Genomic DNA, 478,085 nt, shown 5'->3' on the forward strand with positions numbered 1-478,085 from the left:
CGTCATTAAATTATTTCGCAATTTGCATATATTTCGTATTTCGACTCAATAAAATTTCACACCTGAGTGAACGACCTCCGCCCACATACGCGTGCACCTGCCCCCCCTTATTTTCCACGACCCAACCAAACCACCCACCCCACCTTCATTAACCCACGACAAGTTTTCTCTTTTTCGATTCTTTTTTTCCCCCGTTTTGTTATTTTCCTTTTGCTTGGCATTTCATTTTATTTGTATTTGTATTTGTATTTGTGTTTTTATTTTCATTTTCATTTTCATTCTTCAATTTGTTGTTGATGTTCTTCTTAAACTTGTTTTGCTGTTGGCACATAATATATACATATACATATTTATATACGTACGTATTTATGTATTTGCGAGTTTATGTATTTTGTACAAATATGCATTGTTATCGCATTACCTTAAATAGTTGCGGTTAAGGTGAAGTGAATTTTCTTGGAATTTCAATTGGCCAGAGTCGAGGGATCACCAGAGCACACGAATGTTTATTTACACGGGAACAATGCAAATTAAAAGCTTCTCCGAGTTAAAAACTTATTTGACCCGAGGACTTATGAGTATTGTTAGAGCTCAAATCGAAACGCAAGGAATTTGAAAACTACAAAACTCCGACTCAGTTCAATTTAAATCACTTAACCAGGTTGGTAAAACTTTGCTTTTCAATTGCTAACCTCGCTTGTGACCGCACACTTTCTTTTCACATTTCGAGATATTAAATTTTAAAAATCTAACATCTAGCTTTTATTAAATATTATACTTTTACTTAGCAAGCTAAAGAGGTTCTTTTAGCATTTCGTGCACCTAACTCACTGATTGATGGGCTCCGAAATGCTGGGCGGATATGGCGAAACAAAAAATGGTATCCAAAGGCCAGCCGAATCGAATCCCTTTCTGGTGGCAGCCTGGAATGGAGCCAATGTTTCCTCTGGGGATATCCCTAAATGACCCAGAAATGTATGCAATACGCATTTAATTCATTTTTTCACCCCTTTTTTAATTTCTTCAAATATCTCAACCCGAAGCCCCCGTCGCAACCCCTTTTCGACCAGCAATGCACGCACAGCCGCGCACATAAAATAAATAAATACGAAGGGGGGGAGCGGAAAAAAAAAAGAAAATACGGGAAAAGCGTCTACATGAGACGCATATTTAATTTCCCCCGACCCCTTGGTCCTGTCACGAAAGGATTTTTCATAGCCGCCTGGCTTTGGACTCTTTTTTTATATTTTTTTGCTTTGTTGGTGTTTTTTTTGTTTTGTTTTTATTTTTCGTTGCTGCTCGCTTTGTCCCTGTTTTAATGCATCAACAGAGGGTATTATATTTCGAACCATAAGTTCGCACATTTCGCAAAGAATTCACAGTTTTTCTTAGTTTTTAAAACATGCATTTTGTTGAATACCTATTGAATAAAACATCTCGAACTAGCAAGACAAGTTTTAATTATGAAATCCGCAGAAATCAAACTTCAGTTGGACTTAAAATTTCAGTCCAGGGTATTTAAAATATCGATTCGCCCAACAAATCTCTACTTCTTGTTAAATTTAATTTTGTGAATACTTTATTTTTATTTCCTTCATTATTAATCGCATGTTTACACAGCAGAAACGCAGCCTGCATGTGTGTGAGTGACGGAAAATGTGTGAGTGTGTGTGTGTGTATGTGTAGGTAAGAGGTGGCCGGAAAATTCTTTAAATTTCGAAACACGCAGCGACGAGCCAAAGTTTTATTATATAATGAAGTGCGATCGTAAATCACATTAATTGCTCGCTAGATGGCGCTGTCAGTGTTCAATATGGCGGCCTAAAAACCAAAATGGCCGTCGTGCAAACCAATTAAGCGAAAAAGAGAGCAAGAAAGAGATATCAGGGTACAAGGAGTGGACAATATAAATGGATAAAATTAAGATATTTTATAAGAAAAAGAAAGAATGTATATCCTTAAAAATTGCACAGCTTTAATAATTGTCTCCGATGTCCTTTCTCATGCATGATAACCAATTTTCCCAGGGAGCGGTGAAACAGATTGACTCTCCATCGAATGTCCATCAAAGTTTAATTACAATTTTGCTACTAACAAAAACGGTGTTAAAACGTAATTTACAAGTGACAGAATACAAAAAAAAAAAGGAACCAAAATAAGAGCTCAAAAACTGAATTAAAACGAAAAGGGCGAAAGGAAGGTGTAAAAACGGGCTAAAAAAAAAGATAAGACAAACACACGTGGTGTGTTATGAACTCCCTCGTTTAATCGGGAATCGCCACCTCTGCCACTGATAAAGTTGAAAAGTGAATGCTTTTTAGTTGCACAAATTGCCAAACAAACAAAATTCGACGCGGCAAAAAAGAAGGGGAAACACAACAACACGTAAATCCAACACAACAACCACACACCCATACACTTACATCGAGACAAGGCAAGCCAAACAAAACTGTCCCTGATAAAAAGCCCCAAACTAAACGCCCCCCGCCCACATTTTCCGCCCACCAATCGTCGAAGAAAAACTCGAAAATAGAGTGCAACAAAAAGGGACAGGAGCTCGCATGTAAGTGCACAGAAATATAACTGCTTTTAGTTTCCGCTTCCGTTTTAATGCACCGCGCGCCGCGGTCACACTGGTCGCTGCGGTCACACCGGGGCTATGTGGGGTTGTGGGATGAAGGGCTGCTGGGCTGCTGGGCTGATGGGTTGATGGGTGGCTGGCGTTTTTGTGTTCTCAAAAGTGGGTGGTGGTCAGCGGGGCCAACTTACTGATAGAAATCAAGGCTATTGAAAACGCGAACTAAAGTGCGGCAGAGTAATGCTCTTAGACCGAAAGGTTTTCAAAAGCGTTCGAAAAAAAAACATGCCGAACGGAAAGCGTACGCCAAATTGAGCTAAAAGTGCAGGAAGAAACACTGGAGGATAATGGAAAAGCTAAGAAAATCCGGCCAGGATCAGTTAAGCGCATAGGTGAAGCTAAAATATATACAGAAAGAGAACCATAGATAAAAATTGTTTACAGACTTGAATAAGGAGGAAGATTGAATTAATTCGGTTGAAGCTTGTTTTTAAAAGCTTACTATAAACACACTTTTATTTACAGCAGAGCATTTCGAAGTCGCTTCAAGGACCTAGTTGACAACCGTTGGACATATGTTGAGACCAAAGCGAGTTGGTTACATTTCTCGAATTGGTCGAGTTTCGGTTGGTTAGTGTGTGGACCCACCGAATTGGCGGATGACTGCCGTTTTTTTTTATTTTTTGACCCTCCTCTATGTGCAATATTTCGTAATTTTATTTGTTTGCCACTCTGGATTTGAGAGTTTTTCGAGGTACCGCGACCTTAGTTTTAATTGACACATAAATGGGCGATGGGAGTCGCACACAGTTAGCGGATGCTCGCAGCGGAAACTGAGTTTTGTTTTCATTTTTCCGCTCGATTTTTGCTTCAATGCGGCGTGATATGAGCGACTTCCGCCTTGCACTTTGCATTTCCGGCCAGCGAACAAAGCGCCCGTCATTTGTCAGGACTGCCACAACAACCCATGCAAGCTGCAGCCTGCACACCGCGCCCTGCATCCAGCCCCTGGAATCCTCGATCAGGATTCGTATCGGTCCACTGTCATCGGCAGCCGACTCCATCAATCTGACAGGTGGCAAGTAAATTGAAACTCCATTGAAAGTTGCACAACTTGCGGGTGGCGGGGCATCGGAGGAGGAACAGGAGCAGGAGCAGGAGCAGCAGGAACAGTAGTCGAACAAAGAGGCACATTAATTACTGCCAATCCGGCTGGACTTTCAATGCAAACGGGAAGTCCCACAGGGCAATTAGGCGGGCTTATGAAAAAGGAGTTCATATCAAAATGGCATGGAGTTTTCATCGAAAGCAATGCTTAACTAAACAGGTAGTTCCTTAAATGAATAACAACAAATTACGTTACTTATCGTTGTAGGTGAAGAAATGTATTTTATGCACATTACGTATTAACTCAAGGCTTCTACCAGTCCGGGACATTTTAAAATAGTTTTAGTTTTGAGGTCATTGTCGCCGAGAGAGACGATGGTTTTATGGTTTACAGCCGGGCTCCTCATTTATTCATGTGCAATTCTCGGACACCGCTTGTGTGCTTTCCACGTGTTTTAATTAGTTTTCCAGAGTTCATCAGCTTACTGTTCGCCAGACCCCCGAAGGCCTTTCCAAGCCACCTTTTGGAATGGGCCCAGTTCATTGCCGAATAATGAACATAACAAATCAACGGCTCGTCATTAGGCGAGCCCCAGCAAAATGGGGCTAGGAATGCGAACGGGAATGGGAATGGGAATGGGAATGGGACCTATGCATAATTTTTCAGCTCACTGAAGCAAAAACAAAGTGTTGACGGCTCCAGGTGCTCGGAGGTGGGACTACAAAAGTAATTACAGCCCAACCAGCTGTTGCCCAGATTAATTGCCTACGGCTTAGGAAATGCCCGTAACTCACCAAATGGCCATGGAAAACAAAGGAATGCAATATGATTTTTTTTCCCTCACACGACGAGCTCACGAATCGCCTTAAGTTCATATGTCATATTTGACAAGTTAGCAATTCGCAATTATGCTCATTGAGGGAAATGGGAAAAGCATATTATAATGTACTTTAGGACGCTTTACAAAGAAAAAGGGAATCACTTTAAATAAAGTACACTTTTCCCATCTGGGAGAATCCTTTTCAGCAAATTTGCGTTAAAATAAACAGCAAGAAAAGTACATCAAAAGGGTAAAGTGAACAAAGAATACCATGGGAATATTCCTTGAGTTTGAATTTGCAGTTCCACCTCATAAACAATAAAAAAAAAACTCATATACATCCAATCTTTTGTTTTTTTTTTTTTTTTTTCATTTACAGCACGAACAGCTGGTAAATGTAATTCACACTCTTTGATTGAGTAAAAATAATGCAGATTTCATTTTGCATTATTTTGCTATTAAATTCGACGAGTGTTGGCGCTAAGATTAAAAAAAAAAAAACCCAATTTGCAATTTTGCTGTTGACGGGAACTTGTTTTCGGGTAATCCAACTGCATGCAGTTTCCTTTTGGTTTGTAAATGCCGAGCATTTGAACGGCGGCAACAAATTTAATTCATCTCTGTGCTTTTACTGAGGCAAAGTTTTATTTAAAACGCAACGATTCCCTCGGGATTTGGCCAATCAAAGGGAATCAATTTGCGCTGTGCCCCGATGCTATAGGAAATGTGTAATTAAAACCGACTCCATGCACAAATTATAATTTCGTTAAATGTAACTTTCCGGTTTGCCTATATATTTTTGTTTTTTCTTTTTCTACCCACTTCCACATGGCCGGCGGAGGAAAATAGGGAAAAGCGGATGGGTAGCTGGAAATGGAAATTTGATTTGTCTGCATTTTAATGAGTTGCCCCTGCGGCGGCGTTGATAATTATGCGATAAAAATACTCGCATCGGAAAATGGTAAAACGCTTTTGTAGTGCTCCTCGATTGAAGGGAAAAAAAGGGAAATTCGCGTATCCCATTTATTGTCGGCGAATTTACCGCACTCGCTTAATTGGTACATTAAATCCGGCGACGAACGGACTATTAAACCCAAACTAAAAACTAAACTAAACTAAAGTGAACTAAACGGAATGCAACTAAACTAGGCTAAGCAAAAAGTGCTCGTTTATTTGCACTCCGCAACGCACATGCTGCATCATCAAATGTTTTATTTGGACACAACATGCAAATTAGCCAAAAACGCTAAATGGCTAATTCAATTAAATTTCCATGGCGAATAATAGAACTTAAAACAAAAGATGGGGCGTTATTTATGTGGGCGTGGCAGAAGTAAATCAACACGCACAGCAACAAATCTCCCGCACACAGCAAATGAAGTTTATGTTTTTTAATTAAAAATTTTCAAAGTATTTCAGCGGAAGTTGTTTTCCAAAATGGCGTTGCGACTGCTAAGTACTGTGGATTAATGCTGTGTACCAAACTGCTAGGTTCTGTTTCTAACTTCGTTTCAAGCTACGTTTGCTCCCATAAAACATAGCGGTAAGATATAAATATATATCCTTTAATCTAGATCTACTTTTCAATAAAGTTAAACGTGCCTGCAAACCAAGGCACTCGCAATGCAACTGCTACCACTTAGTTGCCCTAAACAATTGCTCTCTGCTAACCGCATTATGCGCAGGTGTGACCCAGGTGCGCGTTTGGCTATTTAAAAATTGGTCAGCGGTCATAAATTTTGGGCAATTTCGGCCACGTTAACAGCATGTATCCATGTGTTTGTGCTCCAAATGAAATCAAGCATGCCTGATGAGCGGTTCGGCGGGGGTGCGGCATCCATTTCCGTTTCCGGTTCACGTTGTCCAGTCCATATATGTAATGTGTATGCGTGCGTGTGTGTATGTGTCCATGTCCTGTCCGTGTTTATGTCCATGTTTATGTTCTACGCTACTTTTGCTGCCATTGCAGTTTAATGCGTTTTTAAAGCGTACGAAAATTATGTGCCATGTTTTTCGCGAGCCTTGCGTCTGCTGTTCTAGTTTTAAAACTGAAACATATAAAAATAATTTATGGCAAATTATAAATATATGTATGCACAAATTTACACTTGCTATTCGTCCGTGCTCCGGTGTTCGTTAAAAATGGGCGCTGTTTGCATTGAATAAAATTTTAATAGGAGTACGGGACTTAATCCGTATGCGATGAATAAATAATCAAAAGTGAAAAGAGCTTTACAAACGGTTCCTCTATCTAGATTTGACGATGATTTAAGGCACTGAAGTCGGCTATATAATAAATAGGTTCCAGCTCAACTATATATTTATTAAATACAATTTATTATGACAAGCAGTGGTTAGGTTTTGCTGGCATATGATTTATATTAGCTTTGTTCATGTCTATTCTATGAAAATCGATGCGAAAATAAGTTCATAATACCAAATAAATGGCGAGATAGGGGTATTAAATCTCTTTAATCGATTCGAAAATGGTGTACTTCATATTCGAGCGTAATCGATTTTTGTTCAGTATATTTACATTACTTTTCGATACTATCAGATTCAAGTTTTCTGTTTTCTCAAGAACTCGAACTTCAAGCCTAGCTAATCGATGAGCAAATAGTGCACTCGTCTAATCGATGACTTTCTGATAGCCTCGATTGCACTTCCTTCACTTATTTCCCAGCCCAATCGCTGCTCGATTCACGCCTCATTTGAGTGGGGCCAAAAAATGAAGGGCGACGTCAGCTTCAGAAGGGCGAGCGATTAATTATGCGCATAGCAAGTTTCTGACTGGCAGTAGGGGGTTAAGAAGGCTACTCGGACGGGGGATATCCTTGCCCCCCCACCCCATCTCCCTGCCGCCACCACTGCCCCCTACTTTCGGCGCACATGTGACGTGTCGGTGTTGGCATAATATATGCATTCTTATTAACAATCTCGTCGCCATTCTGACTCTCAACAACTTTGAAACTCGCCCACCACCCATCCAACCATGCCACACAGAGCCCCCTTTTTTTTTTTTTGGGGTACCATCTCCGCCCCTTTGTGGCTGCTTCATTTGGATGTGTAAACGTGTTATTTATTTTCCCCTGCTCCTGCATCTGAAGAGAGGAAAAAATAAAATGGAGAAGGAAAGCTGAATGTTGCCTTTTAAGTGGCAATAAATCAAATTGTCCTGTTCTCTGCCCTCTGGGAAGCTGCGAAGCTGCCTGCGCTCTTGAGAGGGCCTTCAAAAGGGGGCGGCGGCGGCCTCCGGTTCGTTGGTAGGGGGCGTGGCAGTCAGTCAGCGAGCTGTTGGCAACTTACTTTCATATTTGACTTAGTCATAAAAGAAGGCAAAAGCGATTCGCTTTCAAGCTAGCCAAAGCAATACGGATCCACACTGCAAACAAAGCATACCCTTCCTTTTGTTGCTACATTTTTTTTTAGAATTATTTAATGATTTCTTGTAAATTGTGCCCAAAAAATTGTCAACTATATAAAATTAACAATCATTTGAGCGAGGCAAAATAAGGGGGTTTTATTGATAATTTTTTTTTTTTTTGCGTGCTGGTAAGCAAGGACTAAAGACTAAGGATCTGGCCCCCCAAGTTAGTCATCTGTAAGCCACTGAAGTGTAAGTGTGTGTGTGTGTGTGAGCGAGTGCCTGGGTGTGCTTGTGTGTGTGTGGCATCGCGGCTTTGTGTGCTGCGCTGTTTGTTTAGCGTTCCTTAAGCTCTTAAGCTCATTTCGGTTGCGTTTTATTTGTAACTTGAGGCACCCTACACACACACACACACACCGAAATTCTCACACCAAAGCTGACTTTATTTATTTTAAATAAAGCTGCCAAGCAGTTGAAATATTGAGTCAAACAATTGCAAGACGACAGCTGCAGCTTCAAAATTAAAGTAAAATCCAAAGGAGAAAATCCAAGAGCAAAGGATGGGTGTACTAAGTAGAAGGCGAAAGGTTGAGCAAAATTGAAAAGCTGCTCGTTTTGGGGGGGTACAATATAATAGTTAATCCAGCAAAATGTTATCAGACAGCGACCTGCATTTCTCCAACCCGAAAAAAAGCCTGAACATACAGCAAAAAATGTATCAACAAGTGTAGGGTAGGGTATATTGTCTAAAGAGCAGTTTAAATGATGAACGAAAATAAGGCAGACATTTTTCAACCTTTTTGTAGATTTCATGAACCTAATGGAAAAAACAGCATGTTTGTAATGCTGTTTTTCTAGAAAACGTGCATAACTGATAGTAGTTAAAATGAGCTCAAAAGATCGAAAGAAAAAAATGGATTCAAGAGTGCGTAAAGGTCCACACACTCGCGGTATTATTATGCCATTTTATTTATGCAAACACCACCACGCCCACCGCCCATTTCGGCTGCTGGTGCATGTCTTTGTGGTGCTTTGTGCGCTTAGTAACAACAGAATTTAACACCTTTTGATCGGCAGACAGCAAACGACCTGCGGGAGTGTCGGAGTGTGAGTGCGAGTGCCAGTGTTTGTGTAGTTATGGCACAAAATAAATTCCTGTAAGCTTTACTGAAGGGCGCACACACATACACACACACACACACACACACACACGTGTGCACATAACGCCAACACACATGCAGAGCAAGAGACTCGAAGACTGCGAGTCCGACTTACATATGCTCGTTATTCATAAACTTAATGCCAAAGAGAGCATAATTTTCATTTTGCCAACGTTTTGGGTTTGGTTTGCCCCATTTTCGCAGCCCCACCACCACCCAATGGCATCGAACCAAACGAGAAAGCACAACGAATAATAATCATATGATTTGAACTTATATTTACTCATTTCAATATTATTACTGAAAACTTGTGTTTAATGCTTTAGCAAAACCCTATTTAACTCTACCATATTTTCTTGGGTAACAATGTCTTTTTTATGATTCTGTGATTACTCCGATTTTCTTTCAGTGCCCCTATAAGGCACATAAAAGCCAAACATAACCAAGAAACAGGCAACAAGGTGCCGATGGGAAAGGGGAAAGAACAGGCTGCGGGAACAACAATAAACTTGTGTAGCTGCGTCGGTAAGTGGGAATTATATAAACATATACATCAGTGAGCAAGCACTCACACGAACACCGCAGTACACACACACATACACATGCAAAATGGCAGCTGTTGCGGCTTCATATCGTCAGTTGAGATCGCCATTCGCTATTCCCCTTCGCAGCACACGCGGCGTATGAGTAATATGCGTAGTCGATGAGCTAACTGACTAAACGAATGACTGACGGACGGGATGGCAGACATGAATGACGTGCTCTCGATGCGAACTAATCAGCAATTGATGGAAAAGATTATTGTGAAATTCCACGAAGGAACATAGAAACGGAAATAATTAAAATGTGCAAAATAAATGTACTCGACTGAAAATTGTATTTAAAGAATAATTTTTGTACAGATTTTCAAGCAACATTTTTTTTGCCAGTTTTGGTAATGGGTAACATCATTAATTTTTGAAAAATTTTATATGTTAAGGCTGGAATGCCACTTTGTTGGAAATTTCTTAACGATTTCAACGATGTATGACATTCTAAATTGGGGCCACAATTACAAAAGTTGTAGGCAAAAAGCTGATTATATTTGAGCGAAAAATTGGGCTACAAATTTTTTGCAAAAATATGAATATTTTATTTGCAATTTTTGTTATAACTTGCGCAAAAATGATCACAGAACTAAAAAAATTACCTTTTTGTGCTGGTAATTACCCCCGCCAACTAGCCAAATCATTTTTTGTTTGATTTCAAAAAAAAAAATTTTTCGCCATATTTCACATTTTCGGTAAGGGGTAAGATCATTAATTTTTGCGAAAAATGGTCAAAATTTTACATGTTAAGCCTGGAATGCCACTTTGTTGGAAATTTCTTAACGATTTCAACGATGTATGACATTCTAAATTTGGGCAACAAATATAAAAGTTGTAGTCAAAAAACTGATTATATTTGAGCAAAAAATTGGGCTACAAATTTTTGGCAAAATGTGAATATTTTATTTGCAATTTTTGTTATAACTTTCGCAAAAATGATCACAGAACTAAAAAAATTACCTTTTTGTGCTGGTAATTACCCCCGCCAACTAGCCAAATCATTTTTTGTTTGATTTAAAAAAAAAAAAATTTTCGCCATTTTTCACATTTTCGGTAAGGGGTAACATCATTAAATTTTGCGAAAAATGGTCAAAATTTTACATGTCAAGGCTGAAATGCCACTTTGTTGGAAATTTTGTGACGAATTCAACGATGTATGACATTCTTATCTTGGAATACAATCATCAAAGTTGTAGACAAAAAACGGATTATTTTTGGTCCGAAAATTGGGATACGTACTTTTGGCCAAATATTAATATTTTACTTCCGATTTATATCATAACTGAGCTAAAAATAAACGCATAACTAAGAGAATGACTGTTTTGTGCAGCTAACTCTACCATCACTAACCTATTCTTCTAAATCGAAGGGATGTTTACGAATATAAAATTATATTACTTAGAACAACAGAATTTGATGTTGCCTGCTTTTTTTTCTGCGACTCTCTGGCTTAGAAACCTGATAATCACTTTCGCTAAAGCTTAAAGGTCTTAAGGTCATGCACATCAGCTAAGTGGAAGGCTCCCTTTCCACGTCCCTGCATTTGAACCGGAGGCCAGAGAGAGAGACGCTGTCGTTTTCTTATCTGCTTGTCGGGGCATTCGCTCGATTCGTATTTCAATTATGCATTCCGGCAGCATGACCATGGATGCTGCAGTGCATCCCTCTTTCCCCACTCCCCCCCCCCATTTCCCCCGTCCCTGGATCTACACGGAGACCCCCAAACCCACTTTTGAACCTGCTGCAGTGCACTGAAAACTGCAGGAAAATAAGAACTATACGAGAGTGGGTCGAAATTTTCTGTTACATTCCGCATTCCGGTCATTAATACGCCATCAACAGCTTCGTAGAGCAGAACGGCAGGGACGGGTGGCAGGGCTAGAAAGGGAGAGAGCATAGCTGGGCAGCATCATACTCATCGTCATAGTCATAGTTATAGTCATAGTCATAGCCTTTTCCATGGGCACACAGGGAAAAACTTTGACTCGGTTTTGGTTTTTAGCACGAAGTGAACAGCAAATCAAAGCTGAATACCTAAGTTGTGAGAACAACGTGTTTTTTTTTACTAGGTTCGATAGCAAAATTAGGCATTATTTTCTTAGAATTATTGTCCTTTTTTCCCTGTGCATCATCATGGGCACGTCACGTTGGCCTGGCCGCCTCACTTGGGTCTTTTTTTTTTTTTTGTGCCCGGCCGCCGGACACGCACGGACGGACTGTGGAAATGCAGCTGGAAAATCCACCCACTTTCCACCCCCAAAGAGCTCTGCAGCCGGGGAAAATGCGAGTGTCTGACGTTGTCGTTGTTGCCATTTGGTCTGTGGAAATGTTGCACGCACGGTCGCGCACCTGAGTGAAATAAGATGAAATGCTAATGATGGTGAAACATTCAAAAACTGGGGCTTACGGTCCCCAGATAAGGCAGCGATACACTCCAAATCAGTCCGAAAAATCATTTTATCTGGGATTTTGAAAAATGTTCCCTTATGTTAGATACAAGAGCTCTTCTCATCGGGAATGTACTTTAACTAGCACTCTTTGATGGCTTGTTCAAACTTCATAAAATACTGTAATTGTATTGATGCTAAGTGGCCTGTTCATTTTAACTCAATATTTGTACCTTGTTTACCTTAATTTGTAGTGTTCAAATAAATAAAATATGGAGGACAGGGCTTCTTCGATTGACGAGTCGATCGGGCATAGCAAGCCGGCCATTTGTCCGTTAGCCGATTGTCAGGCTGTGGTGGAGCATACCCACTTGCTGCGCCACATGATAACCAAACATTTGGATCCGCGGGCGCGAACTTTGCCCTTTCAACTGCGCCTGCGCGAAGTGTCGACAGGTCAGCGCACTCTGCTGATGCTCCCCTATCGCCAGCTGATCATTGACAACGATCAATGCTTGGCCGTGCTGAATTGGAGCTCCGTGTCCCAAGGTGACCTTACGGCACCGCAGTTGGACCTGCCGCCATGCCACCAAATGTTAACCTATCACCTGCCCATTTTGGTGATGGTCTGCAGGACCACGTGGAAATCCCTCTTAAAGCAGATCGATGAAAAGGACATGCAAGAAACCAGGGACGTAACGGCAGAATGGGGCGGTGTCTATCTGTTTTGGCTCCTTTCACCCTTAACGCGGCGTCCCATTTATGCAAATTTAGCCCTACTGAATAGCCAAATTCAGAGCGTCTATAGGCGGAATCGTCGGCGGATACGCAACTTTGCCAGTCGGATGCCCATTAGACAGTTCATAAACGGGCTAGATCCATACTTTGTCAGCATCAACGAGGATCAGCTCGACGAGCTGTGCAATGGCGGTGGCAACCGGTTCTCCATCTACTTCGAGGTTATAATCGAGGGCGTAATGTCATAGACTTAACTTCTTAACCCCATCAATATCATTCTCATAAAGGATTGTTTTATCATTATCTACATAATTGGGCATGCGAACATTATAGAAATAAAATAAAATCTCAAGTGAACACAATGATTTTATGTTTGTTTCAATATTTGCGAATTTATGCAATTTATTGCAAAATTGGAAAAAAAGTTATTAACAACTTGTCGAGTATTTCGTGGCCTTCAGCGTTCCAAAGTTGGTTAATATGTTGAAATCAATCTGGATCGGGGCGTGGCAAACTTTGGCACCTTGGCACACAAATTTGGCAACGGTTTATGGCCAGGCTCACATTATTGATTCCGCTTTGCCAACTTTATTGCCCCTTTTTTCTGCCTTTTCTGGGGCATCACTGTTTTTATGACCCGAACAGATACACCGGATTCCTCGAAGCTGCAAATGTGCCATAAATTGTTGTCCTTATGTTTTTATGTCCTGGCAGTCAGTCGACAGGACGGCCGCAGCGGGCAGATCAAATCAGATCCGATCGATTGGGTGTTTTAAGTGATTTTCCCTGTCGTTTTGAGGCTATCTGAAGTCCCACACTTTTTTTCTTTTGCAACTTTAAACTAGCTTAAATCGTTAAAAAGTAGAAATCGGACACCAGCTAATGCTAAATATCCAGCAACAATAGTTGCCGGACAACCAAAGGAACCAGTGAAGCAAGGTAAGTGAGAGTAAGTAGAAATGGTGAAATGTCTAGAATATTTTCCCCTGCTTTTAGGTAGCCAAGAAGGGTGGTAACTGCAGAAGAAAAAAAAAATACAGCAAATAAAACGTAGAAAGGGAACAATGAGTAGACAATGGCAACTGCCAGGGATGTGGGCTACTTGAGATCCCAATATAACGCGACGACATGTTTACGATGCATTTGTATCTGGGCATAACAGCCCTAACTTTCCTACCTACCACCACCATATCCTATATATGCTCAGATATTGGCATTTTCATCGAGTAGCCGGGCTGGATAAAAAAGAATGAAGGAAACAAAAAAAACAAAATCAGTAAAGTCGGCGCATGGATTTGAAATTCTCATTCCATTCATTCACAAAAACCTCCGACTGTCCGTCCGTTTGTCCGCAATTCTGTCCGTCCGCATGTCTGTCCATCTGTAGTTCCGTCCGTCCGTCTCCATACGTGTGCGTGCTCCAAAATCGAGAAACATCCCTTGGGTGGGGCAACAAGGACAACGATGAGGACACATAAAGGCTAAATTGAGCTTGAATGTGCGCCATGGAAGACATTGCCTAGCCAATGGACAAACACTCAAGTCATTTATACTGTAATTGTTTTAAAAATATAACAGGTATAGATGTAAAAGATTTGGTTTCCGAGCTCAGAACCTCTGCTCTGTTTGAATCTGTTTATTCGAATGATCAAAGTGTGCTGAAGTTGGGTTCAGCTAACCCGCACATACATTGCTTATATCTATGTATTCTTACTTACATTTATACATATACATATGCATGCAGAAGGCATTGACCACTTGAGCTGCAAAGTGCATGCTCAGCATTCCCACGCTCCGCGATCGGCTTATGTATAAGCGTTAGATCGTATTACTGGGGCGCTGGAGTGCTTACGTAGTTTTTGGTGGTCTTTTTTGTATATTTGTATATTTATATTTATTATGACAAAGTGTCACAATGTATTGACGCTATGTTATACCCAATCATCTATTGTATTCTTAGGGTAGATTAGTCCAATATGCTACACCTCCCTTTTTAAAGAAATGACGTAATATATGTAGTCATTGAGTTCTCAATATTAATATTGTGTTTAGAAAGGAAAAAATTTTTTTGAAATTGATTTTTCTTATTAATTATTAGCAATGTTTTGTCTCAAAGCATTTTTGTATAATGACAGAATAATACAAAAAATGTATGTTGAATTACGATGTTTTTGGATTTATGTTTAACTTTCTTAGAAGGAAAAATAATAATTAAATTTTTTTTTGTGTTTTTTTTTTTTGTTTTGAGGTTGATCAGACCTTTTCTTAAGTGAAATGAAACGTTTCATTGATTATATATTTTTAGTCTATCCTTATGTACTTTTTGCTTCTTTTGTTTTGTATCTCTAATTACTATGTTATCTCTGTCTTCTATGGTTTCTACAGTATAAGGGCCTATATATACTGGATCTAACTTATGACCCGATTCGTTCCTTAGTATAACTTTATCTCCTATTTTTAATTGAAAATCTGAAGTTTTCTTATCATAAAGTTGTTTTCTATAAGACTTAGCTTTTTCTGACAAAAGTCTAGCTCTTTTATATGCTATTTCTAATCTAAATTTTATTTCCTTTGAGTAATCTTCTATATTATACAGTGGTTCTATTCTATCTGTTTTATTAAAATTTGCGAACTGCCTTGGTAATCTTCCAAAGACTAGTTCATATGGACAGTAATTATGCATGACTGATGGTGTTGTGTTGAAACAATATGTAAAGTATTGTATCCAAACGTCCCAATCAGTTTTATCTGCAGAGATGTATGAACGAATGTATTCATTGAATGTTCTATGACTTCGTTCGATTGTCCCTAAAGTCTGGTGGTGATATGCAGTGGATGTAAGATTTTCAATTTTCATATATTTACACATATCTTGAATTACATTGTTTTTATACTCGGTACCCATGTCCGAAATGAACGTCTTCATTGGACCGTACTTTAGTATAAAATTTTCGAATATAGCTTTTGCGACAGTATTTGCGCTCTTATTCGCAACAGGTATGGTTACTAGATACTTCGTCAAATCACATATTAGTGTGACGATGTATTCGTTGCCATATTCTGATTTCGGTAGTGGACCAACTGTGTCCACTATCACTATATCAAAAGCATTTGTTGGGGTTTCTGTGTAAGTCAATGGGGTCTTTGTATGTGTCGTTGTTTTTGACATTTGGCATTTATGACATCTACGTATGTACTCTTTTATATGACGAGTCATATTTTTCCAATAATAGTGTCTTTTTATTTTCGCTAGCGTTCTTGTAATGCCTGTATGACCTCCTTGAATTGGATCGTCATGATATGTAGACAGTATCGATTGTATCTCTTTTTCAGTTTTTATAATGGTCACCGGCTGGAGTAGCGCTACTCTTAATGTTTTCAATTTTATATTGCCCATATTTTTGAAATTATCTATTGAAATGGTTTCAAAGATTTTTTCACTCGGTGCCAATTTGAGTTGGCTGATTTTTAGTATACCGGCTTGCATTTCAAGCCTTTGGAAGAACTGACCTAAATCAAAAATTCCATTGGTATATAAATCGTCAACATCAATTCTTGCAATAACTTTATTTCCTCGTTTTAGTAAACAAATAGATTCAGTTATTCGCAAGGTCACTACTTTTCGTACTTCATCATTTGTTATGACTTCGTGTACGTTGGGCTTAGATACATTTTGGATACTTTGCCTAGGCAATAGTTCCTTGTTTGTTACTGTACAGTTTTCTTGTCTACTTTGTTGCCTGGTAGTGACTTTCAGGACTTTATGTTGCATGTCTTTGAGTTCCTTTATATTTATACGTGAGAGTGCGTCTGCTACAAAATTATCTTTCCCCCTTAGGTATTCTACTGTGAAGTCGTATTCTTCTAGTTCTAGCCGCATGCGAGTTAATTTAGAACTGGGATTAGTCATAGAAAATAGGTACGTTAATGGTCTGTGGTCCGTTTTAATGGTGAAATGCTTGCCATAAATGTATGGTCTAAAATGGGTAATTGCCCAATGGATTGCCGCTAGTTCTCGTTCCGTTGTACTCTTATTGCTTTCTCCTTTTGTAAATGAACGTGATGCATAAGCTATTGGGAGCTGAATCCCGTTTCGGTTCTGAGTTAGAACCGCTCCGCAAGCTTGTTTACTAGCATCCGTTATAATGCAAAATTCTTTGCGAAAATCAGGATATTGTAATAGTGTGGGGTGCATAAGATTTTCTTTTAGGTATTCGAATGCGTTCTGGCATTCGCTTGACCATTCAAAAGGGACATTCTTTTTGCATAATCTAGTTATGTGCCGTGAATAGTCGGCGAAGTTCCTTATAAATCGACGATAATAGTTGCAGAATGCTACAAATCGTCTTGCACTGTCCGCATCATGAGGGACAGGATAATTTTTGATGACGTCATATTTCTTGTCATCTGGCAATACTCCTTTGTCTGTGCATTTGTGACCTAGGAATGTCACTTCGTGCATGAAAAATGAACATTTTTCTGGATGCAACTTTAGGTTATATTTCCTACATACATTAAAAACGTCAGTTAAGTTTTTAATCATGTGTTTTTCGGAACATCCTATCACCATTAAGTCATCCATGTAAAGGAATGCCTGAGAGGGTTCTAATCCCGAGAATGATATAGTCATCATCCTCTGAAATGAATTTGGTGCTATTTTAAGACCAAATGGTAATCGCGTGAAGCGATATGAGCCATTGCTCGTTGAAAAAGATGTTATATTCCTAGAGTTTTCCTCAAGTTCTATTTGATGGAAACCTGACATCAAGTCAAGGCATGAAAAGTATTTAGCTCGACCTAGTTGATCTAAAATGTCATCAATTCTAGGGAGTGGAAATTTGTCAGAAAGAAGTTTTTTGTTTATTTGACGATAGTCAATTACTAATCGCCATTTTTTCTCTTGTGAATTTGGTAATGATTTTTTTGGAACTAGCAAGAGTGGGCTGTTATACTCAGATACAGACGGTTCGACGATTTTGTCGCTTATTAATTTCCCTACTTGTTTTTGAATTTCCTCAATATGGCTATGCGGGCTTCTATAGTTTTTTATATAAATGGGTTCATCATCTTTAAGTCTTAATGTTTGTTTATAAAAATTATTTGTTGATATAGGTTCGGTTTCCAGTCCGAACACATCACTATACTGTGTGCATAATTCTGTTAATTGATTTTTAAATTGGTCTGGAAAATTTTTCTTTAGTTTTGAAAGTATTTGTTCGCTTCTATTTCCAGTGTCGGTATTATGAATGTCATAATCTTTTAGATTTTCATATTGTATTTTATTTACTTTGACCACTTGGTCGAAATTAGTTGTATTTAGAAGTCGAACGTATACATGTTTGGATGCTGCTATTGTATTTGCAACATAAATCCCATTGTGTATTTCTTGATTAGGAACAAATATGAAATCATTTACAACATTAATGTCTATTTTCCGAATAACTTGTGATCTGGCTGGCAGAAGAACTGTATTGTTGCCAGCGCTATATGTTATCGGGACATATATTGGATAATTTAAATTTTGGGGTCTAATTATAAACCAGTCTTCACTTGGTTTGAAATCTAGTTGACAATTGAATTTCTTTATAAAATCAATGCCTATTATTCCATCACATGGTATTGCAAAATTTGGGTTTACCAAATGAAATTCATGTGGGATAATATATTTTGTTGATTGGAGTTCTATTAAGGTTGTTCCTTGAGACTTTATCACACCTTGGCCTATGCCTTCGATGTTTATTATTTTTTCATTTTGAATTACGAAGTTATCAGAATTTACTTTCAAAAGTGAGATATCTGCACCAGTATCTATGAGAAATGTTAGTTTATTTTCAGTTGAATGATTATAGAAGGTTACGAATATATTAAGACTATAATTGATGGAATGAACTTTTACATTTATTGGTTGTTTCCTAAAGGGTTCTGTTAGTTTTCCGACGTATTTTGCGCGATTCTCACACTGCTATTATTATTATTACCATGGTTGTAGTTTCCGCGGCCTCTCCCTTGGTTTTGGCCTCGCCTACCTCCACGGTTATTATAGTTATTATTATTGTTGTTATTGCTACCTCGGTTGTAATTGTTGTGGTTGATATTTCTACCACGATTATAACCCCGGGCGCCTCTATTATAATTATTTGCACCTCGTCGATAATAGAGTACAGTGTTACTTTGACCTGTTATCTCTGTGCAACTGTTTACAAATTTGGAGATGGCATCATTCATGTTTGTGAATGTGCCTGCTTGCATGATAAGTTTTACCTTATCAATGGAGCAATTCTGTGTCATTGCTTTTACAGCTGTTGTAGTGCTGTATTTATTTGCTAAGGACTGGCTGAGACCTTCACTGATATAGGCACCTTCAAGGGCCTTTGTCAGTTTCTCCACCTCTTGGGTGTATTGGTTAGCCGTTTTATTTCTCTGTTGTAGATTCAGAAGCTTGGCAGATATCACTTCTACCGATTCTCCTTTTACTGCACTTGACAGTTGGGTAATGATTGCAGCAATCGTCTGCTCATTACTTATAAGGTTTCTTACATGGCCTTTAAGTTTAGTTTTTATTAGGCTTACTGCTGTCGTTTCATTTGTGCTCTTTAAGCTATCTAGTAGACCTAGAGCATCCAAAAAACTTTGTAGATTTTCTGGTTTACCATCAAACTCTGGTATCAGAGATGTGGCTAGCCTGATAAATTCTATCAATGTCTGTGCCATCTCAGAAATTTTTATTGGTTCAGATTTAAATTCAATTCGGTCGCTTCCTTCTAGCGTTTCAATGTCACTATCGGACTCAGCGCCGCTTGATTGAACAGATTCGTCTAGTTCTTTGAACTGGTCTGTGTTGAATTCAACCAATTGACTTAGACTTTCTGGTACATCTATCAGAATATGCCTTCTTTTTCTGATGTTATTTAATCTTGTGTTTAGGGATTTTATAACCCTCAAACATTTGTTATTATGTTCAGATGTGAGCCTATTTGCATATTTATTTACTAATGTAACTATATTATTATATTCTCCTACTAATGTCTCTATATGATTTTTCAAAGTTTCGGATTTTATTACTGCGTCTCTATTGATACATTTATAAGACTTATCGAACCTGAAGCGAAATTCGTCTATTCGTATCGCTATTTCGCTCCATTCCATTCTTGTCGTAAAAAAAAAGTTTTTATTAAGCTTTCTTCTAATCCATATTATTTTTTTTTTAAATCTGGTCTAAACGATTTGCCCTATTTATATAACGTCTTTTGATGATCTTGTTATGCTTAACATAAATTGTAAGCAGAAATTGTAGAAGTAGTACTATTGTAATGATCAGCAATAAGATCCACAACGCATTTATATCGTCTGTGTGATCTATAATTTTTACGTTATTAACTACGTTGGCAGTATTGTCCTTTGCCTCACTAGAATCGCTAAACCATCCCATTTTATCTATATTCAATGAAACGGATCTTTAAAAAAAGGAAAAAAAAATAAGATATTCTATTTGGAGCTTAAAGGAAGGAAAAATATTTTCTTCTTGAAAATCGGAAAAATGAAATTAATATTTTCTTTTATATTAGTCAAAATAAGAACTTTTTTCATTGTTGTCATTTTACACAAATAACATTTTGCAGCTGAGTATATATGTATACTCAGTGCCAGAGACGTGGAAATATTAATGGTTAATATATGTGGTTGGCTCACATAGTCGTTTACAATAATAAAAAAAAAAAATTCTCCAACCACATTGTTAGTGAAAAAGCCTAACAGATTTTAGTATTTTCCAAGCAGCGGTTTCCCGCATCGGCTTGGGGTAGAAATTAAATCTAAAGCAAATTGGGGCATTGGCATTTATGCAGCCCGTTTGCGTTGTTTCGCACCTTTGCAAAACTTATTTCCTGTGTTTGAAGACGCTCTTTGTAGCGTTGTCGGGATGCATCTGATTGAAGTTTTGGCAAATTGGGGCATTGGCATTTATGCAGCCCGTTTGCGGTTTCCTCGTCTTTTGCCGACTTGGTCATGTCCTTGACCAGTCGCCGTTGCTGAAGTAGCTTAATTCTTTGACCGCTTCTTTTATGTTTATTTTGCGGTTTTTTCTGCTGCCTGGCTCTGTACTCTTTTATCGTGAGTGGGCGTGGTCCATTAGCTGGATTCTCCTGTAGGGCCTCTTCCAGAGTTGGCAAGTCCCTTTGCTTAGTGGGTACTGCCTTCGAGAATTGTGGCTCCTCTGCCATTTATGTTCAAAAGTTTTTTAAGAAGATTTGTCCTTTCTGCATTTCTATGTATGTAATGCATTTATCCATGTAATGTTTGAATTTATTTTTTTTATTTCTTTGGCCACGAATTTGAATTTTGTTTGAATTTATTCATTTTATTTCTTTTGGCCACGGACACTTCATGCTTTTATTATAATCGTTAACTTCATGCACGCGTGTCCTGTCACGGTCGCCATGTAATTGTTTTAAAAATATAACAGGTATAGATGTAAAAGATTTGGTTTCCGAGCTCAGAACCTCTGCTCTGTTTGAATCTGTTTATTCGAATGATCAAAGTGTGCTGAAGTTGGGTTCAGCTAACCCGCACATACATTGCTTATATCTATGTATTCTTACTTACATTTATACATATACATATGCATGCAGAAGGCATTGACCACTTGAGCTGCAAAGTGCATGCTCAGCATTCCCACGCTCCGCGATCGGCTTATGTATAAGCGTTAGATCGTATTACTGGGGCGCTGGAGTGCTTACGTAGTTTTTGGTGGTCTTTTTTGTATATTTGTATATTTATATTTATTATGACAAAGTGTCACAATGTATTGACGCTATGTTATACCCAATCATCTATTGTATTCTTAGGGTAGATTAGTCCAATATGCTACAATACCACCTCCAAGCTTCTAAAAATACTACACGTATATCTGGCAGCCACCGAAGCCTATTGAATTGGAAAACTCAATGGATATAACCATTCAATTGCGTCCTACAAGTGTATAATTACGCCTCGCAAAGGAACTTTGAGAGAGGGAGTACCGGTATTTGGATATGTCCCATCTCAATCTCAAACGGAATCCGTTTGCCACATCGCCCGCCTGCCACCCAGAACGTGTTAACACGAAGGCCGAAACGTGTGCTTTTGGCCCAGTGATTGGGGGAGCCATCAGGGCGAGTCGTGCTGCCTGTCAAAAGTTTTTGTTTCTATTCTGCTGCCATTCAACCATCCAGCAATGCTACGCTTGCGGGGAATTCAGGACCAATGGTCGCATATGATACCTTTTACTCAAACTTTGCATAATCTGTAAATAAATAAGATTTGAAGCTGATGCAAATCCGTTTAAAAGTATCTGATAGAACGAACATTTTTAGATAGTATTTCATTAAGCTAGGCTTCAAGTTTTCTATTGAAAATATGGTTTACAATGTATATTTCAAGGCTTATCCGCTTAAAGCCAAAAACTTTATGGCTTCGGTCGTGCCAAATGTGGAGATGTTTGAAAAACAGACTCTCAATTTCTGGACAACTCTGGACGAGATAAAGATGCGCCGTCCTGCCCCCCGAGGGTCCAACAAAGGGACAAAACAAACGACAGACATTTGGAGAGCGGGCGCGGGAATTGCCAAGTGGGCAGCTGCCCTAAAAGGTTGTTCCAACCAAATGAGAGAGCTTCAAGGTTGTGCCTGCGAGCCACAACAGCAATGCCAGAGTGTGCGTGCGAAAAGCGGTGAGTTTTCCTCGGAAAATGACTGCTCTTGGACATGGTTTCCATTGGCATAGGGGAGAAAACAGATAATTGCCAACTGGATGAACCATTTTCGTACACCTTGGGTAAAGAATAAGCCAAGGGCATATACATTTTATATTTTTAATAAAATATATAATATTATTTATTTATTTGCCCCAAAGTTCTGTAGTGTTGGACTGGCGACATAGTTTATATTAATTCAAGTTAGAAAAGCATATGAAATATTTTTCTGTGCACCAAAAACAGTGCCCAGCATTGGGGGAGTTCGTCATCGATGGCTGGCATAATTGCAGGACAGGAATCACTTAGGTGCGTCCACTTCGGCGAAGTGGGCTCATTAAATGTGGGTGCCTCCAAGGTTAGACTCGATGGCGCGGTGGTGGCGATGTGTTAAGGCGATATTCGCCCAGCCCAACCCCTCAGAACTTTGAACTTAATGCACATTTAAATGCTGGCTCTTGGTCGCAGTCTGTTTGGCCAACTTTTCTGCTGACTTTTTAGACTAAAAGTCAAATATTTCATTTGGAAATTCCTAGCAAAGAGGCGAGAATGAAATGTGAAATTTTCCACCCACACACACACACATGCACAGCACAACCCACATTTTTCTAACCTTGCGGAAAACCGCCCTGAATAACCACCCCACATTGGGTGCTGCTTAAAAACTATAAATTAAGTTTACAACTTTTCCGCAGAAACTTTTTTATTTTTATTTCGCCCGCTTCGCTGGCACAGTCACTGTTATTTTCTCTGTTCTATCACAGTGTGACAAAATGGCATTGTCAACCCGGAATTGGAATCTTCGCCTCCGTCTCCGTGTCTTCGCTTCTTCTCCATTTCTCCGCTTCACCTTATCTCTGACTTTCTCAATTTCTCCATCTCTGGAAATATATGTCAAGTGCTACCAAAAGCAACTTTGACATCCATCATTTGGCATCTGTGGCACTTGTTGACCTTTGTTTGCAACACGACACAAACAGGAAGTCGAAGAGAAAGCTCTGAGGTGGGGCAAAATATAGGTGCAAATCGGGTGGCTGAGGTAACCAACCAACCGACCGCCCACCTGCCAGCTAATCAAAATGTCGCACAAAGTTCATTAACAACATTTTCCAGTCAATTGTCTTGTCAAGCGAAAGAGTAGGGAAAGCTACGGCAAATAGAGAGGAAAAACTGAAGACAGCCAGCACATTTCTGCAGCTGTATATTTATGTTTGCACTTGCCTTGTGGCAGGGGCGTGGCCCCGCCTCCTTTTTCCGGGTCGTTGAGGTCGTCGGCGGCTCACTTTGTTAACAACTTGGCATAAAGTTGTTTGTCTTTCACCTCGGCGTGTCGATGACATCACAACGTCGAAGTGGTTGAGGAAAATCAGGGAACGGGTGGAGAGTTCACAGGAAAAGTCCAAATGTATTGCGAAGAAAATCCACTAAGCTTAACAAACTTGCCCGCGGGCAAATTAAAATTTTAGTCAAGAGATCCAAATATTAGAGCTATGATAATAATACTAAGTCGATGCTATTTTTCGTTTTCTACAAATCTCGTACTTTAAACCATTTTTTCGGTGTGAATAAAGAAGCTGCAGTTTTTAGCAATAGTTCTAAGCGGTTGTAAAGTTAAGAATGGAGGACTGCAATTTATACAATATTCCGAAACAACAACTTACAGCCCAGTTCACCCATTTTTCCCATGAGGCAAAGCCAACAGATATATCGTTCTCATGGACTTTTCTCCATTTCCAAATTAAATTTTCCTACGCTTCGGAATCCAGCGAACTAACCGTCGGCCAAGGGTGTAAAAATCAATCAAACAAAACGGACTGACACTTGGACAGACGATTAAAGGAAATGGAAGAAAGCTCGGGGAAATTCGATATGCAAGTAAACGAAAACCAGACACTTTTGGGCAAGACAGATGGAAACCTTATGGATGATGGGCTGGGAAAGTTGGGAGATATGCTGCGAAAGTGTGTGGGGGGGGGAGGGGGCAAAATAAGTGGGGATTCTGTCATTGTTTCGGTCAAACGCACAACAACAGAGCGTTAAATTCACACAAAACGAGCAAAGATGAGTCCGATTTTGATTCCTAACCGTAGGTCCTTGGATAGCCATTCGAGCAGATCCTTGAAATTGTCCAAAATAAAGACTGGGACCTTGTGAGGGAATGTCAAGTAGATCTTTCTAAGATCCAACATTATACAATATATAATACCATATTTTTCAATAAATTATAGAAAGTTAACTATATATTGAAATGCGTGGCAAGGCGATAAAGTTTGAAAAACTGATTTACGCGATTTCCCCATTTTTCCTCAGTTTTCCTTTTTTTTCGGAAAAGAGAATAGAGAATATGTGTGTGTGTGTGTGTTACCAATACCAATATTTTTATGCAAGCCATTAGCAGCATAGATTAGTTTTGCATATCAAATGGCCGAAAGGAGTTTTCCGCCAGCCCTTCCGCTCTTCCCATTCCCTTTTTCCGCATTTTCCGCAGCACTTCAGCCGAGTGAATGAATCCTTCACAGCGGAGGACACGCACAAAAGCGCAAGCAAGGCAAACAGGTCAAGGATATTATGCATATGTGAGTAGGCAAAACGAAACAAAGAGGATGGTTGCCTGGATGGGTGGTTTTGTATGAGTGGTTGGGTTCGGTTGTGGACTGCGTGGGGGTGGTGCAGCGAGGAGTCCCTCATTTTGACTGTCATTGTCACCATCAGCCGTCTGCAGCGTCATCTTCATCTACATCGTCATTGTTGTTCGCCACTCGAAAGTCGCACAAATGAACGCGTAATTGTTTGCACATGAATACATTGAGTAAATATTTGCAAACACATTCAGCATTCCACCGGTTTACCTCGCCTCTATGCCCGGACTCATCACGTTTTCCTCGATTTTCCCCCGATTTTCCTACGATTTTCACCCGTTTTCCAACCGGCTTTCTTCCCGCTTTCTCCTCGGCTGCATTCTGCAGCTCAGCCAAGCTGAGCCATCATCATTTGCATGCCGGTGCAAAAGACTTGAATTGCATTGCCAAGTCAAAGAAGGCCTTAATCTGCTTACCTTGCCTCGGTGACATTTCTTTTCACACTACCCCCGTCCAACCGCCCCACGCATTCAAGCCAGCCAGGAAAATGGAAAATCGCTGGAAAAGTTGCTTAGCTTGGCAGGGCTTTGCTTTAATTACGGCTGCCCCGACTTTGAGAGCATAAACAAATTGCAAATTGTTTATGGCATGCAAATTAATCAAATCTCTTTCTCAATTAAGCCTGCAAGCCAAGAAGCTTCAAGCGAAGGAATTGCAATGGTAGAAGTGTACAGTGTACAGAAGGCCAAATAAAAGCTAGCCGGATAGGCAAAGTGAATCGACAGATGGCCCAACCGGCTGAAAAAAAGAAAGAAATATGGAAAAATGGAGAAAAATTTCAGTCAACACAAGAACTCACATAACTTGAACGCTTTGTTTTGGTTTTTTCTCAACTAATTGGGTACGTGAAATAGTTAATGAAAATGAAATGAATTAATAGTTTATTGAACTTCAAATAACTCCTATGGTATTCACTTTTAAGCACCTTTTATAAGTGTTTTGGAAGTACATAGAAAATATATAGCAATGTCAACATGCGAAGGATCTTATATGGTCTCCACTCCCCAAGCTGACCCTCAATGATCCCTAAACGAACGGATTCCCTGCGAAATGTCGCTCACATGCAATTAAATTCGCTCAGCTCAGTAATTTGGAGCTGTGAAGTTTCCATTTCGCAGCCCGGGGGGAGCCAACTCATGTAATTGAGTGTAAACTTGTCAGAGAATTTATTTAATGCCTAATCAAGTGATGTATAACACATGACTTACCCACTTCACCACCTTCGTCCCGCTACCATTCCTTTCGACTCTGACCGGTTTGCCATGGGTTAAGCGGGCCGATGATGGGTGGCGAATTGGGTTTTTCGGGGCATGGGTGTTAAAGTTAAAGTGTCAGTTGTAGCTTGTCAAAACTTGTGTTGTCCAATTAGCATAATTTCTTGTCTCAACTTCGGCCCCGATGCAACAGATACGTAATTCGGATACGAAAGTATCTACGACACATCTAAATTGCCGGATGCCTGGAATTCACTTAGGTTCCCATTAAATCGTTACGAAAACTTATCCTCGTCTGGATGGCATTTTCCGCTCAGATGGACTCCCCCATTAAAGAATGAAATGTAATTATTTCAGATACTCTAGCACAACAATTAATCATTGGGATCTAGGTGGTATTATGTGTGTGTGACGGTTGTGTCTGAGCGAGTATCTCAAGCATCTAGGACAGTCCCACCTTAAGCATATTCTTACTTTAAATCAAGTTATTAATATGTTTTTAATATTTTCCCGACGCGCAATACTAGGGCATTGTTGAAAAACCAGATTGTCAGTATTGTCAGTACCACTAGCATAGTACCATTCCACCACCATTCTTGGCAATTAGGGCCGCTACGATGGCCATAAGCGATTTTGGGTAGCCGAAAGAGAAAAATCAACAGCTGGCGAAGAGCGAGCCAAGGTCGTTCGCCCGGCGGTCGCTCTTTAGTGCGGGGAAAAACCGTTGGGGAAAACTCACCACGACGACGAGGATTTTCCGAGGCGACGAGGGCATCGCACGAGGCTTTTCCGTACGGCATTCAGTCTCACGTTGAACTCTGCTGCTGTTTGTTGTCAGCCGGCTGGTGAATTAACCCCCAGGACACAAACAGAAGCCAACCGATTTGGCTGAGCCAACTGAGCCGCTCAGCCAGCCGAAGGACGAAGGACCACGACCACGACAATTCGCGACGTGTTGTTTAAGACCAGAAACCCAGAAACCAGAGACCTCAGGTCCTTAAGGTGTCCTGTGATCGCGTGACGATAATTGTTTGTGCATCGTGTTTCGTACGAAAGAAAAATAAATTAACACTGGAAAAGTTCGCTGATCTCTGTGCGCGATTTTCCATTATTTTCAATAAATTGTTTTTTTTTTTTTTTTGTTTTTGTTTTGTTTTGCCGGCACCAGACCACGCACACACACACAGAGAGTGATAATGATGGTGATGAAAATCGAATCGAATAACAAGTGAATGCAACAAATGCGCATGAAATGAAAAATTTGTCCACACAAGTGTGAAAAACCGAAAAGTAAGAATCAGATAAAACTGAGATAATCAGCGAGCGAACGAGGCGAAGCCAGAAAACCCAATCACCCAAAATAAGCTGAGGGCCAAAGTGCTCCGAGAACGGTTAGTAAACACAAATTGTTTGTTTTCGTGGCTTTTTCCTGTGTTTGCCTGAGATTGGGGACTATTTTCTTAGCGGCTGATAAACACCGAGAACCGAAAAAGACCAATACAAGTGTGTTTTCTCCCAATTTATCCGCATCTACCCACTTAATCCACGATATTAGCTAGACTCTTTGAGAAGCGCCGAGAGGGGCGACGAACGTTGTCGCCTTGTTTTATGATTATGAATGAGTATATATTTGCATTGATATTTTTTTTTTTTTTTTTCCTAACGAATAACAATTAACTAACTATGTTTGGTTAGTAAGTTAATACAGTTGTTCCAAACATAGTTATTATTATAAACGTATATAAGATAGACGATTTCGAATAAATTCAAAGTAAATATTGGATAACACTTATCCAAAATGTTGACCAAAACCTATTTGCAAACTGTCAATGCGTTTGCTCTTCTGATGATAAATTCGGCACGGAGAAGAAGTGTGGGTCGAGGCTCAGGACCCTTATCTAGGCAACCCAAACGATGACAGTTCATTTTCCGGGGGATGGAGGCTAATCAATTCCGGCACCAGACCCCAGCGATAAGCAGTTGTAAATCAGGGCTTCATAAATATGGAATTGTGGAAAATAAGTGACTCCATCAGCCAGTGAAAACTATCCCTATTCTCTCTTATCCCCCTTCGCCGGAAAGTGTGACAAAGCAGGGGCCACGACAGGACAAGGACCTACATGATTTATAAGGCACATTAAATTGAATATTCAACATAATGTAGCATTTAAATGACCCACGCACAGCGTCGAGCGAGCAAATGTGTATATATTATAAGGAAATGTGGCACAAGACGGCCTTAAAGGTCAACGCGTCGGTTTTCCAAGGAAGAATGCAAAAAAGATGGGCTCTTTATGGCCAACTCCTTGCCATATTGTTTAAATGCGAAAACCGCTTAAAGTTTGGCCGGCGATTGAAATTCCTTCACTGTGGGGGGGGGAGGAAATACTCCACCAAAAAAGCATAAACAAAAAAAAATGGCAAAAATATTCGCACACTTTGCGTGTGCGTGTGTGGGGGAAAGTAATTTACCAACACAGTGCCAACGAAAGCATCATAAATCACACGTTCTGCCCAACTACAACTACAGAAAGTGACACTCGCTGGGGGCGGTAGGTGGTTGGCGGATGGGCGGGGGGCGTGGTGCGTTACGTGTCCAGGTCAAATGTCAAAAGTCAACCAATTTGGGCAACATTTTGACAGACACTGCGCTTATCCGCCGGCTGGCTGTTCATCATTGTGCAACACTGCCAACCGATTATCGCAAGGGCGTGATGAGTTACTCGCATTCCATCCCAAGAGGATTACACAAGTTTCAGAGTCCCTCCATCACCGCAGATTATTTCAATTTACACACCAGATCTAGTTTCAAGAAAAAGTCCCATGCTCGAAGTTCAAGCATTCAAGCATACACCTAATTCAAAACAATAAAAACACGTACAAAATATGTATTCAGTTTCATAATCTCATTTTTCCACACGCATGAGAGCAAACATGATTGCTTCACTAGTCTCAAAATATAAATATATTATATTTTAAACACTTTCATATCCGCACGAAACAGAAACATCAAAATTTCATTAAAAAGTTAACCATGTTTTGCAAATTTTTTAAAACTTTGCTGTCAATATCAAGCAGCGTAATCAATTTTAAAGTGCCAACAGTGTGTAAACTAAATTATTAACTTTTATCGAAACTAAAAGCTTATTATTTTGAAATGATTATGGTCAGGAGATATAGCAATTTGCGTATATGTAGAACCCATAGTTTATTGTTTCCATTAACTTTCGAGTCTGACTGCAAGCCATACATCCCTTTTCCAGCCCAGGTAATCACTCCTTTGCCAGCCCCTTGACCCGCAAATCATATTTTCCGGCCGTGGATTTATGTGCTGCCCTTCCTTTCTTCGCCAAAATGTATGGCCCTGGGTTAACAAGATGTTTATAAAAATGATATTACGATTTGCCTAACCCACAAGATGGCACGCACAATGTGTGTGTGAAAGGGATGTTGGATGGGTGACGGGGAATATGCGGGGTTTGGGGGATCCAAGGCCATTAGACAACGCATTAATCTAATCATATGAGTTGCTCTGTCTGTGTGCCAAAAATCATGAACTCAAAAATGGTGGCCCCTGAAAAAAAAAGAAAAAAAAGTTGGGCACAAAAAAAGCCAACACACAGAGAGACATTTGCAAGTTGATTTATAAGCGCGCTGATGTCAGTTACGTGCAAAATGGCAGCAAGTTTTTGGCCCACGCATGGGTTAAGAGAGGTTAAAAGGGGGGTGTTGGGTGAGTTGGCTCACCTGCTTTCGTGTGCCCGGGGTGAAAGGTTACTGGCGGGGGATTTGCCAAAGTCAGAGGCAAAGGCAGCGCTCGCTACCATTGCGCAAATTGCTTGCAACACTTTTTGTGCCATTCAACCCCGCTTCATTCCTTGGCTGCCTTGGCTTTTATAAATCGTTTAGACACCGTTCCCCCCACCTGCCCCCAAGCCCACCAGCCCACCAGCCCAGCAGCCTACCTGCCCGCCGCGATTTTCCACCACCTGGATAACAACAACAGAGGAACGGTGGCGACAACTCGAGTCAAAAGAAGCCCGAAAAACAGGAAGCCACTCCCGTTGCCGTTCGCGTTCCCATGCCGTTTGACCCCGAATCCCCACCGTTTCGAGCGCCACTCAAAACACATCCATCAACAGCGTATTTATATGCGAGGCAAAAGGTTAAAGGTGTTTTCTTTATTTTATTTTTTTTTTTTACTTCTTCCACTGCTCCTTATTTTGTATCCAAAGAGAAAGCTCCTAATTGTCAGGACTTTGCTTTGGCTTCAGCTTGTTTGGCCCTCTTGCATACTTTTGTGCGCTCGTCGCGTAATGAAGATAATTGCTGCTAAGCGGATCCTGCAGGATTTCTGAGACACCTTCGCGTTCTCACACCCGTTCATAAAATCCGCAATGTTTCTGAGCGGATTTCCCGGTAGGCGGGGCGAAAGTTGGCCAAGCTCTCATTTATTTCAATTTAATTTAGACTTTGCTAATTTCAACGCATTTTTATGATTTTGGTTTCGTTATTTGGCCATTAGTTTTCAACTTTAGGTATACTTTTAGGCGATTAAATTCCAAGTTCTCGGACTTTAGAAATACAAATTTTAAATTCAGCTGCTGTTTTACGTTATATTCCATTATTGCGATTAATTTTTTTTTTTTTTTTTGGCTTAGTTGCTTACTCATTTCAACGTTTTTAATTTGCATGGGCGAGGACGAAGGACTTCCTTTTGCTAAGCAGCATCTCTGGTTGCTTTAGCGAGGACGACCTGCATTAATTAAATTCTTTCAGGTGTTAAAAGGTGTCGAGTCTGCAGCTATTGTTAATGCAGAATAGAGGGCGAAAGGGCGAATGGGTGGCTAATTGGTAAATGCTCTGAAGTGCCACGGCTAACGAGGCGTATGCGTAGTGCGAACAAAGTCAGAAGAGGCAGGTGCTTTTGGCCTAATCAGTGGAGAGAAGTTCCTACCGGATTTACCATTTAAGCTATACTAATCCCAACCCAAATATCCTAGCATATTTCGATTTCAATCGTAAGTTTTACACTCGCCTGTGAAAATATATACAATTGCTCACAGGCCCAAAATAATTCTGACAGACGTAAACATTTATGACCAAAAAAAAAAAAACCCACGACAACAGGTAATTGTTTTTCTTATACGTGTCTTTCTCAGTTTTTCCTACGTTTTTTTTTTTAAGACAATAGGCTGTGCCTATTTTCTACTTTATTTTTGCTTCATTTGTTGTCTGTTTTCGGTCTTCTGGTCCCTCGTTTGTTGGCATAAATTTATTGTATTTGCCCGCCTTACGCATTTGCATAAATATTTTAATTTGCATTTCAACGAACACGAAAAGCGAAACGAAGCCAAGCCATAAAATCCATATGCCCAAAAAAAAAGTATACATATATATAGTAAAATATATATGCAGAACAAGAGGACTGAATGAAAAAATAATAATCAGTGGAAATCTACATGTAATCAAAGTGTTACAACTATCGCAACATTTGTATGCAAATTCATTTTTGGTTGGCTTAAAAAAAGATATAATAAGAATCGTATTTCCTATCACAACTGAATATTCTATGTGGTCCCACAAATTGACATTCAATTTCCCGGTAAAAGATGTTTCTTTTTTTTTGTCAATAGGTTAATTTAAATATAGGTGCCCTTTTCCAAGTGAAACACATTCAAATTTTGTTGCGCAAAATACTAATTTGCAAGTAACTTGGTTCAATATTGAATTGGTTAAGACTTTTGGTCTGCCTCGAAAATCCATAGATCGTTAAAACTTTGGCCAGGACACTGCGCATACGACACGTTGTCCCGTGAAAGTTTCCAGATTCTTATCATAGCACAAAAAGTGGGCAAAGGGAGTGGGAGGAGGGTAACAAAAAGAAAACATTGGGGGGAGTGGAGGGAAAAAACTAAGCAAACAGCCCTCGCACAGGCAAAGATGTTTTCATTTTCTCATATCTCCGGCCACACACGACGAAAAGGACTCCACCAACGTATGAGCTAAAACTTTCCATTTCAAAATATTTTCTTAGCAAGCTTCTCATTGCTGGCGTTCCTTTTCCAAATGCACAGAATCTGGGATGGCAAGAAAAATGCAAAAGCACAAAGCAAAAAATCCTAGAGACAAACAAGATCCGCAAAAAGCGGCACACTGTTCGCAAAAACAAGTCTCGTCTGCAGATGTTTGCTGGCCGAAAAGCCGAAAACAAGAAGGCTTTTTCCTCTCACCTCTCACAATTTCGCCGGATCAATAATTGAATTTCGTCAGGACATTTGCATATGCTGGCAGAAGCTCTCCGCACAACAGCTTGCACAACAATGCGAACACGCCGGACAATTGCACTGAATTTTCGCAATTACTACCAGATGCACTGAGATCCCGAAAAGGAATTGTAAATTTAATAAGCTAAATAACCGGACCGATTTAATTCGCATAATTCGTGAACAAAGGGTACTGGATGGATGTTAAGGCTTTCGGAAACGCTCTCAATGCATTATTCATTCAGCCTACGGTTTAACTTTCAATTTCAATCCGTATTATTTCAACTGCCCTAAGTAATTAAGCAACAATGCGAATGCATACTTAAATACGATTTCACTGCAACGGTTTGGCAATTATTTGTTGAGCTAGTGCATTTAATTACACTAATACCATGATCGAGGAATATACTCTTCGCTTTTAATTGGGTTTTAGCTTCCAGATAATTAAATTTCCTTAGGCAATGTTAAATTATAAATATTCACTGCCAACTTCACTGCCACATACTCGTATTTGCAGGGGAATCAGTGAAAATTTAAGGCTCAAGGATAACACGAAAATGTTACAGAGCTTTTCAGACAAATGAGAAATACCTGAGGGCCACACAACTTCATTCAGAAGTGTGCAATCCTTTAACAATGAAATTTACATAGCCAAGAGTCCCCCAACAATTTTCTACAAAATTAACCGGAATACCGCAACGTTTTCGCAACAATTGAAAAATACTTCTAGTCCTTTGTTGTGCAAAAAAACCCGCATAATTCAATCAGCTACATCTGAAACGAACTGAGACCATAGGGCCCACGCCGAGCACAATCACTTTATTAGCCATATATCCACATGGCCATAAAAAAAAAAAGCACACAGAGTAATGGCCATCAAATTTGAGAATTCAATGCGGCAAAAAATGCTGTTCATCCCATTTTGTTCCGTTGGGTCTGCCGCTCTTTGGTGCTCTGTTTATCGATAGATAATATATTTATATTTAAATAACACTTCATCATGTCGACGCTGCGTATGCGTAATATTGTTTGCTTTCATGTTTCGGCCAAGTGAAGCCGAAGCGTAAGCCAAGGCCCATGGAGAGCATCGTCTTATAAATAAACTTGATCCATTGCACAGGGCACAGGGCACAGAACGCACAGCCATGAGACATGGCCTGCCAAGATATAGGCACACACAATTTGCCTCGACTGTCGAGTGCGATAAATTTGGGCTTATGATTTTATCCCTTTTTACAGCCCTTTCAGGTCCGCGAAACGAATAACGCGAGGCACATTTCCAAGTCAATTCCTCAGTTTCATTTTCATTCCGATTGTGGAATGGGCGCGGACGGGCTTTTTGCCCCGGATTCACTGGGTTTTCCCTTTTCTGGGTGGTGGGTCTTTCCTGGCCAGTCATGCATGAAACAGCGCTTCAGGAACAGACAAAACCGAGAGACATCGCATTGTCTGCCGCTGAAGAATAAATAAACTACTCGTAACAACAATAAGCGGAGCAAGTCAAGCAAATTACGCACACACAGTGACACAAATAAGTTTATTCGGTTAACTTTGGCCGCTAAACTACATAGTGAAAAACAAATATGGAAAGGCGAAACTTTTTAGCATTACATGCATAGAAAATAGAAGAAAAAAAATACCATTAACGGAAACACAAATTGGGCCGTGAATAGAAAAGAATGGAATTGAATTAACAAAAAATAGGAATAAAAAGCGAGCGGATATTCGATATCCCAGCACGGCTCCTTGAAAATGATTTAGCCTCAAGAATTGCCTGGGAATTGCCTCCTTTGAGATGAACTCGAGTGGAAGAGCAACTTTTGCGGATGGAATTATCTCTCATGAAGATGTAATTGATAAATGGGCAGGGGACCAGCCCGGCTAGGCGATGGAAATGAAAATGAAAATGAAAATGGCAATGGAAATGCGATATGCGATATGCGATACTCTAAGCCCGACCGATTGCATAAGGGCCCTTGAGAAAGGTCGCTGGTTTTGTGGTTACCGAATTGCATTAAAATCGTTGAAGTCTGGTAGAGACGCCCAGACCCAAATCGAATTACCACACAAATACATACGTACGTACGTACTACTTGTGAGCTTTATAATTAAATGAAAAACTTTTAAAGTGGGATTTAGTGCTTAACGAAGACAAAGGGAAATAAGAAATAAGTTTTGTATATCAACGAAATAAGCCAGGCTAAAACTTGACATTACTTGTTCGAATTCAAATTAAGTTATTATTTAACTCCAATGCCTTTGAAAATTAAATCAATTTATTAACTCGAGGTGTAAGAACGGCCCTCCAACTCAACAACAACCATAAATCCCATCTCCCAATAGTTTGGCAATTATTTCGAGTACTTAAACCCTTTCACCTCAAATTGTTGGTCTACCAATGAAGTGTTTACACAACAGGTACCCCATTCACTTATTCCAAAAGTAGTAATAGCAGCGGAAACTCAAGTCAACAACTCAACAATAGTTGAACAATCGCTCTCTGTCGATATGACAGCAATCAAATGGAAATAAGTACGGCACATTAACTTACCAATCCAAGCAAGGGTCCCAAAAGGCATTCTGCACAATAAAAATACGAACAATTGGCGGATATTTATAGATGCTTATATATATACATACACTTGGGCATTTTATTCGCTAACACTTGATCACTTAACGAGGCACGGATAATTCCCCACTCAATGAATCTCAAGCAGCAAGAGCAACTTATCCGCAGATCATCTCAATGGGTATTACCTACTTACACACGCACATGTAAATAGATGGCCATGTGTGGGTGAGTGTCCTGGCCCTTGAGCGTATGTGTGTGTGTGTGTGTGTAATTATGTGCTACATCATCTTTTATGGGGGCTCAAACAACAAGGGGGCCATGCATCATTTTCTTTGCCGCTTCCTCTTAATCTTTTTGCTGTTTTTCTTTTTTTTATTGTGAAGTGTATCAAACGGAATATTGCCACGCCCCCAGGGCCGACGAACCGCCCAGCTTTTGGCCCCTTATTGCAACCACTATGTCTCTCGTTTGTTTGTGTTTAATCTCGTTTTAATGCCGTCGAGCATCATCGTAAAAATTATTACATTAAATGTCAACGCAAAAGCGAGGAAGAACGCTGTAAAAGTGGAGAAGCACTAACACACATGCCTGGCTACAGAGAGAAAAATGTGTGTAAAGTTTCAGCTCGAAAAAGAAAAACTTTCAGTCGCGTGCATGATGTTACAAAATGTATATATTTTAGTGTTCTCGCGCCATCGGTATAGTTGCCTGCTCTTATTTAACTAGTTTTTAGGTTTTTTTTTCACATAATATTGTTAAGTAACTAGTTAATTTTTCACCGTGTCAATGAAGAAAACGAAATGAGAGAGGAAGAAAGATATGGGTGGATAGAGCAGGTTCACTGAAGACGGTGAAGGTCTGTTGGTTTAAGAGGGTCGTTATTATTAAATTTTACACACGCACACATACACACACACACACACACACTGTCGGAGACAACAATAAAGTGTGCGACTGTACGCCCAAAATACACACACACACACACAACCCGCACACCCACGCACACTCACTTACAAACAATGTATACGCCACTAAAATTCAATTTTTACGAGCATAATATGTTTCAATGGCAACACACACAGACACACAGACACGCATATATACAGAGATATACGCACACACACACACACTCACGTTTCACAAGCACACCTTCACTTAGAGCCTTCTTTTGTCTTTGCCTTTGTGTCAGCCTCCGTTTGCCAGCCCACCACCCCATTACCACCCACCACAATCATTTCGGCAACTGCTTTTTATGTGTGTCGCACATTATTAAATGAATTCAAGCGCAGAAAATTGCCTGCCTGCCACGCCCCCTTTTGTCAATAACCTTAGCGATCCGAGCAACAAATCAAGTCCATATCAGATGGCAGGCAAATTGCTTTTAAAATAATAACAAGCAAATGCAAATATAAGGTGCGGAAAAACAACAGCCAGATTTTTCATAAATTTCCACTCTTTCTTATCTTTCGATAAACAGGTCATTAGCTTTACAAAAATATGCACAGAACGTAAATTTGCTAAACTAAATCGAGAATTTATACAATATGTTTTTCCACACATTTGTGTCACTCTTCCGCGAAGACATTTAATGATGAGTTCTTATGCTCACTATGATAAATGACCCGATTTCCCTAAGACATTTTCAACGACACAGACAAGTAGAACGGTACCCACTTATCCTATTTATAGGTATTCTACAACCCACCCACCCAGGAGATGCATTTTTCCTGTCTGATTCACTTCCGCATGTTGCAAAATAGGGCATACTTCTGGGCTGATTTGAATGTTGACACGTTCTGGTACTTCTGCATCCCCTTTGCCTGGTCTTGTTTCAGCTTATTATCGCAAGTCCTTTGCCATTTCCATACAATGAAATGTAACTAATGAGGCGTATAATCATTGTTATGTCAACAGTTTTGATGCCTTTTGACAAACGGCACAGACACAACGAGATGTAGAAAGAGACGGGTGTACAAAATGTGAAAGAGACAGGCGGCTGTGCAAAAGGGCATACATTTTCCGTTTTTGGGCGATACTAGAAGAAATCTTCCTGCACATGTCAATATAAATAAGCGGCAAGGAAGTGCCAAAGAAAAGCTGCGGGCCGGGAAACTTCATCATTACATTGTGTAGAAGTGGCTAAAAAAAGAAGGAAAAGCCACCCACACAAGTACATGACACATGCTTTGACGTAATTGCTGTGTAGGAAATAAGCAATTTGAGAGATCATTAAAAAGTTGAAGCGACAAAATAAAAACCCTCCTCTCGAAAGAAATATAAAAAAAGGGAAACTTGACGAAGAGATGAAGAAATAAAAACGCCATCAACGCTAAAGGATATTAAATGCCAGGCGCACATACGAACTTTGTTCATGCCTCAAAAAAATGTCTCAAATTTGTTTTTTTTTTTTTTTTGTTCAGCCGAAATAGTTGACCCAGTCAATTGGATTTTTGGAAGAACCAAAACAAAAAAAGAAATGTGATTCAATGCGAAATCAGTTTATATTTCTGATTTCTTTTTGATTAGTTAGCAGCTTAGAGAAAGCCAACTGACAGTGATTTCCTCCAATCGCATTCACGGAAATTGACTCAATTGCCATGGAATTTTCATGGCAAACGGGAACCAAAACAAGCATCAAGGCCACAGGCAACAAGAAAGCCGAAAACCGAAAGCCTCAAGAACCCCACACAACATCAAAAAAAAAAAAAAAAAACAGAAATACTACTACAGAATCGGGGAAGAAAACCTTTCGAAGAAAGGAGAAAGAAAAACTCGTCGCCGGCATGCAGTTGAATGCACGCATTTTGTGGCTCACAGTCTTTGTGGCGAAACTTCGCTCCTTTCAGCCCCCTGGGCCACTGGGGGGTTAAGCCGGGCGGGAGTTGGCCGGAGGATGGTTAAGGATGGCAGGATGGGCATTTGATTGCAAGTTTGTGTGCTTTACTTTTTGGCCAGGCCAAAAGACTTTGCGTCAACAGCAGAAACAGGCGGCAGCAGCCAAAAACACTCGACAAGCGACAGGCGGCAACAAAGCAAATTTTGTTAGTGGCTTTTGCTGGCCTCTGACTGCTGGCTAATGCACTGAGAGAAAGGCTCGCTTAGCAGTGATTCTATGTGCAATTAAATGGAAATCAATCGTCTGAACAGATTCATATAATGAGATAATTAAAAATAATAAATGACATATATATAACTACAAGGCTAACAACAAAGAATGTGATTCTTAACATGGTTCGCAGTAGAATTTCGCCCAGTGCAGCCGCTCTCCTTGTGGCTTTCCTTTGGGCCCAGCTGCGTGAATGCCACTGCATTGTTCGGCACTTATTTCTGGCTTTTGTAAATAGTATTTGCATTTCATTTTCTGGTCGTGTCCTGGCCGAGTCCTTCCGCCTCCTTCGTCGCTCTGTTTTCGCCGTGCTAGTTAGCGACTTTTCGCTGCACTTTAAATGTCATTTGTTTGCCGTTTCGGTGCGGCTGCCTTTAAGTAAATTAGTGACCCCCTTTTCGGCGCCCCTGCATCGCCCATTGTGTTTATCCAGGCGCATTTCTTTTTGTGCAGCGAGACGTACCCCTACCCCTACCCCATCACCAAAAACATTCACCCACTTCACTTACCCCGCGACCCCGTCGGATGCTTCCTTCGTCTTGACATCGCTGACGATGGCCTTTGTTTCGCTCGGTCGCACAGTAGCTGAAATTTGTCGTAACAAGATTTGCTTTTGATTTGGACTCGCGTCCAACGTCTCCATTTCCCGGCTCTTTTGCATTGCCCGCTTGCGGCACTGAAAGAAAAGAGTTAAAACATAGTTACTACCAATTTGAGGCCAAAATAATAGCTCATTTTCAACATAATTACTTGCGTGAAAAGGTAAACAAGCAAACATGCGGTTTGTGATTATAACCGTTAACTTTACTCGTCACTTCGCTTCCTTTCTGGCTGGCTCTCTTTGCCTCTCTGTTTTGTTGTATCAGAAGCGCGCCATCGAAACTTCATATTTCCACTTGAGCACTTATGTTTTCGGCAATTTAAAAGTAATAAGTATTAGTTTATTGGAAACATGCTTAGCAAACCAGTTCAAACACACGTGGCAATGAGTTTTTACCATTAACTTTATTATTTACTAAACACCTGGCATCCGCTTCCTTCAATCGCAAATCCCAGAGTGGCGCAATTTTTCTCTCTCTCTCTCTCTCGGTAATGTTCGCTCAGCTTAACATACGATCTCATCTGTTAAGTGAATAGCGAGAGAGAGAGGCGCAAATGTTAAGTTAACAGCTCGTATTTTTAAGTACAGTAAACCTCGCCTGTGTATTGCCAAAATAGTTAACCGCCATAGCTGAAAACAAAAAAGATGGACGATTGAGTCAGCGCATGTTTTTCCCTGTGCATACCCGCCCCATCGTGAGCGCGTGCAACATTTTTGCGTAAACAAGTTTCTTTGTGCAGCGAAATGGGAACGGCGACAGGAGCAGCGGGGCAGTGTGGCATTAGGGCAGCGGGGGGCGGCAGTGGAAAGGAATCCCAATTGCAGGCCTGCCGAGCCACTTGAGCCAATTAGGATTTATGGCCCAGCGGGCTGTCCTTTTGCTCCGACCAAGACCAGCCACACCCCACCTGCCCCCAAGGACTGTTTACATACCCACTTTTGTGGTCACGATTATCACTGTTTGTGACAGTTGTTGGACAGTCGACGAAGGCCACGGGGAAGTTAAAATGACGTGGTGTTTGGCCAAATTGAAGCTGAAGGATCAGCGACTTTGTTAGCAGAACAAGGCAGCAATTAGGTTGCTATGTACATATGTATGTACATAGCTAGACTGATAAAACTTTATGCGCATTATAAGTCTAAGTAATAGTATGACACCGATCATGCTTTCGCTACAGACAAGCAAAGTTAGGGCAATCCCCTTCAATTTGGCCATAACCTCGAGCGCGTTTTCTTCTCTTGCCAGCATCTATCAACGCGAATGGCGAAAGCCCCACGGATTCCAGTGCGGATATATATCATATTAGCCCATCTGCGCCACTGCAAATCCCATTGGAATCGAAATATGTATGTACATATATTTAGCTTTATACATATGCAAGCGAGTACACCATACCATAGATATATCTTTATCTGCACACACGGCGCGGCGGAGCAGCGAAACATTTCAGCAGCGTCAGTTTTTATCTACGATGATGCATAAAGCGCCACAAAACATTCCCTTACCAGCCGAAATCCCGAAATCCCAGCACCACCAACTCACCCTTTTTCCAGTCGACTGCTTTATTATGCTAAAAACTGTGGAGCTAAAGTGTGTTATATGGCATAATCCACTAACGAAAATTGAGCACGAATTTATTATGTTTTCGCATCTTTTTTTCGTTTTTTTTTTTCCTGCCTAAACAAAATGCCCGTGTGTGTGGGTGGGTGTGGGTGTGTGCCAGACACACACACACACACACACACACACACACGCTCATACATAATGAATTATGCAAGACATTCATGGCCCCACACACACTCGGAAATACTTTTAGCCCTATCAATAATTCAAACCAAACCCAACGAAACAAATAAAACCAAAAAACCAAAAGCGGAGAAAAAGCGATAGCGATAGCCTAAAGAGAGAGAGGGAGAAAAAAAAAACGACTAAACAAACAAGAGCAGAAAGCTGCCGACTTGATGAATTATAGAAGTAAATCTGAATTGAAATATAACTGAACCGAAAACTGAGCTACATCTGTATATGTGCATAACTTCTCTATAAATACTAGTATGTGCATATTTGGAAAACCACCTGAGCTCGGAAATTGAGATGACCGCGCGTTTGGCTGTCGTGACTGGATGCGATATCTGAAACAATAAATAGATGCATTCATAATTCAAAATTATAACATTAAACGTACATATTTTGAGATACAACTTTGAAAGTGCAAAAGGAAGGGCACGTCTATAAGATACATATGATTTACTACAAGCTCAGGAAGAATCTCAGAGATTGACAAATTCCAAATCAATCGATAGTCACGCGCTCATCCCGATTATTTGGCCAAATTTATAGCACAACTTGTATTTGTATCTCTTTATATCTTTCTTTTGTGCCGCTTTATTACGAGCAAATGAAATGCACGCCATATGAAGTGTAATATATCATCGAAGGCAGTCAGACAAACTGGATGGATGATGGGGCACGAAAAGTTGGGGCGAATTCGGGCCGCGAGGCCAGGTAAATTGGCCTATATAAATAAATAGATTTATTACCGCACTCGTTTCGTGATTGTGTGTCTGTGTGTGTGTGTGTGTGTTTCGTGGTAATTTATGCCGGCCAAGGAACATTTGAATTAATTTGTTGGCTTTATCAATAGTTCTTATGCACGCTTCCCGTCACTACCCTTCAACTTTGTTGCTAATAAGCTTTCAACTTAAAGCTGCAACAACTTATCGCCGACTTTTGTTGCACGTTCGCCGACATATATGTATGTATGTATGTGTAGGTATTCCGGAATGGAGCCAAGTCTTAAGTAGTTTGCCGGCTTTTCTTGCCAATCTCGAGTTGCTTTTAGCTAACAAAAACTAACCGAAGAACTGAGATCACGAGCCACAGACTAGAAAAGTGGCGTTTGTGCGGTGACTGACAAAGTACTTTTACTTAAAGTGCATTTCTACTTCACCATTTCACTCCTTCTCTGCGTTTCAAGTTTTTTTTATTCTTTTTTTTTATTTTAAAGAGAACTCACAAAGTGGCGCGAAAGAAAGAGATTTTCGCGAAAGAATGGCCAAACAAAGGCCGAGAAAATCAAATATTTCCAACACGACTTTCCTGCGCCTCGCAGGTGAGCCACGTTTAACTTTGTGCGGCTTTCATAGAGGCTATAAACACTTGTACAAAGTTCGTTTAGTACGAACAATGGATGAGAGATTTACAGGCATATTGAACACTTCACTCTAGTAACTAGAGTATATCTAATAATTCCTTGAAAACCTATATAAACAAAAATTGAAGTTAGCTAATAAAATGCCTTTTCCTACGCCCGATCGTAACTTTCCCTAATTGGATTAGAACCAAACTTTCTCACCGATCAATGATTGCGATGCCATCGGATTACGAAAGTTAAGACCGCCCAGTCGTAATTCAATTACGTATCCGTTACGCCGTTCCATTTGCCATTCCCCGGCCGTGAGTTACGAATTAAGCTACTTGAACAATAATTGACTTCAACAAACTGCATTTGTTGCGCATTTATCTTGAGGCATCCTCGCTGCGCTCTAACTATTTGCACAATGCTGCCTGCTTTTCGGATGGTTGGTTGGTGGGGCTGGCTGGCTGGTTGGTTGGTTGGCTGGTGTAGCCCTAAAAACCCCACAAAACCACTCAGGCCAACGCTCAGCACTCCCACCCCTTTTTCGCCCCTATTTTGGTCCAATGAAAGCCGCTGCCGAAGAGCCGCAGAAGATGTAAAATACAGCACGAGAAAAATAAAAGATATAATAAGAGTTAACTTTAACGCGGAACAACGGGCGGTGGTGGGTAAGTCTGGAGTGCATGGGGTTTTTGTTTACACATCATGGGACGCCCCTGCCAGCCATCCTGTTGCATCTTCTGTTGCAAGAAACTGCGGTCGCTGCCGCAGTAACACACTCGCTGTGAGTGCACTGAGAGAATTTGTTGGCGCGCTGGCAAACGGAGAAGGTATTGAAATCAGTTAAATAAGTCGATTGCATTTTCCAGAGAGCAAATTTCTTGGCAATGTAAATATTTGCACTACAGCTCTCATTTTTTCTCAGTGTACCCCGGCTTGGAGTCCATCAAATTGCAATATCCGCAACAGCGACAGCGACATCGACATTAAGCCCCTCACATCGATATCGCCTGCCAGTCCTTTTTGTCTCTTCCTCTTCCACCCCGTGCCACGCCCCCTTTGAGGGCAAGATTAATGCATTTTAGCCGAGGCAGCAAGAGTCTTACTTTGGCGCGCCGGCTGGAAAAGCGAGCATCTTAATAATCTGGTTACACTTCAAAATGAGCAGCGCCCGCTTTTGCCCCTTTTCCGCAGATTGACTTTTCCGTATACCCTTACCCGCGATTTATCCTTACCACCATTTTCCCTGCCCCCCCCCCCCCCCCCTTTTTATTCAAGAGATTTACCTGTGCTTTGCATATCGATGGCACTAACTTGCTGCCTGTGAAGCACTTGCGAACAAAGTATCGCATCAAGATTGATGGGCGGGCTGCACATTGATCAGGCTTGAATAGTTTTAAATTGCTGCCCTCGGCGCCGTTTTGTTACCCACCCCCAACTGCCACCCCTCACCCCTCCCCGGCAAACCTATTTATCCCGATCAGTTTTTCGCTAATTGGCTTGTTGTACTGTAGCAATTTGTAAAGTTTTGCCAGGATTATGAGGTGGTTGTGGCAGATTCCTAATCATCCATCTCCTTGCAATAATTACTATAGTTTACTGTTCAGAGATTAGTGGATTAGGGCCGCCTTGAGATTTATGCCCATATTTAAACTCGCCTCGTTGCTTCTGGCTTCAAATGATTGAGATTTTGCTGCGGGCCATGTTTTAAATGAGTCGTATTGCCTCGAATGATATTAATATCAATTTTCGTACTGCCCGAGCAATCCATTCGAAAACAATTTGGCCGACAGGCCACAAGCGCCACTCGAGAAAACTTTAAAAATCACTTTTGCAGAGCAAAAAAAAATATAAAAGTGACCAAACAATTTCCATTAGTGCAGGAGAGTAGGTTAAATAATTGATTAAAAAGCCTGTTGATGTGGCGCAGAAAAATGTCGGAGTGACAAAGTTGCAATTAAATTAACATTTACATCGAAGCCAACACAAAAAACAAAAAAGCGCACACGCACACACAAAATAACGCAGCAGATTGTTGTCACACATTTTGTGCGCACGCAAAACTAATTGAATTATATTTAATTAATGTCACACAACAATGCATGAAAGAGCAAAAGGGAAAAAAAAGGGAAAAAAAGAAAAGGAGTGAGTGAAAGACTCTGGGATTGCAGCGAATTTCTTGCATTTGACAAAAAACTAGCTCGCAAGCACGTGGATAATTTTAATTTTCTTTACCTACACACACACTGGCAGCGGGTGAAAGCATTTCCCTCGCATGACTCAAACTTTCGCTGAAATTGTTTTGCTAACGACAACAACGCAAGTAGCAGCAACATCAAACTCTGCCAGACTGCACCAGTTGCAGCTATAAATCTTAGCATACCGCAGGGCGCCCAGCGCCAAGGAACTTTCCCGCTTTTCCGCCCAACGAACACACACCCGTACCCACCACCGCCCCACCACGCCCCGCACCCACCGTGTGCCACAATGTGGCTTAAGCAATTTGTGCAGCGACAACAGCAGCAATAACAAACCTACACAGCGAGAAACATCAATACCGCTTGATATTTGTGTTTGTGTTTCTTTTGATTTATTTGTTTATTTCGTTTTGAACGGAAGTTGTTAGCCACACAAATTTGTTTTTTATTTTTTTTAACACACTTATACGCCCCACTTTTCTCGCGGTGTGTCGTCTGAGCGCACAGTACGTGCTAAAAGTATGTGCACAGGACTCGCATATATAGAAAGCTTCGGCATTAGTTTTTAGTTTTCGCATCACATGACGCTCGGGGGTGTCATATTGAAAAAAAATTGCTTTCAAATTGGGCCAAGCCGAGCAGAAACGTAAAAGGCAAAACAAAAAAAAAAAACAAAAAACCTAAAAAAATCGCAAAAAAAAGTATGAGCCAAAAAGGCAAAAAAAAAAACAAAGCACGGGAATAAAACAAAAAGCAAGGAAACAAATAGCCGCCGGCAGCAGCAACAACTACAAATTTTTGTTTCGAAATTAATTGCAGTGGTTTGCAAAATATAACAAAAACAAAAAAACCGAAAAGAAAAGGAAAGAGAGCCATAAAAAAGGACGAAGAAAAAGCAGGAGTCAGAGGCAAGGTTCAGTTTTTGGTAGCCAAAGTTAAACAATTAACTAGGCAGGGACTAGTTTCTGGCCAAAACAAAACAAAGCAAAACCAAGCCAAACAACAAACAACAAAAACGGCAAATCGGGGCCCAAACGGAGCCAGTCCCCGAGTGAGATATATGCAGACATGTTGACATGATGATGGGCGTGGCACTGGGTGTGGGCGCACTGTGAATGATAGATGGACGAGTGTTAAATGGCTCTGGGGCAGGAAGATTTGCGTGGAGGATTCACTTGCTCCGGGGCAAGATGCCACCATGAATGGCATTATACACAGATGCATTGCCCTCAAAAATGACAAGACACGACAGCCAGAGCACGAGCATCTGCCCATATATGGGATTAATACAGTTTTTTTTTTTTTTGTCTCGGCGAACACTGCGTATACGCAATGTTATCGCTAGCTTATAGCTTTGCAACCATTTCGATTGAAAAGCAGGCAGTGCTGCCAGTCGGCACTCATCAATTAGCGTGCCATTTGAAAGGGCCAATTGTTTGCGAAAAGGATATTTACTGTACCTGTACCTGCAACCATATTAAATGGCATGTTTATTGAAGTCGCTGCACGTTTAATGAATTGCAAACACATATGGCCCTTCAAATAAATGTACACTTTCATGTCGCACAATTCGAATGCTACTCGAATATGTATGTATATCAGCTGGCAGTGTATTTGCACCGGCATACGCTGTGCAAATACGTAATAGTTGGCGCCAAATGAAAACATCAAGTTGGCCAGGCAATCGAAAATCGACGCCATCGCCAGTATCACACAATTACGTCAATCGCGAAAATTACGGCAAAGGATCGCGCTGCGCCTCGGGTGTTCCGTATTCAATATTCATTTTGATTACACATAAATGTGCTTGAATCAAATGAAATTAAAATTCATTTCATATCCGCGATTCTGTCAATATTGCCCTGCTGTCTGCCGTTCGCATTGTTCATTGGGGTCGCCGAAACAATTGAATCGAAAATTATTCAGATCTAACCGATTGCTCGGGTGGAGTGCACTCGTATTAAATGTGTTATTTGCACAATTCAGGAATTTTTTAGTGCTGCTAATGTGCTTACGTAATGGTGCAACTTATTTACGCGATTTTTCATTTACACTCTTGCACACCGCTGCGTATACTTAATCTATGTGGCACATGTTAGCCACGCGCGCGACTCTTGTCAACAAAATAAAATTTTCTTAACCGGATTTTATTAACGTCCATCAGCCATCAGCATCACTTCGACTTGGCAAACATGGATACCACACATTAAAACGTTCCATCAAAAGTTGGCTTGACTAGTTGGCCACAGAAGAGGCCGTCGGCATTTGTCAATTGGCAGGCGACAGAGACGGCCTCCGGCCACGCCTACTTCGCACTATATAAATTAATCAATTACAGACATACGCACACATACACAAACATACATATACATACATATGTGCCGCAGAGCAATAACATTTGCAATCCTTGCGAAAGGACAAGCAAGGAGGAGAGCCATCAAACGGTGCAGCTCAGCTGTCAATTGGAGTTGTCGTTGCCATGACAGACGATTGCACAAACACAGCGGACACAGATACGCACACATACGAGTGCGCGTGTGTGTGCGCGTGTGTGTGTGTCTGCATAGCGATGACTCACACAGATACACGCACAGACAAGCGGCTGTCAAGTGTATCCGGGATGGTTCGCCTTTGGCTGTTTGTTGTGTGCTCGTCTATAAATCATGTTAATTACGTTATAGCAAATAATTTTCCTGCATTTCGACCCGCACACGAAGGACATGTCTTGCATAGACAGATTGTCGCTGGAATGGCGATCCACTGAACCACTGAACCATCCATCCGCTGGGCGTGCCTGCTCCCATTCGCCCGTTTTTGCCATGTAAAATGCATCACTTATTTGCTCGCGCTGCCATGCGGCTTTCAATATTTGTGGTCCATCGAATCATCCAGCCATTCGAACAGCCAAACAGCCAAACAACCCAACAGCCCAACACCCATCGAACCACTCAGCCATCCAATCAATCGAGGAGCGCAATGGAAACCCAATGATGACCGCTTCGAAACGCCGATAAAGATCTTCTTTGTTTTATTTCAATGGCTTCACGGGACTCCAGATCCTTTGACGAGGCTCATATATGTATGCTCTGATTTACCAAGGCTGAATAAGGCAGCTGGAATTCTTTGGCTCTTAATTAAGGGTTCAACTTTAAAAATAATTGGAATTAGTTGTGCCTATTATTATTGGCAAATTATGGAAATAAGCAACATAAATTTAATTTAATTTAATTTAGTTTAGTTTGTCTTTCTAAGGATAGGATGGATAGTCCTCAAGCTCATCTCGTTCAAGAAAACGATGAGCTGTGGGTATTCGGTACAAGTTTCTCTTTTGGGACAATGGATGAGATGTTGCAACTTTAAGCAGCTGAAGTGGCAGCACTTGATGAGGAAAAGGCAGTTTTCTAACATGATTCCGTTGCCCCTTTCTTCTATTATTAGTTTTTTTTTTTTTTTTTTTTTTTTTGTTTGCGGCAAACAGGCAAGAAGTGGCTTGGCTTGGTTTTTCCAAAAACGGCAGCCCGTCCAGATATCCGGCACACAAATGCGAGACAATGGGCGATAGGCATCTTCAGTAACCTCATCATCGCCATGGGCTTCAGTTTCGTGTCCATTGTCATCTGCTCATTGAGGGTCAGATTGTTTCGGATTCGGTTTCGGTTTCGCTTCCTGGGAAAGTGTCAGTCCAATAAAATGGCCAGCTACACGGCAAGAAATTTTTGTGAAAGTATTACTAGGTCATATTTCTTATGTGCAGCTTTTAAGCAACTGTATTATACCCAAGATATTTACAACTTTTTTCTTATAAATTTCTCTCTGTGCTTGATAACGTTTCGGTCCTGCATATGTGGCTAATCCTGAGCCGTATCCTCAAACATTTGTGTCCTGCCGGAAGAATAAGTATGGCAATTGTAAGGTCAACTTTCGTGCTAGATGGGCCTCATCTAATGCAGTGGAAAAATGATTTGACTGGGAGGCTTCCGTTTTTGCGGTGGCCTTTCGACTTTCGGTCCAATCATGCCCATTGTGTGTGTGTGTGTGCGTGTGTGTGTGCCTGTGGAAATTTATGATTTTCCGAGTGACTTTGAAAATCAGGCAGCCGGCAACTCAGCAGCATGAGCAACCTTTGGCCTTTTCACTTGGACTTGGGCTTCTTTTGCTATCCCCGTCTCCTCTCGCTTGACATTTCACTTTTGGCGCTCGCCTTGGCTCGTTTGCCGTTTGCCTTTTCATATTTCGCATTTTATTTACCAATCCTTTTTTTTGCCCAGCAACTGACTGACTGACAAACATATTCACTTTGGCTCGTCTTGTTTGCCGCCGACAAAGGCGGAATAGCGCCATCGTATACCCTTTTCCCAGCGATTTTGCAGTCCTTGCCAAGGATGCGCGCACAAAGGACCTGAAAGCCGAACACGTTCTTTGCCACTGTCCCTGCGTACGTGGTGGCGTATACGTTATTTTTTCGAATTGGGGTCGAAATTCGGCAAGGACTCTTTTTAGGGGCCGGCTGCGTTGAGAGGATGGCACAAGACAACCCTAAATATCCGCACCCCTTATAAGCTCTTCAATTCTATTCAATCTAGCTGGCACTCACAAGTGCTTATGGCTGTGTAAGCATCGATAGTTATAGAAACTGGCACATAGTTTCGAGACTTTCGACATTAAAGCAAACATTCGGGTTAAACCACTAATCAAAATGTTGTAATGATGTTGTATATTCACTTCACTTAACACCCCCTGCATTTAGACTAACTATTTTGAGCGAGTAGAATCACGGGCTAAGCTCCTTTAATCGCAGGGCATTTATCATTCGACTTCTTCGCCTGAAATCGCTTTCTGTTTTTAATTATTTTCTTATGCCTCACTTAAGCCACCGCAGCTGCTTTTCCGCAACCCGCAACCCTTTCAAGGCATATTGAGTGCTTTGTAATTTTTGCGGTTTTTAAGCCTTTTCCAGGGCCGCAAGTTTAAAAATAAAGAAAGCGTATCAATAAAGGGGATTTCTTTCGGGGGCCAGCCTCTTTCGGGTGAAGAGCACTTCATCCACCGCCAGCCAGCCGCCCACAATTTTCCCTTTTTTCTCGTTGACTGTTGTTGTTGTTGTTGTTGTCGCGATTTAATCTTTGGCTGCTGTGGATAATTGCGAGCTTAAGCATGCGCATAAAAGTCATTACGTCGACTGCCGCAGAACGGGCAATTTAGATTTATTCTAATTAGTGGCCCAGCCCCAGCCACCAAGGCAACAAAAACACGTATTTCAAATGCTAATCAGTGATGCTCAAAATGGGGCGAGGGGCGAAGGGGCGTGCGGCGGTGGGGCAATGACTGAGGGTAAACATTGAAAAATGTCCCATCTTAGGCGATGAAGTTGCTTGGAAAATTAAGTTTCGTCCACGAAAAGAACAAGTGACAGCTGCTGTTGCTAGACAAGGTCCTTAAACAGGGTATTCACTGTTTCCGAATGGCTAGATCAGCACTTTGGCCAACCGAAAGTATGGGTATTAACTTGGCATTAGCCCAATCACGACTTTATTTGGTATTAAGCGGTAGCTGCTAGTCGATTATTGATTTGCTTATGTACTTTCACAAAATAAGTCTCCCACATTTCCAATAGGCAAGCAAATTGCCTGACTCCCACGTGTGAATTAGCGCAAAGCCAACAGCAAATTTATTTTAATTTAAAAGGGGATTCGCGTAAAAGAAAGAGATGACAGGCGACGGGCGACAGTTGGACAGAGACGGAAATAAAAGGATCTTGATGTGCCAACTGCTGTTCTCGATTAGGATTTGTTGTCCTTGATGACTGCGAATTTGAGGACAGAGAATTCGAAAATTGAATCGAAGCCAATGAATAATGCAAACATACCAGCAAGTTAATTGATGTATGTGTTTAGGCTAAAATCTGCAATATACTTCAAAGTTAAATCTACAATCTGAGCAAGGTGGGGGAGTATAGAAATAAAGTTTATTACTGTTGCTTAGTGAAACAAAAGCCCGAAACAGAACCAAAACTTTCACCACCCCCCAAAATGAAGCATTATAATAACCTTGCGCAATGGCTAATTCCCTCCACCCATTTTCAGCCAATATCCATTACTATTTTATGGCATCCACCACTCAAGAACCCTATCAACCAATAATTGGCTTTCGAGTAACTTCGGCCCGCCATCGCTGGCGAAAAGTTGTCGAAAGCTTTCGGCGAATGTAAACATTGGGTAGTGTTAGCAAACATTTGGAGCCACCCGACAACCACTTTGCACCACCAAACCATCAAAACCATCGAACCAACGATCCACCGAAACCATCGAACCAACGAACCACCCAAAAAGCCCAAGAAGACTTGGGGCCATATTAATTATCCACACAACGCAAACACTTTGTTGCAAAAATTTCCAACGCTGTCTCGGCCATTAAATATTTAACGCCTGCCAAAACACTAATGACAAACACTAAAGCTTGACACTAAATTTGAAATGCTTTAAAATTTTATTTAAGCATCCATTAAGGGGAGTGCGATCGCAAAATAAACGCCATATAAAATCAGGCGGGGCCGAATAAATTCCACGCTTTAAGATTGCGGCCCATTTGTGAGTGGTTTGTGTTTGGGTGTTTGGTCGTTTGAATGTTTGTTTGGCCTGAGTGTTTCGCACCCAAGTGTGAGTGCTGCTGCCGGGTAGGAGTCACTATTTTGACGGCAACGATGGGGTCACACTTTGTTTTTATTGCACGTGCTTGCTTTTAACGATTCTCCTTTGTTTTCACCCCACAATCGGACAGCTTGCGGGTTAAAGGTGATGACTGACTCTACCAAGCTACGATATAAAAACAAAAAATATATATATTTTAAAATTAAGATAATGCCTTAGTTCGTATTTATAATGAAGGGTACAATTTATTTCAGCCAACACGGTGTATATAAACTACCAGACTTACATACAAAACTCCGCGATTTCTTCAATTTTCGGCGAAAAGGTTCTTTGCAAACATTGTAGCATACTTACGGGCAGCGAATGAAGGCAGCTAAGTGGAGCATGGTAAAGTGTCTGGGGTATCGGCACGTCGAACTGCTACCCATAGATCTCTTAAAAATTCCCTGACAAAAGGGATGGTGTGCGCGGGGTGGTGAAGCGTGCAAGGGGCAAGGATGAAGCGGTAGACAGGAGCTACGTTTCTGAGCTTTTTCCCATGCCAACACAAGCAGCCAACGACAGCCATACAATTTTAATCACATTAAGTTCGCGCTGTCGAGAGAAAGCAAGGCGAGACTACTTCCATCTGGCTTCAGCTACCAACACACAACACACCACCACCCCCCCCCCCTCCCCCCATCACAGACAGACCCCCCTTTGCACACCGCCACTGTGTTTGCTTGTTTGTTTGTAATGAATATTTGCAAGTTGTGCCTTGAGTTTTCAGTGCAAACAAACTTAAAAACTGTAGCGCACTCAAGCAAAATAAATACTTGAGCAACAACAAGGACAGCGCAGCGAAGGCGGCAGCCACGCCCCCACCCCCCCGTCCAACGCCCTCCTCTCGTTTCTCGCGTGTTTTTTTTTCTCGTTTAGCAAAAAATTTATTTGGTTAAGTGACTTTGCAAGCTGCTCATATGTGTACATATGTACATGCGTGTGTGTGTGTGTGTGTGCCGCTGTCTGTCTGTGTGTGTTTGTCTGCTCGCGTGTGTATGTGTGCATGTATGTGTGTGGTAGATAAATGCGTGTAAGAGAGGAAGTGAGGCTTCATGCATATTGAAACAAAGTGAGTGCTCGCATTGCGTATACGCAGCGTGGCCGCCAAAGCAAATTAAATAAAAATAACCGAAAAGAAGAAATAACCCAGGCAGCAAAAAATTTAACGTGGGCGTGGCATCAGCCAATCATTAGCTTAAGGTTTGAGCACTACAGTGTAAAAACTATGAAAAATGAAATAAAAAAATGGGTTTAAAATGCGGGTATAAAGCGGATATTAATAAAATCAACTGCATGGGTTTCAAATGAGGACTGAATGTCAGTTTGGTATCTATACGAATGTTGAGTAATTCACAACCTATCAGAATCTACGATGATCAGCTGGTGACTCTGCTCTGTGCAGCAATCCATGGAAAAGTGAAGATTAATCCACGATGCTTTGCTCTTGATGGCGATTATGCTTATGCACTGAATGCAATGCTAATGACACATTCGCAGACCTTGGCACCCAAATCCGAATCCGTATCTGAATACCCCCAACCCCCGCCAATTGCTACCGCCATTCTGCTGCTCACAAATGCAAATCCGAAATCAAAAGCTCACTTCGGTTTTTGTGGGGTGAAGGGGGGGGGGGGGGGGGGTGGCTATGATGGTGCATGCAGGGGAATTGACATGCCGCAACTTGGCGGCAAAAGTACACAATAAATTTGCATGCCACATGCACATTCGTATACGAGTATGTATGCACTCGGTCTCACACACACACACACACACACACAGGCAAGCACACTCTTTTATGAATAGAAATTGTTAGCACACAATAAGAGGCAGACGGAGCGTGAAACGAATGAACGAAAGACAGAGGCGGCGAAAAGGGGACATATGCATAATGCCTAATAATCCGCATATTGTAATATCTGCATTATACGACCAGCGCAAAGCGAATGTCATTATGTGGCCAAAACGACATACCCACCGCCCGCCATCCCGGCCACGCCCCCAACGAATATTGTGTAAAAATTGCGACTTAATCACGACGCTGCAACACGAGCAATCTGCGATATGCAATCTGCATCTGCAACTGAGGCAAATGCCGCAAGCCAACTGCCAAAGTGCCTTAAAATCCAGTTGCTAACTGCACAGTGGTGCCAGCGATTCAAATGTAACTAAGGAGCATCGATATTATTTCCAATATTAATCATATATTCTTGCAATTCTTCAACATCATCAGATACTTTAGCTATGCAATCATTTTCCAGAAATTTTTTTCTCAGCTTGTGAACTACAGTGCGTTACATGCATATCAATGCGAAGCTCAGGCGACGCCTGTTTGGCTGCCACAGTCTGAAAAGTGTCGCTGCCAGTGAGACCCTCTGCCTTTAACCCTTAACGGCACACCCCTCGCCTTAACCCACCGCACACAAACACACACACACACACATAGCATAGAGTTAACCCACGATTGCCCCTTTGGCAAGGCTCCACGTGGTCGCCGGCGGTGCATTATTTGCGCTCATGTGTGGCCTGTTCCGCTGAAGCCACCGCCTGCTCTTAACCCGTAGTCTGGAGTCTGGAGTCTGTAGTCCGTAACCCTTAACCCTTAACCCATACCCAGGGCACAGGGCTGGCTGGCTTTTATGCCCGCAGATTTGGGTTAAAAGTAGCCTCCCTTGTGTATTTAATAGTATTCCACACTCGCCTTCATCTTGTGCCAGCTGCAATTGTTAGCGGGTTGATGTGGAGGGCGGGTTTGGGGTATTGAGAGCACAAAAAAAAAAATAAAATAAAAATGAAACGATGTCGTTTAGTATATTTTCCAGTTTTATGCAACTCTTTTCTTTCTTCCCCTTCGCTTGGCATGCATTCAGTGGCCAAAGGATGCTGAAGTCAAAGAATTTCCTCAGCATCAGATACTTTTGTATGCAAATTTCTCAGTTTTCGACTTCGGGCCGAGTTTTGAATTTCTATTTGAGTTATGTAAGCACAATGTGCGCACACACACACACACACATGCACAGCCTTTCAAATACCACTCACATTCGCATTCCATTCCCTATTGGCATTCGCTCCATTCGAGGTAATGGAATTGCAAACCTTCTCAGTTATTTATTTATTTAATCTCTTAAGACTTTAATGGCCCCAGCAAATGCAATTAGATTGCGAAACAAATGTGGTAGTGGGAAAAAAATTTGCTTTGCGAAAATGGCGAAAGCAACAAAAGTTTGGGTTATTAATTAGGCGGCATTAAACGGCATTTTGGGGGCCAAGAAAAGTTTGTGAACCATTTGCAAAGCGTTAGCAACAGCAAAGAATTTGAAATTATTACATTTTCGGACATCAACTATTATAAGTTAACAAAGTTAAATGTCTTGTAAACGTCAAAGCGAAAGCAACAAAGCAATGCAATCGATGGCTATATTCTACGATTTCTGGACAATTCTGAGCAATTAAAACATTATAAAAACAGACAGTAGCAAATGCATGTCATTCGAATTAATTGATCAGCAACAGGCATACTGTGTTTTTTCTTCTCATCGCAGAAGCGTTTATTACAAATAGGTTGTGCCACAAAATGTTGCTTTTAATTCGTTATTTTCATGGCAACCGATTAGAGAAGCCACTGAAAACGAGCTCAGTTCAAAGGAAACTGAACACTATGTTGTTTTCCAATTTTTGTACTTGGAATGAAAGGCTGTAGGTGGCAAGGAAATAGGTTTGCAGGCAAAAGCAATTTGCAGTTAATTAGCAGACTAAGAGCCACAAAAGCCATCTAAAACGTTCTGAAAGTGGCAGCTCGGCCGCAACAAAGATGAAATTCTCTCCATGGGCAAAATGGAAACTGGCAATTGTATCGGGCAATGAAAACCTTTGCTCGATTGGTTCACAAAAGACAAGTGCATGGGGCTCAACGCAGGGTATTAATTTCAACCGATTTCCTTGCACATTTCATTACAAATTTGGTAGAGGTCATTTTGGGCTAGGAAATTTGCAGGACCCTACTGCACGAGCTTACATGTAAAATGAGACCCAGCTTGGGGCACAACACAATGTCAAATTGTCGGCGGCGAGGAGATCGAAATGCATTTTACAGGGGCCCGTAATGAGCCCAATGGCCGAATGCATTCACCAAATTGACCCCCCGAAGCATATGAAGCGGAAAAAACAGACTCGCATCCATCGTCCAGTAAATTATAATTGATGTTGCACTGGGCGAAAAAGGGGAACATCTCAGGGCAAAGTGATAGCTTTGGTAAACGTGATAGAAGCTGATAGAAGCTAGATATATTTCATATTTCGATTCGATTTCTCCCAGTGTATGTGTGTTAGGCTAACAGCACATGCTGTTGGTGAATTTACAAGCATACTGATTCGATCTGATTCGTTTGCACTTTTCCCCTACCCCATTTTCATTGCCCTGCCACCCGTTTCTCTCAGTGTGCAGCGTACGGTGTCAGCTGCTTTTGGCCAGCTGGCCAGCTCGCCAGCCGTTATTTAACATTAATTTATGCATTACTAGGGCGCTTAAATTAATCAGCGAATGGCAGGCGGGCCGACAAAAGGGAATAGGCCCATCCACAGGCGGAAAATAAAATTTAAATCGCACCACCGAAAAGCGCGAGAATGAAGTGCAATTAAAACGGGGAAAAAAAAGAGGAAGCAAATTTACGCAAAGCTTAAAAAGAATTAACGCGAATAAGACAAGGACAAAGCAAGTGCTAAGATGTGGTCATAAAAAGGGATAATGTTTTTATCTGGCCAACAAAGAAATGGTATTCAGATTTAATGCCTGCTAAAAGGGTCTTATGTACAAGCCACATTTTCATTTAAATATATATATATACATACACTCATTTATCAACCATTTATCATTGCAGAACATATACCATTCAACTTCGAACCGCAGAAAGTAACGATTTCAGTCGACTCACTTTGGGTAAGTAAGACTTGTTTTTTTTTTCAAACCCCACCTGACCCACTTGCGCGGACTTTCCGAGATAGTTTTCAGCCCCTTGGCTCCGGCTTCACTCACTTATTTCGCATAGAGTTCATAACGCCAATTTCGGTTTGCCGTTCACCCTCTTTCAGCTGACAGTTACTCAGTCAGTCAGTCAGTCAGTCAGTCAGTCAGTCAGTCAGTCAATCAGTCACTCAGTCATTTAGGCACTCAGGCACTCAGTCAGTCAGTCAGTTGGTTGGCCAGTAAACTGAGCCGAGCTCAGGCGAATGATAAATGGCTGACATTGTGGATTGTAGGCAACATTAAGCGTCGTTGAAGCGCCGCAGATTGCAATCGTTGAGATTCCGCCTCCTTCTTTACAGACGCCACGCCCCCTAATACCAAGGCCGCCCACTAGCCGACACCCGACTGAAAAGCCAGTTACTTTTGCAGTTTAAAATATACCCTGCTTTTGAGCTGTATTAGTTGAAAATCTAATAGATACAGATATCAGACTACTAAGCCAAGCCATCGAGGCAAAATATATAAAAAAAAGTGAAATTTCGTTTTTATTTCACTAATTTTGTGGTATATATGGATGTAAGTATGTACTAAGTGTCCATGAGATGAGTTGGCCAAGTCAAATACCTTTCGTTTGCGCGCCAACTTGGCTCGTCAAAGTTTTCCATGCTATTTTTTTTTTTTTTTCTTTTCTTTCTTTCTTTCTGCAGAAGCTCAACATCTGACCCCTGACCCCTAACACCCCTGACCCATTCCGTCGACGTTTTGCTCTGACAGCCAGCAGCTTGTAATTTGTAATGTCGAAAGTGCCAGGTAGTGGTTGTTGTTGTTGCTGCTGAATGGTTCATGATTTTCAAATGAAATGCATTTCTAAACTTTTGCGGTGATTTAATGATGTGCCCGGGGAAGTGGCTCGTGGCACTTGAGAATATGATTCATTTGAGCCATCCGAGTGGCGTATCCTATCCATCCATAAATGGAGCCTCAAGTCCTTAATTAAGACGCGCTCGAATTGATTTGAAAACCCGCAACCGATATTGTCAACGGCGCACATTGAATTTGCGGTTCTAATTAGCTTCAATTAAGTGATTAAAAGCCATCAACCTCGATGGGAATGGGCCAAATCTACGTTGCCATAATTCAGGCATGGCCCCATTTTATTTGGCCGCATTATAAATGCCAATTAATTATGACAACAAACAGTAACCAAAATAAAGGCAGGGGAAATTGTTGCAGATAAATCTGTAAATTGTCATGTGCCATAAGCGGTATACGCATTTGTGCGTTTGCGTGTTTATATCTTTTGGGGATAAATAAGTTTATGGATATGCCGTGCCATCAGCAACAATATTGCGATGACTTTTTAATTAAAAACAATAAAATTGTTTGTCGTATTATATTGATTGGTTAGTGAAATGAATCATCGGCTGCCGAGTTTCACTCGACTTTTTGTTCGCTTTATTTTTCACTTTTTTTTTCCATTTTTAACGGTGTTTATCAATTCCGGACAAATGGCTTCGGCCAAAGCCAACGTAAGTCCGATTATCGGTTCAGTTCAGTGCGTGTATATATTTCGCTATAATGGCCATGGTCGTTTTTCGAACGGATTTCCAACTTATCCCCCAATTGATGAACTGCCAGCAGTTTGGCAAATATTTTGACCAGCTTTAAGAACTTCAGGAAAAATTTAAGACTATCAGTTTCCGTGTTGAGCAAAGCCCTTAATTTTACAAGTAAAACGATTCAATAAATGTAAGCCTCCAGAAATAATTTAATATTCTACTGCCAAAGCATTTGTAATTAGCAAAACGTATCTGTATTGAATAGCACTGGCTTTGCCAAAAACCCTAAGCCTTATTTCCCACCCAAAAATTAACAGTTTATTGTCTACGAATTATAATTGTTGCCCAAATTTAGAATGTCATACATCGTTGAAATCGTTAAGAAATTTCCAACAAAGTGGCATTCCAGGCTTAACATGTAAAATTTTGACAATTTTTCTCAAAAATTAGTGATGTCACCCCTTACCGAAAATGTGAAAAATGGCGAAAAAAAAATTTTTTTTTTAATAAAAAAAAAATGATTTGGCTAGTTGGCGGGGGTAATTACCAGCACAAAAACGTACTTCTTTTAGTTCTGTGATCATTTTTGCGCAAGTTATAACAAAAATTGCAAATAAAATATTCATATTTTTGCCAAAAATTTGTAGCCCAATTTTTTGCTCAAATATAATCAGTTTTTTGACTACAACTTTTATATTTGTTGCCCAAATGTAGAATGTCATACATCGTTGAAATTGTTAAGAAATTTCCAACAAAGTGGCATTCCAGCCTTGACATGTAAAATTTTGACCATTTTTCGCAATTTTTAATGATGTTACCCCTTACCGAAAATGTGAAAAATGGCGAAAAATTTTTTTTGGGAAAATTAGAGAAAAAATTATGAGGATAGTTAGCCTCCGTAATTAGCTATACAAAACAGTCATTCTTTGAGTTCTACGATCCTTTTCGGGCAAGTTATGGCACAAACCTCATTTAATATATTCGTATTTATATAAAAAATGGAGTCCCCCACTTCCCAGTCCCACAGAAGGTGCTTAAAATACAGGTATTTGGTAGGCGATACGAATATCCGATTGCTTTACCATTTAATTCTCCTTGAGTCTGGATAAAAACATTATTAGTTTTATATTTTTGCTTTGCACCTGACTGAATATAACAATTTGAAAACCAAAACATTAAAGTGGTAAGCTTAGTTTGAAGATTCGATATCAGCAAGCGAAACCCTTTCCATCTGTTGCTGACACACCGCATTTCCCACTTTCGAGGGAGCTATTCAAATATTACTCATACGCCATGTTGTACGGAGTGAACAAAAAGCAATGGCCAGTTATTAGCTGGCATTCCAGTTCAGTACGCTTAACTTCGATTCGATTTTGGTTTTGGTATTGGCATTGGTATTGGTTTCGGCTATGGTTTTTGGTTTCGGTTCAGTCCCAAACTGGCCAACAAACAAATGACCGTTTTATGGCCGGCAATCAAACACAAGACCACAAATACTTAAACTTATGGATGTCTGTATATGCCAGAAGCCAGATATCGCCGCCATATGTATACACATATACGAGTATTGGATGCCTGCCATCATCATCATCGTGGCTTGGCAGAAGTTCCAATTTTTCACAGCACAACTCGACCACAAAACATATAAAAAACACATTCTTATTACAAATCGTGGCGAGTGGTGTGCCAAAAGCAAAAGCAAAAAAAAAAATAAAAAAATAAAAATACAAAAAAAATAGGGAAAGAAAAAAGTATGTTTTCATTCCCATAAGTGAAAAGAGGCCGAAAACCCACTGACGCACTTATTTTGCGCTTTGAATCCAATCACGTACCAATTTTCCAAATTTAACCTTTTTGAGCTTGAGTTGGAGGCTCTGGCTGCCAATAAAAACCATTTGCCAGAGTGATATTTATATGGCGGCGTCGATAAAAAAGAGAAAATGTAAAAAAGAGGAACGTGTTTAAGAAGAGTGCAAGCGAAATGGAAGCGGATAAAGGATAATAACAAAGAGTGTGGGCTAAAGACCGCAGGCCAAACGCCCTTTGAACCATTTCAATTGACCAAAGGCCAGGTCAGATCAGCCTACCCGCCGATTCTCCATAATGCCTTGTTCCAATCCCCCAACATTTAAAAAAAAAAAAATAATTGAATATAACTTGTGGGAATATTGGAAATCTTGAAATTTATAAGTAAACCCTCATATTTAATATTAAATTAGTGACTATGAGAGCACGCATATAGTTTTACTTAGCCTGACCTTATTCTCCATAGTTAACCGTTTTCCATATTAATTTCTTAGCTTGCGAAATTTGAGCTTTGTTATCCACCTCACTCATTTGTAGAATTACTCACTGCACTTAGAGAATTAATTACTTATTTATTAGTTAGTTATTTAGTATAGATCCCTGAGTACGCAATACAAAATGCAGATCTTTCTCTCCGTGTACTACTTATGCTCTTTTCGATTCTCGATATCTGTTTGCTTGGCTCCCATTTTGCCTGTAAGCGACACCATAAAATATTGAACGTGTTGAGCACACACACACACACACACGCATAAGTGCACGGCCACTCACACCGCTGCACTTGTACGCTTGCACACAAACGTGGCGAAGAAGAGTGAAAAAGTGGAAGAGTCGGTGGGAGGTAAAACTCACTGACCTCGCCAACATTACCAACCCATCGATGGCTTCGATTCTTGGGCTGCGAATGTTTCGCTGAAGAGCCGTCGTGTTGTTTTATTTTTACGCGATGGCACTTTTGGCTTTTGTTGCCAACATCTTGTCTGACCCTGCCACGCCCCCTTAGCCACCACATCTGGCCCCCTTGCCGTTCGCCTCTTAAGCGAACTCAACTTTGACCTCTCTGCGACCCCGTAGCGAGTAACGCTTCATTTTCTTTATTTCGGCTGGCAGCACGCGCATTACATTACATTACAACATGGCCGGAATGGGTCCGGTCGATCCGTAGTCCATGTCCATGTCCGTATCCGTATCCGCGTTCGCATTCGCATTCGCATCCTTGTTCTGGAAAATGAGAGAGCGGGACAGCCAATGGATTTTCCGACTCGCATTTCGGCCACTCGCTGTTTGCCCATTTCTATTCGAGTGCCAGCGTGAGTGTCAAGTGAGTGTTTGAGTGCTCCGCTTATTCATGGCCAGTTGATTCGAGTGGAATGAATGCTGGCTACTGGCTGTCCACTAAGTAATTGTCTGATGTGAGCTTACGGGCCACAGATTATCCGCCATTCAGTCCGGAAAACATGGCATTTATTCAAGGATTTAGGATTTAAATCTAATATTGACATTTAACACATGACATTTTATTAAAAAAAAAAAAACATTCTTTTCCTGACAACGAATTACTGGTTTCCCGTTTAAAGCCTTTTTTACCGCGCACTTTTCCGCCCTGCGGCTTTTCTTTCATTCGCCTTGCGAGGATTTTCCGCAGCTTCTTCATACGGCTCGCTCGATTTTTCGGTACAAATTGATGCCATCTGTTCGACGTTTAATGCCTCTTGGTTTTTTTTTTTTTTGGCCAGCTCCCGGGCCATTTGTCGTGCAACACTTTCATCGCTTTTTAATGCAGTGGCTGCATAATTTTAACGTTCGTAAGTCGCCTGCATTATCCGGGCCATAAATCGGACAAGACTTGGCCACGCCCACACCCACGGCTGGACGCCCCTGGGTTCTCCGTGGATGCGGATGCGGTGGAGCAGTTAATTTTGGCCACTGGGCAGCTCAATTTTCACACGATTGGCCCCGGCTCACATCCGTATTAAACCATATCCCTTCAGCCCAACATACATATATATATATATATATATATGTATATATATACCCACTCACCTGACCCGAAAGCCACTTAAGAGCCATTCAAATTACGTTTCATTACGCTTATTGAGGGGGGCTTCAGAAGCAAACCTTTTTACGGACGGCAGGTGATCCCGAAAGTTGGGTAGACTCGCACTGAAATTACCACTTACCAAAAAACTCCAAATAAATTGAGCAAATATTTATTATAATTATTTTTTATAACAATTTCCCAAGGCGTTCTTTGGCATTTTTCTTGTAATCAATTGGTTGTATATTTTTATATTTAATTATTTTTATTGGGTAACTCCAAGTCGAGCAGCAATTGCGAGTGCCTTCAAAGTTTGTGGCTTTGTTTTATGGCCTCGAACTTTTGAATTCAATTTGTTTTTGGGCAGCCAAAAGTTATTGATTTAATTCGTATCTGGGGAATGCTTAATCAAAAATACACGAATATATGACGTGCAGTAACACCCTGTTTTTCCGACACTTTTACCAACGGAAAATGTAAGGGAAAACTTGGTTGCCCATCCGTGTGTATTTCTGTGTGTGCGCTGCTCGTTAGCTCAACTCCGTGGAGATAGTTTTCCGACTTTTCTCATCGATTGGGAGCCCAGTATCTGGCTGCTGTATTCATTTTCTTGCGGCCAAGTGGGCCGTGTAATCGCTGTCAGTCGTCATGCGATTCAGCTCGAACACTTTAACGAAGCCCAGTTAGTTTTCGTTCGGAAGCCAAAACATCAGCACCGAACGTCTATACATTTTCCAAGTTTTAAATATACATTTTTTTTTTTGTATATATATACACTGCATTAAGTACGGAAATTTGGCGCTTAAAATGGTTGTTCCGAGGATTAAGAAAAGAAGTCACAGTAGGAAAATCGAGGCGACGCCAATGGATGTGGAGGAAAAAGATAATAATCGTGATCGTAAACACATTTTGAATCATCTATCGCGGGCACCCGGAAAATGTATTTTGAGTAACTGCAATCAATTGGTTTTCCCATCGAATATGCTGGTACACATGCTCCGCAAGCACAACAATAGTCCGAATACCAACTTGGCGATCATCTATGACAATCAACGATTGCGTAAAACCTTCAATCTAAATAGTTTGAAATACGACGAACCGCAGGTGTTGAATATACTCCTGTATGCTGGCACCGAGGGTAAGCCGCACACTCGACCAGCTCGCCGGTACTTGAGTTATCCCAATTGCGGTCTACCTCATAGTTTCGGTCGGTACGAGCATCATTTAATGATGAATCTAATGATTTGCAAGACCTCTTGGTTCTCCATGCTGCCGGACAGAATATGCGGCGAGAAGCTGGAGAAAATGCATGGTACGCCGGAGAACACCATATATGTTATATGGCTGATGGGCCCGGAGACCTCAAGTCGTATGTTTTATACGCTGACTGCATACGATCGTTACTATATACAATCGCGCAGTGTTATTCGGAAAACAAGGAACTTTTTTCTATCGCAGCAACCGAAGGACTTTCTCAATCACGAGAATGATTACCTGATGCTTCGCCATGAGGAGGCAATGGATTTGATGAACGGCGAGGGTGACGAATTGAATCAGACATCGTACATTAAGTTGGAACTATTTTTGCACGAGGAACCTAAACTGGTTTCGTTTCCCACACATTTGTTTCCGACTCCAATGATGTCAGATACAATAAGAATATTCCCACTATCATTTAAGGCGATTAATGTTCTGCCCCCTAAAATGATGACGAAACAGAACTGGAAACGGGCCATAAGGATGTCCAGGAAAGGACCTGTGGCAGCGACTAAAACCGCGAAAGAATCAAATGACACCTCAGACGATCAAGAATACTCCTTTGATAGTAAAGTAAAAATTGAGCTCCTTAAATATCTACACTCAGTGAGGATTCCTAAGGCCAAGAGAACGCAAAAACAAGTCCAGAACGAAGATCAAGCAAAGCCTCTCGAGATGGATCCCGTACTCTTGGAAGTACCAATCAAGAATAGAGTATTGAAAACTTTTAAGAATGCCATGGATAATTCGGTCAAGGACGCAGTGAGAAAGGTGACCGATGAGACGTTAATCGCTAACCTAGATATAAAGTCTGAATTGGAACTAGAACTAGAAATAAAACCGCGAAACCGACCAGCTGAAGCGAAAACGGAAGCTAAAAATGAAACTGAAGCGCCACAGTAGAGAATTTTTTATTGAAAAAATCCTAAGGTACTTTTTCATTTTTCTTACCAAAAAAAATTTCACGCAACAAATTGTAAATCTTTCAGTACAATAAATGACCCGAATTCAACTTGCATACCAAATAAGATTATTATAAGAGCGAAAATGCTTTCGTTGTTTTCATTGCCATTATTTAAATTCCAGTTTCGTTTCATAGTCGCCACATAAAAATGGTCAAATCCTGTGGAAAGTCTGTGTGTGCGATAAAAGGGGAGTTTGCGGGGGGTTTACTAGTGAGGCAACCAAACCATTGCGGTTATCAACGCACGTTGCACTCAGCAGGAGATTTCATTCCATTCAGGTTATTTAAAATATAAAGATTTGAATTTAAAAAGCTTGCAAATGCAGTGCACGGATAACAGGTGAAGGTGTGTGCGAAAGCGATTAAATAATGCACTAATAGTTCAGTCCGACATTTATTTAAGCTGCTGCAGCGGCTTTACAGTCGAAACAAAACCTGAGTGCAAATTTAAAGTTTTATTCAATGCAAACGTTGGTATCAAATAGTAGCTCAAAACAATTAAGGCCTTTAATTCAGATTTGCAACGAAGGATGCTGAAAAAAAATAAAAAAAAAAATACAGGCCGTCAAACAAGAAAAGATAAAAGTACAGTCCCGCCAAACTGCAGGCGATTTCTGTCAAACTGACAGTTGGCTAAAAGGAGAGAAAGAGTGCGCGATAGCCGCCAAGAACGAGAAGGATAGATCGAGGTGAGAAAATCACTGAATGAATCTCATCCGAGAGTTTTCGCACTTGAAAGCGGCCGGCAAACAAAACAAGGACACCAGGAAGTGGGCGGAAAGGGTGAAAGGGCAGCTCGGCCCGTCCAGAGTTGCCTGCAACTGAAATGTCCGACGAACAATGCAAAAAATAAAAAAAAAAATGAACACACAAAAAATAGCACCAGACTCGGCAAGGTAAAAAATAAGAATGGCCGGCAACACAAATAAAATGCGAAAATGCTGGGCGACAAGAACAACAAAAGTACAACAACAACGACCATCAACGGTGAAAATCTTCTGCTCTGCGGCAGTGGAAAACTTTTGAATAATTTATCTTGCGTTGAAAGGACGTTTTCATTAAAATTCGCCAACGTATTTAAAGTGCGAGATAACTCCCAGAGTGGCGATTATTCAAGTGAGTTCATTTGCCTGCTAGGAATGCTAAATGCGAAGGTAACTCCCCATACAGGAGAACATATAATATATGTATATATATATATTTATATAGGCACACACATAACTCCCGGAAAATGCGTTTCACTGACAACCAAACTCACTTTGTAGGAAAATGGGTACCAAGTCGTACTTTGTACATTATTTTGGCCAACTCAACACATGTTATGCGCTAATTGTTTTATATTAAACGAGCTAATAAATCAACAATAACATCATATGAAAACGAAAGAGAGTGAGTTTCTCTATGGGATAACAATACCCAACTTTATGATAATTAAATTGCAGAAAATTATAAAATAACATTAAATGATTTTAACGATTATAACTCTATATTTTTGTATGTGTATTCCTAAATTCTACCCAAAAAAATAAAAAAGCAGTACGAAAACAAATGCAGAACGAGGTTTTCAATGGAAAATTGTTTTACATTTCAATTTAATTAAATTTTTTGTGCACATTTTTTAACCCATGTTGAAAATATGAGTTTCTTAATTGGGCTACACATCGTGTTATTTTAATGCGCTTTCCCTGTTCGGCGAAATTTTTTAATAAATACCCTAGTACTGTATGGTTTTGTGTTTTCCATTAAAATGAAACACAAAACATCAAACATTTAAACATAAGTGTACTTTGAGCATTTTCAACATAAAGAAGTTTTAATTTATCATTATATTTTATTAAAATCCTTTTATTAATGAGCATTTTTAACCAAGTCGAGCTTTTGCCCAGATTTAGCTCTTTTTTATCTGGCAAATGCTGAAATCTTTTGAAATACTCTCAACTCCGATATCTTTCAAACTATAAGCTTTGATGGTGAATATTTCGGTATCATGCCATTGTTTTTCCTTCACCTTTACCTACTATAGGTTTTTAAAAATTATTCATAAAAGTGTTAGCCCGTTTGGTCTATTTGGTAAGTGTTAGCTTTGTTTTTTTCGGAGGCTTTTTGTTAACTGAAATATGGCGCATTCGCTGCTGCATATCTCGCGTAAATATCGCTGCATTCACATGTGGCTGTGCTTATTCAGGCAAAGTGGGTGGCGATGGGCGCATTAACGTTGGCTACAAACTGCACTGGGGCTGGCAATTTTCTTGCGGATTCCCAACGCAGCGCTCCCGCCATTTCCATTTTATTCCGCTCCTGGGCAGCGTCGTTTTCATCGCGCAATTTCCGCGCAAGTGTTGGCAATATAAAAATAGCGACAAAATATAAAAGTAATTTATGTTCGCCTTTTTCCATATCATTTCTATATGCATGAGTTCGGGCCACTCACTTCAGCTGGGTAGTTTATAAAAATGTATGGTACACCAACCAGCCAACCAACCGACCGACCAACCGACCAACCAACCGACCAACCAACTCCCGCTGCCGGCTCATCCTTTTTGTGATATATGAAATATGCATGCTGATGCGCTCGTTTGTATGCGCCAAACTGCATTTAATTTATTAAAATAAATATTTTGCAGTGTTGGATAATGGTGTCTGAATTATGTCAACGACGATAAAGCACTTTGTGAATGTATCTTGCTTGAGCGTTACGCGAAAATACTTGGACCTGCTGTACGAGTAGTTGTAGCTGTAGTGTTGAGCAACGTTGTATGAGGCATGTTTTTCAAGTTCTGTGAACGGTGTCCGATTTGTGTTTGTAATGATAAAACACCAGATGCTTTGTTCATAATTAATGACATGCCTTGGTCGTCGCTTTCAATATGATTAACCAATTGCCGCGTTGAAATTTACATGAAGCGAAACCGAAATTAAATATGTTTAGTCCGAAATCACATTTCATTATAGTGCGGCAATTGCATAATAATGTGGTCAGCCGCAAATAGCAGCCATTATCCGAGTCACCCAGCAACCAAATCCACCCACCTGTTTATATAACGACCCACATTTCCAAAATACACATCAAAACGCATTCCAAAATACTCATGAATATATCAGCATGAACATTTGCCAGATTCATTTGACAGGATGTGGCAGGTGGATCTTTGTTAGTACACCCCGAAAACAAATATAAATGCATATCCGCGAGCATGTATTTGCGTAATCGATTTCTAGTTTTTCATAGCTGTAAGCAAAACGAGAACCCATATCCATACCAACTGAATAAAGCAGAAATTTTTAGTTTATTTGCAAAATATTTAATAACTTTTTACTTTAAGCCAAGCTACCTGAAACTTTTTCGCCCACAACATGAATTCCATTACCAGCTTAGCAAAAATAATTAGGATGTCCCTTTTGACTTTGTTCAAATATTTCCGGGCCAAATTGTCAACTAAATTTGCGCGAGCAAATGGCCGAGCGGCATATTTTTTATTGTTCATCAAGTATGCAGAAAGGGAAAGAGAGAGAGAGAGAGAAAGAGACAATAATGGGCCAAAGGGAATGGGAATGGAGGGGCAATTCAGAAAGTTAACAAATAAAATTATGCAAACGTCAACGAGAAAAAATTCAAATAAAAAAAAAAAATAAAGAGACAGGGCACAAACAAATTTGCACGACAAGCTAAGGGAAAATAAAATCTGACTTCGTAATATGCCAAAACTGTGTTCATAGTGTAAAAGTGTCTATTTACATAGTCATGCATCATGGCAGAGAGAGAAAGAGACGTAGATATGGGGGGAGCGAGAAAGCGAGAGCCACACATAGGGCATGAAAGAGAAGGCGAGAGACAGGTACAAATGCTTGGTAAGGAACTACATACAGAAAAAAAAAAATTAAAATATCTATATGGAAAAGTTCATAAATTTTCAAACACCACGCGAGCTGGGAAAACCAGCAAACGGGTGAAGGGGCGGAAAGGGTGAAAGAGACGCAGCACACAGGGGGACACAGATTGCGGCAAACTATTTGCAGCACAGCAAAAGTGAAATGCAAATAAATCCCCAAATGCCAGCCCAGCCCAGTCGCAAGTACATGCAACACTAAACAACAGGCACGTTCGTCTTTAGCACCGCTTCCAAAGTTTCCATTTTTTTTTTTTACTCTGGCTGCTCACCTCATCACCCACCGATTTTCCACCCATTTTCCCGCCTCGTTTGCCGGCTGAGAGATGGCCAAAAAACTACTCGCACACATATGTATGCAAAATATGCCCACCTACACAAAAAAAAAGATGAAACCAACGGACAGGCAGAAAATAAAAGGAAAACTCCGCAAAAATATCTGCACACATTTTTCCCGCAAAATTCGCTTACAAATCGTTGGACAGCAGAGTGCGTGTACGTCATGACTTTTGCCCATTTGCAAGTAAACACTCGCATCTTCAGATTAATACGATTTTAATGTAGACCCACTTTTTGAGTTCCGCTGGGGAGTAAATAAAAGTAAATTAAATTTAAATTTGCAGCCATTAAAAGCAGCATTAGGATTAACCTATTAAAGACTAGATATTTTGTCTAAATTCTAAGTATGATATTTATAAGCGTATTTCAAGTTGAGCATACATACATACCATACAATTGCTTCGATCCAAACTGACCTAATTTCAATGATAGTCATCCCAGTCAGTCCCCATAGATTCGGCAGGATCAAAGGTCTCTGTTTCTGAGTATTCCCCACCTGAAAATCATTGACAATTCGCTGATGTCTTCCCAAAAGCCCCGAGGAAGTGTGGCAAAAGGCACTAAAAATGAGAATGAAAATAAAAATAAAAAAAAGGGAGCGCCATAAATGGCAGAGCCAAAGCGAAACACACTGCGGGGTCGAGGGGCTTTTTGGGGCACACGTGGAAGCATTTTGTCGGACCGGAAGTCGCATAATTCCAAAGCGGAAACAACTAATTTGATTGTATTTAGCACCAGTTGGGGATCGGGGATCCGGACGTAAAGCGAGTATAAATTGCGGGGGTCTTCAAACTGGGGGGGGGGAGGAGGAGGTGAAGTGGTGGCAGAGTTGGGTTGGCTTAATGAGCAACTTTTAGTTGCAATTAGCCAGCGGAGGAGCAGCTGGAGTAGAAACATCGAGTCGAGGCCCAAACCTCAGACCCGGGCTACTGCGGTTTTACACATTTCACTTTCGTTACTCGCAAAAATGTGCTAACTTTTTAATGCCCTCAACTGTTGTCCAAAGCACTCCGTACAACTGGCCGCATTTATGTATATACATATATATAAGAGTATATATATTGAAGTGAAATGGAGAGCGTGCAAACTTTCGTGATATCAAAATGAAAGACTCCGACCATAATGCTAGGCAGGTCAGTGGCTGACAGCTGCAAAACTATTCCGAAATTGCAGCCAGGTGAAATGCTGCACAACTTAACATCGCTTGATTAAAAACTTTCCAAAAAAAAAGGGTTAACTCGTTTTAAACTTTGGCATCGCGTTAAAGTTGCAACAAATCTCGCATATAACTAATGCAAATCCAAACAAGGCGAACAAGAAATTATTTGTCTTAAAAGTAATCGATTTAGTTGGCTCACCTATGTGATGCTATTAAAAAATATAATATAATTTATTGGAGCCAACTGTCAGATGTGCCATGTATGACGAAAAGCTGCTTGCTGCGAAAGTCTGGGAAAGTTTACAACTCAATTTGTTGGACATTCCGCAGAACATATCCATAGTTAATGATCCTCCGTGGGGCGCAGTTAATATCGCAAACAACGAGGAAAATGGGGGAAAACTTTTGCGAATGGGAACGGCTGGTGGAAAATGGTGGAAATGATAAGGCGGCGGGAGTGGAGGCCGTGCCGCTTTTCCAGCAAACCTTTTTGACAAGCGTCGCAGTCATAACTTTTACTGCGCTACTTGTTGTTGCTGTTATAATTGCTCATTACGCTGGCATGTGCCACGCCCACGCCCACGACCTTGACCATGCCGACGCCCACGCCTAAAATCGCTACCGCTTCCCTTTCTCCACATTTTGCAGCTTTACAGCTCGCCACAATGAAACTTTTTAGTTGATTTTATTATTTTTTCCCCACTTCCATTCAATTTTTGTTTTTTTGTTGTTGTTCTGTGTTGTGTTTGTTTGATGCCTTCCAATGGCAGATTTCCCGAAAACCGAAACTTTTCTCTAGGCCCAAATTAAAACAGTATAAGCATGGTCAAACACCGAAGACCCTTAGGTGGTTCAAACATATTTTGCTGGACTTTATTTCTGTTGGGTTGGCTAGCAACAAGGAGCGCTGAGCTAATTAAAATCATTTCATAAATTTGCCATTTCTTCGGGTGCACAACAAACATAAGCAGGAAAATTCCCAGAAAGTGGCATTGAAAGTGAAATTACTAGACTATAAATGTGCCCCTATTTTTGGACGTTTCACAGCACTGAACGAAAAATAATGTGTCATTATATGACATGTTTTATGGTAATAAATTATGAAGTATTTATATTGCACCTTTAATGTTTGCATCTCTTTCCACTGACCAACACTGGTATTTCATACATCAAATATTTTCACCCAGCCAGCAAACAATGGGCTTTCAATGTAAGAACGGTTTACTTAGGTGTTGATGGGAATGTGTATTGCGGGTCGCTCGGCTATTGGGTGTGGTTTTTGGCTGAATGGTTAGATGGGTAAGATGGGTAGATGGGTGGGTCAAAGAACCGGATGGGCTTTGAGTGCCTGCGGCTGGGACGCGACACGTGCAACGGGCGCGTCAAATAGGAATTCATTAACAAAACGTTACACAAAATTTTAATTAAATATTAAAACATAAAAGTTTGTCGAGCAATATTTTCGGTGGTGCGTTGGCGACAGAATTTCGTCCAGGCCTTGGGGCACTTGAGCACCCGAAAATCGCCACGAAAGCCACCCAGTTTGGGCAGGCAGCATGACAGCGGGCTTTTGTTGTTTTCGCTGCCTTTGGTAATAGAAAATTAAGTTCTATTTATGTGCAAAAGTTCCTCATTAAAATCGAGCAGGCAAACTTTGATTAAACTTGCCGGTCGCTTTTATTTCTTCCATTTTTTTTCATTTTTTTTTTTTTGCGTTCGTTCCTCGTTCCTATACTATGCTTTCTATGTACGAGTATATACTTTTCTCTGGGGCAACAGTTTGTTTTTATGCGACAAAACTTGTCGATAATTTAATTAGTAGAATTTCCTAGCCGGACACACACAATGGTTGGACAATAAATGCCAGAGTGGCGAACAGCAGACAGCAAATTGCCCATAAGGCTTGAAAGCGGCCTGAGGGGCGTTGGGCGTAAGTAGATGGGCGTGGCACTCTACTCGGCTACTCCACAGAAATGCTGTTCGGTTTTGCTTGCGGGCATTTAATGTATCTTTAATTTCCCCTGTGGTTCGTGTCGTACACAATCAGAGCAATATACATACATATATGCCGACACATATATGTATATGTATGTACACACGACCATGTGTGGCGAACATGTATGCATGTGTGCGTGTGTGTTTGTGCATTTCCGTTTCCGTTGAATAGTCGTGGTTCCGCTTATCTGCGGGGATTCGCTTTAGCCCTCTTTTTGAAATTTTATGCCAGCCCAAAGACAGCTAAATCGAAGCGAAGAATTTGGTTAAAACCGAAGTAGAAAAATGTTAAAATAGACATTGATATTAGTAAATAAGGTGCTTAGCTCGCAAATTTGTATTTATCTCTCACATCCTTCATTCCCAACGAACTGAATATTAAAGTGAACCACTCTGTTTGGCAAATCACACTTGACTGAGTCCCCAAAATCCACATTCTCGTCATCGTTGCCGCGCATTAACGCACATCCAAAATCCAGATACAAATTGGAATTTCAGACAGAGACAGAGGGATATACATTTGGTTCTTAGAATTTAGTTGCCTTACTCACGACCAATAAAAGCCCTAGACAATAATAACGACTTGTAGTTAATGCCGCCAGGCTAAGAAGTTCAGGGATTTCCCAAGCCGAAAAAAATAGAAGGGCCACAGAGAGATCGAGATAATACAACCCTTTTTAATTCGAGTTTAAGGCTTTTGGGCCAGGCTAATGACGCCTTTGGGGAAATTCACCATCGACGGTCGATGGTCCAAGGTTGGTAGCCGAAGGAAAAACAAATTCGACCAATGCATCCAATTAACTGAGAACATAAGACCACTCACTCACTCCTTCATTATACCGAGTTGGCCATTGGGGCCAACACAGAAATCAATGCGAAAAGCAGGGAGAACTCATGAGTTCTTCAAACGGTTGCCTTGTCTTTATGCTACGCTGAACAAAAAAAAAACAGAATCAAAATATAAATGTTGTATTGTGAACATATATTGTTAAGAATTAAAGAAGTCACAAAACATTGATAAGTTTTTTTTTTTTATTTCCTGCGATGAGACAACAAGTTTCTCTCAGTGATCCGTTTTGATTCTGAGGTGTGGCTGACTTTGATTTGATTGAGCACAAAATGTACCATTTCTCAGCTTGTCCAAACATTCAACTGCACTCGATGTCCGCTGCGTAACATCGAGGTTGTTCCGGTTTTGAAGTGGTTTTCCAGCCGCCGAAAAGGGGGTTTGTCGATGTGTGGAGGGGGGTGGGGGGGAGTTATCTTTGCATAGAGGGGGGGGGGCTTGGACAGTACGTAATACCCTGACTAGGCGTGTTCACATGCCACGCCCATTTGACGCACACGGCAAGTGCAACAAGCTGGCAACCAGGACAGCGCCAAAAACTAAGCCAGCTGTAAAGCTCTTTTGTGCACTGATAGCACACCAAATACCCACTATCGCTAGTAATAAATATATGCTCAGCTACATTACAATATGCTTGCTAAGTGAAAAAAAAAAAATTGGAAAAAAGTCAATTGTTAGAATGAGAAAGTAACGAAGTGAAATACAGCATACCCTGGACAATGGCCAAATGCCAGGGTATGCACAGTGCAATCGCACGACCACGCCTGGACCCAAACTGGAGCACATCAATGGGGATTTATAAAAAATGCAAATTCATTAGAACAGCCGCCGACCAGGACAAGTTGGCCGAGTGCTGAGTGCTGAGATCTCGAGAGCTCGAAAGCACGAAAGCTGTTGGATTCGGTTCAGTTGGGGGCCAGCTGCTCTACTAATTCCACTGACTTGACACCGGCAAAAAAGTGCATGCCACAGAAATGGGGCTAGGCAGGCTCGGAACCTCGGAACCTCAGACACAGAGGCGTCGTGTCAGCGCCGGGTGAAAGTGCAGCGTCAGGGGCTTTCCGTCTCCCGCCCCCCGCTTCCTCTTCCTTCAATCTCTAACACTTTTTTCCACTTTCTCCACGGCGATGGCAGCATTTGGAAATTAAAAAGAACACCAACGGACCAGAAGAAGTCGAAGGAAATGTGCAACCTTTGGCTGCACATATTGACGAAGCTGATAGGATGGCAAATATTCCGTACATACGGATGCGTGGTAGCATCGGCAACTTGGAGATGTTGGGATCTTTAAATAAAAATTTAAAGTGGATTTATGTTAAGGTGTACAGAAGTATGAATTATATTGCCTTTTACGTACGATTCTAAATATAAATATTTAAGATTATTTGCTAAAAAGAAACAGGACATTTATAGGTCTATAGCTAACAGAGCCCAACTCTTCCATCACTCTAACGTTTTGCGATTTTTCCAACCTCATTTCTGTGCCGCGCTTGCTGCTTTGTTGCTTTTACACCTGCTGGCTGCACACACCGCATGAGTCCTGCTATCCTGATGTCCTGAAGTCCTTCGTGACTTTCTTACCTCTGCGGTCTCCAGGGCACATAAATCTCAACTGTGGCTGCCATTTGAAGTGTCTTTTCAAGAGTCGACTGCGAATGGGATTGCGAATGAAATTCAAATTCGTTGCATACTTTGCGGCGCTTATTAAACTCAAGATAAACGCCCGAAAGGCAAACGAAAAGAATAAAGGATTTGTGGGCGTTTATGGAGGCGTGGCAGACCACTAATAGCAGCGCCTTGTTGCCACCGCAAAGCATGCTTTTCGGTTTAATGAAGCACCCGCGGATTCAGCAGCAGATTCTCCGAAACTTGTGAAAACTCTTTCGCGGCAGTCATAAGTTCAATCAACATCAAATTTAATTAAAACGCTAAAAGCATCCGCCCACGCCACCCAAATGCAAAGTGAGCAAAAAAAAAAAAGTTGCCAGCCAAAGAAAAAGCATCAAGAATGCGTGCACTGTAAGAAAAAAACAGCTGCTCAATAAAGTCAACGATTTCTTTGGTTTTCAAAGCAAAGATCGCGAGCAAACGAATGATTCTATTGGAATTTTCTCTAGTTTCGAATATTTCGCTCAGTGTACTGACAATTGCCGAAAGGGGAGTCGACACTGGCGAGAGAGAAAAGAGCGAGCATTAAAACGGAAATAATTGTGGTCTGGCCGGAGACCGTCGGACCGGATATGGCCAGATCCAGGGGCGTCTGCTCCGAGAGGGGGCGTGGCCGTGGAATGGGATGGGTAGTCGGTAGGTGAGCCGTTGCAGGGGCAGCGACATTTGCAACACTTTTGGTTTGTAATTAAGTAGCCAAATGGCAGACAGACAGCCAAAGGGTGAGAAACAGGGGAAGAAAGTGGGGCAGTTGAGGGGAGGGGGTTGCATGAAACTTTAGAGACTGGTCGACCGAAAGAGGATGTTAGCCATCCGCAGCTAATCATAGTTACACAAATGCTTATGGCGGAATTAACTTGGCCGCCAACGATGAGAAACAATTGAAATCGATGGTAAAAGTCAAAGGGATTGCAGAAATTGAACAAAAAGCATTAAGTGAGCAAAAGGGGAATTTTTTTTAAACTTATATGCACTTAACAATTATAAAACACTAAGTAAAAGATAAGCCAGCTGTTAATAGTTAAGTGTGGAAATATTAGCACACAAATCTAACTTTTGAAATTGAAATTCCATTCTCCGTTAGACAAAGTTTATGCCCGTGTTACACAAAGGAATTTAAATTTTAAAACAAAGTGCTCGGCAATTTCATTAAGTATAAATTAAAACAACTAGATAGCCAGACCAAACGAATGGCTAACACGGAAAGGAAAACTTTTGCAGACTTAAAAGCCCTCGAAGGTTAATTCTCAACTTGTGTTGGCACTTATTATTTTTTTTTTTTTTTTTGCGAGCCAAAAAAAATGTAGAAAAACTAAAACAGAGGCCCAAATACAATTATAAACACATTTGTCTAACCATTTTTGCACTTTTATTCCTTTTTTGCTGGCCCCTTTGGCAACTTTAGTGGCATGCTCACTTTCAATTTGGCCTTCGTGTGAGTGCAACACACGTGAGTGTTGTTGCAACAATGGGAGAGGACAAAAAACTGAAGAGGTGCGAGTGGGAGGGGCCGAGGTGCGGAGACAGGGACAGCAACACACGGGCACAGCGCAAATTGTGTAGAAGAAATAAAAGAAAAGTGGAAAATGCAGACAGACTCTGTTAGTGGCAAACTTTTGCCGCTTTGCAACACTTGAGCACCAGCACTCAGCGAAAGAGAGAGAGAGGCTATACGGCGCCAGAAAGAGAGAGAGCAAGAGCGAGTAAGCCAAAATGGGTTTAGAATGAGAGGGCGAACATACATAGCTTATATCCACCCACTCACATGTGAGTGCGAAACTAATTTAAAAAGTAATTTTTACTTCCGGCATTTACACAGCTGCACTAAGGTAAAAAAAAAAATGATGATAAAAAGCTAACAATGTGCATCGCAAAACTCATTTTTCGCTCAGAAAGTATTTTGGAAAGTATATTACAGATTTGCGTTAACTTTAGCAATAAATATTAAACAGTCCAGATTTTTGGACCAAGCAAGTATTTAACATTAATAGAGCAGAGCTCTCTGCACAAAGATCGATTGGTAATCCTAGGGGGGAATCACAACACAGCCTGGCACCAAACAAACTTACATTATTTTCGACTCAAATAATTTTTAAAATTTATAACTTTGGCAACAATTGCAGTTCAATTGTCCCTTTAACGGACATCCTCGTTTTTCAGCTAAAAATAAACACAGCGGTCTGACCGTTTACTTTCTCAACAAAGCCAAATCAGAGTAAATAATAATAAACTAGCCCGATGGCAACTGCTCACCCCTTTTCGCTAAATCAGACCACGCCCCTACCACGGAACCGTTGCCCATCGGGCAACCGCAACATCGACAGCTGCAACAACATTACGTGCAACAACAAATGCTTATTTAGTGCTGGCAATCTGTGTTCGATGTGTTTCGATTGTTGTGGCTAAGGGCCGCAGGTGAAAAGTGGGCGCAAAAAAGGGCTGGAAATGTGGGTGGAAATTTAGTTGGTAGAGTGGGGGGGTGGGGTCGATGGCAAACAACAAAAGTTCCCAAATTCAGCAGCGGAAACTTCAGGTTCAGTGGTCTTTTTTTGCCAAAGCAATTAATTTAGTAAAACTATTTGCGATTTGCACGTAAACCAATTTAAAATCAAAGTCCAAGTAAATGCCAAAAACAAATGATGAATGGAGTGTCCTGCGGTTATGCCTCTATGACACTTGGCCAAAAACTTCACTCTGTAGTGGAATATGAATGTGAATGTGACTGTGAATATAACTTGTATAGGAATTTAACACTTAGTTTTATGAATAATAAATATTTGATAACGAATTTTTCGCATGTGCAATGACAGACACTCAAAAGTAAATATCATAAATCCAGTGAGCGGGCAATAAACGCAATTCATACATAAACGAATAAACATCATAAATATCAATGGAAGAGACATCAAGATTTGTCATAATTCTGGGCTAATAACAGATCTAATGCCAAAGCAAACGCTGCGGAATGGCCAAATATATATATATATATATATATATATATATAGAGCTCATAAAGGCGACAATGTGGCCATAAAAGCTAAAAGCAAAAGACAAGCAAACACACTCGCGCACTCACTGACATTTCATTTCATAAGCCCGGCATCTTAATCTCGAGGAATAAACTCGTTGACACCCGTTGTCACACAACACACAACACACCTACCCACACCACCCCCCCCCCCTTTTTTTCCCTTTTCCTTTTCCCAGGGAATGTGCTTTCCTACCCACTTTTTTCGCCCACACGGTCGTCTTATCCATGTTTGAAATTAATTTTACTCACACAAAAATTCTCGCGCGCATACAATTTCATTAAGCAAATATTTTTATGTCGCCCGCCAGCGTTACCTCCGCAGCCACGCCCCCTTTTCCAGGCGGGTCCACGAACCCCCCACCCGCCCACACAGCCCCTTGGGCGCAAAAACGATACAGAGCTCAAAATGCCGCAACAAAACCAAATCAGAAGGCGTTACCAAGGCCACAAAAGGATGTGTTGAACTGGTTTACCTATAACAATACCAAAAAAAAAAATAATATGAAACAGTAAAATTAAGAAGAAAATACTTTACGTAATATCAAAAGCAAAAAAGTATTAAATGTGAACTATACAACAAATTTGACAATGAACAAATGAGGGAAAGTCGCAAATCAATTGAAAATTTACTCTAGTTAAGTCCGATAGTCACATTTAATTGCGTGATTCCTTTAGGATCCTTTCCAAAGGACCAAACAGATTTATCTCTTCAATTTTTTGCCTGCATGTTATCTTTATTTTTTGTTTGTTTTTTTTTTTTTTTTGGTGAGTTAACGACGCGCAGCTTTTATACGATTTTAATGCCGCGAGCGGTCCACAAGCAACTGAATCATTGCGCTCATAAAACGGGGCATATAACAAATGATAGTCGAGGCCACGCCCACTGCTGCTGGCTCACAAAAAAAGAGAAAAAAAAAAGAACAAGCCAAAGTAAAACAGACAGCACAATTAATGCATTAAAATAAGGGCGAGGATGCGAAAGCAGGAGCGAAACATTTGCAGGGCCAATAAAAATGGCATTAAATGACGCCTGCAAATTTTCGAGCCTCAAATAATCAGCATAAAAATGAGCAAAAGTGCTGAATATAAAATTAATTGAAATATCTCAGCGAGCAAAAGAGACAGCGATCGAGATAAAGGCGCATTAAATATATACATACATATAACACAGTGCCGAAGTCAAGTGCCAGGGATTTTCCAGCGCCAATTGACATGCGAACTTTGATTGCCAGTGCGAATTAAATGCGAAATGCTTCCGCACTTCCGATAATGAGCCAAAACAAAACGCTTAAAGCATTGCCCTTATAGAATTTAAATATCGAATAATTTTCGCTGTTCTGCGAGGCGTTGCACAAAAAAAATACCCCAAATTATCTTCAAGTTCAGCCAACAAAGCGTTGAATACTGAAGTCCAAGCGAGGGAAGCACTCAGGACGACAAACCAATTAAGGCGAAGGACACAAAAGATGGAAGTTGGGTAGGCTGATGAAGTAAGCAAAGAGAAATGCGAGTGGGCAAAGTGGAATGACGACTGAGCGAATCAGTTTGCCCATTCCAACCGGGACGATGCCCATGGCCAGCTTATTGGCTCAGTTGGAGCCGGCACGATGGTATTTCCCCAGATCCTCAAGATCCCCGAGATTCCCCCACTTTCCACTTTCCACAGCCACACTGTCCATTCCTCCATCCATCCATCTCAATTTACTGCGTGAGACTTTTGTCAACGCACGGCGAGAAAATGAATGCCAGCCATGGCAATGCCGAGTCCGAACGGAAAAAAAAAAGAATGACAGCAGAAAATGGGGACAAACTGGAGTTGGGGGCTGTGAACTGAGTAGTGGGGCGGGGCCAAAACAACCAGCGGGCCAACAACAACATTAGGCATTAGGCATCACTGGCACAGTTGCACAGCTTCTCAGCCATCGAATTTGTATCACAACAATTGCCATAGATACAATCGTCTAGTTAAAGTTTCAGTGTACTGTATTTAAGCCACTTACCGCACATGAACTGAGCTTACTGATTATTTATATAAACTCATTAACAGAAGATACCATATGCCGTACTTAATTCTTTTAAGATCGTATACTTGATTTTAAATACGTATACGCAATGTTGTCACTGCCATGCATATTCTTCAGTGCAACAAGGTTGCGAGGACCAATCAAACGGAACACGGTGCAAAAAAGTGTTGGCCAAAAAAGCAATTTATACGGGTCTGTGCCGCTTTCTCCCGCTTTCTCTTGCCTTCTGCCGCTTTCTCTCACTTCCCTTGTTTGATAGCTGAGGCCACAGTGTTGCACTAGTGTGCGTGTGCGTGTGCGTGTGCGTGTGTGTGTGGGCAAACATAAACAACAGTTACGCTCGAACAACGGGCAAAGTTGCATTTCCGCTGTAACCGTTTTCCGCACAGGAAATGCGTTCGACGCGTGTTTGAAATATTGGGCCCGAAAGTCGCAGCCCTCGATTTTCCGCCGCCGGCATTTTCTCCTGCCATTTCCATTGCCGTGCCGCCCCATTTTTGCGGTCAACTTGGCCAGTGGGCAGTGATTTCGCCAACCAGTTTTCATCTCATTTGAGCGAGCATTAAATGTTCAGCCTTCGCGGGCTGGCAAACTGCGCCAGGAAATGAGTCTTAATCCCCTCGATTTTCCACCCAAAAACCATCTACGATCGCGAAACTTTTGGCTGCGAGTAGTGGGTCTGGATTTTCCAACAAAAACGATTTTGCTGCCGCATGGCAAATCATGTGTAATGGAATTAAAGTCGCAACAAATTTTCCCTGCCACTGTTTGTAGCAGACTTAAATTGAATATAACAATACTGAGAGAACAAAGCGGACTTAATAGTTGCCTTTAAATTAATTTGTTAATTACATTACGTTCTGACTTGTGTATTTGTGATCAACTTCTTTCTTTTTTTTTCATAGCACATAATATATAAATTTGTATGAAATGATTTTTTTCTCTACTATTTTCAACTAGTTTTCAAGTATTCCCAATCGAAGCAACTCAATTGCCACAGAACTTTCGCATTTTTCGCATATATGTTTGCTTGTTTTCTCACCTTGGCCACTTGTGACTTTGATTCAAGATTTTTGTGTTTCCCATGCTGCAGTTTGCCCCTTGGCCGAGATTCTCAACTGCCCAAAGTGAAGGTGTCCGAGAAGGGCCACGCCCTTCTCCGCCTCCGTTGCCGCCCTGCATACGAAATGCGCAACACATTGGCTGCACTTGAACTGAATTCCCTGCGCTTCTTGTTGTTGTTTTTCCACCTTTTGTTTATTTTTTTTTCTGCCGCTTGTCTTAGCCACTTGACGACTGCCTTTTGACCGCCTTCGCTTTCGCATGGAAAACTAGCGAGGAAAGCGATGGAAAAGCCTCGGGAACGTGTTTGTCGTGTTGCACAGAAAACAACTCAAGGGCCAAGTCAAATATGCTGTCCTTGTGTCCTTGGGCGCGTCCTTAATTGCCGCACCTTCGTTTGCCTACTCGCCTCCGGGCGATTTGTTGCGCATATTCTTAAAATGTTGCATAGTAAACGGTCTTAGGTTTAGAAATTTTTAGCAAATTAGTAAGCAAAAATGATTATGCAGTACACATTTGGTAGTCACACTTGAAATGCCAGGCTAATAATGTTCTTCACCTAAATAGTTGGGAGTAAACCTTGGCGTTTCGAAGTGAAAACTAAACAAATTTCACGCTCGTCTGCTTCTCAATCAAAGCGAACTTCAATCGACGATGGCAGAGTTGATGATTGGGTGCGTAAGCCGCTTAGGCTTTGCCCATGGAAACACCCATCGAATCACCCTAACTACCCACTAAAAGCCCAATGCCAACCCCGTCAGTTTTTGGGCATTTTGGCAAAAGCGATTAATTTCGAGTAATTGCAACTTAATGAAAAGCATTCAATTGTACAAATTAATGGAAATGTCTTCAGCATTCTGATATCCAAACATTCATGTGTGTGCTTTAGTGCCTGTTAATTATTGCTTTGATGAACCGCACTCAACTGTTTCAGTTTCCACCTGCAAAAGGCCCAAAGTTTCGGCTATTCTCAATACCCAAAATGCGATTTTCATTTGCGGCACTTGCGGATTTTGGCCGGAATTGTAAGCGATTGCCTTGGCCATCGGGGCGGAATACCAAATCGGTTAATCGTATCTATTTGCCTATTTTAGCAGAAAATTATGTCAAGCAATTCGAAATGCTGAGCTAAATGGCTTAAGGTTTAGCCTGTGTGTGTGTGTGTGTGTGTTTGTGTAGCTCAAAACAAAAATGGCATCAAGCCAATTGGATGTCAAACGGCTTGGGTAATAATGTTTAATCAAAACCACGAATGGGTATGCAATGAAATTATTTATAACATTTTCGATAGAGGAACTCAAGTTTAAATTAAACACTGTTCCTTTTTAGAAACATTTAAGACACAAGATCTATCCATTATCCAACCCATTAAGTATGGCTTGTCCTTCTTCAATCCGCAGCTTGATTGATTGATTGATTGATTGATTGAACTGCGAGGCAAGGAGCGGGCAAAACAGCGACCAAATGCAAGATGAACCCGGATCAACCGATGTCAATGCAAAACGGGGCGCCGCCTCCGCCCCCCTCGCAGCTGACCGCCCACACAATCGCCGCGTCCACCGTCACCGCTGCCCCGCCCACCGGCTCCATGGCCGCCCCCACAGCCCTGCACTACAACACCGGAATGGGTGGGGGCATTCCGCCCACTTCGTCCGCCGGCGGCACGGCCGGCAACTATGTGTCCATCGGCATCCTGCCCAGCATGTCGCCCGCCCAGCTGCCCCCGCTCCTCCTGCCCGCACCGCCACCAGCGACGACGACCTTCAAGACCACGCCCCTACTGCCCATGCCCACGCTCGAGGACATTGAGGTGGCCAACCAGACGGGCGGCCAGAGCGGTCAAGTGAGTAGTTCACATAGAAACTAATTTAAAAATACATATTTAAAAAAAAAAAAAAAGTATCTTTTTGAAATACGATATTTATCTACAAATGCGTACTTTTTTGACATCTGTGAACTTTTGCAGGTGGTCGTATCCTTGGCCCAAACTTCGATGGCGCCGCCGGGCATTTTGAAATACCCCACAGCGGGTGGCTATGTGAGCGACATGATGGCACCGCCGCCCAGCCTGCCGCTCTCCATGTCGCTGCCCCATCCGCCGCTGACCTCCATTGCTGGCAGCACCGCCGGCAGCAACAACAGCAACATCAGCGGCAGCAACATGAGCAGCAACAGCAATTGCGGCACGCTCAAAAGCAATGCGAAACTCTTGCCGCTCCAATTGATGGCCACACCACCCAGCCGCAAGGAGCCGCTGACACCCGCACATCCGCAGGCGGCCTCGATTCAGGCCCAAGCGCAGGTGCAGCACCAGCTGCAGCAGCAACACCAGCAGCAGCAGCAACAGCAGCAGCAGCAACATCAGCAGCAGCAGCAGCAGCAACAACAACGGCAGCGCAAGCGGCAGGGCTGGTGCTCCTGTTTCAGTTCGACGCCAGGAGGTGGCCATGCCGGCGGTGGCGTTGGCGGTGGTGTTGCTGCTGGTGAGACCGGAAAGACGCCACCCGGATACGGAAGCAAGGAGAAGAAGAAGAGCCGCAAGGCCACCTCACAAACGGTGTGGTCCGCCCTGCTGACAAACCTGGGCATCTGCATGCTGCTTCTCGCCTACACACTTCTGGGTAAGCGCTAATTCGAATTGAGTTCGACTAATTAATTCAATAAATTAGCGAGCAAATTTAATTTAAAATTAATTTGACAGAGTTGGCTGCCAACTCAACCAGCTGTGCTTAGGAACAAGAAATAGATCATTTCAAGATACATCGATTGAATCGAATTAGTTGCATAGCGTTGTTAAGCGAAATACTTGCTGCTGTTTTTTTTTTTTTTTAATAAAACTACAACTTGGCTATAGTTTCGTGGCCCGAAGGTGCTGGCCCAATAGCCAAGTTGGCGGCACTGTGCGTGACAGGCACTCACATATCATTTGTATCCGCTGTCTGTTTGTGCCAGTTGGCATTTCATTGTTGCGGCCAGCCTAATTAACGCGGCATCTTCTTTCGGCCACGCGCTCAGCTCATTTGCTCCTCTTTTTGCGGCGCATGTGTGTCATATACAGATACTACAGATACATTTTCGGATACAAACACGGTTGCGAATGCGAATGCGAATGGGGCTTACACTAGTGGAACAGCGTTACTGTTTGCAAGGATGCTTAATGTATCTTGTCACAGGCTTCGACGTTTAAATTAACCAACAACAGAAAGGGGGCGGGAACGCCGCCCAATCCGCCGCACGACAACGTGATAAATTTAATTAATCATTCGCCCCCTCACTTTCCGCCCAAAAACAAACGTCAAAATGGCGGCCGCAGCGCCAAAACTTATGTTTCACTCACACTGTCGTGGAAATGCGTATATTTCCGGTACAGTGGACACTAGCATATGTTCATCGGAACACTGCCGCCAATTTTTTGTTTCCGATTGAAAGGTTTTCTTCATCAATTTACTTCTTATTGAAATGATAATATAGCCCAGTGATGTTTAAGATTGGAAAATGGTGCAAAAACAACCACTGTGCGAAGTGAACTTCAACTGAATTTCCGGGCAGAGATTGGCATGAAAGTATAGCGCAGTCATGTTTATGAGCGGGTATTAGGGTAAACCAAAAAGGCGACACTTGACGCGGTCTCGCCCGCTCACATTCCCCGCCAACGGAAATCCTCCTTCGAATCTCAGCCGCTTTCTCCGACTCTGTGCCCCGTTCTCCGATTCTCCGATTCTCTGACGGTGACGGCTGCTTTGACAAGCGATGGTGGGAGACACAACAGCAACATCAGTACAGCGGCGACATGGAAAAACACAACACACATGTGAAAATACTTTAAACAAATCGAAAAATTCACACTTGTGTGTGTGTGCGTGTGTGTGCGTGCGTGTGTGTGTGTGCGTGCGACAGCTGGGCGAAAAAGTTGTCCCTTGTTAGGAGGAAATCATCAAAATGACACAAACAATTATTTATCTTTCGCTAGGCCGTGCATGAGACCGGTGACGTCACATTACACACACGCACACACACATGACAGATGACTTTTACCCCAACCCGCACATTTTTGCTCAAGCCAAAGTTACAAGCCCATTTAAATTGAAGCCTCTGCAGTTGGAACAATAAACCATTTACACATTTTTGAGCCCAATGACGGGAACTATAAACAATTTCTTTGACAAATATATAACTACCGATACGCTGGCATTTCCCGCTCAATAAAGTCGAATATGTCGGATTTTCCATCGCAATCAAGACCATTACACTAGCATGTGTCATATCCTTCAGATTTCTGTCCGAACCATCATCATCTTGGCATTTTGTTGCGATCTGTTCCGATCCGATTTTCCACCATCCATGCATATATTATTTTCAACTTTGACATGTGTTGGCTTTTGGCGAGGACATCAACTGCTCATTTCACACACCAACATTCAACACACGAGGGGCGTGAATGGAAAAATAAATGGAAACTTTGTTGTAGGCAGGCGAAAAACTTTTCAAAAAAATATGTGACATGTGAGCGTGTGTATTAGTTGGCGAGCATTAACATTAAATGAGTGACAGGAATCAACACTGACATCCCCAAAGGAACAAGGCCTTTGGGAATTGTATCGATTTGCTGCGAAAAAGGAGGCACAAAAACAAGGACTTACCAATAGCTAAAATTTTCAGTATGTAAACATACTATACTATTTTTTGATACGAGTAGATTAAAAGGCGTTTGCACTTGCCAGAGCATTTCACTTTATAAAATTCCCCCATAAATTGGCCGTAACATGCCCGAGAATTCTGCCATTCAACGATGTGGTTGCAACAGGATGCTCTTAACTTGGCTCAGAACGATTGCAACACCTTCAAGATGCTTTATGGCCCGAGCCCTATCTCCTCGCCACCTGCATCCTTTTTCGCCCATATAGGAAACAAATGAGTTAGCGTTGAGTTCATATTCTGCTGGAAATTTTGCCACACGACGTTGCACGGCAAGGAAAATCTAGCTATCTATCTATAGTCTATAAATATAATTTAATATAATATTTGTTACTAACTTGCTGATAAGATATAAGGTTTTCGGATCCTGATGAACGTGTTTTAGCTTACTTTGTGTGCAGTATTAAGTATTCTAACTTTTCAAGCATTTTGCTTACCAGTTTCTCGCAGTGTTGCATTGCTGATGTTTGGCTTTTGTTCGCCACCTCGTTGCAGGCTCCTTCATCTTTCTGACCATCGAGAACGAGGACTCGGCTTTGCTGCATCAGCAGCACACTCTGGCCAGCACCAAGCGCAATTTGGCTGGACTCGGGATTGGTGCAGCGGGTATCGGGAGTAGTATCTATCAGCAACAGCAACAGCAGCAGCAGCAAAGGACACCACATCAGCAGCAGCAGCAGCATCAGGCGGTACAGGGACGTCATGCCGACAATGACACGATGGCCGCTGCAGCCGCAGCTGTCGCCGCGCAGGGAACGTTGGCCGGAAGCGCCAGTGCCGGCGGGCTCAATCCATTTGGCCAGCCCGCATCCAGTGGCGAGTTTGTTTACGGCCTGGATGGCATGGATGCCACCGATTTGGAGGCGGGCGGAATGCCCCAGTTTGCCCTCTCGCCGGACACATACGATGTGCGACAGCGGACCATTGAGAATATATGGGACATTACCGTCTCGCTCAACATTCTGTACAAGGAGAACTGGACAAAGTGAGTGCTCTTAAGTAATAAAAGAACAAAGAAAAACAAAAACTTTAAATAAACTTATAAAATAATAAGTTACATAGCTGTGTAGACTTGTTCAACTTAATCTGGTGACTCCGTGCGTATACTTGATGCAAGCAAACTGGGCGTATACTTGATACTCATATATGCTTCACCGACGTGACCCACTCATTCACCTTCTCCTTCTCTTTCTATATTTCCCTCACAGATTAGCCGCACTTGAAATAGCCAAGTTTCAAGACCAATTAATCAAGAGACTGAACGAGGATGTTATGCTGCAATTATCGCACGACGATGTGGCCAACGCCCCCTCCTCCTCCTCCTCCTCCTCATCCTCGTCGTCATCGTCGTCGTCCTCGACGGGCGCCTCTGGTGTTCCGGGTAGCAACAATCCGGCCACGGAAGCCGTGCTCCTTCACACACACTATCACCATCATCGTGCCGGAGGCGTTGGGGGCGTGGCAGTGGGCGGTGGACCGCCGCATGAGTGGAATTTTGCCAAAGCGTTTTTGTATTCGCTGACCGTTTTGACCACAATTGGTAAGTGCCAGTGGCCTTCTGCCTTCGCAGACACAAAGAGTGCAATAGGTGGGGATGGGGGGGCAGGACTTTGGGTACCCCCGATTCCACAAGGGAGATGGAAACAATGACCCCCGCTCTATCCATGGCTGTGGGCCATAAATTTGATGTTCCAGCAACGGAAATTTGTTTTACTTGAATGGCGAGTGCGCTCGTGTTTGCAGGATACCAAAGGCAAAAGCGGCTGAAAGGGGCGGGCACACTGCAAAAAAATGCCATAGAATATGATATGAAATTTAAAAAAAAAAAAAATTCAAGTACAAAGTTTGATTTTCTATTGGTGTCTAATATCAAAAATGTTGCATATAAGCTTAAAACTTGCGATTTATTTTGTAATATAATGCAGTGAGTTGAATTTCATTTCAACTGGGTTTCAAATTTATTGAGTGCCATTTATGGCCGTGTATAAAAATGGCAAAAAGAGTTGGGGCGATGGGGATCTATGGGGCCATGGGGGCTACGGGCATGACCCGTACACCTTTTGACACCATCGCATGAGTGCATTTGGGGCCGCAGCAACTGCTGTTGTTGATGGCAACCATGGAGAATAGCGGAGTGGTCAAAAGGGGTGGGGGGTATGCCAAAAGTATGGGGGCATGTAAACGGATGGCTCTAAAAGGGCTGCAAACGGTGTGCAAGTGGTGGCTAAAAGTAACCTCCGGGTTCGGAGTAGCGACAAGGGGAACTTGATGATGATGCGATCCCATGGTCACAACCATGGTGCAGCTTTCACAACGGAGCCAGAGTAATTTGTGCCATAAGAACTGCAGTGGTAATTGATTGATGTGCGAGCTTAAAGGGTTATCGTTTCCAGACATCGATTATTTATCGAGGGGATTGCAGCTGGCTATCGGATAAGAGAAGATGCCGAATCTAATGGATATCAGCTCTTTTAAATATATAAATTCAGCAAAAAAAATTGTCGTGTACGTTCAATGGGTTTTGCGAAATAGATTTCCAGCTCTGTCCTTTCAATTACCGAAACTAATTCGATAAGTCTTCGATTGCTGACTCTGTCGAGGATTTCTCAATTGGCATTTGTCAGCAGCAAGCGGCACGAAACTCTGGCCAATTTTAAATATTGCCTTGTGCAGGGCCTAAACTTTTAAGCCCCAAAAAATGTTCATCCATCAGCAGGGGACTTGTCCGCACCTTTTCCTTCGATTTTTCCTGGCCTTCCACACAGCCACTTGCCGGATTTTCCAGTAAAATGCCGTGTACGTTTTTCCCTCTCACTTGGATGGTAATTTCGTAGGCCCAACAACAAAAAAACCAAAAAAAAAGCGGTTGGAGACAAAAAACCAAGCCGAAAGTCAAATATTGATAGAGCAAAACAACAAACGAAGCTATTTGCTTAGCCCGAATGGCCAACACACACACACACACTCGCATTCTTCGGTTTTATATCCGCCCTACATATACATACATATATGCAGGGATACATCGACACGACTTTCCACTTGTGAAAATGCTATAAAATAAAATTTGCAAAAATTTTCTGCTGATCTTGGCAGTTGATGGCAATGCCAAAAGGCCAGAAAGCAAATATAGGGCCAGAAAACGGGCACCCACAACACACACACACACACACACACCCGCCCCTGCAAGTGTGCATAAAGAAAGGGGCGGCGATGAGGGGGCGTGGGGCAGTTTGCAATTGCGTTAGTCAGCAGGACTGCCGGGACATTTATATTAACATGACATCCTGCCACACCATCACCCACTTCTTGTCCTTGTCCCTGCTTATTATTATTATTATTATTGTTTTTGTGGGTTGTGTTTATTTTTATTTATTTTTTTTTTCTTTGTTGGTGTTGGTGTTTTGTTTTACTTTTTGGCCAGAGCAGGTCTTCATTGTTCTTGGCCGGGCAGCCCGAACAATATGATTATGATTATTGGTCCGTGCTTCTGGCCAAAGGACTAAGCCACTCGAGCACTTGAATGCAGCGCCATGTTCGCAGCTGCCTTACTCTGCAGTCATTTTGGCCTTAAAATTGACTAGCTTCCTTTAGGGGGCACAATAAAAAAAAAAAAAACACTCATAATTACATATACAATTCAGGCTTAAAATTCATTTAAGCAAAGAACAACTACATTGCATTATTCGAACGTTTGGTTTGCAAACATTACCATCTTTCGAGAGTATCCGCCAGTTGAGCCCTATTGAGCTGGCAACATCCTTGTTGGCTGGCATGAGTTCTATGATTGTCTTGGGCATAAATGCGAATTTATAGTCGGCCTGCTATTTGCGCTCGTTGCGCTCCTCGAGTTGCCTTCTGCTGTCGCTGGCACAATAAATAGGACCCCGGATCGGGATCGACCAATCCCCTGGACGGCAATAAGACAAGTAATTTAGTTGCAAAATAATTTTAAATTTCATTTTCCATTTGCACACACACACACACAGAATGGGACTGAGGCTTCATTTCCACATCCACTATCATCAATTGCTCATCTTTGGGGCCCAGCGATTCCGTTTTATGCTCCACCATTTTGTGTTATGTGTGCGCATAACCGAAGGACCATCGATGTACAAATGGGCCGCAATGAGCGTGATGGAAAGGGGCTGGCGAGGGGTGCGGATTGGATGAACCCAAGTCCAAGTCCAAGTCCAAGTCGGAGGCAGATTAGGTCTAGTTGTTTATGGCTGGAGTGTGCTGCTTTGGCTGGGAGCGGGTAATTGTATTTGCTTGGCCACACACGCATATTCGATAAATAATTCACTCGCCTATCGGCTTAGTGCTCCCATCGCTAAGTACAGCCCATAAACACCATGAGCGATTTATTTGCATATTCGATAAGTATCTATCGCAAAGCAACTCTGTGGCGTACAATGTCATTAAGGTTAAAAGGTGATTTGCTCTAGTAATACTAATAATAATTATTACTTTCGTTTATAAACCAGCATTCAGTACGCCAATCCTACTCAATATTGAAATCTTTCAATATCTTTCAATAAAATATGTAGATGCCACCAAATCCCCCCGCCCCGCCTTACGTTATCCGTGGATACGCCATGATACTCCCAGCAAATTGACAGCGCGACAGCTGAGTTTTACAGCCCCCTCGAGTCGGGTCAATGGCAATATTATTAGCCATGGCTGGTGGGGGGTCGTTCTAACCAGGGTAGTGGTGGGATCCGTGTCTGGATGCCGGGCACAGTGGTGCAAATAAATCAGCAAAGTGTTGACGAAAATCTTGCAACCAGATTGATTTATGCCCCCCATGCACAGCAGTGGCCCACTGTGCTGGGCTGGGGATCGGCAAAAAGGGATATAGATATATAGATATAACGATGGGGGCACTTTCGGGGGTTGCTGTGCTGTCGTCCGCTTTGTGACACATTGACATTTTGGTTCTGTGTAGAGGGGGATTTCATTTAAATTTGCTGTCAACGCAATTACATGGTTACCAAGGTATTGGAAATCCGCTTCCTGTTTCAGTCACTGTTGCTGATTTCGAGTGAACAGAGAAAAACAGTGGGACTATGACTGTAAACACATTACAGAAGCGTGCAGCATAAAACATTATTTCTCTCTGTGCATCACCCAAAAAGTTCTCCGTTTCCAGTAGACCGACTGCCGGAGGCACTTGAGCCCTGCCACATGTGATTCGATTCGATTCGATACGTTTTCTCCCACAGCTTCCTTCGAATCTCACAAATGACTCACTTCCTCCGCGGGCAACATTTGTGCAATAAAAAAAAATAGAAGACGCGGCAACCAATAAACCACGCCCACGTTTAAATAGGAAACATACATATATCGCAAAACCGCCGACTGCGAAATGACAGAAAAAATAAAAGAAAACAATAAAATTAAGAAATTTTCAAATTTATGCATGACACACCTGACGATGATTTCCTGTGTGTGTGTGTGCGTGTGCGTGTGTTCCACGCCCACCTGCTCAATTGTGTCCCCGCCCCCCTGTTTTCCTTTTTTCTACCTTCCTTAGGGAATTTCCGGCCTTAAGCTTGTTAAGCATTTTTATTGCCTCTGCCAGCTTAATTATTTTTGGTGCCCTTTACAACGTTGGCAAAAATGGCGAAAAGACGGAAAGGAGTGCGGGGCTTACGGGGCTTATATGTGAAGTTACGGCTCATTTGGGTAATGTCAATAAGTCGGATCTCTCGTGGGAGTCGCACAAATTGACTTCTGGCAAATTAATGTGAAAAAACAACAACAACAACAACAACAACAACAACAAATTAACAAAAACGAAAATTGTTAACGGAAATTTTTTTTTTTTTTTGCAATGGGAAATCTCTTAATAACCAAACAAAAAGTGGTACATATATTCGAAAAGTTAATTAAAGCAAATATATAAGGCGGTGACTTTACATTTTAACATGGTCCTTCGAACCGGATTATTTATTTTGTTTCGGTGAAAGGAATTAAAGAGTGTTAAATTTAGCGACACCATTGTAACGAGTTCACTTTCTTTTCACAATTTAGGCTATGGAAACGTTGCGCCGCGAACGACGCTCGGAAGGATCGTCACCCTGGCGTATGCCTTCTTTGGCATCCCATTGACCTTGGTCTACCTGAGCAGTACGGGCAGCATTTTGGCCAGAGTGGCACGCGAGGTCTTCTCGAAGGCCCTGTGCTGTTGTCTCTGCTCAAATTGTGGCTATTGCTGCTACGACGAGAAGCGGATGGCTGAGAAGGAGCGACGGATGCGGCGCAAGAGGCAGCAGGAGGAGCTACGCAAACAGCAGGCCGTCATGCAGGAGCCGTATTACGTGAGGGATGTCTTTCATGCCACGCCCGAAAAGGATGCAGGAGCTGGAGCACCGCCACCGAATGCCGGCGGTCCGGTTGGATCGGTTGGTGGTTTGGGTGACATCGATTCGCTCAGTGCCAGCGAATCAAGGGGCTCCATGCACGGCCTGAGTATTTTGGCGCCCATCCTGCTCTGCTTCTCCATGATGATCATCTACATCGTTTTCGGTGCTGCCGTCTTATATCGCCTGGAAAAATGGCCCATTCTGGATGGCATATACTTTTGCTTTATGAGCCTGTCCACCATTGGTTTTGGCGATATGCTGCCGGGACTGCGACGGGAATCGAATGCCACCACCTGGTTTTGTTCGGTTTACATAATGTCGGGCATGACGCTAACGGCCATGTGTTTCAATGTCATACACGAGGAGATTGTCCATCGCATTCGCATTGTGGTGGAGTTTAAGAAGACGAGTGCCGCTAACTCGGGCGGCGGTTTGATCGGCGGCGGCAGTGTGTCGGGTGGTGCAGGTGGTGCTGGTGGATCGATGATGGACGTGGCGCACGAGGAGGGTGGCCAGTATTATGTGCCGGCGTCTTGACACTACGAGAAGCGAGGTCATCTCTACCAGCGCAACCCCACCGAAGAGACCCTGGTGACAGGTGAGCGCATCAATTCATGGTCCTCGCAGCAGGACCACTTTGACTTTTGTTGCATGTATTGTTAATGCATATGGATATTTCCACTTATAGACACACCCACATCGCTGGTGCTGAAGGACTACGTAAACCACGAGCTGGTGCCCATCCTAACAATGGACCCCAATGGCGCCCGCCTGGCACCCACCCCCGCCCCCGCCTACACGCCCGCCAACACATCGACGGGAATGCCCGGTTCGGGCGAAGTGACCACTCCCGGCAACAGCTGCATTGCCCACGGCAGCGACCCGGGACTGGGCTACTCCTCGCTGAGCAGTCCGCTCCTCGATGTCATGAACACGCCAACGGGAGCGAATGCCTCTGGGGTCTATACACTCGCCGAGGAAACGGAACTCGAGCTGCAGGAGACGCAGGTGGACAGGGAGCGCATCTAAAAATGCCAACGACGAAAGTATTTAATCGACGGATCAGTATTAGTTAGCGGTTAGCCTTAGACATAGTCCTAAAACCCTAGATCGAATCGGTATAGTCTGTAAAGTGTAATGACTATTTTTTTTTGTTTTTTTTTCCCTGCCACCCCAAAAGAAAATTGTGCGGGTGTATATGCCATAAGAAGAGTAATAAGTGTGCGTGTGTGTGTATGTAAGGGGGAGTCTTTTCCCCCACAATAAAAAAAAACCAAATATGTCCCGTTGGACCAGCAAAAAGATCGTAGCATATAAGGCAAACTATCACTGTACATACTATAATATTGTAGCCGAGGCGAAGATACATTTCCATAGCACCTAAGCAGATCGACCGATTGTAAACAGATGCCCCAAAAGGAGGAAACTAGTCAATGTAGTAAGAGTTGCGAAACGGATTTAAGTAAAGAATACCAAATAGAAAAGCGGAAGGATCGTATGTATTAAATTAAACTCTAGGGATTTGGAAAGCTTTCAATATGGGCTTTATTACTATGCTGTGATAAATTGAACATTTATTATTGCATACTCCTGAGTCCTTTTCCAGTTATTTGAAATCCCTAGAGGTATTCGTAAGTGATATTGCCAATTTACATTTACCTAATGTATTCACTTAAGTTGTTCGCCAATTTTAAAATTTGTACACAAACTTCTGGGTGGATCATCGCCAAGAGTTAATGTTTTAATAGTTCATACAACTGCATTTCAATTTAAAGAAATATGCTATAATTCGCAACTGATTCTTTACTTCACTTTTCGATCCATTCGAAATTACATTTTCTAAATAGAGAAATTCCCCTTTTTATGTGTGCAAGCAGGGAGCTCCAGAACGCAACTACATAATCCGCATTACCCATACCTAATCAAGACACATTTTATACGTAAATCAAGCTTAGAACAATTACAAAATATGTACTTAATACGAAATAAATATGCTACACATAAAACTATATATATTTAAATATATATATGAAACTACATCTAGGTAATTGTTTTTTTTTTTTGTAATTGTAATAAGCATAAAATGGATGAGTGGAGAATTAAACTATGCATACATATTATCAATGAATTCGAATTCATAAATTTAAATAAATGTTTAAACTACAAGAGAAAACTACGAAAAAAAGAACAAACCAAACTTGCGTAACTTTGTAAATGTTGAAATATACCCGATTGTATATTTATGACAAGTGCAGCAGTAAAATAAAATCAATAAAAACTTAAATGAGTAAAGACGTTAAGGAGTTTCGTGTTTGACTGGAAACGAATTTCGAATTTGGCGCGCCCACTAACATAATGTTCGCCAGCAGCTGTTCGGCGTAACATAGCGTTTGGTGCTGTCCAACTTAACATTGTGCTGTTGGGCGCACGATACACTGCAATGATTTTGAAAAAGTGCAATAATCAATATACTTAAGAAATTATCTATCAATGTATTATTTAATTTGATATTTTATTGGTAGGTTTAAATTGCATGCATTTTTTTAATGACTAAAGTGTACGTCTATATTTGAAGTGTAGTGTAACATGTCTGCTAAGTTAGCAGTACTAACAGTGACAGCACTGTTCCGCCATATTGAAATAACCGTTAGGATTTTATTGGCGTGGCTTTATTTTTAAGTTTATAGCTTAGTTTAATATAATGGAGTGGTCGCTCATCATATCGATTCTGCTCAACTGCCTCTACGCCAGCGCCTCCGCGCTCGACGAGGATTGCCCCACCTTGGACGATGGGGACAGTTTGTCGCAAACACAGCTGCTGGATCGCTTAACCCATGGCTGCCGCTACGATCGTTTGGAACGACCCATAACTTATTCGGAAACTGGCCAGCGGCTACCGGTGGACGTCTATATGCGCGCCTACATCTACTTCATGCAGAACCTGGAAGCACACGATCTACAGTTCAAGATCTATGCGCTCCTCCAAATGCGATACCTCGATCCGCGTCTCAACTTTCGCAACGTAAGTCCCAAGCGCAGGCAGCCGATTTTGGGCGAGGAGCACCTGAGAAACTCGCTCTGGATGCCCCACATATTTCTAGCCAATGAGCGCGACTCCAGTATTTTGGGTGAGTACGGTAGAGTCTGGAGTAGACTCGTGCTTGATTGCAACTAATTGGTAGGTCTCACGGAGAAGGACATCCTCACCTCGATATCGCCCGATGGCACAGTGATCGTTTCGAATCGCATCAAGGCGACACTCTATTGCTGGCTCAACCTTAAGAAGTTCCCATTCGATGAGCAGCACTGCTCGACGGTGCTGGAGAGTTGGATGTACAATACGTCGGAACTGGTCCTCCACTGGGAGCAGAAGCGTCCGATAACCTACGATGGGGCACTGCATCTCACCGAGTTTGTGCTGCAGCGTTCCTGGTCAAACGAGACGGTAATCAATGCCGATTTGAGTGACCTGCGTCATGGAGCCTTTGCCGGCAACTACAGCTCCCTCAGCTTCACCGTTCACCTGACGCGAGTGGTTGGCTTTTACCTGATGGACTACTTTCTACCCTCCATGCTGATTGTGGCCATATCCTGGGTATCGTTCTGGCTGCAAGCAGATCAGGCGCCGCCGCGCATCACGCTGGGCACCAGCACCCTGCTGACATTCATTACCCTGGCCTCGGCACAGGGAAAGACTCTGCCAAAGGTTAGCTACATCAAGGTGTCAGAGGTGTGGTTCCTGGGCTGCACCATCTTCATATTTGGCAGCATGGTGGAGTTCGCCTTTGTTAACACGATTTGGCGTCGTAAGAAGAGTGTGCCCGTCAAGAAACTGAACAGCAAACACATCCTGAAGTCAACTCTATCGCCGAATCTGCTCAGACGACGCAGTCACGCCAGATCCAGATCCTTTTCGGGCACGGCTCTGCATAAGACAGCGGATACCGGCTCGCTGGGCGGTGCCGGTTTCAACAATTACCTAACCGTCAATTTGCCCATCACCACGATTAAGGAGGGCCAAGTTCTGGATCAGCAGAGGACCAGCCGCGTCGTCCAGAAGATGGATGTTAACTTTGTGGAGAGTGCCTTTGGATCCATGGGCTCTGCCCAGTCCACTGGAGCGATCAGTGCTGCCAGCAGCAGCCAAACTTTGACCAACAATAACCGAACGGAGAGCGCGGGGCACCAGGAGGAGATCGATCTGAGTGGCTGGACCACGCTAACGCCCCAGGAAATAGCCATGTGGATTGATAGTCGAGCCAGATTCGTTTTTCCGCTCTCCTTTCTCGTCTTTAATCTGTTTTTCTGGACATTTGTCTACTGTATTTAAAAAAAGGTCCATTTCATTTTATTATTAGATTACACAGTAGATTTAATATTGTGAAAAGTATCCAATTTAAAGTGTTTATTATTTGTACCCATCGTTTAGCATAGTTTGTTTAATTATTGTGAAAGTTTTGTATTATGTTTGTTTCACTTTGTTCTGTAAAATGATTTTATATTTATTCTGTTGTAAAATAAAGTTCATGATTCTATGGCTGCCTAAAAAACACCATCAATTATTTAAATAAAATAACCTATGATAAAATAAATCTTTCGGACTTGCAATTAAATATTAAATAAATAATAAATTAAAAAACTTGTTTTCAACAACGATTCCATTACCCGCCTCGTTTTCGATTACGGAAATCGATAGAAATATCGATAGGCCAGGCCAAGGAGCACCGGCCAAGCCAACCTGTGGGTTAGAGCAGCACAACTATACCGCGTATTCTTATCGTATTCGTTTTTTCCCCACACATACACACACACGGCTCACGCATACAGCGCAACAATAACATCGGGCCCCAAAAAAAAGGGAAAAAAGACGACGGACAAAAACTTCGTCGTGAATTGTAAAATACAAAAAAAAAACGCATTCGAACGCGCTGGTTTGTTTTTTTTTTCACGTGTAACTACGCCAAAAAAAGGGCAAAGGAATTAAGCAAAAAAAAGAAGCAGAACTTCGAAGCAGCAACAACAACAGCGCCGCATTTTTGCTTGTATGTGCAAGTGCAAGGCAAACATAAACAACGCGCGTGTGTGTGTGTACCACGAAAATATCGTATAAATCAAATTTCTATATCATTTATATAGTTTTTTTTTTGTTTTTGCCATCATAATATGCCATATAGCGATCACCGAAATCCAAACGCAAACCAAACTCCAAAAAGTTAGTTTCAAATACAACCACACATCGTTTGGATCGTGTTCACAAACTTATAGTAGGAAGGAAAAGGAAAAAGATAGAAAAAAAACGAACTAAATAATAATAAACGAAAAAGAAAAACGGCGCTGAATGTTAACCGGTAAAGATAGCGGTAAATTGCGAGGGAGAAGGACGACAACAACAACAACAACGACCGCAGAGGGGGCAAAAGTCAGCAACAAAGTGCATCCTCCTTCTCCTGCTCCCCATCCTATTCCTTATTTACTGTTATAATGGACACCATCTGTAGATTGTGCTTCCAAACGGCAACGGTATGTTAACAAAAAAAAAAAGATATACACACATGTGATTTAGGTATATACACTTTGTTATTTCTATTGATTTTTTTTCTTTTGGTGGAGTTTAAACAATTGAATTCGCGCTACTGTTATTGTGCGGGCGGGTTGTTGGCGCAGGGGGCGGGGTTCAAAAGCGCGCGCATTGCCCCCCTTTCCCCACACACATACAAACGCACACACACAGAAATAAGAAATACACATACACATGCGACCCCAAACTATTGCTGAACAATTTTTATTTTTAGCCAACTCAGCCCGAAAAGTTGTTCAAGCCGACAACTTGAAAAAATATTATTTTTACATTTTGCTTACGCTCGCCACTCGCTTTTCACTTTGACTCCTTTTCAACCTATTCCCCCGAACAGGCCCCCCTCTTTCAGCCCCCTCCCGCCGCCCATGAACCGCACAAAAAGAAATACATATTAAAACAAAATGACAGAAATTGCGCCAAGGCAGCCAAATACGCAGTGGCTGCGCGTTAATTTAGTGACAGAGGGTTTACTATATTGGGCATCTAAGCCCAAAAATTTAAAGTTAAGCGGTTATAAAACTAACAAAACAGATCTAACTTTGCTTGGTTTTTAGTTCATTATTTAAACAATTACCAAATAACCCCTTTTTTGTAGGCGACGCCTCTGCCGCCGCCGCTGGCAGAGCGGCGGCAAAGCAAAACAAAAAGCGAAAGAATAACAAAACGTTGTACCGAAGAAAAAAAATAACATGAAATGAAAACAACAACAACAAAGCAACGAGCTGCTGGTGCTGTTGTTATTGTAGTTTCTTTTCTTTCTTTTTCGCTCTCCATGTGTGCGTGCCTGTGTGTGTGCGTGTGTTTATCTTCTTGGCTCTTATTTCTAGTTGGTGGAAAAGAGAAAGGGCTAGTTGGCATGGAAGGGGGAGGGTATGTGTGGAATAAGATTGAGTTGCCACAATAAATAAAGAGCATTATTGGTTTTTTTTTTCCAATTGGAAGCACTCTCTAATTCACGTGTCCTGTTCTGTTCTATTCTATTCCCCCGCCCTACAGTTGTTCCAGGTGCCCGGCTATAGCATACCCACGTGCGTCCGCTGCTCGGAGCAGTTGACAAATAATTCCAACTTCCATCAGTCGGCGGCGGCCGCTGCAGCCGTCGCTGCCTCTGCCTCGGCCGCAGTTGCCGCCTCTGCAGCAGCGGCGGCCACCTCCTCGTCGACGGCCTCCTCCAGCGACAGCGACGCCATCGCGCAGCAGCAGCAGCATCAGAATCCGCAGCAGCAGCAGCATCAGAACTCGCAACAGCAACAACAACAACAGCAGCAAATGCAATCATCCAGTTCTTCCGAGAACCTACAGTCGCAGGACGACTCCGAAGACGTAAGTCCATTTCAGGGATTGGGATACCAAGGCAGGGAGAGTGTTGCAAAGGGCATAGTGAGTGGGTTGCACTACGTGTAGTGTTACGAGAGGCATGGCAAGAAGTGGCAGCGAATACAGTGCTGCAAAGGGCTTACTAAAGGAGATAAATAAAGTAAATAACTGAAGGTCGTTCTTATTTTCAACTAAAATATGAACGTCTTGAATATGTATATTAATATCTATGAATAAATTTAAAATTTAATCCTAATGTTTAATAGTCCACGAAAAGTGTTCTATGGTTTAGGAATCCAATCAATGCAATTGCCCATCAAACTATAAATGATTCAAAAAAATTGACAATTTAAACCTAATTACAGAGTTCACTGCAATCCTCAGTAGATGCATTGCATTTGGAATTATAGGGGTTTGAAGACCCCCATCAACCGTTTTCAGAAGAGTGCTTTACTTCCCAGGGAGTTCGACTCCTGCTCCTTTTGCTGCACTTGTTTATTATTGTTGTGCTATTTTCTCTTCATTTTCTTACATTTCACTACTACTCCCCCGCTCACAAAAGTCTTACATATACATATACATAAATGCACACGGACACACTGCACATTCATAGCCGCTGCTTTTCTTCTTCACTTCTTATTTCGCCGTTTCTTTGCATGTTCTTGTTGCCTTTCTTTTTCCATCATGCAACAGAGAATTGCAAAAAAAAAAAATGTATAAATAAATGTAAAATTGCCTTGCGACGACTTGGGAATGCTCTATTGCAGACATGTTTAGATACTATTTACTATTGCTGCTATTTACATAAATTTCAAAAAAAAAACTTCAGTACAGTCTCATTCCATCACACAGTCGACGTGGTAGTGTTGGAAAGTTCTTATAGAAGATTAAAAACGGTAGGCCCTACAGATATGCATTACAAACGGGTTAGAAAAGTGTTGAGCGTGAGAGTATTTTCTATTCCACTTGCTACATTTCGCACTGCTCATTTTCTTGTTTTCCTTTATATTTATATGTATATATATATATATATATAGATATATGTATATACACATATATTTTGTGCTTCTTTTTCCATTAATATCTGCTCTGTCGACGTCGACGTCGAAGTCGACGCAGCTCGGCGTTTTTGTGCGCTGTGTAAAGCGGAAAAAATTCATTTTCAGTTGGCGCTTTTGGTGTGTGGGTGTGCGTGGCACGCAGAAAAATAAATAAAATAATTATAATAAAAAAAAAGCTCGTGAAAAATATTAAATGTAACTCAAGTGATTCCCCAATAAACAAACTGAATTCGCACGGGAATTTGCAATCCGTTCTTTTGGCCGCCAGCTTGTTGAGCGTGAGTGGGAGTGGGAGGGCGATAGTGACACAGTGATGTGCACTTGGCTACTTATTCGTTAGAACTATATGCATATATAATGTACAGCTTAGAAAAAAGGTTTTTCGCATAAATTTATAGTAGGTTGTATTAAAGTAAAATGGCATATCATATATAATGCCTTTCTGATGGAAGGTAACCCGCGGTAGAAGGCAAGCCCTTTGCAACTAATGTTCGATTTGTTTCTTTAAGGTGGATCTGATATTCAACGAGGAGGGCTCCTGCCCGCTATGCAACAAAACTTTCTCGCGCAAATCCTCGCTCATGACGCACATACGAAATCACTCGGCGGAGCGTAAGTTTGTGTGCACCTACTGCCACAAAGGTGAGTCCCATATGCCGTTCGCACACATCATCTGGTTCTTAACAATCGATGTACCTCTTGGATTTTCAGGCTTCACGCAGGCGGCCAACTTGCGGAACCACGAACGCATCCACACGAACGATCGGCCATATCAGTGCGTGGACTGTGGCAAGACCTTCACGCAGATCACCAATTTGAACAATCACCGCCGGCTGCACACCGGCGAACGGCCCTTCGTTTGCAATGAACCGGAGTGCGGTCGCAGCTTCGCCCAGGTCAGTTCCAAGATAAATTGATAAATTGCAGAGGATTTATGATAATAACGGCTCGATATGTTCTCGCATTGCAGGTGACGAACCTGAACAACCATATGAAGTCGCACCACAAGGTGCAGCAGTACTGCTGCAACGTGTGCAACAAGAAGTTCACGCAGGTGACCTCGCTGAACCAGCACCTGCAGGCGCACGCTGGGGTCACCGGCTACTACTGTCCGCGTTGTCCGGAGAAGAACTTCAAACTGCAGTCGCAGCTGCATACGCACATGAAGACCCACGGCCTGGCCTTTCCGTACGAGTGCGACAAGTGCGACGAGAAGTTCCTGCAGCAGGCCCATCTCGACCAGCACCTCAAGATGCACGACGAGTTCAAGTTCAAGTGCGACATCTGCCCGAGTAGCTTCAATCAGGAGTCGCTGCTGAAGAAGCACGTGCAGCGCCATGTCGAGGGTCGCTACCTCTCCTGTCCGGTGGCCAATTGTGCCGAGTCCTTTGCGGTGCGCCAGCACCTCTCCAAGCACCTGCTCACCAATCACGCCCACCACGAGCTGCCGCCTCCGAAGCGATCCAAGAAGGCGGGCACGCTGCAGACGTCGCAACAGCCGCTGGCGATGATCGGCCAGCCGTTGTCACTGCAGCACACGACAGGGCAACGTAAGTGCTCACCATTCACTCATTCACTTTGAATCTCACTACGCCTTTCGTTGCATATCCAGGTGGGCGTCCGCCGAAGAACAAGAACAAGGCGACAACGCTGGCCGCCACGGCCATCAAGATCGAGATCAACGAATCGCTCCACAGCCAGCATATCAGCAATGTCAGCGGCCTGTCCATCCAGCAGCAGATCAATCAGCACATGCAGCAGCAGGCGGCACAGCAGCAGGCGCAGCAGCAGGCGGCACAACAACAGCAGCAGCAGGCGGCGCAACAACAGCAGCAGGCGGCGCAGCAGCAGCAACTGCTGCACTTGCCGATGGGACAGGCGGTCAAGGCGCGTTTCATACCCACTAAGTAGGCTAGTTAAGAATGGAAAGAAGGTCTCTTTTAGCTTAAGCCCCGAACGATCAGCTGCTAAAGTCCCTGATTAGCATAGCCATAGCCAAAGTAGCATCACATTCAGCACATACACACGTAAAATATGTTAGATATATGGCGCGGATGTTTTGGAGTCTCTGCAGATCTCTAAATACTTTTGGGTGTCTGAAGTTGATGTAGAAATCATTCTTTATATGCGTTACCCGTGGAGTTAAGCGTATGCTGGATTGGTGAAAAAAAGGTATGGAACAGGCAGTAGGAAGCGTTTTCGTCCTTGAATTCTGAATCAGAATGGAATGGGGGAGTTAGTCGAGTTCATCGATTAAAGCTAGCTTTTAGTTTTTCTGAGATGCACTTGTCCTACTCTCGCATTGAGTTCAGCATCAACTTTTTGGGTATCAGAATCCACTTAATTATCTTGAAATCGGCGAGTGGACTTCCAAAACATCCCGAATTTAGAGTCGGCGGCAAGCTGCTGGTTCAGTTTGGTGTCTGTCTCCCACTTCCTGTTTTGAATTCAGCAGCCAAAGCAATAGAGGAACCAAATGCCCCTGAATAAATTTCCAAGAATATTAGCAGCAATGCATGACATCGAAAGAGATAAGGAGAAAAAGCAGCAGCACCAGATGGACAGACAAAAACACAACTGACTTATAAAATTATGCACATAACACCCACATCTATATATACATTATATTATATAAACATGAGATCGGGTTGAGAAATCTGTAAAACTTAAATCGAATTAAAATTTTATTGTAATGCAAAGGCGCAGCGAAACGGAAAATATAATGTTGAAAAAACAAAAAAAAAAAAAAAACAGAAAGCAAATACAAATTACCTACAATTGATAGTAATTACGCATAGAGAAAAGTAACGAAAACAAGAAGTGAAAAACAATTCGATTAAATTCGGTATGTATTTATGTTAGGCATTAGCTTAAGTGTTTTTATTTTTTTTTTAATAAACCATTACAAAAAATCAACATTAAGAAACGAAAACAAGCCGACAAATTTTCATTACAACGAAAGATTTCTTCTGAATGGGTGAAATTTGTTATATATTTTGAATATATATATATAAATATTTCAGAAGTGACACAAGCGATCAGTTTTATATAATACATATATGTATATATAGTTTATTTGCAAATGCAATCCGTTTAAAAAAGATAGATAATAAATGTACATTGAGCTTAGCGTAGACGAGCAGAAGCGATGAGGCCAACAAGAAAGGATCAGCAAGTCGGGAGCTCAATTCGAGATGAGTATATTTGGCTCGATGGAGTGCAGGACGTTGAATCCTTTGTGAAGGATACAGGTGCGCTGGACACCGCAGGCCACCAGAAAGTGCGAGAACTGCGAAATAGGGAATGACTTTAGTTTGCAAAGAAGCTTCAATTGCGCCAGTGGATGCCCCACCTCCACGGAGTGCTGATGGATATTGCTCACGCAGACGACGATCTTGCCGCGGAGCTGCGCCTCCAATTGGGGCACCTGCAGGGCCTCCAATCGCTGTTCACCCAACTGGACGGTGGCGAACGGTATGTTGATGCTATGCGGCACATGGACGCGTCCGAACTCGACTACACTGCGCAAATCGATGAGGGCCAGCTCCGCTGGCGAATTGTCCAACAGGAATTGCACATCCTTGGCGCTGATCCGGGGGCACTGCTCCTGTTGCAGGTGCTTCAGCTCGACATCCGCCACGCCAATGTCCTGGGGGAGAGAGAAACGATCTATAACATAGAACATGCCATGGCTTTGCTCGAGACTCACCAACGCCTGTGGCGGCTGGAGGCGCAACGCGTGCTGGCGATGAGTAATACTCTTCGGTGTGGCTTCGTACATCTTCTGTGACTCCAGCACACAGCCATCCATCACGATATCGGGCAGGTCGGAGAAGAGCAGGATGCACTCGTTGAAACCGGAGGTGAGCAGCGTGCTTCTCAGCTGGCGCAATATGGCGATGCCAATGAACAGCGGATACGAACTATCGCCCAGCATGAGTTTATCCCACAAATGCAGGATCTTGTGCAGCGGGAATACATCTGCAAGAAAATGGAGAGTGGGTATTCGATCTATTCAAACTATCTATCAGTGGTGCAGACAGCAACTTACGCGAGAACATGGTTAGGAACCACGGGATGGCAAACAACTCGGGTATAAAGCTAATGCTGGCCAAATGCTGAGCGAGAAGCGGCTCATGGAAGGCAGTCAGCTGGGAGAACTTGCTCAGGTACTCCTTGATCACCGCCGAATTATCCTTGAGAAAGAACCATTGCAGATACTTTGGAATGAACTTGAACAAGCTGAGGAAGGCCAACTCTATGGGCGGGTAAAGCGTTACAACAGAGATACCTATGGAAATCCCTGCTCACCTTCATTGTTAAAGTTGAGATAGAGAAACGGTGCCGTCAGTGAGTCCAGTCCCTGCCAGTAGACGTACTGCGGATGGGCGGTGACCCAGGCCTTGAGCAGCCGCCTCAGCTTGCGGTGGCCATCCGGCGAGGAGAGCAGCTCATCGTACTGATGGCAGCGCGGTATATCCACCTCGATCTGCCGATCCGTGCTCGTAGACGTAAACTTGTCGATCTTCGCGTAACTGCCATTGGGCACAACCTCCAGCAGGGCGGCCCAAATGGGACCCCTCAGTAGCGGCGGCACATCCACGGCTGCCTCGCGCTGCAGCTGCTCCGCCGTATGCGGATAGCCCTGGAGCAGGCGCGCAAAAAGTCGCACGCGCTGAAACTGATACTCGATGTCCTTTTCGCGGATCACCAGCGGCAGTTCCTGCAATTCGCGGGCAAAGTGGGCGGGAAAACGCGGCGAGTGGAGCAGGGGAAAGTAGACTGCGGCCGGCAGGCCACTCAGTCGCTGGAGCAGCGCCTTCAGGCGCAGCGGCACCACGCGATCGTCCATCAGCTGCGCCTGGCTTCGGCCGGGACAAACGCTGGCGCCGCTCAGGCGAACGATTTGTGGCAGACCCAAAATGGGTGCCTCACTCCGGATGAGGCCCTCCTTTTTCAGCTCCGCCTGCACATCTCCGCCGGCCAGTTGCCACAGGTGGTAGATCTGCGACAAGGGACATCGCAGCAGCAGCGGTAAATGTTCGGTTTCTGGGCTCAGTGGCTGCATCTTCTGTTTCTTCAAATCCAATAGGACTTCCTCGAAAATGGGATGTTCCAAGAGCTCACCTGGCAGTGGTCTCCTCTTGGGCAGTACACTTAAACAGCTCTCCAGCAGCTGTCGCAGGCGCTGATCCATCTGCACATAGCGCTCGTGACACTGGTGCTCTCGCGCAATCTTCTCCAACGCCCCGTTGCTCTTGCCAAAGGCCAGGATCTTTCTAACCACATTCGAGAGCTTGAGCTTCGGCCACAGCTCGATCTGCAATATTAGCTCCACCATTACCAGGGCCAGCGACCAAACGTCGCTCTTCACATTGCCATTCAGACCGAGCAGTCGTTCGGGTGCCATGTAGCGAATGTTGCCAATGGGAAAGGGCACATAGGCACCGCCCTTGGTCATGTGATGCAGCCCGTAGTTGAAGAGCTTCACCCGCTGCCCATCGCTGGAGAGTAGAATGTGCTTGGGCTCCACGTTGTGGGCCACCAGATGGTGTCGACTCAGCACATTGATGCCGCACGCCACCTGGTAGAAGATTCTCAGTATCTGGGCAATGGCCAGCGGTGGATGACGCATGGCGTAGTCCTCCAGTGAGAGTCCCAGATACTCCGAAACCACAATGGTGCGCTCTGAAATGAAGGGGTTTCGCGTTAGAAGTGAGTCGTGGCAGTCGTGGAATTAGTGAGTGTTATCCGTAGATGAATCTGTAATCTTGGCACGTGTGGAATTAATGGGAGTTTTGTGGGGAAACGAGATGTAATAGTGGGTGTTTCCGGATTCTCGCCGGATTAGACCGGTTGCTTGGCTTCCTGGGCGCTGGCTACCCACCGTGTTTGCCGCGGATCACATCCAGGTACTGGCACAGGTGCTCGTCCTGCAGCTCCTTCAGTTTCTGGGCACGCCCCAGGATCGCAATCGAGTTGGGCGTTAGGGGCAGGCCGTTGCTGCCGCACACGTCGCCGGGATGCAGTTTCGCGAAGAAGGTGACCGCGCACAGGCGGCACTCCCTTTCGCGCTCCCGCGTGCCCATGATCTCGATGCGATTTGCAAATCACAGCGATTTCCTTGGACTTCACGCCAGCATCAGCAACAATTTAATATTTTTTTTTCTTTTTTTTTTGCGAGCGGAATGCAAAAACAGCTGTTCACGTTGCCAGACTTCGGCGAGTGCAACGCCCTCAATTTGTTGGCTGATGCTAGCAAAAGCGCACAAGTTTAAGCGAAATATACGTATGGTAAATTCACAATTAGGGTGGTACTCATACGCCATCTATAAGTCTAAAGTTTATAGTTTTTTTTTTTCCATAAACAGAGCAACAGTTGAGAGCGCTTAGCCGCGAGGCGCTGCCAGAATTTACATTTGCTGTTTAACTCTTATTGGGAATTTGTTCGAGGTATGATGAAACGTGTTTACATTAATTACGAAGTAGGCAATGTTATATCTATCTATCTATATCTACTTTTTGTATATCTTTACATAGTTACATTACAAATTATTAGAAAGCTAAAAACGAAACATCTGGCAGCTCTGCGCAACGGCAGTAGGGAAGCCTCTTCGCTCGGTTTGCAACACCAATTGCTAGTTATCGCCTATCGCTTGTTTTGTTGTCGCCTTGTTGTTGCTTCCGTTTGTTGTTGCTATTGGCATAGCGGTTTTGTTTTTATTGCGCACTCGAAATTGTTTTGTTATTTGCTGGCGATACGATTCGAAAAACGCTCCTCAGATGGTGCAAAATTTAGTTTAGTCCAATCCAGACGCTCGTCGCGTTTAAATGCAAGTTTGTTTGTGTCTGTGTCGTAAGTAACTGTTGAATGCAATTTGGCTATTTGGCAATTGCAGTTGCAACTTTGCAAACTGCAACTTTGTGAATGAGAAGCGCGACAAGAACGCAAATCACCGAAAAATGTCGCTTTTTGTGGAATATACGGAGCCGAAGTGGCGCCACCTGGATATGCGCGCGCTATCCGTTGACGAGTTTTACCTGTACCTGCGCTCGGAGTTCAGCAGCCAGACCCATCTGTACTCACTGTCCGACGAATGCTACACGGTAATAAATTGATGGCCCCATGTAATCACATCGCGCAATCGGTTTCCCTTTCAATTGGGTGGCCATCAGTGAATTCGATTTTAATTGTATTCTTTGCCGTTTTCAATTCGCAGTGTCCGTATACCAAAGTGAAAGCTCTGCCCGCTGCCGACGTCGCTGCCGTCGTCGTTGAACCGTTACGTTTGAGTTCGGCATATTCGCTGAATTTCAAAATATTCGACCTCGATCAGGGTCACTATGCCTACGACAATGTGTGAGTATCACTCAACGTACAGTGGGCACTCGCTTAGAATGGCGCGGAGTCACAAGGTACAGTGGTCACACGCTGAGGTTGAACGCTAGCACTTCTTTGAGTAAATCTACAATACTTCTCTCAAGAATCTTGTAATGATTAGAATGGTTTATTGTGACCAAGTGGGCTATAGGCGATGGCCACTGTGCATCTTGTGATTAGCATACATGTACATGTAACTAGTTTAAGCGCAACTGCTTGCACCTGTTCTCCTCTAAGTCTGTATGATCAGCAGTGTATCTTGAATCGATTCGATTTTCACGCAGCTCGTCGCTCTGCTGGCTGCGTCGCAGCGATCTGCAGGAATTCGGTGTCTACAACTTGACCCTGCAAGCGAATGGCACCTGTGCCTTTGCCGTGGACAAGCCGGGCGTACCAATTAATTACGGTGAGTGCCGCTTTAATCCGCCAAGTGCCACTCCAGATACATATTACTTATCGCTAATACTATGATCCCCGCAGCTTTCATCGCCGTTTTCGTTCTGGTTGCCGCCCTGCTAATCGCCCTGAAGCTAGTGAGCTGCGCCTGGCGTTATTATCGCTATGACGAGGCCACCGCCGCTGCCGACAGCATCGGCGAAGCCGCCACCAAGGCGACGCAGAGGAAGCGCCTCCGCAGCCTGGACACCTTTCGCGGGTAAAGCATATTGTCCATGTGTTTTGAAAACTAACACCGCTCTCCCATCGATCGCCATAGAATTTCGATTGTTCTGATGATCTTCGTGAACAGCGGCGGCGGCGGTTACGCCTGGATCGAGCATGCAGCCTGGAACGGACTACACTTGGCCGATGTCGTCTTCCCCTCGTTCCTCTGGATCATGGGCGTGTGCATACCGCTCTCCGTCAAATCGCAATTGTCGCGAGGCAGCAGTAAGGCGAGGATTTGCCTGCGCATACTGTGGCGATCGATAAAGCTGTTCGTCATCGGCCTGTGCCTCAACTCGATGAGCGGGCCGAATCTGGAGCAGCTGCGCATCATGGGTGTGCTGCAGCGATTCGGAGTGGCATACCTGGTGGTTGCGATTCTTCATACTTTGTGCTGTCGCAGGGAGCCTATCAGTCCTCAAAGATCCTGGCAGCGCGCCGTTCACGATGTGTGCCTGTTCAGCGGAGAGTTGGCTGTGCTGCTGGCCCTGGTGGCCACCTATTTGGGCCTGACCTTCGGCCTACGCGTGCCTGGCTGTCCGCGCGGCTATTTGGGCCCTGGCGGCAAACACGACTACAATGCCCATCCCAAGTGCATTGGTGGCGCAGCGGGCTATGCGGACCTTCAGGTGCTGGGCAATGCGCATATCTACCAGCATCCGACTGCCAAGTATGTTTACGATTCCACAGCCTTCGATCCAGAGGGTATATTCGGTGAGTTATTGAAATGAATGCGTTGAATTGAATCTAATTTTAAACCAATTGCAGGCTGCATTCTAAGCGTTGTGCAAGTGCTGCTCGGCGCCTTTGCCGGCGTAACACTGCTTGTGCATCCCAACTTTCAGTCAAGGATCCGTCGCTGGACACTACTCGCCATTCTTCTGGGCCTCATTGGCGGTGCTCTGTGCGGATTCTCTCGTGAGGGCGGCGCCATACCCATGAACAAGAACCTTTGGTCGCTGTCCTTCGTGTGCGTCACCGTCAGCTTGGCCCTGTTGATTCTCTCACTGATGTACTACTTCATCGACGTGCGGGAGACGTGGAGCTGGTCGGGCTATCCCTTCACCGAATGCGGCATGAACGCCATCGTGATGTACGTGGGCCACTCAGTGCTGCACAAGATGCTGCCCTGGCACTGGCGGATCGGCGAGATGAACACGCACTTCATGCTCCTGCTGGAGGCCACGTGGAACACGCTGGTCTGGGTGGGCATCGCGCTGTATCTGGACGCGCAGGAATTCTACTACAGCGTGTAGGGCCACACGAGAGTAACCATATGCACAATCAATTCAATTGCCAAATAAATTAGATACTATCGTTGTACGATCGCAAATCAAAATCAACAAAAGTAATTATAAATCAGACAAAGATAAACACACTGCGGCTATTTTTTTTTTTTAAATTTATTCATTTGTATTTAGTCTTTACAAAAACATGTTCTCTTAACACATAAATAATTGTTTCTGTTTGTAAGGCTACAATTTGTATGGTTCTGTGTTTGTGTGTGTGTGTGGGTGTTTGAGTCCACGCAGAACAACTCATTCCCCATTCTGTTCTTAAGGGCCCCCCAGTATCCTGTAGTTGGACTCAAACAAGTCCCTCCTTCCGCTCGACAGACGCTGGAAAATCAAAGCCAGCGGAAGTGACTTCCGGCGGTTAAGATTTTCCAGCGCCTGTGAAGCGCCGGGAGCGAACTTGTTGGAGTCAAACTACAGGCTACCAGGGCGCTACATTCAATAATTAACACACTAATAATGGTTACAATTTGTATGGCTCTGTGTTTGTGTGTGTGTGTGGGTGTTTGAGTCCACGCAGAACAACTCATTCCCCATTCTGTTCTTAAGGGCCCCCCAGTATCCTGTAGTTGGACTCAAACAAGTCCCTCCTTCCGCTCGACAGACGCTGGAAAATCAAAGCCAGCGGAAGTGACTTCCGGCGGTTAAGATTTTCCAGCGCCTGTGAAGCGCCGGGAGCGAACTTGTTGGAGTCAAACTACAGGCTACCAGGGCGCTACATTCAATAATTAACACACTAATAATGGTTACAATTTGTATGGCTCTGTGTTTGTGTGTGTGTGTGGGTGTTTGAGTCCACGCAGAACAACTTATTCCCCATTCTGTTCTTAAGGGCCCCCCAGTATCCTGTAGTTGGACTCAAACAAGTCCCTCCTTCCGCTCGACAGACGCTGGAAAATCAAAGCCAGCGGAAGTGACTTCCGGCGGTTAAGATTTTCCAGCGCCTGTGAAGCGCCGGGAGCGAACTTGTTGGAGTCAAACTACAGGCTACCAGGGCGCTACATTCAATAATTAACACACTAATAATGGTTACAATTTGTATGGCTCTGTGTTTGTGTATGTGTGTGGGTGTTTGAGTCCACGCAGAACAACTCATTCCCCATTCTGTTCTTAAGGGCCCCCCAGTATCCTGTAGTTGGACTCAAACAAGTCCCTCCTTCCGCTCGACAGACGCTGGAAAATCAAAGCCAGCGGAAGTGACTTCCGGCGGTTAAGATTTTCCAGCGCCTGTGAAGCGCCGGGAGCGAACTTGTTGGAGTCAAACTACAGGCTACCAGGGCGCTACATTCAACAAATAACACTCAAATAATGGTTACAATTTGTATGGTTCTGTGTGTGTGTGGGTGTGTGTTTTGCGTGGACTCATTCCCCATTCTGTTCTTAAGGGCCCCCCAGTATCCTGTAGTTGGACTCAAACAAGTCCCTCCTTCCGCTCGACAGACGCTGGAAAATCAAAGCCAGCGGAAGTGACTTCCGGCGGTTAAGATTTTCCAGCGCCTGTGAAGCGCCAGGAGCGAACTTGTTGGAGTCAAACTACAGGCTACCAGGGCGCTACAGTCAACAATTAACACTCAAATAATGGTTACAATTTGTATGGTTCTGTGTGTGTGTGGGTGTGTGTTTTGCGTGGACTCATTCCCCATTCTGTTCTTAAGGGCCCCCCAGTATCCTGTAGTTGGACTCAAACAAGTCCCTCCTTCCGCTCGACAGACGCTGGAAAATCAAAGCCAGCGGAAGTGACTTCCGGCGGTTAAGATTTTCCAGCGCCTGTGAAGCGCCGGGAGCGAACTTGTTGGAGTCAAACTACAGGCTACCAGGGCGCTACATTCAATAATTAACACACTAATAATGGTTACAATTTGTATGGCTCTGTGTTTGTGTGTGTGTGTGGGTGTTTGAGTCCACGCAGAACAACTCATTCCCCATTCTGTTCTTAAGGGCCCCCCAGTATCCTGTAGTTGGACTCAAACAAGTCCCTCCTTCCGCTCGACAGACGCTGGAAAATCAAAGCCAGCGGAAGTGACTTCCGGCGGTTAAGATTTTCCAGCGCCTGTGAAGCGCCGGGAGCGAACTTGTTGGAGTCAAACTACAGGCTACCAGGGCGCTACATTCAATAATTAACACACTAATAATGGTTACAATTTGTATGGCTCTGTGTTTGTGTGTGTGTGTGGGTGTTTGAGTCCACGCAGAACAACTCATTCCCCATTCTGTTCTTAAGGGCCCCCCAGTATCCTGTAGTTGGACTCAAACAAGTCCCTCCTTCCGCTCGACAGACGCTGGAAAATCAAAGCCAGCGGAAGTGACTTCCGGCGGTTAAGATTTTCCAGCGCCTGTGAAGCGCCGGGAGCGAACTTGTTGGAGTCAAACTACAGGCTACCAGGGCGCTACATTCAATAATTAACACACTAATAATGGTTACAATTTGTATGGCTCTGTGTTTGTGTGTGTGTGTGGGTGTTTGAGTCCACGCAGAACAACTTATTCCCCATTCTGTTCTTAAGGGCCCCCCAGTATCCTGTAGTTGGACTCAAACAAGTCCCTCCTTCCGCTCGACAGACGCTGGAAAATCAAAGCCAGCGGAAGTGACTTCCGGCGGTTAAGATTTTCCAGCGCCTGTGAAGCGCCGGGAGCGAACTTGTTGGAGTCAAACTACAGGCTACCAGGGCGCTACATTCAATAATTAACACACTAATAATGGTTACAATTTGTATGGCTCTGTGTTTGTGTGTGTGTGTGGGTGTTTGAGTCCACGCAGAACAACTTATTCCCCATTCTGTTCTTAAGGGCCCCCCAGTATCCTGTAGTTGGACTCAAACAAGTCCCTCCTTCCGCTCGACAGACGCTGGAAAATCAAAGCCAGCGGAAGTGACTTCCGGCGGTTAAGATTTTCCAGCGCCTGTGAAGCGCCGGGAGCGAACTTGTTGGAGTCAAACTACAGGCTACCAGGGCGCTACATTCAATAATTAACACACTAATAATGGTTACAATTTGTATGGCTCTGTGTTTGTGTATGTGTGTGGGTGTTTGAGTCCACGCAGAACAACTCATTCCCCATTCTGTTCTTAAGGGCCCCCCAGTATCCTGTAGTTGGACTCAAACAAGTCCCTCCTTCCGCTCGACAGACGCTGGAAAATCAAAGCCAGCGGAAGTGACTTCCGGCGGTTAAGATTTTCCAGCGCCTGTGAAGCGCCGGGAGCGAACTTGTTGGAGTCAAACTACAGGCTACCAGGGCGCTACATTCAATAATTAACACACTAATAATGGTTACAATTTGTATGGCTCTGTGTTTGTGTATGTGTGTGGGTGTTTGAGTCCACGCAGAACAACTCATTCCCCATTCTGTTCTTAAGGGCCCCCCAGTATCCTGTAGTTGGACTCAAACAAGTCCCTCCTTCCGCTCGACAGACGCTGGAAAATCAAAGCCAGCGGAAGTGACTTCCGGCGGTTAAGATTTTCCAGCGCCTGTGAAGCGCCGGGAGCGAACTTGTTGGAGTCAAACTACAGGCTACCAGGGCGCTACATTCAATAATTAACACACTAATAATGGTTACAATTTGTATGGCTCTGTGTTTGTGTATGTGTGTGGGTGTTTGAGTCCACGCAGAACAACTCATTCCCCATTCTGTTCTTAAGGGCCCCCCAGTATCCTGTAGTTGGACTCAAACAAGTCCCTCCTTCCGCTCGACTGACGCTGGAAAATCAAAGCCAGCGGAAGTGACTTCCGGCGGTTAAGATTTTCCAGCGCCTGTGAAGCGCCAGGAGCGAACTTGTTGGAGTCAAACTACAGGCTACCAGGGCGCTACAGTCAACAATTAACACTCAAATAATGGTTACAATTTGTATGGTTCTGTGTGTGTGTGGGTGTGTGTTTTGCGTGGACTCATTCCCCATTCTGTTCTTAAGGGCCCCCCAGTATCCTGTAGTTGGACTCAAACAAGTCCCTCCTTCCGCTCGACAGACGCTGGAAAATCAAAGCCAGCGGAAGTGACTTCCGGCGGTTAAGATTTTCCAGCGCCTGTGAAGCGCCGGGAGCGAACTTGTTGGAGTCAAACTACAGGCTACCAGGGCGCTACATTCAACAAATAACACTCAAATAATGGTTACAATTTGTATGGTTCTGTGTGTGTGTGGGTGTGTGTTTTGCGTGGACTCATTCCCCATTCTGTTCTTAAGGGCCCCCCAGTATCCTGTAGTTGGACTCAAACAAGTCCCTCCTTCCGCTCGACTGACGCTGGAAAATCAAAGCCAGCGGAAGTGACTTCCGGCGGTTAAGATTTTCCAGCGCCTGTGAAGCGCCAGGAGCGAACTTGTTGGAGTCAAACTACAGGCTACCAGGGCGCTACAGTCAACAATTAACACTCAAATAATGGTTACAATTTGTATGGTTCTGTGTGTGTGTGGGTGTGTGTTTTGCGTGGACTCATTCCCCATTCTGTTCTTAAGGGCCCCCCAGTATCCTGTAGTTGGACTCAAACAAGTCCCTCCTTCCGCTTGACTGACGCTGGAAAATCAAAGCCAGCGGAAGTGACTTCCGGCGGTTAAGATTTTCCAGCGCCTGTGAAGCGCCAGGAGCGAACTTGTTGGAGTCAAACTACAGGCTACCAGGGCGCTACAGTCAACAATTAACACTCAAATAATGGTTACAATTTGTATGGTTCTGTGTGTGTGTGGGTGTGTGTTTTGCGTGGACTCATTCCCCATTCTGTTCTTAAGGGCCCCCCAGTATCCTGTAGTTGGACTCAAACAAGTCCCTCCTTCCGCTCGACTGACGCTGGAAAATCAAAGCCAGCGGAAGTGACTTCCGGCGGTTAAGATTTTCCAGCGCCTGTGAAGCGCCAGGAGCGAACTTGTTGGAGTCAAACTACAGGCTACCAGGGCGCTACAGTCAACAATTAACACTCAAATAATGGTTACAATTTGTATGGTTCTGTGTGTGTGTGGGTGTGTGTTTTGCGTGGACTCATTCCCCATTCTGTTCTTAAGGGCCCCCCAGTATCCTGTAGTTGGACTCAAACAAGTCCCTCCTTCCGCTCGACTGACGCTGGAAAATCAAAGCCAGCGGAAGTGACTTCCGGCGGTTAAGATTTTCCAGCGCCTGTGAAGCGCCAGGAGCGAACTTGTTGGAGTCAAACTACAGGCTACCAGGGCGCTACAGTCAACAATTAACACTCAAATAATGGTTACAATTTGTATGGTTCTGTGTGTGTGTGGGTGTGTGTTTTGCGTGGACTCATTCCCCATTCTGTTCTTAAGGGCCCCCCAGTATCCTGTAGTTGGACTCAAACAAGTCCCTCCTTCCGCTTGACTGACGCTGGAAAATCAAAGCCAGCGGAAGTGACTTCCGGCGGTTAAGATTTTCCAGCGCCTGTGAAGCGCCAGGAGCGAACTTGTTGGAGTCAAACTACAGGCTACCAGGGCGCTACAGTCAACAATTAACACTCAAATAATGGTTACAATTTGTATGGTTCTGTGTGTGTGTGGGTGTGTGTTTTGCGTGGACTCATTCCCCATTCTGTTCTTAAGGGCCCCCCAGTATCCTGTAGTTGGACTCAAACAAGTCCCTCCTTCCGCTTGACTGACGCTGGAAAATCAAAGCCAGCGGAAGTGACTTCCGGCGGTTAAGATTTTCCAGCGCCTGTGAAGCGCCAGGAGCGAACTTGTTGGAGTCAAACTACAGGCTACCGGGGCGCTACATTAAACAATTAACACACTAATAATTGTTACAATTTGTATGGCTCTGTGTGGGTGTGAGTTTTGCGTGGACTCATTCGCCCATACTGTAGTTCAGTGCTCTAGTCTAGGCTAAAGTAACGTCTAGGCTAAGGTGTTCCTTGAAATGTTAAATATTACTCTTGAATGATATGGAACCTGCGGCTAAGGAAGGGAGCTTGGCTTTCGGTCGCCGTTAAATAGCTTAGTGTATAACAAACGTAACAGGGTGGTTACTATATTCCCTGCGAGACGCTAGACATCTCCTATCTATCTCTCTCTCTTTCGTTTTCAATCGCCTATACGATTTTGGCTTGTGGAGGGGGAGGAGCATGTGGTTCCGCCGTCAGAGTCGCTGTGTTTACCTCGTTTGCCGATGCTGGTCCCACAAATTTGGCTGGCTTCAGCAGGATAAACTTGGGATTTGGCACCGTCACCTTTTTGCCCACCGATGACGGCGTTATAGTCACCGTGCTCGGCGCAATTGCGTTCATGGCAGCTGTTTGATTGCTGGCTGCCAACGAGGAGGCTGGCACAATGGTGGTCACGCCGTTCTCATGCTGAATGCTGCTGGCGCTATTGAATATAGCACGCATTTTATTGCTATTGCCCTGAGATCCGCCAAGTACGTTGATTTTGAGTGGGGTTGCTCCTGTCGATGGAGTACCGGTTCCGGCTCCGGCTGCGGTTGCAGCTGCAATTCCGGCTTCTCTTTGCTGCACAATACGTGCCGTAAACTCGTTGCCCGCCAGCATCAGATTCTGAGATTGTCCAGCCAGAGGCAGGCCGCTGACTAGGATTAGCTGCACCCTGCCACCCGTGGTTCCGCGCAGTTTGCACTCGTCCTGCTAAATAGATTTAAAAAAAAAAAAAAAAAAATATAAGAATTAGTCAAATGCTCTACAGATATCAAGCAAATAAGAAACACCTACCGTTGGTGGGCTGACCGACTTGCGCTCTAGCACATGCTCATCGAATCCCGAATCCGAGGAATTGTCGTTGAACTTGGTGGCCACCGAGGACGAGGTGGAGCAGTTGGACAAGGAGGACAGCGACGAGGGCGACGCAGCGCCCACGGAGACCACTTGGCTCTGGGCCTGCGACTGTGGTTGCTGTTGTTGCATTTGGACGGTGGGCTTGAGGATCAGGGACAGAGTGGAATGTGGCTTCGGCGACAGTGGTTGGCCGTCCGTTTCAGTCTTGCTCATTGGAATTGGACTTATGCTATGGATTTCACCTTGCGGAAATGACCCCGATTGTCGCTTGCAGAACAAATGATGCTTCTTAAGTGGCCCAATCGTTGGCACCTTACTTTGAACTTGAGTGGTGTGTGGCGATGAGTTGGTCGTGACCGTTGGAGTGGTCGTGGGGGTTGGAGTGGCATTTACCGCCTCCGCCTGCTGATGTTGCAGCTGAAGCTGCATCTGCTGGTGGCGTATGCGCTGGTGCTTCGCACACGGTTTGTACAGCTCCGGATCGATGATGTAGTAAGTGCTGCCGAGGGATAAACTCTGGAAGACCACACCGCAACAGACCTCCAGGCGAACGAGATCATTTTCCTCGAAGAAGGGGATATTGTCGACGGACCGACGATTCTTTTGTGGCACCAGCTGACGACGTCGGTAGCTGCCGGTTAACTTCGGACGTTTGTTGTTGGGCTCCTTCGATTCGTTGGCAGTCGCTAGTGCGGCAGCCGCGGTTCGCTTGCGCGTTTGATATGGTTTATTTGCCGGCAGCGTCTGCTCATCATCGTAGCTCTCATTCGAATCGCTGTGCTGATGATCCGAGGTGGGTGAAGTGCTGCTAGGTCGATTTACAGCACTGGTCGATAATGATAATGATGATGGTCTTGCTGCTGCTGCTTCAGTCGCCGCTCTCTCCTTGCTCTTGCGGTTCTTGGCGAACTTCTCGGGCAGGAATGAGTTGCCACTGCCATTGGCGGCCCTGCTCTTCGCGTCTGCGTTGTCGCGCTTCTTCTGTTTGGCCATGGACTTGGTGCCGGGTCCAGCACGGGCATCCACCACCTGTAATGTGCGCAAAACGATAAGCTACTATTTTTCTTTTTTTTTACATATGCCTTAATACTTACATGACCCCAGTGACGCTTACTACCTATGGGTAGTCGCTTGTAGCGCTTGACCAAAAGGACGCAGGCGTTGCAGATTTCACCATTTCGAGGCTCGTTAAGATTAAAGCACTGCATCGACTCCTTTTCGTACTTGCGGGAGGCGGTGAAGCGCGAGCTGCTCGACTTGGCCCGGCAAATGCAACATCCATCCGCAGAGCGGTAGACGCGTGGCTTATGAAAATTGAACATGGCTTTGTTATTGGAGTATGTTTGTGGTTTTGATATTTGGGTTTTCAATGTTCCGTGGAGATTTCACAATGATTTACGATGACTATATTTTCCTGTTCTTTTTTTTCTCTCTTTTTTACGCTTTTAATGTTTTTTTCCTCTTTTTTTTTTTTGACGCTTTTAATGTTTTGTTTTTTTTTTTTTTTTCCTTTTTTTACGCTTTTAATGCTTTTTTTCTATTTTTTTTTACGCTTTTAATGTTTTTTGCTTTCCTTGCTTGATTTAAAATGATGTTTCTTCTTTGTTTTTGGAAAGTGTTTTGAGTGGCAATTCGGGTTTCTGTGTTTGGTGTGTGCTGCGACGGTGTTCACTGTTATTGTGCTAGTGTTATTTGTGCGCGCTTTTTCCCTTTGCACCCGTTGTTCTGAGCGCGTGCATTGCCAACATCCATTGTCCAGGCTTCACTGTAGCTGGCTGCATTTGTGCTGAAAAGTAAAAAAAAAAGAAGCAAAATGAGCTAATGTTGGGTAATTTTCAAACGTCAAGTGTTGACTAACGTCGAGAGGTACGCGAAACATTGTCTAACATTTGCTGAACAGCTGTTGGAAGTGTTGAAAAGCGCCCAAACTGACAACATGTAAATGCACTTATGCATATATGCATATGTATGCTTCAAGTTCACAAACCAAAATGACAGCAAAACATTTAAACATTTTAAATTTTCGCCACATTGAGCGCGGCGGAGCGACAACAAATGGTAATGCTCACATATCGTATCAGCTGAGCGTAGCAAGTGTTTTGGGTTTATTTCCAGGGCAGTGCTAATTAAATTTAGCAAACCTGTTTTACGTACAGAGTCCAAAAATAAAAATAAAAACATAACAAGCGAGCGCAATAACAACGGTGGAAGGTGTGCGAGCGAGATAGCTGGCTAAGCCACGCGCGCGCTCCTCACACACACAAACGCAACATTTTTCGTATTGCCGGCAACACTTCCATATACGAGCATATACACACACACGCGCGCATATTTATGTTTGGCTCTGTGTGCGTGAGGATGCAAATGCAATTTTTGGCTGTTTTTCTGGTGGAAGGAAGGGGGGGATAAACAAAGTGCGAAAAGATACACTTGAAATCGCGCTCTTTCGCTGCATTTGCAGAAGTATGCGTATTAATACTACTCCCCCTTTCACTCGCCACGCGAAAGAAGAAGAAAACGAGAGCCACTGCTGCTACTGCTGCTTCTTCTTCGAAGTCCGTTTGAATTTGTATTTCTTTATTTGGATTGTTTGCATTTTATGGGGACACTGATTTTTTTTTATTTGAAAACTCACTTTCGTTGGCTTTGCGAATGTGTGTGTGTGTTTCATGCACCGGCTGCATATATATATATATGCAAATATACATATGCAATTCACCTTATAATTTGTTTCAAATGCGTCTTTTCTATTATTAGCACGAATTCATTTAAATATACCTTAAATGAAAAAACACTCTTATTGCTATTTCATTAGCAACAATTTAAATCACTTTTATATTTTCAAATTCAAAGGAAAGCGGCGGAGAAAAACTAAAACACGTCCGCACGCCAGCAACAACACAAAGCAAAATGATGAAACTGACGAAAATCGACTAGAGGTGGTGGAGAAACATCGATGCCAAACATCGATATTTTCAAAAAATCACAAACATCGGTGTTTTTCGATGAATCATCGTTTAAATTGTAGGTACAAATTAATTTTCCATATTTTCTAATTCAATTATTAATAGCACATTGCACATTTATTGTGACTTGCTAGTTGCGTTGCCTGTCGTCGTGAAAGACGTGGATAAACATCTGAAATCTGTTTTTATCTCCCGAACATTCTATAAATTCGTTCTTGCATTTTATGGGGACACGGGACAACAATTCACTTCATAATTTATTTCAAAAAGAAGTGCAAATACGTCTAAATTCTGCGTTTTTTTTATTAGCACGTTATGAAAAAAATTCATTTAAATTTACCTTAAATGAATAGACACTTTTATTGATATTTAATTAGCACCAATTTAAATCACTTTTTCTTTTTTATTTTATTTTATTAAATTTAAAGGTTAATGAAGGAGGAAAACTGAAACTGAAACACGTGCGCACGCTGGGAACACAAAGGACAACTGACGAAACAGACGAAAATCGACTAGAGCTTAAGAAACATCGATGCCACCGATTTTTTCAACTTTGCCAGTGTGTGTGTTTCATGCACCGGCTTTTTGTTCTCATATACGCACACAATTCACTTTATAATTTGTTTCAAATGAAGTGCAAATGCGTGTAAGTTTTGCCTCTTTTCTATTATTAGTAAGTTATGCCACGAATTCATTTAAATTTACCTCAGATAAACCGACATTTTTGTTGCTATTTAATTAGAAGCAATTTAAATCACTTTTTTTTTATTTTTCAAATTTAAGGTTAGTTGAGGAGAACAACTAAAACACGTGCGCACGCTAGAAACCCGAAAGGCCAACTGACGAAACTGACGAAAATGGACTAGAGGTGGTGGAGAAACATCGATGCCAAACATCGATATTTTCGAAAAATCACATAAATTGGTGTTTTTTGATGAATCATTTTATTCAAATTTTTGATGAATCATTTATATTAAATTTTTTGATGAATCATTGTATATTCAAATTTAAAGGATAGTGGAGGAGAAAAACTAAAACACGTGCGCACTCTAAGAACACAAAGGACAACTGACGAAAATGGACTAGAGGTGGAGAAACATCGATGCCACCAATTTTTTTTACTTGAAAAGTGACTTTCGTTGTCTTTGCGTGTGTGTGTGTGTTTTATGCACCGGCTTTATGTTCTCATATTTGCACACAACAATTAACTTTAAATTTTTTTTCAAATGAAATGCAAATGCGTGTAAGTTTTGCCTCTTTTCTATTATTAGTAAGTTATGCCACGAATTCATTTAAATTTACCTCAGATAAACCGACATTTTTGTTGCTATTTACTTAGCAACAATTTAAATCACTTTTTTTTATTTTTCAAATTTAAGGTTAGTTGAGGAGAACAACTAAAACACGTGCGCACGCTAGAAACCCGAAAGGCCAACTGACGAAACTGACGAAAATGGACTAGAGGTGGTGGAGAAACATCGATGCCAAACATCGATATTTTCGAAAAATCACATAAATTGGTGTTTTTTGATGAATCTTTGTATATTCAAATTTTTGATGAATCATTGTATATTAAATTTTTTGATGAATCATTGTATATTCAAATTTAAAGGATAGTGGAGGAGAAAAACTAAAACACGTGCGCACTCTAAGAACACAAAGGACAACTGACGAAAATGGACTAGAGGTGGAGAAACATCGATGCCACCAATTTTTTTTACTTGAAAAGTGACTTTCGTTGTCTTTGCGTGTGTGTGTGTGTTTTATGCACCGGCTTTATGTTCTCATATTTGCACACAACAATTAACTTTAAATTTTTTTTCAAATGAAATGCAAATGCGTGTAAGTTTTGCCTCTTTTCTATTATTAGTAAGTTATGCCACGAATTCATTTAAATTTACCTCAGATAAACCGACATTTTTGTTGCTATTTACTTAGCAACAATTTAAATCACTTTTTTTTATTTTTCAAATTTAAGGTTAGTTGAGGAGAACAACTAAAACACGTGCGCACGCTAGAAACCCGAAAGGCCAACTGACGAAACTGACGAAAATGGACTAGAGGTGGTGGAGAAACATCGATGCCAAACATCGATATTTTCGAAAAATCACATAAATTGGTGTTTTTTGATGAATCTTTGTATATTCAAATTTTTGATGAATCATTGTATATTAAATTTTTTGATGAATCATTGTATATTCAAATTTAAAGGATAGTGGAGGAGAAAAACTAAAACACGTGCGCACTCTAAGAACACAAAGGACAACTGACGAAAATGGACTAGAGGTGGAGAAACATCGATTTTTTTTTTAGTAAGTTATGCCACGAATTCATTTAAATTTACCTCAGATAAACCGACATTTTTGTTGCTATTTAATTAGAAGCAATTTAAATCACTTTTTTTTTATTTTTCAAATTTAAGGTTAGTGGAGGAGAAAAACTAAAACACGTGCGCACGCTAGAAGCCCGAAAGGCCAACTGACGAAACTGACGAAAATCGACTAGAGGTGGTGGAGAAACATCGATGCCAAACATCGATATTTTCGAAAAATCACATAAATTGGTGTTTTTTGATGAATCATTTTATTCAAATTTTTGATGAATCATTGTATATTAAATTTTTTGATGAATCATTGTATATTCAAATTTAAAGGATAGTGGAGGAGAAAAACTAAAACACGTGCGCACTCTAAGAACACAAAGGACAACTGACGAAAATGGACTAGAGGTGGAGAAACATCGATGCCACCAATTTTTTTTACTTGAAAAGTGACTTTCGTTGTCTTTGCGAGTGTGTGTGTGTTTTATGCACCGGCTTTATGTTCTCATATTTGCACACAACAATTAACTTTAAATTTTTTTTCAAATGAAATGCAAATGCGTGTAAGTTTTGCCTCTTTTCTATTATTAGTAAGTTATGCCACGAATTCATTTAAATTTACCTCAGATAAACCGACATTTTTGTTGCTATTTACTTAGCAACAATTTAAATCACTTTTTTTTATTTTTCAAATTTAAGGTTAGTTGAGGAGAACAACTAAAACACGTGCGCACGCTAGAAACCCGAAAGGCCAACTGACGAAACTGACGAAAATCGACTAGAGGTGGTGGAGAAACATCGATGCCAAACATCGATATTTTCGAAAAATCACATAAATTGGTGTTTTTTGATGAATCATTTTATTCAAATTTTTGATGAATCATTGTATATTAAATTTTTTGATGAATCATTGTATATTCAAATTTAAAGGATAGTGGAGGAGAAAAACTAAAACACGTGCGCACTCTAAGAACACAAAGGACAACTGACGAAAATGGACTAGGTGGAGAAACATCGATGCCACCAATTTTTTAACTTGAAAAGTGACTTTCGTTGTCTTTGCGAGTGTGTGTGTGTTTTATGCACCGGCTTTATGTTCTCATATTTGCACACAACAATTAACTTTAAAAATTTTTTCAAATGAAATGCAAATGCGTGTAAGTTTTGCCTCTTTTCTATTATTAGTAAGTTATGCCACGAATTCATTTAAATTTACCTTAGATAAACCGACATTTTTGTTGCTATTTAATTAGAAGCAATTTAAATCACTTTTTTTTTATTTTTCAAATTTAAGGTTAGTGGAGGAGAAAAACTAAAACACGTGCGCACGCTAGAAACCCGAAAGGCCAACTGACGAAACTGACGAAAATCGACTAGAGGTGGTGGAGAAACATCGATGCCAAACATCGATATTTTCGAAAAATCACATAAATTGGTGTTTTTTGATGAATATTCATTTTTGATGTATATTCAAATTTCTGATGAATCATTGTATATTAAATTTTTTGATGAATCATTGTATATTCAAATTTAAAGGATAGTGGAGGAGAAAAACTAAAACACGTGCGCACTCTAAGAACACAAAGGACAACTGACGAAAATGGACTAGAGGTGGAGAAACATCGATGCCACCTATTTTCAACTTGAAAAGTGAGTTTCGTTGTCTTTGCGTGTGTGTGTGTGTGTTTTATGCACCGGCTTTATGTTCTCATATTTGCACACAACAATTAACTTTATAATTTGTTTCAAATGAAGTGCAAATGTGTGTAAGTTCTACCCCTTTTCTATTATTAGCACGTTATGCCAAGAATTCATTTAAACTTACCTTAAATACACAGACATTTTTGTTGCTATTCAATTACACACAATTTATATCATTTTTTTTTTTTTTTTTTTGCCATTCTTCAAATTTAAAGGTTAGTGGAGGAGAAAAACTAAAACACGTGCGCACGCTAGAAACCCGAAAGGCCAACTGACGAAACTGACGAAAATCGACTAGAGGTGGTGGAGAAACATCGATGCCAAACATCGATATTTTCGAAAAATCACATAAATTGGTGTTTTTTGATGAATATTCATTTTTGATGTATATTCAAATTTCTGATGAATCATTGTATATTAAATTTTTTGATGAATCATTGTATATTCAAATTTAAAGGATAGTGGAGGAGAAAAACTAAAACACGTGCGCACTCTAAGAACACAAAGGACAACTGACGAAAATGGACTAGAGGTGGAGAAACATCGATGCCACCTATTTTCAACTTGAAAAGTGAGTTTCGTTGTCTTTGCGTGTGTGTGTGTGTGTTTTATGCACCGGCTTTATGTTCTCATATTTGCACACAACAATTAACTTTATAATTTGTTTCAAATGAAGTGCAAATGTGTGTAAGTTCTACCCCTTTTCTATTATTAGCACGTTATGCCAAGAATTCATTTAAACTTACCTTAAATACACAGACATTTTTGTTGCTATTCAATTACACACAATTTATATCATTTTTTTTTTTTTTTTTTTTGCCATTCTTCAAATTTAAAGGTTAGTGGAGGAGAAAAACTAAAACACGTGCGCACGCAAGAAACCCCAAGGGCCAACTGATGAAACTGACGAAAATCGACTAGAGGTGGTGGAGACACATCGATGCCAAACATCGATATTTTCAAAAAATCACAAACATCGGTGTTTTTCGATAAATCATCGTTTAAACGTCGATGTTTCTCCACCTCTAAAACCGACGCATGTACGAAATGGTGTACAAGGAGAATGCAGTGATAACGCGAGCAGCTGAGCATTGCCGTCTCGCTCGCACGCGTGCGGTGCGTGTGTGTACGTGAGAATGCGCACAGCAAAGGCAACAGCGAAAAATTCCGGTTGTATAAAAGGGAGAAGGAAAAAAGTGTTTGTTACAACCAGGAGCGTTACAAAAGGGATATCCAATGAATGTTTTCCAAACCTATATTAGTCAGTATATTTGGCCTATATATCAGTAAACAAATAAATAGCTAAACGGTAGATTGTTGAAAATAATATCGCAATACGCCACTGTTCATAACAGAAGCAGAAGTTCGATGCCGGCAGGGAATGAATGCGAATTAAGCAATACATATGATATGCAAATATGAAGCGCAACAATTATAACACGCTCTTTTGTTGATATTCTTTGTTTGAACTGCGACTGATAAAGATAAAGCTGAAAACGTGCCGCGCAGCTGTTGCGGCTTCTCATATCTATTTATAGCGGTTTTATTGCAGCACAGCACCCACACGCTTTTGTGTCGCTCTTCTCCATCCTCCTTTGCTACTATTTTCATCTCATACGTGACTAGGCACGCATAGCATGGGAAGTGGTAGCCCTGTTGCACAGTGCTTAACAACACTAAGTTTTCTGCTCTATGTTGTTGCTGTTTCACTTGCATTCTTCTTCTTTTACGTTATCATTCGGCGAAAGTGGCCGAAAAATAAAGTGGCCCCACCATGTTTTACATTTACAGATGCACACAGGCACACACCTGTAAGGCGGTCTACGTGCCGAATTAAGGCAACATAAAAGGCCCCGGAATAAACTAGGTCGCTGCTCGTTGTTGTTATTGCAATCACAAAAAAAAAATGCACGCCGCAAATGGAATTTTAAGGGAGTGTGCTTGTGTGCGTGCAAGCGACGCCTGCCGCTTCCTCTTCTTCGACTTGCAAAACAACAACGAGCGAAATTGAGCGTGAAAACAGAGGAAACGCGAGGATAGATATTGTATAAAAACATGCGTATTTAACAGCGGCTGACCTTGTTTTCATTTGCGCCTAACAAGCTACGGAAAGTGAAAGACTTTGATTGGAATTCTCATAAGAATGTGAAACAGGTTTCGCTCTCATAACGGTATCTGCATACACATACACACACACACACACAGATGAGCCGTAATAGCCAGGCAAAAACAAGAAAAAGCCGGAAAAAGAAAGTAAAAAGGCAGAAAATGTTTAGTTTATATTTCTAGAGCGAGAAAGAGAGAGAGAGAGATATGGGGACGTAGAGAGCGACTGTTAAGTAATACATTTGCAGAGAAAGCGCGCGCAAAAGACACAAGAAAAAAAAACACATTTGCATGTATTGTGTGCTACTTATTGATGGCGTTATTTTCTGGTGTTTTTCGCACAATTGCCGCAGTTTCTGAACGCTGCTTTTGACATTGGAAGAGTTCAAGCGGCTTTTTTTTTACGAATTCGATTTAAACTCATTTTCGATCTGCGAAGGTCAACAGCAAAACAAAATGAAGCCGACTGCACGCACACCAAGGCAATATTTACACAGATACATTCACCACAGTTGTATGTTGCTTGTGTTGCTCCTTAAATATGTTACATATTTAACATATATGATATGTTGTGACAATCAAATAGTACTTGCAATCTTTACCTTGGTTGAGCCGCTCGATTTTACAACTGTTATTTATCACACTTTATTTTCAGTTTAAAATGCACTTTTTCGCTTCCTTTTCACTTTTGATTGCTACTGACATCAACTTGACGTTCTGCTAGTGACTGTATGTTAGCTCCTAACAGCTTCGGCAATTTATCGATTAGTGCTGTTAACGCTACAGCTACCTAACAGAATTAAAGAAATATATTAAATTTAACAAAAATACTGAATACAGCTAGCTGGTCATACTCCTGTTTTACATTTTATTTAATTTACGAATACGTTTAATTTAAATTTTGTTGATATATAATTTAATAAATTTTTTGGTCTCAAAACGTCTTAGCTAACCCCACACAAAACCACTTCGAGATTATTCTGAGGTTCTACGAAAAAAAACTTGTTATATATACAGAGATATATGTATTTTAAAACCAAATAAAAATGAACCTGTATATAATAATACCATAAGATAGCTACTTACTCTACGAGCTGTGAGCCTTGAGTGCCGGTGCTCATATAACTTTCTTAAGCTTGCTTGATATAATTTTCATATTGCATATCTAAAAAAAAATAAAAAAATAATTATAAAATTTTTGTAAAAAGTTCAGTAAAAACAGTTTAATTCACTTATTACCTGGTATTTCCTTCTCTGCAAATATAAACGAATTTTAGATATTTTCAAATTTGTTTGAGTTGGTGTGTTCTGTTTATTATGAAAACATGGATACATTTTTAACAAGTGCTCAAAATATTATTTTATTTACTAAATATATCAATATATAAAATAAATTGTATTTTCTATTAGAAGACTAGTAATAAAAATGACAAAGTTATAATAATACCATTGGAAATAATTACCAAATTGCAATTTTTGAAATTGCAAAGTGTGACTGCACGAATACTTGTTGAATATCAACTGCATGAATTAAATTTCGCTTTCCGAATCAACGAAACATCAAATTTGGTCAAACATGAGCAAAACATGTCATATAATATTAACAATATATTCTTTAAGAAATTTAACAATTTTAAATAAATTATGAGTGACCCTGTGTTGTGTAAAATATGTGGTATTTATTCAGTATTTTTGGGTTTTTTTTTCTGTTTTTCGGCAGCACTGCGCGGCGGTCACGCCTTTGTATTGTATTTATATTCATTCGTTAAGCGACGGTCGTCCAAAAAGGCAGAAAATGTGGAAATTCATTGATGAACAGTGGTGAAAAGTGCGTGCAGTCATTCGCTTCAATTTGTCGTGGCCGATTCCTTTTCGCAACCAATTTTTCTTATTTTTTTTCTTGTCAGTAACAAGTTGTCGGTCAATAAAAGTGTCAGTTTATTTTCTGCATAATAACGGTTACTAAAGCCTAAATTTTTTGTTTGTGACTTCTTTTTTTTTAAACAAATGCGCCGACGCGCCAGAAGTTTATATTCTGTTTTTATGTTTTCCGCTTAAAACGAAACGTGACTAGTTTGTTTTAAATTGGTGTGCAACGAAAACAAGAAGAAGCGGATGAAGAGGGTGGAGAGGAGAGGAAGCAGAAGAAAAAGAGCAACAGTCAAGTGAATTAGTTTTTTTTTCGTCCATGCCGTCGCTGCCAACGTCGACGCCGTTGCGCCGCCGCATTTAGTCATTGCATCAGTGTGTCCGAGTGTGTGTGTGGCAGAGAGAGCGAGTGGGAGAGCAAGGGTGGAGTAAAAGTAAATGCGTGCAATTAGCATTTAATGCAATCACCATTAACCGCCTACTATTGTAATTTATATTACCCTAGTACCTGTAATTTACACATACACCTACACACACACCTGCTCAGCTAGTGGTAGTGCAAATATGAAGTGCAAAAAGCGGCGGCAACAACAATTGTCTGTTAATTGCTGGATATTTCGTAATGCAGCAACAATAACAACGGTAGCAAACTGTAATGCCACAGTGAAGACTCGCTAATCGAAACTTTGTCGGGCATATTAACCAAATTCGTTATATGTTTGCATTGAATTTACATTTCATATATTAACTTCTAAATCTCGTTAGATTTACATGCTCGCGTGTTCAATAGCAGGGAGGGCCCACTGTACTTGTAGTGAAGCGCCGTTACAGCCACAAATGCGTGTGAGTGTGATTATGTATGCATGTGTGTCTGCATCAAATCACACACTTGCAGCGCTCATGCACACGCACTTGTACTTGTGCGTGGCTCACATTTCCATAGCCAGCCGCTTCCCCCTCCACGATCAGTGTTGCTCTTCACCTGCAGCTTTCGCTTCTGCTTCTTCTTCTCCCGCACGCATGTGCCGTTACAAATTCGCTTGGACATAAATCATTTTTCGTGCATTAGCCGGCGATTGTTAATGGAAATCGTATTAGAAAACAACAATTACAATGGGCCCACATCTGCCGCTCTCGCTCTCGATCGCGCTCATCATTGCTCTCCCGTTTCCCGTTACAGAGAGTGCAATACAAGTGCAATATTAATTAAGTAATAGAGGAAACGTAATATGCGTGTGCAATACAAACAAATGACCATGTAACGGCCAACAGAAATGTATATGCAATACAAACGTACATACATGTGTAAAACAATAAGCGCAAAACACCGCCCATCCCCGCTTGAAAAGTAAAACCAGCAATCTGCGAAACCTTCGACCATCATTGGGTTTTACTGTACTTGAAAATGGACTGTGCCACGCGAAAACAACAACAATTACGGGCACATCATCAGCAGCAACAAATACAAATACAAACACATGGACGAAAGCGGCAGCAATTACAAAAACAACGCCACAACCACCACCACTACTACCAAAATTCACAACAACAACAAAAACATTTCGTGTGGCTTGTTGTTGGCATTTTGACAATTTTTTTGGCTCAGGTGAGTGAGAAAAAAAAATGAAGGAAAAGAAACAACAACAAAACATAGTGATAAAGATAAAGCGACAGGTAAACCCGCAAAGTTAGTTACCTCTATGATTTGGGGGAAATTCGTTGGGAAAATTCTGAGGACTCCTAATGGATGGCGCAGGGTTGTCAAAAATATTCATATTTTAACTAATTACAATGCAGATTTCATAGATTGGCCAGCAACACAGACAATTTGCTAATTATTTTGAAATGTTTTTTTCTGTTTTTATTGATTCTTTTTTTTTCGAAAATTACAAGCCAACTATTTTCCACATTTAGTGGCAGAAAATGTCTTAACTGGGTTTTTGATTCGCTGAGTGCGTTTTAGGAACTCGTTTGGCCGGTTCTAGTTGTGATTTTGGCTGGGTGTTATGTTATTTTAATATGAACTCGCTCAACCGCTCACTAAAATTGAACTAAAATTACGATAAATCCAGATTTCATATAAAATCGAATAGTGAGATACAAATATTTAATGTGTTCAATATTTCAAACCAGGTTTACTTGTTATCTGATCAAACTTCGGTAGTCAAACTATTGATTGCATAGCTCGAAATCTTTAAAGGCAATTTAGAAGCGCAAATTAGAAGTTTAGGCCCAAGTCAATTTGAAATGACACACACAGGTGATGAATCCGGTGATTAAATTTGATTTTGTTGGGTGATTTGTGGGCTTATTCCCGTGATTATTCCTTGTTTTATTGCCTGAGTTTTTTTTTTTACCTCGTTCACAAAACTCGTTTCATTTCGTTTCGTTTTGCATTGTTGTCGCATTGTTTCAGCGCAAACGAAAGACAATAAAAACAAAATCCCAACCATCGCAACGCAACAAGTAAAAAGTTAAAAAAAAAAAAAAAATGATGAAAACACTAAAAAGCGAACGCAAGTTAAAATCAAGGTTGGTTCTGATGACGCTGTCCATCGCAACTTCCTCACTCTGAAAAAATTTCAATACGCTTATCGAGCGATTCCCCGAGATAGCCCAGCATAGTCGTAAACTGTTTCTAAGCTTGAAATAATAAAAAATAAAAAAAACTATAGAAATCAAAGCCTTAATAAATAGATGGCAAAACTTGTATCTTTGCTGCTGCAGTTTGTGTATTCTTTGTATCTCAGATGATCACAACAACAATAAAGTTGTCCCTGATTTCGCAGTTTCTTTGGCCACAATAACTTGAATGCACTGCCGTCTTAGTTTTGTTTTTTTTTTTTCTTTCCACATGCTTCATATTCATAACTCACGTGTTTCTGGCACTGTGACTTTGGCTTTCATTTTATCTGGGCATTGCCGCGATTGCGGATCGCAGGTCATTACGTGCCGGCTTATCGCCCGAACTTGGAACTTGGCCGAAAGTATTCGTATTACTAAGCGTCCCAAACATACAAATGCGAAAATGTTTATAAAAAAAATAAAAAAAAATGCCAGCGAAGAAGAGTGGCGATGACATCAGCCAGGTTTTCGGTCACTCGTTTATTTACTACGGGCCAAAAGAGAGCGGGGCGTAACCACAAAATGTGTAAATTTGACTGATTTCGATTGAAATCGTTTGAATCGAAATTCCTCATTTGATTTGTATGCTCTCTGTAATTTTGGATTTAGTTATGCTCAAATCGTTTGCACTTCTTTTGGCTTAATAAAGACAATTAATACCTATGTATATCCTATTGTTGCCTGAAGTCTGTAAACTCAATTAGAATCGTGCAGATGGAGTACAAAGTGCCGGCAATTAAGCCCCCCCTTTTTGTTTTCCAGATAATATTGGAACTGTGTCAAGTGGTTTTTGGTTTTGAAGGGGTGGGGGGTGGAGTGGGCGTGGTGATGTGTTGAGGGAAATTAAGCAAAGCACCACGAGAACAGCGAAATTAGAGTCGAAAAACTACACAATTGTATGGGCATTTCTTTGTTTACAATTGCGCTAGGATCGATGTAAAATTAACTTGCGCTCAATTAATGGAAATTGTGTTTTTTTTTTACACTTGTTCAGTTTTCCTTTCTAGCTGGATTCTCTCAAGATGCCACTGCTTCGTCCACTTTCTTGTGGGTGCTTCTTTTTATTAGGTTTTTTTTTTTTATTCTTTGTTGCCTGATTGTTGGCACCTCCACTCCGTTTGCCGTTCACCGTTCACTTTATTGTTTTGTGCCTATTGGCCATTGTTTATGTGGCAGCTGCAGAGGCAGCAGTAGAATCAATTTGGAGTGGGCCAAACAAAGATACTTACAACTAATTGGCATGCGGGTGGAGTTGGGCCAAGTGGAGCACACACCCATTGGAATGCTGGAATTTCACGTGGCTTTTGAGGAGAACAGTGAACTTTTGTAGAAGAATCTGCGAATCTGCCGCTTTCTCCCGGCAAAGACAGGAGATTGAAAATAAAATAAGACAGGAAGCGAATTTCGCATGCCCAAGTGACAACTCAAACAGAGAATCGGTGAGGAGAATAAACATAAATACATACATATACTATATATATATATATATATGCATATCCATTTATGGCTTGTTAATCTCTATTTGCACTTGACTATAGACCCCATCAATTGAAGTGTTGTTGGATCGGGAGGGGGAGTGTTGGTGGGGGGGGGTGGCAATGGAGGGGGTTGGTGGAGTTGACGGCTTCTTAAAATAGCCACATCACATGCTTGGGGTCCCACATCATTATTTATCCACTGGAGGCAGCTGAACTCTTAGCCCGTTTGGCAATCGAAAGCAGTTGCTTTTTAGAAACACACTCTATACTCTATACTCTGCACGCTATACTCTATACTCTATATTTTGGTTATGATCAAAACTCCAGCTATAGCATGTCATTTATCTCCAGTTTATTGCTATCTTTGCCCTATCCGGTTTCACTTTGCGCTGGGTTGACTGACTGACTGACTTATATAAACCTATAACAATTTGTTGCTGCATCGCTGGCGCTGGTTAAGTGCCCATTTATCAATATAATTATTGTTTTGTTAAACACTTTTCTGATTCGCGTAGTGGGACTTTACATATGTACATACATACATACATACGTGCCACATTTGCGACGCCATGACTTCTGGCTAATTTTTTGTGCTGATTGCTGATCTCCAATTATTTTCGTTCGTTAATCGCTGTACCGAATTCTCTCTTTCTCTGTGTTCTGACAAAGCAACTACTACTAATTAATTGATATTAATTGCGGGGCCAACACAAAAAACTGGGCCAACTCGACCCGAACAGAAAGGCCAAAAACAAAATAGCAAGAAATAGCAACAAATAACCAGCTAGCTGGAAGACCATAATAAGTTAAAGTTACAGGTGGATTGTGGGGGGGATGGAAGAGGGGGGTATCCACATAAAACGACAATTTGTTTATTGAACACAAAAATATGGGTACGACAAAAAGGTAAAAAATAAATGTTTAAAAAACGGAGACACAACGCACGACAAAAATTGAAGCAAAATTCGAGAGAAGCTTTTGGCTCACCTAACTGGTTTGGGTTTTTGATTTTGATTTTGATTTTGGTTTTGAATTGGATTTGTATTTTATTTTTACTTTTTTACCTTCGAGCTCTCCATCTCTCTTGCGCGCACATAAAAATAATTAGCAAACAACCTACAGCGTTTTATACTTGGGAGCAAAAGGAAAATAAATAATAAAATAAGACGAAAAATCGCACATTCACAAGAAAAACAAGCCTTAAATTCGATCTCACGCATTCCACGTTTGCGATTTCAATTTGCGTTACGTTTATTTATTTTTTATGCCGCCCGGTTTCATTTCGATTTATGCGATATTTTCGCACTGGCTTCATATTCATTCGTTCAAATAGTTTAGTGGAAAACTATTACAAGCGAGCTTAATTTATTTAAGCAATTATGAGGATTCAACAAAGAGCCACTTTGTTCCACTCAAAGTTCAATGGAATATTCCTGTGGGCGGCGAGACTAGAACACGCTGTCTATCGATATTTCATTACGCACTCTAAATTACATATAGTTTAATCCCCAACTTTCCCAAAAAAAATCTCAGTGGCTTAGCAGAAAAAAAGTGAAAGGCAGGTCCGAATAACAACATGAAACAAAATCCAACTTAAATTGTCAATCAAATTGGCTTAACCCAAATGTAAGTAAGTGTCGATTAAAGAAACGATCGTGTGTGCAAATAAATCGAAATAATCGATTGCACCAATGCAAAGACTAATCGATGTACAAAGGAAGTATTTAGTCGGTGCGGTATAATTTTATGCAAGCCAAGCCTTTATCATTTGATTTCAAATCGATAACATGTTACAAAAGATATGGACCATAGTTAATCTACAATTATCGATGGTTTGCAGTAATAAAATATTTGTTTTTCGATGAGAAACCTATGTTCAAATGCAGCACTCTACCAAGTAATTAAACTTATTATTGAATTTACATTTAAAATATAATTTTTGCTTGTTTTCTACACACCTTACATACATTAGCTAAATCGTTTCAGTTTATATGGATGACGATTAATCTTTGGCTTCCGTCCCATCACTGTCATAATCATGCCCATCATCCTAATTATGACCATTAGTATGATCATTTAGGCTTAAAGGTCATATTCATTTGCCGAATTGAAGGACAAAAAGTGGTTGGGGGGGGGGGGGGCGTGATCAGAGGTGTCGCTGATAAAAGGGGGGCCATTAATGTGAAAAATGGGCGGCTGATCGCTTTTGACTCGATTTGCCTAAAAACCACTTTAACTTCCGTTTTCACATGCAATTTGCCATTGTTATTGCTCTTTTTTTTTTTTTTTTAGTTTGCAATTGCATGTGACATGCAATAGCAGCCCCAGCCCCACTGCTGAAATCGAATTAAGAAATCATATTCAAATTGCATATGCACTTCGAGCGTAGGAAAATCTGTTTTTCCTACCATTCAGCTCTGCTGCCTTTTCAAATTTTCAATCCATTTTCCGGACTACGAATGTTTTCCAGCATGATCGGAATCTACAACTCCCTACACATTATTTTTTTTTTATACATTTTTTTTATATTTTTTTTTATTATTATCTCCTACTTTTTCGGGTAGCCCCAGAAATTCGATATCTCGTATCCGTTGCGCTGCTGACGTCAGCATTTGCCTAATGTCCGAATAACGTTGCAAACGTGATCAGCGTCATTATCATTCATATATGTGGATATGCCATACTATATATCAGCCGTCAGATGATCGGACCATCGGAAATTAACAAGTTGCGGGCAGAGACAAAAAACAATAAAAAAAAAAAAAACAAACAATAAGCAACAAATAGATCGCCAGCGGCTAATTTGATTTTTGCATTATATATTTTTTATGGCGAAACTGCACTTTATGTGGCTAATAATTGCTAATTATCAGCCACCATAGATATTAATTGCGCACTTATAGCATCTGAATTGTGGCAATCTATATAAGAACGCTCCTCGGAATAAATTTTGCATAAAGACTAACCCCACCCACTCACAAGTGGATCTAAACAATTATCCACTGAAATAGGATTGCGAAACGATACGATAACGGAATGCGTAATCCAACACTGGACATTCCCGAAGGCACCAAGAAATCGATCAGATTCGCAGTTTTTTCTAAATACTTTCGATGGGCCAGACAGGAAATGCGATCAAAGTGCTACGGTTTACGCCAAAGAAATGCCAATCCCCGAAGTATCGTAAACAGATATTTATGTATAGAATTTGCCTTTTGCATACGCATACCTAAGGGTAATCCGAACTGTACGCAAAAGGGTATAGAAATGCGAGGAGATGACGATGTGTGTGTGTGTGTGTGTGTTTTTCCTGCTGCATTTCGCTGGAAACAACAATGCACGGAACGGTGGAAAAACCCATCATCACAGTTGATGGCCACTCTGGGATTACGGAGGCCGCTCATTGATGATAACTGGATGTCGGGGCCGGGCACACATGGTGATCCATGGTGTTGTGGGTTCGTGGACTAGCTGGCTAGCCTTATGCAATGCCAATTTCAATAGGTGCACAACACACCACGAGATGATGCACTCACTCAATGGCATCGAAACGGAACCCTCGTGAATCACTTTCGTTGGCATTGTGCAAAGTGATACACTCATGATTAGGCAGATGAACTGGTAGATTCACGCTCTTATCGCTCAATACGTTTGCCAATATGCCGAGTGCGTTATCTAGCTGATTAATGCGAAATTGTACCGATGTTAGCATGTAGGTCAATTTGGAGGTTGGGCACTGGGGATGTAAGGACTGGACAGAGTGACTGAACGGCGCGATTAATATACCCTTGTGGATTTACGGGCAGACTCGTTAGCATGCCTCAATTCACTGCAGCTGTAATTGCACTCGCCCAAAAAATGTGAGTTGTGCCAATGTGAATAGGACTTGGTCTAGAACCACATTGGCTTATTCATCGGCAGTGATTTGTGATTTGTTTCATTTCAGTATTGAGATTTACGTTGACTGTGTGTCAAGCAAAAAACCTTGGTTGGGCGTAATGGTTGCGGTTAGCACTTGATTTATTTGTTCAGTTCTAATTAAAGTGTTTTTAAGATTATTTATAGACGCTATTAACCGCAACTGGAACGGTTTTTTTTTTTTTGTTACTTGGTCTTTTATGGCTTGTATTTGTATGTGATTCGCACCTAATTAATATATATATATATATATATTTATAGGAGAAGTTTGGAGTTTATGTTGACGCTTCATAGTGGTTGATAAATTGTTATTTACTCGTCGTTCTTTTTGTTTTTTTTTTTAGCACGCAAATGCCGCTGATCTAGTGATAAATGTACCAAATGCGAGCAGCAACGCCAACGCCTTCTACAGAATCGACTACAGTCCGCCCTTTGGCTTCCCGGAGCCGAACACCACGATTCCGGCCAGTGATATTGGCAAGGACATCAAGTTCTCGAGGGCTCTGCCGGGCACGGAGTACAACTTTTGGCTGTACTACACAAACTCCACGCATCGGGAGCAGCTTACGTGGACGGTGAACATAACGACAGGTGGGTCATTTAGTGCTGGATTCTATGCTAACTAACTAATGGATAATGTTTCGCTTTGGGTATAGCTCCCGATCCGCCGGCCAATCTTAGTGTGCAGCTGCGGTCCAGCAAGAGTGCGTTTATAACGTGGCGACCGCCTGGATCGGGTCGCTACTCGGGATTTCGGATCCGTGTGCTGGGCCTCACGGATCTGCCATTTGAGCGCAGCTACTCGCTGGAAGGCAACGAAACGTTGCAGTTATCGGCCAAGGAACTGACACCCGGGGGCAGCTACCAGGTTCAGGCGTACTCTGTCTACCAGGGCAAGGAATCGGTGGCCTACACAAGTCGCAACTTTACCACAAGTAAGTCGGGACAGAGGACAGGAACGCGTAGTCCGCACCGCAGGTGCAACTTCTAGTGCATCAGCAAATACGCATATCCGGTTAATCGTGTATACCTACAATAACTGCAAGCCGTAATCCGGTGATGGGCCAATGACTAACTAACATATGTTTAATTCCACTTGTCTCACCTTGATCCATAATACTGCTCTCAAGGCGCCGGGAATCTGAAAGTCTGAGCAGCAGCCCGAAGGTAACCCTCTTTACACACCCAACTAAATCCTTAATTTCCCAAGCGTTTTACTAGTTTGTTATTTCGTTAATAAACGGTTGACATGCCAGTTGATTAGTATTTCATTCGAAGCGCTTTTAAGCAGTGGCGCCCAATTCGATGTGAAAATTGTAATGATTGGATAGATCAGATAGATTAGTAGATTGTTCCTCGCCATTGGTTCAGGATTTGGGGACCACTGTGTCGGGCGTATTGCGTCTTTATTTCTCCCAATGTTTAATCGTCGAAATTCTAAATGTTTGTATTTGTTGTATTATTATTTATTTCAAATATGTACATATCCTTTGCATAGTATATCGTTCCTTTGAAATCATTTAGAGTACAATTAACAAATTTAACTTTTCATTTTACTTTTTTTTTTGTTTTTTTTTTTTTGTTTTGCCTTAAATGTATTGTAGACTAACCAAAACACACACCAATTAATTGACTCACCTTAGCTGTTAGTTTAGTTACCCATTTACCCAAGACTCATTGCATCTCGAAATCCCTCTTTGCCCGCTGCATCTTCCCTAACCGCGCAGAGCCCAACACGCCCGGGAAGTTCATTGTGTGGTTCCGGAATGAGACGACCCTCCTGGTGCTGTGGCAGCCACCGTTTCCGGCTGGAATCTATACCCACTACAGGGTATCCATAACGCCGGACGACGCCATCCAGAGTGTACTGTATGTGGAACGGGAGGGTGAACCGCCGGGACCGGCACAGGCGGCATTCAAAGGTCTCGTTCCCGGCAGAGAGTACAATATCTCGGTGCAGACGGTTTCCGAGGATGAAACGTCGTCGGTCCCAACGACAGCCAGATATTTAACCGTACCGGAGCGCGTGCTAAATGTCACCTTCGACGAGGCCTATACCACATCGAGTTCCTTTCGCGTAAGATGGGAGCCGCCGCGAACCTACAGCGAATTCGATGCCTACCAGGTGATGCTCTCCACGTCGCGTAGGATATTTAATGTGCCACGCGCAGCGAATGGCGATTCGGTGTATTTCGACTATCCGGATATTTTGGAGCCAGGTCGCACGTACGAAGTGGTGGTCAAGACAATTGCGGACAATGTGAATTCGTGGCCAGCCAGCGGAGAGGTCACTCTGCGTCCACGGCCAGTTCGCAGTCTGGGCGGATTCCTCGACGATCGCAGCAATGCTCTGCACATATCGTGGGAACCGGCGGAAACGGGACGACAGGACTCGTATCGAATTAGGTGAGTAATGCTGAAAAGATTGGTTACACTAAATACCAAAATAACAAATAACAAATACCTTACCTACGTTAGCTACCATGAGCAGACGAATGCCAGCGAGGTGCCGGCACCGTTTCCGGTTGCCGCTGAATCCCAAATCACCACGAATCTTACGGAGTACACACTGGACTCGCTGCTGGCAGGACGACGCTATCTGATCGCCGTGCAGGCCCTGTCCAAGGGTGTGGCCTCCAATGCCAGCGACATAACGCGCTACACACGTCCGGCGGCGCCACTTATTCAGGAATTGAGGAGCATCGATCAGGGTCTCATGCTCAGCTGGCGTAGTGATGTGAACTCTCGCCAGGATCGCTATGAGGTGCACTACCAGCGCAATGGAACGCGCGAGGAGCGCACAATGGCCACCAATGAGACAAGTCTGACGATACACTACCTGCACCCAGGATCCGGTTATGAGGTGAAGGTGCACGCCATTAGCCACGGAGTGCGAAGCGAACCGCACTCCTATTTCCAAGCAGTTTGTAAGTATTTTACTAACTGCAACTTTGTTGCAGTGCTAGAATTTGATTGTACTTGACAGCGTTATTGTTATATGACGCCCATTAAATATGAATTTAAGGTCTTCTATTGAGCTTTATGGCCGCTAATTAGTGGACGGTCAAACTGGTTGTGGCATAACCCTTTGATTTTGTGTTTCCCAAGTTTAATTGCCATTTAGATAGCTGTTTAGTTTACAATGTATACTTTAATGTATTTGAAAACACCACGTAACCAATTAAATATTTGCTCCATTCCACGACAGTTCCCAAACCGCCTCAGAATCTCACCCTGCAGACAGTGCATACGAATCTAGTGGTGCTTCATTGGCAGGCGCCGGAGGGCAGCGACTTTAGTGAATATGTAGTGCGATACCGCACGGATGCCTCGCCCTGGCAGCGGATATCCGGATTGCACGAGAACGAGGCGAGAATCAAGGACATGCATTATGGCGAACGGTATCTGGTGCAGGTGAACACCGTGAGCTTTGGCGTCGAGAGTCCCCATCCGCTCGAGCTGAATGTGACGATGCCACCGCAACCGGTGTCGAATGTGGTGCCATTGGTGGATTCGCGTAATCTCACCCTGGAATGGCCGAGACCCGATGGTCATGTGGATTTCTACACACTCAAGTGGTGGCCCACCGATGAGGAGGATCGTGTGGAGTTCAAGAATGTTACGCAGTTGGAGGATTGTGAGTTAATACCACCCGATGCGCACAGTTCTGCATCTAATCTGATTGCATCTAAATTTTTCAGTAAGCTCTCCCAGCGTTCGGATACCCATTGAAGATTTGTCGCCAGGTCGCCAGTATCGTTTCGAGGTTCAAGCCAGTTCCAATGGCATTCGTTCGGGGACTACCCATCTGTCCACCCGCACCATGCCACTGATTCAATCCGATGTGTTCATCGCCAATGCGGGGCACGAACAGGGTCAGGATGAGACCATTACCCTTAGTTACACACCCACGCCGGCGGACAGTACTCGCTTCGATATCTATCGCTTTTCGATGGGCGATCCGACGATCAAGGACAAGGAAAAACTGGCCAACGATACGGAACGCAAGCTGAGCTTTTCGGGACTGACGCCTGGCAAGCTGTATAACGTGACCGTGTGGACAGTGAGTGGCGGAGTGGCCAGTTTGCCGGTTCAACGGCTATATCGCCTGCATCCGCTGCCCATTAGTGATTTGAAGGCCATCCAGGTGGCTGCTCGTGAGATAACGCTGCATTGGACAGCACCTGCTGGCGAATATACTGATTTTGAACTGCAGTACCTAAGTGCAGACGAGGAGGCACCACAACTGCTTCAGAATGTGACCAAGAATACAGAGATTACGCTGCAGGGCTTGCGTCCGTATCACAATTACACATTCACCGTGGTGGTGCGATCGGGCTCCATCCAGGGCACAGATTTCGCCGATGTTTCCGTCAGCACCCTGATGCGCAGCAGTGCTCCCATCTCGGCCAGTTACCAAACGCTGACCGCTCCGCCGGGAAAAGTCGATTACTTCCAGCCCAGTGATGTGCAGCCTGGTGAGGTTACCTTCGAGTGGAGTCTGGAACCCGCCGAACAGCATGGACCCATCGATTACTTCCGCATTACATGCCAAAATGCTGACGATGCAGCGGATGTATCAAGCTACGAATTCCCGGTGAATGCTACCCAGGGAAAGATTGATGGTTTGGTACCCGGCAATCATTACATATTCCGAATACAAGCCAAGTCGGCTTTGGGCTACGGTGCCGAACGGGAGCACATCCAAACAATGCCCATACTAGCACCTCCGGTTCCGGAGCCAAGTGTAACACCACTGGAAGTGAGCAGGACCAGTAGCACCATCGAGATTAGTTTCCGTCAGGGTTACTTCTCCAACGCTCATGGCATGGTAAGATCCTATACGATAATCATAGCCGAGGATGTGGGCAAAAATGCCTCCGGACTGGAGATGCCCAGCTGGCAGGATGTGCAGGCATATACCGTGTGGCTGCCTTATCAAGCCATAGAGCCATACAATCCATTCCTGACCAGCAATGGCAGCAGAAAGAGCAGCCTGGAGGCAGAGCATTTTACGATAGGAACGGCGAACTGCGATAAACATCAGGCGGGCTACTGCAATGGTCCGCTGCGGGCTGGAACCACCTATAGGATTAAGATTCGTGCCTTTACGGACGAGGACAAGTTCACGGACACGGTGTACAGTTCACCGATAACCACCGAACGCAGTGATACCGTCATAGTGGCGGCTACCGTTTCGGCTGTGTTACTGGTGGCAATGGTGCTTGTGGTGGTGTACTGTCAGCACCGCTGCCAACTGATTCGTCGCGCCTCCAAGTTGGCACGCATGCAGGACGAGCTGGCCGCCCTGCCCGAGGGCTATATCACGCCCAACCGACCTGTTCATGTGAAAGACTTCTCCGAGCACTACAGGATCATGTCGGCCGATTCGGACTTTCGTTTCAGCGAGGAGTTCGAAGAGCTGAAGCATGTGGGCCGCGATCAGGCCTGCAGCTTTGCCAATCTGCCCTGCAATCGGCCCAAGAACCGATTTACCAATATCCTGCCCTACGACCATTCCCGTTTTAAGCTCCAGCCAGTGGACGACGACGATGGTTCGGATTATATTAATGCGAACTACATGCCGGGACACAATTCGCCGCGCGAGTTTATCGTCACCCAGGGACCGTTGCACTCGACGCGCGAGGAATTCTGGCGGATGTGCTGGGAGAGCAACTCCAGGGCGATTGTCATGCTGACGCGCTGCTTTGAGAAGGGTCGCGAGAAATGCGATCAGTACTGGCCCGTGGATCGGGTGGCCATGTTCTACGGGGACATCAAGGTGCAGTTGATTATCGACACGCACTACCACGACTGGAGCATATCAGAGTTTATGGTCTCAAGGGTGAGTTATTTACCATTGCTTTGCGTGTCCATTTTTTTCATCCCATTTGTTTTGCAGAACTGCGAATCGCGTATAATGCGTCACTTTCACTTCACCACATGGCCGGACTTTGGGGTTCCAGAGCCGCCGCAGTCGCTGGTTCGCTTTGTGCGCGCCTTCCGCGATGTCATCGGCACAGATATGCGTCCCATCATCGTCCATTGCAGCGCTGGAGTGGGCAGATCGGGCACGTTTATAGCCCTGGATCGCATCCTGCAGCACATTCACAAGTCAGACTACGTGGACATTTTTGGCATCGTGTTTGCCATGCGAAAGGGTGCGATATTAATGATATTTTCTTCTTTTCACCTTGACAATTGTCCATAATGATTTTGGATGATTTCAGAGCGCGTTTTTATGGTGCAGACGGAACAGCAGTATGTGTGCATCCATCAGTGTCTGCTGGCGGTGCTGGAGGGCAAGGAGCACCTGCTGGCCGATTCGCTCGAGCTGCACGCCAACGATGGCTACGAAGGTGAGTTGGAGGATTTGTTCTTCTTTGGCCAGACTCAGATTCTGTTCTATTCTCCCTCATTTTATCTGATTTTTCTCTATTTTCACTCACTTTGCGGATCAAGTTTTATAAATATTACTTGCTGATTGATTAACTTAATCTGTATCTAGTTGAACACACAATCTGGATAACGGGCTATAATAATTTGTAATTTGGTGGTGCTTCATATTTTTTTTTATTTAATATTGAGTTTCTGTGGCTGCGGTTGACCTAGAGGTTCTACATTAATTTATCTGAGATTGTAACTAACCAAAAATGTTCAATAATTTATTTTCTTCTTTCTTTTCACAATCATTCACAAACACCCATCACACAATTAAAACACGATTGTAAATCACACAAAAAATCGCCTAACCTACACATTTTCATATGCTTCTACTCCTGCAAACGAATTGAAATTGAAAAACTCGAATCCGATCAAAAACACCGCAAAAAAAAAAAAAACCCACAAAAAAGTGACTAAAATTTACTTAGAGCGCCAGCCACAAACGAAAATGGGAACCTTGCCCATACGAGCTTCTCTGGCCATGGCCGAGAAACTGGACGCGGATTTAATGACCAACAAGGATGAGGATGAGGATCAGGAGCAGCAGCAGCAGCAGCAGCTGCAGCTGGCCACGGAAGTTAAGCCAAAGGGTAGCAATGACGATGAAGAAGACGAAGAAGACGATGACGACGACGACGATGACCAGCAGCCGTTGAACAATGAAACGACGGCCACCTTGTCATCGGCCAGCTGCAGCAGCAGCACCCATGACGTGCATGTGGTTCTCCAGGAGGCGATAGAAAAACCCAAGCAAGAGCAGGAACGAATCTGCGCCGGCACACAGTCCCATGCAGATACCGAATCTGACAACACAGACTCAGATGACGATGATGAGGATGGGGATGGGAAGGTGGCCAAGGATGGGGCTGTCGCCGATGAGGATGGCTGGTGGTATTGATAGAAAAGTCAACTTTTTAGGTTTGTACCCACAAATAACAAACAACACAAAACAACACAGACCCAAAACTGTATGTTCCATATCCAAAATTACTGCTTTAACTCGCTTTTGCCCCCGACTAAAAATCAAAAAACAAAAAGAAAAACCGCAAAATTCTAACCGCACTGGAAAGTGAACTAACTAACATTGACACATCAACACGGTTATGGGTTGAAAGACAAAAACAAAACAAAACATTAGATATTGCATCGAAAAGACAAATTTAAAACCCCCACTGGCCTGTTTTAGTCCATGTTGTATGTTCTCGCATCCCGAACATCGTTGGTGTCACAGCGCGATTTCTAAACTATCCTTGCACTTTTCCAGATGACGAAGGCATAGCTGAGACGGGAATCTGAGGATGCTTGCTGCGGGAACATCTACATATGATATATAGTACCTATAGTTATTTTTTTTTTTTTTACATATACTATACGTAAAATCTGCCTGTGATGTGCTGGATGTGATTTGTCTACGAAGTGGCACTCGGAGTTGCTGTCAAATGAGTTGAGTTTGTTGCCCATATTCTGCGGAGGATCGTCGGCAGATTCATCCGTGGGATAATGGATGCGCTTTTTGGCCTGTGCCATGTGTGCGAGTACGCCGTACCGCCTGTTTGCCATAGAGCTAAGCTAGCTAGCCCGCTTATTTAATGTAATGCCGCCAAACTCTAGACCAAACCAACAAGAGCGTAAACTTAAGCTTCAGGTTTAACAATCTGCTACCTATTTTTGTATCTGTACCTACCTGTATCCCTGTACCTACTGTATAACTACCTAAACAAAAAAAAAAAAAAAAACTATTTACATATTACCCTTTGCTCTGTCGTGTTGTGTATAGATTTGTACATTTGTTACCACTTAGTGTGCGCGTCGATCGATATTATGACCATACTATGTTTACCATTACCACTATGACTATTACTCTAAACGATTGTGTATTATTTTATTATATAGTTTATATAGCCTAGTTACGTTTTATCGATAGACTTTAGACCACGATTAGTCAGCGAAATGTTGGCTCTAACTGCATGCAGCTTTCCATTTGCCCTTTCCGTTGGCCATCAAGTCTCGAAATAACCAAGCGATTCCATCGGATCTGTCCGAAGCAGCATTAGTACCGTACCGTACCGTACAGTACAGTACAGTACAGTACACTGCAGTTAAAGTTATTAGCATTTATTTTACTATATTTTATTTTATGATATTGTATTGTATTGTATTGTATTTTTTTTAGATGTGCATCTACACAAGATCAATAAATTTATATTGAGAACATGAACAAGTTGCGTTTTATTGACATGGGCGGGTTGTTGTTGTTTTTGGTTTTTTCTTTCAGCGGGGCGACAACCTGGCGAATGGCGAGATTTTTGATTTTCGGCTACCAGGCGAACAGAATCGATCAGCAGGTGAAGAACGCTAGGGATGGGCGATTCAAATAAGTGCCCGGAGCTTTCGTGACTATCGTGCAAAGCTCGTGACACGACCGGCGAAACAGCGAGATTGGCCATCTCTAGGCGTTGATGTTTAAATTAATCGACGGACACCTTCTAGTGTTTCTGTTTGCCTGGTATTTAGTGTCGGCAAAACTGGCAGTTTTGGCCGAAAAAATTGGTTGCGACGTTCAAATGTGAAGCAAATTGGTGTTTTTTTCATTTCAAGTACCAGGCGAACAGAAATGGCAGCAGGTGGATCAGCGATCAGTTTCGTTGGTCACCTAACGGTTGTTTTCCAAAAGGCTGACGTCAATAAATGCTGCAGCCCAAAAGTATGCTATGCTTTTCTGTGAGTTAAACAGTAGCTTTTTGGAGAGCTTAAGAAGTGTACCGAAACTGTTGCATACTTTTAGGCCAAGTCAAAGCTCTTCAAATAAAAACTAATTATTTTGTTTTAATAAATTCCAAGTGGTTTATTAATAGATTTCTATATACCTATGGTACATTTAATATAATATATTTTTATATAATAATTATTTATTAATATAATAACATGTGAAATTAAGTATAGATCAATTAAATTTAAATTTCAACTAGCCAACGGGGATGCAGCACCTGAAAAATGAAAAATACAGAACGTATTAGTTGAAGTTCTATAAATTAAAATGCAAATTATAAATTAACTATGTTATAATAAAATTCTACAATGCTACTCAATGATTATGGATAGACACTGATGCTTGATCTTAAGAGATCTGCGTTTTAAGCGCAAAAACGAGCTTTCTCCTTAACCAGATGGATAGTAAATAAATAAAATACTTTTTTAATTGTGATCCGATTTCGATGGGATTTTGAAATTTCCCAGCACCATTACAAGTGCAATGGAAACAGGAGACAGACAGCCGGGCATTTGAGCCATCTTAATGGGCTGAGCAGGCCAAATACAGCGAAAATCATTGGAGCAATTATAAGGCATCTAAATGTTGGTCCAATGACGAAGAGAAGTAGCAGTTGCAACATGCTGCCTGCTGCTTTTGATCCGAATGCAACAAGTTCCAGGAAGAGGAAGGCGAGGATCGGAATAGCTAGATCATCTTGATCACTATATGTACATATGGATGTACATATGGATGTATGCTTGTCGGTGATCGTGTTTGTCAGTGCGAGTCGTCGGCATTCGTTTTAAACAAATAAAGCCCGCGACTAATTGCATTTGCACTTGTTGTGCGATATTTCTTTGCTGGAAATTACACACGGCCACAGTGGATGGAATACGAAAGAGTTGCGAGTTGCGATCTGCGTTCTCTTTGGTTAAAGATGGGTATACTGAGCACAGTTTAAGACACGTCATTTGTCATTTATCTTTCGTGGCCTTTTAGCGTTTGGCTTAATTGACTTCTTCTTTGCCATCGTTGTGTAGCTGCAGCGAAATACAAAAACAAGCCGATGGACAAGCAAAGAAAGCACAAGGAAAAATGTTTGCCATTTTTACATAATACAATACGATGTGTTATGCATTTTTTAGAAAACTTCAGGCGTAAAACGAAAGTAAAGCCGTTAAAAATTTGAAATACTTCTATTGGAATAAAAGCAATTCAAGGTCAAGAAATAAATATAAATCATGTCAATATATTTTTTATGCGGTTTCTTTCCATTGCTTGTAAATACATTTTTCTCTCGGTGCAGCCACTTTGGCCATAGCCTAAGCTAAAAGTCTTAGTCGGAGTTTTGGTCTCATCATCATCTCTTCTCCTTGCCTTATGGTCAATACCAATTGACCGTAGTGCGGAACATTTAGCTTCATTACGTCGGGCCATGTTTGCAGCCTTGGCCATCATCGCACTGCAGAACCGTTTTAATTAGATGTAACCATAATAAATCATTGGAGAGCCAAAATCAAATTCAGCCAGGAATGCAGACGCATCGAAAGGGAATTTCCAGGTTGCCAACTTGGGTTACTCATGTAGGTACTAGGAAACACAGTGAAGCTTCGCCTGCACAACCTAAATGGAAATGCGACGCAATACATTTAGCAATTTAAAAATGTTCGATTGCAAAATACAGCATACCCAAAATATACAATTGCAAGTGAGTGAGCATGCCACTTAAGCATGCCACTCTTTGAAGTTCATCGAGCTGACTACAACTATGTAGGAGCTAATCCAACTTTGGGACCATTGTCCGTATTCCGTCTTCATAACTCTTTTAGTTCCCATGCCAAAGAGTGATGTTCTATTGACATGCAAGTTGGCAGTTTTGGCCGGGCCATAAATTTCTGGCTGGCAAATGAGATTTTGCTGCCCACCCTCAACGCCTGGCGGCCTTTGGAGCAATGGTTCCGCGTTGCGTTGCCAGCGTTCAATTCAATGGATTATTGTCTACCCTTGGTGGCTGTCAGCTCGGCTCGGCTCTACGGGTTCGTTGCTAGCTAAAGAGCTCGATCTATTAGAGCTCTTTCCGAGCTGGACTTAACCCACATTGTGGCCATTAAAAAGCCATTCCCCATTTTGCGAGGATGGCCATTTGACAACGCCCGGTGCGAAATGCAAAATGCAAATTGCACTGGCAATTGCCACACGCTTCATTCCGCCCCCTCATTTCCCAATTCCGTACCCTTCCTTATTCAGCTCTCGAATGCCCCAATCCTTGCCAGCTCAGACATCACCCACTGCATTTGCCACATCTTAGATAAGTGCATTGTGCATTGCATGCAATTTGGTTGCATGTATTGCCGGGCACAGCCGCAACAGCAGCAACATGCAACAGCCAGACCCAGCAACTTTGCCGCGCTCTTGGTCTTGAACTTGTGAATTTGCTAGACAACAAGCCAGGAGAAGCAGCCACCACTGACAGCACCAACAGCTCCAACAGCAGCAACAGCAGCAACAACTGCCAGCAGCAATCAGCGGCAAGTGAATGAGCTTAAATTGTTCCAGCCACGGTGGGCCCAAAACTTCATTTGCTCGAGTAAAAATCATCATCACTATATATGTTAGTAAATCTAGTACTATTATATAGTTGTATGCATATCACTTTCATCAGTATATGGAATATATTTCTTATCCTGTTTGTCTTGTAGTAGTGCCCACTGTTCAATAGCTGCAGGGTAGTTGATTTTCGGTCGGTTTTGGTGGTGGCCATGATGATGGCTTCGCTTGCTGATTCTGCAAACCATCAGCCCATCGCCCCAACGCCCCCTCATCCCGGCCACTTCCCTCAGCCACTGGATGGCATGTTGCTGCCTCAACGCCCTCAGTACGCTATTATATAGTGGGTATTTATGTTTGTATGGTATGTGTATATGTTGCCGTTGTTGCTGCTGTCTGGTCGTCTGTGGAGCATCAAGGCACTGGGGCAGCGAGGCATCAAGTTCGCAATGGGCGACATGAGATGGCTAACACACACACACACACACACGCGTGTATCTGTATACAACAGCGAAAAGATAGAGCGAGTAGCAACCGCAGTTACTTTTGGCTACGACTGCATAGACAAGCCTCAATTAAGTTGCAATTGCAGTTGTTGCTGCTGTTGTTGCTGCTGCTGCGACTGCTGCTGCTGCTGCTGCTGCTTTGTTGCTGCCGGGGAAGCGTTGGCGGCATCGGAATTCCACTCTGGAGCTGCCCACGCGCGCGCTGCTCGGCTGCCTGTTTTGCTGATAAAGTCCGAAATGATGTACTACCCATGTGCTGGTGGCTCATTTTGTTTTTCTTTTCTTCATTCTTCATACTTCGTCTCTTTCGCTTTCCCATTTTCCACTCCGCCAGCCTGCTGCCTCCCACTAGCACTATTTTTTTCTTTTTTTTTTTATCCCAGCACAGGAGCGCACTTTTGCCCGCGTATTCGGTTTGCATTTTACATTTTTGTATTTATTTTTCTTTGCTCTTATTATAACTTAATGATTTTCCTATTTTATTTCCTAATGATAATGTGCTTTCTCTATGTGCCCTTGAAATTGTTATTTTGGATTATTGCTCCTTGGAACGGTGAACGTTTCGGTGGCATCAGTTAGCTCGGTTAGCTCAGTGTTGCCAGTTCCATCGGCGATTAGATTGGATTGACGCGGCGTGGTCGAGAATACGACTCCGAATCGTTGAGCCTTCATCTTGATCTGGTCCAGTCGCCCATCGATTTCGGAGAAAATTTCCTCGCTTAAAACCTTCAACTCGGCGATCTCGTAGCGAAAGTCGTTGATATGTCGAGCGATCAGGGCATGTCGTAGATATCGACGGCTATAGCGAAAGCCACTGGACATATTCGTTTTGGTCACGAGCAGGGCCATCTTTTTGGTAAGCTTGACGGCGGCCAAGGAGCGATGTCTCTGCTGGCAGTTGCTTAGATCGTTGGCGCACTCCTCAGTCCAGGCCAAGTGGACGCGGTTCTGTCCCCGAATATCGGCAATTCGTCGCTCTAGACACGTCCACGTTTCGCCCAAACTGCGCAACATATTCCGGAGGGCATCGTAGCGGCACAGGAGTTCGGTTAGTTGGCACTGAATGTGATGCTGGGCACGTTGAATGCACCGTATCTCCGATTGCTTCGCATTCAGGCCACTGCAGGAGATCGGATCCTCTGGCATTACCGATGGTTGGCTAATATCCTCCAATTGCTGATTCCTGCGGAGTTGACTACGCAATATATCGATTCTTTTCAATATCTCGTCCAGACCCTGAATGGTAATCAGGGTTTTTGTCTCCTCATCGGTGGTTATGCCCTCCTCGCCCATTCCGCATGGCAGTATTTCCATCTCCTCCTCCTGTGAGTCGGTTTCCTCATCATCTGGTACTCGATCCAAGGAAGGGCCTAACCTCTGATAGCCTGGCGAAATCATCTGCTCTCCTCCCAACTGACATTTGGTGGTCGTTCGCGCTATGATATCGATGTCCGCCAGATTCGCCTTGTGACAGTCGCCCAGATCGCGCAGCAGATGAAAATCCTCGTCGAGCGGATAATCCCTTGGTTCGCCATCATTGGTAGGTATCATCTTCACCTTATCCATTTTGTTTTTATTAATTTTTTTTTTTAACAAAGTGTAGATTTAAGTCTGGGTGTGTGTGCAATATGTGAGCGTTAAGGTAAAAAAAGCATAGCCCACTTAAATTGGGTTTTTCAAACTCTTAGTGATTCCTTAGTGATTTTAAAAACCACTCCAAACCGCTCCTGTCTTTTTGGCCCGGCGCTGATAAGAAAATTTATGGCTGCTCAGTTGCTCTGGCGGCATAATTGCGCACCCACATCCAAATCCGCAGAAACATCCACTCCACTCCACATGGAGTCCGGCAGTAGAAAACGAAAGAAAAAAAAACAAAAAGAAACAACGATGAGTAGGAAAAAACAAAAGAAAAGCAGAGAGCTGTGGGCCAGAGGCTTGTGGGCTGGCTTTTGGCGTGTGGCTTCAGCGGCAATTCTTCTAGTCAGCCCTCGCCTCCTTTCTTACCACGCTAGCCACCATTACCATTGAGCCACCATCAACTGCCGGCAGTTGACTTTGTTTACCCGCAAGTTGTAATTTTCTGCGAAAACCGTCAGCCGCAGAATTGCTTTTCTCCATCTCCATCTCACAAAGCTCAGTCTTCTGTCTCTGATAAATCCCGCTTCTGTCGTCTGTCTTCCACTCAGTCACCCCTGTTCGCCGCTTTTCCTTCTGGGCTCCTATTCCATGCTGCCCCTTTTCTTCAATTGCAATTGGTGCCCCCGACCGTGGTCTTGCGGTGATCTTTCTTCTGGGCCCTGCCTTGCTAATTGCTTGCCAGAGATTCGGGCCTCTACTGCATAGGACATCAGCCCAAAAACCATTCGAGGCAGTGAACAAAATTGAAGTAGCAAATCTTCTTCAGAAATTAGAGATATGATTCAAAATTTATAGGCCAGGCTCTATATAATCTTGCATTATTATATAAACGAACAATTGCTGAGTTATTTTTGTATGTCAGAGAAATATCCGAATATTGCGTTCAGTGTTTTTTCTTTTTCCACGCAACATCAGCGATTGACAGGCTTTTAGTCAACTTTGCTATTCCATTTGGAGCCATCTCACCATCGTGGCATCTGCTGAATGCTGAATTGTCACATGTGGAATTTCGCAGGTCTCTAAGAAACGTTTAGGCATGTGAGCTGCGCGATAGGATGGATACGAAGGCCCAAGAATGGGGTCAGGTTAAACAAATATTTGATGGAGCCTGGGCAGGCATTTAAATAACATGAAATATGCACTGAACTAGCTGCACATAGCTGCAAGAAATGAGACTGAGATGAGTCCAAAATAATTCCTGCAAGAAATGCGACTGAGATGAGTCCAAAATAATTCCTGCAAGAAATGAGACTGAGATGAGTCCAAAATAATTCCCACAACTTACTAATACTAATAATGTGCTTTATTTTATTTGCATTTCATGGGTGCAAAACAAAAAAAACAAAAAAAACGAATGAATTAAGAGGACTGGCGGCGTCGAGAACTATACCGCTAAGATGCCTAATTGCAACCAAGACGAGTAATGACCGATGATGGCCATAAAAGTTCACATGATCTGCTGATCTCCCGGAGGCCTTGGTCATGCAGGAAGTTCAAGTGCGCGAGAATGGGTATACGAACAAGGGGAACGGAGTAAACCCCCCCCCAGACATCCAGACATTCAGACATTCATATATTCCGACTTGAGTTGCCCCAAGTTGACTTGACTCTCAACCTGGCGCGGTCAAATCTTCGCAGCTCCGCAGCTTCGGTAGCGAAAATCAGCAGCACCAGCAGAAGACTCCGAAGAAGATAAGCGATCATAAAATAAAAATAATAGTAATAATAATAATAATGAAAAGCAACAAAAAAAAAAAAACAGAAAGAGAAACAACTGGGAGAAAACGAGTAGCGAATAATGCAATATACATTAGATATAGAACAAGTCTATAGAAAATTACGATTTATGTAACAAGTTGAGGAATTCAAGTGCATTTATTTCCGCATCTGGAACTAAGTGGAGAAGCCAGCGCATAAAAAATAATGCCAAACACCGACTGGATCGACATGGTGATATCCTGTAGAAAGAGTTTTTCATTCGCAGATTTCCAAGCCAAACCATCCACAAGTGCGTTTGTTTTGCGCTGAAGTATTAGTTTACATATTTGGTTTATTTCAACGGATAAAGTTACCATCTTGTCGAATATACTCTTTATGGCTTGCAAATAAAAAGCAGCAACACCGATCAAAAGCAAAGCAAAGAAAGCGATTTTCCGATGTGCTGTGCGTTGGGGGAGTGGGGAACCAGTGGGGTCTAGGATCAGATTGGATAGGATGGCATCGGATCGGCTCGGATCGGATTGGTGCAGTGCATCCATCAGAGCAGCGCCATGAGTCAGTCAGTCAGTCAGCCATTCAGTTAGTCAGTCAGTCAGTCAGTCAGTCAGTTAGTCAGTTAGTTAGTTCGTCAGTCAGTTATTAAATGTGACCATAAGAAATAGAAACAACACCAGACACAGGCGGATGATAAGAGGGCAGTTACGGGGAGTTATTACATAACAGCGGGCACAATTGCGAATGGGAAAAAAAAATAAGGAACGATGGAAGATGAGATGGCAAAAGAGGTGGACTTGTAAAAATCATAGCGCTGCTAAAGCGTAAAGGCAAAGAATTATAATTTTCCAATCAACTGATAAATTTTTAATGATGCGACGGGCCAGAGAACTTGAGGTTGCGATGGGATGGTATGGTATGGTATGGTATGGGTTGGTATGGGATCTCTAATATGTTGTCCAAAGTGCATGCTGGAATCCCACTGCGTTCTGCTGATCATGATCATTGCCAGCTGGTAATGATCATGGTATAGACGTTTGGACATGTGTTAGAGACATTCCCATAGGTGTGATTGCCGGCGCGCAAGAACAAGAAAGACACCAAATTACTGTTACCTAGACGTCCACATGGGCGGGTGGCCAGTCGCCGGGTGTGGGGTAAAGGGGGAAGAGGGGGGGGGGGTGTGGATGGCAAGGGGCATGGGGCACTAAGCTGGAAAATCGCTGGAAAAAGAGGCGCCGCAAATTCACTTGGTGACGAGTGACTAGTGACTCCGCAGTCGCCATTGGCACTGGTCCAAAAAGTGGTTTCGTGATCGATGCGGGCTTTTGATGCCCCTGACTACCAGCTTGATTGCCACCACCACCAGCTGCCCCCCTTACCATTCCTCATGCCCACCTCCCCCCCACCACCCTTCTACTGGACATTTCCCATGCAAATATACCCCGCGTTTTCTAATGAAGTTGTCTATCTGCCGGCAATTTAAGCCGCGTCTTTAAACCTCTACCATTGGAAAAGTGCTCAATCAAGGAATATAGCATAGCGAAAAGCAAGTAAATCAATTTGTTGAAATTTTGTATGAGTTTTCTGTAAATAAAAAATTAATATTCTACAAGCCATTTTTGTCTAAAGCGCTAAAAGAATCAGTGTTCTGTGCAGCTAATTAACAACGCTAATAATTCCTATCAGTTTTTTGCAGAAAAAAAAAATTTTTTTTTTTTGCCAATTTTTGCATTTTTGATAAGGGGTAACATCATTAATTTTTGCGAAAAATGGACAAAATTTTACATTTCAAGGCTTGATTGCAGCTGGATAGAAAATTCCCTGACGAATTCAACGATGTATGGCATTCTACATTTGGACAACTATTTTCAAAGTTGTAGTAAAAAAACTGACTATTTTTGGGCGTTAAATTGGAATACAAATTTTTGTCAAAAATTATTAAAACCTTCTTGGGGACTTTAGTCATTACTCGCCTGAAAATAATCGCAGAACTTAAAGAATTACTGTTTTGTGCAGCTTATTAGCAACGCTAACTATCCCTATCATTTTTTTTTACCGATTTAAAAGATAAATTTTTTTTCGAAAATTTTTGCATTTTTGGTAACATCAATAATTTTGGCCAAAATTTAACATTTCTAGGCTGGAATGCCACTTTATTGGAAATTTTCCAACAAACTCAACGTTGTACGCCAATATGCATTTGTACCAATACTATAATTGTTGTAAATAAAATACTAATTTTTTTTTCGGCGTAAATTATGATTTTTGTTCGAAACTTGTGGAAAGAAACTTGTGCTTATCGCTGCTGCCATGATTTCTAATAATATTCCCAGCTGCTGATTTTTAAGCCCCTCAATTGGTCATGTGAGAGAATTCGCATTTTGGCAAGCGATCGATTGTGACCGTTATTTAATAAGGAAATTTTATCAGGCAACCGCGTTGGTGGGGGGGGGGGGGGGGTGGTTGTTTTCGTCGGCCAGACTCAGGTGGCAAAGTGTCCATGTCGACCACGTCCACCAAGTCGAAAGGCGCCAAAAGCTCGCAACGTTTTTCATTTCGTGCCCGCTGCACGCATACAAATTACGAATGCAAATGCGAAATCCCAGACTCGAGTTTTCCCGCTCACCCCTCCGGGATGCACCGCCCCCCCCTTCCCCTTAGCCACTTGTGGTTGGTTGCCTCAAGGAAAAGGCGGATCGAATGGACAGCAAATTGTTCGCACGCTTCGCTCTAAGGTAAAAAACAAAGTAAAAAAAAAAACATCGAAATAAGACAAAAAAAAATTAAAGAGAGGGTCTTCTAGTAAATGCGTTAGCGATTTTCGCACATTTTCTTTTATTTTTCAATTACGACGTGTTCGAAGCGAGACACAGCCAACACACACACACGCACACACACACACGGATACCCACAAAGTAAGCTTAAGTGTGCACACTTCAAAAATGAGATGCTACTCAAAAAGTAAGTATTATATATTTGTAAAAACTAAATAAATTTAGAGCTGTACTTAAGTATATAAACATGGTTTCAATAACTATTTTAGGTGCTCACCATAAATTTGTATTACTTTCAGGCTGGATTTTCTCGCAGTGCATGTATCGGCAAACGATCGCAGTTCGAAGCAAAGCCAATAAAAAGTTGATCGTCGCTGCTTAGCCACATATCTTTCCTTTACGTTTTTTTTTTCTTCTCAACTTCTACCCGATCTCACTTACTTCTGCGCCGATCATCGTGCAGTTTGTCAATTAATTGATTGCATTCTCCGCAATTGCTTGGCCAACAATAATAATAACTGTCGTATTTGCGCTTAAATATGTGCATCTCTTTGGACCTCCCCCCATCATTGTGATCTGCGATTCGTATTGAAAGTTTCCGTTGAAAGATCGCTGTAAAGGCTATTTCGATTTCGCCTTGTACCCTCACAACAGGGAATAATAAATACAATGACTTTGAATCCACCTAAATGCATTTCACTTGGAAATCATAATAGTTGAGAATTGCAGCCGGGTTGTTTAGAGCATTCTCGAGTCGGGATTGAATTTAGGCATGACCATGCATACACCTGATACTCAAACACAAAAGCCATGCTTGAGCTAATGCAAAAGACTGAGGCCCGAGGGTCCATGGCATCAATTGATTTATCATATACTTATATTCGCTGCCAAAGAGCGACTTGCACAGCCTTAGCCATCGTTTACCGTTCAGCGTTGGCCCACTTGGGATTGTTCTCAGGCTCAATTAGCCAGCTTTTGAGCCAGAGTCCGAGGCGAATTTCCATTCATTGCCGTCAACGTTGGCCAATCCCCCTACACAACCCCCCCTCATTTCATTTTCCCATTTTCCAGTGCCATTTGTGCGGCTTTTCTTTCTTTCCAAATAAATCATCATCATTGAAGTTCATCTTATTTTATTTAATTGAAATTAAAGTGAATGTTTACCCCCAATTTTCCTATATTTATCGTTTAAAGACAGAAAATGTCAATTATAATAAATAAAGTTTGAATATTGACCTAATTTAAAGTAAATAATTTTTTGTTATTCCAGCTGCAACAGCAATCTTGCAAGCTTAATTCTACATTTATTTCAGTTTAACTAGTTTAATTAAAGTTAATAGTATGGAAATTATTCCTTTTTTCCGTGCTCATTTCCCTTGTTTTTCCGCAGTTTCCCTTGATTTCCATTTGAATTAATGCAGAGAGCTAAAAGTTTTTCCCTGTTGAAAGAATCAGTGGAAAAAAAATGTAAATTGATAATGCAGATTCATCGACTTCCACTAGTTCTCGCATTAAAGTTTTATGGACTTGCCTTAGTGCCTTACATTGCCGGCGCGCACTGTCCGCTCTTCTATGCTTTAAGGAGAACCCGAATGAATTTAGAATTTATGCGCGTATTTACTTATTTATTTATTTATTTTGTTTTTTGTTTTGTTTTCTTTTCTTTTCGGATCCGATGCGATCCGATTCATTTCATTATTCTTTTCATTTCGCCTAGCTTTGTTTCTTTTCATTTTTTAATTGTCCCCCTTTGGTTTTGTTGCCCAATTAGGATTTTCTATAGAAAGCCAATGGGTTTATTTCGTTTTATTCGTTTTTAATGAATGCAATTCCAAATCCACGCACCGGCCATTGTTGGCTCTCTGATTTTTATGTGTTTCTAATTGGGAGGCCGGCCGGCGGCGGGGGAAATGACAAGTCAACGTGAGTTGCAATCGATTGAATCGACAGGTGATGGTAGGTGGGGAAAGGTGAGCAAGGTCGCCCTTAAAATGAAAGACACAAAGCCGCCTCGAATGTTCAAAAATAAAGCAAACATTTCTTTCTGGTTTTCTTAGTTTTTTTTTTCCGTCCCTTCGACTCGATTTCGTCTGCAACAAAATTGGGCAAGCCAACTTCTTAACATCTCTCACTGCTGCTAAACATCTCATTTTTGGCAACGATTTGTGTTTTGCATAATAATGGGACTGAGAAATGAGGCCTAAGATTCGGTGTTTTTTGAACATTCTTTGTATGGATCGATTAATTAGTAGTATTAGGCACTTTTTTTATTCATTGAAATAATCAATATTTATATACCTCTTTCTAATCTTGCTTCTTGTGGCCTTTGTCATATTTTTTGATCAAACATTCTAGGATTTCCGCTTCTCATGGTTTCTATTCCCCTCTGCGGAAGTTAACCCATTAAAAAGACCAACAACTTGGGCCATTTTCTAACCCAAAATTTTGGTTCCCGCCCCTGCTCCACATTTCCACGGAAATTCCCATGTCCGTTAACTTGCTGAATAAGTTGGTGGAACATATATATATATATAGTGTTTTATAGGGGGGAACAGCATCTATTCATTCCCATAGATCCAGATCCATCAACCCTTCTGCGCACCCTCGATCAACATCATCATCTGTTGTCTAGCTGAGGATCTGTCACAGGTAAATGGAAATAAAATAGTAGAGGGTTGATATTCGGGAATATGTGAATATTTGACTACTGCTACCTGCCCCTTCGTATGCGGATGCAAAAAGATATGCGCTCCGGTTCTCACATATCGATCAACACAATTTGATTCGCATTTCGCTGGCACCCTCGCCAGATTTTCAACATCCATTTCCCATTCGTGGGAGTCGTGGGAAATCCACACAGGTGCTGTTTCCAAATGGCCCATATGAAATTCAATACTTTTGCTCATATTTCCCTCAAACATTGTTGCAAATATTTGCTTAATCCGATTTGTTTTTGTGAGAATTTCTTCATAGACGGGCGTGTGCGTTGGATAATTTTTCCTAAAAAGGGATTTCCTTTAGTTTTTTTTTCCTTCCCCCGCTAAACTATCCTCAGCAACATTATGCGGTCTTGTGTGGTCAATGGGATTTAGAAAAGAATCAAAGATCTGGCAATTAACAAAAATGATTTGATGAAACAAAACACTGGACAAAACGACAACCGCAATAATGACAGTCGGACAAATCAACAAATCACGATCAAACGAAAATCACGATTTCTTGTCGCGAAACATCAATGCCATCGGAAAAGAAATGGAAAGAGTATAGGAAGCCAAAAAAAAAAACAGTAGCAAAAAACAGTAGCTAAAAAGCAGGCAATCACAACAACAGCAACAATGTACAGAAGCAGCAATCAGAATTTGACCAACTTGCCAAAGGTTCGCCAACTGAGAATTGCCAAACGCGAATTTCATAAATGGATTCAAAACTTGAAATACTCTTGTGTACAACAAAAAAAACGGGGATTTAAAAAAAATAAAGAAACCAGAAAAATCTTTGAATTTAAAGTTATATTAGCATTATCATAAGCAAGAAAGTATTCTAGATAATGTTAAATTATTTTAGAAATTTGAAAAGAAATCTGCAATGCCCATAATACACATAATGATACCCTATCGAATGTTACCACCGACTTTTGTCATGGCGCATGCTTAACAAGAAAACGTTGTTCAACAAGTACCGGCCAAAACGAAATGTGGCCAAAATGTGTTAGCAATTTGTCAACATCATATGACAAGCGAGCCGAGTTAAGCCCAACAAACGACAACGAACAGCAGCAAGGCAGCAAAGCAGCAACATCTGCAACATTATTGACATTAGGGCACCTGTTTGTTTGCCAACTAAACTATGATTACCGTTTGCCATACCCTCACTCGAATGCGCATACATACATATATTGCAAAAGGTGAACATGGATGGTACAATCAAGTATCATACACTGTGTAACATGCTTCGATTTTAATGATTTAATAAATGATTCAAATACTAGTATATTGTTTTGGCACATTTTGTTTACTGCCGCTACATAAACTATGATAAAACTCTGTTCCATAGAATCCGAAATGCATTTGCCATATCTCAACGCCGTTGTCGTAACACTATTTTCCAGCATACTTGGCTCGTAAAATAGTGTATTCCCTAGCTCTGCTGGATTCTCCAAGCAAAGAACTGCGATTGCTTTCTTGTCTGTCATTGAGCCGACAGCACGCGTACCTCCAGTAACAACAACCATACTGACAATGGCAGCAATATCAACAAGTTGGTCATAACTCGTGACTGACTACAACAGACGGCCAAGAAGAGTCTGCGGGAATTGGATGTGAATGTGGCTGTGGATGTGGCTATGGTTGGGTATGGAGTCAACGTTAATCACAGACAAAAAAAAAATACGCTGGAAAATCGGTCAATTCTTAGTCTTCAAGTCTCAAGATCGACAAGAATTAGAATTAGAGGATTACGTGATTTCCCTTTAACTTAGCGTTATAACTTATGTATTGTAAACTGTGCACTGCTTGTAAACATACATTTAATTGATGCCTTAGTTTTGCTCAGTGTAAGCAGCTCGAGTCAAGTGGCCAAGTGAAAGAGCCAAAAGTCCATGAGCAAGTCAAAAAGACCGAGTCCAGGCTGCACTTTGTGGCCACAACTCAATGGCAAAAATGTTTTCGTTGTTGCTTTTTGGTCAATGAACAAGAAAAATGGGTTTTCACGGTTACATGCGTCCGCGGCTCAAATGCACGGATATATACTTACTCATAAGTATATGCAAATGGCCCAAAGAAAAGCGGAAAACCAGCCGCATGTGCAGGTGTGTGATATATCAGCGTTTTGGTTTTTGTTTTTTTTTCATTTGGCAGGGGGGTAAAGTGATAGGAATATTGCATAGCATATGCGAAGAGCTCAACTAAAAACATCCTGTCAACGATGGCGTTTCTCACGATAACAGGGAAGCGAGGAAAGCAAAAGAAGCAAAAGGATCTCTCGTCTCGATTTCCCATTCACGCCTCTTTTCAGGTAGAACTCAAATGTTTAGCAGGTAGTAGAAGCTGGGAAAATGATTTCGAAAGAGATCCAGGACAGACAGATAGAACACTTTATACCTATTCTTGCCAAAAATTGCATTTCAATTAGGGTCCTTGTTCTGTTCATTTTTTTTATTTTCCTTGACCCACTTTCACTTTCACCTCTCGGCACCAATCTTATCTTAATGAGCTCAGTGAGTAGAACAAAATAGCCTGCACCCTTCTCGCACTGAACTAAAATGAAATTATGGTAATTTTTTTTCATGTTTTGCCAAGCCATTACATGGCTGAGCAATTTTCCATAACCGCCCGAACTAAACAGCTGCTGAAGTTCCAAGAAGTTCAAGTGTTGAAAGCATTTTCATGGCTTTATTCCCTAATTAAGCAGTTGGTTTTCATTGAGCTTGAAACAAAAGCGCGCACTGGCAGAAATGTTTGATGAAGCTACCATTAAATTCCTAAATATATATGTATATTTGACGAATACAACTACCATTTTTTTTTCCACTGTGCAAATGGGTGGTGGGTCAAGGTAGACCCACTTTCTTAAACAACGCTGCCCACTCGATGGCTAATGACAAGTTGGTCTGTTGCTCTCTGGCATAATTAATGTGCACTTAAAGTCGCAGTCTAAATAGCCACAACTAGCATTTGATGTATGCAAAAGGGTCTATCTGTGTATTTTTACCTTAGTGGGACACGTGCTGACCTGCGTTCGTCTTGGTCGCGTGCCCATCGAAAACCCCACCCACAACAAGTCTAGACCCACCATCCTATTGTGCACCTATTGTTCCAAGTGGCGTTTTCTTTCAGAGATCGGGCATGGAGCACGCTTCGGGTGGTCAATCATGGCAGTCAGCCGGCCGTTAAGCTGGGCTCAACTGTACATTTGTTTTTTTTTTTTTTCTGAAACTCCCCCTCTTCGTACAGTGACAACTATGCATGATCATCTAATCAAGCAGTGTCATACATAAGGGGAAATAATCGAAAAATCATATGGATTTGCTACGAGAGCATGAAGTTATTAAAACTGGTTGGAATTATTATTGTAGAGTGATGCTGCTGTGACTGGCGCTGTTCGCGTGAGCATATCATACATAGATCCAACTATACATTTGCAGTTTAATTTATCAACTTGAAATGGCAAAGACAAATGTAATTCGCTATGCAAATATATATAATATATATATATATATATATATAATTACCTCAGTGCTAGCATAATTGCAACACATTTATGTACGTGTAACATATTTAATTCAATTAAGGGGACACGCAACACGCACGAGGGCCACATGCTACACATCTCTATTAAGGCGAGATGTGTGCACAGTGAATGTTGCATGTGGAGCAGCTGCAACAACTGTGAACTCGAACTCGTCTGGTCGCGATTGCGGCTGCCTTCACGTTGTCTCTCGAGTATTTGTCAATTAGATTTTTAATTGCTGAAATATGAATGTAGGCGCAGCAGCAACAAATGCCTTGACTTTGACGTTGACAGCAGCAACAGCAGCAGCAGCAGCAACATGCAGCAGCAACATGCAGCAAAATGCATCTGCAGCATTCGCAGCCAGTTTTGCCTGTTTTCTTGCTGCCGCTGCTGCTTCAGACGACGACGATTATTAAATGCAACTTAGATCAGATCAAAAGCAGCAATTGCAGCCAGAGCAGCAGCAGCAGCAGCAGCAGCATCAGCGGCAGCAACGAACGCGATTAAATCGAAATTCTATGCGCCATTGACCGACCGCTCCTCCTTCTGTGTCTCGAAAATGGAATGGAAAAAAGATGGAAAATATAATCCCCGCGCGTCTGGAAAAGATGGATCGCGTGCCAGGCGACTGCGACTAGTTGAAATATTGTTATTATGCTATGGCTAAAAGTGAATGATTGCCGGGAAATCTCGGCTCTGCAGACCAGACTGCATGTGCTTGCTGCTGCTGCGGCTGCTGCAGCTGCATCACTGCAGACGACCGAGTAGTACTATAAGTTGTTGTATTTGCAACATTTGCCCCAAACAGTTGCTGCACTTGCAACATGATGCATGCTGATAGACGACGATAGATTATCAGCAACAGGCGGCTGCCAACAGCAACAGCAGCAAACTTTGAAAATCTCGATTGGTGAAGGTTGTTCTTTGGCCGGCATTTAATGGTTTATCAAACAGGTGATCAAGGCAACGCTCTGGGGGTAAGAGCCACAAATAGATTCGCAAACAAGACACTGTTAGAACGAATGCAGAAATTAGGCATTTACAAAAAAATACTACTGAAAAGGTATTTGTTTCAGAGCCATCTATGTATCCAGCTATGTACCAACTACAATATAATAGAATTTATTAGCATACAAAAACTGGCGGCAACTGGAAAGAACCAGGACATTGGACTGTAGCCATAACTTGAGCCACTAAAACAGCAATTAATGCTTTGGCCGGCAGCAAAAACAGCGGCAACATCTCTGCGCATCAACAATATCAACTGCAGCAACTGCGGCAACTGCGGCAAACATGCCGGCAACAGCAGCAGTAATAAATTAATTAAGCAGACGCCTAGTGATTGCCCGCCTAATCTGCGCCGTTGTTCTCGACTTCTGTTCACCTCGGGGCCTAATTAAAATTAGCGCCAGATTACGCATACGCCACGTGTGCGGTGTCAGGGAATAATCAGTATAGGGATTAAGCTTAAGTTGGGCTAAGCCTAAGACGGCAAAAGAAAAAAAAAAAAAAAAAAAAACAGACGGCTCATCATCATGTTGCAAGTACCCTGGTACTTGTATTCGTACCGCTGATGTTTGCATAGAGTGCACCGTTACCGTTAGCCAAGGAGGATTCAATGTGCGAGTCTGTATATAAATATTTTCATTTGCCGCACGGCTGCTAACTGAGTGACTCCAAGACCCCGAGTTCTCCTCCCGATTTCCCGACTTTCCCGACTTTTCCGACTTTCCGACTTTTCCGACTTCAGCTGGCACAACGTGCCTCGTTCGCAGTTTCATGGCTTTCATGGCAAAAGTGGCAGCAGTTGTCGTGCCATGTGCAACACACAACTGCAAGGCATGGCAATAAACTTATCTTAAGTGAATTTGTTGAGTTCTGATTTCTTGTATCATTTTTTTTTTTTTTGTAGCTGCTCTCATATTTCAACAGTTTAAATCGAAATATATCGTTATTCATAAGCCAAACCAATGATATTCACAACGTTCCTTTCTCCATTCTCACTGGCCGAATGGTTCAATAAATTGTTGTTAAATAGAACAAAAAAAAAAAAAACAAAACGAGCTAGAGAGTCAAAAGCATTCGAATCGTATTAATTCATATTAAGAACGCGGAATGGTGGGCATTTTGAAATCTATATTGAAATCAAATGAGATACAAAGATGCTACCCAAGAATATTGCGGGCATATTCGTGAATATGGTATTTTTGAAAAAAAGTTTAAGGCCACAAAAATGCCCCATTTTTCAGTGGCTCTCAATCGATCGAACTTGAATGTAGTAATATTTGGAATCTATTTATTTTTCACTCCATTTGTTCTCTCAGCAACTTGAGATTTCGATTCATAATTCATCGATTTGTCATTTTGTATTTAAATACTTCAACTTAAGGCTTTTGCTTGTCGGCTGACGGCGGCATTAGCATTTCAATTGATCGGTATGGTGACCCACACGAGTGTTGAACTTTAGCGTGCGCCAAGCTCACCTGTGATCCCATACCATCGCCGATTTTTTTTTTTTTTAACACCTTCCACTGCGTGAATAAATTCAAGAACGATGCTAACAAGAATTTTGGAGGAATGGCCGGTCCGCCGGACAGATAAAGATATCAGTTTTCAATGGACACACGGCACACGGAGAGGAGGCATCTGTTCTAAGAGGCTGGACATCTCCAGCCTTTTTGACACTTTCGAAAATTTGTTAACGACGATTTGCATATGTTCACAGTAAATTTCAAATCTTCAATAATCTCGATGTCCCCACGGCTGCCCATCTCAAAACCTAATCGCTAATAAATACAGACTCGTATTTCAAAATGATTTGAATATTTTTGAAAGGCCCCTTACCCCCGTCTTTGTCTGTTTGTCTGTATTTTTTTCTTTCCTTTTCGTTCCACCCGTGGCGTTTGTTTTGTTCGAAATCAAAACATTTCCCGCTGCCCAGAGAGCAGAAGAAAAGCTGTAATATTTCACACCTTTCCCCCAGGAATATGAACTTTTGAGGATGGGGTTTCCAAGATGAAGATTGCCATGCTTCGGTTTTGGTCTTCAAAATAAAGGGAAATACCTAACAACTTAATCAAAGTCTTCGCGGTGTATGTAAATTTTTGGTCGAATCGAATAACTATATTCTTTCGTTGGAAAAGCTAACGATTTATGTAACCTTCACATTGAGAGTTTAGTGAGCTGTTTGCTCTCGTTATTTTCAGACATTTCTCACGATCTCTGCTCGAGTTATATTGACATTGTGCACATCTTTTTGCCTCATTGATATTTATGACTGATCATTGGGGCTTTCAATATTCGAAAAGTGAACGGTCGCATGTCATTTTGAAAATCGATATGAGAAAAAAGTTTCGGTTCTCTTCCGGATTTTGGGTGTTATTACTTTCGATGTTTACGTGTAGTAAACTCATGTGTTTTTCCGATTGAAGAGTTTAATACCTTTTTTTTTCAAAGTTGAACCATTTATTTTTTACTGCCGGTCTGAAAATCGCTCGTTAACATTCTTGAAGAACTGCTCTTCTAATACGATTCACACTTTGATCGCTGATGCTAATGATGATGTTTATTGGTTCTTTCTTTTGATTGTTATCGCCTTGGCTAAACCTTTCGTCTTGATTCGCTGCTGCTGCCATTCTATTGATCAATATTTCCAATCGGTTTTGAATTCATTTATCTTGTGTTTTTTTTTTTCGCCCAGGTAGCCAGGTGTTTGCCGAAATTGATAAAGCTTCACGCTTCGCATTTAGGCAGCATGAAAAAAAAAAACACACACATCTCTGAGACGAAATAAATAAATAAACGTGATAAATAAAAAGAGATTGTCAACACGAACCACGGCGTCGATGATGATGATGTTGGGCACCCTCCTTGTGACCAGGAGATGCTAAATAAATTAAGCATTTGATGGCATTTCGGAATTATGCAAAATTAATGGGGCAGAACATAAAGACAGCCAACGATTTATGCGGACGATTTGCGTGGCAATAATGAATTTCATCGTACGAATTTGACTCGTTTTTGTCTAAAATACTTGCATGATTTTCAACACCCTCAACTAATTAGAAAATATTTCAACAATTTTATAAAACCTTTTTCGATTTGCAACCTTTATGCATCACCCTTAAATATGTCGAAAAAAAAAAATGTTTATCTTTTGTGTATTGATTTAGATTGCCAGACAATAGTCCTGAAATTTTTATTGTCTCAACGCTGGCCTAAGAACACAAGACAGATGTGGATGGGGAAAAAGACGAAAAAGTCAGCGAAATAATAACAATAAAATTGAACAATGGACCGCCATAAATTTTTATTATATTTTACCGTAGTTTTGTCTTTAGTTTAAAGTGGCGTCTATCCATCTCTTTCTACCTGTTGGTTTGTTTTTTATTTTTTATTATTTTTCTATTTAGTCGATCTGTTTTGCAAATAGGAAGCAGAAGCTGCAACAACAAAATATGTCATTGCATACAAAATTTGATTTCATTGTTATCATCAGGTTCGTTCTGTTTTTATTAATAAATTGTTAGTTTTGTTGAATGTATCAGTCGATTGATTGGGTTATTGAACCCTCTTTGCAAAGAGAGAGGCCCATTCGATGGGCTTTGTAAGAATCGTGGCTCTGGGGTCTGGGGGTCTGGTGTCTGGGGCATACTGATAAAAGGATTGCCATCTAATCGCATCCGAATTAATCCGATTCAAACTAATCCCATCCAATCCGATCCGTTCCATCCCATTCCAGAGTGTACACGATATTCACTTTGCCTTCCGATTTTCTACGCTGCCGTTGTTGCCCGGCAAATTAACGCTTGATTAAGAACAATTTTAGCCAGATATGTTGAGTCATCAGTGAGAGAAAAGATAACATATGTTTATGTTGCAACAAAGAGATAAACAAGTGTATGTATGTGTCCTTGCTTCATCTAAATATAAGAATTAAGTATAATTTTAATTTCAGAATTGACTACTCAATGAAACTGATCGAATTGTATGTCTTTTGTGGCTCTAAAAAAAATTCCCAACTTTATCTCAGTGCCTCTGAGATTGTCGCCAGATTTTTCCCAGCTGTCTTCTTAACTTTTGTGGCGCTTTGGCAAAATGCGTTGCTAATTGTTGCCACTAAACTGTTGTTGGCATGCGTTTGACAGTCGGTCAGCAACGGCTAACCAACCAACCAACCAACCAACCAACCCAACCAGCCAACTAACAAACAGTTAGCCACGCCCCTTACGCCTCAGCCTGTGCAGGCTGTTCATTCTGTTTGCCTCCTTTGGCTCATTTGTTTTGATTGAGTTATTAAAATACTTGTTTACACAAGCTCAACAACAAGGCGATGTAAAACAAAAAAAAAAAAAAAATTGAATAAACCGAAAATATATGAACTAATATTGGAGAAAGAGGAAGAACCGGGCGCTTTTTTTTTATCATTTATTTGCATCTCTCAGGCGATAATTATAAATGTTTTTGATTTGATTTTACAACTCTGCGACTTTGTGTCGCATTTTGCTTCGCACTTCCGTTTCCGCATAATAAAAGAGGATGCTGTGCTGAACGGAGAGCGAAGCAAAGGTCTTGTCGATGGCATTAAATTAGCTAGAAATTAGCCTCAAATCGTCTGCAAATTAAAGAGTCGCGTAATAAGCACTTAACTGCACTGAAAAAAGTCAACTTTGTCAATATAATTTCGAAATTATTTCGTTTAGTTATTACTATGTGTCAATGCCTATGAGATATACATTTCATATAAAATAAACAAACGTTAATGGTACATAATATTATTATAAAAAAAAAAACAACAACCACATTCGAATGCACCCCAATCTCAAATGGGCTATGAAATATCTCCATGTGTACCAGTGAAACATTTAGCTCTGCATTACATAAAATTGACATTGATCGACGACATCGGATCGCATTGAATGCGATAAATAAAGTGGATAGCTTTGAGATTACGGCGCTCCAGCTGCCAACATCCGCCGCATCTCATTTGGCGACACATTTGCATGATTATGAGCTCGGTTCCGGCCACCACCATGTAGCCCACCGACTGCCATCGCCTTGGATTCCACAATTTTCTGACCAGAGTGCAAGAGTGCCGAGTGCACAAACGATTGAAAGCGATTGTTGCGTTGCGATTAAAATTGTTTGCATTTGATTGCAATTATTTATTTATGCACCCGGTTGGCGAATCAATGCAACCTAGCTAGCTAGCTAAATGCATTTACTGTTTATCGAATCATGCTAAATCCCATGGGCGTTACTCCACTTGACACTCCCAACCCAGCTGAAGTTCCAAGTTAAAGCTCCTCATCCGCCATTCGTTGTTGGTTAGAACAAGCATGGGATGGAACTAATCGAAGTTGTTAGCCCACAATTAACGGAAAATCAAATCGAGGGAAAACTGCAGGAAAATGTGTCAAATGGCACCTTCTGACTTATGCAGCGACTAATTGGTTGATAAACGGAACTTGTTGGCGCTGCAAATTTGCGTTTATAGTAATGCAACTAAATGCTAAAAGTTGCCCATATAGGTTACTCTTTATATCTGTATGTTGGAGTTATGTAAGAGCTAAAGCAAAGCATTGAGTTCTTTAAATTGCTTAAGAAAAATCAAAATTTATTGGCATCCAAAAAGTTGTTTTAAAACGGATAAAAAGATTCTCCAGTTTCTTGTCAATTGATTAGCAAGGTTTCATTTCGTTTTTTTTTTCTTTTTTGTCGAACTTTTTTGTTGCCCGTCAGTCGGCATTCAGTTCTTTTCGTTTTTATATATTTTTGCGGTTTCTGTCCTTCGTCGTTTTTATTTTACATTTATTTCGGTTTTTTTGCGTTGATCTTTATTTAATGTCGATTTTATGGAGCGCCACAGCGCTAAATTCTTTTGCTGCCTTTTGCTGCGAGATGACTTATTTTGCAAACAATAAAACAATAAATCAATCAATTATAAGTTAAACACTGCGACAAGAGCAATCGAAATGAAAATAAAGCTTAAGAGCACAAAAGAGATGAGAGGGCCAAAAAAAAAAAAACCCAACATTTTAATACCCACAAGTTGTGCCCATTTTGGGACTGACAAACGGTCGACTTGTTGATTGAGCCAGCTCAATATGTACTGTATAGCGTATAAGTACTGTACCATTTCTTTATACACTGGCTCGATGGATAATGGCATGGTGTTTTTTTTTCTGCCTAAAATTTCCCACCCAACTAAAGTTTAATTTACGAGTGGGTAAAACTACTTTGTTAGCCATGGATTTATATATTTATCCTTTTACGACGCCCCTGTGTCTGTTGCATATCATACGCATTATAATTTGTCAGTCGGGACGACATCAGCGCAACATGGCAAAAAACCGCCGCCGAATATAAACAATAAACAAAAGAAGCTGGCCAAAACGATGGCGGGGGGGGGGGGCATTGCACATTCAACTGCAATTTGCTGAACGTTGTTCGCCTGTCTCGTTCGTCGACTGTTTTTGGATTTTAGCCAAAAGCCAATGGCACAATGAAAAAAGAATAATAAAAAAAAAAAAACAGCTCCTCTGCCTTGGCGCCAAAGTGGGTCACTCGGCGGCAAAAACAATGAAAATAAAACCAACAATAGCTGCCAATTTGGGCGCACAAAATTCCTGGGGTGACAGGCGTCGGACTGGGACTCGGATTCGAGCTCGGATTGGGATTCGGATTCAGTATCCAACTCCAAACTGGCCGCCTTACGCATGCCAATTAGGCAGCAGGCGCAGAGCTAGACCTAGATCAATACCCCTACCAAAAAAACTCCAAAGTCCTCTTCAAACCGCAAACGAACATATGCAATTCGAACTAGTTTTAGTTACTAACTTCAATACAAAATCCAACAAATTTCTATTTGATATTCGAAACAGTTTGTGTTTGATATTTTGGGGAAAAGAAACAAATAGATTATTAAATTAATTCGAAATGTTTTGATGGTCTTTAAAGACAATGGAAATGTTTTCTATTGCTATTATGTTTTTCTTTTTAACGACTCCCCGAACTAAATTCGATCGTTTTGGACTTTGTCTCATGGCTCTTTTGTTGTTCATCATCGGCTATTGGGGCCGAAAACGAAGATTCGAAATTCACGATCAAGTCAGGCAGGCAGATTGTGTTCCCGATTTCCATGCCAATTTAATGCGAATTTAATGATTGAACAGTGATGAGCAATCAATTATACACACTCAATTTGTTCGATTCTATAGCTGCTATCGTTTGGCAAAACCAATTGAATCATCCATTCATCTGCGCATAAAAAGAAGATCAATACCGAGTTTGAATTCAATATGGGGGGAATATGGAAAAAGGAGGCAAACAATTATAACGGGTGCAGAAAACAATATAATATAATATATATGGGAAAATCAAATGTTTGGTAAAAAAAAAAAAACACCACGATAGCTGCAGAGTTTTTACATTTAAAATTCATCCTCGACCTCTGGGGTCAGTTTCACAGAACCCAAGGGCATGGTAAATTGTGAAAAGGTGGATGCCATGTGGTTTTTAAATTTATCTAACGGCTTTTGATATATATACATTTATTTTAATTTTTTTTTTTTTGTCAGCTTCCCAAAATGATTTTCGGCCGCTTAAATACACAAATTTAACCCGAGGCATTTAAAACTCCACACCGATAGGCGACAAAGTTTAAAAAAATATTTGCCAAAACTTTAGCTAATGAACTGTTAATTGCCCAGAGACCTCCAATATCTGGCCGCCGTTAATTGCAGTTAATGGGTTAAGCTCTTACCTATTTCTGACACTTGATTATGCAAAGGTCTCGAACTTATCCCTAATTAATTTCCACACCGCGAAAACCAACAATCTGAGTCGCCAGCTTTCGCCCCGAGGAAACGCGTGCGATTTGCTCGCGCCAAATTTGACAACATTTACGAAAGGCCCGCGGAAATGGTCGCCTAACAGTTGTACGACTAACGAGATACCCTACAAGGCGCAAAAACACAATGATTAAGCTTAAAAAGCTTAAGATGTATTTGAATAACTGCAAACTGCAAACGCTCATTCATTCAATTTACTTATTTATTTATTATTTATTGAAGTAAGTTCAATTTTAGAAAAATCATGATACCCCGCGAAGTGAGTGTACCAAACTCCAGAGACAGTGAAGGCAGATATTTGGAAAATCTATTGAAATATGTTTTCATCAATAATTACATTTGCCGTTGGCCGTGAAGACGGACGACAGCTGCCACCTGGAGCCGGAGATTCGAAGATTCCAAGATTCGATGATGTTTCGCAGATCCGCAGTGGAGTTTTGGGCGGTGGAAAGTCGAAAAGTTGGACGGCTGAGGTGAGAGGGTAGACTGTGCACCGCTCTAATGGCATTTTAATAATAGATTACGATGCTGGCGACGACAACAGTAGATTAAGACAAAGCTGCCAACAGAGATGCCTTGAGACAAATGATGTTTGCCACTAAACAAATTTCGCAGACTCTTCGGTATTTTCCCCCCCCCCCTCTTTTTTTTTTTTTTTTTTTTTAAGTGTCTGTGTGACAGTTGACAGTTAGGAGAAGAAGCTGCAGAAGAGTGTCTTCTACTCGCCACGCAGAAAGAGCCGGACAGAGAAGCTGGCGACTGAAATTGACTGGGAGTTGCGAGTTCATCGCAAAGTCTTGGCATTATTTGCATAATTCAACTTTAATACAAATTGGCAACTCCAGCAATTTGCGCTTGAACGGCCACACATTCACTTGGACACTTTTACACGGAGATCTGGACATTAGAGATGGTCACATGAAGGGATATATATATATGCCATATATATAAACATTAAATTGATTGGAAAATTAAATAGCACTAAGGGGCTCTTTTAATATTTTCGTATAATATTTCGTATAATATGCTTGTTTCGAGCAAAATCGTACCATCTCTACGCTGAGAACCAAAAGCTGTGCATTTCTTTTTTTTTCTTTCTTTTTTTTTGCCAGCTAATCATGCGCATGATCTTTGGGATGAATGCATGTGGGCACATTAGGGTTACCACCAGCACAGAACAGCTCAGCACAGCTCAGCACGGCACTCCCCCCGATTCCCGGATATTTGATTCTTGGATTCTCGGATTCCCGATTCCCGGAGCCGGGCTCTACGTCTCACACTTGAGCACAATAAATTCCCATGACAACTAATTTAGCCAGCTTCTTGGTCGCTCTTTCGATCTTTTGCGATCGAAGTTTGCCTGCATTTATTTGCAGCGCTTTTCTTTTTTTGTTTGTTACCCACTGATCGGCTGTCTCATCTTTGCCGACTCTAGAATTTTTATTGACTTTGACTTTGTCTTTCAGTTGGAGTTTTCAGTTCGACTGACTCGTTTTTTTTTTTTTTTTTCTTTAGCGCAACTGTGGCTCTGCATTTGGTCAAATTATGTGGCCGGGCCTTAATGATCGTCTCTATGGAGATGCAAGATGCCACAAGCTGGCCAAAGTCACCAAATTCCCCACATTACGTATACGACACGTGAGACGAGACGAATTGAAGCGCTCTAAGGCCAAGTGCTACGGCCATGCAATTAACCGCAAAGTGTCAAAGCCATGGCAGAAGGGGATAGCTGCCAGTGCCACTGTCGCTGCCACGCCCACTGCTGCCCACAAGTGTGGCAAATAACAATTATTAACTCTCCTAGCTACCCTGGCTGCGGGTAGCATAGAATGCGAAACAAGTTGCCCTGCTGCAATACGAATCAATTCAGAATTCTTTGAATTTTAGAGCTTTACATTCCATAAAATAAATACAATTTCTAAGGAAGAGTTATAAAATAGCAAATAATCGTATTTACAGGGTATTTTGAGTCTTGAACATTCCTCTCAGCGTTTCTTGTTGTTTGCTTAGGAGCAACTTGAGCCACACGAGGAGAGAAACATTGACGCCATGGAACATGGAACAGCAATCTAAACAAATGGCCAACACCAAACGTATGGCATAGCCAATGAGATCCTCTCGCTGAGTGTTGTTTTCCATTCCATGTAGGATACGGATACAAGATGCGATACATGGGTGTTTCTCTTTTTTTTTTTTTGTTTTTTGGTTTTTCATTCTTCTTTTTTGTTTTGTTGTTGTTTTGGCTCAACAACCGCGGGCGTAATGCGGATGACATTGACGCGCGCCAAGCGAAGACATCCATCTGAAGATTGGAGCTTGGAACGCGAAGCTGGTACCTGAATTTGAGTACCGTCTGTCAGGCGCAGATTGGTGCAGTTTGCCCCTGGCCACTGTAATTTAACACCCACGCCAGCCTGTCAGGCAGCTCGATTCCCGCGATTCCCGCGATTCCCGATTCCCCCGCGTTTCCCGATCCCCCGTGCAATCTGCCAGCCCAGCGCCACTGGCCTGAATTTGAATTTAGCATGTGGCAATGTTTATTATCAGGTGTCGTCGCTTTTCAATCATTTTGTTGTGCGCTGCACACTTCACTGCAGCAAAATTGGTTTTAATTGCTTCGGCTCTCCCGTTAGGCACTGCGAAAAAAAACACACATATTTTGCAGCACTTTTGATGATGTCGGGAATGTCTCAGGTTTTTCACATCTTTTTTTTAGCCATTCTTACCAAACTCATCACTATGCGGATTATTTCCCTCATTTGCTTGTTTGAAAATGTGCACTTTTTTCACAGTGTAGCCCCCCTCACATTTGCCACACGAAAGGCGGAAGCAGAGCAAAGAGCAAACAATTTGGCCAATAATTTGTCAATCAAGAATTAACGATCGAACGGAGGCCACATAGAGATTGTGGGATCGGGCAGCCGGATCCCGGGTCCCAGGATATGGGCTGGGGCCTTTACTCCTTTATTGCGATAAAGTCAATGATTTTATGAGCAAGTTGCCAGCTAGTTGTCAGGCATAGTAAAGTTACATAACTGCAGTTTAGAGCACGCGACATTTTGTCGCAAGTTTACGGTCGACGACAGGCAACAAATGCAACTACTCGAAGATGAGGTAATTCCCCGCAGCAGGAGCATCATCATCATCATCATGACCATCCCAGTACCAGTACCAATAGCAATCCCAAACCCAAACCCAAATCCAATCCCAAGGAACCGAATCGAAACGAAACTGCAAGATGCCCAGCACTGCGATAAGACCCTGAATTATGATTAGACGACAGTCATATATATATATATATATACACACACACACAAATGCTATATATGAGATGGGGTTTTGCGGTGCAGGGTGGGGTCTGCCTTTTGTTGCATCAAATTATGGGGCAATAAAACAATTCACAATGAATGAGTAATGGACAAATGTGATCGCGGCATTGGCGACAAATTTCGCCTGTGGCCAACTTAAGTTGCTAAAAATAATTGGACAGGAATTAAGTTGGTGTTTAGCCAACAGAAGAATTTCTCTATTTTATGCTAAAGTTAAAAATTGTGATTTCAAACATTGAGACAAGTTCATAATTAAGCTGCATGGAAAATTGCTCTTGCATATATGCGAATAGTTTTGTTGTTACTAAGATGAATTCGCTTACTTTTCATTGACTGCACACGAAATTTTGTTGTGCATGTGCCTTTTGTTTTTATCAGCCACACTTTTCGACGCTTGGCTGCGTTTTCATTTTTTCTTAATCAGTCAAAAATAAAAAAAAACGCAAGAGATGATCAAAACGACGACGAAGAAGCAGCAGCAGCAGCTGCTGATGATGATGATGATGATTTTGATGTGGAGTACACCGTTCTATGGAGTAATTATTGCTATATAGTATTGTATAAACATACATATATATATAAATATGAGTTAGTTGGAAGGCAATGAGCATGGCAAGTGCTCTGCCCTTGCAGCAGTAGTAGCTAGTTAGAAGAATATTATATAACTTAAGCCGCCTGTATACCCTGCAAAGTGGTGGTTTATTCGGCATAGAACGAATAACTCGAACTTGGAAACTAAAAGACTAAAAGAGAGATAAGCGAGAGAGAGAGAGAGAGAACCTTGCCAGCAAACTTGGCTAATATCTAGGATATTTGGTGGTCTTATACTCTAAGCACTCTAAAAGTGCTCGGCTCGGTTAATTTTCGTTGGCGTTGTGCTTATGATTTATGATGCTTGAAAGATAAATTCTGGCAAAGCTCTTGTTAACTGCCGCTGTCAATAGTCAGTCGCCGACTGCTGGCAGTCAACCGTCTATATAAGATATATGCTATCCCCCCTTCCCGCAACCCAATCCATTGCTGATAATGATAATGATGCCGATGCGCAGTGTCAATGCTCTGTAGCGGTGAATTTGCGTTAATACTGCTTCTGATTCGGAATACCTAAGTCTGCACTGCCACAATGCCTCTTCTTTTTAGCATTTATGTATTTTTTGTTATCTTGTTGTTCTGTTTTCTTGTGCAAAACTCAAGAATCCCACTTGCTAAAGTCGATGTCGTCCCACTATTGGGCACATTACGTATACGCCGCGTATACGCCTTGCGTTTGCAACACTGAGTGTGTGTGTGTGTTTGAGTTGTTTGACTGCCCAAAAGGCATTTTTATGCTATAATTTTAAAAATCAAAGAAAATTGATAATCTGCAAGTGCCGCAGAACGCAGGCCACTATGCACACTTACAGTTGTGGCCAAGATGTTAGCAATTTTAAGTTGGTTTGGGTTTTAATTCTTTTTTAATTAGACTGTGTAAAACAAGGAGCCATTTGTTGTCTTTCAATTTTGTTTTGCTTGTTTTTTTTTTTTTTTTTTTAACTTTCAATTCCACAATTTGAGCCGTGCAACCCACGGTCGCTGGCCAAATTGTAATCGTAGTTGTGGTCGCCGTTGTAGTTGCAGTCATGCCTTGAATTTCGCTTTGATGGTCGCCGCATTCGCATAAATCAATAAAAGTGCAGCCGCTCAAGAAGAGGAAGAACGAGAAGAAGCAGCCAACAACAATTACAACTGAACTGCAGCAGCAACAACAACTGCCGAAGGAGGAACACGAAAAGCTTGGAAAATGCAGCGAAATTTTCCCAACCTGACAGATAAGGAATAATTTGGTGGAGGCTAGATAAAATAGCTATCAAACTTTAATAAATTTTAAATGGCAGAAGGCAGCATAATTTCGTTCCATCTACGCACTTTGCCACATATTTTATCCATTCATTTAACTTAACGAAGAATGTATATAAACATTTAGATTTGGTAACGATTCCACCAACGAGCCGTTCAGAAGCGTAGAGAAGCTAATGATATATAATGGCTATTCGGTTTTCGATTTCCGAAACAACAAATTGCAATTTTTACGACTGGGAATCTTTGGGGCAAATGAAACTTTCTTCCTTCAAACTGACGATAAGAATCAGTGAACAAGTTTAAAATGCCATCGCAGGGCAAAATAGAAGAATTCCAAATAACCAAAATGGGCTGAAAACCAAAAAAAAACCAAACAAAAATCAAAAAATGCACACAGGTCGATCGTTGGAGGTGGGTTCCATAAATTTTCATTAGAAATGCACGCGGCAGCAGCTAAATGATAAGAGACTTTATGGCCCTTGTTTATATAAAATCTGGCTTTAATTGAAAATAAAAAACCCCATCGAGCTGGAATTATTGAAATGAAATTTAAATAATTTTTGATGAAACACTGTTTTTTTTTTCTTCGTTTCTTTCTTATGGTGCATCAAAGTGGCGTGGAAAAAGAGGCAAACAAAGGGTATCATCATAAAGAAGACTATATCTACATCTGTTAAATTAATGCATCTTCTTCGAAGAAGTATAGTATAGTAGAAGTATTCAGCTAAATATATTGTATTAATCGGTTAATGTTTTTAAATACAGCAAACTCTTGTTTTATCTGCTTTTTTTTTTTACCACTTTAAGAGAATATTTAAAGTTAGAGATAAACGCGATTTTTGCCTCAGTGCATGACTTTTTACTGGCCTCTCTTTCGCTCCCTGAGTGTGTGTGTGTGTGTGTGTGGTATAAAAGTTGATTTTTTGTCGGTTTTAATATTCGTGCTACCGTTAGAATCAACAGCGCAGAGTGGTGTGGAAAATTCGTGGAAAGCAGGGGGCGGGGGGTGGAAGGGGAAAATGGTAAGGGGGCGGCGTCAAAGTCGACGCTTCGCCAGCGCCGGCGTCTCTTTGGTAAAACATTAATTAAATTAATTAACCAACTCGTGCCAAGAATTTCATACCGAAGGAGGATGAGCAGCAAACCAAAAGAAGAACATATCTATGTTGCCGTATGGTCGTATATATATATATATATTCCAGACATCGCTTTGGAACGCATAATTAATGCGCTCAGTGCGCAGAACCAGATTAAAGTGCGCCTTGCGCACACATACATATATACAGATATATATGTATATATATATATCTACTTATTCCATAGCTACTTGCTGCTGTTAAGTCAGTCATCTGTGGTGAAAGATCGGATCCGTCTTCCGGCAATTGAAAATGATTCTTTCAATTAAACAATGCGCCGAGCTGAGTGGGTTTTACTTTTAATGTTACTTTTCCCGGAATTAATGGTTTTTATGATTTTTATTCATAGTTGCAATAATAGGTGAATTTAAATGGCGTCGTTATTTATTGTTTCGTTTTAAATTGGCAAAATAACCGTTTGCCATCTGCAACATCTATAACATCTATTGACCAATTTAATCCCTTTTCACATTTGATTAATCCAATATTTAAATCCAACTGAATTGAACCAATTTTGTAGGCCTTTTGTTGGCCACTTCTCGCATCTGTAGCTTAAGGGCCAAATCCAATCAATCTTGGCCAACACGAAGATGCCACTGAATACGTTTTCCATATCCGTTAGCAGTTTGGAATGTGAAACCCTGACCAAAAAGAGCCAAAATATCGCGACACGTGCCAAGTGAGCCACACAAGCCACACGGCGAGAGACATCAATCAATTGCGTTGATTGAATGCATTCGAAACCGAAAACCAAAACGAAACTAAAGAAAGGGGGATCTGCGAAAGTAAATAAATAAGAAAATAAACACACAAAAGTGTGAAGTTGGATATAAAGTGGCGCTTAATTGCGAGCGATTAATGAAGCAAGAATCACCAATTCCCCAATGCCCAGTTTCGAGGCGCCCAGGGCAATCGGCTTCTTTTTTTTTTTTTAGTGTAGCCGCTCTGCTGTCGTCGCCTGTGTCAGGTGTCATGTGTCAAGTGTCAGGTGTCAGGGGGCAAGGGGCAAAAGTTTAACGGTTCTACCAGCCACCAATCAACGCAAGAAAACCAACAGTAACAAAAGTAAAGAAATAAAATAAAAAACCAACATCAAATGAAAAACGAAACAATCCAAAAAGCTTACAACAAAATTAACACGAAAATCGCCGGCAGCCAAATGGCCAACGAACTCCAATCCATTGGCAATCGGAAGGTCGCCGTCGTCATGAAAATACTTCCAATATATGGGTACAAAAATAAAGCAAAAAAACAAAGAGCAATATCAAGTGCAATAAACCATAAACTGATGGAATCCCAAATTGAATAAAACTATCAAAGAAAACTGCAAAAAATATATAAATACATATACGTTTAGGCTGGACACGAAATACTTGTTGAGTATGTTGTACCTACTTTCGGAATACCCTGGAAATTTTTAAAGTTTTTCTAAGATTAGTTGGCTCTCCAAAAGGAGAGTTTTGTTCTGGATATTTAAGATTGGAATAAACTTAAGCCTAAATTGTGCATATATGAGAATTTCCAGGAATATATCACTGATCTGCACCCTCGACTACTGTGTAGTTAAAAAAATCTGGCACAGTCTTCGCATATTGAACGCCTCTCTTTCTGCTTCCGATTCTACATTTCGGATTCTCCAGTTCTCCGATTCTCTGTGACACAATTTCAAATCAAAGGAGCGAGGGGCGACGGAAGTATCAGACTTCGTGGCCCATCGATTAATATGGAGAACGACAGCACTTGCCGCAAATGGTGTGCCAACTTCCGATCACAAGTACGTCTATATATACATATATATATATATATACAATTCGAAAAAGCCGGCGAGAAGAAGAGCCCAAACCATAAATCACATGAGCGTATGTTGACAACACTGGCAGCATGACAATTGCCACCTGCCGGGCCGAAAGGAAATCCCATTAATGACAAAATCAATAAATTCATAATTCCATCCAAAGCAGACATCATCAAATGTAAAATCAACAAATCGAAAAGTTATACAGTCAGACAGAATGCCGTTAAATCAGCGCTTTAAATACAATATTAAATTAAAGACCCCTCCAAATTCTCCACTAACTTTTTCAGGGGACAGAAAACCAAATAATTAAATGGAAACTCAACGGGAGAGGAGGCGAACGAGAATGAAATTGATTTGTTAGATAAATCAAAAGTTGATCTAAACAACATAAACCAAAGCTTGGACAATGCAATTCAACAACTTTGTTCGGCGATTGAAATGACTGAGAAGGGGATCGACGAAATTCTAAGATTAAAGACTTGAGATCAAAATACAATATTGAAGCGAAGTTGGTGTTTAATCTTCTGCGATTGAAGATTAAAAGTCACAGAATAAATGATAACCCCATCTGAATGAAAAATGTGAAAAAAATAACTTTACCACTTCAGTAAATCCTTTTCAGCTAACTAGCTTCTTTTAATTAACTTCATTTGACTCTGGTTAAAAATCAATTAAATATAAAAAACCACTGCTGCTGCATTCGAACGGATTACGCAATCACACAATCTGCCAAGCGTTTTCTTCCGGAAAAGTCAATCAGTCCATCACTCAATCGACGATTGAAGGAAGCCAAACAGTTGGCAGTCTGCAGACTGCCGTTGCATTAATCACCCAATGCAATGCAGGCAAATCAGAACCGATCCATCGCATCGCACTCGTCATAATTATCGATGATAGCTCGAACTCAACTCAACTCAACTCAACTCAACTCGACTCGACTCCAACGTGTCATGTCAAGCCCCCCGATCAGTGATCGCCCCTCTTTGTATTGCCTAATTGAAATAATGCCGCCCGTAATTGAATCAATTAAATCGGCAGAGCAAATCAACGCCGGCGAATGAATAATACCACTGAAGGGGATCTATGAGTTGTGGCGTCTTCATAAATTAAGCACAATACTCTACGAGTCATGTGTCTTAATATTTTAAAATTAATAAATTATTTAACAAAAGTATCTTTCGTTATTCTCTCTTATTAGAATGCTTCAATCTTGCTCTCAACATGTATAGTTTAATGGAATAAAGTAAAGATAAGAATATATTACCAAAACTATTTGTAAAATCCCAAATAAGAAGATTTTACTCGTTGAGTTTTTGTAAGAAACTGATTTTATTTGGAAATATCTTCGGTTTAAATAGGTGACATGAGAATCGCATCTTAAAGTAAATGGCCTACGCAGAGGCCTACGTAAATAGTCCCCGCCTTATCGAGGTCCCACGCTCGGGCACATCTGCCTATCTTGAGCGGCGAGGACCTTATCTGTGGTCTCCCACTAAGGGACTATTTTAGGAGGCGGGGAACGATCTCAAGTGACTGACTCATGTAGTGTGCACTTAAATTACATGTTTTTGAGCAATGCACCCATGTCGCCTTAGATAACAAAATCCTAAATATAATTTATCGCTCTCGATTCATTTACATAAGATATGAACGGAGCCCAAAATTGTAAGTCTTTAAATATATTCGTGTTCATGTGTGAACATTCTGCCAAAGGGCCAGCAAGCTGAGATGTACATTAGTATATTAGTTGCATTTATAACAGTAGTGGACTGTATTTATTTGATATATGTTCATTTATTTTGCAACTAAGATTTCAATGGGCCTAGTTTTTCTGGCTTTTAATTTTATTGGATTACAATTATGGTTTATATTATTTTTAATTCAACAATTTGTACTCAATTAACTTATTTTAAACATTTTGCTTTTTCTATGTAGAAGTACATTTTCTATTAAACAACGATATAGTGGACTGTATATTTTTATTTGTTATATTATTTTATTGTTTATTTACTATTGATATTTATAGTACTGGCAACGGACCTGCAAAGGTTATTGCTTGCATTCTTTGTTGCACAGCACATTTCCGTATGAAATATATTATTAATACTATCATTAGTATTAAAGCAATAATTAATCCAGCATGTCCGGAAATATGATGGAAATGTAAATCTTTCAATTTTTGATGGTTCTCTTTCATAAATTTAATTTCATTATTCAATCGTTCAAATTCCTCAGTATGATTTAATAATGATGGTGTTAGAAAAAATTAAAAATAAAAATGAAAAAATTAAGGGCGAGTCGGTAGAAAACACTTTCCCTAAATCAAACACTGTCCCTAAATCAAACCCTCCCCCTACATTAAACCTTGAAATGCGTGGTCACCCTGAAAAAGAGGGTATAGCACAAAACAACGCTTTAAAAGTAGAGCAGGCATTTCGTAATAATGTTGGCCAATTTCGAGTATATCTAGAAGATACGTCTAAACTAATAGACAGTAGTCCAGATTTCCTTAAAATAAGGAAAAATAAAATTGAATTTTTATGGCATAAAATAGATAACCTGATTGAACAGGTGAATAGTCATTTTGAGAGTTCGCTATTCGAAGAAGAAATTAGCGAACTTGAATTTGACAAACAAAATATTCTTACAGCCATTAATAGTCGACTCAGTGGCACAATAAATAAAGCTGAAATGTCGACGGTTGTTAAGGCGGAGGAGTTACCAACCCTGCCTAAAATACAGATTCCCACCTTCTTTGGTGATTCCAAAGAATGGGATCTTTTTAATGAACTCTTTACAGAGCTCATACATGTGAGAGAGGATCTCAGTCCTTCTCTCAAATTTAATTATCTAAAGTCAGCATTAAAAGGAGAAGCCAGAAATGTGGTTACTCATTTACTGCTCGGCTCTGGAGAAAATTATGAAGCCACTTGGGAGTTTTTGACCAAGCGATATGAGAATAAAAGAAACATATTCTCAGATCATATGAATAGGCTTATGGATATGCCAAATTTAAATTTAGAATCCAATAAGCAAATAAAGACATTTATTGACACGATTAACGAGTCAATTTATATTATAAAATTAAAGGCACAATTACCAGAAGATGTGGATGCAATTTTCGCTCACATAATTCTTCGGAAATTCAATAAAGAATCACTCAATTTATATGAAAGCCATGTTAAAAAGACAAAAGAAATACAGGCACTTTCTGATGTCATGGACTTTTTAGAGCAAAGGCTCAATTCTATATCATCATTCTCACAGGAAGTAAAACCTGTAAAGAAAATGATTAATAATAACAAGAATAAAAATTATAGTGACAATTGTGCATATTGCAAACTACCAGGGCATTATTTAATTCAATGCCATAAATTTAAAATAATGAATCCAGCAGAACGGTCTGACTGGGTAAGAAAAAATGGGATTTGCCTAAGATGTCTGAGGCATCCGTTTGGTAAAAAATGTATAAGCGAGCAGCTTTGTTCGACTTGTCGTAAACCTCACCACACGTTACTTCACTTTGCAGGTCATAATCCAGAAAAAGTAAATACGTGTAGAACAACAGGTCAAGCCTTGTTGGCCACGGCCTTGATTCAAGTAAAGTCGAGGTATGGAGGCTTTGAACAATTAAGAGCATTGATTGATAGTGGCTCTCAAAGCACAATTATTTCAGAAGAGTCTGCACAGATTCTAAAATTGAAAAAATTTCGGTCTCATACTGAAATAAGTGGAGTATCTTCCACAGGAACGTGCATCTCCAAGCACAAAGCGGTTATTTCGATAAGAAATTCTCCGAAAAATTTAGAAATTGAAGCAATTATTCTCCCAAAACTTATGAAGGCACTTCCAGTCAACACGATTAATGTTGATCAGAAAAAATGGAAGAACTTTAAATTAGCCGACCCCGATTTTAATAAACCGGGTCGCATTGATTTAATCATTGGAGCAGACGTATATACTCACATTCTGCAAAATGGAGTTATAAAAATAGACGGTCTCCTTGGGCAAAAAACTGATTTCGGGTGGATAGTTTCTGGATGTAAAAAATCCAAAGGAAAAGAAACCATTGTAGCCACAACAATAGAAATAAAAGAGTTAGATCGCTACTGGGAAGTGGAAGAAGAAGAAAAAGATGATATCGAGTCTGAAATCTGTGAAAATAAATTTATCAAAACGACAAAAAAAGATTCAGATGGGCGATACATTGTGTCAATTCCATTCAAGGAGGATGTCACCTTAGGAGATTCAAAGAAACAAGCGATAGCTCGTTACATGAATCTGGAGAAAAAACTAAAAAGAAATGAAAAACTTAAGGTTGACTACACTAAATTCATGAATGAATACATGGATTTAGGACACATGATTGAAGTGAGTGATGAAGGCAAATATTTTTTACCGCACCAGGCAGTGATTAGAGATTCAAGCCTTACGACCAAATTGAGAGTAGTTTTTGATGCTTCAGCAAAAACTACGAATAACAAAAGTTTGAACGACATAATGTGGGTTGGGCCACGAGTTCAAAAAGATATTTTTGACATTATTATTAAATGGAGAAAATGGGAATTTGTTGTTTCGGCAGACATTGAAAAGATGTACCGACAAATTAAAATAGATAATAATGATCAAAAATATCAATATATTTTATGGAGAAATTCTCCAAAAGAAAAAATTAAAACATATAAATTAACCACAGTCACTTACGGAACTGCATCTGCACCATATTTGGCTACCAGGGTTCTGGTAGATATTGCAGATAAATGTAAAAACCAAGTTATTAGTGCAATAATTAGGAATGATTTCTATATGGATGACCTAATGACTGGAGCTGATTCGGTAGAAGAAGCTAATAAATTAATAACATTAATTCCCCATGAATTGCAGAAAGTTGGATTCAACTTAAGGAAATGGATTTCCAACAATTCCAAAATATTAACCACTGTGGAGGACACAGGGGACAATAAGGTTCTCAATATTATCGAAAATGAATGTGTTAAAACTTTAGGACTAAAATGGGAACCTCAAAAGGATTTATTTAAGTTCAGCGTAAATTGTAATGATGAATCAAAAAATATAAATAAGCGCGTTGTGTTATCAACGCTAGCAAAAATATTTGATCCGTTAGGATGGTTGGCACCAGTCACGGTTTCAGGAAAACTTTTTATTCAAAAACTTTGGATAAATAAAAGTGAATGGGATCAGGAATTATCCATAGAAGATAAAAATTATTGGGAAAAATATAAAGAAAATTTATTATTGTTAGAGAATATTCGAATCCCAAGGTGGATTAATTCAAACAGTTCTTCAGTCATTCAGATTCACGGATTTGCGGACGCCTCCGAAAAAGCATATGCTGCAGTAGTCTATGCTAAAGTAGGACCTCATGTTAATATAATAGCTAGCAAAAGTAGAGTCAACCCTATAAAAAATAGGAAGACAATTCCCAAACTCGAGCTGTGTGCAGCTCACCTGCTTAGTGAATTAATCCAAAGACTAAAAGGATCAATTGACAATATAATGGAGATCTATGCTTGGAGTGATTCCACGATTACCTTAGCATGGATTAACAGTGGTCAAAGTAAGATCAAATTTATAAAAAGAAGAACGGATGACATTCGGAAATTAAAAAATACTGAATGGAATCATGTTAAGTCAGAGGATAATCCAGCAGATTTAGCATCCAGGGGAGTGGATTCTAACCAGTTGATCAACTGTGATTTTTGGTGGAAAGGTCCGAAATGGCTAGCAGACCCAAAAGAACTTTGGCCTCGGCAGCAGTCTGTAGAAGAACCTGTCTTAATAAATACGGTATTAAATGACAAAATAGATGATCCTATTTACGAATTAATAGAAAGGTATTCCAGTATAGAAAAACTTATACGTATAATAGCATACATAAATAGATTCGTGCAGATGAAAACAAGAAATAAAGCCTATTCATCAATTATTTCAGTAAAGGAGATAAGAATAGCGGAAACAGTTGTTATTAAGAAACAACAAGAATACCAGTTTAGGCAAGAGATAAAGTGCCTTAAAATCAAAAAGGAAATCAAGACAAATAATAAAATATTGTCATTGAATCCATTTTTGGACAAGGATGGGGTTCTAAGAGTTGGAGGAAGATTGCAAAATTCCAATGCAGAATTTAATGTTAAACATCCAATCATTTTAGAAAAATGCCACCTAACAAGCTTATTAATAAAAAATGCTCATAAGGAAACATTGCATGGAGGGATAAACCTAATGCGAAACTATATCCAAAGAAAGTATTGGATTTTCGGGTTGAAAAATTCGTTGAAAAAGTATTTAAGAGAATGTGTAACGTGTGCAAGGTATAAACAAAATACAGCTCAGCAAATAATGGGTAACTTGCCAAAATATAGAGTGACGATGACATTCCCGTTTCTTAATACTGGAATAGATTACGCAGGTCCTTATTATGTTAAATGTTCAAAAAATCGTGGCCAAAAAACATTTAAAGGATACGTTGCTGTATTCGTTTGCATGGCCACCAAAGCCATACACTTAGAAATGGTAAGCGATCTAACTTCAGACGCATTTTTAGCAGCACTCAGAAGATTTATTGCTAGACGGGGAAAATGTTCCAATATCTATTCAGACAACGGAACAAATTTTGTAGGAGCTGCAAGAAAATTAGATCAAGAGTTATTTAATGCAATACAAGAAAATATAACGATTGCAGCGCAGCTTGAAAAGGACAGGATTGATTGGCATTTTATTCCCCCGGCAGGACCTCACTTCGGAGGTATTTGGGAAGCTGGAGTTAAGTCAATGAAATACCATTTAAAGCGTATAATCGGCGACACTATTTTGACTTATGAAGAAATGTCAACTCTTTTATGTCAAATAGAAGCATGCTTAAATTCAAGGCCATTATACACTATAGTTAGTGAGAAGGACCAACAAGAAGTTTTAACACCAGGTCATTTTTAAATCATACTGCTTCGCGTTAAAATATTCATGATCGACAACGCCGATCTTTAACAAATTGCTATGATTAGCAATGAAACATTTTTGAAGCTCATTTAATTTTAGAATTTCTACATCTGTTAATGTTGGTTTTACTTCCAACTTTCTAATTTCCAAAATAATTTCGGACTGCTTCTTAAGGAATTGAATAGTCTTTTCTGACATCATTTTGAAAATTTTTTGTAATTTCTTAATATATATAGTACGTGTATATGTATTTTATATGTATTTATATATATATGTGTGTTTGGATAAACAGAAAATTCTTGTTTTGACTTAGCTGATGTCGTTGTTGTTGCTGCTGCTGTTGCTGCTGTTGTTGCTGCTGTTGCTACTGCTGTTGCTGCTTCTGCTGCTGCTGTTGTTGCTGCTTCTGCTGCTGGTAGAGGCTCCTTTGAATTTGACTTCCTTCTCTTCTTTAAGGCTCCGTCGATGTTTAAAGATGATTTTTTTTTTTTTTTGGCACGTTTTATTATTTTTGTAGTCCAGTCAGATTTTTTGTTTTTTAGCCATTTATTTCGGCATTTATGCTCTTTTGGCATATACACTGCACTCTATTTATGAGCTGATTTAATGCTATTAGAGCATTTATAAGGCACTGTTTTCAGGCACTTTTTATTTAATTTATGCTCTTATGGCATATACACTGCACTCTATTTATGAGCTGATTTAATGCTATTAGAGCATTTATAAGGCACTTTTGTTATGCACTTTTTAATTTCACAATTGCTGATGTATGGCCTCAAGCACGCCTTACCACAATTTATAATGGTACACAAAGCAACCTTTAGCTATAGACTATAAGGTGCTTGTTTTAAAACATAAAAGATTCTTTTGTATCTTTTGCTTTTTATATTTATACTCTGTTCCTTACCTTTGGTAGGGGGAAACAAGAGTCACTTATTTTTGCTACCTTTAGCTGTAAGATGCTTAAAGGAGCTGGCCTTTCTCTGAGTTCCTTACCTTTGGTAGGGGGAAACTGCAGAGTCGATTAAAGGCTCGATTGACCAAATGTAAAATCCCAAATAAGAAGATTTTACTCGTTGAGTTTTTGTAAGAAACTGATTTTATTTGGAAATATCTTCGGTTTAAATAGGTGACATGAGAATCGCATCTTAAAGTAAATGGCCTACGCAGAGGCCTACGTAAATAGTCCCCGCCTTATCGAGGTCCCACGCTCGGGCACATCTGCCTATCTTGAGCGGCGAGGACCTTATCTGTGGTCTCCCACTAAGGGACTATTTTAGGAGGCGGGGAACGATCTCAAGTGACTGACTCATGTAGTGTGCACTTAAATTACATGTTTTTGAGCAATGCACCCATGTCGCCTTAGATAACAAAATCCTAAATATAATTTATCGCTCTCGATTCATTTACATAAGATATGAACGGAGCCCAAAATTGTAAGTCTTTAAATATATTCGTGTTCATGTGTGAACACTATTTCATATCATTTAACGATTACATTTATTAAAACTCCAAATGCATAAATTCCCCAAACCTATTAGCGGAGCTAATGGAATCCACACATTCGGTTCGCTTCGAATTCAAGTCACGACCCAGATGAGTGAGTCATTCGACCCCAGCAAACTGCTGGCCATCTGTCTACATTAGTCTGTAATTATTATTTGTATTTGCCGCATTTCGAAATGAATCGATTTCGAGACACACACTGACGCACAGCAGATTGTATTGGCGAATCGGTAAGGACAAACGGTTCGTGGATGGAGCTGGCAGGGATTAGGTACGGGTTCAGCTTGTGGCTCCTCTTGCTCCATTTCAGCTGTATCCTGGCCATCATCGATCACACAAAATGCAAAGAATGCGAACAGTACAAATACAAATTGCCAGAGAGATGCAAATATTTGGTGGAGGATATTCATGTGTTTGAGCGAAAATGTGGCGGCACATATCCACTAATGGCATTTACCAAATATCGGGATACATTCGTTAAGACCGGCGAACCATATTCCCTGTACATGCCAAGCTCCTTGGATCATGTGCTTCTGCTGATGAAGGACTCCGCATTGCAGAGCTGTGCGCGCATTCAAGTGGGCGATACGAACACGTTCTTTTGCCTGGACGATAGCACCAATGAGACGATCAAACTGGATGTGGCCCACATGTATTGCTTCCCATTTCACATCCAGCTGCCGGATGATCTGATGCAGGAGTGCCTCATAGAGAATGAGATGACCAATGGCTTTCTGAACGATATCCTTCGCACACGACGCGGCATCATCCACTATACCTTTGGCTCTAGTCGGGGCCATCGTCTCAATTGTGGATATTTGTTGCCGAATCTCCTGCTCCTCGTGCCTCATCTCCTGCCATCGATGATGAGTCGTAAATTTTTATGCGAGCTGCCATAAAGATTGATCGGTTAAGCCAAAAAGGGGATGGCATTAAGCAAAAATTGCTTTAAAAAAAAACACAAAAAAGCGCAAAAAACAAAAACGCTAAAGCTGAGTAAATATATATGTATATGAATTGCCAGTCTTATCGATGGCCTTGCTCCTGGCCATCTCCTTTGCGCCACCACCGGCCCTTGTTGTGTATTTTTTATTTTATGGCAAAACGAATGAAACTGTATTAACGCATTGTTTGTTTTCATTGGACGCGAGCAGACTTCTGGGTTCCCATGACTAAAAGCCTTAGCAAGCTTCTCAGGAATTCGAGAGCAAACGATCTTGTTGTCTTCATATTGCTTGCTGATTAGTTTTCTGATTTTCCTTTTAACAGTTCTTAAACATTGACTGCCACATGATGAGCAAATGAAGTGTAGATGCTGTCTAATTACAAAAAAAAAACATTTTCCCTTCCACCCTTCTGATTGATTGCACATATACATATATATATATAACTTCGATCTGGCCACGTCACGTTGCATTTCGTGATCCAAAGAGATCGGTCACCTGCGGCTGCCTGGCGTGCGTACTCGCCAAATTTCCATCCACATTGCAAAACCTAATTCGCTATCGCCGCCGGTCGGCGGTATTCACGTATCCAAATCACCAAGTCTCGGTTCTCTAATCCCCCATTCATCCGGTCGTTTGTAGTCGCGTCTAGCGGTTTCCCCCGACTGCAAGGAAAAGCCTTGGCGCGACCATCGACCAAATTGTCAATGCGGCGATCTGAATGCAGAACATCAACATCAGCATCGTTTTATATATGTATATATACGTATGTATGTATATATCGATTACTCCAGTTCGATCGCACTGAAGCGATTTGCATTTTGGGCATTGGCCCGGGTTAAGGAGAATCATGGGTTTTAGCAACAGTTGTGTTTTGTTGCACAAATGCCGTTGTCCGCACAGTGGTCGCAATTGGCAATGATAATGCTTAAGAAACAAATGGGAAATTATTTAACAAGGTGTGTCTGAATGTATGCAACACCTTGACAATACGATGCAAAAATGCGAGTTTTGCTTAAACATTTGATGCTTTTTGCTTTAGAATAGATATTTGCAATGCGACATCCACTGTGCCACAAGAAAAGCACCCACATGCAAGTGGTTTTTTCTTCTACTTGCCGTGGTTTCGGTTTATTTTGAATTTTCTTCTGGTATTCATAGGAATTTCCAATTGATTTTCAGTTTCTATTTGCACCGCCGCTGTCACGTGTTGGCCAGCCACCCTCCCTCTCTGCTTGCATTTGTCCACGCCCCTTTCTCTGCACAGCCCCCATGTGGTACACAGCAGGATCCCTTGCCCCATCAACTCATTACGCATCTGGCACACTTGAGTTCAATCAAATGCCAAATGCTGCAGCAGGTGGGGTCTTACCGCGACTCCTCCGCGCACTTTGTGCTTTACGGGTATAATTGCGCAAAGGCTTTGGAAAGATCTGTCCAGCCATTTGCATAAATTTCCCTTGCGAAGACGAAGATTTCGCGACGAGGGGAGCGACCACACAAACTGGGACTCTAGGGGAGAGATCACAGAGAGACCTGACTTTCATCCGCCACAACGAGAAAGAATCTTTACATATTTTTTGCTTCACTTGAAGAATGGCTTTCTGATTTTGTACTTATTACTTGCCCTACGACGGATTTATAATAAATTTAAAGGATTTATAAATAAATTCGAAGAAATAAAAAGGCAACTTTTGGGAAAATTAAATATGTTAAACTCCTATTCTCGCTGTGCAGCCAAATGGTTGGCCAGTGGCTAACCATGTCATAAACAATGATTAGGCGGCGGCTGGTGGTTCTAGTGGTGCTAGTAGTGCTAGTCGTGGTGTGTATTAAAACGGTTTCCATGTTGCAAATGGTAGCGATCATCCTCCTCCCCCCCCCCCCCCCTCTCACAACCATCCTCTTCTGGCTGCGATTGCAGTGAAATTGCATTATAAATTAATTAGTCAACTATTTGAGCAGCACACCTGTGAGGGGCGATCGGACAGGATGGGAGCACGATCGAGGGGAATCTCCCATAGACGGAGTTTTTTCAGAACAAATCAGGCAGCAGAAACAGTAGTCACCAAAGACGGACATCTCCGGGGGCTTTGGGAACATTGTGACCGGCTACCGAACAGATTCCCCACAAATGAGTTTCGTTTCGTTTACAAGTTTTGCGGAATGTTGCTGACGCTCATTAAATGTATTTAGCTATTTGATTGATTTCCCTAATGCTTTCCGTAAGCGAAAATTGTATAGTATATCATTATTTGATTTTAATTCAATAGTTTATCAAAACTATTTATTTGAATAATATTCTACATTATTCAATATTAAATCTTCCCACACGTGCCGCTCAATCTTCGTGGCGGCGGCAATCAAAGTGTTATTCATTGGCGATTCGGACACGCCTACTTAGTGACAGCAATTAGGTAGCCGGCTATTAACCGGCTGGAATCTTATAGTTATTCATTTGAACGTCATCGACGACACCTTGAACAGAGCGAGATCGATGGGCGTGGCAAATCGGCTAAGAAGACTGCTGCCGGCTAAGATATCTAAATTTAGAGGAGGCCTACTAAAAAGTAACATTAATCAGTTGATAACTTAGTTTCGGTCAATTCCTTGTGGTCTGGGAAATAATTAAAATATTCTCTTTGATGGTGACGAAGGAAAACAATTCATGCCCAGAGATCGGACATCGTGGCGTTAAAACAATAAGCGGTCAATAAGCCAAACAAAGCGAATATGCAGTTAACTTAACGGTCAAGCGTGAAGAAAAACATAAATAAAACTTTGTCAAAGAGCCCTAAGAGCTCTCAAATTGAGATAAACAAATTTACAGTCAAGCCTGGCTAGAAGCGCTTGAAAATCGTATGATTCTGAAAACTAATTTAGATACATATTTCTCTGGCTAGAAGTGCACATTATTATATGAGCGCATTACAAAATCTTGTCGGAATATAACATATAGAAATATTTTCAGTACTGAATCAATATATGCAATATTTCATATATCTAGCTTTATCTTCAACTATATGAATGAATCGTAGGACAAAGGGCAGGCTTCCCTGTCGATCGATGAAGATCTTTGACCGCCAATCGATTTCGTTTTCCAACGTCCCTGACACATGAACTTTGACTATTAATGAAACACGGAGCGAGAGTAAAAGAATGGCCCCCGAAAAAAAAAAAAAAAATGCGGACGACGGGTTCGATGAAAGTACCGTTTGGGCATCTTCCTCAGCAGCTTTTCGGATCTTTTTGGCTACTTTGGGGCGCTACTCTTCTGGCCCATTGTCAACGCAACGATTTGTGGCAACAATAGACAATTTGAAATCTTGATCGAACCTTTTGTTCGCTTCGTTTCGCTGTTCGTTGACTTTTTGTCACCATATCTATCTATTCGTTGGGAATATAGAAAAAAATACAACAAATATAACAGCCCCGTCTGTCCTATAAACCATCGCAATCGGTATTGCACCGCCCCCTTTTCTATTTCGATGCCAAAAGTGCTGTTTATTTTTAACAATATCGACACATTCGCAGACGCATTGTGTTGCGGATTATTTGTTAATTTTTTGTGTGTTTTTTTTTTTCATTTTCGGATTATATCATCTTGAAAGGGCTGTGGCTTTGTTTCCTTCGTAGCCAGTGTATATATACAATATATAACTAATAGAAAATTGGTTTAACCTTTCTTTGACGATTTCAATGTATTTGTATGTATTGGTTGTCTCCTTATTTTTTTGCAATCTATTTTTGGCCCCTTTGTCTGCGACTTTCGTCTTATGCAAAGTGCGTGAAGGTGACTGGACTCTGGCCTTTTCTTTTTTGGTTTTCTATACTAAATAAATTTTAATAATCTCCGCCCCTTTACCACCCCACCATCCCAGCAATAAGTAAACGTTTTTCTTTTGGCCCTTTTGTTTAAGATTGGCAAGTCCGATTGGCCAACATTTTGGGCAATATTATTAAGTTTTGGAACATAGTTAGCTAGCTATATATGTATAATATTGTTATTAATTATTTCTAATTTAGCAACTTAATTACAAAAACGTAGCAATGCCTATCATCGTTTCTTTTAGCCTTATTTTAACGGCGCATTCAGCAAATTGCTGGCTGAATATGATTTATTTGAATTTCCCTGCCTCGAAATGCGAGCCTACATTTGTGTACATCTATATTTGGGCGTGGCTTCCATCTCGTTAGCAGCGTCACCTGCAGCATTAATTAAGCAACAAATGGCAGCAAACATGCCTCAAGATGGACTCGCGCGCTAGATGGTTGGAAAAATGAAGCTACTATGAACGAAAGCGTGAATCTTGGGGATCTGGGGATCCAGGCGGGCAAAGACATTCATAGATGCCCAGGAGAGATTGCCGCAACAAGATTCTTATCACCGGCAACTGCGATGGAAGAGCCTGCCACCTGCAGACTGCAACATCAACACATGGCCTGTCCGAGAATCAACAATCCGGGGCGATGATAAAGTTATAAAAAACGGAGCATTTCCGATTAAGTTGATTGTCGAAAATTTGCAAACAGATGAAATATTTCAGCAATGTGATTTAATGGTCGTGTGGTGGCATCCACACGGTAATTGCAAACGCCAGCGGGGCGTTTTGCAACAGCAAAACAACGTGCACTTCAAAAAATTAAAAAAAAAACCAAATGAATCTAAAAAAAAAACACTTCAATAATTTGAGGAAATAAAAAGTGCACGTAGTTTGAAAGTATCTTTACTGATCTAAGTTGTAAGCTGATATAATGAAATAGGTGCAGCTTGATCTGTTTTTTTTTTTTTCTTCCAGTGCAGTGGCAACCTCTACGCTCCAGATTCGTGGCTACCGCTGTTGTTGGCCACCTGTTTTGTCATCCATTAGCCATCTTCCTCTCTTGATCGAACCTCTTGTTCGCCTCTTTGTCTCTGGGGTTTGGAGGTTGGGGCTTGCCGTTCGGCGTTCAACGTTTGGCGCTTGTGGTTTGGGGCTAGTTGCATGCAACGCCTGCTTAATGGCATTTGGAAATTTGTCAATCGTTGTTGGGCAGTGGTAGCAGTAGCACTGCCACCGAGCGGCTCGTGTTACCCCCTTTTTCCGCTGCAACGGAAGTGGGAGAGCTAAAAAAATTGGCCAAAGCGGTTCTTCTGGGGCAGAAGCGAGCCGCATCCCCCCCTGCCCCCTAGTGTTGCCACATCCATAAGCCATCCACCTCTTCGATCTAACGAAGCAATTAATTTTGCCTGGCACGTTCCCCGGTAGTGGCGTGGATCGTAGCTCCGGTTTCGTCTGCTTCCAGTTGTGCTTTTTGCCATTTTTTTTTTTTTTTTATTTAGCTTCTGCAATTTAAGTTGATGTTGCGCTAAGTGCTGCCATTGCCCCCAGGGGCGTGGCAAGGGGGCATCGGATTCTGTGGCGAGGGGGGGGGGAGTAGTGGGGTAGCTGCGGTCTATCATTTAAATGACGAATTGAGTCAAGTCGAACCGGCCGGCCAAGACACGCGCTATACTCCATATTCTATTCCTGATCGTTCCTTTCTTATAGATGTGACACCCGGCAACATGCAACATGCAATATGCAATATGCAACATGTTGCCAGCCACTTTGTTGCCGGCGATAACAGACACGCACACAGATGCATTAGCATCAGATATATCTGCGATATGTTAACAGATTGAAGCTGGAAAATTGATTGATAGACAGCCGACGGTTAGATGCAACACAAGCGCTAGTGGCAGCCGTGCCAAAGTGACAAAGAACATTGTAACATATATTATATATATTATGTTCGTTAGCTTTTTATATTTAAAATAAACTAGTTTCAGTATTACCAGAACTACAAGCTGCAACTTAATTAAGCATTTGAGTACCAGGACTGTTGTAAAACATAATTGACGATGGATAAAAAGTTAGAGAACCATATATACAAACAATTTAACAGTACTGTGAGTGGCGAGAACCCCAATAGCCGCGTCTGCTATTACTAGGAAGTATTTTCTTGGCTGCATACACTGCGCTTTATTGCGCCATATTTGCACAAACATTACCGAAAGCCCCTTGCAACTTGGCAACTTGGCAGCTCGGCAACTCGGCTAACCTGTCCATAAAGCGGAGGCAAGCAGACGATGTCGCTGTTTGTTTGCCTTCTTGAGCGGTGTTAATTGTCATAAAACGAAACGATGCGTAGAGCAATAAGCATACATACATATATATATATATATACAAGAAGGAATTTATATAAACATATACATATTTAAACATATACACATTGATGAGGTGTCTATGGGGTCGTTGATAAGCACTGCTTTTGGCCTGTTCACATTCCGTTTGGCATTCAGCGCATTCTTTTGGTCAACTACCGCCCAAAAAGCCATCCAATCAATCGCACTTTATGGCATCATTATGCTAATGTTCAATTGTGCATTGTCTCTCTCTGTTTCTGTATACTTATGCGTATATATAAATATATGTATGTATGTATGTATGTGTGTGTATATGTAATTATATGTATGTGTATAGCACCCCCCAAAGACTCCAAAAGGCCCCCTTCTACTTTAGATTATTGTACAACGTTTACAGTTTGGTTTTTGTTTTTTTTTTTTTGGTCGTTCATTCATTTCCATATGGACACGCTCATTTGATTAGCATACACATGGAGGGAGGAGTCGTACATCTGCATATAAATCTATATCTTTGTACATATCAAAGTATACCTATATATATATATATAGATATATGTATTGATTTGTGTTTTGATTTGTTTAGCATTACGTGTGCGCTGCTCGCTCATTTGACCCAATTTGTTATGCAAATATTATGAGTTTTATTCTCGCTCTTGGAAGATCTTAGGAATTTTCAGCCATGGCAAAAAGAGATACGATTTTCCAGACTTTTGTCCAGTGGCTTTCATTGTTATTTCATTGTTCTTCGACTGTCTTTTTTTTTGTTCGTCTGCGCATTGTCTCGGCTGGAATTTGCATTCACTGATGTCATCGTGATTAAAACAGAAATAAAATAAATCCGAAAGGAACTCACAAAAAAAAAAGATTCCCCAAAAATTGCATTTCAAATGTAAACGATTGTTCTTTTTTTTTTTAGGGAAGTATTAAAAATTCGTAGATTTTGTTATTGTTTGAAGTTTTGTAAAATAAAATCGTATTCAACTCTTCCTGATTAGCAAAAAAAAACACACATTTATTAAGCGCTAATTTTCCCTCAAAAAGGAACTTGGAAGTCAGCATAACGAAGCAGAAGAAAACTGAAACTGGTTTCTCCCTTTTCCTTTTCAAATACAGTTGCTTTTCAAGAAGAGAAACGCAATGGGAAAGGGTTAAGGAAGAACAGCTCCAAAGAAGGCTAACAAAGCTCAGTCCAAAAAAAGTCTGACGAGGCTGATTACCCAGAAGGGCCCTTCTTTTCGAAGAAGATTTTAAAATGTATTTCCCTCATTTGTCTTACGCTTCTCGCATTGCTTTTCCTCTTATTTTTGCAATTTATTTTTATTTTTGTTTTTTTTTTTTTTAATTTTTTCTAATTTCTCTGATTTATGGAAACGGCAGTGAGAGACACTCGGGGACCCACCCAAAAAAAAAAAAAAAAATCTGAATCTGAATCTGCGAATTCCCGAAAGGCCCCAACAAACAAAACAAACGAACTGACTCACATGACCTGCCTGAACTTGGCTTTAATGGCTTTTTATTAGCCAGTTCCTTTCGATGCCATTTGCCGTTTTCGCTGTTCGTCATTTATTTTGGCCATAAAATCCGTCTGGATCTTCGTTCTCCAGCCTTATCAGCATATTGCACTTGATGGCTGAAAAAAAAAAGAAAAAAAAATCCAAAATTGGAATGAGAAAACCGATTGATTTTACTTCACATATTCTTAAAATTACGTTTCATATTTGCCTTCGCTTTCGTTTTGAAGAACCGTTGAATAAATATTAAGAATATCAAATAATGAATAATATTGGCTGTCAAATATTTAAGAAAATTAAATGGTTCAAACCCACACTTTGTCATCAAGAGAGTATAGATTAAATACTAACAATTTGAACACCCAAGATGAGCGGAAAGGCGGCAAAATTCGTAAAGATTTTGACATTAAGAATGGTGGCTTTTAGACATATTATACCCTATGGTGGACAAGTGCGGATCCAGTCAAGTATTAATTGCACTCGTACTGCCAATTAATCTGCCCGATAATCGTATTAATTGCCGGCACCGTGGAGCCACTCATAAATATTGCTGCCAAGTTTAAAGCCGTCTGACTTCTTCTCGGCCAGTTTTTTGTGCTGTGGAGGGGATTTCGGTGTCCAAAGCTAAAGCTAATACCGAAGATGCAGCTGATCAGGTGGCAGATGCAATAGCAAAATGGGATTCTATCCTAACCAAGCGCAAACCTGGTTTAAAATAGAATGCAAAAAGCAATCAAAATGCAAAAATGAACAGCTGTTACTATGGCAATGGATAGCAATGGATGTGTGCGTAAATAAACATAACAATGTTCACTAAAAGACCGATTATCATAAATACATAACGATGTGTATATGAGATGAAAAAACTATAAAATTACGTAGATTAAATACCATTTAAAGGCATTTTCAATGTAATTCAACTAATTTGGGGACAGCCAGATAATTATAAATAAGAGCACATTCTATGGTCGAGTGTGGAAACTATTAGATACTAAATCAAAGGCAAAGGAACAATTTTTAGATATCTAGTTTAAGCCCACAACTGCAAACGAAAGCGAAACGATGGCAAAGGGTAATCCCGACTGCCAGTTATCTTTTTTTTTTTTTTTTTTTTTTTTTTGAAAATCTCATCTCGAGACAAACCCAATGCCTTACATAGGCAATCCAAGCGAGTTGCGGGACGAACTTTGTAAAGGAAGAAAACAAAAATAAAAAAACATCTGCAGCAAGCGAACTTTACATGCAAAAAGGAATCACAGTTGGTAGTTTGCTTAGATGGTTGTTGTTGGTCGGTTGTTTCGTTGGTAGGTTGATAGGCAGGCAGACAAACAGGATCAGGAAATTCCGGTTTGCTATTATTTTTATTATAATAATTTTTCTCCTTCTTTGCAGCAGAATTCTTCGGAGGATGTGAGGCTCTTCTAATGCCGAAAAAGCCGAGAGCAAACGAGATGGGCATATCAAACAGGAATCCGCGACTGAAAGAACATTGAAAGACGATACGATACGATACGATATGCCTACGTTCTTCTGGGTTCTTCTTCTGCTCGATTCTCGATTGGTCAATTCTCCGGTCTTCCCCGACTCTCTTTTTTTTTTTTTTTTAAGTTTCTGTGTGCTGTATGTTGTGGTGTCTCCTTGAACTGGCGCTGCTTGTCGATCTGGCCGTGACTCGTTTGCTATTTTTATAATCAGCAAGATCGAAATAACTGGGCAATAATGGGGTATACTCATTGGGGGCCGAACAGGGATCGATGACTAGCGCGATAAGAGATTATGGCACGGCACGGCTGGCTAACAAAACATTAGCTGAATTATATGGGTACAAATAAGATAATAGTATGAGCAACTCTGTTTTTTTTTTCATTTGAAATTGCGGGTTTTTTCACTTAGATTGATCAAATTATGATTAGATTACAGCTTGATGATATGAATTTTAAAAACATGAATATGAAGCCAATTAACATCATTAATTTTTGCGGAAAATTTACCAAATTTCACATTTCAAAGCTTAAATGCCATTATATAAGAAATTTTAAAACAAATAACAGAAATAAATGATATTCTATATTTGGAGAGTTATTCTAATTGTTATGATTAAAAGACTGATTATTTTTAGGTTGAAATTGGCATACGATTTGTTTTGCAAAATTGTGAACATTTTTTTCCAATTTTTGTTACAGCTTGTCTGAAAATGATCGCAGAATCAAGCAAATAACTGTTTTTAGTAGCTAATTACCAACTCTAACCATCCGCGTCACTCTTATACTGATTTCAAAAAAAAAAAAAAAAAATCGAAAATTTTCTCATTTTTTGTAAATTTAGCATCATCAATTTTTGCGAAAAATTGTCAAAATTTTACATTTCTAGGCTGGAATGCCCCGTTGTTGCAAATTTTATAACAAATTCAAAGGTGTATGCCAAACTATATTTGGACAATTATTATCTTCGTTGTGCACAAAATACTGATTATATTAGAGCGAAAAATAATTAAGAAATCAACATACAGGGTAGTTTGTATGTTTAATTCCTTCTTCTGGCACATTATCTACAGCTTCCGAACCCAAAAGGATACCAGCAGTAAAAAAAAAAAAAAAAAAGACAGAAGAATCTGCCTTACTTCTCAACTACCTCCTAATGTGCGGCCCGTTGGTTGAACAGGTTCTAAACCCTCCAACCCACCATTCTTGGTGGACCTCTCTTGCAGCCGCCTTCCTCCTGTGGCTCTATTCAACAGTCTTCGGACCTCTCTTCGCCGCAATTCTTCGCGCTGAACTCTTTCAGTGCGATATTCATTGCGATCTAAGTTTGATCCCCGCGTTTTTCCGCTGGCTCCACGCTTTGGATTATTGATTGCTCTGGGTCTCTGGGCAAACGTGTGCCAAGCAGTGGCTCTACCTCTCTCTCTCTCTCTCTCTCTCTCACTATCTCTCTCTCTTTCTTCGCCAATAGACCCCTCTCTTTCGTTCGCCCACTGCCGCTGCGTTAAGCATTTGTCGCCATGGCAAGTATTTGCTTTTCCACTTTGCATTCGCTGTCGAATTATTATTTATGGGACTGCATCTAATTCAGAAGACGCAGAAGAAGCACCAATCGCTGAAGAATCGGGCAGCTATAGCCTCTGGGCCATTGATGTCTTTGTTTATTGGCTTCGGTTCCTGTTCGATTCGGTTCGATTTGGTTCAATGTTCAAATGGGTGGGTTGGTTCTGCTTTTATTTTTACCATTTTCCCATTTCGGCTTGCAGTTTTCAGTTCGATGCAAAGTGGGAGGGGGTCGTTAGCTGGCCTTGGGGTCCACTAAAACGAATGCTAATTAGACATCTTGGGGGGGGGGGGGGGAAACGAAGAAAAGGCGAACTGCATATAGTTGCATCCAAAGATCGAGTGCATGCCGTTTGGGCCCCATACATCTGGCTGACATCGCAGACATCCCGCTCTAATTGACAGCGGCTCTAATGGAAGAATCCAATTCAAGCCAAATTCCAAATTGAAGCCGAAAATTCTCAGGGAAATACCATGGCTAATTGCAGTGATAAGAAAAATGCAAAATTATTCCACACATTATTCTATAATACAATGATATTAAGCTTAAGGGAAACCATGACCTTGACCTTGCACCTAATCTATACATATGTATGTATTGCCTTGGGAGGTCCACGTTTAAGAAGTCGCTGAAGATCAATAAAGAGCAAAAAAAAAAAAAAAAAAATTCTCACAACAATTTGCATAGGAATTTGTGCTGCTCCGATTGGTTTTTCATCGATCGCTTTTTTCCGATATGTGCTCTGATCTAATGCATTTCACAAATGCCAACGAGTGACTTATTGACGCAGCATGTGGCAAAGGCAACCTGCAACTGAAACTGGGTATCTTGGACCATGGATTTCAGATCGAATCGAATCGAATGGGGATCGCCAGTTGGAGTGCAGCTCACGTACGCAATTGTGGCTGATGATTGGAAGGAAAATGCCAAAGTCAAAGCCGTGGCCCGTTGACAACGCCTTCGTACTAAGGAGAACTGGAGCTGCAGCTTATGGGTCGGATTATTGGGCCACCGACGGAACGGCGGCTGTAGCACAGTTCCTTTCATTCAGCGGGCACAATTCCACGAAAGTGATTGATTACAATCGATGCAGCGATCCAGCGATCGCAGATCCAACTAAATGTAATACAATGAAATGCAAGGAGCGGCGGGGCATGGCAAAAGCGATCAATTAAAACCGACTGATGATGATCAATTATCGGCGAAAGATGAAGACTAGAGTGAAGAAGCTGGCCTGATCTTGATTTGAAAATGCACCGGAAAAAAGTTAGTGCTCTAACTCAGAATTTCCCTTAATAGTTACTTAATCAACACTAACTGCTAAGATTTATGTTTACTTTGCCATTTATTCATTCGTATTTTTTTCAATTTTATTATTTCGGAGATTTATTGATTGCTCCCATTGAAATGCATTCGATTTTCTGTGCACAAATAGCCGAGAACTTGAACACTTGATCCCGGCCAAAGCGAAACTGTCCGTGCTCCGTCCGCTCAACATTTCCACGATGACGACAATGACAATGACAACGACAACGACAATGACGATGACGTTGGCCAGTCATCGTCGTCGTCATCCTTTATTTTTTATTTTTTTTTTTTTTCTTTTTTCTGCCGCTGCTTGTCATGGCGGCGGTTGTTGCTGCAACAGTTTTAACACATCATAAAGCAGCTTAAAGTGTGCTTTTGGTTCACAGCTCCCAGTCCGTCGGCTGTAAGATCTGTTGACATTACATAACTAGTACCACATTCTCAGCTAGATCGATCGATCGCCAGCCGCCCACACGGACTTGTTTCATCTATTATTTATTTGTCGCACTCAGTGGTTGGGTTGACAATAAGAAGGTCAAAGAACTTGTGGAACTCAAAAATCAAAATACAAAAAGTACACAATAAAAGTAAGGAGTATTGAAGATATAGCGGAAATTCAGGATAGAAATTATAATTTGCGTTTAGAAATCCAATATCACCGTTTAGTCTTATTAAATACTTATTGATTTGATTTTTGAGATTTGAAGGGAAGACCACCCACCACAAACGAACATAAAATAATTAATCAAAAGCTGTAAAATTTTATAGCCTACTTTTCGAGTAGTGATAAAAAAAAAAGCCCTCCCATAAGATCCATGATTGGATTGTTGAGGGAATTTTATGAACTCTCCCGTTCAAAAACAAACAAAAAAATAATAATGATTTCTCGTATGGCTTTGGGTTGTGTTTTATGCTTTATGACAAATAGACCTGACTGACTAATTGTGAGGCACTCAAAAAACTATTTTAGTGAGCCATCAATCGGTAAAATATACTGATATTTATAACTCGATATAAAAATATATTTTATGATCTACCATTCGAATATGCGTGCGTTGTGTGTGTGTGAGTGTGCGTGTGTGTGTTGAGGGCAATAAATCAATAATTTGTTAAGAGGCGCTAGCTTCGAACTTGTGAAAGCAAGTTCGTTGCCTAAGTCTTTTGTTTGGTCAGCAAGGAAACGGCCTTTTCTTCTTCTTCTTCATCTTGCCCATATGCCAATAAATCACTTTGTATTTATATTGATAATTTCGTTGTGCTCTGCTCGCATTTCGAAAGTATTTAAAGATTTTTTTTGGACTCTTTATATTAGCCCATGAGTTGTTGGTCGTTGTTGTGAAAGGAAGTCCGTAGATCGTATGCAAATTCGCTGCTTCTAAACACAAGAAGAAGAAGATGAAAAAAAAAGAAGATAGAAAAGCAAATAGCCAAAGAGACAGTTGGCTGGCGGGAAAGAAAATGGGCAAACGGAAAAAATTGTAAATCACAGAAGTGCAGCTGCACCACACTGGCAACATCATCGCCATCCTGCGAGTTTCGGCCCGAGTTTCCGAGCCACAACCCCATCGACCATTCTCAAAAGCCACGCTTAGAATTCGTTGCAAATCTTTGAATTCTCCGAAGATGGCAGCGTGATTGTGGTGACACGAAATTCAGGCGGATCGATTAAAAACGGATGAGATAATTTAATTGAGTGCATACAGTGCCATTCTTATGCTTTATCAAGTCTTCTAAAGTAATCAGTTCTTAATTTAAATATTATTCAATAATCTGTATGTGCAATATATTTTATAAACCCCGTTCAGATTGAGCGTTCTATCGGTTTTGGCAAATATATTTTCTGAGTTGAAGTATATGTTATTAGAGTTAGTTTAATTTTTTGTTCACTTGCATTAACAATTTACAAATACCAACAGACAGGCAGCAGCTTTATAAGGAATTCAGTGTAGACGCGTGCCAAATTGCTAGTCTTGGCACTCTTTATGGATTTGCCAGTTGCGATTATTGTACTTGCATAATGCCGGGCAGCAGGAACGCATCTCTAGAGCATTGCTGTTTATCTCGAGTGAACGTTGCAGCGTTGTCAAATCGGGCAGTGATTTGTCTCCAATCGGTAGTCTCGCTGGCGATGCGGATTCGAATTCGCGCTCGGATTGGGATTGCAAGAAGTCGCACTCCTGCCATCCCGCTGGCCAATTGACACTTGAGATTGGGCCCCGCCCCGCGGCCAGCTGCTGTTGGCAATTTATAAACGAAATAAATTCAATTGACTTGTTTGCCGCAGCATTTACAGTTGGCAACAATTGCAGCAATGCCATAAATCGTTGGACAAGCATTCGAAGACGCGATTCCCCTCGTTTTCCCCAGAAGTTCCGCTCGTGGCTGCGTAACAATAAATTTTCAATGCAAACAAGTTGGGTAAGAGTAGCGCGACTTGGCCAAGACTTGGCCATCCTGGCCAAAAAGCAAACCAAGTCCGGCAGCGGCTGCCGCCTCAGCATTTGTTATTTGAATTTCGAAAATTATGGCCACAAATTTGTTTTATTGCCAAAGTCAAGGCGTGCAATCATTAAATGCAACAGCATGCGGTCCCGATTCCCCAGTCTCAGTGTCTCCACTGTTCGCCTCCTGTCTCCAATTTCCCGCTCGCGTCCCTGCACACCATCTCCATTTTTCTGGCACCTGGCTTAGGAGATACATCCAGATTCGCCGTCTCAACTTGAGTTATGCCTTGCACTAAAAGCGTTTCAACTAACTTAAATATGAGCACATCATTAGCCTAAAATTGTTAGTTTGCCGACTTGGTCATGGCCAGCAAGGCGTCTGCTCGACGTATTTTCTTCTAAGCTGGGCCTGCACGGAAAAAAAAACGAATATAATCTGGTACGAAACCGTTTGCTGCGAAGCTAAATGAAAAATTAAACTTATATTCTGAAACAAAATTGTTCTAATAGAAAAGTAGCTGCTATTCACTTCATATAACAATTATGCGCGTCCAAAAGCATTTAAAAAAAAAACGCCCAAATAAAACTTTCTATATATCATTTCTTGCAGTGTGAATGGCAACAGTTTCAAACTGTTTGTGTCTTGCAGCTGTGCTGTGCACCGTGTGTTGTGTGTGCATCATAATGTCTGATTAACACGTGCGCAAATTATAAGATTTTATGCATTAGCCACAGATATCAGAGCCGGAGATAAAAGCAAAAATGCCCGGCTTGCCGCACTCTCATCACGGATCAGATGATTCCCCATTCTCGGCTCTCGGCTCTCGATTCTGGAGTCTGGATTGTGGATACTAGAGTCTGCAGTAGTCCGTAGTCTGCGACTCGACTGCCAGCCATGGCATTATGGAATGATGTTTTATGCATGTGCTGCACGCACGCTCAGCCAGCTCAGCCTGGACACCATCAAATCTGTGCTCATCCCAGTGCTTAAGTTTTTTTTTTTTTTTTTGTCGATCACTTTATTAGGCGAGCTGCTTACAACAACGCCTCATATGTTTTTCTTTTTTCGAAATGGGAACGCTCTTGATTATTCCTTTGTTTGCCGCCTGCCTTCTCTAAAAGGGGGGCGTGGCACGAGTGGTCCACATTTGCAGACTTTTTGCCAAGCGGGAATTATGTAAAATCGTTTGGTCATAATGTCCATGTCCATACAGAAAAGTGGGAGGAGTAGCGGCGTCGTAATATACCAAAAGTGGGTGAAATGTTTGGAATAATGAGTAGTTTCTTGCTTTTAACGGAACACTCCTACCAAGCAGAACAACTGGAAGCAATGTTCTGTTTCGGCTTAGGTTCGCAAAAAACGAAGTTAAGCGTACTTAAAAAATATAAAGAAAGAAAACTGCATGTTTTCGAAACAATAAATGGTGTTACGTAAGACGGTAATGTAATCCGCCATGCAAGCGCATATAAAAATCATACTAAACATCCGAGACATAAAAATAGAGAGCAACAGAACTGCACATTCAGCTGGCTCTATTAATGGATAATCACTTTTTTTTTCCCCGGTTCTAAGCTGATCCAAAGCCATCAAATAAAAGCAACCATCCAGATAAAGTCAAAACGACCCCCACACAGCAAATCATTGCGCTACTCCAGAGTTGCAGCATAAAGACTACGCATCGGCATCGGTTTTAGTAATCGAATTTTATGACAATTCCATTAAACGGTCATTTACAAGAAGGCAACAACTGTTGGACAGCCAATGTTTGAGCCAACAATCTGCGAGGCAAAGCCCACTCGCCAAGCGATCGCCAACACGCCCACATCCTCGGGCCAGCGAAATAAAAACCACGATGGGCCGAGCTTTGCGCTCATTTATTTTTATTTTTTTTGTGAATTCTTGCTTTTTATTTACTTTTCTCTTTTTTTGTGGTGGGAAGGGGGCGAGAAAAACTGTTTTTCCAGCCTATAACACGCACAAATCTTGCATGTATTTACCCACGGACGGGCGGCTAATTCAAATTTCTGCTGCCTGCTCGACTTTCAAGATCTTCGATCGCCCATACTATACAGAGAAAAAAACATATTACTTCAATATAATGCAGTTCGCAGTAAATGTGCTAAGCATTGAAACAATATGAAACACTATATTTAGCAGCCATATGCTATTTGACAATTGAAGTATTAGCTATTTAATTGTTTATTTTCCCCCGGTGTATACAACTATTCCATCCGCTGGCAGACGTAATTACTTCCTACCCATCCACAAATCCCATCCTTCATCCTGCTTCGCATCTGCATTCTCCCAATGGAGGGCAGTAGAGGCAAACAACATCGGGTTTTTTTTTTCATTTTTTTTTTTTTTTGGTCTCTCTCTTTCTTTGGGGATTTTCAATTACCACCGATCAAAGAGAAAGGGGGGCGGGGGGGATGGGGGGTGACTGCGGAAAAATGTGGTGCGCGTGTTTGGTGGCGTTGCGTGTCTCTTGGCATGTGTCCACGCGAAATTGATATCGAACATAATTTTTTTGTTTTTCTTTTAAACATATTTTTTTTATACCTCGCAACGGCTCGCATTCGGCTGTGGGGTATATGAAAATCTATTTCCCAAAAGATATGGCAGTTAATCCATAATAAGTTTACTATTGCACAAAAATTCTAACCAATAGCTCAGTTTTAGCAATTATTTTCGAATTTCAAATATTCTATTAACCATAACGGGCTAGTCGAGCGAGTCGAAATATTAAAAAGATAGCATTACCGCTTTTATTCGTGGCTGTTCTACCTGCAAGCTTATAGATTATACATACATATATAATAAATATATATATATATATATATATTGCCCCCACTTTTCGGGGGGGTTTGTATGTAAAAAGGAAATGGCTGAAAAATGCTAACAAGATTTGCACGATCCGCCTGCCAACCTCTGGCTTTGGGATCTTGGCTTTGGCAGTGGCCAGAGCTCCAGCTCCCAGCTCCCAGCTCTTTTATGCTGTCTGCATGATGACAATGACAAGGCTGCAAAGTTACAAGTTTTTCCAGATCGGGGAAAAAAAAAGGGGGGGAAAAATGGAAAGGAGGGTTGGGCGGCGGAAAAGGCGGGCCGGGGAGACAGGACAGAGATTTTTCTTAACTTTTTTCGTCCCGCTCCGCGTAGCGACGATCATCAAACACTAAACAGCTCGTAAACACTTGGGCTTTATCGTCGCAAAGACTCCCCTTATTTCCCCTTCCTTTTTTTTTTTTAAACCATTTCCCCTCCAATTCTGATTCTCCCCTGGCTGATAACGTGCCGCTGACAATTGCAATTGTTGCCTAGCTTATTGTCTGCGGATTTTCCTTGTCGCTTGTCCATGTTTGTGCTATCAATTTTATGTTAAAATTTGCACTACGAAATTGCGAACAGCAAAAAGACGAGAAGAAGTAGGATTCGAAAATGGAGCACTAGATAAAAAAAAAAGTTGTAGCTTAAATTAAGATATCTAATCTATTCACACATCTGACAAGAGACAAACGAACTAAATTGTTTATAATCGCAAACTGTAATTAAATTAAATTCAATTTAAGCGCTAAATGTTTTGAAATATTTATATCCTCAGAGAACTAATGCTTTATTAACCAAACGAATATTAAAACGAAAACTCTTCGTGCCAAGATGGCAGAACTCGTTTCGATTACCACTTTATATTGGTTAAAACGATCGAGCAAACTGGAGCTCCACTAATCGATCCAAATATTTACCATTTTTGCACGCTAATTGATAAACATTTCATTCCAGTTCATTCGCAACTCCTTGAAGTTGTTGAAAAATTGCGATTTTCCATTACGGACACGAACATGTAAATTAAAAGTCGCACTCCAAGTGAATCTCAGAGCTGAAAACAGGATCTTTTGGCATCAATAAAAGAGAGTTAAATATCGGACAACATTAATGAGCAAACAGAATGTGTGTGATTTACACGCATTTGGAGTTTTAAGTAAATTTTAAAATGAACAAGAGATCTTTTTCATTTCCTAGTCGTATTTGTCCAGCGGTAACCTTTGGCCAAAATCAATTAATTAGCCCACTCAGTGCTGTCTGAAAATCTCATTATTTATGCACATAATCTTGACACCTTTGGGAATGTTTTGAAAGCCATCCCCCCCCCCCTTTTCCCCCTCCTCCCCCCCCCCCATGACACCTTCGTCGCAAAGACCATGTAATACCAGTTGAAAATACTCGTAGAAATTCATATGCGCGCTACACTCGATAAGTATACGCAATGTGCGTTTGTCAATGCCGATTATGATTGTCGTCGCCCCGCTCAGAACAGAACGCTTGCCTTCCACGGGGGGAGGGGGGGAGAGGAGGGGGATGGGAAAACGAGAGGAAAACCCATCGTGAGGAGCCTCCACATTATGGACAGGAAATGCTGGCCGGGCCAGAAGCAAAAAAAAAAAAAGAAAAACACGCGGAAAAAATGCAACCACTTTACAAGAATTTCATCCAATTAAATTTCCATAAAATGCTATTCGCAATGTCAGAAAGATGACATTTAATGAAAACGGATTGGAGAACTACAGTTCACAAAAGCTAGCTATGTGTGAATTAATGAAAATCGATTGTATCGAGAAAATCCATCAAAAATAAATTGTTGCCTTTTGTTAGCGGAATTCGGTATATTTCCTTTTCTACGTGCTTGCAAAAATGCATTCATTTTTCTTCCTGTGCAAATTGCGCTTGCGAAGCGAGCTGCATTTCTATCTTTTCTTCGCTGGCTGCAATAAAACTTTGCAGTTAATTAGTCAAAATGCTGCACAACCGGGCTGGCAACTTTGCCAAATGATTCTATTAGCCAGACGCACAAAGTTGAAGAAATCAAGCAGCCAGAACCTCCAACAAAATTTCAAAAGCAAAAAAAAAAATTAAAAAAATAAAAATAAAACGAACCGAAAAAGAAGAAGGTTGGTTTGTTGGTTGGTTGGTTGAAAGCCATCAGCCAGTATCCATTTGCACGCAGTAAATTCCTGAACATATTGGCTTGATATCGGCTGACAGGCAGAGGCGGCGATCGATAAGCCCAGCCAGTGCCCAATAATTCAGCAACTTATGTCCACAGTCTGCCACAATTAACCATTGTTTATATGCCCGATGGCCCGGTTGGTTGCTGCTCCAATTGGCCAACTGATGCTAACGGCCAACTGTTCGATCGCTGCACAAATTATAATTTGCCAAGTATTCGCATTTTAGCGGCAACTTTGTCGCCAGAATGCGGATTGGAATTACCACAACCAGCGGTTTGAATAAATCGCGAGCCAATTTTTTTTTTTTTTTTTTTTTAACAGGTATACCCGGTAATTCTTAGCAAGATTTAGATGTTCTCTGTTTCGGATTTCAGTGCTTCAATGGACAACTACTAACTGGCATTGGTGTACATACAATAGATACTTAAAAACATCACATAAATGCAATAAGTTAGGGTAATAATTACAAAATATATGGAGACAGGAGCTGTAATTGAATGTTGCAAGCATTATTCGGTAATAAATATGCATAGACTCTACAAAGAAGCTTAGTTTTTATCTTCCGCCTTAAAAGTCACTCTGTTTTCTGCTCAATTTAAAACTTATCATGGCTAATTGCCAGACCGTCAATCAACTGTTGTCCGAAACTAAAAACAAAAAAAAAAAAAACCACTTGCAATCCAATTCGGACGGGAAGGAACCATTTCAATCGGGCCGCAAGTGGATTTGAATTGAGATCTCAGCGGGAGTTGAGTGAAGCTCGAGCACCTGTTGAACCAATTGATAGCCAAGGGCGATTCGCCGATCCACCATCGCACCGCAGTCCACTATCCACAATCTACTATCCAACCATCAAACATCACATCCATCATTCAAGTAACGCCCCCGCATGGTGGAGAGCATAATTGATATGCATAATCATTATTCGGTTTTTGTTGTCGCGCTTCAATTAAGGCATTATGAATATAACTCCAGCAATTGTCAATTGTTACACTATGAAAAAAAATCTTAATTCAATGCCTTTTGAAACAAAATTAAATTATAGTTTTTCCTTTTAAGCTGGAATACTTAAAATACTTTAAAATTTCTAATACGAGGCTGCAATAATCACAAAGACTTTTCCTGCGTGTGTGTGTGTGTGTGTGAAGAGAAATCAAAGCGAGATACTCGTATTCGCAGAGATTTATTAAGTTCACACATTCGAACAGCACTTGAGGCTGACAATTAAAAATCACTTTGGTCATTCTTCTAGCTTTGTGCCCCCCTACCTCCCTCCCTCCATCATGAGTCTCAGCCAACTTGACTTGCGGCCCAGACTCAACTCAAACTCAACTTGACTTGACTGCCGATTGCCATTTTGGTGGCTCTCCAAGTTTCTTGGGCAGCAGCTGCACCACCAACGATAAAAACAATAAAAAAAATATATATATAAAAAAAAAACAAAAACAATGGGCAATCTAAGGCGCCATATGCGAAACGTATTTGATACGCCCGTGTGTACAACAATTTTCTGACTTCCTTAAATACATATATACTGCTTCAAATACTTGTATTATTATTATGTTCCAGTTTGAAATGTGAAATATGGATTTAATTTTTGATTTTGTGCATTTGCTTCTCGATAAATGTTGTGTGCAAATGTGATGGCTACCACTGTACATCTCGCATTTGCCCCACTGTCCCCACTGATGCTGATTACTGATGGCCGGTTTGCCTGCGCGCTCGTTTGTCCGCTTAATTGTGAGAAAATATATCAACGGCAGAGCCGGCCAACAAAGCCAGATCAAATGGAATGAAAAAGGCAAACAAAAAGCAGAAACACTACAAAACAATGTCTAAGTACACGGGTCTTTTGTCATTTGCATTGCGATTTGATCGATTCGATTCGATTCGATTCGTTTCGATACCATTTACTCACTTTGCTTTATCGGTGGGTGTCGCATGGTATTAAAAACTTGAAATAATCAATTGCGAATCGTCAATTGAGCGGGCAAACAAAAGGCGAAAACCGAAACAAACAAAAGCAAGTGGCAAAGTTCTTGACATTGTTCGAACGGTTAAAAGAAAGTCGATAACTGGCCAGCGTAGATTGCATCGGTTCAAGTCCGAAACTATACTATAGCTGGGGTTGCCCCTCCAATCTCCGATCTCCGATATCCTCTGGCCATCGTCAGCTGCGAACCCAAAACATTTGGGGCCATCAAATGAAACGAGTGCAAGACAGACAACACAACCACAACGCCATGGCGTTGGCCATGGCAATGGCAATGGCAATGGCATCGTGCTGCAAACATCGCAAAATGTTGCACAAATTAAAATTGAACACAATAATCAGTGTGACATGTTGTTGCCGTCGTTGTCTATATCTGCAGGGAGTGTAAAAGCAAGAGATTTCAATGCAAACACACGATTCTAGCCGACGACAAAGATACCTCATTCATAAAAAAATAATACAAAAAACTCAATTATATAACCAAATTTCTACCAAAATAATAATATTTAAATATTCAATTAATAAATCATTATTTCCATTACGCATTAAATGCATATCTTCAGATCATCAGACTAGTCGACTTGTCCCTCTTGTCCGTTCGAGTTGATTTTAGTCCAGGAACTATTTTTACTTGGCCATTTGTTGTTGCCAAGGCACTTGTCGCCTGTCGACGGTTTTCTGTTTTCTTCTGTTTGCTGGTTTTGTGTTCCGTGTGTCTGTTTTACTCACTTTGCTGTCTGTTCTGTCTGCTGTGTTCGCTGGTGGTGGTGCTTTAGCTGCCCCTTCTCATTCCTTCGACGCATGCGTAACGATCTTGGCCAAAAGACTGCGGCCGAGACTCACTCTCCTTGCTGCCAACATTTCGAGCGCATTGCTGCTTGCTGCTGGCCAAGTGGCCAAGTGGCCAAATGGCCGACCGCAGCAAATGACTTTATTATAGGTTTTTAAATTTATAAACGCACATTTACCAATGCTAAACATCCTTTGCTGAAATCCCCAGACACGATCTCTCCGCACGTCTTGTTACTTGATCCATAAAATGGAATTATGTGAACTATTTCGTTTTTGAATCGCTTTATGGCCTTTGGGTGGTGGCGTTTTCATTTGCAACACATTTTGGGGCTCGTATCGGACACAGATCTTTAACGGATTTGCTCCACGTTGTAATGCACATTAAAAAAAAAACAACTATGCTTAGACTGTTTCACTGCCCACAGGAAGTTGCCTCCGCGTAGGAGCCAAATCACAAACAATAGATCGAAGACAAATTATGCTGATCTCCCTAAGTCCAGCAATAATGTTCTAAAGAGCTGGTTCCGAAAATCCTTCATTCATCCCAAGACAACAAAACGATGTGAAAGAAGCAACTTCCATTCCGATCGAAGATCTTTATCCTACGCATCTAAACAAGAACTTCCAGACGTGTGGGCTCCCCAATGCGATCTCTTTCTTTTCTTTTTTTTTATCCGGTGCGATCGTTTAGTTGCTGATTTGTTGACCCGATAAAAAATGGGACTTTAAGCCTCGCTGGCATGCACATAATTTGTAGTTTTTGGTCATTGGACAAAACTTTGACAAACAAAAAAAAAAGAAAAAGGCGATCAAAACTTGTCGAAAGTTCGGAAGTTCGATTGAGAGGTTTTTTTATTGCTTTTAAAGTGGACGGCCGCCCAAGTTGGTGGAGTTCATAATTCCTGAGCTGTTTGTTTGTTCTTCTTTATTACGCGACTACCTACCTAACCTACTGCTGTTCGCGGCTTACCCAGTGCACTGTGAGAAAATATGCCTACGATCGAAGTAAACATAGTTTATTTCATTTACTTCTGTATAGTATAGAAAACCGAATATTTTCTAAAGTGTATCCATATTTATTCATGTTTTGTCGCCTGCTTCCGTCGTTCTTCCGCCTTTCAAGTTCTTGTAGCTTACTACGTTTGCTGTTATTCCCACAAAGTGGCTTTTATACATATATTTTATATACACTTTTTGTGTGATCTTTCTATGAGCGCATTAACTTCATATTGAAGTCAGCGGATCAGATCGCTCGTCTTTCCCATCCTCCGCAGTTGGATAATTTTATGCGAAATTCTCGTGCTTACCAGCTTACCCGGGCCGCATATTTATAAATATATGTGTATAAAATACAGCTGAACGCTCTCAAGTGCTTCTCAACTTTGGTTTAATTTCATTCGGCTCTTGCTTTATGTAACATATATATTTTATAATTATAGTTTGCGTGCCCCAGGGCTGAGTGAATAGCCATTTGGGTGAGGGTCATTTCAATGGGCCATTGAAGGGAAGTGACTGGATTGGGCGCTAAATAAAAGCTTCTCAGAAAGAGTTTAACAACAAGATTGGCAGTCTTGTTAAAGTCTAAAAGTTATGCTTAGTTATGTAATTTAGTTACTCAATATACAAAATATTGCAAACGAGATCATCGGAAATAGAATGTTACATATAATACTAAAGTGTGTTCCTTTCTTTTCAGATAGTATTGCTAATCGCCCTGCTGGCAAACGAATGACTTGCGACACAAACGCAATGCATTTGACCCGAAACACTTAACGGTATCTTCTACGTCAATGTGCTTTCGTGTGACCTTCAGCAGCAAAAACAACAACAACAACAACAATAAATTCACTTAAGCAAAGCTTTTAGCAGAGCAACAACAAGAAAATAAAAGAAGTTCACACAGCTCCAAGTGCGTCCATTTACATAATTGTCACACTGATTTTGTGTACTTCTTGCATTGTTGTTTTTTCTGTGCCATTAAAAACAAAACAAAAAAAAAGAGCAAGCAACATTTCAATTTGTTTTTGCTTTGCTCTTCAAAATGTAATTAACCTCAAGTTTCCTTATTTCTTGGCATTTTTTCGGCTCTTTGGTTTTGTATACTTTTTTCTTCATTTTTTTTTTTTTTTTTTTTTGCGTCACTTTTAGAACAACGACAACGTCAACGTCGAGTAATTAAGCAAAGCTAAAAGTTCATGTTAATTGTCCCAGAGGGAAAGAGAGCGCTGAAAATGGGGGGGGCCAGAAAGAGACGGGGCCACACAATTATGAACCCCGAAAGGTCAAAGACTAAAAGAATTGTCAACCGTGGACAGGTCGACAGAGCGAATGAGCAGCGGCCATCAGAAAAAGACACATAGAGAAAGAAAAAAACAGGGAAATATAAAAAAAAAATGTAACAAGTTTTGAATTTTACGTAAAGTGTATTTATTATTGGTTTTAAAGAGCTTAGAAGCGGTAATAAAATATTTAAAAATTCTATATGGCTTCTTTATTAAGAAAGTTAAGAACTACAAATTTGAAATTGTTAAAGAATGTTTTTTTTTTGTTTTTTTTTTTATGTTGACTCATTCAAGGGGAGCCGTGGCTGCTTCTTCTTCCAGTTGGACGAACTCAACGGAAGCAACGAACGACAACTCTTTTTTTGGCATTGTGTTGTGCTTTGTTTTTCCTTTTTGTATGTATTTTTTTTTTCATTATTATTATTTTAGCAAAATACCGTTAGATTGTGCGAACACACGGTGTGAATGATACTTTAATTACACCAAACTGCGATAGTGGTAGAGGGGGGTGTTGGGGGGAGACTTTAATAGTATTATGCTAATGCAAATCGAGATACAAGTTTGTTCACACTTCGTGTAAAAGAAACCATTTTAAAACAAGCCAAAACTAATGCCTTATTTCAAAAAAATGAAAACTCATGCTGTTTTTTTAATTTGAAATCATTAAATAATTCATTATTTGATAGCATAACTGTATATATAGGCGGTTCACAAGGCACAAGGCACTGGCAAATAATTTAAATAAATCGACAATGAAAATCCATTTAGTTTACTCGAACTTAAGGATTCCACCAACTTTGCTACAGCTGCATTTATAAATATTAATTAAGCCCATTATTTAAGTATGTTAAACTGGTTTCACAGAAAAAAATTAAACGTTTCAAACTCATTAGGCCGAAAGAAAAATGAAAATGCTAGATTAGTGCAGTGGACAAGAGAATAGCCGTTAGTTAGTTGGTAGCTTTTCTTTTGTTTCTCGTGATAGAATTAATATGCGTGGACAAAGCGCCGACATTTTTTTGGGAGGTGTTATCAACACATTCGAGACATCGAAAGTATTTAAAAGCGTATTTTTCTCATCGTCGTTTAACAAAGGGGCTGATATGGTGTTTAAAAATCAAGTTGACTACTGAAGAAAATTCGAAGCCACCACCACCACCCCCCCTCCCATCCCACCAAACCCGTCATCATTATTTAGTTTTTAATGGAAAATCAAACGTTTGTCGCTACTGGCGACAGCAAAGCGGAGTGTCCCATATGTGTTTACATTAATTTTCAATCAACTCGATTTGCATTCCATATGAGGCAACCAGATATGGATACCGCAACACGAGATAGCGCGAAAAGCTCAAATAAATTTCCTCTCTTACATGAGATACTCTTTAAAATTTTAAAAGTAAGTTATAAAACAAAAATTTATTGTATAAACTTATGATTATAAAACAATAGCTTAATATTGCACTTTCGTCAAAACTCCAATTCTCGATTTTTCATCTAAAATAAAGAGGTTATTCTTATCATAAATTGTAAAATAATGGTCAAAAATATGGATTGTCATACCTTGTTAAGCTCGTTAATGAAATCCTAATCAATTTGCATTTAAATTTGAAAGAAAAAAAAATTTAATTTTTTTTTCAAAATTTTTACAATTTTAACCCTTATAGAAAATTTGAAATTGTAAAAAAAAAATGGATTTTTCAAAGTCGGACAAAAAGTGATGCATGTCGTTAGAATTAATAATTAGCTGCTCAAAAACCAGTCATTCTTTTAGTTGTGCGACGTATTTTGACCAATTTATTAATATTATTACCATATTTGTTTATAATTTTCAAAGACTAGAACATACAAATGATGCATGAAAAGCAGTATAATTTCTTAATTACTATTTTAGGTAGCTAAAATGCCCACTTTGGCAGAAAAATTAATTTTCCACAAGAAAATAAAAAGCCCAACTGCTTCGTTCCAAAGCTCATAAAACATTGAACATAGCCAAGATACCCGAACAATTTATGGACTGCCACTGGGACTAAGGATATTGAATGGGAGAAAATAAAATCAATGACTTTGGATGTGGGGGGGGTTCGATCCACCCGATCGACGTTTTTACACACCAGTTCCATCAAAAGCCACAAGCGACAGCAGCAACAGCACCAGCATCACAAGGTGGCAATTAATCAGCGAAATTAGTTTTTATGCATTTTAAATGATTTTATAGTTTGGCTTTGGCTTCGCGGCACCGTTACTTGGAGTATCGTCAATATGGCTAACAGAAGACAGACACTTCCAGCCCCCCCCCCCCCACCACTACATCCCATGCCACATTTAAAATCTGGTGTGCCCCCCCCCCCTACCAACCACCCTCCATCCGCGCAGGAGGATGCCCACTATCTCATCCAGCTGCCTTTTAGTGCCTGCAATCTGTTACCAAGTCTGCAATCAAATTTTCGCTTTCATGCCATTTGGCCAGAAAATAACAAACACAAGGATCGTATATAAAAAAAAAATATAATAAAAAAAGGTACAACAAGAAAAAATCTCACAAAATGATTTTACGCCGCAAGTTGATCAAACATAAATTTAATAAAAGGCTTTTGCCCTAATGTGGACCTGCAACAGCTGCACTCGGCGAAAGTCAGCTCGACTGCATGCATATCCTTTGCAAGAATTTTTAATTTATAAAATATATATAGTAGAGATGTTAAGCCAAACAAAAAAAGGAAAGTACATTTTTTTTATTATATACATACTTGTAAAACTTATAATTCAGTCAGCCAATATACTCTCAAATGGGAAATCCCATTTCCAGGGTGCTCCTGCAAATGCACTTACGACCGCAGCTAATGTTAATGGGGTGTGGCATTTTGGCCAGTGTAAATAAATTAAAGAGCAGCCGCAAAACAAAAGCACTGATCACCGCGCGAGAGAGACGGCAAACGATAAGGAGAAAGAGACGGATAAGAGATGCGGCGGCATTTTGATTGCATTTCATTTGTGGCAGAGCAGCCAGCCAGCAGCCAGTGAAACAAAAAAGAATAACTTTGGCCAAGAAGTTTTTGACTCGTTGTTGGCCTTTGTTTGCTTTGCAAATTGCGCTCAAGTGCGCCGCTAAGATAATCAGTGCAAATTCTGGCCAAAAAAGGGGGGCGGGGTGCTCTCAAGGGGGGGGCGAAACGGGGCGGCGGTGCGGCGGAGTATCGCTGCTTTATGATATCTTATCTGTGGTTAATCGGAGCAGCTGCTCCTGCATCTGCATCTGCGCGCGTTTGTGTGTGTCATTCCTTGAGCAAATAATGGCAACAATTATTCCGGCAAATGCAGCCAACCCAAGATATCGGGGACTCCTCTTTTGCACTCGCAAAAAAGCTTTCAATTCAAATAGTTAAAAAAGTTAGTTAAATAAAAACCCAATAACAAGTCAAATGAATGCTAAGTGTAAGGCCTCTAAATATAAATAAATATGGCTTGAAAAAAAACATATGTTAAGTTTGTGACATCATTTTCATTGTCTGTAAAAAAAAAAATGATTTAGATTTTTTCTTGCAGTGCAAAACGATTTCAACTCCTTGCGGCCGTTGATTCCTTTTTGGGTGATTATGCAATTTAGCAGCTTGTAAGTGATTGTTTGTGGGGCGTTGTTGGCCTGCACCACTGCACCACCGCACCACTGCACCACTGTTGCAGTTGCAAGGTGCAACATGAGAGCCACTGGAGGCAGGCAGCTGTGCGCTCGCCACAAATTGTTGTCCGCACATTTTCCTCCTCTTTCGGCATTATTTCTGCACTTGGATCTGCTTTTTTATTCGGTACATTATTTTATTCTGGCGTTTTTTGTTTTTTGCTCGTGCGGCGCTGATTGTTACAATTTTTGTGTGTGCGCGGCTTTCAAATTAAAACGCAGAACATTTTTGGCCATTTTTCTTCGTTTTTTTTTTCCGGATTTTTTCGGGCACTTTGTGAGTTGAAAGTATAGAGGGTATTTTCATGGGGTTGATGATTATGCTTCTGCAAATCGACGTTTGGATATTCTTTCTTGTGCGCAGCCTAATTAAAACGTACTTAAATCTAAGTAAATATCTTGAAGTATTTACCTTAAGAAATTCAGTTTCTGAATTTCAAATAATATGTTTCTAATTTTGTGTAATTAAGGGTATTACGAACACCAGAGAATATGAATCCATCCCACATGGCGAAGCAGCTTGAGGATGATAAGTTGAGATTGGGAATTCGGGATGGCAGATTGGTGGTTCATATAGGGGGCGAGGACTGAGGTTCCGGTAGAAGATGACGTTGACTTGACCGACGACGACGATGACGAAGACGATGCCAAAATGCAGCGATGTTGTTATTGTTGTTGTTGTTAACAAACCACACGTAAGCCAAATAAAGTAAATTGCGGCAAATACAAATTGAAAACGGTCTGACAAATGAAAGTCAGTAACAGCTGCAACCGCTGCGATTTGGGGACTGGTGCAAAATTTGGGAGCGGAGGGGGGGTTGGGGGTTGGGAATCATTTCAAGGTCAGGCTGAAGCGCCCGTGAAAGAAATTCGTTGAACCGACTTTCGACAAATTGTGACAACGCCCATGCGACAAAAGCCACTCCAAAACATATATGTATAATCAGTGCACATAAAGAAATACTTTCAGGTCATGTCTGAGTAAAAAATGCAAATATTCACATAAATTTTAAGACTAAGACTAAAAGTGTATCATAAAATATATTTTATAAAATAGCGCTGCATGGTATTAATTATTAATTTTTATTATTAATTGATTACATTTGGCTATTAATAAAAAACACTTGTTTGAGCTTTGTGCTAAATTATGATGATTGTGTTCTCTTTTTTTTCGCATTCATTCTCCATTCCACACAGTGACCGCAAATTAATTACGTTCAATTGAGCAGACAAGGACACGCCCATTGTGGTGCCGCCCCTTTTGCGGTTTGCTCGCAAGCGAACGACTTTAAATCCTTGTAACATCTATCAATTTGATCCATTCGAGGATTTTATTAGGATAAGGACAATGACCAGCAAAGCTCTTTATTGTTTAAAATCATATTGTATATATATTTGCCTTTGTTGCAACAAAATGAGACGGCCAACAAAATTAATTAATAATTATGCTACTTTGGCAACGGCTCAACATCTGTGCTCAATATTATATGGGCAATATGTTAAAGGCTTAAAAAACAAAAAAACAGCAACAAAGCGAGGGGGTGTTGCTCATTAATCATATGACAAACGTTTTTCTTTGTTCACTCGCTTCGCGCATCGCAGCAATTCCTTTTTCTTTTTTCGAAAATTTATGCATATTGCGAGTCGAATTTGACAACGGTCCCAAAATCCAGACACAGCCCGATTCTGCTCGTTTTCAGGCGATATCGAGAAATGGAGAGTGGGTGGGGGTGGCACAATGCAGCCACTGAATCATTTGGAAACCGAAAACCCAGCAAAAGTAAGTCACACATTAAAGGCACAAAAAAAAAAATTAACAAAAAACCATAGGAAGCCAATTAAAACCGGGCTCTGATATATGACAGTCAATGTGCAAAATAAACTTAAGGGGATTAAGGTTGAAAACTGATTCTTACGTGCTATGCCAATAAAGAAAAAAAAAACAAAATAAGTCCGAAGTCCGAGATCGAATTTGTCGCGTTTTCCACATTTTGCCGAACTCAGCTTATTAGAAGCACCAATCTTACAAAAGTATTTTAAGTTCAAGAACGAACGCTAGAAGAACATAACTTCAAAGTTAATAAATAAATTATTTACGATCTCTTCCGAAAAAGTGGATAATGCTTGGCATTTATGATTAGCTTGGGTTCACATTTTGTCGACTTCTTTCAGTTACATTCAGATGCAACATATTGAACCGCAGCATACATAGCCGCACATTGCATTCTGGGCATAATAATTGGCCATGTATACAAAAGGCTTGAATAAATATATATTTAGATGGCCATAAGGAATGTCTGGGCATATTTCATCACTGCAGGTCTTTGGCTTTTAAAATTTGTGCAAGTTTCGGTGGCCAAAGAACATGGGAGAATTCTATCAGCGAATGCTACACATAATTTTGCATAGTTTTATTGCAGAACGTGGAATGTACCACTCGTTACCCGAACACCAACAGAAGTCGCGAAACTGAAGACTTTCGTAGTGGATCAGCGTCGAGTGCTCGACATTTATATGCGCATCACTTAGTCGAACTTTTTTTTTTTTTTTTACCATGAGCGGAATTCATAAAAGGCAAATTCTACTCACTATATACATGTAAACATAGGTAAAAGATGTATGTATCTCACATACATTCATATATACTGATGGGAAAAAGGCGCTGAATTAGTTGGTATAACTAAAATTCTCGTGTCTATGACATAGGAGAATGCCTCGAAAATGCCTCTTAAATGCAACATTTTCATGCGGTAATTGCAACGAACTACGCCGGCAACAAAAACATTAAAAAATAAAAACAAACAACACCAAGAACAACAAAAGGGAAAAATGAAAAAAAGAAGAAAACAAAAGCGGAAGCTTTGGCAATGATCATGCAAACTGCTCATTCATAGGATAATTATTCCATGAGTTCATTGCGGTGGCGTCGGTGGGTGAGCAATTGTTTTTTCTCTCGGTTTTTTTTTTTTTGTTCTTTTTTATTATTATTTTGCTGCAGTGGCCTGGTGGTGTGGCACCTTCCGAGTGGGGTATTCTCTCCCTATATATGTAGTATATGTATATGTATATGTATTTTACCGAGCCAATGTCGTGGGAGCTGAGGAGCTGAGTCGGCAGCCACGTCGCCTGCGATGCGATGCATTTTTAATGTTTTCATCGCGTTAAGTGCATATCTAATTTAAGGCAGTCGCTTTATAGGCTAGGCTGTTCTACATCAGTCTCGTAAGTTCAATTTTCCCGCACCACTAATCACTCAAGAATGTACAGATGAATGCAGCAAGATAAGAGTGCAATTTGTTTGGTTTCACAGAATATTTCATTAAAAGCTGACAGATTGCTTGTGAGAACAATATTATATATTCGATAATAATGCCATATATGTATGTTAAAGAATTTCTAGAGAACCTTCGTTCCCGAAATTTCTCTGACGACCTTGTCCAGAGACTTACCAAAAAATCAGCTGCCGAAATGTAGCACGCCCACACTTTGTTGTTTCGCGTGTCTGACCAGTTTCTTTTTTTTTCGTATACGCAGCAAAATCCGTATTTTAAGGTGGCTCCTCTATACATCCCGAAAAAAATCACAAAATTCTTCGAGAATGACAATGACTGAAGCGAACTCAAGCTCCACTGGACTTTCGACTGTTCCACTTATGTACATGCAAACATACAAACATACAAACATACATACATACATATGTACTCACATACAATTCCATCACATTTACATTGAACAAAATTTCAAACTTTAAAACGCAGTTTAAATATAAATTTAAATAATACAAATAAATTAAGTGTAAAAAATAATATATTTGTTATAAAATATAAATCTATATATACGCGTTGTACTTATCGTATTCTTCTTATTATTTCTTCTTAATATAAATTTAATATTTTCTCAGTGCCATATACTACATATCTTGGCATACAGTTTTTTTGTTTTGTTTTTGTGTTGACTTAACAAATTTGAGCGTACATATATTTGCCATCTTCTCCTTTCGCTTAAAACGGTAAAAAAGTAAATTTGATTCATACTGGCACGTAACAACACCAAACGCTTTTGCTTGTTGACTCGTTTTATTTTTATGATCCCTGTTTTGGTCGTTTTTTTTTTGTTTTTATTTTGTTTCGCTCGTTGGAATTCTGCGAATTTTTATTGACAAATTTCATTAGAACTTGTACTTGGTCAGAAGCCGGGCAAAGGGGCGAACTTGACTTGGCTAACTGTAGTCGAACGAAATGAAATGAAATGAAATGAACTGAAGTGAACCGTCTCAGTGCTTCTTCTTTTTTTTTCTGGTACGAAAACGAAAGACTTAGGCAACGAACTTGAAAATTGTCATTACAGCGAACATAAATGCCTGGAATTTATTTCATAAAACAAGAAGAAACAGGGAGTACAAGTTTTTAATTTAAAAAAAAAAACGCACCTTTTTTGCTCGACTTACAAAACATAAAGTGAGGTGTGCGAGAAAAAGAGGCGGAGATATAGTGGCAGGTTTTTGCCATTTGGGAAACCCACAAAAGAATTTAAATACCAAATTACACATCAACTGACCAGAACAAACTCAAATTCATTGTGTGTTTGTGTACTTAGCACAAATTCTATGATTGCGAATTCTAACAAACACACAATGCCACGCCCCTCGCAAGCCGCCTACCTACGCCCGCCCCCCCCCCCTTACCCACTGTTTTGTGCAGAGCAGCGTGACAAGAACAAACAATGAGCAGCAGCAAAAGTAGCAGCTACAATAAAAATAACACAACAGAACTACTGCGAAAAAAAAAACATTAAAACCAAATACAACATTTTTCGTTTCTTATTGAAATGGAAATAGATTTTTGCAGCATAGCTGCTACTTTGTAGGCTTGTTGTTGCTGTCAAGTCCATTGTGTGATTTGCAACAAAAATAAAAATCGGAAAACACGAGTTCGGCAAGTCGAATATTCTATTCTCCATATTTTCATTAAATAAATGCATAAATTTGTATTAAGTATAATATAATTAACACTAATTCCGTATTGGTCAATTCGAAATTAAAACACAATATACCGCCAGTCACAAAGGCGCCAAAATCGAAGTACTCTTCCATTAGAGTATCACAACAAAGGCAAACACTTTGCCTGCCATGATTGTTGTTGCTGCCTCGAGTGTTGAAGTTCGTGTGAATCGCTCTGTTGTTGCTTTTTTTTGCAGCAACCAACAACATCATTACCATGCCACAAAGTCAGGGGCAACAAAAACAACAACAGCAACAACAATATCGAGAATCTTTGCCCATTGTTTAATTTTTTTTTTCGCTCTTTTTTCTGTTTTGTTATTACAATGAAAGCTCATTGTGGCAAAGAGGCATCTAAATCTGAATCTGAATCTGAATTCGAATCAGAGGATCCACAAGTTGGCAACAAGTGCTTTTCATTGGCCTCAAGCCTCAAAAACAACAACTGCAGTCCATTTTTGGCCACAAAATGTTGCTCCATTAAAATGTTACAATGCCTAACATTTTTTGTTTTTTTTTTAGTAGCTGTGTGCATCGTTACCAGAACGAAAAACAGAGAAAAAACAGCACTTTAATTTAGCCCATTAAAGGATCATAAAGCGATTCTCGAGGGGATTCTTCAAATACTTTGCTTACTTTTTATCGGATTATCAGATTTATTTATTTGAAGTTATTTATGGGGATTTAACAAAATATTTGATGATAGCAGCATTGGCAAGCAGTTAGTTAAAATGCTAGGCTGCCGCGTAATGAATTCATCATAATGAGTATTTTCTGTTTTGATTGCACTTTTTTCTTGCCAAGAAAGAAGTTAATTTCAGCACGCTCAAATGCACTTGAAATCAATGAGGAAGTAATTAGATTAACTCTTCTTTTCTTCATTTACAGTTCTGGATATTCCCATTTCCATTTCCATTTCCATTCCCCCCCATTTTGCTGCCGTCTTTATCCAATTTGCTGTTGGTTTATAAATCAAGTGTAAGTGACATTGAAATTTATTGGCCAGAATTTCTGCTTCTCTGCGCTCTTTCAACTCGTTTATTATTTGTCTATTTCCCTCTTGTTTTTTTTTTTTTTATTTTTTATTATTTTTTTTCAGCGTCTTGCTCTGTTGCGTGAGAATTTCGCATGTTGCGCGGTAGTTTATATAACACACACAGTACATATGAAAAGACCCACACATACACATTTGATGTATGCTTATTCTTACACCATCTAATTAAAGCGCCGACCATCTGGCAAAGTTTTCTGTTTCAAGTCGCACAAATCATAATCTTCGCTTGCGGTTACTTTGAGTTTCAGATATGTACATATGTTTGAAAAGATCGCCGAGCTGAAAACGTAGGGAAATGGATTTTGATGGCAATAATTAATGTTTCGATTGGGCGCCGCCGTTTCCGTTGTGTATTTTCGAGAATTGCGAATCTTAAGTCGGTTCTTTTTAAGATTAGCTTTTATTTTCCCTTATGCATTGTATTTTCACCCACCAATTGTTACTCTACAAACAATTTCATCATTTTGCGTTGACGATGAATTGCTGACAACTGTGTCCATTGCCCTCACAGCTTTATTTACTGATCGTTTGTGGAATTTCATAAGTTTTACCAATCGAATGATTTTAATTGCCTTGACATTGCCGTTTCAACCGTTAAGTAACTTAACTATACCGCTAGCTATTTATTGTCATTTCTTCATGTTTTTGCGCAAATATCTTCATTAAACAGAAAATAAAAAAGCATCTTAAAGTATCTGAGTCAAATACAGTTTGATAGCCAATTGAAAAATAAAGTGGCGAACAACCAGTTACCGTTAGACAAGTATCTTAGCCCCCTTCGAAATGATTTCCTTTGAATTTTGTCATCGAGATTTCGATTTCGGATTTTTGTTCATTTTCTTGTTCATTAATTAAACATTTCACGTGTGAATTTCCTGCAGCAACAGGTAACATCCGGGGAAAACATTTTTGGCTGTCTATAAATCTATATTCATATATGCACAGGGGGTCTCACACTTTTTTGTTTTATATATATATATATATGTGTGTGTATATATAGTTTGCCATCATTTTGCCAGCCTGAAGTTTTGGGCTTTGTTTAATTTCGAGATCTGAGCTTTTCAGTGCGGGGGGCAATTAAAAAACTCTTTACGCATTTTGCAGAGATGTTTGTTTTTTTTTATTTTCTTAGTTGTATGTGAGGCATTTTTTTTTTTTTTGTTGAAAACGTTTCGCTTAATTTTAGTTTATGGCTGCCAATAACCGACGTCAAGGCCAAGGCCAAAAAGGCCGGTCGACAGACAATCGTTTGCTTCGTTATTTTCTAAGCCGCTCCAACTACCAAAAAAACCATACCAAACACAAAAAGTGAAGAAAATAAGTGTAGTTGAGCCTACAATTTGTCTTGGAGTTGCCGTTTTGTGCGTGCCTCACGTCCCGCACGAAAACCGAAACTGAAATTAAAATTGAATATCATCTAACGAGATCAGCGCAGAGCAATCTTTTGGATGCTAATTGCCGTTCGAGATTACTAAAGAGTTCAGCGGTATTTGAATGCCATCGGAAATGACCGACACAGAAAGGTTTCATACTCAATCAATTCAACCATAAATTTGATCAAATTTGATCTAAAAACAGAGATTCCGAAAATATCTGTAAGCAAATATAAATTTAAAAAATAAATGCTAAGAACGATGCAGACAAAGAAATAGAAGTTACCACAGTATTGCTTGTTGATTAGTTACGTTACATATTTTTCCAATCAAGTTAACCACTTAATGCTCAAACCAATCACCATCGATCATATCAACTAAAATATCCCAGCCTGCGTCAAGGAAATCAAAAATATTTAATTAACAAGCGATTTGAATTGCAATCAAATGATTTGCATACTTTGGCTAGTTAACTGTTTAACGCTTGCCATAAAATATGCTTCACATTTTGATTAATGCCATATAATTGAGGCGGAATTTAGCAATCATTGTGGTATTAAAATAAATGTTAGTTTTTAAATTGATACATAGACGGCATAGAGATGCCAAATGTGGTTTATTTTTTAATCAATGAGCTAAACAATTTCTGGCCACATTGAAATCATTAGTCATTATGACTTTCGACTTGTTGCGTGTGAGCCAAGCCAAGCATCTCGGAAATCGCGCTAATTTATCTCTTATAAGTAAAGCCTTTCGTCTTGTCTCTCATTTTTTTTCCTGTATTTTATTTGTATTTTTGCTCGGTTGGGCCACATTTCTTTCTTCTCGCTGCTGATGCGCCGCAGAAACAACAACGTCGAGAAGAAGAAAAATAATAATAATAATAATAATAATAACAACAACAATGGCGACTCATTCACTTAGTCAGCAGACACTGGCGACTTGGTTTTTGACTCAGTCCAATGAACTGCAAAAATCTGCAGGCCAGCCAAAAGCAAAAAAAAAAAAAGAAAATAAACACAAATAATCTGTGCAAAAAAAAACTTCGGTGATATGGACTGAGTATATGAGCTATAGGTTCTTAAACTTAATTTCAAAACTTTGTTTGTTGGCCAACATTTATGTTTTTTTCAAACATTTTTAAGACCATTTCTAAAGTTCTGAATAGATTTTGTAAATGCAAAGTAAACCGAAATACACATAAACTACCGTCGTAAACATAATGAGCTTGATTCAAAAGATACAATTTTTGATTAGATGTTTAAATATTCCTGATGTCATTCACTTGTTCGATGGCATTTCTAAAACGTGTTTCAAAGACAACCTGCGCTGTCATAAACCAAATCAAATAAAAATCTCAAATCATTTACACACGAGTTAAACGATTCTGGTCGAATAAATATGTTAAATGCACAAAAATATATATATTAATGGCTGCATTTATATCGTGTTTTTAGATCAGCCAACTAACATTTTCGAACTGTAGCTCATCAATATAATTTAAACGTCCAGCTCGGGGCGATCCCCGAATTTAAAAGCTGCTTAAAATCGAACCGCAGTCGAAAGATCTTTCGACTTAATCATTTGTTGCGTGGCTCCTCTAACCGATTTTTGTGAATGAATGCAGACATCGAAATAACAATAATTTGCGCAAAAAATAAAACGCTCAAAATTCGATGGGTATATTTATAAATACGCAACGCATAGGAATTTGTACAAATCTTCGCCACTAATAACAGTTCTTCTTATTTTTTCGCGCAAAAAGAAAGGTGCACTATAAATAGATCAATCGAATGTGTGTTGAAGTGTTCGTCTATAAATAAATCAAGAAAGTAAATCAGCCACTCAGGTGGAATAAAACCGTCTAGAAAGAAAATTAAGTGGGTGAAGAGGTGTTAAAACTAACATACTCACTCACTCTCTCTCTCTTTCTAGTGATTTAAAAGTTCATTTTAGCTGAACATTTCAAATGGATTTATTTATGTCCTTTCAAAGCTTAGAATGGTTTATAATTGCAATAAACACAAATGTTGATTAACAAATGATTAACAAAAAAAAAACCCTGTGATATTTATATGGCAAAGTTACAGTTACCCCCCCACAATCACATTGAGAAAAGCGAAATCTCCGTTAAGTATATTTTTCGAGTGTTTTTATGTAACTAAATATATTATTCGATGAAATCACGAACTCATCGCTACATTTTTAGTTAATGTCGTGAGAGAGAGAGAGAGAGAGTGGGAGGAGGCGGGCCAAACATAACGAGCTAATTGCTGTCGAAGCCAAAAACGATCTTTGGACTAATTGTTGCAGAAATTGCGAACGATCCAGAGGATCTCACCCTCTCACCCCCTCACTCGCCATCTCTTTCGTACGCAGTGTAGCCATCTCTTTCGAACTGTCAGTCAATTAGAGCAAAAGCGCTAGAGAGATCATTAGAGACAACAAAAAGGATAGAAAGCATTTTGAGTGGCAGTGATAGATTGTTGAATTGTTAAAGAATTGCGAGATTGGCTTGCCAGAATAGAAGAACTGTATTGGCATTCGGCCATATGCCATTTCTGGCCATACTTATATCAAACAGGAGCAGCAGCCGCATCAGTTGAAGCGGTTAAGTGACTAATTTATGGCCTTTTATGTAAGCCAAAGCAATAATACTGATTCCACACTCGCGTTTCAGTCTGCGACTTAGACTTTGAGACTCTTAGACTCTTAGACTCTGACTTTGACCACTTTCTGCAATGGTAGCAATTCATCTAATTGCCGGTGACGGTGCCGTTTGATGGACAGTCCGCTGGACTGTATAAAGAGAATTATACAACAATCAGAACAGCAATAAGCCAACCATACCGGGCAGCGAACACAAAAGCAACGATGCATTGGCTATCCACAGTCTTATCAGAAACACACCTGTTGGTCAGCGAAAAATCCCCAAGGGAAGTGGCATGCACCATTCATTCCATTGCTGCTAAACCCCCAACAACAAAGAGAACAGCACATTTTCCTAACTAATTTCGGATTCCTTATCATGCTGGGAACCATGCAGTCTTTTTTTTTTACCTTCTTTATCAGCTTTGAATTTGCCATCTAATAAATACAAAGTTTAATAGCATACATATAACAACAGTTAAGACTGTTTAATATTTTCTCGATCTAGGATAACTGCCTCTTATGTTGTACTAATCTGCCCGATTGCTTTAATAACCTTCTTCTTTTTTTTTTCTTTTGCTCTTCTCACACGTGTTTTTCGTTTTTGTCATCAATTTACGAAAATCAATCAAATAAGCTTTAAACATTCTCCCGGCTTTTCTCCCCGAAGGAAGTGAAAACTTTTGAATGAAAATCATCAACGAACGAAACGTTCACTATTATATTTGGGTTTTATAGTCTAAAGTGCTGAGTGGAGCCTAAATCACAGTCTAATGAGTGTCGACGACAGCTTGGGAAGTCAAAAAAAAAAAACCAAACAAATAAACCGAAAATCAAAACTTTTCACACACATCCGAAAGTCGAATCTACATAAATCAATAAAAGATATAACTTAAAAAAAAAAAAAGAAGGAAGATTTTTAAAAAACCAATCAAAGCGACATTACGAACCCGCTAGTGTCATAAAAAAAAAAAAAAACCAAACAAAAATCTAAGGGCTAAGAAAGAAAATTTTTCTTTCCATCTAGTACTTACAAAATCATTCTAGGGTTTATCTTTACAACAACACTCCAAAAAGGTGTCAGAACAGGTGCAGCATTCGAAAGATGATGATGGGAATGCAGCAAATAGCCCAAGCAGCAGATATCAATTTTATATACAACGAAATCGGTTTATATTTATTTTTATTACGCATACGCAGTGTGACTTTAGTTTATGATGGGAGCGTAGCCAGCCGCAACGGAAGTCATTTGTCCGAGTCGCCGAGCCAACAAAACATACAAGCACACAAAAAACGAAAAATACAAAAAAGCGAGCTTAGAATCGGTTTTGTAGAAAAAGAACAAGTATTAGTCGAATAAGATAACAAAAAAACAAGAACCCCACAGAGCTCAGTACTCAGTACTCAGTACTGTACTGACTCTTTTTTGTTGTGATTACCAGTTGTTGTTGGGATTACGTCACTGTCACAGTGCAAGACAGAAATGAGAAGGCGAAATGTAAGGCACACGCAGATATCCTGTAATATTATGCAATATAATATGCAATACTTAGCTTATGAATTAGGCATTCATTCATGCTTGATACAAAGTCATTGAAAAGTCAATTTTAGGTTCGAAGCAAATGAAACTCAATTTTAAACCAACCGAACAAACACTCATGCTAAGTTCTGATTTCGTTGCAACTGATTTTCAAGATACATATAATCCGTTGTTCGCTGGACTCTAAATGGCGATCTGGGAATCATATCATATACACTGGCCAATTATCGTTAGGGTAATGGATGCTGTCTGTCACATTTGCCGGCATGGTCGCGGATGATGAGGAAGATGATGAAGATCCGCCAGTTCCCATGGTCGAATCGTTATATATAAAGTACAGCTAGACCGATCTGCTGAGCCACTGCCAGCTGACCAGGGTGCTAGAAGATGAAGAACAACTCAATCAAGCGAGTGCGAAACTTCAAGTTCATCGTGATGTGGATGGGAACCAAGCGTGTCCATTACACAAGTCCCTCTGCCCAAGTGAATGCACTGAGAAAAATTTAAGATCGATTGCTAAGCTAATGCCGTACATAAATCATGTACAATTTGATAGCTTCGTAAGTACGTAGGAATAGCTATAATATATATATGCATTTACTTCCTTTTACCATCAATCGAGATTTTTCTTTCTGTGCACTTCGCTGTGAGTGCCTGTGAGATTCTCTGGCCATGACAAGCGCGGGCCCAATGCTAATGCCGATGATGCTAATGCCATTATTATTGTTGCTATTTGCGCTACTGTTGCCCGAAGGCGTTAAGAACTACAAAATAGCGACAAAGTGTAAGCTTAAACGAAAGAGGAAGCCGGCGAAAAAAAAAAAAGCGAACAACAATCGCAGCAAGCTGAAAAATTACATTGGGAAATCCGATTAGCAACTGACCGTTCAGCGAAAAATGCGAAGTTCACTTTTTGAAGTCAATGGTTTTGTGATGTTGGATAATGCAGGGATTACATTATCGCTGGATCTCAATGTTTTTGATTTTGATTCGGACAAAAGCTACATCATTATATTTCATTTTTCCCTTGCTCGAACCATTTGTGTATTATATAAATTATTCCTTCTGACGCTTTACTTAAAGCTCAGCATTTTATTCTCTCGTTCGCTGACAAATAAAACAAAATCTTATCTATGCAGGTGAAATGCACAAATCCCTTCCCACCATACATTCAATTTTATGAGCCTTTGGCTTTTTCGGAAGTTCTTTCTTTCATTCCCAATACGCTTTTTACTGCGCTTTGTTCGTACTCATTTCCATTTTCGAGCATCGATCGGTTCGCTTTGTTGGGCATATGCCTTCTTTTATTTTTAATAAGACTGACATTCGCTTATCAGACTGGAGCTTCGTGTAATATTTATGTGGCATTTTGTCACCGCGACACCATTCTTTGTGGTGACGTTTCTCTCTGCGCCGATCGGTCGGTCGGTCGGTCAAACTACTTGAAAGGAAATTTAAATTTTAGCATAAATTTATGAGACTGACAGACATTCTGAGCGACATCATCATCATTGCTTTTATTATCATCAAGGCGGTATTTGTTTTGTGAGTGCATTTATACATTTTAGATGCGATATTCAGTAGTTTATGTGTCAGCGATGACTGCTTCTTCTTACTGCACAAAACTTTTTCCTGTGCCCTACAATTTTCACAGAAATCATACGAATATATATTTCATTGTTTAGAATATAAATATATATATATATATAAATATCCAACGTTTAGCTCGAAAATATATTTTCTTCAAGCAACAAACAAAATAAATTAAAATTTAAAAATATTTATCTATTATATAGGTATGTATATTATATATTAACAACAAAAAATCATATAAATTATAGCTACTCTGTCGTTTCGAACCAAATTAGAGTGCCCGGTCTGAGAAAACCAGAATCCCATTTTATTGACCACCTCCCACCAAACCAAAAAGGGGCGTTTGAACATTTCTATTTATTCCTTTCGGTCAGCAGCCCATTCATTGATTTTTGAAACCTTCTCTCACTCAACGAGTGAGTGGAGTAGCTTGTCCACTAAATTAGCATTAACATTCATTTGGTTTTTGGTCTTCAGATCGATATTCGTTTGTTTGTTTGTATTGCGTGAGCTTAGTGGCCAAAGGCTTAAAGCCCAACAGCTAAATTCAATGCAATGCTATAGACGAACGCATTTATCATCGATAGGCAATAGGCATTGATATGCTAAACTGCAGTTGACTTTTCTTGGTATCCCAATAGTCACTGCCAAACTAATACATGAATATATGTATATCGAAGATCGGTTTACCTATCCCCGATTTCTTTGGGGCCACGGCTTTCGGTATTGGGTTTGCTTTTTTTATCAATCAAGTTCCCTGCGGTGCGGCGTGTTGACGTCTCTCTTATTACAACAGCATGATTATGGCGTATTAGCCCTATTAAATGTCTCATGACATCGATGTTGACTCAAGGTGTTAGGGTGTGTCATAATACTGGACGAAACGGGAGCGGGAACTTGAGAAGTTGGTGTTTCTATGGTGGGCTTAGCTAAACTCTACCTTAGGTTGCATAAATAATTGAGTAGCAGGAATTTTTTTTTTTTTTTTTTTTTAGAATTTAAAGCCTACGCATTTATTAAATCTCACTCCACTCCTTGCATCCTATAAAATAAAATTCCACAAATGAGTAACGCCTTGACGAATTCACATACAATGCTGCCAACCACTTACCGTCGAGCAGCAGCAGGAAGCGGACAGGAAATTTGCGATTAGTCAAATTAACGGTCGCATGGCACAATTAAGCTAAGCCAAATCAAATACAACAAAATAATGGAAGCCACAGCTCATGTTCAGAGGCAAATTCAATTATCCAAATTGCTATCGTTTCACATGGATTTCGATTGGCATCAACAAAAGTAACCGAATCGCTCTTGTAATGCTCTCAAAGTCAAACTTAATTTTGGATCACCTTGAGAACATAGCACACAAACACAAAGGGCGTGTAGAGCTCATGGTAAATATTCTGGAAGTGCTACCTGATCATTGCATAATTGCTGCCAATGAACAAACAGCAAGCACAACAACGTCGACGAAAATTACATAAGAAAGCAATAAAAGGTTAAGAAAGAGAGTGGGAAATGTTTGTTGTCCAAAGTCAGTAGAAGTATGATGTAAACTCCGCCGGCAGACAATGTTCCAAAGAAAAAGTAAAAGAAAAAGAAAAAAAAAACACAGACGTACTACGGTAATGACAACAACAACTAAGCGCAAAAAATGCTCAACTGCGGTAAATAGCCAGCAACAGCAACAACAACAACAACAGAAGGAACAAAAACACCAAAAAATAAAAAAAATATTTTTAAAAATGTACATATAAAGGTAAAAATAAACAACAACGCTGGCAAGTCAAGTTGCCGCTTGTTGTGCGTCTTTTTTATTTTGCACTGGTGTCTGTGTATCTAAGTCTAAGTCGCTCGCCTGTGTGTGCGTGTGTATCTGTGTGAGTACGTGCAGACACCCAAAAACCCGCCCCATTCCGACTCGCAAGGCGGAAAAATCAAAAGGTGTAAAGAGGCTACGCCATGACAACCTCTAGAATGATCTACAAACCAAAAAAATATTTACCATAAAAATAAAAGCAAATTAAATACAAATATTATATTCATAACCGTTCAGAAACAACAGTATATACTATATGTCTATACAGGGGATTACTAACTGGATATCCTATTTTCGTGTGAACAAAAATGCCCCAAACGATGTAGCGCACACTTTGGTTATGACCAAAAGCCAAAAAAAAAAAAAATCAAGCCACTTATTATTACCACAAGGTACAAAGCAGTAAGTCAGCTTGTTCTCATTGCTGCTGTTTGCTGTTGTTGTACTTGTCGTGTTCGACTGCAAAATACAAAAAAAAAAAAAACAGAAAAATACAGGAAAAAAATAGCGCCAACAAAAAGTACAGACATTGGGTAAAAAGAGTGAAAAAAAAAATATAACCAACCGACAGCCAAACGATGGAGTCAAAAGACCAAAATATAAAAAAAAAACCAAAAAAAAAAATGCCAGACTCCGGCTCTTTGCACGTGATACATTCATCATGAACTTGAATTTGAATTTTTAAGTTTAATGGTTAATCCATTGTGGTTGTTGTGCTGTTGTTGTTGTTGTTGTTGTTTCTGCTGGTGTTTCTTGTGCAGGCAACAATTTGCGAGCACTTGTTACCACTGCTGCTGTTGTTGCTGCTTTTGTTACTTCTCGTTTTTGTGTCTGGCCCTCTTTCATTTTTCCAGCGTTTTTTTTTTTTTTTTGTTTTTGGGCTGAGGCTGAGAGCCGACAATTGCAGCAATTGCTTTTGTTGTTGTTGTCACTTGCACTTGTTGCGCTGCTGTCTTGTTTGCGTCTTTATCGTCATCATCATCATCACGAGCATTATTGTATAACGCCGAGGACTACCCCGCTGAGCGCACCGCAAACATAAAGGGCTAGCTTATCCTCAGCTCAGCCGCAAGGTTTTGCCATGCCACGCCCCCTCACCCACAGAGAGCCGAAGTACGCCCACTTATGTATGCGCAACCTGCGAAAATCTGTTGACAGGAGTTCGATCTATTGTATTGACGTCTTTTGTTTTGAGGGTGTTAACTAAGAAAACGCAAAAAAAGAAAAATAAAAGAAAACACAAATCCCTTCCGAAGAAAAAGTGCCAAATAGAAATAGATAAGATAGGTAAATTGATGTAAGCATTTGCATATTTAAAATAATTGCAACAAGTCTTCGTTTAAAATTTTTCCCTGAAATCGAAAGTCCCCAAGTTTGTGTCTTAAGTCTTTTGTTTCATATTTGCAGTTCGTGTCCGAAGTCTTTGGCTTCAATGATGCCAGTTAAAAATAACAACAATTAGAAAGACCCAATCAATTTTATTTTCAAAAAGTAAAAGACTTAACAAATTGCCGATATGTATATCACTTTAATTGATAATCACAGTCGTTTATTTAAAAGTGAAATAAATCGAAGTGTTAAGTGGAAAGAACGCAACCAATAAAATGCTATCAATAATGTACCCATAAAATATTGAGCCTTTCGTTCGCTTAAGCTAAAATTACTCCAAAATAAAGCAGCCAATATAAGTAGCAATATAAATTTAAAAATATATATTTGCTTTAGCTCTATAGACAGCATTGTTGGCATCGCACAAGTAACTATATCTCATTCTGAAATAAACTCATTATTATTGCAATCAGGTTTTCTTGATGTTCACTTCATTTTCGTTTCGTTTTTGAAAATTAGTCAAAAAACGTGCACATTGGGGGGGGGGGGGGGGGTGGTGAATCTTTCTTGGGGGTGGGACGCCCTGCTCGACTGCGTGCGCTCTCTTAAACGAATTATGAATAAAGCAATCAGTTTTTCGTTTTTTTTTTTCTTGAGGGCCACGTTGGCAACTAATTTCGACCTTGCATACAATTTTAATTAAGTGTTTTTTTTTTACCCGTTCATGCGCACATGGTTATATGTACATTTATTTTGTATATACATATGTATATCACATAACACAAAGAAGAGGCAGCAGCAGAAACAGAAGGGTGTCGACAGCACCGCTGATGACAATGATAATTTGTAAGCTAAAGTTAATTTCGTACTACGCTTTACGTGCTCGCTTCAACTTGAGCTATAAAAAGTGGACAAGGAAAACCGTGAAAATTATCAAGTTCAACTGGGCAATTGCTGGACTGATTTTACTAAATGTATCGTATTATCTCATTAGAACCATAGAACCTTTTTGCCTTCTCTATTTTCTGGCGCTTATATCTGCTTCTTCCCAACACCATATCACCTCGTATATCCTCGTGGTTTTGCCTCAAATCCTACATATATTTTTCGTTCTCTCCTTTTTTATGCTTTCCTTCACTTCGCTTCGATCGCCGTTGCATATTTTCAATTTTTTGCATTTTCAACATAAATTAGCCGTCTCCCAGTGACCCCCAACACGAGTTCTTCTTCTTCTTCTTCGACTTCTTGCCAATTCTTGCTTGTCTCTTTTCGCTCTTCTTGGCCAGAAATAGACATCGGTTAGGCCAAGAGCAAAATTCCTGGCGTCAGAAAGGAACGTGGACAAAACAGGCATTGGAAAAAAAGTGAAGCGTTAATAAAACGGCACTAAAGGAACACACACACAGCAAACGAACGCAACGGGTTAAAAAAAGGGGGCGGGTTGGCAGGGGAGGCGTGGCAGGAGTCTGCACAAGATGTAACCAAAGACCAGGCCCAAGATCGTCATCATCATTATCACCATCATCATCATCATCATGGCCATCAGCGTGCAGCATAACAGCATCATCATTATGATGCAAAAGAACCCAGTGAAGCTCCAGAGCAAAGAGTGATGCGAGAAGATGTGAAAGATTTTTAAGAAATAAGGCGCATAAGAACTTGGGATTCGCCTTCGGTTTCTGCATTCGGACAACAGATCGAAAAAAAAAACCGTTTTCTTGAGCATAAGGGCGCAGCAATACCATGCACTTAACTTGCTTCAAATGGTTTGGCCACGAAAATGTATCATTAACTTCAGTACTAACAAATTTCCTCATCTAATCCTTAGAAGATTCTATCAATTCATTCTATCCTATCTCACAAGCACCTCTACTACTCAGCATTCTATTTAGTAGGTATCACGGTATCGAGCATATCCAATTGCCTGCCGCTTCATGTATCCATGTGTGTGGGGTTTTGGGCGTTGGGATCGGTACTGCAAGAGATTCTTCTTTTTTTTCCAGCGGCTTCTTCCTCTTTTTCATGTGCTTCCTCCGCTTTGGTCGCGTCTTCAATTGCTGTTCTTGATGTTGTTGTTGTTGCTGTTGTTGTTGTCAGGCGTGTGCGGTGCGCGTTGAATCCGCTATAACAGTGTTAGTACGTTAGTAGGTATACAAACAGGTAAAACAGGTATTCCCAGCCGCTCTGCCGTGCTCATCATCATGATCATCGCGATGATTACGTTCTTTTGCTGCTGCCGCTGCTGCTGCTTTTGCTCTTTTTACCACCACAATGGGCTGGCTGGCTGGCTATCTGCTTCTTGCTTCACTTGAAGCATTATTTTAGCGAGTCGCCGTCGATGACGACAATTGAGCAAATAAAGATAAGAACCAACAAAAAGTTGTAATAAAAAAAAAAACAAAAAAAAAAACAATAGAAAAAAGATCGCCAAACTATTTCCATACATTCCATTCAAGATTTTATTTGAATTATTTTTTTTTAAATAATCTAAACAATTGTTTCCTTTTTAAATTATGCAAAACCGACTTTTGCTTGGCAACGCACCTTTGGCTTTCCAAACTAATAAACACAAGACATTTTACCCATTTCTGCACTTTGATATATCAAAATAAATCAAAAATACACTACTGATCATTTTTTTCGAGTGTACAACACCATCGCACAATGGCAAGAACTACCAGCCAAGAAGGAGTGAATGAGATCGAACGATCCAAGCGCATTGAGGCCCAAAGGAACACATTCTTAAACACAGCAATTACCCAGCGAAATGGGCGACGGCGGGCAAAGAGGGGTGGGGGGGGGTGTCTCTCTGCCCGTGGAGCAGAAGATGCAGACACTAACAACGAGAAAATTCTGTTGGCTCCGTGGGCCCTCTTCTACGCCCATACCGCCCCCTTCTTGGAACGAACCCCACCCAACCTAAACAAGAACCCAACTACCAAAGCCAAAGTCAAGGCATTAACAGCCCAGTGAACACACTCACACACTTGCCATGTGCAATTCCACACTTACGTACATCGGTATAGATGTATACATATAGACAAGATATATATATATATATATGGATCTGGCAAGCAGTGTCGGTCGTGGTCTATACCTTTGGTGGCCTAGGTCTGGGCCAACAACAAAAACCAGCTCGATTCTCATTGGGTTCGCAATCAAGAACTTGAGATTCGCTTTTGGTTAGAGATCTCGATCCACTATCTGAACTTTGGGCTTATATTATAGTCGCTTCAATAACCATTTTAGAATAATAAAGCTTTAAACTAAACTAGTTGCATTTTAAATTTTCGCTGAGAGTTTTAACTTACTTTTTATCTGCAAGGGTTTCAATTAGATTCTGAAAATAAATCAAAGAAAATCAATTATTATTTCGTATAGAACTATTTGCAAAAAATATATAGACATAATACAAATTCTCGCTTTCAAGAACATTCTATGTACACAATGTACATATAATCAAATCTTTTAGTACAACCAAAATCTGTGCATATTTTCGTTCTGGACCAGAACACTTGCATTTTGGCCAACGAGCGGCTTTTTGAGTGAGAGTGAAGTTGGCGCAGGAACAATGCAGCAACAACAACGCAGGGGGGGGGGATGTTCTTCAGAAGGCTCCACCGACCGAGAAGAAGAAGAGCCAACGGAAAACCTCTACTAACGCCAACATCATGACATTAACATTGCCGCTGCCTCAACGGCAAAGTCACAGTCAAAGCCAAAGTTAGCAACAGGTTTTCTGTGCCTGCCACTTCGGCCTCAGATTCTCAGAGCCGCTCTTTCTCCAATTCTCTCGCGATACACATCGATGCACGGAAATAAAATGAGTTTCAGATAATTGAATTACAAATTCTACCGATTATTTTCAATCAGAGGCCAACATTTTAAAAATGTGTTATTTCTTAAAATTTTAACTTGATATGAAATTAAAAAAAAAAAGGATTAAGTTGATCCTCAGTTTTATGTTATTATTCTATTAAGTTTTGAAGGGGCAGCGCACTAATTTCTTATGGTGCACCTCTCTCACCTGCGAACGAGGCTTCGTTTTCAGTTTCGGACGTGAGTTCGTCTTCGTTTTTACCTTCGGCTCGTTGCTCTCTCTCTCTCTACCTCCGCACACCAGCTCAAAGTTAGCTGTAAATTTGTTACGTCGCCGCAAAAGAGCGTATGCGTGCGTGTATGTATATGAGTGTGTGTGCCACACAGGTGTGCGACGCTCTGAATTCGCCGTCGCTTACATCACTTGCTCTCCATGTGTGTGTGTGTGTCGGTGAAATAACGTTAGTTATCCGTTGGCAGCGCACCTGTGCGGGTTGAAAAGAGATGGAGCTAGGCCTTCTTATTTGCCATTCTAAGCGCATTCTAAGCGATCTTCTCTCACACATACAAACGCATGCGCACAAGGATTTAGGGGAAGGAGAGAGCTGGTGAAAGAGAGAGAGAGAGAATGAGACGCACACCTGAGAGCGAGAAATGCCTGCGTTGCCAACTATTTTGCCGTTTAATTTCGCTTATATGGGTACATTTTTCCATCTTACTTGCCGCTGTTGCTTCTTCTTATTTGGCTCGTTATTTCTTCTTATTGTATTTACCGCGGTTCTCTTTCCATCGTTGTACACAAACACACTCGCACAGATATAATAATGATGAAATTCTTCAAGGGCCACAATCATGCCTCCTTTTTTGGGGTTCTTTTTATCGAAAATCAAATGACTTAGGAAACAAACTAGCCAGAATATTTAATTATAATTAGGAGGATATTTAAAAACATTATTTGCAAACTATTTCATTTAAACAAATCGTTTTAATAATTGATATCTATTGATAGGCTTAAGAACATTTAAGAAAAATATCTATTTAAATTTAGCTTTAATTCAATTATTTTAAGATGTGCTGTAAATACAAAGTCCTTAGTTCGAAAGTACAGTACAAAATTAACAAAAAATGACCGGAACATAAATATTTATATTGAAATTTTTCTAAATTTTCTATTAATTTGCCAATCCAACCAAATTCTAAGTACCACAAGTACAGCTCGCGGTATCGGGTAAAAACGATCTCAGCCGGCAAATGGCCAAGGCGAAGATTCTTGATCATGAGCGTGATCATCATTATCATCACTACCTTGACTCTGAGGAGGGAAAGAGAGGGCGCGTCAGAGAGACAGAGAGAGAGCGCGAAACTGCATGAGAAACGTTATGTGAGCGAAATGAGGCAACGCACACAAAACACTCTCACTCTCTCTCACACAGGTGCGCTTGGTTCGCCGTTTCGCCGCTGTTTTTCTCACCTGAGCAACGGCGAATATCTCGTTATTTTCTGACTCATACGAAAGGGAAGTTTCGCTCTTTCTCTCTCTCTCGATTTACGGTGTTTTAAATTCGCCGTCTAACTGAGTTTGTTGTAGCGGCGAGATCGATCGGTTGACTTTGGTTTGGCCTAACTGACTACCTCGAATACAGTAAGTTGCGAGCCGGCGTTGTGAATGCACGTGTTTTCGCTTAACTCACCTGGGCGAATCCCAAAGACCAAAGCAAACCATTAAACTCACATAAAACAATACAATTTATAAAAACGAAAACACTGTGTTGTGCATCAATCAATATAGTAATATATTGAATTACATCCATACAAAACAGAAACAAAATTTTTTTTGAGTAATATTTTTTACAAGTGCGCTGAATAACACAAATAAATCAAGAACCCAACAAGTGTTTGAAAACCCAAAAAATAAATTGGGAAAAACAAAAATTTCTCATAACCGAATATTTTTTTTTTTTGAAAACTTGGGGGAAAAATCAACACTTTTTTCGACAAGTCACCGAAAACTTAAAAAAAAATTGATTTTTCAAAAAAAGAACCAAGACTCGACACTGCCGAAAAGGCAATATTTTTCAAGTACATTTTTTCGAAGTGTTTTGACAAAACAAAGCAAAATTCTCGAACCAAAGAACAAAATCACGAAAGGACACCCCAAAACAATCCCTCAATTATAATTGACTTGACTTTGACTTGCAAAGCCGAAGAACTTTCAAAAGACATGAAGAGGGCAAAACAGAAGTTAACTTGAGCTCGGCTCATGACCAAATCAAAACTGAAATCAAGCAATTTTTTTTTTTTCAACACAGTGGACGAGCGGCGAACAAACATACACACACAATTGGATTAGTGTTTTGTTTATTTCGGACCCACTGTAACTGTCCCTCGTCCACCTGAAAATACGAAGAAATTCGTCGCCTCCTTGAATTCGTCGCGTGTCGCCGTCGCGTTTCGTTAAATCGCTTATCGTTCATCGCAAATCAACCGATAATCCATCATGCCGAAGATTTTCCTGATCAAAAATCGCCTGCATCAGCAGCAACAGCGCTTGCTTGAATCGCAAAACTTGCTGCAGCACAAGAATCAGGATGATGAGCGCTTGGTGCCGCCCCTCAGTCCAAGTGGGAGTGGTAGCGGCCCCTCGCCAACGCCCACATCCCAACCACCACCGGAACCGCAAGGTCAGGGGCAACAGGTGCTCGGACAGGTGCCCGATTCAGATCAACAGCCACTGAGCCTCACGCGCAAACGATTCCACCATCGTCGTCACTACTTCGGACAATCGCGCCACAGTCTCGATCATCTCAATCAAAATCAGAGCCCGAATCCAAATGCAAATGCAAATCCCAATCAAATACAAAATCCTGCGGAATTGGAAGTCGAATGCGCCACTGGCCAAGTTCAAAATGGTAAGTTGAACTTTTCTAAAACAGAGTCTAAAAATCTTTTCGCTGCCTTATACATAAATACACCTTTAGGAGCGATTAAATTTCCGTTTGCCAAACCGTTGTCACATAAATGCGTTCTGTTACTTGTTTGGAATACTCGAAGCACAAAATATCAAAGAACAACGCAAAGAATTTTAATTTACTTGGATAAATAATTGCTACAAATCTGTCAGTCAGTTTTTTTTTTTTTTTTTGGCCGATGGCAAATCGGCTGGCAATACAATGCGCCATATCTATTGCCTGGAAATCTTTTCAAATTTCAAGCTTCACTTTTGGGCAGCTTTTGTTATTGCTTTTCGCCCACACCATAACGAACTCGTCCCCAGTGTATCTTTGTATCTTTGTATCTATATCTGCCCTGTCTATCTTCCATTCTCCAAAACGGAGCTATGGGTTTACTTCGACATCAATCACTTTCATTGAATTTCGTAAGCGTATTATTTCGTTTTATTTATTTTTTTTTTTTATTTTGCCAAAAAAGCCAAGCAGAGTTCTCATGTCTCTGTTCTGATCTCTGTTTTCTGTTTTCAGTTTTCTTTTTATTTTCTGTCTGTTTCTGTTATATAATCGCCCAGCATGCTTATTAAGTCATTTCGATTTAGGCGGTGGTCTTAGGTTAAAGGTTTAAAATTTTCATAAATGATTAGGCGAGAAGAACTTTCTTCGTTTTCGGGGCGAGTTTTATTAATTAAGTTCTTTTCGATTTTATTTGAAAGTGAATTTCGTTCAGCGTTCTTTTGGCGTTTTTTTTCGCTAAAGTCTTTTGTTTCTAAGCATTTTTTAACTGCCCTTTGTCTGGCCTTAATTATATCTATATTTTTATGCAACCATTATGGCTCGACTTCACTTCAAGAGTAGCTTCTCTCACACGCAGCCTCATAATTTTGCCCCTTACGCAGGCATTATATTTCATGGTTATAGCTTATATATATTATTTTCACGGAGCGCGTAGTTGAGTGCTATATACAACATTTATTAAATTAAATAACATGTTACGTTCTCGGTTCCTCCCGGTTTATCGCCAAGCCAACCAAGTTCCCTTCATCATCTCTATCGCCCATCCACTTAAAAATGTATTATGAACGCTTCCGCTGTATAATTTTTATGAGTTCTGCGGATATTGTAATGGAAGTTATTTGAAGGGAAATCGTTTCGCAACGTTATATTCTCAAAGAAAAAATTTTTAAATTGGATAGAATTACACAGAAGTTGGTGAGCTCATCGGATTCGCATAACTTCATAACTAACACTTTGAAGTTTTAAGTTCCAACTTTGATCAATCTATGCAGGATTTAATATTATTTAGGTCTTGCACTCTAAACATGTGTTCTCATGCTGCTCTGATTTCAAAGAACCCTCTGGTCACACTGCTTGTTCACTTTTTTTTTTTTTTGTTCAATTACCGCTCGCTGTTCGTGTTTTTCTTGGCTTTAGTGGGCTGTGCCCATGGCCAAGAACTTCACACACTTGAGCGCACACTCACACACTAGAGCGAAGCTAGAACGAACGAAAAAAAAAAAATTATATAACTACCAAAGTACAAGGTACTAAAAGCCAGATACAAGAAAAAATCTCCTCTCAACCACGCAAAAGTACAAGTTTTGCCAGAAGATGAAGAACCAAAGCCAAAGCAAAAAGAAACGGAAAAAGAAAAAGAAAAGAGTGCGGAGCAGAAAAAGAACTTCATTTTGTTTGGTTTTGCAGCCTAGACTTGAGCTAAAGTTCCAACTACACACAATGACTAAGAAGATCATCATGACGATCATGAGAGCCAAGTTCAGTTGAGGAGGTGGAGCAGGAGAAGGTGGTTTGGGGATGAGGACGTTGGGTGGGGTGCATTGTAGGTACGTCGTCTGCCATTTGGCCTAAGCAAAGTCAAGGCAACTGGCCATAATAAAACTTGTAGAACCAGTCGAATTGAAGACTGGGGAGAAGAAACTCACCAGAAGAGGCAGGAAAGGCAAAAGAACAGAGCTTGTGAAATGCTAAAGGGCCTTGGAGGATGAACATTGCTACAGGAGAAAAAGCAAAATGCGAACCAAGATGCTCGAGAAAAGCGAACCAAACCGAACCAAAACGAACCGAACTGAACTTCATGCATATATGGACAAGAATTCCTCCTAGTTTCTTCGCCCGCCACAGCTGGAAGTTATGAGCATAACTTCCTGTTACATTTTCCTCTATCTTCAGTCAGCGATCTTTATGCCGCGAATTTCTCTCGGGCCACTAGTAAAAGTTAATAAATAACCGAAAGGAAATTCATTGATCGACCGATCGGCGATAAGGAAATTTCCAAAAATAAAGGAGAGCGATCAATGCAAATTCTGCAGCTGTTAGAACTGCAAGTTCAATTGCACACACAGAGCTTACACGCAGATGTTGCAATCCTCGAGCGGAAGTTAGCGAAAGGTTCCCTTAAAGACCTCGCGACCCTTCTCCAGAGACAAGTTCAGCGAACCCTCTCCAAACAACACTCACCATCTCAAACAAAACCAAAAAAAAAAAAAAATAAACACAGACGACGACGAGTCAAAAGCAAAAGTCAAGTGGTAAATGAGGTAAATGGTAAGGTAAATGCAAAAAGAGAAAGACAAGGGGGCAGTAGTAACAGAAAACAAAACCCAAAACCCATTACTTCATAGTGCCAGTGCTGAGATTTTCTTCGGAAATCAAATCAATTCTATTGTTTATTCAATTAAGCGCTTGATCCCCCAGACGATTCGCTCTCCGATCTTCAACTAATTGAAATCTAGATGGGCATCTACACTTGATTGCGCATATGTAAATGGAATGAATATCAACTGATGAGAGCCTTTTCTGCATTGATTAATCAAGCCTCATATGGGTAACCCTTTTCATTATCAAAAACCATATAAGAATATCAAATGCTCTGCTTAAGAAGAAAAAAACCCAGTTTAGCTACATTTAAAATGATAACAACTAAATGATAATGGCAAAACAATTAACACACAAATTTATTTGAGTAAACATACTTTTCAAATTGCATACCTTGGAAGGTAGCTCAAGTTCGCAACCTTAGTAATTTTTAATTTTGAATCGAAAGACTCAGGCGGCAAACTTGATTTCTCCAATAGGCATTTAATATGAGTTCTTTTCGCCTCGTCTTTTTTCTTCCTCTTCCCTTGGTATACGTACATATATTTTTGGCATTAGTTTTACCTGCCGAAGGACTGATAAAACAATGCACACTATGTATATGTAGGTGTGTGCGTATGGAAGTGAAACGAACTACCTGTGCCAAGGGTTTGTTTTTTTTAATCTCCCAACCAAAAACGATATTTGACAATCGGAAAGAAAGAGAAAAGCGAAAAAGGGCAAACCAGAGAATCCTGCACACCTCGATAACATTCAAAGCCGAGATTTATTTGTGCAGTGAATCAACAAACAAGAATACCCAGCACAAAGGAAACGGCAGAGAGGAACACAGTATGAAAGAGAGAGAGAGAGAGAGAGAGACTGACAAAAAAAAACAGGTCTCAAGTGCTGCCAACCGAGAAGAAGAAGCAGCAGCAGCAGAATAAGAAGAAGAAGAGAGCAAAAAGAACGTAGAATATACATTTGAAAAAAAAGGAAGCGAGTTTTTTTTTTGTCCGCCTTAGCTGGGTGTTTTTCTTTTGCCTTTTTTTGGTATGCAGTTGAAGAAGAACAAGACGAAAAAGAAGGAGCAATGTTGAAGAGGAACAAAAGAACGAAGAAAGAACGAAAGGCAGCTATAAATATATATATATATATACATATATTCGTGATCATGAGCAATGATCAGCGCAATGATGATGATAATGATGGTGCGTGTATTTTCTTTGTCATTGTCCCCGTCTCCCTCTACACCATACACCCATCTCCCTTTGTTCTTCTGGCATGAAAATGCATTATTTTTCCGTGGGCTGCAACTACTTCTAATTGAATTACCTTTTGATATGGATACGCAATGATAAGATCAATAGAAGCAGTCGACGAGAAGAAGAGGGAAGAAATATGGAAAAAAAAAAACAAATAAACAAAAGGAATATTTTGAAAAAAAAAAGTTAAACAATTACAAAAATTCATTTCGAAATACAGACACACATGTACATGTGTATGAATATTGCATGTGCTTCAAATATAAGCTAAAATGTAAGCAGACTGAATTTGAATATTTTCAAAATTATACAACTTATTTTTAATAGCAGCTATGCTTTGGCTCTGTACACTTTCCATAAATAAATCGGCTCAACTGTTGGCAAGTGAAGCGCAGTCAAAACAAATAAATTGCACAATATATATTCGCAATTCTCGCCACCGCTTTTTTGTGAATTTCTGATTGTTTCTCACCTTTTTTTTTCCTTTGCAATCGCACAAGTGTCAATAACTTGTAAATCGAATTTCTGCTGCATATTTCTTATAATTTTTGCCAAATTATTATTATCAACTTTTATGCGAGCGAAAACGGGGAAACTTGTTTCGTTTGATATATTTTTGTGTATTTTTAATTTTCACTTTATTGTTTCAAACACGTTTTTATAACATTTGTAATCAAAGCAGCAAAAGCACAGGCGCAGGCCACAATTGATATAGAACTCGTTTTCATTCTCGTTTGATGTTAACAACAGCAAAAACAAAAAGTTAACTGTTTTTTTGTGAAATATATTTGCGCTTTTGTTGGCAGAAGATCGGCGGAAAAAAAAACACGTTTTTGGCCTGGCCAAAAACCACAAAAGGCGCGAGAGGCAGCGAAACGGTTTTTATTTGTTTCTATCCGAAAATAAACATGTGCAAAAAAAATAATAAACGATGAGGTGAGTGGGTGGTGGTGTAATCTGATAGGTGTAGACATTATTCCAATGGCGAACCGTTTTCAAGTGTGCGAATTAATCGAAAATAGCTTTCAATTGAATCAAACTTAAATAGTTAACGCTCTAAAGACTAATGCACTTGAAATGCTTTGAATTTGTTGATCGAACGGCAAAAAAAAAAGGATTTATTCATTTAACGATTGTACGCAAATTAGTTTCCGCATTAAGGTAATACCTCAATGTAACATGAGTTAGGAATTATTTACAAAAAAAAAATGTGTTAATATGTTTGAAAGGGGAATATGCCGTTTTAAACTAAGAAGAAGAAATCAATCAGTAAATACAATTTTATTGCATGTATTTAATCGTTAATCGCCTGAAATAATTTTCCTTCCTTTCCCCGAAAATGCAAAATACGGTGACCACACTTTGCAGCCATTAAAATCGACACACAAAAATTTACAATTTATGCAAATCTCTCCGGGTTAAAAACGAAACGGAATGGCCGAGAAATTTCACAAATCCATAGGTCTTAAACATAATTGAATAATGGGGGCTATTTTGTGATACTTTCGGCTTGCGGCAGATGAGCTGCGCAAATTGCACAATTTTCGAATGAGACAAAGGTTTTGTGCTTATTCGTTTTTTGGTCTCTGATGAAATTTCTTTTGAAAGACAACAAAAATCGAAACGCCGATGAAATTTCACATATCTGGCAAAAAAAAAAAAAAAAAAGGAAGATCTATATATGTACATATGTACGTCCGCATTATATAGTATAGGTGCAGATATATGCGCAACTGACTGTGAGCTTGATCAGTTTGTCAATGGCTGCGTTTGTCAAGCCGAAAGCTGGGGGAAAAAAAAACAAACCAGTTCAGAGGTGCAGCCTCAGCCTCAGCCTCCAATGCAATGTGCTTAACGCATATGGTGTATCGCGGATCAGGGGGCAGATATCGAAAGGGGGTCTCGACTATATAGTACGAGTTGTCAATGCTTTAGTTAGTCGTGCGAGGAAAAGAGAGACAATCGCAGCTAAATGCAGTTTCATGCAGTCATTCATTCATTCATTTAGTCAGTCACAAGTCAACCCTGACCTGAAAAGAGTTATGTATCTGTATATATGTATATCTCTACATATGTGTGTGTGTGTGTGTGCGTATCATGCATGCCTGCATGTCTGTTTGTATGCAGATGTTTGTTTTGTATGCAACTTTTTGTCGAGATGCCATATGCGAATGCATCTTTATCGCACCCACACTATCGGTCTCGAGTGGGTAGTAATAATACGAATTAAATTGTACCTGTTGTTTATACATAGATATAACTATGACAAATTGATGATGCATGTGTGTATATAGGAAGGTGACTTGTCCATGAATGAATTTTATTTCATATTACGATTTTCTAAATATATACAATTGACCACTTGAAACTATGACTTTATTTGCAGCCTCATCAAAACTAAGCATTTCGGTTATTTTCACTTTTTATGACCACAAAATCATATTTAAATAGTTGTCGTCACTTCACACACACAAACACACACACACACACAAATCGTGTGTTTGTTGACAAATGTCAAATATTTCAATATCAATATCAAGTTCGTTGCCTAAGTCTTTTGTTTGGTGTCGAACTGCAAGTGAAAATTACCAACAAACACAAATCGAATAATACCAATAGTAATAATAATAATAATAATCGGACAGCAAGCAACAACAAGAAACTAAAAGTCAAGTAATAAATGATATGCACACACACACACACACAACAGTGGGGCACACATGAAATTGAGTAAAAAAAAAAAAGAAAAAAAAAACGAAAAAAGAAAAAAATCTACCGGTTTTCAAGGTTAGGCCGCTTTAACTGTATTAACACCGGGTCCGTAATCACAGCAGCAGTTACGTCATAATGAACAGAGCGGCATTTACAGCAACAACAAGCACTTTATACTTTTTTTCGCTGCGGTTTTGGCTCATTTCATTTCTCAGACCCAAATAAAATTTATACGCATAATTTCATATTTGTAACAAAATCCGAAAAAGACCAAACCAAAAAAAAAAAAAAATGAAATGAAAAATGGGGGAGAAGATGCAAAGAAGTGTTGTAAGTGGGTGTTTGCTTAACATAATCTCGCATTATTGTTTTCCTCCTTAACGTGTTTCGGTTTCGTTTTTTTTCTCGATTTTGTTTTTTTTTTTTTTGTTTCTGTATGCAAATGTGGGTCACCCAACTCCTGGAAAAAAAGTTTTTGTTATATGTTTACAGTTAAAACAAGCCAGAGCGCTTCTCTTGGCTTTTCACTCTCCGTTCGCATTTAGCAATCAATATTGAGAGCAAGAGTTAAGCAAGTTGTCGGTGCTCATCATCATTATTGATTTTTGTTGTTTCTGTTCAAGCTTTTGTTTAGTTGCCTTTGCTAAAAAAAAAATATATTTCAACGTGCTCGTTGCCGTTGACAGTTGATGATACCATGTTGTAATCGGGGACCTATATAACGGAAGCCAAGGTCAACCAGATGTGGTTGCAGCCAATGATGGAATTATACATACATACATAGGTATATTGGGAAAATGCAAATATTAATTATTCGATGCAGTCAGAGAATGAAGGATAAATTGTTAAATGCAAGCAATGAGGTCGGGCATAAAGTTTTTCCCAAAAACACAGCGCCTAAATAATCTAAATGTGTATGCCATGCAGGTGTGGTGAGAGCTCGAAACTAGTTTCTTAAAAGGTTCATCACTTGTCTCATTAACAAGTGCCTGGCAATTAATTAAAGCCACCTGTTTCGAAGGCTAAAGGAAACCGCCGAAAGAACTAGTTACTTAACTGATTCGCCAAGTATGCGACGATTCTACTTAACTTCGTATTTGATGAATATCCGTTACGTTTTTCGCAGGCTTTTATTGAAACGGTGCAAATGAGTTTGTCAACCAAATGTTTGCTGCTTTTTATTGTTTTTTTTTTTTTTTTTTTTTTTGCAACAGTTGTTGCTGCTTCGCTGCTGTGAAACTGACCAATACAAATATAAATATTGATGTAGACAAAACTCACACGAGCACTTGCCAATTGAGAAGCGTTTTTAGAATGAATACATTATATGCGTTGACCTAAATTTTGTGTCTCATTTGTCTGTGTGTCAGTTGCACAAAGAAGCATGCTAAATAGCAACTAAAACCCATACAATTGCAGTCAGGGCGAATTGAACAACTGTTCAACTGACTGACTGACGTACTAAATGGACTGACTAACTGGTGGGGGGGGGGGGGGACCGAAACAGCATCGAAGGCTGTCCATATGCATGTGCTAATTGTTACAGCCAATATAGCCAGCGCCATATGACTTATGCTCCACTATTTATGCATATCGATAGGTAAGCAAATAGTTTTCGCATCATGGAATGCAAAGGATCATAAAAAGTAAATAGATTTCCCATTGCTTTCTTATAGCCAAAAGGGTTTGTCTAAATTTTTGCGGCCAAAGGTTTCGCTTTTTTTTTTTTGGCGCAATTTTTTAAACCGCACCTGTCTAGTTTCTTCACTGTTCCTCTCGAAAAAAACCTAGTCTACACGAACATGTATCCATAGATATATATATATAGATATATATATGTACATATAGAACTGAAAAGCGATTTTCCGTTCACAGTTCGTGCCTGGCTCATTAACATTTCACAGTGACAACAAAAACAACAGGGTGCAGCCTCATCTACTTTTTTTTCATTTTTGTATTTTTTTCTTTCTTGCCGCACCGGCTTACAAATCATTTAACGCAATTGCGTTAAAACTTTGCCCCATTCAAATGCACGAGCAACAAAAACAATGGAGCCTAGCTAGTCGTGTGCAAACAAACATTTTTCTGTTTTACTTTATTGCAGCTTTTTTTTGTCAGCATTATTGTTAAGCAGTTTGTTGCACTTTTGTTTAGTGCGTCCCCGATTTGTTTGCAAAGTTGGGTTGAAAGTTGTGGTCAAGTGGGGTGGAGATAGGGTTGCTTTCGAAACTGACATCGAAATGCCATATAAATATCCCTACATTATAAAGTTAGGGGTGTGATTGATTGCGACAAGTGGTGTTTTGCCTTCTGGCCAGGATAAACAACTTTTGGCCATCTGCGTGTGCAGCTAATTTGGCACTTGTCAATGCCACATTTAGTTCAAGTCTAAGCGGCGACATAACAGCACAAATTGCAATGTAAACGAGTCAAATGAAAGAGAGCAAGGTTAGCATTGACATTAATACCAAAAACAGCCAACAACAAATTGAAAAGCACATAAAAGCTGCATTAGAACAGCGACAACAGCAACAACAATCGCAAACTGGCAGCGAATAAATAAAAGCAACTGTAATTAGCAGCTGCACAAAACGAAGCACATGTTGGCACAACTTGTTTGTAACTGTGTATGCTGCACTGGAAAAAAAAATAAATAGCTTACAATGTTCTAACTGAAAATATTTTACAAATGATGTGTACTTGAAAATATAACATAACTTGCATACTATTTCAAATGGCAATCTATCTGTGAAAATGCATCCACACAAAGAGCATTCTTTAGCATATTTTCGTTAGGTGTACAAATGTTTCAGCTCACACACAACGAGCACTCGGACCATATCCATGTGGTTTGCAATTTAAGACGCTTCAAGTCGAAGGCCCTGAGTGGTTGGCAACGCTGATGATGACGAACAGCGATATCTCACACACAAAAACATTAAATGCTTAACCAACATTTAGTGTCGGCCATAATTCGTTGCAGTTTCGACCTTGAAAACGAAGCAGCAGCAACAGCAGAAACATTTATATGTTTGAAATGGTGGGGAAAAAGTACAAAATCCAACCAATAACCCAATTCACAGGACTTTTTATGATACTTCCTTAGAACAAAAGACTTAGGCAACAAACTTCATAAATAAGTCAAGGTAATCATTTTGCTAAAAGCATCAATAAAAAAAAAAAAACAATCTAAAGAAAAAAATAAACAAGAACTCCCCAACCCAACAAAAATGTAATTATGTTAAACGAAATTATTTTGTTAACGCGTCGGCAATTTATAATTCATATACTTAATACATATGTGAAGCGGACGGACAACAGGGCATGTTTATAAATACACATATGTACATATATGTACACATTTAACAACAAAAAGCGGCAATCGCGATGGGCAGATTTTCGAGGATCGATAAAACTTAATTGCATGGCACTTAATGCATTTTAAGTTTTGCGGCCAGCGGATGAAATGAGTGGGTAACCCGAGACGGAAGAGCCTAATAAAGACCTTGGAGGCCCTTAGAAATCGAACTATCAACAGCAGCTGAAGCGGAAGAAACCGAATGGTGAAAAACAACAAAATCGCGAAAAAAAGCAAACCCCAAAATGAACAAAAAACAAAAATAAACCGAAAGCAGCCAAATTGGGCGTTAGAGACAAATTCATTTGGGGAGCGAGAAAAGGAGCCCATAAATTTATAGACTGTCCCGAGGGCCTGCGATCTTGATCTCGATACAGACAAAAAGTAAAGAGAGTAGCCGAAAAAAACAAAAAAAAAAAATTATATATCCGATCGGATCGTGTTGCAAATGGGTTGGCACAACACTTGGCTCCTTTTAGCATTAGAATTGCTAAATGCTGCCGGTATCGAAAGGGAAGAAATGACAGAAGGGTTCGCTGTTTAGGCTTTTACACTACACTACATAATTTGTAAGGGAAGCGCGCGGACATTAGGTCATTTGGTCAGCGAATGAAACCAAAAAAAAAAAAAAGAAAAAAAAAAGGATAAGGATCCCAGCGAAAGGACGGTTCTGAGCCGAAAAAAAGCACCTGTTAGAAGCTCGAACTTCCTCTTCCTTCAAACGGATGCATTCATCAATTTGGCAGGATCACAGGAAGCTCCTTCCTGCCGTTCATCTTTATTTTTTCACCCTTTTCTTGACAAGGGTTCTGCATCTGCTATTCTATTCTTTTCCCTTAATATGCTTTTTTTTTTTGTGCTGGCCATTTGAAAAGGAGCAGAACTGAAGAAAACACGCACTTGTCAGTTAACCAGGGAATTGATTAGCTGTCTGTCGGCTAATCGATGACACTTCAACCAACTCTCGCATTTATTTCCATCTCATTTTTTTAGCCAACCATTTTTTAGTCGCATTTGTCAACGTTCTCTGCTCAGTTTCATGCTCTATTAAATTCCGTTCGGCATTTGCAATCGTTTCGGTATATATTTTTTTTTTTTTTTTAGTTTTGCGAAAGCAAAAGTTTCAATGGGTGGCTGCTGGGTTGGATCAATGGGTGTATTTAAAGTGTGTCACCAGCCGAAGATTGGCTAAAAGTTCATGGGTCAACGGAGGGCTGACATTGCTCCATTGCTTTGTACTTCGTAATACTCAATTAGCCGAGCCATACTCAAAACATCTTTAAACCCAGACTCGCTCAAACGATTTAAGACAATATCATTAAGGCAATAATAGCCCAAAAGGCAATTTTTTCATTCACTACTGCAATCTGCAAGCGAAGACACAATTAATTAAGTTTTTATCGTAGATTTGCCGGTTGTGTTAACTCTTCTTTTTTTTTTGCGCTACAACCAATAGCAATTATCTGGCAAATCTGATCACAGCTAAATGCTTAAACAATAGCTAATCAAGAGAACAGCACCTGGTGCATGTTATTAATATTGGGGTCAATATATGTATATATGTATGTATGCTGCAGCATGATCATCAACGGTATGATTATGAAAAACATGATGATTTCAATAGTTTGGGTCTGGATCTGTTCATTGTTTAGTCTGCTATATACGTAGATATGTATGCATGTTATATAGTCAGCTTTATATACACATGCATATGGGCAGAGCTGCTTGGAAAACGTTACCGCCTCTGTCAACGTGTTTGGCATTTGCAATTAGACACACAGAACCGCACGACAGAAAAAAAAAAACAGATAAACAGAAAATATATATGAAACAAGAAGAGCGATGGGCTCAAGGGGCGGGGAGGGGAGGCAGGTGGGAGTGGGTGTTTGTGTGTGCCGTCATCGAATTGTCGTGCATGCCAGGAATTCAATATGCGATAAGCGCTCAGAATGCGTTTGGAATTTGACGAACCTCGCCATCTCTACTTCTCTCGCATAATCCCTATCTGTCTGTAAAATAAACATAACATTGTAAATATCTATATAAAATATAAAAATAAATAAAATATATATATTTTCTAAGTGAATATCTTCTGACTTGCTGCGTAGTCTTTGAATCAACAAGTTGGTTGGTCGCCCACGGCTTAAAGGGTTACAACTTTATAAGGAAAGTACAGGTTCTCTGCGATCAGGTGTCACCCGCATGAAAATTAAAATACTTCCTCAAATACCGAATATAAATACGTGTATTTAATTATATGAAACACAACTAGGAACTAAATATATACATACATATGCACATTGATAAGACCCCACCCACTGAGAGGCATTACTTCATTTAAATCACCTGGAAATTCCCGCTGAATACTGAAAGCCTGGGGGTTCATCTACCCAATTAGCAGGCGGCAAAACCGTAAAAAAAAAAAAATCAAAAATCCATATGTACGCAGGGGGCGCGAAAAAATAAGAGAAGAAAATATCTTACGAATTCTAGACGACAACTTCAACGGTTCGACTCGAAATGCTTTGCTTTGTCGGCATTGTCATGCACAATTGACACACACATACATAGTATAGTACACAGCAAGAATACCCTATGTAGTTCAATTTAAAATATTTTTTGTTTAAGATTTTAAGTTCAATAGATAGTGTGTACTATTCTATTTGTTGTAGCCAAAATTTTCATTTTTTTTTTGCGTTTTTACTTTTTTCCAGTGCACAAGTAGTTTTTTTTTTTTTGAATTCGTACTTTTTCTACGTATTGCGTATTTGTTTTATACCCTTTTCTCCGTTTTTATTTCTTTACTTTTGTCATTTTTGTTGCGTGTTTTTACGACGCATTTGGCGCTAGACGAAATCGGTGGAAGCCTCCGATTTCAGTGGGGCATAAATTTAAATTGAAAAGTTCAAGCACTCATCATCGCATCAGCGGGTGCGAAAGAGATGGCGCCAGTATGCAAATCGATTTACGGTAAAGGATAAGACAAACGTCCATTGAACTCTCGATTGTTGGCGAGAGCGAGATGATCAGATACGGACTCGATTTAATCGGCAATTATTGCCCTCTCTTTTTCACTAGAAAAATTCTAATTGTTTTAGTGATTTTCCTTTTTTTTTATTTTCTCACTTTGTTTTAATTGCTGTTCGCTCGAGGTCAATGTTTGTGCTTTTTTTTTGCTTTTTTTATTATACAATACAACTTCAATTGAAATTCATTTCCTCATCGCAGCAACACACAAAAATGCTAAAAACAAAAAAACAAACCAAAACAAATGCCGCCTTATTCGCATTTCATTTTCAACTTGAAAAACTCAAGCTCAAACATGTTTTATGTGTGTGCTGGTGTAATTACAAACATTTTACAATTCGCCTTGACCTTAGCACAATAAAATAAATTACAACTATGGCCAATGCAAACGCACGCACACTACAAACTATTTAAACTTGTTACATGTAGAAGCCATGTAGATTGCCAGTGTGGGCGTGTAGAATGTGGCCAGGTGGGCGTGGCCCGCCTGGTTAACCCATTAAAGACAAAAATGGCATGCTAGGCATTTGCTAGGGGTGGGGTAAAATGCGTTAAATCGGCAAGGCAAACGATCAATTATTTTCGAATTAACAGTGACATACAATTCGCATTTAACAATAATAATAATAACAATATTCAACATACATATTTTCAATAGTTTTAGAAATCTAGATACGTTATAGCCAGTGCTAATATATTGAAAATTAAGTGTTCAAAGATTTTATCTAATTTTTAGACAGATGTATGTTTGTACAAAATATTTTTTAAATTCGCATATGTGCAAATGTTTTGAGTTTGTGCATGTGTGTGCGCAATAAGACAGTTAGAATTTATGCGACGTCGACTGCAACAGTTGGCCATGACCAACAGAGCGAGATGGCGAATGCGTGATCGGCATTTGTAATTGCACACACTCCTGTAATTGCACAAACAACACATGCATGCACATACAAATATACAAATGCAATTACACACTCGCAAAGGGCCAAGAAAAACACGCACACCCACGCCACAAAGCAAAAACATACATATACACACACACACACACACACACACACTACTCACTCACATCGACAAAAAGCCTTGATCTTGATCGAAGTAACAACTTACAGTAACAGTGTTGTTGGTTTTCTTGCTTGCCTTTTTCGCTGCACTTGTTTTGTTTTAAAGCCAAGACGGCTTTTTCAGCGGCTAACCTTGTCTTTGCCCGTTTTGTCTTTGCACTTGCACTTGCAATTGGCGAATCGCAATTGATTAAAAAAAGGCCACTTAATTTAACGTTTAACAAATCCGTTCGCTCAGCAAATGAACGTCAACAAAAATGATCTTCGTAAGAATATCCGAGAGAGGGCGCTTTCAGCTTTGGTTTGAAAACAGCAGAAAAATAAAGCCGTTAAAATTGAATTTAACAGATTTTAATAAATAGTTTTAACTTAATGGTTCAGCACATTTTAAATGTAACTGTTAATATGCATAGCCCTGTTTTAATTTTTAATTTCAAGTTAATAACTTTTATTCACATCATACTCAGATAGTATATTTTAGTGTACTCTTTTGAGATAATTTCATCACTTGTTGATTCGTCGTTGGCAACTCTGCACCCACGACTACAGTTAGAATTAGAATGACACACACCCATGGAATTGAAGAATGTAAGGAAGAAAGGGAGTGTGATCGAAAGTCCGTTCCTTTTTACAGTTACATAGCAATCGTCCGAGCGAACGGACAGACAAATTTCTGAGAATCGCACTTCTTTGCTTCTCTCATTTTCGGTGATTTTCCGTTGCTTTTTTATTGTGTGTGCACTCGAAAGTTCTATTAGGTTCCACAGGGTTTTTATACATATGATTAATTCGTATTTAAAGTAACTTTGTGCACCTGATGCTAATTTAATTTTCTTCTCCTTTCTTGCAGAAAACTTTGCCGCCGAGTTGCTGCAGCGTTTGACACCAAACACTGCCACCACTGCACAAAATAATATTGTTAACAATTTGGTTAATAATAGCAGAGCCGCCACCTCCGTTTTAGCCACTAAAGACTGTACAATTGAAAATTCCCCAATTAGCATACCAAAAAATCAGCGAGCAGAGGACGAGGAGGAGCAAGAAGACCAGGAAAAAGAGAAGCCCGCAGAGCGGGAGAGAGAGAAGTCCGATGAGAGGACAGAACAGGTAGAAAAGGAGGAGCGGGTGGAGCGCGAAGAGGAGGAGGACGACGAGGTGGATGTCGGCGTAGAGGCGCCACGCCCACGATTCTATAATACCGGCGTGGTCTTAACCCAGGCCCAACGCAAGGAGTATCCCCAAGAGCCCAAGGACTTATCCCTAACCATCGCCAAATCCTCGCCAGCTTCACCGCATATCCACAGTGACTCCGAATCCGATTCGGACTCTGATGGGGGCTGCAAGCTAATTGTGGACGAGAAGCCACCATTGCCGGTGATCAAACCATTGTCCCTGCGCTTGCGCAGCACACCGCCACCGGCGGATCAACGACCAAGTCCGCCGCCTCCGCGAGATCCCGCGCCCGCTGTCCGCTGCTCGGTGATCCAACGGGCGCCGCAATCCCAATTGCCCACCAGCCGGGCTGGCTTCCTATTGCCCCCCTTGGATCAGCTAGGACCCGAGCAGCAGGAGCCCATCGATTATCACGTGCCGAAGCGAAGGAGCCCCTCTTATGACTCCGATGAGGAGCTGAACGCCAGGCGCCTGGAACGAGCGCGGCAGGTGCGCGAGGCAAGACGACGCAGCACCATTTTGGCCGCACGAGTTCTGCTCGCCCAGTCCCAAAGGCTTAATCCGCGCTTGGTGCGATCCTTGCCCGGTATTTTGGCTGCGGCAGCCGGACACGGACGGAATAGCAGCAGTTCCAGCGGTGCCGCCGGGCAGGGCTTTCAATCGTCCGGTTTTGGCAGCCAAAACAGCGGCAGCGGCTCGTCCAGTGGCAATCAGAACGCCGGCAGCGGCGCTGGTTCACCTGGATCTGGTGCCGGTGGCGGTGGTGGTATGGGCGGTGGTCGCGACGGCCGAGGGAACTACGGACCCAATTCACCGCCAACGGGAGCATTGCCTCCGTTTTATGAGAGCCTCAAGAGCGGCCAACAGAGCACGGCCAGCAACAATACGGGCCAAAGTCCCGGCGCTAATCATTCGCATTTCAACGCAAATCCAGCGAATTTTCTGCAAAACGCAGCAGCGGCTGCGTACATCATGTCGGCAGGTTCCGGTGGAGGAGGCTGCACCGGAAACGGAGGTGGTGGAGCATCGGGGCCAGGAGGTGGCCCATCGGCAAATAGTGGTGGTGGTGGTGGTGGTGGCGGCGGCAATGGGTACATCAACTGTGGTGGTGTTGGTGGTCCAAACAATAGTCTCGACGGTAATAATCTATTGAACTTCGCCAGTGTTTCTAACTATAACGAATCCAATTCCAAATTCCATAATCATCATCATCATCATCAACACAACAACAACAACAACAACAATGGTGGTCAAACATCTATGATGGGTCATCCCTTTTACGGCGGTAATCCCTCAGCCTACGGCATAATACTCAAGGATGAACCGGACATTGAGTACGACGAGGCCAAGATCGATATTGGCACCTTTGCGCAGAACATTATCCAGGCAACGATGGGCAGCTCCGGTCAGTTCAATGCCAGCGCCTATGAGGATGCTATAATGTCGGACCTGGCCAGTTCGGGTCAGTGTCCCAATGGAGCCGTCGATCCGCTTCAGTTCACAGCCACTCTGATGCTGAGTTCGCAGACCGATCATTTACTGGAGCAGCTGTCCGATGCCGTGGACTTGAGTTCATTCCTGCAAAGGAGCTGCGTGGACGACGAGGAGTCCACCAGTCCGCGGCAGGATTTCGAGCTGGTGTCCACGCCCTCGCTAACGCCGGATTCAGTGACGCCGGTGGAGCAGCACAATACCAATACAACCCAGCTGGATGTCCTGCACGAGAATCTGTTGACGCAGCTGACCCACAATATAGTCCGGGGCGGCAGCAATCAGCAGCAGCAGCACCATCAACAGCATGGTGTGCAGCAGCAACAGCAGCAGCAGCATAGTGTGCAGCAGCAACAGCAGCACAATGTGCAACAGCAGCATGGCGTGCAGCAGCAACATGTCCAGCAGCAACCACCGCCCTCGTATCAGCATGCCACGCGTGGCCTGATGATGCAACAGCAGCCGCAGCACGGCGGCTATCAGCAGCAAGCTGCCATCATGTCGCAACAGCAGCAGCAATTGCTCAGCCAGCAGCAGCAGCAGTCGCACCACCAGCAGCAGCAGCAGCAGCAACATGCCGCTGCCTACCAGCAGCACAACATCTATGCACAGCAGCAACAGCAGCAGCAGCAGCAGCATCATCAACAGCAGCAACAGCAGCAACATCATCACTTCCACCACCAGCAACAACAGCAGCCACAGCCACAGTCGCATCATTCGCACCATCATGGCCATGGTCATGACAACAGCAACATGTCGCTTCCCTCGCCAACTGCGGCTGCAGCGGCGGCGGCCGCTGCTGCTGCTGCTGCGGCAGCCGCAGCCGCTCATCTGCAGCGTCCGATGAGCAGCAGCAGCAGCTCCGGCGGCACCAATAGCAGCAACAGTAGCGGTGGCAGCAGCAACAGTCCGCTCCTAGATGCAAACGCTGCTGCGGCAGCTGCAGCTGCTTTGTTGGACACAAAGCCACTCATCCAAAGCGTAAGTAATCCAATTGGTCAGCCACTAAATACGCAATCACAGCAGCAAAAGCAGGGACAACAAATCACATTGATGAAGACCACTAGGTACACGGAATTCGTCGAGATGGTGTCCATGGACGTGACGGTCAAGCCAGAGCTCTTTAGCGAGCTCAAGCCAGAAATGACCGAGATCACCGCCGAGGAGTTGACTTTGGAAGCAGAGACAACAGCAGCAGCGGCGGCAGCAGCAGCAGCAGCAGCAGCTGCAACAACAACATCAGCAACAGAGGGAACTCAGGTTCTGGCAGCAGCGCCGGCACCATTGTCATCCGGCAGAAAGCTGCGTGGACGCGCCAAGGCTGTAGCCTATGGCTCCACAATGATTACGCTGATATCCACGCTGAAATCGTCGCCAGAAGTGCCGGCCACCAAGACGGTGCACCGCACCACTTTGCGATCTTTGGCTACGGCGGCAGCGGCCACTGCAGCCGGTTTGCTGGCGCCATCGCCCACCGTTTCCGTTTTGAATGAGAGCAAAGTCTTGCAGCGGCGCGTAAGTGCGGAAGATGAGTCGGAAACTGGACAGCTGTGGGCCTCCAAGAGATTAGCTATCATTTGCGTTTCAATGGACTGCGGTTATCGATGGCGCTTACCACGAAACATTAGGTTCCAGTCCATTGAAAAGTTTTAGTGTTAATTTACTGGATTAAAGAAGCTTGGAGCTTGGAGCTTGGAGTTTACCGACGATTCTTTCTAGGAACTAACCCGCTTATGTGTCTTCTATCTATAGTTGTCTGTAGTTTGTGCTTGTCTGTGATTGTCTTAGATTTGTTAACTCCTTCAATATGTTTAACCCATTGTGTGTAATCATAATTAATGAACGTTCGTTCTATGCATTTTTCAACAGTTGGGCTTGCCGCCGGATCTGCAGCTTGAGTTTGTGAACGGCGGCCATGGCATTAAGAACCCGCTGGCCGTGGAGAATGCCCACGGTGGCCATCACCGAATTCGCAACATCGATTGCATTGATGATCTCAGCAAGCATGGCCACCACTCGCAGCACCAACAGCAGCAGGGCTCGCCGCAGCAGCAAAATATGCAACAATCGGTGCAACAGCAGTCGGTGCAACAGCAGCAATCCCTGCAGCAGCAACAGCAGCAGCAGCACCATCAGCACCACAGTAACAGCAGTGCAAGCAGCAATGCCAGCAGTCATGGATCCGCCGAAGCCCTTTGCATGGGCTCATCCGGCGGAGCCAATGAGGATTCGTCGTCGGGCAACAATAAGTTCGTCTGCCGCGTCTGCATGAAGACATTCTCGCTGCAGCGCCTGCTCAATCGGCACATGAAGTGTCACTCGGACATCAAGCGGTATCTGTGCACGTTCTGCGGCAAGGGATTCAACGACACCTTCGACCTCAAGCGCCACACGCGCACCCACACGGGCGTCCGGCCGTACAAGTGCAATCTCTGCGAGAAGAGCTTCACGCAGCGCTGTTCCCTCGAGTCGCACTGCCAGAAGGTGCATAGCGTTCAGCACCAGTATGCCTACAAGGAGCGCAGAGCCAAGGTGAGCATGCTTTTCACATTCCCAGGAGTACTGCCAAATGGGAGATGTATGGTTCTATCTGTAATCGGCGTTCCCTTCCCTTTTTTTTTTTCACAGATGTACGTGTGCGAGGAGTGCGGACACACCACCTGCGAGCCGGAGGTCCACTATCTGCACCTGAAGAACAACCATCCGTTCTCGCCGGCGCTGCTTAAGTTCTACGACAAGCGGCACTTTAAGTTCACCAACTCGCAGTTCGCCAACAATCTGCTCGGCCAGCTGCCCATGCCAGTCCACAATTAGTTGATGGATTTTAGTTATATAGAATAGGAACCATTCGATCGATTCGAATCATTCGAATAACTCGAATCACTCGAATCACTCGAATCACTTAAGCAAACCAACATTGTGACTTTGAAGTTTTTTGAAAACTGCCCCCCCCTCCTTTTGCGGAGGATACGGAATTATTGGAGATTATGCTTATTATGTATATTTTTGCGTAGTCCTAAGAAAATTAGTTACTAGTTACTAGCTGAATTAGTACCCACTGTATCATGCTACCCCACTTCACTTTGCTGTGCAAATCTCTCTCACTTGAGAAAACTCGAGTTCCCTTTTCTTTATTGTTAATCTTGAATTTTCGTTTATTTCAAGTATGGATCTTTCGAAAAAAAAAACTCGTTGTTAGTCAAAAAGAAAGGTATCGTTAGGACGTAAGAAATGTTTGAAAATGCTTTGAGCAACACTCACACAAATTATGAATGATCGCGTATACATATATTAGAAGAAAATATATATTAAATATTTAGCTTTAAGATGTTAAGAGCTACCAACCGAACAAGCTGCAAACGTTGGCATTTATTTGTCTTCAACAAAACAGAACACAAATCAAAAAACAAAAACTTCGAAAAAAAAGAAAAAAAAAAACAGAACGCGTAGAGCAATGAGCGCGGTTCGGATAACATATGTTATATACATACACACCACCAACCATACGCATTAATATATTTATTACTTAATCACAAAACCACATTGCAAAGAGGCAAATCATTCGAATAAACTAGGCTAGGATCCTTAAAATAAACTAAAGCTGTTCATAAATGAAGTCAAAGCCCAACAAAAAATCCAACGTGTTTTGGAAAATCGAATCGCGAGAATATGATCTACTGAATATATAGTTTGCAATAATCTTAGCTTTTAGGCAATACCACCAATTGTACTGATCTTTAATGAACAAACAAAATACTAAACACAACATAAACATAAACATAACATAAATAACATTATGTATCTGATGGTATAATTTCTAAGACCTAGGTGTAATGAACTTTGAATTTGGATTCGAATTTGAGTTTGAATTTGTTTACGATTGCAGGGAAACTACGATTTCCAATTCGTAACATTAAACTGCATTATTATTTCTGTTTTAGCATAGCGCTTTTTTTTTTCTTTTAATTTGTTGTAAGCAACAACGGGTTTTTTGTGCAATCGCTTGGTGTTGGTTAAATGGAAAATAAGGATGAAATGACATGACAAATCTAATTTAAGCATCGTACTTTAAGGTTTATGCGGGGGCTGTCCATTGTGGCGCCACGCCCACCGCCCGCTGTGCAGCCCCCGTGGAAAATGGAGGAGACGTCGAATGAACGAGGGAGCAAATCGAAGCTTGGCAATGAACGAGTCCTTGTTTCCATATCCTCCCTCAACTAACTTAGTTCTTAACTAGAAAACTTTCACTCACACACATAACTACACACATATATAAATATCAGTTCTGCACACAAAAACACACACACACACACACAACGCACACCTTAATATATGTACTTAAATTAAGTTAGTTAGTTTAGGCAATATCTTGAACTTGAAAACGGATGGCAGCAGAAAATTTGATCAATGAAAATCTGAGACTTCCATGAAAAATTCCAAATTTTTTTTCATTATCATATTTATCGAATTTTGTGCGGAAATGAACGAGGAATTACAAATTATTACAAATATATTAAATATATAACGAAAATTGAACGGAAGGCAAAAAAGCTTAGTTTATAAAATGATACAGTTTTTTTTTTTTAATCTATCCATTACGTATACTATATATAAAGATTATGAGAAGCGAATTAATTAATAAATAATACATATGACAAAAATCAAACATAAACTTCGAGTTCATTTATTGAAATGGTATGGTAAGTAAAGCAAAAAAAAAAAATTATTTAAGTAAATGGAAAACACTTGATTTTTTTTTTCAAATATTTTGTATTTTATTTATTTCGCTAGTTTCTTTATGTTTTGTCCTTCATTTTTTATGTTCAGTGTTTTTTTTTTTCAGAGGTTTGCATTTTGTTTTTTTTTTACAATTTTTTTGCTCGGATTTTTGTCCATTTTTTCAAGTTGCTCTTGTCGATTTTATTGTTAGATTTTTGTGTTGTTTTTTTTTTGTTTGTTTTAATTTTTATATTTTTTTACATTAATTACTGAAATACACACACAGACACGGAATTACAATAAAATCTAGATTGTTTTTGGTTTCTCTTCGGTTTTATGCATTTCTTTTTCGGTTTTTTTTTATATTTATTTATTCTCTGTTATTATCATGAATTTGAATATATGTGTGTTTTTGTTTGTTCCATATTTAATTTTCTTGGAATAGTTTTTTAAATGGCTTTGTTTCGGCTACTTCGATTGGTTTTTAGTTAAACTAAATTCTTTAAAATTTCCACTATTAATTCAAGAAAACGTAAAACAGGGAAACTAACTGCTTTTGAATTATGATTTATGTTTATGTTTTTGTATAATGTATCGCTTTTTAATATGTTGAGCAAATTGCGCCAATTTGTAATTTTGAATCTGCTTACCCACTCACAACTTTCTCACTTTACATTTATATGCGCAGAATAGATATTTATACAAATTGATGTATACTTCATATCTGATATGAACCACCCCGTCTGGGAATAAAAGTGAAATAAACGATTAAATCAAAAACAAACGACAAATTGTACTCTGACAAAATATATATATTTTCGTTTTTCTCGGTGTTAAATTATGAAATAAAGATCCATTAAATGTGTACTAAATAAATGAGAAATTATAATGGTTAATTATAAATTATGCACTAAGATTAAATCATTTAAGCATACTTGTTGATTCATTTTTCATTATTTGTTTTTTTTTTTTTTTTTGTTGCATTTCATTTGCATTTTGTATACACAAGAACTAAGAGTAATAAAAAAATATATAGATATCTTGAAATACATACAACTCGCGTTTACCACTAAACGCGACACAATGCGCTGACTTAAAGACCATGAGCCAAATATATTTTTTTTAAATGGTTCTATCCAAACCTATAATTAATTCCAATTGGCCAGGGAATTTTTGTCAGTGCATCGAAAACAGAACGTGAACATAATGATGATGAACGGACTTCAAACACACTTTCCCTCTTAAAATCTCTCATCCGTTCGTTTACACACATTGATTTAGTAATTCGTAATGATCTTTATGTACTATATACATATATATAGTACATATGTATATGTATATATGTGTGTGTGTATATATATATATTCTGTTATGTTCCATTTTATTGTGATTTCGCTTACATCGAGTCTAACACTAAAAACAGACACATTTCGTTTAATTTTGCGCTTGCACTTCATCGTCGTTATGTAAACGTTAAGTTTGGTTTCCCATATGTGTTAAAAATGCTTCTAAAAATTGTTTACCATATTTTGTTAATTCTGTTTTATTGTACACGCTACACACATAATTTCTGATTTATACTTTTATTTTTGCTTTTAGTTTGCATCTCCAAAAATTTGTTTTTTTTTTCACTTCACATTCATTTAGCTTAGCTTTCTAGTTCTTTTTTTTTAGGGTTTTCATATTTTTACGCTGTTTTTTTTTTCTTTTGTGGGTTGTGGGAGGGAGAGGGGGAGGGGCGGTTTACATAATACTGAAAATACGACTAGACATTCATAGTGTATAAATACGATTTGTTTAATTTACTTTACCGTTTCTGTTTATAGATAATTTATTTAAATATATTTATTTACCTTTATTTATATATAATATATATACTTTCGTGGGCTTTATGTTGTTGTTCAGATTGAAATTGTTCGGTTTTCCCTCAATATTTCTCGAAAATGCTTTAAAAAGTCGGGTTTTCTTCTACTCCTTAGATCCTTTAACAAATTCGTAACTTAAAAAGTTGGCTTTTCTGCATATATATATTTTGTGCATAACAAATTGATTTCCATTTAAAAATAATTATAATCTTGCTTAGTTACGATTTCTTTAAATATAATTTTAATTTGTTTCCATTTTCTGGTGTTAATATGATTATGTGTTGTTATTTACTTATTATTTTTTTTTTTGCTCTTTTGCTTTCAAGAATTAAGATTTTGCAAAGTTACACACAAGGGAGACACATAGAAATTAGTTATTGATTTTCTCTTCTCAATTATTTGCTTTTTAGGTACTTTTATGTTAATAAAAAAAAATATATAGTAAAACGACAACTAAACCACATTTAAATTGTGTGAATGTGTTCTTAATTGGACTTTTCTTGGCTTCACAGTTATACATCCATTTTCCATCCTAATTTACGGTGTTTTCGTGTGTGTACACTATAAAGTTTACAATATTATTATATTAAAGATTTTTTATTGCAGAAAATTTGGCGCCCAAGCCTTTGACTGGCCTGGTTTACACTTAAAAAAATATTTCACTTTGCTTTCTATCTTTCGCTTCACCCGTTTCCTCTTCGATCTTATTTAAAGTTACGTTTTTTTTTAAATTTTTTCTCCATTTTTTTTTTTTAATATAATACAAAAAATTTGTTTGTTGTTGTGTGCGCAGTCGTTGAGATTAAATTTTTAAAAATTTAGTTGGTTGTTGTTGTTGTGGTGCAAAGTTGTTGGGTTTTTGTTAATCATCGTTCGTTTTTATTTTTTTTTATCCATTTGTTGTTTGGTATATAAAATAGTATATTTTGGAGTTTGGTTTTGGATTCATTAAATATTACAATACTTATTTTTTTTCTCTCTGCAAATGTACAAAAATTCGCATCTATTCTTGATTTCTTTCGGTTTAACTGAAAATTAGTTGGAATAACGTTTTCTTGATTTTCACTTGATTGCTCTCAGTGTATGGAAAAGGGGGTGGTGAGAAAAGGCGTGTGGGGCAGTGAACGATGAGTTTTCCGAGAGGCATTCCGCGAGGATTTCCCACCTGTTTGTCTCGTTTTTATTGCTTCCCAAAATTCGGGGCTATTCCGAATAAAATGGGAGAAGGGTAGGAGGGGCATATCGATTTACTCAATTGGAAATCTTTCAACCGTTCGAATCGAGATATCAACTTCATTCAATTGCTTGCTAAAATTCAGTGTTTCCGCGAAAAGCGCGTGGAAATGGGGCGGACCAATGGTATCATCAACTGGTTATCGAATTCATCGACTATTTATCGACATTTTCAACTGGTTATCGATTCACTAAACTGGAAATTTGTACATCGTTCAAATCGAACTTCTAACTCGTGCGGAAGACAAATCCGTAATTAACTTCATATTTTTATATTTTTTTTTTTTTTGAAAACAAAAACATTTTTCTTTGCGCGTTTTTCCTTTGAGCTTTACCACGTGCCTATGTGTGAGTGTTTGTGTTTTTTTTTTATGATTAACGGCTCTTGTTATATAATTATTATATTTTTAGTAACAAACAAAATTGGCAAGCAACAACAGTTATTATTATTAAGCACAAAAAAGCAAAAGAAAACTTTCTCAATAAACGAAAAATCGATTAAATATGCTTTTCCTTCCATGCTATACACAGAAAAAAAAAACAGGTGTACTTTTTCAGCTACGTTTTACAATTGTTGGCTAACTTGTTTGTTATACATTTATAATTTAATTAATTAATTTATATAGATTTTATTCAATTATGTTGTTAACATTAAATGCTTTGATAGAAGTTTTTGTTATGTGGATTCTTTTTCTCCTTCTTTATTGTATCCGATTCCCCATCCAGATATATATCATCTATATCTATATCTATATATATATATATATATTTGATGGCTATATATATATATATTTTTTAATTTTCGACAAAAAAAACCAACGAAAAGAATATACACAAACAATTGTTGATGTAAATGCAAATTAAAAGATTTCAAGTGTTAATGCTAAAGATCAAGTAATTGTACAGCGGCTATATATAATATATTATATATTCGTATGCTTATGCAGTTTCGTATGTTAGGGTAAAGCTAAAGCTAAAGCATGCTCTTTCAGCTTAAAGACTACACTGAAATTAGGCTTACACTTAGCTACAGATTATCTATAGTATATAGTAATGCAAATCATAATCAAGTATCGTGTGGGTGTTTAATGTATTCGTGTGTTTATCGTGGATACTTAGCAACTAATTAAGGAAACCACAAGGTGTTCGAGCGAAGGTGAGAAAGAGGTCAAAGTTCAGTTTCAGTGATGGGGGGAGATTGCACATAAGAACTTTTAAAAAAAAATCAATACCTTACTTAAACTAACTATGCAAAAAATCGATACGGATTCTCGAATTATATGAAACAAATACTGCGGTTTAGGTAATTGAAAACAAAGTGTTAATCAAAAGTAAAAAAAAAAATAAACAACGAAAAGCATAATTAAAGCGGTTTTCACTTATTTGTATCTTTTTTTTTTTGTTTTGATTAGGTTTTTGGAGCCAATACTGTAGGATCCTCGAGTGACAGAAAGATATGGTTCATACATATATGCATATCTTTCCGCATGAAAGCAGCACATTGATTGCCTAGTCCATTAAATTATAATACAATTTCTCAAGTTATCTTTGCAATTACACAGGAACTGAATTTTCTTTCGCTTTGAATGCAAAAACTAAAGCCGAGAGATCAAATGCAAAACTATACAACTAAAATTAGGGTTCGCAATAGAAAATACAATGTGCTGCTGGGCCATGCGGAAATTTAAAACAGATATTTGAGTACACAATAAGAATAAATGATATGTAAAAATTAAAACTTATAATAAACAATTCGTGTTTCACATCAAGTTACAAGTTCATTTGAGATTTTCTTCATTTTTTTTTTTACACTAAAAGTGGGGGCTAAAAATTGTACACTTCTTATAAACAGATCAGAGTGAGATGGGGACAGTGACAGAGAGGGCACGAGAGCAACAGAGACAGAGACACACAGAGTGAGAGAGCGAGAGACAAGATAAACAACTACAACAAACGGAAACGGAGGCAAATTACACACTGGGAGAAAAGGTTTGAACGGAAGCAAGTTAAACAAAAAAAAAAATAAACAAACATTACATTTTACACATTGATTTAGACTTAAGATCACGTTATAAGATCATCACGAGCGCAACAGAGATAGCAAATTGTCTATATGGTGGACATATAGGATAAGTATGTGTTCTGTATATATAAGCAATATATATGTATAAATATTAGGGTGGCTCGACATGTTTGCGTTGCAAAATAGTTAAATAGAACAATGTGGAAGAGTCTTCTATGAATAATTCTAAATAATTTCGCTTTGGAAACTTTGGATACAATTTATCAATTTTTTTTATCTTAATCAAAAAAAAAAAAAAACCACCCAAACTTTTTCTTTCCTTTGGGAAGGTCCAAAATGTCAGCTTAGAACTATAATTTGGAGATTTACAAAAAAAAAAAATTACATTCTTTTCCTTCGAATACCAGATATTTTAAAACCAGCTGATAAATCACTCACAACTAATTTTCCTAAGAATCTATGTTTTTAAAGCGCATTGCAAAAACCTGTTACATAATTACAATTTCGTTTGCCCCCATAAAGTTTTAATATTTTCCTGATGCCTTTGCATTATACTGTCTAGTATAGTGTCCCTGTGGCTTTTACACGTATAAATCATTACGAGCAGCTCTAAAACGCAATTAGCCCTAAAGTTTTTACAGCGAAATTAGTTAGAATTGTTCATAAATGGATTTTTGCATCCTACGCAAATCGATTCACCCTCTTGGATGTGTTTTGTGTTGTGTGAATACGGGGATAACGTATATATATATATACGTGGTACAGCTATGAATCTGGATTAACCGAATGCTCAGCTCCACATGGCTGCATCGTGGACGCGACGCAGGACATTGCGTTGCTGATCCTGTTCCAGTTCCTCCTGCACATTTCGCTCCTCCTCCTCCTCCTGCTGCTGCTGCTGCTGCTGTTGCTGGTGATGCTCCACTTCCTCCTCCTCCTCATCCTGATGACGCGGATGCCTCCTCCGTTTCCAATGACAATGACCATGACGATGATGATCCACCACAACGGCAGCGGCTGCTGCCTGCACTCAATTGTAAATGAAATTGGCCGCATCGCACAGGGCATCGCTGTCATCATCAAATTTGCCGTTCATGGCATAGGAACTAGCGCCCGTGCCGTATACCCATTCCTTCTTGATGAAGTCCCCATCGGTGGTCGACGACGACGTTGTGTTGTGCAGTCCACCTAGTGAACTATGATCCAGCCGAAAGTCATCGTCATCATCCGGATATAGCTGCACAGGTATGCTATCCGGTATGGAATGCGGTTCAAACAAATTACCATACGGCGGCAGCGAGTGATTCAGATCAACATGATGATCAACTAGATCACTATCAAAATTGGAGATACGGAATTTCGAGCTTGGCGGCGATTGCGGCGAATGCAGGGCAGCCGAATCCTCAAACATGACCTCCTCCTTGATGAACATATCGTTGGAGTTGTCGCCAGAGCCCGAGGAATACAGATTTGGTTCCACTTTGATAATGGCCGCTGTGGCCAGGGACGGTGACGATTTCTCATCGTCATCATCGTCATCGAAATGATGATTGTGATGATTATGATGATGACTGTGATGATGGTGATGCTGTTGCGTTTGCTGCGTATGCGTCTGCTGCTGCGGCTGATCCTCGTCGTCATCTTCATCGTCATCCATGTCCGCCAAATGGCGACGTCGGTGGTGATTTCGGTGGTTGTTGCGCTGCGTTACCCGCTGCTGCTGCTGCTGTTGTTGGGCTGGTTGCTGCTGCTGCTGCTGCTGTTGGTGATTCCTTGTGCTGCGTATGATAGTGGAGCCTCCAAGTGCAGCCGCCGCCGAGGAAGCTATCGATAGTGGCACACCGGTGGCTTTGGAAACCAGCACCGTGGATGAGGAGCAAGAGGTCGAGGATGATGATGGCGATTGAGCTGGCGAAATAACTGAAAGAGAAAAAGGGTTTATATTTTGATACAATCTGCTAGCTAGATTTCAACAAATATCAACTTAGGGTTTAAACCCAAAACTACTAACCACCTGTTTGCTGCACCACACTGGTCAGCGCTGAGCCGCCGCTGCCATTGCTGCTTCCGGTCGAATGATGAATGATCGGCGTCTTTCGTATCAACTGCGAGCCATTGCTGAGATTGCCGCCGGCGTTGGTGGTGACAATGTTGGTACTACTGTTGCTGCTGCTATTGGTGGAGGAGGTGTTGCCGCTGCCGTTGCTGGTGCCTGCACCGCTCTGGATGACCTGTGCATGCAGCACGGGCGTTGGATCGGAGGTATGTTGCTGCTGCTGCTGCTGCTGCTGCTGCTGCTGGGATCCCTGCTGCATGTAGTTCTTAATGACGATCGTTCGTGTTGGTGCCGAAACGAGATATTGCTGCTGCGACTGCTGCTGCTGCTGCTGTTGCTGATGCACATGCTGCTGGTGCGACGACACTTGGTGCTGCGAGGCTGGCGAGGATGAGGTGGAGGAGTGCTGGTTCAGGTGTAGCGAGGCATTCGAGGACTCCGATGAGTCCTCGCCGGTGGTCAAGCGATTGGTGGTTGCGTTCACAATATGCGAGGAGGAGTTCATACCGCCGCCGCTGCCATCCTCCTCGTCCCCGCTCAGTCCCGACTGATCGTCTAGTTCCATTTGGTGGTGTTGCGACTGCTGCAACTGCTGATTGCTACTGGTGCCTGGCCTCTCAATCTCGTGCGGCGGCTCCAGTTTGACAATTGTTGTAGTCGTTGTGGCTGCCGATACAGCTGCCGATACGCCGTTGCTGCTGGAATTGCTGCTGCTGGAATTGCTACTGTTGCTCGAATTGCTGCTATTGCTGGCCTTCGAGGAGGCTGCTCCGGCAGCAGTGGCGGCTGCAGCAGCTGCTCCCGGCTGATCCCGCAGATGGACCTGCATGTGCGTCTGCAGCGATGACTGTGTGTGCAGCTTCTTCTTGCAGATCTTGCACTCGAATGGGAAGTCACCCGTGTGCGTTCTGGCATGAATTTTCAGGTTGTAGCGCTGTCCGAAACCCTTGCCGCACACGTCGCATTTGTGCAGCTTAACACCCGAATGCAGCTTGGAATGGCCGCGCAACGATGCCAGGGCACTGAACACCTTGCCACAGATCTCGCAGGTCAGGTTCACATTCTCGTTGTGGATCTTCTTGTGCACCTTGAAGTACTCGAAGCTCATGAACTCCTTGTGGCACACCTCGCACTTGTATTTGTGCCGCTCCGACTGCTGGCCCGTATGGACTCGCATATGCTTGATAAAGTTCGGCCGGAAACGGACGACGCGACCGCATATCTGGCATTCGTACGGCTTGCAGCGCAGGCAGTGCTTCTCGTAGTTCTTCAGCGACTTCAACACCATGTTGCAGATGGCGCACTTCATATTATTGGCATGGCCGCTGCGATGGATGTCGAAAAGTTCCTTAGAATCGAACTTCTCCACACACTCGACGCACTGGTAACTGGTGGTCACAGTCGCCGTTGCCGCTGGTGTGTTATTGTTGCTGTTGGTGGAGTTGGTGGTGCTGTTGTTGTTGGTGGAGGAAGAGCCGGATGCTGAATGTTTCACTGGATGGGTTTGCTGTTGCTGCTGCTGCTGTTGTAGCTGCTGCTGTTGCTGCCTCTGCTGTTCTTGTTGCGCCTGCTGCTGCTGCTGTTGCTGCTGTTGTTGCTGCTGCTGCCTTTGTTGTTCCTGCTGCTGCTGCTGCTGCCTTTGTTGCTGCGCCTGCTGTTCCTGCTGCTGCCTTTGCTGCTCCAAGGCCAAGGCCAATTGCTGCTCAGCCGCTGCCGCTGCCGGCGTCTGTTGCTGTTGCGTCTGCAATATCAGCTGTGTGGCCGGCAACGCCTGTTGCACCACATTCAGCACCGTCATGGGACTCCGGCTGATCACAGCGGCCGCCGGCATTCTCACATAGGTTGCTCCGGCCGTTAGGCCGCCAACAGCATTGCTTATGTAGACAGGTCGTCGTTGCAGCTGCACAAGAGCCGCCTCGGTCACGGGCACCGACAATCGGTGGGTGGTTGTGCTCACAATACTACCGGCGGGCAGTTGTACCAATTGCTGTGATCCTCCGCCGGCTGTTGCGGCGCCACCAGCGGCACTACTCGTCGCTGCTCCAGCTGTTTGCGTTGCCGCACTAATTTGGTACTCCAGCTGGCCGTGCTGCAGCTCCTCGTCATCGTCCTCATCCTCTTCCTCCTCCTCGTCGGGCATTTCATCATCCTCTTCCAGCTCCAGCTTAACTTGCGTGGACAAATGCGCGGTGGTTTCGGGCTCCTCATCGGCCTCGGCTGCCTGAGCCTCCTCTTCGATATCCTGCAGATTCTCATCGTTCAGCTCGGGATCTTCCTCCTCCTCGTCCTCCTCCTTGATATCGCTGGCGGCTAAAACGGACGAGTTACCCGTGGCCTGGATTATGATGCGGCGTCCGTTTAGCAGATGATGTTGCTGCTGTTGCTGCTGCTGCTGAATGAGCAACTGTTGCTGGTTGTCCAAGTGATTGCTGTTGTTGCTATTGCTACTGCTGCTGTTGCTGCTAAAGGAAGCGCTGTTGTTGGTTGCTGCGGCTGCTGTTGCTGCAGTTGTTGCTGCTACTGCTACGGCAGCTGCGGCTGCTGCTGCGGTCGGTGGGTGGTTGTTGCTGCTGTTGTCCAGCTTCAGATGATGATGCGGATGATGGTGTTGCTGCTGCTGCTGTTGCTGCTGAAGATGCTGCTGCTGTTGCTGCTGATGCGAATGCGAGTGAGGATGATGCTGCGAGTGATGATGGTGATGCACATGCGTATGCTGGTGAGGATCGTCGTCCTGCTCCATGGGAGCATCCTGCAGTATAAATTCGATCTGTTGCGATAGGGCGCTATCGTTAATGGCCATTAATCCGTCCATATCTTTGACACCGGCAGCGGCGCCAACGGCGGGGAAGAGCGATGGCAGCGCCGTCGACGTCCCGCTGCCGCCGTCGACGTTCGTCGCGCTGCTGGCCATGGCAGCGATATACTAATTGATGTATATTTCCCTTATTTGTATCTGCAAATCGTACAAACATTTGGATTAGACTCACATTCGGCCATGGCTGGTGGGCAATAACTTACGTTCTTCTCTTGAGCTGTTGGGGATGCGACGCCTGTGTTTGGCGTAAACCTCCAGCTATGTTGAATATATTGTTAGCCTGAGAAATAGAACAATATTATGAACTCTGCCACAAAATCTAACAAACAAGTTAAGTCCATTCGAGTTTCTGATGTCTTAAAGTACGGGTTATTAAATAAAACTAGATGAAAGCGAAATGCTTTCAGTACTGAGAGGAACAACTATACAAAACTTTGGTGATTAAGTGATAATTTCATCGAAACGAACTAGTTTTTGTTTGGAAAAAGCAGGGCTTGTTGTTACTTACAATTTTTTGTTTGTTTCTTGTCGTTTTGGCTGCCAAAGTTTTCTTTTATGTTACTACTCCCTATTTAAAAATCTTGCCTTTGGGCGTCTGTTGTTTCCTCTTCTACAGAATTTTGTTTGTCGAAGCTGCCATAATTAATAATTGTTGTATATTTTTCAAGTTGCCGCTTCCTCTTCGCCTTCTTCTTCTTCTCATAGATTTGCTGATGGGCTTCTTCTTCTGCTTTAGTTATTACATCTGTTTCTTCCTCCGTTTATTCTGTTCTCTTTCGAATGCCGCTTCTTCCTTGACTCGTATTATTATTACTATTATTCTTCGATTATACGATTGGAAAACACACACACACGCACACACACACACGTTCTTGTATTTTTGTTGTATTTTGTTTTGTTTTTCGTTTGCTCAACGCCTCGCTGTCGGCCTTTCCTTTATGTTCACATTTGGTTTTTTGGGCTGCACAAAAATTTTCCATTTCCTTGTCATGCGGTTTTCTGTGCTTTCCATGCGGCGACGCTGGCGTCGACGTCGCTGCTGGCTGCGCTGCTCCTGGCTGTCGTTGTTGTTTTAGCTTTTGTTGTTTCCTTGCTTGCTTTCCACATTTTAGTTAAAAATGTTTCTGCGCTGTTTTTTGTTGTTTGCTTCACGCACGCACACACACACACAGAAGTCGTTACATTTGCTCCTTTCCTTTTTGTTATTATTATTATTATTGATCTGCTCTCCTCTTTCGCATTTTGTGCAATTTGATTACTAACTGTAAGTGAGATGTAGAAAAATCAGGTAAATTATACACGTTTTTGCTGCTGTTAACAATTAAATGCGTTTTACGAAATCCGATTTTCCACCCACACTCACACACACACACCAGTGCGCGCCTTGGAAATAAAAACAAAAAATTAATTTTAGCTTTTCCCCCCACTCTCTCTCTCACCATCTCTCACACACACACACATTCACAGGTTTTTCACTTTTGCTCCATTTTTCTTTCGGTTTTTTTTGGGGAAGTCTCTCCTCTCCCTTGCTCACACTTTTTGACCTTTTCGATTGTTCTTCTTTTGCCTTTTTCTTTTGCCACTGCTGTTCGTTCCTTTGGTTTTATGTTGCGTTTATTAACTTGCTAATTGTTTAGTTCGTTTTATTGAATTTGTTTGCGTTATTTTTTTGCCATTTCTTTTTCGGTTTCGTTTTTTTTTTTGCAAGGCAGCAACAACAACGAACGACGAGACAATTAGCGGCTGCGCTGCTTCTTCTTCTTCTGCTGCTGCTTGCTCTCCTACTCTGATTCCTATTCTTCTTCTTCTTCGTCCGTGTTTCCCAGCCGATTTTTGCTCCCCCGCGAGTAGTTTTTCTTTGGCTTTCCCCCGTTCGCCTTTTGTTGTTGCCGTTTTCCACACACCCGCTTTACTTTTCACATCCGCAAGCTCGTTTTTCCCTTTCGCGCTGTTCTTCCACACTGTTCAATAATAACAAAAAAATATTTGCTTGTGTGTGAATTTTTGCCTCCCTGGGTCTTACTACGCTCGTGTGTGTGAGTTAGTGTTGCGCAGGGTTGCATTCGGCGGTCAGTGTTGGTAAACGAACGGGCGATGGCGCGCAATTTCGTGCAATATTCAAAAAGTTAATTGGTTTTCGGTTGGCCCGCACACAAAACAACGTTACTTTTATTTCGTTTTTCTTTTTGGTTCTTGTCCTACTCCGTTTCGCCTTTTTTTTTGCCTTTCTTACCCTTTTTAAACACCCACACAACTTCGTTCTCACTCACAACACAAAACCAAAATATACAGCAGGGGTCAATGAAATAGTATTATCAGGTACATCTTACTCAACATCTATTAATTTTTCCTTAAACAGATTATTTTTAAATAAGAAATGAAAAACAACATTTAATTATTATTATTAATTTAATAGGGGCTTAGTACACGCATTTTAAGATCATACTACAAGCGAGCATCTACTTTCAAAAGAAGGCCGTCTTAACGAATTCCCTATTCTCTCGGCCACAACTGTTCCTAAAAGGACTGCCAGAACTTGGAGCCCAAAAAGGGAGCACAAAAAGAGGACGTTGTTGGGCGGGGGAGCAGGGGGAGAGCTGACCTAACAAGCGGAAATACATAGGCACAAAAGAAATACGCCAAAAGGCAGTCGGCGTGAGCGAGAAGGATGGAAAATGGTCGAATTGCGCGAGAGCGAAAGAGGGGACGCTAGCGCGTCATACGTTGCACAGTGGAGCGAAATAGGTGATAATAAAACAACAAACTCATTAATATTACATTTAAAACATTAATTTAGTGCCTATGAGTTCACTGGAGCGTGAAAATTCGAAATTTGTTAGAACACCTAGTCTGCGCGTCCCACTGTGCGATGGGGCCCGCAGCGGGGGGCGACAAAAGGCGTGAGAGGTGGAGAAGCCGTTTTATTTCGACAGTTTCTGAATTGTGCTCTCTCTCACTCACTCACTCTCCTTCTCCATCTTGCTTCTCCCTTTTTTCGAGTGCTGCTCCTGGAAAGATGAGGAGCAAGAGGAAGAAAACATCATCACCTTGGAAGAAAAAAATTTTCAGTGGGAAATAATTCGCTTCGTTTTTTTTTTGGTCTTTTCATTTGGTGGGTAGTGGGTGGTTTTATTGCTCAGTGATTTTTCGCCGGGCGGCGACGGGTGGTGAAGTTTTTGGGGGTTGAAAGCACACACACACACACTAACGCAAACATCAGCAAAATAAAGGGCTAACAAGGGTTAAAAAATATCCGCACAACAAAATAATAGCAGATAAAAAAAAACTAAATGAAATTCACACACAAAGGCAGCTGGAATCCTCTCCCCCACACAACCACACACGCACACTCAAAGAAAAGAGAACTAGTTCTTTTGTTTTTCTCTTTTCGTAACTAGTGGATAACTACTTCCATGCCATACATCCATATATATAAATTTACATATTTATTTAATTGTTTATATTTTTTAGCTGGCGCCGCTCTCTTGCCCTCTCTCCATCACACATTATTCGCACTTCACGCGCACGCACACACACACACTCGCACATGCTCGACACGCACACTCCTTTCGCTTTTCCATCGGTTTTTACTCACACTTAACATCACATTTTCGTTTGTTTGCGGGGTGTGTGCAATGCAGTTGGTTTAGTTTATCAGTGGTTTTAGTTTGTTATGTTTTTTACAGTTGCTTTAATTGCGTTTTATCGCCTTTTTGTTTTGTTTTTTATTTTTTATGAAAGGTTGGTAATGTGACCAAAGCCTGATGCTTAGAGATGGAATAACTAAAGCGATACTGGCAACAGTCACTATCGATACTTTGTAGGTACATCGATACATCGAAAGGAGGTGCAATTGCCAAATATTTAAAACCTAAAACTAAAACTGAAAATACTAAAATACTTACTTGATGTCTGGGCACACTGAAACTGGGTTTTTGAATTTTTACCGGTTTTTTATACACAGAAACACGAAATGCCGCCGTTTTATAGCCGTTTTTCAATTAACCTGAATCAGTCTATTCGAACAATTAAATAACTTGACAATTGACGTTGGCAAAAATGTAAAAGTAATTCGCATTGTAGCTGATGTTATATGAATTTTACAATGCTTGGTTCTGTCATGCGATGAAATAATATCATTTTACATTCATTTAGAATCGACAAAGAACCATTCAAAACAGTATTCTCTTGTTCACTAGCTTATTTTTTCACATTCACATCACTTTTCGAACAGTTGTAAAATTTCGAAAAACTGTAATACACGCGCCCGGCAATAGGAAACCAAAATTTCCCTTCTATCAGCTGTTCTTAACTGAGAGAGCAAATTTGTCGCTCCGAAATAAAAATCGTTATCGGTTTCGGTTATTCTCGATTTAAAAAAAAAGCCAGTTTCTCTTGTAATTTTCACATTTTAGACATGCCAAGACAAACAATTTTTTAACACATTTATCAATAATCTCGATTTTATAAGTACATATTCCTATATATAAATTGTAGCTTAAACTTTAACCGTTTCCGACCGATTGACATTCAAAGTTATCGTATGTGGAAATGCTCAATAAAAAGTATTAGCTCTATTCCATCAAAAAATACGTTTCTTGCGAACAGTAGGAAATAGATAATTGTACTACTTTTATTTGCACGTGAACACTTCGCGAAAGCACAATAGATTTTTGTAAATGGCGGCATATCGATTAATCCATATCGCAGCTATCGCTATCGGAGCTCATTCGTTCAATTCAATTCCAATTCACTCTGTTTTTCGCAGCGCGCGCGGAAAGAACAGTAAGAGGAGCGGATAAGGCGAGAAGCCGAAAAACAGAGGACTGAAGCGAGAAAACCGAATCAAAAGGCACACAACGCTGACCAGAATCGTGAATTATACGAAAATAAGAATCCATAAAATGCGGAGGTGAAATACGTGAAATAATTCAATTAAATCATTTTTGCGGACAACACGGCGACCAAAATTAAATTAAATTCAAATAAAATAAAATTAAAAAAAAGAGAGAAATGGTTGTATATTGTTGTTACGTGAACGTTGCGCTTTTGAATTTATGAATCAATTCGTTATTGCCTCCCGCCGCGTCTTATTTTACTCATTTGTTTTTTTGCCACTTTTTTTTACTGTGTATGTGCGAAGACAACAACAATAATGGTAACAGAAGCAACAGCAACAACGGCCAAACATAAACAACAACAGTAAACACTCGAAGAAAACAACGTAAATATCAAGTTTTACGCTCTCCCAATTACGTTACGTTAAGATCATTTTTTTTTGTTGTTGTTGTGTGTTTTTGTGTGATTTTTTGAATATGCCTTTATTTTCGGTCCCTAAGTTCTCAACATTTACGCCTCCTGGGTTTCGGGTTCAATTTCGTTCGGCTCCACTGTTTAGTTAGTTGGTCCAATTAGCATTTCGGTGTCGCTGTGTGTTTGCTTATTGGAATATGACAAAATCCAACAAAGCGGTGCAAAATAATAAGATAAAAAAAAAAAATACGCAGCAGTGGCAAGAAGCAGAAAAAGCCGCAACGTAGCGAGAGAGAATTTCCTTCGCGTTTCATTGATTTTTCCCACTGAAAAGGTGAGAATAGCGTTGCGTTGAGTGGGAGAGCGAGAGGAACAGAGAGAGAGAGAGCGAGAGCGAGAGCGAGCATGGAAAGCCAGGAAAACAAAGGAAAAGGAAAAACTTGTCTCGGCGTGACTGCAATTCATAATTAGACGGCCGCCTGCTGCAATTGCAATAAAAACAAAGCCAAATACAAATACAAAAACCCAAAAACGGGTTACCGCTACCCGTCCGCCACCACCTCTCCGCCCCCATCCACGTAAAAAAACCACCACCAAAACCAAATTTTGTCTCTCTTTCGGCCACCAACAAAAAGTTGGGTAAAAAAAACAACGACAATACACAACAAAAACAACAAAGAGAGAACGTGGGCAAAACGACGGGAATTTAGTTGTAGTTTAGGCCGAAATTGAAAGACCCTACGTTTTCGAATGGTTTTAAAAGAATGATTTTAAACATATTTCGCGTTTTCTTCAAATACATTTTATTTGATTACTGCAATTAAAAGTTTAAAATGCTATTTGGTAAAATAATTATACACATTTTATGCATCAAATCGATGAAGGATATGGCTTAAAACATATCTAATGTAATTTAAACGTAAAAACTTAAGATTGTTGAAAATCCTATTGAAACAATCCGAGTAATGTCCGGATGAATATACACTTAAAACAATTTAAGACACATTCGTTTACCAACGCAGTGGCAGGAAGTTCAGTTGGCGGTTCCATGGATCTTTTTGATCGATTGAACGCGTGACTTTCATTTCCAACTGGCATTGCATCTTTATTTCGTAACGAAATTACCAACTTTTTCTCTCTCCCTCTCCATATCTCTCTCTCTCTCACACGCTGGCTCTCGCCATAAAAAAAAAAAAAAACAACTACAAAAAGTGGTAGCAGCTCAAAGCCAAAAAGCAAAGCAAATAAAACGCATGGAGACTCGCTCTCGCTATTGGAATTTTTTTTCTGTTGACGTGCAATTAGCAAAGTGGCCGCATTAACAAATCCGCAGTCAGAACTTCATATTAAATTAAAAAAAAAAAAACAAAAATTAAGAAATACAAAATAAAATCACCTGCTCTAGCTAAACAGCAGCAAAGTAATAAAGTAAAGAAAAAAGAACGAACTACAAACCAGCGGCTAGATTTTGAAAGAAAACAAAAGTTAATATCAAGAAAACCAGTCAACGTTGCTTTGCCCGTTTTTTTGCCACGCCGGTTTTTCTTCTTTGCCTGTTTACGTTGTTTCGTTTCGTTTCGTTACGAATTATTTCTTCACTTAAGTACTGCTTAAATGCATTAAATGCATATTGTAAAAAAGAGCTTATTCCCGTAGTGAAAGAATGTGCAACTGCATTTGTTGTAAGCCCCCCTTAAAACTCCCAACTTGCTACCAATTTTCCAACCCCCCACCTCCTTACCATAAGTATTACGTAATATTGGCAGCCATTTCCGGTATTTTAAAATGCATACATATGCATTTAGAGGGTTATTCCCAAAAGTCAGTCCACCGATTTTCACCTATCTCGAAATGGATTGCAAACAGAATGGTGCCTAATTGAATGTACCCGCCTTGTTGGGCACTTTTCCGATAATACCGCTCGCCCCCCCCCCCCCTCCCTTTCCGCCGCTCAAAGAGTTTTCTTTTAACACACAGCTGTGTTGCTTTTATGGGCCCATCCATCGCCAGCTGAATCAGAAGCACACCTTGTTCTTCAGGTGTGTCAGCTTATATATGTATGTACGTATGCTATTTTCTTTACTTTTTTTTTTTTTTTTTTAACTATCCCCGCTCAATGGTGTTTGCCGAGCAGTTTAGAACTTGGCTACCTCGCCGCTTTTCCCAGGCTTTTCCAGCACTTTGAGTAACCCGGCGGGTTAATAACCCCAGTCTTATCGCCAGTGCGTGACGAGCCGCGAAAACTATAGGTTCCCTATATGTAGTACATACATATGCGCATATATCTTTTATAGCCGAGCTAATGAAATCGATGATCGAGCAAGATTTTTCCAATATATAATAGCACTAACTATATAGCACTCTGCGACGTGGTATTACATAAATCTGATTCTGGATCGTGCCGGTAGTTAATGCAAGTCAAAAAAAAAAAAAAAAAAAAAAAAAAAACGAAAAAAAAACAGTAACAAATAAAACGAAAATTATAAATGCACATAAATTCCCCAGACAATTTTCCACTTTACTCTGTGAGCAGCCAAGAAGCGAATGAATAATGGAACGAAAATTTGCTCCATCAAGCACGTGTAGCCAAACGCCCCCCCCCCTTTTTCCCCTTCCTCACCCCGGAAAATGGGCGCTCGCTTTCCACGCCCCGGGAAAACCACTAGCCTGCAAAACCTGCTAACCGAGAAACCAAAAACATCACCCATGGCAGATCAAACGAATATTTCGAATATTGCTTTGTAGCTGGGCTACATATGTATATGTAAAATGGGAATTTAATTTAGTTTTTTACGTACCTACTCATTTTAATGTTGATAAGTCAAAACCAAAAGTACAGTGCGTTTCGTGTGCCTGAAAATTTAAATTAATCGTAGTGATAATGTAAATAGAAAGCATTGCATCGACTATGACGACCTAAGCGTATGAAACGCACTGTGCTCGCAAAATTGCCAGCGTTATTGCATTTCGTACTCATGTACCTGTTTCTCTTTCTCTCTCTTTTTTTTATGTATGTCACCACCACCACCACCACCACCACAACCACCAACCACACCAAAAATCACCAAAACCTCAATCAAAATAATGTATGACCAAAAAAAAACAAAAAAGTGTGCAATTCCAAATAAATAACCGAGTATTATTATATAAAAAATAATGCAAAATTTGTCAAGTGTCGACGGCCGAAGTTGCTCAATATGAGCCAAAAAAGTAGCAGCGACCACGACGGCAATTCAGCTGCCCCACAACAACAACAGCAACAGCAACAACAACAACAGCGACTGCAACTGCAACTGCAACAGCGAATGAAAATCGGAAGAGTGCAGCAACACAAATGATGCACATATGAATGAAAAGAGAAAATCAAAATAGCAAAAAGAAATCCAGCCAAAAGAAAAAAAATAATAATTTTTTCCTCCCCTCCAATTGCCTGGCAATATCTAATTGTTTATATAAATATATATATATATATATAGCATTACCATCTTCATATATATTTATTATATATATGTAAATGTATTATATATTTGTGTATCTGTGTGTGTATTTTCGTGTGCATTCCATCCATTAATTCTATAACTTAATCTATATAAAAAAAAAAAAAAAAAAACAAATTAAAAAAAAACAAACCAAAACCCAAACAAACAATCAAACCAAATCGCATGTGCAACGCGTAAAACAAATGAACAAATAATTTACAATTCACACACATCGTGCAACAAACACAACAATCTGAACCACAAACCGTGCACCAAAATGGCGGACATCATGCGTCCGCCGTACAGTGAGATCAAACGGCCGGACGAAATCGTCAGAATGACAACCGCCGACAATCTCAAGTTCGCCGTCCTCATTGGCCTCATCGAGGTTGGCCAGGTGACCAACCGGGAGGTGGTCAACACCGTTCTGCATTTGGTAAGTGCTAGTTACAGCCAATTAGCCGAAAAGGCCACACACACATATTTCCAACAGGTTTTTATCGCGTTCGAGCAACTAGAGTTGATGCCGATAAATATTGTTACACGATAGCGATAATGTCGATCTTTTCAATTGATTATGTTTTGTTTGCCAAAATATTAGAAAATTAGCCAAATTAGCTAGCATATTTATAGCGCATTATTTCGTTAGCAATTGTGCTTTAAAAGTGGTAAACAAGGGTCATTGCTTTTGTGGGTCACGGCATTGAGGCGAGATCAAAATAGTGATTCGGCCAAAACACTTTGGCCAAAACTAGTTCAATAGTTCAAGCACATGGCTAATGGGTTTCATATACACATACACTTTAGCATCATTTCTAACTTAAACAACCATTAACAAACAGAATATATTTTAATCTCTTAAAGCGCGTCATCAATTTATAAAACAAATAGCATTAAAATTAATAATATTCATGCAGGCCAATGCAAGTCACACAAAAAAAAAAAGGAAAAAAAAAAACACCCAATGCAGTTTAATTACATTCAGGTGTTGCAATGTTGCGTAAATAAAATTAAAATCAAATTATGTCAATGCAAACACACATTCAGCCACATTTAATTTGGCTTGGAAACTTAAAGAGCCGACAATTAAAACGAAAGAAGTGCAGAGAATCTCGACAGCAATTTAACTCTCTGTTTAGAAAGTAATTTTCCTTCACACAGCAAGACAGACTTTTTCACCCATTCCCATTCCCCATTTCCATTTGAGGAAAATTAACATTTCCAGCAAGCCGCAAATGCAAAGGATGAGAGGGGCGGGTGGGGCATTTGAGTGGGTGGTTGGGTGGTTGGTTCTGGAGGTCGTTGTGAATGTGGGTGAAATTATAAGAAGTATGCCAAAAATCTCGCCCGACTTGTGCGGCTGTGATTAGGATCAAAAGACTGGGGACTAAGACAATGTATATGCCACTTGTCCCGGCATTTCCCCACCGAATTTACCCAACCTCCACCTGCCCGCGTTTTTCACTTCCCCAAGACACATTATTATTATAACATATTTAAATTTCTGGAGCTTAATGAAAACACGACACCGTCGCTCATCATTACCGCTCATTTTTTTTTTTTTTTTTTGTGTACCCAGTTCCCTCGTGGAAATCAAAATGAAAATGACAAGAGCCCAACATCAAGCGAACAGTCACCGCCAGGTGGCGCTGCCGCTGAGTCGGAAAAGTTATCCGAGTTTCGAGCAAAAAAGGAAGATTCATAAATAAAATAAGAAAAACAGCAGCTTCATGCAATGGGAGAGGCCACTTTTTTTGGCGTTGGCACAGCTTAAAATTCGAATAATATTTCTACGTTCTACACTAGAAAAACGGTCTTAAATAACTTAACCTATAATTAGTTTTCTGTAAAGTAATTTCAAGTGAAGCAATAAAGTAAATTCATTAAATGTCTTATTATAAATTTAAGTAATGGGCTAATTATTTGTTGTCAAGTTAATGTTTACAGAATCTCTATCAATTTCCAAGAATGCGTACATATTTTTCAAGTGCGAAAGGGATGAGGAGGAAGTTTGCCGGCGAAATGAGGAAATCCAAGCGGCAAAAGGGGTCCACCAAGGGTGGATAGGTGGTGGGTGCTGGGGGGATGTGGGTGGCGTTGGGTAATAAGAAATTGAAAAGAAATTGAATTGAAGTTCGTCATCCGCTCAGCGGCGTCGTCGTCGTCGTCGTCGTTTTCATCGCACTCGAATAGCCTGAGATAAGATAAGCGCCAAACCGGCAGATAAATTGTAGATACAGACAGGTACACAGGTGCACACACCCATATAGCGTATAGCAAAAGGCGGAATGTGTGCCAAGTGGGGGAATATACCCATATATATACATATAAATATACAAATATATGTGCGTAGGTGCCTAGGTGTGTACGTACATTATATGGCACGATCTGATAAGCGTGTAAAAATGCGTTGACGTGTTCCAATGCCAGCTGCAGACTCAAAAAAAAACTCTGGACGACCAAAAAAAAAAAAAGAAAAAAAAACCTTCGATAATACTAAAAAAAAAGCAGAAGAAATGTTTGAAAAAAAATCCCCAAAAGACATCCAGAAGCCGAAAAAAAAATAATCAATATAAACAGCGTGGTCGATTAATGATTATGGATACGAAGATGTTAATGGACGTCAGTTACTCTAATATACTGATATACCGATGGAAATGTGAGCAAAATTATGGATATGGATAGCTATAGATTGGAGCAGGTTATAGGTAGGATCCAAGCTAATGGATGCCGCCTCTTATCATCGACGATAACGGGCTAATGGATGGCCACACAAAATTTGGAAGTTCCATTGTATTAGCTTGTAGCTGATATAATGGATAAAATGGAGATATGGTACAAAATAAGCTGAAAGTAATTTCTTTAAAGTAATTTCATCGGATCATAAACTTGATTAATTTTAATTCCAAGCGCTTTGTTACATACATATTTATGTATGTATATACAGATACGACCCCAAACCGAAATCCGAACTGGAACTCAACTCATTTGGCTCACTTGAGGGTCACTCGCCATGTTGGCTTAATCGGTCATTGGGCTTGTTATACGGCTCAATTATGCCCGTTTTGCCATGTGGCGCATTTGCCTCTGGCCCTCTGGTTACACCCCCCTCCCCACCCCTTCCCCCTTTTTTGGCCATGGGCGTTGGGCCAGGGGCGTTCCAACCCCCCCCACCCGCTATCACTATCCTAGCAGCCAGGCACTCTGTGGAATCCAGAGTTTCCGAAGGCCTTCTGTTGGTGTCACGTGCACAGTAGAGGAGGCAAAAGGCCTTTAATCGATTTCTCGTTCTCATTCTTGTTTTCCCTGCTCTGCTGGTAAAATAATCGTTTAATGCAAATCGCCACTTGTTTAGGCCCTTAAAATAAAGCAAGGTATTTCCGTTTTACCTTTGCATTACAGCCGAATGGCAAAATGCATAAAATGTGTAACGATTCGGTTGTGTATTTCACAATACGCGTTTTATTCACGTTACGCGTTTTAATCAGTTTTTATTTTTATTTTGGGTCGGGAAAAAAAAACATCTTCCGGAAATTAAATTAGAATCTTGCTAACTGGGTTGAAAAGGTCGTAAAAGTTGTTGTTTTTCCGCGAATAAAGAAGCAGGTTGATAAATTGATTAAAATGTTATATACAATATTTTCGGACAAGAAATTGATGTAACATAATATTTTAGCCAACCAGATGATTATATTTATTATCTTTTTGTACCGCGCGTAAATTCAGCATCTGAAAATTTGTTTCACAAATATTATCTAGCTAAATATTTGCACACATTCGTTTCACAATCAGCGATTGTTTGGCCGGTGAGCCAGTATTTTCACTTCTTCACAATTTAGTTGTTGGGCACTCGGGCATTTTCAGCCCGCCCCTCTATTTATCTTGTTCTATATATATATATATTCCTCTTTTTACTGTTTTTTTTCCTCGTATTTTTTTTTCTTTTTGTTTAGTTCCCTCTTCACCTTTCCATATCACTTTCTGGCTGATAAAGTCGTTCGGCACGAATGAAAAAGGTGGAAAAAAAGAGGCAGAAATGAGGGTTCTACTAAATAATGTACGAACATACTTTGCTACTTTTACTTAATTTAATTAACGGCCCGGGAAACGACAACAACAACAACAACAATAGCAACAACAGTAGCAATAGCAATAGCAACATGACTTTGACGTCGACGCCTGTCAGCTGTTCAAGTGTCAGAGAGGAAACAATGAAAATAGGCTTTATATTGTTGGCATCCTGATGAAGGACACCGCCACCGCCAGACAAGAGGGGGTGGTTTTAGGTGGGGGGGGGGTGGTAGTGCGGCCAAGTGGGTGCTTTTGGCGGCCGCAAACAACACAGCGAGAAAAAATGAGTAAAATCAGACATATTTTGCGAAAATGTTTAATTGAAACTAAAAACGGAACTAAGCTCATTACCACAGATGAGTTAAATATTGCAGCTTAAGTTTTGCGTTTTTATATTTGTCCTATTTCATATCACTGGTCAAGTTTTCTTTCTTTTTTTTTCACCCTGTTACTGGAGTTCAAAGAAGAAAGTGAAAAGAGGAACAAAGGGCGAGAGCGAAAAGAGAAAAACTTGCCTAGACAACGTGTGGCATGCCAGTGGGTGGGTGGGTTGCTTTGAATTTTCTTGTGGCCAGGGGGTTTTGCACCCCCTGCCATGCCCCCCGCCCACGCCCCCACCCCCGCTCTTATCAGCCGAAACGAAATGAAACGTCACGAACTTCTTGTTCTTCTGCCGCTTCAGCTGCTTTTGCTGGTGAAAACGAAACGTTAGCGTTAATACAAAAACAAACACAGGGATGAGCGGCTCGCCCTTGCTCGCTTTTTCTCTCTCCCACTCACTCTCTCCGCCACCCTCCTGCAGCTCAGCGACTATCTCTCTCCTTGCCGCCGGCCGTCCGTCTCGCTCTCTCCTTCAACCCCAAATGGAAAATTAAACAACAACAAAACGCGACAAGAGACGGCGCCATCGTGTCCTGTGTTTTGCTTTTGCCTTTGCCTTTTCCTTTTGGCCAACTGCTTCTCCACTTTCAATCCGCCAACCTCCCCGCAACCCCCTTTTTTCTCAGAGTTTTTTTTTTTTTGGCCCGTTCTGGAAGGAAATCGAATGGTTTTTGGGCTGCAGCAGCACCTATAACCAAAATAACATGAGTACCTGCACTATGGTAAAAACTCATCAACTTAAAAATATCATAAAAAAATAAATATACATTATAAAATACTTTCAAATATTAAATGCAACTTTTTAGAAATCTTGAAAATCACTACAGAATTTAAATGAATATAACTGTATAATATGCAATGCTTAAGTGTGTGCAAATTTCTTGGCACCAGTGTTGCAAAATGATTAAAAATTAAAAAATAAAAAGAAGTGAAAACTGGTTATATTCCATAATAAGAACTCACAATGTACGCATATTTAAGAAATGAATATGCAAGCTGTTTCTATGTGGAGATTTATAAGCGCAAATCCTCGCTTATTTCCCACTGCGGCCGACGCACTTAGGATTCACATCCAGTTGGTAAACGTTGCCACCAAAGGAGTTTCGCCATGTGAACGGCCCAAGGGAGGGGCGTCCAAGTGTGTGTGTGTGTGGGTGGATGGGTGTGTGCGCGGGTGTGTCAGGGGCGAATTGAGAGGGGAAGGGATGGCGCGCCAAAACGAAGACACGACAACCGCAAGAGATTTAACGACCAATAAAGAACAACGCAATGTTATTTAAGGACGAGTCTACGACTGAAGGGATTCTCGCATGCGCCCGCCGCATTACGCGTTACGTGGGCACGCAGAGTCGGGAAAATCTAGCAACGGGTACGGTATCCGGGTCTGGGCCTGGGCGGTACAACAGACTACGGACTACGGACTACGGACTACGGACTACGGACAAACGGACAGCGGACCCCGTATTCCGGATCACGGACGTATTATGTGTAACCGGTAGCCATTTCAACGGCTCGGCCATCCGTTTTCGATGCCCTTTCCGCGGGCATAGCGCATTTCAAAAGAAGTTTGGCATAGACAACAGATAGTAAGATGTATCATAGTTAGATATATTATATACATATCACCATATTTCAAATACAAGTAATACAACCTATGAAATGATTACTATTAATCTCTTGGATTAAGTAATAGCGATAAGGATATCGAGGGTATCACCACAGTCGGTCATCTGAACAAATATTCCAATTCTTAACTGTGTTTCGCTTTGTTGCTGTGCGTGGCTAGGGGGGTTTTTTTGGCAGTAAGTTTAGGGGTTGGGTGCTTAAATTGAAGGCGTGACACATTTATGGGCACATTTTGTAACACAACGTGGCAAGCTGATGAAAACTTCTGCGGCAGCAACTGTGGAACTTCATTAACGTCATTATCAGTGTGTGGCCGGCTCCATTCGCCACTGTGCAGGCGAAAGACTCGAAGGGATGTGAAAGGCAAATCGAGGAGAACAAGGGGGTCGACCCACAACCACACCCTGCACCCGGCACCCTGCACCCACTGCATCCCCTGGCAAATAATAATGCCCAACTTGCCCTCGCCCACTTGGCCACTTGGCTCGTGGTCACATTCGCGCAATGTGCGATTCCAAAGGTATTCTATCCATACATATGTAAATTAATTAAATGTATTGTGCAGGTCCCTCGCCGCGGTCTCCGGCGTAGGTTGCAGGTAACAGGGGGTTCCTCTGTCACTGGGAGGCAGGGCGGTTGCCGCAGACCTCTTCTCCTAGATTGGGAGATATGGTGGGAGAACGTCTCTCCGTTGTTGACTGCCCTTAAGGCTAGCCAACCAATTCAATGATAACAGCAGTAGCTGGAGTTGATTGAAGGCGCGATGCGCTCTTTATTGAATACAAAATCAAACTGACTATAAGCTAACAAAGGGAAAAACATCATAGCGGCCTCTGCCAATGCGCAGAGCTTCTGCCGGCTATGCATGAGCTTCCGGCCAAATGCTTGGTCAGCAATTTGACCGGTGCTGGTGTGCGGACGATCAGTCCGGTTAACTTAGTTAACTATTCCCTCCTCAAGATTAAGGCCGCCCTCGGCTGACCCTATTTGGGCGAGAACTTCCTTCAGTTGGGCTGTAGATTTCTTGGCCCTAGTGGTTCGCTGCCAGGTTAAACCGATGCAGATAAGAGCGCAGAAAATTGCTCCCGCAACTAGCGCTATCTGACTTAGTCGGTATCCGTCGACGTCCTTCTCGAAGTTCCTGATTTGCTCCAAGTTCTTTTCACTTAAACGGTGAAGGTATGGGAGGCTCAGGACCTCGTGTTTCATCGAGATATTAAGGACTGGGGAATTAGCCACTCCCGGCGCCCTATTCTGGACCATGTCATGATTAAAGAAGACGGTCTCGTTGACCATGGCACTCTCAATGAATGTTATGAGGTGCGTGCCTCTAATGTGGATGGCCGTTCCATTGTCCACACGCACGAGTGCTGGTCTGTCATTGATGACGATTATTCCTTCGTCGACGTAGGTGATCGGATGTAGATCACTCTGCTGTGCGTCGCAATGTGCTACGACCCCAGCGTGGAGCTCCTGCGCACACGAGCTCACTGAAGGTAACTGGCAAAATGTTGCCCCTGGTGTTATGGAGCAATTCTTTACTGTGCGTATTTCTCTGTTGCACTCTGCTACCACATTATCTTTCAACCTTAACACCGTATCGTGGTGTACCACTGGAAGGATAGTGACTTTGTTGCACGCCATGATAATCTTGGGGAATTTAATAATAAAGTGTAAGATGTTAAGGGATTGTAGGACTTTTACAGACGCAACGGACAAAATCTCCCTTATGGGGGTGTTGGTGGGCTCCTCGCCCCAAATACTCTCCAGATCTGCGTGGTCCAAGAAGTTTGGACTCACTACGTTAATTTTAGCGAGGGTTATAGTGAGCATTAAGTTTTGCAATTCCATTACAATGATTCTGTTGCGAGTAGAAAGCGTTTCATACAGGTGACCTGTATCAATCTGAGCGCTTTTGGAAATTTTTAAAAGTTTATTTATGGTATCAGTGAGTTCGTTAATTCGAACTTGTGTTTTGGTGTTTATTTCGATTTGGCTATTGTGTGCATCAACAAGCCGCGCTTCAGTGAACTTGACCTTCTCGAAGTCTTCCGCGTCAGGTGTCCCTGCGACAACCTTTAACGCAGTTCCCAAGAAGTCTAGGCTCCTTGCCACTCTGTGATGGATGCTCAAAGAATCAAGCATGTCACGGAGGTGAGCGATATCAACGCTCAGGAGTTTCTTCATATGGGACTGGGGGAACATATCGAGCATGCTGTCGGTTTCGTCAATTACCCGCCTATACTCGGAGAGGTTAGCCGAGTGTCTGACATAGGCGAATTCCTCCCAGACTAAGACTTTACCGTCAATGACGGGAATGTAATTCGCTCGGGAATAGTCAGTAATGTGGGCCGATGTCGTGGCCAGGAAACAAAGAAGAAGGGTTGGGAGCGACCTGTAACGTGTGTGATAAATTATTACTTGTTCGGAATGGAGTTGCCCACCACCAATAATAGCGAAAATATATAAAAAATATGCCAAGTGGCTAAAAAAATAAAAAACTTATGCCAAGTGGCTACAAATTGGAAGAATAAAAGTGTGCCTCCGAGGGAGCCGCGGCTAGGCTCTGCTTGGGTCACTTGAGGTTGTCTTTATGGACCACCCTCCCTTTAATAAGGACTGTGGTCCCCAAGTCTGCCTCGATGATCTTCTCCTCACATAAAGGAGTAAGTTTGTTGCCTAATCGTCTGTTTGACTTTACTAGGACTTTGTCGCCGACCTGGAACACTCTGTTCTGCCGAGAAGCGTTCTCTCGTTTTCTTGTCAAAATCTGGGCGTTTTTGATTTTTTCTTGGACATCGGTATGTGGATCGTCCGGATCTGCCCGCATGACTTCGGCCGGTTTTTTATTGATGACGGAGTGGATGGACATGTTATATCTGGCTGTGGCCAGCAAGACCAATTCCACTGTGTCACTTATGCCTTTGTCGATTTTTAGGCATCTGGCGAGCTCAATTAACGTGCTGTGGAATCGTTCCACCTGTCCGTTTGAGACGCTATGTAGGGGCGGTGCATTCGAAATGCTGACGCCAAAATGGTTTTCCAGCATAGCCACTATTGTCTGCGATTTCAATGATGGTTCATTGTCGCAGTAGATGGTTTTGGCTTTGGGGAAAACATTCATAAGTTGTAAAAGGGGTGCTTTCAAATCTTCTATGGTTCTAGACAGAATCGGCTGTACCATGGCGAATTTAGAAAACTTGTCAACACAGGTGAGAAAGTATTTTTTATCCGTTGAGAAAATATCGATGTGCAATATTTCTCCTACGTGGGTCGGGACTGGTGTCTCACCGAGCTCCTGCTTCTTCGGATGTCTGTCATACTTCGCCTTTGCGCAAGTTTTGCAATTGGCTGCTATTTCGCTCGCCAATTTGGTCATTTTCGGGAAGTAGTACTCGGAGAGTACTTGTTTCACGTTTTCTTGGGCCGACCTGTGAGCTCTGTTGTGCTCGACGGTGAGGATTTCTTTTCTCTCCTGCATCGCGAAGATGTCGGTGACCCTATTCTTACAATGCCAGAATTTCGTGGCTGGAAACTGTCGAACTACGTCGTCCTGGATTAGCGCCAGCGTGTGAAGATCACAGTGGAAGGCGTTTACACCATTAGGGATAATGATGTTGGCGAGTTCCTCCAGCAAAGCTTGTTTGCACGAGAAATTGATCGAGTGCCGCCTCTTATTCCCAAATAATATAAAAGTGCGTTTCCAATGGGAGCGCGCCTCTTCCAAAATTATCTGGTTCTGGAAGCAATTCACGGGTTTGTCCGTGGACTCGATCGTGTGCGTAAGCGAAAGTTCGCTGTGAATCGTGGCCGCGCACGACTCCGGTTCTTGCTCTTCAACAACGTTGAGTTGTTGTCTCGAGAGGGCATCTGCAACGAGGTTGTTTTTCCCAGGCTTGTAAAAAATTCGTGCGCCGGACTCGTCGATGCGTGCTTTCCATCTCTTAATTTTGGCGTTCGGATTGGACTCCGATACCGCGAACGTCAGAGGTTGGTGATCGGTAAAGATGTTTATCTCTTTAACCGCATACAGGTAGTGCCGCAACTTAGCCAGTGCCCAGACTATGGCTAACAGCTCCCTTTCGTTGGTAGCATAGTTAACCTCTCTGTCAGACAATGTCCTTGAGATCATTGTAATGGGACGTCCCTCCTGGGACAGCACTGCGCCAATGCCGTAGGCCGAAGCGTCTGTCGTTAGATCAAACGCTTTTTTGTAATCAGGGTATCTCAGGATGACGTCCTCAGACGCCAGGATATTGCGTAGCTTTTCGAAGGCACGTTGTTGCGCTTCGGAAAATTCTACCTGGATACTCCTGGACCTGTGTCGGCTAACACTACCGTTCTCGCCCTTCAATATGTCTGAAATGGGCCTAGCTATTGATGCGAAGTCTTTGATAAAGCAACGATAATAGCTGGCTAAGCCCAAGAATGACCTTACCTCAAATACGTTTTTGGGTTCCGGAAATTCCTTTATGGCCTTAACCTTTTCTGGGTCAGTCGCCGCCCCATTGTTGGTGACGATGAACCCCAGGAAGCTCACGCTTTTCTTAAAAAAACGTGACTTTTCTGCCGATATTCTCATGTTAGCGTCGTACAGGCTCTTCAGAACCCAATCTACATGCTTGACATGGTCGTTTTCATCTTCCGAAAAGATGATGACGTCATCGACGTAAACGTAGCAGAACTTTCCGATCTGCTCTCGCAGAATATCGTCAATTGTTCTTTGGAAGATGCTTGCAGCATTCCTGAGTCCGAATGGCAGCCTTCGGAACTCATACTTCCCTCCGTTTACTGCGAACGCTGTCTTTTCACGGTCGCGTTCTGCGAGCGTGATTTGGTGGTAGCCAGACTTCAGATCGAGGGTCGTGAAGTATTTGGCCTTGCCGAGATTCCCCAATATCATAGAGATATTTGGCATGGGGTATCTGTCTGGTACCGTCCTTTCGTTAAGTTTTCGAAAGTCCAGCACCAAGCGCATTTTTTTATTGCCCGCATCGTCAGTGCCCTTTTTGTCTACGACCCATATTGGGTTATTGTAGGGGGACTTTGACTTTTGGATTATGCCATTTTTAAGCAGTTCCTGAATTTCGCCGTTGACGAAGTCAGCTGCTCCCATGGGATATGGGTATAACTTGGCATAAATGGGCTCCTCATCAACCGTCCGGATGGTGGCTACCACCGACGTATTGTAAGGAAGAGCCTCATTAGGATCAGCAAAAGCTTTTTTCCTATTCCCGAGCATTTTTAAAAAAGCATCCTTAATTAAGGGCGGTGCGTCCGAGCAATCTACTTTGGTGAAATTGACATCTGGGCAAGTATGAAAGTCAATTTGCTCTGCTCCGGAGCCCCATTTGAGCTTGCCGGAAGCTAGGCAAAGTGACGCGCCGGCCTGTTTTAACAGGTCTAGGCCAACGATCGCGTCAAAGGAGGTCAAGTCTGGTAATAAAAAAAAGGTAGCTTTAAGATTAAAAATGGACACGAAACATTTCTTAGTTATTGTAGTCACACCATGAATCGAATGGATTGTAAATGGGGACTGCACCGGGCGGACGCCTTTCAACCCCTTAAATGGTCGGATAAAATTTTTTGCCGCGCCCGTATCAATCAGTAGTTTCATGTCGATCCCCGCTACTCTTCGTCTGATGACGGGTAGCAGGGACTTTCCCCTAAAAAATTAATGGTATCCGAGTCGTACTCTAGGATGGAATCGTCGTCGACTTTAACTGCTGCACTGGAGGCTGCGGTGTTATAAACCTTGTCCAAATCATCAGAGGCCTGGGCAACATGGTTGACCCTTTGCCTTTTTGGTGGGACCGAACGGCCAGACGCGGCCGGCTTCGATTTCGGGTAAGCCGGGGCGTGAGATGGCTGCATCCTGGACAACGACGGGTCAACGTCCATGGGTTCTGGCATGTTTTCTCGGGCCATTCGGTCGCTACGTGGAGCGGAGTGCACCTGTGCTCTATGCTGCTTAGTAAAGTGCGGGTTCTTCCCAGCACTTCCCTGCGAGCCGGCTTGTGGGGGGGCCCGTTGGCGCTCCTGCACTTTGGGATATTGCTTGTGGTCCCTATCCTCTTGGCTTCGTGCAAATGAAGTTGCAAAAGTGTACCGCTCATGATTGGACTCTACTTCTTGCGCCAGGGCGAGCGCTGACGGCATGTCCTTAGGCTTTGCCGCGAATAGCACGTCTGTGAGGTTGCGCCTGAGCCCCGAGACAAAAACTCTCAAAGCATCATCTCGGAACTTCTCACACAGCACCGTTGCTGCCGACGCTTCATAAGACATAGTCGCCTTATTGGTGAGTAAGGTGAGTTTTTTCTCGACCTCATCATAATACTGGAGGAGCGTCAGGCTTCCCTGTCTGAGGGTGCCTAGCTCCTGCTCGATAACGTGTATCGGGCGTTTGTCACTATACGTGAAATCGAGGCGACTTATGATCGCATCGAAATTCAGTATAGTCCCAAAGGACGACAGAACTGCATCAGCAGGGCCTTTAACTTTGCTCCTGATGATGACCACAGCTTGATAGTGCCGCGAACTATCCTCATATTTCCTGAACATATGGTAAGCGGCATTTGCCGCTTGCCGCCAGGAGACGTATGTCTCCTGTGTCCCCATAAAGTCTGGAAGACATTTAACGGCATCCAATGTTTCCCCACAAGGGACCAGTCCGGTGATTTCTACTGGTCTGTAAACCTTGATTGGGGGAGCTTCTGCCCGGGCAGGGGCAATCTGTATGGCCGCGACCTGGCCGGCCAGATCTTGAATTGTTTTACGCAAGTCAGCCTCCCTGCGTTGACTCTCTAAGGCTTGCTCTTGTAATGCCCTTATGAGAGCTTTAATTTGTTCCGTTTCGAGGGACATTTTATATGCAGTGAATGCGTTAGTTGGGGTGTTTTTACGTACAGAGTTTTCTGTCGAATCGTCGCTTTCGGACTCTGAGTCGCTAGCGCACTTTTTAGAATTCCTATATTGTCGGAATGACTCGCTCATGGGTAGCTATGTATGTGAATACTCAGGCCGTTGTGCCCGTGGGGCCAAACAGTACGGCAAGGGGGTCGCGGGGGCTGAGTCGCCGCTTTGAAGGCATTGGACGAAGACTCAACGAGCAGAGCCACTGTCCAGCTAAGTAACGATAAGGTGAAGGGCCTGCGGGGAGCGGGTCTCCAATAAGGCAAACAAATATACAAAGACAAAAATTGCCACAGCAAAGACAAAGAGATAAATAAAAGGCACAAAATTGTCACAGCAATGCATGCGCCAGTATCGGGTAGCGAAGTGGAGTGGGTCAAAAACAACAAAGCTTGAAAGGGCTGTGAAGCCAATGTAGCGAATTAAATTTCGAATGAAACGACAGTGTCCCGCGGATGTGCGAAGGCGGAATGAAATGCACACAATATGGATTGCAAAGTCAACCACAAATCAAAATTCGATATTTAAACTTCATAACAGTAACATAATCTTAATTCGCAACACATATAAACGTTTATTGTAGTGGAAATGCCGATTTTCTTAATTTATTTATGTAACTCGCACAAACATCCCAAATATTTTAAAATTCTAGACGCAGTTTGGAGTAGTGTTTAGGTTGAGAATCCCACTTACATGATTCAGGGTAGTGGTGTGGGTTCCTGGAGTTGGGTGCCAATTAATTAAATGTATTGTGCAGGTCCCTCGCCGCGGTCTCCGGCGTAGGTTGCAGGTAACAGGGGGTTCCTCTGTCACTGGGAGGCAGGGCGGTTGCCGCAGACCTCTTCTCCTAGATTGGGAGATATGGTGGGAGAACGTCTCTCCGTTGTTGACTGCCCTTAAGGCTAGCCAACCAATTCAATGATAACAGCAGTAGCTGGAGTTGATTGAAGGCGCGATGCGCTCTTTATTGAATACAAAATCAAACTGACTATAAGCTAACAAAGGGAAAAACATCATAGCGGCCTCTGCCAATGCGCAGAGCTTCTGCCGGCTATGCATGAGCTTCCGGCCAAATGCTTGGTCAGCAATTTGACCGGTGCTGGTGTGCGGACGATCAGTCCGGTTAACTTAGTTAACTTGTACATATGTTTTTGCCACATTTGATATAAATATTTTTTGATTTTATAACTTTAAATTTTCTCGTAAGGGTAGTTTAATCTATAGAACTTTAATGGCTACGATTAATGCGAAACTTTATATAAAGCCGAAACGAAAATGTGTTTCCACTTCAGATTTTAATAACATTTTCGATAATGATGGCAAACACAAAGGGGGCGGCAAATTACGTTGACGACAAATGCTGGCTGAACCCAAGACGAACCAAAAAGAGGGGTAGGAGGAGAAGAAGAAGAAGAAGTAGTAGCTGTGAAAAAAAAAACAAAAAAAACAGCAAGTGAAATGTCGAAGAAAAATCAATAAAATTCAATAGGAGGCAAACGATTTTATGGTCGCTTCGGGTGGCTATATTAGTGATAAAGCTGACTGTAGTGGCGGCAAAAATCTGTTTTAATTTTTTCCCACTGCCATTGTATCGCCTTACCCCACCGCCCCGCGACCACGCCTCCCAACCGTCGCCGCGCCCCTCCCCTTTATTTATTTATTTATTTATTTATAAGGCATGTATTATATGTGGAAGTCTGATCCCTGGGCGTTGTTTTTTTTTTGTTTTTTGTTTTTTATTTCATTCGGGTTTTTTTCGGAGGCGGTCCACACTGTTGGTCCGCTGTCGCCTGCTTATTTATGTATGTTACTCCGATGGGCGGAAGAAAAGTGGGCGGTGCTCGATAATGGAAACCGTGGGTCAGCAGTCCGAAATCGGATTAACATCTGGTCAAGAACGGATGTGTTGAAATTCATTCGACTTGAGCCTTAAATGCATTGCATTTAACTGTGCTTGAGTTTATCTCTGTGATTTTCTTTCTCATTTAAATTTCTTACAAATTTTTAACATGAGGTTGAAGCTAAAGGTTGTGTGACTATTTTTGTTGTAACTTAAAAAATTTCGGACAGGGTCAACAGCTCTACGTGGACCGATTCTCCATTTCCCTTGGCTTTGTGCGTTAATCTGCCGGTCAGCGATTCCATTTCGCCCATTCATCCGCCAATTTTCGCAAGGGTTCTCGTGAGGCGATCCTGTGTAACCTTAATCGTAACCGTAACCGTAACCGAAACCAAAAACCGAAGGAGAAACAGATACAGCTGCAGATACAGCTACAGATATACAGATGCAGAGCAAGCGAGCCATCCCCTGTGTTTATTTGTATTTTGTTTTTATTATTTTATTCAAGGGGTAACCCAACTTCCCACTGGAGAGACGTCTGCAGGACACTTTGAGTCGAATCCTTGGGCTGCCAACTGCGAAGGGGAATCGTTTGCGATTATGTAATTGACGGCATGCGATTGAAAACTATTGAAGCGTGTCCGCTTCTATTGATTTAATTATTGCAAGCGAAAGCTGAGAAAACGTAGTGTGAGCACTTCTATTTATTCCATATCTTAAGTATTCAAAAGTTCACATAACTTTGTTTTTGTTCGCAAACAAATTTGCAACTTATTAAAGCCCTAATTCTCTGTTCCACTCAAGTTAATAAACGCCCAACTTTGTTACAAGTTTAAATATCACACACTAGATGTCAGTTGGCCAAAATGGGTAATGGAATTTCTGCGGCACTTAATTGATTCTATAATACTTTCCGATGACTGCACTGCACAACTGTCCAAGGACATATATATATATATATATATATATATATATATATATATATATATATATATATATATATATATATATATATATGTAAGCATATACAACGCAGCAGGTCCTGCGTCTAATGGCGATTTTCTTTTCTCTCGCCCGTCTCTTGATGGCTTTTCAAATAAAATGCAAACATAAATGCGAACCGGGCCAGCGGTTGAGTGCAAATAAAAGCGAAAATCTTGCCAATTGAGTTGAACAGATTCTCTTTTTCCTTAGCGCAAAACTCTAAAAAAAAAAAGAAAAAATAATAAAAAAAATGCTGCAGGATGTTTTCGGTAGTGAATGGTCGGAAGAACCCACAGGGGAGCTGTGACTCGGCGGATTTTGGCCATTTGCGTTTAGCCAGAATTGCGTTGTCAGGATTTAATGATGACACGAGCCCACAACTCGCGAAGATACAGAAAATGTGTGCAGCTTTTATGAAATCAGCTCAGCATTCTGCAGCATTATACAATATCATTATTGTATTAAAAATATAATGATAGTTGATATAATGATAAAGAAAAGTATATGTTTCCTTCTTGACGCTTGTCCTATTTATTTACCAGGGCGCTTCTCACTTTTTTTTTCTTCCCATTTTATTTCGTTCTCAACTTTTCTTTTTCTCACTGCACTGCGGACATTTTCATTTTGTTGCCATCTCTCAGCAGCAAGGCAAGGCAAATCGAATCAATCATCAAATCAGTGGGATGGGGTACTGCTTTTCCGCCGCCTCCCTCAGATTTTTCCCAGCTTTTTCCATTTCCTCCTCCTCCAAGTGCAGAATGTTGCATGCATAAATGAATGACATATATTTCACATCTTCAGCGCTCCGTCAAAAGAAAAGCGGTAGAGGAAAACGTTAACATTTTCTGCCTTTTTTTTTTTTTTTTTTTTTTGGTTTTTTTTTTTGTTTGCGGGTGAAAAAGCGGTTGGAGGCCAATCAATATGTTTGCACGGCGAAGTAGGAAATAAAATGCAATTGCACTGCAACAGTTTTTAAGTACAGTAAGAAAAGTAAATTGAATAAAAACATGTTGTAGAGACTTTCAATTTTTATGGTTTCCAATGCTTGCTTAAATTAACAGGAAAAAAAAAGAAAGTAATAACATTTTGGAGAATTCACATTCTTGAACATTTTCGACCGCCCACAACCGGTTAAACATGTTCGATAGAAGTTATCAAGGAATTCCCTTGAAAATTAAGAAACATTTCATGTGCCAATCCACCCACTTGAATATCCTTTGCCCTTTGGCTGAGCAACACCCCCCCCCCCCCAACACTTCGCAAGGACTTTGCCTCATATTGCCGTGTAATGTGATTCATAATTTATATAACTTTAATGAACAACATTAATATGCGAATTATGACAAGCCAGGGGACTGGCAGCAGCAGCAATCCACTCCACCCTTTTTTTTTTCCACTGGTAGCCAGGACATGCCGCAAGGACATTGTACGCCCACATAGTTGTGTGCTGCTGGCCCGCCAACGCCAGCTGGACACAAAAACATACAACAAATATATACGTATTTATACAATATATATGTATATGTATATATACGCATTTATAGGGGAAGAAAAAATATACTGAAAATGAAATGAAATGAAATGACAAAAACTCGACAACACTTTTGGGATAACATTGTAAATTTTATTATAGCCCATAGAAAGGATTGTCCCGGGAATTGGGCTAGGACGAAGGACCCTCAAAAGGGATTTTAGTGGCGCAAAAACATAACTAATTTGCTGGGTAACGAAATCAAATGTGAGCACCGCCGTCCGTATGGCACTCCAGTAGTTGTATGTATGTATATAAATTAATTCACTGGATGCCGAGCTTATTCGGGGATTACAATGGATAAATAAAGGACATAACAAGTGGAGTTGGGTAGACAATTTGTCAGTGAAGGGCTATGGGCTACAAAATACTACCAAACGTAAAAAATATGCAGCATTGGCTTAAATCATATTAATTGCCCAGTTGCACAGTGTTCATTCTGTGTGTAAAGTTAAAGTTGACCGACCATTCATTTGTTTCATTCTTCTAGTTGATAACGAATTTCTTTAATTTGTTTGCGCATCTGCATCATATTTGGCTGCATTTTGTTACCTGCTTCCCCCTTTTCCATCACGCAAATATCCTGCCATTTGACTTTGCCAGCTTCCCTGCAGTGCCTGCACAATTGAAGTCAGTCGACTTTGAGCTCTCTGTGTATGCGTTCTAATAATATCAAAATAAAACCGACGGTAAGTCGTTCTATGGGCACCCGTCGTATGTCAGTGTTCTATTGGTCAAAATGCATAGTACACAATGAAAAAATGTTTGAGGACATCTAATATATAGTATATAGCATTTCCAAATTGAATGGAAATCACTGTGTAACTTGATTAAACATTAAAGATGTATGCAGTGGTTTAAATTCTTTCTAAAATATACCTTGGGGCAACCTTGTCATTTACTTTTATTTTTTCTTTACGTGTATGGCTAAAAGCTAGCTGTCACACACACACACTAGGGGTTATGTACATTCCTTGACAATCAATATATCCGCTGCATGTGCACATCCGTTTGCCAGGACACAACAGCAACATCGCATCGGCAGGAGACGTAGCTGCATGCAGCTGGATCAGGCAGGAGCACGGGCACGAGCAAAATTCAGTAGCAACCAGCGACATGAACAAAGGAAAGGTGTGCTGCCAGTTCCATTGTTTGTTGGCCATGTCCGACCATCCTGCCATTTGACCATCCTGCCTTCCTGCCACGATGGCTGCAACGCAACCCAAACCAAACCAAACCAAACCAACCCCAACTATCCACCAACTGCCCATCTGTCCCTTTGTCCATTTTGTCCATCAGGTTTCGCCTCGCGGGGCTGCTCCTCCTCGTTGACCCAACATTGCCGCCGCCATGTTTTGTGGTTGCAAATGGCTGCGCCGGTCGACCAACAGAAAGGAATGGCAAAATAAATAACCAATTTCAATATCAGACAGCGATGAGTGCGTGATGCGATATGAATTACTTAGCAAAGAATTTTTTGGTTGTTGCGAAAAGCAAAAGTATTTTTAATTTCAGATTGACTCGCTTGACACAACATACCATATAGTTAATTATAAAAGTTAGATTTTCGATTGAGTTCTTGCCACCCACATTTCTATCACGTTTCACATCGCCCAACTTCTATTCAATTGTTTAGATAGCTGCAATTTGGTTGCCATCGCCCTTTCGAAACTGTTTGCCAACTGTGGGTGTGTTATAGTTAAACCCTTTCTGGCCAACTTATTTGCGCCTGGATCAGGTCCTTTGTCCCGTGTAGCCAGTTAGTTGGCTCAACGCCTGTCCATTGTTGTGGTTTCAACTCTCATGGTTAGCCACTCCCTCTCTGGCTTCTATCTTTTTTTTTTTTTTCATTCTAGTTTTATTTGTATTTTATTTTTTTTTCTGTATTTACCCAGCTGTTCTTGGCACGTGAAAAAAGAGTGTCGCATTTAAGTGGCTTTCGTTGCGGCAAATAGTCGCAAAAGCCGCATTAAAGTCCCATATCGTTGGTTATTTAATTATTATTAATTGCATTAAATCATTTTGGCCAGCTTTTGTGCGTAAGTGTGTGACTGCTGCTCCAAACTTGCAACGAAAATATTTGTTTCGCCAAAAGTTCACCATCACCACCACCGCCACCAACCACCATCGTCATCATCATCATGACCATAAGCAGTTCGCGCTTTTCTGCGTCCTCCAACAATGTTAATTACAAACTTTCGAGTTGGACACAGAACTAAAACAAATTACACGAGCGTCGACTGCCAAAAGAGAGGGGGGGTGTTAAACTGACAGCAGCAGCAGCAGCTGTTCCTCGACAAGAAATAAAAATTATATATATGCTATGTACATATATACATCTATATATCTATCGAGAAGGAGACTCCAAACTCCAGAAGTATTAAACACCCCAGTTAATATGTGGCTGTAGAAAAAATGATTAAGGCCAAAAATGAAAGTTCTCCAACTTAAGATGCTCTCTCAAAACCTATTTATAAATAACATCTAACAGCAGGTACTTTGGCTATTGTTGTATTTGTTATTACCTTTACTTTGCTCATAATTAGGCAATAGTTCTTCTATTAATTATTAATTACCCGCCAAAGTTTGTTGAGGATGTCCGCTAACTGTTGCAAACTTTGGGGAAACATTGTTGCATAGTTTGCGAAGCTGTTGCTGCCCCCGATTTATCCACCAAGTTCTCATCCTGCTCCTCCTCCGCCTCCACCTCCTCCTCCCCGGTGACCAGCATCCACATAGTTTTAAGTGCTGCATATGTTGGCCATTGTTGCCTGTTTGCCGTACTCGTTGTTGTCTAGAGTTTGTCAATTATGTGCCTAAGTAGTTGCTGCTCTGGTAATCATGTTCGACACGCCCCCATTTCGGGGGCATTGCCAACATGCCGCACCAACGATTGTTGTTATTATTGGTGTTTATATTGTTGCCGAATTGTTAATTGATCTAATTGATAAATTACCTGATCCAGGATTGTTGAGATCGCAGTTCAACGATTTACAGCATGCACGGTTATGACACAGAAACTTGTCATGATTAAATTTTTAAACGTTTTCGAGAATAATGGAATATGTGAAAATTCGCAATTGACTGAATTTAATATATAAATACCATGGATATAAAGAAATGGGAAACATTTATGTCCCCAATAAATGTCAGAATACAAATTTTATGTGGTCTTTGGTGATTTTCTTTCTCATATTCATAATGGGGCAAAATGACAAATCCGTGACTGAACTCTTGCGCAACTTTAACCCACAATGCAAGTTTTGTCGCAAGGAGGCAACTTTTTCCCAAGGATGTGATGATGTCCTCCATCTTTCATCCTCTCATCCATATCTTTTTCTCGTTGCGCTGCTAAACTTTGTGGGCGCGCTGGTTTATTTGCTCTATATGCCTTTGTTCCCTGCTTTTTCTGCTTTGGCGCACTTAAAAAGCAATTTACTCTAATTACATTAAGTAGAAACAGCGGCCAACTTGTGCGTGTGTCAATAAACAAACGGTGAAAGTACTCAAATATATATACTAAAAGATACGTAAGGCTGGCTCCTTTTCCACTTTTTTGCCTGCAGGAAAAATCCGAAGCTAGCGTGGAGCAGAAAGCAGGGGGTGCGAAGGAAAAAATATTGCGCTTTTAGGCCATAATTACCTGAGAAGTTTCGCCTCCCCTCTCGCCTACTCTTCCTCTTGCCGGTCACTTCCGTTGTGCCTTTTGTCCCTCCGGGAATCTGTCGTTTCCTCCCTCTATATATATTTTTTTTTTTATTTTTTTTTTATATTTTTTTTCTCCCCCCTCTTCATTATTACGCATTATTATTACTCGGCCGCCGCATCTTTTCCTTTTGTTGTTTGGGGTTTCTTTTGTTTTCAGTAAATAAATCAGCGTTGCCCAAGTAACTTTTTCACACACACAAAAAAAAAAAAAAAAAAAAATCTGGGATTGAATGGAGCAGATTCTGGTGGCAGGATCTCCCGGGCACTCTGACATTGTCTCGGCATTTCCGTTGTTTTGTCGCCTCTTCTCGCATTGATTGGTTAATTATAATGAGCTTAGCCAACGGGGATGTAGACAGAGATACGGCTGTTAACTTGACCAAAGAGCGAGAGGTAGCGGGGGAAAGCTGTAAAAAGAGATATAACCATTATAGCGATAGCATATGGCAATCTTACAAGGAGCACAAATCATCAGAGAGATTGTGTCCTTATGCTGAGAGAAGCAAATCAACTCTTTTGGCTACGAAAGCAGAGGATTCAAACAAAATTGTTGCATACTTTTACACATCTATGCTGCTGTGCAAATCGCACTTATAGTTCCGACACGCACTGTATACTTGCCGCATTTGTTGGCCGTGCGGATTTTATTTGATTTTCAGAAAATTGTCAAATGGAATGGCAAAGAAAGCTTCATGGCAAATGTAGTGGGTGTGGATTGAAAAGAAAACTGGCAAATAAATCAAATGAAATTTGTGTGACATTTTCGCTCTCGCTCTTTCGCCATGCGTCTGTCCCTTTCGCTCTGCCCACAAGCCATGTAAGCAAGCAGAAAAACAATGTCCGTATTTATTTAACGTTATTTTCCGTTGTCAAATAAAATACAATGAAAGCTAATTCAATGCGTCACTTTGCTTCTTCAGCTTTTCCGTGGCGTGTGTTTGTTTGTGCGATTTTTCCTCTCTGCAAGAAAATTATCCCTAACAACCAAGAAAAACACAAAAGGCATCTCCTTGCCACCACTTACGTTGACCTCAAAGCACAGCAAAATGTATTACAAATTCAATTATCAAATATGTTTTAGGCGCTCTTGGTTTCCAGTTACAAAGTACAGGAAAAAAAAATACTTTTTATTCGTATACGTGCTATAACCGTGTGTGTGTATGTGTGTGAGCTGAGGAAAGCGTATTTTCCTCGAGGCGGAAACATGCGAAAATGGCAGGAAAAAATTCGAGAGCATCGCCAAATTACATCCGAGGGAAATTTAAAATATCGGGCTACTGTTTATTTGGATTTTGGCATTTTTTCACATTGTTTTCTTTAACTTAAACTTAAGAGAGAAAGGAGCAGAGATCCTTGCATTAATTTACTTCGATTTAATCTAAATAAATTTAATTACAATATATCCTTTAAGGAAAACTGCACTTAAATTGGCTGGCAGCTTAACGATCCAAAGAAAAATTATAAATTGCAGTAAAAGTGAATGTGTCACCAGAAATCTGCTTAAGTATTAAGTCCCCAGCCATTCGGAATACTATTATAGCTCAGTGGATGCAATCAGCTTTGAATTTCCTCCTTTTTCTCCCCTCCCTCCCCCCTCCAGAGTTTTCCCCCAGACACTACGAGAATTTTCCCCAGCTTCCGATTTTTTTATATATTTTTTTTTTTTGACAGGCGGATAAGCGACATTGAATGGGTCACACGAGTTGGCTGCGATATTTCAATCTCATAATGCCAACATCGCAGGCAAATGATAATGACTTTGCGTGGCTTCGGGAGAGGGGTGGGGGGGGGAGACATGGGAAATACAACCGGATGTGCTGGGAAAACTTTCCCTTTTTCAGCTGCCCTGTCTTTCGCTTTTTTTTCCCCAGCTTATGCAAATCAAAGTGTTGTGCAATTTTAATGAGCTCCTGCCTCCCGCTGCCACCTCTCCCTTTTCCTTCCACATCTCCATTTTCAGTTAGGCTAACTTGAAAATGACAGTGGGCCATTGGGCGTGGTGGGGATGAGCAGTTGGCTCACACACGCCTCGGAATATGCAATAAAATTATTGAGAAAACCCGAAGAGAAATGTCGATTGGCTTGGCTTAGTGACTCCCCTTTCAAAGTGTAGCAAACTGAAAAAAAAATGGTAGATCTATATGCAAGGAAACATCACGAGACAATGAAATGAGGGGGGGAAGAGAACTTGAGCGAGGATACATTTTTGATGGCAAATCGAAGGCAAGACAAGTCAAGTGGGCCGCAAGTTTTGGCCCACCCTCATTTCGACCCCCCACCCCCCCTTTTTTTTTGGCTTTAATGTGGGCGTGGCAAGTTTAGGAGTGTGTGTGTGTGCGAGTGTAAGGATGCCAGGCAAGCGATTTGCATATAAATGATTACGGAAATAAAAAAGGAAGTTGAAAATAGACAGAACTTTCTGCGGCAAGGGGAGTGCAAAAACGAGGGATAAGACACTGAAAAAATAAAGGGTAAGATATACGCGATCATTTCGAATTTAGCATAGCGCATATTAAGTAATTTTAAATCATATTTGCACTATGTAAAAGTTAATAGTTAATCAACATTAGAAACATTATTTGAAATTTGAAACATATGTATAAAAAAGGATGGCATGATTTTTCTTTTGGTGCCTTAAGGACACCATGACTTGTCGCTGGGAATGTTATTCGGGTGCTCCGTGGCCCCAACTTGCCAAGTAAGATGTCATTGCTGGGCACTAAAAATGAAGGAATAAAAGGGGGCAAGTGGTGTGGGAAATAATGGTGTAAAAAGGAGCTGGGTGTGGGGCTGCTCGGCGGGCATGAAAAAGTGGGTGCTCCTTCGAGTTGAAACGCATTTCGCTTACATTTTTGCCACATTTCTACAAAAATATTTGTTGCAATGCAGCCAAGAATAAAAGCAGGAAAAAATGCAAAAAAAAGGGGGGGGGGGAATTTTTGGAAAAAGACCACCACCACTACCAGTCGGTGAAAAATAAAGAGAGAGATCGCCGGAGATGGAGAGCTCTTTGGCTTAGTTGGACGTCTGCCCGCTGCCCGAATAAGTATGCTATGGAAATACTTTGGCATCTGCAGGAAATGCAATGCAAACCAAACCAAATAAAATTTAAATATTTTTTTTTCTTTTTCGCACAAAATGGAAATTTCTGTAAGGCAAAAGGCAAAACCTTAAATAAAGCAGAAAATTTCTATACCCACTCCTATTATTTCAGCATTTCAAATCGCATTTCAAATGAAATGAGAGTTTAACAATGTCAACTCTAGTTTTTGTCGCTCAAAATGTAACTTTGCTGCAATTAAACAAATTTTGGGAGAGTAGTTCGTTGATGCTGAATGAGAATTGTGAAGCGGCAAACTTTTTTGATTTCGCTTTTTAATGGAAAATTTCAGCTTGCGATGAGAAATTATAGTTTTGTATTACAAGTGCACAAATAAAAGTTGGATAATTATCATAAATTTAAAGTATACTAAACTATCTAGCCGAGATATTTGCATAAGTCTTTAAAATCTGCATAGCTGCATTTCAATGTAATCTAAACTGCAAAATCATTTAATTGTAGTATTAATAGTACATTTTATTGAATATTTAGTAATGCATACGTTGTAATATTCATATATCCTTATCAAGCAATAAATCCGTTGAATATTGAGCGATTTTGTTTGTCAAATACCTTGCGTAAATTTCGTATGCAAAGGAGCTGATTTAGCACTGGCCCAAAAATAAATCATACGCCCCGTGTTCGGCTTTGATTTACTTACCTTTTCCGGCCATCCATCCAGCCTCCTTTCCCCCTCACCCCCCTTCCTTTTAGTCCTTTGCTCCGTAATCCTCCTATGAGCTAAACAAAAGCGTAACAAAATAGGCAAAGGACAACAAAAGCGAAGGAAGGAGGCGGAGAAGAAAGCGGAGCAAAAGCAAAACAAAGACACGGAATGACATTGATGAACGATGCCCGAAATGATAGATTGATGGATTGATAGATGAAGCCACGTGTCTGTGTGTGCGTGTGTGTGTGTGTGATTGAATGGCATGACTGAGCCAATCTCTATTTGCACCGCCACGTCCCGCCCGACTTCTCCAAACTTCTTGAATTGATAATGAGCAGCTACGGCTCGCCTTAATTAATTTTTGCACCACGCCCACTAATTAAACTTTTCTTGCGAAATAGCAAGCAATGGGTAACGAGAGAGAGAGAGAGAGAGAGAGAGAGAGGGGGGAGCAAAAGAGTGCAAGAGAGAGAGAGCGAGAGGTGGCAAACTTTGAAAACTTTAACTAATTTCAAACGTGCCCGAAACACAGAAAAAATATTGTCCAGAAAGTTTGGTTCATTTCACTTCGTACATACCTTTATAATTTACACAAGCATCGAAAAGTTTCCAAAAACAAATGAAGTTTTTATTAATTTCATATATATATATATATATATTTATTTTTAACATTTCAAAAAGTCCAAACCGTTTACAAACCTTGCACTAAAAGCGTGTAAATTTGCACATTTTCCGAAAATATAATAGTGACGGTTATTTTTTTTTCGGGTGTAAGTATGAGTAGAGAAGGTGACGATTGACTAACTGACGTATTGCTGGAAAACAACAGCATCCAACTGGCCTCCGACCGGGCAAAAGTTTTAATTACCAAGCAACAAGGGGTAGTAGCAGCAGGGACTGGCCAGATTGTTGAGGAGGAGCAGGAGCAGGAGCAGGAGCAGGCTTTGGCTCTCCAGCCACAGCCAGCGTCTTTCAATTACATTGGACTAACCAGGCCCGAGGGCGTCCGGCGAAACAGAAGGCCATCAAACCGTCGAAAAGTCCGGACTTTGGCCTCTGGAAGCCACAGGACCAGACGAAGCCCACTTGTTTTCAATGTGGCCGAAAAACTTATTGTGCCCCCGGATCCCCATTCCCATTCCCATTCCCATCCCTCTTCCCAATCCCGATCCGCTCCCCCAGGACTGTGAGTCATTTGGTCGCGCCCATTCACGTAGCCGCAGAAGGTGCAACACACCCACAACAGAAAAATAAAAGTAAAAATGTAAAAAAAAAAAAAACGAACCGGAAAAGGCGAGAAAAACAAAGTTTATTTGAGTCGAGCTGCGGTTGCAGTGGGCGCAAGGACTCTGGGCTTATCCTAGAACAGGACGTAAATGAACAAAGAAGTGAAATGAATTGAGAGCACCTACGGCAAGCTGGCCAAGCCAAGAGGACCAACTATTTTCTCCAGAGTTAAAGTCGAAATATTAAAGAAACCGAGGGTATTTCATATAAAATTGCATTAATTCAACTTTAATTGTATTTATATGGTTTTAATTTATGCTTATAAATTATTACATCCAATTCAATTCAATATGTTCTGAAATCCGAAATATTATCTATCTTACTTTTTGGTTTGCATTGGTGATTGTATATACTCTTGCTACCCCTTGGCGCAAGTTTATGGCCAACAGACTGGATGCTTCGAGGGGTTTCGAAAGGAGCGGCGGCCTGCCAAAGTCCAAAGTTATTTGCCAAGCCAAGGCAGCGCATGAATTCAAAATGAAGCGAAAACTGCCGACCCCCCCCCAAATTTTCCGTTTGCGGGCAGCGGCAGAAAACTCACTACTTATGGGGCTGTGCAACATTTTTATTTGCGCTAAATTAGCCAGCGTCCCAGGAAAAAAAAAGGCGAAAAAGAAGGACGCTGTTCAAAATTCAATATCCACGGACGGTCGTGGGTTTAAGGGGCTCGCTGAATCATAAGTTTCAGTGCCACTTCAGCTCCCCCCCTTGAAAAAAGCACACACACTCGCATACCAATAGGTTGACTACACGGACTACTGTCTTTGGTCAAAAAAAAAAAAAAAAAAATAAATAAAAAAAAAATACAAATAAAAAGGAAGGCAACTGTTTCGAAAAGTTTTCTCGGCCAAAAAGTCGGGACACCAAATTGGAAATTTTATGCCATAGTTTCGACACCCCATGCCGCGCCCCCCTTTTCTGTCACTCCTTATTCTTTATTTTTATTTCAGGATATCTTTTTATTTGTTGCCTCTCATAAAACCGGCTACGTGATGGGCCAAGTCCGGGTTTTTCATTTGATGGGTGTGTCTGCTGGGTGGATTGGGGATTCGGTTGCATTTGGAGTTCTCGTTGCATGGGCATTATCCACTTAGGCAATTGCACAAAAAATTCGGAAGTAATGTTGTGAGCTCATTCACAATATATATATGTTCTGGCCTGCAGCTAACCATTATGTGAATAAGGGGTATCTAATAGTCGCTCTCACTTTATATTGCATTTCCTGATTAATTGTTAGGATTTTTACTCATGCTATTCCTCCTGTTTTCCTCTTTAAATCTAATAAAATTGAAATATTCTCGTTTTGCTTCTGTTGACAACCCCGCATGGAAGTTTCTACGTTTCGCTTTGCCGAGTCTTTCGGGGGCTCTTCAACTTGGGTTCCAAGTTTGATTTGAGGCTTGCTGGATTATGGATTATTTATTCATTCATAAATTATTTAAAGTTGCCTTCAATCCAACAACAAAAAAAAAAAAAGGTTTCGGACTCGCTTAAAGTTTGCCAAAAGTTTGAGCGGCTAAACCAGAACCAAAAATAAGAAAAAAAAGTACTTTCAGCTGCGGAAAGTTACATAACCTGTTGCTAAAATATTTAAAATGTCGCACAAAGGTGGAATCTCTTGCGTATAGTAGTAGTATATTGCATGTGTTTGTGTGAACGTCCTTAAATATTCCATGGCAGTTGCTGCCAGGGTTTTTATATTATATTTATTTCATTAGGCAGCAACTCCTTGGTGTATATTTACCAGAACTTCATCTTGTTTCAGCCTTGCTGTGTTCAGCTGCCTGTGTTGTGTTGCACAAGGACTTTGATGTCCTTGTCCGGTCTAGTTTTTAAATAATAAATTGCTTTCTGAAGCTTGTGTTCTGTTCCTGGCTGTATTCTTGTTCCCCCCAAACCGACCGATCCAACCATCCAACCATCCAACCAACCAACCAGGCAGCCCTTTCTTCTTCTCCAGGCCATAAAATTTCATTAAGAATTTAAATCAAGCTTGACCTCTGGCCTTTGCATCTCTCGCTTCATCGGCCAGGTGATGGTGTTAAGTTTGTTGTTGTTTTAGCCCAGCATTTTATTTCGGTCGGATTTGGGTCTCTTGCATATGCCACTTGTTAGTCAAGGCTTAGATTTCTGCCCCTTGGGGGGCAATCTTTCATGTTTCGAATGAGTGATATCATTATGGTAACGGAAATCCTGAACGAACGGAATAGAGTTGATTAGCCTAGCCAGTGGTCACATCGTTTTACATTATATAATGGTTTCGAGCAAGCATCGATAACTTTGCGTCGGAAACAAGCCACCAACATCCCCAGACAACCGACCAATATATGTATATGTATAATCCAACTTGCGCTGCATCCACATTTACGTGTACGTTTGGCTAATTGAGTGACTCTATATGAAGCTCTCTGAGGCTAACTTTTGTTGTCCAACTTTACTGTGCGTGCATGCATGTAGTATGTGTGGGTGTTGCATCTATGCATGTGTATGTGTCTGCGTTTATTGTTATGCAACGAGAAGTGAACCAAAAAAAGTTGTAACTCTGTAATTGAAAATATGTTTGCATGGAAGGCGACTCAATTCATTCATGCTGGTACTGCTACTCTCAAATCGAGCCGAACCAAGCCAAACCAAACCAAACCAAACCGAACCGAACCGAACCGAATCCAAGCCAAACCAAACCAAACCAAAAAAACACGCCCATTTCCATTGCCAACTTTTCACCATCTTGCCAACTCATTTGAAGCCCTGCAGCAGCATGGCAATTGCTTGTGGAGCGTGGTTATATTGAACATTCCGGATTCGAGGGGATTGTCAGGGGGGGGGGGGGGTTGGTGGTGGATGTGTTGAGGTGTAGGGAAGATGGGCGAAAAAAGGGGGCGGTCCATGGGCGTGGAGAAGATTGAAAGGGGTTGCGATTGCTAAAGGCGCTGGGGCAATAACAGCCGCAGCAATCCCAGAAACGGATGTTGTAAACTAACTGCGGATCTCACTATGCACTCGAAAAAAAGAAAAAGAAAACCATGCTCGAAAGTTGTATGAATAAAAGCAATGGGAAAATGGAATGGTAATTACACATGAGTAATGTTATAAAAAACTTATATGTAAAGTATACGCACAAAATTGCAATCAAATGTGTTTGTACATAACTATGGTGTGTCCACTGAGACACCAGCTTTTGGTAACTTTCATCATCAACGACTAAGTAGTACTTGCATTCTTTGAGTGTACTATCCACTTTGCATTCAACCATGCATATGACAAAAGTTATGGCATGCAGCTTGGCCTGGCCGAAAGGAACTTGAAGGGGCATCGGCTCCTGGGCTCGGTCAAAAACAAAACTTTGATTTGCACTCAAATGTGAACGAACCCACCCCTTAACCCCTTCAATTGTGCAAAAGGCGAAACACCCGTCACCTCCCAATCAGCCCCCCCCCCTCTCCACCACCGACCCTCAACCCTTCCGCTTTGTCCTGGATGGCGCCAACCGTTTGTGGAGCAGAGAGAAAGTTCTATTTGCGCTTTGTGGTTAGTTAGCTATGCGTACAGTGCTTCCCAAACCTTGTTGCGGAAGGAAGTGCGGCAGGGAAGGGGTTGTTCGAAAAGGGGTTTGAAGGGGGGGGGTTGAGAACGGGTTAGTCCCTTTCGGATCGCCAGCTAACTCGCTTGCATACATACAAAATGCACAAACTTTATGAAAAAATCTAAAGCAATGCAGGAAGCGAAGATATAGGTACAGGAAGCGAGGCGGGAGAAAAGTCTGAGGGAAAATATTCTCGTTAAATTTTTCACATTTTTTATTTTAGCCACCAGAACGAGAGAGTTTATTCAGCTGCTGCAGCTTTGAACCAACAATTTGTAGGGATTTCGTTCTGGATTAAGTGTTGGCCAAAGTTTCCAATTTTATCTATATATATATATATATTTTTTTTTTTATTCTCGTTCTTCTTTAACTGCATTATGTGCTCGATTAAGAGAGCAAGCGAGAAATGTGGGACGGAAATTCGATGGTAAAATATTTAAAATTTTGTTGCCTTTGGGGCCAGTTAAGAAGATTAGTGAACAAGATAGACGAGTGGTTTTTCCAATGAAGTAGTTCTGAGCTAAAGCTGAGCCTTAATCGAAAACTGACTTATCGGATTGGCTGTGTTGTAAAACTTACATCAAGTCTGTTAGGTATTTTATCTTTTGTGTAAAGACGTTTAAAACACAGCTTAAATAAAACAACTAATTGTCTGCATTTCTCTTTTAATCCGCCTATATTAACAAGCCAAATATTTAAGTCTTTATAAACCTGAACCAATAAAACGTGCATAAAACTAATGTTTGCTATTTTCCTTCTCTTTCTCTCTTCTATTTTTAGGTAAGTCCTTTGGAATGAGGTACGATGGCAACTGCCTTTACCAACACTGGCACCTCCAATTTATACTCAGACCTTGACACGACTTTATGGAGTTGGGAGGGCATTGTTTCTGCGGTAGGCAATTTTATTGGTTGATTGAAAAAAAAGGCGGATTTTTTTTTTGAATGGGCAAAATGCATTCAAAAAGGAAGCTTATTGTTTAATAAATAAAAGGATGCTCTTTCTTTAGGACTATGCGGATAATTTGTAATAAAAATTACACTCTTAATAAACTGTAAGTAGCTGGTATAATTTGTATACGCTATCTGTGTTTGTTGCTGTATCCTTGTATACTTTTTAACGTCTACAGCAATCAGTATGAAAGAATTTCGAGTGGCAATGTGTTAAACAATACAGGCAGGTTACAGGAGGTGGAGAAAGTGTAACGAAATGAAATTCGCAACAAGAGCAAGGAAACACAAAAAGGTAACACTCACGCACACACACATGCTTGGCTACGGGAAAAAGTGAAATTAGTCATTTGTAGCGAGCAGTTTTTAAGGAAGCACAATTGGCGGGGGGAGGGGGGGCGTGGGTTGGTAAGGGGTGGTAAAAAACAAAAAAGGAGAATTAAGAAAGGTGGGCGCAAGTGGGCAGGGGCGTGGTCGGACACGGCTGTTGCACATTCTCATCGCATGCAATTTGCGCTGGAACTTTGCCCTCCTTTCGAGCATTGTGTTTGCCATTGAACACGCACACTGAATGGCACTGCGAGTGTGTGGGCTGCTATGCCAGTGTGGGTGTGTGTGTAAAACCATTGTTCACAGACACACTCCCACACACAGACACCTCGAATTGCTGTAAATGGGCTCACGGGCAGCATTGTTGCTGTAATTGTTGCAATTGAGCGTAGTTCAGAACAATAGCCACCCACACTACTCATTTCACCCACACACACACATATATATATTTATATGTGTATTTATGTATATATACACATGCATATCGAGCTCACAATGTGTCACGCAGGCCTTCACTAATGTTTTTTCTTAGGTTTTTTTTTTATGCCAACTTTTTGTCCTAGCAATTTGAGGCCATTGAAATGGGTCCATTTGTATGTGTGTGTGTGCCTGATAAATTATGGAATTGTTATCCATAAGTGTTGGAAAATAGATTTTTATTCAAGTAGTAGAACGGTATTTGTTTAGTTGTCAAGAACCAGAAACTGTTCGAAATTGTAGCAAATAGTAAAAAATAGTCTTGTAAAAGTGTTTGTTATTCAAGGGGATTAACATCTTAATTGGTGTAAAAAGTATGAAAAAATACTTGTAATAAATTTGCAACACTTTTGATCCAATAAACATTTAAACCATTTTTCGAACGCTTTACGACTATCTTTCATCTTTGACATATCGTTGGCATTTACCATGTTCCATTTCGTTGGGGTGTCTTAACCTTGTGCCAGCAAGAAAAATGTCAATTTCCTCGAGAAAATGCTTCTCTAGATTTTTACATTCAACTGCAACTTGGAATTGTCGATGTGGGGGGAAATGGCAGAGGATAACATACAAGCAAAACCTAATTTACACGCCAATATCATGTCGTTTCACACTCGTGTGCCTGTGTGTGCGTGTGCTGTATGCTGTGTGTGTGTTTGCCATCTAGCTCGTACAAATACAAATACCAACATCAGGCACTCAAACACATACTCCTGCCGCTCACACACAAATACACACACACACACACTACACACATACATAAAAATGAGGTCAATAACAGGTAGATTATCAAATAACTATTACACATTGCGTGTTGTAGGAGACATGAAGCCGACAACGACGAAGGCGACAGCTATACGGTTAAGGATGTGGATGCGGCTTTAAGCACTGAGAATAAATGTTAGTTAATAGAAAATAAATATTTTTTCCAAAAAAAATTGATGGATTGCTGAAAAGTATGCCTTAAATATGTTCCCATCTTCTCAGTATGCCTTAATAAAAAAAAAACTTTTTTTAGAAATTGTAAGAACCATCATTTATTCCCACACTGTAGCTGTGGTTTCTCGTAAATCGAAATGCTGCACTGAAAACATATTGCCCTCGTGCCGCACATCCGTCCAAAGCTTGTGGCACACACTAGAGTCTTCATAAGTTGGCTTCGTTCGCTCATCTCTTGTTTCATCACCACATCCTTCGTTCCATCGTTTCCTCGTTCCCTAAACTCCACCCACTTTTTGGCACCTTCACTGCTGCTCTAGGAGCGCCGCCCACTTTTGCTTTCCTTGGCATTTGGACAAGTGGCCCCGGTTCATGTGGTTAGCAATCAACGCCTATACGGCTTGTCTTGCACCACCCACCACAAAAACCCTAATATCCCCATACCCAATTCCAATTCCAATTCCCATTCCAATTCCAATCTCCATCGGCCATGCGTGAAGGTCAATTTATCGCCTAATGACGTTGAACAATGACAAGGGATTCGAGATTCTGGAAACTGTGGAAACGTAGCGAACATTTAGTTTGATTTATCTAGTTGGAAAAACCGAACATTAGGGCCAGACAATCAATAAATTTCACCGTGGATTTGAAATTGCTGGCATAAATATTAATGTATGTAAATTGAACTTATTTATCTGTTCAAATATGCATTCATATTTTTGGTAGATGTAAAAATGTATAAAATACACCTTTCTTGTTAAATACAATAGATAAGTCGTTAAGTGAAGTGTTTCAAATGAACTAATGCATGCATTACATTTCAGAATGCATAAAGCAACGTAGATTGTCCTGAAAGAGGTCAGCTAATCGGATCTAATATTTACACTCACTTGAACCTAATGAATATTAACAATAGCTGAACAAATGCATGTTTCATTGCCCATTGGGAAGGGTTTATTTTATTGTCTTGGGAATCGGTTCGAATGCACTTGCAAAGGCAACTTCGACCTTCGACCTGCATTTGAGCCAAAATCCCATTCCGTGCCCTAAGCCCAAACATGCGGCGCCGCCATAACCAAGTTAGCAACATCCTGGTTCCGGTTATAGAAATGCGGTTAAGCATTCAGCTTTCTAGCTTCGTCTTCTACATTGGCCAAAGGAATTTGGCTTTTCAGTCCCCCTGAACTTCTGTGTGTGTGCTGCGCCACCGCACACCCCTTCTTCGACGCAAAATGTTGAAGACCACCTGACGATGTTGGGTGATGAAGTCACAGAGGACCAGCAGGATATATAGAATCCAGGATACTGGATTTAGGATCCAGCAGTTTCGAGCTGCCAAAAACAAATACGGCAAACTGACTGAACAAACAAAAAAGGGCAAAATTTGGAGGAAAAGCGGAAGGAAAAATTGAAAAGAGAAGGAACTTATTGCTCGGCAAAGCGTGAAATGTTTACGAGCGAGTGACGATGGCGACTCAAGGGCTGGAGGAGGATTTTCAGCTGGGGTAGTGGGCAAAAAACCAAATGGGAGGAGCCTCGTAAAGAGATTTGTGTGTGCCTAGTGCAAATCGCTCCCTCTTCGTATTTTCCTCAACTTCTCGCACAATTGTAAAGAAAATGTTATTAAGGATTTTCTATTATATAACAAAAAGGCGCACTAAAAACACACCCCTCACACACACACACACACACATACATCTGTGCGGGGCGCATTAAGCACTTGACATATACACGCTTTGAAAATGCATCCATCCGCCATCTTTTTCTGCCCGCATCTTCGTTACGAAGGCTTATACAAATACCCTACATTATCCGCAGGGCACAAATACTTTCAGGTGAAAATAAGTTTTTGTATTATGGTTACCTGTAAAGTACTTGATTGCGTGATTGCTTATTTTTAAGGTCACGTAAATAGCTAATACGTCACGTAGGCCAGATTACACTTTTAGCCATTATTAACATTGCCCACATTGCGTATACGTGACAGCTTGGTTTTTAATTGATCATTTTCATATCTTAAAATATTACAGAGCAGTGTACCACTTATTTCTGTTAATATTGAATGCTGTTAATTTGAAATGATACTTCAAATCCAATAAAAATCAATACATATTTTCAATAAGTGAAGAAACTCAATGAATCATGTCGATAAAATCGATTTTTTATTCAATAAGTGAAGAAACTCGATGAATCATGTCGATAAAATCGATTTTTTAAGTAAACTAAGTTAGAGTACGAGCAAATCGCTTGTCGACTGCATTGGGCTTCTCATTTCGGGCGCAGGCATTAGACGGCTTTTCATCTACTTAGTTTTCAAAGTCCCACTTTCCTTTGCTTTCCCCATGTCCCTTTCGCCTGGCAAGTGTGTGTGTGTGTGTGCGAGTGCGTCAGTCAGTCAGTCAGTCAGTCAGAATGTTGACAAGTCGATGACGGTTCCGACGAGTGTACTATATTTGTATTTGTGCTTGTCCGCTTTTCCTCTGTCTCTGTCTCTGCCTCTGTCTCTGTGTGGGTGGTCTGCTCAAGGTTCAGCGACGAACATTAGTCAAGTCAACCCAAAATGAGCGACCGAAAGTGGCGCAGTCAAGCAAAAGGGCTCTCGTCGTTGCAGCAATGACTGAATGAATGAATGAATGAATGAGCGGCTGACTGAGCGAGTGAATGCGAGGAGTCCGAATGAATGACGAAATGCGCGACTGGCTGGCTGACTGACTGATATGCTGGGATCCTTGAAGGAATCTACCAAAGGACTCTGCACAGCACAAGCAGCTGGAATGCATATTTCTTCGTCCTGAATGCAAGCTTCCACTTCCTTTCCTCACTTATTTTCATTTTACCTCGCGATTCCTATTTCGCTACCATCCATCCGCCTTTTGTCACACTCTTGTGAAAAGTGGGCACAGTGGAAATATTTTGCAAAATATATTGCAACAAAAGTATGAAACATCCTTGGGGTGTGATTTAATCATTTTATTGGTTTAATATTTCGTTACTTCACTTACTTAAATATAAAGTTTCACCACTTTCGGATGAATGGCTGGCGGGGGAATGACTGCGTGGCATAGGTTATAAACATAGTTTCCCTTCCTTTTTCTATTATTATTATTATATTGTCAGCTACGGTTTTCACGTTTCCTACACTTCCTAATATTATTTTTATTATATACAGCTATGCTGTACTTTGAGTTTAACAATGTCAGCCATTTTGTTCCTTTGTGACGTCCTCGTGCAGGCAGAGGGCCAGGCGAAATGCAGTGAACACAAATACCGTGACTGACACGCTTGGGTGGAAAATGGAAAGTGGGTGGTGCCGCCGCGCCAGGATTCCAATGGGGAGGTGGTGTCTTAGAAAAGTCGATGGCAAGCGCCCGGCGCAATCTGCTGCAATCTTCTCGAGCAATTCGTCCTTCGCTCCGCGAGTCGATTCATCTTGCTGGGGTAAAAGTACATGCCTTCGTTACGCGTTCTTTAATTGAATATTTATCTTGGCTGCTGAAGGAGCCCAAATGCACAGCGAGAAATATCATTGCAAAGTTTAATACCAACATATTAGTTAATCAGCTATTCCAAACTAAGAAATGCATGCTAATGGCTGGTCATGCAACAATATTAAATCTTACATTGATTTGAATGACTAAAACATTTCACATTTTTTTTTTTTTTTTTTTTTTGGTGCAGTAAACAAGTCGTACAAAGCGAAACCTTTTCGCCCCCATTTCACCATCCATTTTTCGGTGGATGATAGGCAGCAACCTGATTCGACGTTGTCGCGTCCTTGTAATTGCAACTAGAGCGAGTGCGTCTTGTCAGCCTTGTTTTTCGCCATCGCTTATGGTTATGCATTGTGTGCTGGCTGCTGCTTGGATGCTGGAACAAACACCAAAACACCCAGAGAGCTCGCCACTGATCCAAACATTTGTAAACCATATCCGCATCCTAGCTGCATATGCAATGCATCTAAATTGCTTTCGAGTTCTGTTTGTTGTTTTTGCGGCCAGAATCGCATCTGCTTTGGCTTTGAGATTTACGGCTTTGTTTGTCCCCCCTTTTTCCATCCCTTTGCCGATGCATCTCTTTGGTGACCCAGCCAACAGTCTTTCAGCATCTTCCATTCAATTTCTTTTCAACATTAGTTGAGATGGTACTGCTCGAGATTCTCGATTCGCCAGTCTCCATTCTCGATTCTCCATTCGGTGCTGTGTGGCACTCTTGCTTTGACATTTTAAATGTTATTTAATGGTGGCCGGAACTTGTTTGCTGCAGTGCACTCAGAAAGAGGAACCTTGAAGTCCCGACCATAAATTCATTATTATTATTATTATTTTCCCTTCCATTCGAAGAAGGTGAAGCCGAGTCGAAGCGCTTTACACTTGATTTATATGGGCACTTTGTGCGCAATTTATGACCAGGTCAGAGATCTTGACTTTGGCGACGAGTTTTCCATTTGGTTGGTCACTTGGTTCTACTCTGGCCATAATAACAAAGTATGTAAGGTTTGGTGTTTATAGTTATGATTTTCCTTTGTTTAATCAACTCTCTTTTTTTTTTATTTTCTTGTTATTTACTTTAACAGTCAGAGTGTTGAGTTATGCATAAGCACACACAATTGTTTCTCCCTTCTTTTTGATCCTCTAAAGGCCATCCGTCTGTTAACCCATATTTTTCGCATTTTCCTGCAGCATTTTGGCGTTAATGCCTTTTTTGCTATCGCCAGGTAAACACTCGGTTATTTAACGCCCACGTTTATACTCCCCGAGTTGTGTCTTCTTAGTCGCTTTTTACTATTTATCACAACTTTAATCTGTGACACGACTGTTGTGGTAACAACGCAACCCTCGGACCATCTGTTAAGCTACACCCGCGGCGATTTCTCGCTGTGTAACTAAAACCACCAGCAGAGGGCGGGGAAAAAGGGGCAAAAAATCAGAGGATAATTAAAAAAAAAAAAAAAAAAAAAAAATTATACAAATTACCAAGGGTCCTTCGGTTATCCCTACAGAGCTCCTGTTTCAGCTCGCTTTAGCTGTAATTAAATGATGTTTATTAAAGGTCCACCATTGTTTATGCCACGAGTGTTGCTTGCACAGGGTATGCGAATGTGAAAGTATTCCTTTTTGTTTATACATAAAGTATAAAATATTCCTACACAGGTTAAGTCTCTTGGGTAGGTAAATACTTTAAGCATAGTTGTTAAATGCATATGCTTTTTTCTGTATTTAAAGAGGGGTATCAAACGAGTTGTTTCCCCTGCTCTTTAAACGTTTTCAAGCTGCAAAAGTTGTGTTGTGGCTCTGGTTGCGCTTTTTGCATTGCCAGCCGCCACTTGAAAGTTGAAATAATGGCAAGACAAACCAAAACGGCCTTATGTACGAATGAAGTGATATATATATATATATAGCAACGTATGTATATCATCTATATGTATATGCAAAATGTTTATGTTGTGTATAGTACATACATATATTTTTGGCAAAGCAAAGGAAGCACACAAAAACCACAAAAATGCCGCCCACGCTGGTTGATGCTGATGTTTTGTTGTGTCCTTGTTGTTGGCATTTAGGGCGGCTGTCACGCCCATACTTACCATGACTTGCCGTCAAAGGGTTAAGGAAAATCGAGGGCTAAGGCAGAGGTCGGATTTGAAGGTGGCAGATGGGTTGGTTTAGTGGAAAAGCGGCAACACATCCGCTTGCCCTTGCGGCATATCCTGCAGTTTCCTGCCGCCCCTTTTGGCCGATTTCCCTCCAGCACCACACACCCCTACCTTAACAACCCCCCCCCCCCCCACACATTTTGCCGAGTTTCCCCACCTGTCAGTTTATCTAACACGCACTCCAGGCTAAAGAGCAACGGAAGGCGGTAAAGTGCCGGGGAAAACAGCAAAAATAAAGGGGCAAGAGAAGCGAGACCAAAAAAAAAAAATACGTAAATTAACAAAACCTGCCGCCAATCATGGGTGTGTGTGTCTGTGTGCGTGTTTCTGTGTGTGCGTGTGTTGCGGGCGGGAAAAAGGAAGCCCTGATGTGGAGATTTTCCTCTTTACCCTGTTTTTTTTTTTTTTTTTTTTGCCAGCCAGCCAGCCAACGGGTTGCAGGATAAACGGAAAAAGCATCGAGATACACTTTCAATTTGAGAGGATTCTAGGATTTCCTGGCCACCAAATGGTGGCAGTCGGTTCGTTTTTAGAGCGATGATGGCGCAGAAAATGTATAACTAATGATTGGATGGAAACTTGCAAAAGTTGAAAAGATAATCACAAGATAAAATTGACTATGCAGTATGCTCTTACCCAAAAATTCAGTTAATAAAATATCGATTGTGAAAAATTTGTGCAATGTGTGTTCATATTAGTAGTTAATTAATTTAAAGTAAACTAATTTATTTAGAGTATCTCACGAATTCGACTCGATTTATAAGGGGACTGGAACTGGCTGTGTGTGTTTTTCGTTGGCTTCCTTTTTGTGAGAAAACAAGCAACAGGAACAACGGAAAGGACTAACTCCTGTGGCGTGTGCGTGTTGGTGTGAGTGAAATTAGTTTGGGGCAACGACGCACATTTTTGAGATTCATAAACTTGCGTGCGTGTGTGCGAGTGTGTGTTAATTTCAAGTTGACTCCTCGTTTCACTCGTTTAATTGGCCTGACTGACACTAAACACACACATGGTGAATTACATGCAAGCAGAACAAGTAGCGAAAAACACCAAATGAAGTTCATGCTTATGAATTAATGACGCAACTGGCTAAACGACAAGCAACAAAAAGCAACGAAGGTGAAACCAAAAATGGCGAATGGCAGGGTCTCTTTTCTTTTTTTTTTTTTTGTAGGGTTTATTGAGCCAACGTCCGTTGGCTTGACAAATTTCAATTAATTAACTCATTTCATAGTCATCTTCATTGGCCCTCGAAATGCAATGAAACCATTCAATTAAGCCAAGTCAATAATTCATTGCTTTCGAAGGTCTCCAAGTGCCTTCGCTATTGAAATTTTTGGCCTTTAAGCAATTGTTAAACTGCATTTAAATCAGTCAATTGCTGGCGAAAGTATTTGCTTGATTAAAATCGAATGCTCGAACTGAGTCAATTGTAAATGCTAATTAAGTTATGGGTATGTTCTTTTCTTGGTCCTAGATGCTCAAAATATATTCATATAGCACTTGAATTACATCACTTAATCTTTGGTTTATAAACAAATTAACTTGTCTGCATTGTAATTTGCAGGCTTTTCATCACGATTTTTTTTTGTTTTAAGCAGAAATCTTAAATTGCTGCCCGTTGAGATGCTGTGAAATGATTATTTCGTGTCATATAATAATTACGACCAACAAATTATTAATGCATGGCAAATAATGGCGAAAAACGCAACTTCGCACATATTTGCAGAGCATAAATTGAGGCGAAAAGCGAATATATATGCATACATACATATATATATCTCCATGCTTATGGTTGAAAGTCAAAAAGGCGATCATTTCATTTACCACTGTCGCCCACACATTCATTTATACACAAAAATATGTACATATATAAACCTTATGTGGTACATCTTTACATTATATATATGTAGACATGTTTGTTTACCTGTTACCGTCCACTTTCCCATTCCCCATCTCGTTTGTTAGCTTTGGTCGACGTCAATTTATTGATACCCACAAAATAAAAAAAAAAAGTAAATAAAAAAAAAAATGTGAGAAAAAGGAACAAAATTCGAAGCATGGGAAAAGCAAAACGTAGCCATAAAAATGAAACTGAAAATGAAGGAAAATTGCCAAGGGGTGTTGCAAAAAATGTTGGCTGGGTGTGTGTGTGGCTGCGTTGCTAACTGAAGTTAAGGTATTTGTCAACACAACGCTCGTAATTTTTGTGCGTTTAGAGCATGACGTATACGCCGTGGTGTACTCCCAGAATGTTCCTCAATGTTTCTTTGTGGAATATAAGTTACATAAGTTACATGTTTATGCAGCAGATTATTTCCCTTTGAAGTGCTTCAATCGAATAGGTGTTTTTTTTTTCTTCTTAAAACCCTTTGAATAAAACAACCTTGGCACATTCCCAGTTGCATTTTTTGTTTTCTTTTTCTATTTAGGTTTTATTTTTTATAGTTCTTGATTTTATTTACTATTTGCTTGGCTGCGGGTGTCGACGACTACGGCTACGTGGGTTAAGTCAGTCGGATGCCAGGACACGCTTATCCTTTGCGTCCGTCGCCAGCGTCTTCACATTTCCTTCAGTTTTCCCCAGGCTTTCTTCCACAGCTTTCCCCGCATTTTTCCTAGCCCTTCATTTTTTTTTTCCATTTTTTTTTTTTTTTATTTCTCGGGGTCTCAACTTGTGCTTTCGTTACGGACGAACTGTAGAGAACGCGTAAAGCGTAAACTACAAATTGTTTTGTAGTTGCCTCAAATGCTTCTTGTTCTTTTCATTTTTGTTTTATTTATTTTTTTTCATTCTTATTTTGTTGCGGCAACAGCAATTGGCTTCATTTTTATTGGCATTTATGGGGAGGCGTGGCAGTTGGGCAGGTGGGCAGGTGGACAAGCACCACCCACAATTGGGGCAACTTCGTTACGCTCCTTTTATTTTTATTTCATTTTATTTTATTTCATACACGGTTTCCTTTTCGTTTCCATTTATTTGACCTCGCCATGTGTGTGGGCGGCTGACTGGGTGGCTGGGTGTTTGCTCACGTAATTCCCTAATTAAATACTTAAATTGTAATTGCTTTCGAACAGAGAGCGACGAAAGCTGCAGGAGTCCTGTCATTAAAACGAAATATATATATATATATGTGTACTGGAGTCCATTGAAAAGAAATCAAGGCTTGTTGGTTTTGCCAGCTGCTTTCTGGGCAAAGTGTAAAATTGTAAGGCAACTAAAAGATGTGTCTACATCGTGCTTTCGTTTTCAATTCAATCTGCTTGAATAATTCATCATGAGGACATGACATCGCATCGAATTGCACAGACAGACATCCAATCGAATCAACTTTAATTGAATGAAAACAAATCATGCCAATCATATTGACTCTAATCCAATTAAATTAAACGAAAATATTTCAAAATACATCTAAGACGATTTGGATCAATTTAAATGTGGCCAAACCACATGTGTTATCCTTTTTGGAAAACGAATCCGTATTGATACCATTTCGTTCGGCACAAAAGGCTACTTCAATTAAAAAAAAAAAAAAATAAGCACACACAGTCTGTTCTTTAGGAAGGCAATAATGGGATGATAATGTATCATTAACAATATCTATAGTTGCCATCAAATTGCGATATATGTAGAGCCAGAAGCTCCAGTGTAGTTGAGTGCCACGTTATTCGCTGTCCGTTAAGCCATATAAGTCATCGCTTTAATTTTAATTGCCCCCTGGCTAAGCTTACAGCGCTTACTACGCCTCTGTTGACCGAGGACCTACGGGCACCGGCGATTTTCATGTCTGCTCCTTGAACTACTTGCCTCGTGCATCCTGGCCAGCCACGTTTTTATGTGCTTTTAAGTGTGCAATTAAAGGTCAATTGCCGCCACGGCTGGACTGGACAGACCAAACCAAACGGCTCACGCTGAAGTAGCCCATAAATGAGACGATGTGTGTGGAGCTATAAGCGTGTAATTCGTTCTTTCCGCTTTTCGTTTTTAAACATTACCTCGATTGCCTTCGATGTGCATTTAATGTGTTTACAAAACTAGAACGTTGCTGTCCTGCGGGCACAGAAATCGACAACAAAAAAAAAAAAAAGAAATCGTTGTCAAATGAGTGAATAAAATAAAACTATGTAGCTGGCTGTGAAATTTGTATATTAACTATTCACACAATTCAAGCGATTGGTAATAACTCGAAAATTTCCAGTATCCACATGGCCCAGTCGAATGCACACAATTTGGTCGAGTACAAGGCCGGCCGCATGGTCCTTCTAGGCAAGATGGTCGAACCCGATGACCGCAAAGGACTGCTCTTTGTGCGCCGATCCGCCGATGATAATCAGCTCCATATCCACTGGATGGATCGGCGTTCCGGGTCCGTTGAGCTGGATATTGTAGCAACGCCGGGCGTCCTCGAGTTCCGTCGCATTGATCAGTGCAAAACCGGTCGGGTTTATGTCCTAAAGTATACACGATCGACGCAGCGTTACTTTTTCTGGATGCAGGAGCTGCAGGCGGATGGGGATGCGTTATTTTGTCAGCGGGTCAATGAATTGATTGCCAGTGGTGAACGCCAAAGGGATGAGATTGCGGCGGCCGAGGGCGATATGGATACGGATGCGGATCATACAACAGCACGACGCGGTTTCGGTGGCAGTGAGAATCCTCAAATTCTGGAAGAGATGCTGGTCGAAACGCAAGCAACTTGGCTACCAGCTAACCGGAGTTTGAATCATTGGCAAACTGGTGATGCGATGGAAGAACCGCCCTTGCCATTTGCCGATCCCGATGCAAATACAGATACAGATACAGATACATATACATCAGAGTCGGGTATACAGACATTCGATTTGGCAGCTGTTTTACGCCTACATGGCGCCGAAGCAGTGGACAAAGTTCTAAGTTGCCCATCGAGACGTGAAAAACTAATGGCCCAATTGCCCAAAGATCATGAGGCGATGGATGAGCAGTCAGACATACTGGAGCATTTGCATTCGGCGCAATTCTACGAATCCTTGTCCTCTTTTTCCGTAGGACTTCATTCTGGTGCACTCAGAAAGAGTCTGGAGCCTCTATTGCAAAGTGATGACAATCGCGAGGCCTTGAATGCCGCTCAAGTTGGGGATGTTGAGCGTTTTCTTCGTGAACTTGAACGAAACGATGGGGATTATGGTGGGCCAACCGATTGAACCGTGAGGTTCTTATAAATATATTTAAATATAGTTAATTAAATATGGCGCATAATACTGATGAGTGGATCTATAGGGTAAGAGGGCGTACAAAATGCAATAACTGCTTGATTCCTGGGCCGTCGCTTCGTCTTTCGAGTTACGAAGATAAATGAGATGCCATAAGTTAGACGACAACTTGCACAACTCCAGACAAAGACCAAGCGGATAAAAGTGTGCTTGTGCCCAGGAAAAAAGTAGCAAAAATAAGAGTAAAAAAAAAAGATAAAAAAACAGAAAAATGAATAGGGGAACACTAAAAATTGATATAAAATACACAGAAAAAGAAGCAAGGCAGCGATGAAAACAAAAGAAGGAAATTTCTCAAATAAGAAAATAGTTGTAAACTATGGGGAGTACTTAGGATCGGGTTAGTGTGACTGTGGGGTGTTCCAGTGTTTCACTTCTTTGCCAGTTTAAGAGTCCTCGGTCCTGCGACAGCAGTTTTCTTTGCCTCATTTGTATGGCGCCTGTCCTGTCCTATGCCTGTCCTGCCAACAATCCTCTTCTCTCCTTCGGTCCATGACTGCCAAAAACTTTTTCCACGTTGTTTTAATGAAACTAAGTGAGCGGCAAAATGGTGGACAGCGGGACAGTGTAAGGAATTGTGCTATGGGTTTTCGGGCCAGATAAAGCATTCGAAAATGCTGGGCTGGTAACAGTTTTATCCGTTTTTTTTTTTTTTTTTGTTTGCCGTTGAAGAAAAGAAAACTTAAGAAAAGCAAAATGTTCAGAAAGTTGTTGCATTGTGTCAGAGTTTGGACAATGGTGCACGATGGCGGTGGAAAAATTGAACCAAAAAAAAAAAAAAGAAAAGGAAGAGAAAATAGTTACTGAGAAAAAGCAAATTTTTCTGCACAACATTCTGCATTAGTCATTACAGAGTGTGACCAGCGTGTTTAACGTTAGTAAGGCTGCACTTTGTTTCTTGCATACCTAACTGCATGTTAAAGGCATTTAACTTGAAATGATTCACAAATACGTTTGTAACACTATTGATTAAATTAGGCAAACGTAATTGCCTTGCATTTAAAACGTGCCACTTGTGCCAACTCGACTGACTTCTATGATACTTTCCATGAATTTCTCGCATTTAACCAACTAAAACTAATAATGCTCCCCTTTCACGCTCCCTTGTGGGACCGACATAAAACTTAATGGTAAATGGCGTTGCAGAGAATTGCCATAAAAATTACTTAAACCGAACAAGCAGCTTAAATATGCCGCTTATTGATGTTCTCCACAACGAAGCAAATGCAATAATAGTTAAAAAGGGGTGAGTGTGCAACATGGGGCACTAGCTGGCTCTTTAGCCGCTTTTCCAGCTCTCAGCTCCCAAAACTCCATTTCCATTTCCATTCACATTGCCATGTCCTTTGCCACTTTTCCATCTCTCCAGCTCTCGACGGCTATGCGTGTTGCATACTAATTTCAAAAATTTGCCATTACATTTGTACTTCGCACTGCTCTATGGCACTACTACTACAACATACCAACCAACTCATTCCACCTATTTTCTAAACATTTTCCTGCCCTTCAGCTTGTCGGTTTGCTGCCATCTTGAATTACGCAAACACACACAACAGGCGCAGTGTGTGAGTGTGTGTGGTTGTTGCTGTTTTTGGTCCTTGATAATCAAGCACACAACTGAAGCTGTAGCTGTAGCTGGAACTGAAACTGAAACTAAAACTAAAACTAGCAAGGAGCTAGGGAAACCAGGGGTAATTCACACACGAAATTGCCGGAATTTTTGCTGTAGTCAAAGGTGAAGCCAAAGCATCTTAGCCACACATGCAACACACACACACACACACATCGTGTATACAACAAACAAGTAGCATTTGTTGCTCAAAGTGAATTTTCATTCCTGGCTAAATGTAAATAAAAGTCGGGCTTCTTTTTTTTTTTTTTTTTTAAATTGCCCGGCAGCAGGCAATGGAAATGCCCATAGAATTTGCCACCTGATGTAGATTACAAGCAATTGGTCAATTATTTTTGATGCTTGAAGCAGAGTACGTAGACGAATTACTAAATTACAAATATTGCCACAATTTATCGGTTATGTTGCTTAAAATATTGCAACTGAGTTTGTGTCCTGTGACTGCAGAAATGTACCTTTTGAAACCGATATAAGTACGTATTAAGTATCATTAAGCAGCAGAGCAGAGTGCAACCTTTAGAAACTAGTTTTTTTTTTTTTGTTTTGTTGCCTTTGGCTTTATGCCACTTTGAGCAATCGCAAGAGCTAAAGGCACTTGATGATTAAGAAGATGGCGAAATTTGAGGAATTTGTGTGCTGCTCCAATGGGATTTCTAATGAGAATCTCTTTGACGCGCGTAAAGGCAAAGTCAAAAACTAAAGGCACGTGTCACAATTGTCAATGGCACAATGCTTATACATAAATATACATGCATATATGTATTGTACATATTTATAAGTGTGTGATGTATGGCGTATGCTGCGGCAAACGGAAGTCACACAGATAGAAGTCATACAGAAAATGGCAGACAAATGACAGAGGCAGTCGACATTGAGCAAACATTGTCGCATTAAGGAAACGCACTGGCCTCAAGCATATCCTTACCAGAAAACACTCATTGGTAGATGGTCAAACATTTCCTCTGTCCACCGTTGTTACCGAAAATGTTGCCCTTGAAACTTAGAGATGGCAAAGCATCGATATATTATCGATAATTTCGATAACAATTTCACAATTCGTCTGCAGCCATCAAAAAAAAAGTGCTTACAATTCGCCTTCATAAGACAACAGATTCTATTGATGATGTATCCATCGATTCACTGCCATCTCTACCGCAAAATTGTGTAAAAAAAAGGAGAAATTTCGACAGGGCAGGGAGATGAAGCGACAGTCAGGCTGCGAAAATCGCCACCCAGCTTTCGCCGTCACCCCTCCTCGCAATTTTGGTGGATACTGGCCTAGTTCGCATTGAAGCCGCAGTCCATGAGACAATAACTCATGGAGTGCGGCGAGGGCCCGACCGGAACCCGAATAAAAATCAAATAATAGCGTAAAAGCTCTCTCCCCTTAAAAATAAAAATCAAGCACTTCTGAGGGGGGTTCAGAATTCAGAGGAAACTGGGGAAGGGACCGTCGCCTGTCCAAGGGACTACAATAAAATGTCGCCGTCGAGCTTTGTTCGCGTCGCCAAACCAGAAAGTTAACCCACTTGCAGAAAGCAATGAATAAATTTTCCAACTGAAGCTGCAAAAACTTTCTTGTCCGCAGCCAAAAAAAAAAAGCCGAATTAAATAGTAGCAGTAGGTGTGTGTATATGTATATGGAGCACAAAACGCCTCGAATGCAATTCAAAACTAAACTAGTATTGAATTCAATGAATTATTTTTATTGATGGTGGAAAAAAAAAGTTACTAGTTTTTATATATATAGAGCGAAAACAAAGCACCAAAAAGTTTCGCATAAAATTTCAATTCAAATGTATCCGATTTAAGTCAACAATTACGTGAATTCCGTGAATTAAATAACTTTTACGAACGACCCATGAACCCTGATGTCATTCGCGGGTTAAGTGCACCGCTCGATATGCCAGATGAAGAGGACAAAAGTGCATTTAACAAATTAAAATCGCAGAAACCACCGTCCAAACGAAATGGCAATAAAGCTCGGGCTTTTTTCCACAACGCGACACAAACAAAAAAAAAAAGAGGGGGCGAAATGGCTTTTTTGGGCAACGTACAGTAATGATGTTGTTGCCGGAACGGAGACCTCTGGTCATTTTGGTCCTCCCTGATCCGCTGAACCTCTGACTCCTCCCCATCCTCCTTATCCAGCCACCACTGGTGGCTCTCCTCGACTTTCCGGCTGCGAAAATGCAATCCGAGCCGGAACTGACACGCACAAAAGGATATGCAACATTCACTAATAAATTTCATATTTATGTAGAACACCGAGTGCAGTCGGCAAAGGACTAAGAGGGAAATATCCGGCGAAATATAAACGTAAAATTGCCGGCCAACCAGAGTTTGTTGTTGTGTATGCGGTTCGGAATGCAAACATTTGGAAAGGGTCATTTGAGGGTTACTTTTCGGTCACATCTGACAATCTCGGCTGGACAATAAAAGCGAAACGAAATTGCAACGCATATATATGGAAAATCATAGAACTTTATCCACTGATGGCACTGATTTGCTTTTGTTTGTTGCTTGATTTCTTTTGCATTTTTATTGTTAATTGATTGAGCCTATTAAAGCGATTTTTAGACATTTTTCGCAGCCAATAGAAGAGAATGGCAGGCGATTACAAAACTGGTAATCAAAAGCCAAAACCAAATCAATTCGATAACAAATTAATTCATTCAATCATTCAATCAATTCAATCATCATTTTCACAATACGAGCGACCGACAATCAATTGTAGAGATGGTAGGTAATGCCATTTTTCTCGCTTTATTTCATTTCTTTTTTACAACTACATTAATTTGCATAATTCGAAATTATTAACAACAGCTTTGAGTCCGGCTTAAATTCCATAAATATTTATTTAATCACCTATTCATGCATTATTATTTTCACAGTTTTAATGTTTACTCATTGCAACACAATGAATAAAAAAAAAATATAACACTGTACACATAACTATAAATATTTTTGATGAAAATAAATGCTAAAATGTTTTTAATATTTGCTTTCCTAGTGGGCTTTCAGTAAATACTTCTAATGTAAAATTCGTTTGCTGTCGTTTCAATTTCGTATTCATTTAATGCTTTCTTGGGTTAAGCAATCATTTGCAGTCGTCATTTATTAGCAATATGTCGACTGTCAGTTTTGATTAATGAAAATGAATATGTTTGAATTGGAATTGTGCTTGTGTTTGTTTAATAAAGTAAACTAAATTACTCTGTGCAGTCTTGTGTAAAATGCTATATATTTAAATTCCTAAATTTACAAAAAGTTATATCTTTATCAGTTTCGATATTTACTGACTTAAGGTTAAATGTACCGAAGGAAATGCAAATACCTACTGTTTATTAAAGAATTACTCAGTTCACCATTATTTCAACTTGTTTCAATGAATTTATCGTCTCGATTTCCGCAATTTCGTCGACAAACAGAGTTGTATGCGTGTATATGTATATTTTTCAATTATTAATTGATGTTGTAAGAAGCAAACTAAAAGGATATCATTCGCATGTGTGTGTGTGTGTGAGTTTCGTTTGTTTGCTTTAATGTTTTGCCTTTGGCTTGTGCAGTTGGCCGTATTTGCCTTTTGCTCCCAATTGCCTTTGCTGATGGTATCTGTATGGGTGTGTGTGTGTGTGTGTGTGAGTGAATGAGTGTGTGTGTTTGGTTCTGTGCGAGAGTGAGTGTTTGCCAAGCCAAATTCAAACTTGAGCACTTGACATTTCACGCTTGCATAGATGGCACTTGGTAGGCAACTGCAGGATTCCCAAATGCATTTGGTTCCTTTGGCTTCCTGAGTCTCAAACCATTCAAACCATGGCTTTTTCCACGGCCTCAGCCGGCGATTTCCCACCATTTTCCCCCAACCGTTCGTTTCGCTGCCGCATTTTTCCCTTCCCTGCAACAGCATCAGCTTTGCCCCCTTTTGGCCCCAGCTGACACTGATGATGTGCTATTTATTTTCGGTCTAGGCTGTCCTCGCTGTCCTTTCGTCCTTTTCGTCCTGCTGCGTTGATTAAACATTTGTGTTATGAAATATATACAGACCACGACTCACACACACACACACACACACACACACACTAATCCGCATTCACATTCAGGGTGTCTACTTTATATGCATATGCCGCTTTTGATTGCTGTTTACTGGCTGCATCTGCATGCATCCTGTATCCTTTTGGCTTGCAGTTTTGATCCTTTAATAGAATATTTAATTTTAATTACAAACATTTGATTTCCCACTTCAGTCATCGTCGTCGACGTTTCGCTGGCTGCTCTGCTGGCTTTAAAAATGCATGGCACAAAAACAGTGGCAAAAAAAAAAAAGATATGTCGCCGCATATAAAATACTTTCTCTGAATCCATTTTAATTTTTTAGAGGGCTCTAATGAATTTATGCAAATATAACTTCGTCTTCTTTTTAATTTTAAATAAATAAATATACAAGCATTAGTCTGTTTGTTGGCTTTACTGAGATTGCAAAACGATCTTAATCCTTTGTATATTTCAAAATCAGCGATAAAGTGATGAGTATCGCTAGCTATGGACAAGTTCTTGCTTTGATTTTAGACGTATGGGAAATACTGATGGTTCAAATCAACTCACATTGTAGTTGAGAATAAGATTCATGCATTTTTTCTCAGTGTGCAATAGACCGTCTCTGTGTGTGCGCGTGTGTTTGTGTGGGCCAGCAAATTGAATGCGTGTGTGCCTGAAAGCATAAGCCGGCCAAGTTGAGCGAGACGGCGACCGAGACAAGAGCCAAGTTACTTGGGGCTTTTGTCAATGCCACGATGACGATGACGATGTCATGGAGAGGACAGGAGAGTAGAATGCGGGCAAGATTGTGAAAGAGCAAGGGGATGGGAATGGCGATGAGGATGACTTCTTATGGAGCACTTGCCACGCCCCCAGGGGCAGTGCATTTGGGAGTTGAGCTGAGTTGAGTTGAATTGTGTTGTGTTTGGGACGAAAGACCAAGCAATGACCTCGAGAGCTGGCAGCTTAAGCAATGGAAAAGCAAATCCCATTCATGTATGGATCTTAAAAAATCGCTTCGCTTTAAGCTTGCGTGGTGAAATTAAAATTTAATGGATGAAGTTAAAGTCAGCAAGCAATTGCAGGCTATGCATATGAATATTATATTCATTTAACACGCCACCAACTATACTGTTCACCTTTCAACGAATGTGTGCATTGCTCAATATATTTTTTTTTTTGCACTTCCCATTGTGTAATTAATATTGCGCAAAGTTTCAACCGAAGCACTTGGCTTTGATAAGAAGTTTTGACCCAACGCAACCTTCACTGCAGTCTGTAAAGTTTTTCAAGAGCTTAATGACTTTAGCATACCACGGGCCACTTTTTGCCAAACAAACAAACATAATATGAAAATACATATACATACATCTATGAAGTTGAACAACCTCGACACAAATCAAATAGCAATTTGACGTGATAACTAATTGAATTTTTCCCTTTTGCTTTTCTATTTCTTTTCAGGTGAGTGTCATGGTCCCCAGATAAATATGCAATTTGCAAGTAAGAAATTCTGCCATCGAGTAGCTGATCCATCATGAGGGTTGGGTATCCATCCCAGTCAGTTGCCACATATATTCCCCTATCTACTAATTTCCCCCTGCCACTCACCACTCGCCACTCGCCAAATAATCCCAGAGATTCGTGGCGCGTTCCATTTGTCAATGTGCAGCACGTACTCAATCTTCTGGGTTGTCAAACTTGGCAATGTTGCAACCAAAAATGTTTGATATTCGTTCAAGAATATTGTTGGCAGTGAATGGGTGGGTATCTCCCCTGGGCTTCTGGATGTGTCTTATGAAACACTCAGGGTCACATTCTTAAATGTGATTAGCATTAGTGCCTTTTAAATGCTAGATTAGCTTTTTTTTTTTTTATTATAATGAACTTAACTCACTCGTTTCTTTTTGATTTAAGGCAAAGATAAAAATATTTTAAATCTTCAGCATGGGATTTAGTAATTGTTTGCCAGCGTATTCTTGGTTATATTTCGATTTTAATAGCTTTACTTAAGGTTTGCCCCAGGGGGTTTCACTAACTTTTTTTCCCTTTTCCACCACGTGCCACGTGAATACGTGAGTGTGTGGGTTTATTACTGAACGTGAGTGCCACTGTGTGTGTGTGTGTTTGTGTGTGTACGTGTTTAGCAAATACTTGTCTATAGTTTCAGGAAAAAAAAGAAGAAAAATAGAAGAAAAGTTGAGATGATTCTATTAGCTAAACAAACACAAGCAAAAGGATCGATGGGGCAATGCAGCAGGACAGTCTAAAAATATCAACATATTTCATTCTGTTGTGCACACACCCACACACATACACATTGCTTCGTATATCCTTGCAGGTCCTTTGCTGCTGTGCACATAACGAAATTACAAGTTGCCAATAATAATGCGGCGGTGTGAGTGAGTGAGTGGGTTAGCTTGTGTAGGTGTAGGTGCCTGCAAGGACTACAAAGGACACGTCGCTCAGTCAATTTCAGTTCAGTCAGCTGTCCATCCAAAAGCGTTGCGATGGTCACTTGCTAGCGGGCACCCTCTTCGCTATTCTCCACTCCTTTTGGATGGCCCCCGCCACTTTCCCTAGATTTTCCCACCCACCCAGTCACCTCCTTTTGCCCTCGTTGCCTTTCACGGTTCAGTTGGTCTAATAATGCAAATACACAATAAATAAGCGTGCAGTGCCAGTGCCAAGAACTCAACCAAACTCAGTTCAAGTCCATTTGAAACACATAGAAAAAATGAAATGATAAAAAAAAAGAAATAATTAAACAAGAATAAATGAATTTAATGAATGCATGCATTCCTCCACATCCCAACAAATTCTATATACTGCTGAAATACGACCACTTGAAGCATGAAACATATTTCGGTGAGCATCGCCTATTTTCATATGTTTTTTTTAATTTTTTTTTTTTCTTTTGATGCAGGTGGTGGTCAGTTGGTATTTTCCACACCGCCCAGCGAGCAAATAAAGCTGGAACCATTTGGCATTCAGAATTCAATACTCGATTGTTTGGCGTCCGCCCGGTGCTCCGTACATATCCTCCAGCAATGCCAATTATTTTCAGCTCTTAGTCATAATTTAGCAAGTGAAAGCCTGCACATGACGATGAAATTGCATTCCCCCATAAGCTAAGCTCCCCATATCGCTTGGCCTAGCATGTGCTAGAAGTTCCATTGCCTTGAACTACTAAATAATTGGCGAAAAGTGTAACAAAGTTCGGTCGCTTAGCACTTCGAATATTTAAAGCATTTTCCCTCGATCCCAATCCAAATGCATTGTTGTTAGTGAAGTCTATGCAAAGAGTGTTTCATATTAGTCTAGTTATTTCGCAGGCTAATGTTAACTTAAATCAATTGTTTTTTGGGGTCAAAATAACTAAAGTTTGCCACATAGTGTGGAGTGGATAATTCAAATGTTTGCAGTTCTCTTACAATGGTAATTTGTACATTTTGTACGAAATTTAATACTCACAAATTTTGTTTGAATTCTTGTCTATGCAATATGTAGTGTATTAGTATTAGGGTAACTTTTAATCGCTATATTTACCATTGACCCCAAAAGGAATTTAATTGTTTTCTCATTACAAACATATCAAGGATATTAAACTTCCCATTGAGCTCTAAGGATATTCGAGGCCCGCTTATTGAGCGCTTTTGTTTGCCCTTGTTCCGGAACCAACAAACATTGCCCCCCAAACCTCCTTGTTGTTGTTTTCCTTTATTGCCCAAACCCAAAACAAAAAAAAAAAGAAAAAAACAAAAAAACAAAAAAAAAGAAAAAAAGAAAAAAAGAAAAAAAAGAAAAAAAAGAAAAAAAAAAGAAAAAATGAATGAATGAACAGATGCAAAAACAATGTGAAGATATTTTGCGGCGCAACCTTGAGGTGCACCACACCCACAGCCAACCGCCTTTCATCACCCACTCCAATTTGATATCATCCCCCGTTTTGCTTGTATGTAAATTTTCCTTGGCCCGGGTGGTTATTGATTTTCACCCCCAACCGCCCTCTTTGTTTCCATCTATATATATGTACCTATATATATATATATATATTACTGTACAAATTGTTATTTTGTATTTTTTTCTTCTTTTCGTTTGCATTTCCTTGGCTGCTTCAAGTTGATTATTATTTATAACAAAATCAGCGAACGAGCTAGCAAGAAAAACAAAAATCAAAGTTTTCTGATAAAATAAACCCAAAGTTGCCCGATTGAAACCACCGAGATGGGCATCTTCCATCTACCATCTACCATCTACCATCTTTCGCCTCATATATGGTATGGGCATTATTAATTCCGTTAAAGCCTGCAGCACCGAAGGACAGCGAAACCATGGAGGAGCTCATTAAAGCGAAAGGGCCAGAAGAGTGGGAACGGTTCCGAAAAAGGGGCGGCTGGTAAAGATACATATGGCAACAGGGCCAGCAACTTGCAATTTCAATAACTCATTGTGAGGATACAGTGGTCGGAGGTTAACGAACTACTAACTATACCTTTAATATATTTTTTTCGCCTTCTCAGAAACCAATTGATGATAAAAAATCAATAGATTTAGAGATAAAATACACCACTCGTTTAAAGCAATGTCGGAATAATTAAAAAGTTCATAGGCCTGGGAAAACTAACTTGATCGTTAGCTTGAATATTTTCCACAATTTTCGCTGGCACCTCGGTGCACTGTGTTGCCTGTTCGGTTAGATAAGTAAATGAGGAGAGCGTGCAAACAGACTGGATGGGCGATGGGGAAAGTAATAATAGTGGTGGTTGGAATCGGGTGTGTAAGTTGGTCTAGTGCTATCACAGTTTGCTCCAATTTCAAGGCATTACGCTTATGAGAATTTATGTTATGTGTTGGTGGTTGCATACACATACTCGCACACTAGCACACACACACACACGCACAGTTGGCAGGACCTGCTGGCGCCCTGGTGAGCGGCTCGTGGCTGCTCGTCCTACGTCCTGCCATCGTCCTTCGCCCCTTTTTTGGCTGGCAAACGCTCTTGATTCTGATCCGATTCCCGCCTCTCAGTTGCCAGTTTGTACTCCTGTGCCCTGCAATTAGTTGAGCATGATAAAAATGCTGTATGCCGACGCAGAGTGTCCTTTTCCCATTAACCCCAACCCCACACACCCACACACTCACACACCCTCACACACCGCACTCCGTTGGCCACCACAAACGCCTGCCCGAATGCTCATTGCTCCTGCAGTTTTGCCAACTCATTTGGCGCGATTTACCTACACGCAGCACACATACTTAAACTCACACGGCTGCACAGCGAGAAAAATGTAACTAAAAGATATTAATTTATTGTATTTTGTAACTGTAATGTGCATAGCACTCTTTGGAGATATGATGGCATAGTTGCGTCACTAAATGTAAATCGCATGATTTGAAATGATTGAGGCTGCAATTTTTTCGCTCTGTGCATGCACACTAATAGCTGCCATGTACTTGAAGCTTTGACGGTGAACGCTCTACCCTTTGGGGTGGGGAAACCCTTGGAAGGACCTCTCATCTCGTTTCCTGTCATCATCGTAGGCGGCTGCCTAATGAAGTCGCCATCGCTCTGTACTTACTAACCACCGCAAAACTTTGCCTGCCATTCCTGTTTGCTGTTATTAGTTGCGGCAGAAAAGCGGGCGGAAAATCGGAAAATACGGGCGTGCTGGGCGGCGGCAAAAGTATCATGTTGCAATCAATTAATTATGTAATTTGCTTAGGCCCGAGCGAAAAAACACTCGCATAGTGGAATGCTACCACATGAAAGGGAAGTTGAAATGGCCTTTAATGTGCAAAAAAAAAAGTACTAGAAATCAGCTGAAAGGCGAGCCACATGCATAGTTTGCTTTAATTTAATGCAAGTTTCACCTGCAAGAATTCCTTTGTGTTTCACTGGAGTCCGTGATATTGAAAAGTTTTCTTACATTTTTCGTTACTATAAATATATAAATACATATATATATATATATATGTACATATATGTGTAAATACGAGCATGCACATTCCGCTGTGCGCACATAATCTTCGGCTATTATGAGTTGGGCCACAAGGGTGAAAGTTTGCAGCTGGTGGCAGGTAGTGATAGCATCACAATTTATGCAAAACATGACAACGGAAAGCGGACGGGTGGTAAGTGGGAAAGTGGGTGGCGTGAGGACCAAACCCGGAAAGCTGTTCAGCTGGCGAAGGGGGAAGGGGAAAATTGCTGAAAATCTTGCATAAATTGCTGGGCGCTCGAAAGTATGCAATAAAAATCACAACAAACATGTGTGTCAGCCAGAGCAACCCGCTTTTTTCCCATCCTCTCAGCTGTCTTTCACCTTTTTTCGTATTTTTCGAAAACCCTCCGCCCTCTACCGCCCTTTTTTCTGCCCCCCAACCATTGGATTTTCAACGTTTTTGACAAGCTCGACGCTTCGACGGTGCACCGAAGATTTTCTTCAATATTTTCACATATAACATTAAGTATTTAGCAATCAGCTTTCATTTGTGGGAATATGCTATATGTATATTTATATTTAAATTATTTAAAGTTTCGTATAAATGTGATAACAAGTCATAAATTTGTTCAGTGTTTGCGTTATGCTTAAACCACTAAAATTATGCAACACTGGCTAGTGCCACTCCCACTCTGGTATTAACGCCCACGCCATTTGGCGCCATGCGGTAAAGCTTTTAATTAAAGCATTTGCATTTTAAATCAGTCCTTTCTATATTTTTGTATGTGTATGTGTGTGTATGTATATACATATACACATATATATATAGATATATCCTCGCACACCATTACACCTGAGCGGTGTACCGCAAGTTATGCAGTTAAAAAAAAAAAACAGAGAATTTTTCCCGCACACTTCGGTGGGGGCATCATGCATTTTTTCTATGCTGCTCACTTTTTTACATACTTTTCTTTTCTTTTGTTGTTTGCAAATGGCGGGCAGTGCTTTTGTGCCTTAATTGATTTCGCTACATGTGTGTGTGTGTCTGTGTGTAAGTGTGCTAATTTTATGATTTGAATAGTGCTCCTTTCCGCTTTTCCTCTCTTCTGCTCTCTCTATCTCTCTATCTCTCTATCTCCCTTTCTCCTGCGTCTCCCTTTTTCCCTGTGTGCGTAACTGTGTGCAATTAAGTGAAAAGTGCACACAGAAATAGAGCCCAGGAAATTGCAATTGTATTTACCCGTATATGTTTGTTTGTCTGTGTGTGTGTGTGTGTGTAATGTGCGTACGCGTGTGCATATGTGTGGGTGTCTGTGGACTTAGACAATGAACCCAAGTGCAATAATTAATGAAGCAAAGCAAATCGAGGGAGCTGTAATTTGATTGATTTCCCCACAAAATGGCTACTTTTCATTGTTTTTTTTCTATTGCTGTGGCTGTAAAAAAAAACTTCAATTTAATGTGAAAGGATATCTGAGACCGAGATTTTAATTACATTCATGTCCATGTCCAACTCCATGTTCTGTAAGTGCATTAAAAAAAAAACGGGTTTAAAAAACAATTTGCAAGCAGCAGGGGAATAACTAAAGCAAATAACCACTAAATTCCCTTGATTTTCTTTTTTTTTTTGGCTCAGAAACAGCAGCAGTTGTTTTGTATTTGAAAACCAAAACCCAGTTAAATTTCATAAATAAGTGTAGAGTTGATTCACTGATTCCCATCATTTCCCCATCAAGATTGTAACAATAATTGCTATACTCGACAATTGTTCGCAAAAAGTTTCTGTGCTCAAGTTTGGCAAATCCAATTGCAACTGAAATTAGAAATGCAGCAGCAACATATGCAGGACATGTTGGCCATGTTGACACAACTGGCAATTTGGGGTCGAAAATGTTTTTGCCTTGTTCCTAATGCCAGGGACCAAAAACTGACTGATTGACCAAGTTCAGGTGGCATGACGCCAACTAACTGCTTGTTGCAACTTGTGGCACTCGCAGAGTACAGCCATATATCCCATATATATGTATGTATATATATATATATATATTACCCACTTAATTGCAATTGTCTGCCAGCTGCTGAGGAGTCTGCACTTTGGTCTAGGGTTGCATGCGTCCAGGGTTGTCGCGTGTGTTTATGCATATGATATGCAAATATTGTGGTATCAGTGTATCCGCACACACATGCAACCGAAATTGCCTTGCATCTGCCGTTTCTACACTGTGCAACTGAAGTGCTAGAAAAGTTTAGATATTTAGTTAAGATTTGAATTTACTTTGATGAGACTAGATTTAATTTTTTTACAAGTATTTTATGTGACTTGTTAGGCAATGGAAATTCCAACCTATGCATTTGCCTAGTGTATTCGCACTTGTGTCTCGTAATTTTTGTTGCCACTTTTGCAGCTAACTTTCGTTGGAAGGGAAAAGACAACAGCAATTTACACAACACATTTGCTTAATTTATATTTATAACGTTAGCGCACACCTACAGTGGGGATGAAAAGAGAGAGAGAGAGAGAGAGAGAGATGGGGCACTAGTTTTTTTTTTGCATTTGCATAATCGCTGCACGGTGGGCAGAATTTAAGCTCCCCAAGTGACTTTCGCATCTTGTTCAACTTTAAAGCTGACTAGACAAGAGGAATTGCCGCCGCAAAACCGAAACCGAAGCCCCAACCATTCCGGCTATGCCATCCATTAGTCATTCAGAGGGGTTTCCGTTTCCGTGCCATCATGGGCGTGGGTAGGAAAGGGGGGGGTGTTGGGGGGGGGGCATTTGCAACGTAAAGGGTTGCGTCTGCCACTTGAGACGCGCTCAGAACGTCCGGCAGCGGCAAATTGCAATTGCTGGCAGTCGGATGATGCCGGCTGCATTTTTTTTTCTTTTTTTTTACACATTAATTGTTTTTTGTGTTTCGTTTATCAAAGCGAAAAAATAGCAGATATGAAGACGATATCTTAGAGTTTTATGGCAAAATATCAACTTCTTTATCTAACAAGATGATTTTAAATTACTATTACAATTTGATATGTGCATTATACACTGCACAATGTCTTCAACTTAGGGCTCATACAATTGTATTTAATTCTTCCTGGATTGTTGCACATTTTTTGTTGCACTGCTGGTTTGTTTTTTTTTTTTTTGCGTCCTCATTTGCCATTCCGTTTTCATTAGGCTGCAGTGTAGAAAAAAGTATTGCCCACTTTTTGGGGGCCACATGCCTCTAATGATGCAGAAAAGCAAAGACGATGATGAAAGGATGCAAAATGTTCAGCCATACAAAATGTAATTACAAATGAAAATGCAATACAACAAAAGGCGGGGTAATGGCGGGAAAAGCGGGAAAGCAGCACGGCAACTTTTCACAATTTTAACTTCAGTTGCAGCCGCCGCAAAAAAGTCGAGAGGATAAAATCAAATTTATTTTTTGTGTGTCCCTTGGCTTTTCTCTTTATTTATTTTTTTTTTTACTGCTGAAATAAACCACAAAGCGCAGTCATTGCTGCATCATCCTCAATCGGTGGTACATACATACACATTTATATATATATTTATATATATATATACACTCCCTTCTGCTTCCTGACCATTCACCTTCAGTTTATCGTTTTTCATTTTTGTAGTGGACTTTGGATTTATGCGCGCACTTGAATTTGCATTTGGCCGCAGACCAACCAACACACAAAAAGGGGTTTTTGTTTTTTCCAGCTGCCTGTTTTCTTTTTTATTCCTTTTTTTTTTTTTTCTTTTTTGTGCACAATAGCCGCAACAAAGCAGGAAGAGAAGCAACTTTTAGCGCGGGGGGAAGGGTGAAAATCAGGGAAAATGAGCGGCGGTTCGGATCGGTTCAACAGTTGAATGGCAGCTTAAAGCGGCGCCATGCCCCAGCTTGATTCATATAAATGGCCGGCGAACATTTACGGTAATTTATTGAAACACACAACTTCCGGCGCCGCATGCAACATGCAACCGTTGACAGCGCAGTGCACACAACGAAATATTTATCATTTTTAATTGGCACAATGCACAATGGGAATTTGTAATGCACATTTTAAGATGAGTTACAAGCTCACTTCTTTAAAATTAACTATTAAAGCCAATTGAAAAGTTGTCTAAAATAATGCAATAAAAAGAACATCAATAAAAAACAGCAGCATGTTGAGGTTTGAAAAGAAGAGGTCTGTCCATATCATAATATTTTGATTGTTGAATGTTTTTCTTACCGTGCATTATTCATATTTCTGTGCAACAGTATGTGTTTTTTTTTGCGGCAAGACTACAAGAGACGAAAATTGAATTCTATTGCCAACGACACTAAACATAAATCGGAAAACCAAAAAATAAAAAAATAATAATAAAAACAAAAACACCAAATGAAGTGAGCTCAGAAAACGCGCGCACATTAATATCAATTGAAAATTGGCAATTAAATTATAAAATGAACGGCCGAAATAAATCGGTCATAAATTGTACAGCATATCCAGTGTTGGATAGTTTGCGATTTGGTTCGAAATTGGAATGCATTCAGGTGACAAGCTTAAATGGGTTTTTGTGAAAACCCAAAGCATTTTATTGCTCGCTCTTGTGCAAAATTAAAATGAAAATGGCCATCATTTTTAGTTTTATTGTTTTAATAAAATATCTAGTGATGCTTAAACTTAAACACAGCATTAATTGAGTTCGGCACATACATACATACATACATATCCTTCAAGAGTTAACCTGTGGAATACGTTCTTTAAGTTCGTTCACTCCTTCTGGCACCCTACACTTTTCGCCCTCGGCTCGCTGTCATTGTCAATTTGGCCTTCTAATTCTCGGGCTGATTTCAATTTGAGTCCACCCACCGATTTCTCCGTTTTCGTTGGTCTGCGAATGACATAAATATTTGATGGGACCCCAGGGTCAGAAGTTTGGGGGGATAATGTGTAATGTGTCTGTATTTGTGTTGGGCAAATGTACTGCTACCCATTGAAATTGTTCCTCTAATTTGATTGTTTTTGTTTCCATTTCTGTTGTTGTTGTTTTAGTTGTTGTTTTTTTTTTTTTGTTCCTGTCGATTTGCGTCACCCGAAATGCAAATGACAAACGAATTTTATTTGCTGCCGTTTGCTGGCAACTAATTAGGCAGCGACATTTGTGGTCGACTTGCTGCTATTTTCGCTTTTTCTTTTTTCTTACGACAAATTTCCATTTCCATTTCAATTTCGCGTGATTTAATTAAATGTCAAAATGAAAATTTTCGGCAATTTATGCATGGCAATTTTCCTTTGGCTCGCCAAACGAGAGGAGAGCAACGTTTCTGGGTGGCTTGGGCTTGGTGATGGTGTCACCCCCGGAAAAGCTCATCCACAGAACCACAAATCTTCTGGCTTGGAGTTTGCTTTTGCTTTCGCTTAGATTTGCTTTTCATGGCCGCAATCCGCTAATGCGTCTAATTGCATTTTTGGGCTTGGAAAAGCAGGCAGCACAGTTTTCTGCTCCACACGTGTGCATGTGCATGTGTGTGTGTGTGCCTGATTGCAGAGAAGTGTGTGTGTGTGTTAGCTGCTTAGGCAGGTGCCCGCATTTCCTTGCTAGCCTTAAAAATAGATGGTGGAAAATGCAAAGGTGCTGCTATGCTGTGAGATACATCGTTAAAAGTATCGCATGATAGTGAATATTAGTAACATATGTATCTGCGGCTCACACATTTTTTTATTTTACATACAATAATTTAATCAATACCAATTGTTATACCAAAGAAATGATCAGATGTATACATTTGTCCTTTTGCAAATCCCATAAATCAAGACCCACTTGGATTTGTCTCAGCCGTCGTGTTTCTGCAGATTTTCATCGCCTGTCTCGTTTATCCTGACAGAACCACACGAACATACACACACACACACACACGAACACACACGCGCACACAGAAAGCGAATATCTCGGCACGGAAAATCCAACCGAAAAACCCCTCATGTGTGCTTGTGTGGGGTGCATTATTTCTAATTAGGAAAGTTTGTCTGTCAACTGAGGCGAGTGTGCGACAGACGGCAATGGGAAAACTTCTTTGACTTGTGCCGAAACCCAAACGGGCAAATCAAATTCAAGTAGCGCCAAAATGGCAAATGAAAATAAAGGCTGGAAAAATGCAAAATGAAAACTCGGATTTCCAGCTCTCTTCAAGCGCAATTGAGAAGAGCAAAGCTCGTGGCGAACACAATTGCCACACTTCATCATCCGTAAACTTGGTCCAAAGTTAATGAGCAATCCACTCTCTCTCCCCCCTCTCACTCTCTCTCTCTCTCTAAATACACAGTTGTGTGTATGTGTGTGTGTGTGTGTGGGGCAACATTTACATTTTGTATAACTTCCGGTTATCAAGTGCATAAGCATAAATGACAAAACCCATAACTCAAACACAGACAGGAAGCGCCAGAAATGTTTAACTTTTGCTTTTCACCAACTTTTACTCTCGTCCTTTGAGTTCTTCCTACCCCTGCCTTTCCCTCAAATTTTTAGGCTTTAAACTATAAAAATTTTCTGTCTTTTAAATCACATTCTAAAATATTGTATATTTCCATTTCTTCGCCCCAATTTTATTGGTATTGTTACGTTTCGAATTTCTTTGCCAAGCTACATTTTTATTGAGACAAGTTTGTAAAATTGAATTTAATTGGCTATTCGCATAGTTGCCGAAAATGTTTGTGCTGCTTGCTCTAATTAGATGGCAACTATTCCACTTGGTAAAACAATTTTGTAAATTCTGTTGGATATGGATCTGACATTTTGATTTGAAGTGACTTTGCGGTTTTCAAAAATTTGTGTTTAGATTGTCACTCGTGTAATTCAATTTCAAAGGCATATTTAGACCAATTAGCTATCATAATTTTGTGCGTCAACTGTAATTTTATGTTACGTATTTTTTAGTTTATAATTTTTAAATCGCATTATTAACCACTGGCTTGTCAGTTTTAATTTGCCAACAACGGCGCCTGTCATTTTCATAATATATCTATTGTGTGTCGCAACGTCCAAAAGTGACATCCAACTCGTCCATTATCCTTCATCGAAGTCCTTCGCGTCTGTGGGGAAAAAAAGGCAATTAAACAAAAATGGCGTCCAGGTGGGCGTGATGTTCCATTGAATTTATCGTAATTGAATTTGGCAATTAGTATTCGACTGTTATCGGGCATAATTCATTGAATATTACTAACCAAATGTATGGTAATGAATGGAGAGCAATAAAAATGAATGGTAAAATATGTTCCATAGCAATCAATGGGAAATATTCAATTTCCAGTGATTAAAATTAGCCGATGACACAGAAGTTTCACATTGGGCGGCATATCATATATCCGTATACAGACATATATATATATATATATATATATAATTTATTCCATGGCAGGAATAAAGTTCCATTGCCGTTTTGACTTGGACTAGTTTCCGGAATTCATTGCATACATCTTTGATGAAGTTTGGGGATTTTCGGGCTTGGCAAAAGTTTTTACATTATACAGTTTATGAACTTTTCTCCTCCATCTCTCGATGACTGATTTGTATTTCCATTTCGTTTCATAAATATTTAAAGTTCTTTAGCCATGCACACCTCTAAATATATATTTATTTTTAATTTTTTATCGCTCACCATTTAAAGTTGGATAACAAACCACGGAGGACATGCATTTGCCAAAAATGTTTATTTATATTGTATGTATATGTACATATGTATGTACATAAAATACATTCTATGTATGTACATCCATTATTTATGGACTTTTCGTATGCCCATGCATATACACGGATATCTGCCTTGTTTCGCCGGCCATTTGCAAATCCAATTAGCTTAGATTAAACACATAAAATGCAATGACAATAAAATGGGGGGAAAAAAAAAATAAATAAATACAGGAGCAAAAACCGTGGCGGCGGGTATTTCCTCAAAAAAGGATGCAGCGGAGGGACATTTCTCCATCGAGAGGGACAATAAATCTTGCATACAATTTATTGACAATGCTTTGGGGCGCTGAGCAAACAATGTCCTTCCGTTTCGTTCGGCTCGGGCCAAAAGGACAAAAGGGATATGCAGCCCGATGCGGGATTTTACAGCGGAGCATAGTTGCAGCGCTGAAACTGCACTGTATATATATATTTTATGTTTGTTGAAATTAACAATTAACGCCAACCAACGGAAATTCCGCGTGATTTATTTATTTTCCTCACAGAAAGTTCGATAAAAATCCAAAAAAAAAAAAACCGACAAGCTTAAATTGTCAAAAAGTATAGAACACAAAATTTATAATGTGCTTGTTGTTTGCTAGTTTGTTGCTCATGTTTTTTTTTGTAAAGTAAGTAAACACTTAATATGATTAAAAAAAAAAAGAATTTTAAAATGTTTCTTTAAACTGCACTGGCGTAAAATTACATAGTATTTTACTCGACATGTAGCAGTTCGGTTTATAGCAAAGCTTGCGCATCTTAAAAGCGCTAGGTGGCGCCACCTGTCAGGATGTGCGTAGAATCCTTTGAGATACGTTAAAGCACTTATATATTTTTTCTTTAAAATATATTAAATTAGAGTAGAAATGACTGTAAAGTGTAACGAGAATCTTACTTAATGCGGTTGTTTTTGATTTTTTTTTTACCATGGTTTGCTTTTTAAAGCTTGTGAAAGCAGTTGCCATAAAGGACAATGGGTGCCATAAATTGTTTATGGCAAAAGCTCAACTGGCGGAATTTGAGGGAACCCAAGGAGAAATGTTAAAAGTGATGGCGATATATATTATAAATCAAAATTCCGACAAGGGGACCAAGTTTAGGCAAGCAGAAGTGATCTAAATGAATGACTCGCGGGCAAAGGACGCAAACTGAATTTTAATTGAAACAAGAAGCATGATTCAGTTTTCGTTGCCTGCGGTTATCTAAGGGATATTCGGGCAGGAATTTGCGGTGGTAAAGCAGACAGGCAGACTTTGCGGCAACTTTTCAAACCAATTCGGCTCTTAAAGTTCTATGTTCGCTTTTCAGCCAATAAATTGTTGTTGAATTATTTTCCGTACTGCAACTATTTATATTGTTTTGACTTTGCCTAGTCCTCCGGTGCCAGTGCCGCACTTTAGCTTCAGTTTCAGCTTCTGTTTCTGTGTTTCTGTTTTTATTGCTGTCGCTGACAAGGCATAAATAAAATTCTTGGTTTGTTTTTAATTTGTGTGTGCCCCCTAAAAACAAGTCCAGTCACTTCTGTTGTTGTCAGTTTTATGTTGCTGTTGCTGCTGCCGCTGCTGCTGCAGCTGGTTTGGCATATAAAAAAGTGCAACACTGCGGCAACTGTTGCAAGTATTGCAGCCCCATGGTCTACACCCAAAATTTGGGTCACTGCGGTAATGTTCTGTCGAGGTTTTTCACTTGTGTGCACTGTATTTGATCCTTTTTTTTTTTGTCGTACTTTTTTTTTCGTTTTTGTTTTTGGTTTTATAGGAGACCAAAAAGTTAATTCTTCAATTGCTTCGATTTTCCCTCAATGGCTTCTCGATTTCTGCCAATTATGCTGGCCATTTTTCATAGATGTTGCTGCTGAAACTTTAATCGCATTTTTGGCCACAGCAGCAGCAGAGGCTATGAAAAAAAAGCGAAGATGAGGGGTAAAAACCAACACAAAACCTGCTACTAGAGAGGGCTGGGAAAAACTGAGAAAAACTGGGAAAACTGGGAAGTGTATATGGAAAATGGTAAGAGTGGAGCAAAATGCGTTGGGCAAAAAAACTTTGTGCATATACATTTATCAAATTGTTGTTGCATTTGGAGCGCAAATAAGTGGTTTATGATGAAGCCTCCTCTGCTCTCGTCTCCCCCACCGCCGTGTTACCACTCCTCCAGCCTTTATGGCCAGCTGCCCTTTAACCCTTTCCCTCCCTGTTGTTGCTGCCGCTGTGGGTGACGTTGCTGTTGTTGATGATACACTGAACGAAAGTTGTTCTTCTAACTTGTGTGTTTGTGTTGCTTGAAGAGGAATTTATGTGTCAACTTCCAGGAAACTGATGTTATTATCTTAGAGAACTGTACAAGTTATTGCGAGGAATATAAATCATAGAATCAATTGATTTTTCTATGTGTATGGCTTTTGCTGTTGGTGTTGTTGTTGCTGTTGTTGTTGTTTCTGTTGTTGTTGTTGCTGTTGTTGTTGTTGCTGTTGTTGTTGTGACTGCTGTTGCTACTGCTAATAGTGCTGTTGTTACTATTGGTGTTGCTCATGCTCTAGACGGTGTTGTTGCTGTGTGCTGCTTCATTTTGCATTTTTACGAGCATTGCCAATGTCGTGTGTTGTTGCTTGTTGTGTGTGTGTTGAGTGTGTGTGTGTGTGTGTGTTGATGCTGGCATTGTATGCAAGTTGTTGCTACTGGACGCTATAAATTGTTTATACGGTTCACTTGGCTTTCGGGCCATTTGGGATCACAGCAAAAGCAACGCACACACGCAGACAAACACGATGGAGGCAAACAAATTTTCATTGGACGTGCTTGAAAATCTATTAAGCGTTGATAATTCAGCGTTTTCCGGCTTTCCAAAAGGGTCAAAACAATATAAATGGACAAACACGTACACATAACACATAACACATCTTCTCATGTGTTAACATTTAATTGAAGCGCTGGCAAATACAGGAAAAACATTAAGCTGATTTAATAGCAATAAAAAACAATCCATAAAACCCAAATACATATATACATATATATATATATATACACTCGTTTGTATGTATGTTGAGACAACAAAGGAACGACAACGACAACAACCATCATAATAATTTTATTTGCCTCTGATAATCGTTCGCTTAATTGCATTTGAAGTCAGGCGTAAGGAAATTTGAATTATTGAAACAATCTCAACAACAATACTGAAATTGCAAACAAATGTCAGCAATAAATTCAATTAAATTTCCCAAAAGAGTTGATAATCAATTCCCATTCCACGAATGAAAATCAAAATGGTTTATTAACCCAGGGAAAAAGATTGTTTAATTAATAAATGGCCAATGGTGGAAAAAAAAAGGAAAAATATAATGGCATCAGCGAATTGACGACAACAAAATCTGATATGGAATTTAATTAAGGTTGAAAATCTGTTGTTTATCAAAAAGGTTTCAAATAATCCAATAAATTAAGCGACACGCTAATTCTACAAATTGTGATATTATATAAACGAGCATGGGAAATGATGAGATATTCGAATGGATACATTTTCATTTGATTAAAAATTGTATAGAGTTTCATATGTTTAGATGGTATTTGGTAATTATAATTTTGCAGTTTGCTTTTAAAATTCCAACAATCTGCTAGTTTCCTCAATCTGTTTGCGGGGGTCCTTTTGTCTGGTCGGTGACCAAGAAACATACATTTTTCTTATAGATAGAGACGGGCTACAGGTATTCCGTTGAATGCCAGTCCCATTCATCTTCGACCTCGGGGGTAGCCATTTTGTTTTATTTGTCCTGCTTCTGGAATCCCTTCTACTACTCCTTTCCATCTTATTTCTCAACTGATGCAGCTGCTTTGTTTCATCTCTTTTTCGGCTGCGGGTTTTTGATGCTGATTGTTCCAGAGCCACGACATTTCGTGCTCGGTGACAATTGTTTTTGGCCCAGCAACAACTAACATCAACTACAATGACAAGCTGAACGAGAACAGAAGACTGTCGTTCTACACTCGAAATAATAGTTCGATACATTTCGAAGTTTCATTAAAAAAAAAAAAATATATATATATATGAATATATCTGGATATGACTATATGAATATTGCATATGTGCAAAAAATATCCAATTAAAGAATTGAAGTTAAGAAATATAATTTCAGTGCACCCTACCCCTCTTCCTTTTGCTTGAATGTAGTTTACAGCACCGCGAGGCACAAAAATTCTTAACCATGCCACATGAAATATGGTTGAGCTTGAGGTTGTTGGTGGGTGTGGATGGGCCGATGGGTGGATGGGGTTACTTTTGGTGGCTTTGGGGGATGAGGAACGACTTGAATTATAAGACGTTGTCCTTCTGGTTTCAGTCTTTGTGCGTCGCCTCCGCTCATGTGGATGTTGGTGGGTGGAGGTAAAAGGGGGAAGGGGGGGGGGGGCTGGTTAACAACCAAGAAGCAGCTCACTAAAACAAACCCCCTTCTTTGCCTTGACGCCGCTGCTCTTTTATGCCTTTCGCCATATAATTTATATACGCTCAAATATAAATAACAATGAAACGAGAAGAACAAAATGCGTCGCACATTCTGCTTTTTGTCTTGCCGCATTTTCATTTTATTTTTAGCGGTTTGTTTTGCTTGAGTCAGATGCTACGCAAAATGCCCCAAAGCCTTCCAAACCAAAACTCCCCGTCGCCTTTTCAGCCACTTTTGGTTTCAGTTTTGACTAACTAATTATAAGCCAGCATCACAAACGAATTGTGTTTTGTGTAACCAGCAATGTTGTAAACCGAAACAGCATTAAATAAATAAACTAATTATATAAATACATGCAACTGGACGCAACGTAATGACAAATTTAATTTCATTATTTATAGCTCAATTCGGCAATTAAAAACGATATTTGGCATCATAATGTTTAAAAGAAAAATATGGCAAACTGCGACAAAAAAAAAAAATAAAAAAGACGAAACAATTGAGGCAAGACTACTTCAAATTCAAGTGGCAGATTGCTTTATCTATTTCTGCTGACTCTCGATGTCTGCCAATTGTCGCCAAAGTCTGACCAATTGCAAGTTGTCTGCGAGAGTTTGGGGATTTTCTAGATAAAAAACTTGAAACCAAAATGTTGGTGCGGAGCAGCCAGCAAAAGCAAAAGCAAGAGCAGAGGGAGGGAGTGGCCATAAAAATTACTTAAACTACAAGGGTAAACTTTTCTGCAGCCGCTTAACAGTTAACAGTTATAACCGCAGGGGGTGGGGGTTGGAAAAGCTTGAGAAACGGGCGGGAAAACCACTCCTGGACTTTGGCCATCATATTGTCCATCAGTGGCGGCGTCTTGGAGTCAAGTGCTTGGTCTCTAATAAGTTAACTGGTCTGTAAATTGTCTGGCTCGGTGTACCAAGTCCTTGTTGTTGTTCCTTTTTGTTTCTGCTATTTTTTTTTTTTTGTTCTTCCTTCGTCCACGCTGCCTTCGTTATCCTCGTGGGCCATATTTATTAAGTTATGGTCAATAGTGGAATTACAGAGCTATTAAACATTGTAAGCATCGTAAGAAATATTGTCGTGACAGGCACTATTTTTTTAATTGCACAGAAAAAAAAATTCCTTTTTAATTTTCGCCTCTTCATGAAGCTCAAAATTCAATTCGTTACCGTTGTAATTAGTTTCTCAACTTTTGTTCATTGCTACAAAATATATATGTATTTAAACGTGCTCAGGCATTAAAATGAACGAAAATAAAAACACAGAAAATAATCCTCAAAAAGCAATTGCTTTCGGCATTTCCCTCGCTTCTCACCTACTTTTGCTCGCTTTTCCCCTTAATTCAAGTACTTTTCTGCGCTCTTGTATAGTTGTTGCCATTGCCACACTGTAATTGGCAATCGTAGCAAATTCTATAACTGATTTTCAGTGTTCGGTTCGGTGCATTCGAGCGTTGAGCGTTGAGCGTAATCAATTAATTAACTACAAAATCGCAGTCGACGTTAATGAAGTTGTGGGCAATAATACAGAAACATGAAAAATAGCAAAAACAACAAAATTATGTAGCCAGCAAACACAGAAAAAAAAAAAAAAAAAACAAGAAAATACCAAAGCCAAAATCAATTGAGTTTGATTATTTGCATTTTGCATTCGGATTTGCAAACTCTATGGATTCTGATTGAACAGAGCTAATTAGTGATGAATAGATGAATCGTCTAACTGAAACGTTACATTTCTAAGAGGATTTAATTGCAAAATGTGAATACAACAATGTATAGGTGTTTGTGTAATTGAAGTGACTTGGAATGAATCTGAAATTTATAGATTTTTATTCGATTCGCCGGTGGTTTCGCACAGCATTTTAATTATTTCTCTCCCCTTTTTTCTTTTTTTTTTTTTTTTAATAAAACTGGAGTCTGTATCGGATGACGGAGAAATGCATTCAATTGTTTGGCAAAAAAAAGTTCAAGTTCGGTCTGTCAACTCATTTAGTGTCAGTTTGCAGTTCCAGACTCTCGAATGCCACAGAAATGTTGCAATTCCGAAATTCAATATATGTTATGCGTTAGTCATGCTCTATTAAGTTGTAATGAGAATAGGTAATTGATTGAAGGGTGCCCAGGCTGATAGGAATTGACCGAAACCGAATGCAAAAAGCCAGTGCCGAAAACTTTAATCCATTGATGGATGGCAATGCGAAAAACCCGAGTTCACCGCAAGAAAATGAAAACTGAAACTGAAATAAAAAAAAAATAAAAAAATGACAATTTTCTTGCCTTGTGAAAAAGAAATGTCGAAATTTTATATACAAAGTTTAAAACTATCTTTTTCAAGCACCAACTATGTTTTATAACTTTAGATGACTGCAAATTTTCTCTCACTGCATTGGCAGCAACGACTATAGAATATCATAGAACTGAAATCGCTTCAGAGTTCAACTTGATTGAGTGGCAAGCAGCGGTCACGTGTCGCTGCAAATAAACAGATTTTCATTCCAATGCCACATTCCAATTCAAATTCAAATCGACACTGAGACACTAACTAAGCGACAGAGAGGGAAAATAAAGTGCAAGCGAGAAAGAAGGAGCGATAGATATACAGATACGTGGAAAGATTCAGATTCTGTTTCAGTTTCATTTTCGGTTGCAGGCTCTCAAATGCCGGCCACATTTCGTGTCCTTCGTCGTATTCAGCATTCACTACTAATTCTTGCCACTGAGATTTGCATGTTAATGGCGAAAAAGGGGATGGTTGGTAAGTGGATTGAAAAAAGGAGTTGGTGTGGGATTTATTTTACGCCCATTTGTTGCTGAATTTCTTTGGCGGCCGCCCACTGAATTTCGCATCCTTTTTCATCGGTTTCAGTTTCGGTTCGGATTTTCAGTCCACCGAATTAAAAGTTTAGACCGAAAATAAGTGAATACTGCTACCTCCAATTACTTGGGCTTATTAGAATGTAGCAACTTTAAAAACTTGAGCATGTAAAATGCTAATTATTCAAGGCGGATTAAATTCAATTAGAAATCAAGCAAAAGCAAACCAGCAGAGCAAATAAATTCAAATGAGATAAAATTGACCTTTTTCACCAGCCACACATTAAATATTCCGTTGCCCCGTGTATACGTATGTATACACGATTATTAAGGTAAAAACTCAAACATTTTTCTCGCTCAATTTATTTACATATTTTTGAACGATCGCCACAAACATTTTTGTTGGTCTCTGTCATATCCTTCACCTAATTTTTGGCTGCCGGCTGCCGCTGCTGTGCTTCATGAAAACTAGATTATGGTCAACTTAGTGTTGGCTACCTTTTATTTTTGCCAACATTTTTGTGCGGTCAACTTTTTCGGATGCTCTGCTGCTCTTGTGGTCGCAAAAATGTGGCAGCCATACAATTAAAACCGCAAAAAAAATGTAAAGGCAGGACGCACGTGAAGGTCCCACAAGAGCGGTCTCTCTCTCTCTCTCTCTCTCTCTCTCTCGCTCCGTGCCTGTTTCCGTCTCTTTTCCCTTCTGTATGCCGCCCCCCTCCCCCCCAACACCCCCTCGTGCTTTTTTTTCTTGCATTTGTTTGGGTCTTTTGTATTGTGTTTGTTGTCGTTATGGTCTAATTATCTCTATTTATTTATGCTACTGCCAAGCAACTTTTGTTTGCCATCTCAAATGCTGCCTATCTCTTTCCCACTGTCCTTCCGTCCCTTTCGCTTCTTTGTTTGTTGCGTTTTGCTGTTAGTTCTCCTCTATTCACCATCTTTGTCTTGTTCTTTTGCTAGTTATATATATACATATATATTTTTTTTCGTTTCTCTAGCTTTTACTCTTGTTAAAATCTCAAACACACACACACATGTATGTAGGCACTTAAAAGATAATCTGCTAGGTAGTTTTCTAAGAATATTTGCATCAAACTATTTTGTGTATGCTATCCACTATGGCAATATATATATTTTTAAATCTTAATTACAATTTAAACTATTTATTCTTTCGGTGTATGGTAAAGGGAGACAGAAGTGACGAGGTGACGCACACACGCACAAGCACAAGAAAGACAGAGATAGAAGGCTGGGCTTACCTTTGCTTTTAAGGCCCAGACATTTCGTTTGGACATTATGTTATTACAGCTGCCTGCCATTTCTCTTTCGCCCCAGCACCAACAACTACAACTACAACTACAAAAAAAAAAAAAAAAAAAAAAAGAAATGAGAGAAAAACTAAAGCCAAGGCAACCAAATTCACCTCACCCTACAGTGGAATTTGTGCGCTGGAAGTGGATTTGGACCGTAAAAATGCAGATAATGGGTACCCAGCTCATGTGGGTGCAGTTTTTAAGCCATATCTAAAAAAAAAAAGAAAGAAAGGGCTGTAATTGTGGCATCCCCCCTCCTCTTTTGCTCGAGCAATTAACAAAACAACTTGAGTATCAAAGGCATACCGGGCGTATGCGTAATATGCTATTGGGTGCACAGAAGGCAGAAAACAGAAAAGAGCTTCAACCGCTAACTTGTAGAATAAAACTTCGGTCGGACTTTATTAAATGTTGATGCCATAAATTCGATTCGAAAATTAATCTATCAGCCTCTTACCACGCCCCCCCCCCCCCCCCCTACCTTGCTTTCCCCTCTTCTTTGCCCAGAAGCTTTTTGGATTCTTTGAGTTTTATTTTTTAATGAGTAGTTGAAGCGTTTGAAGAGCAGCAAATTTACAGTCAATTAAATGCGGACTCCCCCAAGGAACCCGCCATAAACTCATCCTTATTATATTGAGGATATTGAGGCGAAAGAGACAGAGAAAGAAAGAGAGAGTGAGACAGAGAGTAAGGGAGGCAGAGAGAGAGAGACTCGACTTATGCCTAATGAGCTGAGCCAAAATCTGAAGCAACAGGGAAACTCAGGGAAATATATGTATAAATGCCAAACGAGTGTGAGTTGTGTTGGGTGGATGGGTTGGAAATCGAGAAAAGTGGAATGTGAAGGAAATGCCTCACGGGCTTCTCCAATCACGAATACATAATTACAATCGAAAATGCTTTTCATTAATTTCGAGTGCGCTTCAAGCTTCCGACAAACGGAAACAAAAAATTAAATATAAAAGGACAGGTACAGAAACAACAAATTTCTTGTTGAAATAATCTTGAAATTCGTCTGCTTTCAATCTCAAGCGCTTTTTTTGTTTATAAATAAGAACAAAGTTTCAGGGAAATATATATTAAATCATCTCTATAGAGGTGCTAAAAAGTATGAAACCAAAATGTTTCTTTATTAATAACTCTTCTTTTCCCATTTCCAATAAACCGTTTGAAAACTGGCTTCAACTCAAATTTACCTCTTTGCCCTTTCAAAAATCAAGTCTTCTTCTGCAAAACTCCCACACAAATTTGTTTGGCAAATCGGTACAGAATCTTTGAGCATTTCAATTTGTTTTCAACTTTCAAGCTATCGCAGGGCCAATTATGCGCTGGAGTTTGGGGTGTAGATGGGAATTATGAGCCAGCGGATTGATACCCCAGCTCAGATAGATGTATATAGATATATATATGTATATATATAGTATGGCGGCACGAGAGGGAAAAGTTTCTAATTGTTTTTTAAGTTTTACCCGCCTCAGCCACGTTCAGTTTGCCGCTGCGGGCGAATTAAGGCACTGAAATATGCAACTAACGTGGAAAAAAAAGGACTAACAGCAAAGTTTGAGCTTAGCCAGTTAGGAAAATTTAGCAATAAACTTTTATTTAATCGATTTTAACACTTGACTGAGGAACGTCGACAAAATGATGATGATGATGATGAAAATACCTACCTACCTAACTTTGTATCTTGTATCTTTATCTGTATCTGGAATCTTCAAGCATTTCGTCTTCTGGACGACAGAAGAGTCAACCGGAATTTCAATTCCAGTCACACAAACTTTTTGTCGCCAAGCATTTTCCTTTGGTTTTTTCTGTGTTTTTTGTTTTTTTTTTTTTTTTTTGCCCTTCTGCTTGCTGCTGCTCAGAGGAACATAATGAATTTTTACAGTTAGTTGGCTCGTGATTCATTTTCTTGAAGGCCAACGTGTCCTGCTGCAAACATCAAAAGGAGCTAAGTGGCAAAAGCCGAGAGCAGACGAGAAGCCAGCCGAGAAGTGAGAAGCGAGAATCGAGATCCAATAGAAACGAGAAAAGTTTCGCCCGGGCAATAGTTTATTCCACTTTGCTACCAATTAGAGCATTGAATTGTGCCAACAGCAGGTGCACAATCATCAAAATACCACCCAATATAACTACCCAACCCAAACTCAATTCGAATGCCAGAAGGGCGGACAATTCATTTGTGATATTATATTGCAGTCGTTGTCGGTCTCGATGGCAATCCCCTAATGGGGTTTATTGAGACATCATCAATCTAACTTTAGTCCACTTCCGTAGCGATTTACCCCCGTCCACCAATTTTGACCCCCGACAATTTCCCAGGTAGTTTTGTGCCGTGTGCATGCGGCCAACAAAAGTTCCAATAAAATGGCCAATTCCAGACAACACAATTGCCAACACAATGGCGAATGCCAAGAAAAACAGAATCGTTTTTGATTTGGCTTCAATTTACGTTGCACCATAGTTTTCAATTGTTATCGGTTTATATATTTTTTTTTGCGGATAATGATATCCAACACGCAGCTCACATATGTTCATTAAATTTAAACTAAAACTTTTATATTGCATTCAAGGTAAACGGTAAAAATGTTTCTCTGAAGAAGAATGTATCATTCCAAAGAAATGTAGAGAAATAAAGTGTGTTTCAAAAACTCACTGCTTAACCGCAAGGATTATGTTTCACTAGTGAAATTCACTTACTTTTTGCCCAAAACAATTTGTGCTGCAAATTCCCAACACTCGAGGCCCAAAAAAGTATGCAACAGAATTTTGCACTTTACTCATGTCAAAGTTGCCCTCACTTTTCCCTTCCTTTTCACCTTTTGAATTGTAAGTGGGCAAAGGTCTTGTCTGCAAAGAAAAAAAAAATGAGGGAAATATAAGTAAAACGTTTTATATATATATACATATATATTTCAGTAAAAGTATATGTGTAAAATAAGGAAACTTTTTGCGACCCATCTAACGTTTTTTTTTTTTTCTCCCACTCTGTTTCTTTTCAGGTGAGTAAACGCAATTTTCCTTGGCCAGAAAAAGAACACATTGATGTGCAAAAGTGAAATCCTCTTTGATGTTCCATGCGGTTTCTTCACCCGGGGAAATCTATGAATATGTGTAGGTGGTCTTGTTTATTTATTTATTTTTTTTTGTGGGCGGAAATGTATAATTTTTTGAGGTAAGTTCGTGCACCGGAAGTGCCGGAAGTTAGGCAAACTAAAGGATATAACTGAGCAAAAGGGCATTTTGCTAATTGCTTCATTAAATGTTTGCCTAATTTCGTTCGAATTAGCTGTGTGTCCAGCAGTGCCTCACGCACACCAACATACACAAACACACACACACACACAGACAGAGGCACGCACAGCATCTTATTTGTGCCTAATGACTGCCACTCGAAATACCCATTAAACCACCCAACCACCCATTAGTCTGCCATCATTAGGTGAATCTCTTTTTCACGATTTGCGCTCAACTGTTGTAACTGTTGCAGTTCATCTCCTGAAAATGTAAGGAAATCGACGAAAGGCCTAGCTTCAGATAGAGCTTTTCACTCTGCAACAAGGGAAATACGAACCCACCATACTTGCTACAATTAAGAGAGCGAAGTAAGAGAGCGCGATGGGCGAAGAGAATGATTTGAAATGAGTTAGGACGACGGGTTTGTTTTGTTTTCGGCCTATGCGATTGTTTTTAAATGGTTCTAAACTTTTAAATCTTAAGTATTAGCTAGGGAATGGAAAATGCAAGTCAAAAAAAAATGAAATTTTATTTGTTTAATAATACATAAAGTACATATATTGTACTTACATATGATATAATTCATAAGGCACAACTCGAATGAAACTAGAAATTCAGATTTAGTTTGTTTCTTTCCAAAAACAACTTTGTACATATCTCTGCAATTCGCAAAAGCTCTATTAAGCCGGCTAAACGTGATCGCAATGCTTGGTCTATCGCGATTTTTCAGCGATTTTCACCTAATCAAAACACCAAAGCTTTTCCTTTTTCACCACATCGTTGTTGCAAAGAAACGAGGAAAAACAACATAGAGACGGCGAGAGCAAGAGATGAAATGCCGAAGAAGAGATTTTCCGATGCAAATGCCATTCGGCTTTTCACTCGACATTGGTATTAGTGCACACACAAACATACATATACGCACACACATACATATAGGCACACAAGGCGGATGCTGACTGTTTGCAAAAAAGAAAATGGAACAGAAAGCACAACAACACAATGTTGCCCGCCATCTCTCCGTACTGTCACGTGTGTGTGTGTGTGTGTGCTTGTGTGTGTGTGTGTGAGTGTTACTTGTGCGTGAGTGTGCGTGCTCGTTTCTTGCTCGGCAAAACGAACGCTCGTCTGCAGCACTTATCTTCATGGGATAAATCTCGCTGCTGGCCGCCGCAGTCTGTTTTCTATACGGGCGTAAAGCGGTCGTCGAGCACGGTTAATAGAAAAAAAGAAATACAAACAAACAACAAAAAACAAACACCAAACCAAAAAAAAAAAAAAAACAACATCAATAAAAATAACGAAGAAATAACGCAAATCAACGAAATACCAAAAAAAAACATAAATATTTGGCGAAAATAAAGTAATAATAATACCTTTAAAAAAAAAGAGAAATAAAGACGAATTAGAACAAGCGGCAAATGCAGCAAAGAAGCGAAAGGAGTTAGATAAACTTAGGTAGTCTTGGAAATAACAAATTAAAAGTAATTAACTATAATGAACTTGAATGAATTTCGAAATTTATATATATACAAATTCGACAAGATATCAATTATTTAAAAGATAACCAAATCAAAACGCCGACGACTTTGTTAGCGCGCCCAAAAAAGAGTGCTAGAAAAAAAAGAAGCGAATCAGATATAATATGAATATTTTTTATTCGCATCGCTTGAATATATTTTTTTTTAAATATTTTTTTATTGTTCTTTGCAGTGTGCCAAGTGAAAAAAAAAATCAAGATATAAAATTTATGTACATGAATAAGAAAAATGTAAACAAATGATAATAAATGAAAGACGTATGCGTGTGTGCGTGTATTTATTTGTTGTTTTCTTTGCTTGTGTGTGTGTGTGTGTGTGCGTGTGTTTGCTGAAGCATAAAAACAACAATAAAATATATAACAAACAAAAAAGAGGAAAAGCAGCGAAATGAGCTAAAGAAAAGTCCGGAAAATGGGATTGGGGAATATGAACAAGAAGCAGCGCGATAACAATTGCAATAAAAACAAGCACATAAACACCAAGAGCAACAACAACAACCAGTGTGTGTGTGTGTGTGTGTCAGATATTTGTATTTGTGTGTGTCAACGAAATCATCATCACAATCATTGTCTTCATGTTCGGTTTCATCATCGATAAGATATTCATTAAATAGGCTCTTCATTTCGTTCTTCCGCAATTTTGCGATTTTCCTTTGCGGCGTAGAAAGTGCTACGCGCAATTTTTCCTTCGTTTGCTCAACTTAAAATGCAGTGTTTTCAAATTTTCCATTTATCTTTATATTTATTCTTAATTCTAACAATTATTTCGTTCAGTTATTATACAATTTAAATGAATTAGATCATGATAAAAGGCTTTTTATTCATTTCGATGTGCAAATATTTCGTCATTTCACACATATCCATATTCAACCTTAAAATTCCGATCAATCTAAATGCATTTATGGGCTTAAGTTTTGATTATAATTTAACTCGGTGGGCAGCTAATAAGACGGCTCATCATCGAAATTGAACCGAACTATTGGACATAATTAAATCGGGCTTGTCCATTCAATTGCGGGCTTTTGGACTTTAACCCGGGAATCATCATCACTATTGGCAAACACCATTTATGGCTGCAACAATTTTGATTGAGCACCCAAGCGAATTTAACTCATTCAATAGCTTCAGAGATTGCCATACCTTTTGTTCGACTAATTGTTTATGGATGGATGTTGTTGTTCCAGTTGTTTTGTTGTTGTTGTTGTTGTTCTTGTTGTTGCTTTGTGGCTATTCCTGTTGCTGTGAGGTTATTGTTGCCATTGTCGGTGCTGCTCCAATCAATGGAGTCCGTTTTGAAAGTGGACTTATGTTCTTTAATGAGGGGCAATGGACTTGCGGGTATTTGGCTGTGACAGATGCAAATGACTAATCTAAGCTTTTGCACCAGAGCACATACACGTACACAAAACACTCACGTACATATAAATAATATATATATATATATATATATATAAATATATATGTATGTTTACGTATATATATCAAAATATATATCTATAGAATTATATAGAGCATGTTATGCACGAGCACAGCTTCAAGGCAGAAGTTGTTGGCTTAAGCTTTTTGGCTTTAAATGTTCAATATTCAATTACACACATGTTTGACAATGGCGTGGCAATAATAAATAAGTATTCAATTAACTTTTAATCGTTTGATTAGACCCCTGGACAGCTGAAATGTGTGATAATATTGATTTCGTCGGAAAAATCTTAGCAAATGTGCTTGAAGCGAAACATTGGCGACTAGGTCTTAAGCACAAATTAGCTCTCAATGACCCAACTCAAGTTCAAAGTTCTTCTCTTTCCTTTTTTTATTTTTTTTTTTTTTTGGGACTCTGGCTTGACCCTTGAACCGTTCCAGATAATTTCTTCCTTTTCGTTGGAAGGTGTTTGGATTATGGTTGGGGTAGCACACTTTATAAAGAGTTGGAATCACGGGGTAAGTTCCACTCGCTCTTTATTGCACTCAAGAATTTTGTCAGGATTTTTCTTTTTGAATCACTGTAAACAAAAGATTTCAGTGTGATGGGCTTAAATTTACCAAAAATGAGTTTCAACTCTTTAGAAGTTGAAAATAAAGTCTTGAGTAAGTAAAGTATTTAAATAGGCAAACGCGTAATGGTAGCCGTTTAAAAAATTCTTTTTTTTTTTTGTAATGGAATTCTATACGGCGATTTTTTTCAAGTGATGATTTTCGCCATTTTCCGATTTTTTTGCAAGTGAGTGAGTAAGTGTGTATGTTGATGTAAGAAGCAAGTGTAAATAAAGAAAAGTCGTGCCCGTTGTGCAAGCACTCAAAAGTGGCTGCACACACACACACACACAACCACACACGTACACCTGAGTTTCACCTGCATTCGTGGCACGTTTCTTGGAGCTTGTAGCTCCTCTTGGAGATGGAGCAACCCCAGCCCACAGCTTCGTTTTATTTCTTTGCTTTTTACTTGATATACTCGGGGTTTTCCTCTCCGTTTTTCCCCCTTTTCTTTTTTTTGTGAGGGGTTCTAGGCTAAGGTTTTCAACAAGCACTCGTCGTCATCGATGTTTGCACGTTTCGCTTTATTTATTTGGAAATCTTTTCTTATTCCGTTCTTCTCTACCCACTCTGCCCTTTTCTCTTTTCACTGACAAAGTGTATTTGTATTTGCTTAAAAATCAATTACGTCATCATTGTAAAATGGCAATTGGATATATATAACGATGGCAACTCTGGCAGTTGGCTGGCTCTTACATAACGATGGCAACCCTGCCGCCAGGCGCTCTTTCATCATTTCGTTTATTTGTTTGTTTGTTTGTTTGCTTGCTTGCTTGTTTGTTTGTCGGCACTCTTCCACTCCACCACTTGTGTCAATACTTATCGGGTGATATTAACGTTACTGTGACTGGATACCCACTCCTTCTGTGCCCCGAAAAATTTCCACCTGGCATCTGTTTGTGTCACATGTCCTTTTGCTCCCCAACCCCAAAAATGCCAACCGAAAATCTTCCTTATTGTTTGCGCCATATTTTATTTATGTTTTGTCAATTTTTGTGCAACTTTTGCTCATCGCTTTGTCTGGCCGCCCTTTCACCCATAACCCTTGTGACCCCCTTCTTTCTACGCCCCAACAGACTCATAGTAAATGTTATAACGCAGCGGATTTGACAGCTCCTTTGGGCCATTTCATTTGTGGCAAACTTTTTCAATGGCCGTCAAATAATGCAGCCAACATCCTAGCCATCTGACATTGAATGGTGTTTGTATGTGTCTCTCTCTCTCCCTCTATCTCTCTCTCTCTCTCTTTTTAGATGTGTGGGTGTCTGTGCGTGTGCGTGTGTGACTGTAGGGGGGGCGTGGCCATGTGGGAGTTCAAATTCATTCCATTATTGTTGTTTTGTGTCCGATACCCAATGGAATATCCCGGTGCTTATCATCGATAGGTTTGTGTGCTGACAATTGGAAGGGGAAATTGGTAATTGGATTGCTTCCAACTATTATTTCCTCGAAAAAATGTCATCGATATTTAGCTTATATAAAAGCAACATTAATATTATCTTCTTGTACACATATGATAGATATTCGTATTCAAACAGAATACTGCGATAAAATCAGGCTGGTGAAAACAATTCCATTTGAAAGTATACAAATTAAAGGGATTCCTTTTCCAATGAAGGCGAACAGTAAAAGGCCAGATTTCCAGCAAAATGACAGTGAAAAGAAGAATGCAAACGAAGGAGTGCCAAGGTCCAATGTCGGTTTGTCTCTCCCCGGGATTATGGGCGCCCATGAATCGGGCAAAAACATTTTCCAATCTGCTTCGTCCTGCCATCTTCTTTTTATTCGGCCATCCAGTCACCCAGGCATTCAATTCGAACAGATTTCGATGAAAAAAAAAAAAAAAACCGAGGAATATGCAAAAACTCAGCTGAGAACTGTAATTCATTTAAGTGTTCCATTGAGTGTTGTGCCCAGTGTGCGTGAGTGTGGGTATGTTCCACCATGAAATTTCATATTTTTAATGACCATCTAAAGGAAAGAAAAAGAAAAAAAAGAAAAAATAAAGGTTCGAAGAATACAAGCGGTTCAGACTGCCTGCCCTCACAAAAGGCATTCTTCGATGCGAAACTGAAAGCAAACATCATGTGCCGGGGCGATGGGAAATAAAATAAAATCCATATATGCCTACTTTGCATATTAAAAAATAGCATGGAAAGGAATTTGAATGCAAAAAAGGATATAATATGTATATGATACACAAAAGAGTCGGTTAAGTGCAGCATGCATGTAGAAATTCAGAAATTCGTTGAACTTTAAGCTCAATCGCTGGCAATAGCTTTAATTTTTGGTTAATTATTTTGCAAACTCCCGCCGAGCAACTCCAGACCACACAGTCTGCAAATCCTCGTCAGCCGCGGGCTTCTACCATCCACATCCTTATCCACTTCCACTTCCAGATGAACTCGCTCGTCTGCCGCTGAAGATGTTCTTAATGGTTCAGTTGTTTGCTCAGCAAATTGAACGAAAACAAACTTCAAAAGTTTGCACCACGGATATGCAGATGGCACGAGATGTAGAAGAAGTGCTGGGATGGAAGTGGTTTTCGGGCGGTTTTTCGTCGGCGTGGCTCTTTGGGGAGAAAGACTCATGATTAAAGATCAGAAGAGCTTGTCACATGTGATTTTTCTAAACTACATACATGTCTTTAGCGTTTCTCTTTGATATGCATGAAATGCCAAGAGCAATGCCCTGCAATGTATATTATTCGCACAGCATTTCTTGCATTTGTTCACAGATATCTCTCAGATATCATTACATTGCAATGGAGTTTTAAAATTGCTGCGGCAGTCGCGACTATTTGGACTATTTGATGCAACTTAATGTTACGACATTATATTTATTAATGACATACCCGAGTTAATTTAACTCTGCTGGTTAATTTGATTAAGTTAATTGACACTCGATGCATCCCATTCGAATGGCAAAACCAATTCATCAGAGATATGCTGGATATGTACTCATGATGTTGACCGCGGAGTGCGTGGCATAATGATCTCGTGTTTCCGTTGGCTTTTGCGGTCAGCTCGTGTATGTGGATTGCACAAATTGTTAACTCGGCCACTGGAACTAGTGACCGGTTTCTCTCTGTACGTTTGGTTTGCTCGATTTATATATGTATGTATGTATGTTCGTTTGTATGCTGCTCATTGAGTTTGTTTTGTTGTATGTAATTGTTTTAAAATTGTCACACAATTGCTGCCCCTTTTGGTGGGGGGGGGGTGGTGGGCGGCGGTCGCTTTCGAGGGCGTGGCAAGCAACAAGGGCAAGGTTGCTGCAGTTGACAAGCCGCAGTGGCGAACGTTTTAAAAATTTATGTTGCACAGGCAGTCAGGCGGCGCAAGGACAAAACTAAAGGGGATGCTACAGCAGCAGCAGCAGAAGGTGCAGGACTCCAACTGGTCGGTGGGTTGGGTGGTTCAGGGGTTTCCAAAAGGAGGTTAGTTAACATGACCTGCTGAGGTCCGAGCCTCGGTCCATGTGCTGCATCCGGTTTCCACAACACATAACAATAAAACGAACGAACGAACGACGCAACACTTATGTTGGTTTACTTTTGCTGCCAGCCTTTTGCCGACCCCCGTTTTACTGCCACCATCACTACTACTACTACAACAATTTACCCCTTTTCCCCCCCCCTTATTTTTTATTTTTTTGGCCACACAATGAAGTGCCTCCAACAGTCAAGAACAACAACAACAGCAGCAGCCAAGAAAAATGCTGTAGCTGAATTCCAGCAGCGTGACAGTTGCCGTTGAAATATATAACCTTCAATGCAGAGTGTCCACAGGGGCAGGCTCTACAATAATCTCAACCTAGCAGTTGGTTGGGAACTTATATAAAATAAGGAGAAAAAAAGGGACACCTAGGTTTGGAAAACTGCAGATATTAGTTTCAAAAATTTAAAGCAAATTCATTGCTTCAAGCAAGTTAATCTTGAAAAATGTTGCGTTTAAATAGTAGAACAGCTAAAAATTTGTTGCATTATTTTTTTTTTATGTGCACCTAGAGAATTTAGAGTGCGTCTTTCTTCAATTGTCGGCTTTTCCGCATTTTCATTTCGTTTGTTGTCTTTGCATGTGTTGACCATGACATGAACTCGTGTGTGACGAAAACAAATGACTGACGCAGATGTAATGGCAACCCTCTGCCAGCCGTTTCCTTCTTTTTCTAATTAAAGGCCACGTAGGAAAAATTGCACAAACTGTGGAATTTAATTTTATAAAAAAAAAAAAAACGCAAAAAAAAGACGTTTAAGAAAAATAGCGAAATGAAATTAATGGATCTCGTGTCTCTCCTCCCCGCGCTTCTCGCTCTCCCTCTTTTTTGCGCTTCTGCTGTCTCGCTTCCTCACTTCTGGTGACCATAATCACAGCTGCATTGTGTACAGCAATTAAAGCAACAACAAAAAAAAAATAAAAAAAAGGGGGAAAAATTGAGGAAAAACTGTTGGAAAAATCACGGAAAAACGGGGAGAAGGGAAAGTTTCTTGTTGTTTGCTTTTTAATGGTTTTCAATGATTAAATTGTTGATAACAATTTTAAGCTGCACTCGTTCAGGCAGCACTCCCCCTCTTTCTCTCTCACTCTCTCTCCCTCTCCCTCTGACTCGCCCTACAGACATCTCTCCATCTCTCTTGCACTTTCTATATATTTATGTACGTCCCTCGTTAGCATCTTGTTGTTTTTTTTTTGTTGCTGGCGACTAACTTTGCACTGACTATGGGCCATGTAAAGTTGAACGTGGGCATAACAATGTGCCCTTAACTTGGCCCACAGACTGCACTTTTGTGCCTCGTCTCTGTCTTACCACTCCGTCCCACTCTTTACGACTCTCTTTCCTCCCTCCATCCTGCTGTTCCTGTCCCTGTCCCTGTCAATTTCAATGTGCAATTACTTGGAATTTGTTTGAAGTTTTCCAAGCAGCAGCAGCAGTCGGAAAAGTTTTTTCCCTTTTTTCCCCATCTTTCTTATATACCCCCGAACAGACACACATTAAAAATTTAATTAGAGAGTGCCTCGACATCAGAAATCAAAACAAATCGGGCGAAAAAAGTTCTCTTTTAGCAAATTGAGCCGAGTGAATTTTCGGTTTGAGTTGTTACACAATCCCTTCTGTCTGTCTTCCTTCGTTTTATTGACGGGTATTCATTAGCTACGAGTTTTTTACTATAAAAAGTTGAGCGTTTAATTTGTGCAGCTTTTTTTTGTTATAATAAATCTGTCATAGATTACGGTTTATAATTTGTTTTAATCATAATTAATAACTCTATTGAATTTTTTTTTCTTTTCAATTTTGTAACTAATGATTTATTAAGATTTAAGTTATTTAACCCGCTCGGGGTTAGGCAAAAATCGGTAAAGTTAAAAGCCATTTCTTTCTGTGCCATGCCTTAAATAACCTCCTTTATTTCGTATATATCCTGTTTGGCCGCCTCAATTCGTTTCGCGGCTTATGCATTCTCCTGTGTTTTGTCCTCCGCTTTGGAGGTCCATTTGGGAACCCCGGAGTCCGCTTTGTCATGCTAAGGGTTAAGCCCAAGTGGTTAGAAAGAGGATTTAAGAACAGGGTTGGGCATAAATAACGACACGTTGTGCATTTTGATGGGAGCCCGAAATTTTCGGATAGGGGATTGGTCACGGTATATTACTGGGGGTTAGAAACGAAAAAAAAAAAAAATAAATAAATAGAATGAGATTGCGAACCTGACTCCTGTTTTGCCCTTTTCCGCATCATTGCCCCACTGTTGGTCTCAAAGAAAAAAACCAAAAAAAAAAAAGGGGAAAAAAATAAGGGAAAAAGGGGTAGCAGCGTGTAAAACCACACGGAAATGTTTTTATGATTATTATTCGTACACTTTTCGTTGATTTTTATGATTATTACGACTTTGATGTCAGTTAAATGCCCGTAAATATTCATCGAAGTTATATTGAACAGATTCAATTGAAACTTTAACCTCACAGAAGGGCATGGGCACCGGCACTTTGCGTTAGCCAATGAAGTTGTTTACATTGGAGTTTATGTCCATTCAATTTTCATGGCTGTCAGCTTATCAAATATGCGAAATATTTCGAAATATTTCAATTGCATAACAGTCGTTCGACAATCCCAATCGTAATCGTTATAATAATGACAGCGGGGGAGTCCAAAAACCATTCAACTGGCAACTGGGCAAACAAAATAAAACGCATTCGAATATATTTGATATTTTGACCATTAAAAGTGCAACAAAATCTCGAATGCAAACATTTTTCACTGAGTGATCTGGGACAAAGCCCAACAATATCCATGCACAAATAGTGCAACATGTTCAATGCAAAAACAAGCATATTTCTTCTTACTCCAAACTTAAATTTCACCATGAATAAGACATGAGTTTGAGTATAAAATAACTCACATTTATGCACATTCAGTTGCCAGACAGTTTGAATTGCTCTTCGGGGTAACTTATCGATTGAATTGAGAATTGAGAAGCGAACACAGTCGATTCGAGTCGAGTGAGACGAGTTTCCATTGGTTATCTTCAATTATTCATAGGATTTTTTAGGCAAAAGCTTAGCTTTAAACGAGAGAGTTTGGAGCATTCTAAACATTTTTACTGTCGTCATTCATTGGTTTAAAAAGTTGCTCTTTGCCATTTATTTTTGAGAGGGCTTTACGAGCTGTTCTATGGAGCTGACACTCCCTCGGGGTCTCGAGTTTTATGTTTCTTTTATGAATTCGAAATTTCGACACACTCACACCGATGCCAAAAAAAAGCCATTGCAAACTTTTCACACACACGCACACAGCACAATAAACATAAAAAAAAAAATAGCAAAGCTAGAACTTTGGTCCACTATCTGCTTTTCTGCTGTGGCTAGATCTGCTGTAAATAACTATTTATAGTATATACTCTATATAAGAATTTTGTATATAAACGTAAATGTACTGGTATGTGTATGTGTCAATGTATGTGCGTTTGCCTGTCTATTACTTAAAATACAACTACAAAAGCACCAACAAAATCTTTAAATCAATCAAAAATGATATATATATACATAGATATATAAATTAGGTATTTAATTTATGCAAATGAAAAGTGCGCAAAAGGCGAAAGAAAACCGACAAAACAAACGACAAGCAAATTCGAAATTAATTTGCATTGAATAACAAAGGAACCGCTTCGGTTTCAATTTCACTTCCAGCCAAGGATAAACCTCTAGACAAGATAAAAAAAAAGAAAAAAAAAAACAAAAAGCCGAGAAAAAAAAACACCGACACAAAAGAGAAGCCAAATGAGGGAAAATGAAGTGCCAAAGTGTTGAAAATAAAGCGAAAGCCAAGAGACGAAATTGAAATCGAGTATAAAAGGTTTTTCCGTTCAGTTTTAATCGGTATCGCGCGTTCACTTCCGTTCCGTTTCGTTACGTTTCGTTTGGCTACGATCTGCGTTCGCCTTAGCCCAGCCGTTTCCGTTTCCGTTCCGTTCCGTTCCGTTTCGTTCCGTTTCCGCTCGGCAAACATTTAAATGGCTACCAGCTGCTGCTTATGATGGAGACATTCCTCGTCCTGGGCCTGTGTTTCATCCTGTACGAGGCATTGGATTTCTTTCAGGGCTGCATTCACAGTAATACCCCATCGCCCAGCGATCAAATCGAAGCCTATCGCCGCGAACTCGACGAACAGCGCCAGCAGCAGCAGCAGGAACAATTCCTGGCAGGATTGACGCCGTTGCTAGGCGCTCAATTTGCCGCTGCCGCCGCCGCCGCGGCTGCTGCCGCCGGTTCGCAGTCGACGTTGGGCAGCACGACCACGCCCACCGCCTCCACGGCCAGCGTGATAAGTGATTCATACGATCAGGAATCGCAATCGCAATCGCAATCTCAATCACAGTCCCAGTCGCAATCCAATCAAAATCAACAGCATTCGCTAAGCACTCCTGGCCTGTTTCGTCCCGCCGCCTTGGGCTACTACGATCCGGAGGATCCATTGCATGCCACAAACTCCCTACCGCGCGACTTTTACTATCTACAGCAGCAGCAGCTAAAGAACAAGGTCAGCTCAAGATCGCTACTCTCCAAGTTCTCATCGACCAATTCGGATAATCGCATACATCCGGAGGCTGGAGCCGGTTCAGGGCATCATCATAGCGTACTTGGAGCAGCGTCTGTTATAACAAGTCAACCCTTACCATCTGGCGGTGAGATACCATCCAGTCTCTTCGATCAGCCGGGACAACCGGCTGTGGTTGTGCCACCACTGCAATTGCAACCCTCATCACCGCTATTTGTGGAGCTTAAGAGGGCGATTATAAGTCAGAATCAAAGATCACAACCGATAAAGTATCAGGCAAGAGAATCAATCGAAGAGCCACAGTGCCCTCAGTGCGAGGAAGAGCAGATACAGTATTTGGCCGAGACTTTGGACGATCTTGCCGAATCCGAAGATCAGCGGTATTCGCCAGCCGAAGAGGAGGACGACGACGACGACGAAGAGGAGGAGGAGGAGGAAGAGGAGCAGAACGAAGAGCAGGAGGATCGGGAGGAGCAGCATCCCTACGTGGGAGGAGCTACCAGTGAGCCAGATATTTGTGCCGCCACACGACAACAGCTAACCAGGATTCATCACATCGCCATTGACGACATCGCCACCGGACAGGAGCATCATCATCATCATCATCACCATCTCAGCATTTCGGGACAGGCAACGTCGTTGGGCGCCAATTCTCACGCAGACTTCAGGGAAATCGAGTGCGAGCGACTGCGACGCAAGTGCGTTAGCGTTAAGCGCATCTATAGCATATCGGAAAAGTTCTAATTCAGATTCAAATCAGATCACTCTACTCAAAACTCAATTCGATATCTCAGCTCTCTCATACCTGTACAGCCCTTCACCATATTGCACTTCAATCGATCAATATACCGAAACCAAAATACAAAATCAATCAAAATCGAGAATCGAAAATCGCCAAATCAAAAATCGAAGCCAAATCAAATCGAAATAAATGCAAAATCAGTTTTCAAATTCCGCTCACCAACAATCGAACCAAATGCAACCAAAATCACAAAATTGCCCAAAGCGAAACACCCCACACAAGGTTAGCAAAAAGTTAAAAACCATAAGCCAACCAGCTGAAAAGAAACAAGAAACCAAGTCAAACACAAGAAGAAAAAAAAAAAGGAAACCCAAACCGAAAAGCCAAAACCAACACAACAAATAGAAGAAAAAAAAAAAAAAAAATGCCAATGAGAATTTTTCAAAAAATATTTCGCACAGCATATCTCGAACATTATTATATTTTTTGCCTTTATGTTTTCTCACCTGCTTATATTCACTGTTCACTCACCTGTTCTTTATGCCCCTCACCCTTCACCACTGGTTTGGTCTTCGGCTTGCACTGTTCACCTTAGTCCTATTTCACATTGATTAAATCTAATTATATTGCGCATATTTCACGATAAATAAAAGGTTGCCTCTCACCCTAAATAATCGAAAAAATGATATACCAACAATAGTCAAACTTGCTCAGAGAAGTGGTCATATTTTTCACACCCAACTGCACTCTTTTTTTCCTTCGAACCTCAATAACATTTCTTTCACTTTCACCTAACAGGACAAGAACTTTTGCACCAGCCCACTTTTTTTTTTTGTACGTAAATCACGTGATTTTTTTTATCTTCATTGTCCACCACATACTAACACCCGAAAATCCAACTCAACTCCAACTTCTACCTCTTTATCTCTCTCTCTCTCTCTCTCTCACTCTCGCTCGGACATACACTCACACACATAAGCCACCGTCAATTTGTCACCTGTTTTTTCTCTCTCTGCATCGCTAGCTAAGCCCGGCTCTAATAATTCCCAACTTTTTGCAGCTGCGAAGTCAATCAACACAATCGCACACGTGTGGTGTGCAAAGAGTACTAGTAAGGTTACATCCAAAACTACTTAAACATACAGATTCTTGCATATTTGATTCTATTCTATTTGGTTTTTATTTAACATTTCCTGTTTTTGGGTTCAGATTTTTGTGTATTTCGCTCGTTGAGAGATAGAATGAGGGGAAGAGAGTGGGGAAGAGGGCGCACAGTTTAAAATTCTGGCCCTTCCATGTGGTTGGTCCTCCTCTCGAAACTTTTTACTTTTTGTTTAGATTGTTGGTTTAACTTCGCTTTAATTTTTCTAGTTTCAGTTTCTGCTTTTTCTCTCCCTACAATTCTTTGCTTCGCTTTTTTCGTTTTGTTCGCTTTTTTTTCCTTTTTTGCTGGCTTTTTTTCCTGGCAGAATTCTCTGGGTCTTAGCCACTTGGGGGGACTGGAACAACAAATATGCTAACTAGTTGGCTTTGGCCAGGTCTCTGGCGTCCCAGTCTCCTTCTCATTCCTGGCGGGCCTGGCTTTTAAACCTCTGCTTTCGAGTGTTATGCAAAGTAAATTGTACATAATTGTCAGGACTAGCAAAACACAGAGACCCAGCCACAGCCAGGCGCTCTCACATATATGCAAATGATGGGAGCTAAAGACGGAGGACAATGACTAATTTTGCTGTCATTGTTGGAGGAAAAAATGAAAAAAAAAAAATCAAAGGGGAACAGGGAAAGAAAGGAGGAAAAGCTGTAGAGCATTACTATCATATCTTACAAATTGTCGCAGCAGACTCCCTATCTGCCCTATATAAATGTATGTACATGTACATATACATATAGAGGTACATACATACGTACATATATCCTTTCAATTATTCGATATGTGGTAGAATTTTCTTGTTGTATTCTTTTATTCCTTGGACCTCGTTTTCATCTCCAGTGACCATGTGTGTTTGTCTATCCTTGGCCCGCATCAAGTTAACTTTCCCCACATGTCCTTCCTCATCTCCATGCCCCCCCTCTTCTCATCGTCCTCCTCCTTCTTTCTCCACTGCCCTTACCATTTCTCTTCTTTTCAACCATTTGTCTCTCCCTTTTGTGCTCAGCGTTCAACGTTCGTAATCTTTTGGTCTTTTCTTCATCATCGTTTAGCTTGATGTGGTTTTCCCCGACTTAATCAGTTTTACTATTGTTTGTTTTTACCAAGCACACACACACGCACACACGCGCAACACTCACACACAGCTACCCTCTTTCCAATTGCCTGCGTATGTGTGCGTGTGCATATACATGTACTCCACATTTAACAAATATATGTGTACGTACATGTGCGTTCAACATAATAGGTCACAAGATGCGAATATTGATGAGAATATCTTTGGTATCTATAGAATATAGCTTAAAGGTTCTGAATTAAGGGTGTTCTAATTTTACTTGATTGCTGAAAGAGTCTTAAGCATGTGATTTTAATGTACGCTATTATTTCGCCCACAACTGTATATTCGCATTGAGCGCACAGAAAAGTATGCTATGATTTTTGTTTTGTGTTCGACAGGCAGGAACTGGCAATTATATTGTGTGTATGTTGCGGTACATATGCGAGTGTATGTGCGTGGGTGGGTGCGTGTGTGTGTGTGTGTGTGTGAATATTTGCCATAAATGCTGCATCATGGCAAGTATTTAAGCCATTGAGAGGCATTTTCTGCTAACCCAGAAACACATTCATCTCGGCCTTTTTGCTTGCTGCTAGTTCATTCAAGGGCAATATTCTTCTGCATCATTAACCCGCCGCTATGCCGATGGATGGATGACCCACAGCCATGCAGTCACGGTCAGCTTAACCCATTCGTGCCCGTGTGCCTGTTTCTTGTGAATATTTCACAAAATCGAATCAATAGTCATCCGAGTGAAATTAATTTTTGCTAATTTCGCGAATTTAAGTGAAACAAATGCCTCTCTACTTAAACTCAACTTAATTTACCCTAATCCTTGTGTGTCTGTGTGCGCCTTTTTAACCCCCACTCATCTATCGTGGGTTAATTCCCAAAGACGTATTAGCCCGGCGAAATTTATCCAACTCAATTAATCTCAGCGTTCTGTTCTCTGACTTTACAGAATTGATAGCTTCGTGCGAGAAGGCGTGGCTGTGGCGCCTCTTTTGTGATTTATACTCGATTTCGCTGCGTGTTTTGCTTAGTTTTTATCCTTTATACGAATAAATGATATTCAACAAAACTGCGCGAAATCCCTAGATCATAAACTAGTTAATAATTAACCTTAAATAAAACAGTAACACCACTGCCCAAAACTGCATTTGAACCCATTGTTTTTGATTACTTGTGTGGCTAATTATTTTTGCAGCCGCAAATGCGACAGGATAAAGTTGACTTTTAGTTGCACCGAATACCGTGTGCAATCTGTGTGCATATTTAATACATGCAAAAGAGTGAGCGCAGCGATAGAAAAAACTTTGTTTGCTCTATCAGCTGCTGCTTAATGAGTGCCAGTCTATATATCCTTTTGTCTGCGGTCTGCAGTTTTAACTTGTTGAATTGACAGCAAACAAAAAAGGCGAGGAACACACGGAAAAGTTGCCACCACAGGGTGGCTAAAATACGTGCATATACATTATGTACATTTTATATGTGCTGCAAGTTTTAATTCCGCCAAGCTCGAAAAGTCATCATCTATGCCATTGTCAACTTGAGTTCATGTGTGTGTCTGTGTGTGTGTGTGTGTGTGTGTGTGGGAGTGAGTGTGTGCGCGTGTTTGATGCTGTCTGTCTATGGATGGATTTTTAGAAAATATAACTATCTAAGTGAATTCAGCGCCCAGCTTCTTTTTGTTGCCAGCATTGGCGACACGACCCTTTAGCGATTGCACCGCCAAATTGGGCAGACATCCGCGCTTTTGTAGATCATCCAGTTTGACTGTGATCACCGTATCGATTTCCTTTTGCCGCTGCGCCTCAGCTGCCCGCTCCCTTTCGAAGGCCAAGTGTTCCTCCTCCAGTTCGCGGCGACGAGCCTTCTCCCGTTCTTCGATTTGGCACGAGACACTGGAGCGCAGACAGGCCTTTTTGATGGCCTGCTCCTCGGCCTCGCGCTTCATTTGCTCCTCGTGCTTCTTTCGATACTCGATCATCTCCTTTAGTTCGCGTTCACGTTGCACATAGAAGCAGGCCTTCATTTGGCTAAGATGCTCCATTTGCTCCATATTGGCACGCTTGAGTTCGGCGGCCATTTTGCGTTCCTTTTCGGCTGCCTTACGTTCGTTTTCTCTGTACTTTCGTTCGAGGCGTTCGTGTTCCGCCAGGAAATGCATCTCCTCGCGATTATCCTTAGCATCGAGAATCTTTTGGCCGACTGCAAAGAGAACATCCCGTTTGCGTTTCTCATCCGCCGCGATGGCTTCGCGTTCCGCTCGCTGTTGTTTCAATTGCTGCTCCTTGAGCTTTAGATACTCGTAGGCCCTGTTCTCATCTCTTTGATCCTGTTCGCACATCATCCGTACGAAATTGCGATGCAATTTCGTATACTTATTCAATTCATCCCGATAGGCCAGCTTACGGCGCGATTTCATCTCGCCCTCTGCCAATTCAGCCTTTTTATACTCATCGACGGCGGCACGCAAGTCTCGCGCCTCCAATCGCAGACGATCCTGGGCCAGGAAACGTAACTTTTCGCGATCAGTGATTTGTTCACGCACTGCGTTGCCAAATTGCCGGCGCCTCTCCTCTTCGGCCTGATCTTGCTGCTCCACCGTGCCCCATTTGGCATTGTTGTAGTCGCGATTCTTGCGAGCCATCTCCTCGTCATGATCGAGTTGAATGCGATTGAGTAGCTTCCTTTCCTGTATCTGAGCCGTCCACATGGCACTGCATTTGGCCTCGGATATCGCACGCGTGGCATCCTTAACTCGCACATCTGACTCGTATTTGGCATCCAAGGCGCGGTGTAGTACCTACAATGGGTGGTGGAGATATACTTTCGGAAATATGGCTAAGAACCATAAACCAAAAAACTACCTGCAATCGTTTGGCCTCCGCACGCCGATCCTCGTTGACATCCTCATCGGCCTCGTCATCGTCCCTCTTCTGGGCCTCGCGCTCCTTCTCCCTGCGCTGCTCATCAATGTCGTGGAAATAGTTACGCATACGTTCCGCTTCGGCTGTATGATATTGCTGCTCCTCCATCCGGCGATCCTGTTCCGCGCGACGCTCCTCGGTGGTACGCGGCCTCGATGCCCGCATGCGATCCAGTTCGCACTGTGAGAGCTCCGCATAGCCCTTGGATTCCCATGATTGACCCTTGATGTGAAAGAACGTGGCCTTGGCACCGTCGTATTTTCGGGCTCGCGGTGGCGCCTTACCGCCACCCACCGCCGAACGTGTGATCTTCTGTCCAGGCACGGCTACTGGATTCGGTAGACGTGTGCCGGGCGGTAATGGTCGCCTCTGAACCTTTGGCTTTACGGGTCTATCACGGCGTACGCCACATAGTGGCTCCTCTTCGACGGTCGATAATGGTGGCGTTTCCAGATAAATCGGCTTCTTAAGTCGATCATAGCAATCCGGGTGCAGTTTCATCGCAGCTCGCGAACGACATGGCATCACCATTGGCATCTTGACGAATTCTATTCTATATGTATATCGCGTTTGAAATTGCAAATGGCCAGAGGGGTGTGGGGTAAAACGCAATAGCAGATTTCTCGCTTAGCTATTGAGTTTGTTCCTTTGTTCGGTTTGTTGGCGTGTCTGTTTGTGTTATTTGCTCGGAGGCTCTTGTTTTGTTTGCTTGTTTCGTATATTTCGTTTGTTTATCCAATCGAATCTGGCAGGTTAAATCTACATGAATTCAAAGCTTGCTGGGTATAGCATTACAATTACAGGGTATTTGCTGGGAATGTAGGCTCACAGGTACTTTTTGAATCATAGAGTTCCTTTAATAGGTCGGTTATACATTTGAGTATCCCAAAATTAAACATGCTCGTGTACGCTGCTTCTACACTTGTTCACACCTGACCACTTGAGTGTCGTTTTTTGTCGAGTGGCAGGTGAGAAGGAAAAACTAGAGGATAAGTGAAGGGGGGGGGGGGGGGGCGAGGATATATGGAAAGCTAGTTGGGGGAAAAAGGGAAAGGCTGCCGCCGCTGCTGCATTTACTTCCGCCTGCTTTGGTTGCATTCGAAGGCGTTGATGCTTGCATTTTGGAATAGCCCCGACAATTTGCATTCTTTGTATGTAAGTGCCACGCCCATGGCCCGCTTGCCCCACCGCCTACTCTCCCTTCGAAATCCAGCCACCAGGTAGGTGGCATGAAAATTTAATTACACGCCTCGCTGAAACGCAGTGCCTGAATATAGGGGTCGCTGGTTTATTTTTTTTATATATTTTTTTTGTGAAAATCTCGCTGTTGCCCGTAGATTAGGCTGGTGAGAGAAAAAAAAGGATAATGGAGGAATATATATAGTTCAACAAGCTGGCTTTTAAGCAGGGCTATAATACCGCATGTCACTTGCTGCTCGAAAGTGCTCGAAAATGATTATTTTTGCTCAAGTTATGCTTATTTTACGGTATTTTGGTATATGTATAACTTAACTAGCCGGAGTCTTTTGTGCACTCGATACTGACCAAATTCCATTTTAGTCGTCATATGACGAATGCTGGAAGAGAATTCGAAACCGAAACTCAATATCCAGCCCATAGTGTTTGTCTTGTCTATTTGTGTGGCGCTTGTGTTGTTGGGCGCACAAAGAGACATCTCCATCTACTACGCTACTCGACACCCAATACCAAATACTCGAGATTCCGATGAGATGGTGTGGTGGCCGTGGGGCAAATGGTTGCCTTCACTATGGACAACCAACAGCGACCACCTCTGACTGCATGGGTTCCGCCCGAAATACACTCCTGTTCGCCAGACATCAATAACACCGATGTTTCTCACATCGCGCTGAGCGTGAAGTTTTTGCCATAAATATGAATTATTTTTTTTTTTTGGCAAGCAGCTAAAAATCATATTACGTACTATAATATATACGACAAGGGGGGGCATCGTCTCCGTAAAACTTTTCTCACATTTCAATGGCAATAAAAGTGATTTAATAAGGCGCAAAACAACACAACAAAAGGGGCAAAAAAAAAAAAGGGGGCGTACAAATTTTTGGGCAAGGGCAGCGGGCAAGCCAGCCAGAAAAGCGAAATCAATTTGATTTGTCGCCGTAGACGACGACGACGATGGTGGGCGGTGGGACGATCCACCGACCACGCCCATTGCGTGTGATTAAGTGCGCGTTTAATGTGCACGCCATGGCCATAAAACAAATTGTATGCAATCCTGCCACCGAAAGCTTTCGCAATTTACTCCCCACACAACTCTGGAGGAGATTTACCCGGCTTCATCTGTGTGCGTGTGCGTGTGCGTGTGCAATGCTACTACAACTACTACTACAACTACTACAACAACAGCCTCCGTGGGTTTATTCCTCTTTTCTCGCAATCCTTCTTCATTTCAGAGTTCCGTAACTGATTTTGACCCGTAGTCCGTTGGGGAGGCTAAAAACTTTTACAGCTCTCGCTCTGTGCGAGCGCTTTGAAATGTAAATACGGCTCATTATTTCCAATGCCTTGCCATTCATTTGCAAAGTTTCCAGTTTGCCATGGCCCTCACACACACTAACACACACACGCAGCTGCAGCAGCAGCAGCACAACACACACACAGTGGACCTCCGCTCACATGCGCACAGTCACCATGGGATAATTTCCGGTCCACTGAAAATGATTCCTTGGGCATTTAATCGTGAAAGTCATTAAAAATCACTCCCTATCCACAACTACCTTTTAGGGTGGCAAGATTGCAGTCCAAAAGTTATTTGCAACCAACGGTACACATCAATATCCGAAAAATGGCTGTACAAATAGTGTCACAATATACATATATTGAAATTAAATCCAATTTACTGGACTCTTGAACCCACTGTGCTGGATGGCAGGACTCTGTGGCCATCGGTTCACCTTTAATTAACTGTAATGCCATCAGGCAGCAGGACATCCGTTGGTCAACGTGTGTGTAATGCCCTTTTGCTTTCCCTTCAGCATTTGCCTTTTCCTTTACCACCCAAGTCACCACCATCACCACCAGCAGAAAATGTGTGTGTGCGAAAGGTTTATTATTTTCACTTAATTTTTGCTAGACTTTTTTTTTTTTTTTTGTTTTGTTTACTTCAGGTTGCAGAACCTTTTGGCTCCGGCCATTCAATTTACGTGCCTCTAGGACGGTCCTGCCCCAAATGGCAAATCATCACAGCTAGACAGAAAAATAAGATAGGCATGGGGAACAGCGAGGGAAACCTTTCGAGGAAAACGAGAGCCAAGAAGCGGAATGTGGAATCTTGTTTGTATAACCAGAGCTGCGGCAAAATGTTGTTCAAATTGACTTGGCGGGGGCCGGGGTTCGAATGACTCGGCAGGTGGATCGTAGTGTCCTTCCGCGCTGGTATATGGAGCGGGCTTGTGGGAAGTGGGGAGTGTGGAGAGGGAAAAGGAAAACCATCGGGCTTCCTGCCAAAAAGGGACAAAGTCAGCGACAAAGGAATGTTTCGCCTGCTGAACAATGGCAAATAATTCATAACTGGGCTCAAAACTTTGATTTAGCTGCAGTTAATACACTGGGCATACCCCTCATATCCTCCAAATCACCCTTTCTCCTTGAGCTCCCCTCCTTTTTGGATTGTGCAGGGGGTCATATATCTCTGGCTCCACTCGCTCATCCTGTTGGCCATACGTCGGTTTGCATAAATTTTACCCATGGCCAAAGAGGACTCGAAACGTAGGACTCCTGTTGACAGGCGGAATTCCCCCCCTTTTTACAACTGCTGCTCCTCCAGCAGATAAATTACGCTCCGAGCGCCCAGGACCCATGGAAGCGGAAGAGCCAACGGATGACGGCCGGCTGGCAAAGCCAAAGCCAAAGTCAGAGATGTGGGAAAAGCTATAGGAGAAGCTATGGCCAAAGCCAGAGGAACCGGAGCACCAAGACTGCTGTCCGGACTGTCAGGCAGCTGTATGCTTATTTTTCTTCAACTGTAACTGCTGACAGAATTAGAAAACAAAACAAAAAGCATCAAATATAAGAATGGGAAGAGAAAAACTCATATATGTATGTGTATGTATGAGGCCTTTGGTCAGGCGACAAAAGTTTCCACTTGAATTTCGAGGAAATATTGTTCAAAGTTAATATGAAATACTTCTTTTTTTTTCTTTTTGGCACTTTAAGGGCTTAAGTCTATTAGATTCACGAAGAAATTAATTAATTAATATGGTAAAGTGCAATGGAATATTAAACCTATGGTTTTATGTTTATAACGGAAAGCCATTTAATTTTTGGCTGCCTTAAAACGGATGCCATAAATCTAGATTTCTATTGGTGACTACCTTAGATGTTGGGCAGCGTGCCTGAAATTTTTGTGGCTACCTCTATGCGAAACCCCGGCCTTCTGCAGAACACAACTCCTCTCTACCCCCCCTTCCACACAAAAGTAGCGCCTTGCTGTTGCTATTTTCTTCCCAATGCCTTCGAAATGGCACACGGAAGCCGAGGCGTCTGCTATAAATTTTTAACAACCATTTAACTTGAATTTTATTAGTCCCCAGTCAGCGGTCAAAAGTTCGAGGAGTCGGTGGGGTGGCATAGGCATGGGCATGGCCATGGTCTTCGTCTTGTGGATCCAATATGGCAGTTGGGGGCGTGACTGATGCTCCAAGTTGGTGTCATGTTTGCCTTCCTGGAATATGCTCGTATATTTCGGTATACAAAGTGCCCAAATGCTGCCCACAAAGTCATCACAATGACATTTTGCATTTCGCAGTTCATTTCGACTTGTCCCATTCTGTTCATTTGTTGTTGGTGTTTTCGTTGTCTACTTTCTGCTGGTTGTTGATAGTCCCCATAGAGCCCCCGATGCTCTCTCTCTCTCTCTCTCTCTATCTCTTTCCCTCTCCCACTCTCTCCGTCTCTGTCTTTATTTTTCTTTTTCCCCCTATTCCGTCTTGGCTATAAATTTTATATGGAAAGTAGTTGTGACTTGTGGGTCACTTGTTTTGCTGCAGCTTCAGTTCTTCGCCTGCCGTTGACCGATAACCATGTTATTCTCTTCTCCTGAATTTTTGGTTTTTTTTTTTTTACTTCTTTAATCTAGTTTGTTATTATTTACTCGTTGGCAAATAAAATTGCAAAGTTTTTGTGTGATTGGTTTTGTCTTTTTTTTCGTTGGTTTTGGTTTTTGTGGGATCTTGTTTTTCTTGAACATTCTCAAAATCAATGTTAAACCAAGTTAACTTGCAGTTGAGTAAGATGTGCGCTACAGACAGACTAAGAAAAACAATAAACACGACAAGAAAAACCAAACAACTCGAGTGCTATTAAACGACAAAACATAACAAAACAACAAGAAATTAATAAATTAAAATACCCCCCCAAAAATAAAAACAAAGAGAAAAGGAAAGAAAAGAAAGAAAAAACAAAATCAACGATTATAACGATAAACGATAAACAGCGTTCCGATAATTCCCGCCATGGACTCGCTGGAGCGTCTGATGCGAGCGGCCCCATTGCCACGAATGCTTACCAGTGGCGTTGTGGCCACAGCCGCTGCCGCCGCATCCGCCGCCGCTGGCAAGGGCATGGTCAGTGTGGGCGGTGGTGCAACAGCCATAGCCGCCGGCGGTGGCCAACAGAGGGCGCTGGTCCATGCCTCGCTGGCGGCGGCGACAGTGGGCCGCAAGGGACGCCACCTAACGGGCACCTTCTGCCTAACCGGCGACACCATGGAGGGCATCATACAGTGTTTGGTATTTCTCAAAGCATTCTCGGTAAGTGGGATCTGGACTGGGAGTGGAAGTGGGAATGGGAATGGGAATGGGAGGTGTATCAGTATTACATAGTACACATATAAAATACAAAAATTCCATACCATGGAGTGTAGAGATCAAGGGAGAGAGACCAACATATATAAACACATCCACATACGCCCCCACTTTTTCATCCCCATGGCACAATTCAATTTAGTTTTCGGTTTGCGCTCGACTAAGTTTTTCCTTTTTCCTAGCTTTTTTTTTTCTGTCTGTTTTTGGGGCGCCTGCCATCAAAATGTGCAATAGGCTGTAAATAGGCAAATACATTTCGCAGAATCATGCCTGTGGCAAGCTGATTTTTGGATTTTATAACTACATTTTTGCCAGGCATGCAGATGAGGGGAGAACCTTTGACCTAGTTTATGGGCCCTTTTTAAGCCGACAACCATAAGCCATCCCCAAACAGCCACCACCCCAAAAGAAAAAAAAAATAAAAAAATAAAAAGCACACACATGCGGGCGTGTGTAATAAAGATTTTCAGCTTGTCTACACAAATTTTTGACCCACTCACTAACGCCTTTTCCTCTCCGTTTCGTTTACTTTCAGGTGAGTCCGTCCAAGTGATGATAATGAAGAGCAAATGCCCAACAGATTTATGAAGTCCCCAATTCAAATCCCTAGACAAAAATCAGGTATTCCAGGTATCTGGATAGTTTTTATGCCATGAGAAATGAGCATAAAGTCGGCTTTTATGGCCTGGGGTGTTAATTTAAATGTTTATTCAATAAATTTACCAATTGGTACGCTGGGCTATTGGGCAATGTTCAATAAATTGGATCTCTGTTTCTCTGAATTTCGGTTTCACAATGAATGATTGTTTCTAGGACAACTAGTCGTCCTTAAGTGCCATAACTAATTTGAAAAGTGTCTCTTTGTTACTTGCTTTAATTTGGTTATAAGAGCTTGAGCTTCGTCTTCTGTTGAATTCTCATTTCATTTCAGTTCATTTGGCATCGTTGCCTGCCATAAAAAAATTGTTCAATAAAAACGTTCAAAAAATGTTTAACAAAACACAAAAATGACAACCGTCCTTCTTGTTACTCGCGAGAACAACCACCAATTAATTCTTGCTGATTTATGAATCTGTTGGAGCATGTATCGCGTTCAATAAGGCCATCAAATCGGAAATTTCCCGATTCAATGTGGCTATTCTCAGTACCAGAAAATTAATCTCTTCTCCTAATTCGGTGTCAGCAAATAGCATCTCGATCCTCAGGGGCTGTTTTCTGGGCTGTGAGCAAGTCATTTTAGTTGATTTCAATTTTGTATATATATTTCTTTAACCGATTCCTTTTTATTGTATAATACCCTGTGTACGAGGTGGTTGCTTGCTTTTGACTGTGTCAACGTGAAAAATATACCTTAACTTGGTGTGATCTTAGGCACTAGACATACTAGATCAATTCAATCTCTAGTCATTTTCGAATCGAGGCCCTGCAACTATTTAGATCGAAAATCTGAACTACGTAATAGTTGGCCAATAACTCAGTGGCTGTAGTGGATGTGCTTGTAACTTGGCACCCTTAAATAAGCCTGCAATCGTTTTTATTTTTCTATATTGCCCTCTGGCCCGAAGCTTAATTGCAGGCCTGTCGTTATGAAGAATGAATTCAGCGAGGGGAGAGGAGAGGGGAGTATCGGCCTGGAAATGCACTTAGCACCCAATCGGCTCCAGCGATTCCTTCCAGGAAAACGAAAAGAGACAGGAATGCAGGAGCAGAACGAGACAGCAAAAGCGACACAGACGTAGACCGACATCAAGCGCCAGCGGCAATTGCAGGCCCATTAAAACTGACACATTGCGATTGCTTTCCCCCTTTCCCCTTTGCCCCACGCCTTTTCCTTCTTTTTTTTTTGGCCAAGACTGAGGAATAAATAAAAAAATGTTGGTAAAACCGAGAGAAACGTAAAAACACAGAAAACACGCCCAAAATGGGCGGAGACGGAGTGACAGTCACTTTGTTGTCATAAAAAAAAAAGTATACAAAATAGTCGACTGGCGGTTACCCATTAAACAATAGCATGGCATTTTTTGCTGCTAAGTAATGCAATTTCCTCGTTAATTGCGAAGTTGCGTTAATGCATTTTTGGCCTGGTTTGGCGTTTGGTTTCCCCTTCTTATTTTTTTTGTTGATTTGGTGTGCGGCCATGCCCCATTTGAAATCGGCAAGAGACTTTTCGCGCATCGTTAATTTCTCCCCACAGGCCTCGACTGAATAGCTCCGTCTCTTTCGGTTCGAGTGTCTACTGTCTCGCTCATACAACAGTCCTTCACTGGTTCACTGATTCATTCACTCGTTCACTAATTCATCCATCCATTCATTCGTTCATTCATTCATTCATTCATTCATTCATTCACTCATTCAGTCCGCCAGCCAGTCAAGTCTTGTATTCAATCAGCCTTTGGGGCATGCTGCCTATCGTTATAATGATGTTGCCGGGGATTTAGCCTTGCCTTTTTGCTTTGACATCAACACCATCTACCAAAGTCGTGATTTACTTTTCACTCACACACTTCCACCTTACGCGTACTATTCCAACCGGCTGTCATCTGCTTTTCTCTCTCTCTCTCTCTCTCTCTTTCTCTCTCTATCCCGCAGTTTGGTTGTGCCTGTATGTGTGTGCGTGTGCCTGTGTGCGTTTGCGAATTTAAATGTTGCACAAATATGAAAAGCAATTTACATAATATCCTGCCAAGTGTAAAATGATTGTCAATTCTGTCTGCCACTGAAGCAAAGCGAATCGAAGCAGTGGAGGGAAAACCACACCAACCGTGGAAAATGGCGGCCTTAAATCGCTTTTCCCAGTTCAATAATCCTTGGAGACGGAGTGATAAATAGGGTAATATCGATGGTCTAAAGGGAAATGCCATAAATAAGAAAATAGTCACAGGAAAATAACGCAAAAATACCGATATAATTGGATTATTATATTGTCTGTTAGAACGATCGAAGTTTAAAAAAAGCCAAACCAACTTTACATTCACTACTATTAGAGTTCTTAAAGTACAGTGTGCACTGAGTGTAATGAACGCGACAATGTTGCCCATTAAAGTGCCGGATGGATGTATGAATGTAAAAAAAAAAAATAATAAGAAAAACTTGAGAGCCTTTCTTGGGGGCGTCATAATTATTGGGACACTCGAGATGGGAATTAATTACACAATTTGCGAGGAATTCGAAATAAGACGAACACAAGGGCCGCCGCATTAATTAGCGTTCATCAATCATGTTTGACCGCAGTAACAGCAGTTGAGTCGAGTCGGTGACCAAGGACACTCGAGCTATCAACGCTCGCAGCAACCCAATAACCCAACAACCCAGCAGCCCAACGGCCATCATGATCCTGAGGACATGCCTGCTTCTTCTGTCTGGCGCAAATATTGCGCAATTTGTCGTCATTATCCAGGATATTGAACTTCATAATGTGCGACGACATCATCAATTCCAAAATGTTGACGTGAGTGGGTGGCACTGTAAAAATTGTGGGGGCTGGCTACTTGATGAAAGCCATCTTGAAAAGATGATGTCAATAAAAACAAAAATCACCGAACGTGGGTAATCGATTTATGTCAACCCTTGCGATGGGCCAAATATATACACATATATAATTGCTGGTGATGGCAACGTCTTACATCTTTTGTCCTGAATTATCCATCCTATTATCAGCTGGACTTTCCACTCAACCAGTCTCCCATGGATCTACTTCATTTGAACAGGTGAAACGCGAACGTGATGCTTGAATCTATGCAAATTTGCGTGCACTCCGAATGCGGCAAACATGCACAAACACCAGCTGTGCCCGCCGTGTTCACCCCTTGTACACCAACACGATTCACCGCCATACCAAGCCCCTGCTGACCCCCATTTCACCCATTCTGAGCTACGCTCTAAACCTTCTATTGTCCCTATCCACTGACGGCTGTGCATCATCAGCAACCCAAACAGAATCGTTGAGGTGCCTTGTTTCACTCGTGTTGCTGGTGTTGTTGTTTGCTTTTGAGGCCTTTCAAGCACTTGCTTATTATGCAGTCACGTGTGTGTGTGTGTCGTGGTGTGCATGTCTACGTGCATCTGAAGATGTGTGTGCGTGTTGTGTTTGTTGCCAGTGGCACAATTTGAACAATAAGTTGGCCCGACTGTTGAAGCATTCTGTCTGCCACTCAGCCGTCTGCATTTCAAAACTTAAACAGTTTATTAAGCACAAACTAAAACCATAAAACAAATACACAGTCACTATGCACTGCACAAAAGAATGAGAGCATTCCAAAAGCAAAAGTAAATAAATTGCAACCCGAGTATCGCACATTTGTGTATACCATCAGAAAAAGTTTTTGTCTTTACAAAAGGTTTTGAAATTAAAAAAAAAACTATTAAGGGAACCTATTCTTTATCCTAGTTTATGTTTTAAAAAACAATTACTGCGCGTTCCGAGGGTATCAAATAGTTGAGAGGATCGATTCGATTCATGAGGCGAATGCCATACCACGCATTTCGGGACTTGAAATTCATTGTCTGTCTGGCAAGTGTTGTCAAGAATCTGGCAATTTTGCTAGTATGTGTAAAGCCAAAAGAGAAAGAGTTGGATAGAGTTGGGAAAAGAGAGAGAGAGAGAGAGGGAGAGGTGGATAGTGAAAGAGAGGGCAGGTGCATATGGCCCATCATCTATCTAAATGGATATCGCGCGGCCCCTTTTTGCGCCATCTATCTAGTTATCTATATGTAGCCATCTCTTTTTGGTGCCTTGGCTTCTTCTTTTTCTTCTTCTTGTGGCTCCTGGCTGTTTGGTGGCATCTCTTTCTGGCCCGGTGTATTGTTGCACGTACATGTCGTAGACTTTGTCTTTCGAAATAAAACTTCACTAAAAAATGAGCATGGCATGGCGTTGAGCATTTAAACTAGCTACAAAAACACCAGCAACACCTTCCCTTTTTGCAACATCACGCCCCTTTGCCGCTACTTTTTTTTTTACCTACGTGATTCGCATGCAGAAAATGGACACGTGTGTTGGTGTATTTTCTATTTTCTATTTTCTATTTTTTTTTTTTTTTTTTTTTTTTGTGTGTGTGTGGTTGCCAAGACAAAATGCGGCTAATGTTCCTCTTCCATATTTGCCGTTTTTTTTTTCTGCGGCTTTAGATTTACAATACAGCTTACACGCGCATACTACACACATAGTTATATTATGCAATTCTTTGTTGTGCTTTTTATGGCACTTTGGCCCTGAAAGAGCTTTAACCAAAAAGAGGGGGAAAAAAATATAAAAAAAAAGAAAAGAACAGTCAACGCTTAAAAGTGTGCTACAATTTTTGTTCAACCACTTAAATGGGGTGGCTGAAAAAAAAAGTAAGTAGAAAATACAGAGAGAGAGAGAGAGAGAAGAGTAAGGGAAAACGGCGAGAGTAGTTAAACAGGGAAACTTATTTCGTTGCTGTCGCTAATTTGGCTCAGCATCAGCCGCAGCAACATCTAGCGCATAATAATTGCCTACTCGCACAAGACTCGCTAATTGGCAGCAATTTTGCCGGCTTCCACGTTTTCGGCGGTTCAACGTCGGTTCGGTGGTTCAACATTCGTTCGGTGGCTCTTATAACTCAGTGGGTGGGTGCTGCGGCATTTCTGCGGCGGAGAGAGCTGGATTTTGCTGGTTCCCAGCAATTAGAAGAACTTCCCACCAGCGAACCAAAAATGTTTGCCTTTGCCAGCGGCAAACTGAAATTCTTGGATTATAATTACAGGATGTTGGTGTTGGGTTTCGGTTTTTGGATTGATGACGAAATTACTTATTGAAACCTTGGAAAAAGTTTATAGATACTCAAATGCAAAGATGTCTTCATTTGGGCATTGTAATCGAATGGTCGCAAATTAAAGTAGAACACACACACACATATAGTTTGTGCTAGTTTATCCTCATACTTTTGGCACTTATGTCGTTTTGGGAACTAGTACTAGATTATACAGCCTGCAAGTTATGCCAATTCATTAATTAGTCTGCCACTTGCCACGGAAAAGCAGCGACAGCTTGACAAACTTTAACCCACACAGGCTGCATTCCATCTCCTAATTGCAGGAAAAACAAAATCTGATTTATCAATCACGAAATCAACCACCAATCCAACCAAATGGAGCACATTTAAAATCAAACGAATGCTAAGTAAAATCAATCAGTTGCTTTATAGTGCTAAAGAATGCGCGTTGCTGCACTTCAATGTTTCTCGCAGTGTAGGTCGCACATGTTCCGTTTCCCTTTTCTCGTGCAAATTTCGCCATGAAGTGTGTAACTCGATATGACCTTCTACTTAATAAAGGCTCTTCATATTGCCGCACTGGACATGAGTCCTTATTGTTGCTGCCATGCTGTTGGTGTTGATGTGGCTGCTGTAGCTGTAGTTGTAGCTGCTGCTGCTGTTGTGTTTGCCATCGCATATATTCCATATTCAATGCGCGTGGCCAGCCATCGCCTGATCCCAGGACATAGGACATAGGACATAGGACGTAGGACGTAGGACACATAGCCCATCCAAGCTTCACTCTGCTGTGTTCATCGCCTCAAGTTGGTTCAGTTTATTTGATTAGTTCGTGTGTGTGTGTGTGTGTGAGCCAGCCAGTGGGTATGTGTGTGTGTGCTGTGTGCGTGCGTGTGTGGAGTCCATTGTCCGAGTATTGGTGTTGGCACGGCCGATAAAGTTTCAGCAGCTGCAAATATGGCAAACAATTTCACAAAGTGGCCAATGGCGAAAGTTTGCCACTGCCACTGCCACTGCCAATCGTCTTATTAGCTAATCGTTGACTCTGTGCAGCCCTCTCTTTCTCATTTAGTTTCATTCTCCCTTCTTTCTTTTCTCATTTGGCACCTAATTAGTTGACTTGTCCAAGCAACTGGCCAAAAAAGATGGAGGGGTGGCGGTGGGGTTGGTTTAAGCGAAATCCGATGAATTGTCTTAAATTCGCCCCTTGGCTGCCTTTAATTCATTGTATTCAATTAAGTTCGAATTTGTAATCCCATTTAAGATGCTCGATTTTGGGCTTGTTAAATTGTTCGGGCTTAGTTTATTCAGCGTCATTAGACGATTGTGGGTGTGGTAGTTAGCCAAAAATAGCTTATAATTTACAAATTTTTGAGTTAAGCTTAAAGTAGAGTCAAAGAAAGTCAGACGAGGTGGCCTACTACTTCTTTCTTCATTTCATTTCGAGAGGCATCACCGTTTGATGTTTTTTATAATCTGATATTTAGATACTTCTTTCGTCGCAGGAGCTCTCTCTCTCTCTCTCTCTCTCTCTCTCTCTCTCTCTCTCTCTCTCTCTCTTTTATCTCTTTTTCTTAACCCCACCCAATAAAGTGACCTTATCGGGGCAACACCATCTTCATCTTGTGTGTGTTTCGTAGCCATTTGGGCCTGTGGGTGTGTAAAGGGATGTGCCCCTTATCTATGGCAAAACATCGCAGACTCGTTCACTTGCAACTTTTGTACAAGCCTTGGATGGGTTTTTTTCCTGCCAAGGATATTCTCTTTTGGCTTTTCATTAAAAAGTCTACGCCTATCGGAGCGTGTAGATCTTTTAACTACGACTAGTCGCTCGCTCGCTCGCTCGCTTTCCATTTTCCCAGACTCCCTTTTCTGGGCTTCACCTTTTGTTCTGAAGGAGAGCATAAAATTGTCGAGTTGTGCAGAAAATTTTATTGCTGAAAGGTGCTAAAATGAAAAGTGCTGATGCCAAATGCTGATGGCATTTTCTGGGTTGGGTGTTTGTTTTTCTATCCTATCTCTTTCTTCTTACACCTATTTTTTTCTTTATTTTATTTTTTTTTTTTGCACCAAGACGACTTCCGCATTTCGTTGGCTGATAAACTCAAGTTGGCACCTTTTCTTTAATTATTTAAATTAAAAATTGCCCCAGCCGGCGGAGCGAGCAACTTGAAGTGTCGACTGGAGCCACTTGGCACAGTTTTCAATCTCTAGCCACAACGAAACTGGCGCGTTTAATTAAGCAAAGTGGCCACCTTTTTAGCTCACATCTCCCATTTTCGCTGCGGCTTTTTGGCTTTCAAGAGTTTGTCTCCTCGCCCTGTCCTTTACTTTCCACTTTCTTTCTTTCCTCCTCCACTTTGGACAGAAACTGAAGCCGAAGCTAAGCTTCCCTGCTAATTTTGTCTAATTTTGCAAAAAGCAAAATGCAAAAAGCAAAAAGCTGAGGAGAGGCCGTTGGCTTTCCAGCTGAAAGGCGCACTTCCCTGTCTCTTATTTTATATGTTTTTTTTTTTTTTATATTTTAACTTTTATATTCTTTCTGCCACGTGAAAGTATTCCGTTTCCTTTGTCTTTTACCTGTGCCAAAACGAAGTGGCAGCCGCCATAAAGACCAGCCAGCCACTCCAATTGCAATTGCAGCAAGGAAGTTGCAAAGTGCTTCCCCATGCAGACATGCCCACATTTCTCCGCCGCCCAGCAGAAGCAGAAGCAGCATTTTGGGCGTTTGTTTGTGCATTCCTGGCATTTCACCGGCAAAAAGGGGCGTGGCAAAAGGGATGGGCTTCTAGATCTTTGGGGCACTTTAAACCATATATACCGTCTTTGGGAAAACGTAAAGTTGCAATTGAAACTTGAAATATCCTAACAACAATATCAGGGGACAAATTATTACTTCTAACTACTAACTTATGGAAAAAGCAACGAAAATCATCAATAATTCACCATGGCCGTTCGCCAGATTAATATCCTGTCATCTAATTTGTTCCAATCCCGAGTCCTGTCCAACATCCGATTCCAGCTGCCATCTTGGACAAAGTTGCTCTCCTGATGAATTGCGGTCGAAACGAACAGCGTCATCAGCAGACAAATGCATTCGTGGCCAAGAGCCAAAAGCCAAATGCGAAATGCAAGCGTTGAATCCTTTTTTTTTTCATTGCTCCACTTCCATTACTTTTATTATTTCCCGCTGTGTTCGGTGTAGAAGATTTCTTAATTTTTCATTTTGTTGGGCAAGTAATGTGTGTGCTTTTCTATCGTTCTATCTTTATTTTTCGCCGACTTTGCGTTGGCTTTTTGTGCAGATTGAAAAGCGCAGTCAAGCAGTACTTATACACCTAGCCGCACCATTTTCAAATTGAACATTGCGGCAGTGGTGTATATGTATGTGTATATAGAAAGGTGTGTGTTGTACACACAAAATACAAGTGGAATTTTCGTTATTATCCCAGAAGTCAGACTAGACAGCAATCAAGACAAGTGCAGGTGCTCTCATCTCGTCGTGGAAGACGATTACTTTCAACCACCATTCACGTTTTCTTTTTTTGTGCTTTTTTTTTTTAAATCATATTTTACGCTCAATTATTGACGTTCAAAGTCGAGAATGTCGCAGACAATGACAAACTAATGGTCGCTTTTATTTTTGGTGGTTGGGGAGCTTTGAAAATTGGGGCGGTTGTTGCGAGGCGGAAAGTCCCGACAGTCAAGTCAATGTCAAAGGACAAGGAGAAGACTGTCATTTGGCACTTAATAACTCAGCGTTGCTAGCTGTTCGCTTCTTTTCCCCTGGCTCAAATGACAATTTGTAAAGCTTTCAATGGAGCAGCGCCTATAAAATATCTACGTGATGACTATAATGTGCCACACCAGTCAAAAGCAGTGAAAACAGTAAAAGCAGCAAGGCAGCAAAGCAGCAAGGCAGCAAAGAGGGTGTTTTCCTTTTCATCGCAAAGGTTGGGGTCTCAAATTGTCGAAGGTGGCATTGCCAGTAATCAATCACTCAATCAATCAGCAAATAATATGCAATGCAATTTCTCGTCTCTAGAAAATGTTTGCCGGGCGAGCAAAACTTCCGCCAAAAGGAAGCTCATTGTGGCTAATGGTGGATCGTGGATGTTGTTCCTTTGGCTGGTTCGATGTTTTCAGGGATGGTTGGCTGACTGGGCTGGGTTGATTGGGCCTTTGGCTTTGGTAGCCAATCAACTGGGAAGGTAATAATTGTAAGCCACGAAATCAAAGTCGAAAAGGCCAAATCATATTCAAGATGATGAAAAGGAAGTGCAAACGCACACTGAGCGTTTGCAATTTGCCAAATGTACACGTGCTATCTAATTGTGTGTCTAATTTAATTTGAAAATTTTTCTTTACAATTTACACTGTTTTGCGACTACTTGATCGTATCAAATTGAACGGTTAACTAGCCGATATTTTTAACTTTGGAATGATTAACTAAGATTCACAAAGTAAGTTTAAGTTTTTTTTTAAATTTCATTTGTTTTTTCATGAAATAAATTTCGCAGTGACCAAGCAGCTTTTGTGGCGCAAAACTTCGATGATTAACTTTTTCGATTAACTGAAAACGCACACAGGCAAAGGACACACACACAAACACACAGACACACTTATATATGCGCTGCAAAGTATGCAATGGAAAATAGGAAAAATAAGCAAGCAAACAAACAAACAAACAACAAGAACAACCAGTAGCGGGGGCAAGCTGAAAACTTTTCATGGCGATAAACAATTTTCAGCGTTTTCTGTGCTCAGTCAACTTCCCAAATCCACCCAGTGTTTATACACATACAAACGTATATGTGTATATATATGTGCGTATTTTTATGGCATAAATTTATTTTAATGTCTATGCTTAACAATTTCCAGTGCAGAGGAGTGAGTCCCCTCCCCTCCCCCTTCCAAGCATCCTGTCCACTGGTCTATACACTCAATCAGCTGCCGCCTAGCCAAAAGTTTCCAACAAGCCACGCCCACTCCCCATTTCGCCTATGCCTTCGCCTTCTTTGGCGGAACGAACTTTTGCATATTGATAAGGAGAAGCCATGGAGCGAAAGCTGTGCCAGATAAAACAGATTAAAGGCAGTGGGGGAAAAAAATAAATAAATAAATAAATGTTGAATGTCGAAAGAGGGGCGGGAAAATATATAGCAACCTGGATTCAAGGAGTCAAAGTATACACTGCAAAATTAAATATAAGAAAGCGTAATAAACACAATAGAAAAAAAGAAACAGAGTGATATGTCAAGACACAATTTAGCAGACTCAAAACTAATCTTCACAAAATTTCCTAATTACCGCGTTTACTAAGTTTCATTCATTGACTTTCTAACAGTGCTCAGATCTAATGGCATCTGTTTTTGCTTTATTGTTTTCCTCTGTTTATTTCGGTGCCTTTTTTTTTCCTGGAATCTGATTGATGTCTGTCTGTTTGAGCTGCTTATACATATGTATGTCTGTGTGTGTATGGGGGACACTAAGGAATCCTTTTATCAAAGAAAGTAGGCAGTGAAAGGCGGTGGAAAAGTAATAATTATAGGGGAATGTTTTGGCCACGGGCAATTGTTCGTGATGATAAATGATGTGGGAGTTTCGGATTTTGGGAAAATGGAAGTTTCGCCCCCCACTCCCCCATTCCACCCACAGATCATCAATAATTCCTAAGAAAGAGCAAAAAGACAAAGCACAGATACATGCATGCACACATAGTACATATGTACATACATATATCCCGAGAACATACCAATGGAGTCACAACTAATGAGGCCGTCAAGCCAGAGAGTTGCCGCAATGCCAGCTGTAAAATATTCAAATGGAACAATCAAAAGTAATCTAGCAAGTTGCTTTTGGGAAGCCCTCAAGGAGGTGCCAAGAAAGCCAAAAAATATATAAAGAAACCGAAGAGAAAACAATAAAAACTTGCGCACGAAAATTTCCCCAACGAGCAATTCTTTTTTCTTTTTTTTTTTTGCGTGCCTTTGGTTGCGAGCAAAAGTAAAACAGAAATTGAGTAAGGCACACAAAAGAAGTGAAGACCACAAAAAAAAAGAAAATATATAACCAAAACCGAAACTTAAAAGTAGCACCAAAAAAAAAAAAAAGAGAAAAAAACTGTGGCAACAATTTTTACGCGTGATAAGCGTGGATGGAAGGGGAAGCCCAGAGCCTGTGTACTTTTCAAAACTGTTTTAAAAGCTTAACCACAAGAAAACTGCGAATATTCCCTAATGACACAAGAAAGGGGCGTGGGGCTGCTGCTGTGGGCGTTTGAAATGTGTGGAAAGTCAAGAAAATTCGGCACAAAGCAAAGGGGGGAGTGATGAGGGCCTTGTCCCAGAAAAATAAAAAAAAAAAAACCCAAACAACACCCAAGAAAATCCAAGGAAAATCCACCGGAATAGGTGTGAGAAAGTCTGGCGAGAATAGTCGAGAAAAGCCAAAACAGAATAGTACGCATTTCCCCATACAACAAGCAAATGGGAATGGATGGCAAAGGCAGTTTTTCCCGAGACCTGCGACTCAATTGCTGTGAATATCTGCATAGGCGTAATCAAGGCTCTTGGGGGATTGCCAATGGCTTTGAAAATGTGGCCAAAAAGAAAAAGGAAGTACGCAGGTTGGCGAGCAAACGAACCAATACTCAAACCCAGTCGCAAATGCAAGAAACTTGTTTTCAATTTTGTTCGATTGTTACTTAAATCAATTTTTTTTTTATAGGAATGAAATATAAAAAAGTGTTGTTCATTTATAAAGTTAACGCTGCCTCAATTACAGTTTCAATGCAATAAAGTTAACACTATATTTTCCGCCACCTCCTTGTTAAAATCAAATTGAATTACAAAAGAGATAAGACAAACTCTCTTTCGCTTTGCAAAGAGAAAGGAGGCAATACAGACTCCTCTTTCCCCAAAAAAAAAGAAGAGCCAAAAGCGCAGAAGAAAATTTCGGTCTTATTGCCAGTGTAAAATTGTAATTTTTACACCTTCACACCGCCCAATAAACAACAAAAAAAAAGGAAGAAAAAAAAGTGGCATTTCCACTTTTCCCCGGGGAAAATGCCGCCACTTGAGAAACTTTTAGTGCGTCTCAATGCGCATTTTAAATAAAATAGAAATTCAATTTACTTTAAAGAAGCGACCAGGTGGGTGGGGATAACAAGGCGACACGTCAATGCCAGAGTTTCCACAGCTTTTCCGCCGCACAAATGAAATGTAGAAAATCTACAGCAAAGAAAAACGAAAGAAAGGAAAACCTTTTTTTTTTTCCAAATGAACTTAAAATTGACTAAATGTGCTAGAAGAAGGTGCGAGACTTCGGGCTCTCTGTGGAGAAAGCAGAGAAACGTTGGGAAAACTGTGGAAAATCCTTTGGGATGGCTGATGAGGGGAGGTAAGATGGGTGATGAGGGGAGGTGGGAGGCGGTGGGAGGTGGGTGGTAATGTTCTCTGGGTTGGCAGACGAATATAATTAAGCGGCGTTTAAAATGCTTGTACTAAGACACGCTGAAATGGGTGGTGGTGGCGTTAATTGGGAGGCTGGTTTGATGGGTAGGAAAACTCGAAAAACTTTCCACAAAGTTTAATTTAAATATGAATGAGCGTTTTGCCATCCCCCCATCCCCCACAGCACTCCTCTATTTTTTCCACCCACTTTTCTTTATTATATTTTAAATAGTTGAATTTCTTGTGGCTTTCGCGCACTGAAATTTAGCTATATAATAAGTTTTTCAAACATTTTTTAGCTTATTTATAATTCAAAAATCATCATTAGTACGTTTTACATTTTTGCAGATTTTAAATTATCTGAAGAACTTATAAATTGATTAAATATGTGTGCGATTTGTTCGCAAGTGGGTTAATGTTAAATTCATCAAAATCTTATTCCTGCGAAAATCCTTTCGACGAATTCGTTGGTGGACCGTTTCGGTTCGGTTTCGTTGGGTAACCGACTTAAAGGCGCATTATAAATTGCTACCTAATCCGTGGGACTTTGAGTGCTGGCTGGATCCTCTGCTGTTTGTTTTCACAGCCACGAAAAACCAGGCGAAATGGAAATTCTAAGGCCGAGAAGTCTCTGGCTTTGATTTAGCTTTATGTTCGCATCACGGCAGATTTGCTGGCCATATTGTTACCTTTCCACTCTACCCATCTAACTCTGATTGTTGTTGTTGTTGTTGTTATTGTTTTTGTTGCCAGGTGATAAGGCAAATCGTGGTCATGGGCGTGGTAGTGGCCATAAACCGCAAAAAGGGATCACAAAAAAAAAAAAGAAAAAATATTTAAAAAAAACGGGAAAAAATATGTGGGTGGAAAAACCGGTAAAACCGTTTTCGCATAATTATAAAGCAGCTCTCGAGTGCACTCGTACAAAAGCAGTGAGTGGGTGGATGGGCGAGTGGATTGTGGGTGTGGTCCATTGATGGCCAGGCGCCAAACTGTCGGCCGTCGTAACCACTGCCCAGTTCGCAAGTTTTCTTACACAGAAAAAATGTGGGAAAAACAAACAAAAACAGACATAAATACTGTTGGGGATTTATACTGTGCGTGTGTTTACTTCTATTTTTTTTTTTTGTTTTTTTTTTTTTGGTGTAAGGACACTTGTAACCACTTGTGAGCTAGACAGAGAAACGTCTCTATTTCTACTATACTACTCTAATCAATTTATTGAATTTATTTTTGCTGATTTCATTAAAGCGCGCAAAAAGCGAGAAAAACAATTTTATTTGGCGAAAATATAGATATATATATATATATATTGACATTGGGCGCAAGTCCTAAAAAAGGGTGGTGTGGGTGGTTGGTTTGGTTCGGAAATTTCGATGGAAGTGGATTTTCTTGGCGCCTGGCATAATTAAGTTAGAACCTTTTTTGTGTCTAGAAGGGGGAGGTGGTGGGGGGGTGTGTGGCAGAGGGTTTGGTTTTCCTACCCCAGAGCATCCTTGATTGTTATTGTTGTCGCCGCTGAAAGGACGCCCTGATTGCTCCTCGATGGCAAAAGGATGTGTCTAGGACACGCTCTCAAGCAGTTAACACACTCGACTGTACTTAGCCTAAGCCCAAGTAAAACTAACAAACGGAGGGCGGGGATAAAATAATAACGGGGTTGAAAATAACTCGCTGGGGTGGGGTGGGGGGTTGCGATTTTCCGGCACCATATAAAAACAGCCGGCAAATTGTATGCTAAATGATAATCCCCTTCCTCATTTCGATGGGAAAATGAGGCCTAGGCTTCTTAAACTCAGATCATCATCGATCAACGTGAATTAGTTTGAATTAGTTTTGATGCAGCATTCAACGTATTAGCATTTTAAAACTGTATGAAAACGGGAATAAAGATGACTTTGATGGATTGCTATTGAAATTTGATAAATCAATTAAGCTGCTTCAGTTTTTCAAAGCATGTACTTTAAAACGAAAATCCTGCAGTACAGTAAAAATATCTCTCTAATCCTGCTGTTAAAGAAGTTGTGCAAATTCTTAAAAAAAAAAAAAAAATAAAATAACAAAATAATGCATACAAACGAACTGCAACGCATTGGATTTGGTTTCAATTAAAAAGTAGCCCGTAAAGTTATCTGGGGCTTTGCGCTTTTGTGTGGTCTAGATAAATGGAAACTACATTGATTTTACCCAATCAACGGATTTAAGCCAACAGTTAGTTTTTCGTTCTCCACTGTTTTGTTATCTCATGGCTCTCTCGGCTCCCTGAAAAACTTTTGTCAGTCATTTCCCATTTTCCATTTTCCATTTGCGTTTCCCGTGTCCAACCCACTTGAACACACGCTTTGAAACACACACATCCATTATTTCCAATTCAAACTTTACCAATTACAAATCTGCCGTCAACTTTTCGCATATTTTGTTCCCAGATTATCCCCACACCCATGCTGAGCCACAACAAAATAGGTTTAACTCGCCGAAAAAAAAAAAACAAATATATTAAAAAACGCGACTTATTCTAAACATTTTTCTACAATAAATTCCCCACTTTACTGTTTTTAACAATAGCCAAACTGCGCACGTTTAACTCACATGTTTCTATAAATGAATATATATATATATATATATATTTTTTTTACAGCTGGTCGGCGGTGAATTCGATATGGAATTGAATTTTGTGATACAGGATGCGCAGAATATCAAACATATGCTGGAGCTGCTGGATCATTGTCCGCCCAATTTGCAGGTGAGTTATTCTTACTTAGTTTTACCTACTTCACTTACTTGCGGCAGTTACAACCGAAAATCGCGGTAAAGTAAGCGGCAAATCACAGATTATCGGCTAACATCTGCCATGAACATTTTCCTCCATGTAAGCAGGCAAGCTGCTGTGCGATGGTGACTTTTTAATAGAATTTAATTCAATTCGCGCTGCGGCATCAAAGAAAATTAACAGCAAAGGGGGCGTGGCAGCCGAAATTGCGCGTAATGAAAACGCAACATCAACACGAAATGCCTTTCAACTCCCTTCGCCAGCTGGTTTTCCACCATTTTCCTCGGCGGCCTTACTCGCTTTCCATCCGCATTTGCATATGAATATGAGATACACGAAGAGAAATGCTGCCTAACTAAAGCTTAATAAAATCAGTTTTGGCTTACATCAGCTGTTAATTAATAATTAACTAAAAGACAAAAAGTCTAAGTCTTTATCAGTTTTTTTTTTCAATTTTTAACCAATCACATCGATTTTTCTATAAGTCTTGAAAGGGTTGTGCATTACACTGCTAAGTGGACAGATCCTTATTGTAAATGTCTCAACATTTATATGATATGTTTTACACACAATTTTCCCCAGTGTATTTTCGTGTGTGTGCTTCTGTGTTTGCGCTTAACAATATTTTACACCTGACGTTGTCGCTGCTCGCTCGCTTGTGCCATCAAATTATTAGCATGACTGCTGGCGAAAGGATCCTGTAACTTTTCATATGTGTGTGTGTGTGTGGGTGGCTCTCTCGTTTTTTTTTTTTCAACCCACACACTCCCATTTTATGTGTGTGTGTGTGTGATGACAGGAAGTGTTTTCTACTGGCAGGCTGAGTGGGTTGCTGGTTTTCTGGTTGCTGCCGGTGTCATCCAAAGTGCGAAGGCGCAGGCAACGGAAGTTGAAGCTACAGGAGCTATATATCCACACACACACACACACACATATGCTTGTACGCAGTTATATGTAGATAAATATATACATATGGACAAACAGCCAGTGTTAAATCGCAACAAAGTTGCCGCTTTATGAGTTTCCATTGCATTGGTTCGTTGACCCTCCCTCTGTAAACTGAACCGTTTAACCACTGAAAAAACACAGCGTATAAATTGTTCAAAATAAAAAAAAATATGTAAAACTGCTCGGATAATCAAATTTATATCACACTCAATCGCGCCCCTAGAATATAAATTAAATTTTTCACAATTTTTCACCTTTTAACTGGCGTATCACAACACGTTTGAAAAATATGAAATATTCATTTTAATTCATCGAAGCTTAAGCTTTATTTTATTATCAACATGACTTACATCACTTTATTTATTATAGCAAAAGAACTTAGTGTGCGAAAAGCATTGACTTTTTCTCAGACATAGGGCTATGCTGCTGCCGTTCTTCAGACCACCTTTATGCCACTTGATGGCCTCCACTCATTGTTCCTGATTTAGATTTAGATTTTGCGAAGGTGTACTGTGCTTGTGTGGGTGGCAAGTGGTTTCTGGCATCTTTTACCTGCCTTCAAGTGCGTAAGTGTGTTTGTTTGTGCGTCACAAACAAGCGATCCATTTAAGAGCATCTTACATATGCATATCTCACGCCCAGAAAAACGAAGATACACCACACCGACCCACCCCACTCACATGCCATCCAAAAGGCACCCAGCATCACCCACAGTAACTACTCTTTAATGATATGCGTCAGTTGCTTGTTTCCGCTTTGCTGGCATAGATGTTTGCTCTTGTTGCGGTTGATGCTTCACAATTTATTTGGCTTTTTAAATTAATGAAAATTGTCAGTGACAAATTTTGGCATGTGCTGTTGGGTGGATAGCTGGATTGGGTGGCTGGGTGGGTTAGGATATGCTACGAGCATAAGCATGTGTCCCTGGATTGTTGGCATATGTAAAACAAGCATCAAATATGCATCACCCGGTGTGTGGCAACGTTGTTAGATTTTCCGGCGCCAAGATCTTTTACTTCATTTGGCATGCAAGGCAGGTGTGAGCCACCAATAGCACCACCCAACCACCTTATACTCCTTACCACCTAACCACCCATACACCGCCCACCGAACCGCACGGCAGCCATTCACTGAATTTACAACAATTTTATGGGCACTCCGGTTTATGCAGCCTTTCATGGGGCATTACATGTTAGCCCCTAAAAGTTTTACATGAAAGCGAATAACTTGAGAAGTATATAATTTTTCTTACTTTGTAATTTCAAATATTTAGAGAAAGCTCTATTTAATATGTACATATGTTCTGGATTTGTGCAGTTATTAATCCTGCATAAATAATATATACTGTGAAATATGTTGCTTAGATTAAATAACATGGGTACTCGAAACGTCGATACTCAAACTAAGTTGGTCAACAAATTTGGTTTTCCTTAGTCGTTTTCCAACTGGTGTTGAGTAAACATTTTGCATGTAAAGGAGGCGAGACTCAAATGATTTATGCCCAAACTACAGTGGCTCTGTCCCCAGAAATTGCTGGCCCCTTTTGCCTGGCATTTCAGCCGTTGCTCAATTGATTCGGCACGTAACTGAGCCAAGTGCAAATAACAGTTTTAGTCCTTGTCCCGTCGACAGGTGACACGCTTCCCCGCTAAGCCCTTAGTTTTTTTTTTTTATTTTTTTTTTTTTTATTTAGGGTACCATAACATTTTATACGCTTGACAATAAATTCATCGCCCTTTGGTCGCCGTGTTTTGCCTTTAAATCAAAGCTTCTTTTGGAAAATTAAGGCCGTAATGCGGCCCACCAGTCACCTCAACGGAATTTACAGGACCTACCGAATCACCACATTTATTCACACACCCCACCACACCCCTTCACCGAACCACCGCATATTTGTCCCGGCTCGTCGGCTGTGTGCTGTATGCCCAATAAAATTTTACAGCCTTTGCCAGCTCAGCAATTTGCGTAACTCTTGCCACAGTCAAAAAGAGCTCAAAAGGAACGAAGCAGCGAAGAGAAGAGAAGAAAAGTGATGAGGGGGGGGGGGGGGAGAAGAAATGGGGGGGGGGGGAAATGGGCCAGGACCCCCAGCTGATTTCTGCGGTTAAAGTGCGAGGGCGGTAGGAATGAAGGGAAAGCTGGGAGGAGTCGGTTGTAGGAGGGTTGAATCAACAGACGAACACCTTTCACCTTTCGTCGAATTGGTTTCCGCTTTTTGTTTTCCCTTCATCTCGTTGTCGTTTGCATTCCCCTTTCTGTACTTTTCCCCCCCTCAGGAGCTGTAAATAACGTTGTTAAAGCTGCAAACAATGGCTCACAGTTGACCAAGGCAGGTGGTCGTTTTTAAAAGTGAACAACTGAAAATGGAAAATGGCATAAAGCTTTTGTGAATTTACGCCTAAGGCTTACAAACGAAAAATTTGAGTTTTATTTACTCATTTTATCAATATATGAACGATTGTTGAATGCTCGTCTCAGATAGTTCTTCCCTATGAACTTGATGCTTACTTGAGTCTGGCCACACTGTTAAGTAAATAATATTGCAAGCAACTTTTCCTTTTGAGCTTGCAGTTCATTGAAAACCTTTTCTGTAAAGTGAAGGCATCTACGCGCCTGTTCTGTATTAAGTCAAACATCAAAGTTGGATAAAGATATTCGCTTGACGGTTCGGGAAACCTTAGCAAAGAGATATCCGCCTGACATTACTTGGAAAAGGAATTTTCAGCTTCTTCTCCCCCATTCGGATTTCTGACTTGCTGCGATAAAAATGAAACATTTTTAAGCTGCCGCTTTAGCTGCTATTTTTGGGGAAGTGCGAAGCCATCGCAACATTTCAGTTTGCCAAGTATCTAAAAGTTGTATCTTTGGCTTAGGACCGCTTATCTACATTCGAACAGGGCGTCCTCGCATTTTCCAACCTGCCCCGGAAAAAAAAACCACTCTGCTGCCCAAATGCCCAGTTGCTGGTGGTAAAGTTACACGGAGGATTAACTTGTGATTATGTTGGCAGTGGCAGTGGTAGTGGCAGTGGCAGTGGCAGTGGCAGCCAACGATTTTCCGTTGCCAGTTGGCAACTTTCAACGGGAGAGGGAAACCTAGCCCATGCTTTAAAGTCTAGACCGCTCCGTAATTATCTGGAGTATGTGTTGGCCCTTTCGTAAATCATCAACTGCTGCTGCCACGGTCGCTCGCTTCGGTGGCAATGGCAAAGCCAGGCAGATAGATATGCAGATTCCTCCATTTCTGTATTATCCTCTTTATGGCATGGTATGGTATGAAATGGTATGGCCTGGTATGGTATGGTATGGTGTTCCTATGGCAACCTCAACAACATAACGTAGGCACACGCCGTAAAATACATAAAATAGAAAGCAGCCAGCCAGCCAGCCAGCCAGGCAGCCAAGGGCTATACATGAAATTTATTCATGAATTGAATTTGTATTCCTCGCAGATATTTTATAAGTTTTCCATTTCTATTCGGCCCACCAACTCGACCCACTCGATGTTGTCTTGTTGTTGCTGTTCCCCGGTGCTGCCAGTGTGACTGTATTTTGCGTAATGCTGAGCAATGAGCATAAGAAGATTATGTTTTTCGCAACGTTCTTCGGGGGATTTATTTTGCGCTTTTTTTGTTTTGGTTCCTTTTTACAAGCGGTGGAATTTGGAGTTATTATTGGACAATCATGGTGCGAAATTTAGTTGTTTACTATGTATATATCCCAAACTGACTCAACCATTTGATATTTTTCATATGGATTTTTGGTTACGGATCTGTGTTGGAATTAAGATATTTCATTTAACCCTGGTCACACTCTGACAGCGAATTGAATTGAAATGCAAGTGGCTTGCTGCAAGTCGGGCGAGTCAAGGCCCTGAATGCCAACGCCAATGCAGGGCACCAGGAATCGAACTCGCCATTAAATATGAATTGTGATTGCCCCGATAGGAGATGGGGAGAATGAGACGGATGCAGGGGAAAAAAAATGAGTTGAAACGGGACAAAACGAGACAGAGTCGTATTGAAATGCACACAAGAATAACAAAAGTTTTACGGACATGGCGGACATGGAGCAAGGATTGCTGCGGGGCAGCCAAGCAGGCAGCCATCTAAAGAGTGAGATGGACAGATAAGAAGCGAAGGGGATAGGTGCAGGCGTGGGAGAGAGATAGAGAGATCGGGCAGGAAGGACACACTTTGAAATGGGTTCAGCATTAGCCGGGACCTGGCATTTGTATTGGCAGCGTTGCCTTTTGTGTGTTTTTGGCCTTTTGATGCCGCCTTTTATTACATTTGTGTCGCTGGCGATATGCTTGCATCTGTTTATCGCGACTTGTGTATACCCTTTTATGTATAATAACCAACTTTCTATACTTTTGCTAAGGCTGGTCACACTGGTGATCGGATGAGACAGGTCCTGGCTGTTTGATTGTGCGACTGTCCAAAACAAGAGTATATTTGAGTATTGCCAGGGTATTTCAATGTTCCATATTTCTACGATTTTAGCCCATTCTCTTTTGTACTTTGGTGCCCCCTTTGGGATGCTTTTCTTGTTTTATTTTTTGTTATTGGCAGCACTCGTCACGTAGGGGACAACGGCGATGGCAACGACGACAGTCAAACACATTGAATGACCCGAACCTGACCCCGAGCGCTCCTGGCTGCCCTCCGATGGCACCAACCATCTACCGCCCATGGAAACTGATGCCCGTCCTTGCGGTGGTTTTCGTCCTGGGGCCACCCGTTGAGTTTAAAGAATTGTCTGGCATGTGAAAAGGTCATTTAATTTCTTTTTGATTTGTTTTTGCTTCGACTCTAGGTTTTCTGAACGCTTTTGAGACCGACGCGTCGGCGTCATTAAAGTGTAAATGTATTTTTAAGTAGACGCCTCCTTCACAGAAAAAAAAAATAGAATTACCTAAATGGTCGGGAGCGCAAAATGGGCCGAAATAGCATAGCCGAAAAGCCCAAAAGCCGCACAAGTTTCAATATTTTTTTTTTCTCTTCCTTTCGCCTCCTTTTTTGTGCTTTCGCTTGAGTTAATAGCATTTTAAGTACGACGGGGTATTTTTTGGAGAATTTTGGATGCACAAAGCATATAGGCAATTGAAGTTTTATATAGCCAATCCAAAGTTAATTTCAATTGAAATTAAAATCACATTATTGGCCAGAGTTTGGAGGACATTTAAAATAAGTTCAATTAAAGGTGGCTTAAATATTCTGTAACCGAGTTTGTTAATTTGTATAATTTATTAATTATTAAAGTGCTTATTCAAAGATTATTTCATTTGATATTTTTTTATATTTTCTTCGCTATTCATTTTCCTTATTATAATTTCATTTTGCATCCGTTGTTTCTTCCGGTGGCCTTGAAAAATCTTAGCTTAAATGCCAATTAGAGAGTGCATTTTTTTTCTGCAAAAATTGAAATGGAAATTTTTTGCCGCAGTATAGAGCCGTTTTTCTTTTTCGTCACTCTGGCGTTTTTGTTGTTTTTTTTTTTTGTTTATATTTTCAGATTTTGTTGTTATGCCGCTGCTTTTTCGTTTTGCTGCCAGCCATGAAAAATGTATAAAGTTGAGAGCTTCTTCAGCTTGTTCCGCTAAGGCCTTAGGACAAACAAACACACGAGCCATATCCATATGGGCGTGGCCGATCGGCGGGGCGGAGGTTGATGGGTTGGGGCGTTATGTCTGGATTTGGCGGTCGCTGTGAAAAACTGTTTGGAATACTTTTTGAGCTGCTTTGCATTTTTGGCTTGTGGGCTTAGCATCAACGCACATGTGTTGTCGCCGATGGAAAATGCGAAGAAAGGAAAAGGGGTTATGTGCGGCATAATGCCGCACACATGAGTTTTGTCATTCAATTTTGACACGCGCTTTTCAGCCCCGCACACCGACCCCCATTTGGGAACATAGATTTTAGATTTCACATTTCACATTTTCCATTTTCCACCGTTTCCACGCAGTTCGAAAAGATTCCTTCAGCCTCATCAATATGCAAAAAGGCAACAGCCTCGAAAGCTGATGCTTTTGAGTAGGGAAAGGGGTCAAATCGGCGACAAGGGGTTAGCCTTGCCCACATTCACCGCCCACACTCGATAGCCCGCCTCCATTTTCAACCCACCAGCACCACCGCCCACTTCCGCTACTCAGTCGTGCGTCAAAAGCAATGCAAACTTTTTGTGGCCGACAAAAAAAAAAATGCCAAATAAAATCACAGAAAGTGGCAAAAAAACAAAAAAAAGTAAAGGAACCGAAAAAAAAACAAAAATGAGTGAATGAAAAGAAAATTATTATGGAAATGTCAACGTGAAACTTTTGCACAAATGCGATGGTTCCGCTTAACCCTCTACTGCCGTTGGTACGCATATGCTAGCAGCACTTTCGGCCACTTTTTGCCAACACAATTGAATTTCATGTTTGACACGACACCACCACCACCACCATCACTGCCCGGAAAAACCACCTGACCCCCTTCAAAAGTTTCCTTTTGTTTTTCCCCAACCCCCACTTCCACTTCCACTCCCACCACCATATCCACCTATCCCCCCCCCCCTTTCGCCATCCACCACATTTTGCGATTTATGCGAGAAATTTTAATGCGATTCCCATTGGCTTCACCGGGGAATTTCGATTCGCTTCGTTTTCTGAATACGAATTCAAGTTTTGGATCACAATTCCATTTTCCGGGCATGCGCTTCTTTTTGACCTACGGTGTCAGATACTGAGCTTAATTTGCAAATCGCGTACTCATAAAACACAAATATTTCTAATAAATTTATTCAATGCATAAATGGGTTGCACTCAACTATCCAGTCAAAGGAAACTCAAATTATTAAAATACGAATGCTTGAGTGGAAAAGCAGTCAGTTCAACTGTTTGTTAAGAGAAGTGCACTAGAGTGAGAAAAAAAAACACATAAATGAGTTGTGGAAAAAAAGCGAGAAAAGCGGGGAATCAGAGTCTGTTGACTTTGGCGACACCTTTTCTGTGTGCATAATTCAATTTGCGGCACTTGACAGCATCAAAAGGTTGACATAATTCGTTCGTTTTTTTTTTTTTTTTTTTTTATTTTACTCTTTTTCTGATCCCTTTTATACGTTCATTCGACTTACCCTTTTTGGATTTTTTATTTTAAGTTTTTCCCCACCCAGCTCCTATTTTCCTTGGTCCGTCAGGCGTCGGTGATTGTGCGCGCGACTTTAAGCGCGATTTTCGCAGCTCGCTTTCAATTTGTGACACCTTAATGGCCAACTGAGCAGGGACAACGTGCCCGGGTCCCTGGAATCGGTTTCGGTCAATTCTTAATTACATCGCAACCCCCCACTTTGCTCTACCGCTTTTCCGGGGAAATTTAATTCAACGATGAGAGAACTGAAAATTGCTCTCAATTAACTTGTTAGTGAATTCTTGTTGGTCCCCAAAATGAAAACAAAGCAAAAAAACAAAGAAAAAAATAACACAAAAAACAAAAAAAAAAACCAAACAGGAAATAATAAAAAGGAGGAAAAAGGGTTGAATGCCTTATCGAACTTTGTTTGCAGTCTTTGCTTCTCCTTCACTCCGCCGCAGTAAAAACAAAAACTTTTAATTTGCGAGAGATAATTTTTGAGGGCAAACAAACTCACCGACCGACGAAATAAAAATCATTAGACGATGGAAAAGAAAAAAAAAATTAATTGGGCGTAGACAAAGTAAACAACACTAGGCTACAGTGAAAATCTACCAAAAAAAAAAGAAAAAACAGCTTGATATTTTCTACTTCGCAATAACAGTGCTCTGAAATTGGAGACAATTCATTTTGTCGCCCAGTGTAATTGAAACTTGGCAGCAAGGAGTTTTTGTGGGAGAGCCAAGCAAACATCAAGCGAAAATACATATTTATTGTCATTAAAAGAAATGCCACAACCCTTCAACGGCTTGACATAAATTAATTAAATAAATTAGAAATGTGCCCGAAAACGAAATTGAAATGGAATACTTTGGCGTAATTAACATGGGCGCAGCGCAAGTTGTGTAAAGGGGAGCGGAAAGCAAATGGAAAGCTGATGGAAAGCAGGTGGATGGTGAGTGGAGGGGGTCAGAGGTCAGGGCAAGTGATTGCCCTTTGTCACTTGGCACTTGAGTGGCAACGTAGCACAGAGTTCGAGTTCAAGTCGTTGCATCGAGCAAGGACGACAAACAACAACAGCATCATCGACTGACAAGGACGTCCATTAAAGATATAGCAGCAATCTATCCAGGAACAGGCATCCCTCCGTTCGCCGTTGTATCAACCCCACAAAAGATGTCGCAAACGATTTTCCACCACTTTTCAGGCACATTTAATAATGGATGAGCGAAAAACCAGTAATACCTGCCAGTTTACTTTGCGCCATCTCTATCCGTGTACACATTTTATGAATTGAAATATATTTGTCAGTTTCAAAAGCAGGCTATAAAGCACTAAATTTGATTGGTAACTCGTATTCTCTTTACCCACTGGCTAACGTCAATTTATTAACCCCCTCTATTTGTTTGTGGAAACATCAAATTATATTCGTATCTTGGGTGCAGAAAGGAACGACTAAGGATGGCATTGGCATTCGAATGCCGCCACTTTGTTCGCCTGTCTCCATTCGATGACTCACACTCACCAAATCGAATGAGCAGTTTCCCGGAGTTTTCACCCCAATATTCCGCCCCTTCGGTCTTTTTGGCCACGACTGCACTTTGTGTCAATGTTATGCACATCAGCCGTGGCATAACGTCAATTTCAGTCACTGTCTTTGCCATTCAGCCAGTCATTCAGCCATTCAGCCAGTAGACACTGCCGTAGCTGAAGAAGGCGCACGCTACTTAGTTTGCAAAATTGCCGACTCTGGCATTTTGCATGTCCGTATATGCCACATACATACATTACATACATACATACATACATACATACATGCGTACATACATATATGCCATGCCTGCGATTTTCCCAATACCTCATACCCGATTTTCCTCATTTTCCCAAGGCAAACTCCTTCTTGCACAGTTGTTTGCATTGCAGCGGCAGATGCTGTCAATAATAAATTTCCGTTAGAGCCGCAGCAGATTTTCAAAAGGGGGGGAAAACCAGTTGGCTCGCCAGGCGGCACGTTTTGGGGCGAGAAAATTGGGTGGAAAATGGGTGAAAATGTAGGTGGGGATGGCAGGCAGGGGAATGCCAGGAAGGAAGCACATAAGCGCATTGCCCAAGACAAGAAGGAGATTGAGGCAAAAGGAAGGAGATTGCAGCTCGGCACTAAAAAGATGACATAAAGATAGAGACGGGCGGGTGTTGAAATTGAATAGGGGTAACGAAGCGTCACTTTCAGAGAGAGAGTGAGAGAGCGAGTGGGAAGGTGGGGAAAGGGGCGGTCTGAAGACGGAGGAAAAATCAAGGAAACTGCGATGGATGGGGAACAGGGACAAGTGCTGGCGAAGAGAAGTCAGGCAGGCAAGAAACCAAAGTAAGACTAGAGGAAAAACTCGCACTGCAGGCATGCAAACGATGCGCTGTCGCCTGATAAAGTATACGACCGATTGCCCGTTTCTGCTCGACGGGCCAAAAGGAAAAATCGCAGACGCTCAACCAGACATTGGATGCAAATGGAAAATGGAAAATCATCAGGCGGCGGGAAGAGTGTTTTGGAGAAGAAAAGCAGAACGAGATCCATGGCATCATGGGTTGGATGGGTTGGAGCTAGAGCTGCGAGGAGCCAAGACACGTTGATAAATTTATTGAAATTCTATTGAAACGAAACGATTTGACTGCGCCAAGGACCAGCAGACAGAGATAGCTGGGCCGGTTGCCAGAATGAGACAGAGCGACGACCTACACAAATCGCTGATAAAGTGGAAAATGAGTGCAAAACAAAAATGTAAAGTGCACAAGAAAATTGTCTCCATGTGGAGAGAGGAGCTTCTTCAACTGTAATAAATTGCAAATAAATTGCATGATACTGTGCACTAAAAGAAAATAGATTTTAACATCGCTGAAAAGTAATATTTCGAAGGTTATGCAAGATTAATTGATTATCAACATACATTTGGAAATAATAACGTTGCAGCAATTTATTTTAATCGATAATTTGATAAAAAATGTAATCTTAATTTATACTTTTTTTTCATTCCCTAAAATAAGGAACTCGGGCCTTATTTTTGCTGTCTTGGCAATTAAACTTTTGCCATTGCGTAAATTTCATCTTGTTTTGGTGGCCATGAATTTTATAGGTATTTGCCTATTTCGGCCACAACAACACAAAATCTTGACAAACTTTGCACTTAATTTTTAATTTCCCTCCATTTGGCCTTTGACCACCGGCCGCGCTGGACACGCGATGCTCAATTTAACCTGGCCAAGGAATAACAAGAGAAGGAAAAGCGACGGAAAAGCGAGCAACAAGCAGATGAAAATGCTCGGCTGAGTTCCGCAGTAAAAGAGCAACGGAGAACAAAAAAAAATAAATAAAGAAGAAATAAAAGCAAAATATAGAGGAGAGTAGAAAAATCTCGGCTCAAAGAAGTAGCCGCATTTCTGTACCATACTTATGGGGGCTGTCCGTGGAAAATGATGGAGGAGAGACAGGCATAAAAAAAAAACAAGGGGGTCGCGGGAGTGTCGTGGAAAAGGCCAAATTTAATTTGTGCTCAGTGGCTGTGGCAACTCTGGTTCCCCTTGTTCATGTTTTTGTTGCTCTTGTTGCTGGGCCATGAAGAAATTGCTACCCAATTACGTAATAAAATCCGACTGAAGTTTCTACTCTTATTATTTAATTTTTTTCTTTATCTTCCTCCTCCTCGCCTTTCCATCTCCTCAATGGGGCGCAAATCGTTCTAGGGGATTTGGTATGGAAACATACAAAATGAAAAGCGAAAACACGATGAGCAGTGGCGGAAAATTCGCTGGGAGTTTGCTGGAAAATCCAGCTTGGCGCTTATTAAGAAATAATGCTGTAAAAACAAAACGCAGCGGCGTCAAATCAACTTTTGTTTTGTTTTCTCATTTCGCCCGCAGCGAAACATTAAACGGGCTTGAATACAAAGAAAATAAATAAACACCAAATGAAAACTCCAAATCCAGAGAAGAAAAAAAAAATATTGGTTTTACTATTAACATTGTTTACTGTTAAACCAATAAACAAAACATTTGAACAATACATTTTATATACATTTTACAATCGACATGAAAAATGAATATGTTTTGCAACCACGTCATCGTTACTGCAAATTAAAACGAAATCCACCGGTATGAACTTATGATTCCCAACCAGTTATGGTTTCGAGACACACAAATCAGCTTGAGACGTGTTAAAAATTAGAGAAGACATTGTCTTTATAGACAAGTGCTTATGCATTATTTGCATTAAACAGATCGCATATTTGGATTTGTTTTATAAATATTAACTTTTAACTATGTATTGTATGTTTGGAGTATTTTTATGTATTTTCTTTTACTCTCTACCCACTGAAAAGTTATTTGAGAAAGATGCATAAATCATTAATTCTACGGTTCAATTACTTTCAAAATTTTATTACCAAATTTCGAGCTCTGAAAGACTTCATTTCAATTGTTAAGCAAACAGCAATAAACGAGTTTTGGCCAAACAAACTGTCGTTTTTGGCCAGCGGAGAAACAGAGGGAAAACTGTAAGAGGCCGAAACTCAAAGGCCAACAATGCGAAGGAAATGCGAGGAAAGTTGGAAAAGCGGAAAACGCTGGCAAAGGACCAAGGACCCCGGGTAATAATAAGTGCCCTGTGGTGCAGCTTAGTAAAATGCAAAGAAATATAGAGTATTTCTGATTTCTCGCAAATGTCATACATATTACTTGTGTACGTACATCAGTGAGTTTTGAAATTTAAGTACATTTTGTATATGCCGAAGCCGCTTTCCACAATCCCCGGTGTACATTGATGCCCCTGAGGAAATTGTTGCGGAAAATGAAAAAAAAAAGAACACAACAAAACAAAACAAAAAACCTGAACTTTGTGTGGACCATTTGAAAATCGGCAAATTACATTATGCGTGTTCAGTACATTAGAAAAACAGAAACAGGAAACGTTGCTGGAGGACATAAAAAATACAAGCAGCGATAAATGAAGCGTAAAACGAGACTTAAAACTGATAAGCATGCCATTGATATGAATAGCGCGTAACAAGAGTGTAACGCCATTGGATTTCATTAGCACAATGCTAGCCTGTTTATGCGACAATTGTTTTTGTTTATTCGTCATACATATACATTGTTCATTTTATATTTCTGGTATTTCTATTATAACTGAATAACGAAAATACAGAAATATATATTCAAAGCGATATACGCAACGCTTTCTCTGCAATTGCCAATCAATGTGCAATCTTCTCAGTTCATGGGAATATATCTCTGTGTATGTGTGTGTGTGTGTGTGTGTGCCAAAGGCAATAATCATAAAGAACCGTCAAGCGCTTTGCTTTTGTTCTGGAGAATTGAGGCAATAACGCTGAAAGGAAAAAACGAAATTCGAGAAGGAAAACTCGGTCTTGGCTTGCGATTATTTTGCCATTACTTTCCATTATTTTACTTTATTTCAATGACTGTTTACATTAGCCACATACACACGCACACACAAACACACATCCACATGCGTACACTCACACGCACACTTGAGCGCAAAAAAGAGAGGAAGGGAAAAGGAGAAATCAGCAGATAAGTGCTGCATACTTTCGAACGCGTGAGCTGCTTATTTTGGTCTTTTTCCTCCACTTCCTGCCTTTGTTTGCCCTGCATGTGATTGTGAGTGTGTTTATAAGTGTGCGCCCGAGTGTGTGAGTGAGCATGTGTCTGTGTGTGTGTGTGTGTGTGTAGCCACTTTACTTTTGCTCATTGAGCTGGGCAAGAGGCAAAGGCATCACTTGATTGATACTTTGATTTCTCCATTATTCTTTCGAGATTTCCTATTTATCCTCCCGGCAGATACAAGTTTTATCTGCAAACTATCGTTGATACACATCTTCTAATATGCATTTCAATTCTTTGCTCTCTTCCATTGCAGGCGGAGATTTGGAGCGTATTCATCGCCATCCTGCGCAAAAGCGTCCGCAATCTGCAGGCCTGCACCGATGTTGGCCTAATCGAGCATGTTCTCGTCCGCCTGCAACGCTCCGAAACGGTTGTGGCAGGTAAGAATAATAATTAAATTGCATTAAATCACAAAATATTAATCATATTCTGTAAATGTGGTGAAAACACTGTCATTGAAAACACTTTTGAATGTGTCGAAATTATGGAACAATATACAATGTTTCAATCGACCTAGTGACTTCTATGGCACTAGATGATTACATATTTCATTAGAAGCATTTTAATCAACATTTTGTTTGGTGGCATTGATAAAGTTCTCTGGTGCGCGTAACAATGGAGTTTACACATTCGGCCATTGTTTGACTGGTCTGAATAGATTCCAAGTTGGCTTTGGTTTGCTTTTGGTCTGGTCCGCTGAATTGCCTCTCGATTAATTTCACGCTTGTCAGCAGCACTGACACGCCCAGTTGCACCCCCCCACTCCACTCCACTTCGCTCCCAGTCCTTGGAACGACATCGCACCACCCAGTAGCCAACCCAGAAACCAACCGGCGGGGCTACGAGTGAAAAGGCAGAGAAAATGGGGGAGTGAGTGGATTGGAATGGCACAGCTCGGCAGCAAATTTGCTCTTCATTAGCGACCCTCGCTGGCCCCGCCCACTGTGCCAAACAGCCCGCGCCCTGCACCACCCACGCTGTGACTCCCACCGACCCACCCACCATTCTCACACTGACACACACACACACACACATGATGCCTTAAGCATGTGCGTGCCTTTGGCTTTGATTTTGATTTTATTAAGTCAATGACACATCTGCGGTCTCCACGAAATCCCAGCACCCCTACTACCTTACCAACACCAACCGACCAACCCACCACCCACAACCATATCTCTTTCTGCACCACCCACACACACAGCGCCCTCTTCTCCTACATTCCGCATTTAACGAACTGTAACTGCTGTCAATTTGCAGTCGCTGACTTTTGAGCTCCATGTGTGTGTGTGTGTGTGTGTGTGAAACACGGAGAAAGCAGAATGCCGAAGGGGAGAAAGACCACAAACAAAGACATAATTTCATACGTACACAGAAGAAAAGATGTCCAAAACTAATTGAGGTGTATTTCAATTTCTTCTCCCCTATTTTTTTTTGTTAATAAACAATAAATAAGCTTGCCAACATTTTTACTACTCTTACTCTAGAAAAATCGTTTGCTTACAAAAATACATGTTTCTAAAATGAAGCAAAATTACATTGTTGCTTATATTTTTATTATTACAAAAAAATTGTTAATGTTGGCCAATTAAATTCTCTGTGTACTGGGAATGTCTGTCTTCAGCGTTTTACTACATACATACATACATGTGTGTGTGGGTGGGTGTGTGTATGTGTGCACCTGACAAATGCCAAAACGTGACACTTGCCAAGAAATTAGATAAGTTAAAAGTTCGTTGTCTCGGGCAAAGTTCAGCTTAGAGTAGCAACTTCTTGGATTCCACACAAAATACGTACGTATGTGTATGTAAGTCTGTCTATATATCTATCTATATCTGTAATTGTGTATCTGTAAGGGGTAAAAGAAAAATTGCCTAGTTCTCAGGGCCATAACTTAAAGTGCTTGAAAACTCAACAATGCAATCGCAAAAATTTGATAAGAGAAATTGTTGCGTTAAGCGCTCTCACTTATTTTCTTCATCGGTATATATGTATGTATATATATCTATATATATACTCTTCTTTCCGCTGATTTTTCTTCCACTGATGATGATGATGATGATGATGAGTTTGGGGCAGTAAAAACTTTGGCATGCCAAGGAAAATGCAATTAAATGCTGATGAAGCTGTGGCGCTAGGAAGGGGCAAAAGTATGAGAGCGGATAAGTGCGGGAAAAGCTGGAAAAGCCAGCGGGGGTGGGGGGGGGTTATGCTGAATACCAACTGGAGACCAACCGGGCAACACTGTCGTCTTGGGAATGCCGCAGGGGAATGGGCAGTGAATCTGGATGGATGCTGGATAACTTGGGTCAACCAGTGTGGTGGCCCCAAAGGTTAAAATTCATCTCAAAATAATATCCAGTTTAACAACGTGTAACGAAAACACGTTAGTTTCCATTAGTTTAACGTTGATAAAAATATACGATTTCGACTAATTACAATTTTCTCATCGAACCATTGCCCGAAATGTACCAATATTCACAGCTTAATGCCCCAAAAAACGAGAATAACAATATTACATATATATTCTCAGTGCGTTTGTGTGTGTATATAGTGTGTATGGTGTAGAGTGTAAATATGGCAGAATATCCTAGTGAGCTTGAGCGTAGGCATACAGAAGGTGAGCTCCAGGCAGACCAGGCATTAAAACGGCCCGAACGTCCCATTTCAATTAGTGTGCATTACAAATGAAGTTTGGGAATAGCGCAGCTTTCGCTGGAAAACCAGACGACGTTGTCCCTGCCCCTCGGGATGAGGCGTGGCCAGTGGGCAACGAAGTGGCGAAGTGGCGAGACGGCAATGGGGCCAATGCTCATGTGGGTTGGGGGTAGGCAATCAGTTTGAACTCCAGAATTAATAACTATTTGGCCAAGCTTTTGGCCAAACTTGATTGAAAATGCAGCAGCCCTTACAGGAGGGAAAGCGAGACGGAGCATCACTCCTTAAATGCTGTGTGGGAAAACTCATCATCTGCGTCATCCTCATCATCAGCGTTGGCTCACTGGAGACATGGATGAGTGATGGAAATAGTTTTGGCCAAAAACTTTTACCCCTGGCGAATTTTCCTAGGGAAATTTCACAATTTATATTGCAAGTCAATTGAAAGCCGAAAGTTTGTTTTGGCGAATCGAAGTAAACGTGCTGCAGCGCTTTAAGATGACTGCCCTGGCATTTTGCCAATAATTAATTATAAACGTCAAATGCTCCAAAAATAAATGTTTATGGGATCCTTGGAGATCAATTTTGCAGTATCTTTTTTCTAGAATTTTTAAAAATAATCAGCTGCTATTTTCAGCGCAACTTTTTGTGACCTTCCATTGAATGGAAATTCCTTTCGCGCCTGGCAATGGCAGTGCTAGATCAAATGCAATATATCTGATGGCCTTGCCCCGACCACGCCCCCCTAGTGGCCCGTCCTCCTCCGCCTCCGCCAGCCACGCCTCTCTGTCTTTTAGTATTCGCCGTGAGAGCGTGTGTCCTTGCCGCTTGGGTGAACGCGAGGACTTTGCATTTGGCTTCGCATTTGCATTTGCATTCGCATTCGCAACTTGCCACCTGTGCTAAAACGGGAACTTGATTGTTGCCACAAACACCCATATATATATACACAGCCAAACATACACACACACACACACACACAGAGTTAAGTTTGGCTGGCTGTCAGCAGCACTTGCGCATATCCTTTGGGCCTTCAACCCATTTCCGGCCTTTCCGCATTTAATGGCTTGAACATGTAGCTTGGATAACTAACTGTGTATCTATAGCCTATTTTGTTTATGTCAGCATAAAGCAAAACCAGAAAAGCATGTTGTGCAGAAGTAAACACATCGACTATCGAAGATATTTAAACGGACCTATTTGAATGGGAAATCGTTCAACTTATTATTATTTAATACTCCCCTATGAATGTCCATCACTTTGATGGCTAATGAAGAGCATTAGCAGCACTTATTACGGCATTTCATGTGCCATAAACTCCTAAACATGGATTGCATAAACGTGTGTATCTGCCACTGCCACTGACACTAAACCATTTCCCATTTCGATCGCAACAACCTTCTTTCAGACCTGCTCATCGAGATGTTGGGCGTGCTGGCCAGCTATAGCATAACGGTGAAGGAGCTAAAGCTCCTCTTCGGTACGATGAAGGCCACCAATGGCAAGTGGCCGCGCCACTCGGCCAAGTTGCTCAACGTCCTCCGGCAGATGCCACATCGCAACGGACCAGACGTCTTCTTCAGCTTTCCGGGTCGCAAGGGATCGGTGAGTACCAACAAATAGATACATTATACACTAACCAACCACTAGCCAATAGATACAATAGAATCGTATAGAATAAGATACAGGTTATAGCAGATCGAGATTCGATTGGGAAAAACAATTTAAAGGAGGCTTTGTCGACTGCAGTGGTCAGATGTCCATGATTTAAACAACAACAGCCTTTTTTGCTGAGTTGTACATTTCTAATATCTTTAGTTTTTGAGTTATCAGCAGCAGCTTAAATTCCAATCTACCCGCTGGTTCGTCACACTGTTGGTTCTCTGGACGATATTTGCAATTTTAGGCCATGCAATTCGCCAGGCTTCTTTTTATTGAATGCAACTGGCTGAAACAAAGACCTCATACGAATATGCCCGTCACAGGCGATACAGGAAGAGGTTCCCCAGGGGGCTCCATATTGCACCCCCGTCGACATTTCCGGGGGCTTTTATTTTATTGCGTCGCACTTAAAACGAATTCGAAATGTGTGCTTTTTTTCCCCTCACTCTGTAGTCGCAGCCATGTATGTGTGTCTGTTATCTGTGTGTTTGACCACTCCCATCTTTGTTTCTTGATGGGATGGCTATGGTGGATGGGTGAATGGGGGGAGCAAGCACTCTATCGATATGTCCATGGCCCCATAAATACATAAAAAATGCCATAAAGTGAATTGGAAGTCAGATGGATAGCGTTTCGCAATTGTCGCAAAATGTCTAATAAATAGATGCTCGCCAACCCAGGCAAATCGAGCAAAAGAATCGCCCACCTATCCATCCAATCCACATCAAATCCACCGTCTAGCCCCCTCTCTCTTCCTCTCATTTTGGCTTGATAGGTTTTTGGGATGTTTTTTTTTTTTTTTTTCTTTTTTTTGTTTTTTCCTTTTTAATTTTCCGTTTAGCCTGCTTTTTGGAGGGAAAATCAACGACCACCACCACAGCCCACTTAGCCAACAATCTGCGATCCACAAGCACGCCTAATGCCATTGATGGTGCTGATTGCAACAGGATGACGACGGCACTCGATTCGAATAATGAGATTTTCGGAAAAGCCAAAACCCAAAATCACCAGGGCACCATTTCAGTTTCCTGCTTCTCCAACCGGACATTCCCACTACTGCTGTCACGGGAAATGGCCGAAAATTGGGGAAATGTAGAGAGTGTGGCACTGAGTGCGTGTGTGTGTGGTGCAAAGTTGCCTGCAACCGCAGCAAAACTCCAACAACAGTGTCAGCCTTTGTCACGTTTACCCAGCCTTAACCCATTTATCCCATTTTGTCTCTTCTTGGCCCCCGAAAAAGTGGTCTTCATGTCCCAAATACCATCATTCGCCAACTCAAAAGGTTGAGACCACTAGATAAGTGCAAAGTAAATGCAATTTGATAGTTTCAAGAGATCTAAAGAGTAAAGAGCTGTAGAGTAAACAAGTGATTTCAAAAGTTGTAGGGAGAGGTGCAAATAATGATTCAATACGTTGAATAGGGGAAATCAAACATGAGCTTTATATGAATGTAATGCAGTGAATGGAGTCGACTTGAACTAATCAAATAAATGCATACCAATTGTTGGTTGTCAGCATTCGTGTCAAGTATTTAAAGTCATCATCATAGGGCTAATAAATAACTTCACAGATTGTCTAACAAACAGCAAACGATGAGTGACAAACGCTGAGCATTGGACATTAAATGCATAAATCTTTGTTATCAAATTGCAATGAATTCACCCAGATGCCTCAAGCGGATAATATCAAATGGCATTTCCAGGGGGAGAAATTTTATAATATAACGATATTTTGCAAACTGAACTGGACTGTCTGCACAGGAAAGTGCCTTAAATTTATGGACTACCAGCTGAATTTCACCTGACTAGCCGGAGTTCATAGTGCTACTATAGTACACTATATATAGTGTATTTATGTACTATATATGTACATATATATAGTAGTTCCTTTCATCTCGAATTTATCCTTTTTCAGCAAACGTCGTCGTCGGCGAGTTGTGCTGCTGCCACAGCATTGATGATAAATCAAATGTGCTCATTTCCTTTTAATTTCGGTTCATTTCTGTTTTGCGGCTTCTTCTGTTAAATTCCCGTCTCCAACTGCCTTTCCTTTTGCATTTCTGGCTCTGGTATTTTCTGGCTTTGAGTTGAGGCTGCCACAGGAAATACACACATTCGTGTGTAGTTTGTGTTGTGGATTGGAATAGAATGGACCACAAGTTTCCTAGCCAGTCGAAAGTATTTCCCTCTCCGAGATTTATGCAGCTTCGTTGCTATGGTTACGGAATTTAAAGGGGTGGGGGGCTTGAATCTACGGTCCTATATATATGCGCAGTCAATTATGAGGCTTATTTATGTTAATTGCCAAAGATATTGAGTGGCAAACTGACCGTAATTGTTATTTAACATAGCGCTGGTGGTTAAATTTGAATTGCTTTTAATCGCTTTTCGGTCTCATTTCCGTTTCCGTTTTACATTCGTACAGGCCATGGTACTGCCGCCACTGGCCAAATGGCCCTATGAGAACGGATTCACCTTTACCACCTGGTTCCGCCTGGATCCCATCAATTCGGTGAATATTGAACGTGAGAAGCCCTACCTCTACTGGTGAGTACTGGTCGAAAGTGTGTAATGTTTGTGTGTGTGTGTGTGTGTGTGTGTGTGGTTGGTATTCCATACTCAATTGATAACTCCTTCTTATTTCCAGCTTCAAGACATCGAAGGGCGTGGGCTATACGGCGCATTTTGTGGGAAATTGCCTTGTCCTCACCTCAATGAAGGTCAAGGGCAAAGGCTTTCAGCATTGTGTCAAATACGAATTCCAGCCACGAAAGGTAAGAATAATATCGCCACTAAACTCTTCATATAATACAATCGCTCACACTTCACATGAATTTGCCTTGACTTTGGTTTCTATTTCAGTGGTATATGATTGCCATAGTGTATATATACAATCGTTGGACGAAAAGCGAAATCAAGTGCCTCGTTAATGGACAGCTGGCCTCTTCAACGGAGATGGCCTGGTTTGTTTCCACAAACGATGTGAGTACCATTTGTATTTGATATTCATACTTAAGTTGTCTTGCTTTGGTGTCTATCGGCTTAGAACAATGTTAACATTGCAACGATAGAGTTATGCTCCTAATCAATTCACTTATAAGTCTGCTTTAAATTATGCAGCTTTAGAGGCGATTTCTTAGCTTCTCCAATGAGCGTCTACCCATTTAAATACCCATTTTTCAATCTTTTTCAGCCCTTTGACAAGTGCTACATTGGAGCCACCCCCGAGTTGGACGAGGAGCGCGTGTTCTGTGGCCAAATGTCGGCGATCTACCTTTTCAGCGAGGCACTGACCACGCAGCAGATCTGTGCGATGCATCGCCTGGGTCCCGGCTACAAGGTGAGTAGTTGTAGTAGTGGGTGGTGCTTTTCGGCTGCTGCACTGGTGACCCGGTGCACCACCCAGCAACCATCGCCAACCCGTATTCTCAGCAGCAGCAGCAGCGAGGGTCAAGCGCACGCACCACTGCACCACTTTTGCACAGCCGAAATGCCGCAGCAAAACTGTCCTCGTCTGTACAAAATAACGTCATTTGTTCTTATATATACTTTAAAACATATATATATATATATAAATATATATACATTATTTTTTTTGCTCTTTTTTCTCTCTCTCTTTCCGTGTTTTTTAAACTTCCTGTCCGCTGCACTGCTACAAAAATTTGCACCACACACCCACACACACACACACACACAACGAACCATGTGCTGAAAAACACACTGTGAAAATACAAATAAAACAGTCCCAGTTCCGTTTCGACAACGAGTGCTATCTGAATCTGCCGGACAATCACAAGCGGGTGAGTCACTTTCAACTTCTGCCAGCGACCTTGGGGGCGTCAGCACTGTCGGGCGGCAGTGGGAGTGGCACCGGAAGCGGTACCGGCAACGATGCATCAGCTGCAGCGGCAGCGGCTGTTGCCGCCGGTCAGCAACAGCAGTTGCAGCTGCAGTTCCAAATTCTGGCCGCCGAGCAAGAGGCGCGTGCCATCGATTGGTCCGATGAGAAGCTCGATTTGAATGCGGCTTTTGTGAAAATTCGAGCGGTTCTCACCGCCCGCAATGCAGTGACCTTGGCTGGCAGCAGCAGCACTGGCACCACTGCAGTAGCCACTGCCGCAGCAGCAGCAGCAGCAGCGGGAGCGGGAGCAGGAACAACTGCTGCAGCAACATCTGCAGCAGCAGCGGCGGCAGCAACACAAAATGAGAATGATGCAGCAGTGGGACAGCAGCAACATGCAACACATCACCATGCCACAGCAGCAACTGGCAGTGCGGACGATCCGCTTGGCCATTTGCCCACTGGAAATGCTTCTTCTTCTTCATCTTCTTTTGGTATTTACACTACTTTTGATTTGCGCATCTTTTGATTTTTAATTAATTATAATTTCAATATGTTCCTTATTTGGGCAACGATCAGAGCAACTACGTCGAATGTCCAGTGTGAGCAGCTTGAACTCAATGGTCGGAAGCGCCGACACTGAGGAGGTCAACCAGCTGAAAGCTGTAAGCAAACTTTCATTTCATTTTACACCATTTTAATTTAGTTTTTAAGTTTCTCGTACTGCATTTTTTATATATATATATATATTTTTTTTTTTTTTGAATTTCGCTCGAAACTTGAACAATAGGGCAGCATTTCATTCAAAACATTTATTTGCCAAACCTTTTTTGGTTTTTTTTTTCCTAACAATCATGCGTATTTTAGTTATTTCAATCAGCTTTTGTAACAACATTCCAGTGCTGTGTGTTTGTAAATATTTTAAAAAAGTTATTTAATTAAGAAGTTATTGCCAGCGTTGTAATTGATAAAGTTTAGTTTCATGTAACATTTGTGTTATTCTGGTTGAATCGAAACCAAAAAGTTATCATACATTTTTGGTAAGCAATTACAAAGTTAGCGACAGCATTTAGATCGATAGCTCGATTTGCCAGTACCATTTTCCATTTTAAAGTTGTAGATGGCACAAACACAATGGTCGTGTTTTTAGTAAACAGAAGCAAATGTAGCGCATACCTGGGCAGGTGTCTTAAAAACTTCGCTACCAAAAAAAAAAAAAAGAAAAATAATAATAATAAAAACTCCCATTTGGCGGTAGACAAAGGCGAACATGTAAGGCCAAAAACCCAAAACACCCACCCCACACGACGGAGATTGTTGGAAATCTTGGGGCGCGCATGTTCCATATTCCGCTGGAGAATTTTCTATGCCCGTGCTCTACTCTACTGTATGCTGTATGCTCCACATTTCAGGACCCGAAACAGCTATTATGTAGACAGCCAGCCATCCACCCACTTTTCACTTGCCACCCCATTTCCCACTCACCTGTGCCGGGTATTATGCCATTTTGTATGGCGAGTGTCGGTGGAGGGGCGGGGAAAAGTGAGAGCTTTAGTTATTTTGAATGTTGTTTTTATGTGCCAAATCGGGAGTTGAGTTAATGGGATGGGAAAACACGGCCATACACACACACACACGCACACTCGCAATCACATTTACACAAACATTGCGCTTTTAGGTGGAAAAAAAAAATGGAAGAAATGGGCGGGCGAGTGTTATGATCCCTAAAAGAGAACACTTTGCCGTCAAATAAATATTAAAGAAACGTTCTTTTAACAACTAAATATTTTGAGTTCCTTTAAAGTATCTTAACTTGGTTGCAACATCTTAAAGTATCTTAACTTGGTTACAACATTTTATTATGTTTTTGCTTCTTAGTTTCCCACAACTAGTTTTTGCACATTTTTTATATTCTTTTACGAAAACTGAAAGAAGTATTTTTAGCAGCAAATTAGGCAGCCAAAAACGTGTAATAATGAAACTATAAGCACCAGCTAACATGCCACACACGCAAACATACAACACACACACACACACACACACACTGCCAAAATGCACAAAAGGAGATGGAAACTCTAGACTCGAGGAAAATCTGGCCCAAATAGGAAAATTAAATGCAACGATGCGTGTTGTGTGTATATATATTTTGTAAATATTGTTCATGAACAGCATTTGAATACTTTTATATTGAGCACACAACCACATACACATAGTGCCGTTTATACGTTCTGTGAGCGTGTGTGTGTAAGTTTCTATTACCTAACAGAGTTTATTATTGATTCCCACAGAATTTATCAGAGCACAAATAACTTAGTATATGAACGAGCACACTGTCCAACCGACATAATTAAGTTTGTACAAAAGTGCTCAGTTAACAAAATTAACTTATTGAATTTTCATATGACTATTACAACTCACTGATCGATCAGTTAGTTAAATGCCTTAGTTAAATCGTTTAAACTTTGGCTTCTTGCTGCCAAATTGAAAGTAACAAAAACGTTGGAATCTTTCGCATTTCGCTTTCGTAACTCTGCTGGGTATTTAATGCTTCGGAATTCCGAACTTGGCTTTCCATTGGTCATTTGTAAACCTGCTCTTCTCCGCTGCGTGTGTTGCTGTGTGTGTCTTGTTTTTTTTTTTTTTTTTTTCTTCGTTATCTTTGTGTGTCAGCTTAAAGCCAAAGCCAAAAGCAAAGCTAAAGACAAAGCCTAAGTAAATTGCCATAACCTGACTGGGAATAAATCGTCGGTCGGTCGATAGGAAGTCCATGGAGTCCATGAAATCCATGGAGTCCTTAGTGCCCAGCTCGATGCCACTCGATGACTCGCCGAAAGCCCGGCCTAATCCCTGCCATATACACTCCCACCAACCCCAAACCCCCCACCACATTCCCCGATTCCCCAGATACCCAAATACCCACTGATGATTCCCCCTGATTATTCAACCGCCTGGCCCGAGAACTCAACCAATCCACCTGTCTTCTTGCCCACAGGTGCTGTACGATGGCAAACTATCGAATGCCATTGTGTTCATGTACAATCCGGTGGCCACCGATGGTCAGTTGTGTCTGCAGTCATCGCCCAAGGGAAACGTTTCATATTTCGTGCACACGCCGCATGCGCTGATGTTGCAGGTGAGTAAATGACACACCAGAAGAAGATGTGGACAACACGGACGGAGTGGGACGAGTGGGGTTCGGAGCTCATAAGCCTCCCAGGGAGCATAAATTCCATGTAGAAATTTTACGACACCGGCGCATGCCTTGGCATTTCTTATTAGCCCCGAAAAAGTCCGAAATGGACCGGAAAGCACGGCGGCGTTGAGAACGAAGACGACGACGGCACTAGCCAAAATTATTCAATAAATTTTGTAGTAATTTCTTGGGTAAACAACACACAAATCATAAGGAGTAGAAGGAGCTGAGGAGCTGAAGGAGCAGCAGCACGAAGCTTGGCGAACGTGTCCTGTGCAAAATATACGGGGCTGATGACAGCTTAGGCGATTAATAGAGCTCTGATTAAATTGAAATTTGCTTTTGCAGGATGTGAAGGCCGTGGTCACGCACTCGATACACTGCACCCTCAATTCGATTGGCGGCATCCAGGTGCTATTCCCGCTTTTCTCGCAGCTGGATATGGCCCACGAGGGTCTGGGCGACATTAAGCGGGATCCCACGCTGTGGTGAGTGAGAATAACCATACACCATATATTGTGTGTATTTTGGCATAGTTGGATATTTTTAAATAACAGAGAACTAGATATTCGATATTCGAATAGGTTTTGGAATTTAACTGCACAAAAGCGAAGCCATGGCTTATCAATAATCGCATATATAATTTTATTTCCCTATCGTTAGCTCCAAGCTGCTGGGCTTCATCTGTGAACTGGTGGAAACATCGCAGACGGTGCAGCAGCATATGATCCAGAACCGGGGATTCCTGGTCATCTCGTTCATGCTGCAGCGCTCCTCCCGCGAACACCTGACTCTCGAAGTCCTGGGATCATTCCTGAATCTGACCAAGTATCTGGTCACCTGCCTGTCGGCCAACAGTGATCTGCTGCTCAAACAGGTAAGTGTCGGTTGCGAGTTCAAATCAAATGCTTGCCATATTGTTAGCCGATATGAATACTTAAAAAACATACAAATATAAGGAAGGACGATTGGTTGCATTGCGGACAACGCTGCGTATGCGCAATGTTCTTGGCATGAAGTCTGATGTTTTTTTTTTTGTGTGATGAATGTAAAATGTATTTTTTATGTATTATACTATATATATATATATGTATGACAATAACTAAGTTCGATCTAAGTGCCAGTTATTTTTTTTGGGGGGTGGTTAAGCATGCGAAAAGCCCGCCCCTCAACAAAGAATCTCCTTGCGAATTTGATTTACAATTTTGTTACGCGTTCTTGTTGTTCGCTTACACCCAGCAAAAACAAACAGAAAATGAAAACCCAACCCATCGATTGTTTTTAGGGTGGCATGTTAACCCATCTCTCCAAAAAAGTATAAAGAAAAAAAAACAAAAAAAAAAGAAAAGAAAAGAAAGGGAAATCCCAAAAATGATATGCGATTTCATCTCGTTTGTTGCTTTCTCTGTCTCTATCTCTCTCTCTCTCTCTTTCAACACTCACATAAATATATATATATATATACAAATCCAACTCTATCTATCGCACTCACTGTGTTTTGCCTTTTGTTGATGATGATTTGATGATGATAATAATGATGATGATGATGATGGTTATGATGATAATGGCGCACAGTTGAACACAGGCCTGCGTAATCCTTTCAAAAAAGTAAACACAACCGTAAACAACTGCTCACATTTCTTGTTATAAGTAACTGCACTTGAGAATCTCTTAAGCAAATATACTCGTACTCGTATTCGTACTCGTACTACTCACAAGCATCCAACGTCTACCCACCCACACGATATATACACATGTATCTCAGGCATATTTATGTTTATTTTATGCCATCTGCCAGTCTGTGCAACCTGAAACAAATATCTCCCCCTTGAAATCCCACTGGTTGCCCATTGAATTCTATAACCCGCTTAGCTTAAAAGGTAGAACATGGTCTTTGTTCTATTGTGTCAGCTGAGCGGAATATGGAATATGGAACGATTGCCTTGTGATTGTTCGACAAAGAGACCTCACCTATTCAAATTATATGGCTTTTGTTAGCTTATTAATTTTTAAAAATATCCTCTTGTTTCTCTCTCAGTTCAGCCTGACAATATTTTTATGGTATGGTTTCATTTAATTTTATCCATTATCGTATTATTTTGTTAAGAACAGACCATTGCATGCATTTGCCATACACTGTTTTTCTGCATGTGATGTGCTCATTAAATTGTGATTACTTATTGGCAAATGAGCAAACTGTTCCATTCATGCGTTTCGATTGCAATCAGTTGCTGGCATTCGTATTCGAGTCATTTGCGTTCCATTTCGTTTCGTTTCGCTTGCACTTTGCACCTGCCTGGGCACTGCTTCGATTCGCTTAATCAGCTCAAAATCATAAATGAGATTAATCAAAATTACTACTTTCCCTAGCCAGAAATCAAGCAAGACAAACAATTAGCAAAAAAGAAGATAAAAAATATTAACTACAACTTAACTGTCTTCTTCTACTTTTGTCTCCTCTCTCTTTCACTCTCACTCTATATTACTCTCTCCCCTGCGCTCTCTCAATATCTCTCGTTCTCTGCTTCCCGCCACGCCCACCGTTCCCACCACACGCTCCACACTCACGATCGCCTATCCATTTCCATCGTTCCCCGCTTCTTGCTATTGTGATCGCTTATCGATAACTCAATTCAAATGCGCCTCATCGACACTCAACTACACAACACAACTACACATCCACTGAAATCAAACATCAACAACTTTAAAAACAACAACCGAACAATAAACAACAACATAATAATTCAACATGAACAACGAAACAGTTCTACCAGGTGAAGCTCAATTCTCGAATTCTCTGTACTTCTGTACCGTACCACTATATCCAATATATGTAACATATATATGTTTCCGTTCCACTGTTCATAACGTTTTGTTTCATTTTGTGTGTGTGTGTGTGTGTGCTTACCGTAGTTTGTTGAAAATCAACGTGTACATAAATCATCATCCCCTCCTCTCATTCATCGATTTGTGTATTTATGTATTTATATATATATATAAATGTTAATATAAATACGTGCTATATACTCATTTAAAGTCATTTCGCTCTTCATTCCACTTCGTTCCGTTACGCTTTGTTGAACCGCAAAACCGCAGCGATAAACCGCATAATCTTATTAACTCTGGGTGAAACCCTGAGCGCAACCTCAAGGCCCCCGAAAAACCCCAACGTCAATCCCAGATTTTGCTTTCCATTGGCTTTTCCTGGTCCCCCACCACCGCATATCCCATTTCAACCCCACATACTCCGTTGTTCCTCACTCAATTTGTTCAATGTGTCATTTGGATAATTGAAGCGAAAGTTGTGTGTTCACAGCACCGGATCGCACCTTCCTAATTGCTCGTCTGGAGTATTTCCAATACGTTTTTAAATGTATACCACACCGTTCTACATTCCTATTCTCCCTTGTCCTTCGTCAAATGAATAAATTTCTGGTAGCAAAAAGAGAAAAAAAAACAGAAAATAAAAAGAAAAAGGACAAATGAAAAAAGAAAAAATCAAGAGTTGAAAAGCTGCAAATATTTTTCGTGGCACCTTTGGGGCTGCCGGTTGCATTTTTATTTTACATTCGGTGCACAGCTTTTTAATTGGGAAACTTCTCTGCCAGCAGTCGAGTGGGGTTGGGTTTTTTTGAGGGGCCTTTTCAGGGGCTTTGAGGGGTGTGAAAACCTTGTTGCATTGTTACTAGAGGAGCCATGGCAACAACATTGGCGAACACTGGTTTTGACAATCCAACAAGTTGAGGCGATGGCTTAACAAGTTTTGTTTGGACCCGGGCAAAAGCAGATGAATGAAATTAAAGCGGATTGCAATTCCCACTCAGCAGAAGTTGAACTTAACTGGATTACGCTCAGATATTTTGCACACTTTAATGCCAGCCATAAAGTGACTCTTCAGGCGATATTTTACTGGTCCTGGTATTAAGCCAACTGGAAGTTTCAATTAGTGGGCTTGATGGTTTAAGCTGACTGTACTCTTGAGTGAAGAGTTTTTAAAACGAAAAGTGAAATATAGAAAGTACTAGATATGGGTTATACATTCAAATAAATAGTAGTCTATTTACATCTGGTACACAAGGACTTAAGACCGAATCACTTGGCCTCTTTAATTTAAAAGTACGTGAGACCTTTTTCAGATCGAAAAACTGTTTGCAAGACAAGTATATCGGTTTGATTTATCAGAGAAAAGCATCCAGTCATTTTTCCATCATAATATATGTATATCCATTTAACTACTGTGTTATTTACTTACAGAATTTTAGACATAACTTTATCTTAGGCTTAACTTAACATAACCATTACTAGCGTAGCCTAGCCTAGTTTTAGTTTTAGTTTTAGTTTAATTTAGTTAAGTGTTAACCCCTAAACATTTGAAGCTAACCTCATGAATACCGGAATGCAATTGTTTGTTTCGTTTCATTTCGTTCCGTTCCATTCCGTTCCGTTGGAATTTGATTTTATGTTCGTTGATTGCCGTTATGCTGTTGCTGCATGTGTTACCTGTTATATCCCAAAATATGTACTCTACTACTACTACTACTACTGCCCTCAAAAATATATCAACATCAACTACAACAACAACTCTGACAACAATAATAAAAAAAAAACCTGAAACTCATGTTTAACCGTATGTATACCGAAATCAAATTGATTTTTTTATAACCTGCACTCCCTGGCCCTTCTTTAATATATCCACCTGCTCAAACCTCTTTTTGCCTATCCCCAACTACATACTATATCTATCTAAAACTCTATCTATATACACACATACACATACACACACACACACACACCCTTCCTTTTCGAGCTACCCCCACAAATCGACTAAGTCACCCAATCAAATTGTGAGAGGACAGCAAAAGTTACTTGACTAATTCCCCGCAGTTGTTCTGTTTCTCGTTTCTCACGTGGCAGCTGCTGGATCACGTCCTCTTCAATCCAGCCCTGTGGATATACACACCCGCCAATGTCCAGGCGCGACTATACTCCTACTTGGCCACCGAGTTCCTCTCGGACACGCAGATCTACAGCAATGTGAGGAGGGTCAGCACGGTACTGCAGACAGTGCACACCCTAAAGTACTACTACTGGGTGGTCAATCCACGGGCTAAGAGCGGCATCATTCCCAAGGGACTGGGTAAGTAGCACTTGGAACAGTGCAAATAATTGATAACGAATGTTCATCTATTGAGTATTTAGAAATGACTAAATGATTTCGCTTTTGTTTCCCTTCTTCGCCAACAGATGGACCTCGTCCGGCTCAAAAGGACATCCTGGCCATCCGGGCATACATCCTGCTGTTCCTGAAGCAGCTCATAATGATCGGCAATGGCGTGAAGGAGGACGAGCTGCAGAGCATACTCAACTATCTGACCACCATGCACGAGGTGCGTAATCGATACCCTCTAACCCAATATCTACTTCGCCATAAAGAATAACTGCTTTTTAATTAATTGGCATTCTGTTTTTCATCGCTCGTTTTGGTTTGACTTTCAGGACGAGAACCTGCACGACGTGCTGCAGATGCTCATCTCGCTGATGTCGGAGCATCCCAGCTCCATGGTACCTGCCTTTGATGTGAAGCACGGCGTGCGCAGCATCTTCAAGTTGCTGGCGGCCGAAAGTCAGTTGATTCGGCTTCAGGCCCTCAAGCTGCTGGGCTTCTTCCTTTCCCGCAGCACCCACAAGTGAGTACAGTGATGGCTGGACCGATTAAATCCAACCACTAGTAGTTACTACTGTAATCTAACTCAAACTCTTTTTCCATTTTCTTTGATTGTCCCACCATCAGACGCAAGTACGATGTGATGTCACCACACAATCTGTACACCCTTTTAGCGGAGCGACTGCTTCTCTATGAGGAATCACTGTCCCTGCCCACATACAATGTTCTCTATGAGATCATGACGGAGCACATCTCGCAGCAGATTCTATACACACGCCATCCGGAACCAGAGAGTCACTACCGTCTGGAGAATCCAAGTAAGTGACTCGTCAAAAAATGAGATAATTTGTTCAATATAATTAAGGGCATATAAGTATAAGCAATATACTCTTAAATATTCGAATTATGTTTTCGAACAGTTAGCTTTGATGATTGATTTTATGAGTTTCTTTCCCTTTTGTTTTTTTTTTAACACTTTTTCTGTTTTAATATCTTTGCCCATCCAGTGATCCTCAAGGTGGTGGCCACCCTGATCCGGCAATCAAAGCAGACGGAATCGCTGATCGACGTTAAAAAGCTATTCCTGCAGGATATGACCCTGTTGTGCAATAGCAATCGGGAGAACCGGCGCACAGTGCTCCAGATGTCCGTGTGGCAGGAGTGGCTCATTGCGATGGCGTACATTCATCCAAAGAGCAGCGAGGAGCAGAAGATAAGCGACATGGTGTATTCCCTATTCCGCATGCTGCTCCACCATGCCATTAAGCATGAATACGGTGGCTGGAGAGTTTGGGTAGATACCCTGGCAATCGTCCACTCCAAGGTGTCTTACGAGGAGTTTAAGCTCCAGTTTGCCCAGATGTACGAGCACTACGAGCGCCAGCGAACGGACAATATCACAGATCCTGCCCTGCGTCAGGCTAGACCCATCAGCACGATCAGTGGTTGGGAGCGAGAGGAGCTGCATCAGCAGCAGAACGGTGGATCTGCAGCAGCAGTGGCTACCAATCAAACGGCAGCTGTTAAAGGTTCTGTTTCCATTGCCTCACTGGAAGATGTGCCACCGGTGGTTGAGGAAGAGGTGGAGGAACTGGAGCTGGAGGAAGTAGAGATTCAAGAGGGTCCTATAACCGAAGAAACCGAACAAAAATCGGTGATAGCCAACATTTCCGACGTCTACAATGAGCAGCTCAAAACCGATGCCACGTGCAATGGCAATTTGGAGGATGTCAAAGAGGAGGAGCCTGTACAACAGCAAATCGGAGACCTGGAGAAGCAACCAGAGCCATCTACTCCTTTGGGAGCACTCAGGGAAACCCTACAACTTGGTGATGATATGGATGTGGAAGAACTGGAGCTGGCTACCGCCAAGGATGCCCTCAATGCGGAACAGCATGTGTCGCGAGTTCTTCAGGCTTCCGAAGCGGCACTTAACGATTGCAAAATGGCAGTCGATGATGTCCTGCAGGAGTCATCCTCCGTCCTCAAGGACGAGGAGATCGAACTGGCCGTCAACGAGGTTGTTCAGGGTGTGCTCAATAACGAGAAGAAAACTCAATCCCAGGACAACAAGGATAACAAGGAACAGCCGGGCGAACAGGATGTAAACGTCAGTCTCCTAAACAGCAAGAATCTGCTCAACAATAATAATAATAACAATAACAACAGTCCGAGTCCAACGCCCACAACGGCGACTGCGACGGCGGAGACGGAAGCGGAAACAGAAGTCAATGCCAATGAGATCGTGAGCAGCACAGAGGCGCCCAAGGCGGAAACGGAAACGAGCGTAGCACCGGAAGTAGAAACACCGGAAACGGCCAAGCCAAGCCCCATTGTCCCCAGCCCCGTATTAGCAACCAATCAAAAGACTGAAGATGCAGCCAACAAGCTGAACAACAACGAGAAGCTGGCCGAGATCAGCGCCAGTCCCGAGCCACCCATTGTCGTGGAAACGCCAGAAGCTGATCTTCTTCAGCTTTCCGATTCCGAAACAAAACCGAATAAGGAAACCGAAGCTGAAGATTCGGTGGCGCTGGCCGTTAGAGATATTGTCGAGCAACTCATCGACAAGGTCATCGATGCCACGGAAGCGGAATCGGCCAGCGAAACCAAAACGGAAACGAATAATAATGAAATACCCAAGAAGGAGAAGCAGACGTCAGAAGAGCCTGAGGATGTGGAAACTGCAGAGACTTTGGCCGCTGCCGCCAAGGAAATTGTCCAAGAGGTTGTGGAAGCAGCTCTCGTAATGGTCCAAGAGGAGAGCACTCAAGAGAAGCCAGAAAAGGGGGCGAACTCCGAAGAGGAGAAAAACGAAATTGGCAAGGAAGAGATTCTTCTGCAGCTGGAGGAAAAACCAGCGTCTACTGAAGTGCAGGAAACCAAGATCGAAGGAGATCTAAAGAAACCAGAAGATCCAAAAGGTCACAGCTCTGTAGAACCAAAGACCCCGAACCTTGAGGAACCGAAACCCCAGGAAACTGAACAACAAAAGTCGCAGGAGGTCGCCGAAGAACTACCTCAAAAACCAGAGGAGCAGGTGGTGGCCATTGTCAACCAAGTCCTGGACACTCTGGTAGACGATACGGTCAAGGCAGTGGCAGCCGAGCAAACCACTCAAACATCGCCAGCCCCCGAAGAGCAATCGCCACAAATACTGGCAATGGAATCACCAGCAACGTCGGTGCGGGTCAAACCCACTGAGGTGGATTCCACCACCCAGACTACGCCGAAGAACGAGGCTGGATCCAGTCTATTGGTTGAGCAGGTGCAGCAAGTCCTCCAGGAGGATGACGCCCAGCAATCAGCCGGCATGACCATCGAAGATGAGGATTACTCTAATCAGCAGGCAGCTGCGGCAGTTGAAAATGCCAACAGCAGCCAATTGGATGCCAATCATTATGGTCCCGGTAATCCAGAATCCAAACAACAGCAACAGCGCTCCAAATCGGGATCGACCCGACCTATGTTCAGTCCGGGACCTACACGTCCGCCCTTCCGAATACCGGAATTCAAGTGGTCCTACATCCATCAGCGATTGCTCAGCGATGTCCTCTTTTCGCTGGAAACGGACATTCAGGTGTGGCGCAGTCATTCGACCAAAAGCGTCCTGGACTTTGTCAACTCCAGCGAGAATGCAATTTTTGTGGTGAACACGGTGCATTTAATATCGCAGCTAGCGGATAATCTGATTATTGCCTGCGGAGGATTGCTGCCTCTTTTGGCCAGCGCCACGTCACCCAATGTAAGTATGATGGTCTAAATTCTGAATCGAATTTGTGAAACCAATATAAAATTGGTTACAAAATGTTTCCTTTTCTCTGCCGCAGTCCGAATTGGATGTGCTGGAGCCAACGCAAGGCATGCCTTTGGAGGTGGCCGTATCTTTCCTGCAGCGTCTGGTCAACATGGCGGATGTCCTGATCTTTGCCACATCCCTAAACTTCGGCGAGTTGGAGGCGGAGAAGAACATGTCCAGTGGCGGCATACTGCGTCAGTGCCTGCGATTGGTTTGCACCTGTGCGGTAAGGAATTGCTTGGAGTGCAAGGAGCGAACGCGTTACAATGTGGGCGCCTTGGCGAGAGATGTCCCGGGTGCAGCCCATTTGCAGGCCCTCATCCGCGGAGCTCAAGCATCGCCCAAGGTGAGTTAAAGTCCCTGCCATATTATCCTCATTTCCTTTTCTAAATCCGACATTTTGAACAGAACATTGTCGAGTCAATAACCGGCCAATTATCGCCTGTCAAGGATCCCGAGAAGCTGCTCCAGGACATGGACGTCAATCGCCTGCGCGCAGTCATCTATCGCGATGTGGTGAGTAGTAGGCCATTGCAAAGATATATATGGCAAATTTGAAACATTTTCTGCAGCAGTTTAACTGGAGTATTCGTTTCTTAAATCCTTCGTATTTTTCACCATTTCAGGAGGAGACTAAGCAGGCGCAGTTCCTCTCGCTGGCGATAGTGTACTTCATATCGGTGCTGATGGTGTCCAAGTATCGTGATATCCTGGAGCCGCCGGCAGAGCCGCAAATCCAGCGTCAATCGCCAGTGCTGCAACGCACGGCAGGCGGCGGTAAGTGGCAAACAATTGAGTCTAAGATCCACCGTTGTAATCCCCGGTTTTGCCGGAAATGCCATATATACATATATAGTATATTATACTGTACCCATTTACTAGAGATGATACTTTGTGGGTCGGGCTAAACGAACTTCTGCCGGCGGCAGTCTTTCAGTTTCATTGTGATTTCGTGTTACGTTCCAGATTGTTTTCTTTCACTTGTGTTCCTCGGTTGCGTTTCCATATCGGTTCGGCTTCCGTTTTTATTTAGTTATGTTTCTTTTTCGTTTTCGTTTCCGATTTTGATTTTGATTTATCTTCTCTTGCTGCACCAAAAACTTCACGCTCGTTTATCGTTTATACCTTTTGGCTCTGTTTTTAATTCGGCCGCTAGTTAACTGGATTTGTTTTCCTTTACCTATATATATATATTTCCTATATATAGATATATATTTATATATATATAAATATTTATTGGTTTTATTGTTCTATATTATCAATTCGTTCCATTTCTCATCTCGGTTTCGGCTTGTTTCCGCATTTAGTTTTGTGTTCTGTGTTTTTTGAACAGCTGAACAAAGGTTTTTTTTTTAATGGTAGATGCCACGCGATGAGAATTTTTTGTCGATCCACCTTAAAGCCCACGACCAAGCCACCCCACCAACCACCGCACTTTAACCGCTGGACCCACCTTAATTTCCCTCTAGAACTGCTCCCATGTGCGTGTGTGTGTTCCCTTTCAAAATATATATCACCACCTCTTCCACATAATTATTCCGTATACTGTCTCCCCTTCACCCAGCAATCCACTCCCAACTTCCCTTTTACCACAATCTAAATATATATATATATATACATTTATATGCATACATATATATAATCACTAGCTATTAAGAACACAAAATATCTCATGTCTGTTCCATTGTTGGAGATACTATTCGGTTTTATGTTTCCTTTTCTTTGTTCCGTTTACCGATGATTTCATTTCACGCTGCTTTTTCGGATTTATTGTACAAAAACTACCATAAACAACCAAAAAAAAAAAAACAAAAAAAAATGAATTTAAACGGAAAACTAATTATGAATCAACCAACGTATACCTCGCCATTGCCTCACCACCCGCCCTTTAATATGTGTGTAAATACCATAAAAAAAAAAAAACTGCAACTTTAGAAGCCGCCAGTGCGCGTCCTTTGTTCCCCCAATGGTCGCATCATGTTTACCCGCAATTCCTGCCCGAATCGCACCAGAATCACAACAGCAACATGCAACACCAGCAGCAGCAGCAGCAGCAACAGCAACATCAGCAGCAGCAACACTACTACCAGCAACAGCAGCAACAGCAGGTTGTCCACAATCATAGCCATCATCACATGACTGCCGCTTACTACCAACAGCAGCAACACCAGCAAGTTGCAGCAGGACAGCAGCAACATTCGCCCACTCCTCTGGCCACACATTCGACCAGCTCCTCGGCCAGTTCGACGGCCACATCTCAGCCAGCGTCGAGCTCCTCGCTCTCCAGCCTGGCATCCCAAAGTCAGCAGCAATCGCATCGCCAGTTGCACAAGCAGCAACAGCAGCAGCAGCAGCAGCAGCAGCAACAACAGCCACATTACCATCCACATCAGCCGCACTATGGACTGATCAATGGGCACCAGCAACATCCGCAGCTAAATGGTAAACATTATGCGGAAAATGGATCGACAGCGGGATACCATCCGCATTCGCATCCACATCCACACGGTGGTTATATGCGAAATGGTGATACGTCGACATTGCAACAGAATGGTATGCCGGACTATCAGGCAGTGGGTCTGATGAATGGTCATGGCTCTGGTGGAACGGGTAATAACAATAACTCCAGCCTGATGAACAACATGCGAAATCTGCGAAATGGCGGAGGAGCTAACTCATCATCTTCGCCACCGGGAAGCCATCAAGTTATCCAAGGTGTTGCAACAGCGGGAGCTGTTAATGCAAATGCTGCTGTTGGTGTTGGCATGGGCGGAGCCGTTGGTGTGGGTATGGGGGGTGTGGCAGGTGGTTTGGATGGAGGCGTGGTCTACAAGACGAGCGCCATAAATAATAATTACCGCTACAATGGACGCAACGCATCCGCTGGAACAGGTATCGCTCGTTCGACTGTCGTAGAGTTTATCTAATTCAAACTTCGCACATCCGCCCAACTATCTGTGTGGATTTATATACTTTAATGTGTATCTATATCTATATGTTTGTACAATCTTAGCTAGAATGCCATGTTCCACTGGATGGTCATCGTAAATTTATTGAATTGAATTGAACTGACAAAGTATTTAAAATATTCGAGTTTAAATAGTTATATATTTTATTATGACTATCCACGTGGAACAAGGCTGTTGATCTTTCTATAAATTTAGCTGCTAGATTGTTGCTCACTTTCTTGCCTTTCCTTGCGATTCGTTACGATTTGATTAGTTTTCTATTTTCATTTTTGTCGTTTCACTTGCCTTTCATTTCCTTGACTTTCTGTATTCGTAGATGTGTGTGTATTTATATATAAACGATATAAAGATATGTATAATAAAACACGTCCGTCCACATACAAAAACACACTGAAATGTACTGAGACATGGATTTATGTAAATATTCTTTTTACCTATTCGTTGGATGTGTGATTGTGTGTGTGTGTGTGTGTGTGTGTTTATGTGTGCGCACAAACACACACATACATTCTTTAGGGTTTAATAGAATGTTCCTTTTCCGCCTTCTCTTTGTTTCGCTTTTAATTGGTTTTACGAATAAATTCATTCTCGCTTCAATTCAGAAGTTGAAGTAACTTAGAATTTATAAAGTTTACCCAGCTTTTTATTTTAAGTGTGAGCTTAACTAATAGCGCTCCCTTCAAATGTATTAAGTAAATTATTTTGCATTTTCGCCTGCTCAATCACAGCAGTTTTCCTTGATAATTTTTCCCAGTTTCCTTCGTTTAACTAGATTTTTGCTATAATTTTCTGCTGCACACTGCACCATCTACTTTTGTTTGAAATTCGACAAATTTTTTCGATCAATCAATCATATTTTCTAGCTTGGAAAATGTACATTTCGATGCTGGTTTTCGAAAATGTTGTTTCCAACAGTTAATTGCCTTATTGCGGAGGGATTTTTAATTGGGGTTCTGTCTTCATCTAACGTTTGTGTGTGGAAAAAAGCAAAAATGATGTAATGGCGAGCCCACAAAATTCTCGGCCACACGATATCCAACGGTATCCAAATATGCTTTCAAAAACTGCAATCTATCTTTGTAAAACTCGCACATGCACACAGTGACAGCTAGAAATTTTTTGACATGTTCAGGGCTCGAGGATGTTCTTTCTCTTCCTCTATATCTTTTACTCTGGCTGCTGCTGCTGCCTCTTTTTTCCTCGTCATTTTTGTGCTGTCAGCTGAAATTCATTTCATTTATCTTCATTTGCAATACACTCGCACACTTACACGCCATACACACTCACACACATAGGCAGAGCCGAAAGCTGGAAAACACCACCCACTTTGCCACCGGCAATGAAACATAATTCGTTAATTTTACATTTTATGAAAATGAATTACACGAAAATTATACAATTTGCCATTCATACACATGGCTCTGTGCCTGTGTTTCTTTGCCTGTGTGAGTGGGCAAGTGGGCAAGTGTGAGTGCGCATAAAACATTTCGCAGACAGGCCATAAAACGGCATTCGGCACGCCTGCATTTTAAAAATTGTAAAAATTGCCATTGGACATGGTCAGGGAAAAGACCGTGGAAAAGAAAGCAGGGAAAGCACGAAAAATTGGATACCAGCTGCTGGCTTCCCTTTTTGTTTTTACTTGAACATCCAAAATACTCTGTAAAGCGAAAAAGTCCATTTGAAGAACTGGCCACTTGAATCACAAGTAAATCAGCCTTCAAAACAATAGTTTCAATACCTCCTGAAAATAACAATCATATTTTGTTCAGCATTATTTTGCCTTCATGAGGTCAGCTTTACGTAAATAATCAAAGGACATTCTCATAGATCCTTTTAACACGGCATTGCGGTGCAACAACAACATTTCCATTACGAAATTAATGGCAGCGACAAAAATGTAAATTAGTCTTACCGAAAAATACGAAAAACGAACACACAACAGACTGGGAGGGAAAAACTTTGGGATAATTTATGAATGGACAAGAGGGAAAAATGTAAAAAAAAAAATGAAAAAAAAGTGGGAAAACAGTTTGTACAACTGTTGGAGCCGATAACACGCTCCGACTTCTGTACAAAAGTAATTTGTGACCAGCTCTCTTTGAACCTGTCTGTGTGTGCGTGTGTGTGTGTAAAAGTGGTAGTAAGGGCGTGGCAGTGCATGAAAATAATTGCAAAATTAAACCGAAAAAAAAATTATAAAAAAACCGAAAATGAAATAACAGAGTGGGGGAGGAAAACCGGAGGCACGAAAGTGTAGCATACTTAACAGGCTACACGAAAGAGATGGGGCAAATGAATGGGGCTATAGACAGAGACAGAAAGCACGTGTCTTCCCGGGACAATCATAAATTTCAATTAAGCCAGATCTGGACATGGCCAACAGTTGAACAAGGTTAATTTGCGGATAAAAGCCAGAGAGCCAAGTCCAGGAAAATCGTACAAATTATTAGCTTTTGTCTGCACAGGCAAATAAATGGGCGGCACTTTGGAAACTTGGTGTTTCTCTATTCTCTAGATTTCCGAAAGATTGCATTACGCAGAGCGCTTTCATCGCTCCACACTGATTATTTGTAAAATGTAGTTTGAAATATTTACTAAAATCCAAGGAAATATTCATATTTTTCTACGCACCGATATGCTTAATCCTCTACAACACATTTCTGTGTGTGTGTGTGAGTTTAAGTTTGTTTAACATTTTTCGTTCTTCGTATATTATTTGATTTTAATTCTTCAGTTTGTTTACAGCTTCGTAAAGTAATTTCTACAGATTTCTACTCTAGTATTGTATTGTAACTGCAACAACAAAAATAACAAATAACAAATTTTGAGTAACATACAAATCACAAAATTCAAATGCTAATCTCTTTATTATCGTTTCATTTTTTTGCGTCAATTTTTCTGTGCTTTTTCCCAGGTGGTCGTCAAATCCAGGATAGTGACTACGAAATAATTGTCGTCGATGAGAACAATCCATCGGTTTTGGCGGATAATGATTCACATTCCAGTGGACCACCATCCATAAAGGTGAGTTGGTATATTCATTAAAAATTAGGGGTAATGAAAACAGACAGTATAGTATTTTAAGTACAGAGAAAGAATGTTTTAAATGTAAGCAACGCAAATATTTTGCAAATTCTCTTTTATAGAAGCTTTGAAAGTGATTACCCTTTATTAATATTAAATTTTGAAATTTAAATATTTTTTTTCTTGTTGGTTGAGACGTGTGTGTATGTAAGAGTGTTGCATGTGTGAGCGTGGTAAGATTATGTGTGTGAGTGTGTGTGCATCCTTGATTAGACTTAATTCATAAGGTAAATGCCAACGAAAACAAAAAAAAAAAAACAAAACTAAATTTCATTTGCATGTGCAACGAAACTAAATTTTTTGTATGCAAATCAATCACAACGAATAATGTCACAGGCCAACCAGACAACAACAATAGCAACAACAACTACTACAACAGCAACAACCCATATTAACAACAACAACACTAAGACTACAACATCAAACGCTCCAACAGCAACAATTAAAATTCAGCAACAACCATTGTCACCACCAAAGCCGTTGGTGCCACAAAAATTGCCAAAGGTAAAAAGATCCCAAAAACGCTAGAAAACAAAAATACAGATCAAAATCAGCAACAATTATTGCAACTGCAACAACAACAGCTTTTGACAGTCAGAAATTGACAAAGAAAAAAAAAGAATTGTACCCACCCACTGCACCAATTTGATAACAAAAAGAAAACACACGTACAGCTACAAATACATTTGACGCACTCGAAAAACACCCGAAATTTTTGTACATTAAAAATGAAAACTCACATTTCGGTTTCATTTTTCATTTTGTAGCCCCATTCATTGCATTTTGATTTCGTGTCTGTTTGCCGTAGAACTTTAATTGCTGTCCCAAATTTTGTTGCCTGTAGCCATTGTTTATCCATTGTATCTTTTGTCTGTAGTCTGTAATTTGGTTTGCCGGCATTTGCGTCTTTTATTGACATTTTTCGAAGCGTTTTTTCAATCGCAATTAAATACCATAAATTTCGGTTTGTAATTTCAATAAATAATGCTTTACACAATATTAGTTGCCTTTGCAATCTATATGAGAATGCGATTTTCATATGCACATAAATATTTTTTATGCTTTTTAACGAACAGTTTATTTCATTTCATTTGAAAGCAACCGTTATGGGAATAATAGTTTTAATGTACTTAACCCTAATCGATGCTTTAAATGACATGAGCTAAATGTCAATCATTTTCGTAATGACTTATTCATTAATATTATCCAATCACTATTTTGCTCTGATTTGACATTTAAATGTCTTACATTGATTTCTTGGCCATGAGCTTGCAATTAAGTTGGATCCATGTTTCATTTTGTAATCTCCACCGACAAATCAAGGCACTTAATGAGTCGCAAATGCACGCCCAGCCACCCAAAGTGCTGATAAAACCACCTTGTGGCGCCTGAAAGTATGCATCATTGTGTGTGTGAGTGCTTGTGATTTATCCCATTTGCGTTTGTATATGTTAATGTCTGCGTATGTCTTGTGCAATTAGTGATACATAGCTGTAAAACACACACTCTTACACTTAAACTCACTCTCACATAGAGCACTTCTTGGCTTTTATCGCTTTTTTGGGATAAGCCCCGGAGAGCCCGCCGTATATCCCACACCCCACACCACACCGGCACACCCTAATGAACTACCACTACACTCGCATTATTTATGCCCCACGCTCACTCACACACACACACACACGCAGTGATTAGCTGTCATTTGAGTGTGTGTGTGTGCGTGTGAGTGCTAAGTGCAATGCTACCTCTCTCTCGCTCTAAGGACATACCCCCTCGCACGTATAATACGTATACCTCCCCTTAATGAATGCGTGCATATATCACAGTTGACAAGATTGGAGACCCCGGAATGAGGCATTGGTTTTGGGTGTGCGATAAGGGGCGACAAGGGAAGGGGGTTGGGCATTTTTGGGTGCTCAACTAGGGATACGGACACCGCAACACTCATGAAATCGAGGGCAAACAAAGGCGATTGATTTCGTGTTGATGACAAGCTGATGCCACACGCAACACAGCTGGTGTGGGGCTTGGGGTTTTCTGCAGCTCTAAAATCACCCTGAAAATCTCCCAAAATCGCACCATAAAAGTACGTATGGTTCTCTCTTGAACGGACGAAATACGGACAAACGGACACTCGTTGGTGCCTGACAGCTGACATTTGTCAAACGCTTAACAAAATTTGTCATATGCTATGCGTGTTTCATTTCGCACCATTCCGCATCGTTTCATTTCGGTGCGTTCCATTTCGCTTGCCTAATGTCCTGTATTCTACCAAAATCAGTGGGTTCGAGTGAATCTGGACTACTTTTATGCAAATCACTTGACAAACTGTCGCCGCCATGGACGCCGATGAGTGACAGTTGTTGAATAAACAGAGGAAACCGAAGGGACGTTTTGGGGGCAAAACAGGATAGCGAACGGATAGGCGTTGGAGGTTAGGTGGCGATCCCGGGTCGAGTTGATGACAAATGCATGTGTTGACAAAACGGACGGTCGGGGGCCGTTGCTGCTTGGGAATTTTGATTTATAGTCCAATGTGCATAATTAATGTGCAAATGATAGGCATACATCAAGACCCTCCTTGCAAACATGGCTCACATCAGAACGCCCACACGCACATCCACAAAAGCGAAAGAGTGAGGTGGCCTGCACTGAAAGTATTATGGCAATGAAGTTTGGAAAAACGATGACACTTAAAGACTTCATTCCACTTACATTGGTTGAAATGTATTAATTTAGCTAAAAGTGTCTTTTATATGAAGAATGCTTAGATAGTTGCACTTTTTCCAAACTTTATTGCCGTATCTTTACTCTTTTTTGGCGAGTGTAGTAAAGGAAAACCCACGTCCGAAATTGGGGACCCATTTGATTGCTCTTCTACCGAAATCCATGCATATTTTGATTACCTACTTATTTTCATATCTCCTCTTCCCCTCTAAAAACCAAAAACAAAAACCAAACAAAATCAAATCCCAGAGCGTTGACTCGGATGTGGGCTCCCTGAACATGAACTCCACGGAAAACGAAGTGCCCGAGGTGGAGTCATCCAGCGAGATTCTAATCGATGACCACAAACCGAGTCACTCGAACGACGAAAGCTGGACGGATGTGAATCTCAATGAGGATGCTGCCGTTCAGGCGGCAAGTGCCGGAATAGTTGTAGGTTTGGTGGATAACAGAGGTAATGTTATATCCGACAAACACGATCCGTCCCATCACAACCAACAACAGCAGCAGCAGGCGGGAATTATTGGTCAGCAGCAGCAACATGGATCACTTGGTCATTCGGAGCGGGGTGACAAACCCGATTCGGAGATTTCGGTGGTGCGAGTGCCTGATGGTTATGGTGGTGCTGGTTCCGGTGGTGGCGTGAATTCCGGACAAGGTCAGGGCGTTCCATCCAATCAGCGTCCTCGTCCCGAGGAGTTGCCCATGAAGGCGCCCGCCTTGGTGGCCCAACTGCCGCTGACCACACCTTCGCGAGAGGCCAGTCTCACCCAGAAGCTGGAAATCGCATTGGGGCCAGTGTGTCCGCTGCTCCGTGAAATCATGGTGGACTTTGCGCCGTTCCTTTCGAAAACCCTAGTCGGCTCCCATGGCCAGGAATTGCTGATGGAGGGCAAGGGTCTGACGACCTTTAAGAACTCGCATTCCGTCGTAGAGCTGGTCATGTTGCTCTGCTCCCAGGAGTGGCAAAATAGCCTACAAAAGCACGCAGGATTAGCCTTTATTGAGCTAATCAATGAGGGTCGACTGCTTTCGCACGCCATGAAGGATCACATTGTTCGGGTGGCCAATGAGGCGGAGTTCATCCTCAATAGAATGCGAGCGGATGATGTCCTCAAGCATGCCGACTTTGAATCGCAATGTGCACAGACACTTTTGGAGCGCAGGGAGGAGGAGCGAATGTGCGATCACTTGATAACCGCCGCACGTCGCAGAGACAATGTGATTGCCAGCCGACTGCTGGAGAAGGTACGAAACATCATGTGTAATCGCCACGGAGCCTGGGGTGATTCCAGCTCCACATCCAGTGGTGGCGCCATCGTTGGAGCGGTGCAAAAGAGTCCCTACTGGAAGCTGGATGCCTGGGAGGATGATGCCAGACGTCGGAAACGGATGGTGCAAAATCCGCGCGGATCCTCGCATCCACAGGCCACACTGAAGGCGGCTTTGGAAAATGGCGGACCTGAAGATGCCATCCTGCAGACTCGCGACGAGTTCCACACCCAAATAGCCGTCTCGCGGACTCATCCATCCGGTCAGCACAATGGTGAGCTACTGGACGACGCCGAGCTCTTGATTGAGGATCGGGAGTTGGATCTGGATCTCACGGGTCCCGTCAACATTAGCACCAAGGCGAGATTGATAGCCCCCGGTCTGGTGGCACCCGGCACCGTCTCAATAACCAGCACTGAAATGTTCTTTGAGGTGGATGAAGAGCATCCCGAGTTCCAGAAGATCGATGGCGAAGTTCTTAAGTACTGTGACCATTTGCACGGCAAATGGTACTTCTCCGAAGTGAGGGCCATCTTCTCGAGGCGTTATCTCCTGCAAAATGTGGCCCTCGAGATCTTTTTGGCCAGCCGTACGTCCATATTGTTTGCCTTTCCCGATCAGCATACGGTCAAGAAGGTAATCAAGGCCCTGCCCCGTGTGGGAGTGGGCATCAAGTATGGAATACCGCAGACGAGGAGGGCCTCAATGATGTCGCCCCGTCAACTGATGCGCAATTCGAACATGACCCAAAAGTGGCAGCGTCGCGAGATTAGCAACTTTGAGTATCTTATGTTCCTGAACACGATCGCCGGCAGGACGTACAACGATCTAAATCAGTATCCCATCTTTCCGTGGGTGCTGACCAACTATGAGTCCAAGGATTTGGATCTCAGCCTGCCGTCAAACTACAGGGATCTGTCGAAACCGATTGGCGCCCTGAATCCATCGCGCAGAGCCTATTTCGAGGAGCGTTACGAGAGCTGGGACAGTGACACCATACCGCCCTTCCACTATGGTACGCATTATTCCACGGCAGCATTTACGCTGAACTGGTTGGTGCGCGTGGAACCGTTTACCACCATGTTCCTGGCCCTGCAGGGCGGCAAATTTGATTATCCGGACAGGCTGTTCAGCTCGGTGTCGCTGTCCTGGAAGAATTGCCAACGTGATACATCGGATGTGAAGGAACTGATACCAGAATGGTATTTCCTGCCCGAAATGTTTTACAATTCATCAGGCTATCGACTGGGTCATCGCGAGGATGGTGCCCTAGTGGATGACATTGAACTACCACCGTGGGCCAAGAGCCCCGAAGAATTCGTCCGCATCAATCGCATGGCACTGGAGTCGGAGTTCGTGTCCTGCCAGCTGCACCAGTGGATCGATTTGATCTTTGGCTACAAGCAACGCGGTCCCGAGGCCATTAGGGCAACCAACGTGTTCTACTATTTGACATATGAGGGCAGCGTTGACTTGGATGGCGTTTTGGATCCGGTGATGCGCGAAGCCGTCGAGAATCAAATCCGCAACTTTGGCCAAACACCTAGTCAACTGCTAATGGAACCGCATCCGCCGCGCAGCTCTGCGATGCATCTATCGCCTATGATGTTCAGTGCGATGCCGGAGGATCTCTGCCAGATGCTCAAGTTCTATCAGAACTCACCAGTCATTCACATCTCGGCCAACACCTATCCGCAACTGTCGTTGCCATCTGTGGTCACGGTAACGGCGGGTCATCAGTTTGCGGTGAATCGATGGAACTGCAACTACACCGCCTCCGTCCAGAGTCCCAGCTACGCCGAATCGCCCCAATCGCCGGGTTCCAATCAACCACTGACCATCGATCCGGTTCTGGGTGAGTTAAACTAGGTCATACGAGTAGGACCATTTGGACAAAGTATAACCGATTAATTGTCTTCCTCAGCTGTTCATGGCACCAACAACAATAGCAATGCGGCCAGCCGACGTCATTTGGGCGATAACTTTAGCCAGATGCTAAAGATACGCTCCAACTGCTTTGTTACCACAGTGGACAGTCGGTTCCTAATCGCATGCGGATTCTGGGACAACAGTTTCCGCGTCTTTGCCACCGAAACGGGTAAGTTGCGATTAGCTAATATCGCTTTATTGGTTAATTTGAGCATCTCACTTTAAAAGCTACTTCATAACATCCAAATTGTTTCATTTGTTTTTATTGTTACAGCGAAAATCGTGCAGATTGTATTCGGTCACTTTGGTGTGGTAACGTGCATGGCACGTTCCGAGTGCAACATCACATCAGACTGCTACATCGCCTCCGGATCGGCGGACTGCACGGTGCTTCTGTGGCACTGGAATGCCCGAACCCAGAGCATTGTGGGCGAGGGCGATGTGCCCACACCACGGGCCACCTTGACGGGTCACGAACAGGCCGTGACATCGGTGGTGATTAGTGCCGAGTTGGGTCTGGTTGTGTCTGGATCATCAAGTAAGTATAAACTATTGTGGATGCGGAAGAAAAGAAAGGGCACCAAAAGGGTTATCTCGTTCCAGATGGACCCGTACTTATCCATACGACTTTTGGCGACCTGCTGCGCTCACTGGATCCACCAGCGGAGTTCCATTCCCCGGAACTGATAACCATGTCCCGCGAGGGTTTCATTGTCATCAACTACGATAAGGGCAATGTGGCCGCCTACACCATCAATGGCAAGAAACTGCGCCACGAGACGCACAACGACAATCTACAGGTTAGTTCTTATCGATTTCTATTTATATTATAGTGAGAAACGTATATATTTCCAGAATAAAACCTTTTTTTAAAGCTAGCAAACCATTGATAACCTACTGGTTTCATGAATAAACTTGGATTTTTCTTTTTTTTTTTGCTATTTTCAGTGCATGCTACTGTCGCGCGATGGTGAATACCTGATGACCGCCGGTGATCGCGGCATCGTGGAGGTGTGGCGCACCTTCAACCTAGCACCACTTTATGCCTTCCCCGCATGCAACGCGGGCATCCGATCTTTGGCTCTCACCCACGATCAGAAGTAAGTGAAATGGAACAGGCTCTTCAAAACTCATTCAATTCAAATTCACACATAATTCTCTTCGGATGTTTATTCAAAAGCGGTTTAAATTGGTTTTAACACTCTGTATTCGCTTCACTCTTTTCCCTTCCTTCCACTTCTAACTCTAATATAGATACCTTCTGGCCGGACTTTCGACGGGCTCGATCATAGTATTCCACATCGACTTCAATCGCTGGCACCACGAGTACCAGCAGCGCTACTAAGTTTGGACACTTGAACATTGCAGTAATCCACGACTCGCCAGTTAACAACGGCCAAGGAAGCGGAAGTGAAAAGTGAAACAGAAACGGAAATAAAATATAAAAAACGATCGCAAAGCAACTACAAAGTACTTACAAAAACAAAAAAAAAACGGCGCAAGGAACGGCGAATCGGTTTTTTTCTATACAGACCTTTACAACTCTAGGCTAGTAAGCAAAACTATGTTTTTTTTTGTCTAGTATTAATTGTGCATTAGTGTGTGTTTGGCCAATGAAAGCCAGTCAAAAAAAAAAAATTGACAAAAAAAAATAGAGAACGGAACAGAACAGAAGATGCGAACATTTTTTTTTTACTAGAGTTAACGAAATGTATGTTAAGTTATGGCAAAATGGAGGAGGGCAAAAGCAAAGGCAAAACAAGTAGAAAGTGATGTAGAAGGAGGTGAAGAAAGAAGCTGGCGGCTTAAGTAAGTAGTTGAAATAAGACAAATGAAGTTAGTGTTTATAAAACGCAATAAGCAGTTAATAAATCTAAAAGTAAATCAACCTAAAGCTAATTCCACATGCATTATAATAACAACGTAGCAAAAGTTCTCATAAAAGTTTAAACAAAACAAAACAAAAAGGAAACGAAACGCTGCGCAACGCAAAGGTAAAAGGGAGAAAATAATGAAACTAAGCGGCCAAAAAACGAGAAAACGGTAGAGAAAGCAGAAAGCCAATTTTTAATTATAGCGTTAGTTCTTCGTGACAAAAACACTCTCACACACACACAAACACACTCTTCAAACACAGACACTCCATAACCATACACACACACACAAACACAAGGTAACCAAGCAAGGACAATGCCAAGGCAATAAAGCTGATAAATGGAGCGGAAAGAGGAGGGCAGAAGAAGCAGGAAACGGAAGTGATGCAAACAGCGGATACGAGATATTTTAGTACACACACGCATATGCATTTGTAGCTAAACTAACACACTCAACTTAACTCCAAAAAGCGCTAACTAAAATCTAAACAACAGCTAAATTATCAACACTGCTGAGAGCCACAGAAAATAATAAATAAACAAGAAGATAAAGTATATATATATATATATATATATATATATATATACATCCGCCAACGGAAGCGGAATATGCAAAACTTATCCAAGCGAAAGGCGGCGATTTCGTTTTTCGTTCTCGTTCCACAAATATCACGCATACGCCATGCTGCACCGCACGCTAATTTCGAAACGAGAGCGAAAACAAATAAATACAATTGATATCAAAATATGGTCTATATTCGTTTTTTGTACTTTTTTGTTGTTGTATTTTTTATCCTCTTCTGTTGATTGTTGTTTGTATTTTTTCTTAAGTAAAAGTGAGAAAATTTTCAATTGCGTCCAAAAAATTTGCCTACTACTACCCCCCTTACATTGGCTTCCTCGAAACAAAACCAATCAATGTACGTCCAGGCTGAGGTGTTTTATATATATATATATATGTACATATATATCGATATATATATATATATACATATATGTATATATTGACCCCAGATTCTGCCTTTGATTTTCCCAAGCGATTCGCTAACCGAAAATAATTTAAAAAAAAAAACCAAACAATCCATCCATGGCGCACCACTCTGGCACTTACCGATTAGATTTGTATATAAAAACAAGAGCTAAGGCAATTACTATAACCATACTTCAAGTATATATAGAGTTTACGGCTAGAAACGAACACATTCGGTTGTAAAAGCGCAAAAGCGATACAAATTGAATCAAGTCCAGCTAAAAGAAACCCTCCCCCCAAAATAATTGGAACCCAAATATATAGGTATCGTAAATGTATGTATATGTTGTGTGGGGCTGGAGATTAATCCGGTTTTCCATGTGTACAACTATAGGGAAACTATATTTTCTCCAGCTCTAATTGTTGTGTCTTGTACGATTCGATTTTGTGCTCGAAGGAAATAAAATAAGACAGCTGATTTTCGATTAATTCGCATCTATTCTTTTCACAGGACTTAAACATTCCAAATTTATTCACTTAAAACAGAAAAAATTAATTCGCTTTTAGTACAGACTCGATTTTTCCACTCTCTGTGTGTACATATTTAAGAAGCATTATGCAAATAGCAGCTAAAATGACATAAAATAAAAAAAAAAGACAAAAAACAGGAATCCAGGCAAATGGAAAAATTAAATAAACATTTAATAATAATACACGCGAAAGGCAAACAAAACAGTTCGTTTAAAGTTTTTTGCGATTTTCTTTTTTTTTTGTCCACGAGAGTTAATTAAATACCGATGCGAAGCGAAGGTGACGAATAAAATTTACAACTATTAGTAATTTAAATGTTGTACATAAATCCATGGAGAACTGTCCTAAGAGTAATGTATTTTTAAAGCCCACTACAAAAGCCGGAAGCAAAGCATTCGAACGGAAAGGGAGGACGAAAGGAATTCAAATCAAATCAAATTAAAGGAAACGCAATGAAGCGAAAGCGGAAAACTTGAACTCGATGAAAAAGTCGGGGCGGAAAACTCTCAATCTCGGAGCAGTAACTACAATTTTTTTTTTTAAGCACACAGCCGTGTGTATCTTCTATATACGATATGGGATAAAAAGTTTAGCGATTAACTGAAATGATACCGAATATTTGAATATTAACTGCGGACGCCAACAATTTTTAATTACGCACTTTTTATAGAACTTAGCGAGGATGAAAAGTGGGAGACGGTAGTCGTATTAAATAAAACATAAATATAAATAAATAAATTACATAACGTTTTTATTAACAAAAACAAACAACAAAAATGGCTGACAATTTTAAATTTATACAAAACGAAGACTTTACAAAAAGTCTAGTTATGAAATGAAGGAGAAATACAAAAAAAAAAAATAAATAAAAAAACAAACAACAAAAAACAAAACAAAAATAAGAAGGAAACAAAAAATATTTAAGAATTTACTCATGCACGAGCAAGAATTATTTCATATAATTATTTACACAGGCGGAGGTAGGAATTTTAAAATTAGAGAATAAAACCGAAAATCGCAGGCAAAGTTAAAGCTAAAAGACAGGCACACAACACACAAAGCCACACAGACACACGTGAACACACACATACACACACACTCAATCGAAATCGAAATATATATATATATATATATATATATATATATAGATATACATGTGTGTATATATTTTGTCAACATTGTTAAATAGCAGACTAACAAACAAATGAGAGCCAAAAACAACAATTTAATCTATTCCGCAGCAGCAACAAAAGCAAAAGACAGCAAAATACGAAATACAAAATACAAATTACTAACTAAAATTACAAATTACAAAATGCAAAATACAAAATACATAAAGAGATAAAGCTACGAAATAAATGTTCATTAATATTGCTAAACAAAAACCCATTTATATATATAGATATATATAAATAAAAAGTATTTTTTTTTTGCAAAATGCGTGCGTTGAAATTGATAAAAGCAAGCGAAAATTAAACACATTAAATAATAAACAAAGGCGGATAAAGATAAAGCGAAAAGCGATGAAGCGGCAGAAAAGAGAGGTCAAAAGGTTAGCTAGCGCGGGGCGAAGGGCAAACAATTTATGCATATTAAAATTAAATTTAAAATACGCTACAATTCTAACGAAATAAGTTTACACACGAAGAACACACACTCACACCACATTCCCCTAACCCCCCCCCCCCCCTCCCTTTCCCGCACTCCCCACCACCACCCACAATGAGGAAAAACGTACACAACTAATAATAATTAAACAGAAATAAAAACTCAATTGCATGGAAGTAATTAAAGGTCGCGCGTTGAACAAGCGTTGAAGAAAAAATTTCAAATTAAATTTAAGCTACAAATTTAACAAGCGAAAGTGAGCAAGCATTAAAAAAAAAAAGAGTAACAAAAACGAAACCGAAACAAACCAAATTATTATGTTCAATAAAGAAAACCGAAAAATGAAAAAGAAAACCAGAAGAGTAAAAAATACAAAATAAAACCGAACAAAAACAATGAAATCTTACAAAAAAAAAATCCAAATTTGTTTTCTATTTTGGTGGGGAGGAAAGTCAATTCATCTTGGCCAAAATCCTCTTTTTTTTTTTTTGTTTTAGCTGTGACCTACTTTTCCCATTTCTGCTGGCTTGCAATAATTTCATTTTCCCAACAATTGAACAACCAGAAAAGGAAAATCCCAGTCAGCCAGCCAGCAAAGGAAAAATAGAGAGCGGGCAAAATGGAAAAGCGAGACAACAATTCCACGGGCTAAGCAATTAAAGCGCCACGTTCATTCGCGTTCCTTGGCTCCTTTTTCCTTTTAGCACGCCCCAATTGCGTTTCCAGTTGCAGTTGCACGGGAAAAGCAGAAAAGCTGGGCGGGAAAATGGCAGGGAAGAGCGCGGTGAAGCGCAGGTAGATAAAGCAGACGCAGGGCCAAAAAGAAAAGGTGAGAGCCAGGCGCTAAGGACAACTTTTGGGGGCAGCTGTCTAAACACGGAAAATGCATCAAATTGCAAGAGCATTAGTAGCAGCAGCAGCAGCAGCAGCAGCCGCTGCCGCCATCCATGTTGTCATCAAAAGTCATATCTCTTTCATATTATTCAAGTTATGCCCAACGACACAGCTCCTTTTCCTTCCTTTAACCCACCGCCTCGCCCCTGCGCTGTGAGCTTTCTGGAGCGTGTAATATCCGTTTCCTGCATTTCCGGTTGCTAGCAACAACAACAAAAACATCAACAACAGCAACAAGGACGACGCACAGGACAAAGTGGCGACGGGAGTTGCCTGAAAATTGCTAGCGGAAATGCTGCAAAATTAACGAGCAACGCGGTTAGAGAGGCAACACCACGATATCAAGCTCCCAGCACCCAGCATCCAGCATCCATGAATCCATGGATCCTGCTATCCTGGCATCCAGGTGGCAGTCAACAGGCAGCCGCCGCCATTTGCCATTTGCTATTTGTTATTTGCCAGGACTAAAAACCAGGACTAAAACCAAGCCAAAGTAAATGCAAACAATTTTATACCGACTATCAACGAATGTGTGTGTGAGTGTGTGAGATTTTCCAGACACTCATCTTCCAAGCTCATAAGTTCATAAAATTTTACTACTGCTAGGAGCGAGTGAAATTTAAGTTAAATTTAGGAATTTGGCGAATTTCAGTATGAACGATCAAATCCTGTTTTTGCGATATAGTGCAATTTGAATTTTGGGTTTTTCTGCAGCCCCTCTTATAATCCTATTTTTGCCACCTGCTCTTCTCACTTTCCTTCTTACACTTTGCTGGCTCGCAACACAAAATGTAAATGTTTACCCCCTTTTGGAAAAGTGGGCGTGGCGCTTTAAAGTTTTAGATAAGGGGGTTCGGTAGTGCCTTGGAGGAGCCAGCCGTCCAGCTTCGGCAGCAGCTGCAAATTAGACGCATCGCTTAACCAGCAATGACATAAAGCAGCCAAGTGGCAGCAACAGCGCTAACAACGTCCCGAAGTCATCATCGCCATCATCATCGTTCGCCCTCATCATGCTCATCATCCCCGCAACTGCAACTGCATCTGTATTTACATCTGCATCTGGGTTTTAAATCAACACACACACACACCCACGCACAGAAAAAGGCAAGGAAAAAGGCAAAGTGAATTTGGGGACTCAGATCGAGACGGAACGATAGAGCGACAGAGATGGCACTCTCACGAAAAAAAAAAGACAAATCAAGAGAAAATGCTAAAGTCGAGTTCCCCGACTATCAGATACCCGTTACTCAAGCTGAGATCTCGACGTTCATACGGACATTGATCTTGATCTAGATATATAGATATATATACTGTATATGGTCGGAAATGCTTTCTTCTGCCTGTTACATACTTTTCAACGAATCTAGTATACCCTTTTACTCTACGAGTAACGGTAAGTAAAAATAAGGGACGCAAATAGAGCGAGGGAAATGTTGCAGGACAGAGCAGGACAGTTGAGGGCAAATAAAGCATATAAAATTAATGAGCTCGTCACGTTTTGCGTATGGCCAACTGGTTCGGGGTCACCTTAATTATGGCCACAATTAACAGTTGCTCCACCGAGACAGGGAAAGAGACAGAGATAGAGATAGTGATAGCGATAAAGAGGGAGAGAGAGAGATATATGGTACAAAAGAGAAGGGTAGATAGACAGCGAGCAGGTGTTGTATAGTCGCTATATGTATATGGATATATAGCTTCTAGCACTGCGTCTCTGTCTGTGTGTAATCTCATTACAAATTCAAATGCCCTGCATCAGCTGCCAACCAACCAAGGCAGCCCCAACCCAACCACCCAACCACCCACTCAACCGCTGAGCCACCCAACCACCGAGCCAGGCTGGCCAGCACTTGACGGTGTCCGCTTGGCAAATGTTTCAGACCACGTTGTCACTCAATTATGTGCCATGTGCGCAGACCGTAGCATACTTTTCAGCACCCACCTCTGGGGCAGCCTGCACCACCCAACTGCACCACCAACCACACGACACAAAGGTGCCGCCATAAAGGATGAACGAGCGGATGGAAAGTGAGAGAGGCAGAAAGCTACAACTGACCAGGTGACATAAATTTGAAAGGATTTCCGAGTGAATATCCAAAAATGGATAAACAGTGGTTTGTTGAACACCATGATTTATGCATACTTTGAACCTTCTATACATCCAAATACTTGCAATCCACAAAAATTCGTAAACAGTAAACATTAACAAATGTTTAATAACAAGGTGTTTTTGATTATTAAAAAATTGCTGTTACTTAATTAATACTATTTAATTTATATTGCTTTTACGAGCTAAGTGTTTACGAGACACCAATCTAATCCACCTGTCACACATTCGATTGTCGATTATCCTCGAGTTCCAGGATCCTTTGCGAAAACCCCTCCGCGCTCTTAGTCCTTCGAGTTATGCAGTTTGACGAACTTTGACGCTCGATAAATAATGCAATTTGTAATTAAGTCAGTCAACCAGTTAGCTAAGGGGGCGCACGGTGGGCGTGGCTGTTGCGGTGAGTAATTAGAAACCTAAACGAAACAACAAAAACAACAGAGTACAAGAGCAAATGCAAGATATTGAAATGTGAACAAAAAAACAAAAAAAAAACATAGAAGCAGACGCAGGGATTTTTATGTGCTTGCTAACAGGGTGTAAAAATGTCAGAGCAGCCTAATTGAAAGAGATAAGTGTGTGTGTGTGTGTGGGAATGTTTGATTAATGAAATATTCAGCAGGTTAATTAAGGCAAATTGGATTAGCCACAAGGGCCAAAGTTGCCTTAACAGAAGAGCCGTCTCTCCCTCTCTCTCTCTCTTTATCTCTCTCTCTCTCTCTATGGAATACGAATTCAATTGCGACACACTAAAACGCACTCAAAAATGTTCGCACTCACTGTACAAAATGTATAATATAAAACAGAAAAGAAAAAAATAAAATAGTCGAAGAAAGATGCATCAACGGATGCATAGAATGCAAGTAACCTTGATTGTGCTTTCTTCCGCATAAAATAATGCAATTTTTTAACTTTTGATAGATAACACATATTTTCTGCCCGTGGACATATGCACAATGAAACACTATTTCTGTTTTTTTATGCTTTTTGGGCAACTGTCAACGCCCGCAAATTGTCATTGTCCTGCGGGACTTTGGCTCAGTTCCCATTGTTCGCATTTCCCCGTTTTCCCACATTTCCCTTGGATTTCCCCTTAACTCCCCCCCCCCCTCACATTTAGCCAGCCCCGCGACCCCCTGTCATTTGTTGCAGCTTACGCTTAATGCACAAACCAGACAAATTTCCCTCCCGCCTTTTTCCATTATCCTTTCATTTGCATGGCCCCCATGCCCCCCCCCCACGCCTCACACACACACACATATCCATTTTACCACCCATATATAGAATAGGAATATATATATATAGTTGAAGTCGCAAGGATCGGGCGAAAAGTGCAAACTGCCGCTCGACTATTACGCAGCATGTAAGCGTATTTGTGCAAAATTAATTCTTTATCTGCTCGCCGCTCCTTTGTTGATTTTGTTGCCTTTCAGCTGGCATCGTGCCACCGACTACTCTGCATTTTCCCCACTGTCCTCGAAAACAATGGGTTGGAAAAAAAAAAAAAATAAGAAGTGCACGAAGAAAGTTATTTAAAAAAGAAAAACGCGGCACGGGAAGGGGGTAACATCTGTTGGTACAAAAAAAAAAAATAATAAAAGCAATGGGAGGGGGGAGAACCCCACGAACGAACAGTCAACTTTATGAGGATTTCCGAGAGCGACTTCAAGGAAAAGGAAGTTACGCAAATGCTCTGACATTCTGTTGAAAAAGGATTTGCATAAAATATTACAGAAAAACACATTCGAAAAAGTCCGTACTTTTCCATCCGTATGGAGTATCTATTGGTTTAAAGAGACTAGTTGTTAACTTGTATTAGCTTAGCTGCTATCAAAAAGTGATAATTTCAAAATGTCATATCTCATTTGATAGAATTGCAGTCACCTAGCATTTTTCCTCATGTTTCGAAATGCAGAATGCGTTGAATTTTCCCGCCTCGTTGTGACCTTCGTGTGCTGTTGGTAAATATTTAATGGCCATGGCCGGAAGCGGAAGCGGATGGAGATTGAGGAGTGGGTGAGAAAAGCGGATGTGGAAAGGGAAACGCCACTTTGCGGTCAACAGCAGGCCACGCCCTCTCGTTCACCTGTGTTCCCACTCTCTCTCTCTCTCACTTCATCTCTCTCGCTCCCACTACTTTGTCCTTGTGCAACTCCCAGTGGGTGCGGTACACGTTTCATTCAATTTATTTGCCATTTCCCATTTCAATTCGTTTCGGGCCGCCAATTACACAACATGGCCTTTACACAAAGGCCCTCCAACATCACATGTCCCATTTCTCTGGCCATTCCATTTGCTTAAAGCCTTTTCACGCAGACGTTGTGGCTGCCGTTTCAAAGGCCGAAAACAATAGTGCAAACTACTTGGAGAAAAGGACGCTGAAAGACGGGCAGCTGGCTGCACCGCACAGCATCATTAGCATATTGACATGTGGCCGAATTTGGTCACGTTCCATTTCATGTCAATTCATTTCATTTCATTTCATTTCATTTCAACATTGCCAACGGAGGAGTTCGAATCAATTTCCCATTTCCCATCTCTGCCGGACAAGTGTACTTTTGTGTGCGCAATATACTACTGATAACTCAAGGACCACACTTGCTCAACAATGGAGACGTAAATGAAAACGAATTGCAGCAGCAGAAGGCGAAATGCTTACGAAACTAATTGCAGCTGGCTCATGTACTGCTCCAAAAACAATAGCTTCTTCGGGCAGTAAATTAGTATGTTTGCCTTTTCGTTTTTTCACATTTTCACTCTAAAAGTATATAATAAGCATTTTTCTCTAATTTGCCCTACTATCAACAACATCACAAACAGAAGGAATCAGTTGTTAGCGGAAGTGAAGGGGATACATCCGGAGGTTTATCCCTATTATTTTTTTTTTTTTTTGTCAGCAGGACTCTATTGGCTGAGTCGGGAATCTAATGCCAGTGGCTTTGACAGGCTTTTGTTGCCACACCCAGTGCCGCTGTCGACAAAAAAAAAAAAAAATGAAGTTAAATGTCTTCGATAAGTTTTAGATGCACATTTATTTTTTGTTTTCATTCACCCCACTCCTCTCAGCTACTGCCAAGTGTCTATTTTTTTTTGTTTTTTTTCATTTTGATTGTCTTGAGCAGCAACTTTTCCTGCTGCTTTATTATAAAATGCAAGTGAAGTGAAGTGAAGGGCCAAAGGCAGCGGATATGGCGCTTTCCCGCCTTTACCACCTCTAATCACTCCATCCACAACCATTTCCTACCTCCTGCCATTGAAAATACAAGAAAAATGGTTAGCAGAAATATCCCCTTCGCTGTCGATTTTTGGTGGGACGGGCAGGGCGTGCTAGCAGCTTTTGGCACGAAATAATATTTGCATAATAGCAAACAGAACCGACTGCAGCTCCTTCTGGTACTTGGCCAAAAGATGACAAATGACATTAAGGAGGCTTAGCGCCTGCGTTTTTCCCACTTTTCCCGCATTTCCCACTGGCACGGCGATCCCCCTTTTCGCCGCCCCATCAACATCCTCATCATCGCATGGGAAATTTGACTTTCAAAACGAATGCCAGCAAGCACCCCCTTCATTTTGGTACGTCCTTTTTTTTTGCTTTTCGCTACCCCCATCCCATGTTACTTCCTTCCTTTTCTGCAAACGCATACTTGTGCATCCGGCGACCTCGTCCTTTGGCCACCTCCCTCCCTCCCCCACACACACACACACACACACACACTGGCACACATACATACAACGAACGACCCCCATTTGGCTGCGCCACTGCAATTATTTATTTTTTCATTTTTTTTATTTTTCTTTTTATTTCTGAACGTGCAGCGCTCTTTGATCCTCTTTGGCCGTATATTTGCTAACGACAATGACAACGATGTCTAGCTAAGATTCAGGTGTATATATCTATATAGAGAGGTGGGTGCACCTAGACCCCTTTCTTTTCGGGCTGACGGCGCCCCCCCTTTTTGTTTTATGACCACGCCCGCCACTTGGGCCAAGTGCAACTGCAACTGCAGCCAACTTTTTGCACGCCGCTCGCATCGGCACTTGAAACTTCTCAATGGCACTCCGGCAATGGCTGTCTCCAGAGTTTTTCGCCCAACCCCCATTCGACGGATTTTGTAGCACCACACCATCACCCTCATCCCCGCCAGCCTTCCAATCTGGAGTAAAAGTCATTCCTAATCCTGCAGTTGCATATTTTTACTGCTAAGCACGTCGATGGCTGCCAAATTAGAGAACAAAATGGTGGCATTAAAAGGGGGAGTCGAGGGAAATCTATGGGAAAACTGCTGGAAAATCGCTATCAAAAATATAGGAAAGGTAAATGAAATATATATATATATATATATATATATATATATATGAAAAGGGAGCCGAGCGCTAAATTCCGCATAGATTCGATTGATATTGATTTAAAGTCAGGTATTTGAGGGCAGGGCATTTCGCTAAAATAGAACTTGACAAATGCAATGAATATTTTGCTTTCATTGCAATTGTCTCCACGAAAATAAATGTGAGAATAGTGGCTAAGAGGTGGCGAAAACAAATTGCATTTGACACTGGAGATTGAATTTGGATTATTTAGTAAAAGGAAAAAAGGACACCCTTCATGGAATTAATCTAATTAATACATTGAAAAGTTTTCTTATATTTTTTTCCCATTTTTATTGAACTCTTTAAGCGGCAAATTCGGTGAAAATTTCACATCTGGCATTCAGAGACGTTCCATCTATGCGGGTGTTCAATTTTCAATTCGCATGCCGTGAGATTGGAATCTTCATTGGCCATTGGCCATTTGGGATGCTCGTTATCAAAATGTCAGCTAGTTTTATTGCAATTGCTCCGGTTCCTGTTCCTGTTTTTTTTTTTTTTTTGTATTTTTTTTTCTTTTTTTTATTTATTGTCATGTTGTGCTGTTGCACTTGGTGTTGCTGTCATTGTCAACGCTCAACGTGAGTGCCATGAAAGATTTCGCTGCATCTTTGGCACGTTTGTTGCAAAAACCTGTCCGGGCTGCCGTGCAATTTTCCAATTTCTAACTCGACTAACTTGACTTGGGGCAGACGCCGGTGGAAAATGGCTAACACAAAAGGAAAGTAGAGGGTGAAATACGAGGGGAGTGGGGGGAAGGTGGGTATGGGTTGGTAAGCGAGCAAACGAAGACGCTGACGGAGTGGATGCAACACGAAGAAATATGGCAGGAAAATTGCAAAACAGCAGGGAAAACAAAATCAAAAAGCACTCACATATTTTCCAATTTGGCGATGGGCAAAGCAGCAAAACAGCAAAGCAGCAACGCGACGACCTCCTGTTGAGGATGTTGCTCCTGTGATGCTGCTGCTCGTGTTCCCGTGTTGTTTATGTTGCTACGGAAGGACCGCAGTCCAAAAGTTGGAGTGGCCATTTTTCATTTGCCACTGGCCACCAACCCGGACAGCTTTGCTCCACCGAATGTTGTTCCGTGGTCATTAACAAAGCCAAAAAACCAAAGCAGCGGCAACAGTTGCCCGGACTAAAAAGTGCACCTATTTTCCATTATATAATTGGCAAAGTTGTGCTGTGATCTAAACATTTATAAGAAGGGATGGAATTATATGTGCAACGTTACATACTTTCTAACGCACCTGGTATACCCTTCTTATACCGCATTAGAAAGGGGTAAAAAGTAGCCAGATTTCAACATTTCCACCACTGCCAAAGGCCAAGGCATCTTGGCCGTTCATCATCGTTTGGTCAGCCGGCAACAAAATGGGGACAAAATGTAGAATTATTTTACATGGCCCAAAGCTGCAGTGCCATGGGAGTCAACAAATCAATCAAGCTGTCCGAGCAGTCACCTGGACACAGGAAGCAGGACACACAGAGCAACAGATACAGCTACATAGATACATTTCTGAAGCCCTCAGATACTTTTCCCTGGAGCAAAACAAAGGCAACATGCCTTTGTTAGCCCAGTGAAGAAATAGGAAACTTATGACCAAAAAACGGTAGGCGGAAAACTACATCATCTGGCGGCGACCCGAAAGGGAAACAGCTTGCATAGCAGACGCTGGAGTTTTGCAACTCGAAACCCGGGCTCAACCACTCCCAGTGGGAGTGAGAGCATCCAGGACCAAGTCCCTAAGTCGGACCACCCAAAAAAGGCCATTCGCATTTGCTGTCATAGGCAGGACATTCCAATGTTTGGTTACCGTGGGAGCCGAATCATCATCGTATTCCCAGGCTACAGGAGGAAGCAGCTTGGTTGGAGCTGCAATTAATCTTGGCGAGGAGCAACGAATGAACAATGCACCGGAAGAAAAGGGGGTTATCATCCTACCTAAGTGGCGCAAAAAAAAAATATATCGATAAAACATATCGATAAAATTGAATTCTAAGAATACAGATATTTAAAAAACTGCGTGCTTAAAACCAAAATTATCTTCTCATCTACTTGTAAAAGCAATTTAACTTATGAACATAGACACTTGTGTAACAAACACTTTTTATTTGTGTTGTGTTCTACTCTAGATTATTCGTAGGCCAAGCAAATCCAGAGCTTAGCTACTTAGTATTCAGAGTTAAAATTAGAACTCTCTTGAATCGCAGCCGCATACACACTTTTAATTTCAAGGGAGGTTTAAAAGACAAAAAGGCATATCATCTTGGATGCAGGAAAAACTGGTTTTCAACCAGAGTAGTGTGGTATAAACTTTGTGCAGAATATAAACCACATATGGAATTCATAAATAAAGGGACATCCACCCGACACCCACACACAATTGCAATCAAATGACCAAGTTCTAGGACCTGCCCCCCAACATATGTCCATCATGTAAATTCATGCATATGTATGACCACTTTTTCATTCTATCCACACAGATACAGCCCCTCTTCACACACATGCCACGCCCATTTAGCCTTCAATTCAAGGCCGCTGGCATTACGGTAATTGCAAGGATTTGTCACACGACAACACGATGTCACAAACAACAACAACAACAACAACAGCAGCAGCAGCAACTCAAAACATGAAATAAAAATGAAGATCAGGGACGTACAAGTGCGGGGGGAGGGGAAGGTGGGCTGCCCAAGGACCACAGGCAAATGCAAATATTTGTTTAATCAATTCTATGTGAGCATGCAGACAGTGTGTTTCATAAGCTTAAGAGCCTGATCTTAAAATAGATTTGAATATATTCTTAGAAATTTATGTAATCGAAATTTTTTGATTAAAACATTACTATCAAAGGTTTTTGGCCAAAATAGGTCACAAAACTAAATAAATAACACATTTAACGTTATATTTACAAAAGGTGATGAAATATAAATAAAAATATATGATAAAAAGGTGAAATTTTTTTTTTCAAAATTTTGGCTTTTGCTCGTCAAAATTTGCAAAAAAAAAATGATAAAAAATATTTTTCAAACTTTAACGCCGATCGATTATAAATTTAATTATGAGCTTGACGAGGTATTCCAGTTAATATTTGAATGATTATTTTCGATTTTATTATAAAAAATCGATTAATTTTGGACGGAAAATCTCGATAAACGACTTAAATAACTTCGCTCACATAAATATTGCTCAAATTTTTACAGCCAATGCCATCGATGCCCATCACTTTTGTCTAACTTTATAAAACTAATTTTTGTTTAAATTTTTGATATTTTCAAGGGGTATCAGTAATTTTTTTAATGTTTTTTCCCATATTGAATTCCAATCAATTGAAAATTTCACGACGAATTCAACGATATATTACATTTCACATTCGAACAAGTATTTGTATGGTTTTTGCCAAAATATTGCAAGGAATGGACAAAAACGTTTCTTACAAAAAACGCACTTTTCAAACAGCTTTTCATCAGATTTTTTTTTTTTTTAATAATTTGTTCGACAAATGAATTAAAGGTTGAATCTGTAATTTACGTATATAAAAAGCGGTCCATATTTTTTTGACCACCAACCCGACGAACTGCATAACAAATAGCATATATATATAGAAATATGTTGGTAGACCTCTAGATATACATATGTATATCCACATGCTTGTTCAGGTTATATGCATATCAATTTTTGCGCCCAATGCCTGCGGCCAATTTGCATGGGCGGCGGTCTGGGGGATAACGATCTGGTTTTCGGAGGATTACATTTCTTTCTTTTTTTTATCCTTTCCTGTTGCTCTATTTGTACTTTGTGCGGAGAGAAACTTTGCGATGCAATTGTGATATGCCAGCGAATTGGATTTTGCAAAGGAAAAAATTGGGGGAAAAATATGCCAAAGAAGGGGTAAACTATTGAATGTCATATATATATATATATATATATATATAGATATATTTAAATAAGCATATATGTATTTAATTTGCATTTCCAATACTCGTAAGTTGCCAACGTAAATTGAGATCAAGGACTTGAGCTAACTTGAAGTGAAAAAAGTGTAAGGTCTTGAAAATGCACTGTATAAATTATGAAATTATTTTATAATTACTAAAATTTAATATATAGAAGAAATTTAACAATATTATTTGTCAGCCAAACGATGCAAGCGAAATGTGTCGAGTTCAATTATTTGGTTTCATCAGCCCCTCGACATTATTGTCACAATTTTCCTGCGTCATTTACCACAGATTTTTGTGTGCCAATTAGGAAATTCCCCATTGTCGATACAGCCATTGAATTAAAGTGCAGAATGTGGGGGCGTTCAGAGTATTGGCAGAGGCAATATTGAACTGGTGTTTTCCACCTCCTCATCCACCTCTACTCCCACTCCCTTCCTCCCTTTTTCCATTTTCATTTTCATTTTTGTTTGTATGTTTTTTTTCTTTTTTGTTGAAGTCGCTATCTAACAAAACATCTTGCATCTATTTCCCAGGCACAAGCACAAAGGGAAAACCAGGGAGCGGGCGTGATTTTTCACCAAGTGGGCGGGACGGCTTGGTGCGGACGTATGGCAGTTCCTTTATGGCAATCACCTAGGCAACTCCGGATGCCAGGATGCCGGGATGCCAGAATGGCACCTGCAACAGCAACTTCTCTCCACTGCCTGCTGCTGGTCCTTTCGGGCTTAAATTATGCGACAACAGCATCAGGAACAGTAACAGCATCAGCAGCAGCATCAGCAGCAGCAGCAGCAACAGTAGTAACTCAGCAGCAGCAATCGCCGCAACAACAGCAACATCCATTGCAATTGCGAGCGGCGATAACGGAGAGCAGCATTCAAACGGATTGTAGGTGTCAATGCCCATCGGGCTAGGGGGGGGGGGGGGGTGCCAAACGGTGGGGGGTTTTAGCAACTGGTTGCCGTGATAACCACCGCACGCCCACGAAACCACTGAGAGAAATAATGCTGCAATTAAATGTTATGCCGAAAATTGAACCAAGACGTTGATACTGAATCGCATTCTATGCAGAAATCTTAAAAAGCCAAGCCACTGAGGCTTAAGTTGAAAAATATACCAATACATTGAGTATTGGCTTGTGTTTTTCCAGTGCCCGGTTTGTGTGCATTGTGTTTTTGTTTCCCACTGCAGAATCGGTTGTTCTGAATCCCGGATCCTGAATCCTAACTGTGCGTGGATCGGGCAATGGAGATGTAGGATGTTGATGTAGGCCACGTCCGTACAATAACCGCCCCTGATCCCCGCCTCCGGATCCATTTTTATAACCCCGCGTCATGAGCGGGTTTATTTTTTCCATGGCGACTCCCTGTTGCTGCTGCTGCTGCTGCTGCTGCTGCTGCCCCTCGCATCCTGTGCCATTCTGTTCTTGTTGTTCAACAAAATGTCAGCCTCGGCGAATTTTGCAATTTGAAAGCCACACAAATCACAAAAACAACAAGTTGGAAAATACACAGCAAAACAACAAGGGATTTGCCATAGCCGATGCTTGAAATACCCTTTAGACTTTGTGATTCAAGGCCTTAACCCGATTCTATTAATTCACAAGTTATTGCAATGGACCAACATCCGATTATTTCTTTCATTAAGTTTCACCTTATATATAAATAATTTGGTTAATCCATTATGACAAGGGAGAGGCAAAAACAATTTGCCAATTGAAATACCTTATATAGAAAACACATTTTTTTCCGACTGCCAAAATAGTCCAATTACAGGGTATAAAAGAAAAACAAGCTTGCATGCAAATGTTTCAATTTTTTTTTTGCTGCCCAGAGAGCAAAGAATCAAAATAGAGGAACAAAAATCCAAAAACAGAAACAGAAACGGAAAAGTGGCAGAGTGCAGAAATATGCAGACCGAAGTTTTAGCCAAAAGCCGAAGCTCAAGCTAAAACTGAAGCTAAAACTGAAACTGAAGTTGAAGTTGGCAGCCAAAAGCTGGATTTTGAGTGAGAGGTTGAGTTGAGTGCGTTAGTGCAAATGTCCTGGTGGATGGGTCCTGGCAACATGGCCACAGCCATTGGATAGTCCATCTGTGTCCAGCAGACGGCTTAAAAGGCGTGAAATCTTCAGCTTCCTTTGTCCGCTTTACCAGCTGCAGTCAATTTGTATTTATGAAAGTTCTCTTGCGGGTACTCTATTTAAAAATAGACTTATTGTCGAGTGTAGTTTATTAATGGATCCATCTATTCCTGAACTCCTCGACTTGAGCATCCTCCTGGACTGGCTCGTGCTCGTGCTCTTGCCCTTCTTACCATCCAGACCAATGAAATATTGTATTTATCTTAATAACCTTTTTGTGTAATAAACTCCTTGGTGAGCAAGCTGCCTTCTTTCGGCCTTTCTTTGCTCGACTTTTCTTGCCATTCCCCCCCACCTTTTTTTCCCCTTACTCTCTACCGACACTATTTGTGTATTAAGTTTCCCCGTCTTGAATGTTTTGTTCTGTGTTGTCTGTCGCTCATTAGCGCATAGCTGCTGCTTTTCCGCTTTTCCAGCCGACCCCCCAAGCCCCCCACAACCCCGACCCACAATTTTCCCCCCGCTGCCGCCTAATCGACACGAGTTCTTTTGCCTGCTCAGTTTTCTCCCCTATATTTTTTGCTCTTTGCTGGCCGCACTTTGCAATTTGATTAATTCATGCTTCCTTGATGCCTCAGGTCATGGCATTAACCCATTAAATTCCGCTCCTAAAAATGCTCGAAGAAAATCAAAATTGAAGACTTAAAGAGTCGATGATGAATAAATGCCATACAGTTGGTAATAAATGTTGAATAAAAAAAAGGTGTAACGCAATTGAAATCAAAAAGTTTGCGGCTTGCATGTTGCATGTTTTGTATTTAGTTAAATTGCGAGGCAGTGAAATGTACCCCAGATTTATGTAAAAGGTTAAGCATGGACCACTGCGGTGGCAATTAAGTGGGGTCTAATGGGCGGGAATCCCCTTTGAAATCAAACCAAACCAAAGCAAGCTGAACGACCCACTCGCAACACCCCATGTTGTTGCGTAATCGATAGCTGAAAGCTTCGCCATTCGCTCCGCTACTTGAGCTGTCATCAAAAGCTGCTCAATTTTTGATTTCGATTTTGATTTTGGGCATTGTGAGCCGCCCACCCCACACACCACCACACCCCACATCCCATCCGCCATCGAGCAATTGATGTGGTTGTACTAGCATCTCCGATTTTCAGCCACCCCTGGATGATTTTTGATTGCGCTCTCCATGAGCAACAACATTTCCCCTTTGCGCGTTTATCAATTTCCGTCATCGACAGCAGCAGCGATTCAAGGCGACTACCAGGATGATGGCCCCATCAACGTCATGGAACCCGAAGAAGACTCCACTTGAGTTTCCGTATCGTGCGAGGCTGGTAGGGTTTTTACTTTTCCATGCGGGCCCCACCACCAACCCAAAAGGGCTGGTGGTTGCCATCCATATTTCCCCTGCACTTTGTTTGTCCTTTGCTTTTCGCCCTCGCCCTCGTCGTCTTCTTCTTTTATTTTTTTTTTTTTTTACCCTCCCCACCAAATTCCGTACGTACGTCTCACTTGCTCTCTATCGGTCTTGTTTCAATATCTCAGGACAGAAGTTTCCTTTACCATTTCCCATTGGCATTTTCAATCTCTTCCGAAACGCCCAAAAAACCACCCGAACCACCCATCATCGTAGCTCCTCCATTGCGGTGGCCACTATTAGCCCGAGCTTTAGCTGAGATCGATCCTGGGGGAGCTCTTAAAATGGTTTGCATGTTTTCCCAGAATCCCTGAACTAAACCCCCTTACTCCACCCATGACCTCAGGGGGGTGGCATATCAGCATCCTCCACCCTTTGTGTGCATGACGCTTTATGCTTTATCCACTTGAACTCTTTCAGTTTTTTATCTATTAAATCATGATTGGCTACAATTTACACAAGTGGGCGACGTCCTCGGCACTCCCCCCTCTTCAGCACCACCCTCCACTTCTTAACCCTCAGCATCTTGAAGCTGCAACTCCAGTTGAAGTTCCTTGGGCCTTGGGCCTTCAGCGTCCTTCTCCACTGGTCCTTCGGGCCATGTGCTTCAAATTGGATGGTAGCACTTGGCTTCAGTCTCTGAGTTTTGGGCTAGCATGGATTTGTCATATCATTTTGGGGGGAATGTGTGGGCAACCCAAATAAAAAAAAATGGTCTACCTAAAGTAATTCAATTTTGCAATTGATTGTGAAGTTGGAAGGCATGCCAAGCTTGAAATTAACAAAGAATGTCGGACCAGGTAAAAATAACCAAAGATATGCAGATGCAAAAATTGGAATGGTTACATAGATCAGTAGATAGAAAGCATGCAAATCAATTTATAGATACATCTTATATATGTACATACATCTCTGCCATTGAGACCCCCAATGAACTAGTTTCGCTGATATAGTATTCCAGCGAGCAACACGCGTATCCTTGGCCTGCCCATATTTATTTTCTTAACCCACAATTTCGGCTGCTCCCTTTTTGGCGCTTTTTATTACATATTCGGTTTCAGTCATGCGTTGTCCCCATCGCCGGCGTCTTGCGTTATTCATTTTCTACACTTCTTTTTTTGGCGAACTTTTCGATTTCGAGCTTCATTGAAATGCCAGCGTAAGGGGTTCCATTTCGATGCTTTGATTGGTTTCGAGCATGTAGTTACCAAAAATTCCACTGTCCCCCTCCGCCATTCGTCCCATCGCAATCGTCATTTGAGTCTGACATACACGAAAATTGCAGCTGTTGGCAAGTCCCCATCATCGCAAGGACTTTCATACACCAACCCGGATACCCGGATACATCAGTGACTGGGACAGTCAGTCAATATTAAAGTGCCATTAGTGACGGGAATGTGAGATAGGGGACGGGAGCAGAGAGAAGACGCTCCTCCTCCCCCCAAAAAAAAGGGGAAAACAAATCCTTCGACACATCACATCTAACCACACATTTCAATTCCTGCTCCAGCCGAAAGTGTTAACGATCCATTTGTGGATTTGCTGAAATGAACTTAGTGCCACCGATTATTCCCGCTGATTTCCCATATTCCATATCACACATACCATATCCAATATTCCTCTCTCCCCCCCCCCCTTCGCTGACTTCACCCTCCGACCATCTCTCGACATTTGTCAACTGCTGTCGGAAAATGGTGCAACGAAAATGGCTCAAGTGCTCCAAGTGCTGCAGCTCGCATGTTGCCATAAATATTTGAAGGACCATGGATCCCTGCATCATCTGCCTTATATACATATACACAAATGTAGCATTTCACAGATGTCTGGGTTGATGGGGAATAAAAATCAATTTAAAGATACCCAGTTGCCAGTTATGCAAGTATATACTTTTTACTTATGGCAAAATCTTTTAACCGAACACATTACGTATACGCCTCATATGCTACAAATTATTTAAGCTAGTCAAATAAAGAGAGATATGGTATAAACTCCTCTCGAACGTTATTAAATAAAAACTTCAATCGCTGATATCTATATATATATTCAAAGATGGCTATATAAATATATGTATATATGTTTATATTTATGTATATATATTGCTGGCACTGAAATCACACAGCAAATCGCATCTTGCGCTGTAAAATTTATTAAAGCGGAAATTATTCATTGCACGATCGACTGAGTTTTATGATTGCCAGCTTGCTTTTCCCCTTCCTCGTAATTGATTGATAAATACATATAAATACATATATATGGCAATGCATATATATGTGTATATAAGAGTTGAATGCATATGTGATATGGCACGCCTGAATTTGTCGTTGATGTGCCATAATTAGCCTTAACTCGGCTCCATAAACAGCCGAAAGGAAAATGGGCAGAAAAAGGCCGTATTGCGGCATTACTCATACGCCTCGTGTGACGCGGCGTCGAAATGTGTGAATGTGGAAATGGGTAAATGGTAAATGCAATTTGATTTTGATTTTATTCATTTTGTGCATATTAAATGATGGAGCTCAACGGTACAAGAACGATAGGGCTGCGCTGCGGATAAATGTGGAGAAATTTTAACCGCCTTTCAGTTGTCAGTTTCCGTTTGCGGCAATTTTAATTAATAAAAATTGACATTTTGCCTGCAACGGACCAGAAATGCAATTGCAAAAACGCAAAATAAGGCTGAAAGTGTAATGGAAAATAAAAATTGTAAAATGAGAATATATACTATATATACATATATGTATAAAATGCAGCTGACAATGATGGAGGGGCCGACCATAAGCCGGAGCTCGGGGGCATGGCTATAAATATTTAATATTTAGTGGCATCCATTGTTCAGCGATTTGTGTTCGGCATGGGCTTCACTGGTAAATCCGTAATAATAATGCCAACCGACATGACAAGGACACAAAGGATCACGGGGTCGCACGGAGTGAAATGAAATGAAATGAAACGGAATGGAATGAAATGGCATGGAATGAAACGTAAAAACATGGAATTGTGGTTGGCATTATTAAAACATGAAATCAAATGGCCCATGGCATTAGCGATGGCATATATCTATATCGATTTGAATTTTTAAAAAATTTCACATTTTTTTTGTATTTCATATTAAACCGAAATTTCTAGAATACTTTAGCTTATTATTATTATTACATTTCGCTTCTCACATCTCTATGTCCGAATATGGTCCTCTACTCATCACGCTGCCCTCTCTTTCTTCTGCATTATGCCCGTCCCTTTCCGATCCTGCGGTCATCCGTTTCAATTAGACTAAGCACACACAGACAAACTGATGGAATTCTTACACATGCATATATAAATGTTGGTTAACCCATTTACCCCCTCGTTTTCCACCGAATTTGGGAATTGTAACCAAAGTTGTCCAACTGAAATCGGTTTAATGAAGTTTATTGAGAGAGAAAAGCAGTCGCATTCCACATGTGGATTTTCGCTTCGGGCCAATGTGGCGGGCGGAAAATGTTAATTTTAATTCGATTTACCCTGTCACTTTATCGATTCCTTTCGATGCCATTTATTCTGGCCTACATATATTGGGGGCGGCTGAACGATAACACAGCACTTAATTGGTCGCTCGAATGTCGTACATCTCTAACCGATTGGCATAACCTAAACTGTCCACCGATTAACTCGATTGCTTAAAGAAAATAATAATAATAAAAAATTGTGTTTTTTTTTTTAATATCAATTCCTAAAAAACATATACAAAGATTTTTTGGAACTGGGTCAGATTTTTTTTAAAAATAACTAATACTTGAATTTTTTTAAATTGGTCTCAGCAATTTTCTTGTAATACCTCGCCCAACCAAAGATAATTTATCCAACTCTTAATTGGGAAAAATCCCCACAGACCCAAAAGCCAAGTGAAATAAATGAGCCAAATTAACTGGTCACTGGCCAAGTTAAGGGGCCATGCCACGCCCCTTGGCGAGTGCAACTCCCATCCCTCGGGTTCACCCCACCCGCCATTGCGACGACCCTCGATTAATGCAAAAGTTTAAGTGTTCCAAATGACGCTGATAATGGGGACATAAATGGGTGGCGAAAAACGAGGTTGGTTGGTTGGTGGGTAAAAATCTGGGTAGCGCAGCTGAAAATAAGGACAAGGGCAATTACTGCTGCTGGGGAGCTTAATATGTAATTTATAATTTTGATTGCGCTGCCAGCGTTGACATCGAAGTCACTGCCCACTGTGCACTTAATCCGGGTAGAAAAATGTGGCCGCCTTATTAATGCTCAAAATGCGGTGGCCAACTGCAGCTGGCGACCATCAAGGCACCGTGGGATGAAAACTATTGAAAGTGTGGCTAAAATTTTACCAAACTAAATTAAATACAAAAGAATTTAATTCCGAATGAAACCATCTGAGCTGAAGAACAAAAATGACTTTTACAATGCTACGCAACGCTTTTCTTTCTGTTCAAGACTTTTCGGAATTTTCCATTCCATTTCTTTTGTTTGCCCAGCAATTTTATGCAGATTGATAAGCGTTTTCTGGAGCCACTGTGAACCCTTCTGCCCCTGCCCCTGCCACCGACCCTCTCTCGCCACCGTCAAGTGTTTGCATTGGCTCAATGATGGCGGGCCAAAAGGGGCGAACGGGCGAAAGGGGCGTGGCGCGTCAGAAATTAATGGAGCGTAATTTATGAAAATTATACAATTGCCAGCATGGTCACGCCCACATTGCACACACATACATGCAAATATTTATATATACACACGCATAGATGCATCATAGATAAGAGGGGGTGGTGCCCAAAAGGGCTGAAGAGGAGGTGATGCCGGTTAACTCCCAAAAATTTCATCATGAGTGGCGAGAAGAACGGCGAAGCAGAAGACGCCAGCATCTTTTGCTTACTTTGCCAAAAAAAACTTTATATGAAGAAAGTTTGAGTCAAGAAGGAAACTGAGCAAAAGGAACGCAGAAAGAGGCGGTAAAGAGGGGGTGAAATCAGAGGCGGCAGCAGGTGCAGGGAAACGTCGAGGGATGCAGGCAAGGAAAAGCGGATGGGTGGCAACATTTTATTAACAGACATCGTCTATGAGAAAAGCTTAAAAAACAAAAATTAATTTAAATTACATATTTGCCCGCAAAACAATGTCTGCGAGAGTTTGAGGGTATATAAGGGAATAGGGGGGGAGTCTCAAGAATTTCAGTGGGGTGAATTTTTCTAGGTGCTACATCCATGATGCTGTTGTTGTTGATGTTGTTGTTGTTTTTCCCGCTGCTGTTGTTTGGCAAAGAAAAAACCTCAAATTATACACAAATTTACGATGTTTTTGCTAAGCTCTCCTCTTCTCTCTCTCTCTCTTTCGCCAGCAGTTCATCTCTCTCCCTCTCTCTTCCTCTTTATCAGATGCCAAGCCAAAAGCCATAATAAAAACAACAAAATACAAATACAAAATTTGAGCAGCGGAAAAAATTGTAATAAAATTCACCAAGTAGCGAAACGAAACTTGAATGCAGTAGCAAAATAATTGGAAATTTGTCGGGGAAATTTTCCATAGTCGCTTCTAAAATCTGTCACATTTTTAGCGTTAATTGTGGCGGATTAAGGAATTGGCATTTTGTACTTGATATTAAATATTTTAATGAGCAATTGTATGATTATTATGATATTATGAAATTATCAGTTGCATACTGGCATCCGAGATGTGCAAAAAATTCGCATACATACAATGTACTTCGAAGATATCACTAACTTTTCAAACACATCATAACTTTTACTGCGTTGATGGTTTTCCACTACTTTATTTAACCTTTAGGAAGCAGGTAATTGGCTCCTTTCAATCCATCGATCAATTATCAGATTTCCCTGTCATCTGAGGGCCTCAAACTGAAAGACTCTGTATATAGAGTGTTCAAAGTTGGTGTGTGTGTGTGTGTGCGCGCTGGGTTTTTGAAACAAAAGCAAAAGCCAAAAAAAAGTTTTTGTAGCGGAAACACGGAAATGTTTTACATGCACGCGCATAACGAGCGCACCCAGGGGGTTGAAAGTGGGCGGTGAAAGTGGGTGGTTAAAGTCGGCGATGGTGAGGCAGCAGAGAAGCGAAAAAAAACCAGCTGGTCGGGAGGAAAACGTTGAAGAATGATGAACACGCTATGGCAGAAAAGTCATGTCACTTGCTGAGCTACCCGAGCTTTGTCTCACCTTTTTCCGCTTCCACTTTCCCTAGAATTTTCCAGGACGTATTCCCAAAAGTCGCCGCAAAGTATGCTGTGGAAAACATCGTTTACGCACCTATTAGTTGCTGTCACAACGTTAGTGCCTCGTTTTTGGTATAAATGTATACTGTATATATATATGTATGCATGCATGTATTTTCAGCTAATTAGAGATACAAGCTTAATTTCCCGGTGTTTTCCCCACTTTTGACACGGTTTTTTTCTTTTTTGTTTGCCTTCCTGACCCCCCTGTGTGGAATATTTGTACAAATTTTTGCCAACGCCACAGAAACCAGAAACCACACGAACAATAACAAAATACACAACTTTATGACTATTATTTACCCGAATCTAAACCAGCTGGCGGTGTAGAAGCCGAAGAACAAGGAAAATAAGAGGGAATATGAGTGTTGAGGGGGGGGGGGGGTATTTCCCAATGGGCCACCGTTAGCCGTGTGTCAGTTAATTAGCTCATAAAATATGCAGAATGGCGAACAATTCGCACCTTTAGACCCAAACGAGCTTCAAAGGGCTGTGAGCTAGAAAAAGGCGTGGCCACGGCGGGTTAAAGGGGCGTAAGGGGGCAGGTGTAAATGGGTGTAACCAAATGAAATAATTGAGTGGCAAAGCAGCAACAATGGAAATTTTCGTTAAACAAGCTGAACGAATAGAAAATGCCCTCATACAAATTGCTTCATATATATCCCAAGGATATCCCCTCTCACATCTAATATAATAAAGTAAGTAAACTATATAGCAGTTGGAACTTGTAGCTTGAATTTTCACCGGATTCAAAAACTTTCCCAGTAGTTTTGAAACAGCCGGTCCACGTAGTTTAGCTTTTAATCCATCCAAAATCTGTTGAATAATTTGTTAGTCTCTAATTTTAATTGGATTTCGCCCCAGACAAATTGCATCTTTTTTCCTTACTGCCCGAAATTCAAGGAGTTGCTTGCTGCCAGGAAAACAAAAGGCGACATTGCGAAAGGAGTTTGGGTAGTCGAGTCCCTTGTTGATGTTGCCGCTGTTCGCGTTCATGTTGCTCAAGTTGATGTTGCTTTTGCTATTGTTGCTTCTGGTCATGTATGGCAGATGAGCGTTTGCGAAGTTTATGAACTTTGTAATTACACACTTTATTAATTTATGCGCTGCGGGGCGCGAAACGCACCAACTTTCCAGCGAAGGAATGGCGAAGAAAAACGTGAAGGGCAACAAAAAAAAGGGACGTGTTAATGCTTTATGAGCCAGAGAATGAGACACCAAAATGATGAAATCTCCAGTTTGGTTCCTCAGAAAAAAACAACAACAAAAAAATCCCTCATCAAGCGGCTTGACTTTTCAACCTTTTCGCTTGAGTTGCCTCGTTTCTTTAGCGAAACATAAGAGCACGACTTACACTGGACAACACAGCAAATGTACTTATTTCGAGATTTTCCTTTAAAAGTTTCTTAGAAGCACTTAAGAGAAACTTGAAATCTTAAATAACTAAACAAACATGTTTAAAGTTTAAGATGCAACTTTGTAAATGTGTGTAATATGAGCTTTGGTGGCTTGGAATTCGTAATAAGAACGTTTTGAAATTTTAATTTGCAAACGTGACTGACCCAACTGGTCTGTTGGTCAGAAAGTGGAAACTAAACGCAGAAGATGCGAAAAATTCCAGGTGCCTTGGGGCTGATGTAAAAGTGATGTCTTCAGAAATGCAGTACATAAATTTGAGACGAAACTTTTGGGATAAATTTGTAGAAGAATCGATGATGCTGTTGGCAGTTGTGAATCATAAGACCCAACTGGAATCCGCCTTTACGTTTTACTTCTCCCTTTCAGCTTTTCTTTGCCGAGTTGCACTTGCAACATTGAAAGTTCCTTGGGTTTTGAACGTTTTTCATTCCCCCGTTTAGTCATCGGTTCGTTCCTTTTTTGGATTTTTCCTGCATAAGTCATAAGCCGAAAAGGTCAACAGGAGTTGACCTATGGCCGAAAGGAGCGCCGTGACATGTCAACATTGCGTATGTGTAACCGGGTACAGCAGAGGCAAAACGAATATTACTCACACGCAGCGTGGGCAGTGACATTTTGCCCATCATGTTTTTTGGCAGCTTTGCACTTTAATTAAATTGTAAATATTTTATTTCGCATGACCTGCGACAGAATATGAAAATCAAATCAATTTCCATTTGAATTTGTGCATTACAATTTTGCTGGCAGTTTTCGCGTGCGCTTGAATGCGCTGCCAAATTAAATTTAATAGCCACTAGATACTACGATATTTGTGTGCAACAGCAACATTGATATGCCAAAGAAGTCAAAGGGAAGGTATGCGCTGCAGTTGCTCATGTGAAAGCCCTTCTACATTATTTATTATCAGAAAGGTATGCTCGTGTTTTTAATGCATACGATATTTTGCGAGCCAAAAGGCAGTCGATCTTCTCATTTTCCACCGACAATCACGCGTTAATTAACTTTCTTTGACCTTGGCTTATCGACCACCCATCTTTGCCACCGATCTCTTCCGACTTTCCTGCTCTTTTCCGCATTGCTCCGCTATTCCGCGATTTTCCCTTTTCAGCTGGGTAATTGAGTCCGTTTGTGAAATCCTGTGGCAGTCGCATCCTCAACCGACCGAATGTCAGTCAATCGCTGTCGAATGTCAGTGCAAACAGAAATTTAAATGCGTCAGCAAATGGCAGACAAAAGCGGGCAGGGTGGTGCAAAGGTGAGGAAAGGGTGCCAAGTTGGGCGGAAAAGTAGGTGGAAAGCGGCGAAAAGTGGGCGGGAAAGTGCCAGTGACATGTCACTCTGGCGACAGCAGCAACAATTCGTTATCAAACAACAAAAGTGACAAAATAAATTAAATTGACTTGCCTTTGTCCGATTGTCTACCCCACTTTTCCATTGTCTAAGTGTGCGTGCCTGCGGTAGAGAAGCGGCTGCGCTTTTCCATAGTTTTTCCTTATGCCTTGACTCCTTTTTTTTCGTCTTTGGTCTATGCCTCCACACACACCCACGCACACACACGAACACGCACACGCAGCACAATGAAATGAGACAATTGAGCGTGCGCTGGTACATGGGTGTGGAAAGGCGTCGGAAAAGCGGCGGGAAAATGGGGGCAGTGCGGCGGCGGCGATGCCCTACGATGAAGACATCAGCATAGTCAAACGTCAGGACATGGCAACTCAAGCGTCACGTACTCTCGACTGTCAGAGGCACGACTTCGACTTCTTCGACTTTTGGCCTCCAACTAATTTGAACCTTGACTGACTGACTGACTGACTGACTGACTAACTGAATATCCCAACTATCAGTCAGTTGCCAGTAAACTAAATTAAAAGCACCCGCTAAGAGTCGAAATATTGCCTCATTTCATTTTGGATACACACGCGGCCGGCCTATTGAAAGGCTGAATATTAAATAATACGAATTTAAAGATAAGGCAATTTAAAATACTAGCAAATTTTAAGCAAAAGTCCAATAAAATAATATAAGAAACAAATAAATGCGCATTCACTTACCTTACCAGCATCTTCAAATTTACTCAACTCGTCGGCGTTTCATACTCCACTTTCCATTGCATACAACTCGACGTTTTCCAACACGAACATCACACTATTCCATCGGAGCACCCCTTCCAGCGATTTTATTGCGCATTAAATTTCGGCTCCAGCGGAGCACCCCTTCCAGCAATTTAGCTATGCACCACATTTAGACACTTAAAACGCATCGCACTTTCAAAATTGCACTCGCGAACACTGCGACTTGATTTAATATTCGCGTTTAAACATTTTCCGCCACGATTTAACACATTACGTTAATTTAATCACCGTTGTTAATGCGACGCGTGCTTAACTGATCGAGCGCACCGATGGAAAGAGGAAGAGAGAGCGCTTGACTCTCGCAATTGCTATTTACAGTTGCCAATGCAGTTTCCCATGGATGTTGTTGTTGTTGTTGCTACTCAAGGAGCGCTCTCTCATACGCTCCTTCTTTCGCTCTTTTCTTTGCGCTCTCATTACAGTTAAGTGGCTCCAATTTGAAATTCGCACAGTTCGCATAGAATGTGAACATTTTGAATGTGAAATTGGGCAGTTATGACAAATAAGATAAATGAAAAAACTATAAGATAAAACTAAAAACCTACACTTGAATACAACGTTAATTTTAAAGCAGAACTCTAGTTTGCAGTTCGATTAGTATTGTCAAAAACAACAACAACAAACTTCGCAGCGGGTGGCGAATGTTGCAACAACGTGTACAACAACAACTTGTAGGAGACAATAGATAATGATGACGCGTCAGCTTTTGTCATGTAACAACGAGCACAGCAGCAACAACAACACGACGAGGAAGCAAGAAGAAAAGAAGGTGCAGGAGGAGAAAAAAGCAGAACGAGTGCAGAAAGAATCCCCAAAACAGCGAAAGCAACAACAAACACATGAAGCCACTCAATGGGGATTATGTACATATGTATGTATGTATGTATGTAATATGCACATTAAAATACAATTATACAAGTATTATTTCTAGCAAAAATATAGCTTTTTTTTTGTCTCAAAGTGGAATTATTACAATTCTGAATATTTTCATATAGTTTCATAGTTTAAAGTTTATATTTGCAACTGCAGTCAATTTTTCTATGCAAATCATGTTGAGCGAAAATTCATTGGCTAGCTCTACTCCTCTTCTTCTTCTTCCGCTGCACGGCAGTACAGTGAAGCAGCGGAAAGACGAACAAACCAAAAGCACAAAGTTTGGCTCAAGGCGACCAACCAATTTGGCAAACTCTTTGCCAAAGAAGAGTGTGTTTTTAAGCCAACGTAAATCGTTTAATTGCCTAACTTTACGAAAAAAAAAAAACAACTAGATTTTGAATTTAGCTTGGCAAATACGCACTTAATGGCCGACATAAATTAGGGAAACGCAGACAAATAAGCCACGTTAATCTGCCGAAAATACGTAAGCCTCTTTCATAATTTTATTTTTAATCTGCTTATTGTTTGCAGCACTTCGACGCTTTTCAGCTTCATTTTGGCTAATAGAATTGGACAGCATTTAAATATTTAATCCAATTAAATGCAATGTTTTCCAGCATTGTGTTGCATAAACATTTTGAATTTAATATCTACTGAGAGCTCACCTTTAATCTGTGAAATGCATAAAACTATGTCATATTTCATATGCACTTTAAACGTCTTATTTGATGTGCAATTTTCGTTGCACAGACGCCGCAACAAATTTGTAACTGCAACAAAAATAGCTAAAAATTTTCGAAACTAAGCGAAAAATGTGACACTTTCCTGCATTTTTTGACACATTTTTGCGGATCTTGAGCGAACAGCGAGCTCGCCATTTTTGAAACTTCATTTGCACCTAATGCACTGCCATTTCACTCTCTCTCTCTTTCTAGCTTCATTATAATTTCAACTAAATTTCAAAAACTAACCGCTGCCACGCCCCCAACGCCCGGGGCTCACCGCCCAGCCGCCCACTTGTTTTGCCCAGATTTTGCGAGCTGTGTGTTTACTTTGCTTGCTTGGCAGCAGCAGTAGCAGAACTTCAAGTTGAACGCCTCGCTGCCATTGTCATTGCCAGAGATTTTCCACTCTGTCTTTGTATTGGTGTGTGTGTGTGTGTGTGTGTGAGAGTGTCTGGCTAACTGACAACAGCAACAACACTTTGCACGGCAGCAAACTACTCGCACTGTGTGCTGCACATTTATTTGCACTTGTGTCAGTTTCGGTTACGTAAGTAAATTAATTAATTTTCAATTGCTTTAAATAAACAAACAGCTTGCCAAAAGCAAACAACTTTGAGCAACAACAGCAACACGGACATCATCAAACATAATGAACAAGCGTTCGTTTTGTTTGAGCAACTGAAAGAGATGGAGATTGCGATTGCGATTGAGATTGAGATTACGATGGCGTTAAGGATTGCAATTAAGGAAGGCACTGAGAGAAATCGGATAGAAGACATGAAATGAGAGAAAAAAAGATGTCTGCAAATCTATAATCAAATTCTTGAGATATTTAAGCTAGTGACTAGACTTTAAGCAGCCTAGTTTACAGCTTTTCGCTTAGTGCATTGGACGCTAACTTAAATCGCCGCTCAATTGAATAGCAAGATCTTGCCCACTTTTCCCGCTGGCATTTGCACAGCATTTTGGCGAAAATCGGTCTTTTGGAAAACTTGAGCCATGTTGTGCCCGTACAGTAAACACTCGAGCCGGCGACGAGCACCATCGACAGCAGCGAAAGTTTGAGGGCAAACAGGAAAAATGATTCCACTTGTTCCATCTTGTTTGGCTTTGCCGGCCAAACTTTCGGTTTTTCGAGTCAACTTTAAAGTGCCCTCCGTTGGGCGAAAGTTTTGGCCATCGATATTGCCACGCCGATCGGATACGCTCGTTTCGCAAGGAAAACCCAATAGCCCAATATAGCCCAATATAGCCCAATACATTGTTCTATTATTATTTCGTCTTTATTTTTTATTGATCATCATCATCATCATCATCATCATAAGCAGCACTTGGCGAAGCGGCTTGTATGTCTTTTCACCACACTCTAAGCCAAAATCGCTCATACGCCGCGTGGACCAAAATCGAAAGAAAATTGTATTTAATTGGCAAATAAAACGTTAAGCACTCTCTTCGCAAAGCTTGTGGCTAGTAAGCTTTTCACCACTTGAGAATTGAATGAGCATGCGCATTTTCACCGGAAAATTCCCTTAAATGCTCTTAGATGAAAAGCCGAAAAACACCGTAGACACAAAGACAATTCAAGATGGTTTTCTCACTTGAATGGCGTCTCCTGCGTCTTTTGTTGCACAGTTTGAAATGCAAATTTTTTTTTTCATGATGTTGATGGCTGAGGGTGAGGGGTGGAAGAGGTCCAGGACATGCGACAGTTGGGAACACAGTGGGAGCGGCCGGCTGAAGCCAGCTAAATTGCAAGTGGGTCACTGGGCCAGCAATCAACGGAAAACCGTCAACACGCAGCGTATTGCAATGAAGACTTCCTGCCGCTCTGACGTCATCATTACGCGCGACTACCCGCAAACTCGAACATAACCTCACTTCCACTAACGACGGGCGAGCGCAGGCGTGACGCCATTAAGCAAACTAAACAAAAAGTTGCATATTTTCGAATTTTTCAATACTTCAAATAATAAAAATGATTTAATTGATGTCCTTTTTACAGATAATTTAGTTAAGTCAAAGTGTGGCATGTTGTTGTTGAAACTTGGAATGGCCGACATGCCCATTAACTTGAAGCCAGCGAGATGAACTCCGAGCGGCGGTGTTGTTCCACTTTCAGCACCCACCATGCCCACATAGCCGCCCACTTTGGCGCCCAGTCCGCCCGCTGCTCCGTCAGCGGCAGACAAGGACATCAAGTTGTCCTGTCGCGGCCAGCGAAAGGCAGCAACAAATTTTAAAAGTTGCGTCTGCAATTTTGCTCTTGCCTTATTTTATTTTGTTTTTCTTTTATTTTTTTTTTCTTTTTTTTTTTTTCGTTTTTCTTTTTTTTTTGCAGAGCATGCAGAGCGACAAAGTTTGTTTTGTTATTGTTGCCGCCTCCTCGACGTCGCCGTTTTGTTGTTTCGTTTCTTGTTTTTGTTCTCGGTGGCTTGTTTTTATTGTTGATGGCATAATAAGAGTGCAGATTTTTTGTATTATTAAGTTGAAGTTGCACGCAGTTTGCGGCCATCGCCGCCAGAAGCAAAAACAAGAACAAGAACAGGAAGAAGTCGAGCTAAATGCAAAATAAAGTTAGGTAAAAACGTTACAGTGAAGCATACATTATTCAATTTAAAATTTTTAAATGAGCTTAAAAATCTATCAGAGAATCATGCGGGTTTTCTAACAGTGTCAGCAACTTTAAAGTTGTTATATTTTAATTGAATCTTATACTACCATTAAGCTCATATATCAGTGCATATTGCATAATTTAGCACCGATTAAAGTGCTACAAAAGTGCTGCAAAATAGTGTAGAAAAGACTAGCGGATTGGGGCAGCGACAAAATGTGTGCAAACAACTTGCATGCAAATTTGAGCAAAAAGTAGCAGGGTAATGTAAGTGGAACGGAAGATTGAGCATGCAAATGCGGCACATAACCGATGGCACAACTTTGCTTTAAACCATTCAAGTAACGAAAACAGGTGCGCCTTAAATCTCAACTTTTAGCTATGTTATACGTTAACCTATCAATAAATTTAAGATATTAGTATGAACTCAAAAATGCTCACCAACTTTCAACAACAACAAGCTAGTGATATTTTTAAACTTTCAGCAACGCACATTAAAATACAGTGAAATATATAAAAAAGTCAATACGATGCTGATCAATAATTGTTACAAACATACTTAAAACTTACAACAGCATCGTTGTATGAGTACAAATCGTACACCAACGATCTCCAACACACATCAACCAAACATACAGTTTTATGGAGATGAATTAGTTGTCAATGAACCCCTTCGCTGAACTTCAAACCTTACTTTCAAGCCAATGGGACTTTTTGGTAATTTTTCCACCCAAAAACCCCATGAGCTGAAAATCAAAATGTCGCCATTCAACGGCTATTAGCGCAATTAAGAAGCCTCAATTACCAAAAAGGGGTAAGTGAATGGAGTTTTCCGAGAGGATCAAGTGGTTGCTTAGTGCTAAAGGCACACAAGAACACACAGACCAACCCACACACGCACTCAGCGGTCGAATGGGGCAAACAACTTAACAACATTGTTCAACTTTTATGAGCATTATTAAAAATTAATCAACAATTTACATTTATTTACACAGGAGGATAGCCAGCGAACAGAGAGAGGGAAAGCGGGAAAGCTAATGGGTAGTTACTCAGCCGGCCACCCACACTGCCGCCCACATTTTCCACCCACACTTTCCACCCACAGCCGCTGACCCAAAAGCGACCGCACTTCAAACAGCCTGAACTGAAACTGAAAATGAAACTGAAACTGATGTAGACATTCACTGAAAATTACGTAAATTAAATTTGTTTTTATGGCAGTCAGCCGCTCAAATGTATGAGGCCCAGCCAGTGGCGTTGGTGGTGTTCATTCAACGGGGGCATTTCAAACCCTGAACACTTAATACAAACCCTTCGGGTGCCACTGAACCCACACACACACACACACATACACTCACGCACTGCGTGCTTAATAAGCAGCACACACACACACACACACACACACGCACACGCACACATGCGAAAGGCCAAGGAGTAAGCCCAAAAAGTTAAAACAAATGCTGGAAAAAAAATCTGAAAAGGGAACGGAAAGCCGAGAAGGACCAAAAATTCGGACCAAAGACGGCCTTGGGGCACAGAAGGGGGTCCGACGAGGATGGTGGCTTGGTTGGTGACCCCGAGCAGCAGCAGAAATGTGTAACAAGGAGACGATGGAAGGGCGCCAGACCTTTGGGTCATGCTCAGTCGCTATGCGTTGCCCCGTTGATAATGAGATGGCAAGTGGAAGGGGAAGTGGAAGGGGAAGTGGAAGAGGAAGTGGAAGGGGAAGGGGAAGTGGAAGAGGAAGTGGCAGAGGAAGAGGCAGTGGGTTTGGCGGCACTACCGAGCTGCTCAGTGGCTTCATCAATTTGCACTTTCGGCATTTTATGGTCAACTTTGGCAGCAAGTGCAACGAAACCAAGAAGCTGCAAAGAAACACGAAGAGCTGAGATAAATAAAGCCCCTTTTGACTCGTCGCAATTTAAGTTAGTTAATTAATTTTGCCAACCAAGAGAAATATTATTATTACAATACATAAATTGCATTAAACTCACATGAAGTGCGGATATAACTTAAAAAACAACTTTGATGGGCATTCGTTCTTGAGAAGCCAAGCTATTTCGTACTATTTATTTAACCCTTAATAATCGTGGCAGAAGTAACAAATCATCATGAATTTCTTAATTTGTTTACTCTGCGCCGAATCGTTTTAACAATTAAAATATCCATTTCAACTTGCTAAGCATTTCCCGGCCACGGAAAACACAGTTCAACCCTTTCTGTTTGCCAGCTCCGCCCAAAGGAAAAAACAGATTTACCAGGCACCTGTGACTCAGTCCCCCCCCCCCCCCAAAAGCCCCATCTCTTACTGCTCAACCCTTCGCCCCCCTTTTATCTCTGGCGGCACTTTAGTGGGGTTTTTTTTGGGTGGAATGGGTTTATAGAGCCGTTTCTGTTGGCAACTCAAATTGAAGGCCCCTCGTAACTTTCAATGTCGTTGGGCAAAAAGTTTCATTTACAAGCGACCAGCTTCGGCTTCGGCAGCAGCAACTACAACAGCAATGACAATGGCCGGCGCAAATATCAATGATATGTTTGTTAAAAAACACGACAAGGACAACAAGGACCTACCAACCAGGCGCCACCAGCCGACAAACGAAGCCGTCATGGAATAAAGTCTGAACATTTTTCGGGTTTTCCATCTGTTTTCACACGGTACTCGCTTCGTTTGCCAGGGCATATTTTTTTAACGCTCATTATCTGTTTGCATGCGAAAATTTAAATCGGTCAATTGAATTGCATAAATGAATAAATGAAATAAAATCAAGTGAGAATGCATTTAAGATAGAAACAACATTTTTTTTTTTTTTTTTTGCTATTCAAAGTTATAGGGTATCCCACATTCGTTGCCCGTCGAGAATAGAGTTCTTAGAGTTTCTTTTTGGTTTATGCCCTTCTTTTTTTTACTCTTTTTTTTTTTGTTTTGGTTCGGTTTTTTGGTTCACAGCGCTTTTTGGTAGGTCATGTACTTGGCCCCCTTTTATGGCCGAAAACGAAGAGGAATTGTCATGAAGCGGACAAACTTTTGTGCCACGAATCCTTTGGGCGCAACTCCTTGTCGATCCTTTTTCTGTTCCTGCAAATGGAGAATGGCGAATGGCGAAATGCTTAAATGCTGAATGCTGTTCACCACCATCGGAGACCAAGGGCAGCCAATAATTGTAAATTAAAATTGAAATGAATGAAAGCAAATGGTCGATGGAAATTGTGGACGAAGCTGGAGGGGCTGCGAATGATAGGATGATGGCGGCACCAGTGAAATAGAAACACAATAATACTCGTTGGGCTGGAATTTCGTAAGCTATAGCCGTGTTTAGTGTTAGTGGGGCAAAGTGCGGATGGAAAGCCAGACGGAAAAGCTGAATGGAGCTGCATGAAAAAGTTTTGCTACAGTGGTTATGCGCATATTTTTCGATCATAAAGAATATAGAAAATATATATTCAGGTATGCCACAATATTTTTGAATAGAAAAGCTAATAGTAGTTGTAGTTTTTTTCTTTTTTTTTTTTTTTTTTGGTTATAACTAACTATTCTTGCCCCACTGTGCGCAGCCGCAGCAGAACGATAACTGCGCTTACAATGGCCTACCATCGCTATGTCGCTATGTTTCTGTCCATCCAACTGTCCGTATAGCCGTTGTATGGCCCAGCCCATTTGTGTGTCCGCATGTCCCTGTATCCTTATGTCCCAGTGTCCTGTCCGTTTGGATGCGGGCATTATGCGTGGGCACAATGCATTAGTTAAATGTAACAAAAGCGTTCAAAGAGCGGCCTATTCAGCGCGTGTTGCTGCTGGCTGGCTGGCACAGAGAATTAGGCAGTTGCGATGGCCATTAGGAATTGAGAACACGACCCATGACCAAGGATTTTGACCATCAGGCATTACGCATACGCACCGTGGGCCAACCTCAAGCCATCTCTCTCTCTCTCTCTCTCTCTCTTAGGATCTCTGTGAAATAAACAAAAATTTACATTCATAAATAGAGCTAAGATTGAGCAGTTTTAACCACTGTATCGAAATAGTAGTTAACAAGCGAAAATTTAGCTCGGACCGAATGAATTTGTGGAAAATTCGAAATCCATCAGTTATTGTTTTTTTTTTGTTTTTTTTCAGTCAGTTCGCATCCGCATCCTGTTGGTGGCCCCTTCAACCCAAATACCTTCATCGCATGCCATTGTGCAGTTTATCAATCTCGAATTTGATTTCCTAGTGTGAAATCTGACACGCGATTCGCATCATTGCGATTCGATTGTTGAGCACCATGTGACAAATTCGTCCAATGGCACGAATAATACCACCATTTTTGCTGGCAACATGCCACGCCCATCCTGCAGGCGGCATAAATCAATTAGCATTAAGGCTGGGCAAACAGCCTGAAAAAAAAGTAAAAAAAAAATAAAGAAAAAATAAAGAAAAAATCAAATAAAACAGAAAATAAAGCAAGGCAAGCGTCGAAAATCTGTACAGACCATTGCCCAAAGGGCAAACACTTCACTTATTGTTATCCAGGCACATAAATAAAGTGCCACAAGGGTGGTAGGGGGGAGTGATGCCAGAGGGGCAGCGGGGGCAGCACAAAAGAAAGGCGAAAAATAATAAAGAATGCGAATAAATACAAATAAACAACCCCGAAAGGCACTTAATTGTATCAATTTAAGCAGTTAAAAGCACCAAACAGCAAAGCCAACAACAGCGATATTCAACAACAAATACTCAACAACAATATTCAACAACGTCATCAATCAGAATCAACAAAAGAAAGGAGAGTAAAGACGACAAGTAGCAGTGGTGTGCAAATGGGTTACCCCCTTTTTTCGGTGTTCAATTTTTCGATTAGAGATGAAACCAGCAATGGAACTTGAAACTTCAAATATATATCAGAAATATATCAGCAGTAATAATAGTTATAAACAATACAACACCCCCCCTTTTTAGAAATGTTGTGCACACCACTGTCAACTGCAAGCGAAGTGATACAAAAGATGAAAAAATAAACAAGGATATCAAAAAGCAGACCCCTTGTCACTTATTTAAATGTGCCATCAATATGCAAAAATAACCGAAATGCGAGCCAAGCAAATTGTAGAAATTGTCCAACAGCTTACAATTTAATTAGGCAAACTTAAATAGCCAATCAAAATAAAGTAATTGCCTGAGAAAAGCCAAATTAAAGCGGCAATTTGCTGGCATTACACATTTGAAATCACCAAGTGAGACAACCAAAGTTGAGCAGCGAAATGCATGTTGAATTGAAAAGTTGATTGTAAAGAGCCGATGTTCATTTTACTTTAGCATAAAGTTAGTTACTTAACTTATTTCCACTCAAATGACTGAACTTCTTTCGCAGCAAAGGAAGCAAATTAACTGGCCAACTAATCGATACCTCGTGTTTTTTTTTTTTTTTTTTGTTGCCCAGAAAATCCAATGAGTAGCAGTTAGCCAATTTGTCGCCGAATGAAAACTCAGCTAGACAGCAAACACAAAATGTGGACATTTTGTCCTGCACACAGGGCAAAAGCAGCCAAAATCTTTGAGTTGCATCCTGTGGCAACCAATTATGCGACGGCCCAAAAGTCAGTTATCTAACTATCGCCAGGTGCCAAAGCCAGTTGAATGACATGGCACAAAATACGAGAATCGAGTCGACTCATGAATGCCCAATTACAAACTTTGAAATCATAAACTAAACGAAAAATTTTCAAATCCTTAATGTTTTTTTAGATTAGCAGTATAACTATAGTTTATGTGTTTCTTCATTTGGTTGCACTTTTTACTTTATTTCGAAATTAATTCGCTTTTAAAACCAAAAATTTGCCTAAATTTCAGAGTAACCCCTTCCCCTTTGACTGACCGCCACCCTTTATGGCTACACAACCACGGCACACACACACACACACTTTGTGCGAAAGTAGCGACATTTATGCGTGTGTGCGTGCCTCGAAAGTGTTCGCCAAGCCACGCCCACCGCCGGCCACACGCCGCCCACCAGTCAGGCCGAGTAAATGGCAATCATTGTAGCCGCTGCCCAGTGCACTGCGAGAAATAAGTGCTAAATCAAATCATATCATATAAAAAATAGCTAAGTTAATCGAAGAAAATTCTTATTATATATCTATTGATTTAAGAATCTTATTTAGAAATCTTTATTCTAGTAAGCTATTATATTTTTAAAGTGCAGTGGCTGCTCTTCGAAAATTGAGTGCTGCTGGCAAATTTGAAGGCGTACCAATCTGGACAGCTTGCCGCGCTTTAACCCATGCCACCCCCACTCGTACTAACGAAAAAGTGAAAAAAACCACCAACACATTTTCCATCGCCAGCAGCATTTTTCTGACAGGCCAACGCTTATCTCTAAAAATAAGTGCATGTTAAAGAGGATAAAAGCCAAAATAAAGCTAGCAACTAAATAAAATATAAGTTTTTCTTTTTAAATTATTCGTTACCATAATTCGTTCGTTCGATAAATGACAACTACCATTTGTTGAACTAAAAACAATAAGGTTTAAACTTTTGAGTAAAATGCAGTTTAAACTAAAGTCGTGCTTACATATTTGCCAGCTAGAGGGCGCCACAGCTAATTTCATTTTATAGCAGCTTTTGAGCTTTACGCTTGCCGCTAGATGGCTCTTAAAAATCCTGTAGTTGACATGTAAAAGTAGATATCATTTGTAAGCAACGTATGTAAAATATATGTAAGCAACATGTAAAATAAATAAATTTATTATCTATTATTAATCATTAACTAAACTAATATGTTTCACGATTTATATGGAATATGAATTATATATAAATAAGGAAAACACGTCTTATTATAAGTTATTAACTAGTTAAATATTTTTTTGCTCCGTTTTATAGGCCTGCGTACTCTTTAACAATGGCTACGATAGCTAAGCTCTTTTCATACATACATATATATATTTATACATATATGTATGTACATATATATATATATATATATATATAATTTATACCCCTTGGCTGTCATTAATCCCCTTTAAAGCTTATCAACCGCATTGCGGATCCGCGATCTGTTTGTTTGTTGTTCCTGTTGTTGTTGCCAAATGGCGAATGGTGTGAACAAGTGCCGGTGGGCGTGGCCGTTCGCCCCTTTTCAGAGGGGTTCAGTAGCTGAAATAACAAACGACGATTATTGTTTATTAGAATAACAATGACCCAAAGCTGACACGTTTATTAATGGCCCCAAAAGTCAAAGCTCACACACATTTTGGCCAAGTTCATTCACTCACTTTAATTGCGAACGAAATGCGAATCCTTGATGGTCTTCGCTTTTGCTTATTATTTAATTAATTCATTTATGGACTTTTAATGATTTTATTAGCAATTAATTGTTGATGGGTTCGCCGGAGGTGCTTATGTGATCACAAACAAAATAAATCATCGAACAGCAAGTGCAATTCCAGAATTTATGTCAGATAAATTAGACGTGATTAAGAAAACTTAAATACTTTTGGCATGTGCAACACTGTTTAGAGGAATATCAATTCCTTAATTCCTTAAAAGAGCGCAAGTCGTTGACTCTTAGAAAACTCGATCGATCAAAAACCTTTGATAAGTTAAATTATGGCACAATATATTTACTATTCTATCACCTTTTTTTTACCATTTAAATTAAATTACAATTAACCGCAGCTAACAATTGCAATTGACATCGATGGCCCGGCAACAATAAATTAAATGCTGCCCGCAAAGTCCATCGTTTTGACAGCCTAATCAAGCCAATTCACCAAAGTAAACAAAGCCGAAAACAATATTAGGGGAATAAAATAAAATAAAAAAAAAAAAAACTTACATAAAGCGCAACAACAAAAGCCCAGCTAAACAAAAATATTCCGTCACACAAAAAAAAAACAGAGTTCGCAAGCGAGGAGAAAAAACCCAAATATCGACGGGATGACGATATATATATATGTATATATATAAGCACCAGAAATTGGCAAAAGTGGGGGATTGGGTTGGTTTCGCGATATTTTGGCAGCGCGGTAGCCAAAAGCCTTCAATGACTCAACGATTGAATGAATGAATGGCCGATTGACAGACTGCCCATGTCCGCACAGCGAAACACAAGCGGACAGATGGATAAACGGACAGATGGACAAAGTGACAAACGTACAAGTGGTCATACGGACAGACTGACATTTACGGACACAGACACAATTGACGATTAATCGATTAGTTGAAATTTGACACATGCACAATTATCGGTCACGGATGCCACGCAATAGAAACAATAGAAACAACAACAACATTAACAACAACAACAACAACATTAACAACAACAACAACAACAAATCGAAATAGGGATACATTTATGGGTCGTCAGGTGGCCGCCGTAGAAACTGGAAACCCAATTAACGTTGTCAGGCGAACACAGAATGCACGTATTGGCGAGTTATCAAGAAATGTCATTATTTTGAACCCCAAAACATTGAGGCTTACATACACACATTACTTTTAGATATATATATTTTTTGATTTATTTATTTATTTATTTTTATTTATTATATACATGC

At 41.0% G+C, this 478,085-nt stretch overlaps 17 protein-coding genes, 4 long non-coding RNA genes and 1 other non-coding gene across 58 annotated transcripts, besides 5 other annotated features; 13 read left to right on the plus strand and 9 right to left on the minus strand.

Moving 5' to 3' along the window:
* The first annotated feature begins 12,246 nt into the window (after positions 1-12,246).
* On the plus strand, positions 12,247-13,106 carry CG12682 (uncharacterized protein). Its single transcript, NM_131962.2, has one exon. It carries the CDS (start codon positions 12,277-12,279, stop codon positions 12,988-12,990), a length of 714 nt encoding a protein of 237 aa, NP_572190.1. The 5' UTR covers positions 12,247-12,276; the 3' UTR covers positions 12,991-13,106.
* A 1,189-nt stretch (positions 13,107-14,295) lies between these two features.
* Positions 14,296-21,609: a mobile genetic element.
* A 5,496-nt stretch (positions 21,610-27,105) lies between these two features.
* Positions 27,106-92,848, plus strand: CG42594 (uncharacterized protein). Of its 3 annotated transcripts, none has more exons than NM_001169196.3 (8): positions 27,106-27,713; positions 55,769-55,827; positions 80,891-81,333; positions 81,457-82,111; positions 84,681-85,170; positions 85,394-85,725; positions 90,219-91,148; positions 91,239-92,533. In NM_001169196.3, the coding sequence occupies exons 3-7, from the start codon at positions 80,962-80,964 to the stop codon at positions 91,085-91,087; spliced, it is 2,718 nt and encodes a 905-aa protein (NP_001162667.1). In that variant the 5' UTR covers positions 27,106-27,713; positions 55,769-55,827; positions 80,891-80,961; the 3' UTR covers positions 91,088-91,148; positions 91,239-92,533. The 3 variants fall into 2 exon arrangements, with proteins under 3 accessions (NP_001284869.1, NP_001162667.1, NP_001162668.2); NM_001297940.1 differs by having other exon boundaries at positions 91,239-92,848.
* On the minus strand, positions 60,273-60,655 carry lncRNA:CR43495 (long non-coding RNA:CR43495). Its single transcript, NR_047764.1, has one exon. It is a non-coding gene; the product is annotated as a long non-coding RNA:CR43495 (long non-coding RNA).
* On the plus strand, positions 61,943-63,536 carry boil (boilerman). The gene has a single exon (NM_131963.2). The coding sequence runs from the start codon at positions 62,065-62,067 to the stop codon at positions 63,415-63,417; it is 1,353 nt and encodes a 450-aa protein (NP_572191.2). The 5' UTR covers positions 61,943-62,064; the 3' UTR covers positions 63,418-63,536.
* Positions 92,849-93,172: 324 nt separating the features above from the next.
* Positions 93,173-95,094, plus strand: CG6927 (uncharacterized protein). The gene is made up of 2 exons (NM_131966.2): positions 93,173-93,678; positions 93,733-95,094. The coding sequence occupies exons 1-2, from the start codon at positions 93,252-93,254 to the stop codon at positions 94,878-94,880; spliced, it is 1,575 nt and encodes a 524-aa protein (NP_572194.1). The 5' UTR covers positions 93,173-93,251; the 3' UTR covers positions 94,881-95,094.
* A 280-nt stretch (positions 95,095-95,374) lies between these two features.
* Positions 95,375-101,434, plus strand: CG32772 (uncharacterized protein). 4 transcript variants are annotated; one of them, NM_001297941.1, is made up of 7 exons: positions 95,375-95,592; positions 95,725-96,070; positions 97,125-97,451; positions 99,016-99,148; positions 99,218-99,402; positions 99,477-100,056; positions 100,119-101,434. In NM_001297941.1, the coding sequence occupies exons 2-7, from the start codon at positions 96,032-96,034 to the stop codon at positions 100,415-100,417; spliced, it is 1,563 nt and encodes a 520-aa protein (NP_001284870.1). In that variant the 5' UTR covers positions 95,375-95,592; positions 95,725-96,031; the 3' UTR covers positions 100,418-101,434. The 4 variants fall into 4 exon arrangements, with proteins under 4 accessions (NP_001284870.1, NP_572196.3, NP_001284871.1 ...); NM_131968.5 differs by having other exon boundaries at positions 95,375-96,070; positions 100,119-101,234; NM_001297942.1 differs by lacking the exons at positions 95,375-95,592; positions 95,725-96,070; positions 97,125-97,451 and adding an exon at positions 98,654-98,784.
* A 118-nt stretch (positions 101,435-101,552) lies between these two features.
* Positions 101,553-104,720, minus strand: CG4041 (uncharacterized protein). Its single transcript, NM_131969.5, has 6 exons — positions 104,394-104,720; positions 102,818-104,194; positions 102,558-102,764; positions 102,216-102,487; positions 101,859-102,155; positions 101,553-101,795 (listed from the first exon to the last, which is right to left on the minus strand). Exons 1-6 carry the CDS (start codon positions 104,593-104,595, stop codon positions 101,691-101,693), a joined length of 2,460 nt encoding a protein of 819 aa, NP_572197.4. The 5' UTR covers positions 104,596-104,720; the 3' UTR covers positions 101,553-101,690.
* A 282-nt stretch (positions 104,721-105,002) lies between these two features.
* On the plus strand, positions 105,003-107,921 carry Hgsnat (Heparan-alpha-glucosaminide N-acetyltransferase). Of its 2 annotated transcripts, none has more exons than NM_131970.1 (6): positions 105,003-105,613; positions 105,727-105,866; positions 106,172-106,293; positions 106,368-106,542; positions 106,603-107,264; positions 107,319-107,921. In NM_131970.1, the coding sequence occupies exons 1-6, from the start codon at positions 105,470-105,472 to the stop codon at positions 107,804-107,806; spliced, it is 1,731 nt and encodes a 576-aa protein (NP_572198.1). In that variant the 5' UTR covers positions 105,003-105,469; the 3' UTR covers positions 107,807-107,921. The 2 variants fall into 2 exon arrangements, with proteins under 2 accessions (NP_572198.1, NP_001284872.1); NM_001297943.1 differs by having other exon boundaries at positions 105,145-105,613; positions 107,319-107,885.
* Positions 107,922-107,949: 28 nt separating this feature from the next.
* Positions 107,950-114,406, minus strand: hpRNA:CR46342 (hairpin RNA:CR46342). The gene has a single exon (NR_156795.1). It is a non-coding gene; the product is annotated as a hairpin RNA:CR46342 (non-coding RNA).
* Positions 112,937-124,378, minus strand: CG44774 (uncharacterized protein). 8 transcript variants are annotated; one of them, NM_001103410.3, is made up of 4 exons: positions 124,248-124,378; positions 115,647-116,338; positions 114,490-115,581; positions 112,937-114,405 (listed from the first exon to the last, which is right to left on the minus strand). In NM_001103410.3, exons 2-4 carry the CDS (start codon positions 115,872-115,874, stop codon positions 113,857-113,859), a joined length of 1,869 nt encoding a protein of 622 aa, NP_001096880.1. In that variant the 5' UTR covers positions 115,875-116,338; positions 124,248-124,378; the 3' UTR covers positions 112,937-113,856. The 8 variants fall into 8 exon arrangements, with proteins under 8 accessions (NP_001096880.1, NP_996350.1, NP_001259248.1 ...); NM_206627.3 differs by lacking the exon at positions 124,248-124,378 and adding an exon at positions 122,286-122,422 and having other exon boundaries at positions 112,937-114,402; NM_001272319.1 differs by lacking the exon at positions 124,248-124,378 and adding an exon at positions 121,664-121,816 and having other exon boundaries at positions 112,937-114,402.
* Positions 124,379-125,400: 1,022 nt separating this feature from the next.
* On the plus strand, positions 125,401-142,189 carry Ptp4E (Protein tyrosine phosphatase 4E). Of its 7 annotated transcripts, none has more exons than NM_001169198.2 (12): positions 125,401-125,577; positions 126,695-127,120; positions 133,880-134,126; positions 134,192-134,470; positions 135,263-135,941; positions 136,014-136,462; positions 136,744-137,172; positions 137,237-139,380; positions 139,438-139,696; positions 139,766-139,894; positions 140,390-140,897; positions 141,244-142,189. In NM_001169198.2, the coding sequence occupies exons 2-11, from the start codon at positions 126,920-126,922 to the stop codon at positions 140,875-140,877; spliced, it is 5,304 nt and encodes a 1,767-aa protein (NP_001162669.1). In that variant the 5' UTR covers positions 125,401-125,577; positions 126,695-126,919; the 3' UTR covers positions 140,878-140,897; positions 141,244-142,189. The 7 variants fall into 7 exon arrangements, with proteins under 7 accessions (NP_001162669.1, NP_525076.2, NP_001284875.1 ...); NM_080337.3 differs by having other exon boundaries at positions 125,401-125,473; NM_001297946.1 differs by having other exon boundaries at positions 125,401-125,473; positions 140,408-140,897; positions 141,244-141,698.
* Positions 142,190-142,918: 729 nt separating this feature from the next.
* Positions 142,919-250,141, minus strand: lncRNA:CR44833 (long non-coding RNA:CR44833). The gene is made up of 4 exons (NR_123794.1): positions 249,922-250,141; positions 232,399-232,427; positions 192,155-192,303; positions 142,919-142,966 (listed from the first exon to the last, which is right to left on the minus strand). It is a non-coding gene; the product is annotated as a long non-coding RNA:CR44833 (long non-coding RNA).
* CG15468 (uncharacterized protein) lies at positions 146,202-147,401 on the minus strand. Its single transcript, NM_131972.2, has one exon. The coding sequence runs from the start codon at positions 147,348-147,350 to the stop codon at positions 146,310-146,312; it is 1,041 nt and encodes a 346-aa protein (NP_572200.2). The 5' UTR covers positions 147,351-147,401; the 3' UTR covers positions 146,202-146,309.
* On the plus strand, positions 171,944-172,670 carry lncRNA:CR45792 (long non-coding RNA:CR45792). The gene has a single exon (NR_133515.1). It is a non-coding gene; the product is annotated as a long non-coding RNA:CR45792 (long non-coding RNA).
* Positions 176,372-183,527: a mobile genetic element.
* Positions 177,330-182,053: a mobile genetic element.
* Positions 183,714-184,661, plus strand: CG12680 (uncharacterized protein). Of its 2 annotated transcripts, none has more exons than NM_001297947.1 (1): positions 183,714-184,661. In NM_001297947.1, the coding sequence occupies exon 1, from the start codon at positions 183,812-183,814 to the stop codon at positions 184,457-184,459; it is 648 nt and encodes a 215-aa protein (NP_001284876.1). In that variant the 5' UTR covers positions 183,714-183,811; the 3' UTR covers positions 184,460-184,661. The 2 variants fall into 2 exon arrangements, with proteins under 2 accessions (NP_001284876.1, NP_572201.2); NM_131973.3 differs by having other exon boundaries at positions 183,714-184,510.
* On the plus strand, positions 234,546-257,202 carry ovo (the record flags this gene model as incomplete). 5 transcript variants are annotated; one of them, NM_080338.5, is made up of 5 exons in its annotated part: positions 250,506-250,583; positions 250,726-252,186; positions 252,346-254,054; positions 254,409-255,071; positions 255,168-257,202. In NM_080338.5, the coding sequence occupies 4 exons, from the start codon at positions 251,817-251,819 to the stop codon at positions 255,351-255,353; spliced, it is 2,928 nt and encodes a 975-aa protein (NP_525077.2). In that variant the 3' UTR covers positions 255,354-257,202. The 5 variants fall into 5 exon arrangements, with proteins under 5 accessions (NP_001162673.1, NP_726971.1, NP_726972.1 ...); NM_001169202.2 differs by lacking the exon at positions 250,506-250,583 and adding an exon at positions 234,546-235,815 and having other exon boundaries at positions 250,726-253,520; NM_167026.4 differs by lacking the exon at positions 250,506-250,583 and adding an exon at positions 234,546-235,815 and having other exon boundaries at positions 250,726-253,520; positions 255,168-257,045.
* A 97-nt stretch (positions 257,203-257,299) lies between these two features.
* Positions 257,300-271,041, minus strand: CG32767 (uncharacterized protein). 6 transcript variants are annotated; one of them, NM_001272321.1, is made up of 5 exons: positions 268,690-269,298; positions 267,759-268,512; positions 267,454-267,530; positions 264,391-267,388; positions 257,300-264,299 (listed from the first exon to the last, which is right to left on the minus strand). In NM_001272321.1, exons 4-5 carry the CDS (start codon positions 267,344-267,346, stop codon positions 263,410-263,412), a joined length of 3,846 nt encoding a protein of 1,281 aa, NP_001259250.1. In that variant the 5' UTR covers positions 267,347-267,388; positions 267,454-267,530; positions 267,759-268,512; positions 268,690-269,298; the 3' UTR covers positions 257,300-263,409. The 6 variants fall into 6 exon arrangements, with proteins under 6 accessions (NP_001259250.1, NP_996351.1, NP_001259249.1 ...); NM_206628.2 differs by having other exon boundaries at positions 261,268-264,299; positions 269,274-269,298; NM_001272320.1 differs by having other exon boundaries at positions 261,268-264,299; positions 264,394-267,388; positions 269,164-269,298.
* Positions 271,042-272,031: 990 nt separating this feature from the next.
* On the plus strand, positions 272,032-441,137 carry CG15465 (uncharacterized protein). 2 transcript variants are annotated; one of them, NM_001297948.1, is made up of 32 exons: positions 272,032-272,474; positions 275,615-276,418; positions 350,174-351,771; positions 361,170-363,061; positions 373,176-373,702; positions 389,584-389,688; positions 403,704-403,830; positions 407,514-407,710; positions 410,192-410,313; positions 410,414-410,540; positions 410,629-410,748; positions 410,960-411,106; positions 411,510-412,101; positions 412,187-412,272; positions 414,600-414,740; positions 415,149-415,288; positions 415,464-415,677; positions 419,715-419,937; positions 420,045-420,187; positions 420,297-420,487; positions 420,592-420,782; positions 420,972-423,709; positions 423,795-424,109; positions 424,172-424,279; positions 424,390-424,540; positions 429,650-429,759; positions 432,796-435,673; positions 435,743-435,916; positions 436,022-436,285; positions 436,351-436,547; positions 436,696-436,847; positions 437,002-441,137. In NM_001297948.1, the coding sequence occupies exon 4, from the start codon at positions 361,513-361,515 to the stop codon at positions 362,779-362,781; it is 1,269 nt and encodes a 422-aa protein (NP_001284877.1). In that variant the 5' UTR covers positions 272,032-272,474; positions 275,615-276,418; positions 350,174-351,771; positions 361,170-361,512; the 3' UTR covers positions 362,782-363,061; positions 373,176-373,702; positions 389,584-389,688; positions 403,704-403,830; positions 407,514-407,710; positions 410,192-410,313; positions 410,414-410,540; positions 410,629-410,748; positions 410,960-411,106; positions 411,510-412,101; positions 412,187-412,272; positions 414,600-414,740; positions 415,149-415,288; positions 415,464-415,677; positions 419,715-419,937; positions 420,045-420,187; positions 420,297-420,487; positions 420,592-420,782; positions 420,972-423,709; positions 423,795-424,109; positions 424,172-424,279; positions 424,390-424,540; positions 429,650-429,759; positions 432,796-435,673; positions 435,743-435,916; positions 436,022-436,285; positions 436,351-436,547; positions 436,696-436,847; positions 437,002-441,137. The 2 variants fall into 2 exon arrangements, with proteins under 2 accessions (NP_001284877.1, NP_572206.1); NM_131978.3 differs by lacking the exons at positions 272,032-272,474; positions 275,615-276,418; positions 412,187-412,272 and having other exon boundaries at positions 351,583-351,771; positions 411,510-411,566.
* rg (rugose) lies at positions 272,032-441,137 on the plus strand. 7 transcript variants are annotated; one of them, NM_001297949.1, is made up of 32 exons: positions 272,032-272,474; positions 275,615-276,418; positions 350,174-351,771; positions 361,170-363,061; positions 373,176-373,702; positions 389,584-389,688; positions 403,704-403,830; positions 407,514-407,710; positions 410,192-410,313; positions 410,414-410,540; positions 410,629-410,748; positions 410,960-411,106; positions 411,510-412,101; positions 412,187-412,272; positions 414,600-414,740; positions 415,149-415,288; positions 415,464-415,677; positions 419,715-419,937; positions 420,045-420,187; positions 420,297-420,487; positions 420,592-420,782; positions 420,972-423,709; positions 423,795-424,109; positions 424,172-424,279; positions 424,390-424,540; positions 429,650-429,759; positions 432,796-435,673; positions 435,743-435,916; positions 436,022-436,285; positions 436,351-436,547; positions 436,696-436,847; positions 437,002-441,137. In NM_001297949.1, the coding sequence occupies exons 5-32, from the start codon at positions 373,406-373,408 to the stop codon at positions 437,090-437,092; spliced, it is 10,341 nt and encodes a 3,446-aa protein (NP_001284878.1). In that variant the 5' UTR covers positions 272,032-272,474; positions 275,615-276,418; positions 350,174-351,771; positions 361,170-363,061; positions 373,176-373,405; the 3' UTR covers positions 437,093-441,137. The 7 variants fall into 7 exon arrangements, with proteins under 7 accessions (NP_001284878.1, NP_001284879.1, NP_001138158.2 ...); NM_001297950.1 differs by lacking the exons at positions 350,174-351,771; positions 361,170-363,061; positions 373,176-373,702 and adding exons at positions 425,699-426,655; positions 430,156-430,323 and having other exon boundaries at positions 419,685-419,937; NM_001144686.2 differs by lacking the exons at positions 350,174-351,771; positions 361,170-363,061; positions 373,176-373,702 and adding an exon at positions 430,156-430,323 and having other exon boundaries at positions 419,685-419,937.
* Positions 282,601-290,110: a mobile genetic element.
* On the plus strand, positions 318,171-319,258 carry Rpn13R (Regulatory particle non-ATPase 13-related). The gene has a single exon (NM_131977.2). It carries the CDS (start codon positions 318,231-318,233, stop codon positions 319,203-319,205), a length of 975 nt encoding a protein of 324 aa, NP_572205.1. The 5' UTR covers positions 318,171-318,230; the 3' UTR covers positions 319,206-319,258.
* CG5062 (uncharacterized protein) lies at positions 366,455-368,642 on the minus strand. The gene is made up of 2 exons (NM_131979.2): positions 367,857-368,642; positions 366,455-367,792 (listed from the first exon to the last, which is right to left on the minus strand). Exons 1-2 carry the CDS (start codon positions 368,451-368,453, stop codon positions 366,644-366,646), a joined length of 1,746 nt encoding a protein of 581 aa, NP_572207.1. The 5' UTR covers positions 368,454-368,642; the 3' UTR covers positions 366,455-366,643.
* lncRNA:CR44834 (long non-coding RNA:CR44834) lies at positions 374,444-375,070 on the minus strand. The gene has a single exon (NR_123795.1). It is a non-coding gene; the product is annotated as a long non-coding RNA:CR44834 (long non-coding RNA).
* A 1,680-nt stretch (positions 441,138-442,817) lies between the features above and the next one.
* Positions 442,818-442,878: a mobile genetic element.
* Between the last annotated feature and the right edge of the window lie 35,207 nt (positions 442,879-478,085).

The sequence above is a fragment of the Drosophila melanogaster genome, chromosome X (assembly GCF_000001215.4).
Source record: "Drosophila melanogaster chromosome X".
NCBI classification, from domain to species: Eukaryota; Metazoa; Arthropoda; class Insecta; order Diptera; family Drosophilidae; genus Drosophila; species Drosophila melanogaster.

Excerpts from the sequence above, each read along its gene's own strand:
- CG12682 (NM_131962.2), top strand. The coding sequence starts at position 12,277 with ATGGAGGACAGGGCTTCTTCGATTGACGAGTCGATCGGGCATAGCAAG.
- boil (NM_131963.2), top strand. The coding sequence starts at position 62,065 with ATGGTTGTTCCGAGGATTAAGAAAAGAAGTCACAGTAGGAAAATCGAG.
- CG42594 (NM_001297940.1), top strand. The coding sequence starts at position 80,962 with ATGAACCCGGATCAACCGATGTCAATGCAAAACGGGGCGCCGCCTCCG. Across the intron at positions 81,334-81,456 it reads CGGGCGGCCAGAGCGGTCAA|GTGGTCGTATCCTTGGCCCA; the intron begins GTGAGTAGTTCA and ends GAACTTTTGCAG. Across the intron at positions 82,112-84,680 it reads TCTCGCCTACACACTTCTGG|GCTCCTTCATCTTTCTGACC; the intron begins GTAAGCGCTAAT and ends ACCTCGTTGCAG.
- CG6927 (NM_131966.2), top strand. The coding sequence starts at position 93,252 with ATGGAGTGGTCGCTCATCATATCGATTCTGCTCAACTGCCTCTACGCC. Across the intron at positions 93,679-93,732 it reads GCGCGACTCCAGTATTTTGG|GTCTCACGGAGAAGGACATC; the intron begins GTGAGTACGGTA and ends ACTAATTGGTAG.
- CG32772 (NM_001297941.1), top strand. The coding sequence starts at position 96,032 with ATGGACACCATCTGTAGATTGTGCTTCCAAACGGCAACG. Across the intron at positions 97,452-99,015 it reads CGCAGGACGACTCCGAAGAC|GTGGATCTGATATTCAACGA; the intron begins GTAAGTCCATTT and ends TGTTTCTTTAAG. Across the intron at positions 99,403-99,476 it reads GCGGTCGCAGCTTCGCCCAG|GTGACGAACCTGAACAACCA; the intron begins GTCAGTTCCAAG and ends CTCGCATTGCAG.
- CG4041 (NM_131969.5), bottom strand. The coding sequence starts at position 104,595 with ATGGGCACGCGGGAGCGCGAAAGGGAGTGCCGCCTGTGCGCGGTCACC. Across the intron at positions 102,765-102,817 it reads TCTCAACTTTAACAATGAAG|AGTTGGCCTTCCTCAGCTTG; the intron begins GTGAGCAGGGAT and ends ACCCGCCCATAG. Across the intron at positions 101,796-101,858 it reads TCCATCAGCACTCCGTGGAG|TTCTCGCACTTTCTGGTGGC; the intron begins GTGGGGCATCCA and ends CCTATTTCGCAG.
- Hgsnat (NM_131970.1), top strand. The coding sequence starts at position 105,470 with ATGTCGCTTTTTGTGGAATATACGGAGCCGAAGTGGCGCCACCTGGAT. Across the intron at positions 105,614-105,726 it reads TGTCCGACGAATGCTACACG|TGTCCGTATACCAAAGTGAA; the intron begins GTAATAAATTGA and ends TTCAATTCGCAG. Across the intron at positions 105,867-106,171 it reads CACTATGCCTACGACAATGT|CTCGTCGCTCTGCTGGCTGC; the intron begins GTGAGTATCACT and ends ATTTTCACGCAG.
- CG44774 (NM_001103410.3), bottom strand. The coding sequence starts at position 115,874 with ATGTTCAATTTTCATAAGCCACGCGTCTACCGCTCTGCGGATGGATGT. Across the intron at positions 115,582-115,646 it reads GTAAGCGTCACTGGGGTCAT|GTGGTGGATGCCCGTGCTGG; the intron begins GTAAGTATTAAG and ends CGCACATTACAG. Across the intron at positions 114,406-114,489 it reads AGTCGGTCAGCCCACCAACG|CAGGACGAGTGCAAACTGCG; the intron begins GTAGGTGTTTCT and ends AAATCTATTTAG.
- Ptp4E (NM_001169198.2), top strand. The coding sequence starts at position 126,920 with ATGGACTGTGCCACGCGAAAACAACAACAATTACGGGCACATCATCAG. Across the intron at positions 134,471-135,262 it reads AAGTCGCAACTTTACCACAA|AGCCCAACACGCCCGGGAAG; the intron begins GTAAGTCGGGAC and ends CTAACCGCGCAG. Across the intron at positions 139,697-139,765 it reads CGTGTTTGCCATGCGAAAGG|AGCGCGTTTTTATGGTGCAG; the intron begins GTGCGATATTAA and ends GGATGATTTCAG.
- CG15468 (NM_131972.2), bottom strand. The coding sequence starts at position 147,350 with ATGGATAAGGTGAAGATGATACCTACCAATGATGGCGAACCAAGGGAT.
- CG12680 (NM_001297947.1), top strand. The coding sequence starts at position 183,812 with ATGGAGCTGGCAGGGATTAGGTACGGGTTCAGCTTGTGGCTCCTCTTG.
- CG32767 (NM_001272321.1), bottom strand. The coding sequence starts at position 267,346 with ATGGCCAGCAGCGCGACGAACGTCGACGGCGGCAGCGGGACGTCGACG. Across the intron at positions 264,300-264,390 it reads TGTGGTGCAGCAAACAGGTG|TTATTTCGCCAGCTCAATCG; the intron begins GTTAGTAGTTTT and ends TTTCTCTTTCAG.
- Rpn13R (NM_131977.2), top strand. The coding sequence starts at position 318,231 with ATGGCCCAGTCGAATGCACACAATTTGGTCGAGTACAAGGCCGGCCGC.
- CG5062 (NM_131979.2), bottom strand. The coding sequence starts at position 368,453 with ATGCCAATGGTGATGCCATGTCGTTCGCGAGCTGCGATGAAACTGCAC. Across the intron at positions 367,793-367,856 it reads CGGAGGCCAAACGATTGCAG|GTACTACACCGCGCCTTGGA; the intron begins GTAGTTTTTTGG and ends CACCCATTGTAG.